Genomic DNA, 576,716 nt, shown 5'->3' with positions numbered 1-576,716 from the left:
TCTCTTGCTTTCTCCATGATCCAGCGAATGTTGGCGATTTGATCTCTAGTTCCTCTGTCTCTTCGAAACCCAGCTTGTACTTCCGGTAGTTCTCGGTTCACATACTGCTGAAGCCTAGCTTGTAGGATCTGGAGCATAACCTTGCTGGCATGTGAAATGAGCGCAATTGTACGGTAGTTTGAACACTCTTCGGCATTGCCCTTCCTTGGAATTGGAATGTAAACTGACCTTTTCCAGTCTTGTGGCCACTGTTGAGTGTTCCAAATTTGTTGGCATATTGAGTGCAGCACTTTAACAGCATCATCTTTGAGGATTTTAAGTAGCTCAGCTGGAAGACTGTCATCTCCGCTAGCTTTGTTGTTAGTAATGCTTCCTAAGGCCCACTTGACTTCAATTTCTAGGATGTCTGACTCAAGTTCAGCGACTGCACTATCATGGCTATCAGGGACATTAAGATCTTTCCTGTATAGTTCTTCTGTGTATTCTTTTCATCTCTTCTTAATCTCATCTGCTTCTGTTAGGTCCCTGCCTTCTTTGTCCTTTATCATACCCGTCTTTGCACAAAACGTTCCCTTGAGATCTCCAATTTTCTTGAAGACATCTCTAGTCTTTCCCATTCTGTTGTTTTCCTCGATTTCTTTGCATTGTTCATTTAAGAAGGCCTTCTTGTCTCCCCCTGCTATTCTCTGGAACTCTGCATTCAGTTGGATATATCTTCCCCTTTCTCCCTTGCTTTTCGCGTCCCTTCTTTCCTCAACTACTTGTAAAGCCTCATAAGACAGCCACTTTGCTTTCTTGCATTTCTTTTTCTTTGGGATGGATAGAATTGCTGCTGCCTGAACAATGTTACAGACTTCCATCCATAGTTCCTCAGGCACTCTGTCTATCAGGTCTAACCTCTAATTCATAAGGGATATGATTTAGGTCATACCTGAATGGTTTAGTGGTTTTCCCTACGTTCTTCAATTTAAGCCAAAATTTTGCAACAAGAAGCTCATGATCTGAGCCACAGTCAGCTCCAGGTCTTGTTTTTACTGACTGTATAGAGCTTCTCCATCTTTGGCTGCAAAGGACATAATCAATCTGATTTCGATATTGACCATCTGGTGATGTCCATGTGTAGAGTCACCTCTTGTGCTGTTGGAAAAGAGTGTTTGCTACCATCAGTGTGTTCTCTTGGCAAAACTCTATTAGCCTTTGTCCTGCTTCATTTTGTACACCAAGGCCATGCTTGCCTGTTATCCCGGTGATTTCTTGACTTCCTCCTTTAGCATTCCAATCCCCTATGATGAAGAGGACATCTTTTTTTGGTGTTAGTTCTAGAAGGTGTTGTAGGTCTTCATAGAACCGATCAACCTCAGCTTCTTCGGCCTCAGTGGTTGGGGCATAGACTTGAATGACTGTGATGTTGAATGGTTTGCCTTGGATTCGTACTGAGATCATTCTATCATTTTTGAGATTGTACCCCAGCACTGCTTTTCCCACCCTTTCGTTGACTATGACTGCTGCTCCATTTCTTCTAAGGGATTCTTGCCCACAGTAGTAGATATGATGGTCACCTGAATTAAATTCGCCCATGCCTGTCCATTTTGGTTCACCGATTCCCAAGATGTCGATGTTCAATCTTGCCATCTCATGTTTGACCACCTCCAGCTTACCTTGATTCATTGATCTGACATTCCAGGTTCCTAAACAATATTGTTCTTCACAGCATCGGATTTTCTTTTCACCACCAGACACATCCACAGCTGACTGTCCTTTCGGCTTTGGCCCAGCCGCTTCACTCTTTCTGGCGCTACTTGGAAATACCCTCTGCTCTTCCCCGGTAGTATATTGGACACCTTCCGACCTGAGGGGCTCATCTTCCCGCATCATATCTTTTAGCCTTGTGATACGTTCCATGGAGTTTTCTTGGCAGGAATACTGGAGTGGGTTGCCATTTCCTTCTCCAGTGGACCACATTTTGTCAGAACTCTCCACCACGACCTGTCCATCTTGGGTGGCCCTGCCCCTGCACGGCATAGCTTATGGCTTCACTGAGTTACGCAAGCCCCTTCGCCACAACAAGGCAGTGATCCATGAAGGGGCAATTGTTTAGTCACCTCAGCTTTAAGATTATCAGAAGTGACCCTTAACATACATTTGTCATACCTGCAAAGTAAGGGTACATACCCTTGGCTACTTCATGACTCCATGAACTTGAAATTCAACAGGTTTTCCACCTTGAGCATATTTTTCAAGTTTTGTAGCATCTTTTTATTTGTGCTAAGCCTGAGTCACCCCATAGAATGTCATAAATTTTAATCCGTTTTGTGTTTTTCACTGCTTTAATGGATTTTAACTGCAATTTAACAGGATATTTATGTTCGCATTAACATAGTATTACTTGCCTATGTGTAATTAGTCCATGTTTTATATTATAAGAAAGGCCAGTTTTCATTTATGTACTGTACTGTATGAATCCATAGTGTATTCCTATATATGCAAACGCGTGGTAAATACATATCAAGTCCAAAAAAATGGATTGTAGGCAAATATTTGCCATATGCTTTCACCATTAAGAAATGTGATAAACAAGAACTAGAGCGAAGCAATGGTCAACCTACAGGCTGAATCCAGCCTGCAGGGGTTCCCCATCCAGCCTACAAGCTTCTTCCACAGGCCCTGCTCCTTCTCCCTCCAGCCCTGTTCAGGAAACCCCACTCTTATCTTCAATCACTGATCAGAGATAAGAGCTGGATTTTCCTGCTGGGTACAGTGCAATGAAACCTCCTCTTATCTCTGAACAGTAATCAGAGATAAGAGGGCATTTAGAGGCATTTAAACTTTAAATTTCCTGCTCTTTAAGTACCTTTACAGTTTAAAGATATTTAAAGGTATTTAAACCAGTCCTGTTAAGGAGAAGTTGTGGAAACCAGAGGCTTATGTTTTAAAAGTCAATTTCTGTGACTTACAACTGAGTAGACATGCATAGTACTGAGCTGTGCTTTGTATGCCTAGAAAGCCCTATGAGGGAAGACTGAAAGAACTGGGCATGTTTAGCCTTGAGAAGAGAAGACTGAGGGGAGATATGATAGCACTCTTCAAGGACTTGAAAGGTTGTCACAGAAAGGAAGGCCAGGATCTCTTCTCGATCATCCCAGAGTGCAGGACACGGAATAACGGGCTCAAGTTACAGGAAGCCAGATTCTGGCTGAACATCAGGAAAAACTTCCTGACTATCAGAGCAATATGACAATGGAACCAATTACCTAGGGAGGTAGTGGGCTCTCTCACAGTGGAGGCATTCAAGACGAAGCTGGACAGCCATCTGTCAGGGATGCTTTGACTTAGATTCCTGCATTGAGCAGGGGGTTGGACTCAATGGTCTTATAGGCCCCTCCCAACCTTACTATTCTATCATTCTATAATTCTGTGAAGCTGTTGTACTGGGCTTACTCCTGAGTACACATGTGTAGAACTGAGCTGTGGCTTGTATGCCTGAAAGCTGTTGTACTTAGTCAGGGGCTTACCCCTGACTAAGTGTAGTATCTATAACGCAACTCTGATCTCCTTGGAGGAAAAGTGTAATACATATATGATAGATAGGTAGATAGATAGATAGATAGATAGATAGATAGATAGATAGATAGACAGACAGTCAGTTTCCCGCCTCCCAGCTGAGCAGAGCAGAGCAAGCTGCTCCAGCTGGTCCAGGGACTACAGAAGCAAGCAAGCTCCCAGAGAGCGAGCGACCAGAGCGAGCGAACAGGGGAAGCAAACAGGAGTTGGCCAGGGGAGTTGCAGTGGTAGAAGAGACAAAGGAGACAGAGGCTAAGAGGTAAGTGGGCTGCAGGAAGCCCAGGGGGCTGCCCTTTATCCTTCTGAGTGGCTGTGAGCTCACCAGGTGCTTCTGAGAGCTCCAACTGAATTGGGGGTGTGTGGCCTGAGTACTCCCAGAAGCTGAGTGGGCGGGAAGCTTCAGTCTGTTTCCCGCCTCCCAGCTGAGCTGAGCAGAGCAGAGCAAGCTGCTCCAGCTGGTCCAGGGACTACAGAAGCAAGCAAGCAAGCTCCCAGAGAACGAGCAACCAGAGCAAGCGAACAGGGGGAGCAAACAGGAGTTGGCCAGGGGAGTTTGGCAGGGGAGGTCAAAGGGGAGGCCCCTAACATTTTTTTCATTTTTTTATTTTATTTTACTTTTTAACTAACTTTTTTCCATTTATTTGTCTTGTAACACACAATTCCACACCAGTGGGACTCTGCTTTTAACCTACTGAGTAGAGGAGCAGGCACAGGCTAGTCCAGAACAATCACAAAGCTAGACACAAAAAGGGAGACGAGGCAATGGAAGGACAGGACTCTCCAGTGGTGGTGACCTGCAAGGTGTGTGCAATGTTTGTTTTCTTGCCTAAGAACAACATGGCCTACACCTGCAACAAGTGCAAGTTCATCACGCTGCTGGAAGAAAAAGTAAGTGGACTGGAGCGGCGACTGTCGACCCCCCGGGGAATAAGAGAACATGAAGAGTTCTTGGACAGAATGGGGGAACTACAGCAGCAAAAGGAAGACCAGAAGCTTGAAGAGCAACAGCAAGATGAGGCAGTGGGAAATGCTGAGGTGAAGAAAAATGGAGTAGAGGATACTCCTTGGAAAAGGGTGACAGTTAGGAGAAGAAGAACTAGACGCCACTCTGCACCAGTGGAAGCAGTGGAGCTGTGGAACCGATTCCAGGTACTTGCGGATGAGACTGGAGGACAGCCTGCAGAGGAAGAATCACAGAGGAACCTGCATGAGAGTGAGCAAGAAGCTGAAGGTCAGTCAAACAGAGGTGATGAAACCCAGGCCTACAAGAAGAAGAAGAGAAGAGTGGTAGTAGTGGGAGACTCCTTGCTGTGTGGGATCGAGACCCAAGTATGTCGCGAAGACCCATGGACTCGCCAGGTATGTTGTCCCCCAGGAGGATGGATTAGAGACATGACTGAAAGGTTGCCTGCACTCATAAAGCCCACTGACAGGTATCCCTTTCTTCTCATCCATGTGGGAACAAATGATACCACCAAGCGGAGCTACGAAGAGATCACGTCAGACTTTGAAGCTTTGGGAAGGAAACTCAAGAACTTTGGGGCCCAGATAGTTATCTCATCCATCCTTCCAGTAGTTAGAAGAGGGATAGTAAGGGAATGAAAAATACTCCAGGTGAATTACTGGCTACGAAGGTGGTGCCGATGAGAGAGATTTGGATTCTGGGACCACGGGCCATCCTGGAAGACGGGCTGTTGGCAAGGGATGGGTTGCACCTCATAAAGGATGGGAAGAATGTGTTTGGCCACAGCATGAAGAACTTCATCAGGAGGGCTTTAAACTGAATCCTACGGGGAAGGGAGATGTAATGTTGGGGGTAACAATGGACATAGGCATATGCACTACAATGGAGAGAACAGCTCTGATAGTGTCCAATAATAGTCTTCAGACACATGTAGGAAGAAAGCCGGACTATGAAGCACATGGTCTTCGATGTCTATATACTAACGCCCAGAGTATGGGCAACAAGCAGAACGAACTTGAACTCTTAATACAGGAGGGAAATTATGACTTGATAGGTATAACTGAGACTTGGTGGGATGACTCTCATGACTGGAATACAGCAATTGAAGGATATAACTTATTCAAAAAGAACAGGAGGAACGGAAAGGGAGGTGGGATTGCACTGTATGTGAAAAATACATATCTCTGCACAGAAATACAGGAGGATGAGCTTGGTAGCCCCATCGAGAACATCTAGATCAAAATAAATGGAGCAAAGAATAAAAGGAACCTGGTGGTCGGAGTCTACTACCGGCCACCCAATCAAGGAGAAGACAAGGATGAAACTTTTGAAAAGCAATTAGCCAATGTTTTAAGGAAGCATGATGTAGTAGTAATGGGGGACTTCAATTTCCCCGATATTTGTTGGGAGACAAATTCTGCAAAACATGGCCCCTCCAGGAAATTCCTGACTTGTGTGGTGGATAACTTCCTCCTACAGAAAGAGGAAGGAACTAGAGGATCGGCTATCCTTGACTTGATCCTAACCAACAGAGATGGCTTAGTGGATAAAGTAGCAGTTACAGGAACTCTGGGGGAAAGCGACCATGTTGTACTTGAGTTCTTGGTTCTAAGGGAAGCAAAAGCCGAGTGTAGTCAAACTTGTACCCTGGATTTTAGGAAAGCTGATTTTAATAAACTCAGAACAATGATCAGTAAGGTCTCATGGCAAGCGATGCTAACGAGAAAAGGAGTCCAAGATGGGTGGGAGCTTTTAAAAAAGGAAATTCTCAAGGCACAATTACAAACAATTCCAACAAGAAGAAAAGGTGGAAGACAACAGAATGTGGCTTTACACAAAGCTTAGGGATGACCTGAAAACAAAAAAGGACACATATAAGAAGTGGAAAGAAGGCCAAGTAGCAAAGGAAAAGTGCAGGCAGGTAGCACAGAATTGCAGGGATGGTGTCAGGAAGGCTAAAGCTGAGAACAAGCTGAGGTTAGCGAGGGATGCTAAAAACAACAAAAAGGCTTTCTTCAGCTATGTGCATAGTAAAAGGCAGAGGAAAGAAATGGTTGTTCAGCTGTTAAATAAGGTTGGCAAAACGATAACAGATGACAAAGAAAAGGCAGAGGTGTTCAATTCCTACTTTGGCTCAGTCTTCTCCCAAAAGAGGGTCTATGACCCCCCTGGCAAAGGTGAAGTACAGGCTGAAGGGGCAGGATTGCAGCTTGAGATTGATAGGCATATGGTCAAGGAACACCTAATTACTTTGAATGAGTTCAAATCTCCAGGGCCAGATGAACTGCACCCTAGAGTAATAAAGGAACTGGCAGCAGAAGAACTCTCAGAACCACTGTCTATTCTCTTTGAGAAATTATGGAGGGCAGGTGAAGTGCCAGATGACTGGAGGAGGGTTAATGTTGTCCCTATCTTCAAAAAGGGTAAAAAGGAGGAACCTGGGAACTACAGACCAGTCAGTCTGACATGAATCCCTGGGAGAATTCTGGAGCAGATGATAAAGCAATTCATCTGGAAGCACCTTGAAAACAATGCAGTGATTACTCAAAGCCAACATGGATTTGTCAAAAACAAGTCCTGCCAGACGAATCTGATCTCATTTTTTGATCAAGTAACCTCCCTTGTGGACCGTAGGAATGCTGTAGACATCATATACCTCGACTTCAGCAAAGCTTTCAACAAAGTGCCCCATGATATCCTGATGAGCAAACTAGCTCAAAGTGGGCTAGATGAAACAACGATCCGGTGGATCCACAGTTGGCTACAGAATCGGACTCAAAGAGTGCTTATCAATGGGATCTTCTCAAACTGGGGAGAGATAACAAGTGGGGTACCGCAGGGCTCAGTCCTGGGCCCAGTGCTCTTCATTATTTTTATGAATGACTTGGAGGAGGAGGTGCAGGGAATGCTGATCAAATTTGCAGATGACACAAAATTGGGCAGGATAGCTAATACTTTGGAAGACAGAAACAAAATTCAAAATGATCTGGAAAGACTGGAGCACTGGGCAGAAAACAACAGAATGACATTTAATAGGGATAAATGCCAAGTTCTGCACCTAGGAAAAAGAAACCAAATGCACAGTTACAAGATGGGGGATACATGGCTCAACAACACTACAAGCGAGAAAGATCTTGGAATTGTTGTCGATCACAAGCTGAATATGAGCCAACAATGTGATGTGGCTGCAAAAAAGGCAAATGCTATTTTGGGATGCATTCATAGAAGCATCGCTTCCAAATCCCAGGAAGTACTAGTTCCCCTCTACTCAGCACTGGTTAGGCCTCATCTGGAGTACTGTGTCCAGTTCTGGGCACCACATTTTAAGAAGGATGCAGACAAACTGGAGAGGGTTCAGAGGAGGGCAACAAAGATGATCAGGGGACTGGAAACAAAGCCCTATGATGAGAGACTGAAAGAACTGGGCATGTTTAGCCTTGAGAAGAGAAGACTGAGGGGAGATATGATAGCACTCTTCAAGTACTTGAAAGGTTGTCACAGAGAGGAAGGCCAGGATCTCTTCTTGATCATCCCAGAGTGCAGGACATGGAATAATGGGCTCAAATTACAGGAAGCCAGATTCTGGCTGAACATCAGGAAAAACTTCCTGACTGTAAGAGCAATACGACAATGGAACCAATTCCCTAGGGAGGTGGTGGGCTTTCCCACACTGGAGGCATTCAAGACGAGGCTGGACAGCCATCTGTCAGGGATGCTCTGAGTTGGATTCCTGCATTGAGCAGGGGTTTGGACTCAATGGCCTTGTAGGCCCCTTCCAACCCTACTATTCTATGATTCTATGAGAGAGAGAGAGAGAGAGAGAGAGAGAGAGAGAGAGAGAGAGGATAAATAGATAGGCTAACTATTTTAGTCTATTAAGAACCCTCTGTTGTCTATGGCTTGGATCAATCATCTGATGTCCAGGTAATCATTAGCCATATACAAACAGCAGAAGTTAGCATGTTTTACCACAGTACAGGTACTTATAAATCAATGTAGGAACAGATTTATTAACATATGTCCAAAAGTCCATCCAGACTGTTTTTCTCCTTTTCATCCTTATTTACACTTTGCTTAGGGCATAGTGAATAAAAACACCAGCCATAAAGAAAGTGTCTTGACTATTCTAGAACTCAAAGCACTCCAAATGAAAAGAAAAGAAACCCATTGGGGTGAAGGAAAAGCCTTCTAATTTGCTTGATTCATGAAAAGTTGAACGTATGAAAGTGGCACTATAGTTTTGGGGAGAGATCTTATGAGATGTGGCAGTTGTAACAAAACATCAAATATTATCATTTGACCCTTGCTCTCTGAATTGTCCCAGGAGATTTGCCAGTAGCCTTTATATGACTTCTGTAACTTGCTGTCCTTTTTGTGGATGAAAACTACTGTTTTTAAGTAGAAACACAGCTGAATTAGAGCCATGAAAGTCCTCTAAAACAATTTCCACTCTACTTAGGGAATCCTGTACAGTGTATTGTGAAGAGACTATTGTTTCTGACACCTTTTAATGGGCAATGACATCTCACACTTTTTTCACTAGGCATAAACAGATTCTGAGGTAATGTAATGAACAATTGTTACAGCTTCTACAACTGCTGTGAAGCTTGTTCTCTCTCTCTCTCTCCCCTCCCCCTCCATCCTCCAACATTCTTTGAGTAATCCACATACCAAATGTATGTTTATGTAAAACAGCTTGTGCTATAGGCAGCTGGTACATTTTCCTATGACCTCCAGTGTAAAATGCAGCATGCCTGGTCTCAGTTATGTTATTCTGTCAACATGTTTCAGTTGGGTCTAAGCTTGAAGCAGCTCTCTGTACAGCTGGCTCAGGAAAAGTGGACATCTGTGTAAGTAGTCCAGTAAACTGAAAGAAATTCAATGGAATATTGTTCTCATCCTGGGGAATGAAAAGAATTTCTTCCTTTGCAAAACACAACAAATGCTGGCATTTCTTATTCACATATCTCCAGAAAGGCTAGGGTGTAAGTAAACTAGCACCATGGCAAGGTGAAAAGAAGTTTAATATGGCTTTCATTCCCAGTGTAAACACGCTCATTCATATGCCAAATAATGGGGATTCATTTAAAGAGCTAAGGTTATTTATCCTACATTAGTGATCATTTGTACTTCACTGTGTGATTTCATCCCCTTTTACTACACACAGCCATCTGTTTAATAATAATAATAATAATAGTAATCGTAATAGTAATAGTAACAACAACAACAGGCACAACTCAGCCAAGGAGAGTTCAATGTGTATTTATCTCTCCCTTAAAATCACAAAGTGATAGCAAACTAAGTGATAGTAACCCCATAGTGATAATCAAACAGCAATTTCATGACAATATATACTAAAAAGAATAGGGATGAAACCTAGGTATAAACAGAAAAAAAATAGCATCAGACCTTTCAGGCTGAACAAATTATCTAGCTTACAACCCCTAGAGAGGTTTTCAGAACTATGAAAGTCATGGTGAGGGCTGTAAGAGAGAAATTAGTCTCTTTCTCTCTCAAAGAAGAACATGGAGGCCCATGGGATAAATCAGATGTGTCATGTGTGTCCAAATGCACATGTGAGTGCAGATGTAGTCTGTCCACACTGCATTGCTTCCAATGGAATGTATATTTGTATGTGTATCCAAATAGGCTTTCCCATCCATATAGGAACATAGGAAGCTGCCTTAAACAGACCCAATATTGTTGACACTGACTGGCAGTGGCTGTCCAGGATTTCAGACAGGATTCTTTCCTAGCCCTTCCTGGAGAAGCCAGAGACTTTTTGCACACAAAGCATGTACTCTAACACTGAGCAATGCTCCCTCCCTGACATGGGATATTTGGATACACATCCAAATATGTATTCCTTTGAAAGCTGTGCAGTACACACTGATGCATATTTAGATGTGTATCTGATTTAGCCCCATGGTTCCTAGGCCAGCAAGTAAGGGCTTCTCCACATGGGGCTTTTATCCTGCTATTGAGATTGGTTACTCACAGAAGTTTTGCAGGTCCTTTACATAACATCGTCAACATCCAACACCTCTCCCATGCTTTTTAACTATTTCCGTGGCTTTATTTGAAACAGAGATAATGAGGTAATTAAAAAAACAAATTGAATTTGGCCGTGTAAGGAGGGAGTTGTGCTATAACAACAACACCATCTAGTGGCTGTATAATGAAACATATAGAACTTGCAGCCCACTCCCACAAAAGAGGAAATGTGTGTGAAGGAGCTGATCTTAATCCTGCAAAGAATCTGGAAGCAGAAGCCCTGGTAAAGTTTGGGATAACAAGCCTGGTGTGGAGAAGTTCTAAGGCTGGTTTTGCATATGGATTCCTTAGTTGGATATGTAAGGAAATGTGGGTGGAAGGTGGAGATGAAGGATATGAGAAGAAGGAAAACACCCTTCTGTGTCCTGAGCCTCTTCTTTTTTTGGAGTGGAATGTAACCAAAAAAAAAAAGACAAGGGCAAAATGCACAGAACACTCTCTCTCTCTCTCTCTCTTTCACACACACACACACACACACACACACACACCAGGTTGCACTTCTCAGTGACTATTAGCCATGACAGCTAAACACTAGGCCAGTTCGCATGATCACTGCAGTTCACCGTGGCTTATTTTAGCCATGATGGGTTTCAGTGCATGCCAGCAGCCATTCTGAATATTTAACCCCTGGCCATGGTTGTCATGTCATCCAAACCCAGGAAGCAGGGGTTGCCAGAGGGTTAAACAACCCTCAAATAACCCTGTAACAAACCATGGGGTTTTTTTAGGGTTGTTTAACTTTCAGACAACCCCTATCGCCCAGGTTTGGATGACCCAACAAACCATGGCAGCTCCTTGCCAAGGGTTAGGGATGGACGAAAGTGCCTTACCTGGTCCTGCAGCTTTTTTCGGGGGGGGGGAGGCGCTCCGTTTCTTCCCCCGAAATTCTTGGCAAGTGGGGAGGCATCCCGCCCCTCCCCGCCGAAATTCTGGCCGGGGCGGAGGCGCCCCATCTCTCCCCGCCAAAATTCTGGCCGGGGGGGAACGCCCCGCCTCTCCGGCCGCGAAAGAAAAAAGAAAAGTAAAAAAAAAACACGTGATAGGCTACATAAAGATTTACGTAGCCTATCACGGCTAGATTTTCAACGTCAGCCATGATAGGCTACGTAAATCTTTACGTAGCCTATCACAGCTGACTTTGAAAAAAAAAAAAAAGCGCATTTGCAAATGGCGGCGCCGCCATTTGCGTACGCTTTTTTTTTTCAAAGTCAGCCGTGATAGGCTACATAAAGATTTATGTAGCCTATCACGGATGACTTTGAAAATCTAGCCGTGATAGGCTACGTAAATCTTTATGTAGCCTATCACGTTTTTGTTTTTGTTTTACACTTTACTTGGAAATGGCGGCAGTGGCGGCCGGTCAGAAGACCGGCCGCCGCCGCCACAATGCTGCCGGGACCCGCCACCGCGAGGGACATTCACCCAAGGTAAGTCCCATCCCAGGGGGACGGGGGGGCGGAGAATTTCCCCACCAATTTCGGAGGGCCGAATGCATTGGCATTCGGCCTCCCAGAGATTTGTGGAGAAATTCTCCGACATCCCTACCAAGGGTTGAATATTCAAAATGGCCACTGGAACATGCAGTGATCGTGCAAACCCAGTCACTATGTATCTCTGTATGCAGTAGCAGTACACTGCTGACAGCCTATGATCGATAACATGCCATGTGAATCTTAGCACACTCTCTTTTATATGTGAACCTTTAGTTCAGAACTATTTCATGCTCAATTGATTACCTAAGGGCGCAATCCTATGCATGTTTAGACAGGAAAAAAGTCCTACAAGTCCCAGCATTACCCAGCCAGCATTATTGGTGGGGGAATGCTGGGATATGTAGGACTTTTTTCTATCTAAACATGCATAGGTAAAAAAGGTAAAGGTAAAGGTGTCCCCAACCAGTCGTGTCCGACTCTAGGGTGCGGTGCTCATCCCCGTTTCTAAGCCGAAGAGCCAGCGCTGTCCGAAGATGCTTCCGTGGTCATGTGGCCAGCATGACTGAACACCAAGGTGCACGGAACGCTGTTACCTTTCCCGCCGAGGCGGTACCTATTTATCTACTTGCAATTTCTTGCTTTCGAACTGCTAGGTTGGCAGGAGCTGGGACTGAAGACGGGAGCTCACTCCGTCACGCGGCACTCGGGTCTCGAACTGCTGTCCTGCCGACCTTCCCGTCTGCAGTTCAGCGTCTTTAATTCCTGGCATTTTGTTAAAATGGGCATCAGAAAGCTATCCTACCTTTCTGTAACAATGCTTGATTAAAATAAATATTGTTAACAATACACATTATCTGTGATTGACCTGTGACCAATGACCTTAAAACGTATGAAACACACTTAAGCAAATGGTAGATTACATATTTTGCCAGAACTCCTATATGTGTCCAGTCCACCGTTCTGGAAATACGAAATTCACTTTTCTCAGTTAGGGATTCACCTTTCTACAGTAACCCAGGTACCTTTCTTGATTTACCTTAGAATCATAGAATCATGTTGCTATAGAAGGCTAGTCATGAGTAGTGATGCCACCAAAATGCATCATTATTTTGTCCATACTTAGAAACTAGGCTGTTCATAGTTCCTGTATATATAATGAGCCCTGACCGTACCAGGTTGGATCTGTAAGGATATGTCAGTGGAAGGTGGAGAGGGAGGGTAAGAGAAGAAGAAAAAAACACCCTTCTGAGGTGTTTTTTTGCCTGAGCCAAAACTGTAATAGGTTCATAATTAAAAATGAGATTTATTACTAATTAATTTCTTTTTTCTGCACCTGTGCAATCTGCAGGGTTGGCATGACTAAGCAACCAAACTCTGACAGACTGCCTGGGTCTCATCTATGATAGGGACGACTGGGAGGAGTTGCAGTGTGCCGACTCCTCTGACGAACAGGCGGCTCCTTCAGCTGCTTGTTCCTTCACAGCTGCTGCCTGGACTTGTAGTTCCATGTCGATATACTCAGTTTGTAAACCAAACACATGCGTCAATGTCCAATAGGAGAATGATGTGTTGTGTGATGCATGACATCATGACACACAGGGATGGAAAAAGAATGCCACACTAAGTGGCCTTGTTCCCAAGATGCACTTCAGTGATGTGCACGCACTAAATTTCTGCCATCTTTTAAAAGCTTGTAATATAGGAGAGCTTCTTTCCCTAGAACAGCTGCCCAATTCCTAATTGCAATGGAGTCAGTTTGTCCATCACTGGTCAGGATAAATTCAGGTACCAATCCCACATTCTACAGAATCCTCACCCTTCAGGTGCTTTCAGTATTGTGTGATCTCAATTACCATGCTGTTTTCTGTACACAGTAGCTAAGCTGGCCATCAGGCTGTTCGTTCTTAATATAAAGATTAAATATGACAAAAAGATGGATGGTAGAAAATGCTTCCTTGATTGCAGAGGGAATTGTTCGTCTATGTAGCCTTCAGGTTCCTTTCTGTCATCAGGGCTAATCTACACATTCAGAAAAAGCACATCATACAACCCCCATGACATTGACCACTTTGGAATGCAAATGGGAGATTACATGTTTAAATGCTTTTCCATGTAAAAACAAAAATACTCTGCCATGGTTCTAAACTACTAGCCTTCTCCAGACATGCTGGTTTTCTATGCACAGTGGACACACGGACACACGCACACACAGAAATACAGTATCTGGTTTTATCAGATACTGTAGCACAGTATTCCCCAGCTTGGTGCCCTCCAGATGTTTTAGACTTTAGCTCCCATCAGCCACAGCCAGCATGGCCAATGGTCAGGAATTCTGGGAGCTGTAGTCCAAAACATCTGGAGGGCACCAGGTCGGGGAAGGCTGCTCTCATACATGCTTTGAGTTTAGTACTAAAATAAAACCTCTGACTATGAGGGCCTCTGATGGGCTAAAAGGCAGGCTTGTTGTTGTTCAGTCATTAAGCCGTGTCCGACTCTTCATGACCCCACGGACCAAGGCATGCCAGGCCTTCCTGTCCTCCACTCTCTCCTGGAGTGTGCTCAAGGTCATATTCGTTGCATCAGTGATGCTATCTAGCAACATGGAAAATCCCTGCACACATGATTGCTAAGAAAGCAAGCCTGTAGTAGTTGCTCACATGCACCAGTTTCCTCTTTCCATTTTTTGTTGTTTAAGTGCAATAACGTGAAGATTGGGAAAGTTTTAATAAGTGAAAATCATAATATTATCTCCTAGGAATGAGGTTTGATTCATGCTGAGCTTGTGAGCTTTGGGCATTTCTTTGCATAGTCATGCACCAAAACTGCACCAAAAACTTTGCATAGTCATGCACCAAAACTGCACAAAAACTGCACCAAACCAACTGTCCCTGTTTAGCAGGGGCAATTGTTTGTTATTGAGGTTTCATCACTCCCACTCTCCAGTCAAATTAGATGAGTAGGGGATGGACGCATCTTGACTGTGGTGCACATATACATGTAATGACATGTTCAAGAACATTAAGGATGCAATTCTAAGCACACCTCCCAAGGAATGTGTTTCATTGCACTCAATGGGACATGGGGGCACTGAAATGATTGAACCTGCTAAACATGCTTAGGATTGCACCATCTACTGCACAATTTGCCATTTTACATGTAAGCAAGAGTGGCCCTATCATCATCTGAAACATGGAAGACATGAGACTATGAGATCTATTTCAACTGAAGCGACAGCTGGGGGTTGTTGTTTTCTGGGGGGGGGGAACCCTACATGTCAATGTTTGATTGAATAACAGTTCCCAAAAAGATGCCTTTCTAAATGTCAGGTATGATAATATTGGCAGGATAATAAATAAGATATCTTCAGCTGTACATTCCAGAGCTTCTATAGTCTTTAACAGATGGCTGTGAACAATTTAGGTATCTGAGCCACGTAATGCAATGCAAAATAATCTGTGTTCTGCATAAAAGATTGCCATTATCCTTGTTTTCCTCCTTTTTCATTACAGTATTTATACAGCAAAGCTATTAGAACCAATTTATTTCCCATGTTGACAGAAGTTGGTGCATATCTTCTTAATCCTTTCAAGTTCTCCATTTACGAAATTCAGTGGAGACTGTTTCAATTAGGGTCATCTGGTCACGTATCTCTTGATCCTTTGATCGCTACCACAGCAATACTGTGTCAGTAATCTGTAGGCCACCATTTGGGTTAATGAATCGGCTTGGCTTTAATTCTTGTCCAGATGTAATCTTTTATAGTTTTAATGATTTGGTCTAACATGAGCCCCAATTGACTGTAAACAGCTTCTTGGGTATATGTGAAAATGCTCTCTTTTTAACATTGCGTCTCTGTTTCTAATTAATTGTAGAGCAATTAAATCGAACCCTGATCGGTTGGGATCAAGATTAAATCACAGAATGAGCTGTGCTGCTTATATCTTTGGTGAGATCATTATTGTCAAGACTAACAGTAATCAGGAAAAGAGGAAGGAACCAATGTAGCTGGGGGGAACCGTTCAATCCTATTTTATTCTGAATATTCCCGTCTCATTAGACATCTGGTTTGGCTTAATGCACAATCATAGTTTTTCTTATATAACAGCTTTAAAAAGAGATCCCAAAGCATGTATCTGTCAAAATAAATGTGAACTAGGTTACAGATATTTGCAATATAGAGACAATCACAGAAATACAAAGTTTACAAAACATTTTATATTACTTTAATTTTAAGCATTACCTTAGTCTATCGCCACCTCCAGAGTTCTTAGGACTTTATTTGCTTTGCTTTGCTCTTCTTCTTGTGCAGTCCTTTGAACGATTTATGTACATGCTTGCTTTCTCCTTCCACAATTAGGCTGTAATCCTATCAGCACTTATCTGGAAATAAGTCCCATTGAACACAATGGGATTGACTTCTGAACAGATCTATATAGATTTCCACTATAAATTTTGTTAAAGCTTTTGACAAAGGCTCTCATCCAATGCTACTGGCTAAACCTAGCACTCATGGAATAACAAGACTCCTGTAACTGGTTAAAGAACAGGAAGCAGAGAGTGGAAATAATTGGCAGTTCTTACAATGGAGGGATATAAGAGGTTGGGTCCCCAAAGATCTGAATTAGGATCGGTGCTTTTTCACTTGTTCATAAATGATCTGGGTTTAGGGTGAGCAGTGAGGTGGAACATAGTATAAGGCAGCTTCCTAGGTTCCTAACTCAGACTATTGGTCCATCTAGCCCAGCATTGTCAACACTGACTGGCAGCAGTTCTCCAGGGTTTCAGGCAGGAGTTTTTCCAGCCCTGCCTGGAGATGCTGGGCATCAAACCTGGGACTTCCTGCATGCAAAGCAGGTGCTCTACCACTGAGCTAAGTCTCCTCCAGGTGACCAAGTTTGTAGATGACACCAAATAGTGGTAAAACCATAATGTATTGTGAAAAGTTCCAAAAAGACCCAGTTTGGAGAGATCCTTTTGGAGCTTTGCTCAATCCATATTTGTATTTACCACCATTTGGTGTCTTGGGGCCCATCTACACAGGGCATTCACTCCTGTCCTACTTCACCCCCAAGACAATTGTAGCACATGATGTAAGCCCCTCTCTGTAGCAAACATGGTTTCTCATGCTGTAAAATCTATTTTTTTTGCACACAGTTTTTTTGATGGATTTCCCTGTTGTGGTGGATTTCTCCCAAACAACTCCCAGCATTGTTTGGGAGTCTGTGTGACCTGAGCTGCCTTCAGTGTGGCCTGGGAGGAGTACTGTTGATTGGAGGAACAGAACGTAGCAGGTGGCTTCCAGGTGTTTGGAAAGGGATGCTGCGCAGCATTAAAACCAACGAGAGTTGACGGGGAGCAAGCCTGTGGTTTTAAATGTGCGCGCATACGAAGGAATGCACATCTGCCAAAGGCCGATCGACCCAAATGACCCCGACTTCCCCTGAGAGAGGGTGGATGCAAGGGGAGATGTTTGCTAAATGTGCCTGCTCAGAAGTAACTCATTCTCATCCACTGCACCTGACTGAGCATGGAAAGGAAGACAGGGCAAGGAGCAAGCCTGCTGTTGTGACTACAAGTGCATACAGAACAGCAAAGGTCTGCAGAACATTTGATGATTTCTTTAAAGCTGACATCCCCAATTAGCCCTTACTCCTGCTGAAAGAGGGTGGGCATGAGGTGAGGTGTTTGCTAAACATGCCTACTCAGAAGTAACTCATTCTCATCATTGTACTTCACTGAGCCCAGGAATGAGGAAAGTGGCAGGGAGCAAGCCTCCACTCATTTGCTGCCCCACACCTAAGCCGTTCATGATGTCGGTTCTACTCACGGGACTCTGCCCACCCAACCCCGAATCATGCGGTCTCGGTGCTGTTGGGCGCTTGCAAGTGTTTTTTTTTTTTTAATGTATACATCACTATACTGGCTACATGTGCTGCTGGAGAAGCAAACCCAAACTGATGAAAATCCATATTAAATGGAAAAGCATCATAAAGCATCTCCATGTAGATCCACCCTTGGTCACCTCACTGCTCCCAAGTTAAAAAGAAGATTGTACGCAGATGCACGCATTCAGAAGCTGCATCCTAGCATCTTCTGACTATAAGGGATCTTGACATAGCTCTCATATCACACGGGGAGGCAAAATATTCAGGGTTGGTCTTGCTGCTACCTATCAGGTCTGGAAGCCTGGCCACAAGCACGGGGCCAAGGCCATAAGTGTGGACAAGCAGCACAAGAGCAACTATGCCTGCATAATAAGCTGTTCAGACTCAAAAACCCAGGTCAGCATGAGTGGCTTTATAGGACTGCCTTCTCCCACATGAACTTGCCTGAATATTAAGATTGTCCCTAAAGGTGATCAGTGGTATGGTGGGTGATGACCAGTGACAAGGCTTTTTATTATGGTTTGCCCCATCTTTGGAGCTCCCTCCCCAGAGAGGCTCACCTAGTGCTGAGTCTATCTTCTTTTTTGTGCCAGATGAATTATATGCCCAGGTCTTTTATATCCACTTGTTTTATTCTGTTTAATTCTGGGATTTTTGTCTGCTCTGCTGTCTTACATGTTTTTATTGTGTAATTGTGTGATAGATAGATGATAGATAGATAGATAGATAGATAGATAGATAGATAGATAGATAGATGATAGATAGATAGAATCCTTGCTGGCTGGAGAGCAACTAACAAGTATGTAAAATGAAATGAATAGATGGAACCCTATTGGCCCCCCTATGTCACCTCATCCTAGTTGAGCTGGCAGCTACAGTACCATCTTTTGACCACAGTAGCCTCTGGGTTCCATGGCCAGAACCCCCAGTTTGAGCCCTATGGGACCTCACAGGCCTCACCATTGAAAGGTGGAACTATTCTAAAGCTGATCCATTCAAAGCAGCAGAACCAATTAACAAACCTTTTCCAATTCTACAGCCAATTAACTCAAAACAGGCAGGAAAGGTTAAATCCAGGTAGGACATCTGGATGTTTGGGGGATGCCAGAAATACTGCAGCAGAAATTAAGCTTGATTCAGAATAACGAAAATGTATTAAAGCTCTGCACTGTCATTTTATACTTCAGCTCCCTATTAGCTTGCAAGGGGAAATAGAACAGCGCCATCTCCAACCGAATGTTATTCTAGAAAAGGTTGCAAATTAATTAGAATCATGCTTCATGCCATTTTTGTGCCAAGTGATAATTTACTGCAATTAATTATTTTTTTAAAAAAAAATCTATTTCTATCAATTATAGTACTTGCTCTTTGAGAGGAAGGAGCTTTCAGTCTCGCTGAAATTGTGCTAACAGTGTCCTTCTATTTTACCTCTTAAAGTTTTCAATTAAACTGTTATAATTTGCTTTTCTTCTGCCAAACACAATAAAGACTTATTAGGCACTAACAATGTTAGTGTAACCTTTTCTTCTTCTTCTTTTTAAGATCTGAACAAATTCCAATCACAATCCAGACTTCCAATGAATCAACGCCCCTATTGTTACACCTGCAAATTGTACATAGAGAGAAGCATACTTCAGAATTAATGAGCACAGCTGCAGTCTCTTACATTCAACACTTGTAAAATAGACCTCTTTAAAGTGCCATTATCACAATATTGATAGAGTTATTTATAGTACTGCAAACGTTCCCAGTCATAACAGAGTCCTTGTTATTCCACACACACCCAAATCCCCCATAGTAGTACATGCCGTTGCCATCTTCTGGCATCTTTCCAGAGCCCACAATAAGGCAGCAGGTGGACAATCCTTCACAGATGAGCTCAAAAAGACACGAGGAAAAAGAAACTTGTCAGGAGCAAATTTTATACGGGGAATAGGCCAAAGTGTCAGACCTGCTACGTGTATTTCCAGCATATCTTTCCTACATTTCCAGGATGGAATGTGAGAAGCAAGAAGCAGTTGCCAGCTGAGGAGTGACCCAGCCAATGTTGTCCAAGTGAGATAGCGTCCATTTTTTGCAGAGCCTGAACTTGTTGTACCAGAACTCAGTAAAGCAGATGCAAGTTCAAACTTTCAGCAATGGCTGTTGCAAACAAACATCTCAGGTGCCAGCTTCCGTTGCTACGGGAATAAAAGAAGTGTTTGTGCTATGTTACGTGAGTGCAGAGCTAAACATTGCATGAGGGAGCGGCGCTGCTGTCACTGAAGTTCCTTAGTTTTTTATAAAATAAATCCCACTAGTAACCTCAATAGATGCTTTGCCTAATGCTTTAGAACTCACAGTGTAGAAACTGCTTGTGTAACTAGCACAGCTGAGATAGTGAAATAGATCTTGACGGAACCGCTCTAATAAGCTGTAGTCATATGTAGCCTTACCGGAACACTCATCAATACATACATATTCTTGTGGGTTACTCAGAACAACTCTATGTTGAAATCAGAGACCATCCATGAACTATGTCTTAATTTTAAAGGCCTTTTTACTACCACCACCACCACCACCACCACCAGTGGCCAGATCCTGCCCCAATTTAGCTGACAACTAAACCATATTTTATCACTTCTTTTTAACCAGTCTTGATATGTGGTGTATGTTATGACAGACTCTCAATATTATTGTACTCTGTACATTACGTAAATAATTTGCACCTGCTTTCTCACTAAAGATCTGTCTGCAAGACAGTATTGATATATGCTTCTATGTTATAGTCAATAATTGGTGTACTGAGTTATATTCTTTATTAGATCACAACAGTCCACCTGGAAATTCTCCTTTGCAAGCTCCATTGAAAGGAGTGTGAGTTGTACAGGAATACTGAAAGGCTTGGGATAGTTGGCAAAACTGAACTATACTTACAAGGGTCACATGTGTTTAAAAGTCTCATAAGAGAAAAGACAAAGCCAATGGATTCAGAGGAGAAAATAAAAAGAGAAGTGGTAGGAATATAATTTAAACTATTCATCTTTTAAAACAAGAAATATAGTTATTTGGAGAATTATTTGTTCTTCTGAACATGAAGAGGGGAGGGGGTAGCAGAAGGGATACCTTCCAGTTGATCCAGTAATAGGTGGAAAGTGATATTTTCACCTAAGTCCCCCTCTAGTTCTTCTTGTAGCCTGCTTTGGTGAAGGAGGCAATACATTTCTGCTGATTAAGCAGCAGGCTGGAAGTTTCTCATGTTAGTGAATTCACATGATCACACTGCCTACAGATGGCCACTTTTTGTCAGCTCAGATAGACAATACATCTTGCAAAAAGGTCGCCACAGTCACGTATGACTTGAGTACAAACCACAACTGTGCCTGCCACTACAAACCTGACTACTTTGGGCTGAAGAAGACGTTTGAGTTCATGATGAAAAGGGACCATTTGCTGGAGGGCGGGGTGAGAAGGGGCACCTAGCAGTGTTGTCAATGGAACCTTGACTACTAGATACAGGTTCCACACTTGTGGGAAAATAACATTTATCTAACAAGAGTTTTATACACTCCCTGACAGGGCTCTAAACACAGACCTTCAAAAGAATTCTTCCTATTCTAAAAGGGGGAGGGAGTCAGGAAGCTGGGCCTTACTTATAGAACATAAGAATATAAGGAGAGCCATGCTGGATCAGACCAAGTGTCCATCCAGTTCAGCATTCTGTTCACACAATGGCCAACCAGCTGCCTATGCCACAAGCAGGACATGAGTGCAACAGCACCCTCCTGCCCATGTTCCCCAGCAAGTGATGTACATAAGCATACTAGGGCAACTTAACTGATCAAGGGACTGGAGCTTCTCCCGTATGAGAGAAGGTTGCAACAGCTGGGATTGTTTAGTTTAGAAAAAAGGAGGGTAAGGGGGGACATGGTAGAGGTGTACAAAATTATGCATGGTGTGGCGAATGTGGATAGAGAGACTTTTTTCTCCCTCTCTCAAAATACTAGAAACCGGGGTCATCCTATGAAGCTGATTGGTGAGAGATCAGGACAGATAAAAGGAAGTACTTCTTCACCTAACACATAGTTAAACTATGGAATTCGCTACCACAGGATGTAGTGATGGCCACCAATTTGGATGACTTTAAAAGGGGGTTGGACAATTCATGGATGAGAAGGCTATCAATAGTCCTGATGGCTTTGTGTAACCTCTAGAACCAGAGGCAGTGAGCCTATGTACACCAGTTGCTGGGGAACATGGGCAGGAGGGTGCTGTTGCCCTCATGCCCTGCTTGTGGGTTCCCAGTCGACAGCTGGTTGGCCACTGTGTGAACAGAATGCTGGACTAGATGGACCCTTGGTCTGATCCAGCATGGCTGTTCTTATACTGCCTCTGATACTGGAGGTAACATATAACCATCAAAACTAGTAGCCATTGATAGCTTTATCCTCCATGAACAGTGCCCAATTAACTCAGTGCTCCTGAATACAACATGCTAGCTATGTTTGGAGAGGTTGAATGAACCAGCCTGCACTCAAAGTTGAAGGCCCTGTGTAGGGAAATTGTAATCTGCACACTGTCTATTCTTGGGGGTTGGGGGCTTCAGATTCTCTTTTTCTGTCTTGTTTCATCAATTTCACTCCAATACAGTTAAGCCCAGCAGTAGCACCCCTGATACTAACCAGGCTACCTAGCATGCTATTAAACAAGTGTGGGGCCATGAAATTAATAGGGTGGGATGAATTGGGTTCAGGGTGGGATGAACCCTCTGAGCCCCATTTCCCCTAATGCCATGACCCTTTCAATGAGGTGTCCACCCTCCTGCTGCTGAAAGGATCTTACGAGAGAGTAATTGGACTCATAAGTGCATATCCACTGAGGTCAGTTCTCCAATGCCCCCATAACCCAGAACTGATGCCCAAAAGTGCCTTAGTAGATTCAAAGCAGTATTAAGCAAACCCAGTATTAAGCAAGCCAAATAAGCCACTTTGTATGCCAATAAAATATTTCTTCCTATTCTGTGTTGTTGGTTTGCCTCTGTTGAAGGGGGGAAGAGTCAAAGGCTTGGAAATTGGGGCAGGGGGTAAGGAATAAGGAGTGGGGAAGAGGGGGTAGGAGTGGGAAAGGAAACGAAGCACAGTGAAGGGAAGCAAACAGTTTGTTTCAGCTGTGGTTAAACCCTTACTTTTCCATGACAAAAGCAAAGTCATCCAGTAGGACTTGTGGTGGCTCCCCATACGGGGAACTCATACACTAATTTGCATCCCATTTCTGCAAAGTTTCAAGGAGTTGGAGCCCCCCCACACACACACCTTTGGGGGTAGAATGTTCCCACAGGTAAAGTCAAGGCAGTATTAAGCAAGCCCAGTATTAAGCAAGCCAAATTAGCCAAATTAGCTTCCTTGTATACCAATAAAAAGTTGTTTTTATTTCTTTTTATTCTCTGTTGTTGGTTTGTTGCTGGTGAGGGGGAGACATCAAAGGCTTGGAAATTGGAGCAGTGGGTAAGGAATAAAAACTGGGGAAGAGGTGGGAAGGGAAGGGGCAGCAGGTAAGGATGAACATGGGGTTGAGAACAGGATGCGTATGGAACCAGCAGAAGTAGAAGAAGATGCCCCTAGCACAAAGTGGACTAATCAGAGAGAGGCTGCTGATGTAGTGGCAGCATGAGGGACAGTGGGATATGGTTTCAACTGCAAAGGAAGCTGGGATACCTGTCTGGCTAGGCAGGAGGACTACAGGAAAAGGAGGGGTGAGGGGGGGAAATAAACCATGCTGCGTAGCTTGTTTGCCTGATTGTCTGATGGGAGACAGTAGGTTGTTTGCAAAACAACCTACTCTGCATAGCTTATCACCCACCATGGCTTAGTGTGATGTGTGAACAGACCCAGGAGGTCCCTTAGATACCATGTAAAATTAAGTGTGTTGTGCATTGCAGTATTTCCTGTGAGGCCCAAAAAGTTTTTCCTTGGCTTACAGGGGTTCACCATAATACAGCTTGAGGCTTTCCAACTGATCAACTTCTCTGTTTTTCCCTACCACCTGTGTGGAGAATGAATAAATCCTGAGAAAGATAGTTTAAATGTTAAAAAAAAGTCCTGCATATTTTAATAGTTAAACTGCTAAATAAGTTAACATATAAATAAGTTTTAAAGTTTAATTCAACTTTTAAGTAAACCTCCTTGACTCTTCATCCTATGCCTTTGGCCTGAACCCCACTACTGATTGTGTATTCAAGGGAATAAGAATTGTTTATTAAGAATTGTGGCAGCAAAAAAAAAAAAAAATCATTACATAATATTATTCGTGGGATCTTCCACAGGATATGGAGCAGATCTTCCACATTTGGTGGTCCAGCAGGGTCATAAAGGGAATATCTCCACAACTTCATTTTTGCAAGTGGTAGAAACAGAAGGATTTCACATAAAATGCTTATTTATTTCATATATATCCTGCTCTTCCTCCACAGTGCTAGGAGTAGTGTACCTCAACAGCCTGCCATCCATATAGTAACCTCTCTAGGACTCCTTACCTTCAGAACTGGAACGTGTGAGCTCTTCACAATTTGTTCTGTTGCTATCAAAATATTACTTTCAAATAGCACATAGCTTTCTGCATATACGTTGCAAAATTAATACACTTAAAATCAGAGTGGGAGTCCTCATAATTCATTTGGAGCTGTTTTTAAAATTTGGACATTGGTCAAGGACAGCTTATTGATTGAATTTAACTGCATATATTTTCCTGCCCATTTTATTGAAGCCTATTTTTCACGTCACTTGAGAAGGCTGCTAACGTTTCAGTAAGGGAATATGCCAAAGCACTGCTTTAATTCATTATCTTTTGGAGACACAGTAGTTGCGGCTTGGCCTGAATTAAACCCTATCAAGAATGTGATAGTGTAATTACTTACAGGTATCCAAAACTGCTTTTAATTGAATTCTCTGGGAGATTATTCTTATGATTTGTTCTGTACATATATCAGAGGTAAAGCCTGGTATTTTAATTATATATAAATATTTCATCAACGAAGGAGAGGTTTCTCTTGGTACCTCATGAATCTGAAAGGTCAATGATTTGGTGAAACCATGCTCAATTAAATATGACTAATTACAAAAATAAAATGGCTCCCTCTGTCTCAATGTATAATCATAGTTATTTCTGAGGGAACAATCTGTGATTTTGCTTGTCTCTTTTCTCTCAGCCATTCTAAATCCCTTGAGATTTTTGTAGACAAAACTGAGCATTAGCTAGATTGCCTCAATAAAGTAAAGCCTCAAGCACATCCAAAAGTTTATGTCATCCTGCTACAAACTGTAGGTAAGATCTAGATGTTCCCAGATTAAAATGAGCTATGGACTGTAAAGAAAGGTGAGGTAATGTTGACAATTATTGTGACTATGTAATGGAGCAACCTCTGAAAACATATAGTCCCAATCAAGAGCTACTTGTGAAATTTTCCACATTACATGGAACAATGGCATCCCACTGAATCAGCTTTCCACGGGTGTCACTTCAGATGGGTGGAGGCAGGGGGACAGATTCACAACAGGATCTGAAGCCCTACTTTTAAGAGCCTTTCTTATGGTACCTGGCATAGGGCCTATGTGGGTAGTCTAGAAGACTTCAACCTGTTGTCATTATCACTACCTTTCATCAGCTTGTTTAGAAAAGATCTGTACTGCAAATGTTTAGCCATGACTTTAAAACCAATAGAACTGTGTAGGCACCTCAACATTTTACTTGTGTCTGTGTCACATGTTAATAAATTTAAAAGAATTAATCGATCCTGGATTGTCTTATGGTTATGGTTGTTTGCTTGAGATTGCTTGTTTGAAGTTGTTTTAGATATATGTTCTTTTGTGTATATTGTCTGTGTGTGTTTTATGCAAATGGCTTTTAATTTATGTATACTCTATGTTTAATGTGTTTAATCTTTGTATACTGCCCAGAGAACTTTGGCTATTGGGTGGTATAGAAATGTAATAATCAGTCATCGTCATCATCATCTTGGATTGGATTCAAGATCAGATTTCTGTGAGAGGAAGGGACCTCTGCCTGACTTTTGGGGATCTCCCTTCTCCACTCTTCCACAACAGATCACACTCGTCAGCAAAGTCTCCTGACTCTGTGTGTAGCATTTTCAGGGGACTGGAGGAGCTGCTGTGGGAAGGAGAGGGTGAGGAAGTCCACTTCCCATAGCACAGCTGATCCAGCATAAGTCTGAATCCAGCGGCAATATTCTCCAACTCCAAGACACCAACAGTCCAAATCTTTTCTTTTAAAATATTGTTATCTTTTTCTAGTCAGCAGTGGTGGGAATGTCTAGGTTTTACCACCACCCTTTTTAATCATAGATTGAAATTATTATATGGTGAAACTGAAGTACCCTCTGCCAACTAAAACCAAAAAAATAAACTTAGTTTATTGGGGCGGGGGGAGAGAAAGCTACATCTACAGGTAACCAAGTATCTAAACACTTTTGATTGAAACAAATTGGACCACAGATGATGTGTGATTTTCAGGGTCACTGAACACTGACAGTTATTTAACTGAACCATACTGTCAGAATAGATTTGCATGGCTGCATTTGCAAACTCAGCATAGTGGCATCTGCCTAAAATCACATGACTCAACACAGAACTGCAATCCTTCTGCATCTTAACAAAATGCTCTCTCATGTTGGTTTTAAGAAATATGATATGAAGCCATCTTAAATTCCCATAAAGCTCTAAAACAAAAATGACATTCTTTGTAGTTATTACTTTGTCAGTACTGATGGTTAGCTAGTACCGAAAGTGCTAATTGGCTATGTGTTTGCATATCTGTGAGTTTCTTTGTGGCTATATAACCAAAGTTCTTACCACAGGCCTTCTACTAAGTGGACTAAGACTAATCTACAATGGACATTAATGGTTCAACTATCCAAGCCTTCTCAAATATGTATATTTGGCGACATATACTTTTATTTTATTATATTAATTTAAACATACAGCACATTGTAGTGCATTTCTCTGTGGTGGCCTCAGCACTCAGCTGGTGGCAGAAGCAACTGAAAAATAATTACTACTGAGGCTTAAGATCTCCACTTTAAAAGATTTCCTTGCCTATAAGCCTCACAACCTCACTTCACTGCTATGCAGCAAAGGGCTTCGGAATGGAAGTCCAGTTGCTACACTGGGCATCGCCATCCTAGCCTGACTGAAGCCTTAATCCATCAGTCTTCCTAACCCAATACAGCTGTATGGAAAGTTCTAGTTCTGTGGTTTAAGGCACAATCCTATGCATGTTTAGGCATAAAACAGCCCTACAATTCCCAGCAGTCCCTAGGCAGCTATACTGGCTGGGTTATGCTGAGACTGGGAGTTAGTTGTAGGACTGTTTTCTGTCTCAGTCTGGATTGAGATCCTAGCACGGGGGTATGGGGGCTTTTAAGATCCAGATAAGTCCCACTGCACCTACTCTAAAGTAAAAATGAAAAAAGATATCGCTGCTGAACACATTTAAAGTAATGTCTGTTTTGGCCCTTAGTGATTTAACCACACAGACAGGGCCAATCCTGTGGGTCTGTCCCCACAAACTAACACCCTGGTATCTAGTTCTGTGGACAAGATTTGCACAATTGGCTTTGTGCACATGATTAAATAATTTAGAGAGCAATCTTATGGTCCCTAGACACCATCTGGGGGGCCACCGGATACTTCAGATTCCTGGATCTGGGGTCACAGGCAGCACTCTGACCTCAGACCAAGTAGTCTGAGCCCCCCCCACCCCCTCCCCCTCTCAGCCAGCACGGACAGAACCACACCGGCTGGCTCTCGGAGCTTGCAGAGGCAATCTCAGAGGGACGGGAAAGGGGACATGCCAATGGGGGGGGAGGAGAGGGGACTGGAGAAGCGGGGATATGAGCTATACCAAGCCTCCGTCCCTCCCCATCCCTGACACCTCAGCTAGAGGGGCGAAAACGCCCATCTAGATAAAGTGCAGAGTGGGGGAAGTGCAGAGGCAAAGATCCCCTCTGTGCTGCTCCACTCTGCACAGGATTTCCGTCAGCCTCTGAGTTCAGAGGCTGATGGGAATCCCAATAGGACTGCCCCCTTAGAATATAAATGATTTTAGATACAGACACCCTCTGTGTGGGATCTGCTCATGGATAAGTAGCTACCGTGCAGCTGAGAGAAAAAGAGTACCTAAGACAATAAAGAACATAGTGTTAACGCATATTGGTGTTGCTATCAGGTGGATCCACAGTTGGCTACAGAATGGACTCAAAGAGTGCTTATCAATGGGATCTTCTCAAACTGGGGAGAGGTAATGAGCAGGGTACTGCAGGGCTCAGTCCTGGGCCCAGTGGTCTTCAACATTTTTATTAATCACTCGGAGGAGGAGGTGCAGGGAATGCTGATCAGATCTGCAGATGACACAAAATTGGGAGGGATAGGTTATACCCTGGAAGACAGAAACAAAATTCAAAGTGATCTTGATAGGCTGGAGCACTGGGCAGAAAACAACAGAATGAAATTTATTATGGATGGATGCCAAGTTCTACACCTAGGAACAAGAGACCAAATGCACAGTTACAAGATGGAAGTTACTTGGCTCAACAATACTACAAGCCAGAAGGATCTTGGAATAGTTGTCAATCACAAGCTGAATATGAGCCAACAGTGTGATGTGGCTGCAAAAAAGGCAAATGCTATTTTGGGATGCATTCATAGAAGTATAGTTTCTAAATCACATGAAGTACTAGTTCCCCTCTACTCAGCACTGATTAGGCCTCATCTTGAATACTGTGTCCAGTTCTGGGCACCACACTTTAAGAAGGATGCAGACAAATTGGAGAGGGTTCAGAGGATGGCAACAAAGATGATCAGAGGACTGGAAACAAAGCCCTATGAGGGAAGACTGAAAGAACTGGGCATGTTTAGCCTTGAGAAGAGAAGACTGAGGGGAGATATGATAGCACTCTTCAAGGACTTGAAAGGTTGTCACAGAGAGGAAGGCCAGGAACTCTTCTTGATCATCCCAGAATGCAGGACACAGAATAATGGGATCAAGTGACAGGAAGCCAGATTCCAGCTGAACATCAGGAAAAACTTCCTGACTGCTAGAACAATAGAACAATGGAACCAATTGCCTAGGGAGGTGGTGGGCTCTCCCACACCAGAGGCATTCAAGATGAAGCTGGACAGCCACTTGTCTGGGATGCTTTGACTTAGATTCCTGCATTGAACAGGGGGACTCGATGGCCTTATAGGCCCCTTCCAACCCTACTATTCTATGATTCTATGATTCTATCCTTTCTCTATAAGAGCTTTCATAAGAGAATTTCGTCTTATCAAACTTTGCAAAAGAGACCGAGTACCAGTACAATCAAATGTGCTTGCCCCACAGAAATGTGTAGATAGACCAATCCCCATAATTCAATCCATAAATAGTCACAGCAAATGATAGGGCCGATCTACATTGTGCCCGCCATCGCAATGAATTCGGTGTCCCATCAGGTTAAATGCTCTTGCATTAAAACATAATTATTCACACTCACCCATTTTCCCCATTTCAGTGCTTCATCGAATGTGCGAGCTCGGTTCACACTCAAGCGCTGTGCTGTTTTCCTGCTGTTTTCCTGCGCACACTTGTCGGATCTCGGATGCTGAGCAGGGTCGGCCCCGGTCAGTAGTTGGATGGGTGACCACCTGGGAATCAGGCTTCCTGCACAGAGCAGGGGATTGTTCTATCCCTTCAAATGAGACTAAGTTTTACCCCCTCCTATCGCGTGCTCAGGATGTTGTTGTTTTTAAATCAAGGCATTATCCTCACAGAATCGAGGCTTCTCCGCGATGTTTTTTTTTCTAATTCAGGCATGATCTTCGAAGATGTGAAGCTTCACAACTTCGAATCTTCGAAGATCATGCCTGAATTAGAAAAACCAACATCACGGAGAAGCCCCGATTCTGCGAGGATAATGCCTTGATTTTTTAAAAAAAAACATCCTGAGCAGGGGATAGGAGGGAGTAAAACTTAGTCTCATTTGAAGGGATAGAATAACTCCCTGCTCAGTGCAGGAAGCCTGATTCCCAGGTGGCCGCCCATCCAACTACTGACCAGGGCCGATCCTGCTTAGCTTCCGAGATCAGACACACATCCACACACATCCAGCCCTTTGCTTGTTGCTGAGGAAACGGGGGCTGCTGAGGAAGCTATTCAATCAGTAGCTGGAAGAAGACATGGGCATGTCAAGAGCTGTGATTGGACAGGAGGGAAATACAAACACTGCTGTATATGGACAGGCGGGGGAGGGGACTACGACCAGGTACAGCAGCAAAGGTGGAAAATCAGAGCACATTAAGGGGAAATACTGGGATATTAGGGTATTGAAAGCGGGAGCACAGAAGTGGGAAATTCCGGTTCCAATTCGAGGCAGGTACTGCGTAGTCTGAAAGGTGGGCGGTGAAACCTCATTGGAAGTGAAAAAAGGCGGTAAGTGTAGATCCACCCATAGTTATCAGTTCAGTAATACTAATGTGTACAGCTGACTAGGTTGCTTGAGGCTTCTGTAAGCCCACATAACTATATCACAGGGGGAAGGGAACTGTGTTTTGTTTTAGAGTGCTGGTATCTGCACCGCTTCTTTGAGTAGCAGAAGTGTTATGTATTGAAATAAGGAATGTAAAGTTATTAATATAATCCTACAAAGGATTACAGTTACATCACCCAAAGTGGACAATTTCTTTACATACACGTAACAGTATAGCTATTTTCCATGAAGTACAATTGCTCATGTTATCAGTCGCTTATACTGTGCAAAATATTCTGCACTGTGCTATATTACAGGAGGAATGCATAGAGACTACTGCACATATCCTTGCTTATAAAGTGTTCTGACCACCTTGTTGTTATGTAAGCCACCTATAAGTATTATATTAAACGCCAAGCAGATATAAGGGATTGTGTCAGACAGGCCCTGTTAATTCTTGATTTCTAACTATAAGTGATCTGGATCCATATTATAGCCATTTAGTAAAGAGCACAGCAAGGGGCCTATTCTCCTGTCTGTACTCATGCGTTAACTCTTATTGACAGGCATTAATGGGAGTCACTTGCACATATGGAGAAGTGAATAGTCCCTATGGGAATTGCATAAACTAGACTGTGCCTATAGAGAGGCGGCTTCAATGGCTAGGATTAATACAAGTGTTAAGGAACGCTGTGGTGAAACAGAGACCTTTCTGCTTTTCGTGATCAGGTGCAAAAGGAAAAAGCAATGTCAGAATTTGTTATTCACTCACTCTCCCCCTTCCCTTAGGGATTCTAGCTTCTCCAAAAAAATAATATACAAACCAAGCAAATGCCATACAAAATTTCCAAAAGTAATTAGTGATTTGGGATCAATGTTACCGTACCGCGGTCTGGGAAGTAAAAATTACCTCAAGAAATTTGCTGTGGTTGGCAGCAGTGCTCCCTATGCATATTTAAATCCCAGTTTACATATTGCGTTGCAGGTGTGGATGCTAATGCAATCCAAACCATATTTGCACTTCTCTGCCTGGATAGCTATTTGTATGAACAGGTACCTGGTTTTACCCACAAATTTTGGACTGGTTATAACCATGCCTTGGCAACCCTTCATTTTTGAAGATTTTCCCAGGCATGGTGAAACTCAGCCTGAATCATTTGGGCATCTTTTCATATAAGCAGCCAATCATGCAAAGAAATGTAGGACAGCAGTAGCAGCCAGACCACTAGTATAACATGTAATTTGGGCCTAAATTCCATTGAAATCAAAGGGATTTAAATACATGGAACTGGGCACATCTATAGCTTTAATTCCATAAGTGTGCCACATGTTATGCTACCATGGCCTAAGCAATAGAAATCAGTTCACTCACATATGCATGCTTAAGGCCACATTTTAGTCAGACAGGCTCTTATGCTGAATGCTGCAACTCCCAATAAAATGAATGGGGAAACTGTTATGACTAGAGGATCAGAACATCTGTACCAAGCAAATAAGGGAATGTGGAGTGGATCTTTTTGAAAATCACAAGTATTTTTTGAGCACCCCCCCTTTTCCCCCCAAACTGTGTCAGGTGGGGAATCAAGGCATTAAGCCAGGTATGGGGAACAAAGCCAGGTACAGGAAGTTGGAGTACAACTCCCATTATGCCTGACCATTGGCTGTGCTGGATGGGACTGATGGGATTTGCAGTCCAGTAACATCTGGAGGGCCACAGGTTCCCCTCTCTGCACTAATCTTTATATGTGGAAGGGAGTGAGAGGATGGCCAAGCCTGGTAGGCAGTGAAAGAATAAAATAGACTTGTCCTTCTCCTGGTCCTTTAACAGCTGTATGACAGGCTAAAATTTAGCAGGTGAAGCCTTTCCCTTCATTTTTGTCACCAAAGCCCAAGGCAGATAAACCAAGCAGTTCAACTTCAGCCCAACACACAGGGACTGTCCTTGTTGTCCTGGAAATAAGTTCACTCTCTCCCTGCTTCATTCATTTCCCCTCTTTTTTCTTCTTCATGTTACTATACAGCAGCTTCACACATTATACCAAGCACACACCATTGGTCAACCTCCAGGCCATTCAAGGGCTTAGACTGCTTCATACCCATTTCCAAAATAGGAGAAATACAATATTTTATCCTGAATTTTTGATCAGACATCTGACTTTCCTCTTCCCAATCTTAAGAATATTAAAAATGCATCACTGCACCAGAGGTACAGAGTCAGTACTCCTGATGGAGACTAATCTCATCTGATCTATAATTTTTAAACTATTGCTATGCAGATATTATAGTTTTCTTGACAGTTATGTATGTCCAAGGAAAACAATGCTTCTAGGACACTGATTTCAAGTTAACCATCCCAGTATGCAAATAGCTTGAAAAATTAGTAAGATCACCAATGTACAGGGTTCAAATGGTTTGGACTCAGAATAGTAGCCTGTTTCAGATATGATGAGCAAACTATGGTTTGGCTGTCAAGCTCATGCTCTTCCCATCCCTCTTCCTGTCATGTGTTCCAATGCATTCCCTCACTTCCTAGCTCACAATAACTGTAGTTTGTTATTATTCCCAAATTGAGCAAACAACGGTGACTGCAAATTATAGTTTATCTCCAAACCAGAATTTGCTATTCAGTTCTAACTCTGGTTTCTTCTTGGTTTGGAGGCAAACTACAGTTTATGGCAAACATAGATTGAATGTGAAATTCAGAGGTAATAACACACTGCAAACCAAGAAGTGAGAGAGGGAATTGGAATATGTGACAAGGAAGAGGACGGAGCGTGTGGGCACAAGACATGGTCCTGATGGCCAAACCATGGTTTTAATGACATCTATGAAGGGGGCCAATTTGTGACTCCAGTGGACTCAATGAAAGCCATCTCAGCAAAAACAGCATGCTAACCGGCACGACAATTAATAGTGTGCAATCTGCAATTCCATTATCACGCTGTGCATGCTCATAATTCAGTGTTGGATGCAGAATTTCACATTCTGAGAATCTCAACTTTCACTGAAAAGCAAAAAGGGAAAAAGCATACCATTAGTCCTTGTGACCCTAAAGCTGAACTTGAAAATGCGTGAGTGATGCCTGAGGAAATCTCTGAAGTCCATTGGGCTGTGCAAAGATTCCAGAGGTCAGGGATTTCCCTGCCCTGCAATGTTCCCTGCCATTCCCTATGACTAGCAGAAGAACAATAAATTATGTAAAATAAGCAAATATGTGCATATTTGATTGATTTGCATCATGTATATAGGTTGCAAGATTCACCTTTTTTAACCACAGAATTTGGGTTACTAGGGTGTAGAATTATGATTTCTTTTTAAAACATTATCTTTCTAGCACAGAGTATACATAGTCTTGACTGCATGCAGGGTCAGTAGCAGGTGATATATAAGGTTCTCTCAGGAACTAATTAGAAGCCTGATTCCACAAAGACACATAAAGTTTTCATGAATGCAGTTGGTGTTATTGATTCAAACCAGCGAGGTGCTTGCTCTCTGCAGGGTTTCATTCCCTTCTCACACCTGTGGTTCTACAGTGTTAGTTTTATGTATACTATATACCCTCTCAATATACCTAGTGTTAAGGCAACATCAACACTGAAGCCTTTGCCCCACCACAATTGTTTATCTACCCCCACGCCCATACATTGTGGTTGTTTTCAGCTTTCACCACTCCAGACAGCAATGTTTCACTTGCTATTTCACCAATGAAGTGACTCCTCGTGGGTCTGTTGCTGTCATTGGCAGCATGCCACCATTCCAACAAACTTAGCACCTGTGTGTTCCCCAAAGGGAAGAAAGGGTTACACCCAGCACAAATTCAACTTGTGGTGTCAGATTACCCAAAATGCCTTGGGGAAAAGCACAGTGGCAATGTATGCTGTGTGATGCAAGTCCAGTGTGCAGCAAAAAAAACACTTTGTTCTTCATTTAAAAACAGAAAACACCCACTACCACAGAATGCTCTATTAGCTATGATGATGTTTGTGGAATATAATACATGATGCTGGTTTTGCAGAGGGCCTAAAGAAAAGGAAAGTAGTTTAGTTCTTAGATAGGCAGATTCACCTGCCCATCCCAACTCCTGCACATACTGAATACCATGGAACAAATATAGATGGAAGTCAGGTCTATTCTGTAACCAGATAATTTGAAGGCTATTTCACATATTACAGCAAAATGGATTTCATGCAGAACAAAACCACAAGCGTGTGCTTCTATCCTATACTCTGTGAAGCAACTATGAGCCTTCATTTTTCACTGTGTATATACTGCAGAAATGTGCATCAGGAAGCCATGACCATTCACAATTCCCTGTAATATGTTTCCACAGAGAAGACATGCTGAAAAATAAGAGGTGTAGCCACCTTACATATGACTCTGTATAAAGGAACATTTTAGGATGGAGTGGGACAGTTTGTGAATGCATGTTTGCACTTGCCTTGATAATATTGTCAGGATACGTGTCATGAATGTTTGTAACTATCCAGTCGCTTAGGGTACAATCCTATGCATGTTTAGACAGAAAAAAAAGTTTTACCATTCCCAGCAGTCCCCAGTCAGCTGGCTGGGGAATACTGGGAATTGTAGGACTTCTTTCTGTCTAAACATGCTTAGTCAACTGCAGCCCATGTGGTTGCATAGTCTTGCTCTGAAGGGCATGATGCAGCAGCTGTGCTCAAGCGAAGGAGAGCTGTGTCTCATCAGTGCCTGGATGGGAAACCATTTGGGAACTCAGTGCATGCTATCTTGAGCTTAATCATAGGAATACAGGAAGCTGACGTTTCAGATCAGAACATTGATCCATCTAGCTCAGTATCATCTACACAGACTGGCAGCAGTTCTCTAGGACGCTGCTCTCCAACATGGCCTTCCAGTGCAGCTCTAGGACCAGACGTTTTAAAAAAAATTTAAGGCGTTATCCTCGCAGAATCGGGGCTTCTCCGTGATGTTTTTTTTTCCTAATTCAGGCATGATCTTCGAAGATTCGAAGTTGTGAAGCTTCACATCTTCGAAGATCATGCCTGAATTAGAAAAAAAACATCGCGGAGAAGCCCCGATTCTGCGAGGATAACGCCTTAATTTTTAAAAAAAACATCCGGAGCAGGGGATAGGAGGGGGTAAAACTTAGTCTCATTTGAAGGGATAGAACAAACCCCTGCTCAGTGCAGGAAGCCTGATTCCCAGGCGGTCGCCCATCCAACTACTGACCGGGGATGACCCTGCTTAGCATCCGAGGTCAGACAAGCGCACGTAGGAAAACAGCAGGTAAACAGCACAGTGCTCGAGTGTGAACCGAGCTCGCGCATTCGATGAAGCACTGCAATGGGGGAAATGGGTGAGTGTGAATAATCATGTTTTAATGCGAGAGCGTTTAACCCGACGGGACACCGAATTCATTGCGATGGCGGGAGCAATGTAGATCGGCCCTCAATCACAATGGGGCACTTGCCACCACTGCCACGGCACAAAGATATTGATCAGAGGCACGGAACCTTATGGACCTTCATGATTTTTACAAGAGATTTCCCACAAACCACCATCAAATCATAGGCCATATCTGTGTCCACAGATGTATTCTGCAATTTCATGGCATCCAAAGTAAAAATCATCAAGATCCAAAAAGTTCTTTGTTTTAGATCCATGTTTTGTGCCATGGTGACAAATAAAAGCCAGATCTGTGGCTTTTACTATGCACTCTATAGACACCAATGAAACGTTAATTTAATAGTGGTTGCAGGATGGGGGAATCCCATGTTAAAAAAATATGCAAATCCAGTATGATTCGGGCAGGGTGTTATTTATGAGATCTGACTTTTTACTTTCTTGCTATTTTTATGATTGGATACACCCCACAATAGCCATTTTCTGATTGCCAAAACCTCCACAGGAACCATTTTGTGGCTACCCACAACTCTTTCTCAAAATTCCACACTTTTCCAGGGACCCAAAAAGATTAGAGACCCTATTCATGGGTTTCAGATGGAGCCTTTCCCAGCCCTACTTGGAGATGACAGAGGTTGAACCCAGGGCTTTTTCCATGCAAACCTGTGCTCTACCAAAGCTTGGGGGAAATGGCATGATATAAATGTGATTGAATTTAATTAACTAAAAATGGATAATTACCTCAGGTAACCATGAAGACAAGCTTTTGCAAGTTACTGTAGGTGGTTCCCTCCCACCCTTTTGTGGTACTCTGTGTGCCACTGGGTTCACGCAACACAAGGACCCTGAATATGGGTTGAGTAGGGGTTGTCACTGAATTGTGGGTTGTGTTGTGTGAACCCAGCTGCACAAATAAACCACGGTTTGTTAACCATGAACAACCTCACAGTTCACAGCCCAGCAACAAAGCATGGATTCTCTTCATGGGTTGTTTATGGTTAACAAACCATAGCTTGTTAACACATTTGGGTTCATACAACACAACCCATGAATCAACAATAACCCATAATTCATCAACAACCCATACTCAGCCTATACTCAGCCCATGCTCTGGGTTGTCATGTTGTATAAACAACTTCAATGTCTAATAAAGCAGCAAAGCTAGTAAAAGCTTTTGGGGACCAGTATGTTATTTTCATGAAGTCTGGAGGTCCAGAATATGATTCAGCCCAAAGCCTCCACTGTACTTTAACCCAGTCCTATGTATTCTTTTGGATAACAGCACAGACTCAAGCTATTTGTCAAAAGAGAAGATGACAAAACGTTGGCTATCATGTCTGGATTTCTGAAAAGTGAGTCTGCCGAGTCATAATTGAAGGTTTGAAAGGCAAATGATTTGAGTGCTAGTTTTAATTACCGCTTGGTGAACTTTACCGTATGAGGATTGTCACAACTTTCCTTGAGGATTAATTTCAAGCCAGGCATTACAGTGGGAAATTATTAACTTGTACTTTGGTTCAGCAATTATCTGCATTACAAGGTTTATGCAATTAGCTGTTTAAGATGTCATTATATTTTGCCATCTGGTACACAGGAGTTTATGCATATGAACAGGCACGTGCTGAAGTGATTCTGACTATATGACTCCTGTTCTCACCCAAATCATCACTATAATGAGTTGGAGACACTGTGTACAATACATTAATGGCAGGTGCATACCATCAAGCTTAATTTTAATAGAAAATATTCTTTCTCTCCCCTCTCCGGCACCGGTTTTAAAGTATGCTGAATGAGTGCTGAAAAATTAATTGCTAATTTGCAATTTAGCAAAAAGACTGAGGACAAAATGTTAAAGGAGCATCCGTTTTCCAACACAGTTCTGCAGGATTTAACATTTGCTCCCTTCTTCTCTAACTTAGGGCCATATTCTGCTGCTGGAGAGCATCAGACATGATCCATGGAAAGTGATGGGAGGCAGGTCCCTATGATTTCTATGAGCAATTTTCGAAGGAGTAGTGAAGAGTAAATATCTGGAACCTAGACTTCAAGATTAAACAGCTCAGCAGGGTCATTTAGTGTTAGTTCATGTGACATTTGAACAAGCGTAATAAAACGTTTTGCATTCTAAATATGGTTAAATCTTCTTCTGTTCTGGCAGGGCCTATTCCTGTACTATCTGCATGAAATAAATTCAACATCTGAAGTCTTTCCCATTACATCTGCATGCTGGGAAAAGCTCCACTTGAAATTATATAGGACAAGCAGGTCTCTGCAGCAAAGCATCGTGGTGTCTCCCTTTGTGCGTGCATTACCTGACCCTGTGGCTGAGGGGGACTGGGAAAACAAAACAAAAGTTAGCATCAAAGAGACATCCTTGCTTTACTTGTATGCAAAAATTATTTAGTTAGCTTTTGAACATTTAAAAGTGCAACCAGTCTGCCTGCAAGTCAATGGAGCACAAGCAATTCTAAATGCAGTTGAGCGTTTGAGTTCTCCTAGGAGGAGATCTGAAGAGGAAATTTGATTGTTTTTTGTTGCCACCTGAGAGGTGCGGGGGCTGGTGGGGGCAATTTTTGACTGGCAGCCTCAGCCCCACCCCTGACTTGCAATGTTAACAATGGACTACATTGCAGAGCTGCTTTAGCTATTCTCTGTCAGCACAATCCTCCAACTTTCAATATAGGGATATAACAGTGAACTAAACTGCAGGGTTGTTGCAAACCAATCAGAGCCTGACCTACAGTATTTTGTGTGAACTACTGTGTAGGATTATCATAAGCCACTCTCTCCCAGTCACAGACCCTTCCAACCTGTAATGTGGAACATCAACTGCATTTGTCTGGGAATTTGCATTAACAAGGTTTAAAAAAATGTTTCACACTAAATAAGAACTGACTTAGACCGAGCTTTTTACTGCTACCTTTGGGGACTGGAGCACAGCGGGGGGCGGGGGGGTGGACAAACTGATGCCTAGTCCCTGCTACATAAAAAACTTGGATTTTTCTATTGATTTTTATGTACAGGCAAGACATTTTAAAATAGTTTCTCAGTGTGAACCAGGAAATAACCTATTCCAAGCAACAAGATTATTCTCTGTACCCTTTATACATCTATGTGTCTCCTCCTCCCTTTCCAGCTTTCCATTCCACCCCTCTGACAAGTTTTTCCCTGCTCCTCCATCTCTCAACATTCAATTTCATTGAGTCCCTATGGGACTGTTTTGGGGATTCCACTCCCTGCAGGGTTTTTTTCCTAAATATTTGTTCGTACTTCTGCAAACTTCAGGGTTGTTCCAAGCCAGCTGATACTTCCTCCTTGTGTATGGGTGCTGCCATTTTGGCTATGTAACAGTTGGCACTTTCCCCTGAAGTTCAGAAATGATTAATTCAGAGTATGATTGATTAAATATTGCTACCCTGAATCATTATAAGTGGAGTCGGATATCAGTCCTAAATCAATAAAACATTGTGCCTGACAGGTAGGTGTTAAAGGCGCAGGAGCCCTGCCAGAAAAAAAATGTACTAACCATTATTCTAAAGTGTTTATACTTTTTTTTCAAAGTCAGACACATTAATGCACATTTTTGAACCTAGAATGAAATCTAGAATGGTTTGTTCTGAAACAGCCTCTGTTTTTGTTTTCTGAGACCCAGTGTGGTTCAGTGTGATCTAGTGATTAGATCGTTGCACTGGGACTCTGGAGATCCAGGTTCTAGTCCTCACTCGACATAAAGCTCACTGGAGACTTTGGGCCAGTCACTGACTCTCAGCCTAACCTCCTTCACAGGGTTGTTGGGATAATATAGAGAGCAGGACGACCATGTAAGCCACCTTGGGTTCCCTGCAAGAGGAAATAAGATGGGATATAAATGTAATAATAAATAATTTGTTTAAAAATCTTTAAAAGTATAGGATGAAATTTATTTTGATACTTGAAACAATAGGCTCGGTTGAATGTATTTCATCTGTATTTCACACCAGTGGTGTATTAGGTGCTAAACAACAAATCTGTGTTAAGCAATCTTGTTTATGCCGTTTAAGACACATAAGCCAACAATATTATCCATTAAAGTGGACTCTTCTTGAACAAGTCATTACTGTAGCTGTATATGCTCGAGGTTTATACAGACTCCTTCGTCCAGGCTTCTGCAACCTGGTGCTTTCCAGCTGTGTTGAACTACAACTCCTGTAATTCTCATCGAGTTCTAACTCTGATTTCTTTTTGGTTTTGAGGCAAACTACAGTTTATGGCAAACATAGATTGACTGTGAAATTCAGAGGTAATAAGAAAGTATAGTTACTGCAAACCAGGAAGTGAGTGAGGGAATTGGGGTATGTGAGGAGGAAGAAGAGGGAGCGTGTGAGCGCAACGCAGGCATGGTCCTGGTGGCCAAACCATGGTTTTATTGATATCTATGAATGGGGCCAGTTTGTGACTTCAGTGGACTCAATGAAAGCCATCTCAGCAAGAGTGGCAAGCTAACCAGCACAACAGTTACTAGTGTACAATCTGCAATTCTGTTATCACGCTGTGCCTGGTCATAATTCACTGTTGGATGCAGAATTTCACATTCTGCGAATCTCAACTTTCATTGAAAAGCAAAAAGCAAACCACTAGTACTTATGGCTCTAAAGTTGAACATGAAAATGTGTGGATAATGCTTGATGAAATCTCAAAAGTCTGTTGAGCTGTGCCCCAGGTTGGGGAAGGTGGCCTTAGTCCCAACAAGAAGACTAAATTGAATAACTGTGGCACTGTTTCCCATGTTAGGTGCACATCTTCATACATACCTTTAGAAATTACTGAACTTAAATCTCTAGAGATGCATCGCTGACATATCTACTGCTAGTCTGACAGAAAATGCCATTTGCCAAATATTAGATGAGGAGCAGGGAAATATTCTGTTCAGGATGCCAGGGTGTGCCTGGCCTTCCCTCCGACTACTGCAAATCAATCACAGCCAAGCATCCCTCATCCAGGAACACTTTTATAAAAATGGCCTGCTAACCACCATTCTTTGTATCCCAGCATTTGAAATATTCTGCTCAAGTATTAACATGCCAACCTAATATACATTTGTTAGGTATGCAGCTGTGCAACTTTGGCTACTTCTAATACATGGATAAGTATTTGATTTTTTCCTTTCATTTTAGGCCCCATAGTACAATACTCTCAATTGCTTGGAGCAATGAATTATGCTTTAGATCCTGTGAGGGGTGGTGGAAGAGGCATCCCAGCAAGGAGTGTTTCCAATTAGAATCCTTGATAGCCACAGCATGAGAATTACATTCTGTGTATCTGTGTCCAAGCATGTCTGGCACTTTACTACCAAATTACATTAAAAGAGCGCCCTCTACTGTCACATTATATTAAGCAAGTAAAGGGAGAGAAACTGTGGAGTTTTGAGTATGTGGTTATTTATAATGGACATTCTTCCCCCGTGAGCTATACAACTCCATTGGCATGAATATTCCTATGGAATACATTTAAAGCATTTTGTAAGATCAGACCATTAAAAACAAAACACCTTTTTTTCTTCTGAGACTGAGGGATTTGATGTGTAGGAAATCAGGGAAATATTACCTAAAACTGTAAATAGACAACAAGGTATGCACCTTGTCCCTTCTGAAAAGCTCTGTGGGATTTATTTCCATGGATGGATGGATGACAGATAGATGGGGGGGTGATGTTTCCTACAATCATGCATTAATTAAGCCTCAGTAAATATCTGTCATTTCTCATACATAGGCCAAACACATGCGCACACATATGCTAGGCAACGTGTTCCTGATCTCATCTGATCTTGGAAGCTAAGCAGGGTCAGCCCTGGTTAGTACTTGGATGGAAGACCACCTAGGAGTCAGGCTTCCTGCACTGCGCAGGGGGTTGGACTCGATGGTCTTATAGGCCCCTTCCAACCCTATGATTCTGTGAATCTATGATTCTATGACCCAGGTTGCACTTTAATGGTGCAAACTGCATGGATAAAGACTGGCCCTGTTCAACCTTATTTTTCCATGCACTAGCAACGGCAGTTAAACTACCAGAGATAGAGCTGCTTGGGCACAGTTGTAATACTGTTGAAGCTAAGCAGGAATAGCTCTGATCAGTTCCTTAATGGGAAACTGGGAGTTTCACATAAACCTCTATGAGCTTTCTAAAGTAAGAGTAAGATATGTGTTTAATAAGAAGGACAGTGTTCCTTACATCTGCTTTCCCATGTCAGATCAAAACCACTGCCTGTTTTATTAATCTTTTTACTTTTCTCTAGTTCATGCTACAGAATTTACTCCCTTTCTTTATGTGAAAAGTCCCTTTAATACTAGTTGAAATAGGCTTGAATTTTTTATTTCATATCATTATATATCCATTCCAAAATGGGCCGCTAATAAAATATGATATTGATAAATGAACAGTGGGGAGTTTCCTTGGAAAAGTTGGGTGCTAATTGTTGTTCAGTTGTTCAGTCGTGTCCGACTCTTCGTGACCCATGGACCATAGCACGCCAGGCCTCCCTGTCCTCCGCTGTCTCCCGGAGCGTGCTCAAGTTCATATTCATTGCAACGATGATGCTATCTAGCCATCTCATCCTCTGCCATCCCCTTCTCCTTTTGCCTTCAATCTTTCCCAGCATCAGGGTCTTTTCCAGAGAGTTTTCTCTTCGCATTAGGTGGCCAAAATATTTGAGCTTCAGCTTCAGTATCTGTCCTTCCAATGAGCACTCAGGGCTGATTTCCTTTAGGATGGACAGATCTGACCTCCTTGCAGTCCAGGGGACTCGTAAGAGTTCCCCAGCACCACAGTTCGAAAGCATCAATTTGGCACTCAGCCTTCCTTATAGTCCAGCTCTCACAGCCATACATTACTACTGGGAAACCCATAGCTTTGATTAGACGGACCTTTGTCGGCAAGGTGATGTCTCTGCTTCTTACTATGCTGTCTAGGTTTGCCATAGCTTTCCTCCCCAGGAGCAAGCGTCTTTTAATTTCATGGCTACAGTCACCGTCTGCAGTGATCTGGGAGCCCAAGAAAATAAAATATGTCACTTCCGGGTGCTAATTACTAGTATTTTAAAAAATGCTCTCTTTCTCTCACACACTCTTCTTTTCCTTCTTTCTTTCCTTCTGTTATTTTCTTTTTTTCTTTCTCTTTTCTTTTCTTTCCCTTGGAGGATATTGCTTATCTGACTTTTTTCTACTCTTCTCTTGAAAAATGTATATTTTCAAAACAGACTGAAGAAAGGAAAGTAAGATATAACTTAATGAAGTTCACCCCAGAATTATATTAACTGAATGTATGCCTCACTTGAAAGGCACAGTAGCCCTGCCACAAAAGATTATTTTTAGAGCATGTTTGTATGTCCAAAAGAACTGATTATCAACAGGATTTGGGACACAGCAGTTGGTCCTGCTCCCTTAGTCAGAATTCACTCATGCCACTTAAGAGTTGGTTCACATTTATTTCTGCGGATCCCTCCACATGGCCACCACTACACATCATATATATCAATAGTGAACTCATTCTGAGTATGAATCCTTATGTATCCAAAACATCACCATTCAAACACAACAGGGTGGTATCAGCAGGCTTGAGGAACCCCAAAGTTTGCAGAAGTACCCCCAAAAAGTGTGGAAAAAATCCTTTAAGGGAGCAATCCTACAACCCCTAGACAACATCTGAGGGGCCATAGGATATTTCAGGTTCCTCGAACTGTGGCTGGAGACAGTGCTCCAACCTCGGAGGGGGGAATCAGAGCTCTGAGCTCCCCTCCCCCTTTCCACCGGTGTGGAAAGAACCACACCGGCTGCTCTCCAAGGTCAGGAACTCGACCTTGGAGAAGGGAGTGTTTCAGTGAGCAGGGAGGGGAAGAGACTGGAGAGGCCAGGACACGCGTTATCCTGAGGCTTCTCCCACCTCCTTCCCTCTCCCTCTGAAGCACCCCAGCTAGACGGGCAGAAAAGCCTGTCTAGCCACAAATGCAGGACCGGAGGACAGGAAGGTGAAGATCACCTCCACTGCTCCTCCCACCCTGCATAAGATGGTCCAATTTGGGGGGCTTGCAGTCATCAAGGGTGCAACCTATAGTATTGTGCCCTAAAGGGTTGACCCCTAAATAAGTGCTAAGCAGGCTCAGTGGCCATGGAATACTGACACATTGTTAAAAATGATGATGATGATGATGATGGAAACTTAGGTGCAGGGAGTGGGATCTAATGAGAGATTTCAGAAGAGGGCGTGTCTTTGCTGACTGGAAACCTGAACAAGAGCACTCACACTGCAGCATTTTGTTGCAAGTCTGACTTATTATAATTGTATGATATGTACCTTTATCATAGGAACTTAAGGCGGTGTACGTGGTTCTTCCTTAACCAACTTTAGCCTCACAACAAACGTTTGGAGTAGCTTATTCTGACAGACAGTGACTGGCCCACAGTCACCCAGCGAGCTTCATGACTGTGTGTGCTTTGAACCTATCTACCAGAGCCTAGAATGACACTCTAACTGCTGTACCATGCTGTCATCTATCTGCCCATTATTGTACGGGGGAAGTACAGCGTGCATCTTTTCCATCGAACCTTGACTACAGAATTCAGTTACCAACATCTATGTGGAGCCTGAACTAGTTTCTATAGAGACCTAGTCCAAGGGAAGAGAGGGAGAGAGAAGCCTAGAGGTTGGGCTTGTGCTTAAGGGGATAGTGCAGAGTTACATAACAGGAATACAACACAGCGTGAACTAACACTACACAGATACATACACTCCTACATTGATTTCTCTGATGATGGCAAGGCACTGTCGCATGGGGACAGGATCATATGGAGAAGACACAGCCAGAAGTAACTGTGTGAGACAGTTGCACAGGGCCTTGTGCACGTTAACACACCCAACCAACACACCCATCCACACAGCCAGACACACAAAGTCTAGGCCGGGCATCCTGCAAATCACTACACAGAACTGGTAGATACTGACTGCAACATTCTTCCCCAGGTCCTTTCATTTCAGTCGCTTGGCTTTTGTGTGCCCTTTCCCTGTCACTATGCAAAAAAGGGAAGGGTGAAACTTGCTCATATGCTGTGGCCAAAATACACATCCATTCAGCTGAGTAGCAGTTAATGTTACATGGACATTCTGTCCTCTGGACCTGCCCTTTCCCTCAGTCATGTTTATATAAATTAAACAGAAGGCGGCCTGATATCTTTGACTCCACAGGACCACATATATTTCCGCATTGTGTTTGCATACGCAGGTGGACGTTTTTAAGATTACGCCAGGGTGGACGTGGCTGAGTTGGGTAGGGTGGAAGAGATAGTATTCCATAAATGAGGAACAAAGAGTTACTTGGTCAGAGTTTGCGTTTTATTACTTGTATGTTTGTTTGTTTTTAAAAATTAAGTATGTCTGAGAATAATTATCTTAATAATATATGCACCAGACAAGTCTGTCTCTGCTGACATTTTAGTAAATTTCAAAACTCATTTTTGAAATCAGTTTGCCTTTTTCATTTACATGTCTTTATTACCAATTCATATTTTAAGATATATTGCTTCTCTTATTTTGATTCAGTATTCAATAGATGAAGCTGTGATTTTAATACATTTGCTTAGAACTGTTCCCATGTACTGTTGTAGGGAAATTATGCTGCAGCCTTTGAAGAGGTGCTACATGGGGTTCACCTCTAGGTGGCATGCTAAGCGCCTCACTCAAATTTTTCAAGTGATAACTCAAAGCATTCCTTTGACTGTCCTGAGTACAAGACTCCAGAAATGCTTAGCTGTTTCCCTTAGCTTCCACCATTGATTTTTGTTGTTCTTGTTGTTTAAATATATAGATACATCCCAGCCCTTTGGGCCTAGAGCTGCTCTTGATGAAGAAGAATGTTTTCACTTCAAAACACATTTATTTCTCAAGTGGAGTGACACCCTGACTGCTAAAAGCCACATTAATATGCAAGCAAGCTAGCTTTTGCATACCATTCACCATCCCAGACAGATTTCCTGCTTAGAGCTAGAAGGGGAGAAGGGAGGAGGGGGAAAGAGATTGCCCAAAATCAAATAAACAAGATCTCATGCTTTAGAAGTCATCTTTATATGAGCTAGTAGAGGCAAGATGATCAACTAATAACTCTCAACAATGTGTGAATATCCTCAGTTGTACATATTCCCTTCTTTACTGTACAGATGTACTGAGACTGCTTTTTATAGTAGCACCATAGAATCCCTGTCTATAGTGCTTCCACTGAAACACTTGTAGAGTTATGCAATTTACTACAACTACTGCTACCTTTGAGTGTTCTAGGTGCTTTTCACTCTCTCTCTCTCCCTTTTTACCACCAAATCTCTCAAACATATCATTTTGGATAGACTAGAGTTTACTTTATGTAGCACATATACACCCCTCTCCATCCTATACAGGACTGAGAAGGCTTTTCACAAAGCTTAAGAAAGCTCAAAGGAACATACACAATAGCAATTTTAAAACAAATGAACCAAAACCAAAAGTCAAAATTCATACCTATACATAGACATGCCTTATTTCACTTACAGATAGCAGAGAAACTTTTCAGCCCAAGTCAAACTTAACACAGAGAGACATACACTCACCGGTCTCTTTTCAATCTGTGGAACATAGATTTTTACCCCTAATAATAGTTTAGTGTTATTTGTCATCCATAGGCAGTCAGAGGTCATTAGAACTGGTCATTATTTAAAGCTTCTTCAGCTGATCTGTGAGCTATATTACCTCTTGGTGATATAGGCTGGTAAACAGTCAGGTACTCCTTCCTTTTTCAAAGTCGGCTAATTATTGCAGGTATCTATGTGAAGCAATCAGTCAGATGGGTAACTGAGTGGTATAAAAGAGGTAATGAATGTTTCCTGTTGGAAATCTAACTTCAGAATTGCTTTTCCTACGTTACTCTCTGTGTGTGCTTATGCGTCTATTCAGTGTTTTTTTTTGTGGGTGATAGTGGTATTTACTTCCAAATTAATTACACAGGCCCATCTAATGGACACTCACAATTAATTTGCTGTTCATTTTTTGTATTACATATGAAACACTTCAATGAATGATAGAGTGTAGAGTTTATTTTCCAGCACTGTGCTCTGAAACTGCAACACAAAACCTTTTTTTAAGATTGTTGTAAGTTTTGGTTCATAGTACACTGTTTTTGTACATACAAGGAGTTGCCACTGTAACTCATGTGCACAGTCTAGTATATAGTTATAATGTGTAAATTGGACATGCATTGATAAAACCAGCAGCAAGTCCTGTTATCATGCAGACAAGCGCTTCACTTTTTTTTGTTCTTACTAATATGACCGAGGCTGCAGCTGTTACATACTCTCTACAGAGGAAGCCTCACTGAACATAGTGGGACTCTCTTCTGAGTAAACATGTATAGGGGTTGTTTTTGCCTAATTCATCAAGACCATTCTTTACATAGGGTATTTAAAAATAATAGCACTACCATGTTTCCATCAGTTAAAGTGTGTTAAAAATGTACTTTTGTACGATATAGTAAAAGCCTTAAATTAGAGATGAATTTCTGAACTATACTCTTTAAAATATGCCATTGTCAATGCCAGTTTACCTCAACAATGTTAGATGTATTTTTACACAAGGGCACGTAGGATCAGTGTCTGAAATGATGACTTTAAAATAGTAGCATAAAGATTCACCATAGCTGAAAAAAAAGTTCTCTAGTTTTATTTATATATATATATAATATAAAGTTGTTGAATTGTGCTAGAAAAACATTTTAACTCAAATTTGCAGACACCAAATTACATAAAAATCTTCCATATTTAATGATTAAGTTCTTTACTACATTGGTTTGGCTCTATTAATTAAAATTACATTAATTCAGCATTATTCTTTTAAATTTTAAAGGATGACATAATTTAAAAATTAGAATACATTATATTTTTTGCAATACATAGTATTTTGTACAATATATTTCTAAACACTTTCACTCTTGATGCAGACATTTGTGTGCATTTAGATTTGCAGCTACAGATTGTGTGTGTGTGATTTGACTTTCATTTAAATGAGTAGGAAAGCTGTTCTGGGACAATGACTGCTGAATGGTCATACAGTTCCTGAGCCCAGAACACACTGCTGTTACGGACAGCTAAGTCAAAGTAAGTCCCAATTATTCTCACGTAATTTACTTGCGTTCAGGCCTTTTCAGTTATTGTTCCTCTAAAAAAGAAACCTGATAGTATTAGAATATTCTATGCATTGATTACATGTGAAGCAGTCTTCTGCTGCTCATACCCAAGGAGAGAGAGAGCGAGAGAGAGAGAGAGAGAGAGAGAGAAATACTCTTAACCCTGAACATACTTGCTCAGAAATCCCGTTGGACACTGGACGGTTCCTTTTTAGTTGTGGCACTGAGCCTGTTGAACTCCCTAGAGAGATCTGGTTAGCCCCCTCTCTTATGATGTTTAGGTAAACTATTAATAAGAACTTTTTTTTACTTTGCTAGGTATTTGATGTAACCTAATTTTCTCTCTGCTTGTTGGTGATTATTTTGTTTTTAATATTCTATCTTTATTGATTAGGAGGTTGTCTGTGTATATTTAATGATTGCAACCCGCCTTAGGGACCCTTTACAGGGACAAAAGGTAAAATAGAAATGGTTTAATTAATTAATCAATAGGTTCCAGCCTAAGTTGGTGTCAGAACACCGTGGCTCAGCTTCTTGTGGCACATTTGCACTGAAGTTTACACTTCCTTTCCCTTGCTTTAGTGCAAAAGAGATAGGGTGGCAAGTAGTACTATTAAGTTAGGAACATCGGAAGCTGCCTTATGCTGAGTCAGAACATTGGTCCATCTAGCCCAGTATTGTACTATCAGCTGCTCTCCAGGGTTTCAGGTAGGAGTTTTTCCTGCCTACCTGGAGCTGCTGTTGATCCAACTTGGGAGTTGGGACCTTCTGCATCCAAAGCATGCGCTGTACCACTGAACTATGGCCACTAGAAATAGGAGCAGCTTCTGACTTGTGATTTCTCAAGTCTGCCATAAAGACAAACAGGTAATCAATGCAACTCATATGCCAGTGCTGTTTGGCTGCCAGATACCAAGATCACTGAAGAAATGCAAGTAAACCAAAATAACAAACAAATATGCAGGTACATCCTTAGGCTTTAAAATTTCCTGTCAGCAGTGTATATCAACAACAGTAACAGAATTTTTGTTTCTTCTCAAATATTGTAATATTTGAAACTGAGGATTTTAGAATATGTTGAATTTAAGATTAATATAAATGACAAAATAAACCATTAAAAATATACTATTATTTTGCAGCCATTATATACAAGGTAATTGGCATGGCATTAAGAGTTGTTTAGGCTTATGAACAGGAAAATACATGCAGGATTCAGCATTGCGCTTTCCCAATAGCACTTTCTATCTCTCTGTGTGCTAACATACACATCATGCATGCTTGTAGAAGATATAGACCTTAGGTCTGCTGTGCTCTTGGATAAGTTGTGTTCAATGTTTGGGTGGAAGTGGAGAATCTTTCTTTCAGTGTAAATTGATTATTAGAGAGAGCAGCATATCTTCATACTTTCAGGCTGCAATCCAATCATGTTTATTCAGAAATAAGTCCCACTGTGTCCAATGGGACTTCTCCCCTGGTAAGTGGATACAAGTTTGCAGCCTCAGAGTGAATTTTTCCCTAAGATGAATTTATATCCCACCCTAAGGGTGAATTTTCCCCTAAGGCATATTCATTTCTGTCCGGATAGAATGTGGGTGAATGTGGGTAGAATGGTGTGTGTGTGTGTGTGTGTGTGTGTGTGTGTGTGAGATTTGCTTCCCAGCGTCTATGTTGTTTCTGCCTCTGCTCTTTTCTTTTTTCTGTCCATCCAGGCATTTTTAATTGCATCCACGCAATTCTCCAATCTTGACTTGTACGTTGAGGTTGGCAAGCATAACTGAAGCCAGTTGAGAGATTGGAATGAAGCCTTCACATATGTTCTAGCTAGCTGTAGGCTCCATCATAATGCTCAACATACACATAATGTTGAGAAGCCAGCTGGAAGCTCCCCATTGTCGATGAGTTTGAGCAGGGTTCTTTATTCCTGTCTTCTTGAAATTATTTCCATCTGCCCTGTGTTCTCTGAATCTTGTGATAGCTTGTAATAGCAGAATCTTTGGTTTAGGTTCAGATTTTCAGGCTGTGGTATCTGTCTATAGAGTGCTGTAGAGATGTGAAATTTCTGTAAGACTTGGTGCCTCACTTTTGAGCATGCATTTAAAATGATGATCCTTAGCCTAGCAGCTCAATGTGAAGCAGGAAATCCCTGCTTCAAATCTTGCCACATCCACAAGCTCACTGGGTGACATTAGGACAGAGATCTCAGCCTCTTTCCTACAGGCGCAATAACATTTCCCAACCTTATAGGGCTATTTTAAGGATTACTGAGATAACATGTTTAAAGTACTTTGAATATTCCAAAATGCTATATAAATGCTAAGCAATTTTAAATTCTTCTTTGTAGAGCAGCAGCTGCTCAGTCAAAAGTGCTGTGGAGAGGTATGGTTGTAACACAGCCTTCTCCAACCTGGCACTCTCCAGATGTGTTGGACTACAACTCCCATCTTCCCCAACCATCCTGGTCATGCTGACCAGGATGCTGGGAATTGTAGTCCAGCACGTCTGGAGGGTGCCAGGTTGAAGAGGGTTCTGCTGTAACACAATGGCTTCATTTAGCGGAGGTCTTCCACAAAGCTGCGATTTTCATCAATTCTCCTTTCAATCCCTGTGCCCCCCACTCTATACATTCAATGCTGATCCTGAGGCTCCTTCAACTATCTGGAGCAGTTGGGGGGGGCACTGTGGGTTCAATGGGGAAGGGGAGACCAAGGCCCAGGAGCAGCCTTCCCCAACCTGGTGCTCTCCAGATGTGTTGGATTGCAACTCCCATAATCGACAGCCAGCATGGCCATTGGCATCTGATTCCAAGAAACTCTGCTCATGGAACTTTGGATTCAATCCAAGCAGAAGGTGGCAGTATGCAGAGGTTGGCCGCGATGATACTGGAGGTGCGGATGGAGTGAGAATTTGAAGCATGGGTGCTCTACTGTGCAGGCACCCTTCCTGGAACTGTTGCACGCAGAATCAAGGCAGGCATAGCCCACCTTGAGGAAGCCTCCTGCCTTGTTTGTGCTTACAAATGCATCATAGCAGCTCTTGTGTAAAGTATAAACTAAAGAAGATGATATCTCCATCAGTTTGGATAGGGGCTGTTTTGAAGGGCTGCTTGTGACGTTGTGAGACAAGCGCTGATTTGGGGGCAGGGAGGCCACCCCACCCAGAGTACCTTTAAGGCAAGAGTGTCCCCTGCAGAGGGTAGGAATATGTCTCACAGTAGCACTTTTCCCAGAAAAGTTTTCTCCTTGAAGTTTTGCAAGAACTTGAAGGGAATGCTCACAAAAATCAGAGTGTTCCAGATCAGAACAGGGGGATGTTTGTCCATCGCTAACTAGGGCTTCTATTTTGCCCTAAGAGGCTGTAGGTAGGTGCTGATTTCAGAAATACTAATTGGAATACCATAAAGCAACATGAAACAGTCTGCGTTGAAAAGCAGATTCTAGAGGGGGCACTATTTTCCTGCCTCTAATTCTTATACCAAATGTATCTTTCTAAAAATTAGCTCCAGATGAGTGGGGGGTTATGGAAGAAAAATGTGAACATTCTCCAACAGCTGGGTACTTCTGTATTCCTACTACATATGTCTTTAATGACCCATTAAAAACCCTGTATTATTTTCTGGAACCACATTTGGATTTATTATATAGAAGCTCTGTACTACTCATGGGTCACAGTTGCATATTACATCACCCTTTCATATATGTTTTCAGTATCTTTAAAGCTTTGGGGCACTATCCATCATTACACATTTCTCATTCGTTTTAATAGAGCTTGTGCAGGAGAAGAGCCCAGTTGATCATGTCCTTCGTGTATGACTGGAATTAAACACGGGTCCATTTGATCCATGTACGATGTTGCAACATCATTGTAGCAGTGATCTTTGGGGATGAAGAGAAAAGTATCCTTATAGCACAGAGATGTCCTGCTGGCTTCCATTACTTGAATGTTACATTTCCCTGAAATGATTCCCTCTCCTGCAAAAACAAAAATGTATATCTGGGCTTGCCATTGTAAATGGTAAATATATATTGAATGCTTATGATGATCCAGGCTAACAGAGTTTGAAACTTCCCTGAGTCAGACTTGTATTAGTACTCATAATTCTTACGTGTAAGTAGTAAGAGAACTGTGTGTGCCTGTCTGCTGTCAATGCAGAATGTCAGTTTTTAGCTTCAGGCACCACTTGCGGCCACTCATGGACATCATAGACTAGTAGGACCCTTGTTTATCCCGTTAAAAAGCCTGCAGCACTTTAACCTAGCCAAATCATAGTAAACGCACATATGTGTATGGAAATAATACTCTCAAGACTGTATCCTGAAATCAGTGGCTGGATTTTCATATACTTACTAGGGCTAGAATAAAATAAGTACAGAATTGATAACACATGGTTTATATGGGGTGGTATTCTGAAGTAGTTTGGAGGGTCAGAAGATCAAACTTTATTGACTCCTATCCTGTCCACAGCTAAGGGTGCGATCCGATGCATGTTTAGACAGGAAAAAAAGTCTACAGTCTATGCACAGTTATAGTTTGTGCCCTAAGTGCTTAATATCCAAATCCTATGTGTGCTTACTCTGAAGTAAGCCCTACGTCACTGAATAAGGCTTACGTCCAAGTAAGTGTGCATGGGAAAGCAGCCATATAGACTATATAAGTCCTACCTGAGTTCAGCCTAGACTTTGCTCTGATGTGCAACCTTTCCATACCCAGGAGTTTCTGAAGTGAGGAAACAGTCCAGCATCTCTGTCCTATCTATCTACCTTATTTGTATCTCACCTTTGGCCCAGTTTAGGAAACCTTACCTGGACTTATTCCATTTTATCCTCACAACAACCCTGTGAGCTAGGCTAGGCTGAAAGATCATGATTTGACCAAGGTCATCCGGTTTACTTTCCTGGTTAAGAAGGAAATACTCATCTAGTCTTGCAATTAATTGGCCACTTACCTACTTCTCTGGGGCAAGTAACAATTACTCCTGGGCAAGCAGCTTGCCAAGCACGCTGTGCACTGGTTCGTCCAGTGCATTGGTAGTTTGTGTACTGCTCTGCAAGGCTCTACCTAGTGAAACTAATGTAACTAATAACAAATTTCTCAAGATATTCAGGGATTCAGGAGTCCTGTAAAGACATTGTGTACAATATTTTAATGCATCATTAATGAACATTTAGTGACGCATGTTTGAATCACTTTCTTTCTCCTTGTTCCCCTTCCTGTGATTGGGCTGTCCCTTGTCCAGAATAGATTGTCCATCGCTTACCTATCAGACTGACCCTTAGCTTCTATGGGTGAAGCCAGAAATACATTTTAAAGTGTAGTGGTAGTGGTTTCTACACACTTTCTGTTTTCAGGGCAAATAATGTGTGTGAAAACCACTTCCATCACCCTGATTGTTTGTGCCAGTACCAGAACCTCATGCATTCGATAGGGGTGGTAATGATGGTGCTGGTAGGTTTGACCCAGCCAAAATTAAGCCCTTTTAAGACTCCAGTATTTCCATGAGAGTTATGCTCCGTCTTGCATCTCCTACCATTGAAATCAATAGATCTTCAACAGTACTTAACTTGGGCGAGATGGTGCCTATTGCATAATAAGAATAGGAAAATAATTATACCGAACAAGTCTATATGGGGCTCGGGTACACACACATGTCTATCGGTACGGTGCTTATCCTCTTCATGCATGATGTGGCTCCTTTTCGTGTGCCTGGTCTGCCTCCGGAGCCCTGTAATTCCAATGCATTTGGATCACAGTCCAGTCAGGACCACAAACGGGTGTCTTGTCTTTTTTTAATGTTGTTGCTCTCGTCGTCGCCGCCCCTGTTGTTTTTAAACGCGGGAAAGGGTCTAGCGCTTGCCTCCTTGTCGGAACAGGGGGAGGCCGGGCGAAGCGTGACTTGTAGATCCCCCGCTGCCAGAGACTTTCCCACCACTGCTCAGCGGCTGCTTACCTTTTCCAAACCGCGTAGATCGCAGGTTTCTAGTTTTTCTTTTCCCACTGTGTGTGTGTGTGTGTGTGTGTGTGTGAGAGAGAGAGAGAGGTTTCTAGTTTTTCTTTTCCCACTGTGTGTGTGTGTGTGTGTGTGAGTGTGAGTGTGAGAGCGAGAGAGCGAGAGCGCGCGCGCGCGCGCTGGAGCGAAATCGTGTTCGGCTTGCAACTGACCAGATTCCGATAGAGGCTGCGTTAACGTCAGTTGCGCCCTCCTACGTGCTTGTCTCTCTGGCTAGACGTGTGTGTCCGTCCGTCCCCCTCTTTCTCTTCCCCCCCCCCCAACCTGCATTACAAGGCGCTTTCCCGCAGTAAGGAAAAGGGCTCTTTCCTTGTTTTTTTCTCCCTACGTTTAAGCTACCTGGATTCCTTTCCTTGATCATTTCCCCAGAGAAGGAGCGCGGGGGGTGGGGTGGGGTGGGGTGGGGGGCGAAGACATAGACCTCCTCTCCCCCGCCGCCACCCCCCACTTCAACTCCGTCGTCCTATATCTGGCCTGTCTATATGTGCACTTTTTAAAGTGACCAAGCGTGGAGCTGCTATTGGAGCGGTGCGTGACTCGCTGCGATAAATCACCGCTGGCTATTCTCCTCCGTGTTTAAACTTCCATTATTCAGATGAATGTTTGTGGGTGGGTTTCCTTTTCCCTTTTTTTTCTTTTTATAATATGCGATGGACTGCGGCAAAAAAGGGGGGGGGGCACTTGATCGAGCCGCCACAACCGAGCAGCAGGAACGGCTGGCAGTGAGGCAATGCAGGGGGAACAGCCCGGACTGGATTCGTCTTCCCCTCCCTCGTGCTGGGTTTCTCTCGGCTCTGACTGAAGAACAACCGCTGGATATACACGAGGATTCGGTTCTGTACCTGAAGCTCTGTTTATGTGTTTTGCAATTGGTGTATGTGGGTGCGTGTCTGTGCGTTGCTTATTGCCTTTTGATTTCATTTTTGTTCTCTCTGTATCGCGTTCCCAAACATTTTGCGGAGGCAAACGTTTCAGATTGTGCAAATTACATGTAAACTTGCCCCCCCCCCATCTTCTCTTGGGAGTGGGTTCCGGCGGGTCTGTGTTATACCTGGGACTGTGTGGCGTGCGCAATTGTTGAGAGGCGGGTGGGTCGGAAGGCATATTTGGAGGGGGGGTCCGCACCCTAAGCACTTCCATCCCAAAGGCACACACACCACTCGGAAGGAAACGCCATCTGAAACGGTGCGTGTTAAGGACCGAGGTCTTTCGTTTTAATTTTTTGCTGGGACTGAATAGCAATCGATTCAAAATGCCCTTGCTGCAAATGCAATGACTGGGTCATAAAATGAAATCATGATAATAAAAATACCGTGACCTATGTGACTCCCTTGTCAATATCCCCCTGGTGCTGATCATACTAGGGAGAAGCGCAGAGATTCAGGCCGAGAACGCTGAGCCAGCGATAATGTTAACCCCCACCCCACCACCCCTACTCCTTGGTGGGGCATCAGAGAGCGGGTTATTTGGGCACCCACTTTCTTCATCGTGGCCTGTGGGGAGTGGTTGGAAAGGAAAGAGTCTCGAAAATGATCATACCCCATTCTGTAGAGCTATTTTAAAATGACAGGTCAAACCATTCTGGCCGATCATTTCAATGGGCGGAAAGAACCCAACAGAACATGTCCTCCATTCACAAAAAGAATGGCGAGGTCTCTAAGCAGATAACATGTTACAGTCCTGCCAGCTTCAAGAGCTAATTGTGGTGTCAGTAAAACCTAATAACACACTGGCACATATAATTTTGAACCCCACCTCATTGTTTACTTCTGTATCAACTTCCTAAAAAAATGTGAGTATGGCTTTAAAAGAGTTTAACTGTAGGGCAAATTGGAAAGGAGTATCTGTCCATTCCACCCATCTGCACTGCAGGCTCGAGGCTTGTAGAGTTTGTTCCTTGAGCAGCAACCCAAATCTGAGAAGGATTTATAATTAATGGTGGTGGAGGCATGGAAAAAGTCCTGCAGAGAGTATTTTTCCCCCTGTTGGAAAACCAAAAGCTCTACTTGACAACTTGTTGCACTTTCTTCATAAACTATTTAAATGAAGTGCTCGCGCTCTCACTCTCTCGCTCTCTCTCTCGCTCTCGCTCTCTCACACACACACACACACACACTGGAAAAGTTGGAGAAGGCCTTTACAAAGTTAATAAAAATAATACAGAACCAAAAAAATTTTTTTTTTAAATTGTCAGTTTCATCATTTAAATTGCCAGCAGTCTTGGGGAGCATGTGAATATCAGTATTTCAAATTCAATCAACATGTACAAATTGAGTCTTTTTTATCCCCATTTCAGGACCTGTCTGTCCCAATCCTAAAATTTGCTGCATCAGTTTAGGATTGGATGAACCACTACCACTATGACATTGTGGCATTGTGGCAGTGATCCAAGGATGTTACACCAGTATGGCCAGCATTAGCAGTGGCACAAAGTTTAGGATCAGGATGCCTACTGTTTTGTGTATTTGTATGGTTGTTAGTTGGTGTTGTTATCAGGCTTAAACTGGAATGAAATTAAAGCTAACCCCCAATTAAAGCTAGTATTGTTGTTGTTTTAAAATAATGGTTCTGTCTGTTTCTAGTAACCAGTATATAGATTAACAAAGGATAGCTTTACAATTGGCTAAAAACATTTTCCGATACTGAATATTCTGTCACAAAGGCTGCTTTCAGATGATGTTTTTATTATGCAATCACCCTGCCTCATTCCATGAAATTTTATGGGGGATCCAGACAACATCATCTTCCGTTCGTAACCCTGCCATGTTTTCCCACTGCTTCTTCTGTCTTTTTTTCTTTCTTTCTTATCACAGAAAATCTTTTAAGGAAAGATGAGATAGCTGCATAATGTCTTTTAATTGGTAGAACTAGGAGCCGTCCATCTAGAACACCCAAAATGCAACATTGCATACAACACAACAGTTCCATTTGTAGGCCAACCAAGATTGTTGTTGTTGTTGTTCAGTCGTTAAGTCGTGTCTGACTCTTCGTGACCCCATGGACCATAGCACGCCAGGCCTTCCTGTCCTCCGCTCTCTCCCGGAGCAACCAAGATTAGGCCAGTCATTTAAATGCAGCAGTTCAAAGTAATACGTGGCTTGATCCAATGCATGTTGCGCTCGAAGTAAATTATGTGGAATTTATTGGGGTTGACTCCAAAGCAGGTGTGCAGACAGAGACAAAGATTTCAGAAATTGGCATGCATTGATTTAGTTTAAGTTGAACCAAATCCAACTGATTTTGCTGGAAGTTACGTCTAAGTAACTGTCCTCAGGATTGTTGCCCTAGGTAATTTATTTATACATGTTCTTTACCTTTTTAAAAACTCTGAAGGAGATGTATATATTTAAAATAAAAATATTTTTGAAATCTGAAAATACAAAATAGATCTATATGCAAACATTTATTTATAAATTTTGCAAAGGCTCTAACCAAGCCATATAATGGTAGTCCCATTTGTTCCTGAGAAGATGATGGCATTAATTTAAAAACCCATTTAAAACATTAATAATATTTAGTCTCTCTGCCTGATTCAGTCTTCTTGGTTAAAGTTTAGTATTTTAAGTAGTTGTCTAGAGAAGTATGTATGTCCCATTATGTTTTTTTACTCAGTCCTAACCCTATTAACATAGACATTACTGGAACTTACTTACTTCCCAAGTAAATTTTATTGGGATTAAAACCATTAGTTTAAAAAATGTAATACCTTTCAAGTTTTATAACCATGGTTTGGAAAAACCTTTTTCCTTTCCATGCAGTGAAATCTGCACCATTGGGTTATATTCATGTTTTTAAATTCTGGGCTCAGGAATCTATGTTGTGTATCATAGAAAAATCTGACCATAAAAATAAGACTGTTCCCCATTTCTGTATTTTTTTTTAAATGGCTGTTGTGCACACTATGTACTTACACACTTCATTCATGTTGTGCGTTACAATATATTTTGAAAAGTATGCGCCTCATCCAGCTTCAAGATTTAAAAACCTATTTAATGACAGGCATTGTGAAACTAACCCAGTAGTTAATGAAATGGCTGCTGAAACTATTAATAATCCCTAGTCTTTCCCTGAGTATACAGTTACTTTGAGGAGCAGATGAAAAGATCTGCCCTATGAAGTTATGAAACATACACTGTATACAATGTGTTCTTAACAAAGTTGAACATATGAGAAGAAAATAATTACCATTGGAAAAATACTGTCATTTTCTAGATATGAATTTTTTAGACTGCAGTTACTGGCCAGGAATATAATAATTAGTGTTGTTAGATAGTTTTCTAGATATTTCCCCATTTTAACATAACAATATTGCTCTTTCATATTGTTCTTGTGGGCAAGATTATCTTGCTCAGTTCAGTTATTTTATTACAAACCATATTTTCAGCTCAATTATTGAATTTGAGATTCTACAGAATACAAAATAGCAAGTGAATACAAAAGGCAGATAAAACTATTCAGTTAATTTTTCTGACACTGTAGCAAAATAATCACATAAATCACTCAATTAACTACCAGAGTAGGAAATACAGTATATAGTCATTTTCCCTTCTTGCAGACTTTGACAACACACTGTATTATGTTTGGGGGGTTTTTGTACACATATTTGACTAAGATTTTCCTGTTTGTTTGTATTCAGTATGTCAGTGAATTCATACAGAAGTAGGCCTCATATTATCTCACATATTATTTATAAGTTTGTCAACCCATTGGAATTGTAACTTGCTTGTAACTAATTAATGGATAAATGTAACATTTATAATAACAGAATATTTAGACACAGTTTTATCAAGAGGATATAATTTCTCCTGGTGTACTAATGCAAACAAATTCTATGCTTGCACAATAATCAAACCTATTGGCGGAGTCAAGAGATTTATAACCATGCTATCAGCATTGATCTCCTTTTAACGGGGACAGCTCTGATTAAATACCCACATTTTTAAATGTGCAATGAAAGGTTTCATTGATTATTTGTACCAATAATTGATAAATGCTCTTAGTATAGCAATAATTAGCTTTTAGTGCTAATTATTTATAACTTGACACAATATAAAATTGATTTGGAAAGCAAGACCTATCGGTAGTACTAAAATATGAAGATACAAATATCTAAGTGCAGATAAATAATAAATTGTAATCACTGACATGGTAGATGTTTTGTTTTTCTTTTTTGTGAGGTAGTGTGTAGTCCTTGCCTGGCTGATTGGTTCACTTATACACAGTAAGTTGGATCCAGACTTAGTCATGCTTAGAACAGACCCAATGAAATCAGTCTGACTTAATTTAGTCATGACTAACTTATTTCCCATTGATTACAATGGATCTAGTCTAAGCATGAATATATCTGGGCCCAACCCACCATTATGATTATGATCATGACTATCATGACATGACATTATGATTATGATCATGACATTATGATTATGACAGCATGGCTGGCTGGAGAATGCTGGAACTTTTAGGGCTTTTTTTCTGTCTAAACATGCATAGTGTTGCGCCCTTAAAGTCTTTCCAAAGAAAGATGGCTTCAATTTTATTTATTGATGGTGCAGTTTAATGACGAATGATTATATGCACCATTCATTACAGTTTTGTCCAGTCTTTAATTGCACTCTAGCTGTTGTTTTCTTTGTAGCTATACTTTTGAGTTTATAGTTTTCAAACTAGATACTGATTTCAAAATATGACCTTAGGGGCTGCAAAAGGCATGTTAGACTGCTGCCACACATAACAAAGCCTGGGCATGATTACCATTGGACAAAGATCAGCTGTGGGGGGAGTGCTTAACCCTCCCCCATCCAGTTGCTTTCCCTTGAAATTCTTCTGCTCAGCTGCTTTTAACATTGTACCATTCCAGACCTATGTTTGCTTGTTAAACACAGATCTGGAGCCCCACAAGCTTAACAGGAGTAGGACTCGGAGAGGTAAGAAAGTTTCAGTGGAATGGTTAACTACCCCCTTTCCTCGTGACCCCTATTCCCTGATGCAAATCAGCCCCTGCTGGGGAAGCTTTGTTACTGAAGCTTTGTTACCGTCAGAAGCTTTGTTACCAAAGCTTTGTTACAGTCGGAAGCTTCCTTGCATGTAGCTGCAGTGGAACATGTAGTTTGCCCTTGAACAATGCAACAGTTCTTCTAGTGCAGCTGCTTCAAGGATTTGCTGCTTAACTAATCTATGCCGCCTTAACTGGTCTGCAGTTTGTTCTAAGAAAAGCTTGCCACATTCTCTCTCTTTTGGGTGTGGATAAGGTCAATCAGCTGTGGATGAGAGTGATCAGGATCAGATATGGCAGCGTTTCTTTATAATACCTTAGTGAAGTTAAGAATGAAGCAATTTCCCTCCCATTACTACTAAGACCTATTGGCTCCCTTCTCTTTCCTTGCCCAACTTGGTTATTTAAGGGTAGAGATCAATGGGACTTTTATTGACTGAAATACCTCATTTGGCAAGGGTCAGTGCCAGCTGCTTAGATCCACCTCCCAATCCCATGCTCAGTCAGGAGGCCTTGAAAAAGTTGCTGGAAGATGGTCAGCCTAAAGCTCTGGAGCACCTCCAGAAGATGGAGTTTGAAAATGATGAGATGCATTTTTATTATTTTTGTCTGTATTATTGTCAAAAGGGCATGCTCAGCCCTGTTTAGAGGTCATGACAAGGGGAAGAGACAAGATGTCACTTCTTAAGTATATCCGGCTCAAGTCACATTGGCTGTGAGCAAACACCAGTTCCTTTAATTGTGCAGATACTTAAATTCTGGCATAATCTAACCCCACAGCAGCATCCAGAAAAGACAAGACACGAGCAGCATCAGAAAAGCATGAATGATGATTCCCAGAACGACGGATCTGAATTCATAAGATGCAGCCTTATCAGATTGAGTGATAAAACATGCTTCTAGCCACAATTGAAGGGTGCACCACCAAATAATCAAGGCTGACCCTTTCATTAGATGGAATGAGGCAGCCACCTCAGGCAGCTGAGGCTGGGAAGGGGGCAGGGAGCGGCAAGACGATATTAGAGGACAGAGCTGTGCATGCCACCTAAGCTTGCCTTCTGCCTCAGATGTGGAAGAAGATACATCCCCATCACCAGTGTTGAAGTAAGATTCAACCAGTCCATTTCTGTATGGGGGGGGGGGTCCTTCCTCTCAGGTAGCAAAATATCTTGGGCTGGCCCTGGGTGCATTTATTTATGTATCTCTCCTGTCTTCTGAATCCTGCAAGAGTGTTATCTGATCTCGACATACTACCAAACAGCTGGATGTGTCAATATGGTGTAGTAGTGGACAGTGAGACGTAGATCAGGAAGTCTTGGGTTCAAATCCTTGCATAGAATGATGCTCACAGGGAGATCTTGGGAGAGGCATGGTTGCTCAGCTTAACATACCTACCTCACAGGGTTGTTGTGAGGATAGAAAAATGGGATAATACCCACGTAACCTTCATGAACTCTTGAAGGAAAAGTGGAATACAACTGTAATAAATTGATGTGTGAGTCTTGGAAATAAAAAAAATGTTATTCAAGTAGGAAGATGTGGTTGTTATGAAGTGCTCCTTTCTTTTCTTTAACATTTATTTTGAAATAAACTTGAAAATACAGGCAGCAAAAAGGAAGAACACCACATAACAATACAAGAGAATAACTAATGTGCAGTGTAATGCTATACAAGTCCAGTCAGACGTAGGCCCCACTGAGGTCAATGGGGCTTACTCTCAGGTAAATGGGCATAGGACTGCAGTCCAAGAGAAAAGGGGGAAAGGAACCACGCTGATTACAGTCCTTAGTAAATAAATCATGGGTGGGCTTCTGGGACAGTCAGAGTAAAACAGTTTTCTTCCTTCCTTCCTTCCTTGTTCTTTCTTGTTCTTTCCACTTTATTGAGGGAGCTCATTTGGAGGTAGCACCCAGCATGCCCTAAAATCTTCAACTCAAAACTGTTAAGTTACAAGTACAGTTATAGTTGGATGGGTAAAGCCCATGTAGCTTGTTTTCAATCAAGCATTTTTTTCATAAAATATCACATATAAAACATTATTGCAAGCATTTTTTTTCAGCCGTGCAACTTGCATTAGCTATACCCTTGTTTTATCCAATAGGCACTATGCCATAGCAGTCCATGCCTTTATGACTACGATACTTACTTTTTATTTTTATCCTTTTCAGCATGGAGACAAGGTAGTGCTTTCCATTGTCTGCAATTTGTACAGAACACAGCAGCATGACTGCTTATTAGCCTGAGAGGTAGCGGCCATATTAGTCCAGATTTGCACTCTTTCCATTGGCTCCCTAAAGAGTGGCAGATTGAATTTACAATGGCATAGTTGATAATAAAGGCTGTGAATGGTTTGGGCCCTGGCCATATTTGAGATTTGCTTTTAAGCCTCCCTGTGCTGAATATATGTGCCACCCAATGTTAGAGATATTCAGCATCACATCTGATGGCAGTTATTAAGTCTTTGTGATAGCAGGCTCCCCAAAATGAAGCTCTATTCCTTCTGATGTCTGACTTTGCCACCTTCCTATCTCCCAGAAATATTTTTAAATGCAATTCATATTTTTAGTTTGTTAATTAAAACCTTCCTTGTTAGAATTATAAACACATGAGCACTCTGTGACATCTGAATTTGTGTTATTCTTTTTAGTAATAGTACTTACTATTAGTAATGTTCACTATGGACACACAATGAAGAAAACTACACTGACTTTGGGTTTCCTTGGTTTCACTTGACAGTCCCACTAAAACATGTATGCTTCTGGGTTTGAAAGGCTACCAAAACCTACAAAACCAGCTTGTCTAGAGACCATCCCTGGATAGAAAAAGATCGGTTTGTGTATGATGGGTTATGACAGCTCTGCAATACTCCTTTCAGCATTCTGAAAATGCATGCTTCATATGCAACAATAGATGGGAATAATAGTTCAGTTTCATTAGGGCAGAAAGTTGGGGTTGTGGGGGGGCGGTAACTCTTCAGAGAAATTTTACATTTAGTAGACCATGCAGGAGAGCGGTTGCCTCCTGCAGCCTTCCCCTCCCCCCTTTTAATTTGTATCTAATTTTTTATTTGCAATTAAAACAGAAACAAGGAGAAAGGAGAAACAACAAAAAGAACACAGAAAAAAAAGCATATCCATTCACAATAGCTGTTCACAATACCATTAATAAAGAGAAAAGGAGATTCAACACTTCTATTTCAAATATATACATTAATATAAGCACTCCATATATCTAAATATGCATCCAGAAGAAACTGATGACTGTAGGATATATGTTCAAATGTAATGACCAGTAAGATCTGCAGACCACTGAATAACAGGTGGTGGATGTTTTTCTTTCCAAGCTTGTAGTACGAATCTCTTTGCAACTGCAAGGGCTCTCAAAGCCCACTTTTGCTGTCCATCTGTTAATCCCCACACCATAGGAATATAATTTAAAAGTGTATGAACATCCACAATTATCACAGATTTTTCAAGAAAAAAATTTAGGTGAGCAATGACTTCCAACCAGAAAGAGGCCACCACAGGCCACGCACACATCATATACCTCAATGAGGAATTGTCCACATTGTATCACCAGCATCTAGCAGAGATAGCCAGCTTCTTCCCCTCCCCAACTTCAATTATTTATTTATTTGGGACAGAAAAAGGCCCTTGAAATGGCAGGTTCATTGCTATGGGGATGGCTTCATGCCATCATGTTTATTTTTTTGTCTAAAGAGCTGTTTGAGCAATATAGTGAGGGGCTATTTAGCCACTCAATATTTAAAAAAACAAAACAAAAAACAAATGCAATAAAAGATTTGCAACACACAAAACAGCACCTGCAGGGAGGAAGGGAGGTGAGAACTGTGTCACTTGTAGTCCATGATGTCATGGGAACTATCCAATATTTATTTATTTAATCTAAAAAGTGTACGCTTGCCTACGGGGTGCCCAGGGTGATGCACAATAAAATGTAATTTACAATTGTCATAAAACCAAAAAACACAATATATAAGTAGGGGTGAAAAAACACTATACAGCATTAAAAGCCCGATGGAACAGCACTGTCTTTACTGCCCATTTAAAAGCAAACAATGAATGAACCACTCTCACTTCCCTCATGAGTTCTATAATAGGAGGGCTGCCACAGAAAAGGACCTGTCTCCAGTTCCACCAACCTGGCCTTTCAAGGTGATGGGACACATAACAAAGCCATCAATGATTATCATAAATTACAAATTTATGGAGAGGTTCATATGGAAGGAGGTGGTCCTTCAGATAGTTTGGCCCCAATCATTTAGGGTTTTGTAGGTCAAAACCAGCACCTTGAATTGTGCCTGGAATGAAACTGGAAGCCAGTGAGGTTAGTCCAAGATCAGTATAATATGGTCTTCAAAGTGCACTCCTGACAAAAGTCTAGCTGCTGCATTTTGCATTAGCTGTCATCCCTGAACACTTTTCAAGGGAAGGCCCAGATAGAATGTGTTACAATAGTCTAAACTCAAGGTGATTAAGACACAGATCACTGTGGCCAGATCTTCCTTCTCTAAGAAAGCACAGCTGTGACACCAGGCAAAATTGGGCAAAGGTCCTCCTGGGCATCAGCAGCACTTGACCTTCCAAGAGCACCCCCAAGCTTTGGGCCTGATCTTTCAGAGGGAGTGCTACCCCATCCAGAAAAAGTCATATCCCCAATTCCAGGTTGTCTACTGACCAACAGGATCTCTGTCTTTCCTCGGTTGACTTTCTGTTTGCAAGTGCTCATGACACTCAGGCAACCACAATTTTTAAAAATAAAGAGTCTTATGGTACATGTTTTATTCCAGATAAAATGTGATTTGAAAAAGCAGAAGCAGTTTTGTGGAATAACGTCTACTCATTTAATTTTTTAGTACGAACATATGGAAAAGCTCTTAATTTCCACTTCATGCAAACAAGCACACTCCAGAAACCAATGCAGTATTTGCAGCACATTTACAGTCTACAGGTAATGAAACTGGGATATTTTTTCCACTAGTGGAATCTAACAAGTAACGGTTGTTTTCCGGGCCAAATTCAAGGTGTTGGTTTTGACCTTTAAAACCCTATATGGTTCCGGCCCAGCCTATCTTAAGGAGCGCCTCCAGCAACACCAGACAGGCCGCTTAACAAGATCAGCCTCGGATGGCCTTCTCTCTGTCCCATCAGCCAGGACAGCTAGACTGGTGGGGACGAGGGAGAGGGCCTTCTCTGTGGTTGCCCCCACTCTGTGGAACTCCCTCCCTAGGGAACTCCATCATGCCCCCTCTTTAATGAGCTTCCGTCGTGCATTAAAAACGTGGTTGTTCAGGCAGGCATTTGGGGTGGGTTAGGGTATTTAAAAAAAAAAATTATGGTAAAATTTTATTGTTTTAAATTGTTTTATGGTGGGTTGTACATCGCCCAGAGTGGCTGGGTGACCAGTCAGATGGGCGATTAATAAATTTAATAAATAAATAAATAAATAAATAAATAACAAGTAACCTCACTATACATACTATTTTTATGCAGCTGCCTTATATCGAGTCACACAATTGGTACATCCACTTCAATACTTTTTACTCTGACTGATAGTGACACTCCAGATCTCAGGCAGGGATCTTTTCTACCTCTGTTACCTAAGGTCATTTAACAGGAAATGCTAGGCATTAAACCTGGAACATTCTACATGTAAACTATGTGCTCTGCCAACCAACTATGAGGCTTTCAGTCCTAAACATATTTACATGGAAGTCAGTGGATTTCAATCAAACTTATCTTTGAATGACACTTGCTTAGGATTATGGTGTAGGAAATCTCTTATTCGCTCAGTCATATTACTAGTAATGCTTATTATTTTCCATATACTGAACAAAGAATACAATTACCCTATTCTTATAAACTTCCCCTCCTGTGGATGCCCAATTCCATTAAACACTGTGCTGAGACAGCAATTAATTGGATCAAACAGTAGAGTTCCCACGTACATGCAGAAGTCGTCATGGGTGCTGCTGTGCTGACAATAGGCTCCTAAGAACATAAGAAGAGCCATGCTGGATCAGACTAAGGGTCCATCTAGTCCAGCATTCTGTTCACACAGTGGCCAACCAGCTGTCGACTGGGAACTCACAAGCAGGGTGCAACAGCACCCTCCCACCCATGTTCCCCGGCAACTGGTATACATAGCCTCACTGCCTCTGGTTCTGGAGGTCGCACATGGCCATCAGGACTAGTAGCCATTGATAGTCTTCTCATCCATGAATTTGTCCAAACCCCTTTTAAAGCCATCCAAATTGGTGGCCATCACTACATCTTGTGGTAGCAAATTCCATAGTTTATGTGTTGGGTGAAGAAGTACTTCCTTTTATCTGTCCTGATCTCCCACCAATTGGCTTCATAGGATGACGATGACCCCAGTTTCGAGTATTTTGAGAGAGGAAGAAAAAAGTCTCCCTATCCACATTTGCCAGACCATGCATGATTCTGTACACCTCTATCACGTCTCCCTTTACCCTCCTTTTTTCCAAACTACACAATCCCAGCTGTTGTAACTTTCTCTCATAAGGGAGATGCTCCAGCCCCTTGATCATTTTAGTTGCCCTGTTCTGCACTTTTTCCAGCTCTACAATATCTTTTTTAGGTATGGTGACTAGAAGTGAACACAGTATTCCAAGTGTGGCTGCACCATAGATTTGTATAGAGGCAGTATGATATTGGCAGTTCTATTCTCAATTCCTTTTATGCCTAACATGGAGTTTGCCTTTTTTTTTTTACAGCAGCCACACGCTGGGTTGACATCTTCATTGAGCTGTCCACCACAATGCCAAGATCTCTTTCCTCTTCAGTCACTGCTAGCTCAGATCCTATCAGGCTATGCCTATACTTGAAGTTGGGATTTTTTGCTGTTGCCATGACTCAGCTGTGTTATGTAATGGCAGATAACACCACTCTGACAATGATATGAATGGTGCAGGCCTTTCTGGCCTCTAGGAGCCATACTCACATGCAAATCTACAGCAACTATATGAGGTAGCAACCAATGTGAAATTACATCAGTGGTGCACATAGGTAATTTTAGACTATGGACTTAATGGTCTTACAAAGCACACATCTTAGATCAGTGGTTTGCATAATGGCACCCAAAAGTACACTGGCTCCCACCAAGACCCCACTAATGTGCCCGTGAGACACCCTATTCCCCACTTCTACTAAAGTCAATGGAGTGATGTCGCTCCATTGACTTTAACAGAGGTGAGGGAAAGGGTGCCCTGCTGAAAAACAACTTAATAATGAGGAATAATGTGTATTATTTAATTTACATCAAAATGTGATAAGCCAGCCCTGCTGCTTTGGGAGGTACACCTGCTCATTCTGCTGAGTGTGGCCCTGGTTTTCTGCCCCAAAGTCCTACCCTTAATGCATCACTGGGTTGCATATCATAAAGACTAGACTGTAACCACAGTAACATAGACCACTGCGTGTGCCACTGTGGCTAAAACTAATCTGTACCTATAATCTAACTAATCCCCATGCAAACGTATGCTAGCAATTGGTGTGTCAAAGGGTTTTAAGGGGGTAGGCAAGTGCTTTGCATGTGATGCTACTTTAGTTGTTACACCTGATAGGATGTACCTCTCTGTAAAATTTGATTTTCTAGTCAAGAATTTAGAGGGAGACATGGTAACTCCACAGAACAGCCACTGTACAAGATAATGATCATGCTCTGCTTTTATTCTGTTATTTATTATAGTTTTATTGATTTTAGTGTTTTTTTGGTAAGCTCCTCTATCAGCTGATGAGCAGTATCATTTAAAAATAAATAAATAGAATTCGAGATCCCCCATCCCCTAAAGTAGGGTTTCTAAAGCATAAATAATATTCAGATATCATTGTAGTCCTGTTGTTATTTTTAAACTGTTTTTATATATCTCTTAATATCTCGAGGTTAGACAACCATTCCATGAACATTCTAGAAAGCTGAAACCATCCTATGGATTTACAGTTACTTCCAACCTATTTAGCTGAACCAGTTCAACTCTGACCATTGCTCACCATTATATCAGTTCACACTGACTGTACCCTCTATCAGCTTAGATCTCTGTGAAACATGTACAGCCCTAAATAATTTTTAAAAATGAGAATATGGTTTCTAAGTAAGTTTAAGTTTTGTGAACTGCCCAGAGAGCTTTAGCTATTGGACGGTATAGAACTGTAATAAATAAATAAAGCAAGCAAGCAAGCAATGTAGATGTATCCCCAGCAGAAACTTGTGCCAGTTAATCTCTAAATTTATCTGTAATGCAAGGTAATTTCTGTCTAGACAAATTCTACAGGAATGCTCTGGAACTGCAACCCAATAAGATACTTCCTTTTATTACAATGGAATTTGTTGGGCATGTATTGCCGACAGAACTGTAGGTCTGGTACCATGCAGCAATTGGCCAGTGTTTTCAAAGGGTTAACAAAAAAGGGACTAGGGCTATTAAGAATTTGTAGAATTAATCAACTGACATGCCATAGCTAGGCTGTGCTTACATGTTCCTCTGGTTTACAGGGTTCTGAAAAAAGAAATCCTAAACAGAACCTTGAGCAGCAGCTAAATTAAAATTATGTGCATGCCTTAGCTTTCCCCAGGCATAATGACACAAAACCTTGTTCCCTTGCAATAGTTTGATATAGCTCCATAAGAAAAAGTCAAGTGGGAAAAGAAGGTTCAGATCAGAATCTTGCTCCTAAATTTGGGGGGTGGCGGGGAGAAGGTGATAACGGGCAGTAAGTGATTGCAATGTGTGAGGTCCTAAGGTGAAAATCTGATCACTTCTCATGTTATCATGTTCATGTTTCTATTAACATATCCTCAAGTAGTGGGCAGCTAGCTTGCTCTGGACAGTGCTTCACAAATTATGTATTTTACAGCACATTCCTGTACATGTCTACTCAAAAGTAAGTCCCATTGATTTCAGTAGGGCTTCCTCCCAGTAAATGGGTACAGGATTGCAGCCTTAACCTCTCATTCTATAGCTACCTCTTCCTTCAATAGTGTCCTTCTTACTATTTATAACAAAAAATTTAGTTCCATTTTTTAATTACTAGAGAAACTAACAATACAAAAGATGCACATTCTACTCTTGGGATGGTTGTGAGCTGACATGATCCCTGTCATCCAATACCTGAATAGTACATTAACAAGGATAGGTCTAGCATAACATTTGGTGAGTTTTGTTTTGTTTTTTCAATGGTTGCCAACTCTGCTGCTTTCATCAATTCAGTAGGCAGTCCCCCCATTTTGTTCCCACTGACTAAAATATATAAAATTATGTGGCACATTTTATTAGAACAACTTAGGCTGGTCTAAGAGTGTGCAAACTTTGGAATTTTATGGAGCTCTTCAACTGGAAAATGGGAAGATAACAGAATTGTGGGACTATATAGTGATCAATGTATATTAGCAGATTTGTAAACAGCCCATTACCAACAATAGAATATTTTCAGTCATGGAATGTTTGCTTTCTCTATATATCTAAGATTTCATACCATTCTATGCATGCTGCATCATCCTAAAGTAGTCCAATACACTGAACCCACTTTGTATCTTCTGATTTGATCAGAGGTATCCACACTTTAAAAAAAAAAAAAACCCTCTAAACTTTCATACAGGAAAAAGTATTTATTTTAGGATGAAAAAATGTCCTGAATTTGTGAGCATAAAGAAGGTGGAAATTGCAATGACTTTTCATCTCAGACTTGTCCAAGCTACTACAGCAGATGAAACAGGCTACTACAACCCATGGCTCTGGAAAATATTTCACATCTGCTCTTCAGCTGTGTCTGAATCTCTCTATGCCACTTCCCTTGAGTTGTTTCAGCACTACCATTTCCTGATCCCCTCCCACTACCCACATACATGTGCCATCCTCATATTCCTGCCCAGCTGTTGATCCCTTTCTCTAACAAGGATATGGTGGTGATTGGGGAGAGAGATGCTAACAGCAGCGCAGCACACGCCTCAGTCATCAAACCTTGGCAAACTGCATGTCTGGACAGCTGAAGCAATTGCTGTCATAAGAATCAGCATTGGAGAAGATAACAATAACAGGAATAAACAGCCAATGGCTACTGAAATGTCCTCAGGGCCAGTACTCAGGATTAATATTGTATATGTCCAATGGGCATATACAGCCTCTGGACTGTAGATAATACACTCTTTATTGATCATGAATCTGTGTTCTCCAGAGTCAGATGGTACAGATGGTTCCTAACCTTTCTGACAAATCTGATGACAAAATAAAAATTTTGATTTGTTTGAGACAATGGGCCCCTACTTGTTTGTTTGTTTAATACATTTATGAATCACAGCCTTTGCCTACCAGGCACCCTGGGCGATATACAATAAAATTACAATAAAAACTAAGCAAAAGTGTCTATATTATAATAAAAACATTCAATTCAATAAAATTAGAAAGTGACAATAAAGAGCAACATAAAACATCTAACACCATTAAAAGCCTGACAGAACAAGACAGTCTTCACTGCCCACCTAAGTCATAATAGAGAGAGAGTCAATCTAACCTCTCTAGTGAGGGAGTTCCATAATCGGGGTATTGCTACAGAAAAAGCACTGTCTTCGGTACCCACATCAACCTAGCTTCTGATGTTGTTATTCAGTCGTTAAGTCGTGCTCGACTCTTCGTGACCCCATGGACCATAGCACGCCAGGCCTTCCTGGAGCGTGCTCAAGTTCATATTCATTGCATCGGTGATGCTATCTAGCCACCTCATCCTCTGCAGTCCCCTTCTCCTTTTGCCTTCAATCTTTCCCAGCATCAGGGTCTTTTCCAGGGAGTTTTCTCTTCGCATTAGGTGGCCAAAATATTTGAGCTTCAGCTTCAGTATCTGTCCTTCCAACGAGCAGTCAGGGTTGATTTCCTTTAGGATGGACTGATTTGACCTCCTTGCAGTCCAGGGGACTCATAAGAGTCTTCACCAGCACCACAGTTCAAAAGCATCAATTCTTCGGTGCTCAGCCTTCCTTATAGTCCAGCTCTCACAGTCTTACGTTGCTACTGAGAAAATCATAGCTTTGATAATACGAACCTCTGTCGGCAAGGTGATGTCTCTGCTTCTTACTATAGTTATACTTCTTACTTCTATGATCTTAGTCTGGTGTGCCAGCCGTGCCCTTTCTTATCATAGAATCATAGAATAGTAGGGTTAGAAGGGGCCTACAAGGCCATCGAGTCCAACCCCATGCTCAATGCAGGAATCCAAGTCAGAGCATCCCTGACAGATGGCTGTCCAGCCTCGTCCTGAACGCCTCCAGTGTGGGAGAGCCCACCACCTCCCTAGGTAATTGGTTCCATTGTCGTATTGCTCTAACAGTCAGGAAGTTTTTCTTGAGGCATGCCTGCCCAGTGTAATCACCTGACTTTCCAGGAGCAGCAGTAGAGCCAACAGCATCCCATACTTTCAAAGCAAGTACTAACCCCATCCAAAATAGATTGTACCCCCAATCCTGGGTTAGGCTGTCCACTGACCAACAGGACTTCTGTCTTATCTAGGATTGAGCCTCAGTTTGTTCGCCCACATTCAGTCCTTCACTGTATCCAGACAGCAGTTTAGGACTTCCACAGCCACCTTTGTATCCATTGAAAAGGAGAGCTGGATATCATGAACTGGTGATGAAATCCAACCCCCAAATTCCAAATGCCTCCTCCAGCAGCTTCATGTAGATATTAAAAAGCAAAGGGAACAAGATACAGTCCTGACAAACCTCACAAACCAAAGGATGAGAGGCTGAGCAGTAGCTTGCCAGCACCACCTTCTGGGAATGCTTAGCCAAATAGGACCAGAACCCCTGTAAAACAGTGTCCCCAAGTCCCATACTGCCCTGGGTTCTTCTTTCTCCAGCTTTCACCTGATAAAACTGAGAAGAAAACCCCCTCAGGGCATTTGCCTCTACTGGGTCAGTTGTCCTCACTGACAACTCACTGTCCTTACTCTTTGGGTTAAAGAGACACCTGATATGCCTAACTGGTTCCCTCTACCCAATACAGGAGAAGTAACAAGGAACTATGTTTTCTAATGGTAGAGCAATAAGACAAACCAACACGTGGGATTTTTTAGCTAAAACATTTTATGACCTGATAAGTGTCCACAAATGCATCTATTCCACAGGGTTGGATGGTGAACCAGAAGGAAAAAGAGGCACAAGATACCTTCTTTCCCTTTTCCTCCACTGGCCTGTTCCACCTTCACTGCTATACCTCCCCATGATTCTCTGGCTATTATTTTGGATGTCTAGAGCTATGAATCACATAATTTTTAAATATGAGAGGCAGGATGCAAAGGAGGGCTGTGAGAATGTAAGGCCTGCCTGTGAATGTGCTGGGTAGGAGGGGGGAATTTGGGCATGGAATCTCAGGAGTGGGACTGTTAGTTGGGGAAAACTGACTGAATTGCTGAGGAAGACAATCTGGCTGAGGTGATCTGGCAAGTGGTCCAGTAGCAGGAGCAGAGGAAAGGACTGGTGGATTCCAGTGGCCTGGTGGATGCTTTTGCTTTAAGGATGTATCGTTTATGGTTTTATCTTCTCCTCCGGGATACTTCTTCACTCTTCCTTTTCTTTGTCTGTTCCTATATTTTGTGTGCTCCCATATGTTAATTTGTATGTGTGATTTTTTATTTGTTTTTCATCTACACATATTTTAACTCTGTTCATTTAATTTACTAATTATAAAATGATTCCAAAGTTCACATTGTTTTGTGTCAGTTTGAGTAGGAGTGTAAAATCTGGCCCAATATTGATGTAAAACTGTGAGCAACACATTAAGTGGGTTAGAAGAACATAAGATGATCCTTGCTGATCAGACCAAAGGTCCATCTAGTCCAGCATCCTGATTCCACAGTGGCCAGACAGACAAAGGAAATTGTCTTCCCCTACTATTTCACCCAGAAAGTATTTTTTGGTGGCACACCGCCCCTCAATCTGGAGATTCCATATAGCTATCATGCCTAATAGCCACTGATAGACCTATGTATGCTCCATGAATACCCATTCAAAGCCATCTAAGTAGGGATGTGCGAATTCCTTACTTGGCTCCGCACAGGGGCATCTGTGGTGGGGGGGAGGCGCTCCGTCCCTCCCCCCGGAATCCTGCCTGACCGGCTCCGCTCCGTGGCCAAGCTGCGGAGTCGTCAGCCGGCTCCGGCTGCCCGCAGCCGGACATCCAGCCGCTGGGCAGCCCTGCAGGGACACAAATGGCAGCTGTCATAGCCACCGCCATTTGCATCCCTGTATCGAGCCGTGATAAGCTACGTAACTATTTACAAAGCCTATCACAGCAGGGGGAAAAACTCCAGCGTATGGAAATGGTGGTAGCCGCCGCCATTTGCGTACACTGGGTTTTTTCCCCCCTGCCGTGATAGGCTACGTAAATACTTACGTAGCCTATCATGGCAGGAAGAAAAAAAACCCAGCATACGCAAATGGCAGTAGCCACCGCCATTTGCATACGCTGGGTCCTCCCCCCCCCCGCTGTGATAGGCTACGTAAATACTTACGTAGCCTATCATGGCCTCCACAGGGACGCAAATGGCTTCCCTGCGTTAGCCGTGATAGGCTACGTAAGTATTTACATAGCCTATCACGGCTATTGAGAGGAGGAAGCGAATGGCAGCCGCAGGACGGCCGCCATTCGCAAAGCAGCGTGGATGGGAGCAGATAAGTGCTCCGTTTCATGCGCCTTTTGTGGGGTTGGGTCGGCGGGGACTTCGTCTCGCGCCCCTTTCATGGGGTGGGGGGCTGGGGCTTCATTCCGCGATGGATTTCGGGGGGCCGAATGCACTGGCATTCAGCCTCACCGAGATCCGTCGCGGAATTCTCTGACATCCCTACAGCTAAGGCAGTGGACATCACATACTGTGGCAGCAGTTTGTGAACATACATACTGTGTGAAGAAGTACTTTCTTTTGTCTGTTCTGAATCTACTGTCATTCAAATTCACTGGCTGGCTGAGAGTTCTGCTATTATTATGAGAGGAGGAGAAAAACATTGATCCACTTTCTCCACACCATGCATAATTTTAAATTCCAAGATATCTTTCCTGGTTAGTTACAACCAGTTCAAACCCCATCCATGTATACGTGAAGGTAGAATGTTTAGCTCCACTGTGCGTCACTTTACACTTACACTTGAACTTCATATTGCCACCCATTCATCCAATTTAGGAGAGATCCTTTTGGAGCACTTTGCAGTCTGTGTGGACTGAATAATTTGGTGTTATCTGCAAACCTGGTCACTTCACTGCTCATCCCTAACTCCTGATTATTTATGAACAAGTTAAATATAACCAGTGCTAATACTGAGCCTTCGTGGATGATATACCTATTCTGTGTCCTGTTGCTTAACCAGTTAGCCATCTAACTGCCCCTGCTGGAAGAGCTAGAGCTCCCAGGGACAGACAATGCCAAGCAGCCACCAATGTCAGGAGATCTGGGGGAGCCTGAGCCCTCAGGGGAGATCACCACTAGTAGTCCATCCCTGCAGGAGGAGGGGAGTCCCACCTCTGAGGCAGAGGCTGGGCAACCGACTAGCCCCCAAGAGCATCACTGGCTCAAGAGGCAGACCAACAGGGCTCCTTTGGGAAGGAGTGCTTGATTACAAATGAGGACTCCTCAGGATCAAGGCACTCCTCCTAAGTAGGGCTTTTGCCAGAGGACCTGTAACACATTCTAGCTGAGCCCTGGGTAGGGTTCAGAAAGCTCTGGCCACAGAAGCCTTCAGTTTGAGCCTAGGCAGAGCTGGAACATTGTTCATCAGCTCCTGTGCCGTGCTTTGTGATTGGCCTAGTGTGCTACTCACCCTTGCACTCCTGTTTGACTGTGTACGGTACCTTACTGCTTAACTGTGCTTTGACCTTTTCTTGCATCTGGACCACTCCTGCCTTTGCTTGATTCCATACTGGACTGGAACTTTTGTGCTTGACCATTTGCTTGCTTTGTTGTCTTGCCTTTTGGATTACCCCATAATTTGCTCTACCACCAAGGCTGATTCAGCCATAACAGGACAGTCTGTAAGACGGCCTGTCCTTTTATCCCATGACTGCTAACCAGTTACCTAGAATGGAACCAATTACCTAGGGGCATAGTGGACTCTCCTTCACTGAAGGTCTTCAAGCAGAAGCTGGACAGCCAACTGTTGAGGATGCTCCAACTCTTCATTTCCTGCTTTGAGCAGGAGATTGGACTAGATGACCCAGGAGGATCCCTCCAGTTCTATAGTCCCAAGTTAACCTCTTTGGTTAGAGATATTATTAAAACCTTTTTAACAGTCCAAATATACAATGTAAACTGGCTCACCCTATCTGCAGGGTTATTGACACTCAAAGAACCTGAAAAGGATGGTGAGGCAGGACTTTGCTTTGCAAAAGCCAAGCTGATTCTTTCTCTTATTTTTCTATATACTTAACATTTTTTTAATAAAGCTTTCAGTGTTGTTCACCAATTTATCTGGAAGAAACATTAAGTTACCTGGCCTGTAATTAACTGGTTCCCTCCACCCTCCCCTGAACCCTTTTTAAAAATCAGCATCACATTTGCTTCTTTTGAATGCTCTGATACAGAGGTCCATTTTAGGAACAAGCTGAATATTTTTGTCAGAAGATCAGCAATTTCACAAGCATGTGGGCAAGAGAACTGCATCCATAACTACTTTTAAAAATTCATGATGGATTGTCTCCTAAGCTGTGGGAGCCCCTGCAACAAAATGAACAAGCAAAGGTGTAGCTGTGGAATTCTGTCCCCCATTTTGGATTGCGGTCTTCACTAGTACTTGCCACTGATTCTAGTACCTAGTGACTGACAACTGCCTCAGGCTGCAGTCCTATAAACATGTATCTGATTCTGCCAACTCCACTGAACACAGTGAAACTTAACTTCTGAGTAAACATGCATGGAATTGGGCTATATAAGTCCAGCCACCTTTCACCAAGAAGCACTAAATTAGCCAAATGAAAAGATATTAGCTTTTCATTTGAGCAGTTAAGGGATCCCCAGCCTTTTGGGGTCAGTGGGCACATTTGGAATTTTGAGTGTCATGGGTGCTCTCACAAGATGGCTGTCATGGGGGGCTTGTCCATTCACAAAATAGCTGCCATGGCTGGCATCACCAGTCACAAAACATGTATTTCCCAGAAGGAAAACCAGTGAGGCTACCAGAAAAGTTACTTGTCCAAGAACCTAAACAAAGGCAGAGGGGAAGTCTGGGCTCTGAAATACAAAACCACTCTTTTGAACTCACCGTTTTGCTCCAATAACCATTTCACAGGAGGCAAATTGATGAGGCTCAGGGACAAGTAACTTGGCCAAGAAACTGAGTACAAGGCAGAGGTGGGATCAAATGTGAAATCACATATCGCTCCCACAAGGCACAACAAAATACCCATTTCACAGAAGACAAGCTAATGATGCTCAGAGAAACACACACACACACAAAACAACCTCTCGCTCTATACAACAGCCAAAATATGCCCCTCATTCCTACCATGCCCTCTAGAACACTCCCTACCATCTTTAAAGCTTAGTTTTTTTCATTTTTCTGGGCAGCTAGGAAATTTCAAAACCAAGAGCTGGGCAGCCACCCACCACTTTTATTGTCTAAGAATGCTGCTGAGGTTGTGGGGACTAAAGGTATTCTTGGAAATAAAGATGGCACTACAGGCCAGTGCTTCACTTTCTAGCCTGCCATCTTCCCAGATTAAAAAAAAATCTTAAAAATAGATAAATATCAGTAAGTCAGGGAGTCTGATGAGCCCCAAGACAGGTATCTGTGGGCACCATGGTGGAGACCCCAAAGTAAGCATTGCTTAACATACTTAGGTAAACCAAATTAAGTTTAAAGTAACAAATTCTTACAAATGAAGCCATTTGTTCTTTCAACAGGATTTACTTAAGAGTAAGCACAAGTGAGGCCTGCAACAAAGTGTTACAGCATGGAGTGCTCTTGTTCAGGGCTCCAGTTAACCAGCCAGCAAGCTATGCCCTTTCCAGGATGCTCCATTCTATGCTTTCTCCCATCCTTGTTTTCCATCCCCTGCCCCCAAAACAGTCAGCCAGCATTCTGTGGCCACTGAGCATGCTCAGTCCTCATTGGGCTGTTTTTGGGGGGGGCAAGGGGATTGCTTCTTTTGGGTTTTCTAAAACTTTGGGGTTCTGCCAAGCATGCTCATACCTCCCTCTTCTGCATGGATGGTGCTGATTTGGCTAGGGAAGGATCCAAATGGAGAATGTGTTCACTATCAGTATATAAGATAAATACATTTAGGCCTTTATACCTCAGTTTCAGTAGAACTCTATTTCAAATGAATTTGTTTAGGGCTGAAATCTAAGACACTGCGTATGTTTTCTAAACCTAATCTTGATCATAACAACAGTTCCCCACCTCTGATCTAACACATTAAGGGCACAATCCTATGCATAGTCAGATAGGGGGGGAAAACTCATACAACTCCCAGCATTCCCCAGCCAGAATGGCTGGCTGGAGCATGCTGGGAATTGTAAGTCTTTTTTTCTGTCTAAACATCCATAGGATTGCACCCTAAACATTCCTAGTGTTAAATGAAAAACAAACAAACATATACAGTAGGAAGTGGGTAAATTCTCTCCCTCTCCTGCATTATTCCTTCATAATGTATACATAACAAGTCCAGACAATGCCTTAATTGCTTTCTGTTTCTCATAAGAAGCTGCCTAATACCATGAAGACTATTTATCCATCTAGCCTGGCATTATCTACTCTGGCAGTAGTCTTTCCTATGAACCGTTTCAGGAATGGAGAACCTACGGCTGTCCAGATGTTGTTGGACTACAATCACCATCGTCCCTGACCATTGGCCATGCTGGCTGAGGCTGATGGGTGTTTGAGTCTAGCAACTGGGGCACCCTTCCCAAACTTGGTGCCCTCTAGATGTTTTGGACTACAATTCTCATCATCCCTAACCACGGGCCATACTGGCTGGGATTTGTAGGACTTGTAGTTAAAAACATCTGATAGGTGCCAAGTTGGGGAAGGCTGAACTGGAGGGACACAAAGGGCAATATCCAACAGTAGAACTACATAAACTAGGTCAATTAACTTCAATGGGTCTACTCTGTGTAAGAGTACCATTAGATACTGCCCAAGTTCCCCCACCCCAGTGCTACCTGATCCTTTTAACTGGAGGTGTCAGGGGGTGATTCTGGAGCTTTCTATGTGTGAAGCATGTGCTCTGCTGCTAAGCTCCCCCACTTACAGAATCATAGAGTTGGCCAAGCCTAAAAAACCCAAAAGAAAAAAAGAAGGCAAAGTGCTAATACAGAGACAAAAGGAAGGATCCAGAACATTTGCAAATGCAAAACCCCATGGAACGTATCACAAGGCTAAAAGATGTGACGCCGGAAGATGAGCTCCTCAGGTCAGAAGGTGTCCAAAATACTACCGGGGAACAGCAGAGGGTATTTCCAAGTAGCGCCAGAAAGAGTGAGGCGGCTGGGACAAAGCCAAAAGGACACTCAGCTGTGGATGTGTCTGGTGGTGAAAAGAAAGTCCGATGCTGTAAAGAACAATATTGTTTAGGAACCTGGAATGTAAGATCAATGAATCAAGGTAAGCTGGAGGAGGTCAAACATGAGATGGCAAGATTGAACATCGACATCTTGGGAATCAGCGAACTAAAATGGACAAGCATGGGCGAATTTAATTCAGGTGACCATCATATCTACTACTGTGGGCAAGAATCCCTCAGAAGAAATGGAGTAGCACTCATAGTCAAGAAAAGGGTGGGAAAAGCAGTACTGGGGTACAATGTCAAAAATGATAGAATGATCTCAGTACGAATCCAAGGCAAACCATTCAACATCACAGTAATTCAAGTCTATGCCCCAACCACTGAGGCCGAAGAAGCTGAGGTTGATCGGTTCTATGAAGACCTACAACACCTTCTAGAACTAACATCAAAAAAAGATGTCCTCTTCATCACAGGGGATTGGAATACTAAAGTAGGAAGTCAAGAAATCACCAGGATAACAGGCAAGCATGGCCTTGGTGTACAAAATGAAGCCGGACAAAGGCTAATGGAGTTTTGCCAAGAGAACACGCTGGTCACAGCAAACACTCTTTTCCAACAACACAAGAGGCAACTCTATACATGGACATCACCAGATGGATCAGATTGATTATGTACTTTGCAGCCAAAGATGGAGAAGCTCTATACAGTCAGTAAAAACAAGACCTGGAGCTGACTGTGGCTCAGATCATGAACTTCTTATTGCAAAATTTCAGCTTAAATTGAAGAACGTAGGGAAAACCAGTAAACCATTCAGGTATGACCTAAATCATATCCCTTATGAATATACAGTGGAGGTGAGGAATAGATTTAAGGGATTAGACCTGATAAGAGTGCCTGAGGAACTATGGACGGAGGTGTCTGGTGGTGAAAAGAAAATCCGATGCTGTAAAGAACAATATTGTTTAGGAACCTGGAATGTTAGATCAATGAATCAAGGTAAGCTGGAGGTGGACAAACATGAGATGGCAAGATTGAACATCGACATCTTGGGAATCAGCGAACTAAAATGGACAGGAATGGGTGAATTTAATTCAGGTGACCATCATATCTACTATTGTGGGCAAGAATCCCTTAGAAGAAATGGAGTAGCACTCATAGTCAACAAAAGGGTGGGAAAAGCAGTACTGGGGTACAATCTCAAAAACGACAGAATGATCTCAGTACGAATCCAAGGCAAACCATTCAACATCACAGTAATTCAAGTCTATGCCCCAACCACTGATGCCAAAGAAGCTGAGATTGATCGGTTCTATGAAGACCTCCAACACCTTCTAGAACTAACACCAAAAAAAGATGTCCTCTTCATCATAGGGGACTGGAATGCTAAAGTAGGAAGTCAAGAAATCACCGGGATAACAGGAAGGCATGGCCTTGGTGTACAAAATGAAGCAGGACAAAAGCTAATAGAGTTTTGCCAAGAGAACACGCTGATCATAGCAAACACTCTTTTCCAACAGCACAAGAGACGACTCTACACATGGACATCACCAGATGGTCAATATCGAAATCAGGTTGATTATGTCCTTTGCAGCCAAAGATGGAGAAGCTCCATACAGTCAGTAAAAACAAGACCTGGAGCTGACTGTGGCTCAGATCATGAGCTGCTTCTTGCAAAATTTCGGCTGAAATTGAAGAATTTAGGGAAAACCACTAAACCATTCAGGTATGACCTCAATCATATCCCTGATGAATATACAGTGGAGGTGACAAATAGATTTCAGGGATTAGACCTGATAGACAGAGTGCCTGAGGAACTATGGACGGAGGTCCATAACATTGTTCAGGAGGCAGCAACGAAATCCATCCCAAAGAAAAAGAAATGCAAGCAAGCAAAGTGGCTGTCTGATGAGGCTTTAGAAGTAGCTGAGGAAAGAAGGGAAGCAAAAAGCAAGGGAGAAAGGGGAAGATATATCCAACTGAATGCAGAGTTCCAGAGAATAGCAAGGAGAGACAAGAAGGCCTTCTTAAATGAACAATGAAAGGAAATCGAGGAAAACAACAGAATGGGAAAGACTAGAGATCTCTTCAAGAAAATTGGAGATCTCAAGGGAACGTTTTGTGCAAAGATGGGCATGATAAAGGACAAAGAAGGCAGGGACCTCACAGAAGCAGATGAGATTAAGAAGAGGTGGAAAGAATACACAGAAGAACTATACAGGAAAGATCTTAATGTCCTTGATAGCCATGATAGTAATGTCCTTGATAACCATGATAGTGCGGTCACTGAACTTGAGCCGGACATCCTAGAGAGTGAAGTCAAGTGGGCTTTAGGAAGCATTAGTAACAACAAAGCTAGCGGAGATGACAGTATTCCAGCTGAGCTATTTAAAATCCTAAAACATGATGCTGTTAAAGTGCTGCATTCAATATGCCAACAAATTTGGAACACTCAGCAATGGCCGCAAGACTGGAAAAGGTCAGTTTACATTCCAATTCCAAAGAAGGGCAACGCCAAAGAGTGTTCAAACTACCACACAATTGCGCTCATTTCACATGCCAGCAAGGTGATGCTCAAAATCCTACAAGCTAGGCTTCAGCAGTATGTGAACTGAGAACTACCGGAAATACAAGCTAGGTTTCGAAGAGGCAGAGGAACTAGAGATCAAATCGCCAACATTCGCTGCATCATGGAGAAAGCAAGAGAATTCCAGAAAAACGTCTATTTCTGCTTCATTGACTATGCTAAAGCCTTTGATTGTGTGGATCACAACAAACTGTGGCAAATTCTTAAAGTGATGGGAGTACCAGACCACCTTACCTGTCTCCTGAGAAACCTGTACGAGGGTCAAGAAGCAACAGTAAGAACCGGACATGGAACAACCGAGTGGTTCAAAATTGGGAAAGGAGTACGACAAGGCTGCATATTGTCCCCCTGCTTATTTAACTTAAATGCAGAGTACATCATGAGAAATGCCGGGTTGGATGAATCAGAGGTCGGAATTAAGATTGCTGGGAGAATTATCAACAACCTCCGATATGCAGACGATACCACCCTAATGGCAGAAAGCGAAGAGGATCTAAAGAGCCTCTTGTTGAGGGTGAAAGAGGAGAGTGTACAAGCTGGTTTGAAACTCAACATTAAAAAAACTAAGATCATGGCATCTGGCCCTATCACTTCCTGGCATATAGAAGGGGAAGAAATGGAAGCAGTGACAGATTTTATTTTCTTGGACTCCAAGATCACCGCAGACGGTGACTGTAGCCATGAAATTAAAAGACGCTTGCTCCTTGGGAGGAAAGCTATGGCAAACCTAGACAGCATAGTAAGAAGCAGAGACATCACCTTGCCAACAAAGGTCCGTCTAATCAAAGCTATGGTTTTCCCAGTAGTAATGTATGGCTGTGAGAGCTGGACTATAAGGAAGGCTGAGCGCCGAAGAATGGATGCTTTCGAACTGTGGTGCTGGAGAAGACTCTTACGAGTCCCCTGGACTGCAAGGAGGTCAAATCAGTCCATCCTAAAGGAAATCAACCCTGACTGCTCATTGGAAGGACAGATACTGAAGCTGAAGCTCAAATATTTTGGCCACCTAATGCGAAGAGAAAACTCTCTGGAAAAGACCCTGATGCTGGGAAAGACTGAAGGCAAAAGGAGAAGGGGACGGCAGAGGATGAGATGGCTAGATAGCATCACCGATGCAATGAATATGGACTTGAGCACACTCCGGGAGAGTGCGCAGGACAGGAAGGCCTGGCGTGCTATGGTCCATGGGGTCACGAAGAGTCGGACACGACTGAACAACAACAACAACAAGAGATATTTTCAAGAAAATCGGAGATATCAAGGGAAAGTTTTGTGCAAAGACGGGCATGATAAAGGACAAAGAAGGCAGGGACCTAACAGAAGCAGATGAGATTAAGAAGAGGTGGAAAGAATACACAGAAGAACTATACCGGAAATATCTGAATGTCCCTGATAGCCATGATAGTGCGATCACTGAACTTGAGCTGCACATCCTCGAGAGTGAAGTCAAGTGGGCCTTAGGAAGCATGACTAACAACAAAGCTAGCAGAGAGGACAGTATTCCAGCTGAGCTATTTAAACTCCTAAAACATGATGCTGTTGAAGTGCTGCACTCAATATGCCAACAAATTTGGAACACTCAACAAGTGGCCACAAGACTGGAAAAGGTCAGTTTACATTCCAATTCCAAAGAAGGGCAACGCCAAAGAGTGTTCAAACTACTATACAATTGCGCTCATTTCACGTGCCAGCAAGGTTATGCTCAAAATCCTACAAGCTAGGCTTCAGCAGTATGTGAACCGAGAACTACCAAAAGTACAAGCTGGGTTTTGAAGAGGCAGAGGAACTAGAGATCAAATCACCAACATTCGCTGGATCATGGAGAAAGCAAGAGAATTCCAGAAAAACGTCTATTTCTGCTTCAATGACTATGCTAAAGCTTTTGATTGTGTGGATCACAACAAACTCTGGCAAATTCTTAAAGAAATGGGAGTACCAGACCACCTTACTTGTCTCCTGAGAAACCTGTACAAGGGCCAAAAAGCAACAGTAAGAACCAGACATGGAACAACCGATTGATTCAAAATTGGGAAAGGAGTATGACAAGGCTGCATATTGTCCCCCTGCTTATTTAACTTATATGCAGAATACATCATGAGAAACGCCGGGTTGGATGAATCACAGGTCGGAATTAAGATTGCCGGGAGAATTATCAACAACCTCAGATACGCAGACGATACCACCCAAATGGCAGAAAGCGAAGAGGATCTCAAGAGCCTCTTGTTGAGGGTGAAAGTGGAGAGTGCACAAGCTGGTTTGAAACTCAACATTAAAAACACTAAGATCATGGCATCTGGCCCCATCCCTTCCTGGAATATAGGAGGGAAAGAAATGGAAGCAGTGACAGAATTTATTTTCTTGGTCTCCAAGATCACCGCAGACAGTGACTGTAGCCATGAAATTAAAAGACACTTGCTCCTTGCGAGGAAAGCTATGGCAAACCTAGACAGCATAGTAAGAAGCAGAGACATCACCTTGCCGATAAAGGTCCGTCTAATCAAACCTATGGTTTTCCCAGTAGTAACGTATGGCTGTGAGAGCTGGACTATAAGGAAGGCTGAGTGCCGAAGAATCGATGCTTTTGAACTGTGGTGCTGGAGAAGACTCTTATGAGTCCCCTGGGCTGCAAAGAGGTCATCAGTCAATCCTAAAAGAAATCAACCCTGACAGCTCATTGGAAGGACAGATACTGTAGCTGAAGCTCAAATATTTTGGCCACCTAATGCGAAGAGAAAACTCCCTGGAAAAGACCCTAATGCTGAGAAAGATTGAAGGCAAAAGGAGAAGGGGATGGCAGAGGATGAGATGGCTAGATAGCATCAAGGATGCAATGAATATGAACTTGCGCAAACTCCGGGAGAGAGCGGAGGATAGGACGGCCTGGCGTGCTGTGGTCCATGGGGTCACGAAGAGTCGGACACGACTTAACGACTGAACAACAATTTGGAGAGACAAAACTGTGGTGTTTTACAGTGCCCCTTAAGCAATCTGGCCAAATAAAAAAATTATTTCCTGTGGAATTGCCTAATTTTGCAGCAGAAAATTCCTGCTGCTGAAGAGACAAGCTACCATGCATTTTTAAAAGCATCTATATGTGCATCATCTCCACCATGTGCATAACTGAAGCCTTAAATATGGTGATCATCAGTCCCTGGGAATAAACAAAACACCTCCACCAAGGAATATGCCTTCCTGACTGCAACAGGTCAAAATGGCAGTATCACAGAGGTTGTGCCAGGAGCAATACTTTAAAAAAAAAATCAAAATTACTCTGCAGAGGCTGATTAAACAAATCCTCCAGTGGCCCGTTTTTACCATTACTGTAAATGCTGGATAGTTTGCTATTATTTTGAGGATGACTGAGTGACTTTGTTACAGACCTCCCAAAGCAATTACTCTGAGGATCGCATGCATGTTTACATAGAACTAAGGCCCATTGGCTTTAATGGTACTTACTCTCAAGTAAGTATGTATCAAATGTAAACATTAACTGTATTCTCCATAGTTACACCCCAATTCTAAACCCATTTACTTGGAAGTAAATCCATTCATTTCAAAGAAACTTGTTCCAAGGAACGAGGTGGGGATGATTGCTTACACCTGCAGAATGGGAGCCTACCGTTGTATCTATGTGCGAGAGAGGTTGCAAGCCTGTGCACATTTACCTGGGAATAAGCGCCACTGAATTCAGCGGGAGTTACTTTCGAGTAAATGTGCCTAGGATTGCGCTTGCACACCGACTCTTTCGCTAAGGAAATCGGTGACAAGGCGCTACATTTCGGGAGACCCCCGTCCCGTGGCATGCAGCGAAGTCGCACTCGTCCATTTTCCTCTCCCCGCCCCCTCCCATCCATTGCAATGTCCGCCTGCAGAGAGGACTCGCACTGCGCATAGAGACATACTCTCCTTCCTTCCTGCAGCCGCTGCGGTGCTTGGAATGGGGCCTAGTCTATTGGCAACGTTGTCCGGGCCGGAGCGCGCGCTGAAAGGAATTCCTGATGCTCCGATTGGCCCAGCGCTGGCTCCGTGAGAATGGACCTCCTCCCTGTGTGTGGTTTCTATGCAAATTGCAGCGATTGCGGAAATCAACGAGCTGGGGAGGGGGGAGGGGAGTCTGTCGAATCGATTGCAACTTCTGCAAAGTCTAACACAATCCAAAGCACACAAGGCAAAGCCAGGGAGAGGGAGAGGGAGGGGGAGGGGGAGGGGGGGAGGGAGAGCGAGCGAGCCTGAGAACCCAGCCAGCCCCGCTTGGATCACTTTCAAAAAACAGAGAGAGTGCATCAATAACCGTTTTGATTCGGAAGGTGTTATTTATTTTTACTTTTAATTCCTTACCCAGCAGCTTGTTAATCAGTTTTTAAAAAAATACCTCTTCTTTCCAAGTTTTTTTTTTAATTAAAAACAAAAAATAGAAACACGTGACAACTAATGAAGCCAATCGTCTCAACCTCTTAAAAGTTTCTCACGTACTCTTTTATATACATTGCAATGCTACGTGATACATCTTCGGCCTTCTATTTCCGTGCTTCTTTTCTTTTAAAAAAGAAAGAATATGCGTAACGCGATGTTTTAATGGCTATTGTATTGCAGATGTTTGCTTTGTAACCTGCTTTAATTGCTGCAAAATAATGTTTAATTGGTGGTGTTAGCCTGTACGTGCATTATGTAGATCATAACGAAAGGGTGGGTGGGTTTGTGCGTGCAGTAGAGTTTCCTCACCCCGCCCCCCCCCCCCGCAATTTGAGAAAACCGCTGAGCTTGACAGATTTTTTCTTCTTCTTCATAGCGCTTGCTCGGTTCCCCCCCCCCCCCAAATTAATGTACGTGCTCAGCTCTGCAAAAAGACGTCTGGGATCGACAGCCAGCCCAGCACAAAAGGAAGTGTCTAGACTTGGGATGTAATTGACAAGCCTATTCTCTAATCAATGTAGCAAAACTCTATGATGGACTGGAGCGCCATCCAATAAGGAAGCAGGCTGGATGTTGTAATGTTCGAAATATCCCAAGTGGGAGGAGGGGAAAAAGAGAGGACTAAGTTGTAATCATCCCGCCCTCCTCGCTAAAGTTGTCTGCGAGCTCAGCGCTTGGAGCGAAACTTGGAAACTGTCAAACCCCGTATATCCAAATATTTGGATATAAAGAAAGCGTAACAACAAAAAAGGAGGGTTTTTTTCCCCTTCATAGTGAAATGTTTCGCTCGGCCAGCTTTGTTTAACATTGCGTTCGCATTTGTACTTCTGTAGTTGAAACACTGGAACCATTACTGCAAGAGCCTTGTCCCATATGTATGCTCTGTTGTCAACATGTCCTATGAGGGTGGGAGGACACATCAGTGGCCCTCCCTGCAACTTTTCTGTCTGCGCTACTGTGTCACTAGTTTATTAGGTTATTCTGGGATGTTTGTATCATCGTCTGTATCTGTGCACGCTTCTTTTGTTTCTAGCGATGGGAGCGCCCCAAGATTTAGACGTCCTTTTGGAGGAATCGAGGATGCAATCTTACTGCTTCTTCCACCATCCTATCTGCATGTTTACGCGGAACTATGTCCCGATTATACCAGTGGATTTACTTCCAAATTAACACGATTAGGATTGCAGCCTTAAAAGTGCTTTGAAGGCAATGCCTTCTTCAAGTCTTCTTCATAATTTCGGCTAGAAACGTTTTCTTTGCTTAACCAGTTTATTAGTTATTTGTATGTCTGTATCTGGAAGACATGTTTGGAGTTCCCTACTCACCCCATTTTACATTTACGCACTAGGGGCATGATCTAGCTAAAGTTGGACGCTTTTCTATTGATTTCAATGGTAGTGTTAAGCACATATTTGAACGTGTCCCATTTAAATCAGTGGGACTGAAAAGTGTTTAACTTTGGCTGGATCTTACCCACTGGGTGAAATCTCCGTCCGAAGGGGAAGGGAAGTTTGGAGACTGCGTGTAAAGGATGGTGAGGAAGGACGGAGAGACATGGAATTTGAAGATGTGTGTGTGCGCGCCGGCCCGCACGGGTATATATTTGATCTATTGCCTCTTCTTTTTCCTTCTTCCTATACGGAACTTGAGAGAATGTAAGGAGGTCTATAACTCTCTGAAGTCTGCCCCGTCTTTCTCTGGATCGGAGCACCCAGGAGAAACCAAGTCCAACACAAGCGCTTGCCTTGGAGACAACATCTGTCTGGCAGCTCTTAAGGGCGTTTGTAAACCCTAACCTTCAGCCAAGTCGGAGGACGGAGGTCCTTTAGTCCGCTTTCGAAAATAGCCGGCAGTAGCAATGGTATGGGCTTTTCGAAACGCTTCGGAAAGACTTTACCGCAAAGTCCTTCCGCTCGCTCGTTCGGAGCGGTGGAACTTGGAAATCTTCGCCCTGGCTACTGCATATAAACGGTGTACTCTCCCTCTGGGGCAGGAGGACTCAGTTTTACCTTGAGAGGGTCTGTAGTTAGAATTCACCTTGAAGACACGATAGCGAAGTTCCCACTCCGCAAGAAACTATTGTAGTCTGGTTTAGTGGTTTTTGGAAAACAAACAGTTTTTTTCAAGAAAAATAATTCACTGGGGCTGGGGAGGGGAGAAGGCATGAAAATTAATGATTAGTTCCGACTTCGTTTGTCCACACCCCGACCGATCCCCCAAAGCGATTCTACTCTGGAGTAGCCTCATTTTCGACCGACGGAACTAATCCAGAGGAAGTGGTTTAAAGATCCCAGCCTAAAAAGTTTTTAAATCATATTAATGCGATTTCCCGTTAAAGTCTCTTCCTAATATATATTCAAGATGGTCCGTATAAGTGAACCCTTCGCGACGTAATTTATATATCTAAGAGGATTTCACTGAAGCTGGCGAGGTAAAAGTTTCTGCAAATAAAACATTGCAAATGCAGTGCCGGGCAGCGTGCCAGGTAGAATATGGATAGGAGGGATCATTGCAGAAAGTCTTTTCACAGAGACATATACCATTTCACGGTAGCAGCCTATAGCACTTTTCGAAGTTCCCATTTTCAATAGACATGTTGGCTTGAGTCAGATCTTTGTCTGCTGTGTTTTTAATGAAGCGATCTCCTTTAGGTGTATTTTACCCTCCCTCGCTCCCTGGGCTTTTTGTAATCTCTCTCTGTCTCTCTCTCCACACACACACACACACACACACACACACACGACGAGACGAAATGTACTTTGAGACTTCCCCCTCCACTCCCCTCACCCTCTGTGGTGGAATCTTCCCGGGGAAACATTTCCATGTGCTTGAAGCAAGATTTGTGCCTCCTTTTGCGGGGGAAGGGGGTGGGAGAGTTAAGCTTAAGTTTTGTTTATTATGTTCAAGCCTTTTTCCCCCTCCGAATTTCCTCTAGGTATAGTGAACACTCTCTGTATGTGTGTGTGAGAGAGAGGGAGGGAGAGGGAGAGGGAGGGCGCACGCCTGTGAGAGCATTTTTGTATGTAGGTTCTGCGGGAGGGGGAGGGAAAGGCGAGGAGTAAGCGGATGTGAAAGGCTCGGTGCTGAACTTGGACGCAACGTCTGCCTAGAGGGCGCAAACTATCATCCCACGTCCAAAAGTCTTACGAAGGGCGCCAAAAGTTACTTAAGATAATATTGCTAACCACAAAGAGCTGGAAATCGTAGAGCAAAGCTGTCTGCCAGCAAGCAGAGTACAGCCAGGGGCCCAATCCTGCCTCACTGGCAAATCTTTCTTCCCCCTATCTTTTCCCTATATTAAGGGAAATCAGAAAAAAAAATCTCCCTAATCATCCGTGTGTGTGTGTGTGTGTGTGTGTGTGTGTATGAATGAGAGTTTACAAAATGGGCATTCAACAGGGAAAACATTAGTCTTAACTCATTTTATTTAAAATGTATTGAAACAAAAAACAAACCACCTGCACTGTTACTAAAATATATTCCACCAGCATATTGGTCTTATAAAATACCATTCCTACTTAACTTGTCTGCCTATTCACACAACCACTGGGGCACTATGGGGAAAGCTCTTGAAAAGCATGCCAAGCTGTCAGTCTGTGGCTAACCAGTTGTGTGCATTCACTGCCATGTGCAGGATTCCTCTTTCTGCTCACCACCACAAACACCACTTTTCGAGTATTTGTGGCAGCAGTACCATATATGCCAAGTCCTGCATATGGTGGCAAATGCAGTTACAGGCTGGCCTAGTCTGGAGTGAGAGGAGGCACATCCTATGTGCTGAATTGGTTGTGGGCGTGAGAACTATGTCTAAAATATATACGGGATACAGTAAAGGGACTGTAGGACTTGGCATTCACTGGACCACCAGCCACTCCTGGGGTTAGAGGATAGGGTGAATAAAAGGAAGACATAACTTGCTAGGGAACAAATGGAAAGTCATAAATAATGAGGGTTTTAAAAACCTGGTACTTTGTGTGTTGGTTTTCTTCAGTGTTTAAGCTCTTTGTGAGACTGTCAGCCAGAAAATTCTGTCGAGGAAACTTGGAAAGCTGAGAGATCCCAGCAAATGTTTAGTTGGGTGTATTTCCATGTCATTATGTCACTGACAGGTACTGGGCCATTCTTTTTATACATTTTTTAAATGGTCTGAATGAAAACTGAGGCTAATTTTGTACTTAAATGAGACATCTGCAATCCACAATCCACAAATGATAATAATTTTAGTGAAGCACTCAACTTATGAAAAGGAAAGATAAAAGTAATATAACAAGTTAGTCCTCCTCCCTGAATAGCCATGGGCAATGTATTTTCTTCTAAAAGTCCTCAGTCTTTTAAAAGAGCTCATAACATTCTTAACTCTGAAATACCTAAATCTCTGTTCTACAAAAGAAGATTTGCATGAAGTATGTGGTATGTCTTGTGGTCTCCTCTTCCTCTTTGGTTTTTTTTTTTTAAATGGTTGTGGATATGTAAGTGTCTGAAGGCTGCAGCTTGTTGGGAAATAGAAGGAAGATCAGAAAGGACTCCACTTAGGAGATTTAGAAAGACTGGAGAGAAAATATAAGACCCAATACAAGAAAAAGTTGGTTGACTGGCAACTTTCCAAACCCCAAAAACCAAAGCTTTTCTTGTGCCAAAACAATGCATTATAAGATAAATAAAGGACAGAAGGCTCAGTTCTAAGTTGAAGCACTTTTAAGTGAGTAACTACTTTATTGCTTGCGGGTTGCAATGCAGTCATGAAGCTGTGTGTTATTAGTAAAATAACCATCCTTAGCTATAAAGAATCCTAAGATGAGGATGATAATAATAACAACAACCAACATTCATATGCCAAGTGTTCAAGATAGCTGGAATGTTCTGAATAAATGCATTTGCCTCTGCCCTCAGCTATGAATCATATGCTCCTGCAAAGCCATCCATACACATATATACATGATTAACAGGAGTTGTAGAGTAATGCATTATTAGCCTTAATATTTAAAGAAAATACTGTAGGAAGCTCTTCCCCATAGATATTCACTTGGATGTAATTCCGGGCCTGGCTTGTGGGGGATAAATTTACCAATTTCTCATTTAAGTACAGAATGACTTATCTTTGAGTCCTTAGAAGAATGTGTTTCAGGACAATCTCTCTATATAAATAATATAAACTTTCTGTATATAGGTGAGCTGAATCGATATGCATTATATGGATGCTGTTACTGTCATATTTTGGAAAGCTTTTGGTCCAGAATAGACCTTCCTGCAAGAGATGAATGATGGAAGTTTAGTCAGAAGTCCTTAAGGCTATCGCCTTGAAGGTCTTTTGAAGAAGGAGAAAAAGAAAGAAAGGAAAAAGACGCGCGCGCGCGCGGGCGTGTGGTGCAGTTGCTGGGGGAAGGGCAAGCGGGAGAGATAGAAATGTAGAAAAGTAGTTTTGTTTGCTTAAGCACATCCTGTATAGCCTATAGCCGACCGGGAACCCTGCATGCGAACGGCTCCTGACTGCGTTACCCAGTAATGCACTGAGAGAGAGCGAGAGAGAGAGAGAATGAGCAGGGATCGGGGATAGGGAGGGCTGGCCGAGCAGTAGCACTGCAGCCCCCCTCCCCCGGGCAAGCAGCGAGCTGCTGCTGCTGCTGCTGCTTCTGGCGGAGCGGTGCAGAGCAGAGCAGAAGCAGGCTGGAAGCACTCTGGCAGGTTCCCGGAGAAGCTCGAGCCCGGGGCTTTCTGCCGCTGTAGCTGGAAGCGCGGGGGGTGGGTGTGTGGGGGGGAAGTGTGCACTATGCCTTTAACGCCCGGGTACAGTAGACATGTATAGTGTGTAGTGTAGGGAAACTCTAGGCGGGGTTAAAGTTCAGCTCATGGAGCTGATCAGCGCTGGCTGCAGTTTAGCAGAGTTGGAAATGTGAAAGCAAGAAGCAGGCTCGATTCTCCCCCCTCTTTCTTCTCTCTCTCTCTCTCTCTCTCCTCTCCCCCTCCCTCCCTCCCTCCCTCCCTTTCTCTCTCTCTCTCCCTCTCACTCACACACCTCCAAGCCACAAACCCCCCCACAGCAATCATGTATTCTCCTCTCTGTCTTACCCAGGTAAGAAGCTCTTTAGATTCATTTTGGGGGAGGGGAAGGGGGGTTTGTATGCGCGTTGCGCTGGGGAGGGGGCGCAGAAGGCGGGAGGGTGAAATCAGCTTGCGGAAAGTAACTTTCTTTCCCATTAGGTTACATTCCTGCCCTTGCACGGCCATTTGTATAGACACATGGCTAATGGCGCCTAGTTATTAAGGGTTTAATTAATATTGGGGTGTGGGAGCGTTTGTGTTGGAGAAACGGGGTGTATGGCACAAGGGGGGATTCGTACTGAAATACCGTGTGCGTGTGCGTGTGTGTTTTAGGACGATCTGCACGTGTTTACCAGCCTTGCAACCCATTACATGCTTGGTCATCTGAAATCAATACTCACTGTGCTTCCGAGGCGATGAATGCATGGAAATTAAAGAACACAACACAGATACAGTTGGATGCTTTGTGTTTTGTTTTTAAAGTAACTGCGTGCTGCATGCACCCCCCCCCCCACCGATTGCTAGAGCTGCATTGCTTTACGTCCCTAAACTCCTCGCACACTTTTTTTGTTCAGCAGCGTTCGGTTTGTGTGGCTTCAGCTTTTGCCTGTGAGCGGCTCACTCTCTGTGTTTTAGTCCCAGGCGGAGGTGTAGAGCTATAGAGATGCATTGCACCTATGCCTAGATCTTGCCCTTCTATACATTGCATTGGGCTTTGACGGATAGCTAAAGCGTTAAGTAATCCACATTGCGCTCCTGGCTGGAGACCCAGGCTGCTCGTGCTGTTACAGCAGCTCCTGCATTACTGTCCTTTCCGTTACTCTCGTGCACGACACAGTTCGGGATCCTTGGAGCGCACTGCAGCCACCGCACCTCGTGCCCAGCTCCTGGATGAGGCTCAGAAGGGCAATCCCACCCCAGATCTGCCTTCCTGGCTGCCTTTAACGCGCCTTGTCACTTGCTCGGGTGTCACATTCGCCTGGGGTTATTTCCTTTGGGAAGTTGGGTTTGCAACGTCCTGCCTGGGGAAACAGGAGGCGGGGAAGGGAGTTGCTTTTTGCAGAAAGTTGCTCGATCCCTTTTCTTTGCACCGCAGCCAAGTTCCTCGTGGGTTGAAAATAATTTCAAATGTGATCCCAACCCCCCAACCTCACCTCGCGCCTCCCCAGATCTCCTTCTGATTGCAGTAGTCTGAATCTGAAGAGTAATGTGCCTGACGCCTATACTACACATGCGGGGAAACCGCGATTTAAGAGTTCGGGCAACTTTTCTTTCTAACTTCTAACACAATCTGCCCCCCCCCCGGTGCGTTGCCCACACCCTCCGGCCAAAGAAAACTCTTCTACAGCATCAGATCTTCAGATAACATTCCCACCCCACCCCCTCTATTTCTCAAATATATTTTCACGATTTAAACGCGTAAGGCTTGCCTCGAGATGTATTCTTACTTACTTACTTATTTATTTAAAGAACTGAATCCATTTCTGCTGTCTTTCTGTGATTCAGTAATCGTTGTGTTGCCTCCCAAACTTAACAATGAAGTCTGAAAGTTTCTAGTGAATTCGAATAAAGTTCTTTCCCATACCATTCAATATTTGGGACTGGCACAGAGCGCAGTTACACACCTTCACTTAGCAGGATGTGATGATGGTTTGAGATGAAACGCTGTGGGACACGGACCTCCAAGATTATTCCCTACCATCGTATGGGATTTTAATTACATTTGAATGTCTTTTTAAAAGAGGGAAAGGGGGTCAAACAATACATTTTCCAGATGACTGAGGAGAAGGTTAGGTATCGATAACTTTTTGAAGTTATGCTCAGTAATGAAAAAGCCTCACCACCCTTAACCTATAATCAGTGAGCTTGTTATTGCAACCAAAATTGCTACACAATGCAGCTTAACTGTGTTAACAATTACGAAGTTGATTATAGGTGGAAGATACCTCTAGTGTATACTGTGGAATGTGACTGGCGTTTCTGTAAAATGTCTTTCAAGGGCTAGCTATAGTGAAAAGTTTTGTCTTGCTTTTGGAGACCTCGAGCTGTTTTCTGTTGATTTACTTATCTAGAATAGCAAATAATAATAATAATTAAAAAGCTCACCCTACTCTTGCCGAGCTATCTATCTCCCCCCTGCCCAGTTCCCGCATTCTGAATGTGGATACTCTGATTTTTAGTAGGCCCAGCTGTACATTATGAAGATTTCAGCTATATTTCCTCTTTATATCTGCTATAAGGTAACATAAGAGTCATTCTGCTGCAAAGTGCTTTGCATTCTCATTGCACATTTGGAAATAGTATTTAGGGATTCAAAAGCATCTTTGTAGAACCTACAAAGACAGTTGCATATGTAGAGCCACAATGCGTAGGAACCATAGACTCCACCCTTAGGAAAGGCTTGTTGAATAGTTGTATGAACATTTCAAAACTCATGTCTTCTTTAAATTTGTCCAGTGTGATTTAAAACTTGATCATAAAGCGCATTTACCTAGCTAATGGAACTGGATGACCAAGACAAAGTACCTGTTAAGGGTTATCTACTCCCTACCCCCCTCCACCATAGGTGATTTACCTACTTGCTGTTTATCAAATATTTGTCTTGATTTTACATTAAGAGCTCATCATAGATGTATAGGCAAGTATACATAGGTTTATGGTTTGTAGAAATATTAAAGCTGTGAGAGTTTATAAAGCTGGCTAACTTTCAAGCAGAGCAGCATAAATGTGTTGTTTCCAAAGATTGCTAGAACATTGTATACCTTTATTTAAAGGTGTGGAACCCTTTAATTCTTTTTTTTTCTCTTTTTGGTAGCCTTTTCTCTTTTACAAATATACATTAACAAGTTTTCTGTTCTATGATCCAAAATTTAGCTGTATGGTTATGGCAAGGTGCTGTTTGGAGCACAATACTCATGAACCGCGGAAAGGATTATAAACTCACTTCTGTTATTTTTCCCTCCTGCAAATGCTGGAAGACATATATGTTAAGCCTGTGATATTTAAAGCAATTTTTTCATTGTTCAAGAGGATATTAATTAAACTTTTGGAGAACTTTTGGGTCTAATCCTAAATTAGCAAAAAGGAAACCATGCCTCCTTTTTGTAGTGGTGGCTATTCTATGGACATACCTGAATGTTCTTAAATTCACCAGGAAAACCTTGGCAATTGGAAAACTTTGATACAAACCACATAGTTAACACAAAATATAAAACAGGAATATGTCTCAGTTGTGATAATATATTGTCTTGTTCTTTTTCTAATACATTACAATCACAGTGAAATTTTGGAGCCTTAGCTTTTTTTTTTAAGAGAATGTGGTTGAAAGTTAGTTGGAAGTTTGTAATGTTTGAGCAATTAACCTCTTATATACCATTTTTAGAAATCCTGTTTGAATAGCAGTCCTTTTATTAACCATGATGAACCCCTTAACTATAACATCACTATCATCACTGGAAGGCCATTCAGTGGGTTTGGAGGCTTTTGGATAGATATTTAGCTACCTTCCCCCCTTTTCAAGCATGTCCTACACAAGATAGATGTACTGTACAAGGCTCGGCTTTACAAGAGAGTAAACCAAGAATAGTTTGGAAAGAATTGAGGTTAGATCTAGAAAGGCTGTGGTGAATGCATGATTAGTTAATAAACTATAGAAATTGTAGGATAAAGGCAATATGCATTTAAGAAAGCATAAAGATTTGAAGTGGTCATTTATTTTGGAATTAATAATTTTAGCAACTGTTTAATATGCCATGGGAGATAAGCATTCCAAAAGGTCCCCTTGTTGGTGCTATTGGTTATTCTAAAGTGTATCTCTGTGTGCATGTGGAAAAGGCCTCAAAATGTGTTGCATCATGCGTAATAGTTTAGTTTGCCCATGGTGACAGCCTCTGTTAGTGATGGGTTTGGGGTGTTTTAGCTCATTTTTGAAAATGCAGACATGTATGATTACTTCTGCCTTTTCTCATTCCCCTGCCTGTTTGGTCTATTTAGTGAAACCATTATTATCATAATATTTCTTTTGTACTTCTGTGTAATATAAATCAGTGATTGTAGGGAATGGACAGAGATTGTCATTTTGTTAAATGTTTGTTTTATATGTTAAAGGCATCTAAACATTAATAGGGACACCCATTCCTTCAGTGTCTAGCAATATGTTTATCCCTCTTTCTGTTGTTTCTACAATTCTTTTCTATAGAAATATGCAACATAACCCCATTTGTCTATTCTATCTTAGATACAGTATATATCAATTAACCATTTGTGAGACAGAGAGGAAGATAAGATGAAGTCCAAATTGTGTCAGTTTTTCACGTACTGTAGTTTGGGATTCTGACCCACCCCTTTCACCTCTGTATTTGCCTGAGCAGATAAGTCAGATTTAGAGACCTAGTAAAGCATTGCATGTGGACGTGAACCACCCAGAGAGCTTTGGCTATGGGGTGGTATAGAAATATAAATAAATAAATAAATAAATAAATAAAATATTCCTTTCTTAAAAAATCTGAAATTATTTTGATAATTATGATCTCATGAATTCAGAAATTTAGTTAAACTAGAGAAGAAGTTTCCAGTACATAAGAATGTGTACTTTTATGCTTTCAGGCGAAAGAGCGTGTTTTCTTCCAATATGCCCAAACGTATGCAGACAGTGATAGAAAGTCTCACAAAGACAAGCCAGCTTCAGCAAGAAAAATCATAACATTTCACAGCTCTTTGTTTGCAGGATCATACATTTAAATTGCACACATTTTTCTATAGGTAGTTTTGTAAGTAATTGCTTGCATAAATAATATGCACAGCCACTATAATACATTTCCAGTGACCCATGTGGCTTTTGCAGCATTTGCAATGTGCACATCTTTAGTTAAAAGTTTACTCTATGATCTTCACTATGTTCACTGACATGGAAGAAACTTTTAAATGTCTTTTTCTATTTTTATAAAAGGACAAATTAATGTAATATGTATAAAGTCAGATAATGCTTGCAATAACAATGATTTATTCTCCCCCCATAAAACTTTTTTTTAAATTGTAGCAAACTTAGTTGTTTTTTTTTTTAAACGTATTTACTGCATACAAACATTCTAGCCTCTGAAGCTCTTTTATTCATTTTTTTTACTTAAATGACAAATAATGGTAAGTCACAGTGTATTCAAGCCACATTATACTTTATAGTAATGTTTGTTTCATACATATCATAAAAAAAATCCATATTTGTAAGATACTGTATTTTACTGCATTAGTTTGAAAAATGTTGCAAATGATATTATTTTTCTTTGTTATTACAGTGATCCCATATTAGGCTGCATTTATGTAGTCACTTTAATAGAAATTATATTACCTTACAGACTGATACTTACAAATATGTCTTAGGAAAAGTTTGTACTGTACACCAGGCTTTCACTTACCAACACTGATTGGCATCCAGATATTCAGGTTTTGCCAAATTGGCGGGCATAGGTATATTCACAGAAGGGTCAAGAAAAGAGCAAAGAAATATATCCCTTCTTTGAAATAGGGTTAAGGTCAAAACAATCTTATTTGAGACCTTAAATAACTGATTCTGAAGTTGCCCTGTTGACATAAATAGGACTATTGTAATAAAGTCAGCATTTTGAAGCTTATTGCCTTGCATCCTGATCTGGACTATATTTACTTAGAAGTTGGTTCCATGCATTTTAGTAGTACTTATTTCTGAGCAAATATGATTAGGGCTTGTGTTTATGCTGTTTTGTTTTGTTTAATTTTTAAAGAATGAGGCCTGTTGACGCCTGAAAATTGGGTGCATGAATACATTTTAGAGATTTTCTCCCTTGTATGTCAAGGATGTATAAATGCCTATGTTTTTACTGCCATTTGGTCCTCCCTGTGTTTTAATAATGCTTAATTGCCTGCTTGTAAGTTATGGTGACATATTAAGGAAATGAACATGATGCCAGTTATTCTTTGTTATAATTCCTCATTTTAATTCTTTCCAGGATGAATTCCATCCCTTCATTGAAGCACTTCTTCCCCACGTCCGAGCATTTGCATACACGTGGTTCAACCTACAAGCTCGAAAGCGAAAATACTTTAAAAAACATGAGAAACGCATGTCAAAAGAGGAAGAGAGAGCTGTGAAGGATGAATTGCTAAGCGAAAAACCTGAGGTCAAACAAAAATGGGCGTCCAGACTTCTGGCAAAGCTACGGAAAGATATCAGGCCTGAGTACCGGGAGGATTTTGTTCTAACTGTCACGGGGAAAAAACCTCCATGTTGTGTTCTTTCCAATCCAGACCAGAAGGGCAAGATGAGAAGAATTGACTGCTTGCGCCAGGCAGATAAGGTCTGGAGGTTGGACCTTGTTATGGTGATTTTATTTAAAGGTATTCCGCTTGAAAGTACTGATGGCGAACGCCTTGTAAAGTCCCCACAGTGCTCAAACCCAGGGCTGTGCGTACAGCCGCATCATATAGGGGTTTCTGTAAAGGAACTCGATTTATATTTGGCATACTTTGTACATGCAGCAGGTAAGTGCCTTTATCTGAATCTGTCCAACTCTGAATAACTTTAAAGTTTGTGAACCAAATAATTTTACGGTTAAGCCAATGAGTCTGTCTTTGCACTTGAGCATGTAACATACATATTCCATGCTGGTTGGCAGCATGGCTGAGATGGTGGTTCAAGTGTAACTGGTAGTGGAAAGGATGTAGAGATACAGTGCAGTATTGCAACATTGTTCATAACAGGTGATTTGCGAAAGAATGGTGTCTTTGCATTGTAACCTAATGTTCTGCATATATAAAGCATTTTCATAAGAGCGTATTTCAAAAAGTTGGAGGCCTGGTTCAATGCTAGAACTCAAGATGCTATGTAATACATAGAAATTATTTTTGTAGACATGTTCATCTTTGGCCATTTAGGGAAGAAATTAATGAACAATATTTCTGTTATAAGGCCAGGTCTTAAAAGGATTGAGTACCAGAACTTAGCCACAGTGAAAAGAACTGGATAAGAATTGATGAATCCTCACAGATACATGGTTGATTTTGATAGCCATAGATAAAGGAAACACCTACCTATTGAAAGAGGAAACTTGAAAAGAAGGTTCCTCGTAATTGCTGCCTGTAGGTGGAATATGATGGATTTTAAAGACTAGGTTGCTAGTTTACCAATGTGACATTCAGGGAAACAGGGATGCATTGTTGCAACTCTTCATACAAAATAATTCTGTCTGTGAGTATCAATATAACTGTGGCTAGTAACAGAGAAGGATTGCTACTGAACATAATATAATTTGCAATGTGCATTTTTCTGTAATCTTTTGTTTTAAGCAAAGTTGTAGCTTCTGAGTGATTAGCATTGGCTGACATTGGCAACTGCCTGACCTTTCAAAGCACCAACTGGGCTTATTGTAATTCAGCCATTCCAAGGTTTCAGTTTGGGGTAGCATTGGAGAAAAAATTAATAAGCTTAATAATTTTCATTTTGTTAAACTCATGTGTCTGTATTTGTGATCTAGCATTTTTAAGTGCTAGGTACGTTGGTTACTATTGGATGGTCTTATGCAAAAATGGGCATCAGTTTTTGTTGTGTTATGCCTTCTTGTGTAGTAATGTTGGAATTACTGGCATGTATGATTAGGAAGAGAAGTGTCAATTTTTGTGCTGTTGTACTAGAAAGGATGAAGTGGTTTGACTTTGCAATTGGTTGTGATGTTTTTATTTGCATTGTGTATTTATAGTGAATGAAACATCCAAAAATATTGAAGATGTATCTTTTTCTGAAATACCATGATGGGAAGGCTTTCATTTAAGTTTCTAAAATATAGATATACCAGTGCTATCCTTCATTAGTTAAGTACAACTATCTATAATAGATTGTAGTCACAATTTCATTGTTGGATTTTCTGTGAGACTTTATAAGTGTATATACTGTGCTGGACTGAAAGTATAGAGAACTGATGAATCAATGAAAGGTTTAATATACAGATGTTTAAGCAGAGCTGTTTCCTCTAACATGTTTAGTTCTAATGGCATGTTGCAAACTATCTTTGTATACCTGTTGACTCAGGATGTGCATTTTAGGTATCCATTATATTTAATTGAAAGTATTTTTTTTATGTATTCATTACAATTACTCAAATTATCTTTAAAAAGTTACTGTTATAGTCATTTAAAGTGGTTAGTCAATAACGTATGGCAAAACAACCAATTGATTATAAAACCTTTACTAAAATTATGACTGTAATATAATATAATTAGGGAGGCAGAAGCAATAAGATGCAAAGCAGGTAGATAATAATTGATAGAAGTAGGCCTAATGTAATCAATTGCTTCCGTTATAGAAGTCCTATGAGATAGAGATAGATAGATAGATATAATCTGCAATATTTTAATTAAAGCTCTTCGGCCTTGCTAACAGTAGAGACTGTTAATTCTAGTAATGAGCACCTTTTAAGTTTTGAGATTTTTTTTTAAAGCAAGCTAATGGTTATTTTAATTATATTTTTGCATAGAGGTACAATGCTTTTGGCAGGTATTTATATTTGCAGCTCCTTTTAAAATGTAGAATGTTTATCTTCTAACTCTTCTCCCCCTGCCCCCACCCCATGTATATTATATATGAAACTCTTTCAGTTACTTGTGTTGTAGAAAATATTTCAATAACACCATGTATAGAATAAGGTAGTTATTGTTTGTGTGTACAAACATCACTGATCAGGCAATCTTCATTGATAGTGTATGGAGGAGAATGGTTGTAGTTTCTTTGTTTTTCGCTCTGATGTATCCCAGAATCCTCTGTCACACCTGAACCTTGGCCAACTTAATAGTGATTGGTTCTTGCAGCGCTGCAGTAATGGCAACTTATACTGTATGTGCAACAAAAGGATTATAAAGAGTCTTTGGGGCCCTTTGTCTTTAGATATTCTTGATTTGCTTTAACATATTTAAAGACCTGTTCATTATGGTGAGGAACTTGCCAGTATAAATGTATAAATAATAGGTAAGTTGGTCAGTTGACGTACAGCTGAGTTGAAGAACATCTGCTATAACCTCAAATGTCTGTACACAGAAAGCAACGTTTTTATCTACTTAAAAGTTTTGAGAAGTTGCCATTATTGGCAGAAGATTCAGACTCCAAAACGTGCTTTCAGTTACATGCCAAAACCATTGTGGCCTTTTCACCCAGAGTGCAATTATTTTGTACTGTTCCAAGATACTTTAATTCTCGATGATTTCTGCAGTAAGATGTCCCTTTTCTCCTTAAATACATATTCATAACTATTGCATGGAGACCCCCACGTTGGGGGGGGGGCACCTCCTTAGAGCAGTACATGGCCATCTGCAAGTTACTAAATAGCTGCTTCTTCCAAAGCTGGCTCAGCCACAAAAACAATTCTCCTGAGGAAATTGCATAAAAGTGGGAATCCAAGATTTGGTGATTATGTAAGCTAGCATGCATTGTGAAGGAAAACTAGGGATATCAGCATTTTAGGAGAAAGGAGGTGAAATTAAAAAATTGGTATCAGTTTGGAGTTTTCTGTTAAAAAAATAATCAGGCTGAGTGGTGGTACCCTTAACTTTGGGGTTGCACTTTCCCTCTCAGTTCTCTAGCCCATGTATCAAATGACAAATTGGAAACAATGGTGGCAAACAGCATTCTTTGTGGGAGTATAACACCAAAGTGAATTTATGACCATTCCTTTACCAGATGATCTGTATCAGAATCTGCAATATACTCGGCACGTGGCAGGGTCACTGTTTAAGTTGTTAGGGTCATAACCTTCGCCACCAGGCATTTGACCTTTGAGATAAAGTTAACCTTTGTTCATTAGTAGGCACTCAAGCGAGAACTTCCTTGTTTTTTACTGCAGTAGAGCAACTTCAGTTAACATGACCACATTGCGAAAAGGGATTCTCAGCTCAAGTACTGGGTTCTGTGAGAGGTTAAAGATTTTTCTGTTTGTTTCTTTTTTCTTTTTCTTGAGGCCTTTTCTGTCAGACAAAGCTAGCTTGTGTTTTGTTGGACACACAGTAGCTGATGTTTTTGACTGTTTTAGGCATGACTTTAACAGTGCAAGCTTATGCACGTTTACTTAGAAGTAAGTCCCATTGTTTGGAATGGGGATTGATTTCTCCTTAGTAAGTGTTTAGGATAGTAGCCTAAGTTTAGCAAATGCTTGAAACCAAATCTCTCTTTAAAAAAACACACCTGTAGAAGGATTTTTTAAAATGCTAAATTAAATTTTTAAAAACCTGACCATGATATATTATTTGAATTGGGTTGCTTCCTATAGATCTTAATGCTATTAAGAACTGAGGCCAAAGTAGTGACAAGGCCAATTTAATTTGGGTTAACTGTGAAAATGTATTTAGTTCTGGACATAAGCGGCTGTGTAATAGAAAATGCACCTTGTCTTCAACCTGAAATAAACCAATATTGTGTATTATTGTGGAGCAAGGTGATATTTCCCCATAGGCTAATAAAGGCACGCCTTCGTAAATAGACCAAATATGCACAGTAATGAAGTCTAGTTGGATATCTTTGCAATATCTAGGGCTGTGTCCCTTTGTTCTAAATCTGAAAAGTACTTCTAAATTCACACCATATATTTCTAGTACAATATATCATTATTGCAGTCATCAATAATAGTTACAGACCATTTGGTATTCAACAGTCATGTGAAAGCTGTTGTAACAATACTGTGCACTTCAAGTAGAGCTGTGACCGCATTTTGCAATCCTCAATGTTTTTCTGCAAAAAATGTATCATTTTCTGATCTCACCTCATTATTTCCCTATGTGACAGGGACATTTTTTGGTAATAATTTAACCTTGTAAAAGTTGTTTTTGTATTCACTGTTTATTGTTTAGTTTAAATCAAAGGGAAACAAATGCCCTTTCTTAGGTAGGATGCGTTTTCATTTGTTTGTGACTGCTGTTGCCATTCTGTCATATGGTAGTACAGTTATCCATGATTTGCTGATTGACCAGATGGCTATGATAACACATTGAAAACCTGCTCCCTACTGCTAAAAAGCAGGTGTAAGATCACTAAGGTTTTTAGTTTCTCCCCAAATGATTTAGACATTCCCTTTAGAAGTATATATGTTGAATAAAACAAAACCTACTATAAAGATAATCATATTCCATTCTAAATTCAATCTATAGCATTAATTATGCTGTATTCTCAATATTTGAACCATATGCCACGCTAAACGTAACCTAAAGCATTAAGTACATTAAGGCTGCGATCCTATATTCACTTACCTGGGCATATGCTCCATTGAACTCAGTGGGACTCACCTCCAGTAGACATACATGATTGCACTGTAAGACTGTAATCCTATACCCACTTACCTGAGACCAACCTGTAGTGAACTCAGTGGGAATTACCTCTGAGTAGACATGTACAGAATTGTGCTGCAATCTTATGCACACTTAGCCCAGAGTAAGACCCATTGAACTGAGTGGGGCGTACTTCTGAGTGGATATATATAGGATTGCACTGAAGATCCTCAGTAACTGAACCTTGATTATTTAGATATCCTCATTACCCGGATTCACTGTATATCTCTGATGAGACTCCTGTCGGTTGTCATGCTTTAGAAACAGAACTTCTTTTGGTATGGTTTATAAAAATATTATGAATGCCTTTCAGGCAGTCAAATCTTCATGAGGCTCTGATGAGCATGTTGAGCTCTGTGTGAGCAGGGGTTGCTTCATTTTCTGCATAGTTGGCAAGAGTTCCCATCTGTGAAACAGGATTCTGTGCCTAGAACATTAATCCCCACCTTCAAAAAAAATGAGATAGCTCTTGTTGATGTGTACTGTGCAGAGGCCCTGCGTGTATGCTGGAGGCATTAGATGAAGGTATATAGGGGTAATCCGGAAGCAACTAATTGTGCTTTATGTACTTAAGCCCCATGTATTTTAGTGGGACAGCAGTACACCCAGCTTTCTCTGGTTTATTCCAGACTTGTATGTATGTGCTACAGCATAAGGATGTATATATTTTTTTCTGATATGTGGATGTACTGTATGTCCCTTTTATAAAGCTTTTCCAAGATAGTCTGTGGCTTCTTTAGCTAAATTTATACAAAACCAAGATGCTATATGATCCATGTAGTGTGCTGCTGTTGCTGCAAGAGGCTCTCTAGCTTTCCCTTTTTCCCCGCCTGCTTTGAGAGGTGTGATTCCAGCTTCATGTTGCTGTTGGTGGGGAAGTGCAGGGACATGCAGACTTCAGTGGCATAGCAGGTCAGGAAAGGAGAGAGAAAAAGAGATGCATTGACTGTTTGATACTGGAGGGTTTTCCCTCCAAAGAGATTCTAAGGGTATCTTCTCCCTTCCTAGTTTGACATCTGGTAACTTGAGATCTGGAAACAGCTGTAGGGGCAAGAGTGTAGAAGAGTTGTCCAGTGTATTAACATTTTGATCACTCCTGATTATTCTACTTCTCCCTCCTCCCAGGTTCTTTGTGCTGCACCCTCTGTCTTCCAGCTGAGACACTTTTGTCCAACTCTCTCTGGTTATACTGCTGAGGCTCATGCTGGGCTCCATTTGGGAATCAGTGTTTTATGATACTCTGTAGCGAAGGATCCCAATTTTTACCCTTCCCCCAATTCTAACATGTTCAGAACCCACTTGCCAGGTCCAACCCTTGACTTGAAAGTAACCTATTAGATGTGCACTGTTTTCTATATTAACAGACAAAAGAACTTTTATTCCTCTCCAGATCCCAGCACTTCATCTGAGAATCATGGCTTTACAGTATATCGTAGAAAGAGATCTGTATTCATCAGTATTTTCTTTTTTGGCAAGTGGAGGAGCCTGTTTCTGCTGCTAGCTATAGCAGACTGTAGTTGACAGAAGCAGGATTTAGATGGGGACAACTGCATTCCCCCTGCTGCTGTAATTGAGATGGTAAGCATCCATGCTAATTTGAACCCTAACGGTAGTGGAACTTATGAGTGTTTGCTATATCGTGAACTGCTGGCACCAGTTCAGTCATGTGTCTAAGCTTTCTTCAAAACAGAAACAAATAAAGCTGAGAAGTATGTAGGCTTTTAATATTTCTTAGAATACTTCCAGGTGTTTTCAGGAAAGAAGTACTGCATGATTTAAATGCTGTTTCCTGTGTCCTGAAATAGCAGATGTACCCAATCAGGAAGAAAAGAGAGCTCCTAGTATAAATGTTGAGAGTAACCTTTGAGTGGAGTCTACTGCATTTATAGCCATGAGGCTAGCTCAATAGTATGAAAATTGCCCAATGCTGCTAGCCAGGCCTGGCTTGTCTTAAGTTACTGTACTTTTATATTTCCTTTCTTTTCCACCCAGTGATGAATAGCATTAATTTAAATCTATTTAAGGCGAATGTGGGAGAAACCACAATCTCTGTTGTGGTCAGTGGCGTACACAGCAGGGCTCGATGTTTCACTGGATGGAGGCCTGAAAGTAGCCTCTAGAAGACCTAAAACACCATGTCAGCTTTCTCTCCACCCCTGCCCCAAGTCTTGCAAAAGAAGCAGTGTAAACTTTAATACCTTGCACTGTCAATACTCATTATTGTGATGGCTGCTTTTTTGCTCCCCCGAGTTAAATGTTAAAATGGTGACAAAAACAACAAAAAGTTTCTGTGAAAACAACTACCCCACAGCTTAAACAGAGCCCACAGTGTCACCAAATTACATTAATGTAACCAGTCAGTAATTTGAAGCAGCTATATACCATCAGTTTATACATGATTTCCCCTTCCTCCAAGGCCTACGAGGGATGTGCTTCTTGCAGCATGTTGCAATGATCAACTGATTTTAGTTGTTTTGATCAAAGTTTAGGACTAGACTCAAGGGCTATCCTAGAAGTATGCCTTGGTGATGAGGTCTCCACTGTACTTCAGGGACTGTAGAGCAAGTATGGGCTGCAATGGAGGCTCCACTGGATTATTAAAAATGAATTTGTGAACTGGAGTAAGAGAGTAATTGTTGTTCAGGAGAGTAATAGCCTGATGTTACAAAGCTGTTTCAAATGCTGTGGTACAAACAGATGGACGGGTAGCATGGAGCCATCTAGGCTTCTCTAAAAGTGCTTTACAGCTCAGTCAAGGAGGCTCAGGTCTGTGTCTATGTTCTGGTTCCTGTTCTTGCAAATAGATCTTTGGCTACTATGAATGAGGTCTGCACTGCCTTTACACCACTCTATTCCAAGCAGTGCAATACAACCTTCAGCCATCACTGCAGCAGCAGGGAAAACCATGGTACTGCAGTGCCAGTTGGTGCTCATCTGGTATTGCTGAAGCCTTTAAGTTTGATCCTAGGTGCTGCTGTGCTCAGCCATTGATTCAGAGGATTAGACTGCTGTCTTTAAATCACCCATTCAAAGCATTTCAATTATAAATGGTATGTTCGCAGCCTATGAGCTGCAAATGTCTTCTGGCAGCCAGTGGCTGATCTACTGTAGTGACACAATGGACCTTGATAGACCATAGTGTCACAGCCTTTCTAGTGCCATTATTTAGAGCAACTGAGTGAAGATGGAGGTAGGAAACAAAAAGCAAGCTTTCTTAAAATGCATAGCTATTGCATACAATTTACAATTGAACACACATAGCACGTAGGCACTATATGCTATGTGTGTGCAATTGTGCCTGGCTGGTGCAAATTATTTGAGTGGTTTTAGACACACAGCATTTGCTGCTTATAGTGTGAAGTTGATTGGAAGCCTAGACACCTCTGTGACTATGACCACACTTTATCTACATAAGGTAGTATTTTGTGCCTTATATGTAGATTCTCCACATTTTTTTTTTGAAGGGTGGAATGTGATGGGAAACACTCCATAGTGTTACTGCCTCTTAACTTAATTCTTGTTGCAGAGAATTATGATTAACTAAAGTAGTAGGTTCACACATTCAGGAGATCAAGAGATAACTGCATTCATGATGTGAATTATCTAATATGTTAGCTTGCACTGAGTTGCAAAGGAAAGCTTGAACAACTGTGTGGAAAAGCTATTATTGATAAAGAATTAGAAGTAGTCCCCAAAATTTGTATCCTACAAACTTCCTTGGCCTTTATCAAAGTCCTCCCCCACTTTTACTATTGTAATAAATAAAAAAAATATTGTATGAAACCTTGTGTTAAATAATAATGTGACCACCACATATAGTTGGATTGTTTAATTGTATTGGTGGGATTAACAGATACTGGCTGTGGTGTTTCATAACTAGTTGGTCTCTGATAGTGGTGACCAGGGATTTTTCATTTGATGGTTGGGAATTCACTTGAGGGATTCTGTAGTTCTCTGTTCCCTCATCTAATAAAGGCATTTTCTGACTGTGGATTATAGATTTGGATTGTGATGTCATCAGTATATCAGTTACACATCTAACTATATTCCAGTTTTCATCTAATCTGGAGAACAATGTTATTTTGTCTTGGACTAGAGGGTGGTGGGTAGCCCATGCCATTCAGAGTCTGCCTACTCTAATGGGATTTTATTGTCACCAGTAAAGCAGGTTACAGCTTAAGAGTACTCTTGGATCTGGCTTGGTTCCTGAAAGCACAGGTGGCAGTCTTGGTCAGGAATGCATTTTATCAATTTCATTCAATACTCCAGCTGTGGCTGTTCTTGTGGAAATAGAACTGAGCAATAATGATCCATATGTGAAGGAGAAGATTGAGTATCACAATATCTTCAATGGCAGTCTTTGTCTGAGGCTCTCCATCAGGTGCTGCCAACCTTCTGAGATATGGTGGGTGGGGATCCACAATAAGTCCTTTTTGGTTGTGGCACCTTATCTGTTGAATGCCCTCCTCATTTGTCACTATGCTGCTATCTTTTTGGTGCCACTTAAAGACCTTTTTTCCTCCCAGGCTTTTTAGATATCTTTAGACCTTTAGAGGCACTGTAAGTTTTTTAGTGCTCTCTTATCTGCTATCCATTGATCTACTATTCTTTTGTTTTCTTCTGTGATTATTTTATGTACTTTTATTGATAAACAATGTAGCTTTAATTATTTGTTAGGTATTCTAAAATTTAATCAATATAACAATAATAAACAATAACAAACGAAACAACAAATAAATGAATAAATAATATTTATTTATTATATTTTTAATCTGCTCAATGACAAACATTCTCTGGGTATATTACAAACAGTTAAAAGACTAAAATGCAATACAAACAGTTAAAATATAAGGTACAATCCAAATATTTAAAATAATAAAATACAAAACAACAATTAGCACAGGAATAAATAAGGATATATAAGGACAGCCAAAAAAAAATCTACAGCTGGGTCTTTAAAACACCTGGGATTAAAAAAAATGGTATTTGCTTTGTGCCACAAAGATAACAATGTCGGCAACAGGCAAACCTCTTTGGGGAGGGCATTCCATAAGTGGGGTGCCACAACTGAGAAGGCCCTCTCATAGCCAACTGCCTAAGCTTTCTTAGGTGAGGGCACTCAGATGAGAGCCTCTGAAGGTGACCTAAGGGTCTGACCAGGTATATACAGCATAATATATGTGCTCATCATGTGGCTGCCCATGATGATTGTTCAGAAACTATATGAGATGCAAAAGATAGAAGCCTCCTTCTTTATATGGAGTCAGTAATGACAACTGTTGTGGAATATGTAAATTATGTGCATTATAAATACACAAGTGGGACCTGCAGCACAACACAGTAGCATATCCCCATCCTGTAAGAGGAGTGGTCCTATTCAGGGCTCCAGATAACCTGGAAAAGGAACCATGTTGCCACATCTGTCTGGGTGTGTGTGTATAGAGTTTCATAGGAGTGTGGAAAGATAAAGTTACCGTACTGGGTTCTGTGCTATATAGTGCTAGAGGTCTATGTAGTGTTTTATTGCTACAGTGGGGAGGGTGGTTCTTGAGAGTGGGAAAAGGAGAAGATGACCCTTTTCCTTTTCTTTCTCCTGAAATATTTGTGTATATTGCAGAGAGGAGAGGGTTTTTTTTTCTAATTTTTTTGGCACAAATGCCCCCAACTCTAATCTCATTATAAGGTAGGCTCTTTCTTTTCTCCTCTTGATCTTGATTTTTGTTTTTGTTTTCAACAGACACCTCCACATTCTCTGTCTCAACTGCTATCAGCCATAGACTTTTAATCAATAAGACTCATTCAAGCCTTATTCATGCATTCAAATGACTCTTGCGAAAATCAGGGTTTTAAATCATGTAGGGAGCCTCCATGAGTAGAAAAGGCTTCCCCAATGCAGACATTTGCCTCCAACTCATGGAGAGTTATTAGGATGGTGGCAAGTGGGGAGGGAGGGATGGAAGTTTTAGTCCAACAATGTCTGGAGGTGGGTCACAGGTTCTCCACTCCTGCTTTAGGCCATTCTATCTCTCTCCTTCTCTCTCTCTCTCTCTCTCTCTCTGTCTTTTGTGGACCATAAAAACATATTGAAAACAGCTTGTGCAAATTTCTGTACAAGTGATTGCACATACAGAAGAACTTCTCTGGATTTGGGGTTACTCAACACTTTTCCGCTACGTCAGAAATGGCTTTTCTGTGAGCAGATGAGGTTTTCTGTTAGTGGAAGGGCACATTTGCATCCAAGTTGTTATATTTGTGTATCTGTTGGCTATCAATGCGCATCGTTAGTGGGACGATATGACCTACTCCCACATAGTGGCTGCCTGTTTTGAGCCACATACCACCTCCGGATGTAAGACGAAAGAATGCCCTTCTTCAAGAATATTGGAAGATTACTGACAATCTCCAGCTACCAATATTAAATGACATAACCTACTTGGAGCGAAACAGGCTTAAGATCGAGACATCTAGCCATTTCTACTGCTAAAGCTCTTCTAGAAGATGATTTTAATATCCACAACACATGGAAACAACATTGGCTAGGAAACTGTCCTCCACAATGCCGAAGCTTGCCCTGCATCTTGGAAAAACCACCTGGATTTGACCAGGCCCATGCGATATGGACAACCTTGAACCGAATTCGCATGGGTCATGGTAGATGTGCAGATGCCCTTTATAAATGGGGCAAAACGACATCATCAAATTGTGATTGTGGGGCTGAAAAACAAACTATCCAACATATAGTGACAGAGTGTCAAAACCGAGCCTACAATGGAGACTTTGCTGATTTCCTGGTTGTGACAACTGAAGCAAAAACTATATCTGTAACCTAGACATACGTTTGTGATCTTCCTGTCTATATTTTATATTTCATATTTATTGTGCTCTATGTTTTTATTGTAACGCAATGTGAATGTGCCATAAGATTGATTAATTAATTAATTAATTAATTTCCTTGGGGTTAGCAAATTTAAAAACTCTGGGTAAATACATCCTGTTACAGTTTCATTGTGTAACTTTTTGGATTATCCCCAGGTTCACCAGCAGTCCTGCTGAAAGCAGAGAGACATCTATCTTTTCTTGAATCAAGCTTTTATAAAAGTATGATTCAATACTGGTGCAGGCTCAACGTTTGATTCAAAACTCTCAAAGAAATGTTGGTACAAACAGATGAGATCAGGGAGTTGAGCACAGTTCTGTCAGGAGAGAATGCAGCATATTCAAGACTTGTAGAGCAGAGCAGGGGTGGAGCTGCAGCCTGCAGATCACATGTAGTCTCCGCCATGCCACCGACTTTGGCGGTGGCAGCACACACCAAAAAATGCATGGTGCTTTTAGTGCTATGGAACACTAAAAGTGTCGAATTTAGCTTGTCCTGGAGCTAGATTTGACCCTTTTAGCACTACAGAGCTGCTACAGAGTGTTAAAAGTGTCAAATTTAGCTTGAGAACAAGCCAAATTTAACCCCTTTAGAGCTATGGAGCACTATGGACCATTTTGTCACTGAATTTGGTGGCAAACTGCTGATTTGGGGGGATTTTTTCTGGGTGCCCCATGGACTGTGTGGCACTCCACAAAATGCAGCCCATTACTGGGGAGGGGGGAGAAATGGCCACTTGACCTCCTGAAGTTGCCCATTCTTGCTGTAGAGTATGTAGCTGTACATGGTCTCCAATTTACTTCCATACACTTACGGATAGGAAAGTGATTGGTAATAATAGTATTGATAATAGTTTTTCTCAGTGCTTTGCCATTAAAAAAATAATCACCAATTTTCAAAGTATTTACAGAATAAATATCACCTTTACATTGTTAAGAAAAGTCTTCACAGAACGTAAGTTTCAGCCATTGCTAACTGCATATCTGGAAGTCAGGTACCACCATATTCCTATCAGGGATAGATTATGTTTCTGTGGAGATGGTTGCATAGAGGACTTAGCCCATGATTTATTGTTTTGTACATTATATGACTCTACCAGAACAAAATGTCTACCTTATGATGTGTCTCAGTGTATTTGCAGTTAATAAATCGTATTGATTACTGCAATGCGATCTGCGTGGGGCTGCCTTTGAAGACGATTTGGAAACTTCAATTTGTGCAAAATGCAGCAGCCATATTGAGAGCAGGGACCAGAAGGTCTGAGTATATAACACCGATTCTGATCTGCTGGCACTGGTTGCCTGTAAGTTTCTGAGCCCAATTCAAGGTGCTGGTTTAAACCTATGAAGCAAGCATTACATGGCTCGGGACTGCAATACTTGATAGAGCACCTCAATGAGGCCTCCTTTGTGGGAGGTTCAGTGGACAACAAGAAAGGAGAGGGCTTTTTCAGCAGTGCCCCCCCAATTATGGAATGCTTTCCCCAATGAGGTCTGCCTGGTGCCAACTTGTCATCTGTAGACTCTGCACCCAGGCATTTGATGGCCTATTCAGTCATCAAAAAACCTGCTGGTTTAAAAGACCAGACGAAAAGGCTATCTCACATTGGTCCAACCTCCACAAAGCCAGGAAATGGGAAGCTAAGGCTGATGCCTTATCTGACGTGCCCCATGATCAGTCATGATGTTGTACAATGTCACAAATTGTGCTTTCTTACAACTTACCCTCCATGCATCCACACTTTTCCTGGGTCTTCAGTCCCAAATCCAGATTGGGAGGATGGAGTACCTGGGACCAGCAAAAATGCTCCGTTTTATGTCTTGGTTTTAGAGAGCAGTCCTATGGTCCCTGGGAGAGTGTCCCAGGAACCATGAGATATTGCAGCATTCCCCTCTGAGGCCATAGACACTGCTATGACCTCACAAGGGGAAATGTGTTCCACCTTGCCCCTACCAGCCTTCACAGCTGCTGCAGAAAGCACTGTGGTAGTTTCTGTACCCAAGGTCGGAGCTTTGCCCTTGGGGGAGGATGCAAATAAAGGGGAAGGGGGAGGGGATGTGCTGAGGATCCTAAAACTTCCCAACTCCTATCCCTGCAACTCAACACTCTCAAAAGCCCATCTAATGCAATCTCTGCAGAAAGGAGGACAGAGAGGCAAAGATCACCTCTGTTGCTCCTCCATTTTCTTCCAGGACAACATTGGATATTTGGAATGCTCCAACATCGGAGCACTTCCTTGATACCCATAGGATTGCTCTGTCCTATATTTTTAATCTCTTTTGTTTGCAGTGACCTATGGCTATAAGTAAATAAACATTTTTGTATTGTGTTATTATCCCTAATCCTATAGGTACAGGCGCATAAACCTCATTGAAGTCAGTGACATTTAAGCAACCTAACTTCAAGCAGGCAGGATTGCAGCCCAAATATTTTATTATTAGACTTGTCACTCCTGTTGTTTGCACATTGTTTATGTGCATCAATGGAGTTGTATTGATGATTTAGCCCAAAATATTCAATCTTCAGATTGTTCTTTGTAATATCATACAAAGCATAGAACATTATTAAAGTAGATGCATAATATGACTATCTACTTTTAAAAATGATGTTCCCAGATGGCATCATATAGTTCGTATCCATAGTGTAAAAAGCTTGTATGCAATTGGTTGTATTTAAACTAAGGGCTGTGACTACAATGCTTGATTTTAATTAAACCTGTAGGGTAAGCAAAAATGCTCTTCACTTGGTTGAAGGATATTTTGGCAAGCAATATGTTCTTCATTGGTCTGACTCTGGAACACATTCATTCTTTCTTAGGTTCAATTCAGAGGGAGGTTGGCATGTCTGCTTATCCTCTTTTCAGCTTGCTGTTACCAGTATTGCATAATGAATCTTTTAAATAGCAGAATTGTACATATAACTTGCAAAACTTTGCAAAACCACTACTTTTTGAAGAGTTAATCGAGGGACTTATGTAATAGGATAATATAAATACAAAACTTACAGTACAATCCTATACATGTATACTCAGAAGTAATCCTTATTGAATCCAGTGGGATTTACTCCTAAGGTAAGTATATAGGATTGCAGCCCAAATGGATATTAGTGGTTTAGCAGGTAAGTTGAAGTTTAGGAATAAAGTTTCAGATCAGGGGTTGAAATGAATGAATAACATTCTCAGGGCAGATGGAGAATCAAATAATTTCATTCTGGGAATAACTGTATTTGATAGATTTTATTAATCTATGTGTATTATGTATTATGTGATAGCTCTGTTGCCACAGAAGAGGGCCAATGAAGTCAAGGAGTTCTCCTTTCAAAGTATTTGGGAGGCAGTAACCTTTCTCTAATGTTTTATTGACAGTCGTAAAGGAGATGGGTAGAGATGGACTAGTGCCACTGCCAATATGTTAAGAACACAGAGACTCCATAGATGGGTTATATTTTTCTTTCCCCAGTAGAGCATGGATGTATTAACTGACTTGGAAAATATGGATCTATTTTACCCAAAGCATTCCTAGTTCTGTCATCACTTCTGACTTGTTGGTGCTACCATGGTCCTTCCTGTTTTCTTCTTCCACCATATGCTGTAATCTGGATCGTTGTAGGATATATTTATCCCATATTGCATGACATTCTAAAGGAAATAGAGCCTGCTCTCCGGTTGCTTAATAAACTATGCTCAAGCAGGGTTAACCAATTGTGCGCTGAGGTACGTAGGTTTAAAAGGACCAGCCAGTGCAATCCAATGACAATTTGCCTAATGAGTGCCAGATGGGGCATTTAAACATAATGCTGCATCAACTGATTTGCCCAACAAACTGCCTTCTCCCCCCCCCCGAAAAAGTCATTTGTTCCATGCAACGGATACCTTGCCTATTTTTTGTTTAATGCATAACAATGGCAAATTGAGAACTTTTGGTAGATTTCATTTTGATCCTTTGGGGTTGAAAAAAACGTTGTTAACAATATTTAAAAGTATGCACAGAATTGTGTAAGTTTTACTCTGAAATAATTAGCATATCTGATAGGAATATTGTGTGGCCGGTAGTCCTTTAAAATATAGTCATGGTCATTTAATCATGTTTGGAGAGAGAAGATTTGAGGATATACTGCAAAATACTTTATCTATTACCCCAACATGCTAATCTTATTAACCTCGCTTTCTACTTATTAATTTTACTGTACATTCTGTATAGCTCTTATATCAAAAACAATTATGTGCAGAATGCATTATGTCAGAGGTCTGCTGTGAAATTTATATTTGAAGCGGGGAAACCGATAACTTCTGAGTTACATAACTGCAAGTGAGGGATCAATTTGTCCAAGGGGTGGGGACTAGGGAAGGGAAGATTATAAACATTAACACTTTTTTTCTTTATACATATGTAATGTACATAAGAGAAAGGGGAGGAGCTGTCAGGGTTTATCAAAGATGTTAAAATGCAGTCTCCGTCTTCTCTTTAAAAAAAATAGGTTTGTGTGCACTGCCACAAGAAATTGTAGAATGATCCCAGAAGGCAGATATTTTAAGACTGGATTATCTTGATTAAGATATATGGATAATAGAGAACTGGATTTAAAAGTTGTTGGATACGTCTGTTGAGTGGAAAAGAATATATACCTGGAAAGGGAAGAACAGAAGAAAATTGTTATTGTAATTGCAAAGTGCTTTCATGGATTGTAATATCACGTAAGGAAGTATCCAGTGTTCTACTTAGTTTTACTTAGAGTAGAACCCATTGAAACGAATGAGTATTAAGTTAGTCATGGTTAACTTAAGTTCCATTCATTTCAATGGGTCTACTCTAAGTAGGACCAACATTGGATGCTACCCATGGAAAGGATGATGATGATTGAGTTTATGCAGGAATGTGCAGCTCTTGATAACTTCAGCATCAAGTGATGAGTTGCATGTTTGAACAAGCTGACATGGATCAAACAATATATAAAGAGTAATATGTTACACTGGCAGCATGGGGAGCACTGCAACATTTTGCATTTCTGTGCTGCTGGGATAACTTGAAAATACCTGGGCCATGAGGGAAGAGTTCACATTGTGTCGGCTTCCAGTGTTGGCACTGCTCCAGTTTTTTATTTCTTTTTGGTGGTGGTGGTAGTGGGGAGTCCACACAATGAGCAGTGAATCAACAAGGGGTGTATTGAAAGATGTGCATGCATGTGTGAATTTGCTGCATTTAGTCTTTCTAGAGCAGGGGTGGGGAACTTCTTTAAGCCAGAGGGCTGAATTCTATGGGTCAGACCAAAGGAAAAGTGGGTGTGGTAAAAGGCAGAGCGGGCAGGGCTAAAGTGTTATTGCTACTAATTTTAATCCTAACCACCAGCAAGAATAAGCCTTTCTAGTCATAAATAAGTGGGATTGAATCATACAGCAGCACTTTCAAATAGCATCCAAATACCAAGCTTCTGCATGTCTATCCACAAGTAAGTAGGGCAGACCTCTGCATATCTATTCACAAGTAAGCAGAACAAGTCTCTGCAGGAGAAGTCTAAGGGCCAATCTAAACGGACATGCTTTGTGAAGCAATTTGGGCAAAATCTGCATTTTCACAGAATTGAATTAGCTCTTTCCACGGTACACGCGGTGCTGTATTCCTCCACTTTTGAAGTGTATATGGGAACTGAAGCCGCATTAGGTGGGGTGGGATGGGCGAGTCCTGCCATAAGTAGAAATGAATGTCAGCACTTGCATAGGTGCAGGGGAGCCAATGAACGGAGGCTTGCTCCCACTGCCGTGCATGTTCAATGAAGTGCAATGCAGGACTTGTTTATGAGTAGATGTTCATGACAAACCCTGTATATCCCACATACACACATGCACATTTATGAGGTGGGCAAGTAAGGAGGCAGCTGCTGCTGCCCAGAGACTGAGCAGAATGAGCAGGAGTGCAAGAGGCGCTGAAAGCAGAGAGCGCGGAGCCAGAGAGCAAGGAGGGAGAGCGACTAGCACATTGTCTTTGATGTATATTAACTGTCCAATCAACAGGCTCCCTCCCCCCAAACACAGGCTCAATGTAGTGCTTCTGAGTACATGTTCATGAAAAACATCTGCCCTTGCATCCACCCTTTCTTAGCTGTGCAGCTTCAAATCAACAGGCATCCACCATTTCTCAGCTGTGCTCCTGTGTAGCTGCACAGTTTCAAAACAGCAGGGCTGGCTTTTGGCTCCACTCCCAAGCTGAATGACTATTTAAAGTGAGATGCAGCAAGCCACCATTTCTCTCTATGCTCCAGAGTAGCTGCAGAGTTTTAAACAGTGGGGCTGGCTCCCCTGCCCCCACTCCCAAGCTTGACTATTTAAAGTGAGAGGCAGTGATGTGGAACTGAAGGCAATGAGTTACTTCTGGGTAGATATGTTTACCTCTCTGCTCTCCCCATACCCCCGCCCCACACTACTTTCCCTTTCACCAATCAGTGCCGCTTCCACCAGCCCATGTCGAAGCTAGCTGAATCACACAGACCCAGAACAGCACTAAAGTCACTATAACAGGAAAATCCGACACAAAATGAGTATGAAAAAAACCCCAGATTTAAGGCAAGAAAAGCCAGGCTAGCTACAGAGAGCAGTGTGTGTCATCTGACATTATTGATTTGAGGGTGGAGTAGAACCGGAGTAAAAGCCCCATGTAGATGGGGCCTCATAAGTAAGCAGGACTGAATCATTCAGCAGCTTCCTTCCTAGGCTTCCGTCTCCCTTGAAGTGAAAATTTCTTATCTCTGACCAGCTGCCGTTCAGAGATAAGAGCTTTTCCCTGCCGGGAGAGGGCACAGGGCCTGGGGAAGAAGCTGGTGGACTGGTTGGGGAACCTCCCCCCACCATCCCTTTTCTAGAAGGGCATACCTGCCAAGGAGTTTTACTTGGCATGGTACAGTAGTCTTCAAGTTTTTCAGACCCAGGACTCAGCTTTAACTTCTTAATTTTTACCATATATTTGTGTGGTGGTGGTGCTGCTGTTGTGATCCACCTTAGATCTTGCTGCAGCTCGGGTTGGCGGAGAATTTCTCCCCGAAACTTCGGGGGGCCGAGCGCCAACGTGTTCGGCCCCCCGAAGAAGTTTTGGGGAGAAATTCTCCGCCCCCCCCCCCCGGGACTTACCTTTCCCGAATGTCCCTCCCGGCGGTGGTTCGTCGGGTCTTCGTCAGGGGCGGGGGCGGCAGCCGATCTTTCAACCGGCTGCCGCCGCCGCCATTCCAATAAAAGTAAAAAAAAAAACAACGCCCCCGTGATAGGCTATGTGACGATTAACGTAGCCTATCACGGCTAGATTTGCAAAGTCAGCCGTGATAGGCTATGTAAATCGTCACGTAGCCCATCAGTGGTGACTTAAAAAAAACAAAAACAAAAAGCGCGTATGGCTAATGGCGGCCCCCATAGGGAGCCGCCATTCACGTTCCTTATTTGGTCACTGTAGTCTACGTAAAGATTACGTAGACTACAGCGACCAAATAAGGAACGCAAATGGCGGCTCTCTATGGGGGCCGCCATTTGCGTACGCGCTTTTTTTTTTTTAAAGTCACCAGTGATGGGCTACGTGACGATTTACGTAGCCTATCACGTAGCCTATCACGGCTGACTTTGCAAATCTAGCCGTGATAGGCTACGTTAATCGTCACGTAGCCTATCACGGGGGCGTTTTTTTTTTTTTTACTTTTTTTTTTTTTACTTTTTTTTACTTTTCAGGCCGGGGGGGGAAGCCTCCCCCCCCGGCCTGAACTTTGGGGGGAGAGCAGCGAAGCGCCTCCCCCCCACCGTGAAAAGCTGCAAGACCAGATAAGACCGTGAAAAGCTGCAAGACCAGATGGCTTTCGTGCACCCCTAGCTGCAGCCCAACCTACCATTTGAAGACCAGTGCCTTAGTGTGCAACTAGGAAAATGGGAATACTAGAAAAAGACACCACAGAGTTTTGTGTATTTGTCTACAACTCTACTGGGAGATGTAAGAATGATTAGTACAGGTGGATGGGATATGTTGAATTGGTGCCTCTAATACTTGAAATAAACCATATGTATACTGGGAGTCATGCATGCTTTTGTAGGAAGATATATATGGCCTCCTTGTTCTTTCACAGAGCAGGAACCAGTCTTATTAATGTTTGTACTATATAATTTTTCTGTTTGTCTCCTACAAACATTGCCTGGTTTTTTTTATTGCTCTGTCTCTCTCTCTCTGCCTGTGCTGTTTTGGGAACTGTGCCATCCTGCTTTATCAAAATATTTTGCATGTTTGCATATTAGAAAGCAAGACTTGTGACAGTAGGGTCAGAGATGCAAAGCTGAGTAGACTTAAGGGAGGACCAAGATCTGTGTCGTGAATAAAGGTCTAACCCAAGACCCCACTCTTTTGTTTCCTAATCTTCAGCAGAAAACTGCCTTAACCATGTTTTATGTGAACTTGGTCCCCCCTCCCCTAAAATAATAAAGGCTGAGATTCTGAGAAGGCTAAACACACCAATAAATCTTATGCATGTATGCAGATATGTGGCTCAAACACAATCCTGTATGTCTGTGACCACCCCTCCCCTAGCAATAACTGAAGTCTCTTCTAAATAATATTTTAGGTTGCTGGACCTGCATCCTAAGAGTTCCATGTGTTAGTCTGCTTTGGATTTCAGTGCTGCTATTTCCCAGTGTCTAGTTACAGATCTGTCTGTAATACTTATCTGTTCCTTTATTGTCTGTGTTGCTTAGCTCCCCTTAATCTCTGTCAGAATGCAAAAAATCTGTGTGTCCGGTTTCAGTGTCGCTCACAGGACTTTTAATAACTTGGTGTTCCCTTTGATTTCAGTTATCAGAAACTGCACGGCTGGGTTTTCCTGTATCATGCTCAGTGGCAGGCTCGTAATGGATTGTTCCCCCAAAAAGATGATGCTGAATTTGTCTAGTTCATCCATGCCACTTCTTCCCAAAGAATCCTTTTCATGTATTTTCTTGATCTGTTATTGGGTCTTACTACTTCAGGAGATAAATTTCTTTCTCTTGCTTATTGATAGCTAAAAATCTAAATTGCTTTACTAGGAAAGCAGAATTCTGCAAGTTCCAAATTCTGAATAAACAAATCTGGAAAGATTATTGGATTATACAACTGTGGATGCAAACCAGCAGATATGGAACTTATTTGAGATCTTTGCTCCACATACTAGGTTATCCTGGCTTTAAAAAAAAAAAAATCCCACCAGCAAAATATAGAACTAAGAAGGCATATTGGTCAGTTGAAGGTAAAGATCTACAGACACAAGTAGGCTTGTGGACTGAATATGTTTTCCCTCATGGTTGTAGGATCCCATACCCTCCTGTTCTAAGAATTGTAAGCAGATTTTGCCTTCAGTATTTAACTAAACCATTTCTCTGAAACATTTTTTTAAAGTCAAAGCCGGAGTTTTTAGAAATCCGAAAAACAGCACCTGATTCTCTGCTGGAAGTTTGCAGCAATACAATAAGCCATTGTCTTTGAACATAACAGTGGAGTCCATGGAATTCAACTTTGAATCAAACAGACAGTTTCCCCATTTTTAACATATTATGCACGTGCCTGATCCCTGATTGGCATGGCTACACAAAAAGGCCATTTGTAGTTATTTGTATGCGTACATTTAAAACCAGTACTGTGGCATTTTTGTGCAAGTGTAAACACTAGGCCTGCTGCATGGATCCAGATTCAAATATATTTGCTGCATAGGGTACTGCACACTGGGAAAGCAGTCCATGGCACACCGCTGCTGGTAGGGTGCCTTCCAGATGTTTATGGTCCTCTTTTTATGCAATTTCCTTACACTAGAGTTTGTCTAGCATGTTTGGATTTTCTGCAATGACAGGTGTTGTGGCCTCCATCCCTAAGGCACATATTCTGGGGCAGTTGTGGATGATAGTATAAACTTTAAAGGAGATTATTCCAGAGTACAACATTCATAGATTATGGTTTATATCTCTATAATATTTAGTATAAAGAATGACCCCTTCATGGATCATTGCCTTGTTGTGGCGAAGGGGCTTGCGTAACTCAGTGAAGCCATAAGCTATGCCGTGTAGGGCCACCCAAGACGGACAGGTCATGGCAGAGAGTTCTGACAAAATGTGGTCCACTGGAGAAGGAAATGGCAACCCACTCCAGTATTCTTGACAAGAAAACCCCATGGAACGTATCACAAGGCTAAAAGAGATGACGCCGGAAGATGAGCCCCTCAGGTCGGAAGGTGTCCAATATGCTACTGGGGAAGAGCAGAGGGTATTTCCAAGTAGCGCCAGAAAGAGTGAAGCGGCTGGGCCAAAGCCGAAAGGACACTCAGCTGTGGATGTGTCTGGTGGTGAAAAGAAAGTCCGATGCTGTAAAGAACAATATTGTTTAGGAACCTGGAATGTCAGATCAATGAATCAAGGTAAGCTGGAGGTGGTCAAACATGAGATGGCAAGATTGAACATCGACATCTTGGGAATCAGCGAACTAAAATGGACAGGCATGGGCGAATTTAATTCAGGTGACTATCATATCTACTATTGTGGGCAAGAATCCCTCAGAAGAAATGGAGTAGCACTCATAGTCAACTAAAGGGTGGGAAAAGCAGTACTGGGGTACAATCTTAAAAATGATAGAATGATCTCAGTACGAATCCAAGGCAAACCATTCAACATCACAGTCATTCAAGTCTATGCCCCAACCACTGAGGCTGAAGAAGCTGAGGTTGATCAGTTCTATGAAGACCTACAGCACCTTCTAGAACTAACACCAAAAAAAGATGTCCTCTTCATCATAGGGGATTGGAATGCTAAAGTAGGAAGTCAAGAAATCACCGGGATAACAGGCAGGCATGGCCTTGGTGTACAAAATGAAGCCGGACAAAAGCTAATAGAGTTTTGCCAAGAGAACACGCTGATCATAGCAAACACTCTTTTCCAACAGCACAAGAGGCGACTCTACACATGGACATCACCAGATGGTCAATATCGAAATCAGATTGATTATGTCCTTTGCAGCCAAAGATGGAGAAGCTCCATACAGTCAGTAAAAACAAGACCTGGAGCTGACTGTGGCTCAGATCATGAGCTGCTTCTTGCAAAATTTCGGCTTAAATTGAAGAACGTCGGGAAAACCACTAAACCGTTCAGGTATGACCTAAATCATATCCCTGATGAATATACAGTGGAGGTGAGGAATAGATTTCAGGGATTAGACCTGATAGACAGAGTGCCTGAGGAACTATGGACGGAGGTCCGTAACATTGTTCAGGAGGCAGCAACGAAATCCATCCCAAAGAAAAAGAAATGCAAGAAAGCCAAGTGGCTGTCTGATGAGGCTTTACAAGTAGCTGAGGAAAGAAGGGAAGCGAAAAGCAAGGGAGAAAGGGGAAGATATACCGAACTGAATGCAGAGTTCCAGAGAATAGCAAGGAGAGACAAGAAGGCCTTCTTAAATGAACAATGCAAAGAAATCGAGGAAAACAACAGAATGGGAAAGACTAGAGATCTCTTCAAGAAAATTGGAGATCTCAAGGGAACGTTTTGTGCAAAGACGGGCATGATAAAGGACAAAGAAGGCAGGGACCTAACAGAAGCAGATGAGATTAAGAAGAGGTGGCAAGAATACACAGAAGAACTATACAGGAAAGATCTGAATGTCCCTGATAGCCATGATAGTGCGGTCACTGAACTTGAGCCGGACATCCTAGAGAGTGAAGTCAAGTGGGCCTTAGGAAGCATTAGTAACAACAAAGCTAGCGGAGATGACAGTATTCCAGCCGAGCTATTTAAAATCCTAAAAGATGATGCTGTTAAAGTGCTGCACTCAATATGCCAACAAATCTGGAACACTCAACAGTGGCCACAAGACTGGAAAAGGTCAGTTTACATTCCAATTCCAAAGAAGGGCAACGCCAAAGAGTGTTCAAACTACCGCACAATTGCGCTCATTTCACATGCCAGCAAGGTTATGCTCAAAATCCTGCAAGCTAGGCTTCAGCAGTATGCGAACCGAGAACTACCGGAAGTACAAGCTGGGTTTAGAAGAGGCAGAGGAACTAGAGATCAAATCGCCAACATTCGCTGGATCATGGAGAAAGCAAGAGAATTCCAGAAAAACGTCTATTTCTGCTTCATTGACTATGCTAAAGCCTTTGATTGTGTGGATCACAACAAACTGTGGCAAATTCTTAAAGTGATGGGTGATCACCGCAGACGGTGACTGTAGCCATGAAATTAAAAGACGCTTGCTCCTTGGGAGGAAAGCTATGGCCAACCTAGACAGCATAGTAAGAAGCAGAGACATCACCTTGCCGACAAAGGTCCGTCTAATCAAAGCTATGGTTTTCCCAGTAGTAATGTATGGCTGTGAGAGCTGGACTATGAGGAAGGCTGAGCGCCGAAGAATTGATGCTTTTGAACTGTGGTGCTGGAGAAGACTCTTACGAGTGCCCTGGACTGCAAGGAGGTCAAATCAGTCCATCCTAAAGGAAATCAACCCTGAGTGCTCATTGGAAGGACAGATACTGAAGCTGAAGCTCCAATATTTTGGCCACCTAATGCGAAGAGAAAACTCCCTGGAAAAGACCCTGATGCTGGGAAAGACTGAAGGCAAAAGGAGAAGGGGACGGCAGAGGATGAGATGGCTAGATAGCATCACGGATGCAATGAATATGAACTTGAGCACGCTCCGGGAGAGAGCGCAGGACAGGAAGGCCTGGCGTGCTATGGTCCATGGGGTCACGAAGAGTCGGACACGACTGAACGACTGAACAAATAAAGAATGAATTTAGTTCAGCTGTTACAACAAGTAGCCGACTATTGGTTTTGGATGATAGAGAGTATTCTTGTTTGCGTCTTCTTAAAACAGATATGGCAGCAACTTGTAGTTGTTGATTGATTAATTCAGTTGACCACATTCTTCAGTGCTGTGGGTTTTGAAAGTTTCTCCACATAAGTCTTACCTTCACATTATGCATCTGTTACTAATTTCCTTGGTTTCGGGAACTTTAACATGATAGACAATGGTTACATACAAATTTCTTATACATATACCTACAAATTTTTATTAGTGAAACTGATGTTCTGTAACATAAGAAGAGCCATGCTGGATCAGAGACCAGGGGTCCATCTTGTCCAGCATTCTGTTCACATAGAGGCCAACCAGCTGCCCATGGGAAACCCACAAGCAGGACATGAATGCAACAGCACCTTCCCGCCCATGTTCCCCAGCAACTGGTGTACATAGGTATACTGCCTCTGATACTGGAGGTAGCATATAGCCCTGGGAATAGTAGCCATCGATAGCCTTATCCTCCATGAATTTCTCCAATCCCTGTTTAGACCCATCGAAATTGGTGGCCATCGCTACATCTTGTGGAAGTGAATCCCATAGTTTAACTACGTACTGTGTGACATAGCTGTGCTGCTAAGGTATCAAGATATATCTCTTCTGATATTGTAATTCCACTTTGCAAAGAAAATTCTGAGAGAAATATAGTATAATGCAACTTTAAAAAATCTGAATCTAGTTACCTGATGCAACTAGTTGCCTAAATGCACCATGTATCATATCAGTTATAAGTCTTTTTAGCCTCATTTAAATGTAAGAAAATATAGCTCCCATTTAGCAGGGTATATATAAAAACCTGCCATATACCACCTTGGACCAAAAATCCATTGTGAAAGAAGCCACTCTATCTGCTCTTGAGTGGGGGTCAGGCTGGAACGTGCCCCCTTTACTTAATTTCCCTCAATTATCTATTGAGTGTTAGGCAGACTCATAACATCCTGCTTCATGATCAAAGGAGCTGCACTCTCTGATTGCTCCAAGGCAAAAAAAAGGGTCAACAAGTTCTGGAGTTGGTTTGTAGCTATTGTGCCAGATAAAAGGAGGTATGGTTTGTCCAGTCCTTCTCTGGCTTCCATGTTGCTCTGTGCTGGCCTCTCTGTGCTGCTCCAAGTAATGCAGGTTTCATCCCACACTTGGTCTAGATTGTGAGGGAGGAAATGACACAGTCCCACGCCTTCTTGCTTCTTTGTCCTTGGAGGAGTGCTAATTCTATTCTTAACAACATCATTTCCTCTTCATGCCGTCTCTGTCTTTCACTGTCTTCATATGCAGCCTTTCTCTTTCTGAAAGGGTGTCAGTTGCTGCTTGTCTCCTCCACATCATTGTGCTTTGCTCACCTAACACTTCACTTGACATCGGGGATTTGCGCACCCTCTCAAAAATAGAAACACTTAGGTACATCTTTATTTCTCCACCATCATTTTCAATACAATTTGGGGTGGGGGAGGGTTAACTTACAAGGCTCAAGTGAAACTTCCTAAATCTGATCCCGATGCTGTCAGTCAGTGTGAAGGAAGCTAGACTGCACCTTGGCTTGACTTATGGGTGGCTACCATCACTCACTCACTTCAACTTGCATCTGGGGCAGATTCCCAAACCTCTGATTTATTTACTTGAGAGGATGGAAACAAGTATTGCGGTCCATTCCTAACAGAGCCCAATCTATTCTTCCCATCCCATTCCTAAACTTGTAATCTGGCATGCAGGTGGGATAGATCGATGGTCTATATAAAATATCTAGTCAACTCCTGGTTCCAGATTTTATTAAATCTTAAGATTAGGAAGTGAGAGAAATAAGAAAATAGTATTTTTTAAAAGGAAATAAAACAACTCTAAATAGCCCTAAGACAGACTTATGGATACTTTCCCTCTATTATTGATACACAAAACCCATGAGGGAAGGCTTATTTGGTGAATTTAGAGAAAAGTGGTATTTCCATGACACAACTGCTTCTTTCCGAAGGAGAAGTTAGTCTCAGAAGAAAAATAGGAGATTCTTAAAGGGACAGGTGTTTTATGGTCAGCCTGTCTTCACATCCATCTTAGCCTACTTGGGGCTACATTTACTGGCAGCTGCTCTTTATGATCCCAGGCAGAGATTTTTCCCAATTCCGCTACTGAGTCTTTAACTAGGATGTTAGAAATTGAGTTGAAGGCACTACACATGCAACTACTGAATACATCCAAGCCTATGAATATCCAAAAGCTTTTGGTTCCTTAACAGAGTACTTCAAAGAGAATGTATTAATGTTTTGAGGCATTCCCCAAATGCACAGAAGAATGTCAGCCTGGTAATCTTGCTTCTCCACAATGGAAAAAGCAATGAGCATGGATGGATTGCATTCTTTGGCCGTGGCAGTGTGTGTGTGTGTGTGGGTGGGGGAGGTGTGGTGATGAAGATGACATTGCCTGTAGGATCAAGCTAATCCTATTCTAGAGCCTCAACATATCTGATAGGCTCTTTCAGGGGCTCTGTTGCTGGCTTTTGACCAAAGGCCCAGGATTTGGGTGATACAACAATAAGAACTATCACTAATCTACTCTGAGATCACACTTCTCCGTTCCCTTTTCCTGGCAGTAGAGTTGTATTATTGCACAGGTGGGTCTGGCTCTCTACTTCTTTCCTCCATTCTTGATGATGGCCATGGCCATCTGGTCTGGGCCTCTAACCAGATGTGTATTAGAGCATTCCTAAAGGACCAGTATGATAGCAATGTGGAGGACAAGCTGAACACAACTAGATGACTCTGGGGGAGGGGGTCTGAGCTGTCAGCTAATCACATAACAGTAGAAGCAATATTAGATAGTAATTGTACTTTGGTAATTGTACTTTACAAAAGTCAAGTAGAGCATATTAGCAACTTTGGCATTTTTTTTAGTGACTTTTCTCTTAAGTTTCCATCTCTTTGTGGAATTGTTTTCTTAACACCTTTCATCCAATAGGCTAGACTAGCCCCTGGAGTCTAAGATATTTGGAGTCTTTGGAAGGATCAATACAGTAATGTTCTCATTGCGCTCTCTCGCTCTGTCTCTCTCTCTCCCCCTCTCTAATAAAAAAAGCTTTTTTGCTGTGATAACCTGTTTGTTGGGATAAAATCTTTTCATATTGTGAAGAAGACAAAGGAAGTACAGTGCTAAGCACAGAACAGTTATTAAAAACAGTTGGAAAGCATATAAAAGGTTCCGTGTGTGTGAAAAACAGGACAGCTGTGATGGTCTATTGGGAAAGTATGTACAGATGGTGGTAAGGAGGAGAATGATGACTGCATGGCTGATAAATGAAATACCAAAAAAGAGAGAGAGAATGCATTATGTTGGTGATCATTGTAAATAATATATTTCTGGGGTACATCATTAGAATTCCTGGGTACATCATTAGAATTAGCTATTCAGCCAGTAAGTGTAACTGTTTGTGCATATTTTCAGGTCCGATTTTGTTTACAAAATGAAGGAAATGTTTAATAAATTATATGCCATGTAATTATTAGAGAAGATAATTAAACATATGGTTTTCTTCACATTTAGAATGTCATGAGATTGTCATAATGGTGTCCATAATACCCCAAATAAAATTGCGCCTGAATTAGTCACAGTTAACATGTGGGATTTTTGTAAAACAGATTTGTTTTGTTTTGCAAGAAATGGAAAAGATGAAATAAACCTGGATTTGGATAACAGTGGTGTCAGAATTTTGAAAAAGAAAAGAAGAAATTAATTTAAAACTGAATTTTTAAAATTGAAATATCCAATACTTATTTATTTTGGCTTACTTAAAATATTTATTTCCCAGCTTTCTACAAAATGCACACAGCTATATATTAAAAATAATTGCAGGAGAAATGTATACATATGCTACTATTTAAAGTTACGGTTTGCATCTCATTTAAAATGCCATTTCTAGAACTGAGTCAGGATGAAAGGGGAGTTGGCCTGGGTCCAAATGCTTTATATTTTTTACAAATACATCTCTTGTAATTCTTACAAGAAGAAGAATTCCTTCCCTTGTTGAGTTGTTGAGAGGAATGTATCTTTCAGGTACTCAGTATATATGATTAAATTGATCCAAAGTGGTATTTCAGGTAGAGGGAGTTTTAGCAACTAAACGGTGTTTCTACAGCAAGCACTGAGACAGCAGAGGTGAAAGAGTGAGTCTGTTCCCTGTGTTCACACTCTTGTAACATTTGAAATGAGTTTGCGCATCTCCTGAAAGGGTATACTTACTCACGTAACTCACTCATGTGTACCATGCTTCCTGATTTAGTGGTTGATAGTTATATCATGCAAAAGAGTTCTAGGGCTATGTACAGACATACCTTGAAATCAGAACTCACTGTTCTTCTTTCTCCTACAGTTCAAACCAAACTTTTCCCTTGGCTTGGCAACCCATTTGACAGATGTATCAATCAGCGGATAGAACGCTGATTCAGTAGTCTGACTTGCCCTTCATCCCCTGCTTTCAGGGAGCCTTTCCTTTAAAACAACAACAACTGCAAGTCAAACTTTTTAAAGCATAGCATTCCCTTGAACATTTGTCTTGTACCCATTTCTAAACATGCACTCACGCCTAAATACAACCAGCTTTTTTTAAAAGTTGTTGTTTTGTTGTTGTTATTGTTGTTGTTGTTAAGAAACAGCTTTAAGAGGAGTAAACTTCCATGCATACAGTACCAGAGGTGCTCTCATCATTTATTTATTGGCTACCCTCTTTTTCTGGAAATAATTCAGTGATTCCCAGAAAGAACGTAGTTGAACATGGATAAGAAGGTAGCCATTTAAAAAAAAAAATCAAGGTTTCCATTTGTGATGTCCTGTTGGAATCAATCCAATGTAAATGTCCCACTTCTTTTTTGTATTTTTGTGATAGTAAATAGTAAACCACTGGCAGGGGCCAATTGTATAGTGCTTGTTATACTTTTAGACACATTATAAAATAAGTGCAAGTAACCATTTTTCAGCAATGACAGGATCTCTGTCTTCCATGTACTTTATTTGCAAACACCCTGGCACCAAAATACAACCAAATTTTAAAAAGTTTTTTCTAAAGAAAAAAGAAAAAAAGAAACTGCTTTTAAGGGGAGTAATCTTTCATGCATACAGTGCCAGACTCTCTCTCAACCTGCCTGACTCCCTGTCTATTGTCAGTTATCTACATATGGACTGGCCTAGTTCAGAAATAAGTTATAGCTGCTAATTAGGATAATGATTATGATGATATCACACTATCATTCTGTGTTTTCCCACAAATGTTGCCTTTTTTGTTCAGCATAGCCTTCTCACTCACATTAGTAAAGAGCCTTTAGTAGAGTGTCTTGTCTATGGGCCAAACTAAACGTCCTTATAATCACACATAGTGAAGCTATGTGTGATAATAGGTTTCCTTATTCCAACGTAAGAAAATGCAGCCCCAATTTGGATTTGCACCATAGCACTCTGACAGGTCGGGTTTAACCTTCTCCTGAAATCAGTTTTCATCCTGAAATTCTGCCCCGCCCCCAGGAGTGGGGAGGGGAAAAACCCATTGACTCCAATGGAAAGTTGTGGTTTTTTAATGCCTACCCCCAGGGGGTGGAATTTGGGGATGAAAACAGGTAGAGGGGAAGGTTTACCCATCCCCTCCAAGAGCGCTTCAGTATATGTGATTAGAAGTATGTTTGGTTTGGACACTATGAGGGATTTTCTCTCCCCAGTACTGTTACCACCTATGGGGCAACTGCTCCTTCACTGGGCAATCCCACCTATGGGGTTTCTTATTTATAGCAAATGCTTATTTTTCAGGGCCTAAAGAACTCTCTGCCACTATAACTCAGGGTTCCCCGAGATGACCCACTTCCTCTGCCACCAATTTTCTTGGAATAAAACCTCCTAGTGGCCGGGTTTTAGAGGCTTAGGCATGAGGTGGGCACCAAAACTGGAGACAAGATGAACTATTAAACAAGTAATTTATTAAAGGGAGATTTTGTACCTAAGGGATTACTAATATTTACTTTGGGGTTTTCAAAAGACTGCTTAGTGACAATTCTTAAGGACTGAAGAGACACTGTTGCTGCTACAAGCCTCTAAGGACTTCCTCTGCCTCAGGCCAAATTTCCTCAACCTGCACCGTAGCTCGTGGGTAGTCTTCCTCTGCCTCCCAAAGCTCCTCCTGTTGTATTTCTGGCTGCTTAGACAGCTTATCTGGGTTTTTACTGCCTGCTTGTTTAAACTTCTTCTGGTAAGATCCTCCTGACATAACACAGCCACTTGCTCTCTACTCCTGATCGTCACCAGCCATGTAAGTTTATCACACAGAAAAGGAATAGCTTAGCTATTCACTTTTTCCTCAGCTTTCTCTTAGTCCTTCTGTAACGACACACATAAACCAGCAGAAATTTTTCCTCACAGACTACAGATAGATTAACTCTTCCAACTGTCAACTGTCATTTCCCAACGGTTCTTTTCCACCTAGCTAGAATCCCCAGCCAATCAGAATGGAATTTACCTGATCCAGGTCCCATCTAACAGAATTCAAAGTGATTCTTTCTCCCCTTCAGAATCTCACTAGGCAACTACTACACAGGCCTTTGACAGTAACAAAGCAAGGCCTCAGGCCTAGTCAGAAATGTTGTTGCCTCGCAGCAGCTGCACAAAGTAAACATTACATAATAACAACAGCTATATACAGGGCATTTCTTCACAGACACACAATAGGAGAGTTCGTCTGGCCCTCCTCAGACATTAAATGAATGTATGAAAGGAGAATGGGAGCCCCACCCTCATCCCGCTGTAACACTTAAGCACTGTGGCCATGCCCATGTGGATGCTTGCACAAACAGCATTAATTAGAAAGGGTCCAATACATTGTGTAGCTATATGTATGAAGGGTTCCTGATTGTGAGGAAGAGCCTGATGCTCATACAGCTGTACACACACAGGGTCCTTTCTTATTAATGCTGAATGTGCAGCTGTTGGGTGGGTGAGGGGCTGGCCAGCAGGCACACCAACATTTGGAGTCGTGGCTAGTGGGTGTGGTACTACTTTGCCCCAAGTGTTCAGTGTATGCTTTAGAAAAATATCTGCACCTCTCTAATACAATATGACTTTTTAAAAATGAGCCCATAAGTTATATAACACTGGTGGGGTAGGGGGGACAGAGAGGGGGGTACGATAGATACCAGATTTAATAATCTCAATATTATTTATCATTTAATTAATTAAAGGATTTTTACCCCACTCTTTAGCCTAAAAGACTCCCAGATAGGACTGTGCAGGGACCACCTGATCCGACTCAGAAGCCACTTCGTGGCGTTGGAGGTGGGCTCTATTCGTCTCGGGCTGATTTGGGGGCCCACAACCCAACTTGGCCCACAACCCAGATTCATATGCCAAACCCCACTTCGGCCCCCCCATACCCCCGCGCAAATGCCCAGCTCCTTACCTCGCCACCACCTCCTCTGTCGCCACCGCCTCCTCTGCCGCCTCCTCTGCTGCGTCGCCACCACCTTCTCCACCACTGCCGCTGCCACCTCCGCTGCTACCTTCTTGCTGCTGCCTTCTCTGCCACTGCCGCCTCCACCGCCGCCTTCTCTTCGTTGCCCTTGCTGCTGCCACTACCTTCTCCTTGTCCCCGCTGCCTCCTCCGCTGCCAGCTCCTCAGGACTGAACACGCGCCTACTCTTACTGCAAGGAGTCACCATTTTTAAAATGGCAACTTCCTGGAAGTTCCTGGAGAGGAGAAGGTGGCAAGCGGCGATGACGATGATGGCAGTGGCGGCGGTGGAGGAAAAGGTGGTGTTGGTGTTGGTGATGATGGTGGTGGAGGCGGCGGCGCCAGACATGGTGGTGCAAGTGGTGGCGGCAGCTCAGGTAAGGACCTGGAGGCACCAGTGCAGCTGGGCCAGGGGTGCTGAAGCTCCAAAGCACACCGAGTTCTTTGGAGAGCCCCTGATCCGATCCGGGTCACTTCGTGCCCCCTCCACTTTGCCTGAGAAGGGGCTCAAAGTGACCCGAAGCAGCCCGCTTTGAATTGGGGTTCGGGCCTCGGGCCGAAGCGGTGCACAGCCCTACTCCCAGAGCACGTTACAAATCAATAAGTACAGTCCCTGCCCTTAGGCTTACAATCTAAAAAGACAGCACAGAAAGGAAAAAAGTGTTGGGGAGGGAAAAGGAAAACAAGAAAACTCAGACACCAGTTCTTCATGTTACAGGTTCTTATCATGACCATCTGTAATGGCGGATGGACATTGTTGGTCTTCTTATCAAGATGAGCTGGAATGGAAACCCCCCAAAGAGATGAGGAGCCAGAATTTGCTGGTCTGTCTGCTTAGCTAATGGAGTGGCTCTGCCTCATCTGTAGCCTGATGGAATAGCTGCTGGTGGACACTTGGGGAGAAGCAAAGCCTCCTGAAGCAGGCTTTTCAGAAGGGCTGATAGCACCCTGCTTTTGTTCTGTGCCCCTGCTGCAGCCTGGTGGAATAGCTGCTGGAATACTTATTTCAGTTATGTCACTGATCTATGGGTGACCAACCTGTGACAAAAGTGTCACAGGCAGCAGTAGTTACTAGGCCCTCTGCTCCTCTCCAGGTATACACAAGAGGGCCTAGTTATGGCAAAGACTCCTATTTGCCTCTCCCATGCTGCATAGCTGCTTTCATTCTTGGCTCATTAGAATGGAGTAAAACAACAACACACACATACCCTAAACAAGGCTGTATATATTATCCTAATCATCTTATTGGATATAACTTGTGGCACACTTGCCAAAAAGATTGACCACCACCACCACAGTAACTTTTACTCATGTGCTTGTGGGTTTAAGATTGGGTCCTAGTAGTTGCTTGCTTTTGTTATTCTTTCTTAGATGGGTATTAAAGATACTCTTGCTTTTCTAGCTGGTGGTGTTTACGTCTCAGGCAATGCAGTCCTGCGCATATCTACTTAGAAGTCCTCATTTGTTTCAGTTGGACTTGCTCCCAAGTAGTTGTGTAGTTTGGTGAACTAATTCATGGTCAACCCTATCATTATCATAATGTATTTTGAACTAGACAGGCAGAACAGAATTTTCTAATACTTTTCAAACAAAATCACAGCAGACTGCCTTTCTTCAGTTCCCCCTGTTGATCTATTACTTGGTGCCTCTGTGCACAGTTTCAGATACGATCAGTAGATGAAAGCATTTTCCTTAATAATAAATAGACTCTAGTAATGCTGCACCTTTCTACAAACAAACATGCTGTCCAGCCGCATTATGAGCCCTAGTGATGTCATCTTCTTCATCTCCTGTTTCCTCTCTGTGTTTTGCTCCAGAGTGAGTTGCTCTACAATAGCATATTTCCACCCCCCTGCCTTACACCTGGAAATTGATTGCTTTTGTTTTAGATTGGAATCTATCCAGAATTGCACAGTCTTGCCTGCCAACATGGCAGTTCAATATACTAATGCATCAGCTTTAGTGCTTTGACTTTCTGATCTCTGGTACTCTGAGTTCAAGTCAGAGATAAGAATTAAATGGGTGAGTTTGGAGCAAGATGCTGAGTTTCAATTATGGGTGGCTCAAGTTTTCTTGTTAACTATGAGGTTTGTATGTTCATAATTTGAACATATGGATGAAACATGGTTCTTCAGCACATGGAAGTTAAGTTTAAAAATGCTAGTCTGGTAGGCAGGATAAGTGATGGACAAAGCAAATGGCCTACATGTCACTATCTGTTCTGGTCATTCTCTGTCAGGCAGTCAATACTAGTTGCACCAATGAAAAACAGAAAAGTCTTAAAGAATAATTTGTCCATAGGAGTTTCCATTAACGTAATTTACCGTAAGCATTAAAGAACACAAAAACTTTTATGATTTCCAGTATTCTTGTCCTGATAAACAGTATACTGAACTCAGGTTCCATGAAGTCCTCATTGAAACGAGGTTGCATGATAGTAGTGCATGGTGGATTAATCCTTTGGTTATTTATATGTTAAGATTCCTCATTATTCTTGTATGCAGTTAATGGGAAGTCTTTTCATGCAGCTGGGGGGGAAATCCCACATTTGTAATCACTGTTGTACTGAAGGAAATTTGACATTGCATGGCAGAAATAAAATGCTTTGGGACATATAATGATAATAGGAGTATTTTGCTAGTAGTCCACATTACCTTCTGGCCCTGTAAAATATCGCTTGTAGACAATATTTTAAATTGTTGCTAACTAGCACGGCAATCAGAAACCCCAGATTTGCTGGCTGAAGGAGGTTAGGATGCCATGGAGGTTCCCCTATGTTAGCAGAGATCTTCCAGTGAGTAAGGGCTCATTTGCCCTGAGACTCTACAGAAAGGTTCAAGAGTGTAAGGCTACTGCTGACAGAATGTAATAAATGAAATGAAGACCCCCAAATGGGGCATTCAGCTGGATCCAATGCCCCTCCATTCCTCACCAAGGTGCCAGATGGTGCTCCAACCTATGTCAGCCTGGCTGGCCTAGACATTTTACCTTCCATTGTAATCAGTGGGAGGGACCCCACCACCACCACCATGGCCACTTCTGTTCAGCCAGGGCTATTAATGCAATGGTAGCTCCCTGTCAGTCCGCTTCAGGATTGTTCTGTAAATCTGGTGTACTATGCAGTAGAAATCAGTAGAAGATGGTATCCTTAGGTGCAGAATAGACTCCTCCACTTCAGACAGCAGGTGAAAGATACTATGGTTGAATGCTCCCACACCTCATTATTCTTGTATATAGTTAATGTGAATTCTTTGCTGTTAGAAAATTAGCACAGCAATGACTGGACTGAGACAGAATATTTCTCCTTGAGGTGCTAGCTATTTTCCTGACAGGAATTAAGTACATGAAGAAATATTACAAATTGCATGTCCCCCCTTCAACTGTGTACTTTACCACCTCTGGATTCTGTCACCTCATTCTGCTGCATTTGTAGACCAGGCCTTTGAAGCATATGTCATGTAGAAGAAAGAACAGGTTGATGTAAGTTTCTTTTGTAATAGAGAGCCAAGACTCGCTGTAGTAGCTTAGCTTACATCTTGACCTTCCAAATGTTTCAGATCAAGGACATATACCTGGCTCTTCATAGGTATTAAGGTATGACTATGAACACTTCTGTGTAGAAGAAATGTCATGTGGGTGTGTTAGAAAATGTAGTTCCCAAAGACTCGTTGAGTTCCTTAGGGCAGGTTCTGTCAATTGGTGATTCCCAGAAGGAGTGATAGCTACCTAATACTTTTTATGACTGGCTAGTGATGGGTGTATCCATGAATTATCTTGGTTCTCTGACTAGGGAGCAGTTGCATGTTCTGTACGTTTACTCTGAATCCTTTTCATTCTGGATCTACTCCAGAGATGAGCAGTCAGGGGGACTAGTTATAGTGTTGGTAGCTGAGATGGCCTGCAAAATTGTGGAGTTTAATTTTCTCTTATAAAGGATCTGATATGATGGGCTTGAAGCAGAGCTTCCCAAAAAGATTGCAAAGACCAGGATCCCAAGGACTGTAAAATTCATTCTAAAAGCCTGAGGGGCTTTAGATTTGCTTTTCTTAAATAGCAGCGCCCCCACTCCCCAATGCCACAGTTGCAGAAAGTTTTAAAATCAGCTTATGATATGCCATGGAGGTCAGCTGTGTAAAGACAAAAATGTCTTAGCACAAGCCAATTACATGAGTCTATGCAGCTCTTGTCATCCAAGCCAAGATGTCTCAATTGGGCAGCATTTTGGAAAATGGGATCTTTCTAGCCATATCCTAACAATATGTATTAAAAATCCCCATTGTTTTCAATCAGATTCCAAGTAAATATTCTTAGAACTGCTGATGATCTTTCTTTTCTTCTTGCACTTTAATGTGAGCTAAGTTGCTTTTTTCTCCTTCATCTCTACATATGGCAAATGGTAAATAAAGCCCTGCTGCCATGGGCTCAAATTCAGAGCCCTCCTCCCACAGATGGAAGGGCTCCTTCTATCCATGGAAGGCTTTTGATTCAGTTGAGATTTGCTGCTGGCGGAATGGGGGATGAGATTATTTTTTCTTATTCTACCTCCCCCTACAGTGTCCAATGCCTGCACAATCTGTTCTAGAGGATTGGGGGACTCTCTGGAACACTGTGGGAGGTGGTGCAGGGGACTGCAGAGGGATGGGAAATCAGTGAAGATCTCCTTCCCACTGGTGGGAATGTCCTGATCAGAACTCTGTTCTGGGAATGCTTGTGCTGGTAGGAAAAAACTAGATCCAACCCATAGTTTGGAAGGAGAAGTTATGGTTCAGAGTCAAAGATAGAGAGATTCTGCAGTAATTAGTAATAGAGATGTATGCTAGACAGTCAAAAGTTAGGAATAACATTTTCTTCAAATCTGTTAGGAACATCTGTAGTGTCTCGCACTATATAACAATAGTTATGTTTATTCATATTTTGTTTTAAAAAATTAAGTAAAGCCAAGCTGAGTATTATGCACAGTGTGTATAATTTATGCTCTTGTATTCTGAAGGTAATTTTGAATGTATGGTTTTTGCCATGTGTGTGTTTTACTGGTTGTGGTGGGAAATCCCATTTACTGTTAAAGAAGGTCTTGCCTTCCAAGGATCTTGACAGAGGAATGAGGTGATTTTGCCATGCTTCATATCTGGATAATCAGACGTTTATGCAAACCAGAAGTTTTCTTTGTGAAGGTACATGGAGACACATAGTGGGAAATCCTTTGAGAATTCAGATAATATAAGAATTTGGGGCAATCACATTTCTGATGACAGATGCCTTTACTGCAGTTGAATAGCTGGTGAAGGGGGGAACATGGTGTGGATGTTACATGGCTGTTCTTTCTGAATAATATTTCTTCATCCAGTCTACTAAGGATAAAAGGAAGCAATGGTTGTAAATCAAATAAAAGTTAGATTTTGTTTTAAAATTAAGAGGAGTTTCCTAAATATTTCAGCAATTGAAATTCAGCTGCTAGCCAAGGAAATCCTTAATTTGAACCTCATTTGAGGCTGTCAAATAAAATTTGGGCATTCAACTCTCAGTGGAACAGCTATCCTGCAAGAGTTGGACAGCTGCACTGGGGTCCTTCCAGACTCAGAAAATGGAGAATTACTTCACAATTACCTGATGATGCAATCCTTTTGCGGGGACTGGACCGTAGGTGCTCAGCAAGCCTGAAAAAGTGGGCTTCTTGTGCTCATGATGCAGGGAAGCTCAGTTCTTGTTAGATCCAGGTATGATACTTTATGGTGATTGCAAAGATCTTATGGTGACAGGAAAAATTGTGTGTGAATGTATGTATGCGTAGTAAACGTATACATCTGTGCACATACATAACTGATATACAGCATTTTTGAGAGAACTATATGAAGATAACTTATTAAGGCTCATTTCATTTCAGGATGAAGCATGGAACTATATTTTAGGTATTGATCCACAAAAAGGATTTTCATTTTATTCATACTATAAAAGTGCTTCTAATTGAGCCAGTGTAGTAATTGAATCTAAACTTTTTGAAGCCTAAAGTTTTTAGATTCAAAACTACATTTAGCAGTCAAAGTATTTTTTAAAAATATATTTTGTTATGTGATACAATAAATTTAAATCCCTTGAAAGGAAGATGAAACATTATGTCCTTAAGCGTAATATATATAGCATTTAATATTCTAACAGTGGAATGCAGTTTAAGGACATTCTTTAGTTGAACAGAGAGAGAGAGAGGAAGATTTCATTACATTCAGCACAGTATGAGACTAAGTCAAAGTAGTTTTGCTAATTAAATTCAATTGCCATCCATTAGACCAATGGAATGAGATGAATCTACTATACAGCTGACACAGCACAGGTATGCAATTTGGCTAAATGGCTATTTCTAAACTGCAGCACACATTTCTCTGCTTGTTCCCTTTTTTGAGAGTTAGAATTTCTGCACGCACTCTGCCGCTGTTTCCAAAAAAAGAGAGAAAGAGCCTGCTGAAGGGCAAAGAGATCAGTTTAAATAATCAGCCCCTAAGGACTATATGATAGCAGTGAATCAGCGTGAAAGTGTGTACAAATTTAAGCTTAAAAGGTATGGAGTCAGTGAAAGAGAGACATAGAGCTTCTGGTCCCATTGTCTGTATCCCTTTTGATCATTACCTGATATATGTTTTATTTATCCAAGAGTCTGAATCAATATTTAAACCTGCTGGAACTAAGCTCTGTTGCATTTAACAACCCAGTATCAATAGCTGGGTGTCTGCATATTTATGGGAGATATAATTTTAAATTTAGATAATAGGCTGATTTTTTGGCTTAACTTGCTTTTTTAGGACACGGTATATGCCAAGATGGGGAGTTTCTTACCCTTTTGAAATGACAGGGATACCACCGAGGCATTGGCCAAGTCAAAATTTTGACAGCCAGTGAGCCTATAATGTTTCTGAGTGCACAGATTTACACATCGTCCTGCCAAGATGAAAATTGGCTAGAACCAGAAAGGATATTAGGGATTGACACTTTAGAAAGAAATAACACAGTAGTATTTTGCATTGGTTTAAGAAATGTGATGATCCCTTGAACTGCTTTACTTCCTGGAATCCATGGGCAAATGGAATCAATCTGATTCCATTGTAAATGCTAACCACCACAACATAGCATAGTGGAGGAAAAGCCAACATAGTACTTGCATGAAACAGTTAGCTGTCCCAGGCGGGAAACTATGAAGCCCAAATGTGTATGCATGGGTATGGCTCTATCTCTTTGGGGCATTTGCTGGACTGAAGACTGCACAATTGCATCTACAAAATACAAATGTAATTGAAAATTATATTAGATTTTTGTGCAAGCTATTCTTAGATGTCAGCAAAAGTAGCTGAAAAAGAGAAAGGGCCATCTGAAAATTCTTTGTTGAAAGGTGCTATTACTTTACACTGTTTTTCCTGGGTTGTTTTTCCTAGACACAATTAGCTGTGCTGATCTCCCCCACTCCAATACGTGATTTTTGCATCGCTTGTTTGTAACACATAACTTGTAGGAATGCTTCATATGAACAAGATTGCAAAAGATGCAATGAATAAAAAAGCTCCTTATACTTTGTTGCTTACTGTATCCACCCTGCCCCCTCCTCTCTTTCTGAACATTTGTAAAAGTTCAAATGAAAACAAGCAACAGTGTTAGGCATGAAAGACTGCAATGCAAGAGGGTGCAATTCTTGCGCTTTATGGCCATCAGAAAGGAGATTTTGCATTCTATTAAATACTGCTACTATGATTAATTTAAAGGGCTACATTTTAGCAAACAGTGGTGTAGATGGTGGTGGTTAACTCATATTCACTGGTAGTTAAGAGTGTGTACAGCATTCATCAAAACTTTCTGTAGCCTCTTTCATCTCATTAGCATCTCAATCTCTATTCAGTAGTTAATGTCCGTTACAGCAAGAGTGCTCAGTTTTGTTTTCAATAAGCCAGTTGTAAAATGTCAGACTGTCACTTGCAATATAAAAAAGCAAAAATGATAGTATTTGAAAAAACGTTACACCTCATAAAAACAAATTGTAAAGACATGTAAGTGATCTTGGTATGTTTTACTTTTCAGGACAGTTAGTACAGCTGTTTTAAAAACCAGTTGCCTAGATTCCCACACTTTCCTACCAAAGGAGAGGTTTACACAAGCATAATTTAAGGTACAATTACCCTAATTAACATCTTATTTGCATAAATACGTGAAAGCAAAGCAACAAAGAATTGCCTAAGAAGCTGAACCCCAGTTGTATTTTTTCAGTATATTTTGGAAATATGGGCATGTATGTATAATGTTTTAGGTATAATTTTTTAAAGCTGAAGTTAGATTGTTAATATTTTTATTACAATTTGGACTTGTAATAAAACCCCTTTTACTTAGCTGTTAAATTTAGTGGAAGGGTGGGGGGATATTTCCCTGGAATTAAAGGCATATAACATTGTCAGTTTTCCCCCCAGAACCCATTATTCAGAGATGATAGAAGCCATCATCATGTTGGTCAAAAAATAGTGGACTTCAGTTTTCTTTTTCTGAATAAAATAAAGTAATTATTTTGGTGCCAGTCTAAATTCAATCAGATAAAATGGCTGGACCATGAGAATCATGTTTGAAATCTCTTCCTTCTATAAAACGTTCATAGGAACTGAAGTTTAGCATTTTAAATTATAGTACAATGGAGTTATTTTCTCCTTTCCCAACACTCATTCAAACTGACATGTTTACAGCATTGTGGACTAGAGCCCACTTTTGATTCTCCAAGTGTTTTCAGATTTCCAGAGGTTGTTGCAAATATTGAACCCCACCTATCATATATCCTTACTCAGAAAAATATTTTCCAAAAACAAAGGAGCACAGGATTTGGACTGTAGAAATGAAACAGTTTGCTGCCTCTGGGGCTCAAATGATTAACTTATAGATGCCTGTTTAAACTTATTAAATTGAAATATGATATTCTTGAGGAGTACCATTAGAAGTGGATACAGATGAAAAATATTAAATATTTTGATGTTTAATGGAACTTAGATTTCTCTTTAGTCCCATACATTTATTGTTTGTGAAAGTAGGGCCTGAGATATTTCAGAGCTTCATCATAACTGTAGAAATACTGCTCTGATCATTAATACAAACAGATCATAGGATTTGGGAAGAAAACCTGGGTGTACTGTATACATTACCCAGGATGAAATCACAGTTTGATTAAAAGCAACTACAATCATGCATAGTGTTTCCTGCAGTTTCTTATTTAATTCTAGGAAAACTTTAAAATTTTATCAGAAAAAAAGTTTTCCTCAAAAGAAGAAGGGGGGTGGGCACAACCCAGTGTGATAACTGGCAACTTTGGTCTGTAGAGATAAAGCAACTTGTGCTTCCGCATCTAGTGCAACATTCTAACAGGCAGGCTAGGAGATTAGCACTCCATTGCAGTTCTCATTGGATTAATCCTAAACAAAGGTCCAATTCACACATGCAGACATCTGTTTGAATGGCTGCTTGTGGCAGAGCTCCGCATGGGTATGCCACTTGTGTGAAGTGGTTCCCCATACCACTCAGGGCTTCCAGTGATGGCATGACTAAAACTGCACGAACCATGTGGAGAGCAACTTCACACAAATGGCTTACTAAGTGGAGTCATGCCCTCGCAGATGTGTCACAAGTAGCCAGCCATTTTGATGGCTGCTTTTGTGAACTGGGCCAAAGCCCACCGCATCCACCCTAAAACACAGTGCAGTTGGCAAAGATCAGTCTTCTCCTCCAGCCATGGAACAAAGCAGGAAAGACCCCAGGGAAGATAACAAATCTTCATCACCATCAATCAATCAATCAATCAATCAATCAGATAATTGGTAAAGCCATAAAGTTCTCAATCTTGTGGATGTGATAGTCATTCTGATGCCCCCAGGCATACACAAAAATTTGGTTGGGCATAATGTGGATGACAGAGAAACCTGCACTTTCCTAAGCATATGTTAGCACTTCCTTACAGAGGCCCACTTAATATTTGCTAATGCTAAAAGGTTTTTTTGATGAGATCTGTTCATCAGCTCATGAAATGCTGGAACAATTAAAAATAAATATCAAGGTTCAATTGTTTTTAATATTCTCCCAGTAAAATGGTTTCACTGAGTAGTTAGGACAGTTGGCTTCTCTCTTATCTTCCTCCCTCCCCCTGGATCTTCCTCTCTCATATGTTAATGAAGTATTGATTATTTCACTAACTGATTATAGCTTCTATGCAATCATTGACCTTGTTAGACTGCTTTCCAAAACTTTTCTTGCCATGTGAACTGTCCTGAATAACTCAATCACATACATTTGTGTAATTAATTCTTTTAAAGATGCTAGTAAAAAATGGATGGATTAAGAATTGGGAACCTAGTATATTAAAATCAAAACATATTCACAAGGTTTTTTTAAAAAAACATTTAGAACTAAAGGGAAGTGTGTGTTGTTTCATAAGAACATAAGACAAGCCATGTTGGATCAGACCAAGGGTCCATCTAATCCAGCATTCTGTTCACAGAGTGGCCAACCAGCTGAACCAGGAACCTACAACTAGGGCACGAGTGCAGCAGCACCCTCCGACCCATGTTCCTATCAACTGGTGTACATAGGCTAACTATGTACATAGGCTCTGGCACTGAATTCATACTCAGTCAATGTTCTGAAGTGGAAAATGTTCTTTGGAAGGTTATCTGTTCATGATGGCATGTATTTTTGATAAGCTGTTTCGTAGCGGTGTTATAGTTACACCGGACTATAATATTACTAAATATTTAAGTCCTGTATTACCTTGTTAGAACTTAATTATTTAATTTGTAATGAATTCGGAGTAATTTAACACCCCTCCAGATATTGGTTCATAATGAAAATTATAAACTACTGTCTCTGCACGCATCTGGACAATTAGTTCTTAAGGGACAATGACTTAGTGCAACAAGTCATGTATTGCTCTCCACTTTTCACTCTTTTGATCATACTTTTGATCGTATATTAGATAAGCTTTGTAACCTAAAGATTATAGTGAATTAATACTTGTGAAACCATTAAACTGAGCTGAGCTGCAGTCTTGCTACTTTTGCATTTTATTTAGAACTCATAATTGATTTTATATGCCACATAAATGCAGTGTGTTAATTTAGAAGATTCTCTTGTTTACATGACAGTAGTATGCTGGTCATATAATTCAAACATGTATGATCTTGCCAGTGAGGCATACCACTAGAAAAGCTTATATAATTACAGTGGATTGAATCTTTGTTTTCCATATTCATAGTGGTTGCACATAGAACTACAGTACAATTGTAAAAAGAGACAGAGTGTTTTTCAGTGAAGCAGAAACCCTTAACAGAAAAATATTCATCCACACTATTTTCCCCATTTATTTATTTTGTAATATTTATATACCACTAAATATAATAAAATCCCTAAGAGGGTTACCTATCAATATTAAAATTACATTTAAAAACACAACATTAAAACAATTACAATAAAAGCAATATAAGGAGCAGTAAAATGGAGCAGCACAATTAATTTAATTACAGCCCAGGGAAAGCCTGGGGGAACAGGTGCTTTTTCAGGAGGTGTTTGAAAGATGTCACATTTTCTGCCTCTCAAACTGCACAAGGGAGGGTTTTCCAAAGGGTGGGTGCCACTACCGAGAATGCCCACAATTGTGGAATTGCATGGTGACATTCCTTTAGTTTGGAATGACCTGCAAGGCCTCCTCTGATTATCTTAAAGGTTGCCTGGGTACGTATAGGAGAAGGCAGTTTGCGGGCTTCCTGGTCCCAAGTTGTTTAGGGCTTTGTGTGACAATAATGTTACCTTGTATGTGGCTCAGTAGCTAATAGGCAGCCAGTGCAATTCTTTTAACACAGATGTTAGGTGAGCATAGTTGAGTATCCCAGTGAGCACCCTAGCTGCTGCAGTCTGCACTAGCTGCAGCTTCTGAGCCGTGCACAAGGGCAGCCCCACATAAAGTGCATTGCAGTAGTCTAATTGTGAGGTTATCAGTGCATGGATCACCATGGCTAGGCTATACCTATCCAGGAACGGGCCTAGTTGGCATACCAACTGAAGTTGGTAATGGGTTGTCGGGGCCACTGAGGGCACCTAGGCCTCCACGAACAAAGATGTATCCAGGAGCACCCCCAAACTATGAACCTGCTCCTTCTGAGAGAGTGCAACCCTATCCAGAAAAGGCAAACACCCCAATTCCCAGACCTAGTAACTTCTAACTCATAGGGTCTCTGTCTTATTGGGATTCAGCTTCAGTTTATTGGCCCTCATCCAAGCCATAACTGCATCCAGGCACTGGTTCAGAATGCGCACAGCTCTCCTGATTCAGATGTCGCAGAGAAATAGAGCTGGCTGTCATTAGCATATTGGTGACACCTTGCCCCAAATCTCCTGATGACCACTTTAATATGAAACAATGGTTTCATATTAAATAACAATTGGGACAGGATGGTGCCCTGTGGCACCCAACAATTCAGCAGCCATGGGGCTGAGGTGCAGTCATCCAATGCTATTCTCTGGAGCTGACCCCACAAGTATGAGTTGAACCACTGTAGAGCAGTACCTCCAACTCTCAGCTCATGGAGAGAGGATACCAGGAGGATACCATGGTCAATGGTCTTCAAAGCCGCTGAGAGATCATGAAGAAGTAACGGGGTTGTGCTCCCCTTTTCTAAAGAATGCCAGGCTCTGAGGGTTCTGAACCCACACTGGAGGCATTCAAGGCAAGGCTGGACAACCATCTGCCAGGGATGCTTTGACTTAGATTCTTGCATTGAGCAGGGGGTTGGACTTGATGGTCTTATAGGCCCCTTCCAACCCTACTATTCTATGATTTTATGTTCTAGCATTGGATTCACTGGGTTTGATATAAGCAACCCCTGAACTACTTTGAAAACTCCAGCTGGATGGCTACTCAAGGGAGGTGGCAAAGTAAGCCTTCTTTTCTGCCTTCACCGCCATGCAGTAGGCATGATTATACGCTCTTACGAGTGCCCGATCACCTTCATGATGAATCTTACGCTGCTTACGCTACAGCTGTCTTCTGACCTGTTTCATTCTCAGGAGCTCCCCTGGACTGGATGAAAAATTACTATATATGTCTAGCTACTGTTAATGCTAATGGCAACAATGTATATAAATCCCAGGTACTTTGAAGACCAAATGCTTGTAGTGAATAAATCTAAAGTATTAATCCAATGGTCATCAAAGCATCTGCTTCAGAAATTTTCCGTTTTATATTTAGCACTTGATTTAACAACCAGGTTGTCCAAGTGTTAACTAAAACAAGCAAAGACAGAAGATGATTTGAGTTGCTCTGTAATGTTCTATGTAGGAAGAGGATTCACAAGGTACCTGTACTTCCTGTTCTTACACAACATTATCATGTCTCAAATATAGACTTTGTTAACCTTCTTGCCAGGGAAGTGCACAATCTGTCCGTAAGTCAGGAGTCTGCACATCTTCCAGGTGGAAAGAGGTGAACCCTGAATAAGCTGAAGCTGAACCCTGACAAGACCGAGGTACTTTTGGTGGGAGACAAGAGGAGGCTGGGGGATGTTGACATGGTGTTGAATGGGGTATGGCTACCCTTAAAAGACCAGGTCCGCAGCCTGGGGGTCATTTTGGACTCCCAGCTGTCCATGGAGGCTCAGGTGTCAGCTGTGAGCCAGACAGCACTGTATCAACTCCATCTGATATGGCGGCTGCGCCCCTTCCTTCCCGACCATCTGCTCCCATCGGTAGTACATGCCCTGGTCTTCTCTCGTTTAGACTACTGTAATGCGCTCTACGTGGGGTTACCCTTGAAGACGGTTCAGAAGCTGCCCTGGTACAGAACGCGGCGGCTCACCTGATTAAAGGCAGCCGCCGGTGAGATCGCATCACTCCAGTGCTGAAGGAGTTGCACTGGTTACCAGTTTATTTTATTTATTTATTATTAAATGTATTAATCGCCCATCTGGCTGGCCACCCAGCCACTCTGGGCGATGTACAACATACAATAAAACAGTTTAAAACAATAAATAAGTTGTTTTCCAGGCCAAATTCAAATGTTGGTTTTGACCTTTAAAACCCTATATGGTTCTGGCCCAGCCTATCTTAAGGAGCGCCTCCAGCAGCACCAGACAGGCCGCTTAACAAGATCAGCCTCGGATGGCCTTCTCTCTGTCCCATCAGCCTGGACAGCTAGACTGGTGGGGACGAGGGAGAGGGCCTTTTCTGTGGTGGCCCCCACTCTGTGGAACTCCCTCCCTAGGGAACTCCGCCATGCCTCCTCTTTAATGAGCTTCCGTCGTGCATTAAAAACGTGGTTGTTCAGGCAGGCATTTGGGGTGGGTTAGGGTATTTTAGAAAATGTTTTTACCGTTGAATTTTGTTTTAAACTGTTTTACTATATGTTGTACAGTGCCCAGAGTGGCTGGGTGACCAGCTGGATGGGCGATTAATAAATTTAATAATAATAATAAAAAAAAGAGGTGAATTTGGGGTGTGACGTTGTTACAGATTAAGAGGAAGCATGGGAAATGTCTGCATCCTGTCCTGCACAGCAAGGTAATAGCCAAAGCAGCTCTCAGCCTTGAGATAAACATATCAAAGGGAAAATGAAGAAGACAAGGCACATTGGTAGTTGAACCACATAGTGCAGTGCTATAGAAACTTGATGAGAAATCATAGAAAAGCAAAAAGGCAGTATAGAAATTGTTCATATTGACCTAAAAGTCCTGGCTTTGAAGTCTGCCTCACCACATGAGTCACAAACTTGGTGAACACGTGGGAACATGTAAACCACCCAGAGAGCTTCGACTATTGTGCAGTACAGAAATGTACTAAATAAATATAGGTAGTATAGTCACAATTGGCCATGGTTCCCAGTGATTCCTGGCCCCTGCATGTTTACACACATATCCCCCCCTTCAACCTTTATGGAACTAGTAGGAAAAAAAGTCTGGACTTGACCCTAAATTGTATTCACACCTTTTATTTTAAGAGAAATATAATTTGAAGTTGAGATCTCAGTAATGACAGATTTAAAATTACAGTTATATATGACATCTAGTATGCATGTGTTTGTATTTTTATTCAGATACTTGGGCACAAGACAAGCTTCAGGGACATCATCTATGCCAGGGGTGAGCAGAAGGTAGGCTTCAACTCCCAGAAACCCCTGCCAGCATAGCCATTGGTCAGGAATACTAGGAGCTCAAATCCAAAACATCTGGTGGTCTAGTTCCTGCCTACCCCTGATCTACATCAGCCTTCCCTCACCTGGCACCCTCATGACGAATTAGACAAGTTACAGGAAGCCAGATTCCGGCTGAACATCAGGAAAAAACTTCCTGACTGTTAGAGCAATACGACAATGGAACAAATTACTGAGGAAGGTAGTGGGCTGTCCCACACTGGAGGCATTCAAGATGAGGCTGGACAGCCACATGTCAGGGATGCTTTGACTTTGATACCTGCATTGAGCAGGGAGTTGGACTCATTGGTTTTATAGGTGCCTTCCAACCCTACTATTCTATGATTCGATGACAGTAACTCCCATAATTTCCACCTAGGGTGGGAATTTCAGGAGTTGCAGTCCAACACATCTGGAGGGCACCAGGCTGAGGAAGGTTGCTCTATGCTGCCTCTTTTTCTAGTGCTCTCAGGACTTTCCTGGTTCTGATACTGCTAGGTGCATATGCATGTGGGTACCATCATATTTGTTCATACAGACCCACCATTTTGATCACTATGAAAAAGCACACAATTCTGCAAAACACTTTACTGGGTGCAGCGACATGCCAGGGGTCCCAGAGGGCTCCTGGAGGAAAGGAAAGGCAGGAAGCAATGGTGTGAAGGTAGTTTGGAACCAATTCAAATACATCTAGTCTTATCTAAAGGTGTACGCCCAGATTTACTGAAAGTAATTTGCATGAAATCAGGAAAATTTATTTATTTTACTTACTACATTTGTGTCCCCCCCCTTCTTTCACAGCCCTCAGGGCAGCATAGATGTGTTTATCATTGCATGTTTATCATCGCAACAAACAAGTGAAATAGTTTTAGGCTGAGAGATAGTAACATGTCCAAGGCAACCCAGCCAACTTCATGACTGATGTGAAATTTGAATCCAGATCTCTCTGGTAACACCCTATGTGCTCTATTATATTGGCACACTGTAAAGTGTATGCTATGGCTTAATGACTTGAGCAATCCAAAAAGTGTGTCTGTGGCATGTTCTTGCTTTTATTCTACTACATATTCATCAAATTTCATGTGCAAGGCTAGTGTTTATTCTGACTAGTTCTCTGTGAGCAGTCCTAAATGTTTAGATTGGTTCTTCTGCATTGCATTGCACTGCAAAGCACTGTCACGTTGCCATTAGGGTTGCTAATTAATTACTAGTTAATAGACGTGGGTATCATTGATCAGCAAAATGAATTATATACACTGTAAGGAAAGCACTGGAAAGTTAAGTGAAGCTCTAAAGTGTTTAGGTGCGAAACATTTCTGTTTGTCCTTTATTAGGAGCAACTGTAAAAGAATGCAACTTATGATCGATCATATTAATCAAAGAAGTTGTCATTACAGTGCGTTTCTCATTTTTATTTGGCATGGGTAGCATGACATTTGTTAATTTAAGTAATTAGTATACCTAAAGTAGCTCTCTTTGATATTTAATTAATAGCATGTTTTTTAAAAAAAGAAAACATTCACCCAAAATTATAATGTCAAGGACCAAATTTCAGTATTCTGACTCACAGTGCTTTATCAGAAACATTGCCAGTTTTTAACTTTAGATTTGATTATGCATAAAAATGTCTCTACACAGGAACATTTTTATTACCTCATTTGGTTTTAGAGAGCTCTGCTTGTAAGTGTTTATAGTGGTACATAATAACTGGAGTTACAAATATCACAAGAATGGAGGTTAGCTGTAAATTGGACATATCTAGTAGAATACTCAATCCCTGACATCCACATATAATCTCTACCAGCTTCTAATATTTGTTGACCAACTTGCTAAACCATGAAGAAACCATTTATGACAGTCCCTAATAATCAATTTTGTTCATCAGTTGCTTCCCACAATTCTCCTGATAGGAGTTCTGGGCTGACAGACTGAAGACGGCTTGCACAAACCCCCTGAACCTATTTATATGAAACTTAGTAGGCTTGGTCTCCTCGGAAGGGGCAACTATACTTGCAATTTTCATCTAATTCTGCCAAGAAGTAAAAAAGTAATTCACAGTTCACTTTTTAAAATAAATACAAAATATAAAGGTGTCTAGCACAAAAGTCTCTGCTCCTATTTGTCTGACATTTGACAGGTTTCATCCCCACCCAAAAGCGTACTATGCCTGTGAATGTAAAAAAGTTATAATCATTAATTGACATTCAGCAATAGTCAGTGGGAAGCACAAAGCTTTGGATTTCCAAATCAAGATTCAGATAGAGCCCTATGTCAAATTGGCCAGCCTCCAAATTAATCTTAGGTGAATCAGGCTGTTTTCTGAATTACAAAATCAGATTCCAAACCAAAGCTTGTGATCAATGCACACCTCCCTGCCTTTCTAAGGCTGAAATCCTAAAATTACTAACCTGGGAGTAAATCCAATTGAAGTTGCTTACATTTGGGCTTACTTTTGAGTAGACCTACACAGGATTGCTCTGCATACTCGAACACTCTGTGTGTGTGTGTGTCTCTCTCTCTCTTGCACGCATGCCCGGACTCCCTTTCTAACCAAGGTATACCTGCTGGGATGGAAGGGCTAAGAGTTGGTGCTGTGAAGAAATATGGAAGGAAGGAAAGGAGAAGAAAACAATACTAGAAGGAAGCGGGGGGGGGGAGAAAAGAGAAAGATAAAAAGGATTGGTGGGGAGGCCAAAGGAAGAGAAAGTGGAAGAGAGAGAGAACAGAAGCGAGAAACAAGAGGAAAATAAAGAGATAAATAAAAAGTAAAACAAAGGGAAAGAACCAAGGAAATCCCGAGATTGAAAGAGGAAACAGAACTAAAAATGGGCAGGGAATGCACATGAAACAAAATATTTCTACTGCACAGATGAACAGCTGCTGAGCCTCCATTCAAATGAAAGGGCTTTTCCCAGGTGCCGAGAAACATCCCAAGGGGCTGACCTCCTCATGGAGGAAAGTGCATGCCTGAGGGAAGAAGAGCTGCCTCTCACTACCTTCTCCTGGCAGCTATACTGTTTTGCAGGGTGCTGCAACAAGCTGGAACACAAGCTTGGAGGGAACAGTGTGGCACAGGGGCGGAGGGCAAAGGTGTTGTTGCCACTCCCATATTGTGTCACATGAGCAAACTGGCTCAGACCCAAACCACACATTAGCTTTAATACATAGCATTCAGTGATGCTTTTTTTTTCCTTAATAAAAGGAAACACAGGGCCTCCAGTCTGGTTCAGCCATAGTGTTGTCCATAGTTTTGGGGAGTAGGGGAACCACTGTGGCCCCTGATACAGATCAGGAGCCCCATGCCTGTGATTTGCATAAGAAGAAAGTACACACTGAGGCAAATGTGCTCCCCCCCCCATACAAATTGCAGGTGTGGGCCTGTGAATCTGGATGAGGATCACAGTGGGGAGCAAATGATTAAAGCCCTCCTATGCCGCAAGCTAGGTTCACAATCTAGTTGGGTCCCCGCACTTGCTTTTGAGTATGAAAAAAGCACTGGCATAGCTGCATGCTATATAATAAAGGTACAGGGGCCGCGGTGGCTTAGTGGTTAAGACGCTGAACTGCAGACCGGAAGGTCGGCAGGACAGCAGTTCAAGACCCAAGTGCCGCGTGACAGAGTGAGCTCCCGTCTTCTGTCCCAGCTCCTGCCAACCTAGCAGTTCAAAAGCAAGAAATTGCAAGTAGATAAATAGGTACTGCTTTGGCGGGAAAGATAAGAGCGTTCCATGCACCTCAGTGTTCAGTTATGCCGGCCACATGACTACGGAAGCATCTTCGGACAGCGCTGGCTCTTCAGCTTAGAAATGGAGATGGGCATCACCCCCTAGAGTCGGACACGACTGGTTGGGGACACCTTTACCTTTACCTATATATTAAAGGTAACATGTAGTTTTACCCTCACTTTAGCAAATTGGGGCAGGGGACTCTGCGTGTCTCACCTTTCTTGTTATTGCACTGCTGCCAAGGAGAATATTCATATAAGATTCACAAGTTAGATGCACTGCTGAAACTTCTAAATCTTTGCTATGCAAGCCTACCTTCAGATGTTTCCACAGCAGTGCAACAACTAGAAGCATAAGGTGCATGTGCATCCAAGTGGTTCCACTTGCTATAATGCTTGAAACCTGAAGTTATTAGGACTGAGAGTCAAACTATATGTTACATTAATTACTTAGTGTGCAGCTTCACCTCGAATTATTATTTAGTCCAAAGTAACTGCACAGGCCCTTGAATCGGATCAGGACCACTGCACATGGGGAGGGGAGGTTTAATAATGTCTCAGCCACTTCCTTCCGAAAATTTGCCCTTCAACACAGCACTTAAAAAAAAAGAAAAAGACTGTTGGCCCTCACTCTGGAATATTTTATTATCAGTGGTCCATCATTTACAAGCCTAAGGGACTGAATACCCAAACAAATATAAAATGAGGTAATTATTATAGTGTTGTCGGCAATGCCTACTTATTTTTACTTTTTATCTTTCCATTCTTTCTTTTCTCTTTATAACAGGAACTTTTAATTTGTAACCAGCATATCCATTCATAGTTTAATTTCATATTCTGTTTCTGGTACTTCATCTAATGATACAATCCATAAGTTTAAGTTAGGATGCAGTTCTATAGACACTGCAAAGTAAGTCCTATTGAACTCAGTGGGGCTTATGTCTCAGCAGACATGTATAGGATTGTACTACTAACGTGCTTTTGTGCTATTACAGACTAATGCAGCTACCCTTTTCAGCATTTGTTACCACAGGAAAATGAGGTTAGCAAAGAGGCATATACATACTGATGAACAAAGTATATTAAATTTAGTAGCTACAGAAGACAGATAAGATTATGAGCAATAACCTTTTGAAATGTATGTTACGTTCTTTGTAACTTTAATTGACATAAGATCAGAATGCAATCAAGGATCAACCTTTTGGAAAAGTCATATGACCAAAACATCGAACCTCCACCTTCCACCATCAAATAAAATTAAGTCCTCTTTTGTTTTTAATATGTGAGACTATTTCATATTCCTGTTCCGAGTGTTGCAAGCATGAGTTCATGGGTACTCACAAAACTGAACTCTCCCGATCAAATGCTTGTGAGCAGGATTGGGGTGAACACAACCCTGCTCCTGCAAGCCCTCATGAGCACCTCCTCTTTCCCCTGCTCTAAGGCCCACCAGAAACTTACTTTTGGGCAGGGGAAGACAGAGATGGCTTTGAGCACTGCCAGGCCCTGGTGAGCATGTTTCACTGCCAGGGGTTAGACAGGACTACTTGCTGAAGAGAAGGCTCCGGCATGTACAGTGTCATTTTCCTGCTTTGGATCCTGGGACTACAAGCCCAAGCCCAGCCTGGGAGTACCTGAAACTGCCAGGTCTGCCATGGCCCTTTCCCAAGATATGTTTCTGGCAGAGTCTGGGGCAGGGGAAAAGGGGAGGTGGCCATGGAGGCAGGTGCTTTACAAGCTTGTAATGTTCACAAAGCCTTTGGACCTTTCTGGGCTTTCGCTTGGCTTGACTGCTTGGCTTGAAAAGATGTAATGAATCCTGCTCAGTAGATAATATCCTGCCTCCATGGTTTTGGACGTTATGTACAGCAGATACCCTGTGGAATGCCAGACTTGGCCAAATATAATGCAAAAATAAGTAAATGGTTTATGTGAAGGGAAAGAGGAAGTAATACTGCTCTCCCATCTCATGGATGAGGATTACAGAAAAGAAGGTGGTAGTAGCGCCACTTTGTGTCCTGTGTCTTGATTTCATTTCCTCTGTTCATACTATTTGAGTGAGAAAAAATATTGTGTGGAAAACGTGATGTTTGCATACCCCATGTATTCATGGACCTCTTCGTTTATGTGCAGTATCTTTGTACAGAATGCAGTCAAGGATGGCTTCCCCCCACCCTTACTTAGTAAATGGGAACATTCTGTTCCATAGCTTATTCTTTTGTTGTTGGTCTATTCATATACTTTCTCGTTCTAGTTCTATATAGCCACATGTGCAAAAAATACTCAAGTTACAGAAAAAATGTCAACCATATGTAACATACAAGAAGATTAGTGGCAATAAGACTGAATTAATTGTGGTTTTGGCAGTCAAGACACCACAAGGGCCATATTTTAGATTTTAGACAAATCCACATGTTTCTCAGAGTTTGCTATAGATATATAGTACGTGTGGCTAATTGAATGCACAGCCTGCTTGGTAGTCTGGTCTGTCACATAAAATGGATGGAAGCAAAGTGGCATCCCAGAAGTGTTGATAGCACTGCAGATTTTAATATTAATGCCAGTGTGTGTATACCATGAACCTTTTCTACTGGTTGAGGTATCTCTTGATGGGTGAAAAAGGCTAATTTCAAACAGTCTTCATTTTCTTAATGAAATTCCAAGGTACATTCCACAGCATATCTGACATTTGTCTCTTTAAAATGTGTGTGTGCATGTGTGTGGGGAGGTCAGTTTCCAAGATGGGGGCCATTGCTCACTGGTAAGAAACAGCACATGCTTTGCACGCAGAAGGTCCCAGGTTCAGTCTCCAGGTAGGGCCAGGAAAGAATCCTGCTTGGAAACCCTGGACAGCCACTGGTCGTCAGTGTGGGCAATACTGGGCTAGATGGACCAGTGGTCTGACTTGGTATAAGGCAGCTTCATGTATAGTGGCAGAAGTAAGGACTATGCCCACATACCCAGGTACTGGATGTTTCTTGTGCTTACCTATTGGGAAGGAAAACTTTGCCCTTAAATGAAGTATGTGGGGAGCCTTTTCTTTTGCACAGGTAACTATGGGAAACCTGCGTGCTTGTAGCTTTTGGTAATTGTGGTCTGATATCCTGTTAACTTTGAAACTATGACTACTAAAGTGCTAGTAGTTTCACACTTATATTTTCTATTATAGAGTAAGACGGTGTCCTTCGGTTTCAAGAGTTAGCCTTTTTTCCCTTTCAAAAATAGCCAATAAAACCTATGCAATTCTTCCTGTTATACATTTTCTCCTGGGTGAATAAATGGTTGCTTCTAAATCTCTGCACATAGATAGGTCTGCTGATAGAGAGCCCAGAGCTAGTATCAAATATGCAGTGTAAAGAAAAATCTTAGATATTTGTGGGATATTTAAATCGAAGTACCAAATTCTTGCTTCAACTTGTCTGAGTTCAAATGAGGCAACTTTCAATGCTTCACCAAGCACTTAAATATAGGTGACGGAAATGCTACTTTGCTAATTTGAGTGGAATGTTTAAAACAAAGTGTTACTGTTTAATCTGGGCACATGACGTGCGAATGAATGTTTGAATGAAATGACATAATTGTTGGTTAGTCTGTATAATTTAGAAAGGGAGCCTGGCTCAGCAGAAGCTTCAGTTCACAAGTGCTGGGAAGGATTCTCATTTCAGAGGGAGAAATTCTTTCATCTTAGAGAACATGAAATACAGCCTTTTCTCATATTTGTCAACTTTTAAAAATACATTTCCCAGACTTGTTTGCCCATGCTTTACAGCTATAGAGCATTTTTCGTAACCTATTTCCTCACATTGCATGTGATATTTAGGTTGCAGTCCTTATTTCACTTACCTGGGAGTAAGCCTTATTGAATTCATTGGGGCTTACTTTTAAGTAGATGTTTATACATCTGTGGAGTTAAACCCTTATCTTTGTTTTAAACAATAATACACAAGCTGTTTATGGCAGAAGCATAAAGCTGATGGTCCATCTGGAAAGCAAGAACACGGATCAGGGAAATAAGAGTATGTAAACTGTTGAGGGGGGCATACTTGCATGAATAAAAAAATAGAATGATAGCATCATATTTAACAGGCAGTTTGCTAATGTGGGAGAAATTGTTTTGTGTTCTTGTTGAGAGAAATTTATAACAAGAAGTCTAGTAAAAATAGATACTTACGTCTCTCCTTGTTGTTGTTCAGTCGTTCAGTCGTGTCCGACTCTTCGTGACCCCATGGACCATAGCACGCTAGGCCTTCCTGTCCTGCGCTCTCTCCCGCAGCGTGCTCAGGTTCATATTCATTGCATCGGTGATGCTATCTAGCCATCTCATCCTCTGCCGTCCCCTTCTCCTTTTGCCTTCAGTCTTTCCCAGCATCAGGGTCTTTTCCAGGGAGTTTTCTCTTTGCATTAGGTGGCCAAAATATTTGAGCTTCAGCTTCATTATCTGTCCTTCCCATGAGCAGTCAGGGTTGATTTCCTTTAGGATGGACTGATTTGACCTCCTTGCAGTCCAGGGGACTTGTAAGAGTCTTTTCCAGCACCACAGTTCAAAAGCATCAATTCTTCAGCGCTCAGCCTTCCTTATAGTCCAGGTCTCACAGCCATATGTTACTACTGGGAAAACCATAGCTTTGATTAGATGGACTTTTGTCAGCAAGTTGATGTCTCTGTTTCTTACTATGCTGTCTAGGTTTGCCATAGCTTTCCTCCCCAGGAGCAAGCGTCTTTTAATTTCATGGCTGCAGTCACTGTCTGCAGTAATCTTGGAGCCCAAGAAAATAAAATCTGTCACAGCTTCCATTTCTTCCCCTTCTATATGCCAAGACGTGATGGGGCCAGATGCCATGATCTTAGTTTTTTTAATGTTGAGTTTCAAACCAGCTTTTGCACTCTCCTCTTTCACCTTCAACAAGAGGCTGTTTAGATCCTCTTCGCTTTCTGCCATTAGGGTGGTATCGTCTGCGTATCGGAGGTTGTTGATAATTCTCCTGGCAATCTTAATTCTGACCTGTGATTCATCCAACCCGGCGTTTCTCATGATGTACTCTGCATATAAGTTAAATAAGCAGGGTGACAATATGCAGCCTTGTCGTACTCCTTTCCCAATTTTGAACCAGTCGGTTGTTCCATGTCTGGTTCTTACTGTTGCTTCTTGTCCCTCGTACAGGTTTCTCAGGAGACAGGTAAGGTGGTCTGGTATTCCCATCACTTTAAGAATTTGTCACCGTTGTGATCCACACAATCAAAGGCTTTAGCATAGTCATTGAAGCAGAAATAGACGTTTTTCTGGAATTCTCTTGCTTTCTCCATGATGCAGCGAATGTTGGCGATTTGATCTCTAGTTCCTCTGCCTCTTCAAAACCCAGCTTGTACTTCCGGTAGTTCTCGGTTTGCATACTGCTGAAGCCTAGCTTGTAGGATTTTGAGCATCACCTTGCTGGCATGTGAAATGAGCGCAATTGTGCGGTAGTTTGAACACTCTTTGGCATTGCCCTTCTTTGGAATTGGAATATAAACTGACCTTTTCCAGTCTTGTGGCCACTTGTTGAGTGTTCCAAATTTGTTGGCATATTGAGTGCAGCACTTTAACAGCATCATCTTTTAGGATTTTAAATAGCTCAGCTTGAAGACTGTCATCTCCGCTAGCTTTGTTGTTAGTAATGTTTCCTAAGGCCCACTTGACTTCACTCTCTAGGATATCCGGCTCAAGTTCAGTGACCGCACTATCATGGCTATCAGGGACATTAAGATCTTTCCTGTATAGTTCTTCTGTGTATTCTTTCCGCCTCTTCTTAATCTCCTCTGCTTCTGTTAGGTCCCTGCCTTCTTTGTCCTTTATCATGCCCGTCTTTGCACAAAACCTTCCCTTGAGATCTCCGATTTTCTTGAAGAGATCTCTAGTCTTCCCCATTCTGTCGTTTTCCTCGATTTCTTTGCATTGTTCATTTAAGAAGGCCTTCTTGTCTCTCCTTGCTATTCTCTGGAACTCTGCATTCAGTTGGATATATCTTCCCCTTTCTCCCTTGCTTTTCGCTTCCCTTCTTTCCTCAGCTACTTCTAAAGCCTCATCAGACAGCCACTTGGCTTTCTTGCATTTCTTTTTCTTTGGGATGGATTGAGTTGCTGCCTCCTGAACAATGTTACGGACCTCCGTCTATAGTTCCTCAGGCACTGTGTCTATCAGGTCTAATCCCTGAAATCTATTCCTCACCTCCACTGTATATTCATAAAGGATATGATTTAGATCATACCTGAATGGTTTAGTGGCTTTCCTACGTTCTTCAATTTAAGTCGATATTTTGCAAGAAGCAGCTCATGACCTGAGCCACAGTCAGCTCCAGGTCTTGTTTTTACTGACTGTATAGAGATTCTCCATCTTTGGCTGCAAAGGACATAATCTGATTTCGATATTGACCATCTGGTGATGTCCATGTGTAGAGTCATCTCTTGTTCTGTTGGAAAAGAGTGCTATGATCAGCGTGTTCTCTTGGCAAAACTCTATTAGCTTTTGTCCTGCTTCATTTTGTACACCAAGGCCATGCTTGCCTGTTATCCCGGTGATTTCTTGACTTCCTACTTTATCATTCCAATCCCCTATGATGAAGAGGACATCTTTTTTTGGTGTTAGTTCTAGAAGGTGTTGTAGATCTTCATAGAACCGATCAACCTCAGCTTCTTCGTCCTCAGTGATTGGGGCATAGACTTGAATTACTGTGATGTTGAATGGTTTGCCTTGGATTCGTACTGAGATCATTCTGTCGTTTTTGAGATTGTACCCCAGTACTGCTTTTCCCACCCTTTTGTTGACTATGAGTGCTACTCCATTTCCTCTAAGGGATTCTTGCCCACAGTAGTAGATATGATGGTCACCTGAATTAAATTCGCCCATGCCTATCCATTTTCGTTCGCTGATTCCCAAGATGTTGGTGTTCAGTCTTGCCATCTCATGTTTGACCACCTCCAGCTTACCTTGATTCATTGATCTGACATTCCAGGTTCCTAAACAATATTGTTCTTTACAGCATCGGATTTTCTTTTCACCACCAGACACATCCACAGCTGAGTGTCCTTTCGGCTTTGGCCCAGCCGCTTCACTCTTTCTGGCGCTACTTGGAAATACCCTCTGCTCTTCCCCAGTAGTATACTGGACACCTTCTGACCTGAGGGGCTCATCTTCCAGTGTTATCTCTTTTAGCCTTGTGATACGTTCCATGGGGTTTTCTTGGCAAGAATACTGGAGTGGGTTGCGATTTCCTTCTCCATACGTCTCTCCTACATTTACACAAATGTGATTTTTTAAAAAGCAATAGTGTAAACAGTAAATTACACAGGTTTTGCAGTGATACCAGTGGAATGGTTAACATAAAACAGGGTTGTTTTCCAGCTGACCATTATTCTCACAGAAGTATAAAAAAAAAGTTAGCCAGTAAAACAATAATGCTTAAAAACCACTGTCAAGAGAGTTATCTTAGCTCATATAATACACACAGTCAAGGACTCTGTGCAAGTTGGTGTCATTTGAATGGTTTTTCATGGTTCCCAAAGAAATAATGGATACAAGATCCATCAACCAGATTTGATTCTAAAGGTTATGATAGGTACCTACAAGGTTTTCTTGAAAAAAAAACCTAGCTGCCATAGTAACTTTAGTCAAGTGCCATATTGAATAGTATTTTTAACCAATCAAGAAGTTTTACTTTTAAAAAAAGAGTACCGCTTTTTAAACAAAGAAGGGGCTTTTCTTCACCATCCATAATAATTCCTAGTCTTACCTTTGCTGTGGCCATCAGGAGTAGACACAACTATTGTATTAAATCTTATGTCAAATTAATGCTGGCCGAATCCAGCCAAGTGTAAGCATTTCTACATCCCATGAGTTTTAGTTTTCATAAATTAAGAACATGCATACTCTGGAACCAATGGGAGTTAAAAAAAAAGTTTTATTGAGTTTGGTTCATGATTGAGGTTGTTAGCTAATAGCCAGTGTTCCCATTTTCTGGAAGGACATTTTTCAATAGATTTCAGGTTTCTGGTTCAGTGCATTTTCTGAGAAGTGTTTAGACAATCACATTGTTCATTTTAAGTGCATCCAGTCACCAGCATTTTGTCAGTAAAAGATTTGCTGACTTTTTTTGTAGAGGATGTATTTGTGTAACCCAATTCCACCCGCCCAATCTATAAATACAATTTAAGGAAAGTACATAGTTGACTTATGAAGACAGCAGAAAGCAGGTAAAATGATTTACAGTGCAATCTTATAAATCCTCATTGATCTCAATGAAACTTACTCCCAGGTAAGTTTATATAGGATTCTAGGCTTAATTAAGGAAGTTAAAAGAAATAGTGGAACTCACAAAGTTTGTATTCAGGTGTGTGTGTGTAAAATATATACATGCATACATACACAGAACCCTACTTATGGTTACTAAAGGAAAAAGTGTGTGTGTGTGTGTGTGTGATATTTTGCTTTAATGACCATACATAGAGTACTGCTGAGATAGTGGAAAATTTTACACTGAGTTTTGCTGAAGGAATGGCAGTAACTCAAGTTACCTGTAGGGTTCAGAGTCATATGGAAACACTTAAGGAACAGTGGAAAACTTTTTGAAATATACTGGAATGAGCTAACAGTATTATTCAGAAGAAGAAAGAATATGGATTGCACAGGTCCCAGTAAGAAATAAATGTATACCCTTTGAGATGTATACTTAAAGGTATACCTTTAAGTCATACAATGATTTGCCTACAGTTTTTCATTCATATTTTATAGGCAATATAAATGTTCAAGAAAGACGCTTTGAAATGTATGGTTTTTGTGCTTCTGGGACACTAGAAGATTAGTATATATAATGTAATGTAATATATAATAGAAATGCATTTATTTAACTCCTAAATGTTTATGGTGCTGGCTGCCAGAGCATCTGGCCTCTTCACAATAATTAAAACTGACTTATCCATAAACAATAAATAACAGGCTACCCACTCAGGCAGCCAGAAACTCACTGGCTGTACCCATCTGCCAAATAAAATCCTCCTCACTGCATTCTATTGTCAAAAAAGGCCAGGCTAAATAAGCATGCCCTGGTCTGATAATGTGTTTTTGGTATTTCAGCAGGTCATTCTTCAAAATGGAATCTTGGTTAATTCTTTCTTCTCTATGGGCTATCAAGAGCCTCTCTGCTTGCCAGCCAACTGCACGCCCCAAAGAATAAAATCATATTTTTTTTCATCATGATAAAACAATTTGACTTCTTTTCTTTTTTTGGCCAACTACTCCCTTTTGAAACACAGGAGGGGGGAACCCTCTTGCACCCTAGGGAAGAAGTGAGTTAATGACTAGAAAATAAAAGAGAATTTACTTGGGAAAACTGTGGAATTAAAGTTCCAGATGAAACATGCACCAGTGATGCATAACATTTTTGTTAATTGGGACTTAACAGGTTTCTGACTCAAGCTGCAATCATTTTAGAAATGGGTCACACTAGGCAGCGCCAGCAGGGTATCCCTGCAGCTTACAGAACATTTGCCTTGCAGTAAAACAGCATCCAAATTTGGGCTTATATGATTGCGTGGTGAATATGCCTGACTTCAGGGGAGCTGCACCAATTTGTACCCATTTGATGAGCTTGTTGTCTCTTTATAGCCGGAAAACCCAGTCCTCAGTGTACTTGGCCTTAAAAGTCCCATTATTGTGTGTGGAGTTGGCATCTGTGCAAAGCGGCTGGTTTAAAAAAAAAAAGGCAATGTCTTTAGAAACAGTACAGTCTGGGTACATCCAACCCATTTGGATAATAAGACTGGATAAATTAGAATCCTGAGTACCTGGCTAGGGGGCTATCCTCAAGAGTAAAAAACAAAAAGCATAGCTCCTGCTCCAATCATTAAGTGGTCCAAACTGCAAGTGGAGTGTGGAATGCTGCATCATGTTAGACCTATTTAGGCATTCTTAATGTGTTTAACATCTACACATGAGGTGGGAAAGTGGGGACAAGAGCCGTAGTGCCTTCTTCTCTGTTGTCATCCTCATCATCCTCCACTTTTAGAGGATAACATCTGCAGCCAGGAACCTCCTCTGTCCATACAATTTAGAACCCTAGAAAGCCAGGGGCCCAACTCACAGAGAGAGCCTCCAGGGAAAACTCTCTGCTGCAGATAGTTGCCCTTTACAGGCAGAGGGCGATGAGGATGAGGATGGAAGAGGTGGAGCTAGCACTCTTATTCCCACTCTTCTTCCTCATATGTACAGGTTACATACATTAAGAAATACCTAAATAGGGCTAACATCTCACTTCCATGTATCAAAGTGAATTCAGATGTTCAGGCGGGCATGTAGAACAATCCTTCATCCAAACATAGTAAATAATTTCATTCTGTGGGAAAACAAGTATGCGAGAGAGAAGGCTTTGCATGTGCAGGAAGTCATTGTTGTGAAGATATGTTTAAAAACTCCCCCTAGACATTCTGAGATGCTAGAGTTCCACAGGGGACTGTAGTACTTGCATGCTTGAACATCTGAATCGGCTGACTTGCTACAGCCAGGATGAAGCAGGGCAGGAGATGCCATTCCCGCAGTAGGCATCTTATTTTATTATCCCAGTCTTTTTCCATTGTGTGCTCTGAGTTTCTAGGGTAAACTCCAAATTTATACTCACAGGGGTTCAAATGTTTCTGGCTTTTGCAACTACTTGTCTATTTCATACTTATTTAGAATGTTACACTGCATATAGCAATTCACTCTTTTGCATGGTTAAAATGCCAACTCCACATCTTCCTTATTGCTACATCTAGCTGACTCCTGCTTTAAATACACCAAGGAAAAATGAGATGATCCTGGTTATATTAGGGACAGATATTTGACTTAGGCAGTATAGAGTTTTGGATGATTGGAATCTGAATAGTCTCCTCTATGCTAGCACGTACTCTGCCATAGAAGAGAGTGGAATTCTAGTTACTCTGTGGGTGACCAACTGGCTATTTATCCTGGTTAGATCTAGTTTTCACTGATGTGCTAAATCTGTGTCTGAAGTACGCCAGTTCAAACTGCAGAGGAGGAGTATGTGTTACATGCTTTAATGTTCTTCCATTCAAAAATAAAAATTACCACACTGAAAAACAGATTTCACGGAGAAGCATTCCAGGCTAGCTTTCTTTCTGACATTCTAGTTTTCTGTGTTCAGGGAATTTTACTTTTGACTTAGGAACATTCAGTCATGTGAGAACCCACCTGCAATACGAAGTGAGATAGACTGACACAGTTTACCATCTCAGAACTAGGCCTTAATCCCATAGACTTCAGTGGAGTGGCACTGTTTTAAGTGGCTGGTGAATTGTCCCCTGCTGAGAATGAAAATCTGGGAGAGAAAATGGTACAGCTTGCAGGGTGGGTGAAGACTGTGGTGGTCTGGAGGCAAAGTCTTGCCATGATTCGGTGTTAGAACCAACTATTGCATGTTTTAGAATGAAAAGTGAGAATAGGGGTTATATAAGTCCCTTTCCTATTCTCATTGGGGGAATTCAGACACAGTTGGGTGAAGGCAGGCAGTGTGCAGACTCGTCAGGAATTTGGGAAAGCAGAAGGATTTTTTGAGTGGGCCCATTAGCTTGCTTTTTTGCCAGATCCTTGGTCAGTCAGGCTTCTCCATGTCCTCAGGTAAATGTAGTTAGATACCTGGTTTTGGATAGGAGGTTTGTAATATGGGGGGGGGGTCCTGATGGAGTGTTGGCGCTGCCTTTTGGGGACAGTGTTTGGGGCATGTGATTGGTGAGTCCTCCCTGCAGGGAATCAGCTGGAAGAGATGTGTAAGAGAATGTGAACCCTCCAGGATGGGGTTTCCCCTTCTGCAGGTGATAGTTCTTCACCTGGGGAAGAATGACCTTTTAAACATCCCAGGGCTGGACCTTGTTAGCAAGGTGGTGAGTGATCTGGGGAACATTATGGAGTTTATTCTGCAGTTTCAGGAAGCATGGGTGGAGATGCTGCCCTGGAGGGTATGGGAAGGTTCCAGAGGCCCTTCAGCAATTGAGCTGACTTGCAAAAACACAAACTGCAACATGGCTAGAATTGTGTGGTGGGGGGGCATCATAGTTACTTGGCAGCCAATGAGGGGTATAGCTCAAGGCTACTGGAGTGACAAAATGCGGCCATGCAAGATGAGATCTTAAAAGTGTCTAGTCCCACCTATATGAGAAAGGTATAAAACCTTTTCATTTAACCATATTTCCAATCTTGCCAGTCGATATAGAGGCATCTTCAAAATCTCTTTCTTACCATTTTAAAAGAGAAAAATGACTCGAAAGATACAGACATCATTCTCTTACTTTTGTTTGCTTGTCCCCAGTTTGGCAATGCCAATGAATTCCAGGTAACAATCCAAACCCCAATAACAAATTAGAAATACTCCCCCCCACACACACACACCACCACCACCACAATAGGATTAGAGTATTAATTGAAGTATTAAAACATCACCCAACTGTGGTAATTCTTTTCTTTTTAAAGTGAAGCAATCTGTGTTTCACTAACTACCCTCTATTTTTTCAGATGTATCTGCACATTAGCAACATTTTTCTAATGCTCCGAAATAACCATGATGTTATCTTGCTAATTAGCAGTGTCTGTGTGTGGGGGGGTGGGAATCAATTACTGTTATAATTAAAAACAGTGTGTTTAAATCTGTTGTTTGTGGTAAATAAATGTGACAACTACTTTGCTGGTGATGTGTTGTGCTTCCCTGACAAACTGTGCAGGTCTTTGTTGTCATTTACATTAAGTTTTTTAAAAGTTTTTTTTAACTTACTGGCAGCTGGAACTGTTGTTTCTGTTGGTGCTGAAAACTGCGGGTTCAAAGGAGTTGTTTAGGACATTGGGGGTCAGTCCCTACCTCTGCCTTGTACTCAGTCCTTTGGGAAGTTTACTTGTCCTTTGCCGTGCCTCCCATAGCAGCCATTTTCTGGTGGTGCCCAGGACAGTTTCTCAAAGTGCCAAATGTACCCATGGCCCAAAAGGTTACCTACCCCTGTTTTAAACCAATTCTGGGACCAAAACATTCCAAAGATTGGATAGATATCCAGCAATCCATAAAGCCCCCCAAAGTAAAGGAATTTCCTGCAGGAGGCCAGGAATAACTTGGCCTTCTCAGCTCAAGAGAATTAAAAATGCCTCCCTATATTAGTATCTACCACTAATACTATGGGTACATCTATGGGAGAGGGAGAACCCAGCCAGGCATTTGCTATGCTCCTGAGCAACTTAAACATGGTAAGAGCAAATGTTGTGGCCCTAGGATCAAAATTTGTATTATGGAGGAAGAGGTAGGAGGGTCTTAATAAATTCCATAAGCCCCACCCATGACTCTGTCTAGTTTTAGCCAAATCATGGCTCCCATAGGCTTCTAAAACAGTAGCTAAGGGGATGGAGATAAAAGGCAAGGGGGCTGGCTCCCATCTAGTCCCTGCCATAAAGCGAGCACTGCTTGGGATGTTCAATATTTCTGTCATTTCCAATTATTTTTCTACATTCCCTTTGAGCTGACCAGCAGCCACCACATGCAAGGCATGGAATCATCAGCCAGTCTGTTTGAAGACCAGGGCTTCCTTAAACTTCAGTTCCCAACTATCTTCTTCTCAAGTTATCCCCATGATGCTCAAAAGTTTCCCCAGGAAATACAGAGAAAAATAATGGGGAGAAAGGTTAAATTTGAGTCAATAAGTCCTGCATATTTTCTACATCTAAACCATGACACTGGGGAAAACATTGTCATGCTAACTGGGGACTTGTTCGAGAAGAAATAGGAGCTTCCATGCAGACATTCTTAAAGAACCATATCCCAACTGATGAAGATTAGGTGTTCATTTTAAAAAAGTATATGGAGCAAGGCAGCTGCTGTGGAAGAAATGTAAGTTTTGCTCAAGTCCTTAGTGCATGTTTAAAGTAGGACCATACATCTCTATCCATTACTACAAACTGGCTGCCTATTCACTACCGGGGCAGGTTTAAGCTTTTAGTGCTCATATATAAAGCCCTAAACAACTCAGATCCAGGGTACCCGAGAGAGCACCTTCTCCCTTACCAACCTGCCTGGTCACTGAGGTCATTGGAGGGCTTGCTCCTGGTGGTTCCACAGGGACCTGTGGCCTGATTGGAGTCCACCAGGAGAAGAGCCTTCAGCGTGGTGGTCCCCTTTCTTTGGGATTCCCTGCCCCTGGAGGTCAGGCAGGCACCAGTGCTGTGTTGTTTCTGGTGCCTCCTGAACGCAGCGCTCTTCCAGGAGGCATTCTTTAATGGACCAATTACGGTTTTTATTGGCATTATGTTTTTAAACAAGCATAATTTTAATGTGGTGTTTTAATTTTTTTATGCTCTTACTGTTTTATCTTTTGTGTTCACTGCTCTGAAATCTATTCTAGATATGGAGTGGTATATAAATATTGTAAATAAATAAATAGCAAATTGGAGCTACACATTTGCAGAAGCTGGAACAAGGGCCTCCTAAGATCTGTGCCAGAATATCTTAAACCATTTGACATGTTTAACTGGAACACTCTGATACCTCAGCAGTGTGTATGCTCCAGTTGTGGCACCACAAACAGTGTCAGTATTTTGACTCTAATTTGGAAAACATTTCTTAATTCATAGTTGTCCCATTGACCTCAGTGGTATTCCTCTGAGGTAATTTACTGCAGCATTCCAGGTCTTATCTTTAACTAATTCATGCTGTCAGAATTCAGAATTTTAAGTGGTCTTTGGTTGTCGAAACTACTAAATTTTTTGTGAGAGTGATGTTTATTGTAGTGAAGGAGAATAGTATGTATTTTTGCAATGCTGTTTGGCCCTTTTCAGGAATAGAGCAAGCTGTTCTTCCTATATCCTAGCCTGGGAAAACTGTGTTACAGTTAAAAGTGCAACAGTATCTCTATAGGAGCTGTTGCCAAGCAGATACATGATTTGGAATGTTCCCAGCAAACTTCCACAGCTCAGAGTTTAGCAAATAACTCTCCTTCCTTTGCCTTACTTAACAACTTTTTAAACAGGCAAATTATAGAATTTTGCACTGGGCTATAACCCTAAATCTCCCCACAATAAACATAATTCCTTGAGGGTGCTCTATATTCCACTGTGATCACCATAATTAATGTTTCTTTTTAAAACTGGGAAAAGAACTGTCTTTTTTGTGAGAAATGGTTTTCCTTGCAAATCTAATAGTACAGTTCTGCGAATCATTGCACTGAAGCATTAGCTCCTAGGATACCAGTTCCTGTATGCTAGCATTCTGACCCAACCCATACCAAGCACATGTAGCAGCCATTAGCACTACCCCATAATAAGTGTGCTTGTGCAGGCCCTGCCTAGCTTAATAGTACTTGCCTGGATAGAGGCAATAGATATCCCATACACAGGTTAGAAAAGAGCTGTTGAACCACGTCTGGGTCTGCACTGTGGCTGCCGCAGCACATCAACAATTTTCTGGTAGGATATTTTCAGTGGCAAATTGGACAGACATCTATGTCTCTGCCCTGAGTTCTGTAATTGCAGTAGCACAAATACTGCAACATCTGAAGAAGCCCCATAAGATCAAGCTTCCATTGGATTTTTCCATGGAAGGGTTGGCTAAAGATGTTTTGTTTACTTATTTATTTATTACATTTTTATACCACCCAATAGCCAAAGTTCTCTGGGTGGTTCACAACAATTAAAACCATAAAATACAACATGGTAAAATGCAATTTAAAAGTTTAAAGCAACAGTATAACATAAAAACTAAAATAAAACCTAGCAGCAGTGCAAAGATTTAAAATACACTAACAGATTTCAAACAACAGAAACCGAAATACTAAAATGCCTGGGAAAATAAGATGGTCTTCACCTGGCACCCCAGAGACCACAACATAGGCTCCAACCCAAGGGAGCTTCTCTGAGAAGCTCATTCCACAATTGGGGTGCCACAAGTAGTAGCCCACTTGTGATAGATCTCACTTCCTTTGGTGGGGTCTCCCAGAGAAAGGCTGCTGAAGACGATCCTTCTGGGCTACTATATATGGGAGGAAAAGATCCTTCAGGTAATTGAGCCCCAAGCTGTATAGGGCTTTGAATGTTAATACCAGTACTTTGAATCGGGTCCAGAAATGGACTGGCAGCCAGTGCAGATGGAAAAGTACTAGCATAATATGATCATGTTGGCCAGTCCCTGTTCATAATCTCGCTGCCCTATTTTGGACCAGCTGAAGTTTCTGGACCATTTCCAAAGGCAACCCCATGTATAATGCATTGCAGTAATCCAGATGAGAGGTTACCAGAGCATGCATAATTTTAGCTAGGCTATCTCTGTTCAGATAAGGACATAGTTGGTATATCAGCCTCAGCTGATAAAAGGTGCTCCGTGCCACTGTGTCCACCTGTGCCTCTAGCAATGATGCTGGACCCAAGAGCACCCCAAACTATGAGCCTGATCCTTTACAGGAAGTGCAGTCTCCTCCAGAACAGATGGAATATCACTTAGCCGGGCAGACGAACCACCCACTAACTACTTCCATCTTGTCTGGATTGAATCTCAGTTTATTGGCCCTCATCCAGTTCATTACCTTGCCAAGGCACTGGTTCTATACAGATTCACTTCACACTGGGCAAACGTGGCAATTGGGTAGTAGACAATGTGGGCAATGACACAGCACTAATTTGGAGCAGGTGCCCATCACAATCACCACTCAGAGGCATATTTGCCTCATTGTCAGAGTTGGATGATATGCTGACCAATCGTTATCATTGTGGATGACACGCAGCTCTACCTCTTGTTCAAATCTTCACCAAGGTTGGCCATATAATCCCTATCCAAATGTCTGGAGATGATGAGCGGCTGGATGGGGAGGAATAAGCTGAAGCTGAACCCTGACAAGACCGCGGTACTTTTGGTGGGAGACAAGAGGAGGCTGGGGGATGTTGACCTGGTGTTGAATGGGGTACAGCTACCCTTGAAAGACCAGGTCCGCAGCCTGGGGTCATTTTGGACTCCCAGCTGTCCATGGAGGCTCAGGTGTCACCTGTGAGCTGGACAGCACTGTATCAACTCCATCTGATACAGCAGCTGTGCCCCCTCCTTCCCGACCATCTGCTCCCATCGGTAGTATATGCCCTGGTCTCCTCTCGTTTAGACTACTGTAATGCGCTCTACGTGGGGTTACCCTTGAAGATGGTTTGGAAGCTGCAGCTGGTGCAGAATGCGGCGGCTCACCTGATTAAAGGCAGCTGCTGGCGAGATCGCATCACTCCAGTGCTGAAGGAGTTGCACTGGTTACCAGTTGTTTTCTGGGCCAAATTCAAGGTGTTGGTTTTGACCTTTAAAACCCTATATGGTTCCAGGCCAGCCTATCTTAAGTAGCGCCTCCAGCAACACCGGACAGGCCGCTTAACAAGATCAGCCTCGGATGGCCTTCTCTCTTTCATATCAGCCAGGACAGCTAGGCTGGTGGGGACGAGGGAGAGGGCCTTTTCTGTGGTGGCCCCCACTCTGTGGAACTCCCTCCCTAGGGAACTCCACCATGCTTCCTCTTTAATGAGCTTCTGCCATGCATTAAAAACGTGGTTGTTCAGGCAGGCATTTGGGGTGGGTTAGGGTATTTTAGAAAATGTTTTTACTGTAGAAGTTTATTGTTTTAAACTGTTTTATTATATACTTTGTACATCACCCAGAGTGGCTGGGTGACCAGCCAGATGGGTGATTAATAAATTTAATAAAATAAAAATAAATTATTGTTTTGGGGACACACACAGACACACACACACACATATACTGAGAGAGAGAGAGAGAGAGAGAGGGATTAAGGCCTTAATCCTATGCATATTTAGATAGAAAAAGTCCTACAATTTCCTGCATTTCCCAGTCAACGTGGCTGTCTGGGGAGTGCTGAGAGTTGTAGGATGCTTTTCTATCGAAACATGCATAGGACTGCACCCTAACTGAATTTATTGTGATCAGGTGACAACATTCCTCCTGTGCACTACTGTATTCATGTCTTTTAGGGTTCTGTCAGTGATAGCAGATCACAATCAGGCTGTCATGCAATAGATGTGGTTCTCATGCGATGTTATACAGCCACAGTAAACATGCAAGGTATTGACGTTTTTGAAGATCAAATATTTTGGCCACCAAATGCGAAGAGAAAAGTCACTGGAAAAGACCCTGATGCTGGGAAAGACTGAAGGCAAAAGGAGAAGGGGACGGCAGAGGATGAGATAGCTAGATAGCATCACCGATGCAATGAATATGAACTTGAGCACGCTCCGGGAGAGAGCAGAGGACAGGAAGGCCTGGCGTGCTATGGTCCATGGGGTCACGAAGAGTCGGACATGACTGAACGATTGAACAGCAACAACAATTGATGGTTTATTGTTGTTTTTTATGGTCATTTTACTTGTGGTTTTTGTAAGCCACCTTGAGAGAACAGTTTTAAAGTGGCATATAAATAATCTAGGCTGCAATCCCAAACAATGGAACCAATTACCTGGGGAGGTGGTGGGCTCTCCCACACTGGAGGCCTTCAAGACAAGGCTGGACAGCCATTTGTCAGGGATGCTCTGACTTGGATTCCTGCATTGAGCAGGGGGTTGGACTCGATGGCCTTGTAGGCCCCTTCCAACCCTACTATTCTATGATTCTATTCTACACATTTACTTGGGAATAAGCCCTGTTGAACACAATAAACTTATTTCTGAATATACATGCATAAGTTTGCCCAGTTAAATAATAAAGACAGCACTGGGTTTTGATCAGTACCGATTTGGTTCAATGAAGAGCCTATTTTGTATTTCAAAAAGCACTGCTAGGATCCTTTCCACTGATTACCACTGAAGTCCCATACTGATTACTTAAAGTGTAATCCTAGGGGTTGTCTCCACAGGGAATTTGCTGCAAGTTTGCTGCATTTGGAGATCGTTCAGGGCACATGACATTGTGGCCATCCTGCCAGCACCACAGAGATCTGCGCCAGAAAAACTGGTTGTTTTGAGACTACTTTTAGTCTAATCGTTTTCCTTAATTTGGCTTGTCTGCACTTCTGTTGCAGTGTGCACCAAGCCTTTGCATTTACTTTGGCATGATAGCCCTGCCCAGGGGTGTGTCTTTCACCTGGCTGTGACCTCACTGATCCCAGTCAAGAGGTGTTTCTCCAATGTTTCTTACCCATGTTTCCCCAATGTTTCCACCATTTTGCCATTGGCCGTTCAAGAGTTCTCAGCTACCTCATGGAATGTACTTCACCTTGTCTACCACTAAACTCTGGTGGCCATCCCCGCAAAGTATAGGTGTGCTCCACTGGGCAGCCTCTAACTTTAAAAAAAAGTAAGGCGCAAAAGTGCAAAGTCAAAATAGCGCATTAGCACTACATTGTGAACCTGCTCCAGGTTCACCAACCACAGCTGCCTGTGGACTGTAAAGTGTATCAGATCTTGGACATTTAAAGTCTTTACTGTGGGAGCAGGCTAAAGCGTATTTATTGGGCAAGCCAGTACAGAGGGTTTCAGGGGCTAAAGCTTACATTGGTAAAAGCACCTTGAGGGAGTGAAGACTCACGCACCCCCACGTGCTGCTCTAGGCAAGGGAGCTATGGCCAGATCACAGTTCCCGAAGAGGTTACTGCAGGACTCTGCAACTGTGTATTTAAAAAGCAATTTGAAATAGTGCATTTGTACAGGAATAAATATACTCACTATAGTGCTCCAGTAAAATTACACCACACCGCCAGCGAGACACTGAAAAGTGTGGATCACTGAACAGTGCTGATTTGTTTTTGTTTTTTAATGTATCCAGTACTACCTAGCTCTGTAAGACCATCTAAACAATTCAGGGCACTACATGCCACTTTTATGCATTCTTGTAAAAAAAAAAAAAAAAAGGACACTGAATGTACAGTGTAAGACTCAGATGCCTTTTTGGTTATTCTGAATATCTTGTGAGCCACCTTAAGCATTATTTTTATGATTAATAGGTTTGGTATAAATAGTTGTAATAAAATTAAAAAGTAGAATATAATTACCTAATTACACATTTTTTCTTCTTTACCAGTGGTTTTCAATAATAGATAAGTAAAAGTAGAGCACTAAGTGTAGAAAGAGCTAATGAACTCTTCAAAAAGATTATAAGAGCTTTGGATATAGCTAAAGGTATGGACGTGAAGCCTCTCTACACATTAGAAGGTTTTTTTTGTTCAGAGTGTACTCTTGGCAAAGGTTTCTACACTACTGTTGTTAATTTCCTATTTTTCACGGGACATAGACCTAGAACAAGGAAGCAATTTATTTATTTATTTATTTTGTTTAGGCTGTGTTTTTATTTATATATACACATATTTTTCAAGCCCAGTTCTACCAGGATATCCTTGTATATACCTCAAGTTCCGGTACTTTTTTCTTTTCTTTTTTAGAAAGTTAACCTCAAAAAGCCTCACCCATAATAGATGCTTCTTTTTTTGAAGTCCATTTTCTATTCATAAACACATCCAAATAGTCTTATTAGTTTTCTTGTTTAAAAACAACCATAGCATTTTATTTAGACTGTCTTTGTGACATGCACATTGTAATTAAGAATGTCATAAGAACTGCAGCCTTACTCTGTTATAGCTGGCAGAAGATTGATACAGTAAAATGAAAAAGGAAGATGCTGAAAATTCAGAAATCATTAGTGATCCTCCCCCCCACATTAATCTTTTTAGATCTGTATAAAGTTTGAATGGATAGACAGCATTAAAGAGTGTATCTAGCCCTTCACCAGGACATAAACCCAACAAGAGAGGTGGATTATTAGAAAATATAGCCATACTAATTTTTCTCCCAATTCTTTATGCACTTATAAAGGATTAAGTTCTCAAGATTCAGTACGCTAGTTTGGTGTGCTGGATGCAGCAGGGGGGAAGATGTTCATATCTTCACAGGGCCTCTAATGCAATTCCAGCAGAGATCTCAGAATCAAAGGGCATAATGATGTACATGTAAGTTTTATATTGTTTTATTGACTGATATTTTTTTTAATTGTATTTTTTTAAATATTTTTTTTAAATTGTAGTTGAACATTACATTGAATTTTGTTAGCTGCTTTGTAGACCTGATGGTGGAATCCACATACATGGATTTGTATGAAATGCATGCAACTTTCTAGAAATTATACGTGGGTTTCAAGAAAAGTGTACCAAATATCCAAATAAGAATCCATTTGAGGGATATATGCCACCCATTCAAATACTGAAAGCTTTGTAAGGTCCTCACTCCATTGCATTATAGGAGGTGAGTGTTTATCCTTCTGGTGTTGTAATATCAGCCTTTTAGCTGTCATAAGGGTGCAGAGAATCCATTTACGCTGACCATTTGTTAATTTCCATAAAGCAGGTAAATAATTTAAAAGAGCGTGTACGTCAGTGAATATTAAAGACTGTTTCAGTACGAAATTTATCTATGTAATAACCTCCTCCCCCAAAGAAACAACTAGTGGACAGTGCCAAAACATATGTTTAAAAGAAGCTTTAGCTGTATTTTACCTCCAGCAATTAGCTGAATTAGACAATATTAAAGAGATGTTGTAGTGTCCAATAGACATGAAACAAAAATGCTTGCTGAATAAGATGCAGCCTAAGATCCATAGAAGCAACAGGTAGATGCCAAAACAGTGATCTGCTGATTAGGCATTTTGTGGTGGTGCCCAGAGCATGATCTCAAATTCCCAAATGTGCTCATGGGTCCAAAAAGGTTGGGGACCCATAATGTAAGCTGTTGGAATTTTAGCAAGAGTAAGCTGATTCTAGTTCATCAGTTGTTGATGTAAAGACTGCAGACCTATACACCAGCCTTCCCCAACCTGGTTCATTCTGGATGTGTTAAACTGCAACTCCCAAAATTCCCAGCCAGCATGACCAATGCCCATGCTAGCTGGGAACTATGTTAGCTGCAGCCCAATATATCTGTGGGCACCAAGTTGGGGAAGGCTGCTATACACACTGACCTTGGAGCAAGTCCCACTGAACTCAGTGGGGCTTACTTCTGAGTAGACATGTATAGGATTGCACTGTGAGCCACAACAATTTCTTTGTCAGTACTCTGGCTATAGGTCCTTCCCCCTGGCAGTTCATAAGGGCACACATTACAGATCTTTCAAGCTACAAAGGCTGTTATTTTTCCTGGAACTTTTGGCCCCTGGCTCATTATTATTGGTTTTTAATGTGGAACTGTGTTTCCTGAGATATTTTGGTATTCCGTGTTTCTTAGTTTTTTACTTGTGTAGTTTTGTTGTTGTTTTTCCTAAATTTTATGAGTTTTATTATTTTAACAGCTTCAGATGGAAAAATGACCATATATAGCCTCTAATATATGGAAGTGATGTGACCAACAGAGGCTTTCTTTCACACCTTTATACATTGACATTCTGTTTACAGCTTGCTGAGCTGGAGTTGGCTATCTAGTATGAACAGCAGTGAAAAAATCTAGGCAGCTGGTAGATAATGATGTTTTTTTAAAGGGTGACAGGTTGCTACAGAGATCAGGAAGGAGGTTTCTCATCCTATCATGCTCCTAGAATATTTCACTTGTGCTTACATTTTTCATCCTTGTGTATGACTGCAACCCTATTTTGTAGAAAGTAAAAGTTTCACTGGAACTAGTTGGCTTAATAAATATGCTTAGATTGGACTAACGATTCAATTGAAATCAACATCTTTTACAAATATAATGGAATAGTTTTGCCATCTTGACTGCCCAGCCACGGTGGCTTAGTGGTTAAGACGCTGAACTGCAGACCAGAAGGTCGGTAGGACAGCAGTTCGAGATCCAAGTGCCGCATGACAGAGTGAGCTCCAGTCTTCAGTCCCAGCTCCTGCCAACCTAGCAGTTCGAAAGCAAGAAATTGCAAGTAGATAAATAGGTACCGCTTTGGCGGGAAAGGTAATAGCGTTCCGTGCACCTCGGTGTTCAGTCATGCCGGCCACATGACCACGGAAGCGTCTTCGGACAGCGCTGGCTCTTCGGCTTAGAAATGGAGATGAGCACCACACCCTAGAGTTGGAAACGACTGGTTGGGGACACCTTTACCTTTACCTTTTTTCAAATGGTTTCCTTTGCAGGATCAGGCTGTACACCACAGAACTATTGAAGCTACTACTCCTGGCTTTAATCTCATTTAATATTTTCCCTCCAACGTAAGAGGGCTCTTCAAAAATTGCAAATGGATTTTTAAAAATGCACATCCTTGTTACACTGTTACACTGTTTTATATTAGTTTAATAGCTGTACATTCCTGGTAACTACAAAGCTCACAATCAGTGTTTTCCTTTTGTTTAAATAATGTGTCAAAATGATGCAGAAATAGAACACTAGGATTTTTCATTTCTACAACTTATCCAACCAGATATTTCTTTCACAGCAGAACTGAAACACAAGATAATAGTTAAGGATAGCTGAATAATTATGTCCTGCTCATTGAGAGGGATCGTTCAGTTTTGGAACCTTACTTTGTTAATCCTCAATCACCTTTCCAAAACTGTATGGGGAAGAAGAACTCCAAAGGACACTGTAAAATGGTGTGAATACTACCTGCTTGACATTAAATCAGACAGGAATGTGATATTCTCAGTAATCCGTTTTTATTTAGATTTTAAACCCCCTTCAGTTTAACAAGTCAGTGATATGTACATGCTGTGAGGCTGATTACTGCTTGCATACTTCCAGATACCAGACATATTGATGGGCTCCCTCTGCATTGATTAGCCTAGCCTGAAGGAACAGAATATGCCACAATACCTTCCTGGGTTCTAAAAAAAACCAATCAAACAGGGAGGGATTGGTTTGATCAGTTATATAAAAGAGTTGTTTGAGTCATACCCGCACTGAGCAGGGGGTTGGACTTAATGGTCTTATAGGCCCCTTCCAACCCTACTATTCTATGATTCTATGAGTCAAAATGAAACATTACAACAAGAAAAAAATTATCAAGTTAGTTAAGATCATATTTCTGTCCCACTTTCCCAGATCGACAAGGCTAAGTTATTTTAAGCATGTTACACTACTTCTTGATTTGCCATTCTTTTCTTCCTTGATTAGCCTTAAATGCTCAGAGTTCCATGACCTTAATAAAGCTATTTTTCTTGACAAGTTAAAAACTGTCTTAAGAAGCAAAGCTCATCTGGGCTGAAACTAAAGCCAAGTTAAGTTGGTATTTTAGGTCCTCATTAAAGTCCACAGCGTGAAGCACAAGGTGTGTGTATATGTTTCTGTGATCAACTGGTGCACCACAAAATACCTTGTCTTTACATTTAATCAGAGAATTATGTCCCAGTGGATGCCCTGGGAATATAATCAACATTAGGGTTAATAAAGAGTCTGCGGGAGAAAGAACATCCCCCCCCCAAACCCTTCACTGAGAAGGAAATTAACACCAGGAGCCAAACATAAAAACTAACATGAATCTCAATATTGATTTGGCATAATAATCATACGGCGTTCTTACAGAGAAGAAAAGAATTACTATAACCTCCTTCCACTCTGTTTGAGGTTTGCATTACCCGCAAAGTGATTATCCTGAAATATGTTGTAAAGGAAAGTTGTAGAGATTGCGTTTTTATTCTCTGTTCAGTCCTTGCCTTCAGTTAATGCTGACTCATACAGGTTCAGTGAAATACTGACTGCTTTGGACAAGCAAATAGAGAGGGAAAGTGATGAAGGAAAGGCCCTTGGAGTAAACGTTACCACTGGTTTGGCAACATGCTAGGAAACGCAGACAAAATGTGGTCAAGCAGTCTCACATTTGGAAGATGGCCCTCATGTTCATTAGCATTGAGTCTGTTACTAGGCTTATCGACTAAACAGCCAACAGACATAATCTGTGGTTTATAATTTTTTCTAGTTCTTTTTTTTACAGGGGGCTGCTGATGGGACATAATCCACTGTTTTTTATTGCATTGCCTCCGGATGTGTTGTAGCTCAAACAAACAGATAATGCTGGGATTCAAAGCTTCATCCCTGTAGGGCTAGGGTGGTGGGGGTTTGGCTGCCTTCTCATAAACTCCAAGGCTGTTTAAAGTAAACAAATGATTTGTTCATGTTGGAAGCATCTTACTAACTATCCAGAGATAGGAACAGTGACAGAGTAAAACTTGAGCTCAAGTTATGATGAATACCCCTGATAAGCAGCTGGTTAGTAAATTATAATTAACTGTATTTTTGTGTGCATTTTTATTAATTTCAAGAAGAAATTCTTCTGTGTGTGCCTGTGTGATTTAATGTGAGGATGCTAAACACACCAGTTTCCTTATGCCCAGAACAGTATTGCCACTTGGGTGGGTGGATGTCAGGGTTCCTGTGCCTTTAACAATTCTATAAAAGGCTGAAATTCAATAGATGAAGCATTTCCTGGCATAGATTTTCACCTGCTGAATTTCTGCCCGTCATACAGCTATTAGTGGTGGTGGGGATGGCAATCCTAGCCCAGAGCCTTTGGATTCCCTACACAGATAGATAGAATTCAAAGACCCATGTTAGATAGCTGCTATGAAGGAATACTAGTTATTCTTCGGAGTACATCAGAGCAGCACCCCATTTGACCACTTTCATTTTGCCAGCACAGCGGATAGGAGCTTAGCATACTGATTTGGTGACTGAAGATGCCCCTGCTGGGTGAAAACAAGTAAAACCTGCAGCTATGCTTCAATGCCTGAGTATTGCATCATCCAGAACTATTTCACATACAACAATTTTCTGCAAGGATATATTTTTGTGTTCGAAAACCACATGTACACTCATAATATGTGATAAGTACATATTAAAGTGGTACATATATATACCATGCGTGCATCTTGTAAAACAAGCACACGTGTATTTGTTGCAAGTGATGGTGTGGATATCAACTAAATTTGATTTTCCTACATGGAGATGATATCTATGTAGGAAATCATTACATGTGCAGAAACTCTGAGATACTCTTTTTCCTCTAAAAGTCCCTCCCTGCCAGAGTTCACTGTGCTACATATTGTACAATCACAGGATAGGTTTTGATAAGCTTCCTCTGTAAATAAAACCATAATCCATGAAAGTTATGAGCTTGTTCCAGTAAAATCAGTAGGGACAGGATCAAGCTGTCCTAGGTAGAGTCAAGTGCATCCATGGGTGTATCTCAGATGGTTACTCTTGCATTAATCACGTCAAAGGTAGCGGCTATGTGGGAGACAAGACTAGTATTCAAACCAGAGGTGTTTCTTATAAATACTTTTGTTGATAGACAATCTAGAGGAGCTATTTCATTAATGCAGAAACTTTCAATACATCCTTAATACTGGAAAGTTGCTTCTATTTCTACAATTACACAATGGCTGAGCAAGGCCCTGGAAATAACAGACTTGTACAAATTGACTGCTGTGCTGCGTTGAAGAAATGGACTGGGTGTTGAAGTTAGAGTCAGGGCCAGAAATATTGGATCAAGGATAACTGTTTTGGCAGTTGGCATCTGTAAACCACCACATTGAAGTTGAAAGGAAACACACCCAGATGGGAGCAAAGTCAGGACTTGCAGCTGTAATTCAAGGGGTTTGACAAAAGTGGGGCACTAACCATTCAGGAAGTGCAGCCAGTGGCATACACACACACCCATCGTTGGTGGCTCATAAATAATGGAACAAACCAACATCATTTCAAATGTAAGGATCGCCTTTAATACCTGGATGAAAATCCTATGCAGTCAATGACTGCCTGAAGTCTGGAACCCATGGACATGACCAAATGCTGAGTTTCCTCCCTCGAGATTCTTTGCTAGGCCTTTACTGCAGCTGCCTTCAGCTGTTGCTTGTTTGTGGGTCTTTCTGCCTTCAGTCTTGTCTTCAGTAAGTGAAAAGCATGCTCTATTGGGTTGAGATCCAATTCAAGGGGTTTGACAAAAGTGGGGCACTAACCTTTTAGGAAGGACAGCCAGTGGCATACACACACACACATCGTTGGTGGCTCATAAGTAATGGAACGAATGGCTGACAAGCAGCTGCATGGCCAGTTGTGGCCTGTTTCCTGGGTACCCCATGACCAATCAAGCAGAGAAAAGGCCTGGAGGTGGTTCTGAGTGTTATATTTGCATTTGGTAGCTGTCCACTGGAACTCCCAACATGAGGTCCAAAGAGGTGTCCATGCGAGAGTGAAGGAGGCCCATCAGAGAGATAGCAAAAACATTGGGAGTGGCCAACACAACAGTTTGGAACATCCTGAAAAAGAAGGAATTAACGGGCAAACTCAGCAACAGCAAAAGGCCTGGCAGACCACAGAAGACAATTAAAGTGGATGACTGCAGAATTCTGCTCATGGTGAAGAAGAACCCTTTCACAACATCTAGCCAGCTCAAGAACGCTCTTGGGGAGGTAGGCATGTCATTGTCAACATCTACAGTCAAGAGACGGCTTTATGAATATAAATAAAGAGCCTTCACAACAAGGTCGTTGAACCACTGGTAGTGCTCAAGAACAGAAAGGCCAGATTAGCCTTTGCCAGCAAACACGTAAAAAAGCCTGCCCAGTTCTGGAATAAGATTCTTTGGACTGATGAAACCAAGATTAACTTGTACCAGAATGATGGGAAGAGAAAAGTATGGAGAAGGAAAGGAACAGCTCATGATCCAAAGCATACCACATCATCTGTCAAACATGGTGGAGGCAGTGTTATGGCATGGGCATGTATGGCTGCCAATGGAACCGTGTCGCTGGTGTTTATTGATGACCTGACTGCTGATAGAAGCAGCAGGATGAATTCTGAATGTATAGGGCTATACTTTCTGTTCAGATTCAGCCGAATGCTGCCAAACTGATAGGACGCCGCTTCATATTGCAGATGGATAATAAACTAAAACAAACAGCAAAAGCTACCCAAGAGTTTCTCAAGGCAAAGAAGTGGGATGTTCTTCAATGGCCAAGTCAGTCACCTGATCTCAACCCAATAGAGCATGCTTTTCACTTATTGAAGACAAGACTGTAGGCAGAAAGACCCAGAAACAAGCAACAGCTGAAGGCACATCAGTAAAGGCCTGGCAAAGCATCTTGAGAGAGGAAACTCAGCATTTGGTCATGTCCATGGGTTCTTCAGGCAGTCATTGACTGCAAAGGATTTTCATCCAGGCATTAAAGGCGATCCTTACGTTTGAAATGATGTTGGTTTGTTCCATTACTTATGAGCCACCAACGATGTGTGTGTGTGTATGCCACTGGCTGCGCTTCCTGAATAGTTAGTGCCCCACTTTTGTCAAACCCCTTGAATTACAGCTGCAAGTCCTGACTTCGCTCCCATCTGGGTGTGTTTCCTTTCAACTTCAATGTGGCGGTGTACAGAGGCCAACTGCCAAAACAGTTATCCTTGTTCCAATACTTCTGGCCCTCACTGTAGTTTCATTGGAAAAAAAGTGGTATCCATTTGTTATCTATTGGAATAATCATTATGGGCATGAATGGTTGGACGTATATTTTTATATTCTGATTTACTTTATTCAGTAAGAACAGGGGGAAGGGGACAGAAGAGGGAGTAGCTATGTGTAAGCCAAGTCTCTTGTAAACTAGGCTCTGACAACTGAAGCATGAAGCTGTCTAGGGACAGGCAGAGACTGCTAGAGCATGTTAGGCAAGTAGACAGGGAAGCAGGAACTTGCTGTCTTTTCCCACCCCTTGTTTACCCTTTGCTTATCTCCCCTTTAGTGGCTAATTGCTTTGCTCCTCCCCTTCCGAGCTCCTTGGGACAATCAGCCACTACAGGATAGATAAGATAAGCAGTGATAAACAGGGGGTAGAGAAAGGTAGCCAGCAGCTCTGGCTTTGTTTGCCTGCGTTCCTTTCCAGCTTTCTCTGTATGGCTTTGGAGGAACTTCAGAATGTATCAACAGTCAGAGCCTAGCTTACATATGGCTACTTCTTAAGTGAAAGATGTCTGAATCAAATGGGAATGAATTCCTCCATGTGGAGCAGCTGGGCTATTTCCGGCAACACAGCCACATAGAAGAAGTAACGGCTGCCCCATTATGGCTTCCTGAAGTAATTTCTGTGAGTGCACCAGCACATTTTTCAACCATCAGAGTAAGAGAAATTGCCACTAAGAAGAAATTGCCATTTTATCTTGAGCCACCTGTTAGTTACATTATCCACGTGACTGCACCCCAAATGGCACATTCTAAACCAACTACTAACTTATATTCAGACAACTAGTTATTTTAAGAACATGTGTTGTCATTTGCAATGCCATGCATTCAGAGCTGAGTGGAAGTACTTTTTGTCTGAAGGGCCCAGTGCGTGATGGCAGTGCTTGTTAAATTAGCTGTGAAGAACTTGGTTTGTCTAATAAACGTTAGTTGTGGAGCACATCATGTTTTGGACTTCATCAAACAAAGTAGTTCCACTTGAGGCTCAACATATGACACTTGCATAAATTACGATATGGCAGGATGAAAACGTATGTTTGTCTGAGGAGGAACGTCACTCACTCACCCCACTTTCGATTATTTTTTCTGGGAAATGGAATGCAGCTTCTGCTGCTTGCAACTTGTGGCTTATTTCTTGTGGTCTCAGATCAGAGAGAGACAGAGGTCTAGCTGTTGAAGGAGAGCTGGCTTTGTGCTCTCTTGAGCAGAATGAGTTTTGGAGCTTCCACCCCCACAAAGCAGGAGTATGCCTTCAAGGCACAACTGAGGCCCTTAATTTGTCAACATTCATGTTCTTTTTATGATTGTTCTTGCAGCACCAAAACCAAACACACGCTTGCTTACAGTCTTTCATTATGCTTCTGTGCTGTCAGGGTCAGAAATGATTTAATTTATTTAACAAGAGGCCTTCCCACTAACAGCAAGCTCAGAAATGCCAATTTTAATTAAAAACTTTTATTTTTCCAACACACGGTTTTTATTCCTTCTTACCTTTTGAACTTTAAGACGTCTGAGCTGAACAGGGCTTGGGGAAAGCAGTAAGAGAGCGTTGTTCTTCCCTTTCAACAAATGCCTGCCATTACTTTATCTTAAACAAGATCTCTTCCCCCTACAAGAGGAACAAAGCAAGCAAAATAAAAATAAAAATCAAGCTGGTAAGCTAGGTGTTGGTTTTTGTTTTGTTTTTAAATCATGCAGCTAAAAAACCCTGTGAATTGGTTAGGAATTTGCTGTTTTGCTGTGGAAGTAATTACATATCATGATCATGTGCCATTATAAAGTTAGCTATTCAGTTTTTTTTACTGGTTCAAGTATGACTAAGCAGGATTAGTGCATCAGAACCTTATGAAAAATAGAAGTGATAAAAGCAGTTTAACTGTCAGTACATTAGCATTGTGGTTTTGCTGTATCTAACATTATTGCCTGGCAATAGAATGGACAATTGAAGATGAATTTTTTCCTCTTTCCATGCCAATTGCAATGGAGGATTCTTGAGTTCTTAGAAGGAAAAATGACCACAGATCATAGAAAGTAAAACTATATTTACAGTTATACAATAAAAAGTAGCAGCTATGTTGTCCATCTTGGTGTGTGGGGTACATGTGTGTTCATTGGGAATAGAAATGGGAGATCAAAAATATTATAGAAGGTTTGTTCCCACTTTAAATTTGTGGTCATCCACAGTAAAGTTTATGGTTTAAAGTTCTTCCACTGGAACTATTTGTGGTTTTAGTAATTGAAACAGCAGTCCTGCAACCAGCTGTATGGAGTTCAGTCTCACTGATTTCAGTGTGCATAACTGAGTACAAGATTACAATCTTAGTGAGGAGAGGCCACGGTCTTGTGTAAACTGTAAACATTTTGTAAACTGTAAACATTGTGTAAGCTGTAAACATTTTAGGGAGGTGATTAGATACCATATTGTGTATCCAGAGTAATATCAGACCATAAACTGAAGCAAGACATGAGAACAAGATATAAATCAGAACCATGGTTTGGAGGTACCCTTCCTCTTCTCCTCTAATGTTAGTTTCCTTCTCCCCTCCATTGTTTGTGATAACCATTGTTTGCGATAACCATTGTTTGCTAGGACATCCAAACTTGACAAACAAAAGTGGGTGTTATTTGAATGACTACCTGTATACATATGAATTTAGTCAGGCCTTAAAATTGGCTTCAGAGGTCCTGCCCTCTGGCCCATCACTAGTGAAGATTAGGTTGGTAAGTACCAGGGACAGGACCTTTTTGGCGTTGGCCCCACCCAGTCATGAAATTTTCATTCCTGGAACCTTTGTCAAGCCCCCTGTCAGTTTTTAGATGTGGTATTACACCTTTTAAAAAATTCTGCAGGGACTTTTTAGACTGCTCTTAGGCTAGTTTTATATTCTAATAAGTTGCAAGTCATATGGTTTTTGTAATGTATTTTTTAATTATACCTTGGAAGAATGTTTATTGTTAAGGCGAAACATAAACAAATCAGGAGTTTCCTCCACATCATGATTTCAAACAATGGTTTGAAGTGGGTTTGCAAGCCTTGGTTTGGACTTGGGAGGCAGTCCTGGATAGCATTAACCATAGTTTGCCTGATTTGGATATCATGTGAAAAGGTGGTTTTTGGAAACCTTGAAAGAGAGAAGAAACCCCTACATGAGAAGAGAGAAAGGGTGGAAGGAAGGGGAGGAGCATGTGTTTAGTTTTTATGGTGACTGAGTTGTCAGTGTTAACTTCATACATAAGTCAGTGTTAACTTCAATTTAATCTACTTGTATTTGCTGTAGTAACACTTGAAGATCTAGTTATTCATTTTCAGCTCTGGCAGTGAAGGTTTGTTCGATGCTGTACTTTTCTTAAAAATGACTCGGCTACTATTTTTTTAGAAGTGTGCTGAGTGTGAAAACCATATCACCATGTTTTATATGTAACTAAAAATATTGTTGCTCTGTCATGAACGTATTCAAGTTTATACACATATCACTTTATATGGTAGCTGATGGGGTTGTTGGAATGACTCTTAATACTTAGGAGTCTCCAGTGACCACTTTAAGTGACATTTTCTGCCTCTGCTTCTGCGTCCCCTAGCAACTTCCTTGGGGCTGCTTCATTCAGTTTGTAGAAGCAAAGCTCTTAAGCAGGGATCTGCATTAGACAGTTATTGATTTCATGCTGATTGATTTCAACAGAATGCAAATATCTAGGTAAAGTCAACCATGTATTTAAGCACTGGAATGGTTCATGGCCACCAAAATCACAGACTCCTAGTACTGTGCATTCGGACTTTGGCTAAACAGGTCTCTGAATGTGATGTAGCCTATCACAGTTGTTCCAAAACCATTTTACTCCAATGATAGATATTTATGTGCAGTTTCAGAGACTAGTGTCAATCCCCTCCCTTTGTTTTCTTAAGTGGTGGTAGTAATGCCACACATTTTCACACAACCACCAACTCCTCCATTTAACTGACATTTACTGCTGGCGGAGAGCTTCTTTCAGAAGCAGAGCTAGATCACTTGCTGCAGATTAACTGGGAGTAGTTGGCGGTCCCTGTCCCACAGACTAGTGTTTAAAATTTACTGACCTCATACTTATAATCCTAATTTGCTTAGTTTTGCTGAACATAATGCCTATTAGCATACCTACTGCTCCACACAGTCCTTTTATTCAGTTGGAGTCAATGGCTGAGCGTTTAACTGAGTCCCATTCCTTCAAATTAGACTCTGTACAGATCTAACTACTTGCAGACATCTTGATCTATTCCGTTTTGCACAGTGAAGTGTTTTCATTAGCACAGCATTCATGCATGTGTGATAGTAGCTAACTGGTGTAATTAACCGGCATGTCAAAGGCTATTTATTTCTTGCACATGCAACCATCTTTCTGTGGTAAGGAATCGTTTCTGCTGACACAGTGTGTATGTAAACATGCTAAACTACAAGCCATTGCCCTTACAATCTGCACTGTACTTGAAAATTACAAACACTGATTCCACTTAGAACAAGGTTAAAATAATGAGAGTTGCCTTAAATTTTCCAGGGCATTATTAACTATAGATGCAAAAGCAGATGCAAAGAGCGCAAAATAAAGAGGGATCAAAAGGATGTTATAGGTAAAGGACATGGAGAGTAAATTGTAGGTCAACAGAGTGCAGAAAATGTATTGCTGTACTTCTCTGGCCCAAGTGCCTTCTTGCCTGTTGCTTTTTAATCTTGGTTCTTTGAGTTTGTTCTCTACTGAAGCCTGAGGGACTTCTCACATAACTGAAGTTATGCATATGTGTCAATACTTGCAGGATCAAGATTGCTGATTGCAAATACCTCGGGAACAGAAGTTTCTGTGCCAAAGTGCTAGAAGACTTTGGCACTAATTCCTTTTGGATCAAGGGATCAGGCTTCCATATAAATAAAGTATGCAGAGAAACACCCAAACCAAAAAAAAGGATTTGCTATTGGAGGTAGCATTTCAGGCAGATTTTGCATAGTGGGAAAGTATGATATGTAAATTATTCCTGCTAGGAGGAAAACGGAACTGTTTAGAATCAGACATTTCATCAGTGGAAGCCCCACATAACTTCCTTTGGTTTGTATCCTTCTATACTAGAAATTGCTTGAATTTTTCAGGACATTTTTGTAAGACTAAGTCTGAATCCAACCCTCTGAGTTTTTAATAAGGTAGTCTCAACAACTGCATGGCCCTTATCAGTGTGTGAATGGTGAGGTGTTATTATCTAGCACATAATAAAGCTCCACATTTTGCGCAAGCTGTGTGTGTCTTAAGATCTTCAGTTGAGACCCTTCTCCAAGTGTCCCTCCCAGGGGAAACATATGTGAGAGGGCCTTTTCTGAGGTTGCACCCTGACTTTGCTTACGCCACAGTGGTATGACTGCCACCATTAATCTTCTTGTTGCCGTGTTTGCCTTGGTATTTTAAATTGGTTGTGTTGTTTACTCTGCTTTATTGTTTTAGCTACCTCCCAATTGTTTGTTATGAAGGTTCTTTTTTATTTATTATATTTTTATTTGGTGTGATTAGTTTTATTCATGCCTATTGTATACAGCCCTGGTATTCATGTAGGGAGGTCTATATATTTTAAATAAATAAATGACATTACAAATTCTTTAGTCCTTAGTAAGATAGTTCAATTACATTGTTGGAATCACCCTAAAACTTTTATATTGTTGAGGATAAAGATACTTGGTTTAAATTTGGCTCCAAATTTCACCCAGACTATTTTGTATGTATGCCATATTTGATAGAAGTGGTTGCAAATTTCCAGATTGTGGTCTAGTTTTATATTTTACAAATTGAAATAGCTTCCTTTAACCTGACACATATTGTCAGTCAGTGATGCAAACTGAACTTGAAGCATAGTGCTCATGAGTGAATGCAGTACTCAGTAAACATGTGCATATTCTTTATATCTTGACAAAAGTAGGGAAAATAGGTTATCAACGTTTTCTTTTCTCTTCTAGAAGAGATTGTGCCCTGACAACAGCTGCTGGCATATTGGTTATAGAAAGCTGTGTCCCAAGCATTGTTTCTCACACAACACGCGCGCACGCGCACGCACACTTCTTTCTCCAGTAGAGCTTCCAGATAAGGCCATTGGCACCGCTCTAGCTTCGTCCAGCCACACAATTTGTCTTAATTTTGTGGTACTTTCTAAGCAAGGCTTAGTTTACAGGAGGCCACCGCACAGGGTCTCATGAAGCCCAGCAAACGTCTTCATGTGGTCTGCCTGGCAATAAGATGATTTAATAATCTGTGTGCCCATTCTAAAGAGGTTTGGCTGCTTACCATTCAGCCTGCCCTCAGGCGTGATTTACTTAACCATATGCTGCCATAGAAGCAGCTGCATTTGATTGCATCCACCAAACTCTGAGGTTTATCCTCAACACAGCTGAAGCCTTTCTCCTTTATCTGCCACTTTCCTTGGCTGCATGCCCCTGAAATCATTTGTGTCTAAAAGGACAGAGAAAACTTTTAGCATGTAGTTGGGTGTTGACAATCTGAAATGATGAATTGATCCTCTGAGGATCCATAGGCAATTTGCTGAAGCACCAGTAATAAAAATCTTGACATTACCCACTGCTTACTTGCTGATACTGTCTGTCGGTGAATCTGCATTACATGTGCTATAATCAGCACTGAAAATCCAAACCGCTTCAGTGGCTCTCATGTTGCAATTGATTTTGCTACTATTGTAGGCAGATTGCCAATGACGTTTCATTCATTTAGGCTGCAATCCTATACAGACTTACCTGAGAGCAAGTTTGTAGACCTCAGTGGGAATTATATCTGAGTAGACATGCATAGCTTTGCACTGTTAGGGCACAACCTACGTATGTTTAGACAGAAGAAAGGCCTACAACTCCCAGCATTCCCCAGCCAGCATGCTGGGATGGGGAATGCTGGGAGTTGTAGGCCTTTTGTCTAATCATGCATAGGATTGTGCCCTTAGTAATTTATTTCTTATGTTAGTCTGACCCATTTCAAGTTCTAAGAGTGGGTAACAATGCCTTACTTAAAACAGAAAGTTAATCTAGTCACCACCACCCCCATTCCCTCCTCCCCAACCTGCTTTTTATAACACCTTGCCTGATGAAGAGATCTGGAGTTCATGAAAGTTTGCCCATTTTTTGTGATCTTTGAGTTTGCCTAATAAAGGTATTATACAATACAGATTTTGCTGTTTTTCTTGTGGCCAACACAGCTGCCTTTGTTTTTTGTATAATATGAAACAAAATTATTATTGAAGAAATATAAAATAAATGAGCTTCAACATGGTGAAAGAACTGATGATAAAGAACTATCATGGTGAATCAGACCAATGGCTCATCTAACTCACTGTTGTCTTCTTTGATGGCAATAGCTCTATAGGGATTTCCAGCAAAAAAGTTTCAAAGTACTACTGGTTAAGTTTATTTAACCACCCATGCCAAGGAGTGAACCAGGGATCTTATACATTCAATGGGCATTCTTTACCACTGACCTTTGGCCCTTTCCCATACTAACTTAATAGAATAGTGTTTATGTTTAATATTAATACCTGTGTTACCCCATTAAATGAATGGTTAATGTTAATATTAAAAAACTACTCCTATATGAGTCTGGCAGGATTTTCACATTAAGGTAGTAATTATAATTTTATAGGCTGTACAACTATGATTTTGTGTATAATCATAATGCGCTACTGTTTTATATATTGTTCAATAGTGATAGAGAAGGAGTTGAGCTGAAGCTTGCAAGGGTCTAGATGTGTGACCTTTTGCCCTCCTGATCTCTTCTTATCCTGGCCAGATGGAAATTCTAGATGTCAACTAGCCTATTTGTGTATGTGAGATTGGCACACTTCCTCTTTCTCCTTTGCCATCCAGCACCTTTAAGATAACTTGAGCATGCTCCGGGAGAGAGCGCAGGACAGGAAGGCCTGGCATGCTATGGTCCATGGGGTCACGAAGAGTCGGACACGACTGAACGACTGAACAACAACAACAACCTTTAAGATACAAAGATGTATGATGATTCTTATAGTAGTTTAACCTTGACTCTAGACATTCAAGTAGACTTGCTGTATTATAACACCCATGTGACCCAAAGAGGAAAAAAAAAATCAGAACAGCCCTACAAGTGGCATAGTGAACATCCAGACCTTTGGCTAAAGAAGGATGCTATTTTTATAATGAATGCAATGAAATAGATTATCCTGGGGACTTACACTGTATATCAATAACACAAGAATGTTGGATATCTATAGCCTAGGAGTTCTATTTTATTTAATCATTTAAAATAATGCATCAAGCTCATAATGACCAGTTCATGAGTCTCTGACAACGTATACTCTAGGTAAGGACACAACTGTGGCACAGTTGTATGAATTTCATACAATCATAAAATTTGAAAGGGCCTTCAAAGCTATCTAATTCAAACTTTCAGGCCAAAAAAGGAGCATAAGGGGAGACATGGTAGAGGTCTACAAAATTATGCATGCTGTGTAGAATGTGGACAGGGAGACATTTTTCTCCCTCTCTCAGAATACTAGAACCAGGGGTCATCCTATGAAGTTGATTGGAAGGAGATTCAGGACAGATAAAATGAAGTACTTCTTCACACAGTGCATAGTTAAACTATGGAATTTGCTACCACAGGATGTAGTAATGGCCACCAATTTGGATGGCTTTAAAAGGGGGTTAGACATATCCCTGGAGGAAAAAGCTATCAATGGCTACTAGTCCTGATGGCCATGTGCTACCTCCAGTACCAGAGGCAGTATGCCTATGTACACCGGTTGCTGGGGAACATGGGTGGGAGGGTGTTCTTGCATCCCTGTCCTGCTTGTGGATTCCCGGTCAACAGCTGGTTGGCCACTGTGTGAACAGAATGCTGGACTAGATGAACCCTTGGTCTGAACCAGCATGGCTCTTCTTATGTTCAGTGTAATACCTAAAGTATCCCTGACCTATGTTGTTCTGACTTTTTTGAGTGCCTTTGAGACAGGAAATCCTATAGTTCTGGGAGTAGGAAACCATTGGCCATTCTGACTATGGCTTATGGGCATTGGAGTCCAAACCATCCAGAGGGCACCAGGTTGCCTACCCCGCCATAGTTGTTGTAAGCAGGGTTTTTTTTCCACATTTGACTGTTTGTAAGAATTAGGAAGACTTTTAAAGATATGCTCATAAAATTTTAAAGCCATTGCTTCTTGCCCTTTTGCAGACACCAAACATCTCCAAATTATGTCTTCCTAGTGTTCTGCGCAATAATGGTATAATTTCCTGTAATTCATGCTAAAATGGCACATGATTCTGTACCATGCAAGCAGCTGGAATCACAGCATCTTATCCCTTTTTCTTACTTTTCCATAATTCTTATTAGATGCTTAGTAATTTAGTGGCGCAGGCAGCTTATGCTAGATAACTGTTTGGGAAGCTTGCTGTTCCAAACAATATAGAAATTGATCCTAAAAGGGCATGCATAGTCTCATTAAACTTAATGAGAGCTGCAAATGTTTATATCTTGTTCAGAAGCACTTAGACCTTGATGGATCAGGGTTTATCCCCCGCTGATTTTTAATTTATTTTATTTCCTTCACCTGCAGCTGAAAACACTGACCTGTAAGCCATGACATTAAAGGATACCCACTATTAATCCAATCATGAATGCTTGAAAAGTCTAACTGGCCCATTAAAAATGTCTGCTAGCCCACACCTGATCAGGTACCATGGAAGAAAGTGGTGTGGGGAAAATACCCTGCCAGTGTAAAGTAACAAGGTTTTCTTAACTGTTGTAAGGAGAGATGGGAATAAATGCTTAAAAGTGTCAGTAGGTTTGTCCATTTGGTGGGATGAATTGCACCAAATGTGAACAGCATTATATTACCTGAAGTCTCATTGCTTAGTGCTATTTCAGGGTGGATCCCCACTTCTCCCAAGCCTGGAATTCAGAAGGAGAACAAGGACTTGTTCCTGACCTTGCACAAGGCATCAGAGGTACTTAAGAGCAGCAGAAAGCCTCAGTACTTCCAAATGCTTCTAAAGCTTAGTGCAACATCAGAGAACCTGCATGAGTCATGGGAGGGTCAGGCCAGTCGCAGCCACAAACTTTTGCTGGCTACCAAGGCCAGCCAACATTTGAGAAGCCCTTTCTTTTTGCATTGTGTATATAGTAACAGAGTGCCATTCTGGCAGGATGATACAGCCAACAAGGTCCCCCAGGGATATCTATGGGGCTTCTGATACTGCATTGTGATAGATTTTTTGCCTGTTATTAAATGGGCCATCAGGGCATGGATCAGGAAAATATGTTTCAGTTGTTGATAAAAGCACCTTTTGCAACTGGGCTAAAAGAGGTCAAGTAGTGTGTTTTGGGGTTGTGCATGTAGCATTTTGGAGGGGTTTCTTAAAAGTGTATTTCTTTCACCTGCTGGGATGGAGGGAGAAGGAGGAGAAGATGAGGCATGGTTCTCTGCTGCCTCTGGTCTATTGTGAGTCTACCACAGTGTGACATAATGATATCAATTACATGGAAGTGTTATATTTTATGTGAGCTGTACATATGTTATACAGCAGCCCTTCTTATTTTTCATTTATTCTGGATGTTGTGTTTCATCTGGAACACTTGAATCGACAGCCCTTCTTATGGTAAAGAGTGGGTGTTTCTTTGGATGAGAGATGGGAGGTCTTAATTTTGCAAAGTACTCCCTTCTTGGACCACCACAAAGCTGAGTTTGCAGGCGTTTATGACTCACTGCAAGGGCTACCCAGCCTGAGAGGGTGAACAGAGTGTTGAGGGAGGTCTTGGTTTTAGAAGGTTGGAAGGTTTATTAGTGTTGACAGTGTGTGAACTTGACATCTTTATAATAATGAGGTTTTAAAATCTGAATTATTCATGCTTTGCTTTGAATACAGGCTTATTGTATTAGTTGGAGCTGGAAAAGAGGAAAGATATTAATTAAATATCACTGTTCTAGAAGATCATGCGAGGGTTGGTTTTTTTCATGTCTTTCGTATAATTGCAGGGAACTGGATGTACTACATATTTTACTCACAAATTGATTTCTCAGTAGCTGAGAAGGTAAGTAAGCTGTAGCTCTATTCAGAGTAACTGAGTGCATTTTCTCTGATAATAATAGATAAATTTTGACTGCCTATATATAATGAAAACACAGAGGTGTGCAATTGAGATGGTACAAATTTAATAGATGCAATATCGATATCTCAGACTGTGTTCCCGCTCACATGTCAGGCTAAACCATGGTTTAGTGTGATGGGAATGAGCAGGAATGAGCTACAGCGAGCCTTGGGCTCATGTGCTTCCCATTCCCCTATCTTCCTACATGGTCAAGAGGAGGAGTTTGGAAGCTGTCACTTCCTCGTTCAGTTAATGGCAGCTTCCCATGTTGTCTGAAATGAGAATCGTAGTGTGAAAATCTGCCAGGGGTTGCTTTTTCATTGATGATCCCTGTGACTGGGCTGGTTGTGAGCACTGGCGCTGAGGACCGATGTCAACAGTGGGCGCTTCTCACTCACTGGCTTTTCTGAAGCCTGGCTGGAGCCACAAGTGCAGCGACTTAGCACGCAAGAACTCAAGTGAACAGAGATAGCCTCGCTATTATCTGGTCTAGCCTTATCTGGACAGAGATAGCCTAGGTACAGTTATCCATGCTCCGATAACCTCTCATCTTGATTACTGCAATGTGTTACATGTGGGGCTGCCTTTGAAAATGGTCTGGAAACTTCAGCTAGTCCAAAATAGGGCAGCAAGATTGTTAACAGGGACTGGCCAATGAGATCACATTACATCAGTACTTTTCCAGCTGCACTGGCTGCCCGTCCATTTCCAATTCAAAGTGCTGGTATGAACATTCAGAGCCATAAACGGCTTGGGGCCAGGTTATCTGAAGAACCTCCTCCTCCCATATGTGCCTGCCCGGCCGCTAAGATCATCCTCAGTGGTCCTTCTCCTTGAGTCCCTGCCAAAGGAAATGAGGTAGGTGGCTACCAGGAAGAGGGCCTTTTCTGCTGTGGCGCTCCAGCTGTGGAATGAGTTCCCTAAAAAGGTTCACCTGTCACCTACATGGTACTCCTTCCTGCATCAGATGAAGACCTTTTTATTTTCCCAGTATTTTAGCATTTTAGCTTCCTAGTCCTTTAGCTTTGGTGTTTTAAATCTGGATTTTAAATCTCTGCATTGCTGCTAAGTTTTATTCTGGTTGTACTGTTATATTGTTTTAAGCTTTCATATTTTAAATTGTTTTATGCTGCGCTTTGTGGTTTTAATTTTTGTGAACTGCCCAGAGAGCTTTGGCTATTGGGAGGTATAGAAATAAATAAATAAATGAATGAATGAATGTGTGGGCAGGTGGGCTGCGGAAGTGATGTAATCAGGAGAGAGAGAACCGAGGGGGGAGAAACAAAGGCAAAGGGGGCAGGATATTGTAAGATGGAGGGCAAGTGATAAGATGTGGGAAAAGCCATATGAAACGAGTAGGGAAAGGTAGAGAAAGTAGTTTGGAGGAGGCAGCAAAAGTGGGTTGGTGAACCATAAAAGGAGGAAGCCAAGACTGGAGAGCAGAGTAAGGGAGAGCTACCTACTGGGATAAAGGAAGTTATGAGACGAGAAGGATGTTAGAGAAGGAGCCCCAATCATGGAACCATCTGGCCTCTAGAAAATATACCTTGTAGAACAGGACTTCAAGGGATGGCAAGTCAAACTTTCTCCACCTACATCCTGAAGTAACTCCCTTTCCTGAACCTCCAGGAAAACACAAAAGGAGTTGGCAGGGAAGGTGCTGCGACCTGGGCTGGCTGATCCAAGAAAGGAGTTCCCTGTTGAACCACATACTTCCTTGAAAGGGTAGGCAGAGATCTGCACCCTAGATGAGAAATGCATATAGAAGTCTGTGAATTAATATGGAACCTAAATAAAAGTAGTTTGTGGACCTACCTTAGCCTCTGTTATTATATGGATAACAGGTTTTCTGATGTGCCCTTCTCTATGGAGGCAGTGGACCCTGCAACACATAGTGAACATTAACTACAGTTAGATTAAACAAGCCACCTTCAGAGACCACGGTTTAGATTTGGAATTAAATTTTAGAATGCTATTTGAATGTTGAATTGTTGGTTATAAAGAGGAAATTTATGTTGCTCCTTGTTTAGTTATTGTTTAGTTATTGAGACCTATGACATGTATCTTGGAGTTTACATTAGAAATAGCTGAACAAATGTTAAAGTACCCAAGCACATAATCAAAATGTATTTAATTTGATGTTTATGGAGGAATGGCTATTTTGCAGCTAAGATGAGCTGAGTCACATACATGGAATGCTTAGAAGAAGTATTTGGAGAGGAGATGTCTAAGGGCAAGGCATTTTCTATAGGAAAAAAATGATTGTATGTTACTAGGTGGTGTCTTTCTCAGCATTAGTATCAAATCAGACATTCTGCCAATCACTGATGGTGTTAGGATAAAAGATCTTGACCGTATGCTTATTAAAAACATCCTAAGGAGTTTTTACAGGAAGTTACATTAGAAGCAAACTTCCAAGAGGATAGCTTCCCACCTGCCTCTTCAGATGACCCCTGGACAATTCCACTAAATATCATAAAAGTTTTCATTTCCTATTTAGGACTGCTTTGTTCTTCCCTCAAAGCAGTCGCATTACAGATTTGTTTGAAGTGACTCTTGTATGAGTGTGCACAAAGTTAATGCCTTTTCTCTAGCTTTGACACACCTTTTACTGTGACTTGTATTGGAGATGGAATTAACACCATTACCAAGGAGGTCTGTGCTACAAAGGTCACTGAGAGTGCAGTGCAGAGAGTTCTGTACTAAAAATATACAGCACAAAATATTGTTCTTGTTATTTCCAAAGCTCATGATAAGGCTGTTAAGGAGGAGGCATCAAAGGTGTCTATGCGGTTAAGGCATTCAGCTACATTCCTAAAGCTTATGGGTTTGAATTGTAGTATGTATATTCATGTCAGATGGTTGCTTCCATTCTTTGCGCGCACACACAATGTCCATAAGGTGGATGGGTCAAATGTAGCTGATATGCTGCTGACCGTATAGTGTTCTCCTCTGTAGGTAATTGTGTACTGTCTGTAAACACATCAGATTTATCTGGTAATATGATGTGAGTCATCTTGGGAGTGTTAACCCAATAAATAAGTATAATAAAATAAAATAAAACCTTTGGTTTAGGGCTGTGTCCCATACAAGAAATAAATATGAGTTTCAGGTGTAGATTGTTCAGCATACATATGATGTTCATGTGCTGGGCTAGCCATAACCCATCTCACTTTTCAGCATGTGATATTCACACATGAGTGATTTTTATATTTCTCTCTGGTAGGCGTCATGATATCTTGTAGTGTCTAATTTATTTATTTATTATTGCATTTATATCCCGCCTTTTTTCCTCTTTCAAGGAACCCAAGGCGGCTTACATTATCCTCCTCCTCTCCATTGTATCCTCACAACAACAACCCTGTGAGGTAGGTTGGGCTGAGAGTCTGTGAATGGCCCAAAGTCACCCAGTGAGCTTCCATGGCCAAGTGGGGACTAGAACCCGGATCTCCCGGCTCCCAGTCCGTCACTCTCACCACTACACTACACTGGCTCTCTAATCTTTCTAATCTAGAAAGGACAGTAAAAGTAGATCTTTAGCTCTTGTGTTTTTGGATTTAGGAGTTTGCATTGATTCTGTCTCGGCATAGTGCTGCCTGCTATGCTGGCTGCTGCTTTCCTTCTATTCCTTCTCAACCTGTAAGGATGCTTCCAGATGAGGCTTTTATTACAACGTTGCCCTGCCCCATTCACAGAATTTTACCGGGTGGATCAGACATTGTCCACTTGTAACTCTTCCATGTTTTCCTACTGCTTCCTCCACTTTTTAATGGAAAATACATTAAGGGGAAAAAACAGCTGCACGATGCCTTTGGATAGTTAGCACAAGGGCTCTTCTGTATGGAAGCATTCTAAATGTTCTATGAAACTGGGGCATCCAGTGGAGGACTGTAATGTAAGTTCCATTAGAACAGCCTCCCCCTATCTGTTACCCTCCAGATCTGTTGGACTACAACCCCATCATTCCTTTGGTCATGCTGGCTGGGGATGATGGAAGCTGTACACCAACACATCTGTGGGGCACTGGGTTGGGGAAGACTGCATTAGAAGATAGCTTTTATTCAATACAGTGTAGTGCAGTGGACCTTTTTTATGTTACACCTTGGAATACAAGATCTCTGAGCCATGTTATAAAATGCTTTTAAAACTAGCCCAAGCATTAGAATAGTTTATCCTGTTGCATAGTGGTGAGGTACTGCTCAAGAAACCCAAGTCCAAAGACCTGCTGGTAGTGTGAAACTATTCACATGGTTCCCTAGGCTGTGCTCTGTGTCTCTTTTAAGCAGGAAATGTGGAAAATAATAAGCCAACTTGCAGAGCAAAAGAAACAGAGTTTAATGTATATTTTGCCCCCAGAAGTATCAAAATAAGATGTTATCAGGTATGGAACATCTTTTATTGAATGGATCAAAAATATAATAAAGAAAGAAAGTCTGGTACTTTTTTATTTCACATGTTACTTGCATGAATAGGGCAAGCATAATGAAAAGTGCAGCCGGGCCACTCATTCAGCTCTGACCCCAAAGTCACACTACTCCCCTCATCCTCACTGTCACTGTGTTCTGTATTGCTTGTGAAGTGGGGAGCCTCCTACAGTCATGGAGGCTCCTTGTGCAATAATCCTGATTATGCAGGATTTTAAATTGAACAGGTGCCACTACAAGTACAGGAGGCTCCTCAGTTCTGAAACCAGGCAGAACACAGCAGTGGGTGAGGTGGAAGGAGCGGTGTGGCTTTGGGGGTAGGTGGGACTGAATGTGCGGCCGGCTGTCTCTTACATCACCCTTATTCTGTAACGCGTGAATAGGACTTTTCTTGATTAATTATTCATAGTGAGAAGTGAGAGGTGTTTGCATTATCTCTGTGTTCTCACAGCTAGGCCTAATTGTTGTGTCCTCTGCATTCAGTAGCATCATATAAACGGGGCAAGTTGTGTAGGATTGCCAGCTCCTGCCTCTGAGATGGCTTTGGTAAGTTTAAGAGAACTTCACAGTACAGAGAGTTTCACTAGCTTGTGGCTTTTCCCACCGCAGTCCTGCAGTTATGGGAATAGCCACACCTGACAGAATGTTTCTTTCTATATTGCTTTTTAAAAGTAGTTGTATGAGCCCTCTAAGTGTCTGAGCCTGGCAACCCTACAATGTGGTTAGTGGGTGGTGGGCAGGTGATGAAATTCATTCAGCAAAAATGTGAAATGTGTTTCCTATAGAAAGTTGCCATCTCTTTCTGCACATTTACTGAATGTAGGCAGCAAAATAAATAAATAGGTTACGAGGAAGCCAACTTGGGTCTAACTCTCTCACTGTAAATTTCCCTTGACTTATGAAAGAGATACTTATATGTATTTCCTGTGCCAAAGGATAGCAAGATCTAGAAGTAGTTAACAGGACAATTGGCAGCTGACAGTGTCTTCCACAGACCTAGATCTGTAATGTTTGCGAATGGGTTTTTGAATCTCACTGTAATAAAATAAACCCTTTTTTGCTTAGACTTGATCATTGACAGGGTTTGTAGATATGTTGCTTTTATGCAGCTTACAGGGGAAGTGAAGCTCCCTTTCCTTCTTTTTATTTTTTAGCCAGCTACTAGACAAAAAATGCATTTACTATAAACCTGGTTTGAATTTTATTCAGGCCATTTTTGTTTAATAAAAGGGAGGAATAGGAGGGAAGGGAAACCCTTAGAAAAGAAGCCTAGGGATAAGGTGTCAGGAGAGGGGTGAAGGACTGAGATTTATAACCAACTGAAATCAAGCTTTTATTCAAAACATCCAGGCTTTATTTTTGGAGTTTGTAGTACATTTAGAAACAGCAGCAGAACTCCTGATAATATAAAGAAGAACAGTTTACCTAACTCCATCTAATGGTTTGCCTGCAAGAATAGCTGGAGAAAAAAACAACCAGAACTTAGCGAATGCATTAAGGTTAAAGAGTCAATCCTAAATGCACTTACTGGGGATTAAGCACCATTGAACATGGTGGGATTTTCTTCTGAGGAGACATGCATAGGATTGCAGTCTAAAGTAATTTTTCTTTGTACTCCATTCCTAAACAAGTATTTGTCCTGATCTATTGAAACGAGTGGCTCTTATTTCACTGAAATAATGAGTGGTATAGCTTGGAACATTTTCACAACCTGATGAGTTAGGCTAGGTTACTTAAATTATTGAAAGTATAATGTGAAGGTTGGTTGACCCTGGTGTTTAATACGATATTTACTGCTCCCTAAATCTTCTCCAGATGTTCGTAATTTTATATAGATCTAATTTGAGGAAGCACAGAATCCTCTGCACACATGTTTTGCAATGATGAGGGAGTCACTGAGCTGGGTAGATCTCTGTCCTCAGCAACCCAACAGTAATTAAAGATTTTTTAAAAATGTATGTATCTCCTGTCTTTCCTATATGGCTCCTTAGGCAACATGACCCTATGTGACCATTATCTGACCTCTCTTACTCTCGGATTGCAGGGTACAAAGTAAATTTATAGTTGTTTATTCTCTCCCCCTATCAGCTATTAATGTCTAATCATATGGTTTATTGATCATGTGATTAATCACCTGCCTAAAGAGATAGCAGATCTTGTGGAATACTGTACTGTACCGCACTGAACTTCAACCTTTTATACAAACTTGAAGAGTAAAAGCATTAGTCAGTGCCCAAAACTCTGGTTAGTATGCTCCTAGAACACGAGAAGGTAAATCTTGTTGGATAACAAAACATACTAGGCTATCAATTTTTCTTTTAAAAATTTTTAACTCTCCCCCATCTGATTTCAGATGCATGCATTTGCCTATAAGTTGACTGCACACTATAAATACTGATCAAGGGGAAAATACGTATGCTGTATTACACTTTCCAGTATTTCTTCCATAAAGATCTGATGGCATTTCAGTTGCAAACCCATATTTTAAAGGGTTTATAACATGCCCATAACATTTTGCTCTAGTATAGACTCTCAGTATAGGACTATTTGTTCTTTTCCCCAAATTGTTTTATATACTGATTGGCCATATTTTAGTTGCAACAGCACACATGTTCATTTGTGCTACAAGATGGTGTTTTTAAAAAAACTCTTGCTCTTAAAACCAGGAGACCAACTATTTAAAAAGAAGCATAAAATAAAACAGGGGCTTTTAAATAGTAAAAGAAAGAATTTACCGTGCAGAGTATGTGGAAGCTGTTTACCACAAAGACCTGTTAAATGTTATTGTCATGACGGAAATGTAATACAGACTAGATCAGAGGCTTTCTTTCTGACTTTTAAAGATGCAGGGACAAGATTTCCATCTGTTAACCCAGCCCTTTCCTAACCTGGGATCACCAGATGTTGGACTGCAATCCCCATCATCCACAGCCAGCAGGCTCAATGGTCAGGGATATTGGGAATTGTGGACCAACAACATCTGGAAACACCACTTTGTGAAAGCCTGTGCTAAACTGGTGAAGAGCTGGCAGGAAAGGAAAGGGTAACTCTTTCTTCAGAAGAGTTCTTCCCATTTCTTGGCTCTGCCTTCTAAGCAGAAGGAATAGATTTGCTGCAGTTTTTCTGCCCTATCAACTTTTTTTGTTGGTTCAGTTTTCAGTTTTTCCAGTTTGGCTTACATTTGCTCCAGAAGGCAGTATCTAACTGTCATTCCGCTAGCGCAAATAACATTGTACTAGCAGAAACTAGGTTCCAAATTATGCGCAAGGAGAGATTCCACCTAAAGTTCCATTGCGCAAGAGATTACACAGCCACTTCCGGAAGTGGGCCATGTGCTCTGCAATTGAAAGATTTGGCAGAGCTCCACTAGCACTGTTTGAGTTTGTGGAATGACACTGCCCCATGCTGCCCCATGTTGTTTGGGCTTCTCCATTATTTTTTTATTGGGAGGCAAGTAACCTTTCCATAGTTAAACCACACTGGCCCATGGGGTGCATATGCAGGGAGCAACACTTTGGCTTCTTTGCTCCCTGCTTGGTGGGTAAGGGATAGCATGCTCCTGCCTGTGCAGTGTGGCTAGGATGGAGGGCATCAGAAACAACAGTTTCCTTGCCCCATGTGATTCTTCCCTGACTCACGGATGGCATTCCAATTGCTTTTGGAATAGACTTAACTCCTTGGAGCAGAGGCAGGGTCAACCAGCTTTAGATGCTCTGGAAGGGGAAGGGCTCTCTCCACACATCCTCAGATCAGCCCTGTCTGATGCCAGAGATGCAGGGTTTGATCAGAATTCTGTTAAAATTAAATGTCAAAAGCTTTCCTTATTGCTAGCAATTAGACAGCTTTAATTTCTCACCTTCCCTACTCCAGGAAGCATGTCAACGGTAGATGGAAACATGGTAATGACCACCATATCTCTCCAGAGAGACATCCAATCTTACCCTTATACTCGGCATCTCTTAGGCCAGGACACATATCCTGGCTCCCTGTACTTGGCAGAAGATACTGCATATACCAACAGTCCTCAAAACCCACCAGAAGATTGGAGTAAAAGTCCAGGGAAAACTAAGCACCACGAAGTACCCATGTTGGAGGAGCAAGTAATCACAGCCAGACTTCAAAGGTTTCTGCTCCGAGTTGGATGGCGGTGCTCTGTCTGAGGAGGTCAAGCCCTCCTCCCCCAGTGCCAGATCCTTTAGGCTTGATATTTTAGCTGTTCCCTTGTCTAAAACTTGAAATTCACATCAGACTGTGGGCTCCCAGTCCTACGGAGATGCAGAGTTATTTCCTAGAACCGCTATCAAGAAGCAGTGTCCTTTGCCAATTTATTCTAAAAGATCCTGAAACTGGAGAAATCGGACAAAAATTCCCAGTGATTTGACCAAAGGTTTTTATTTTCTCTCCTATATGAGACCATGAACAACCTCAAATTCTAATATACTTTTATATACTTTTAGCATAGACTTTTAATTTTATTATTCAAGGTCATAGTTCCCAAAGGTGGCCTAAAAATGCCAACTGACATGGCAGACTACCAAAGTGATCTGTTCTTCATAAGGCCCATCAAGGTTCATCCCTAGCCACTGAAGAAATGCATAGATTATTCCATTTTTGCCAGGGCCTTTGTTCTCTGGACAAGGGATTTACTGGAAGAGGTTTCCCCTGGGCGTACACACCTATGGGAAACTCAGTATTACCAAAGAAGCTGAATTTATTACTTGAATTATCTGGATTCAGGATTCAGCCATAGTTTTGGCCTTGGAAATGGTAGCACTTCAGCATTTATGATCAAATTATTTCAGTGTAGACCACAGATCAACGTTTTTGTTAAATTGTGCATTTTCTATTCAGACATGGTGGTTCTGCATATGAATCTGTCGTATGTTCCTAAAGTAAACTCTTCGGTGTTGCATAGGAACTCTTAAGCCCTCTCACTATAGGGAACTCCTAAGCCCTGTCACATCAGTCCTAAGCTTGATCACTCCAAGAAAAGTATCCCAGGTTTGATATCTGTAGGTTATATCAATAGAAACGTGTCTGTTAGACTATTTGACTGTCTCCTAATTTATTATGGAAAAAAAAGGAAAGGTTCCTCCTGTGCAAGCACCGAGTCATTGCTGACTCCTAGAGGGATGCTGCTTTCTCTGGCGTTTTCATGGCAGACTATAGTGGGGTGGTTATGGACTCCCAGTTTACTAAGGATCAGAGGGTATACATGGGCTTGCTTATTGTACCAAGAGTTCTGCGGTTGCAGAGCACATTATAGTTCCAGTCCAGAGCACACTCACAACACAGGGAAGCTACATCAGCAGGGCTTACTCTGAAAGCATTGTCAGGGCAGCCACATGGGTCTCCTTTACATCTATGCACCATTACAGAATTCATATTTTTGCATTAACTGATGTCTCCTTTGGATAAAGGATGCTACAGTGGATCCTCTGAAAGGGTTTCCTTTTGGAAGCTGGTTTATTTCACCCCCTTTGAAATGTGTCATGACATTCCTTTCCTGCCAGCTCTCCTAATGGGAAAGGGAAGTAGGTCTTAATGTAAAGAGCCCTAGTTTGTAGGACAGCTGGCCAATGCAACCAAGAGTAGAGCTGGATGTTTCTTGGTGGGGGATCTTATCAAATGTTTGTAGTTCCCCACTAGGTTAGGTTACTTAGTGAACTCTTCTGGATTGCCTTACCTTTTTTTCCTGTACATTGTATGTTTTACTAATCTAAGATTGTTGTTAGTTTGCAGTATTTCTAGTCAGCTAAATCTGTTTCCAAGACTGGGAGGGAGCTCTTCAGAACAGGAAATTCTACCAACCGTACCAAGCTGATTTGGGTGGGTGGGTGGGTGGGAATCCAACTTTCATGTCCACAATGTACTGTAGAACCAAATCTGAACTACAAAACAAAGTGCTATGAAAGTTTTATTTGCAATTGATGTTGCAAATTATGAGAACTTGGAAAACCTGAAGTGATAATTCAAAAAGCATATCAGAAAAAGTACTGTGAACTTCATTGTAGTATTAAGGTGCTTCCAGATGTCAGTGATTTAGCAGCACCCAATCATTGCTTTTCTGCTTCAAGCTGCAAGCAGGTTAGGAACTCTGCTTCTGGATGATACTCTGGCAGTTCCCCTTCCTCTAGCCCCAAATGTTGGAAGGAGCAATTTTCATTGGAGCCAAGGTGCAGGCGTTAAGGGTTAAAAACTCTCCATCCTTGCTGCAGTCCTGATCATAATTCGCTCTTCCTTGGCTGCAGTGGGGGTGAGCTGGAGTGGATGTAATGGCAATGCTACTTGGAAAGGGTTTGAAGTGATAGAGAGGAGGAACAGGCCATGGAGAAGGAAATCATTAGAGCAATCTATGCAGATTGTAGTCTATGCCTGTCCAAAGAAATTATTGAATGACTGTGCATTGGGTCATCTTCACCTGGGGAAACACATCTGTTCCATTGTGTTAAAAAAAGTTAGGTTTTCTGAACTCTGAAAACAACATAGCCAAAGGGAGACACCTGGTAGGAAGCTGTCAAATATGTCATGGCTATTGCATGGTAAATGCTCAGTATGGAAGCAACTTTAGAGAACCATGCTCTTTCCAAGAGAGAAAAGAAAATTTAGAAGCATAGGAAATTCAGAAGATGACACATTCTTTTTTAGTGTAGTTAGTTGTACTACTGTAGTAACTGTCAGGAGCGCCCTAGCTGCCTCTTGCAGTCCCCTCCAATAGCCAACTCAGGACACAGACGGCGACGATTCGTTCCAAGGCTTCATTCCTTTATTACTTTATGACTCTTTCAGATACTAATCACTAGCAACTAAGCAAGGAACAGCACTGGGGAAAGATAGCAGAGTAGCCTAAGCTCCAGTAAGGCAGTTGATCCCCATTTGAAGGAGAATGATGGGAAGACCCTGAACTTATGGGCTAGGGAGAGATCCTCCCTCTTTCCCTTGGGTCCTCGGGACGCGACCGTTGTTTGAGCACCAAACGAGCGGTACGCCTCCTTTCTGCACCCTCCATCTGTCATCATCGCTCCCTGCATTTGCGCCGAGCGTCCAGCAAGCCCCCCTCCAGCGCTCTCTCACTGCCAGGGTCACTATCTATCCCAGGAATGCTGGCAGGAGGAATCTCTGCCAGCTGCTGTGCTTGTGAGAGATGAGCGAGCTCCTCTCCCACGGATTGCTGTTCCTCCTCAGAATCAGAACTGCTCTGGGGCTCTGTTGGCTCAGTTTCCACCCTGACATCAACATTTTAAGGGTCCCTAAATTACCTAGGACCACGCTAAAGCCCTATTGGTGCAGGAGCCATCCTTTCTTGTAGCACTAGTGCACTTTGCGAATCAAGGTGTCTCCCAGCGTCAGCCTTGGCATGAGGAAATGTGAAGCTTTCTGGGTCAGAGAGGACATTTTGGAGGGTGTGTCATTTCCCCATGTTTTTATCTGTTTTGTTTTTTAAACACCCCTCCCCCTTCCCCAAAGTTCCATTCCAAAACGAGATGTCACATTTTGGTATGTCATTTTTACTCTTCACTTCAGGTGCAAAGAGGTCTCATGCTGGAACTCCTGACTACCTCTGTTGTATCAATAATCTTGTTAAGTTAGTGAGTGCTGCCTTCTACTTACCTTAAGGCAAACGTGAATCTCAGAGGTCTTATTCTTTTTTCTAATTGTAGTTATATTTAATGAGAATGATACCTCTCCTGACAAAAACAGTTTGTTGCTTTTTATAGTATATCATAGTGTGCTCTTGAAAAAAAGAAAAGGACATTTAATATGTGGCAATCTTATAAAAAGAGCATGCCCAGAAAACACAATATGTACAGTTCACAAACGCTGCTCCTATTTATATAAACGGAATCGTGTGGGAGACGTGTTCATTGCGCCCTGCTTCGGAATCATACACCAATATGTCCTTGATGTCTTAGCAAAGGACATTCAGTTGGCTCAGAAAGAATCGCAGCCACTTAAAAGCATCAATTCTCCTGGAACACACAAAAAAACCAAAAATAAATTAAGTGTATCACCTTTAATGTTTTGGCTATGTTAAAACATTATGAGAACTACCCGTTGGACACATTATGATAAATGACATCAACTGAGACACGGTTAACTTGCTTGAACTTCTTTTGGATGCAGTGAAGATGCAGGTTTTAGACTACTATCAAATTTAACTTGTCTGTAGCTTACTCTTTTTAAAGAGCATTATTGTGTTGTTGTTCAGTCGTGAAGTCGTGTCCGACTCTTCGTGACCCCATGGACCACAGCACGCCAGGCCTTCCTGTCCTCCGCTCTCTCCCGGAGTGTGCTCAAGTTCATATTCATTGCATTGGTGAAAGGGCATTATTAAACAGTAGTAATTATGGTGCACTGTACTAACCCCATTTGATGTGAATGAGCAAAATACTTCTGAAACTGTATTGAGAAGACTCAAAGTTTTAACTCACTCTGGTAAAGTCTTTACCTAAAATGACAATGGGCCTATATTTTTCCCTTTTGACAAAATGCACTAAATTCATACTAAAATAACCATGCCTAGGCTAATATGACCAACCTGAATTATTGTTTTTATATAATGCAAGTGGTTAGAACCCACTGGTGTCAAATTAATGGTACTGTCAGTATGAGAGTCTTTTCATCCTGTGGGACAGCTTCTTGTGTTTAGAAGAATGGAATTATTCCTGGAAACCTGCAGTGTTTGTCTCCTGTAACAAAATGAAGATCCAGACCATTCAGTGAAATGGTTCTGCTTTCTTGGTCAAAATAGATTGTGAGTGTGGTGTACACTGTAGGACTTTAGAGCCTTGTTGGTGAAGGCAGTCTATGATGTTGCTGATATGGATTTTAGGATCAGAAGAACTTTTGCTGGGGACATGTGTAAAGGAATGTAAAGAGCTGAGTGACAGGATGTCAGTAGGGAGCAGAATTTTCAGAGTTACAAACAGCTTTCTTTTCCATTGCGTAATAACACTTGTTACAATTACCTGCGGATTAGTGTGGAGACCCTGTATGTGTGAACTGTAAGGGAAATCCCTTCTCCAGTGGTCATAGGCTGGTGATGGTGAAGAGAAGCTGAGTACTATCTTTCTGTCCAGAGTGATGTGGGGGTGGAGGGGAGAGCTGTAGGCTCAAATCCCCCCCCCCATTGCTATAGGAGCAGAAGGAAGGCTCAGACTCCCACACACCTGATACAGCACTGGGGGAGAGATTTCCAGATCCTTGTGTCGGCCGAAAGAAGTGACTTAAGCCTGTTTATGTCAACCAAAAAAATCCCTGAGCCCTCTACCACTCCAGATATTTCTGGAAACTCGTAACAATTTGGACGAAGCAGGGTGTCAGCTTCTCTTACTCTACTTTCCCTTAATTTGGTCTCCCCACATATTCATATGTGGTGGACCCGATGGATGGATGGATGGATGGATGGATGGATGGATAGATAGATAGATAGATAGATAGATAGATAGATAGATGACAGACAGACAGACCAGAGGTCTGGTGGCAAAATTTTCACCTGGCCACCAGCATAGGCCCCGGTCTCAAAGGCCTACCCATCCAACACACTCTTATGTACCACAAGCCACTTTTCCTAAGCTGAGACACAGAAAAAAGGAATGTTTTCACTGTATGCCCATACCCCAGCTGTTTATTCCCATGTGCAAGTCAAATCACAGGCAAATAAAAGTAAGCTGATAAGGTAACTAAAGGATGGTCTCTGTGAAAGTCCCATGTGCTGTTCCTACTGGGAGAAACAGGGTTAAAGAGCCTTTTACGCATCTCTTGGTTTATGTAGGCCAGTGGGTTGAGCAATATTGATGGCCCTCCAACTAGTTCAAAATATGGCTTCTGTTAAAAATATAGTTAGCAAGTTCTGTTTGTTAAATAAAATATTTACCCTTGCCCACCTCCTCACAATCCCAAGAGACTGCTTAATATCTGGTGAGGGGTAGAACATTTATTATTATTATTGAATCAAAATATTTGATTAGCACACTAATTTATTAACTGGCTGGGATCCAAAGAGCTGCTTAGCTTCATGAAGAGGGCTTCTTCTAGCCCACTGGAATTCTTGGGTCCTTTTTGGGTAGTGAACAGCCGATTCTCATAACATTTCATAAACCACTTTTACAGCATTCTTCAGTTTCCAAAGCAGTTTACTAGGTGTCAGGGAGAAGGGTTCTAACCTATCCTTCTTCCAGACATGCTATTTTTCTATGTACGGGGATGTGTTTATTTTTTGTATGGAGGAACCCCTGCATGCCGTCTGAAGTGGTACATCCTTGACACAGGTTCACCGCTTCAGTGAGAACTAGGACCCTAGTTTCAGAGTTCTTTGGATCCTGGCCATTGCATTTTGTCTGGCTATCAGTGGAAACAAAATCTGTCAGTTTTGAAGAACACAGATTAGGAAGGAATGTGCAGTTTGGAAACGTGGCAGCTCACAGTGCTTTGTATGGTTTAAATTAAACTCTTTTTTTGGAAAGCAGAATAGCTGCAGGCCACATTTTGAGGGAGAGAAACACCAGAATGGGCTGGCTGTGGTTTTTCCTTTGCTGTGTAACAGACCAACTTTCTCTTGTTTTAACACAGAGTGGGGGAAAAAAGACTGGACTCCTTCAGACCAACCACACAGCTTCTCAACTGACCACAAAAAGGAAGCTAGGCATGGCAAGGCTAGGATTAATACCCACTGTCTCTTAAGCCAACAGGGTGTGAGAACTTTTTATATGGATTTTTTTCCTCCCTGCCTTTTGCCAGATTGACGGTGTGGTCAGAGTTTAGACATCTTGAAACAAGCACAAGTTTGCATTACATTGTGTTCCAGGCTTTTCTAAATTGCATCTTAAATTCGTTTACGCCCACTGCTGAGCTTTTAGCAGGGCAAACCACTAATAGCTTTGTGCTACTTGCTGGAGGGATAGGAAACATTAAAAATATGCCTTGAACACTCTAGGCAATTGGCAGATCCTGACTGGCCGATAGTCGATAGCTATGCTTAATGAAACAGGCAAAACCTGCTTGTAATAGATCAGACCCTTTATCCTATGCAAATAATGATTAAGATCATTGGACTCAATTATTTAATTGAATTGTTGAATCTACTAGGCATTTGACCAACTTTTCTTATTCATTTTCTATTTTTAAAATGTTACTATATACATAGTTTTATATTTATTTGTGAGGCCACATATTTCCACACTGCAAAGGAACTTGATTTTATATAGATAAAGGTCCATTTAGGTGTTGTTTGTTTATATGCCACCCTAGAACAAAATGTCTTCAGGGTGGTTTATACAGTAAAACAGATAAAAAGTCTAGCTATTTCAGTGTGCTAACCTGATTAACTTGACCCCTATTCAAGCATTCTCTTACTGGATTTAACTAACACACGAGGAAAGGGAGCATTGATTTTCTAGTGTTCTGGCTCATGTGGAGAGCGCCCATGGATAGAGGAGACTCTTCTCCCTAGACAGTTACCTACCATGAGTAGAGGGCAACAGATGCGATCATAATGCCCTTATACAAATCTATGATGTGACCGCTCTTGGAATACTGTGTACAGTTTTGGTCACCACACCTAAAAAGGATATTGTAGAGCTGGAAAAAGGGTAGAAAAGGGAAACTAAAATTATCAAGGAGCTGGAGCGTCACTCCTATGAGGGAAGGTCACAACAGCTGGGATTGTGTAGCTTGGGGAGACATGATAGAAATATACAAAATTATGCATGGTGTGGAGAATGTGGACAGGGAGACTTTTTTCTCCCTCATAATATTAGAACCCAGGATCATCCCATGAAGTTGATTGGTGAGAGATTCAAGACAGATAAAAGGAATTACTACTTCACACAATGTCACTTCCCCCACCTTCGTTATGCACAAACACAAGAAGAGAGGCGTCAGTCTCACGTCTTTAATTCACTATCAACAGGTTCATTACAGATACAAATCCCTGAAGACTCTCAGACTACAAAGGAGTAACAGCATGGAATCCAAATGGGAGCTACGATGTTGCTAGCAGTTTGAACAGGGACTTGCTGGCTAGAATAACTTAGGGAGGGAAACCCCTCCCATCCAGTGATGCTCCCCTAAGTCGACCCTCACGCATCGCCAACCAGGTCGACCATCTGAGCTCCACCTCTAACTTTTCCTGCTTCGCTCTGCGCCGCAGTCTTGCATCCCTCAGGTCACGCCCCACGCTCTCCTCCTCCTCCTCTGGATTCTCACGGGGCGGGGGGGGGGTTCAGGCCTTTCAACCTGTGGTAACAGTACAGACGTAAGTCAGGCCCTTCCGAATAACCCCTACTGAAGTATCTAAGAGCACAATCCTGTGCATGTTTACATAGAAAAAAGGCCTACAAGTCTCAGGCTACAACTCCCCCAAGATGGCTTGCTGGGGCATGCTAGGAGTTGTAGGCCTTTGTTCTGTCCAAGCATGCATCGGATTATGCCTTACGTCTGTTTTCTTATGGCCATATGAACACAGGCTTAATTTTCTTGCTGTGGCAATATTTTAGATTTTTCTTAGCATTACAAGTGCACAGGGGGCTTAACTAAGTTACTTTTACATATAGTTCTGTTTTATCATTCTCTGAAGCAGTTATGGATTTGGGACAGCTGATGTTCAACCGTTTGTATCCAAGAATCACAGGGCAGTATCCAATCCAGTACTAAAGTTAATGTAAATTACACTGTGCTGGCATAAGCGACCTCTAGAAAACTCAGCATACACTATTGGCATTGCACTAGTGGTCATTATGTTAGCATAGTGTAATTTACTTTGGCACTAGTGCTGAATTGGATACTGCCCACAGTATGTACTTGAGTGTCACATGATCTTTGCAATCATGTAGTTACTCTCATAACCACTCCAAATATTTAGCATAAATCAACACACAAATTCTGAAAACTGCAATAAAGTCATGAATGTTTATAAATTGAAACCAGTTGTCTATTTGATAGAGATAGTGAAGTTAATTTCTGGTTGGACATGTGACGGTTTTATATGTTATTATTATAAATTTTTTCTAAAGGTATAATAATTCCTGTGTCTAAAGTGATACAGGCATATTATGTTTGTAGTTAATTAAAGAATAGTTAAATGTCTCCACCTGTAGAACAGCTTCTTTTTGATACGCTAAATTTCCCAGATAATCTTTGGTTGTTTGCTCTTCATATATGATTTGGTAGTAGCACAGGAAGTAGAAAGAAAGGGAGAAAGCTCCATGTTCATTTATTTTTGCTGCACTGGAAGACCTCCATTGCATCTTGATCTTTTTTCACTGTTGAAGAATTATACCATAACAAATTGAAGCCGTTGATCACTGTCTTTTAAAAAATCTTCTCTGAGGTTTCACTTTATACATTTCTATACATTAGTCCATTAGACTTTGACAGAATTACCAAGAGCAATAATCAAGGCAATTAAGACCAGGCCAAATTATTTTCTTTATGGGTGTGTAAGGTGGAAAACATACATAAAGTAATTCTCTCATATCCAGTGATAAACACCTGCATAACCATATAGAAGAAGGGTGATGGTGTTTTTATGAAATGGCTATTAAGGTAGTAATAATAATAATAATAATATGATTAGATGCTATGTTTTACAGTCTTTGCCTTAGATTCTCTAGCAAGCTGACCTTAAATGCATTTGGACTGATTCACATGAGCAGTTTTGAGGTGGAAGGGTGACATTTGCTCTCAGGATTCACATGGTCAGGCTTCTTGTAAATTGTGAAATGTCAAATTATCCTGTCCTGAAAAATACCAGAGAATCAGTTTTTCTTTAGTGTTCTGTGCAGTAACTTGTGATCTTACCACCTGGGGGTGCTTTCACAGAAGTATATCAGAAAGCATTTGGGGAGACAAATGGGCAAGTATAAAACCCCCTTGCTACTGCTCTGCAGGCTTTGTTGCGCAGCTTAGGCTGTACTCAAAACTGTAAAGAGGCAAGAAGTCACTTAGCATGAACAGATGTATTTTCTTCAGTAAACTCTTTCAGGCTATTATTTCCCAGCCATTAAAATCTGCCATCTTGATACTTGGTTATTCACTATATACCATTAAATATTTATTAAGGTCATAGAACCGTAGTGCAGTAGGGGGGAAAAACACATGTGGAGCAATATGCTTGCTGTACTTTTGGATAAAAACATTTCTGCTGGGTTGCATCACTGTCTGTAAATTTTATTGATTATAATTAAGTCCGTCTGTATTGTCTCTGAGAATGTACATAGGTTTAAAAATCAATATTTCTTATATTCATTAGGAAAACCAGCTTGGAAGGGATTTTAGTAGAAATAAGCAGTGAAGCAGTAGCTCCCTGATTGCATTTATAAAGCATTGGAGACCCACAATTTCTCCTGTTCTTTATGTGGGGGTTGGAATCTTATTTTGTAAATTTATCTCCACATTTAGCTGCTTTGCCCATTATCCCTATCCTTTATATCAAGCTTCTATTAAGAGAAGGAATGTACTAGTTTTCTGCAGGTTAGCTCTGATTTGAGGTATTTGTAACTTTCATCTGACCATTTCAGCTGCACTAATTTGCATGACACATCCGCCCTGCATCTGTATCATCTGTTTTGGCAATATACGGAACCATTATAGATACAGAATAAGGTGCTGTCACCTTACTGAAATTTGGGCTGAGTTAAGTAGGGGCAATGCACCACACTTCAATCCATTGCAGTAAACAAAGTAATGTTTTACTACCTAACCTACTCCAGTTCAATAAGTGATTATTGTAGGGTGTGCCTTTTTAAAGTTTCATTTCGTTTATGCATAGTGTAGTTACATGAGTTGGATTTCATTATTCTCTGTATAGAAGCAAGTTCCACGAATGCACAGTGACTCAGTTCTCAGCATTTATTTATTTACCCCTTTTCTGAAGAATCATTCAAAGTGGTGCATAAAGTTAAAAGTTCCCCCCCAAAACCAAACCCCAAACTCTAAAAAAGTTAAAATTCAGACAGTTTCAAGAAAACAGATACAGTTAGCAGCATAAAAGCTTAATACATTCAAAGCAGCATCTATAAAACCTTAAAAACAGAAGATTTGAAATTATACACCGAACGTCTGTTGAAACAGAAAGAACATTAAAAGATGAAAATGAGGAAGTGCAGCAGACTCTAAGATTCCTCAGATTTGGCACAATCACCAAGAAGACAATGCCTCTTACACCCAGCTGTCTAACCTTGCAATTGGATGGGATGACAAGCAGGACCTCTGAACACGATCTGAATTGTCATACAGATTCAAAAGGAACACCTTTATGTAAATTGCAGATTAAGGGGTTCTCTTTCTCTCTCACACACACATACACACACACACACAATCTCCCCATGATAAATTTGACATTAATTCAAATTTAGACCCTACAATCTGCAAGAAGAAAATTAAACTAAACTGATCAGATTAACATTACAGATACCACAAATCACAGTTAACCAGCATGAGCAATTGTGCAACTCTCTGTCTCGGCCTGGTGAGGATGAGCCCACAGTGGAGGCAGGGCAAAGCAGGGCTGGCAGTGGTCCAGACTGGGTAGCATGAGCAGGGGACCAATAGGCAGGAATTGGGTAGTACTTGAATCAGAAGGTAGTACTGGAATCAGAAGTAAGGCTGGTGAGACACTGGTTGCAGGGGAGAGATTAGTGGTGGGTGCTATCAGGAGTGATGCCCTCTAGATTTTGTGGGACTTGTCCCGTCAGTACCAGCCACCAATGCTCAGGGATCCAACAACATCTGGAAGGCCACAGGTTCCCCACCCCTGCTTTATGGAGGTCCTGAGCCTGAATGCCTTTGTCACACCTTACCCCTTCCTGGGGAATGGAGATCTTTGGAGCCTGGCACTCCAATGCCTTTCCATCATCTCTTCCCAGGCACACTGCCTGGGATGGTGAGTGCAGGTTCAGCATGTGAGGTCCTTGGGCAGGGGGAGGATGTTGGTCTTTCACTGGGCTCCTAGCTCATCCGTCTCAAGTATGTGAGTCTTGGATTCAGATGGTTCTTGGTTACTGGACTCAGATTCAGTGTTAGGGTCCAGATCTGGTGCTTCTGTGAGTGCTGCTGCTGAGGCAGAACCCAAGAGAGTAACAAAAGGTAGCACACACACACCCTGCCACCACAGATCAACTATGTATCCCTGTGTAACAGCTTCACCTGCATACAGATATCCACTAGAATGGAGAAGATGGTCTACCAAGCCTAATGTAGTCAGAAAAAAAACCAAAGCAAGCTAATCAACAGTGCAGATATATGCGTAGAAATGTAGAAGACATCTTTATGCAGTATTTAATTTTAGACAGATTTCTGCAAGTTGTAGTAAAGAAATTTTATAGTGATGGATCATGTAGGGTGCTGTTTTTCTTAGTGCTTGGCTTGAAATGTACAAAGACCAATGCCATGTAGATTGCATTAATCCTTCCAAAACCCCAGAAAGATAGGTTAGTAATATTGCAGATGAGGTTGCTGAGGCCGAGAAGTAGCACTTGGAGAGTTCACAGTTGAGATGGCATTTGAACCAGTGACTTTCTGATTTAGAACTCAATCTCATGCGGCATGATCCTAAGGTTCACTGAGCATTCTTAGGATCTTTATTCCTACAAAACATTCTTAGGATTGTAGCATTAGCCACTGTGTTTCACTAGCAGAAATTAAAAAGCCAACGTTTAGGATTAATGGCAAAAAAAGGATTTTCGACAGTGGAATATTATTGAAGAGAATTGATAGATGGGTTCTTCTGAAGTAATCTAAAAATAATATGGTCCCAGAAGTAGAAAGCATTCCTATAATTGGAATTTGTTTGAATGCCTCTTCTCCATCTCACACTACAGGATTGTGTAAGACTGTAATTCCATCTAGGACATTGTTTATCAGCATGGTATATTGTACCTAGGTCTCTTTTTGACTGCATCTATTGCATGCATTATCCCCCACTGTGAATTTTTACTTGTTATTGATCCAGCCTTTTATATCAGCTATTTAGATATTCAAATCTCTGAAATAAAACACTCAAAGAATGCTTATAGTCCATTGGCAAATCCTGCATGAATAAATGATGAAATCAAACTTGCTATTTGGTAATATAATTTAGGGTCAGCTGGAAAGAACCAAAGGCCAGATAGGTCCAGGTGGGTCTTAGATAGTTCTTCGGCCAATTTTTGGCACCTGTTTGGGAGAATTTTATATGAAATTGGTAATTTATTATTCTTTATAATAATTGAATCTCACACTTCCTCCAAGGATATCAGGGTTCAAGGTGACATTTATCTTTACCATCAAAATCATAAGGTAGTCAGTTGCCCAGTGAATATCGGAACCTAGATGTTTGAGATGTAAATCTAAATACTTGTCACTGGCTATCAGCATTACTTCACTGAAAAGAAGTCTATGAAATACAGTTGTTCATAATATAATTGTTCACAAGAAGTAACACAGTGGTTTTATTATCACGCGCTGGCCTGGTTCGCATACCACAGCAACACACATTTTTTGAAAATTATGGGTTATCTTGAACGAAGCACCATGCTGGTGCATGCTAACTGACTGCTCCCACTGCAAGTGGTTTGTTCTTGGGTCAGGGAAGAGACAAGCCAGAGTTCCTGGTTTGCATGTAGCAGTAACCAAACCATGGATAGAAGGCCTGTGGTTTGTTTAGCTGCTCCTGCTTGCAGCAGTAGCTATTGGACAGCTGCCTCATTCATGATAACCAATAAATAATACATTTTAAAAATTGTGGGTTGTAGTGATGTGTGAACTTGGCCAGTTTTTCACTCATATATATCCTAAAAACATGAAAGTACAGAAAGAACAACTGTATCATAACGTCTAATAGAATATGATTGATTGATTGATTGATTGCATTTATACCCCTGCCTTTTTTCCTCTTGCAAGGAACCCAAGGCGGCTTACATTCTCCTCCTCCTCCTCCTCTCCATTTTATTTTCACAACAACAACCCTATGAGGTGGGTTGGGCTGAGAGTGTGTGACTGGCCCAAAGTCACCCAGTGAGCTTCCATGGCTGAGTGAGGACTAGAACCCAGATCTCCCAGCTCCTAGTCCAACACTCTTGCCACTACACGACACTGGCTCTCGTATGTGTATGTGTGTAAATCATGCTGAGTGTTTTAATTTAGTCCATATTAATTTACAGGGGTTAGGCTTGAGCAAAGAAATAACCAGCAATGGCAAAACCTGCAGACTAGGGTTTCCTAAGAAAACAGAAAAAAACACCACCACCACCAAGTATTAGAAGAACATCATTCTTGTTCATTTTCTTTGGAGGCGGTCTTTTAAATAGTAGTCATTGCCCAGAAGCATGGAAACCTCAGGCATAATGTCTTTCTTAGATAGATTAGAAGAGGCCTGGTTTACCAGGTTAACTCTGGGCAACAATATACCAGAAAGCCTGGTGGCATCTGCCACAGCAATATCTCCTTTGTGTGTGCATTTTCGATTCATTAAAAGAGATGTTAATTGTGGCCGGTGGTGGAGAATCTTTCTTGTAAAGTCACTTATCAGCGGTTTCCTTTTGCAAGGCTGGCTTGCTGATGGGGAGCTGTCTGTTTATTTAAAAAACAATGCTTCAGTTATCATATTTTTTTAGTGTGGGGTGGGGAAATGAAGCATTGAAATGTGAACAGATCCAAACCAGGAGTAACAGCAGCAGTGAAAACTATTTTTTCAAGTAAGGTTTTACAGTGTGAATAAATCTGTTTAATGAAAGGGGTTCTGTTGCAGCACTCAAACTGCGGGGCCTTGGCCCTTCATTCTTATATAGCACATCTGTTGGTCAAGTATTTTTAATTACATGTTTAGAATTATATTCAAAAGCAGATTTTATTAAATTGCTGCTCAAGTATGAACCCATGTCAATAAAGCACTGAGTGCTTTGTTAGTATGTATGAGCAAGGATTTTCCAAAGGACCTTAGATTGTGGAAAAACAATATCTCTTCTCTTTAGGATACTCTTTGTACACAGAAGGTACAGTCTTTGATCCTATCCCAAATATACAAAGCAACGGAAGACATTGCTCTGTAGCAATGAATAGGCACCCTTATTAAATTCAAGACAATTTACTAGTACACCATTTACAATACATTCAATAAAACTGCCAACTATGATCATCCTATTTGTCACATAACAACTCCAGAAACATTTCAAATTTGTCCAGTATAATACATGAATTTAACCTGCATGAGCATGTTTCTGTTAAAATAATATTTACTTTTTGTTTCCTTCAAAATGTGTGGTTCCTGTTTTCAACTTTTATTTTTTCCTACTTCTCAGGTAGCAATAACTTAAGACACATGTGGTTAGGCAGCATAGGATCTAGCAGCTAGTAGCCCTCTTTCTCTTTAGTGCTGGGCAAATTTGTGATTTTGCTTGTACAAAACGGGTAAGCATGCAATTCAACAGGATTGCCGCTCTTTAGACGGAGGCCTCCGGAGGGCCCATCCGAAGCCTAGAAGGCAGGGCAGGTGGAACAATGGAGGTGAAATTGCATCCTCCTCCACATTAAAGAAATTATGTTCAGAAAGATGGGCATCTAGCTGACTTGCCTTGCTGTGGGTGGGGAGAGGCAATGAAGAGGCTTGTGGATCCTGCATCTCTCCTCTCTCTTCAATTCCATCCTGTTTCCTCCCTCCCTGATCCTCTTCCGTGGTCAAAAAAGCAACCTTGGAAGAGGATCCCCTGCAGAGTTTTCTGCTGCAGCTGGGAGGAGGGAGATCCCCGCTCAGATCCCTCCCTCCTGAGATCTAGCTATGTCTATGGCTTTGGGGAGCAATCTGCACCATCCTATGGTCCATGGGACCCCCTCCCAGGGACCATGGGATTGCTCTGTATAGCATATATAGTTGAGTCTGCAATCGTCTGTGCAGTTACCTGGGAGTCTCACTAAACAGAGTGGATCTTACTTCTACATAAACATTCATAGGATTCTTTAAGTAAGCCGTATTGGGAGGGTTTTTAACCTAAAAGGCAGCCTAGATTTTTTTTTTTAAATGCTCTGTACCTTCCATAAATATGCCAAACAGCACAATTGTATATATTAACTGTTTTATACGCTTAATAGCATAAGTTTAAATGCTAATTCATATTCGTATATAAATAATGCATTTTATGTTGTTAAGGCAGTAAAATAACTTTAGGTTTGATAAGAAATTAAGTATTACATATATTTCAATTTTCCCCAAATTCCCTCCCCCACAAAAAAACCATCTCCCCCTCTGGCCCGCCCAACCATTTTTTCCCCATGGGTTCAAAATGTCTGGAAATTGTACATTGCTACATGGATTTTACATGTGTAGGTTGCATTTGGACATTCTGTTGCCACATAGATGTGCAGGGACAACATGAGGCTTTGGCAGGTGGGACAGGTGCATACTCACTCCCATCTATGTGATGGAGCAGATTAGGGGCCTCTTCACATGAAGCTTTTATCCTGCTATTGAGATTGCTCACTTACAGAAGTTTGTGGGCCCTTTAGATGACATCGTGAACCTCCAGGTCATCTCCCGCACTAAATGACCTTTATTCCATTTTTAAATAGAACAGAGCTAATGAGGTATCAAGATACCCTGCTTGTGTTCCACTTGAGTTCCCTCCATGAAAAGAGGAAAAATGGCAAGAAGACAAGGGAGATCAATGAAAGATAATGGAAGACTCAGATATGGGGAGAAGGAGGGGGAAAGGGGAGAGGAGAAAGGAAGCACATGTAAAGGGAGTCCATTGTGATCCTGCATTTAAAATGGAAGCAGAAAGCCCCTTTTTAAATACGGGATTTTAGGCTGGTGCAGAGATGCTCATGAAGGGATGTTTTTGGTCTATAGCAGCCTTCTTCAAGCTGGTCCTCTCCAGATGTGTTGGACTACAACTCCCATCATTCCCAGAGAGCATGACTATTGGTTTCAGCTTGGGAAAGACTAGATAATGTTGTTGTTCAGTCATTAAGTGTCCGACTCTTCGTGACATCATGGACCATAGCACGCTAGGCCTTCCTGTCCTCCGCTCTCTCCCGGAGTGTGTTCAAGTTCATTGTATTGACTAGACTGTATTGATAAGACTAGACTATTATTATTAATAGTCTATAATAATAGAATATTCTATAATAATAGAATAAATTCTATAATAATAGAATAATAATAGAATATTATTGTATTGATAAGACTAGACTATAGCAACGATCTAAAACAGGGGTTGGGACCATCTTTTATCTAAGGGCCCAATTCAATTTCAGAGAAGCTCTTGGGGGTTGCATTCCAGTTGTGGGCGGGACTGAAAGCAAAAGGGCTGTGGCCACAATACAAAAATATATAAAGAATACCAGCATGTTGTAGCTTACGGGTTTTGGTGATTGAGCCTTCAGAGAGGCATTTCAGCCTTTCAGAATGGGGAAATATCTGCACAAAAGCTGGGAAGCCACCAAACAATCGGTGGTTTGAGGAAAGGGGGTGGGGCCATCTGGTGAACCCTGGAGGGCTGAAATGGGACCCCAGGCTGCGTAAGGTTTCCCACCCCCGATCTAGAAATTTTTCTTGGATCCAAAACAAGTAAGAATTTTTCTTACTATGCATTTTTAATTAATGTAATTTATATCCTGCCTTTCTGCCAAACATGGCACTCCATGTCGCTAACGATAATAAAATACAGGTTAAAAACAAAATCTTAACTAAAACATAATATAAGCACAGATCCAAAAACAGACAACAAAAAAGAAGTAGACCGCACCCAACCCATTAAACAACCTTTCAACTCGAGAGCAGTTTATATGCCTCAGGCCTGCCTAAATAAAAGCACCTTTGCCTGCCAGTGGAACAGCAACAGAGAGGGGTCAATGTCATCTCTGTCAGCAAGGAGATCCAGAGCCTGGGAGCACTACCAAGAAAGTCCACTGCCACGTTCCTTCTGGACATGCATCCGATGGTGGTGGGACCAAGAGAAGGGCCTGCCCCAAAGATCGTAAAACCTGGGCATGCTTGTATGGGAGAATAGTATTTACCTTCCATAAATTTGAGAAATTGTGGCTGTCCAAGCAATCAGTCCAAGCAATCCATCCAAAGGCTGCCCAAGCAATCATTTTCAAGTTAAAATTCCAATTTTCCCAACTTTGTAAATTTGCTAAAAAAATAATTAACTTTGCCAAAATTGAACTTCACTGGAAGTGTTGAATATGTTTTGACCTAAGTATTCCTCAGTAGCTGTTTCAAGATATATATCTAATGTTTTTAGGATACATATCTTTCTGTCTGTCTGTCTGTCTAATTCTTAATGACGTTAACCTCATTTATTATATTGGGAAAATTTGAAATTTTTCTAAATGTTTTTAAAAAGGGCTGCCTTCATTGATAAGGCTGCCATAGTTTGTTCATTTTACCAAATAAATTCTGAGTTATATATAGTAACCCAGTGTTTTGGATACAAGAAGAGTGTCTAGATCATTCTTGCAGACAAACTGTTTTTCTACTCTTGGTGCATATTCAGAAATGTAATCAAAAGACATTACATGTTTAGAGTTCACAGGCAAAGTTTATGACCAATGTTATTCTATAGCTACATGGTAGTATGTATGCTTTTCAGGTAGTAGATCCCAGGTTCATTCCTTTAGAACTGCCAAGGATGAACATTCTGTTAAGAAGTAGCAGAATTCGGAAACACCTTGGCTCAAGACACTGAAGCGCGGCTGGATTGACATTACTGGCCTCTATGAATCAATGGGCTAATTCCATCTCTGTTATAGCCTTTACAGTATACTTGTAGTCTACATTCCATTTCACCTTAATAGCCTGATCTCCAGGACTCCACATGCAGATGGTTTTCCATTGTTGCCTAGGAGAAGGGACATTTTAGTATGCCCTGTTAAGCTGTCTCTGCAGGAGTGAAATTTAACTTCTTGAGCAGGAGATTGGGAAACTATAAGCCTGTGGCCCATTTTTTATTGTTTTCTTCTCCCTTTTCTTCCGGTCTATTTCTCTGTTTTGTGACAGCGTGGGAATCAGTGTTTTCCAGTTGGTTACGTATGTTCCAGGCATTATTTACAATGTTTTCATAAAGTATCTATAACCAGACAAAGCATAAATAGAATGCATTAAATTGCTTATTAATCCTTTCAAAAGGTTACGACATTTTGGCTGCCCCAATTAATTTATCTGAAAAGATCATTTAGGAACTGGGAAAAACAGATATGTATATGTCTTTAAATAAATTTAGTTCTCAATTAAGCCAAGGCGTATTATGTTGGTTTTGTTTTAATGCTTAATCAGAAATTTGCAAAAAAAAACTTGAACTGAAGAGAACCTTTGTGTTACTTGTGATCTGAAGCAAATAAGCCATGATACTGTAAAGGGGTTCGCATTGATTCTTCCTATACTTTTAGGAAGTGTTTTCCACAGCAATTTATTCCAGATCTACTCTGTATGCTCTGTGGACCTAGTGTTGACTTACTACTAGCGTGTGATAAGATTCTGGCCTGTACCTTGTTGCCCAATTTAATGCTAGACTGTTGAAAAACATAGTTCGAGCATCACATAAAGCAGGACTATATTGGAACCTTCCCCCAAACCCTAGGCTCAGTGAATGAAATTGGAGGGCAGTAATCATGCCAACAGAACTACACTAGCAAACCACAATGGAATCAGGATGAAGTGCAAAACTTAGCACACGTACTTTGTTTCCAAGTAGTGGTGTTCTATGCAGTGTTTTTGAGTAACTCTCCCACCCTGTGCCAAAACTGTTTTTGGTTTCAGCTCTGAAAGAAAACCTTCCGGTGCACAAGAGAAAATGTTATTGAACCAAACTCATTTCGAACTGTGTTCTTCCTCAGGGGCACTCTTAAACAGTACTGGTCTTTTCACACTGTTACAAAATAATTCTGCTTGCATTGTATAAAAGAGGGGAGTTCTAAATAAGTAAAAAGTGATGGCGCTACTGAGCATCAGGGGCTTCCTCTCTAATAAGAGAATGAAACAAATTTATCAATGTCTAGATATTGCAGTTGAGTTTTTCATTTTTTAATGAAAAGTTTAGCTTTCTGAAGTCAGACAAAGCAGTTCAATTATCAGTGTCATAAATATTCTTATGAACAAAAAGGCTATGTGTCGGAAATGGGTTTTTTGTTCTAAGAAATTATATTTAGAAGTTATATTAGAAATAACATTCTGCCTATTATAAATCTTGTTAAAGAGAAGCATGCTTTTAGATTTGTCAGGTACAAGATGTTAGTGATTAGTTTTAAGATTAATATAATTTAAAAATCCATTATTTAGGTATGCAGTATTTAGAACCTTTCCTATACTGTAAAACCACTGCAGTGTGCCTTGCTGTAGACAGCTTTCCTGAAGTATGGAGCAAAGAGATGCTTCTTCAGGTTTTGTCTGTGAACAGGGTACTTGTTGGGAGGGGCCATAGCTCACTTGTAGAGCACAGCTTTTACATCCAAAAGGTCCCACATTCAATCCCTGGCATCTCCAGGTAGCACTGGGAAAGATGCTTATCTAAAACCTGGAGAGCACTGCTAGTCAGTGAAGACAATATTGTGCTATAATGACGAAACAATGGTCTGACTTTATTTTAGGCAGCTTCCTATGTTCCTAGTAAAATATCACTGCTATATTTAACATGCATAACCTTAACCAGGCCTATACAAATTGTGACTAAGCTAAATGCATCCCACCAGCTCTGCGTGTAGCACTGCAAATACTTTTATTTGGCCAACAGCGCACAACATACATACATACATATATATATATATTCTAACACTATTATCCTGACTTTTTAAAAATAATCTAGGCTGTTTATAAATAACAATAAAAGTACAGTAAAAGAAAAATTTAATCAACTGAAACAGAAATTACCACAATTTAAAGGCAGCAGTGGTCATATCCTTCTTAAGAACAATATTCTGAAAAAGCCCTCTGAAATAGAGCTGGCTTCACTGCTTGCCTAAAAGCGTCTAGTGATGGGGGCTAGCGGCTAGGCGTACCTCTATTGGGAGGTTATTCCATGTCTTGGGCACTACAACACAAAGGGCCTTATCTTTCTATCAACTTACCATATCTCTGAGGATGGATGGACACAGAGAAGAGTTTTGGAGGTAGAAGTAGTTTACCCTTGAACTGAGCCCAGAAACAATTGGTAACTAGTATAGCTGATTGAGATTTGGTATGATATGATCCTTTCTTCTGGCTCTGGTAAAAATCCTGGCAGCTACATTTGCTTCTGGACTGTGCCATGTAAAGCCTATTGGAGTAATCTAATCTGAAGGTTACCAGGGCATCAATGACAGAGGTCAGGTCTGGTTTTTCCAGGAAAGGGTGCCACTAACATATAAGATGAAGCATTCCTAACCAATGTTGCCATCTGGATGTCCAAAAGCAAGGCCAGTTCCTAGAATAACACCAAGCTTTGAACTGCTGTTTCAGGAGAAGTGCAACCCCACCAGAACTGGTTGGACACGTACTCTAATATCATCAGAACCCACAACCAAAAATAACTTGTTTTGTCTGGATTAAGATTTAGTTTGTTACCCATCATCCAACCCAAAATTGATGCTAGACATCCGTTCAGAACTTTCACTGCCTTTCCAGGATCAGAGTATTGAGATGAAAGATAGAAGTGTATGTCATCCACATACTAGTGATACCCAAGCCCAAATCTCCAGATAATTTCCTCAGCACAGAACCCCATATGCCAAAGTCTGCAGGGTAGAATAGAAGTCACCCAGCACTATAATCTGGGAACTACTTATGAGACAGAATTGGAGCCATCTCAAGATGATACATTTCAGCCACAGCTAAGAAAAAATGCCATGATTGATGGTAGCAAAAGCTGCTGAGAGATCCAACCGAATCAACAGGATCATAAACCAGGTGAAAAACAAGACTGGTAAAGATCCAGACTTGGATCTTCATCCAAGAAAAACCTGGAACTGGATGAACACCATGAGCTCAAATACCTTGCCCAAAGACGATTGGTGGGTACCAAAGACAAGGTGAGATAAAGTTGCTGAGTATGGAATTTAGGCCTTAGTAGGACTTTAATACAGGGATGAGCAATTACATCCCTCCAGATGTTGTTGGACTACAACTCTGGTCATCCCTGACCATTAGGCATTCTGGGGATGATGGGAATTGGTATCCAATGACATATGGAGGGACAACCCATCCCTGCTTTAAGGGATACATTACAGAGGAATTCTGCCAGTTTGGGTTTCTGTTAACATTACAGTATTGTGACTTGGCAAATCTGATGTGGGATGGGGGAGAACCAAGAGCCAAGATGCAATGGGTGGACTTGACACTCCAATTATTAGACAGATCTGAAAATGGGAGATTCGTACATCTCTCAGTATGGAGGACTCCATGTGTACCATCAAATGGCTACTACAATTGCAGGCCACCACAAAAACTGAAATTTGCACACATGTAGCCCAAGACATACTGACTACTTGAAAGATCTGAAAGTGAAACATTTATTTCTCACTAGAACTGCAGAGATATATTCCAAACAGTGTAAGGTACTTCTAGTCACCAGAAAGCTGAGGTTTGGTACACACATAGCCCCAGGCATACTGATTTTTGATGAAAGTTTGAAAAATGGAACATTTTTGCACCTAACAGTCAAAATGTTGGCTGTATAGTGGACTTCATAATAAAGGCCTGCACAAAACAAATGCAAGGATGGGATGCTGGGGCATAGAAGTTCTGTTGGCTATTTTGATCTGGAGAATGGGGAATGGAATTCTTCTAGCTGCAGCCAAAAACATGGGTTATATCTTCAGAACTCTGTATTTCAAGATGATTAATCAAAACTGTTACTGTTTTTAATCATTTGTAAAGTGGAACTTTATTATCCCATCATGGGCAATGTAAAGCATAGTTTCTCCACGTTATCAGAATCACAGCCACTTCCAAGGACTCAAGGTTTCTAGAACCTGAGTTCTTGGGTTGTGATCCCCCATTGCAATAGGTTTGAGGTGTAAGATGCACTGGGTTTGGGAAATTGTATGTATGTTAGATTCCCGCCACTCCTTTCGAGTCCAACTACACGTGCCAGGTTTCTCTCTCTTCTTCCCCCCACCCTATCTCATACAGTTATACTCCAGTTGGTGAATCTTGATATATTTTGCAATAAGTAAGAGTAGGATTGTTTCTTTAAACCGGTAAAATCTGGAGCACCTGAACTCTTTAAAGTTGTCCTCCACCCTCTTGTTTTTGTTATGCAGATGTCCTTCCAAATTTCAGTGAATAAGAGAGGAGGAAAAAACAGAAGAAACGTTCTGTGGATAGAATTATTTCTATAAATAGAATGAATCTTCAGAATGTTACAGAATGTAGAAGTGGTTATTTAGAAACCTTATACACTGTATAAGAGAATCCTAAAGCTGCTCATAGCATAATGGGGACACGCATAAGGTATACTTAAAAAAAAATACCGGTATGAATCCTGACTCCATTAGCACACTTTAGTGTGAAATGGACATACAATATACTTTACTCTGATTCGAGGGTTTGTTTTGGTCACCCTTCCTCAACTGGATGTTCTCCAGATCAGCCCCCTTCATTCCCAGAATGGATGGGGATGATGGAATCTGTAGTCCAACACATCTGGAGAGTACCAGATTAGGGAAAACTGATTTAGGTTATCAGTGAAATTAGCTTTATTTCCTGACTGTGAATGTGTACAATTCAGTGTTTTTCTGGAAAAGTAGAATCTAGTTTTTGAAACATAGCCGATAGATGGTTCAACATTTAGGCTGTAATACTATACCCACTTAGCTGTAAGTCCCATTGAGGTCAGTGGTGCTTACTTCTGAGCAGACAGCTATAGGATTGTGCTGTCTAAAACGAACAGCGTTAGCTTGAAGAATGCAGCAAACTCGCATTTTGAGAAATAGACATAAAAAAGCATTTAGCCCATGCTGTTATCTTCCCAGGTAGCTTTGTTAAAAATTCCAGCTTAATCCCAGTTTGCAGGTGACCTCAGCTTGCAATGTGCTATTCTTTGACAAGGGTTCACTTGTCAGTTCTTTTGGATTTCTTAAAGTCCTTTATATAAGACAACGTAAGAGGCTGATTTAATTATTCTTATACATCTCTGTTCAGTAGCTGTAGAATACATTTCCCTTTCTTAAGAGGACTGGTTAGAGAGAGTTGAGAAGGTTACTTGAGGTATTGAAACAGGTCATGTAGGTAAAAGTAGCTGATTTTATGTAGTGTTAACATAGATTATGCCCCCCCCCAAATAATTTTGCCTCTTGTTTTTTATTTTCCTAGATAGACACATTTATTTTAAAACAATGATGTGTTGGCACCTCAAATATTTCTATTTGACAGTACCCAAGAATTGTTATTCAGCAAATGTAAACATTGGAATATCTTAATAAATAAATGGTGATGCTCAGCAATGAACAACTGGAAGTAAAATTAATATGCATTACTGTGGTCTATATTCAGGAAAACCTAAAACAGAGTGGTGAACTTGAAACTGGGCAAGAGTTTTTTGGCTGTATGAAAACATTTGCTTCACTGTTGTTTTTAAATACAAAATACAAATTTCTAGCTCTCACAGTTGTAGAATCTTCCCAGATATGTGAAAGCATGGTGAACCTGTACTCAAATTCCAAGTCTGTCTTGTTTCTTTCATCCTAAGTGTCCTCGTGTACCAAAAAAATTATAGATGCTAAAGATAATATGCACAGCATTGATTTTGCGAGCCGAATAAGGTAGGCAGATTGGGATAACTTCTGAGTATAGAATTTGGGTTTCATTAGCAAAAAGTTTAGGCTTTTATTCAGCTTGGAGAAAAATGCTTTTAATGCAGCAAGAGCCCATTCCTGTCCTCTGTTGTCCTCAGGAACAGGAACTTTCTAACTAAGGGACTAAGGAACTTTCAATTTCTGCATCTGAGGAAGGTAGAAGTGTTGAATGCCTAACTAGCTATTGCTCTAGTGGGAGGTAAAGAAAATCACGCATAGAATTCTTCTGATCCACATTTCTACTTTGTTGACTGAAGAAAGGCCAAATGAGTCACTGTCATTGCAACTCACAGAAGATAATAGAGATAATGGTCCCCTCCTCAAAAGAATTCCACAGCTGTTAATTTGATAGAATGGGTCTGCCACATGAAACATCATTTTAGGGCAGCTTATCTTTTGTTCTGTAGCGCACAGTGCACTCTCCAGTGGGGATTCAGAGTAGCGTCAGTATCACGGGACCCCAAGGGAAAATGGCTGCACTTTCTCTGAATGGCCACCAGAACAAGACTGAGCTGTACTTTCAAACTCACCCTTAATTAATGAGCACACATGCATTCAAAGCGTTATCTGGGATGATGGCAAAATGTTGACCTGCAGCCACCCCCAGTAGAAAAACCTATTTAAAAGCATTTGTTTCTAAAGACTGCCTTTAATTGATAATGGAAAAGATCTTAATTGATTGATTTGCTGCCAGTTTCCTTTTCATATTGTATTCTATAATACAGCGCTTATGCTGCACACTAAATGTATTAAGTGGACTATGTGAAAGTTCTTTAATATCCTCATAGAGCCATGGAAGTTAGAGTCAGAAAAGACCTAATAGGGCATTGTGCCCTGCTATTACGTGATTGCTCCCTACGGTACATTTATTCTATGTCCGGTTTTGTTTTCAACCACTTCCCTTGGGAGAGTCTTCTACAGGCCAGTCTATCTTGTTGCAAGGACAATTTTCTTAATCTCCATAATAATCTTTCCTTTCTTAATTTAATCACTTAGTTCTTAGTTTTATCATCCAGTATTACTCTTCTTGATGTTTATAGTATTAAATATTTAGAGCCTTCTCTGATGTTATTGCATAATCAAGCTGTAAACGTTTCACTCTTTGAAGTGTTCATCATTTAATCTATTTCTCTAGTCCCCTAATTAGTTTGGTGGTTGTTCTTTGATACTTTGCTTAGTGGGCTACAGCAGTGAGTCCTAACTGAAGGATTAGGAATTCTCAGCAGGCCATTGTGGATGGGTTGATTCATTGATAGAACAGTGGCTGTTGAGGGAGAAAACTAAATACCTTTCATGAAGTAGACAGGTGTATTTTAAGCAACTGGTGGATCTCCTTAGATGGTGTACACTATCTGCATGCTTATGTCTGAATACCTTCATAGAATCCACTCATAAGATCCTTTTCTCCTGGAATTTATACTGGGAGAAATAAGGAGTTGGCTTCAGGCTTGCCTTTGCTCCTCTGTCCCTACCTAAAACATGGGTTTTATCTCCCAAGTTCAAATAAGTGTAGGGTCATTCCCTTCTGCCTGAAAGGAGAAGAGCAGGAGAGCAGGAGTGGAGTACCTGAAGGAGCTGATGAGCATGAGGCCTACTCTCAATCTCTTCCAAGGTACAATACTGCTGTTTACCATTACATAGATACAGTGCTACCAGATACAATCAGCTGGATCCAATATCGGATGGGTGCGGAACTCTTTCAGCCCGAATTCAATTTTAGAGAAGCTCATGGTGGTGGGGGAGGACATTCCAGTGCTGGGCAGGGCTGAAGGTAAAATAGGCAGGGCCAAAAATTCAAAAACTCCTAACATATTGTACCTTAATGGTTCCTGCCAGTAACTAGGCTTAGGAGAGGCATTTCAACCTTTTAGAAATGGGAAATACTGTGCAAAAGTTGGGAAACCATCACATGATTTGTAGTTGGGAAAAATGGGCCAAGGCCAGGGTAAGGATGTGTGTCCATCTGGGGAATTCCAGAGGGCCACAATGACCCTAGAGCTGAGGTTCCCCACCTTGGCAATAGAGGTTAGCCCATATTGCTCCTATCGTAGAATGAAACAAGCAGATACAAAATGCCAAGAAGATGTGCCCTATTACAGGTGACTGCAAAGCCAAACAAATTAGTAAAACTACATCTAATGAAAAAGCCTGGATCAAAAAAGTGAAACATAGTCCTCTCTTCAGAGGAAGGGGCCGGCACATTTGATTTGTAGAAGGAAAACCTTTAAATACTGAGGCGTCACATTAGAACCAAGCGTACATTGCCCTTGTACATGCATTTTGGTTTGCATGTACAATTCTCTTAGGATGCGCATTCCAGAACTTTACTCCTCCAATGGTAAGAAATCTTCTATCACCAATCTGAATTTATTATTTGGTAGTAAAACATAATGGCTATATTTTGTGATGCCACCTGCAGAATCATCAAAGTTACTTGAATGACTAACAGTGCAATTTTATTGTATCTATTCAGAAGTAAGCCCTAATGAGTTCAGTGGGGCTTATATCCAGGAAAGTGTGTATATATAGGATTGCAGCCTTATTGGCAAAGTACTTTATAGCCAAGAGCTACAGTTGTTTCAATGTTTGTTCTAGTGAATGGATGTGATGCAGTCCCTGACGTTTACACCATCGATTGTACTTGGCATAGTAAGCACGATTTCAGTGTCCATAGAAGTCTCAGTCAAATGTAAATGATAGATCTAAAGCAGACCTAGAATTGATCAAGTTGAAAGTAACCCAGCAGCTATGCATTGTGGTCCACTAGTAAATCTGTTTTCTCTAGGCAGAACTGGGGATTGTCAGGCACCTGACAGACCACAGTATATTGTTGGAGGTTTATGTTTGGCCTGGTAGGTCTCAAGTTGTTCATGCCTTTGCTACATAGAAATACTTTTCAAGTAGGAAGAACATAATGTATGACGTAGTTCTAAGTGGGGATTTATATATCATGGTCCATAGTGCTGGATAATTTGTTACTGAGTTCAGTAGGCCTCCCCGCATGAAAAACATGAAATTTTATACTATAGCCTAATCCTATATATTTTTACTCAGAAGTAAACCTTTCTGAGTTCAGTGGCATTTCCAAATAAGTGAGCATAGGTGCATCATAAGTAGAAAGTAAGTCCCATTAAACCCAGGGCCAAACTAATTAATGTATCTTGTTTTAAAGATTTAAATTACAGTCAATGAGGGTGGTGCCAATCAAAATTGGATCATGATATGCATGGAGGGAGGATTTAACCCATTCCCCACCAACCACTGCAGTCCTGATGAAAATCCCCCCTATTTATTTATTTAAAACATTTGTATCCTGCCCTATATCATTAAGATCTCAGTTGCTTTTTGCCACAGGAAGACATCTTCAGTTAATGCCCATGGAAGTTTCCCTCTGGAGTAAACAGCAGCTTCAGAAGACAATTTTCATTGGGACTACAGTGTAGGGGAAAGGGGCTATATCTCCTCCATGTATGCCATGGTGCCAATAATGATGAAGCCCTGATCCCCCCCACCCCAGATGCTATTTAAAAACTAGACAAATTAATTGTGATTATGCAATTAAGATCACATCACGTTTGGTCCTCAGAGTGACTTCTGTGCAAGTATGCTTAGGATCTGGCTGCTATTTTCAACGTTTTGTGTTGGGAAAGGCCCATTAAAATGAATGGAGCTTGCCGCTATCAAGTAAAAACAATGAAGTCTTGTGCGACCTTAAAGATGAACAGATTTATTGTGGCATAAGCTTTTCTGGGCTATAGTCCACCTTATCAGATGTATCTGGTGATGCGGACTCTAGTCCATAATAGCTTAAGCCACAATAAACCTGTTAAGTGTTTAAGGTGCCACAAGACTTTGTTGTTTTTGCTGCTACAGACTGTCGTGACAGCCCTTCTGGAAGGTATGAAATAGTTTGAGAAATGGGAAGATGTAGCTTTGTTTCCTTGCCCTTTCTCTTATGATGCCACCTTGGTGTCACTTAACCTTTGTGCTGTTTTCTCATCCATAAAGACGAGCAGCATTGAGTTTGTATCTCCAAAGGGCTTTTCCCAAGGTTTTGTTCATTGTTGTTTGTAAAGTGCTTTGGGTTACATGCTGAGAGACATGCAAGGAATCATTATGATTAATAATCCATTATTTAAAGTATTTGGGGCCATTGAGAAAAATAATGGCACGTATGTAGTGAAGTGGTTAATGCGATTGCATCTCTTACAGGTTTCACCAGATACACTCACTGTACAATGGATAATTGTTAGCTCTTGTTGCGCAGATGCTGTTGCAGATGGAGCCCTGTACCTGCATGCATAGCAAATGAATTAGACTGGCAATCCCCTTTATAAAGCATAAATATGTAATTTGTTCAGCTGTTGTAATTAAATATGTATGTGTGAAACAGCCACCATTCAGGTCATTAATGATGCGCTATGCCAAATTAGAGCTTACAGACAGTAATGTACATTGTTGTGCAGTGAGGGAATTGCAAATAACATAGCTAAGCCTTTTCCTAGTAAAATGATGGATTCAGTGGCATTACAGGGAATATTTATATTTCTGGCATTTTGATTGCTTTGGTCTATATTTACACTAATGTACAATGAAGAAAAACACAATTGGATGGAATATTGATGCTGCTGGTTTTATTTGTTTATTGTTTGATCACTTTTGAGTACCCTTTAGGTACACTAGTTGTAGGATTTTATGGAGTATAGCATTCTGTATCCATTTGGTGCATAGCTGATTCAGTAGTTAACTAAATATAAAAGCCCCAATCCATAGAATTCTTGTGGGTGCAGGAGCCCAGATGCACACAAGGCATTCCTGAACATACAAAGGCTTTCCCATGCACAGCAAATGCTACCGACAGCCCTCTGTGTGCATGATCTTTTTTGCATCATTTTGTCCCTGACATCATAGTGAATGGGAAAGTTCTTGCTATTTAGGAATTCTACATGTACCTTGAAATACACTGTAGCATGTCTCAAGCTTTGGATTGATAGGCTTGTAGGGTTCACTCCACTAGTCATTGCTCCTGAGCAACTTTCTGTCTTCTTTTCTAATCCACACACTTATTTGTTTATTTCTTTATTTGACGATTTTGATTGAATGATCCTCAGGTTATCTTACAACAGACTAAAATAATACAATAAAATCAACACAAACTAATACATTGACACACAACCCTTAGGTCTCTTGCTGATGAATGGGGCCGCAGAGCGCTTTCCTTCAGGCCTGCAGTCTCAGGGCAATAAGCAGTTGGAGCAGAGAGTTTTTTCTGGAAAGGATTGGAAAAGCAAGCTCATTGCAGCTGTTCTGGTCTTCCCTTTGCTCTGATGTTCTTCATGGGAGGCAGGGGAGGCAGTATCCCAGTGGTCCTTAGAATTCTGGCTAATGTCAGAGGCCAGAGTTTGCTTCCCTTCAGTTTTGCAGTCCCAGAAGTGCCTAGCAACTTTCCATTCTTTTTTCTAATCCAGATGTACTTGGTGGATTGAGTGTAGAGTTGAAAAATTCCTATGTACCTGTTTGCTTTGAAACCTAAACAATGGATGTTGGCGCTTAAGAGCTAAAATTTTATCACAATTTCCAGTTAAGATTTGTTAAGCACTTCACTGGTCGGTATTGGATATCTTCCCTACCAATGCATTTTGAACACTTTTTATTATTCATTCATTCATTTATATGTTTACAATATTTATATACTGCTCTATATCTAAAACAGGTTTTGGAGCAGTGAACATAAAAGGTAAAATAATAAAAGGAAGAAAAGATTAAAACACCATATTAAAATTATGCTTTTTAAAAACAGAATGCCAATAAAACCGTGGCTGGTCCGTTAAGGAATGCCTTCTGTGCTTTTAAACTATACACTTATTTGTTACCCAAATTCTGTAATTCTAAGACTAATTTTAAGCATACATACTAGGGAGTAACTCATTTTAAAAAACCTAATGGGGCTTACTTCCCAGTACATATGCTTAGGATTTCACTGCACATGATATTGCAGATTAAAATAAGAAAGGGACTCAGCTTCTCCTTTTATTAAAATGAATTACGACTTAAAATTGGGATATGTATGTAATTTGCTTGATAGAAAATCTGCACAAGATAATTATTATTATTGTTATTATTACTACTATTACTACTATGGTGTTTGAAGTTATGAGAGTTGAACATCTTTTTGATCTTATCGTCCACCTATTAAATAAAGGTTACTTCATTTTAAGCTCACAAAAATTAGGTTACCTTTCCCAGTGTGTACCCCAGGTCTGTTTAAAATACGTTAGGGTTTTACATATATTTTGTTTTGATGTCTGGTACTGAGTATACAAGAGCTAATCATCTTGACCTTTCTGACAAACCGAGCAACAGAAGGAAGCATCTCTCAGAGTTAATTCTGTCTTGTTCTCAGTGGGAACAGAACATTCCTCTGTGATCCTCTTTCACATGATTCACTCAGGCCTCCTGGAAGCCAGTCTTGATACTATTAGTGCTGGGATACTTAGGTCTAAAGTAGATTGACAGTAGTGACATCACAGACCATTTGTGGTTTTGAGACAGATTGGACCAGGCAAGTGGAGTTGTTAAGACTCATATTAAGGAAACAGAGTAGAAAATAAGATTAGATAGCAGAGCATTTGTGCACTTTTACAGTGAATTTGAATTTGCAGCTATTTAAGACCAGACTTAGAAAAGGAACAAGGGGGTTCAATGTTAGAAGTAACAATTTGATTTAAGTAACCCAGTAGTGGAAATTCTGTATGGGCCTGTATCTGGTACAAGTTAATTAATGTGAACACATAAAAGAGCTATCAGTGTGACAGTATATATGGATTTTATTTAAACAATTCATCATGCATTTGAAGGGCTAGATTTATTTATAAAACATTATGCCTTTCTTTTCTGATATGAGAAAACTTGAAAGTTGTTTTTTAAAAAAAACATTAAATTAGTTGAATCTATTTTGGTCAGAAAGTGAAGTGAACGTACTTGGAAGTGTAGACTCCGTTTCATTGTGATGTGGCAAATGAGTGTTGATGTATCCAAACTGGCAATTAGGAAATACAAAGGATTGCTATAGGATTTGGCTGCATTTTGCTGGATATGTGTTTTGATTCTGCTTTGATCCACAGCTGGACTCCCAAAGTTTAGTACAACACTTTATTTTCTTGCTTTCTCTTAGGCTTCCCAATTACTTATCTTAATAACAATGAAGCAGAACCAGCCATCTCTGATTTGTTTAAGGTCCAGTGGGTAATTAAGAGTTCTTGCCTTGCCCCTGGTTCACCTTGGAGTACCTAGCCTGATCAGCAGTAGCACAGTTATTATCATGTCAGTGCAATGATACAGTTTTGTTTTGTTTTTAAATGAATTGTTGCATGCACATATTGACCTGAGAGTGACTCTAATTGTGAACAAGGGAGTGTAGACAAAAGGGAGACAAAGAGAGGGGGAACATCTCTCCTGATACCAGCTCTGAATCAATCATTTCTGAGATAACTTCTATAATATATCTCTGATAATTTTCCAGTTATGTGCCTGCCTGAGGTAAGTAGCAACTGCCTTCGGCCAGCACTCTATCCTTCTGTGTTTTCCCCTCATCTTCCCTATGGCTTATTACTGTTGCTGCTGCTTCCACTTCCTCTTCTAGCTGCCGCACCCACCTTCCTTTTTCTTTGGGTGCAACTGTTACCTCTGCTGATGTTCCTGGACAGAAAAATGTAGCACAAGGCTACCAAATTATTCTATCTATCTATCTATCTATCTATCTATCTATCTATCTATCTATCATATTTGTAGATTACCTCTTAACCATAACAGCTTCCAAGGCAATTTATAATAAAAACAAATTAAAACAATTTAAATCTAGAAACCAAAAGGCAAAAAGCTAAAAGGATTAGTAACAGCAGGACAATCAATATGGAATATCTGAACACGTAGGCACTGTGAAAAAGTTTTCATTACTAAAAGTGAGGAGACGAATGTGGTAGCACCATCTTTGTGGGATGCCCTATCATGGGATATGCGTATGGCTTCTTCTCTGACTGTTTTTTAAATGGACCTTAAAAAGCTGGATGTTCCAGTCTGCTTTTAATTGAATGGATGTCCATTTTTGTTTTATATGTTTTACTGTTGCTGTTATTTTCAGTGTTTTATGCTGCTGGTTTAGTTAGTTGTATTTTATATTATTTAAAATGTTGCCTTGTAAACCACTATGAGGAGCTTTTTCTCAAAAGGCAGTATAAAAGTATTTTAAATAAATAAAATATATTAATGTTCCTTTTAAACTTGAAGAGGATTCCCAAAAAAAACCCACCCAGGGTCCATCACATAAAAAGTCCTGTTACTTATTGAGGACAACCTAACACCCACAGTGATTGGAGCAGGGCTTTATTTGTAGACTTCAGTGTGCAAATAGTGTGTGCTCTCACTCCAGGCTTTAAAGAGGTGTTAGTCTTTAAAATTCTGTAGTGAAATTCTATAGTGAGAGAGAAAGCAAAGGGACATAACTACTGTAGTAGCACTATGTTCCATTTTTCTGACTAAATAACCTGAAACAATGGAAGGGAAATGGGTGCTTGGGCAGTGGGGGGAAGGAGAGGAGGAGTCTACATAACCAAAACAGAGAATATGCCAGTGCCCTGTAAAAAGTTATCTGCATTGTTGATTTAGAATTATAGTGATGACTAAGAGACTTCGAAAAGGAACAATAAGTGCTGCATTATTTATTGAAGTATTATGTTACCAGTGAGCAGAGGATATGCTAAAATACAGAAAAATATACAACAACCACTAACGAAGCCTTGGTTGTCTGAAACATCTAGCTTCTTACCAGTGTATATCTTCCTTGTAGCTCCAGACAAGTGCAACTATAGGCAACCAGACAAGGATCAGGACATCTAAGTTTTCTTATTCTATTAGGTCACAAATTGTAGATTTGTGTGCATGGGTGGGCTATCAAATGTTGTTATGGTCTTTTGCAAGGCTGCTTAAATGCCATTTGAAATCAACTTATTTATTTATTTATTTATTTATTTATTTATAGCATTACTAAGTCCTGATAATCACCAGCTTGAATGGAAACAATTCAGGGAGAAGATCTAAATGGAGCTGGTCTCTCAGTCAATCTGATGGAGTGTCTGTTGCATGCACATATCTGTCCGTTGCTAGATGACAGAGGGAAGAACCAAATGGAGCTAGTCTCTCAGCTGAGCCAATGAAGTGGTCCTGCTTCTGCTCATAATTAGCCTGCTTGAATGGCTCATAATTCATTTACTTAATATGATTAGCTGAGTTCTTAAGCCACATGGGGTTGGATCCATTTACGACAGTGTAAGTCCCTTGTGCGAGAAAGGACAGCTGAAATACAGTGGAATGTTTCCATTAACATAAGGTGCTGCACAATCTCTTGCACAACATTTCTGTGGTTGCACTAACTATGTGTTGGGAGAAGTCTTCTGCTATCTCTTACAGAACAGAGACAGAATTTCTTCCTTTTGTGTATGTCTGGATCCAACCCACTGATTGCAGTGGGACTTAAATGCACTTAGCAAATGTACTGCAAGGGTTAATTTGGAACTGTTACCAAAATCGTCTTTAAAAAATAAATCAAACAGAGGGTTTTAACCATTATGGTTTCTGCCTGCTAATCTTTCTTATATTTATCATTTATCTTGTATTTGTGATTTGTAATTTTTGTGAACCACCTAGGGAGCTTTAGCTATTGGGCAGAATAACAATGAAATAAATAAATAAATAATCTGTACACTACTAATCACAGTGCTATGTGAAGTGTCAGTAATTCCTAAGCACAATCAGAGATGAGAAATGTGTCAGTGTTTCAGAGACCGTTTTAGTTCTCTTAGGTCTTTTTCTCAAATTTAGATTACCGATTAATCAGGTAAGCAAATGCAAGGGTCAAACAAATTAAAGTGATTATCTTGATACAGATAATGGTGTAAATGTGTCACCAGAGCAACTTGTTATCATTATATGTATTGGTAGTACTATTTGTCTTCTATTAATAGGATACCCATTTGCAGAATAATTATTTGTGGGTGAACTGAAATGCATAAATAAAGGGTTAAGTTGAAAAAGTGTACCGAAGGTGAGGAGGAAGGACAGATGTTTTAATCCGACTCACCCTACCTTCCAGAACTGACAAGACTTGTAAATGGATTGGCATTAGTTATAAACATATTAACTGTGGCAACGCCGTGTTAGGTAAAACAACCATTAATAAAAGGGGTGGGAGTCCAGCAGTGGCAGCTGGCCAGGTACTTTATGATAAGCGCTTACAGGACTGGGCCAATCAGACTTGATTGTTTGCTGGCAGTGGCTTCTTTGGCCAACGCTGCAGTAAACACTTTCCCTTGGAAGTTGGTTTTCTGTTGTGTCTGGCAGCCACACTGGGCTGCTTGAACTTTAGCCAGAGGCAAATATTTATACATCAGAGCATGCAGTGTTCAACTGGTCAGGCCTGCAAGAATGAGAGAGAGAACTGTGGGCTTTTTAGCCAAAGAGGATGTGTGTCCTTTTTAATTGCATTCATGACACGACGAAGTGGAACCACATTTGAGTCGAATTCAGTGTTAACTGTATATTCTGTAGCATAAACTTTACACATTTGTATAAACATTAGGCATATACGTATGTATGTGTGTGTATGTATGTATGTGTATACATCCTGATGTGAGCTCTGTTCCTTTAATTCCTATTGGAAAGTTTACAGTTAATATTTTCCCTGGAACGCTGTCAAGCTTTTGACAGAGCCTGAGTGTATGCTGAACTGTGAAACTGAGAAGCAGAGCAAGTTGTGAGAAATCTGTTTCTACTCAAATCTGTAAGGTTTATAAAAACTTCAGCAGAGAGGCTGAAAGAGGGGGAGAAAAATCTGAGACTGGCTCTCGTTTTGCTTCTCATGGAGGGCAGTGAGTCCGCCATTTTAAGAATTCAGTTAAGGGCGAAGCTTTCAGACTCCTTACATGGCGGCTGTATTTACTTCAATCCCGGCCAATGGAACAGTCAGTGCCAAATCATGTGACATGCCACGAATGCACTTACAGTCATTTCCTTGTTTCTAAAAACTTTGTTACCTCTACAGATTACTTTACCTTCTTTTTGATGCCAAATGTTATTCGCCGAACGTGTCTAGCAGGCTGGCGTTTGTCCACAAAGTTATTTTAGTAGGTAAAAAGTCTCCAAGCACTTGAATGCTGTGTGCATTCTTTATGTAAAATGGATTTCCCCTCCTGGCCTCAATCCAAGAGCACAGAACACTCGCTGGGCGAAAAGAGCTTCTCTGCAGAGGAACTGGTGGACTGACACACTCTAATTTTTTGGCTCTTGACCAGACAAGTGAGATAGATGCCAGAATTCAACAAAATAACACATTATTGTGTAATAGGAACAGTACTCAAAGTGAGCAAAAGCTCACAGGAACTGAACGCAAGTGCTTCTTTCTTTTTTTATAACAGAAGCTTGAACTGGCACTTTTAAAATGTTATTTCAGAGGAACAAGGGATGAAATATAACTGTGATATGCAGAATGAATAAAATCATACAGTTAGAGCATAAAGCAGGAAGAAAGGGGAGAGGGAGGAAGGAAGAGTGGAGTTGAAATTACTTTTGTGAGGTTTTTTTTTTTCAAATTTGCTCTGTGCTTTTCAGTGTTAACCCCATGCATTCTGATTCAGAGAAGCATTTCAGATCAAGCATTTATTCCACATTTCATTCAACGTTAATGCTAAACATTAAGTTTGTATTCTCTTAAAATCAGAGTTGTATCAGTGAAAAAAGTTAGGATGGGAAACTAGAATGGCCATGTTGTTATATCTTTGTCACATTTTCACTGACAGCGCAGTCTTATCCTGAAGTTAGACCTGCTGGACAAAGATATGATAGATGCCAAATTGTTGGACACACTGGTGAAACCTAAAGAGATGCCACTGTCGTTGATCTACACTGACATTGCACTGTGGTTACATTGTTATAATTGTGATATATTTGTGGTACAAGGGTTTAAAACAAATGGGGATTTTGCTCAGAGTTCAGCACTGCTTTAACGATAGTATAACTTTATGCCTGCAAAAGAGGTGGTGCAAGTTAAAACACTGCCACTGAAGTCAATTGAGAACCCCACACAACACGTCTCCCTTTCTCCCCATGCCCCCACCATAGCCACAATAGAGGATAGGATTTGACTAATCCTGAAGTCAGTCATGGCACACCAGCAGTAATAAAAAAGCTGCAGCCAGATAACATATGTCTCATACATCAAAGTGCACTGCACAGTACTACATTGCTCTGCCCGTGTTTCTAGAGAACATAGGGAGCACACAAGTGGGGACTTGGTGATAGGAACATTGGTGAAATAGCAAACAGCCGAAGCTAACAACAAACTAGAGAGGGCATAATGTTAACACTTGGATCTCAGAACACTTACAGATGCTCCACTTCAGGACTCCAGCTACAACCACTGAACTGGAATGTCAACTGTAATCCTGCAACTGGACTGTAACAGGTAAGTAAGTGAACATGGAACATCAAGGAAGGAGAGACTATGCTTCAGAGCATGACTCGTGTATATTCCACCCCAGCAGATGTTTTCTACACCCGACAATATGGGCCAACAGTACTAGCTAAACAACCCTTGCTCATCAGTTAGTAGCACTGTATCCTACACAGGAGAAAGTGCCCTGTGGAGAAAGTGGGGGGTTCTTTGCCACCATCCTCCAAATGCAAATAAGCTCCAGCATGCACTGGTGACAGCAACATGGAGCAGAGGAACCTTTGTGGGTCAGCATCAGACATTCAGCTCCAGCTATTGCCGCTATTGGCCACACTTGAGTTCTTTTTCTTTTCAGAATCAGAAGTTTGGCACATGAAGCAGAACAAACAGTAATTACCGTCAGAGTTCCACTGCAACATCCTACATATGATGGGTGAGTATTGCCTCAATTACTACATTATCTGTCATCAATAGATGAACCACCAAATGTGGATAACAGGCACACTACCAAAGGGGGAATGGCACTGATTCATAAGGTCTGGCATCATGACATTGTCTCTGAATCACTTGCTTACCTACTTCTAATATGCATCTAGACACAAGAACTACCTGCTTCTGACCATTACTCAGTACTGTTCCTGTATATCTCCTTCTTCTATAGGCCGTTGGCCAGCCATACTACAAATGCAGAGGCAAGCACACAGCGAAACATGAAGCAGTGACCAATGGAATATATCTGTTTGCCTTTGTGGTTGTCACTTGTTATGTACTCCCAGGGATCCTGTGCCTGGAAAACAGACTGCGATGCAAGAGCAATAGTTTTACCAAGCATGGAGATGCCTGGCATACAGTTTTCAAAGCTACAGGTTGTCTGCCCCATTTCTTTGTAAGGCTGGCAGAATGTCCTCTCCAGTTGGTGCTGTTCAATAAACACTATAAATACTCAAACTATATCTCTGTTGTCATGATTGTTACCAGATGCCTCCTTCCAGCTATTTACCTTGTCCATTTTGAGGATGGGCTATATATATAGGGGGCTGGGGTCCTTCACCATGCTGCACCTGGGCTAAGGATCTTCAGATTGCTACAAGAGCACCAGGAACCACCTAACAGCTCAATATATTCTTCCATCCCTCTGCTTACTGTTGACCAAGCATATGTGTGCAGGGCAGGGGGTGAGGAGAAGTGAGCAAGATCAGCTCAGAAAGTAACCAGCAGGCACTGGCAATCAACTCCCTTTTTGAACTGTGACATCTCTGAGAATAGCTAAATAGGCTCAAGCCTGCTGTGGCTGCATTACTGAAAGGCAACAGCAGCAGGAAGATCTCTGGCATGGGACAGAGAGAACTAAGGGAGGACTATATAAAAAAGTGCTTCTGTGTTTCCACTGCCAGCCTGGAGAAGCCTGACATCACCAGCGTAAGGAGTAGGATAGGATTTGGGTTGAAGGTCTCTCCCCCTTTGAACGGACCTTTCTAGGAGTGGCCAAAGCTTGCTGTGGGCAGTAAAGGGGCATGACCAAAGGGAGTTGCCCATGCCCCTCCTCACCATGGTGTGGAGAAAGTAAATAGGGAGACATTTTTCTCCCTCTCTCATAATACCTGAACCCAGGGTCATCCCATGAAGCTGACTGGTGAGAGGTTCAGGACAGATAAAAGGAAGCACTTCTTCACACAGTGCATAGTTAAATGATAGAATTTGCTACCACAAGATGTAGTGATGGCCATCAATTTGGATGGCTTTAGAAGGGAGTTAGACAAATTCCTGGAGGATAAGACCATCAGTGGCTATTATGATGGCTATATGCTACCTCCAGTATCAGAGGCAGTATGCTTCTGTATAGCAGTTGCTTGGGGAACATGAGTGGGAGGGCACTGTTTATTTATTTTTAACACTTATATACACAAGCATTTAACGTGAGCACCCTCCTGCTTGTGTTCCCCAGCAACTGGTGTACATAGGCATACCACCTCTGATACTGGAGATAGAGTATAGCCTTATCTGATAAAAAGCCAGCAGCGGTGTACAACAATTTAAAACAATAGAACTTTAAAACAATGAAAACAGGAACATTAAAAACAGTAAAACATTAAAATGACGCATTCTGAAAGGCTAAATTGGAAAGATGCATCTTTATACCCTTTCTAAAAGCCAAGAAGTGGGGGCCAATTGCAGTTCTAGTAGAAGCATATTCCGAAATTTGAAGGGCAACACAGGAGAAAGTGCTTTCATGTTGCCTAACAAACAAACCTCTGTGGGTAATGGCTCCCTCCAAAACCCCTCTCCTGCAGATCTTAATACTCAGGCAGGTTCATAGTGAGACATGTGGGCCCTTAGATAGCCTGGGCTCCATCTCCATGGAAACGGAATAAGAAGTGCTTTCTGGTTATATCCGGATTTTCATGAAATCACTTTGGTCTATCAGGGGCACATGAAGCAAGAAAAACAGAGTATACACTACCTAAAACCTGCTTTCACAGGTCACACAGCACTTGAAACCCCCATGATTTGGGGTTGGGTGGGCAGAGTAGAACTGAATGTCATCAACCTCATAGGTGCTACTCAGAGAATGAGAAAGGCTTGTTCCCCTCCCCTGTCCACTCTCCCCTGCTCAGGGAAGTTTACTGGAAGTGCTGATTTAAGCCCCTGTGGTTTACCCCACACCTCTCCCCTCTAATTCACCATTGGGATATTGTGAAAGATTAAAAGATACTGCTCTATTCTGAAAGGGAAATAAAGGGTTCATACTGTGAATGGGGAAAGCGGCTACTTTGCTATTGTGAATGCCTGAAACAGCACTACTGCACTATTCTGAATGGGAAAAACAGGTTGCATACCGTGAATGGGGAAAGTGGCTACTGCACTAGGCTACATATTGTGAATGGGAAAACAGCACTACTGCAATATAGTGAAAGGATGAAACAGGGCAAAGAAGTGCTAAGGGAGAAAGAAAGCCTGTGTCCAAAAGCCTCTACTGCCAATGGGGAAAAAAGAAGGAATGGGGGGGGTGGCCCCACCCCTTGGCGATGTCACTGCCAGGTCACAGAGGCACACCCAGAATTTAATGCGGGGGGATGAGGCACACTGCAGCAGGAGCCATGTTTAAGGGGAAAAGATACACTAAAACAACTTTCCAAAAATACACCTTGTCCAGAGGGAAGCTGCAGAGTTGTTGCAGATTGGTGATAGCATCATCTGTCACAAACAACCGTGATGTGCTCTTGCTCTGCGCTAAATTGGCCATGTGGATTGGGCCCAGGTCCTTTTGCTCTGGATAGGACGAGAATGATCTGGGAGTGGGAGAGACTGAATTACGTCCATTGCCATGGTCAAATCATTGGCTGGTCTTGTTTAGGTGTAAACACAGCTGCCACGTAAAGATCCAGAGGCAGCATAGGATCATGGAGCACTCCCAAGCTATGGACCTGATCCTTCAGGAGGCATGCAACCCCTTACAGAACAGGTTGAATCCCTGTCCCTGACTCAGGCTTTCTACTGGCCAACAACACCTCCTCCTTGTTTGGATTTAACCTCAGCTTGTTCACCCTCATCTAGCAAGTCCAAGCAATATTTGAGGAGTTCAACTGTTCCCTTGGTATAAGGTGACAAAGAACAATAGAGCTAGGCATCATTAGCATATTGGTGGCACCTTACTCCAAAGCTCTGAATTATCTCTCCCAGTGTAAATATTAAACAACATGGGGGACAAGATAGAACCCTGTGGCCATGGAGTCAAACCATAATCCCTCAGCACCACCCGACAGAAAGGACACAAACCACTGCAAAACAGCACCCCCAATGACCAGCCCTGCCATGTGCTCCAGGATACCACGATTGAGAGGGTTGTTCTTCACCAATCCAGATCCCAGCATAGGTCATTCACCAAGGCCACCAAAAAGGTTTCAGTCCAATACGTTCCTCATTAGGACAGCTGAGGTGATTGCCGGAGGGAGGCAGCAGTGGCAGGAAAGGAAATGTTTGGCTAGAAGAGGTAAGCGTAGTGGGGTGAGGGAGGCAAGTGCAGTGGGGGAAGGTGAGCACAGTGGTGGCCAGTGCCCGTGGACTCTTTTTCAACCAGTGAAATGTGCCTGCAGTACCAGAAGGTTGCCCACCTCTGGTCTAGGGTCTAGACACTAGACAACCAAGGGCTATTCTTTCATCTGCTTTCCCACCCAGCTTGGGTCCCCAAGTTTGCCATACCAATCTTCCATCGGGTCTTAAGATCTTTCTTTTTAATTCTAGTGAATGGAAAACATTGGTCCAGAATCAACATACTAACCTGTTGGCATCACCAAGGCCTAGGTAGACGGGGGGTGGGGATGGAATTTATCTTTCTCCAGGTTATTTGGTCATGCAGCAGCATAGGCCCAATCAGCAGAGGTAGTTGACACTGTCTCTTGGGGTACTATCACCCTTTTCAAGGGTCCTATATGTCAGTCCACTTGGTTTGAATGCCTGTACTTTGTGTTGGGTGCCTGGGTAGAGGGTAGGAATTCTGTTCATGTACCACCCACCCTGCATCTCCCTGCCATAGCTGATGGTGGTGGTCTGTGATGTGGTGTTGGACTCCTCAACATTTATTGTTCTGAGGGATTTCAGCAGCCAAGTGGAGGCTGCCTTGTCAGGAACATCTCAGGATTTTATCTTAATGTGATAACCATACAGTCAGGGCCAGAAATATTGGAACAAGGATAACTGTTTTGGCAGTTGGCCTCTGTACACCGCCACATTGAAGTTGAAAGGAAACACACCCAGATGGGAGCGAAGTCAGGACTTGCAGCTGTAATTCAAGGGGTTTGACAAAAGTGGGGCACTAACCATTCAGGAAGTGCAGCCAGTGGCATACACACACACCCATCGTTGGCGGCTCATAAGTAATGGAACAAACCAACATCATTTCAAACGTAAGGATCGCCTTTAATACCTGGATGAAAATCCTTGCCGTCAATGACTGCCTGAAGTCTGGAACCCATGGACATGACCAAATGCTGAGTTTCCTCCCTCGAGATGCTTTGCCAGGCCTTTACTGCAGCTGCCTTCAGCTGTTGCTTGTTTGTGGGTCTTTCTGCCTTCAGTCTTGTCTTCAGTAAGTGAAAAGCATGCTCTATTGGGTTGAGATCAGGTGACTGACTTGGCCATTGAAGAACATCCCACTTCTTTCCCTGGAGAAACTCTTGGGTAGCTTTTGCTGTATGTTTTGGGTTATTATCCATCTGCAATATGAAGCGGCATCCTATCAGTTTGGCAGCATTCGGCTGAATCTGAGCAGAAAGTATAGCCCTATACACTTCAGATTCATCCTGCTGCTTTTATCAGCAGGCAGGTCATCAGTAAACACCAGTGACCTGGTTCCATTGGCAGCCATACATGCCCATGCCATAACACTGCCTCCACCATGTTTGACAGATGATGTGGTATGCTTTGGATCATGAACTGTTCCTTTCCTTCTCCATACTTTTCTCTTCCCATCATTCTGGTACAAGTTAATCTTGGTTTCATCAGTCCAAAGAATCTTATTCCAGAACTGGGCAGGCTTTTTTAGGGGTTTGCTGGCAAGGGCTAATCTGGCCTTTCTGTTCTTGAGCGTTACCAGTGGTTTGCACCTTGTTGTGAAGCCTCTGTATTTACATTCATAAAGCCGTCTCTTGACTGTTAGGTGTTGACAATGACATGCCTACCTCCTCAAGAGCATTCTTGACCTGGCTAGATGTTGTGAAAGGGTTCCTCTTCACCATGAGCAGAATTCTGCGGTCATCCACTTTAGTTGTCTTCCATGGTTTCCAGGCCTTTTGCTGTTGCTGAGTTTGCCCGTTAATTCCTTCTTTTTCAGGATGTTCCAAACTGTTGTGTTGGCCACTCCCAATGTTTTTGCTATCTCTCTGATGGGCCTCCTTCACTCTCGCATGGACACCTCTTTGGACCTTATGTTGGGAGTTCCAGTGAACAGCTACCAAATGCAAATGTAACACTCAGAACCACCTCCAGGCCTTTTCTCTGCTTGATTGGTCATGGGGTACCCAGGAAACAGGCCACACTTGGCCATGCAGCTGCTTGTCAGCCATTCGTTCCATTACTTATGAGCCACCAACGATGTGTGTGTGTGTGTATGCCACTGGCTGTCCTTCCTGAATGGTTAGTGCCCCACTTTTGTCAAACCCCTTGAATTACAGCTGCAAGTCCTGACTTCGCTCCCATCTGGGTGTGTTTCCTTTCAACTGCCAAAACAGTTATCCTTGTTCCAATATTTCTGGCCCTGGCTGTAGACTTGTCACAGTTACAGGTGATATGTGGGCTCATACATAACTCAGGGCATACTCTTGACCTGGTGTTTTCCTCTGGACAGGAAGAGAATGATCTGGGAGTGGGAGAGATTGAATAACATCCATTGTCATGGTCAGATCATTGGCTGGTTACGTTTAGATGTACATCAACTACCAGCCTCTGGAGGAGTGGGGGACCTATTAGGATGTTCTGTCCCTGGACAGTGATGGATCCAGATGGTTTCCTGATGATTCTGGGACTTTTTTTACAGTGGGTACAGCTGGCAGTTCTGTCAACTTCTTGGTCAGTCCCTGGAATGCAGAGATGATTCAGGCAATCAATACACTCAGTCCTAAGCATTGTCTTCCCTCAGGTGGAACTCATGGGGCTCCCTAGTTTATTGAGGATTTGTGAGTAATGAAGCAAGTGCAAAGACAACTAAAGCAATGGTGGGTGAAGACCTGTAATGAGTTTGACCAAGGACAGCTTAGAACCCATTTTCATGTGTGTTCTGTCGTGGTTATGGAGGCAAAATAATTATACTTCTTCACCACCATTGCATCTCCTCAATGGTGAACAGCAGGGCTTTTTTGCATGTCATGAGGGGCCTGTTAAACTTGGCCCCCAGACAGAAATGGACGGATATCCAGAATCCTGTTGTAACATGTTTGCTCATCATTTGGCAGATATCTGCTTTTTTTATTGTGGTTGTATTGTTATATTGTGGTTTTAATGTTCTATATATTTTAAATTGTTTTATTGTGTGTTGTTTGGTTTTAATTTTTGTGAACCGCCCAGAGAGCTTCGGCTATTGGGCGGTATAGAAATGAAATGAATGAATGAATGAATAAATAAATAAATAAAATCTGCTTGAATCTGCTCAGCCTCCAGTTATCCGTAGCAGTTCTGGAGGATGCCAAGAGTTCTGGGTTGTCAGGTTTTGTTGGATATCTTTAATCTTGAGACCTCTTCACGCATTACGTGTAGTATTACTCTTTTGAAGAGGCAACATGGACACAAAGGAGAAACCCCACAGTCGCTCATGTGTTGAGAGATAATTTCTCTAGCAAGGAGCCTTTTCTATTTGTGAAGGCTCCCTGAGCAATTTGGGAGCACTTTGGGGTTTGGGTCAACTGCTGAGGGATTTCATTCCACCAGTGCCTGTTGAAATAAGTAGGATTTTCACGTGACTTACTTGGGTCTCAAAACTGTGGTGGCATTTCTACAAAAGACAGAAAGCTGAAATTTGGCCCATAGTCCAAGATATCCTAATGTCTTGTCAGCTGAAACTAATATAGAATTAGCTGAAACTAATAGAAAGTCCACTTCATACCTAGTCAGTGGTGTAGTGTTAAATTTTGAAGAGCAGTTGCTCATCATGACAGTCCCCACAGCCACACCCCCAAGGAGAGTCCAGAAATGCAGGCAGCTGTGTTGCTCATATGAACAAACCAGTTCTAGCAGTTTTCAGCACCTCTAGGACCAAGTCTTTGGTAAAGTTAATGGGTCTTAATTGCCCATTCAGGACCAAGCTACCACAAAATACTTTACATTACAACAGGTATCTATATATTGTAGCTGGGAAAATTCATTTCTCCACAAGCTACTGTGAGAATTGCATCTAAGATCAGAGGCAGCAGGGACTTCTTAGGGAGGTGCCAGATGACATCAGTGTCCCTGCTAATAAAAAAAGTGCCAGTGCTGTGTCCCTGTGAACCAATTGGAGTAGGAGACATTTACAGTGGCTTCCAGGAACATTGTACACATAGCAAATGCTGGTGTATGAGTGTTTCTGCTTCAGAATCTTGAACAATCATTTTCCAGGAATTGAAGTTTTCCAGGAATTGAAGTTTTCCAAACACAGGAATGTGTGTGTATTTGAAAGATAACATTGCTGTCTTTGGTCATAGCAGTACGCCAGGACCTTGCCTTCAAGGGACAGTTATGTTACTCTGATGATACCTTTTGTATTATTTTGTCCTAATAGACCCCCCTCCCTCCCAATTTAAAGAGAGCAGAATTGTGACAGTTTGCAGCTGTCAGGGTAGTACAGTAATGTGAAGTAATATATTAATTATGGCTTGACTTTTCATACTGTTCCTCATTTCCCCCCTCATTACAAGTTCTACATTATTCTGGAATCAGAATCCTTGGGGGATTTCTAGTTTCATTGGCTGTGCACATTTCCCCCCGTTAAGGTTAATCTTAATGCCAGGTTCTTAAAGCCTGAAAGTGATTTTGACACCATGTTTAAATATAAAATATGGAAGACAGAACAAGGCCAGCTAGAGTAAAAGTATGTGGAATACAGCTATATGATTCCAAGGTGTAATCTTAGCATTACTGTTCACAGTTCCTTGGTAATATTTTCAGATCCGTCAAGCTGTTCGTATTCATTATAGAAATCATTTTGAAATCAAATACTATTGTTGGACAGATAGAAACTAACTTAACATTTGGATTGCATAAATACAAATAGGAAACCATCCATACAGTTTCTGAGATTTTTTTTTTTTTTAATTGAGGATGAAATAAAATATGTCACTTTTTCTGCCCCTCATAGAGGGGCATTATACATGTGTCTGACAAAGATTCATGGGAAGTCAGGGGAGGACATGTAAGTTAACAAAGCTGGAAATACATATAGCTCTATCGTACGCCAAACTGGGCTGGATTATATCAACAGGAAATTAGAACAATACAGAGTCATAGATGAATGGCCATAGTGCAACTTCAGCTGTAGCTGCTTGCAACCTTCCCTTTTCATATTTTTCAAATTCAGTGAAACAGAAAGCACAACCCAAACACTTTTCTGTTCTTGAGTAGTAATGTGGAGATTTCCTTTAGCTTTATTAATGTCGTTGTTCTACCATGATCTTCTGGTAGATTGTGGTCATACAGGCACTTCGTATATCTGCAAAGGCAGAGAGAACTCTTACTTTTTGTGTGAAAGAGAGAATCTCTGCGTTTCAGTCTGGAAATCAGACTGTGTGAGGCCAGGTTCAAACTGTTCTGTGTTTGGTTGGAGGTGGGGGAAGTGTGCTTAAGTCTGAGACTCACTCCTACTTTTACCCTTTGGCTTTCTTGCATGAAATGCATGTCTGAATAGGCCCAGAAAATGATGGTATAACGGTGAAGTCTATTCATAATGTTTAGCGCTGTATTTTTTTTCTACTGCATGCCAACCTGTAAAAGCATTTTTATTTTTACTTTTGGATGCAGCCAAGTGGATGATTCACAGTTTGTTCTTTAAAAACAGTTTCTCTTCGAAAACACACTGGAATTTCAGCAATAACTTCCAGAGGTGTTAGACTATGGCAGCAAAAACATCAAAGAGTCTTATGGCACCTAAAGACTGACAGATTTATTATGGCATACACTTTTGTGGCTTAGAGTCCATGAATGCTTATATAAACTCTGTTAGTCTTTAGGTACCCTAAGACTCTCTGCTGTAGAATGCCAGGGGGATAGGTTCATTATTCTGATAGTATTTTAGCCACCATTGACCATTCTCACTTCCTGCAATACTAGTACTTGCCATTCTCCAACTAGGATTCTTACTTCCTTTCATCAGCTTATCATATAACCTCCACTGACTGACTGAAGAATGCTGGTCAGCATCTCTCACTCACTGAAGGAATTATAAATTCTCTTTGGGCAGAAACTTTTAAGTTTACACCTCCACTTTGTTGTTGTTCATTCGTTAAGTTCTGTCCGACTCTTCGTGACCCCATGGACCATCGCACACCAGGCCTTCCTGTCCTCCGCTCTCTCCCGGAGTGTGCTCAGGTTCATATTCATTGCATCGGTGATGCTATCTAGCCATCTCATCCTCTGCCATCCCCTTCTCCTTTTGCCTCCAAACTTTCCCAGCATCAGGTTCTTTTCCAGGGAGTTTTCTCTTCGCATTAGGTGGCCAAAATATTTGAGCTTCAGCTTCAGTATCTGTCCTTCCCATGAGCAGTCAGGGTTGATTTCCTTTAGGATGGACTGATTTGACCTCCTTGCAGTCCAGGGGACTCGTAAGAGTCTTCTCCAGCACCACAGTTCAAAAGCATCAATTCTTTGGCGCTCAGCCTTCCTTATAGTCCAGCTCTCACAGCCATACATTACTACTGGGAAAACCATAGCTTTGATTATACGGACCTTTGTCGGCAAGGTGATGTCTCTGCTTCTTACTACGCTGTCTAGGTTTGCCATAGCTTTCCTTCCCAGGAGCAAGCGTCTTTTAATTTCATGGCTACAGTCACAGTCTGCGGTGATCTTGGAGCCCAAGAAAATAAAATCTGTCACTGCTTCCATTTCTTCCCCTTCTATATGCCAGGAAGTGATGGGGCCAGATGCCATGATCTTTGTTTTTTTAATGTTGAGTTTCAAACCAGCTTTTGCACTCTCCACTTTCACCCTCAACAAGAGGCTCTTTAGATCTTCTTCGCTTTCCGCCATTAGGGTGGTATCGTCTGCGTATCTAAGGTTGTTGATAATTCTCCTGGCAACCTTAATTCCGACCTGTGATTCCTCCAACCCGGCGTTTCTCATGATATACTCTGCATATAAGTTAAATAAGCAGGGCGACAACATGCAGCCTTGTCGTACTCCTTTCCCAATTTTGAACCAATCGGTTGTTCCATGTCTGGTTCTTACTGTTGCTTCTTGACCCTCGTACAGGTTTCTCAGGAGACAGGTAAGGTGGTCTGGTACTCCCATCACTTTAAGAATTTGTCAGAGTTTGTTGTGATCCACACAATCAAAGGCTTTAGCGTAGTCATTGAAGCAGAAATAGACGTTTTTCTGGAATTCTCTTGCTTTCTCCATGATCCAGCAAATGTTGGCGATTTGATCTCTAGTTCCTCTGCCTCTTCGAAACCCAGCTTGTACTTCCGGTAGTTCTCGGTTCACATACTGCTTGTCGGATTTTGAGCACAACCTTGCTGGCATGTGAAATGAGCGCAATTGTAAAAGAACCCATCAGAAATAACTCTAAGAATAATGATAGTATTTTCTATTAGTCAGGGAAGGGAAGTAGGTTTGTATGTGCCTATATATTATTACCCTGTAGCTCATACTGGTGTGATAGAAGGATGAGAGTAGACCTTTTATTATTCCTCTTTTATATGTATATGTTAATGTGCCTTGGTAATTTTGTTTTATTTTAGGGATTGAAAATGAGCCCAGGTGCAGTTAAGAATAGCTGATACCAAACAAACAGTAATTCACGTTTAACATACGGGAAGGATAAAGAAATGTCATGTACATAAGCAAAAGACAACTGACATTAACGCAGCAGGCAAGGTGATTACATAGCAATCTAGTAACTATATGTGATCATTATTGCTGGTTGGTGGGTTGCTTAAATGAGTACCTGAAGGTTAAGTAATAGCTGTAGGAGGGAGGAGAGAGGAACAGGGGGAGAGGGAAAGAAAAGGAGAGGAGGTGATAGAAAGGTAGACAGAAGGTTAGGAAAGAGAAGTGGATAAGAAGCAGTGTGAATAACTGGGGAGAGAGGTGATTTGTCAGTGTTTTAGTAAGTGATACTTATGGGCTTTGATTGTATTTGTTGGAGGCTCCTGGGGAATAATAATAGGTTTTTGAGAGGATTCTTTTATTTCTGTAAACCACCTACTATGAGATGAATGTTTTCATAAAATATCAGCTACTCTGAGCTGTTTTCAGCCCAGTGGGTCAATTTGTTTAAAGCACCAAGTTTCCATGGCCTGTGTGATAAATAGTGATGTAGCCCACAAGGCTTTGATTTGACAAACATAGTGGTTCGGAGTTTCATGTTATGATGAGCAACATGGAAAGAGCCATCCAGGATAACTTCAGGTGAGAGTAAACACTTGTAGTTTCCTGGAATGTATGTAAGTGGCGTTGGGTGCCATATACCATTTCAAAGATGCATCAATTAATTAATTTTGAATTTCATTTCTGGACCGCCTAATAGCTGAAGTTCTCTGGGCGGTTCACAAAAATATCTTAATCTGGATGTTTTAATCTGGTAACCGCAATCCACACAAATAGAAAAACAGAGTTCCTAAAATTATGGGTAGGATCCACACTAGAACCCCTTTCATTTTTGAGGCACTGCTGAGCTGGTGGTTTCTTGAAACACAATTGCTGCTCTTGGGTGCACACACTAAGGTATAAATCACAGTATTAGCTATGTTTATCATGCATTCTAGTGCCATACACGAATGCATAGTGTAAGTGCAGGAGAAGTAGGAGCAGTTTGAAATTTATTTATTTAATTAATTTCTTAATCGCCCATCTGGCCGGTCACCCAGCCACCCTGGGAGATGTACCAAGTTTTCAGTGCATGGCAGAAGCTCATTAAAGAGGGGGCATGGTGGAGTTCCCTAGGGAGGGAGTTCCACAGAGTGGGGGCCACCAGACAGAAGGCCCTTTCCCTCGTCCTCACCAACCTAGGTGTCCTGGCTGATGGCTCACAGAGAAGGCTATCCAAGGCTGATCTTGTTGAGTGGCCTGTCTGGTGCTGCTGGAGGCGCTCCTTAAGATAGGCTGGGCCGGAACCATATAGGGTTTTAAATGTCAAAACCAACACCTTGAATTTGGCCCGGAAAACAACTGGTAACCAGTGCAACACCTTCAGCACCGGAGTGATGTGATCACAGCGGCGGCTGCCTTTAATCAGGCTAGCCGCCACATTCTGCACCAGCTGCAGCTTCCGAACCGTCTTCAAGGGTAACCCCACGTAGAGTGCATTACAGTAGTCTAGACGAGAGGAAACCAGGGCATGTACTACTGAGGCAGGGGCGCAGCCGCCGTATCAGATGGAGTTCGTACAACGCTGTCTAGCTCACGGCTGACACCTGAGCCTCCATGGATGGCTGGGAGTCTAAAATGACCCCCAGGATGCGGACCTGGTCTTTCAAGGGTAGCCATACCCCATTCATCACCAGGTCAACATCCCCCAACCTCCTCTTTACTAGGGGTGCACAAAAGCCACTTACCTGGTCTCGCAGCTTGCTTTGCGGTGGGGTGGAGGCGCTTCGCTGCTCCCCCCGAAGTTCAGGCCTGGGGGGGGGAGGCTTCCCTCCTCACCCGGCCAAAATTCAGGCCGGGGGGGAGGCTTCCCGCCTTGCCCAGCCGAAATTCAGGCTGGGGAGGAGGCGCCTTGCCTTGCCCGGCCGCGAAATAAAAAGTTTTTTTAAAAAAAACCCGCCCCCGTGATAGGCTACGTGATGATTAACGTAGCCTATCACGGCTAGATCTGCAAAGTCAGCCATGATAGGCTACGTTAATCGTCACGCATCACGGGTGAATTTAAAAAAAAAAAAAGCGCGTACGCAAATGGCGGCCCCCATAGGGAGCCGCCATTCGCGTTCCTTATTTGGTCGCTGTAGTCTACGTAAATCTTTACGTAGACTACGGCGACCGAATAAGGAACGCGAATGGCGGCTCCCTATGGGGGCCGCCATTAGCCGTACACGCTTTTTTTTTTTAGTCACCCGTGATAGGCTACGTGATGATTTACGTAGCCTATCATGGCTGACTTTGCAAATCTAGCCATGATAGGCTACGTTAATCGTCACGTAGCTTATCACGGGGGCGTTTTTTTTTTTTAACTTTTATTGGAATGGCGGCAGCCAGTCGAAAGACCGGCTGCCGCCTCTGCCCCTGTCGAAGACCTGCCGAACCGCTGCCGGGACCCGCCGCCGGGAGGGACATTCGGGGAAGGTAAGTCCCATCCTGGTGGGGGGGCGGAGAATTTCTCCCCGAAACTACTTTGGGGGGCCGAATATGTTGGCACTCGGCCCCCCGAAGTTTCGGGGAGAAATTCTCCCCCATCCCTACTCTTTACTCACACCAGAAGTACCTCTGTCTTGTCAGGGTTCAGCTTCAGCTTATTCCTCCCCATCCAGCCACTCACCATCTCCAGACATTTAGACAGGGAGTCCACGGCCAACCCTGGTGAAGATTTGAACGAGAGGTAGAGCTGCGTGTCATCCACATATTGATGACACCGCACCCCAAACCTCCTGAAGATAGCCCCCAGCGGCTTCACATAGATGTTAAATAGCATCGGGGAGAGGATGGAACCCTATGGCACCCCACAAGTGAGCGGCCACGGGTCCGAAACCTCCTCTCCCAGTGCAACCCTCTGGCACCTGCCGGAGAGGAAGGACCAGAACCACCGTAATACAGTGTCTCCAATGCTCAACCCCTCCAGGTGTTCCAGGGGGATACCATGGTCAATGGTATCAAAAGCCACTGAGAGATCGAGGAGAACAAGGAAGGACCATTCGCCCCTATCCAAAGCCCTTCTCATATCATCCACCAAAGTGACCAAGGCCATTTCTGTCCCATGCCCAGGCCTGAAGCCCGATTGAAATGGATCTAGATAATCAGCTTCTTCCAAGTGTGCCTTCAACTGTATTGCCGCCACCCGTTCAGTGATCTTGCCCCAAAATGGCAGATTCGAGACTGGGCGAAAGTTGTTCAAAACTTGAGGATCCAAGGAGGGCTTCTTTAAGAGCGGTCTTAGCACTGCCTCCTTGAGGGCTGATGGCATCACTCCCTCCTCAAGCGAGGTGTTCACCACCGCCCTGATCCCCTCACCCAGTCTCTCTCTGCAGCCCATTATGAGCCAAGATGGGCAAGGATCAAGTAAGCAGGTGGTTGGCCTTACAGATGAAAGCACCTTGTCCACTTCATCAGAAGGAAGAAGCTGGAACCAATCCCACAAACCCGGTTTGCCACAGGCCACCTCTCACTCGCTAACTGTATCCACGGCGCACGGAATAACACTCCAAATCTGATCAATTTTATCTGCAAAGTGCCTTGCCAAGGCCTCACAAGAAGCCTTAGAATGCTTCAGCGGTCCCGGGGCAACTGGACCAACCAGGCTCCGGACCGCTTGGAACAGTTTCCTTGAACAGTACTCTGCGGACGCGATAGAGGCAGCATAATATTCCTTTTTTGCTGCCTTCCTTGCCACGTGATAGGCTGAAGATACAGCTCTAGCCCGTGTCCAATCATCTTCGGAGCAAGACTTCCGGCACCGGCACTCTAGCCATCTCAGCTCCTGTTTCAGGGCTTGTAACCTCAGATTAAATCATGCTGCAGTTAGAACCCTGTTCAGGGTGAGAGGCTGTTTCGGAGCCACCCAATCTAATACCCAGTGATTGCAGCATTCCAGCCACCCACCAGGGCCTCGACCGAGTGGCCGTTTGCATGCTCCAGAGAATCCCCAAGCACGTTTAGGAATCCATTCGGATCCATAAGATGCCTGGGACGGACCTTTTTAATGGGACCGCCACCCCTCTGAAGGGGCTGTGGAACCGAGAAGTCCAACGTCACCATATAGTAATCTGTCTATTACAAGGGAGTGGTGGATATACCCCCGACTTCCAGATCACTCCCTGCTTCTCCAGAAACAAATACAAGGTGTAGTGCATGACCGGCTACATGGGTGGGCCCAGTTGGAATAGGGTACAGCTCCCAGGAATCCATGGTCACCATGAAGTCCCAAGGTGCCCCCGTGAGGACGGCCTCTGAATGTACGTTGAAGTCCCCCAACACCAATAAGTTAGGGGACTGCACACACACCTCAGCCAGGGAGTCAGTCGTGCAGCAGGGTGGACGGTACACGAGCAGAATCCCCAGACTGCCCTTCGGGCCCAACCTCCAATACATGTAGTCAGCAACCTTGGTCTCCCGGAGAGGGGGTCTGGTGAACACCAAGGACTCCCGGTAGATAGCAGCCACTCCCCACCCACCCCAATCCTCAGCCCTCGGCTGCTGTGCATACAAAAACCCAGCTGGGCACATGGCCTCCAGAGTTGGAGCAGCGGCCCCAGCCAGCCAGGTCTCTGTAATACATGCGAGGTCTGTACCCTCATCCAGGATCATATCATGGATGAGGGATATTTTCTGGGTAACAGACCTGGCATTGCAGAGCAGCGAACGAAGGCCAGAAGATGGAGTCACACCTCCCCCAGCCATCTTTTGGCTCTGGACAGGCCCAGAACAGGGGACAGATATTACACATCTCTCCCTCGTTCCCCTTACCTGGCATGGCCTGCCCCTAGCGCTCCGCCAGTGCCTGCCACCCAGCCTCTATATATTCTGGCCCCCAGCGCTCCCCCCCACTGCCTCTTTCAGGTGGACACATGCCCCCTTGCTTCCACCTATCAGGCAGGCTACTCAACCCTAAAAACACAACAACCCCCCCGAACCCCCCCCACCAACAGTTAAACAAAAATCAAAACAAAACATCCCCTTTACCAATACTGCCTCTCCCAGGCCACCGCAGCCAGCCAGCTTGTATGGTCCCTCCCGGTGGAACAGGTGGCGACAGTCAGCAGCAGCTGGTTCAGTACCTGGGGCCTGGTCCTGCCAGGAGTGGTGGTCTGCCAGGCAGAAGCCCACAGGAAGAGCGGTGGTGGTGGATGCAGCAGCAGGTTCTCCCTCCTCCTGGATGGTAGCTCTCCTACAGGTACTGGCTCTCCTAGGCCACCTCAGCCAGCCAGCTGATATGGTCCCTCCCAGAGAAACAGGTGGTGACAGTCAGCAGCAGCTGGCTCATTACCTGGGGGTGTCGCATGTGTCTTATTGTTTGTGTTTATAGTGCAAGTATGTACCACAGTATAATGCTACACTTATGGGAGAGCATGCTGCCATTTCAGTTGGCTTTTTTTCTTTTCTCTTGGGTCCACTAACTGCATGCGCACCTTCGCAGATGTGCAGGAATGCAGGTTTAAAAATGAATTGTGGTTTGCACAGCTGCGGAGCTGTGTATATGCATAGTGAAAAATAGCCTAATTTCATGTCCACAAATCACATTGAAATCCTTGCAAGAAAAAAGCAGAGAACAGAAGAGGATGAGAAAGACGGGGACAGGTGAAGAAGGTTGGGAGGTCATAGTGCCATTTCTGGCTTTTTAAAAAAAGTCTGGTAATTGCATGCCCACCTTCAAAGCTATGTAGGAATGGTTTAAAAATAAATCATAGTGGTGCAGTGAAAAATAGCCACACGTACAAAAAAATCATGAATTTCCTGCCCACAGATCACAATAATAATCATCATGAGGAAAGACCAGGAAGAGGAGGAGGACATGGGAGGGGAGAAGGTGGGCAAAAGTGTTGCAAAACAGGTTCTACAACTTTAAAGCCAACAGGTAAGACTTATATCTGTGATCCTGTTAGATTGGAACACATGTGACTTTGTAGTGCACAGACACTGCAAGCACCAAAAAGTCATCAGATAGCAGTTTGTGGGATAAACAGAATATTGAGGGACAAATAGCTTCAGGACAATGGGTTGGGGAGTGTGGCATGTGCACGCCTCATGAACCAGACCTTACCGTATCAGGATAAAATGCTAGTGTAGATTGGCCCATGACCCCAATTATCTAAACGAGTATTCACTGTGAGTAGGGTCTGAATAATTCTGAAATAAGGGTATCTGTTTTACTCTTATGGTGCTATGATATTCTAAAGCAGGGATGCTGAACCTCTGGCCTGTGGGCCTAATCTGGCCCATGGGGCACTCCACTCCAGCCCACACAGCATCTTGGGGTTCTTAGCTTCCAAGCCGTGCCCCTTGGAGGAAACCCTGCTGCTATCTCCGATCTGAGATTGAGGACATGTGCCAGCAGCAGAACCTCTGCTGTTATTATCTCTGATTGGAGGTAACGGTAGGAATGAAGGCGGTGGGAGTTGGGACTCACATGTGTGCAGGGACAAGTGGGCTCTTCCTTCCACTTGGGCGAGTCCCACTGCTTCTACTCCTCACTGCTGTCTCCAATCTTGGAGATAGCAGCTGAGATGAATGGTAGGAGGGGTTGGGACTCAGCACTCATCCCATCACACAGGCAAGTCCCAACCCCCAAATCAACAAAGAAAAAAAGGGGTGACATGAGGGAGCGTGGCCACATCCCCTGACATAATCTGGCCAAGAGGGTGCAGGTTTGAGGGGAATCGAGCCCTCCACCCCAAAACAGTTCTGCACATCTGTTCTAAAGTATAGAACAGTAATTCGAAATAAAAAATAACAGAAATTCCTTTTGTAGCTTGGCAGTAATGTCCATGTGTGGCAGTGTTGTGACACATTTAGGTGACAAATATATGTGGTTATATCAGTTTGTCTTATTAATATAGAAAGGAATAATGAAAACATTCATGGTATGTGCCAGGAACATGGGTTCTATTTCATATTGTGTTGCATTAGCAGAACAAATAAATGTTTGTTTTTTTCTTGGATATGTGTGTGTTGCTTTGACTGAAATGTTGATTTACTATCTAATTGTCCTAGCAATAGTGTTCACTAACTTATTTACATTAATATATAAAAGAGATGCATTGGAGATTTTATGTAGGCGCACATATAACTGATTCATTCAGGGAGTGTTTGCTCCAAATATGTGTTTACTGTCCAACAAGGTAATGGTTTTGCAACCGTTGAACATAAAACTCTAATATCTATATTTTCCAGCTTGCAGCAGTGGTTTCTGAAGTCTGGGATACTCTGAAGTCTCCAGTTTGTTTTGTGGCTTTCCAAAAATTAACTTTAAGCAAAATAAAATGTGATGTAAATCCATTCATTTTTATATGTGTAGTAGAAAGCAATAGGCTGAATCTACTCTATATAATAAGCTGTTCTATGCTACTTAAAAAGCCAAGCAACTTCACTGGTATGAAAGAAGATGGAACATTCAAATATATCAGCTGTTAATTGCATTCTTGGTCTCAGAGTTCCAACTTTGGTGCTTATTGTAACTTCAGCTTATCCTCTTGAACTGACAGTAGAGTATATAAAAACATTTGAAATAGGACTGCAAGCTTTAATCAATGTGATTAATCAACTGAAGCTTTACTAGCAGATTAAATTTTGGCATCCGATTAATTGGTAGGATTGACAACGAGCAAAGACTTTGGTAGTTAGATCCCTTAAAGAATCTGACACTGTGTAGGGCATATAAATATACTGTCTTCCCTTTCCCCTGCACCAGATCTGATGACACAGGGGGTTTCTGACAATTTGTTTCCAGAGTTGGCAGAAATATATAGGAGAGGAAACCAGCATGCACCTTTTGCAAGATTTACAAATGGAAGAGGTATTCCAGACTTTTGTTAATTTTTAGTTTATAAGATAAAAATCTTGCCTTAAAGACAGAATTTGACCCGTTGGTACATACAAAATTTGGTTGTATATCTTTGTCTGTATCTGTCTCATCTAGGTGAAAACTATAGGTGGTCAAGAAATTGAATCTTTTTCTTTTGCAAAAGAAAAAAAAGTTTCTTCTCTACCTTTTGTCTTGTTTTGTTTGGGGGAAACAGGTTTTCCTCGCCACTGCTGGTAAACTGGAATGTTCAGAGTACCCACCCTTCCTGACCAATCTGCTTCAGGATAAGTAAAGATGAAGGAGTCAGGAATAAGCATTCTGACCACTGCAGGCTCCCAGAAGGGGAGGATAGTCATAATTGGTTTCTCCATGTCATTCAAGACTTCAAGGTTCAATGTAAATCTCAATACAACTGCATGGTTCTAGGAGTACAAGTACAAATTAGGGACCTTTTTATCAGCTCAGTCAATCTTTCATGAGATAAGCATATTGTTGTGATAATTTCATTGCCCAGATGTGTGGCATTTGCCACCGCTTTGCATACTGCATATTTTTGTGAACCACCCAAAGAGCTTCGGCTATTGGGCAGTTTAGAAAATAAATAAATAAATAAATAAATAAATAAAATTCCTCTGCTGAGAGATGGTTTCTCTTAGAGAAACAGTATCATATACATTTAAATTACAGTGCCAGTGAAATAGTTAAACATCAAGATTCAAATGCTTCGGGTGTTGGGGTCTACTTTCGAAAAGCACTCTCACCAAACACTATTGCTAACCTTTTATTTATTTCCCACCTGTTTTTCAACTGAACAGCCCAAGGTACCCAACAAAAGATATATAAAATGCAAATTGGTCAAAACAGGCCACTAGAAAGTCCCTTCTTTTCCATCTCTCTCCTTGTAACTGGTTAGTAGTGGAGGCCTAGAGAGGAAGGGCCAAGTAATAGCTAGACAGACAAATGGAAAGGAAGGATCCTTGTTTTTCCTCCACCTCCTGCTGTACAAGTTGTTGCTTTCTGTAACTTAATTGAGTATATATTTGTAAAAACTGAAGACTGGAAGATAACTGGTTGTTTCAGCTTAGCAGTGTTTTGGTTGTGTTCTATGTCGTTCCTTTTGTCTTGCACAGGCCTCCACCTTGGAGGGCAAGCAGGCAGCCTGCTTTAATGAAGGCAGTCATGCATCCAGGGGAATTTTTTTCTTTTTGTTTTGGCAGAACTGTCCCCAGCCAGGCTGACCTAGCACCTAGCAATGTTCTTGGCTTTGGCCAGCAACAGCTTGGGAACCCAGGTCTGCCTCTGAACCCAGATGGCAGCCCGTGGCCATATGTCAACAACATATGCCGTCTTGATTTTAAAAAAATTAACCACATCCATTCTGCCATCCACACAAATGGATCTTAACCCATAGTGCAGTAAGAAACCTCTTCATTGCCAGTCCTGTTAATTCTCTGCGGACATGTTTAAGCAGTATAACTGAGAGTGCAATTACTGACAAAGTTTTTAGCAAGCTTTCCATTTCAAAACCATTGTCAGGCTTCCGTTAGCCTTGATCTAGCTGAGAGAAAAGTTTCATGTTCATCATTAACAGATTTGACAATGTGGTTGTAGTTTGGAGTTCTTGATGAGAGGAATAAAGGCGTTTATTTCCTCCTGGAATCTGTTTGCTTGCATAATCAGCTGAACTGCGCCTCTTGTATGCAAGTAAACCCTTCTCAGATATATTGCTGTAGGGATTGCTTTTTCATCCTTTTCTTTATTAATTGCTTTTGCCAATTGGCCACAGCAATGCCCATGACAAATAGAACAATAAAATAAATACAACTATTTTACATAAATCAATATTTCCATAGTGGGTATTCTAACTACAATAATCCAGACCAGCTTCCACTAATATCAGTACAATTTCATGGTTAAATTGCAATAGCCTTTACAAACTGGGACCTAATTTTGGACTAAACAAAGGCAAGCTACTATGGGTTTAAGATATGTTATTCCTACCACTGTGCAAAAATTCAGTTTTTTGAACTGCAAACGGGAAAGTCCTGCCCCATATAGTGTGCAACATATTCTAGATTTGCATGTTTAGTGTTTTATCATTTTATCATTTATCATTTGCATGTGGGTGAATCTGGAGAACATAGTGATATCCATATGCAACTGGACCCCTATTCAGGTATTATTATAAGTAGGAAAACTCACCATGCGAGCAGGGATAGAATGGAGCCAAGTAGCCCTGCCCCTCAATGTTACATCACAGTGTAGCTCTGCCCATAGGTGTCCATGCATATAGCAGTAATGCCTGCAGCAGGGAGGCCTTCACTTATATAGCTGTATTCGTGTAGGTTTCTGTGAAGGATTGCTGGTTTCAACCCAACAACCCTGCAAGGTAGACCAGGCCAAACTTGGCCACATATTTTCCCCAAATTAACCAAGTAGCTCCCTTCCAGGCCAACAGGCACTGTATTTAGCACTGAAGTTATTGAGGACACACCACACCAACTGAAATTTGGGTAAAAGTTTATTAGGGGAAAGGAACAAAGAGGAAGGAACGGGGATAGGTGGTAGGTTGTACAGGAAATTACAAGCAAGGTACAAACTCTAAACAAAACTAGAAACGCCAAACACCAAGGCACATACTCCCAAGAGCAAAACAATAAAGCTAGCTAGTCTATCCTATACATAGCAAAGTATGGGCCTCCCAGGATAGCCATCAACCAGCAGCACACTCTAGTACCACCAGGGCCAAGAAGAGACCCCCCTTTCCATAGCCCTCCTTTTATTGCCCAGCCCTAGCAACCCAAGGCAGATTCGAATCACCCAATCTAAACCCAGGCCCAGAACACCCCACTCCACCCTCCAAAGGGGTTGCAGCTTCCCACCCACCAGGCACAGCTGTTATCATTTTCCCAATCAGTCGCAGCAAATCGTGGCCTTGAGCTGCAGGGCTGAGAAACAGCTAAAAACAATGAACCTCCAGGTGGTTGCTTTGCACATGAGTACCTCAGCAGCTCTCATGGCTCCTACTCTATTCACCCATTCTTGACAGTTTCGATGTGATTCAGAACCCTACACACATACAGCTGTATGCGCTAAGGCTTCTCTGCTGCAGGTATTACCACTGTACACATGGACGCTTATGGGCAGAGCTATGTTGTCATGCAACAACAGGGACAGGGCTACTTATAATAATTCCTGAATAGGGCCACAATCATTAGAAGAAATCCAGTGTCTGATGGATTCTAGCACACTTCTACCAAGCCAGATTTTTTTTAAAAAGCTGGTTCCTTGTGGGGCCCACAGTATAGTGAAAGCAAAAATCACCCTGAAATCAAGAAAAAGGCTAGTCACTTTTTCATATTCAGTATGATGTTCTGTGGCAGCAAGAAATGTAGATGGTGAAATAGTGTTTTCAGATCTTGATGGCTGATGGTTCAGGCCTTCATGGCAAAGCGTATGGTATTTGACCCTTATATATGCCTGTACAGCTTTTCTATTTACCTACGACAGTCTTTGTCAACCTGCTTTCCAGATATTTTGGACTTCAACTCCTATCAGCCCCAGACACCATGGCCAGTGGGCAGGAATCCTGAGATTTGTCATCCAAAACATCTGGTGGGCACCAGGATGGTGAGGGCCTAGGGCATCAACCTAGCTATCATGAAAACTCAAACACTTTGACGCCCTTGATAAACACAACTGGAATCAAGAATAGGTTGGTGCCAGGTCCTTTTAATTTCTCATGCTAGGAAGAAGTATAGCTCTATTCAGACATTCTCCACCCCCTCAAGAGATAACCGTTGCATGAGGGGGAGAGCAGGGATGAGCCCAGTGACTCTAGCCCTTCTCGTATGTCTCTTTCACCATTCCTGCAGTGTTTCAGATGTTGAGGACTGAATTTTGGCAGTGGGGAGCCTGATCTACTTGCGTGGTCTCCACACACAATTTAGAACCTTGGAAGATCAGGGTTCTAACAGGTGGCAGGAACCTACTCAGGTAGAAAAGGCTTCCTGCTGCAGATGTTGAGCCCTAAGATGTGGAGGCTGAAGGAATGGTGACTGGAATGTGTGGGAGTGGCAAGGCCAACAGGCTCATCCCTGCTCTCCCACTCACACAATGATAATCTCTTGGGGTGAAATGCCTGAATAGGGTTGAGCTCTCTGCTTTCATTGCAGGGATAGGAGTATATTGCTATTATAACATTAGATCACTTGAGGCCTAATATACAGTTAGTATAAAACAGTATAGTACAGTTGTATGAAAGATTTATATACACATAATCCAATACAGAATAACCCTTCTCTTAACCTGCACTTTTAGAGAGCTCCATTGTGTCTCTGTGGCTGGAATTCTGGCTCCACTGAAATCAATGGCTGTGCTCCCATTGACTTCGGTACAGGCAGTATTTCATTCTTTAGCACATAGGTGTGAAAGAAAAATTGCAGACGACTTTGAACAAATAACAGAGTGAATCGGAAAACAAAAGATCTCCTTTATCCACTCTACACAAATACGCACAAAACAAAAGAAACATTTAGATTAATTGTGTTGTCAATAATCAAGTTTCTTCAAGCCTATACTAAAAGGTAGGCTTGTAATTTTGACTCTCAGGGACTGATTCTTTGGGGGATGCTGCCAAAGTGATTCCATTAAAAAAACAACACAGTGATAATACCAATTACTTGTATTTGTACTAAATTGCAGAACCAAAGTTTGGCTGTCAAAAGTGGACATTGCCTCATTGAGTTCCCTGAGAAATCAGGCTTGATACAACATTGTTTTATTTGCATTGGTATTGATCTGTCCTGCAATATTAAAAACCTTGTCACAGATGACCAATGAGGCCCAATGTACTGCTTGCTTATTTGTAGTACATCGATTAATAACAAGCGGTAACTGAAGAAATAAATATATAATTTCTAGTGTGAACCTTATTAGATTTATGTTTAGAACGTCTATTCTGATTTGGCAGTTCTACTATACAAAAAGTTGTAATGTTTGTTTGTTTGTTTGTTTGTTTGCTTTTAAATGGATGAAAACCAATTCTTTTGATTGCATCTTGCTTTCCATCCATTATGGCTTTTTTTCCTAAGCACAGATTGAAGTCTGAGGTGGCAAAGTGGTTGTATGGGTTTTTTTAAAATTGTTGATTCAGGGCTGAGTTTAATGTACCAATGCAGTTAATGGCTGGAATCCAAAGAGCTACTTCAGGCATGGCCAAGTGTTTGGACATTCCCATTTCCCTCCTTTGAACAGTAGGCCTCCACAAGCTACTTTTAGGAGTTCCCTCAGTTTCAAAAGAGGGCTTTCTATATGGCGTGGTGGACTACAGGTCCAATGCCCTTATGGAGCATGGAATTAGTTTCAAGTTTCTTTGGATCCCAATCAGTGACTTCAACACCTGAGCATTCGATCCATGATTATAAAAAATACACTACTGATGGAAAAGTAAAGTCAAGAAGTAGTGACCTAAGTCCACTATGATGGGTAAAGCTTTCAACTCAATAAAATTTTCTTGGGTTTGTTTGCATGGCTATTTGTACATTGCAAAATTTTTATTGCTGCTATAGCCCTATTCTTATTAATAAGGAATAAATATTGAAACAAAGGTTGCGCTGCATTTACAAGAAAAGAACACGGGCATATATCCTGTTTTTGTAAAGCTTACATTACCATCAATCCATTAAAGGTTCTACAGTGTATCTACAGTGCATCTGAATTACAGCTCTTCCTAATGAGGTTAGGAATTAAGGCTGTAACCGTATACCCCATTGAACTCAATGAGCCTTAATTTCTGAGTAGACATGTGTAGGATTGCACTGTCACTTGCATAATGCTCTTTGCTATCATGCCTTGATGTGAGGCTTAGGGAAAACACTTGTCCACTTCATGGCTGTTGACCTTCCAAAACATTTAGCTTCACAGTACAATTTGTGTGCATATTTGCACATGTACCTTTGATGTTTTTTCTTTGTGTTGTGTGGAACTCATATCTTGTGGACCCCTTCCGGCCTAATTTTTCACATTTTGTTGTGATGGGGTAATTTTTAGTGCTCTATTTTTGGCCTGGGATCTGTAGAATTCTCCTGTGTAGCTGGTTCAGTTTTGACAACTCATATTTTGCTTTTTCTGTGGATAGTCTAGTAATATAAACACCTACAGTTTCTGTTGTTCCTGTGATTAAATGCCTGACTAGATGTAAGAGTGTTATAAAAGTTATATTCACATTTTTCCCTGCCCTGAAACTACTAGTTGAAGTACTTGTGTACTCGTTTCCTTTCCAAAGAACAAATACAAGACTTCTCTGGGAAGTTTAAGCCCACCGTTGTTAATGTTGGAATCTCTCTGGAAAGGGTGCAGAGAAAGAGTCCCTGTTCTACTTTCTTGCATCAAATCCCAGCACTGCTTCTCAGCCTTTTGGAAGATCCTCCTCACTTTGAGATAACATTCAGGCCTGATGGAAACTAATGTCCTCCATGGTGGGGACACAAGGGTAATACAGTAATTCACATATAACACCCAGTATATTATCTGAAAGGGTTAAATTCTAAAAGCCAGCTTGGGAACAGATACCCTATTATTTGCTTAACAAGGTTTTGTGTGTGTGCATATTTCTTTCACAGTGTGTTCTGTGCAAATAATTCTTTCAGCTGCTTCCTAGACATCCTGTCACGCAAATGGATAAAACAATATGGGTAGCTCAGTGGAAAAAAACCCTCCAATAAATTAGGCAGTAAAGTTATATATGCTGTACTTTGGGCATATGACCTGGTGCAGCATTGTGCTAATCCCGGTATAACTTCTATAGGCTTGTAGAAATAGAAGATGGGTGAATGCAGTAGAATCCTATGCTGAATACCATTTGTATGTCTTGCAGTAGTTGATAGCTAGACTTGTCTACAAAATCAGGTATGTACCTGACCATAATGGTTTTAAAAAGAAACAAGTCTTCACATGTTCTTAAATGGGGAAATCTTCTCTGGAATCATGAAAAATCCGTAACTGAAAAATGTAAGGTTGGAGAACATGCTTAAAATTGAAAGGATATATAAACTTATTTCTCTGCAAGCAACAGTACCCATTCAATGTAGTTATTGCCTCGGACTCTGTATGTAAAGAAGAGTGTCTTACATCTCAGGCAAAGGACAAATATGGCTAGAAAAGTGGGCTTGCAGTTATAGGTTATTCACCTATTAACTTTAGAAAACTTGGGGTGGGTAAATGGGGATGGAACTGCAGTTTCCTGAAAAGATGTAAGGTTCTTCTGATGCGGCAAGTTCTTTTCTTTCCCTTTTCCAGACACTAGCATATTGTCACATATTGAAGTTGGACGATAACAATTAATGTAATGTCATGTAATGTAATCAAGTGTTCCCAGAGTACAAAAACAATGTCAAGGGACTTAAAGTAAAGAGAGGGAACATATGGAAAATTATTAGACTGGGTATCTTCTAAAGCCCTATTCATGTGTTACACATGTGTAGAAGACTCACACATTGAATTAGGAGTGGGGCATGCTGCTGACCCCACCCCAACACTGAGCATGGACATCAGTAAAGGAACCCTTGTGAGTGTACCACTTATTTATGACTTAGGAGGCTCAGTATTAATACATAACTAACTATACCCAAAGTCTGCTTGGATAGTGTCACAGACACCACTCCTTGTTTGCCATATTTCTGACTGGGCAAGATCACCCTTGATCTTCATAAATCTGGACATGGTAGGCAGGGTCAAGGATAAGCATCATGCAGGAGGTCTGCAAGGAGGGATTCATTAAATAATCGAAATGGAGGTTATTAGTAGGCAAAAAAGCAGGGTTTACAGCTGGAAAACAAGGATCAGCATACAGAACATATACTCAAGAGCCAAAGAAACACACTTTCCACAGTTGCTAGCCACACTAGCTCTAACTGTGGGCTCATTTAAAAGGTAGTACAACTAAATACCTGGAACAAGCTGCCATCAGAGGTCTGCCATGCTCCGTCATTGCAGACTTTTAAGAAGGCCTTGAAAGCATATTATTTTACCTTGGCCTTCTATTGATATGACTGCTACTGTTGCTGTTGCTGCTGTTAACATCATTGTTGGTTTTATTGTTGGTTTTAATTGTTTTAATTGTTGGCTTTTATTGTTTTTATGTATTTATCACTTTTAACATTTTAACAATATTTTATTGTTTTTATGTATGTTATTGTTGTAAGCTGCCTTTGGAGGGCTTCTGCCCTGAAAGGCGGCCAAGAAATATTTTAAATACATACATACATATGGGAATTCAGTCCTTTTCAGGTGTTCTTCTTACCATGTTGAAAGAACATGTGAGGAGATGAGCACTCCAGCTCCACCCCTCTCTAGCACTGCAGTGGTCGCCCTGTATGCCTGGAGGGTGACAGTCTGAAAAGGAGAGCCTCCTGTATCTTCGAAGAACCCTGGATAAGGAAGATTAAGAACCCCTGATACAGGAAGCTGTCCTATTCAAACCACCTCCCTCCACATGTACAGATGACAAGATGACAGATGTAATGATAGTGGGTGGGAGGGCTGGAGTGCTCCTCTCCTCACACGTTCTTTTAACAAGGTAAGAACGCCTGAAGAGGGCTTCTGACAGGCTTAAGTTGAATCCACTATCTTCTGCCTCTCTCAGACAAGTCCCAACTGTCAGTCAGTGCTCTCTCCCCCTCCCCTCCCAGATTCTATCATGGAAAAGAGAAATAGTTCCTCAGGCAAACTACTAAACATGCCAGATAACTTTATTACCATGAGGAACTGATTACATGTTGAAGCTGCATTCAGTCAGAACAGCCACAGAATTGTGTAGAGGCCCTACACAGCTTGCGCATACGGCTTCCTACAGACATCCAAGCTCAACATCCATGCCCACAAGCAGACATTGGGGGTGAGGATACTCCTTGGACATAATGTCAAATGTGAGGTCACCAACAAAACCACACACCTACTTCAACACACAAGTAATCTACACATGCGTAATGTGTGAATAGGTCCTAAATGTATTACACCTAAAAATAGAAGAATCCTGAAAAATGGCCTTCTCTGTATGTTCTCGTAACACAGGTTTAGGGGCAGTGAGCATGTGTCCCACACTTTCATCTTCAGTTGCTTTCCTAGATGTTTTGTGCCACAATGCAAATCTCCTATATCAAGTTTTCTATGATGTGTGTATAGACAGCTTGTTGAAATTTACCCCAGAGTTTGCTTTACTGGGCATATAGTTGTTTGCTCAAGAAATAAACTAGATACAGTGGTCGGTGTAAGGTATGGCCTGTGGGAGAAGCAACTATGTAAGTGTTCATGCATTGCTTTTGAATTGCACATCATCCCTGATGTGAACATGCAGATTGAATATGCTTATCCCTGTGATCATTAATTTATTGATTATTTTTGTGGCATTTATCAGGTTTTTATTAAGTACCAGTGTGCTTGTTCTTTTGTCAAATTTTATAACTTGATTGTGTAACTTGCTGCTCTCCTCTGGGTAGCAATGGAGATGCAAATAATCCTTTGCCCTGCCCCCATTTCTGTGTCATTGTTTGCCTACTATCATGTCCACAATGAGACCCTACACACTACAGTTTCTTTATGGCCAGGGGACTGTATGTATAGACTGCATACATGCAGCCACCATATCACTGTGTAGTTTCCCCCTGCTGAAAACAGTGTGCAGGAATATGTGCTGCCAGCCCTGTATTTATAAGCCAAGGCGGGCACTTAGGGTAGGCATTCTGCAACATCACTGAGGCAGGAAAGAAAAGGAGAACTGTGGGTAAGTATGTTCAGTAGCAGTATACGCAAATACAAGTGGAGGCTGGTGGCTCCAATGTCAGTGGGGTTGTGAATCGGCTCTTTGTTTCAGTCAGATCCAGTGAGAACTGTAAAGGAGCTATCCAAGGTGTGAATCTGTGTGACTAAACTAATTTCAACAAGGGCCTACTCTAATACCTCTTTTTACAGTAGCACAACACTGAAGAACCTTATTTGTCTGGACTAAACTCTGTATCCTATTCCATTCAGGTTGTACACAGAAGCAACAGATCAGCATCCTCACAGCAGTCCAGGGTGGAGTAACAAAAAAATGGATGCCTAAAAGTACACATATTTCCTTGTCTTCAGATATTACAAACTGACAGCTATCTATCTTTAGCTATTAGATAGGAGTTGTTAGGGTTAATGATACAAGGTCATAAGTGAAGCATCAAGTCTGACCTCATATGAACTGTCCGTCTGTACTGTAGAAACAGCAGTATTACTGTATGTGGTTTTAGTTTGGGAAGTGTTCACATGCCAACAGCAACTTATATCTGTTCACATAATGGCTTTTTCTGCCCTTTGTTCTCAGCACATCTGTGACTCTTCCAAGACAATTGGCAAAGTGTTGTGAAGAACAGATGTTAAGGAATTGTTCATCTGTTATCTGTAAAGCCCCCACTAGTCAGTGACTTGTAATCACATAATGCTTTCAGGAGTGTTTCATCTAGGGGCTTGAACTATTTGCTGGGAACAGAAATACACATAATTTAAAACAATGACCCTTGTTTGATTGATGAATAGTTAATCTTTGATTACAAAATATGCTTTAAAAATTAGATATGGCAAGGAGTCAGACACACAGTCATTTCAACAACATTCTTGAAAACAAATGATGTGTTTGTAGCGGGAAGAGATAGAAGGAAAAGATAAAGAAGTGGTAGAACCTGTTGGGTGCTATTGGGAACAGATGATCAGCATCAGAGAAACTCTACCTTGTGGCTATTAGCTATAAGAAGATGTTGGTATGCCTCTCCTAGAGTTAAAAATCTTAACCATCACTAATATACTCCGAGAAAAAGATAATCCAAAATACCATATATTCTAAAGGAATATGTGTTTGTAGAGTTTTATTTAAGAAGTGTCTTTCAGGTACTTTCCTACTGCCAATCTCTTTTTACGGATGTCAAATGTGTGTAGCAGTAGGTTACCGCAAATCACTTTATCCTTTTAAATGTGGGGTGTGTGTGCATGCGGGGGGGGGGGGGTCTGCCTTTTTTCTGTTGAAAATTTATTTGGTTGTAATAGAACCACTTCATTAATTTCACTGAATAAATTCATATTCCATCCAGTCCTAATACCCCATTTTGGCTTATGCCTGGTGTTGGGCCTGGCAATGTAAACTTTCATTGATCCATTCCGAATCTTTCATACCCATCTTGCAGAAAAAGATGGATTGTGTTGCTTTAACAGTTTGGTTAGTAGTCAATTCTTCTCTTCCATAATGAATCCTGTAGTCCTCACAGCATCCTACACTATTTATGGTGTGTGTGTGTGTGTGTGTGTGTGCGTGCGTGCACGCACACACACACCTTTCATGTGATTTCCTAAGCAGTTCCATAGTTCTTTTATTTTGAAAGGGCAATTTGTTCTCTGCTTACTATGCTGAAAGCTTCAGTACCCACTTTCAGTACTGTCAGACTCTCAGTGGCTGACCTAATATTCTCCGCCTGCCAGTAGCCTCAAGGGACTGTTCTATCAGCCCAGGAATGCCAGGGCAGCGGGATCTTCCTCCTGGCCTAGACGCCTTGTGCTCTCTAGCCAGAGAGACAGTGGCTGGGTGCCACCGGGATTTCCCTTTCACTTGGAACAGCAGAGCAGGAAGCCTCAGCAGGTCATAAAAGAACTGAAATTCAACAGATAAGCAGCAGCTTCTCTTATGGCAATGGAGACAATTCAACAAAAGACAAGGCACAACCAACTGATTATTGATATTGTACTGCTGTAATAGTGGAAACATTTAAAGTTCTATTATTCTAATCCTCACTGGAGGAAACTAGCATCATTCCACTATAGAAATTCTAAACACTTTGTTGCATATCATTTGGTTTTATATATATATATATATATATATATATATATTCAATCTGTACACTATTTTTGTTTATCTTATTCATCCCCACAACAACCAAGTATGCTGATCATTATACCTCCCATTTTACAAATGTGATGCTGAAGTCAAGAGTCAAACACTCAAATGTGAACACAGTTGGTGTGGGGGTTGGGGAGAATTTGGAAAATGAAATGAGTAGGGGAATGGGGAAGGTTTAAGAACCTGTCCCATGCTGCTTTTACACCCTAAATTCTACACTGAAAGAAGTTCTGCTTTTAAAAAACTAATTTGTGTTACATGCGTTAGTATATAACTTGCAGTTAGCCCCTCATCAGTGATTGAACCAAAACCAACCAATGAGTTCTTGAACAGAGCTGAGCCAAAAAAACTTTCTTAATTACAATTTTACATATGGTCGACATAAATTGAACTTCACCCAATTTTCCCAGTTCCGTCAATTTATTTGCAGCCATGGACAAGCCTATAAAACCTCCACGCCCTTTGTGAAAGAGTTGTGAAGTGGCAACCCAGAAACTGGTCAATTAAAAAACTATGAGAGAGTTTGCATGTGCCTGACTAAACCATGATTTAGCACTACACGCACAAGCAGAAAGGAGCACTATATGCTCCCCCTCCCTTCTCCTCCTCTTCCCTAGCCAGAAGCAGAAATAAACCAGGATACAGTTTCACTTCGCTTGATTCCTGACTTCTTGTTACATGCAAACCAGGAATTGTGGTCAAAAATAAATTTTACTCAATCGCTAACCAAACCAACTTGAAATCATGGGCTTATGAAGATGGTTTATTAACAAAAAATAGTTTGTTTTAAGCCATGATTCCTGGTTGACATGTAATGACAAGCAAGAATTGGCTATCACTGTTGTATTGGTAGTAGGAATTCTACAAGAGCTGCCAAGATTCAAAAACAATAACAAACCCACAGTACCCTCTAGAATACATAACAAAAGCAAAACAGAATCTTGGTTTATTTCTCCTGGCTGCGCATGAAAAGGAAAGGACAGGGGAGGGAAAGGGAACAGACGAGTCCAGTGCTTCATGCAGACTGTTTTATGCTCATTTATGTAGTGCTAAACTATGATTTAGCATTATGTGTGAACTGAACTTGTGGCGTAGTGGCTAGAGTGTTGGACTGGGAGCCCAGAGATCCAGGTTCTAGTCCCCACTCAGCCATGGAAGCTCACTGGGTGACTTTGGGCCAGTCACAGACTCTCAGCCCAACCTACCTCACAGGGTTGTTGTTGTGAGGATAAAAGGGAGAGGAGGAGGATCATGTAAGCCGCCTTGGGTTCCTTGCAAGAGGAAAAAAGGCGGGATATAAATGCAATAAATAAATAAAAATAAATAAATAAACGAAACAAAAATTGTATGTAGACAGAAGCCTGCTAATTATTGACTACAGGATATTATTGAGGTTACAGCTATTATTACAGTACACAATCCCTTCAAAGTTCTGTCTAGCTGCGCTTTAAATACCAATAACTGAAACCTAAAATTCTAAACACCATACTAAAATAAAATCTTTTTTGTTGCCAAAGTGCAGCATATTCAGGAGAGAGGAAAAAAATAAAGATGCAATCAATTTACTCAAGTTAAGGTTCCCCAGTGGGGGCCCATTCACAGAAGCACTTAATACATTGTATTAACAAACTTAAAATGGTTTTGAACACACAATCTGGATAAAGACTATGTTTCCCCACACTTCTAGAGCATGTTAATGTGAACAGTAATTACTGGCCAATTACTCTATAGATTCCCTTCCAGGGCAAATAACAATTTTTAGGTAGCAGGAGATTTTTATCTGGACTGCAGCACAGGGGGAAGGGTTAAATTTCACAGACTGCTGCTGAACCCTGATCCAGTCTTCCACGCCTGTTATTTTTAAAGTAAAACCAGGATACGTTCAGTGCACACACATATTTAACATATCATCTATTTTGTTTCTGTGAGTACAGATTAAGGTGATGGTTAACCCCAAGGTACACATCCAAAAAGACAGGATATATGTATAGACATTTGGGATTGATGTTGGAGCCAATTTGACCCTACTCTGCTGGAACACTATGAACCTGGCTTAAAGGACGTGGGTGTGGCAGGCATTGACAGTTGAAGGCTGTAAGGCAGAAGGACCCAAATTAGTAGGCATTAAGGGAAGGAAGGTTTGGCCCTTGCCATTTTATGTGCATGTGTGAAAAGGGGAGTGTGCTGTAAGATTTTACAGCATTTCTTCCACATAGTCCTTGCCTGGTATGCTATGATAGCAAACTTTAATCTCAGTCTGAATTCTGATACTCTTTAAAAGGAAAAAAATTATGCTCTGCATCTGGAAGAAGAATTAATGCCAAGGGGGCATTGTTGTGCTACCTGTCTTTTTAAGGGGCAAGATTCTCAGCTGCTGTAATTCTGCATAGTTCCATTGGCTTGAGTAGAGCAATGCAATTTTACAACAGACAAGTATCTGCTTACCTCACTGATTAGTAACTTTTAAATTCTATGTAGCCCCATTAAAATTAATAAGACTGCTTGGAGAACTTCAGACTGCGTAGTGTAGAGATGTCTCGTGCAAAATACTAGAAGGAGAGTCCAGTGAAACCTTAGATAATTCCAGTGTTATCTTCAGTTACTAAGGTTGCAGTTGTACTAAGGTTGCATTTGTATTTGCCCTTTAATTAATGTGTGTATGTATGTATGTATGTATGTATTACATTTCTATACTGCCCAATAGCCAGAGCTCTCTGGGCAGTTCACAACAATTAAAACCATAAAATACAACATCATAAAATATAATATAAAAGTTAAAAACTACAGTATAAAACCAAAATAAAAATAAAATAAAACCTAGCAGCAGTGCAAAGATTAAAATACAGTAACATATTTAAAAACAAAGGAAACTGAAAGACTAAAATGCCTGGGAGAAAAAGAAAGTCTTCCATCTGGGGCCAAAAAGAGCACAACACAGGTGCCAGGTGAGTCTCTCTGGGAAGCTCATTCCGCAAACGGGATGCCACAACAGAAAAGGCCTTCTTAGTAGCCACTCACCTCACTTCCTTTGGTGATGATCTTAAGAGTCTGGGCAGGTATATATGGGAGAAGGTGATCTTTCAGGTAACTTCTCCCCACATTGTTTAGGGCTTTGAATGTTAACACCAGCCCTTTGAATCAGGCCTGAAAAGGACTGGCAGCCAGTGCACATGAAAACATACTGGCATAATATGATCATATTGGCAAGTTCCTGTTCACAATCTCCCTGCCCTATTTTGGACCAGCTGAAGTTTCTGGACTGTTTTCAAAGGAAGCTCCGCATATAACACATTGCATTAATCCAGATGGGATATTGTCAGGAACGCTCTGGTGGCCTCTCCCAGTAGATTCCAATAGCCAACTCAAGACACAGAGGAAAGGATTTCTTTTCAAAGCTTTAATCCTTTTACAACTTAATGACTCTTTCAGATGCTAATCACCAGCGACTAAAGCAAGGAACAGCAGGGTGGCCTAAGCTTCAAGTAGTCAGTTGATCCCCGTTTGAAAGAGAGTCACTTGAGGACCCAGAACTTATGGGCTAGGGAGAGATCCTCCCTCTTTCCCTTGGGTCCATGGAAGGCAGCCGTTGCTTGCATGCCAAACGGGCGCTACGCCTCCTTTCTGCACCCTCCATTGCTCATCACTCTTTGCGTCTGCGTCGAGCATCTAAGAAGCCCCCCTCCCGCATTCCCTCACTGCCAGGGTCGCTATCTATCTTAGGAAAGCTGGCAGGAGGAATCTCTGCCAGGTGCTGAGCCTGGGAGGGATGAGCTGGCCCCTCTCCCACGGATAGCTGTTCCTCCTCAGAATCCGAACTGCTCTGAAGCTCTCTGGGCTCAGTTTCCACCCTGACAGATATTACCAGAGCATGGATAACTGTAGCTAGGCTATCTCTTGTCCAAATAGGATTGTAGTTGTAGTTTTATCAGCCTAAGCTGATAAAAGTTGTTCCATGCCACCGAGGCCACCTGTGCCTTGAGTGACAGTTCCGGATCCAAGAGCACCCCCAAACTATGGATCTGATCCTTTTAGGGGAGTGCAACCCCCCCCCCAACAGATTGAATATCACTCATCTGTGCAGAACAACCACCCACTAACAGTACCTCTTTCTTGTCTGGATTGAGCCTCAGTTTATTGGCTCTCATCCAGTCCACTACTACACCCAGGCACTGATTCAGAACACCCATTCCCTTACCTGGATTTGATGAAAAGAAGAGATAGAGCTAGGGATGTTGGAGAATTTCTCCACGAATCTCTGGGAGGCCAAATGCCAACGCATTCGGCCCCCCGAAATTGGTGGTGAAATTCTCCCCCCCCCCCCGGATGGGACTTAACTCCTCCAAATGTCCCTGTCGGCGGTGGGTCCCGGCGGCGTTTCAGTGGCGTTTCAGCGGGGGTGGGGCTGGTCTTCCGACCAGCTGCCACCGCCACCATTACAAAGTAAAGTAAAAAAAAAACACGTGATAGGCTACGTAACAATTTACGTAGCCTATCACGGCTAGATTTTCAAAGTCAGCCGTGATAGGCTACGTAAATCTTTACGTAGCCTATCACGGGTGACTTTGGGGGGAAAAAGCGCGTACGCAAATGGCGGCGCCCATGGGTGCCGCCATTTGCGTTCCTTATTTGGGCAGGGGTAGTCTACGTAAAGATTTACATAGACTACGGTGAAAATAAGGGCAACGCTATTTGCGTTGCCCTTGTTTTCGCCGTAGTTTATGTAAATCTTTACATAGACTACCCCTGCCCAAACAAGGAATGCAAATGGCGGCGCCCATGGGCGCCACCGTTTGCGTACGCGCTTTTTTTTTTTCAAAGTCACCTGTGATAGGCTACATAAAGATTTACATAGCCTATCACGGCTGACTTTGAAAATCTAGCCATGATAGGTTACGTAAATGGTTATGTAGCCTATCACGTTTTGTTTTTGTTTGTTTTTTTACCTTTTTAATTTTGCGGCCGGGGAGGTGGGGCGCTCCCCCCCGGCCTGAATTTTGGTGGTGAGGGATGGGGTGCCTCCCCCCCAGCCTGAATTTCGGCCGGGAGGGGCGGGGCGCCTCCCCCCCGCCAAGAACTTCGGGGGGAGAACTGAAGCGCCTTCCCCCCACCGCGAAGCAAGCTGCGGGACCAGGTAAGGGACTTTCGTTCATCCTTAGATAGAGCTGAGTATCATCTGCATATTTGTGACTCCTCAGTCCATATCTCCCCTAGCAGGTTCATGTAGATATTGAACAGCTTGGGAGATAAAATAAAGCCCTGTGGGATCCCATAGCATAACTGCCAAGGGACAGAGCAATAATCTCCCAGCACCATCCAAGTAGGAATCAGCCATGCAAGTAGGAGTGGAACCACTGCAGCGCAGTATCTCCAACTCGTAGCCCAGGTGGCCTAAGCAGAACGATAACATGGTCTATGATATCAAAAGCTGCTGAGCGGTCCAAGAGAATCAGTAGGGTTGCATTCCCCCTGTCCCTCTCTCTGCAAAGGTCAGTTTCCATTCCAAAACCAGGCCTGAAGCCCAATTGAAGTTGATCTAGGTAATCAGTTTCATTCAAAAGTGCCTGGAGTTGACCAGCAACTGCCCGGTCAAGCACTGTTGGGATGTTGGCTACTGGCCTATAGTTGTTAACATCATCTCAGTCCAGGTCGGGCTCTTTCAGGAGTGGCCTAATTACCACCTCCTTTAAAGAGGCCGGCCCCACTCACTCTCTCAAAGAGGAGTTGACAATCTCCTGGACCAAGTCTGATACCCCTCCCTATGAGATGTAGTAAGCCATGAAGGGCAAGGGTCAAACACACAGGTTGTTGACTGGACTTGGCCAAGCACCTTGTCTGCATCATCAGGCCTCATGCAGGAGTAACTATTTCTGACCAAATAGATTCTCATCAGATTGTATCCTCTAGCTTTGGTACTGAAGTACTTTAGGAGGAGGGCAACAAATTAAAGGTGTATTAAAATGATAATTTTTCAGGATTTGTTTTTCTACATCAGTTGATTTTTTTTAAGTCTAGTTGGGTTGGATATATACCTGCTCCCCCTTTTGTTAGACTTCCAAGCACAGATTAGTGTACAACCTGGATGTGTGTTAAACTGTACAGAGGTGGACTGAAAGATAAACTGGTGTGAATACACATATACCCCCCCCACCGGACATGTGTTGGAACACTAGTAAGAAATCTTTCTGCAACCATGTGGACCAGAAAGGGGTGGCTTTTAAATATTTCATACAAGTTTCTACATCTTAATTCTGAGTATCTTTCAGGCAATATGTTTCCAAAATCTTACACCATGTTTAAAAGTTGCCAGTACATAGTGCAAAACATGCAGATGTCATACAACAGCTCTAATATCTACACCCTGATACTGATACATACACAGCTCCCCACTTAGTGGGGAGGAAAAGTGTGAGACGCATCATCCTGGTAGGGAGCAGGGGAATGGTTTGAGTGTGTGTCTACCCAGCTGTGGCAGCGCTGCACTTTAGGCAGTACTGGGAGACCCAGAACCCAATCAGGGCACTGATTGACTCAGCAGGGGCTGGGGAGGGAACTTCGGTGCGGACCAGAGGGAAAACTATCTCCCTCTAGTCCATCCATGGTCTATACATTTAGGCCTCCATCACTGCTTCAGGATTGCCATCAAATTTTATTCCAAACTGAAACCAATAAAGTTGTGGTCAATTATTTTAACCTATCCAGCTCTATGTGTCCATTTGTTTCCTCCCTGTTCCTTCTTCAATGGGCCCAGCTATACATTGCCACACACAACTAAATTACTTCGTTCGATTGTATACAAAAGTGTGTGGGTTTCCATTTTCACAAATATCTTCAGTGTCTCGGAGACTGTTTCAGATAAATGTTGATCATTTTCACAGGTAACATGCAAGCATGAATGGAGTCAGAATCTGTGTCCTTCATTCAGAACTCCTGTGAAATCTGGAAAACAATAGAGGCCCGCAGTGTTCATGGTTACTCCAAGTATATTGCTCTCAATTTGGTCTCTTGATTTGTTAGAAACATCCTGCTTCAGTGAAACAACCAGTCCTGCTCATTTCATTTCAGGACTCCTCTGCTTTTCTCTGTAAATGTAGATGGACAAATTATACTGTTTAGTATTCCAAATCCTAAAACTATAGTACCCACAGATAATTATGGAGCTTCCTGTGGGCACATGGTTTCAAGCATCCTGCCACTGTTAGCTAAGATCCTTTAAACAAATTCCACACTTCCATCTACTGGGTACAGGAGTTAGGGTTGATGTCACCAAAAGTAGATCTAAAAAAGTATTTTCCAACCTAGTGCCTTCCAGATGTGTTGGACTACAACTCCCATATTCCCCAGCCAGTAGCTGGGAGTTGTAATACAATACGTCTTGAGGGCACCAGGTTGGGGAAAGCTGATCTAAAACATGTCCGTTTGAGGTTCCAGAAAAGAATCCCAAACATTAGCCGAGTTTTTATTTCTACAACTGAAGTTAGCTACATTTCTGTTCTTAACCCTTTTTATTAAGTCTGAAATACTATGCACATTTACATGGGAGTAAGCCCCATTGATCACAGTGGGACTTAACTTTGGAGTAATCATGAATAAGATTATGCTGCATGTGTCCTCCTACACAGAGAAGTGAATTTGTCCTTTCAAACACTGTCCATCAGTTTCCAAGTCCTATTTCACTGATTTCCCCCTCCTTTATTCGGTCATTCTGGCTCAGATGGGGAACCAGAAGGGCAGGAATTATTTTTGCAGTGCTCATGAACATTGTACTGTACATTTAACATAAACTTTATAATTCCAATCTTATTGATTTTGGTTATGGACAGGACTTATCGCATGGACACCCATATGATGGAAAGCTCCTTCCCCCAATATTTAGTGATTTCATGCCTCAAATCTCTTGGGCTTAAGAGAAAGAAAGAATGATCAATAAGCAATCTTTATTGCCATATAGCTTGCCTTAGATAATTTATGATGGGCAGAATATTCATTGGAGATACATATTCAAGATTTTGTATGCACGGCTTCTTGTCACAAACACCATATGCTTATCCACAAAACAAGGCAACTTGGTAAACTGTTATCTTCTTAAATCCCAGTGGAATTATAACATTCCTGTCTTCCTCTGTGAAAAAAACTTTTTCAAACAGCAGTATCGCCAACTTGCCCAATGTAGATGAGGGAATATAATCCTCGAACAGGCACTAGTAGATAAAAACAAGTAGCATGAGGTGGTTTGTCAAGAAGCATATTTTCTAATCAGCATAGGATGTATTTTGATTGTCAAGTCACCGCTTAAAAATATACTTGGAGCATGATGCTATGCATGTTTAGATAGAAAACAGCCCTCCAGGCTGGCTGGGAACTTATAGGACTTCTTTTCTGTCTAAACATGCCTAGGATTGTGCCCTTAAAGATTATAATTAGAAAGGGGCATTTTAGATTGGTCATCCATCAAGTGATTTTATAAGACATTGGGATTTGGGCTGTAAATTTATATAAATTTGCATTTAACCCCAAGTGATTATGGTTATTTGACACTATTAACTGTGGCATTATGTGTATTTATTGATATTATATACTTTCACTCTCATTCCAGTAGTGACCTTTGGGCCCAGTTCTGGCATTTATTGCCATGTAAGCATCCATCCCGATTTGATACCTTGGTTTGAGAACAAACTGTAGTTTACAGTGCAAACTTTGTTGTTGTTGTTCAGTTGTTCAGTCATGTCCGACTCTTCGTGACCTCATGGACCATAGCACACCAGGCCTTCCTGTCCTGCGCAAACTTTACACAGAGCAAAAGTTCATTGTATTTGGACAAAATGGTAAGCCATGGCTTGTTGGAAATCCCAAGTGGAAGCTTCTCATCTGGTCCCGTGGTGAATGAAAGAAGTGGGAAGGGACGAGGGAGCACTGCAAATTCAAGATTCACATTTGCTCTTGTTATAATTACCTCTGTTCAGCCCATTGCATATTCTGTAGTATAATTGGTTTCACTGCCATTCTGAGTAGGGCTAGAACTACTAAGATGGTAACACGCCAGTTTTTCTCTAGTTTATATCTACTTTTGAATCCTTCATAGGCTTTAGAGTGGCTTTTTTACATGGGAAAAAAGAATTTGGAGACAATGGGGCAGTTCGCATGATAAATAGTAAGACATTAAAAAAATGCTTTTAGACTGTTGATCAGTTTCCTGGTTCTGTTCAATCTCTGTTAAAACTGTAAAAGTTTGAGACCAGGGTAATTAAAGTACCATTTCCTCTCATTTGATTCCCTTCTTTTAAGGTGAACCAGAAGCCGTTTTTGGGTCCTGGCTCTACCAAATGTAAGTTTGGTAAAAAGATCTTTCTCATTGTGGGAGACTGCATAAAAGGATCTTCCCACTGTGGGGCCAGATACTGGAGCTCTATGTTTTGGCTGGGTTCTCTGGTCTCTCCTTACTGAAGTCATTTCTTCACCTCCTGAAGATAATTTTATTCTGTTAGGCATTTTGATTATCTCTGGCTTTTCTCTGTAGATACTTTATTTTTTAACTGCCACCCTGTTTGTTTTTAAACTAAAATGTTTTAAAGTTTGCTTTTAATGCTTTTTAATTTGAAATGTTACATTGAAAGAATTTATACCTATATATGACTGTTGGTCTCCAATACAATTCTGAATACTTGGCATATTTTTGTTTATACTTATCTGTGCCTGTAAGTCAGGAACTGGCAGATTTCAGACTTGCATGATCTACTTGATTTTGTGGTTGAACCTTAAGATCCAGTAGCTGGAGCCTGGTGCAAAAGGCATACACGTATAATTAAAGAATTATGAATTCCATTAATTTGTTTTGAGTACCAGAACTGAATGGAGGGCATAGTCTTTCCACACAAAACTCCACTCCTGTTAACCTCCCTTCCCCCAACTTTCTCCTTTTCTCGTTGCTGATGTTAAATAGTTAAGAATCAGGAATACTTGCCGATCTACTGCAAATCTACTTTTGGAATCCTTGCCAATCTATCTTCTGCTGATCCTTACAGTATGTTAGGGATAAAGCAGTGCTTCCCCATTACAGGACTACTCTTAAGAAACACTACTGCTTGCTATGCATTTGGAGTTATCAGTTGTTTTCTGCTAGTCTCATATGATACCTGTGTTTAGGCTAGTTTTGTAAGCAAAGTGTGACAAACTTTAACATTGCACAGTGTTCTCCTTCGAGCATGGAGTATATGCAGATATATCTATACATTTGTGAAAATTTGCAGCAATAAAAACAGTGAACCAACACCCAGAGCTTTTCTACACGAGGCTGTTAATTGGTGGTTAATCCACTGTATCTGCTTTCCGTTTCCGCACAGAACTGAGATCTAAGCACTACATGAGGAGTGTTTCCTTTCCCGCTTTTCCCCTATATAACCTGTAGGTGGCACTGTGGTATAGCAGAATAGCCCAAACAAGATGAAATTGCCCTTTCTTTCGCTTTCACAATTAAATGCCACATTTCCCCTGATTTAAACAAACTCGCTGAAAATGCTGGTTAGACACAGAAGCAAAAATGGAGAGTCATGACTTTGTCTAAAGAACACGTAAACAACAGTGAGTAGGGAATGACAAGTGCATGACAAATGCCTCGTGTATAAAAGCCCCTAGTCACATTGTTATAATTTTAACTTATTCTAAGATCTTTGTAGTCCTCTCGGTTATCCAAAATGAATACATATTCATATTTTTCACAGTACATAGTGAATAGTAACTAGCACTTATATCATGGTGTATTTAAGCTCAACAGAAATGCCAACTTTACTTGATTATTAACCAATTTATTGTGGCAGTGTGGTATTTATACCACTGATTAAGTGAGGTCTGCCAGTACAGTTAAAAGAAATTAGGGACACCACCATTGTTAAATCACTTTACCATTCAAAGACAAACTGTAAACATATGCATTCATTTAATTATAATAGTGCCAATTATAAGAGAAAATGTAATGCTGAGAGCAGTGGCTTTTATATCATCATCATAATGGCAAGTATTTATCTTGGTTTGGCAAGTTAGGCCTTTGTTTAATAGTTGGCTTTGCCTAAATAGAATGTGGTTTGCTAAAACCCACAATAACCCCTGCCCCCTCCCCTTTGTTATTGCACAAATGCTGAGCAATAATCATGTGGTATAAATGATTAATGTACGCATGGGTTAGCAAGTATCTTTGAGGTTTAAAGAATGTTTTTATTTTCATTCTTTTGTTGGCCAAAGCGCATACCCTGATTAAATAGTAACCTTTAGATATCAGAAAGAGATTTCAGTAAAAGACATTTACACTTACGGCCCGATCCTAATTTCTTGAAATCAAATGTAGTTCCCCCACCCCCGGAACCAGTTCCTTCATTTGTATGCCCTGCAAACATGTTGATGGTGTTTATTCTTTATGTGTATCAACCAAATTACATTTAGTTCTCAATCAGTGTTGCAGCTACGTAATTTTAGGCCCTGGACTTAATGGTTCTACAGGGGTCCCCTTTAGATGGCCATATGTATTACTTAAGTTGTGAACCACACCATTAACATTTCTCCCCCCATCCCACATCACTCCATGCTTTACCACTGCATCTACATTCTTGATATGTTAGCGCAAAAAGAAAAGAAAAGGGATTCCCAAAGAAATACTCTGAGCATGTGCAATTTCACATTTTAAGCTCACTTAAATCATAGCACCATCATGACTACAGGAATAAAATGGAGTTTACTTCTGCTGTCCTGATGGTAAATACATGTACTTGGGAATAAGCACGATTTTATTGAATAAAAGGATAATAGATTTTTAAAGTTAAAATCATAAAATGAGCATCTGTAACCGTGTACAGAGCCGGCTGGCATGTGATCATAAAATGTTTTTAAAAATAAGAAGAAAGGACGGAAGCTGCAGGTAGCAGTGTCAGCCCCAGTGGGCATCAGTATGCCCATGCTGGGCCTTTCTGCCACTGTTCCTGTCACCTAACACTCCTGGGGGGAGCCCTGGACTGGGGAGCCCTGTACCTTGGCTCTGAGGTCCAGCCCAAGCTCCTGTACTGTTCACAATCCACCATATGGTAATTCTATGCAAGAACCGTATGCTCTGCAATGCTGGGTCTGTTACCCAGAAAACATCTGTCATTCATGACATGATCCAGGGATGAGGCTGCAGACCTGGCATGTATTACAGAGACCTGGCTGGCTGAGGCCGCTGCTCCAACTCTGGGCCATGTGCCCAGCCGGGTTTTCACCGAAGGCTGGGGATCGGGGAGGGGGAGTGGCTGTTATCTACCGGGAGTCCTTGGTCTTCACCAGACACCCTCTCTGGGAGACCAAGGTTGCTGAGTACATGTACTGGAGGTTGGGCCCGAGGGAAAGTCTAGGGATTCTGCTTGTGTACTGCCCACCCCGCTGCATGACTGACTCCCTGGCTGAGGTGCTTGAGGTGGTCTCTGATGTGCGTGTGCAGTCCCCTAACTTATTGGTGTGGGGGGACTTCAATGTACATTCAGAGGCTGTTCTCATGGGGGCACCTCGGGACTTCATGGAGCCCATGGCTTCCTGGGAGCTGCACCTTATTTCAACTGGGCCCACCCATGTAGCCGGTCATGCGCTGGACCTTGTGTTTGTTTCTGGAGAAGCAGGGAGTGATCTGGAAGTCGAGGGTATATCTACCACCCTCTTGTCACGGTCAGATCACTATCTGGTGACTTTGGACTTCTCAGTTCCACAGCCCCTCCACGAGGGTGGAGGACCCATTAAAATGGTCCACTCCAGGCGTCTTATGGATCCGAATGGATTCCTAAATACACTTGGGGATTCTCTGGAGCACACAAACGGCCACTCGGTTAAGACCCTGCTGGGTGGGTGGAATGCCACAATCACTGGGGCATTGGATCAGGTGGCTCCGAAACACCGTCTCCCCCTGAACAGGGCTCGCACTGCACCATGGTTCAATCTGCGGTTATGAGCTCTGAAACAGGAGGTGAGACGGCTAGAGCGCTGGTGGCGGAAGTCTTGCTCCAAAGACGATCAGACATGGGCTAGAGCTTTATCTTCAGCCTATCACGTGGCAGTAAAGGCAGCAAAAAAGGAATATTATGCTGCCTCTATCGCATCCGCAGAGTGCTATCCCAGGAGGCTGTTCCAAGTAGTCCACAGCCTGGTCAGTCCAGTTGCTCTGGAACTGCTGGAGCATTCTAAGTCCTCTTGTGAGGCCTTGGCAAGGCACTTTGCGGATAAAATTGATCGGATTTGGAGTGTTATTCCGTGCTCTGTGGATACAGTTAGCGAGCGAGAGGTGGTCTGTGGCAAACCGGTTTTGTGGGATCGGTTCCAGCTTCTTCCTTCTGATGAAGTGGACAAGGTGCTTTCATCTGTAAAGCTGACCACCTGCTTACTTGATCCCTGCCCATCTTGGCTCATTATGAGCTGCAGAGGGAGGCTGGGTGAGGGGATCAGGGTGGTGGTGAATGCCTCCCTTGAGGAGAGAGTGATGCCATCAGCCCTCAAGGAGGCAGTGATAAGACCACTTTTTAAAAAACCCTCCTTGGATCCCCAAGTCTTGAACAACTTTCGCCCAATCTCGAATCTGCCATTTTTTGGCAAGGTGATTGAGCGGGTGGTGGCAATGCAGTTGGAGGCACACTTGGAAGAATCCGATTATCTAGATCCATTTCAATCGGGCTTCAGGCCTGGGCATGGGACAGAAACAGCCTTGGTTGCTTTGGTGGATGATATGAGGAGGGCTTTGGATAGGGGCGAATTCTCCTTCCTTGTTCTCCTCGACCTCTCAGCGGCTTTTGATACTGTTGACCATGGTATCCTCCTGGACCGCCTGGAGGGGTTGTGCATTGGATTAAAAGCAGCTGCAAGCATTATCACATCACTCCGGTGCTGAAGGAGTTGCACTGGTTACCAGTAGTTTTCCGGGCCAAATTCAAGGTGTTGGTTTTGACCTTTAAAACCCTATATGGTTCCAGCCCAGCCTGTCTCAAGGAGCGGCTCCAGCAGCACCAGACAGGCCACTCAACAAGATCAGCCTCGGATGTCCTTCTCTGTGTTCCATCAGTCAGGCTGGTGAGGACAAGGGAGAGGGCCTTCTCTGTGGTGGCCCCCACTCTGTGGAACTCCTCTCTAGGGAACTCTGCCATGCCCCCTCTTTAATGAGCTTCTGCCAGGCATTAAAAATGTGGTTGTTCAGGCAGGTATTTGGGGTGGGTTAGGGTATTTTTTAGAAATATGCTGTTTTAATGTAAAATTTTATTGTTTTACAACTGTTTGTATTGATGTACATCGGTCAGAGTGGCCGGGTGACTGGCCAAATGGGCGATTAAGAAATTTAATGAATGAATGAATGAATGAATGAATGAATACATCAATTAATGTACATGTGTGCTCTGTACAAATTGTACAGTGGGCCTATATTTCGTACCTGAGTATCTGTACTTACAGAAGTGCAAAGTGTAGCATGAGAAACAACCGTGCAACTCTTGTGGGCTGTAGCAAGGATCGGAGGGGCAGGACTGAAGTCTGATCTTGTACCAGCACTTGTGCCGCTGACAGGTCCTTGCAAAGGGTGAGCGCACCAGTTGCCCCACGTGCTTTTGCTAATGCTCTAGCACTGTCCTTATGAGACATGCTGTCTCATGTAGTGGTTCATAGGACTGGGCTGTATTCAACAGCATAAATCTACTGTCTTGTATTTAGCGAATGGTATTCTTGGAGAAAACTATTCAACAAAATTACACAGTATAACTCTTAAATGTAAAGCAACTTTATATAGAACATAATTACTTTTTAAAAGCAAAGATACACCAACATGCCTCTGTTATTCAGGGTAAAATTGCCAGCGCACAGCTTTTGGACGGTCTGATTTCATTAGGATGACTCTTCAGCCAGTTGTTTAAGGATCAGAATTTTAGATACTAGTCTAAATAGCCAGTGAGTATTCTCCTGCGTATGCAAACCAGGTAACCTTCTGCAGACCTTTCTTACGCATTTGTGTTTTTATTTCTGGAATACAGCCACCATGTTCAAGGGAGAAGAACTTGGCCCATATGGGGCAGTGGTGTGTGTGTGTGTAATTAAATCATTGTGTTTCAGAACTAATGTATTAGAAATTCAGACCCTCAGCATAGAGAAAAACTACATGAGAGACTGTGACATGTAGACAAGCAAATTCCAGTGCTACAGTGGTAAATATCAGCATGTTTCAGACTTGGAAAGAGTTAAATGCATTACTTGGAACTTGATATAGAAATTACAGCTAAAGCAGGATATGGGCTAGGGCATTTGATTATTCTTTTATCGATAAATAAGAGTGGCATACAGTTAATTTCAGCACTGTAATTGAGCAATGCATTATGGGAAGCTGAAAAGCACTGTAAGATGAGGAAATGTTTTAGAGACTAATCATGAAAAGAAAGAAGCCTTTCATAGCCCATATGATGCTGTTGTCAGAGCTAAAAGCAGATAATGATTCCATAATAATGGCACATTGTGAATATTTAAGCTGGAAAGTCCAGGACAAAATGAGCAGATATTGTTGGTTTGAAAACCTGAACAGTTGTCTTTGGGTTTCAGGAACTTTCAGAACTTACACAGAAACATTTTGCTCTCAAAAGTTTAAATATCAGGCAATATTTCTCTTATAGAGTTTCGACATGACCTGTTCGTTTGTATTTCTCTGTGCTGCTCATGATAGCATGATCTTTAAACATTGCACATTGAACTGGCAAATTACAACATTCCCCATACTGTGTATTTGTTTTCCATTTAGGAGCTTGAAGAAATAGATCAATGCTAGTCATGATCTAAAATATTGAATATAAAATGTAGAATCTCATATTGCAAATAAGAGGATGTATTTCCATGTTTCCCCAAGGACATAATGAGTCCTATCAAGAAACCTACAGCTGGATTTTAATTGTTTTTGTTCTTCATTAGTAATTTTAGCTTTCTTCCTTTAAACATCTCTTAAATACAGTTATCAAGAATCTAGAGTCTGGGCCCCTTCAGCATGTCTTGATTTCAGAGCCAGTGGTGAAAAGTTGAGGGATACAGGCCCTTGTCCTCAGGAGAATTTGTTTCAGTTTAGAAAACAGGTAAAAGCACAACCTGAAGATGCAAGTTAGCCATTCCTGTTACTTGTTTCCAATTAATTTAATGGTGCTAATTTTGTAGCAATAATATTTACTCAAACATATTTAAATTTATCTTAGTTTGTCCAATGGCATAAAGCATTTTAGATCTTATTTTTCTTGTATAAATACATTTGGGGAGGGAGTGCTTTTGTACTCCATAACAATGGAATGCCATTCCTTACTGCTATTCTTTTTCAGGACATATAATTTATTCATAATAAATAGATTCAGAATTCAAACAAAAATATTTTTAAAAGAAAGGACTTTCCCTCATTTTGAACGCATTTTCTTATTTTAAAGTGCCAAATAAGTTTAAGGTAACATTCGTTTTGGATCCACATGGTTCAGATTTCTGTGTTCATTGTACTCAATCTAATAGATGTTTAAAGTTTTTATATTAATAATAAACACATTAATATATATATATATATATATATATATATATTTAAAGATCACAGCATTTAGTTACTCACCCATATAAATATGGCACAAGATTTACTGAAATGGCTTCTCCAGCAGCACATAAAGTGGGAAGCTTCACGCCGGTCATCTTAAACTTCTTGAACTAATGTATCTAATGGTTGGAGCTTAACCAAATGCAATTAAAAAAAGCAAAAGACAGTTCAGCTAGGCCAGGTCTGCATAACTTATGACTCATCAGGCAAATGCAGCTTATCCATCATATACACCAGCCAATGAGGCTCTCAGTAGACCTCCTGTTTTTGCCACCTGCCTGGGACTACAACCATAGACAGATTATGAAGCACCTAGAAGGCTAGCATACATGGCTTGGTGGGACTAGGCAGCCCAATGGGGAAGAGGAAGGAGTATTACTTGCTTTAAAAGAAGTGCATAGGTAGCTACAGTAACTGCTTGAAAATGAAATTTTCTTCTGAACATAACATAAGTGAAGGCACAATGTTCCATGCCAATTCACTGATGATGAAATGGGGAGCAGAGGGCAGATGTGCTTCTATTCATGATAATGTGAAAAATGAGGGAACAGTAAGAAAGGAGCTTTCTCTTCCCTTAGCAACCATATATACAGAAGCAGGCCGTTTGAACAAGTCTCAGTTGTGCCCACACCATGGAGAATGTGCGCAGAGCACTACTCAGCAAGTGACATGGTCAAGCATTGAACAGAACTCATCAATCCTGACCAGCCCCCTCTTCTACCCCATGCATGGCATTGATTTTCTCAGTCTCCTAAATATGCTGCCAATTATCTGTGTTGCTGGACATCACTGAAGATTTATAATTCAGAGATTTTATCAGATCAAAGCTGCAGTTTTATGTATATTTACTAGGAACTATACACCAATGGAATTTACTTCTGAGTAAATATGTTTACGATTGGGCTAGGAAAATTTCACTGAACTTCTTTAAGTGTGTTATTTGACAGAAACTGGCCCACTGTTTTTTAAGTGCATATTAATTTTAAGTCATAGCAATTCAAGTCTGTCCAAAGGAAATTAATTTTATAGGTTTAGCTTAGATCAAGATGTTCAGATATTCCAGTGCTCTGCTTTTGGCACAAATACCATATTTTCTTTAATTGAAAAGGCTGTGCAAGCCCTGATCAGGGGGGGAAAAAAGTCCATAGAGGAATGTTTCCCAGGATATAGCTGGGGAGGAGTCCAGTCCAAAAAACAATGCTGCAGTGCCCCTTTAGCACCCCCCCACACACACACTTCAGCCATGCAATTGACTAGAATAGAAGCTGCTTTGCCTATTGTGTCCAGTGGTAGGTGGGTGTCCTCCTGACCATTAGATTTACCAGTCCCATCCTGTCATGTGACTGGAGCACTTCCTCACATAGAGTTCCTATTCTCTTGCAGTATGGACTGCAAACCCAGAAACAACACCAGGGGGAACAGACTGGGGCAAAGAAGGATTGAACAGAGCAGAAGAGGAAGAAAAGCATCCTGTGGGCTTTTCAACCTATTTATTTTTGACCATTCATTCGGGCGAGGGGTGAAAAGAAACTAAACCTGAAAATTGTGGGAAGAGGTGAGAATTTTGGAGAAATTTCTCAGGATGCAAGGCTTCAGTGGTTACCTTACCGTTAGGAGGTGGTAGAGGGTTGTGTGTGCTCTTTCTTTTACTGCCCCCCCCCCTGTCGTTACAACCTCTCCAGCTGCTTGAGTTTCTTGGAAAGCCCCCTGGAGGACTTAGCAGGACTTCCTCCCTTGGGGCTTTCCACTGCTGCTGCCTGCTGAGTGCTGAAAGCTAAGAGAGGATTTGGTGTTATTCTTGTTGTTGTTGTTAAAAGGACTTCTAATAGCAATAAAGCAAAATAAAAAAAATGCCCATCTTGGGTTTCAAGCACTCAGTAGGCAGTAGTATTGGAAAGCCCCACATGAGAAAGTCCTGGCTAAGCCCTCCAAGGGGCTTTCCCAGAAGTTCAAGCAGCCGGAGAGGCTGCAAGGACAGAACAGGGAAAACTGGTAAAAGAGCACACGGGAGCCCCTCTGCCACCTCCTTCCAGTATGGTAAGCACTCAAGCCCTGCACCCTGAAACATGTTGGAGAAATTCTCTACATCCCAACGAAAGAGGCAGAAAAACGACCGCCTCTTTTGCAGGGAAACAATGAGGGTGCGAAAGGGCAGGTGCGGTTAGGACACAGCACTAGCTTGAATAAGTTCATGCCTCAATATGCCTACTTAACCCCCGTCTATACTAGCTGGTGAAAAAGAGCTGAGAGAAGTTGGTGGCTTTTTTGTTGTCTGGCATTATCTCATTTTTAACTTAAGAGCTTTGTACCATTTAGTTTGAAAGAGCCAGTTTTCGAAGACAACTATTAAAGAAGCTCTTCCTGGATCCTCATGAAATGGGCCAGTGGCCAGTCCCTCTTTCCTTGCCAAAGTGGTCAAGTAGGCTTTGTTTGAGCAACTCCAGATAGTCCTGGATGATATATTATCTGGAGCAATTTCAAGCTATCTTCCAGATGGAGTTCCAGATTGAGACAGCCATGATAGCCCTGTCTGATGGCATTCACTAGGAAAGAAAAAAAGGAAGTGTGATGCTGTTGATTGCCCTGGACCTCTTAGCTGTTTTCAGTCTAATCACCAATGGTGTTCTTCTGGATTGAATGGGTGGATCTTTGTACCAAACTGTTCTGCTTCTATCTCACTGGAAGATCTAGAATCTAGATCTAGTGGAATTGTTGTTTCTCTCCTTGGAAGTGCTCTTGTGTAAATTTGTATTCTTAATCCATTCCCCCATGCTTTTTAATATCCATATGAAACCACTAAGAAAGGTTGTTTAGAATTTTGGAGAGAATTGGTTGTCCTTATGCAGATAACGCCCAACTCTATTTCTCCTTCCCATTGGAACAGGATGGGTTAGAATGACTGTCAGAGATAAGTGATGGCCTGGATAAGGGTGAATAAAGTGAAACTCAATCCAAACAGAGTTGCCCATAGTGGGTGTTCCTAAATGTGGAAAAGTAATACAAATGCCCAAAAAGTAATACGATTTCACATTCCCCATGAAAGAACAGGTTTTTAGTTTGGTAGTGCTCTTGGATCTAGGCCTTTTCCTGGATTCCTAAGTGGAGATTATGGCCAGAAGTATGTTTTATCAACTTTGTCTGATGGGCTAATTGTTGTTTGTATATGAATATCTCAACTTGACTACTGAAATGCCCTTCACATGGGGCATGATTTGTGCCTGGATTAAGCTGCAGTTTGTTCACCCTCATCCAGTCTATTACTGATATTAGACACTGATTTAGAACTAGAACAGATGCCTTGGAATCAGCTGGAAATGAGAAATAAACACTATTCGAGTATTCTGTATCTTAATAGAGTATACATGTGAGAAGAAGGAGTACTCCAGCTCCACCCTTCTCTATTATTGCATTCGGTGTCCTCTGTTCAAGGATGGCAACTGTCTGAAGAGAAGAGCCTCCTGTATCTGTGGAGGCTCTCCAGGTGAACCAGAATGCTAATTTCCATTTTGAGTGAGTAAAATCTTGTCTTAAAAAGCATTTCACGCATTAGAAGCTAAAATGTTTCATAGAAGTTTTATTCAGATATCCCCCAAATTTCAGTGTTTTCCATTGGAAAAATTGAGGAAAAGTCCTTAGAAAAACCTTTCCCCCTGAATTTTTCCATTTGGGGGGGGGGCTGTCACATATCTAGCCCTGTGATGCTTCTTAACTGGCTGCTGTTCTGTTGTATTGTTCTATTGTATTGTTTTTATCTGTCAGTTTATTCTATGTAGTGATTTGTATTGTTTTTTTATTTTATTTTTTATACTACATTTTTATATTGTTATGAGCCACCCTGGTTGTCATGAGGAAAGGTGGCATGTCTAAATAAATATTTTGGGGCCACATTCAAGATACTGGTTCTTACCTTTTAAAGCAGCCTTCCCCAACCTGGGTCCCTCTAGAAGTGTTGGACTACCATCAGTCCTAGCCAACATAGTCAATGATGGGGGATGATAAGTTGATAAATGGTGAGAGTTGTGTGACCCTCCAGATGTTTTAGCCTTCATTGCCTAGCCCTGCTGAAAAGTCTTTTAGAGCACAATCCTATGGGGATAGGCAGCTGCCTCCTATCCAATGCAGAACAGGAGAAGCACAGAGGGGATCATTCCCTCCATGCTTCTCCTGCCCTGCATTTACAGCTAGACAGCTGATTCTGGCTGTCTAGCCATGGGAAGCAGAGCGGGGGAGGAAGCTGCCAGACAACACATAGGATGTGTCGTATCGGCATTTCCTCCTTCCCCGCCACAGAATGCCCCTCAGAATCCCCTATTTTGGCCACTCTGTGCTCCCCTTCAGAGCGTGGGGCCATTCCATGCTGCCTGCAAGGCAGCGTGAAAAGGGGGAAGGTTGGTTCTCCAGGAACCCACCTCGGAGTATGGGCTCTGAGGTCGGTTCCCAGAGACCCACATAACCTATGGCCATCTAGCCGCTGACTAGCAGCCGTAGGATTGCTCCCTTATAGGATGTATATGTGTTACCTGAGTGAATACCTTTTACCACTTGTTCTGTTTCATGTGCCAGGGTCCTGCAACAAGATTGTGGGGTCCTGCAACAAGCTCGCTTAGATTCTGTTGCAGGTGCCTTCACTGTTGGGAAGCAAAGTTGTCATCATTGGTTAGTAGAGCTTTATTGACTCTGACCCTGTGCCTCTGGAATCTCCTTCCACCAGAGATTCACTGGATCCCAGAGCCTTACTCTATTCAGGTGTGCCATCCAGACTTTCTTTTTAGCCAGGCTTTTAATCATCGAATATGGTTTGTAGTCTGTGGTGTCATATATACATTTTTCCTGCTGGACTTTTGTTGTTTTATTGGTATGTTGTTCTTGCTTTTGTTTTATTGCTCTGTTTTACTGCTTTCTTCTTTAAGAGTTTTTAATTTAAAATGAATTATTTATAACTAAATAATAAAAAGAGTGCTTGTTGGTGTGGACAAGAAAAGGGGTGTAGTTGTTTTGTTTTTAGCTTTAAAGTAAAACTCCAGTTTTGGAGCTTAAGGTGTTGAATAGTAATAAAGAGACTAAACTCAAGACAGGGTGGTCACCTAGGGAGCAAAGCTGTGATCAAAATAAAAAAATTAAAAACGGGAACATATTTTAACCTTTCTTTTTGTGGAAAAATAAAAGAGTGAAACCCTGCATATTTTAGGGGAAAGTTCCTTTTAAAACCTGTATGCCTATTGCTCTGAATTAAATGCCTGCTCAAGAGTCTAGGAAAGCTTCCTGGGAAGAGCAAAACAATCCAAGCCATATGTATCGGGCAGTTTGCCAATATGCCTAAGCCACCTGGCTATATACGCAGCCAAGTATGCCATTCTAACTAGCCAGCTTTAACCTTCAGGCACCTTTTTTTTTTTTAAAGCTCTTAGAAGGCTCTAAAGACCTTCACACTGCATCCCACGTATCCACTGCCAGTAGTTTGTACACATTCGGACAGACTCTGTAGGTTGTGCGGGCCAGACAGCTCTCAGCACCCATTCTGAATATGCTTCTTTTGTCTGAGGAGCAGTTCAGTCGTGTTGAACCAGGGCCATAACATGAGTCTGGAGATAGCAGACTGAAACCTTTACCCATATGCTGCAGTAAGACACATTGACTGACAAGCCACTGTTTTATTCCGAAGGCTGTAGAGATAATATTTTGCAACTAGATCCTACCAAAGATTTTTTTTGTTCGTCACTTTCATTACAGAATATTTGCATTCACATTCTGCAAGTAGTAAACCTCTTAAATGTAACTTAGGCATCTATGCCATCTGGATTCCTTATCGATGCTAACTTATTAACATTTTCCCATTTAATTTTGAGTTACATTGTGGGTTGCTTTTAAGGACAAAGCCAGGAATTGGGGCAAAAATCCAGTTTGGCAAGTACTTTGATAAAATACCACAATGATAAATGCTGAAACAAGTGGGAATAATAGTTTATCATTTTATATAAGGTTATATACTGTAACACTGCAAAATGCTTTGTAGGCCTTATCTTTTTCATCCCAGCAGCAATGCTTTGAAAGAAGATCACACTTTCTCTCATTTTATTTATAGGAAATGGAGGTTGAACATTGGTAAGCATTCTCAGCTAGTACGTTTTTAGCTCAGGTGGAATTTTGTCCCATATTTCCATAGTCAAACTCACCCTTTACTGAGCAATAAACAAAATCTTTGATGGATTTGCTCTTTCTAGGGTGTCTTATTTTATGGGCCATTACTGTGGGACAAGCAGAAATTCAGCCTGTGAAGCTTTTCCCAATAGTAGTAAATATTACACACCTGTTGAAGTGTGGTGCAAGCTGGCACAGGTTGTCCTTCCTTGTGCAAACAATGACTAAAGCTTAAGGTGAGCAACTGACCACAAAAAACAAGCCTGGCCTGCTCTTGTGCCTTTAACAGCAGCTTGATACACAGAACTCATTGGGTGAAACTTTTCACAGCATGGAGATAAATATTATGACCTGCTAATGATAATGCATGGATGAATCTATGTTAAAGGAACACCTACAGAGGCTGGTTGAAAAGTTAGCAAGCTTGCTTAAATTTTTGCTTTTAGGATGAAAGCACCCCTTGCTGTTTCTGTGGCACATATACCACCCTCCTACACCTTGCCTCACTCTTGTGCTCCCACAATCATATTGAAGTAATATGTTGCTGCCAGCTTTTCCCAAACATATTCTTTTCACTCTCCTCTCTGTCCTCATGAGAACTTTAACTTTTAAAAAGGGAGCGAATAAGCCCAAGATTCTTAAAGTCTTACATATGGACATAGATGGAATAACACCTTTTTAATGGACAGAGGCTCAGTACCTTTTCATGTCAGGCAGAATGCAATAGAATGCAACATTTCCCTCATGGCTGGCTTGCTGGAGTTGGAAAAAATCTTCATCAGTTCATTTCTGCCTCTTATGCAGCTGTTCAAGGAGCTTCTGTCCATAAAAAGTTACAACCCACGGTGTACTGTCATGCCTTTCCCCAGGATTAATAAAACGCTTTGTGAGTGAATCCTAGCAAAGATTTTTGTTTTGACTCTTTCATATTATTTGCAAACAGATGTGATAGACCAATCCCCTTGCCTGTTTTCTCACTATTAAAAACTATTAAAAACTATTAAAAACAAAACACATATTTTATATGTTAATGTATGCCGATACTAATGTATACTAATACATACTAATGTTTTCCTTGTTAAAATTAAAATTCCTTTCTGTGCATTTTGTTATGAGCCTTCTGTAACGTTCAGTATTTTTTTTCACTGAAATGAAAATTTTCCAGTCAATGCCTGTTTCATTCTAGATGGTGAGCAGTGCACCAAGAATATATTTCCTGCAGAGTCCCACCAACTGAGTCCCTCTGTCAAAGTGATAGATAATGGAACTCTCTCCAAGTGTAAACAGGAAGAAGGGATGGTCCTTGCCTTTTTCAGAATGCTAGCAATTGGGTCAAATAGCAGAAGGTGCCATAATGGAATGTGTGTAAGTTTAAACAGGTGTGATACTCAGGTTGGTTACATCAGGGAATTTCTGAAAGTGAAACTGGTTAGCTATTTTCCAAACATATGGTGGTATATCTGTGGACATAAAACAGACTGACAAAGAATCTAATTCTGATCTTAGTTTGGGTATAAATTCACCAGCAAGTATTAAGTAATGCAACTGAAAATAATTTGTTCTGGGTAACCAGACTTCTTCTGCTTTCATAGAATCATAGAATAGTAGGGTTGGAAGGGGCCTACAAGGCCATCGAGTCCAACCCCCTGCTCAATGCAGGAATCCAAGCCAGAGCATCCCTGACAAATGGCTGTCCAGCCTCATCTTGAAGGCCTCCAGTGTGGGAGATGTCTTTAACCTCGGGATGTCTTATTTGTATATTATATTGTATAATAATGTATATTGTATATTTAAAATATACTTGATTCAAATGCTAAGGTAAAGTGGGGCCTAACTGCATTAGGTTCTGGTATCAGGAATGCTTTCATCTTACTGTGGATTATTTAGATCCCACTTTTACATATATCTCCAGCTGCGGATCAGTATCAGTTTTTAGGTTTTATCATCGGATTTTCAGATTCGAAAAATAGATAAACTGCTAACCAAGACACCTAAGTTTGCTTCAGTTCAGAAAGTTGGTAACTTGAACTCGATGTGTGTGTGCAGTCCCCTTACTTCTTGATGTTGGGGGACTTCAATGTACATTCAGAGGCCATCCTCACAGGGGCACTTGGGACTTCATGGAGACCATGGCTTCCTGGGAGCTGTACCCTATTCCAACTGGGCCCACCCATGTAGCCGGTCATGCGCTAGACCTTGTGTTTGTTTCTGGAGAAGCAGGGAGTGATCTTGAAGTCGGAGGTATATCTACCACCCCCTTGTCATGGTCAGATCACTATCTGGTGACTTTGGACTTCTTGGTTCCACAACCCCTACGCAGGGGTGGGGTACCCATTAAAAAGGTCCGCCCCAGGTGTCTTATGGATCTGAATGGTTTCCTGAACGCGTTTGGGGATTCTCTGGAGCATGCAAACGGCCACTCGGTCAAGACCCTGGTGGTTGGGTGGAATGCCGCAATCACTGGGGCATTAGGTCGGGTGGCTCTGAAACGCCCTCTCCCCTTGAACAGGGTTTGAACATGGTTCAATCTGCAGTTATGAGCTCTTGAAACAGGAGGTGAGATGGCTAGAGTGCCAGTGGCAGAAGTCTCGCTCTGAAGGCGATCAGACACGGGCTAGAGCTGTATCACGTCGCAAGGAAGGCAGCAAAAAAGGAATATTATGCTGCCTCCATCACATCCACAGAGTGCTGTCCCAGGAGGCTGTTCCAAGCGGTCTGGAGCCTGGTCGGTCCAGTTGCTCCAGAACCAATGGAGTATTCTAAGCCCTCCTGTGAGGCCTTGGCAAGGCACTTTGTGGATAAAATTCATCGGATCAAGAGTGTTATTCCATGTGCCGTGGATACAGTTAGCAAGCAAGAGGCAGTCTGTGGCAAACTGGTTTTGTGGGATCGGTTCCAGCTTCTTCCTTCTGATGAAGTGGACAAGGTGCTTTCATCTGTAAAGCTGACCACCTGCTTACTTGATCCCTGCCCATCTTGGCTCATTATGAGCTGCAGAGGGAGGCTGGGTGAGGGGATCAGGGTGGTGGTGAATGCCTCCCTTGAGGAGAGAGTGATGCCATCAGCCCTCAAGGAGGCAGTGATAAGACCTCTCTTAAATAACCCCTCTTGGGTCCCCAAGTCTTGAACAACTTTCGCCCAATCTTGAATCTGCCATTTTTGGTCAAGTTAATTGAGTGGGTGGTGGTGATGCAGTTGGAGGCACACTTGGAAGAAGCTGATTATCTAGATCCATTTCAATCGGGCTTCAGGCCTGGGCATGGGACAGAAACAGCCTTGGTTGCCTTGGTGGATGATATGAGGAGGGCTTTGGATAGGGGCGAATGCTCCTTCCTTGTTCTCCTTGATCTCTCAGCAGCTTTTGATACCGTTTACCACGGTATCCTCCTGGACCACCTGGAGGGGTTGGGCATTGGAGACACGATTTTACAGTGGTTCCAGTCCTCCTTCTCTGGCAGGTACCAGAGGGTAGCACTGGGGGAGGAGGTTTCAGACCCGTGGCCGCTCAGTTGTGGGGCGGCACAGGGTTCCATCCTCTCCCCGATGCTATTCAACATCTATGTGAAGCTGCTGGGGGCTATCAACAGGAGGTTTGGAGTGCGGTGTCATCAATATGCGGATGACACGCAGCTCTACCTCTCATTCAAATCTTCACCAAGGTTGGCAGTAGAATCCCCGTCCAAAAGCCTGGAGATGGTGAGTGTCTGGATGGGGAGGAATAAGCTGAAGCTGAACCCTGACAAGACCAAGGTACTTTTGGTGGGAGACAAGAGAAGGTTGGGGGATGTTGACCTCATGTTGAATGGGGTACGGCTACCCTTGAAAGACCAGGTCCACAGCCTGGGGGACCTTCTAGATTCCCAGCTAGAATCTAGCTCTGAGCATGGAGGCTCAGGTGTCAGTTGTTTGCTGACAGCGCTGTACCAACTCCATCTGATATGGTGGCTGCACCCCTACCTTCCTGACCATCTGCTCCCATCGGTAGTACATGCCCTGGTCTCTCGTTTAGACTACTATAATGCGCTCTATGTGGGGAAGACCCTGGAAGATGGTTCGGAAGCTGCAGCTGGTACAGAACGGGGTGGCTCGCCTGATTAAAGGCCGCCCCCAGCGTGATCATATCACTTCAGTGCTGAAGGAGTTGTACTGGCTACCAATTGTTTTCCAGGCCAAATTCAAGGTGTTAGTTTTGAATTTTAAAACCCTATATGGTTCTGGCCTAGGAGCGCCTCCAGCAACACCAGACAGGCTGCTCAACGACATCAGTCTTGGATGACCTTCTCTCTGTCCCATTAGCCAGGACAGCTAGGCTGGTGAGGACAAGGGAGTGGGCCTTCTCTGTGGTGGCCCCCACTCTGTGGAACTCCTCTCTAGGGAACTCCACCATGCCCCCTCTTCAATGAGCTTCCACCACGCGTTGAAAACGTGGTTGTTCAGGCAGGCATTTGGGGTGGGTTAGGGTAATTTTAGAAATATGGTGTTTTAATATGTAATTTTATTGTTTTAAACTGTTTTATTGTTGTACATCGCCCAGAGTGGCTGGGTGATTGGCCAGATGGGCGATTAAGAAATTTAATAAATAAGAAAAGAAAAGAAAATTCTGAGGGCGTAACAAAGGTTACACACAAGCACAATAATTAAACTCTGACGGAAGCTCTTTAGAAGAAAAGTGGCTTCAAAAAGGGGAAATTTAGAATACAGAAGTGGAAGGGGAAAGGTTGGTTAACCCTTCTGAATCCACCAAATCACTCCAAATCTTTCCCTGATACTGCTTTTCCTTCTGCAGGTTCCAAACATGTGTTTTCTAAACAAGTGGTTGTATTACTAGTAGGGACAGGCAAAACTGTCAGTTTTTATTTCTCCCACATTCCGCTTTTAAAAAATAAATAAATCTCAAGTTATTTCTTTCTCTCCCAAAGATGAAGAACTTCATGAATTTGGGAAAATTCTTACCAAAAATTGAACTGAAATGAAATTATCACCCATCTGTATTGGCCAAATTTGATAGGTATAATTATTCCCAGATGTCCTGCTTGCCATATAGTTGTTAAAGGTGAGAAGCCTTTCAGAAAAAAGAGGTGACAACCTTTTTTAAGAACTAATTTCGTTGAAAACACAGGGATTCCAACCCAGACTTTTAAGACGAAATCACTCAATGCCCTGGGTCTAGATGGATGAATCTATCAGTTTTTGTTTCTCCCACATTTACATATTTTTAAAAAAATCTCATGCTCTTTTTGTCCCAAATATGGAGAGCTTTGCAAATTTTTATAAATACTTATCGAAACTGAACTGAAACTAAATTCTCACCTATCCCTAGCTGCTTTATTTTGGCTGGGATGAAAATACTTCATAAATGAAGGGCTAAGGATGTCCTGAGAAGCCAGGCAGATCACCCCTATGTTGTTTCTCATACTTTTAAGAGCATATTTCAGCAACAGCCAGTATGATCCCAAACCTTGATGCATGCCATTTTAGCATAAAAGTACCAGTGACTGAGGTACTATGGATATTCTAGAAAATTTTCATCTGCCTGATGTATAAAACGCATATATACATAGCACTGAAAATAAATGTCCACCCCCGAAAAGATGTAACATAAAGCTAGAAAATTAAAATGTAGAACAGACCTGAAAGATGGGAGATACATGACACAGTGTACCGGTTGAAAGAGATTTAAATATAAAGGAGAATAAAGTAAGTGTTTTTGAAAGTTTTTGTGCACTGGAATAATGGCATAATTACCGTTCAGGCTTTATTCAGAAACAGAAAGTTAATTATTCCAGTACTGATGCCTCAACATATTTTGTCATAGATTTCTTTTTAACAAGAAATTCAAGAAATTGGATTTGTTAAAGGTTACCTATTGAGGTTTCCTTAAAGTGCTGTGCTCACACTTTGTAAAATATGCACAGGGATTTACACCCTAACAATAGCTTGTAGAAGTGGGAAAATATTGTTTATCTAGTGGTGAAACATGGAACTCTGAATCTTTTCTGATTTTTGACAGTTGACTATTTCAAAAATAGATAGCAAAACATTTTGATAGAAATGCATTTGTTCTTCATTTATGAAGGAATGAAGATCAGCAATATTTTCTTTCTCAATGTCTCTGAGATATTTGGAAGGGAGGAGGCCTTCCTTAAGATTTCATAAATATTTGTATATAATTATTAGCTTTATCTGCCTCATTTTTCATTAAAACCCTACTCAGAGCCATTTACTTTTATAAAGAGGGGGCAGGGACAACAGCTGCACCAATGGAATGTACCGTGATCTACCCTTGTAGGGGATTACTGGATATGATTCTACCCCACCGTAACCAATCCTACCCTGTTGTAATTGCTGTGTCAGTGTTGGAGCTGGGCCATTTCTCAGGACTATAGGCATGAGCTGTCCTTTTGTGCTGGTACTGTGAGTGTACCATCCAATTCTATAATTAGAACTAGTCTGACTTTCAGTCACTTCTTCTGTGGCATCATTGTATAAGTTCATCACTCCTCCCACAAAAAAATACAGCAACAATTTGATTTAAGCCCATTGTTAAACCCTTCTTGAAAACTTGAGTTAACATTTGCTTGGTAGAAATAGCTGTTTGTAACAGCTGACATAGGAAAGTCTGTTGCTTTCAAAGATACCAAGAACAAAATAAGTTTATTTGTACTGTTTTGAAGCACACCCATCTTTTACTCAACAGGTCACAGTGGAATTGAATGGCTAATCAGCCCTCACTACAGAATATCTAGCTTCAGCTTGTATTATCTTGTGCAGACATCCTGGCTAGGTGCAATACAAACTTCTGATGGCTTCAGCCTGAGAAGACCCGAGTTTGGGAGCCAGTAAGTTAGAGACAAGGGTGGGGAGAAGAAATCCTATCTTTTCTGGGTCTCTTTCCTTCTTGGTTTCCCTTGTAAAAATCAATATATATGATCGATACTTGGTTTTGAGTTGTTCAGTGCACACTGAAGTTTTTCAGATGTAAACCGTGAGTGTCTAGGTTTCAGACATTATAATGTGTCAAAGGAGGTTTGATAGCACCTACAGTCATCCCAAGTTACATTTTATTTCCAGTGACAGACTTTGTAAGATGAGAAGGGAAGAAATGCAACATCAGTACAGATCAATTTGACACTGCTGCAGTAGCTGAGGAGCAGAATTTTTGAGAGACTAGTTCTGTTTAAACAGTTGAATATGTATACCATTAATTCAAAGATGACATGATTGCTTCTCAAACATTGTTTCTAAATTTAGGGCCAAATCCACATCTAGCAGCTATGTCTTTTTTTCTTCTTCTCGAGTAGCTGCAGGGAACCTGATCCAGTTCTTAAAAGCCCCCCTACCCCCCGCCACTCTAGGAAGTGTGACTGTACAGTTACTGTAAATTAAGAATGAAAACAAGACATAGTTGCTAGATACAGAAATGGAAGAGAGCAGAAGATATGTTCATTTTGAAGGGGTCCTGAGGTCCATGATCCTGCCCCTTTCCATAGCTTGGGAAGTTTGTTGGCTGTTTGGTCCTTTGAAGTTGGAGAGCAGAAGCAGTTGAGATAATGCATCCGCAAAGTTGTAAGTGCAAAGTTGTTCTGCATTGTCATTTGCTTTCTTCCATATATGTTGAGTAAGTGCACCCATGCATAGTTATCATTTGGGGGGGGGGGGAGGTCTGAGGGCTTTGCCCCTTTGGGGTTTAATTTTAAAAAAAAATTCTGCAAACTCTGTGTTTCCTCTATTTTTACCGATACCTCCCTCTATTTATATCAATACCTGTCTCAAACGACCTGTTTTGGTTCCAGTCCTGTCAGCACAGGGGCATTGATTTCAGTATTAGAAGTCTGGATATAATTCCTGACTTCTTAGTGAAAGCTACTCAGAATATGATTGTGCACTCTGTGGAATAAATACTACTACCCAGAAACTACTTATAATAGTTACATGCCTTTTTCAACCTAGTTTATGCATGACAGACCCCTTTTCATTAAAATGATCCAATGACAAAACAGTAGAATTCTGGTAATTCACATACATGGGAATTATTGCATATAGTTTTCCCCATTTATAAGAAACATAAGGATAGTTAGGTTCAGGTATGCATATTAATAACCAGGACTTAAGCAGATTAATTAAAAATTAATAATCATGCTTACAGCTTTAACAGCAGCATAGACACATTTCTCCCTCTTCTGTAGAGCTGGTTGGGTATGACTTTCTCAACAGTGAGAAATTTTCTAAATATATCTGAAATTTCTGTCATATTTCAAGCTTTCCTTTTCACATACACTATAATATTCCAAATAGATGACTGGTTTGGAAATCAAAGCAGCCTAAATGTATGTTTTGTATATTTTTAAGAATTACAGTTCTTAAATACAGCATGAAATCCCCATCACTACTGGTGTTATGACTGTCATGGGTTATATGACTGGCATAGTGCTGCTGAGAAGCTGTGCTTTTGCTGTCTCTCTCTCTCTCTCTCTCTCTCTCTCTCACACACACACACACACACACACATAGTGCTGCTGAGAAGCTGTGCTTTTGCTTTCTCTCTCTCTCTCTCTCACACACACACACACACACACACACGCGCGCGCACGTGCGCACACATAACTAGATTGTACCCATTGTGTTATGTTGACAAAGCACTGGTCAAGCCAAGTACATAGGGCTGGATCCAGATTAAGTCATGCTTAGATTTAGACCCACTGAAATCAATGAGTCTTAATTTACTAATAACTAAAGTCCCATTAGGGGCCATGGTGGCTTAGTGGTTAAGATGCTGAATTGCAGACTGGAAGGTCAGCTGGACAGCAGTTCGAGACCCGAGTGCTGCGTGACGGAGTGAGCTCCCGTCTTCGGTCCCAGCTTCTGCCAACCTAGCAGTTCGAAAGCAAGAAATTGCAAGTAGATAAATAGGTACTGCCTCGGCGGGAAAGGTAACAGTGTTCCGTGCACCTGGGTGTTCAGTCATGCCGGCCACATGACCACGGAAGCGTCTTCGGACAACGCTGGCTCTTCAGCTTAGAAATGGAGATGAGCACCACACCCTAGAGTCGGACACGACTGGTAAAGGGGACACCTTTACCTTTACCTTTAAAGTCCCATTGGTTTCCGTGGGTCTACTCTAAAAATGACAAAGCCTGGATTCCCAACCCATTGTGAATCCAGATATTCAGGATTTCAAGGTAAACACGTGTATTTAATTTTTAAAATGTGAGTCTCGAAAACAAATATTTCTGGTTGCATGCACTAAGTTAGAACATATCAGCCTACATTTGACTGAGTTAATTTTTTATGGGCTGCTTTTTTTATACTACAGTTCCTGTGGTCCATCAATGTATTCAAGAGTGCATATCAAACTTCTCATAACAGTTAAGGCATAAATTACTCTGGTAAATTACCTGGAGTATGTGCTCTTGCTTTAGCACATAAGAAGTGCTTTGCTGGATTAGACCAAATTTCATGTAGTCTAGCATTTTTCGAAAGAATTCCAAACACTAGGTAGTCCACGACTGGACTGCAGATCACCTTCTGCCTTTCACACAAGAAACTGAACATGTATTGCCTATGTATCAAGGCACTACATATTATGGAAGGCCAGGGTATTGTTTCCCGAATGGCAGAACCACAGTAGAGGGGTAGTCTCATATGCATGGGCTTCCCGTGGTATGCCTAACTATGCAGACAACATGCCAACAACAATTCCAAATCAGGTTTTGGATTTAAGCTCAGAGACAGCCTGGGAAATTGTCACAGTGTCACTTTTTTTGAAAAAGTGAATATTGCATATCAGCAAGTGATTTGCTTGCTGAATAAGCTTCAAGTGTGCACACTTCAAGCAAGTATCTTAACTCACTACAATTTCAGATATCAATCATTTTGTATTAATTGAAAGGATTTGGTCTAATCTCATAAAGAAACAGGCAAACTCCTGGCTTTCCTCTAAAGTAAGAATATATCACTCATGCCATCCATTACTGTGCTATAATTATGGTAAGTGAAGCAGAACAGAATCGATGGAGCAATTTATCAATGCATTCCAAACTTGTATAGCACAGTTGACGTCATGCAATTGCTGATACTGTCCATCAGTCTATAAATATCCAGCAGTCCGGATGTTATTCCTATCAATTTCACTGTAATATTTTTGTATGTAATGTAATTACTATCCAGTACTGTATTGTACTCAGTTAGCTGGTTTATTTTCAAATTTATAAAGTTTCTTTTTAATATAAAAATGAAGAAGAACATTAACATCCCATAGCTTACATTTTGTATCTTGATCTAATGCAGCCATTGGGATTTTGTTGTCACCATCAGTGCAATTGCAGCCTAACATTTTATGACACCTCAAAGATTGCTTCTCTGAAATTTCTTTGTCACTGTCAAATATTTGAAGATAAAATATACAAGGGGGGAAGTCTGTGGTAGATATCCTTTCTGTTCCAGTTTGGCTTCAGTCCTACAATACCATTGCATGTAAGTGACAGGTGACCCTTTGGTTTGTTTCGTTTTAGGATTTAAATATTGTAATTTTTTTTCTTTAAGCCAAGATATGATAATCTGAACCAGAACATAATATGCCTTCTAGCAGAATTAGTGGTTGGCCACAAGAACTGGCTCATGCAGTACATTGTAACATGCTGCCTATCTCAAAGCTCTTCTTTTTCAATATGAACATGGCATTTAAATAGTCTCTTCATAGGGCTTTGTTTCCAGTCCCCTGATCATCCTTGTTGCCCTCCTCTGAACCCTCTCCAACTTGTCTGCACCCTTCTTAAAGTGTGGTGCCCAGAACTGGACACAGTACTCAAGATGAGGCCTAACCAGTGCTGAGTAGAGGGGAACTAGTACTTCCCAGGATTTGGAAGATATGCTTCTATTAATGCAGCCCAAAATAGCATTGGCCTTTTTTGCAGCCACATCACATTGTTGGCTCATATTCAGCTTGTGATCTACAACAATTCCAAGATCCTTCTCACTTGTAGTGTTGTTGAGCCACATATCCCCCATCTTGTAACTGTGCATTTGGTTTCATTTTCCTAGGTGCAGCTTTGTACTTACTGGTTATACTAGACAAAATGAGTAAAGGTTTGCTTTAAATAACACTGTCTTATAGCTCAGTCATCCACTGCTAAATAAGTTATGTTACAATAGGGCATAATACTATCAGATTGATGCCTGCTAGTTGGAAACCTTCAAGATCGGAGGCTTCCAGGAATCTAGTGCCATGCCGGACTCTTGACAGCAGGGCAAGAGGAGCAATGGAGGCTTTTTAGCATCTCCATCCTCCTTTTCTGTATTTTCTGAGCCTGTCTAGCTGATGCACATTGATGGAGACTGGGGCTGAGAAGCTTGTGGATCCAGCAGATCTATGGCTTCTCCCCTCTGTGCCTGCCCCCAACACCCCCATTTTCTCCCCTCCGAAGTTTGCAACACTGGCCTCAGAAGAGGAAGTGGTTGCGGAGTTTTCAGCGGTGGCTTGGTGTGGACAGGGTGAGGGGAGGGGCAGGGAAATCCCAGCTCAGATTTCTCTCTGCTCTAAAGTCATAGCATTGTCTGCAGGAATCCCCCACATCGTATCGCCCCTCAGATGCCCTCTAGGGGCAACAGGATTGTTCTCTAAAACTAGAATAGGATGCTGTAAAATAAACATCATTCATTATGTTTATCTTTTGTCAATTTTATACCACACGATTATTGGTTGAATTAATTGCTTTATTATTTTGTGACTCTGTACTAGGATAACTTTGGCTCTTTCGTTTCTATTGCAAAACATAAACATAATGAAATGTACCTGCATGTGCTTGTGCACCCCGCAAAATACAACATCATTCAACAGACTATTTGGCTTGGATATATAAGAACCAGTTCAAGATTCAGCACTGGGCAAACAGCTGTTTCTCAGCCTAACCTATCTTACAGGGCTATGAAGATAACTGTGAATAGTGAATGCTCTATGAAGAAGCGTGATTGATACATATGCCCCGAGAGCCTAGAGAACCTGTGAACTTTCAACACTTCTAGAATTTTGATGGCATAGGGATAAGAAAATTCTTGAGTAACTCCTTCCATTATTTCAAAGGGAAACTTTTTGGTTGACATTGAATACTAAAGAAAGAAAGTCCTGTCTTTACTGCTACATTGTACTTCAGGTGTTAGAGATGGTGGGATACCACATGTTGCTGCCAAATAATGTCTCCACTGAAATTCTGGATTTCTTAATTGTTTTCTATGGACAGTTCTCATTTCTGTTCTTGTGGGGTGGAAAGGAAGGGATTATAGGAACCAGAAGCCACGCAGACTGTGTAACTGTAGCGACTGTGTCCGTGATTGAAGTGGGTGTTCAGTTTCTGGTTTCTTTCTATTATTTTTCTTCTCTTGTCTTTCCATTAGAGGAAAATAGCACTAATTCGCTGTTATCAGGAAGAAAGGAGAACAAAAGTAATGGAATTAAATGGGTAATTTAATATGCTCCTACCCCTGCAGGGGACAAAAACTGACTAAATTAGGGGCAATGCAGCACCAACTAGGGGGCAATGCAGCATCAATCCCCCTCCTGTGCTGAGACGAGGGAAGCAATGAAACAGCCTAAACCTGCAAACAGAAAGCTTATAATTAGCATTAGAACATATCTTGCTGAATGGCATTTAGTTGTAACTACACATTATACACCATGGGGTATAATAAAATAATATATAATATAATAATGGGGCACTGATGGTTAATTTTGCATTATTAAGTGCTATATGAATTGGAATCTAATTCCACTTGTGAAAAAGCAATGCCTAGAGTAAATGGGTCCAGTGTAGAGACAACCCACTATGATCTGGTTCATACTTCACGCTGGCATTGTGTGGCAAATTGTGGGTTAACTATCCCATGATTTGAGGGGATGATTTTTTCTTAGGCTAACTTTGGGTTGTTTAACCCACGAACAGCCTAAAGTGTCTGGTTTTGGATATCATGTTAACAACCTGGAAATGAGCTGTTCATGTGTTGTTAAAGCAAACTGTACGTGGCTCATACACAGCTCACATCCCTGCAAATGCTGCTGTGAACAGCCCGTATTCTCTGAGATAAAGGTGATTGTCTGCAAGAGCCATACAATACTTTTTTTATGAACTGTAAAAGAAAATGGGAGGCCCTTATTCATGACTGACAAGAACATTTGAGTGTTAATGAAACATAGTGATTTAAAATAATTAACTGATGGGAATATTTTCCCTTTCAGTGCTTCTGTGGAGTTGTCTGAAATTGTTAAAAACCAGAAGCAATTTACTCTTTGAAGGAAGCGAATTTTATATAATAGCTAACTTTTACTCACTCAGTCTCCATAACCCAGTTAAAATCTTCCCCTCTCTCCATACAAACTTTCCTTATCCAAAGGAGGAATGATCCTGTACTTTGACTCCAGCTAGAGTTTCAGTGGCCTCATTAAACATTAACGAAAGGAAGAGTGCATTCTGCATTTTGTCATTCTTGATCTGTCACTTTTTAATTGTGTGTCCCTAATAGCTACATTATGTATTGTATATATAACAGTTCTTGGTCACCACAGCTTGATCTGTGTAGCTTATATGAGAGTGTGGCCAGCCAGTACTTTTTCATTTTCTTTGTATTTCATCAAAAAGTCTGTTGAAGGGTTAAGGATCATGCAGCTTGAACTTCCGTAATAAAAGGTGTGCCCTTCTAGGAAATCAGAATGACCCTTCTTATTTAAAAATATCTATAAGCGGTTTTGTTGGATAACTTTATGAAGAACCATTTTACCTGGTACCACACTGTATTGTTTAATTTTGAATATATCTAACCGCCATTCTGTTTAAACAGTGTCAGCCACTTCTGAATGCATGCCAGACAAATTCTCAAAATGGTTGCCAAGCTATAAGATGGCTGCCAAGGTCTGAATACATAGAACAGGTCCAAAATGGTGACCAACTTCACAAAATTTTGCTGGCAATTTTCCCCCCCCTCAAAGCAAGGAAGATGCTGAACTTGGCACCAATCTCTTGGCACTACAATTTATAGAGTCATCCAGAGATCCGAGGAGTAACTGTGTTCTTGTTTCACAGTACTTGGCAGAAAGCTCTTGAAGGGATGACGTGAGGTGAACTAGCTAGTGTAAAATAACGCTAAGAGTTTTCTTTCCTTGGCTACGGTATACCAAACATGAACTGGAAGGATATATTATTTTCAAAGAACTCTGAAGTAAGCAGCTGTCAATGATATTTCAGACTATTTTCTTTTGTTACGTGCATCTAAACAAATGCAAACTTTATATATACTGCAAGCTTCAAATGTATTTTAGTTTCTGCATTTGTTTACTTACATTTATAGCAAGTTGCATTCTGGCAGTAGAGCTACTTAGCAGATTGAAATAAAATCATAAGGTTGAATTAAAACACACTGCTGTTAGTGCTGATTAGAATTTTAGCTTAGTGTAAATACCGGATGTTGTGTCCAACTTTTCAGGGACTTGGCAAAGACTCAAGAGGGATCTCTGGGCTATAGAGACGACAGTGTGCACTTGAATGCTTTTTAAATACTTGGAGAAGTAGAACCTAGCTTCTTCTGCTAGTGTGCTGGTTAATTATGTAGTTGAATAATTTTCTATATGGTTCCAAGGTAGCTGTAAAAAAGGAATAAAAGGAATAAGATAATACAAAATGTCGCTCCCTAAGAACACTGAAAAGCAGGAATGTATTTAAATGCTAAGCATTGTTGGCTAAATGCTTGTTTGAAAAGACAAGCTTTAAATACACCATTGGCTGGAATATCTGAAGTATATTTAGTAAAGTGCAGAATTCCTTCTAAAGAAATGACGATTTTATGATAGCAGTGCTAGTTTGGCTTTGTTCAGTGATCCCACTGGCAACCTACAGGCTTCACTTTTTCTTTCTAGAGTTTTCTCTCAAGTAGCTTTGTTGAATATATCTGCACACACACAACCCCCCCCTGCCAAAAAAACAAAAAATATTCAGAAGAAAGGATTGCATCAACAAAGACAAAGGTGTCTTCTTGTAAGCTTAACTGCCTCACCCCTGCTTCCATATATCCTGTGCCTGCAGTTACCTTAGGGTCAATAGGCCATCTAATTTCTACTGTACATATTGTAAAATACCTGATATGCTCTTTGCCCTCTGGCTGATCCTCTTGAGTAAAAGGTCTGGCAGAGTTGCAGATGTGGTTTTCAGCTGCTGCTTTTTACGCCAAGACAGGTTCCCTGTCCCTCCCCCCTTCAGACCCATAAATGTTTGTTTCCAAGGCAGTTGCTAAATATTCTCCATATATCTATGTCTGTATATCTCTACCTCTGTTCTATATCTATATCTGCACACACACATCCCAAAGGGATTAGAACTTAGAATACAGAAAATACTTAAAGGCATAATTCCTTTGCTGGCTAGGGAATGTTGGGAGTTGTAGGACTTCTTTCTGTCTAAACACTGTGCCCTTAGTGCCCGAAGAGGTAGTGTTGGCCACTACAGTTTTAACCTTTCCTAAGCTCCTTCATAACTAAGCTAAGTTGAAGAACACCCACGTCAACTTAACAACAGCCCTAACCTCTGTATCTTCCCAATTGCCTTCTTTCTCCTACCAACATAAAATAGACAAAAGTAGTCCCCTGACTTCTCAGCTTTCTTGCTCACTTACTACTTTCTGCAAAAGCAGTCCCCTATTTCATTCTGAGCCTTGTATTAGCTGACCACTTCACCCTTGGGCCTTTTTGTCATCTCTGCTCCTGCCCTGCGTTTAGCTGTCTGGCCATTATTCTCCAGCCTTGTGTGGACCGGATTTGCGAATACCTTTCTTACACTTTTTAAGTTACTGCCATGTCTCTTTGATTAATACAGTGGGGTTGGTTTTCTGGTTCCTGGCCCACTGGCTATGATGCTGACAGCACTTATCACATCTTTTGGTGACCAGAAGGGACCAAATGCGAGAACAGGGTTGTGTAGGAGACGGAATTTTGGTAGGTGTACCTTGTCATTCAGGTGTATGAAAAATTCATTCTCCTGCACAACTGTTAGAGGTAGAGGAGCCCTGTTCTCTTTTGCATTACTCCAACCTGTAGTCACCTCAATATCTAGTTTGTGAGAACAGACTTGCTAATTTGTCTTTGTATGTAAATTATTTAGAACCTGTGGGAGCAGTTAACACTGTGCTTTCCAGAGTGCTCCTCCTTTTTTGTTTTTAAAAAGGTTTGATGTTGGAAATATGCTTACTTTGCACGTATGCATCTAGTGCGTCAACATAGGGTGTGTTTCCATGCTATCAGCTTCTCTTCGTTTGCAACTTTGTTGCAATGTTTCCCCAATCACAGCTTCTCCTGGTGGAGTCTGAGTGGAGTTTGGGTTGGGTCTGATTACCTCATCTGTGTTCCCGCCTCCTCGGCCATGTTTCCAGGACAATGGAAGGAGACGCTAATGGAGGAGTACGGGATTTTTAAAGAGGAATGAGCTTTGCTTTGAAGAGAGGCTTCCCCCCCTCCGCCCCCTTTTTCCTTTCCCCTGAAAGTCCAGATGCACTGCATTTCGGGAGCAAGCCTCACTGAGCACAATGGGAGTTATTTCCGAGTAGACACACATATGCTTGTGCTGGGAAAGAGAGAGGAGGAGAACACAAAGAGGGAAACTAGCCCCCATTTTAACCCAGAGGATCTCATTGACCACAGTGGGAGTTACTTCTGACAAGACAGTAATGGGTTTGTTGTGGGAAAGAGAGCGAAACCAGCCCCCATTTTAATGCACAGAATCTCTGTACGGAAGCTGTGAATGAGTTACATCTTAAGGCAATGGACCCAAGCCTCAAGATTGTGCTTAATTGCATTTAAGGAAGTGGGCTTAAAAGTGTGCCATTTGAATTGAGGGGGAATCTCTGTAAATTCTGATGTAGGCATTCAAAGGCAAGCCTCATTAAGCACAATGGGATTTACTTCTGAGGAGACAGTAATGGGTTTGTTGTGGGAAAGAGAGTAGTAAAGACAAAGATGGAATCCAGCCCCATTGTAACTCGCATTACAGCTATCACGAAGCGAAGCTATGAAGTACTTTGTTCCTAAGGCAATTCATCGGAGCCTCGCTTGGTCGCATTTAAGGAATTGGGTTTTAATGTGTGCCATTTCAGTTGAGGGGGAATCGCGGCTTCATCCACCTCAATGGGAGTTACTTTTGAGGAGACACAAATGGGTTTGTTATGGGAAAGAGAGCGAAACCAGCTCCCATTTTAACACACAGGATCTGTATATGGAAGCTGTGAATGAAGTATGTCCTAAGGTGATGGACCGAAGCCTCGAGATCGTGCTTAATAGCATTTAAGGATTTGGGCTTTGATATGTCCTGTGTAGGTTGAGGGGCTTCTCTGTTATTCTGTGGTCATTGAGAGGGCAAGCCTCATTCAGCACAATGGGGGAAAAAAACCCTGACTGGGGTCATGGGCTGTGTTCTAGTGCTTATTTTCAATGATGTTTTAAAAGTTGGTCCCTCGGCATCCTGCTCCAAAATGGTGATGAAACTTCCAGAAAACAGGGAGGGAAAGGTCACTGAGGTCAGAGCAACACACCCACAAAAGCTGGGCTACACGCCCCATGGGCATGACTGTGATACCGGACCCAGTGTGACTGTGGAAACAGGTATAAGCGGGAGAAGTCGGACTATACGCTGTCTCAGAAGGAGCAGTTTTTCAGCGATAAAATGCGGCGCTGGTGCTGAATGGCCACGACGTCATAGAAACACAGAGACCTTGCGGCGCAGCCAGGTTGGAGTAAATTGCTGGTGGAAACACAGCCATACATATATGGTCATGTCACATGCATGGCATACTTTCTGTAGAGTGAGTTTCAGTGCAGGGTAACCCAAACAGCTGTTATTCCTTTTTATAGCTTCTTTAATCTATGTGCCAGCAAGTCAGTTTACAAAAATCTGTTTTGTTGATGTCTGCTGCGATAATAATTGTGGTGTTTTGTGGCTTGGCAAAAGCTGAGGGTCTCCTCCAAGGACTCTTGCCAAAACCTTTGAAGGGGTTGAGGTGGATTCCCTGCCAGAATGAGTCACTGCTCTCTATTTTATTTAGTGTCCTTCTGCCAAGGCCTTAGACACTTTCTGTTTTCATTCTTTTGTAGGCTTTCCTTCCCACATTGTGGTTTTCTTCACAGCCAGAGCTATGTGTTAGCCAGCATAGGTGAGAGAGTGTGACGAACTCTACAAATGCCACTGCTAGACCGAGCTTCAATCCTAGTGATTTTAACCATTGTGCTTGCTCAGATGCAAATATTTTAATCCAGATGATGATTTATTTAAAAATTTAAAAGACAGATTTCAGCTAATACAGTTGTGCAGAGCAGTTCCTCAAAGTTATGTCAGAGAAGGCCAGAGGATATCCATGTTCACCTACTGCAGCAAAAAACAAGTGTCTTGTGGCATAAGACTGTTTTTTGTTAGTCTTTAAGGTCCCATTTGACTGTTGTTTGTAATTTCAAAAGCATCAGCGCATTATCTTTTCAGTAACAGGGCACTTTTATGTTTAGTACCTTGATAACTTAAGGTGTATTATGACAAATGTGTTGGGAACTCTGAAATGGAGAGAGTCACAGGTTGAAGAGTTTTTATAAACTTGGCACCTAGTGAAGACCTTATTTAAATACATTTCTAGAAGTGACAGCATTAGAAAAATAAATTAAAACCAAATGTGTATGTGTGTGTGTGTGTGTGTGTGTAATCTTGATTGGGACTACAGTGTGCAGAAAGGGGAGGTTTACCTTTTCTCTCCCCCACTGTGGCCCTGAATAAATCTTTCTTCCCCTTGTGTGACAAATAGTGATAGTTTTAAGAAGGGTGTTTAATATCGTTATCTGCTGTGGGGGATTTTTTTTCGGAATCATGGTGGGACAGGGAAGGGTTAAACCTCCCTTTCCCGCACATCAGATTACGCCCACTCCCAAGCTTCATTTGGAAATTTGGTATCTTAGTTTTGCATTTCAGAATCCACCTACTAATCTGTTTTATTTTTTATGCATAACATTATCCTTTGGCATTAGGCTTCCTGAAAACTTGTAGATGATTTAAGTCACAGCAACTTCAGTGGTTCACAAATTCTGTTTCTGTTCAGTCTTCATGATCTCTGTGCCCCCTGTGTAAGGCGGACTTACATGGGATCTCCACCAGTTCAGGAAACCATCTCAGAAACTAGAGCTTCAAAAAAGTAGGAGCTGGTGTATGGCTTTCCCCTCAGTGGGAAAGTCCTTGCTGCTCTTTGCTGCTTGAGCTTTGGGAGCTTTATAAAGTACTCCATTTATTTAGTTTAGTGGTCGGAATAGTTCTCTTAAGGCACAATCCTGTGCATGTTTAGACAGAGCAAAGTCCTACATGCTGGCTGGGGAATGATGGAAGTTCTAGGACTTCATTGCATCTTTTATCTTTTATGAACTTGTGGAACTTTGGGCCACATTCTATGCAGGACAAATTTAACTCTCTCTCTCTCTCTCTCTCTCTCTTTAATGAACAAAAGTCAGCAGATAACTCAGTGTTGACCATTTTGACCATTCTACTGGTGTTGCTGTTGCTTTCCTTTTTTTTGCAAAACAGAGATAGGGCAAAGAGCGACTGATGTGTTATAAAGTGTGTTATAAAGCTTGTTAGTTTATTATTGAGCTTTTCCCACCAGACTAATGTAAACACAGAGTAGCTTTAAAAGAACCTGGATATGCTTTGTTTATGTTATGTTCACCATTTTAATCAATTATTCAGTTAAAAGGGGGATTTAGAATATTTAAGTGAAAGAGTTCAAAACCTTGAAGAAGCTTATTGGATGCAACATTTTATTACAGCTCTCCTTTAGGATTGTGCCTTAAGAGAACTATTCCGACCACTAAACTAAATCAATGGAGTACTTTATAAAGCTCCCAAAGCTCAAGCAGCATAGAGCAGCAAGGACTTTCCCACTGAGGGGAAAGCCATACACCAGCTCCTGCTTTTTTGAAGCTCTAGTTTCTGAGATGGGGTCCTGAACTGGTGGAGATCCCATGCAAGTCCGCCTTACACAGGGAACACAGAGATCATGAAGATAGAACAGAAACAGAATTTGTGAACCACTGAAGTTGCTGTGACTTAAATCATCTACAAGTTTTCAGGAAGCCTAATGCCAAAGGATAATGTTATGCATAAAAAATAAAACAGATTAGTAGGTGGATTCTGAAATGCAAAACTAAGATACCAAATTTCCAAATGAAGCTTGGGAGTGGGCGTAATCTGGTGTGCAGGATTGCATTAGTTGGAAGTTACTCTCATTAATTTGATGTGATATAAATACAGTAGAGCTACTTAAAAAAAAACTATTGAAAATAGAAACACTGAAAGAAAAAATAGAGGCTTTCCCCCGTTATATGCCAAATCATAGAATGTAAAAGAGTACAACAGGCTCAGTGAATGGCTGTTCAGACATTTTTCTTCTGTTCGCCAGAAGGCTGATTATCTAGGTAAAAGAGCCATTCACAAATATATTTTTTCCACCATAACAAATAATAAAATAATTGTACAATGAAATCCTCATATAAATGCATAGTGGATAAAATAATTAACTTAAGGAAAGGAAACTTCATCAAGATCATGCATCTGATTAATTAGAAAATATTTGTAAAATCTCTTCCTTTGTAAATCATGGCCCATTAAAGCCTGCTCAAGTTCACAGGATATGCTTTTTGTTCCCCCTGTGTTCTTAAAGAAGCTGCTTTCTGCACATGGAAACCTTGTGGGTCTCATATCTACTTTTCTAGTCTTCTCACCAGTGGCTCACTCCTAAGTGAAATACCACTGAAGCCTTCCGTACACAGCTTCTGGAGAAGAGAGAGAGTAAAACGCCCAAGATTTAGGCTGCAATCCTATACACTCTTACCTGAGAGAAAGTCCATTGAACTCAGTGGGATTTACATTTGAGTAGGTATGTGTAGGATTGCACAGTGTGGGTTAACATTCACACACTGAAAGCTCAACTGCTGATTTTCTGATATTCTGATTTAAACACTGAAGGCTAACTTTGTCCAGTTCCAGCATAAGGCTGTGCATCAACAATGTGGCTCCAGGAATTATTCGTGTTGCCATAGACATGAGAAAATGTTTAATTGAAAGATTGACCATGCTGTTTGGTAATAGATAATTGCAAGAATTAGAACAGTCTAGGATATGCAACTGTAGCTGATGGGACTGTCTTTGGCAACGAGGGAGAGGGCCTTCTCAGCGATGGCCCCTTGATTGTTGAACACTCTCCTCACTGAAGCCTGCTTCTCCCACACATTGTCTAATAATAATAATTTGAGCATGTTGTATGGATGAGCTATTGGGATGAATGGAATATCACAGGAATGAAACTGCAGAAGAAACTCCTGAAGGAATCCTATGGATGTAGTAGTAAAAATTAACATTGCTCTTAATGAACATGTTGGCCCAGTTCACATGTAACAATAACCTACAATGTTTTAAGTTCTGGGTTATCGTGAATAAGGCAGGATGCTGATACACACTGCCCAGTCACTCCTACTGCAAGCAGACATGGCTAAACAAACCATGGACTTTCTGTCCATGGTTTGGTTAGTGTTATGTGCAAACAAGGAAGTCAGGTTATGTCTCTGGCCTTTTGGGAAAGAGATAAGCTAGACAACAAAAATGGGTTATTTCTCTGTCTTGTCCAGGAGAGGCAAGCCAGATTTCTTGGTTCACATGTAACTCCAACCAAATCATGAACGGAAGGCCCATAGTTTGTTTAGCTGCTCCCACTTGCAGTGGGAGGGATTGGGTAGTGAGTACCAGCATGCTGTCTTGTTCACAATAACCCAGATTGTAAAAATAAATAGGTAGGTAGGTGTCTGTATAATCAAAGCTATGGTTTTCCCAGTAGCAACGTATGGCTGTGAGAGCTGGACTATAAGGAAGGCTGAGCGCCAAAGAATTGATGCTTTTGAACTGTGGTGCTGGAGAAGACTCTTACGAGTCCCCTGGCCTGCAAGGAGGTCAAATCAGTCCATCCTAAAGGAAATCAACTCTGACTGCTCATGGGAAGGACAGATACTGAAGCTGAAGCTCAAATATTTTGGCCACCTAATGCGAAGAGAAAACTCCCTGGAAAAGACCCTGTTGCTGGGGAAGTTTGAAGGCAAAAGGAGAAGGGGACAGCAGAGAATGAGATGGCTAGATAGCATCACCGATGCAATGAATATGAACCTGAGCACACTCCGGGAGAGAGCGCAGGACAGGAAGGCCTGGCGTACTATGGTCCATGGGGTCACGAAGAGTCGGACACGACTGAACGACTGAACAACAACTAGGTAGGTAGGTAGGTAGATAGATAGATAGATAGATAGATGGTAGGTAGTTGTATATTACTGTAATGTGTGAACCAGGTCATTATGTTTTCAAGAACAGTTATAGGTTATTGCTAGACATTCACAATATATTAACAATATATTAACTCTGCCAATTTTGCCACATTGTGAGAATGTCCTTTACTGAATTACTGTTGGATTCAGTATATTGGGATGGCTACAATTTTGTCTGTTCTGAGCTTTTTGTTTTGTTCTTGTTCTTGGAAAGAATGAACACTGCATATCAATGATTCTTTTCTTAGTATCTTTTTCTGTATCGGTAGATTCTGGACAGGAATCTGAACAAGAAGCATGTTTTAAAATATTGGAGGGAAACTCTATCAAAGCATAAAAGTCATAAGAAATAAATGAAATGCTTGTATGGTTATATTCCCCTTTCTTTCATTTTCTTCTCCCTCCTTTACTTTGTTGATCTGAAATAAACATGAAGCCCATCCATTGCAGATTTTATTACTGCTCTGTTGAATGCTTGACAAATGCTTGAAAACAGTATGGCACAAGGCTTCATAAAGCTTTACTTGTCATGGCCATATACAACTAATTGTGTATCATCCACCAGGACTGATAAATTTGGTAGACACATTTCTACACTTATTGAAGAAGGAGTCTGGGATGTTGATATGGAGAACTTGAAAAAGGTAGTCGGAATCTGGATACAATATTCATAGATATAAGAATATAGTACCAGAAAAGGGTTGCTGGGTGCCATGATGACTGTGCCTCTGATTTCCTAATTCCTGTTTTCCCCTGTTTTCTCAGCTCTGTGTTTAAATAAACTCTTTTGGTTATGCCTTTCACACATCACTGCTTTTGGCTTCAAAGACTCCTTTTAATAACTTATTCTTTGGTTTCATTTCCTTTTGAACATGAAATGGTTTTAACCAAGCACTCTGTGTGCTATACACCCCCATTAACACTGACATAGAGGGAAAGGGAGAGTTTATATGTAACAGTGAGTTTGTGTTCTTTTTGCTTATACAACCTGCTGTCATTAAGTTTTCAAAATAGTTTCTTTTTAATTTTCACTATGTCAGAATATTCCCAGAAATTTTCTATCTGTGCCATGGTAATCAGTGCTTTACTGGCAATCTAAGGGCCAAAACATACATGATGCAGGCCACAGTTAAAGCACCTACCTCTGTAACTGTTTCATGCACAGCCAACACATTTAAATGTATTTAGCATGTGCACTGGCCCATTTGTGTGCCCCATTAGCATGTGATTGGTGGCCTAGGCAGGTATGCCATGGATACAGTAACATTATATGTGAGTGAGTTTACACACACAATAAGTATTTGTAAATGTGATGAGTCACGGATGAAATGTTTGCATGGATAAAGTTCTTTACCCATCCTCTTCATTTCTGTCTGGTTCGGGCCTTAGGTCTTAAAAGTTTGAGTTTTAATAATTTATTCTCATGAAAACATTAAGAATAATAGGAAAGATTTAGTTTTCTTGTTTTCTTGAGTTTCAAGTGTAAACTTGTGGGAACAAGGAGAAGCCTGTGTGAATGTTGTACAAGTACACAGGCCATTAAATGAGCTGACACATGCAGTGAATAGCACATGTGTTACTCTATTGTGGATTTAGGGCCAGGTCCTAATTGACAACAGCCCCCACCCAACTCTCTCAGGAGTGTTCAGGGCCGCCAGCAAACTTGCAGCTGGCCTGTGACTTGTGTGGGCCAATGATGTCATCAAAATCTGCCCTTGCTGAGAAGAGAACAATTTGGTGGGATGGATCCACATGACCAACCCTGTGTCCTGGGCTTCTAAAGTTCAGAATGTAACCAAATATGGTTATGTTTCTAGACTTCTAAACATTACCATGGAAAAAGCCTTGTGGAAGTGGAACCTGCACTTCTGTGATAATGTATAAAGGGGCCCTCAGTCCTGTGACTGTGCAACCAAGCCTTAGAGAAAGGGTTTTTAAGGTCTCTCTTTCCCAGTAGAAACAGAAACAAAAGCTTTGACAAAGTTTACCCCTCATTCGCTTCAGATGCTCACTGCCAAGAACAGGCATATGAGAGGGACTAGCTGAATTCTACAAGGGGAGAGCTGTAGTTGTTTAAAGGGCTGGGGATCTGTTAAAGAGCACTTTGCCTGTACCTTGGCTTGTAAGGGAGGCAGCAGCTGAGATGCCTGTTTAGATCACAAGTTGCCTATCCTCACTTATTAGCTTGTCTGGTTGAGTCTGGACTAATGGGAAGGAAAGGCACTAAGCTATATTCTTAGTCCTGCATACAAGCCATTTTGTAGCAGCGCTAAGGTCTGTTGCCATGAGTACCTTGAAGAATTGTTGCTGTAGCTCATGCCATTGAACTGTTTCCATACTTCATGTCACCATGCTTTATTCTATTGCAATACCACGTCTTGAATGCATAGTACACTTTCATGAGTAACTCATATAGGATTAAGGCAAAGGTTAAATTAAATAATTATTCTTAGGTTATTTATGCCACTGTGAGGGTTTTTTAACTGCAGTTATGAGAGAAACATATTTTTACCCACAACATGCAATTTCATTCTGCTACAAGTAACCACATGTTTTTCTCCTGTACGTATGGGAATTTACCACAATATCTGATTATATACTCTGATTTTATAGATAGTGTATTCAATGGAAGTTTTCCTTCCTCTCCTCCTCTCTACAGGCCCTCCAAAAATTGCTCCAGAGAATCCCACAACACTTTTGGAGCAGATTTTAAGGGGGCAGGGGGCTGCAGCTGGAGGGGGAATCTATTCTGTTGATGGATGCTGTTCCATTGGGGGAAGATGCTACACTGATACTAGGGATGTATGAAAGTCACTTACCTTTCTGCGGATTATGTTTATGGTGAGGAGGGGAGGCGTTCCGTCCCTCCCCCCAGAATCCTCGACGGGGGGGGAGGCGATCCGTTCCTCCCCCCCGGAATCCTCCACGGCCGGCTGTGCTCCACGGCAGCTCTGCGGAGCAGCCGGCCAGGCCCAGCCCAGCTCAGAACCATCCGCAGCCAGATTTCCGGCTGCGGAGGACTCGGGGTACACACACACACCGCGTACGCAAATGGCGGTGGCTATTGCCGCTGCCATTTGCATTCCTTATTTTTGGCCATCTTAATCTACGTAAATATTTACGTAGACTATGACAGCGAAAATAAAGTGGGACGCAAATAGCGTAGCGGGCGCTATTTGCGTCCCTTTTTGATTCACCGTTTTAGCCTATGTAAATATTTACGTAGGCTAAAATGGTGAATCAAAAAGGGACGCAAGTAGCGCCTGCTACGCTATTTGCGTTCCCCTTTATTTTCGCCATCATAGTCTACGTAAATATTAACATAGATTAAGATGGCCAAAAATAAGGAACGCAAATGGCGGCGGCCGTAGCCGCCGCCGCCATTTGCGTACGCGGGTGTGTGTGTTTTTTAACCCAGCTATGATAGGCTATGTAAATCTTTACGTAGCCTATCACGTCATTTTTTGTTGTTGTTTTTTAACCCAGCCATGATAGGCTACGTAAATCTTTACGTAGCCTATCACGTCGTTTTTGTTTGTTTGTTTTTTACAAGACAAATGGCGGTGGCAGCCGGTCGGAAGACCAGCTGGAGCCGCCGCCGCCCGGAAGATCTGCCCCAGGTAAGTCTCGTCCCGGGGGGGATGGGCGGGGGGGGTGGCAGGCCGTTCCACCACAGGTTTCGGGGGGCCGAATGCACTGGGATTCCGCCTCACTGAGATCTGTGGCGGAATTCTCTGACATCCCTAACTGATACCACTCAGTGATGACAACTGAAGGAAAATGTCAAAATGAGAATGCTCCACTCTGGACTGGAACTCTTCTTTAAAATTACACAGAAAGAGAGGTGATGGAGGAAGAGCAGCTCCTCAGGAATCTGCCCTTCAAGATGAACTACCTCACGTTACTCCATAGTAAAACTGCCTCTGGAAACGGAAGAAGAAAAAATAGCAAGGCACACATAGTTGGCGAAATTAATAAATGTTTGCATACACTTACTAACATAGGAGGGTATCTGAGTACTAATGGTGTTTACTTCCTAGCTTAGAAAATACATGGTCTGGATCACACACAACAGTAACACAGCGTTTCTTTCATTCATGTGGCATGATTGCTCTCACGTGGCTCCTCTTGCAGGAGCAGCTAAAAGCCCAGGGATGGTCCATCCTTAGGCTGTTTAGCATGACACCCAACAAGCCAGAACTGGAGTCCAGGGTTTATTCTTGGGAAGGACCAGGTGGGAGCAATTGAGCTGCATGAACTGGCATGCTGGCTTGTGGATGATAACCCAGGATTTTAAAACAACCTGTGTTATCATTGTGTGCAGTGTCAACTGGGCCAATATTAATAATAAGGATATGTCTACATTTTGAATACATTTGCTTTGTAGTAACTGCTTCCTTTCTTGCTGTCACATTGTATTTTCCCCCTCTTTGTCTTCAGAGGTTGGTTTAGTCTGGAATAACTAGTCAGTGCTTAGGTTTTGTACAATGACAAAAAGGGGAACAGTGAAAAATTGGTTCTCCTGGGTCTGCAGGTCTTGTTTTGGACTAAATGAGGAGCAGGTGTTCAAAGTACCAGGATACAATGAGCTACATACGTGATGGCAGTTGGCTAGGGATAATGTGAGGTACCTGTTTATAATACTTTTGATGTGATTAAAATGAAAAAAGTATAATTTGGTCCTTGGATTGTCGTAACTGCAATAATTCAGGAGCTGTACTGATTCTTATCTGATTCTGCACTCCGTAAGATGCATATTAAATGTACAATGATTGTACAGCATGGACAACCCTTAAATAATTCCAGCAGAAGAAGCTTTCCTTGGCCCAACAGCCAGGTTGCAACAAAATAGAGTGCACTTGAACCAGCTGTTGTGTGTAAACTCCTAAGAAGTGGTTTGAGATTTAGCTGCACAGGAGTGCGCACAGACTTGGGGCATCAACTTGCTCCACACACTAAACACTCGTGTCCCTTAAGCCCCAGCTCCACTTATACCTGCAACTGACTGCAACTGTGATATCGCAAAGCAGTTCTTCTGATAAGTGAGGTCAAGGTACTATAGTATGGAGACAATGACTGAACTAGCAAATACAAAAGTACTTTTTCTTTCGTTCCATACTCAACTGAGCAATACAATTAAATAATGATTTTCCCCCGGAAATTAGATCAAAATAGTCCTAGTCAGTATCAGCCATTATAGTAACAGTAACATTAAAGGCTGCCTTTATTACAGTTATTCATAGAAACAGTGCTCATAAATGTTACCTAAACAACCTCAATTGACCTGGCACAGGAGGATGGGCAAACAGTTATGTTTTCTGAGAACAGCATTCTGCTACCATGCAATTTTGCCACATCCCACCATGGTTAGTGAATACACAGCTCATGGAACATACTCTCAATAGGACATATTTTGGGTGACTTAGATGTTCAAGTGCTCCACCATTTGGTTTTCCACCTCATTGCATGTCACTGTGGTATGTGCTGAATGGTAATACTGGCAGCAGGAGTTCATAGAACTATGTGGACAAGGAAAGGAACTGGTGTTCTTCAGTATGCTGAACTCTGGGAGCAAATGCTTGATTTCTGTGATAACACTTTCGCAATAGTTCTATATGCAGATCTAGTGGAAGGAAGAGGAGAGAATGAAATGGTGGGATTTAGGGTTGCCAATTCTAAAGCAGAGGAAACTGCTACTGAGGAAATGGCGTCTGGGTGCTCAGGAGTGTTGCTTGATAGAGCTTGGTAGCGCCTGGTGGTTTTTTCAAAAAAGTGAACTCAAGCTTCTCTTTCTAAGTGGCTTTGAAGTAAGAGTTATTTTCCCTTTGTAGGGTTGTTTTCAAAATACATTTACTGTGCTTGTCTTGGTGTCCCCAGTTTAGTCACTGTGGTAGGGTTCAAATTCCACCCCCACCGACACATTGAATTAATCTCTGAGGAGGTGGAGGGCTCCGTGGCAGTGGTGGGCAGCATGACGGTGGTGGGTGGCATGGCTGTTGGATATGACCCCACTTCTCCCTGCTACATGTGAGGGGTATCTATCTAACATGCCTTGTGTCAGAGACAAAAGGGACAACTGCTGAGGACTGTTGGAAAAGCATGCTAGGAAAATGCTAGTTCAGATTTTTAAATGGGAGAGAAAGCTTAGGATGAGCCCATTGGATAGAAAATAACAAACTTGCCTTGCTTCTGGCTTCTTACTCTGAATTATGAACTCCTTCCCCTCAAGGCTTAAGAAGGATGCTAATATCCTGAAAATTCAAGTTAAGCCCATTAAGGGTTCTACCTTTAAAGGTGGCCTAAAAATCATTTAAAATAAAATAAAACCAAGAAACTCTAGTGGGGCATTAGCTTCCAGCAGACATTGAATGGATTCTAGACAGAAGGGTGGATGCTGAGTAGAACCCCTGTCTTGGTCACCAGGGACCTGAGGATCCTGTAGCTACTTTGTGATAGATCAGGAGGCAGGTGTGGGAAGGAGCCAGAGCCACCCCATTTCTAAGTTAACAGTACTAGAGGCTAGTGTTGTTGTTGTTGTTGCTTTTGCGGTTTTTAAAACCAACAGTTGGCCTTAAAAACAGATTGCTACGTTTGTATACTGTGAATTGTAATTAAACGATAAGGGGTATTATTATATCAACAACTGGCATGAGAACCCCTGAGCAGCAGGTGACCCCAAACATGTGATGTCCCTAACAGCTAGGATCCTTCTTTCACTGGTTTAGCAATCTGAAAGACCAAATTGAAAGAAGCCTAGAGGCTGTATGTTTCATTGGGTCCCAGGGGAAGTATGGAATACAGCTTCCTTCTGCTTTGCTGGGATTTAGCCAAAAACTTTCTAGAGGCTCTGTTTCTGACAGAGGCTTGTTGAAGGAGGGAAAAACAGCCTTCTACCCATTACCCATAGGACCATAAATCTGACATTTCCCACAGTTTCTTTGAGTCAGTGATGTTGCTGTGTCAGCAAAATGTCCTGAATCTTATGCTTTGTATTGTTTGCAAAGGAGCAGTCAAACTTTCAAGGGACCTTGAATGCTTTTCTTCACTGTCCAGCAGTTCCTGTGGTATAGAGCCCCAGAGGATTATAAAATACACAGCTCAAAGTAAGATTTAGCCTGATCTAGAATCTGTGCTCTGTACATACATGTACACTGTAATATGTACTTTTTTTACTTACGGGAGAAAAGAAGTAAAATTGAATGTGCCATTTCCCCTAGTAAATAAAGCAGGCTGATAGTATATAGTGTGTGTGTGTGTGTGTGTGTGCGCGCGCGCGCGCGCGCATGCGCACACAAGAAAGACAGAGAAATAGAGAAATATAATGCAACATTCTCAAACAAAAAACACACCAAATAAACAGATTGGTGTGTGTGAAAAATCTAGGAAATTATAAGACTGCCAGATTTTTATCTTAGGTGTATTGGTAGAAGGCATAATCAAGACTCCAATTTTAAAAGAAAATGCTAAAATCCATATTAATGCAGTACCTTTATTAGGCAAACTCAAGAGGTCAAAAAATACCGTGCAGGCTTTTGAGTTCTTCAGAACTCTTTATTGGAAAAACAAAGCAAAAGGGAGGGAGATGAAAAACAGGTGAGCTAAGATCGTTCCTGGCAAACCAGCAGGACTTCTTCTGCTACTCATCCCACCAGGGCCCCGGCAAACTGTGTCCTTTGACTTTCTCACAGATCTTCCTCCATCAGAGGGGTGCACCACAATCCTTGTTATAGATCTGTTTACCAAAATGGCACACTTTGCCCCCTGTGCTGGCTCCCCACCAGCCAAAGCTACAGCAGACCTGTTCTTCCAACACCTTTTTCATCTGCATAGTCTGCCTGATCACTTGCTATCTGACCGAGGAACCCAGTTCACTCATGTTTTTGGTAGGTGCTTCAAGGCCTTCTCGGAGTACAGGTCCATCTATCTTCATGTCATCACCCATACTCAGATGGGCAGACAGAAAGAACTAATGTTACATTGGCGCAGTACCTGCATTGTTACATCAACTGGCTGCAGGGAGACTGGAAAGCTCTTCTACCATTGGCTGAGTTTGCATATAATAATGCACCCTACTCCTCCACACAACAGACTAGGGATGTACGAAAGTCACTTACCTGGTCTCGCAGCTTGCTTCGCGGTGGGGGGGAGGCGCTTCGCTGCTCCCCCCGAAGTTCAGGCCGGGCGGGGGGAGGCTTCCTGCCTCGCCCGGCCGAAATTCAGGCCAGGGAGAAGCGCCCCGTCTCCCCGGCCATGAACTTCAAAAGAAAAGTAAAAAAAAAAAAGCCCCTGTGATAGGCTACGTAACAATTTACGTAGCCTATCACGGCTAGATCTGCAAAGTCAGCTGTGACAGGCTACGTTAATCATTACGTAGCCTATCACAGGGGCGTTTGTTTGTTTTTTACTTGTCTTGTAATGGCGGCGGCGGCAGCCAGTCGAAAGACCGGCTGCTGCCCCCGCCCCTGACGAAGACCTGCTGAACCGCTGCTGGGACCCGCCGCCGGGAGGGACATTCGTGAAAGGTAAGTCCCATCCCGGGGGGGGCGGGGGCAGGGGGGCGGAGAATTTCTCCCCGAACAACCTTCGGAGGACCAAATGCGTTGGCACTCGGCCCCCCGAAGTTTCGGGGAGAAATTCTCCCCCATCCCTACAACAGACCCCATTCTATGCCAGTTATGGTTTACCATAACTATACCATAACTCATCTGTGGGTTTTTTCTTCATCTGTGAATGTTCCATCACCTGTTCCTGCAGTGGAAGGTGTGCTCAGAGAGCTTCATGCAGTCGACACTGTGCTTCAAGATCAACTACATCAGGCTAAGCAAGCTTATAAGGATGTTGCAGACAAAAAAAGTCAACCTGTGGAACCTCCTTGAAAGTCAGGGAGTATGTCTGGCTCTCCACTCACTACCTCCATAGTAACAGGTCATTTCAAAATTTCATAGGTTCGTAGGTCCTTTCTGGATTATGAAGCATATAAGTCCCGTAACATTCTGGTTAGAACTACTTGCACCTCTGATCATTCACCCTGTATTTCACCATGCTCTTCTAGCCCCTGCACTACCTCCTTCACTATACCCGGTCCCAAAGGCCCCACCATCTCCAATACAGGAAGCTGATGAAGAAGAATATGAGGTGGCAGATATTGTCAGGAACACCCTAGCGGCCTATTTCAGTACACTCCAATAGCCAACTCAAGACACAGATGAAAGGATTCTTTTCAAGGCTTTAATCCTTTTACAACTTAATGACTCTTTCAGATGCTAATCACCAGCGACTAAGCAATGAACAGCAGAGTATCCTATGCTCCGGGTTAGGCAGTTGGTCCCTGTTTGAAGGAGAATCACTTGAAGACCCTGAACTTATGGGCTAGGGAGAGATCCTCCCTCTTTCCCTTGGGTCCACGGGACACGGCCGTTGTTTGCACGCCAAATGGTGCTATGCCTCCTTTCCGCGCCCTCCATCGCTCGTCGCTGTCTGCGTCGAGCGTCTAGCAAGCTCCTAGTGTGGAGAAAGACCCCCTCTGCACTTTCTCACTGCCAGGGTCACTATCTGTCTCAGGAATGCCGGCAGGAGGAATCTCTGCCAGCTGCTGTGCCTGTGAGGGATGAGCTGGCTCCTCTTCCATGGATTGCTGATCCTCCTCAGAATCAGAACTGCTCTGGGGTTCTATCGGCTCAGTTTCCAACCTGACATCATCCCCACTCCCATAAGGCCCCCCCTCGTGCTCCTCCTCTGGGGCCCCGGGTTTGTGGGGGTACAGCTGGTAGAAGCGCCTCAGCAGCAATGGAGCATGCACATTTTCCGTGGGTTCCCAGGTTCGCTCATGTGGCCCGTACCCCTTCCAGTCCACTAGATATTGCAGGCGGCCGCGAGAAAAGCAGGAGTCCAGAATCTCCACGACCTCAAACTCCCCCTCCACCAGCACTGGCGGCGGAGGGGAACCGACCGAGCGATGAGGGTCGCCAAAAACTGGGGTGACAGCAAGGACCGATGAAAAAGGATGGATCTTCATGGAGGGGGGGAGAGCCAGGCGAAAAGCAACCGGGTTAATCTGGGCCGTAATTTGGAAAGGCCCCGTGTGGTGAGGCGCGAGCTTCCTTGCGGGCGAGTGAGAGGGGGGAGGTATTGGGTGGACAACCAAATCCAGTCCCCCAGTTGCAGAGACGGACCCGGCTGGCGCCACCGGTCTGCAGAGGCCTTGTAGGCTGTCTTGGTTTGCTCGAGGGAGTCCCGTAAGAGGTGGTGTACCGCTCGCAACTCCTCTAAAAAGTCATGGGCCGCTGGCACTGAAGAGGGAGCTAAGGTGGACAGGAAAGCCTTGGGGTGGTAACCAAAATTGGCAAAAAATGGAGTTTGGCGGGTGGAAGCATGGCAGGCATTGTTATAAGCGAATTCTGCGAGAGGCAGCAAGGAAAACCAGTCATCTTGCTGATAATTGACATAACAGTGCAAATATTGCTCCAGAGTCGCATTGGTGTGCTCGGTCTGACCGTCTGTCTGTGGATGGTGGGTGGAGGAAAGACGGAGCATCACATGGAGAAGCCCAAGTATCTCCCTCCAGAAATGGGCAGTGAATTGGGCCCCCCTATCCAAAATGAGACCATCAGGCCATCCGTGGAGCTGGAAACAACTCTGCTGTCTCCCTAGCTGTGGGCAACCCAGAGCAGGGGATGAAATGGGCCATCTTAGAAAACGAATCCACCACCACCAGAATGGTGGTCTTACCATGTGAGGGAGGCAAATCAGTGATGAAGTCAAGAGAGAGCAGTTTCCAAGGTCCTGAGGGCGTAGGCAGGGGGTGAAGCAAGCCTGTGGGCTTGCCTGAGGGGGCCTTCGCCCGCTGGCAGGTAGGGCAGGAGGCGACATAGGTCTTGACGTCCCAACACACACGAGGCCACCAAAAATCCCGCATCACTCCGTGCAGGGTCTTGGCAAAGCCAAAATGCCCAGCAGTGGGGGAGTCGTGGCACTGATGGGGGACCTTTTCACGGAGGGGTCTAGAAGGCACATAGACCCAACCAGAATAGTAAAGCAGGCCACCTCGCAAAGAGAAGGGGGTAGAGTGGGGGGGGCAGAGGCTAGCCCCAATTCCTCCACTTTTGTGCAAACAAAAGCATCCTGAGCCTGTGCAGAGTGAAGGAGCTCCTCCCAAGAGTGAGGCACCGCAGCTGCCGCTAGGCTCTGGGGGGGAAGAATCAGGGGGGAGATTTCCCTCACCCCCTGGCTGGAGGTCTGGCTTACGAGAAAGAGCATCTGCTTGTAGGTTGTCGGAGGCCTTCACATGGCAAATCTTAAGGTGGAACCTGGGGGAAAAAGCAACCACCTAATCTGCCTCTGGTTTAAGGCATGGGCTGTCTGAAGATGTTCCAGGTTGCGATGGTCAGTTATAACCTCAACTGTGTGCTGTGCCCCCTCCAGCAGAAGACACCAGGTCTCCAAAGCAGACTTGATGGCCAACAGTTCCTTCTCCCAGATGGTATAATTCCTCTCAGACATGTTCAACTTCCTGGAGTGGAAGGCTCAGGGCTGCAACCTGCTGCCCACCTGATCTGGCTGAAAAAGCACTGCTCCCACTGCGAAGTCAGAGGCATCAGTTTGCACCACAAAAGGCTTCCTCGGGTCGGGATGTAACAGGATCAGCTCAGAACTAAAAAGCTTCTTAAGTTCCTCAAAAGCTTGTTGGGCAGATGCCGTCCAATGAAAAGGAGATTTCCTGCCCTTAAGGAGGTCTGTGAGAGGAGATGTCAGCCGAGCAAAGCTGGGCAGGAACTTTCTGTAGAAATTAGCAAACTCCAGAAAACATTGCAAGTCCTTCTTGGTGGATGGAGCCTGCCAGGAGAGGACAGCCTGGACCTTTGCAGGATCCATCCTGATACCGTCAGCTGAGATAATGGAGCCAAGATAGTCCAAAGAGGTTAGGTCAAACGCAAATTTCTCCAGTTTGGCATACAGAGGGTTCTCACGGAGAAGCTGGAGGACAGCGGAGACACGGTGCTGATGGGTGTGGGGGTCCTCAGAAAATATAAGTAAATCATCGAGATACACAATGAGGAAAGAGTCCAAATAGTCCCAGAAGATGGCATTCATAAAACGTGAAAACATGGGGGGGGGGCGCAGGCGAGCCCAAACGGCATCACTAGGTATTCATACGCTCCGTACTGGGTGCCAAAACAGGTCTTCCACTCATCCCCCTCCCGAATGCAAATCATATTGTAGGCGCCACGCAGGTCCAACTTTGTGAAAATCTTGGCTTGCCCCAGGCGCTCCAGCATCTCAGGGATCAGGGGGAGCGGGTACTTGTCAGGGATCGAGACTGAATTGAGGGCTCTGTAGTCATGCACCGGGCGGAATTCTCCAGATTTCTTGGTCACAGAGATGGTAGGGGCGCAGGCGGGGGAGGAGGAAGGGCGAATGAAGCCGTGTCTGAGGTTTGTGTCCAAAAACTCCTGCAGAGCTCAAAGTTCTGGCTCCGACATCGAATACAATTGGCCAGCGGGGATGGTTGCCCCCAGAGTGAGGTTAATGGCACAGTCAAAAGGGTGTGTGGGGGGGAGCTGGTTGGCCTCCTTCTTGTCGAAAACATCCCGAAAAGACGCATACTTCTCTGGGAGGATCACGGTAGCTGAAGAACTGCCAGAAGCAGATGAGGAGGGGGAGGAAAGGGTTAAGGCCTGGACTGGGACTGGCGCCTCGATCGGGAGGCAATGCTCCCGGCAGTAGGGTGACGCAAACTCCACTTGCTGAAGCTCCCAAGAAACCTGAGGATTATGCTTAGAGAGCCAGGAAACACCCAGCATGATTGGATATTGGGGAACTTTGGCCAAGTGAAATTGAATCTGCTCAATGTGGGACTGGGCGCGCAGAGTGAGCAGAGCTGTAATCCGGGTTACTGCGCCCAAAGAAAGAGGACACCTATCGATGCTCTCTACTGCCAAGGGGGCAGGAAGAGGCAGGGTAGGAATCTTGTGGAAGAGAGCGAAGGTTTCATCCATGAAACTGGTTGTAGCCCCCGAGTCCACTAAAGCCAGGGCTTCCACCCCACCCCACTGGGAGGAGCGGAGGTGAACATGCAATAGCAGATGGGAGGGTGGGGGGGTTGCGGAAGGCACCCACCGGGTGTGGAACCGACCGCCACACTGGAGACCCCCAACAGGTTTGGGGGGCAGCCTAGTCAGGCCTGGGGGCGAGGAGGAGGAGGAAGGAGAGGAGAGGAGGGGGAGGCAGAGGAGCTGTGGGTCCAGTGCGGCGGGTTATGGTGAAATGCCCCAGCTTTCCACACCGAAAGCATGCTCAGCGAGCCGCTGCTCTAGTTCCTCCAGTGGCAGTGGGGCTCGGGTAGCTCCCGGCTGCATCAAGGTCTCCTCCGCCCCCACCGCAGGGGTGGGGCATGGGGGAGGGGGCAGGAAACGGGGGGGAATGGGAGGAGGGAAATCTCGGCCCATCGGGTCTGCCAGCGCCCCTCCAGTTGACTATCTATCTGGAGGCAGGTCTGGATGAGGTCCTCCAAAGTAGGCGGGCTAGGCGTGCATGCCAACTCGTCCAAGATCTTGTCGTTCAAACCGTCCAAAAACTGAGCCACCAGCGCGGCATCATTCTACTGTAAATCCTGCATCAGCAAGCGAAAAGTTGTCACATAGCTGGAAACTGAGTCCTTGCCCTGCCTGAGATGGCAAATCTGAGAAGCCATCTGTGTGCGCAGGGGGTCACCGAAAAATCTGGCCATCGCTGTCATGAAACCTTGATAGTTCCCGAGCAGGGGGTCATTAGCGAGAAGAAGTCCCGAGGCCAATTTAGCTGCCATGCCTGAAAGTAGGTTAATGATGAAGCCCACACGAACCTGTTCCGTCAGGAAATCCTCAGGTCGAAGGCGCATGTACAGCTCTGATTGGGCCAAGAAAATCTGAAAAAGTCCTTTCTCACCAGAACACTTCTCTGGCAAAGGCACCGGGCACTTGCAGCGGGGGGGAATCAGAGGTGGTGGGGGTTGAACCGCAGCTTGTAGATTCTGTACGGTAGTCATCAGTTGAGCCACTTGATCATGGAGAATCTGGTTCTCTTGCGCCTGAGCTTGCACTGCCGGGTCCCTGGCACCCTCCATTGGGCAGTAGGAGAAGAGAGAGAGAGAGAAAAAGAGGGAAATGGGGACCAAGCTGTCAGGAGCGCCCTAGCGGCCTCTTTCAGTACACTCCAATAGCCAACTCAAGACACAGACGAAATGATTCTTTTCAAGGCTTTAATCCTTTTACAACTTAATGACTCTTTCAGATAATAATCACCAGCGACTAAGCAATGAACAGCAGAGTATCCTATGCTCCAGGTTAGGCAGTTGGCCCCTGTTTGAAGGAGAATCACTTGAAGACCCTGTACTTATGGGCTAGGGAGAGATCCTCCCTCTTTCCCTTGGGTCCACGGGACACGGCCGTTGCTTGCGTGCCAAACGGGTGCTACGCCTCCTTTCTGCGCCCTCCATCGCTCGTCACTGTCTGCGTCGAGCGTCTAGCAAACCTCCCTCCCGCACTTTCTCACTGCCAGGGTCACTATCTATCTCAGGAATGCTGGCAGGAGGAATCTCTGCCAGCTGCTGTGCCTGTGAGGGATGAGCTGGCTCCTCTCCCACGGATTGCTGATCCTCCTCAGAATCAGAACTGCTCTGGGGTTCTATCAGCTCAGTTTCCACCCTGACAGATATCCTGGACTCCCGTATTCCCCTTGGACAGCTCCAGTATTTAATAGACTGGAAAGGGTATGGCCCAGATGAACAATCTTGGGAACCTGAGTCTGAAGTCCATGCCCCTTCTCTGCTTCACTGTTTCCACCACAGGTACTCAATCAAACCTGGTCCTGCCCCTCCTGTGAGTATGTCTGTGAGGGAGGATGGTGTCATGTTCCCAGCTGACACACCTGACCCAGGCCACGATAACTCATCAGATGATGATTCGGAGAGTACAGAGTCCAACAACCCTGTGCATCATTCTGACACTGGCACTGCTAATACTTCCAGGGAAACTAAACTAGATCCTCCAGTACTGGTGGACACTGATGAAACCCCTGGACAAGGCTCCTGAGGACCATACATCCCCCGCAGAATCTGAGGAGGAGACTAAGCATCTGCTTAGCCCTAGAACACACTGATGCCAGAAGGTGGAGGCAAAGGCCACCACCTGGAGGTGAAGCAAACACCTCAAGAACCACAGCAACTGGACTCCTCATAAGGAGGACCCTCTTCATGAGGATAACTTTTTTACACAAGCCTATGATGAACTTCAGCTGAGCCCTGAGTTCATCTCTGGAAGCTCTGGTTTGGAACTTGAGAGCTGTTGGAAACAACACCATACCTCAGCTTCCAGTGCTTTTGTTTCCTTGACCCTGTCTTGTGATTGGACCTCCATGTTACTGACCTCGGACTCTTGCTTGACTCTGCTTTTTGAACTATGTTTCTGTTGGACTGCTCTCTATGTTTCTATTGGACTGTTTTGACTTTGGCTGTGTCTAAGATCTCTCTTCTGGAAACCACCTACTTGCCTTGTAAAAACTGTGCCCTTGACTTTTGCCTGTTTATCGATCTGCCTTTGGATTTGCCCCTTAGTTACTTTAATGCTGAGTCTGACCTAGCCTAAGCAGGACAAGGACCAAGCCCATGGCTTGGGGGCCGTCTGGATTTATTGATGACTGTGGTGGCAATAGTCAGGAATGCTTTATGTCATCTGCCACCACATCTAGAGAAAGAGGACTTGGCCTCAGTTATGCATGCCCTAATTACATCCAGACTAGACTTCTGCAGTGTGTTCTATGTGGGGCTGCCTTATGACTCGGAAAATTAAAAGCGTCATAACGAAAGGCAGCCAGGTGAATGCGAACAAAATAATGTACCTTCTAAACAAATCCCATTATTAGATTTCTACAGGATGCTTCAGTGATGATTACTATGCCCCCCTCAAGACTTTATAATTTTATAGAGGGTAGACTGTCAGTGACAGCCATAATATCTAGAAATGCAGCCATTGCATTCAGTGGAAGTATATCTTGGTTCTGTTATGTGGGTTCAAATGCTGTATAGGTTTCACCATCTTGGACATGACTGCCCGTGGGCATCTACATGGCAGCAGTTAAAGACAAAATACTGACTTGGGTGGACCATCACTCTGACATAGCATGTCTGTTGTGTTGTTCTATGATATTATTCTGAAAGATACAATTTCCTTTGATGGTTAGCCAAAGGTGTCTTTATTAATCTGTTTATCAACAGCATTGCCAGGCAGGTTCTTTCATTTATTTCTATAACTGCAAACTTAATTGTTTAATGAAACTTCAAATAGTCCCTGTCCCCCGTTTTGTGTCTTGTACATCCCAACGAGGTTTATTTTTTGTGCTTGCTTTGTTGGTTCTCTCTACATGTGATGACCAAAACGTGAAGAAGGCATGGACAGTTTGCTAGGAAGGCATACATTCTCTCTATATGGACGGTTGCATACAGATCTAGTATATGCCATCCCCACGATTGATATTTCTGAGTACAGTTACTTTTGGGAAGTTTCCTTTTCTCTTGATCTGCTATTCCTGGGTCTAACATGAGTGCAGACAGCTGATCTATCTGAGGTTCAAGCATTAAGATTTCTTATGTGACACTAAGGTCTTTTTTGGTCCACAGCAATTTGTTGGTTAAATGACAGTTCTAAATGTTTCTCCTTTGTTACCTGTATTTGATATAGCTCTTCAGATCCACTGCTGGAGTGGGGTTGATTCAAGTGTGGATATCCCTCCAGTTTGCTGTGGCAAATGCTCATGCAAATAATTAATTCATTTCAATCTCTTTCTTTTTTTAATGCACAGATGGTGGGAATTTTTGGTAGTACAACAGTAGTTGGTAGTACAACAGTAGTACAACAGTAGAGCACATCAAGTTTGCTCCGCTACTAGAAAATAAAACATATAAAACTGTTTGTCATGTTTATTTTATTTATTTATTTATTTCATTTCTATACCGCCCAATAGCTGAAGCTCTCTTTAAGATGTTTAAGATCAAGAAACCATTCCACTGATTTTCAAACTATCTTGTATTTTGGAAGACTTTTTGGAAAGAAGTATTTGTTTATTAATGTGTTATTGTTAAGTGTGTAGGTCTTTTGCCACCACCCCACACATAATTTTGAAAATTGGACATGTATCAGTCAGCAATCTGCCTACTGTTTGAGTCAACTTCTACATTTCACAAATTACAATAATTCTTAGACTCCTTAAAAAAAATGATGGTTATATCTGCACAGCATATGGCTATGGAGATATTTGGGAAAAAATCCCCTAAAATACCTGAAGAATATTTGAAATACTAATAATGAAAATACTTTGCTTATAATTACTGTATTCTGATTACAGCATGTTAATGAAACTTAGTTACATTTCTTTGAGCAATAAATATTAAATCTGAAGGTTAGTTTGTAATAAAGCAACCCTGAATTTGAGAGCGGGAGGGCGTGTGCGCTAGCAATAGTAGGTATAGAATACCTTTTTTAAGACATGTAAATCTGTATTTAGGGGTTTATCTACCTGTGTAAATTGATACTGAAAAGCACATTTTTCAGGGGGTGGGGAAAGGATTGTCCACAGTGTTTCCTTACAGGTTTTCTTTGACCTAAATTGCGATGTTAGTCATGTTTTCCATGGCACAATATCCAGAATTAGTTAGTTTTAGGCATATAACTAATAACTAGAGTTGGAGTCTTTATCATTATTCTACATTCATTAGTTGCTCTGTAATGTGTTTTAAGACATGGAGGGAGCAATCCTATGGCCGCTAGTCAGTGGCTAGATGGCCATAGGATATGTCGGTTTCTGGGAACCGACCTTCCCCCCCTCTTGCGCTGCCTCACAGGCAGCTTGGAATGGCCCTGCGCTTGGAAGAGCAGTACGGAGTGGCAAAAACAGGGCGTTCCAGGAGGCCTTCTGGGGGGCCTTCCAGGGCAGAGAAGACGGAAATGCCGGTACGACACATCCTCTGTGTTATCCAGCCGTCGCCTCTCTTGCTCTGCCTTCCCACAGCTAGACAGCTGAAATAGGCTATCTAGCTGCAAATGCAGGGTGGCTGAAGAGAGGAGAGGACAAACCCCTCCATGCTTCTCCTGCCCTGCATTGGTATTGGATAGGCGGTCGCCAACAAGTTGGGAGGCGGCCGCCTATCCCCATACGATTGCGCCCTAAAACACTCATTGAATTCAAAGGAATGTAGACTTCAGCCAAAACTCCTTCAGTATTATCTTTCTTCCTTTAGGTTTTTCAGTGATTTTTAACACTTCATTTGTGATCTATTTTCTCCCTCTCTTTAGTCTCAGAGTGGCATAGGATTTACAGATCTTGAATGCATTAAAGATATTGAATTGAAAGGGAACAATTTAACTGAACCTCCTATGAAAATGTGATCAAGAGTGTTATAACATTATATAACCAGACAAAAAAGCTGGCTATTTCCCTTCAATGGAAGCGTAATATTTAAATAACATCAATAACAAAAAATCAACACAACTAATTTGTGACTTTTCTAATGCAAGCATATCGTTTTGTTATGAAAATTTCCTGGTTCGGAAAGTGGACAATTGAATAGAGGTTTCCTTTTGCATTTCTGCTCATTTTTTGAATCCTACAAAAACGTTTAGTAGTTGTAGCTTTTGATGGTACTTGATCTTTTTCATCCTGAAATGGGAAGTGATGTCCGCTGCCAGTATCAGGACCAGACTTTAAGCTAGACGCATAAAGCTTTGCAATCTTTACTTTCCCTCCCAGATTGCATTTGCTGAGTGCTATGTCAAGTAAAAAAAGAAGTTTCTATTTAATATTTTGAGTGCAACATTTTAAAGCTATTTTTTAAATTCCATATGCTTTAAATTAAAAAGAAACTAAGATAGCTTTCTCAAACACACACATTAGTAAGCATCTGCTGCCCTTCCAATGAGGTTATTTTTAAAATGGTGAATTTCTTCACATATAACCTAGTACTTTGAGCTTTGGCAAACTACCATGACATATTGGATCTGCGGGATACTACTTTCTTTCCAAGTTTTAACTCCATCTTCTTCATGAGCAACTTACCGGCAGGCTATAAAAAAAGAAGACCCCCCCCCCCCAGTCCTCTCTCTCTCTCTCAGGGCAGACTGAAGCTTTCTTGGGAATGCCAATATGATTCAGATACAACAAAAAGATAGCTGTAATATTATGGCAGTTGGGTTTTCTTCTTAATTTCATTTTAATTTTCTTGTAAGCAATGTCAGAAGTAAGGATCTGTGTCTTCTGTGGAAATCTTAATGATTGACTTTTACCTACATAACTATACAAAGGTGTAGGGGGAAAATGTATACCTGCATGAACACTGTACGGACATGGCATGAGTGTCTCTTGTATTGTGTACCAAGTTTCTGGAAGCTGCAGCAGCCCTAGGAAGGAAAAACGCTGATGAAAAGGGTCAGCTTGAGTACAGTGTTGTAGAAATTAGATAGTGTCAGGGTTGGATTGGAGCCCAGAGAGTCCCAAAGCAGTTCTGATTCTGAGGAATAGATAGAAACTGTGTGAGAGGAACCCGCAGCCAGGGGGAGAGCCCCTCCCGGTACACGTTCTTGAGAGTGATAGTGACCCTGGCAGGGAGAGGGCGGTGCAACAGCAGTTTCTGGACACTAGGCGCTGGCGCAGCATCAAGCGGGAGATGGCGGGCACTGAGAGGAGGCGCTCAGCCTGCTTGGCGTGACGGCAACAGCTGCGCCCTGATGCCCCATGGGAAAGGGGTGGATTCTCTCCTCCTAGCTCATAAGTACAGAGGTTTCCCGCTTTCCCCTTCAAACAGAGATCAACTGATTTCTAAGGTTAGAACCCCGGAGTAGGCAGTTCTATTAAGTCTCACACGTAGGATCAAGCAATTAGCATCTGTAAGCATCATTAGGCTGAATGGGAATAAAGCCTTGGAAAAGAGCCATATTGTCTGTGTGTTGATTCTGGCTACAGATTTCAGAAGGCAGCAGGGGCAACCTCCTGACAGATAGATATAATAAACAGTATAATGTGTAATGTGTCACCGCCTTGGGTTCCTTGGAAGAGGAAAAAAGGCGGGATATAAATGGAATGAATGAATGAATGAATGAATAATAAACTTTATAGAACTGGCAGCATTTTGAGCTCAGAAATAGGGCAAAATTCGTGTTTTTTGCTTAATATGCTTTTCAAATAGTTCAACAAAAGTCTTTACTGAAACTGATTTTTTCTTCTTGCTGCTCATATTGTTTGAAACAAAGAACAAGGAATGGTGGGTTACCATGAAAAAGAAAAGGCTGTTGGCTACTACAAACAAATAAGAATTTAACTGAGTTGAGGTAAAAGCTCAACTCAGGTGTCAGGTGTATACTCTGGTAAATATAAAGTAATTCAGCCACTGCATGGATCTATAAATTATTTTTTGCTAGTTTCTAATTTTTGCTGTCACTGTCAAATTGATCACATATTGACAAAAATACAGAAATATGATCATGTATTTTTCATTGATCCCTAAATTATCTGGCATATTAGAATAGATAGGGTTTTAAAATACATTGAGGTAGTGGTTGTTAACAGTGAAGTTTTAAATGAATAATTAACCTTACTCACTGCAGATACTTCACTGGAAGTAACATTGGCCCATTTAAAATATCCGATGTGATTCCTTCCTCTAAGGTTGCAATCCTATAGCCACATACCTGCAAGTAGGCTCTGTTGAACTCAGTGGGACACTTTGGGGTAAACATATATAGAATTACAGTGTAAGATGTATTGTAAGTTTGTTGATATTTTAAAAATCAAATAGTGTAGAATCACAGGTATTATTCATGTTTTCCATACAGGGTTATATGGCTGTTATATTACTGTAGAACAAATAACATAACCAGAAAGTCAAAGCAATTGTTTTTACCTAATTAACATTTTTACATTTATTGTATTTTATGTCTTTGTCTTTATTATGTATTTTTATTTATAGTGTATTAGTTATTTTAAGGTGCCATGTTATGTCAGCAAATTTATGCGTAATCCTAGTGACTTCGTGGCATCTACGAACTGCAGCCATATGAGCCAATTCTAGGAAATGGCTACATGTAATTGATTTGTTGAGTTTTAATGTGTGGCAGGCTCCTAGCCAAGTACAGTACTATATGTGGTCCAGTATTAAAAATAATTCAGGTAACAGTTCTGTGATCTATTCTGTTCTGCTTCTGTTGTGGCAAGGACATCACATAGTTGGGCTGTAGTGAGGCCTGAGTTACAGGTTTCCACTATGGATCAGGTTGCTATCAAGGTTTTGTGAAAGTCAGTTTTCCCCCCAAAGTAGCACCAGGCGTCTGGAAGCCAGACAACTTTGTCTGTTCCAACAAGCAGCAGATGGTGACTGAGCCTTAAGTAGGGTTTTGGCTTCATTTAGACTGGTGAGTTCCACCTCCACAGTGACTAAAGCCTTTTCTCTTAAATGGGCTTAGTCTCTTTTAGTTTGGTCTGTTTTAGGGGTGGTTGTGGTATGCTGCTATTTTCTTGGCTAGAGTCCTCAGAGTCTGAGAATGATAATGCAACTTTTTCTGGATGCAGAGGGTCAGGTCCATGGGGTCTTCCCAGAGAACTGGGTCCAGAGAAGGTAGAAGCCTTGTGATACCTTCTGTAACCAAGTTCTTTCCCAGACCCATTATCTCAGGAGCCTCTTCTTCTGAGGATGAGGGGTCAGGATCCTCTGAAGCAGAGGGGTCAAGATCCTGGTCCTTGACAAGACTTCTTCCTAAGGGATACTACAAAGACACCATCAGTTACGGTTGATAGTTATTGGCTAAGATTGATAATTGGTTTAACTTTGTTTCAGGCAGTTCCTTATATCCTTATGGTGGTCCCACACCATTACCACTGCAAACATGCTATTTGGGAGCATTTATACTGGTCTAGCAGAAGCAAGAGAAAAGGGTAGCAGTCTATCTGCCAAATTCTAGGTACAATCCTAGAATTTGTTGTGTTCAGGGATTTTCAGTAGCATGTTAGTTAAAGCTGGACAGTATACCTCTTTAGATACAGTACTGTTATCAAATACAGTGGCAGGCTCTGTGACAGTGCTCATCAGCTGGTGGCCTTGGATTAAATCAGACCCCCAACAGTTGCTAACCAAGTATTAAGTGGTTAATGATGAAATGGCGGCTTTGGCTTTCATCATTTACCTTACTCCCACCCTTCAGAGTGGCCCTTCCGCAAAGCTTCCTGCCAATAAGGATCTGGTAAAAGAAGGACGGAAGAGACTGTAGTAAAATTAATGATGTACAAAACACCTATGGTATACTTGGCATATAGCATAGCATTTAGCATAACTGTCATGGCTGAGTGTAACAATTTCGTGATAGAGATTAGTATGCTTATCAGCATCTCAGTTCTAACCATAAAGTAATTTCATTGATTTCAGTGGACTTGCGTTCCAAGTAATTATACTTGGGTATTCTTTATACCATAAAGAATCTCTAAGTTATCTCCATGGCCACTCCAGGATCATGAACTATGCTCCACAGCTCAAAATAGGAGCAGTAGTACCAAAGGAGAAATATGACCTCTGAAAGAGCTCCACCCCTTTCTGCGATGGCCATGTTATCTTCTACCTGAAGAAATGGCCGAGAACTGTTTTTACTGCACGCATTTTCTCTTGCAAGATCTTTCTCTTTAGGATCCTGTGGGACCATTTTGTTGCATTGGACCACTGGCTCATGAATGTCCAGACAAATGAAGAGGCTGCTGCATACACAGAACTAACTCTTGAATGTCTTGGACCTTTGGAGGAGTGTTTTATGGCTTTTTAATGGCTACTATTTGTTTTCATCCATGACACATGCTTCCCCTACCCCATTTATACCAGTGTGCCAGTGGCCCAATCTATGATCAGGACAGAGAGAGTGACAGAAAGAAAAGGAGAAAATGTGCAAGCACAGTACAAGATATGCTCAGCCATTTTTACCTCTATCTGTTAGAGGCCTGATCTGGGAAAGGCAAAGTAAGAAAGGCACAAACTCACAGGCAGGGCAAGAAATTCTCGGCTGGTTTACTTGTGAATAAGGACAGATCTGGTTTCCATTGCAATAGTTTGGGTGTCTCTTCAACAGCATGAGGACACAAGAGCCAAGGGAAAGGGTCATTTGGAGCATCCCAAAACCTTTCCACTCCATTGTATTCTCCCTTCTTTAAGAGACAAGTCATAAAACCCTGCTCAAAAGTCCAATCCCAGTACCTCTGCTGGATGATCAGGTCATTCTGCCTTTAGACAGAAAGGAGGATAGAAGGTTATCTACTTCAGACCCTGTTCTCAGTCCATGCTGGACAGGCATTGCTCACAGTCATCCACATCAAGAATCTTCTGGACTCTTAAGCATGAATAAGATACCTTCTTTAGAAAAGGCAGAGATGGATGAGGCAACAACAGTATATTTCCTCAAGCAAGTTGAGTTATCGCACAAGATGTCTCTCAGTAGGGAGCTCAGGCTGTTGTCTCTGCGTGGTTCTGAGGTCCAGGTATATTGGCATCAACAAGTTAATGAGTCTTCTGGGATAAATACATCAGAATTGTCCATCCATGGACTCTATTCCACCTTATGTCCCTCATGAAACTTATAGGTCCTTACCAAGATATTACTTCAGAATGGAGTGACTATCTTCCCTCATGTTAGACATTCACTGAGTTGGTGGGAAGAAGCTTTTAGGGCAGAATGGGACACTGTCGGCAGAATCAGACTGATGTGTGCTTACTATTGATGCCAGTCTGAATGAGTGGCGAGACTCTCCAGGCTCTCATTTGATTCAGGGTAGATCCCATGTGGAAATTTTTTTTTATACCACTGTGCTAGAACTCAGATATTTGGATTGTCTAGATATTGGCATTGCTATGTTTCTGACCTAATCCTGTTTGCTTTGGAGAAAAGGTAGTCATTGCCTTTGTGTGTGAAAGGCCCCAAAGATATTTCTCTTCAGGACAATATGTTTCAGGGTAGTTTCTGCTATTTCTTAATCGTGGTAGGGTTAACTGGAGTATGAAGGCATCTGCCTCCTCAGTTTCAAAGTAGTTCAAGACCTGCATTTAGAAACACATACAAATTTAGGATCTCTTCCTCTATTATATGTTAGAGTTTACACGACAAGTTGACAAGGGAAGTGTACAAAACTGAAACACTCTCATATGCAAAAGCTGTGTTTGGGCATAGGGTACTTCATCCTGAACTAATTCTCTGTTCTTAATGTACTTCCCATACATCTGGAGTGGCAGCAGAGACAGCCAACTAGCTTCTTACCTTTTAAAGTTATCTCTGCTTTCACTCTAGCTCACCCATCTGGAATGGAGAATGCATTTTTTTTAATGTTGAAGCTTATGCTGCCTTAAGGGAACCCGTATCTTAGAGGGAAATGAGTCTGCCTTCCCCATATCTGACTTTGGTTGATGCTGCAGCTTTGGTTTATCTTTTCGAGATCTTTGAAATTATCTTAGTGATGCTTTTTGCTTGCTGCTTTGGAAATTATCTATTTATAAACTACAAGAAGGGGTGAGGCAGCCCTTAAAGCAGTATTTCTTCATTGATATTAGTCTGCTTCCTAACTTGAGCTGTGGGGCATACCGTAATCTATAGTGGCAACAAAGATGATACAAGAAGGACAACTCACAGGAATAATGGTGGCCCTTTTCTCACATTGGCCAAATATTTTAAGGTTCCTTAATCTATTTTTATGATATTAATTGTTATCTGTGTGGCTATTTTGCGGCCACTTTTCAGGTTGTATAGAGGTGATGAGTTTAAGAGAAAGGGCTAGAATATAAAAAGATCTAGAATCATTCTTCGATTCTGGATTACAATATTTAACCATAAGCCCACCATGACTGACTGCTTGTTGGCACAAATCATTAAAGGTCCAATCAGCGTTTTAAACTGCTCTATAGTGCACATATGCAGCAGAACTTTGATGGCTTCTAAATAGAGCAGTTCAGATATTTCAAGGCACTTGAGATTAGTACAGTGTGAAGTAATTTAAAATTATTGTACTGCAATTAATTTTAAATAACTGAGCTCTGCATATGTCTAGAAAGCCATATAGATCCAATTGGAAGCTCTCTAAAATTTTAAATGACCCAATAAATTTAAATCACGTTAGAATTCATGGAAGTGAATAATGTAAATCAGTTGAGGGCAGGTTAGGAAATGGGTAAGAGGATGGAGCCTCTAATTTTAGATAGATAGATTATAATGATGAAATGTGAGGTTATGGTAAGAGGGCAGCAATTGTTGATCCATATGGTTTGTCCTGACAAATTATTATTATTACTATTATTACTATTATTATTATTATTTTCCAGATTTGTGATACTCAGGAATGCAAGTTTCTATTAATATATTTTGATATTGCAAGGTTTTTTTCCTTCCCAGAATAATACATATTACAAAATCACAGACTAATAGGGTTGGAAGGGGCCTGTAAGACCATCAAGTCCAACCCCCTGCTCAGTGCAGAGATCCAAGTCCGAACATCCTTTACAGGTGGCTGTCTAACCTCATCTAGAATGTCTCCAGTGTGGGAGAGCCCACTACCTCCCTAGGTAATTGGTTCCAGTGTTGTATTGCTCTAACAGTTGGGAAGTTTTTCCTGATGTTCAGCCAGAATCTGGCTTCCTGTCACTTGAGCCTGTTATTCCGTGTCCTGCACTCTGGGATGATCAAAAATTGCTCCTGGCCTTCTTCTCTGTGACAACCTTTCAAGTACTTGAAGAGCACTATCATGTCTCCCCCTAGTCTTCTCTTCTCAAGGCTAAACATGCCCAGTTCTTTCAGTCTCTCCTCATAGGGCTTTGTTTCCAGTCCCCTGATCATCTTTGTTGCCCTCCTCTGAACCCTCTCCAGGTTGTCTGCATCCTTCTTCAAGTGCGGTGCCCAGAACTGGACACAGTACTCCAGATGAGGCCTAACCAGTGCTTCTAGAGTAGAGGGGAACTAGTTCTTCACATGGTTTTGAAGCTATACTTCTATTACTGCAGCCCAAAACAGCATTTTTTGCAGCCATGTCACATTGTTGGCTCATATTCAGCTTGTGATCGACAACAATTCCAAGATCCTTTTCGCTTGTAATATTGTTGAGCCAAGTATCCCCTATCTTGTAACTGTGCATTTCGTTTCTTTTTCTTAGGTGCAGCACTTGGCATTTCTCCCTATTTACTTTCATTCTGTTGTTTTCTGCACTTTGAATTTTGTTTCAGTTTTCCAGGGTATTAGCTATCCCACCCAATTTTGTGTCATCTGCAAATTTGATAAGGATTTGCTGCACCTCCTCATCCAAGTGTTTAATAAAAATGTTGAAGAGCACTGGGCCCAGGACTGAGCCCTGCGGTGCCCTGCAGTACCCCGCTTGTTACCTCTCCCCAGTTTGAGAAGATCCCATTGATAAGCACTCTTTGTGTCTTATTCTGTAGCCACCTGTGGATCCACCTCATAGTTGTTTAATCTAGCCCACTTTTAGTTAGTTTGCTACTCAGGATATCATGGGTACTTTGCTGAAAGCTTTGCTGAAGTCGAGGTATATTATGTCTACTGCATTCCCACAGTCCACAAGGGAGGTTACCTGATCAAAAAATGAGATCAGATTAGTCTGGCAGGATTTGTTCTTGACAAATCCATGTTGGTTTCGAGTAATCACTGCATTGTGTTCAAGGTGCTTACAGATGGATTGCTTTATAATCTGCTCCAGAATTTTCCCAGGGATTGATGTCAGACTGACTGGTCTGTAGTTCCCAAGTTCCTCCTTTTTGTCCTTTTTGAAGATAAGGATAACATTAGCCCTCCTCCAGTCATCTGGCACTTCACCTGTCCTCCATGATTTCTCAAAGAGAATAGACAGTGGTTCTGAGAATTCTTCTGCCAGTTCCTTTATTACTCTAGGATGCAGTTTGTCAAGGGCTCCTTGGAGGGCTCTCAGTCTAATCCAGTAGCCAAGTCCAGACACAGACAAAGGGATTCTTTTAAAAGCTTTATTCTTCTTTTACAACTTAACAGCTCTACAGGTAGCAACTAGATCTGAGCAGCAGCATCCCTATGCCCTAAGTTAGAACAGTTGGTCCCCGTTTGAAAAGCAATTACTGGCAGACCCCTGAATATAAGGACTAGGGAGAATCCCTCCCATTTTCCCTTGGATCCTCTGGGCGCAACCGTTCTTTGAGCACCAACCGGGCGCTATGCCTCCTTTCCGCGCTCTCCATTTGGCGCCACTCTCTGCGTCTGCGCCGCGCATCCAACCAGTCTGCTATCGGTGCTGGGTCACTCCCTGGACTGCTTTCTAATCTAGGAATGTGGGTGGGAGGAAACTCTGTCAGCTGCGGGCCCTGGGAAAAAGGGGCGCGCTCCTCTCCCAGGAGCAACTGCTCTTCCTCCGAATCAGAACTACTCTGGGATTCTATGGGCTCAGTATCCACCCTGACACAGTTCATTTGGACCTGGAGATTTGAACTCATTCAAGGTAATTGGGTGTTCCTTGACCATATGCCAAGCTGCAATCCTGCCCCTTCAGCCTGTACTTCGCCTTTGCCAGGGGGCTCATAGACCCTCTTTTGGGAGAAGACTGAGCCAAAGTAGGAATTGAGCACTTCTGCCATTTCTTTGTCATCTGTTATCATTTTGCCATCCTTATTTAATAGTTGAACCACCATTTCTTTCCTCTGTCTTTTACTATGCATGTATCTGAAGCAAGCCTTTTTGTTGCTTTTAGCTTCCCTCGCTAACCTCAGCTCGTTCTCAGCTTTAGCCTTCCTGACGTCATCCTTGAAATTCTGTGCTACCTGCCTGTACTCTTCATTTGTAACTTGGCCTTCCTTCCACTTCCTATATGTGTCCTTTTTTGTTTTCAGGTCACCTCTAAGCTTTTTATGAAGCTACATTGGCTTCTTCTGTTGTCTTCCACCTTTTTTTATTGTTGGAATTGTTTGTAATTGTGCCTTTAGAATTTCCTTTAAAAAAAAAAAACCTCCCATCCATCTTGGACTCCTTTTCTTGTTAGCATCACTTGCCATGGGACCTTACTGATCATTGTTCTGAGTTTATTAAACTTGGCTTTCCTAAAATCCAGGATACGCGTTTGGCTACACTCAGCTTTTGCTTCCTTTAGAATCAAGAACTCAAGTATAACATGGTCACTTTCCCCCTGAGTTCCCGTAACTGCTGCTGTATCCACTAAGTCATCTTGGTTGGTTAGGATCAAATCACGGATAGCCGATCCTCTAGTTCCTTCCTCCACTTTCTGTAGAGGCATAGCTGGGAAAATAAAGGCCTTTGACTAGATGTAAAACATATTTCATATGGGGAAAAAGCAGTCTTTAAATTTTACATTCTATACCATTAAAGGTTTCGGTGGTAATTTGCTACTTTCGGGGGATAAAGAATACCAAGCTTATTGGTAACCAAATAACCAGATCAATTATTATGAATCAGGAAAGGAGAAATGTAATACTACTACTGAACATTTTGTAAGTACCTAATGATGGTTCAATGGTCTATAAGAAATTGGTTAATTCCAAATCTTTTGACATAAAATGCAAATTTACAGTAAAAGAGGGATGGATTGTTTCATGGCATATTTTGGCAGAATTTCACAGCTGTTGCTCGAATTCACCAATTAATTCAGAGGTACAAATACTCTTACCTACATTACAACCAAAGCTCTTATTTTATTTTCTTCATTTTCTTTTTCTAATGTGTATCAACCAACTGCCTTCCCGTTTTAAATGCTCAGCCACTAAACAGTATACTATTGGAACAATTGCTACTTTTTCTTTTCAACCACTTAGAGAGTGACTCCAAGTCCAGAAGTTTGGTGATACATAGAAGTTGTTTATTAAACGCTCTAAGACATAGGCTCAACATTGGTTGCTTGTGAGCGGGTTTTTTAAAATGTTTTTCCCCATCTTGACTCACTTCTTGCAGACAAATCCAGAGTGGTGGAACTGCAGGAGGCTGTAGGGATGGGGGCGAGGGGTGTATGCTCAAGAGCTCCTTCCTTGAAGCTGTACCTTTCTTTTAGACAGTTGTCATTATCTTTGTCTAAAGGTCATGGCTAAATTGAATAAAAGGAAAGCTGTGTGTTCCTGTCGATGCACAAAGGCAGTATTGACTTTCCTAATCCAGTTTGCTGAGGGGTGAGAGAATTAAATTAGATATCTAAGCACAGAAATTGAGAGCCTTTGAAAACAAAGATAAGGAGACAGGCTGTATTCCCCCCCCCCTTTTTTTTTCCCTGGGAGCTCTGGGCTCACGATTTTGCAGGTGTGTCATCTGATCCATGCCTTGCATCGATCAAAACTGTGCCAATGCATATTTAATTAGCAAGGGGACCCTGGATGCATTATGGCCATCAGCCGTATATTGAATGGACTGTCAGACGTTTTGAATGCTTCCCAGCCCCCCTTGCTTTGTTGTTTGGGGAGCTTCTGCATTTTGTCTGAGCAGCTAAAAGTTTCTTTGTTTTTAGTTGCTGATGCATACAACACCACTGAGGAGAATTCAAACAAATAAAGTCCTAAAGTGTTTATTTTGTCTAATGGGGAGGGGAGGCCTGCAAACTTGGGTTTTAATTCTTTTGGGTAACAGATTTTCCCTCTTTTGGATTTTTAAAAAAGCATAGTTGAATACGGTTTAAGAATATTTTCTTAAAGAAGAAGCCTTTTATGACAGTTTCAATTACGTCAAAATATAACATATGCTGCTACAAAAGAAATGTCATTTAGTGATGAAAGAAAGGGAACAAACTTTTAAAGCAAAGATTTAAAAGTGTTTAAAAAGCTGGTAATACATCTCTCCTCCAAAAAGTTGTAGCCTATCAGTAAGAGTCAGTACATTGTTGGTGTAAAAAATGGAATAAGTAAAGTGAAGTTCTTTATACAGATTTGGGGGTCCTATTAATTATCGTGATCATATTCTTTGTAGATTTGTGTGTTATAGCTTGTAATTAGGCCCTTTTGTGCATACAAGTTACCTTGGAGTTATGGGAACTCCTTTTTTACAAAGCCCAGCAACTCAGACAAAGTATTGCTTGCTAAACAGATGTAATACACAAGGTCTGCTTAGAATAAAAGGCAGCAGACTGTGAGCACATGTTTTGGTTTCATTCATGCTCATCACCATAGTCTAGCTGGTTGTTTTTGCCCATTTACTGATGGGCTGGCTTAGTACAATTTTACTGGTAAAGTATCAAGGAGTGGCTGGCTGGGGGAGATTGGCCACAAAAGTTTGTTGCAAGGGCTCCTGGGAAATATATTTGCATACATCTTCTCACAAAGGATGACTGCTTCCTGGCTTAGACACAGTGTTGCCTGATAAACAGACTTAACACACAAATGTCTGTCTGGAATAAACAACAGCAAGCTTTGATTTACATTTCCATTATCAAAGATAATCTCCCACTGTATGGGAATTAAAAGTCCTCTCACAAAAATGAGGCTGGGATTGCTGGGATTTTACCACTGTGTAGAACTTTTTCTCAGGAGCTGATGGAATACAATATAGTTGCTGACTTAGACTTTAAGAGTTAGGATAGAGTAGTAAAGAATATTGGAACAAATAGCTGAATATACTTATATCTACACTGCTGAGAGAAAAGTAGGTTAACAGGTGGTAAGCAAGGGAAGCCCTCATCCACTTAAAGGTTTTCAAATACTGAAGATGAAGGACAAGGATTTAGAGGGGTGTTAGGGAGCACCAGTTTTGGAGTACCCTGAGGCAGTCCTGCATTTCTAAAGTTTTCCCAAGAAAGTACAGACTCATCCCATATATTTCCCTGTGATGTACAGCATTATGTCTGGTTGCCACAAATGTACATTAACATCAAGCTAGGAGTATTTGTATTCCTGGCTTATTTCGCTTCTGACTCCCTGGATTATATAACTAGCCAGGGATCATCCCTATGTTCTGAAAACGGTCAAGCTTTCTCCAGTCAGCAGGAGATTAAAGTCATCCCTTTACAGCTGTAGCTCAGCCTTCCCCAACCCAGTGCCCTCCAAATATTTTGGACCACAACTTCCAAGATTCCTGACCATTTGTCATGTGGGCTGGGTCTGTTGGATGTTGAAGTCCAAAACACCTAGAGGGCACCAAATTGAGGAAGGGCACTGCACCTTTATTTTCTGTATTAAATATATTTGACTCCCTTTAATATAAATCTTCTCAGGGTGACTCACAACCATGAGTGGCGAGGCACCAGAGGAGTGGGGGATAGTGGTTCCACCCAGAGGAGGGTCCCTGATTATCATCTCAGTACACAGGCAAGCTGACGTGAAAGTAGTGTTCCTTCAGCTACCCTAGTCCAAAGCCATGTAGAGCTTTAAAGGTAAGTACCAGCACTTTGAACAGTACTTGGAAATGGACCAATAATGTTTCAGAAACTATTAGATACTTTCTCACTAACTGTTCCCTTTCAGAAGCCTTGCAGCCATATTTTGCACTAGTAGAAGTTTCCAAAGTCTTCAAAGGCAGTCTGATAAGACAATGCATTGGAGCATTACCAGTGCATGGATAACCAAAGCTAGGCTATCTTGGACTAGGCAATCATCTTTACATGTCCTGTTAGTCATATCGACTCTCAAATGATACCACCACTGACTTCTCCACAAACTATACGAATCTGCTACCATGCTTATACCTACTGGATTGTATTCTGAGGCATAAGCCTTTCCCCATAGCATCAATCTTTATCTCATAAAAGGGGAAAATGCCTACATCCCAGTCCAAGCATGTTTCCCCAGACCCCTCTGGGTTAACTGAGGGTTTTTTTCAATGTATGTTCAAGATTGCACCGTCATGGTCAGTATCCAATAGGGCTCTTATGCCCCTGCTGTTTCTCCTGCACTCCGCCAGTTTCATTGCGGAATAGGCTCCCATCACCCTCAACGGTAATTTAGAACTTCTGGGAGGCACCCTGAAATGAGCAACAATGAGTGTAAGCAGTGGGTCCCACTTGTGGAAGGTGGGGTGCAGGAGAATCAGTGGGGGCATACATGTTCCACTGGATACTGTCCCATGACCACAACATCAAATGACAATTTCCATGTATGAAAGAGTAATTGCTTATCAAAGGCCACAGATGTAGATGTTTAATATTGTCCCCCCACCCAAATAATTTCAATGGATATCCTGCTCAGTGATTAAGCACTCTACATCCATGGGTATATTCTTTTGTTTCAGTCTCCAGTCAATAGTACACTGTAAATATTTCATTATAAATTTCATTGTTATTACCTTACAACAAGTGAATTTTGTTGGGCGGGAAACACCAGGACTGTTCTTCTCAGTTCCAAATATTAATAGCTCTATATGCACAGATCTCCAAGTCGTCAGTGGAAAAATAGAGAGTAGAACTATTTGAATAAAAAAGGTCAAGAGGCTTCCATGTTAGCAAAAAGGGTGCAGCTTTCTGTGGGTTTTATAGACTGATAAAGTTGCAGGATCAGAGTTAGGAATTTGATATAATATTACTGTGCCAGTGAAAGTCAAGAAAACCTTTTTAAAGGCTAAGAAGTCTCAGAAATCCTGAGCATGAAATCAGATGCTTCATCAAAAGGAGGATGTTTGGCTTGTCTGTAATGCTTTCTCTCTCATCAGAAACAGTTTATTAATCAAGTAGAGGAAAATTTCAGCAATTATATATTGCCAGAAAGCCCACCAGTGATCCTACCCACAATACAGTCCCTTGGGAGCATTGTCATATAATTCTAGCTGATTTGTGCCGTAAAAACCATAGCCTAGCCTTCACCTTCTTAGCCTCCCAAAAAAGTCTGACATTTAGGATTTGTTGGAATCTACCAGCAAACGTTTCCTAAAACTAAATTCCTGGATAAAAATATGTCCACAACTGTCATAATTTTTCTTCATTATAATGCCCCTTGCTCCATCTGTAGTAAATTAAACTCTCATTTTAATAACAGTAGGCACAATTCACTTTTAAATTCCATTGGTTTTAGTGCCAGAGTTATCTATGTGCTTATCTTTCTCCACTGAAATTAAGCAGGTTTTTAAATTATTATGTTTGGTTGGATTGTGCCTACCCTGTTTTTGTAATAGTTTTGTAATTAGTTATCTTCTTGCTGCAATAAAACTTGGTTTAAGGAAGACTTCAGTCTAGTATGTGTACGATTATGTTTTTCAGCAGTAGTCTTAATTTTTGTAGTTGGTAGAATATAATTCTCCCACCTTTTCACTGTCTTTGTGAATGTGTGTGTAGATAGAGAGTAGAAAATTAAATGAATGGCTAGCCTGAAAAGTGATAATTTATTTTAAATGCAGATGAACATTTCTTTCCTTTATATCAATTAAATGTTATCTGCTCACCACACTTATTTAGCTGGATATATTTTGAATATAGCACAATGGCAGGTGTGTAATACATTGGTAAACTGGATTTTCAGTTATCTTTTTAGGGATGCAAAAGAATGGAAGTTACAGTCAACTTACCATTGAACAGGACTGTGGTGTGTGAAATGAAAGAAAATCATCTGCTGTGAAGTGTTATGGGAACTTTACATTTTTAGACCCATTGTGCCATTTTTCCTCTTAATAACTGAGTTGAAGCAGTTGTATCCATCAAATCATCTTCAGTATCTGAATAAAATCAAGGAAACAGATTTATATTTTGAAGTACCTTAAAAATACCTTTCTTCAGAGCCATGGTTTCCACATGTTAAACATAGAATTTGTTCTAATTAAAATTCCATGTAGATATTATCTGGTTAATATTGGTGGTAGCCTTAATCATCTTGTTTTTATCTTGATTTTTTATTTATTTATCATCGGTTCTTTTAGAGGATTTCTAAAAAATAGGAAGGCTGACTAAGGAGCTTCAGTGGGAGGTTTTTTTCTCTGCAAATTGCAGGCATGACCCCCACTCCCTGATCTGGATTCAGACTACAGTGGGGGGCAAACAGCTAAAGCCCCCATACCCCATTTACATTTAAGTAAGAAAACAGCACTGATGTAGCTGCATGTATTAAAGGTAACATGTAGTTTGAGTTTGAGTAGTATCTGGGTGGATTCAGGAATATCCTGTTGCTATCTTGTTATTGACTAAGGGTTCAATCCTATCCAGATAGGCAGCCGCCTCCGAACTTGGAGGCGAGTGCCTATCCAAAGCAGGGCAGGAGAAGCATGGAAGGGATCATTCCCTCGGCACTTCTCCTGCCCTGCATTTTCAGCTAGACAGCCAATTGTGGCTGTCTAGCCACGGGAGGGCTAAGTGGGGGAGGAGGCTGCCATACGACACATTGGATGTATCATACAGGCATTTCTGCCCGCCCCAGAATGCCCCCAGCCACACCCCTTTTCTGCCGCTCCGCAGAAAAGTGCAGAGCACGGGGCTGTTACCACACTGCCTCAGAGGCAGCGCGGAAGTGAGGAGAGTGCGGGCTCTGAGGTTGGTTCCTGGAAAACAGGATATCCTATGGCCGTCTAGCCACTGTCTAGCGGCCATAGGATTGCTCCCTCCGGGTGATAATGAAGTTCTTGTGTAACTTCCTGAATGATGTGTACTGGTGTTAAAAGTCAAGTTTTAAAGCCAACAATTTCTAATAAGACAAAGAAAACGGCTCAGTTGTATGCACAGAAGCCTTCAGCTTTAATAATCCTGCAGCATGCCTTAAATAGAAAAAAAGATTTGTTTGCTTTTGTCTAGCCACAAAACTCCACAAAGAGGAAGGAATTGTGTAAGTAGGTTCATTCTTTTATGCTATGGGCAAAATAGCCCACAATGTTTATAAATCCTTTACCTTTACTAAAGACAGCCATAAACACAACTACAGGACTGTTCTGGCCAAGTTTGATGTCAATTTTATTCCCAAGAGGAATGTGGCTTATGAGAAGGTCTATTTCTATAAACCCTGGAGAAACTGTTGAATCACTTGTTAGGACCTTGTATGAACAGGCTTCACACTGTGAATTTCCTGATTTAAAAAAAAGACAGGAGCATCTTAGAGATAGATATGTTGCTTGGAATTTTAGACAAAGGGCTTTCCAAAAGAATGCAGCTAATGGAGGACTTAACTCTTCACAAAACCATAGTCACAAAAGTAGGGCAATCAGAGTTTATCAAAACCCATAACAGGGAGCAAAGTTAACTTGGGAATGACTCAGAGTAAGTTACCTCTAGTTTACAAAAACAAGAGCTGCCTCCATTTTGAAAAGGGTAAATTTATTTCTCATGTTTGCAAAAGCAGCACAGAATAATGTCTAGGAAAAAAACATTGCACCCGTTTAAAAAGCACTCTGCAGCAAAAATGTCCACCCCCTTCAGACAGCATTCACAGCAGTTGAAAAAGTTCACAACATAAGAGGGTTGTACCAGCTAGAGAAGTACAGTGCATGAAGTGTTTAAAAATAGAGCTTGTTACTATCCTGTATCATACCCAGAAGGTGCAAGGAGTTACAAGAAGGTGCAAGAAAGTTGGATAGCCAATTTTTCTTAGGCTCCATATTTTGTAAAGCAGCCTTCCCCAACATTTTAACATTTTAAAATCTGTGTTTTAAATCTCTGCATTGCTTCTAGATTTATTTATTTATTTATTGCATTTATATCCCGCCTTTTTTCCTCTTGCAAGGAACCCAAGGCGGCTTACATGAGCCTCCTCCTCTCCCTTTTATCCTCACAACAACAACCCTGTGAGGTAGGTTGGGCTGAGAGTCTGTGACTGGCCCAAAGTCACCCAGTGAGCTTCCATGGCCGAGTGGGGACTACAGCCCGGATCTCTGGGCTCCCAGTCCAACACTCTAGCCACTACGCCACACTGGCTCCATAGATTGTATTCTGGTTGTACTTTTATATTGTAGTTTTAAGTTTTTTATATTGTTTTATGTTGTACTTTTTTGTTTTAACTTTTGTAAACTGCCCAGAGAGCTTCGGCTATTGGGTAATACAGTAAAGAAATAAATAAACATTGTGCCCTCCAGATGTTTTGGACTTCCACTCCCATCTGCCCCAGCTAGTATGGCTAATGGTCAGAAATTTTGGGAGTTGTAGTCCAAAACATCTGTAGGGCATCAGGTTGGGGAAGGTGGTTGTAAAGACACAGACCCTCCCTGGAGAATGAACTTAACTATTTGTGGGCAACTATTAATTTCAACATAGATTCAGGAGCTGATGTCACAGTTATTTCAGAGGAGACATACACAGCATTCCAGACCCCCTCCCCCCTATGTGTCCATAGGTTTTACACAGCCCAGCGGGTATCCTGTACTCTCTTCGATTCTTTACTGCATAAGCTACAAAAAGGAGCAATTTGTGTTCACTGCATATGTGATATAATGTAATAACCTAAATAATCTCCTCAGTCATGGAGTAGATGCCAGAATGGGAGTACTGAAAACAGTTGAAGAATATGAAGAAGTATTTGGGGACAAATGATCTACTAAAAGGAAATCTGTAGACATTTTTAAAGACCTGATGATAAGCATATGGTGTACAAACACCTCTCAGAATCCCCATTCCCTTATGCCACAAAGTGGAAACAGAGCTCTCAAGGATGAAGGGACATAGCATAATTAAGGACATTACTGAGCCTACCTTGTGATGTGCACCAATGAACAATGTCATCAAGAACAATGGGAAAATATGCATCTAAGTAGATCTTTAAAAGCTTAATGAAGCTGTAGTCAGAGAAAAATATGTATTACTAACATAAAAGTATCTTTTCCCGAAACTGACAGGAGCCAAAGTATTTTCCATATTGGATGACTCAAGCAGTTTCTGGCAAATACCTTTGACAAACTAGAGTGCTAAATTGACAACATTTATCACACCCTTTGGGAGATTTTGTTTTCAATGCTTGCTATTTAGAATCACAAGAGCTTTGGAGATTTTTCAAAGGAAGTTGACAGGACTCTTTAGAGACATAAAAGGGGCCATTACCTTTATGGATGATATCCTAATACATGGCATATCAGTTGAAGACCATGACAAAATGCTAGCCATCGTCATAATAGGACCCATGAATCCAGACTGAAGATAAGCAAAGAAAAGTGTATTTTTTGTCAAGATGAAATAGAATTTGGGGGACACGTAATCACAGAGCATGGGATAAAGCCATGCCCAGATTATGTAAATGCTATCAAAGACCTGAAAGCAATGACTAGCAGTTCAGAACTGAGACACTTTCTAGGAATTGTGGACTATCTACTTTGATATTTGCAGGACATCTCCACAGACGCATAACCACTAAATCTATCACTGAAATCCACCACATACTGGTTTGGCACCAAATTAGGAGGCTTCATTTCCAAATATAAAGGACATGATTTCCAATGCATCAGTCTTAAAAGTTTTAAGACACCAACAAACCCACCATATCCTAGGACTTATCCATCAAGGACATCAACATCTAATCAAATGCCACAGGTAGGCCAAGCAAACAATGTGGTGGACTGGTATAAAGAACAAAATCGTATCCTGTGACTTGCAGAAAAATAGATCAACACATTGGAAAGAACATTTAATCACTATACCCTTACCCGGTAGACCTTGGAAAAGGCTAGCAGCTGACCTGTGTGAATTAAGAGTTTGATAGTATTTGTTGCTGTGGACTATTTTTCAAGGTGTATCAAGATGCTGCCCTTGCCTGACATTTCCTGCTGTAGCATTGTTGCACAGGTGAAGAATACATTTTGCTCTTTTTGGCATTCCAGACAAACTGATGACAACAATGCATCCCAGCTGGCAGCAGAATTCTAGTAATTCTGGATATTTTACAGTTTTCACTGTATTACTACACTATCCTCAAACAAACAGAGAGAGAAAAGCAGAGAGAGTGGTACAGATTGCAAAGAAAATCTTGAGATAGAAGACATACATATTGCTCTTTTAAGCTACAGGTCAATGCCATCAATCAATCATGACAGGTCACCAGAATTGTGAATGGGAAGATAAATCAGAACACGCATTCTAACCCTAGAGAAGAATGTCATTCCGAAGTGGTCTGCCCTGGAAGGAGTTGCCCCATCAGCTTGCCAAGCTAAGCAAAGTTATGAGCATTGCTATAACTGTTGCAGTTCAGTGCAAGAGCTACCACTTTTAGAGATAAGAGAGTTTATATCAATCTTGATGGAGAAAAGACATGGCAGACTCCATGTAAATGGAACTGTACTATGCGTGGAAAAATGAAACACTCCTATCATATTTTTTTGAAAAAGTACCAAATGTTTTAAGAATGCTGATTATTTAATAGTCGTTTCTTAAAGCAAAAAGGGAGGCGTATAGACAGTGTCATTAGATGGCATAGTCATTAGATGCCACTGGACTTAGTTGTATCTAGATGAAGTAAGGAGTTTCCTGTTGCTAATCTGTTTTTGTTTAAATAGTAAACAAGATAATAAAGTTCTTGTCTAGTTTCCTGACAGGTATGTCCTCTAATCCTTCCATGACAAAGCCAGTGTGCAATGAAATACACAGAATTATTATTTTTGAATACTCACCTTATTTTAAGTTGTGCGGCCCGGTAGTATAAACTTCCTGTAAAACAATGGTGTCCAATTAATTAATTATTAATTCATGTAACCCAATCATAAGCACATTTACATGTAGGTCCCACTAAGTTCCATGGGTGCTATTACAGAATAAGTATGCATAAGATTGTAACCATAAAATTTTATCTGTAATCTATTTCACCTTAAATTATAAAATAGTGTTATCCCAGAATATTGAAATTTGATACTGTGGTAGATTTACCACTGTAAATCTTTAACATTTTAAAAAATCTTCTAAGTTTTGTTTAGAAAACTCAGTAAAAGAATTATTTGTTAATGTTGAGCAATAGACAAGGTACTAATCTTGAGTTCTGTCTCATCATTACCTAACCATAGTTTGGCTGAATTGACCGCAAATTCCTAAAATGCACTTGAATTGAATCTTGTTTTAGATGTTTAGCTATAACGTTGCAAATATACAAATCATTGTATGTACACTTTTATGCTTTCCTAATTTATACACGGTTGTCATTTAAGCTTTTACTCTCTATGGTAAAAGATATCCAGAGCTGAATATTCAAAGTAGGCATTTTCTTTATTGTAATCTGATAATTATTTTTTTAATTGCTTAAAAGCAAAGAGGGGGTCTGACAAAATTGGAGAATAATCAAAATAGCCCATTGGAAAAAAAAGACAAAGTCTCAGTATGTTGAAAAAAATATATAGTTTTATTCCTCCAAGTAGGCCAATGCGTTTCGGCCCTGTACCATATATTTTGGCCTTCTTCAGTGGTTAAGATTTTTAAAAATTGCCTGCAGAGATCTCTGAAAAGATATGTCTCCAAGATGAATCATGGGCTACTTTGAGGAATAAAGCCCTGAGACTATGTCTCTTTTTTCCATCAGCTTAAAAGCAAAGAGACTTAAAAAAATAATAAATTATCACAGTTTGACCCAAAGTCACCAGTAGTGCTTCCTCCTTCAGGACTATTAATACCTCAGGGAGTGTATTGTCACTTCATTGCAACAGAAGTAAGATTTTTCCATTTAATTACATTCTGTGTCATGACCTTTTGATCTTGTGTAGACATTTCTCTAAAACATGGTCAGATTTCAGCCTTTTTCACTTCACCTTGAAGCTTCAAGGTCAACACAGCGATAGGTTTGCCACAAGTATAGGCTTCTCTCTGTCAGTAACAATTAGACACAAGTGGGACCTGCAACATGCAGAGTATCATCATCCCTCACAGGAGCACTCCTCTTGAGGGTTTCAGCTGGCCAAGACCTCTTCCAGCATATTACAAGCTAAAAGGGGCTGAAGGAAGGCATTCCATTACACACACACACAGTTTCCCATTTTTCATTTACAACTGACACTCAACATTCTGTCTACTGAGTATGCTCAGTCCTCATTCGGCTGTTTTGGGGGTGGGTTGCTCCCTTTATATTGTTAAAAAATATATTGTTTGTACTTTTGCAGTTGTCGGGGTTCTGCAGAACATGCTGATATGAGTGGTCCTGTTTTGGTTCAAGTCCTGTTGGCATTCACAACCTGAGTTCACTATTAGAGAGAGTGATGGGTGATTCTTTCGAGTGTTCTGGACCCCTGCTCCCACGCCTGCAATTTATATTGTAAAATAGTGATTTGCTTTAACAAATCACTATTTTACTACAGACGCTGGGGTTCAAGAGCTACATTGGTTTACCCAGTCCTGTGCATTTTTGCTTGGAAGTAAGTCTCACAATTTTCAGTGAGGCCTTACTGCCAGGTAAGTCTGGGTAGGAGTGCAGCCTGAGGCTTTCATTTTACTCTGAATTTATATTGCTGTCATATGGAGGTATTGATCTCTAAAACTTATTTTAATTCTTTAATTACTTTTATACTGCCAGTTAGAATATATTTAGTAGAGACCACTGTTGCTGTGGCTATCTTAGACTTTCTAGGGCCTAGAACAATCTTTCCCAATCTGGTACCTTCCAGATATTTTGGCTAAAATTCCCATCAGCTCCAGCCAGTATGGCCAGTGGTCATGGATGATTGGAGTTGTAGTCTAAAACATCATGAGGGCACCCGTTTGTGGAAGGGTGGCATGGAGAATGAGACATCCCGTGGAGGAAAGGATTGTCTGCTTGGGCTGACAAATAAATGCTAATTTTCAATCCCCATAGCGCTTTGTTCAAGCTGAAATTCATCCAGAAGGTTCTGTGAATTAAATTAGCTAACTAAGTCTGTGCTTTCATACAGACAAAGGTAGTTAATAATACAAACATGAAAAGGTTAATGTCTCAACAGCAAGCTGTTAGCATACTGAAAAATGATGACAATGTTACAATATTAGGAAATCTTACATTCTCTAACACAACAGTGGACTACAAAGCCAGTGTCTTTGGCCAGCTGCTTACTTCTTGAAATCTTACAGGATTATGAAGTTTGGTTTCGGATTTTATATTATTGTTATGCAACAAGTTTTGAGAAATCAGAAATGATGTAATGACTGAAATCTGAGAATTCCACAAAAATTCAGTGAAAAGATATTTCCCTACCTAATTTCTGTCTTTTGGTTGAAAGAAAATATAGACTTTAATATATTTCATTTGAAGTCTCACATTTTAAATGTCACCATTCCATGGTTGATTTCTATAATTTTTGGCCATCTTTCTGCTTTTTAGATTCAAGTCAGTCTGAAAGTCCAAGCCAGCCAAGCGAAGCTGATATTAAGGACCAGCCAGAAAACGGTGAGTCTGTATCTGTTGCTGTCCTTGACTCCATATTTGTTTGGTGTTTCCATTTTAAACCACAAATCCCAAGCCAAATTAGATATCTGCAGTCTCCCAAAGGTAAGGGCCTCTCCTGGGCTGCATGGGACTTGTTGTCATTTGCAGCCACAGATCAGAAGGGCTTGCAAACTCCCACATTCCTTAGCTACAAATGACGTACAGTACTTGCTCTTCAGTGTTTGTTACTCATTCTTCCCGAGGGTAATGTATTTTTTCCCTTGGGGAAGAGGAAGAACTGGCAGGGGAGTGGAGGAGGCAGGGAGAAACTGGGTTGCTTGAGTGTTCCAGACAATGAGGTTTTTCAGATGTTTGACTTAAACCATGTGTGTGGCCCCCAATGTGACCTCCGCGCCCCCCCCCCCCGGCCGCTGTGCCAGGGGTAGCAAAGAGACGGGGGAATTATCCAAAAGCGTTGTGCTTTTAGCATTACAGATTACTAAAAGGATCAAATTTAGTTTGTCCTGAAGCTAGGTTTGACCATTTTAGTGCTCATAGCTGCTACAGAGGAAAAACAAGCTGAATCCCTTTTAGCACTACTGAGCACTACGGAGTGTTTTTTCCCCCATTTTTTTCAAAGCACCCTGTGGAGTATGGTCTGCAGGGCAGGGTCAAGGGGGAAAAATGGCCCCCAGACTTCCCGCAGTTCCCCACCCTGACTGAATGTCTGTCTGTCTGTCTGTCTTTCGAATTTATGCCATTGCATAATACTTTATTACTGCTTTAGGCAGTATTAACAATTGTATTTATCAGAAGCTAAACTTGGCTATTCATAATCCCCATCTCCACTCCATTGCTATTCCCAGCAGACTTTATCAAATTTATTGCAATGTGTATGGGACATTACATGATTTTGCAAATAGATGTTATAAAGAAAGAAAACTAATCCCACAACTATCCTTCGGGAGGAGGAACTGTGTATGGTGGGATTTTGTTGTTTATTCGTTCAGTCGCTTCCAACTCTTCGTGACTTCATGGACCAGCCCACGCCAGAGCTTCCTGTCGGCCATCGCCACCCCCAGCTCCCCCAAGGTCGAGTCCGTCACCTCCAGAATATCATCCATCCATCTTGCCCTTGATCGGCCCCTCTTCCCTTTTGCCTTCCACTTTCCCTAGCATCAACATCTTCTCCAGGGTATCCTGTCTTCTCATTATGTGGCCAAAGTACTTCAGTTTTGCCTTTAATATCATTCCCTCAAGTGAGCAGTTTGGCTTTATTTCCTGGAGTATGGACTGGTTTGATCTTCTTGCAGTCCAAGGCACTCTCAGAATTTTCCTCCAACACCACAGTTCAAAAGCATCTATCTTCCCTCACTCAGCCTTCCTGATGGTCCAGCTCTCACAGCCATAGGTTACTACGGGGAATACCATTGCTTTAATTATGCGGACCTTTGAGACAAAAGTCAAATAAAATTTGACAAGAGTTCAAGTCCAGCAACACTCTTAATCATTATGTGTTATTGTAATTTGACAGCCAGAAGTTTATAGTGCATGAGTTTTAATCATAAACGTACAAGTTGTTTTTTTTTTCAAGGAATGGGTTGCATTTAAATGAAAATGCGAACAGGACAGTAGTAATTACTGCAGCTGTTTTCTACAGTATTTGCTGAATTAACTGCTCATTTTTTTTTTAAAAAGGAGGAATTTTAGCGCTTGTTTTAGTATCGAAATCAAACTAGGGATGTACGAAAGTCACTTACCTTTTCAAAGGGTGACATTCGCGGTGGGGGGGAGGCGCTCTATCCCTCCCTCTGAAAATTCTCTCTGTCTGGCTCCACTCCACAGCTATTCTGTGGAGCCGCCAGCCAGGGCCGCCCGCAGCCGGACATATGGCCGCTGGGCAGCCTGCAGGGACGCAAATGGCGGCTGCCGTAGCCACCGCCATTTGCGTCCCTGCATTTTTCCGTGATAGGCTATGTAAATATTTACGTAGCCTATCACGGCCAAAGAGATGGGCGCAAATGGTGGCCACTACGCCATTTGCGCCCCTCTCTTTTGCCGTAATAGCCTACGTAAATACGTAGGCTATCACGGCCAAAAAAAAGGAACGCAAATGGCGGCTGCCGTAGCCGCCGCCATTTGCGTTCCCTTTTTTTTTGCCGTGATAGGCTACGTAAATACTTACGCAGCCTATCATGGCTTCCGCAGGGACGCAAATGTATTTACATAGCCTATCCCTGCTATAGTGATGAAGCGAATGGCGGCCGCGGCCACCATTCGCAAGTCAGCGCAAACGGCAGCAGGTAGGTGTCCTGTTTCGCGCGCCTTTTGCACGCCTTTCACGGGGCGGGGGGGGGGCTTCGTTCCACCACAGATTTCAGGGGGCTGAATGCACTGGCATTCGGCCTCACTGAGATCCGTGGCGGAATTCTCTGACATCCCTAAATCAAACATTTTTTTAAATTCCAATTCATTCTTTGTGCTTTGAGCTGCAATACCTTAACTGTACCTCTGAAAATGAAAGGTACCTTGTTCTTCCTAACAGTAAAAAGTACCAAACAATGACATGCAACTACTCACAGAACTAGTTTGTCAACCTTTGTGGTAATTACACTAGCTTGTAAATGTAACCTAACAATCCATTCATTCACTCACTTATTTATTTATATATTTAGATAGGGTTGGGCATGTGTTAAGCTTCAAATATTCAAAGGAATGTTTGAAAAAAAGTGGCAAAATTAAGCAAACTTAAATCAATGGGATGGAATTTATTTCAATGGAATTTAAGCATGTGCTTTAATCTCTCCCACTAAAATCAGTGTAACTTATAATGTGCTTAACTCTGGCTGGCTGGTGTTCAAAAAAGCCTGGTATGAATGTCAAATAAATTGTACCTGGAGATAATTTTGTGATCATAGGGAATGATGAACCCCACCCCTAAGAAGTTCAAGATGAAGATTATGACTGATGGACAAGATTTCTCAGAAATCCCAGAAATGTGAAGCCTGTTACATTTTGTGAACAAGTTCTCTGTTCACAAAATGTAACATTTTGCTTTTACTTTATAAAACAATTACATATTTCTGTGTACTTACGACAGTATTGTACTTCTTCAAAGCAGAGCTTGACTTTTAAGTGTTATACAGGGCTAATAGAATAGGCTTTTTTCAGTTGGTTGTTTATCTTTTCATTGTATCAGCTTTAAGTGTCATCTGTGATCATGTATGAAGAGTTCAACTATTTGCATAGTGGTTATGAAAATATTTTTTTGGTTGTTCTGCCTCTTGTTACACATTCCCTTTCTCTAACTATGACTATGCCACCACCACAAACAAGATGTTTATTGCTTAAAGCCATAGGATGTTGCAAATGATAACCATGATTAAGAGTCAAACTACATGTCACTTGATATGCTGTTATATGTAACTTTGTCCCAACATTTTTTAAAAGTTAAAAGCAGCTATAAGAGGCTACTAACTCTGAATGGAAAACAAATTGGTAGGTGCTTAGGTGTTTGTCCTCAAATCATTTCTCCCCCTAAAAATCATCCCAAAGAATCTTTTCTCTGCATTTGGCAAAACACTGGGAGAGGGGATTTTGAGCAGAAAAAATAGCTCAAGCAAGAAGGAAGTACCTCTTTCTCTACCCTCAATTCCCATTTCTGCTTTCCAGTCTAAAAGAATGGGACAAAGTTACATTCAACTTCACATGTAAATTGTCCCTAACCTTAGAATAATGTCGTAGCTATGCATGGCTGCCTTTTTTTTCTTCATTGTCAAACATAGATCAATATCCCCAAAAAGACTTTTGTGAAATCAGAAGATGACTCTCCTGCCATTTGCATGTTGAACCCAATCTCATACTGCATTGCTGTAATTCAGTTGAATGCATGTTGAAATTAAAAGTAACGTAGTTAAAAAGTATTTCATATCATCTTGCTAACATTCTTAAAGAACCTTATATGAGTATCCATGCTTCTGGAAAATGCAGAGAGAGTTTCTGCCAGCAGCTACCGAATTTATCATAAGGACAGTTGGATTTGTAGTATCATTTAAAATACAATTCCAGAAGTACCAGTGTATGAGTTTCTCTTCCTTCAGGAGGAGATAATAGAATGAAGAAGTTAATACTTTAAGGTTAGGTAGGTGGGTGGGTAGGCAGGAAGACCCGCCCAAGGCACCTGATTCAGAAAGAGGATTGAAATACAGATTGAGAGACTGGCCCAGTTCAGATGTAACAGTAAACCATGGCTTCGTGTTACAAGAATGTGCTGCTGTACCCTTGGATTCACTTGCTCTCTTTTCCTCTCCTTCACACACTAGGAGAGTTCAAAAACTTTTGGGTTTACATAAATCACTTTTCTTGTTATGCAATAATTAAACTTTCCAAAACTCAGAAAGCTGTGGTTTATTCTAACCATGGCTAGTTCAAAACAAACCAGGATTAAATCAGGAAGGGAGGGAGAGGACTTGAGGCTGAGGCTTGCCATGGCACATTCTTGGAACAGAAAATTGTGGATTCCCATTATGTATGAACTGGGCCACTGTGGGTGAAGTCAGATGATATGATGAAATGCTCCTGTCATTGTTTCATTATGCCTCTCAGTGTTTTCAAAGTATGATAATATTTTACACTAGCAAACCCAGCTTCACATGGGTTGAAATAACCCTTTGTATGATACAGCAAAGGGTTCATACAAAGTAATTCAGCTGTCAGAGCTGGACACATTGTGCCCACCCTGTCTGAGTGAAGCCACAGCTGCTGACACCCCCAGGCATGGCCCCTGAGGGAGGGGCTAGGGATGCACGGACTGTGTAAAATCCACTCCGTCTGTGCTTCGCGGATTGCCAGGTGTCTTTTGTTCCCTCGTCTGCCCACAGACAGATGCAAATATTTTTGTTTTTGTCATGTGGAAAAAGGCACAAATAATTACATAAGTATTTACATAAATATTTACATAATTTACCTTAGTATGTAACATTTAACGTATTGTCCCCCATTCCATTCAACGTTTCCTCAGCACAAACTTAGTATTTTCCTACGAATTTATATGCGTAAATTTTGGGAAAGTAAAATAATCACCTGAAAGTCCACGGACTCCACACAGCCTGAGGTGATCGCTCCGCAGTGGATTCCACAGCTTGGATTCTTAGAAATCCAAGCTCATTTTAGTCCATCCCGAATTTCTCCAGCATCCCTAGGAGGGGTCTGCCCATTCCATTCCCTGAATGTGGGCTGCCCAACAGGAGAGGGAGGAAGCAGTCTTATAATTCTGTCCTTTAGACTATTCCCCTCACTTCAAACTGTTATGGACTCTAAAGCTATGCACCAGTTAGGGAAGTTGCCCCTTAGTGACTGAAGATGGTACTGTGAGCTTCAAACACACGCAGGCATTTAAATGAATTAAAATGAATTAATGTGCTTTAACAAAAAAATAACCCCAAGGTGCACACTGGTAGGTTCCCCTTAGTATACATGCCAGGGTTCAAGTTTCTGGGTTCCATGGTCTTGGAGCTATGTTGCTAACAGAAAGACACACATCCTATTTTATTATTATTACAGATTGTTCACGATTGCCTCCAATATAGTAACTTGTGTTTGCCTGCTGGTATGGCACACAGGAGTGGTCATGTGACTCCAGTCCTCCACACACGAGAGAGAGGGCTTGTGGCTTGGCTTTTTGCACTGTATGGCTTGGCTTTTGCAATGTGTGGCTTGGCTTTTTGCACTGTGATATGATTGAGGCTTTGGTGAGTCATCACAGTGCTGTGTGGAGAAGCAACCTACACAGAGTTTTCCAAATGCAATGAGCAGTCCCTCAACCATTTCTTTGAGCCGAGCTACACATTACACTTAATGTGTAATCTGTAGCTACATCTCCATTTTTACTTTAATTACAGGTGCGGGTGAGTGACCCTTATCACGAAAGCAATGCACAGGGAGCAGAGGCTTATCAGTGCCCCCCTTCTCATCAGAATGAGAATCCACCACTCCCCCCATCCCCCAGCATGGCCAGAACACTTAGAGAAAAAGTTCCTATTGTGCCAGTTGAACTTTTTTTCCAACAGCTCCTACCACACATGGGATACATGTATGATTTTCATTCCAGGCATGCTGGGGAAGGAACCTCTAGTTGGCCCTCAGTATCAGTGGGTGTGCACAACAGTCACAACTCTAAAGCTGATTATATTATTCATGTTTTACAACTCTGGAAATGATCATGTGATTCATCCCTAAAAGGGCTCTTAGTTGAATTTCTAACTCTCCTTTCTTGAAGTTTCAAGTGGCTTCTCATGATTAAATGCAAAAACTGAGCACATATGAAGTGTTGGGATAAATGAAATGTTGGGATAAATGTGCTAGTGGGGATAATTCCTAACATTAATCATAAAATCATCTCTGTGGAAAGACTACATTCTCCATAGATTTACATCTTCGAAACCACAACTGATTCAAGTTTGGTTGTTGCTCACCAATGTACACTGCCATAAAATGGTTACCTATAGCAGAACTGGGCATGAAAGCAGTGAAAATTCCCTTTTGCATCACCCAATCATAATACAGTGATTTCCTGCCTTTGTTGCTTCCAATCCCAAGCTCTGAAATAGGGTGTCCAGGTGAAAAAGAGGGTAGGGCTCCTACACCTTTAATAGCTGAGTAGAAGAGAGAATTTCAGCAGGTATAACTTTCATGACACACTACACCTGCTGAAATTCCCTTTTCTACACAACTGTTGAAGAAGCAAGAGCCCTGCCCTCTTTTTTACCTGGATAGCCTACTCTGAAAGGTATCCTATTTCTAAAACTTTGAGGAGCAGGGAGAGACGTGAGATGGCTATTCAGAAAGCTGTTGAAAAACTGTTAAGCAGCTTTTCTTTCCTGCTCCAAAAATAATATTTTTGTGTATATTAGCTATTTTTGAAAATTACCATATGGGCTTGCTTATACTGCTGCATATTCAGTGAATTTTCTTATTAAGTTGAAAAGTATGTGGTCTTATTTGCCAGAGATACGGATTACATTCAGTCTTATGTCGATCCTCTCCCTAATAATCATTTACAGCAGATCCAATGCAGGTTTATTCAGAATTATGTCCCATTGATTTCAGTGATACTTATTCTAATGCATATGGGACTGTGGCCTTATGGTGAAATCATGTACATGTATACTCAGAAGTAAGTTCCACTGAGCTCAGTGAGACTTATTCCCAGGTATAGGGGTGCAGCCATAGTCAGTTGTTAGTATCACTGCCTTTCTGCTGTAGAGCCCCTATGGTAGTGAAACAGATCACAGTTGATTGTCAGTCCAACATCAAGGTCTCTCCAACATGAATTCTTGAGACATCTCCAAGGCCAAGTGTGGAGGCTGCCTCAGCAGTGACCTGCAGGTTGTAAGACTTGCAAATTGACAGAGAACTTTGTATTTCACAGCTGTTAACCATTAACCTTCACAAGCCTGATAAAAAATAAAAATCATCCAAGCAAAGACTGATACAAAGCACTGAAAGCATGAAGGAAATGCTTGACAATGTGGTGCCTGAAGAATACAAAATAGTCATTACACTCTGAAGTTAGCAGTCCCTACAAAATGGAAGTGGAATAGGAAATATAGAAAGAGCATGTCTTTAATGCATTGTATTTGATTTCAGCTGACAGGAGAGGATACACAAACAGCCACAGTCCGAGGATGATTTCATGCATGCCCAAGGGTTTGCCCAGTGACCTTTAAAAAAAGAAGAAGCAGACACAGTGCAGTATCCCACACTTCCAAGTGCCAGTGGGATCCACCACTTGTGCAACGAGGATTTAGAACTTTGGATAGGAATTGGGGAATGGCACAGGTGAGCAGAGCTCACATAACGGAGCTCCACCAGCCTGTTTCAATCCAGAACCAAGTGTATCCACTCAATTTGGGGTTTGCTTTATATAGTGCTAAATCCCCATTGTACAAGCAGTGGGTCCTACCTGTACAACAGAATCAGCAGGAGTTGCAACAGCCCCAATTAATACTACCCACACACATCTTTCTATGCCATTTCACAATCTGCTTTTGGAAACTCTTTTCAGTTTCAAAAGCATTAACCACAAATCAAGGAATGGGTTTTTGGTTAAGAAACGCACATCCAAATATACCCTTTCACATGGAGAACGAGTTGCACAGTTTTTGGATCTTAGCCATAACCATAGAATGATATAGCTACCATTACTCTGGTTCACTCTTGAAAATATTTCTATTCCCATGACATAAAATGAATGGCTAGTTAGTTAGGGGAAGGGCTATAGCTCAGTGGTCAAGCACATGCTTTGCATGCCATGCAGAAAGCCCCAGGTTCAATCCCCGACATCTCCAGGTGGGTTCAGAAAGACCTATGTCTGAAACCCTAGAGAGCCATTGCTATTCGGTGCCAATGTTATTGAGCTAGAAAGACAAATGGTCTGATTTGGTATAAGGCAGTGAGCCTATGTAACACCAGTTGTTGGGGAACATGGGTGGCAGGGTGCTGTTGCATTCATGTCTTGCTTGTAGAATCCTGGTCGACAGCTGGGTAGCCACTGTATGAACAGAATGCTGGACCAGATGGACCCTTTGTCTGATCCAGAATGGCTGTCCTTATGTTCTTAAGGCAGTTTCCTATGTTATACAGCAGCCTTCTCTAATCTGGTGCCCTCCAGATGTGTTGCACTGCAACTCCTAACATTCCCAGCCAGCACTGGCCAATCAGGTTGGGAAAGGCTGTTCTACAGCCTACCTTGTGCAAAGAGAGATGCTGCAGATGAGTTAACCATAAAGTCTGAGAAGCAGGAGCTTTTATTGCATAGTTCACACAATGGGATAACTGGCTTGGTATGCAGCATTTAATAGCCCAATAGCTGTGGAAGAAAGATTGCACCCTGCTTGCTGTCCACTACTCTTTTTCTGTGTTGCCACCCTTTTTGATGCACCAGCACTATAGATGTACTTGCACACCTGTGGGTGGGTGGTTTTGTTTTGTTTTGTGTTTTGGTTGCTATATTAATGTACTGTAGTTATTCTTATTCTGTAGATTGTTGTAACTTTATGGACCTAAATTCACCAGAATAGAAAGGAAGCTCTGTCTCTAAGGTTCAAGACACATTAGGGAGGAAATGATCCTAGACACCCCTAGGAAGTCTCTCCCACTGATAAGACTTAGATTGGCTCACTAGTTTTCCAGGGAGCTTGGAACAATGACTTAGTCGACACCACAACTGGAATGCAAATGGATAAAAACTCAGAACAAGTCCAGCCAAACACTGATTTGAGCCCATTTGAAGGCCTAATCGGTGGCAGTGAAGCAGGGTCACTTTCCTACCACCATCATCTATGCACAGCGCCATCTAGAAATGCAGTTGCAAGTATAATGGACTTCTTCCTCTGTTTGTTAAACACTCCATACATAGATACAATTGCTTGCATCTTCTCCTACTTGGATTCAATTTGACTACAGAGCAGAATGCTTCTAGAGTCCTGTCTGGTTGTAACTGATAGTTCAACTTTCAGTTGGTGCAGACAGGATGGTTAGAGATGTGCAACCTATGCTTAACCCTTGCCACCTTGGATGATAACATCTAGCCAAGGGGGTATCACTGATAAGGTCAGGTTAAAAGAGGCCCCTAATGAAGAAACCATCCCTGGACCCTAATAATTTTCTAGCTGGTGGCTAATCTTCCTTTTAAAGGCAAGTGCTTACACAGATGGTGGTGGCCCAGACCAAGGTATTCCTGGATGACAGTGATTTTGAGATATGTTTCAATCTGCATTCTGGTCTCAGTTTGGAATTGAGATGGCTTTGGTCATCCCGGTGGCCAGCCTATGCTGTTTCTGTTGACCTGGTTGTGGAGTTGGGTGCTGTCGATATGCAGATGGCCCCCAAGAGCAGTATCCAATGGTGACTGCCTGCGAGTGGCCAGCCCCGCCAATTCCTTTACGCAAGCAGCATCTACTGCTTGTGCAACAGAAATTTAATGCTTCTGAGGGCAATCCAGAATGAGAGGAAAGACTTGTTTCTGGAAAGGGGCAAGTCGGCAAAGCTCATATAAGGGAGCTCCGCCAACCTGTTCTGTTCCAGAAATTAGCATTTCTGCTCATTTCAGGGCTTGTCCCTGGAAATGCTAAATCTCCATTGTGTGAATGGTGGATACCACTTGCACAATAGAATTGGCGGGACTGGCCTCTCATGGAACAGAAGCAGTGGTGGACACCACTTGCAGATGGGCAGCATTAGATACTGCCCATATCTATTTATCCTTGTCATCCAATTCAGGTGTAGATGTGAACAACCTGAACAGTTAAGTCTGTAACAGGTTGGATGAGGGCTAATAGACTAAAGTGAATCCAGAGCAAATGTAGATGCTATTTGGTTAGTGCATATGATGAAGTGGTCTGTAGTCCACCAAAGCTTTTACTTTGGTGGACTACTTATACTGCTCGAGAGCCAGCATGGTGAAGTGGCTAGAGTGTTGGACTGGGAGTCAGGAGATCCAGGTTCTAGTCACCACTCGGCCATGGAAGCTCACTGGGTGACTTTGGGCCAGTCACAGACTCTCAGTCCCACCTACCTCACAGGGTTGTTGTTGTGAAGATAAAATGGAGAGGAGGAGGATTATGTATGCTGCCTTGGGTTCCTTGCAGAAAAAAGGCAGGGTGTAATTGTAATAAATCATAAATAAATATACCATAATTAATTAATGTATTAGTCTTTAAGATTCCATAACGCTCTTTGTTTGTGTTGCAACAGATTAACATGGCTATCCCTCTGGTGACTGTTTGATTAATGGTTTATTGAAATATGGAAGTGGTATTCTGCCTGGTCTGGATGGGGTTTTAGTCCCCCTTTAAAATCAGGTTTGCAATTTAGGGGTGCTTTTGAATCCAGCATTGGATATGTATGCACAATTGGCATCTGCAGCTCTTAGCGCTTTCACCATTTACAGCTGATATACATGATGTGTCCCTTCTTGAAAGAGATGACCTGCAATTCATCTTTGCAGGTCATCTCTAATTCACTGCAATTATCCATGCTCTAGTAACATACAGGCTATACTACTATAATGTGTTGTGCATGGGGCTGCCTTCCAACACTGGGTGGGAACGTCAACTGATGCAGAATGTTTTGGCCAGATTATTAACTGAAACTAATGGTCATAACCATATCACCCCTGTGTTGAAAGATCTTCACAAGGTTCCAGATAGTTTGGGGGCCCAATTCAGATTTCTGGTTTTGATCGAAATGCGTTGGGATCAGGGTATTTTAAACACTCCCTTCTCGCCCATCAGTTGCGAGACCTTCAAAGGACCTTCTCCGTGTCCTCCTTACTTTTGTAAGTTAGTTGAGTGGCTCCACCAGAAAGAATGCTTTTTGGTGTTTCATCCGAACTCTAGAACTTTTTCGCTAGCCAGTTTGCCTGGTGTCTTCATTGCTATCTTTTAGATGCCAGGCAAAGTCTGTCCTGTTCTCATGGTTCTGGGTGCTATTTTTTATCTTGCTTAATGTTTGTACTTTTAAAAATCTATTGTAGGGTTTTTCCATGTTTTCATTTGATTTATTATTTGTTATGTTTGTGGGCACTACTTATCCAAAGGTAAGGTATAGATTCTGCTTTTGAGCAAATAGTAGCGAGGGAATATAGAACGTAATTTTAGATTTAATCAGAAGATTTATACTTGTTCAGCAACAATTCCAAGGAGGAGTATATAGAGAAAAAGAAGCCAGATGTAGTATGTTTACTGTGCCTGTATTTAAAAATGATTGTGCAAAGGCAAGAGAAAGTTATGAAGCTGAGTGTTGAACCATTTCATAGTCTTGTATTTAATTCTGCAGCAACAGAATCCTAACGCCAGTTAGACTAAAAAGTTTATTCCTGAAAAATCTCTTAGACTGTGCAATGAAGTAGTATATTTCTTGATGTCAGCCTGACCAGTCCTGTCATCAATTTGCATACTCTAGTTTCCACTGTTGAACTCTCTCACTTAACAGGCCCAATGAAATATCTGTGGCTTACAGTGAAATACGATAATTAGCTGTTGAATTCCTGTTTCATGTTATTAATTGAAAGGGCTTGCACTGTAAACATAGAACCTGTAGATAAAATTGCACTCTAAAAATCAGCACTTAACAGAAGCATTCTTAACTTGATCGCAATTTAGGAAGAGTACTGAAACAGAGGTATGTGTACATTTTTATAGGCTTCTTCCTTTCTTCCTCATCCATTTTTATACTTCCTCTTTTAAAAAGTCTAGCCATTGACTTTTGAAGTGCTGAACGGTGATTGTCCCATGAGCAGACCTGTCAACTTGTGAGCAATTAGCCATTATGAACCATTCTTTTGATGCTTGTACACATGAAGCACTAAACTGGATAAAGAGAAGGAAGGGAAGAGGCAGGCAATTTGATGTAAAATTTCTGTTTAGATTTAAAGTCTATTCTGGCTTGCTTACATGCCCATTTTAGCAAATCACAGGAAAAGTCTAACTGATGCTGCTTCAGCCTGTGCCAGGTAGTTGGGTTAGGGTTTTGGCATTCCTCCACAAATCACCCTAGATGTGGGTTAGTGGTGGCATGCCAAAAGTGAGTCAGGAGCATGGCAGAGTAGAATTACAACCTGCTCGGCACATAGTGAAATACCTGGAAATTAGCACACTCTAGGCATTTCCTGTGGTAAATGGTCAAGTGGGTAGGTCCTTAAACAACCCCAAAAGTTAACTGAAATGTGAATTTAGCAAATGAGAGCTTAATTAGGGGATACAATGAGTTTAGGGTTGAGTAGATTTGCTCTGCTCCAAATTGGCTTATTTAAAACAAGACTTTTTTTCCAGTTCTCACCACTCCTAATATGGATTCTGGAATCCATTGCAGCTTCTAAAATAGATCCTCTAATGCAGGGAGTAGGGAACCAGTTTTGCTCTGGGTCTGGCTTGCCCTCCAGGCCAGATGATGTCAGAAAGTAGGGTCATGCCTGTGACGTCAGGGGCAGAGCCCTGCCACCTGGTGCTATCAGGTCCCCAGCTGAAGCATTGGGTTCACTCGTCTTTCACCTAACCTACATGGGGAGGATTAGGAACAAGTGGAGTGCTTCCCAGGGCTCCTGAAAGTGCCAGCTGAGTGTACTGCCAGCCTTGCTCATACCCCCCTTCCCTGCTCGGGGTGGGTGAAGGATGAGTGGAGCGCACTGGGAGAGAGAGTAGCATGCAGGGAAGCCCCTTGTGATCTCCAGTCACAGAGTGGAGATAACAAGGGGATTCCTCTCCCTGGCTCCTTCCCAGGCCCGGGATGGGTGGGCCAGAGGTTCCCCATCCCTGCTATAATGTAAATTTGGATCATTTTAAGGATTTAGTTTTGTTATCACCTTCTAGTTGTGTAGTAATCGATTAATACTACCCAATTGCACAAAAAGCCTGATGCTGTCCTCCATTGCACAGAGGCAGCAATGCATGGGTTTTGCTGGTGTAAGGGACCCAGCATCAAACTACACATTAAAAGAAATATATATATATATAGCATATAGTTCTCTATGTTGAGTGTTGAGGGTTTTTTCTTTTACTCAAAAGTAAGTACTGGGGGCAATCTGGATCAGGACTGCAGCAAGCAGGGAGCAGAGGTTTAATCCTTCCTTCCCCAACCATGACACCCACTGAAAATCACCCCCGGTTAACAGTTAACCCCCTGTTAACAATCACTGTTACCAATGGGAGGGTTGTTGCTGCTCTGGGGGGATTTTCAGGGCAGCACTGCTAGGGAGAAAAGGATTACACCTCTCTTCCCTGTGCACTGTGGATCACGGAAACCTTCGCTAACTTCTGAGGATTTTTTTTTTTAAAAAAAAACATAGAGAACTGCATCCTATACATGTGTTGTAACATTTAGTTTGACCCCCAGCACAGAGGCAATGTATCCCTTACCTCCGGGACTAACATTACTCCTCCTATAGCAGCTGCTTGTGCACCGTGCTGCTGTTCTTTCCAAAGCCCTGTGCTGCACTGCTGTCCTGTACAAAGTGCTTAAAGAGAGAACCCGGGAGAGAGGCAGGGTCACTTCACGCATCAGTGCTTGCTGCAGTGGCGTATGATTATAGTAATGGAGAGTATAACATTTTGGGGTATTCAGATGAACCCTGGGACAGAGCTCCATGGCATAATATGTCACTTCAGCTGCAGTGGCCCAAGTATTTGCTTGTGCTGCAGCAGCCAAAGGGGCACCATAGAATCTAGCTGCCTACATGCTGCTTACTATGACCATCACGTTGTGTGTGTCTGTCTCAATGTGTTCCTCACTATAGCATTCCAAGAAAATGCTGAAATTTGACAACTGGGAATTTTGCTGAATAGGTGCTGTAAAGTATGCCACCTCTTTCCCCTCGTCGTTTCATCTGTGCAATGCGAAATGATGTATAAAATGTCTTAACGTTCCTGAGCAAGTTCTTTCTATTATCTAGGCACTGTGCTGAGGAGTCTTAAAAATTGAAGGGAAGCACAGTTGTAATAGTGCCTTTTTTTTCTGAAAGAGCAAAAAAAGCAAGAACCGAAGATTAGATTTACAAAGGAAAATTCCTCTTGTGACTTGTTAGGGCCGCCTTTCCCAACCTAGTGCCCACAAGATGCTTTGGACTACAGCTCCCAGCATTCCTGACTGTTGGTCATGCTAGCTTGGGCTGATGGTTATCATAAAGAGGTAGTGAATGTCGTTACAGATCTTTTTCTCTTTCTCCTTCTTTTTAACGCTCCGAAACCTGCCATTGCATTTTCTTGTGCATCTTTAGCTTCATTTTAAGCTTCTGATCTCACTGTTTTACCAGTGATTTCTTTCCCTACTACCTGATAATGGCAGGTGTGCACAGGAAGCCCCTCCTTCTCTTGATTTGTGTTTTGTAACATGGGAAGCAGTACTGGTAGAAAAATATGGTACATTGTAGTACAGGGTCATAGGGATATAAGAAGCAACAGTCTGTCTAGTCCAGCACCCTATTTTTCACAGTGGCCAACCAGATGCCCATAGAAAGGCCACAAGCAGGACATGAGTGCAGTAGCCCTCTTCTGCTATTGTTCTCCAGCAACTGGTACTCATAGGCATACTGGCTCTGATTCTGGAGGTATCATATAGCCATCATGACTAGTAGCCATTGATAGACCTATCCACCCATTTTAAAATCGTCTAAGCTAGTGGGCATCACCACATTTTATGGCAGTGAATTCCATAAATTAATTACCTGTTTTATGAAGGAGAACGTGCCTTTGTCTGTCCTTAATCTTCTGCCAGTAAGTTTCTAGGACTTTCAATCCGTGCTTCTGAATGGCTGAAGGTAGCACTTTGGATAAAACCTATGGAATGCCTGCCAGAATTGAATTTCTGACTGTAGCCAGACTCCCCGTTGCATGATCTGGAATATTTACTGACTAATCTGGTTTAACAGTCCAGCCAGAAAGGATCACAATAGAAGTAGTCTGAGATCTGTTTTCCATATGACTCATTTCAAATATACTTTGGAGGAATACATGTGAAAAATGCATTGGTTTGATCCAAGGTAAAGCATGATTAGCTTAGATCCACTGAAACTAGTGGGACTTAACTTAGTCATGACTAAATTAAGTCTCATTGATTCAGTGAATCTACTCTAAGCATGACTATTATGCATGAGTCTACTCTAAGCATGACCAACCTATTATGTTAGAATACAAAACATGGATTTTGCTCCCCCCCCCCCAAATTGGTGAACGGCAGCAGTATTGGAATTTAGGAGACTGCTTACAGACTACTGCTGTAAAATACGTGTGGACCTACCTTCCAACATAATTCAGGATACTGTTATGATGTATGAAGACCTAAGCAGCTTGAATCTACAGATGGAGTCATCTGTCAATTTTGCCTTTGGAACCTCATTGTTTTCAACCTTAAATTTGTTTTGGCCAGTTTCCACATCAGTTTGTGACTTTAAAAATAGTCCACATGAACATTTGTGCACTTTTTGTGTGTATTTCTCCTAACATATACATTTTTGTACACAATTTTGTCTAATATACACATTTTTTGCAAGCAATTCTCCCTAATATAGTGCATTTTTCCTTTGTCATTTTCATTTATGATTCCCAGGGTACACTTTTCCCTTACTCAGAAGTAATTACCATTGAATTTAATGGAGCTTACCTGGAGTAAGCCCCACTGAAAATAATGGGACTTGCATATGAGTAGATACATATAAAATTGTCTTGTAATACTTTTTAAATGATTATTTCAGTTGGCTTTTTGTAGCCAGAGATAAACTATTACATGGTTTCCATTATATTTTGGATTTTATATTTGTAACATATTTTACCCATCCTGAGACTTTGGAATGGGCCAGCTACAAATGAGATCCTCAGATAATGAGCTGGATCCAAAGGTTCCCTTCCTCCAATGGAAAGAATCTTTCTTAATATGCATCTTTGTATGAGTAGGGGAAAAAAGCATTACATCAGAACTGGATCTCTGAAGATTCTTTTCTTCAAGCCAGCATCTTGTCATCCCCAGTCTATTCCCACCCCACTTTATTTTATTTGAAGCCTTTTTGACCCAGACTCAATAAAATCTAGGGGGAATGTGGTATGTTGGTCACTTGGTCCTGAGAGCAGAACAGCATCTCCTCCTGGTGTGTCATGATGCTGATTGATGAATCCGCAGTGGAACTGCGAACAAGCTAGGAGTAGAAATATAGAGCATGCCCTGAACCACATAAATGTAAATTGTTGTTGTTAGTACTATTCTGCCAGCGATGGACTGTTCCCATGAGAACAGACTATGCAGCATCATGCCGAAAGAAATCCTTGCTGTGAATGGGCAGCAGAAGTAGCACAGTATTCTCTCCTGGGTAATGAATTTACCTAGTTGACAGGTCATTAGCCCTTTCCGTGTCTGAACAGGATGATGGACAGGAACACAAGGGTAGCATGGCAGTACAGTACATGACTTTTATAACCTTTTATGTCTTAGGTTAAAACTGTGTGCCAGGAATAAAGGTAAGAATTCAAATGAGCACTTAAGGAACGATGAAGACGGCAAGCTTTAATAGGAAAGAACAAATTTTCCTTTGTCGGGAGGGAACTGGTACTCACCAAGGTGGGGCTATTTGAGAAGCAATCATGAACACTAACACTGGGTTTTAAGGCATCTGCCCTTAAAACACTGAGTTCAAGCTAAATAGGGGGTGCCATTTAGGGAGGGCAGAGGGAACTGTCACTCCTCCCCCCAGTTTCAGTCCATGTGCGAATACTTTCAAGAGCACCTATATCTACTGTATCTACTAGTAGAAATAATAATAGGCATGCTAAAGGCATAAATTCCTGTGTTTCCAAAAAGTGGAGAGACTTTACTTTTATGTTCTGGGTTGATAATCTGTTTTTATAAGGTTTATTTTAAACAAATAAATGAATAAAATGCTCTTTAAATATTAAACATTTAGCAGCATAACATTGTTTTTGTTGAGTATCCCTAACCAAGTGAAAGGAATATGAGAGAGTGGGGGGAGGTGATGTAGAAAGCAAAGGTGAACCCTGCCAACTAAAGCCATTAGTTAGTTGTCAGTTAATGTCCAAGTATTCAAAGCATTAATGTATAGAACTGTAACAATTACAAAAATTATTTATTGTGAATTGTTCATATAAAACAACAACAATACAATATTTGGTTAGTCAGTGGGCTAACTGATCTATCTATCTATCTATCTATCTATCTATCTATCATACTTGCATGCCACTTAACTTAATAAAATCTCTATTTCGCCCCGAGCACAGAGTAGGTCATTAAGCCCTTAACAGGACTGAATGTGTAATTAAGAGCAGGTGTGTGGCGAGGGGAGGGGAATGTGTGAGCTAATTGTGTCATTCTCTGGACTTCTGAATTAGGCCAAATTGAAATGTCCTTTTCACTTTGTAAAAGCTATGACAGCAGATTGAATCCAAGAACATACTTCCTTCAAACACTTAACATTTTTGAACTAGTTAAACCATGGGAAATGATACATTCTAGGCCCAGTGATCTTTGTGGATGAGTAGGCATTTGAACCCTTGTCTTTCCTGGCCAAGTCTGACACTTTAACCACTGCACCCCACAGATTCTCTTACTTCTTAAGTAATTCTGATTTTTAATTAATAAATTGTTGTTGTTTATTCGTTCAGTTGCTTCCGATTCTTCATGACTTCACGGACCAGCCCACGCCAGAGTTTCCTGTCGGCCGTCGCCACCCCCAGCTCCCCCAAGGTCGAGTCCGTCACCTCCAGAATATCATCCATCCATCTTGCCCTTGTTCGGCCCCTCTTCCTTTTTGCCTTCCACTTTCCCTAGCATCAGCATCTTCTCCAGGGTATCCTGTCTTCTCATTATGTGGCCAAAGTACTTCAGTTTTGCCTTTAATATCATTCCCTCAAGTGAGCAGTCTGGCTTTATTTCCTGGAGTATGCACTGGTTTGATCTTCTTGCAGTCCAAGGCACTCTCAGAATTTTCCTCCAGCACCACAGTTCAAAAGCATCTATCCTCCTTCGCTCAGCCTTCCTGATGGTCCAGCTCTCGCAGCCATAGGTTATTACGGGGAATACCATTGCTTTCACTATGCAGACCTTTGTTGTCAGTGTGATGTCTCTGCTCTTCACTATTTTATCAAGATTTGTCATTGCTCTCCTCCCAAGAAGTAAACATCTTCTGATTTCCTGGCTGCAGTCAGCGTCTGCAGTAATCTTTGCACCTAGAAAGACAAAGTCTGTCACTGCCTCCACGTTTTCTCCCTCTATTTGCCAGTTATCAATCAAGCTGGTTGCCATAATCTTGGGTTTTTTGAGGTTTAACTGCAACCCAACTTTTGCACTTCCTTCTTTCACCTTCGTCATGAGGTTCCTCAGCTCCTCCTCGCTTTCAGCCATCAAAGCGGTATCATCTGCATATCTGAGATTGTTAATGTTTCTTCCAGCAATTTTAACTTCAGCCTTGGCTTCATCAAGCCCAGCACGTCGCATGATGTGTTCTGCGTACAGGTTGAATAGGTAGGGTGAGAGTATACAACCCTGCTGTACTCCTTTCCCAATCTTAAACCAGGCCGTTGTTCCGTGGTCTGTTCTTACCGTTGCTACTTGGTCGTTATACAGATTCCTCAGGAGGCAGACAAGATGACTTGGTATCCCCATACCACCAAGCACTTGCCACAATTTGTTATGATCCACACAGTCAAAGGCTTTAGAATAGTCAATAAAACAGAAATAGATGTTTTTCTGAAACTCTCTGGCTTTCTCCATTATCCAGCAGATATTGGCAATTTGGTCTCTAGTTCCTCTGCCTTTTCTAAACCCAGCTTGTACATCTGGCAATTCTCGTTCCATGAATTGCTGGAGTCTACCTTGCAAGATCTTGAGCATTACCTTACTGGCATGTGAAATAAGTGCCACTGTTCGATAGTTTGAACATTCTTTGGTGCTTCCCTTTTTTGGTATGAGGATATAAGTTGATCTTTCCCAATCTGTTGGCCATTCTTGTGTTTTCCAAATTAGCTGGCATATGGCATGCATCACCTTGACAACATCCTCTTGCAAGATTTTAAACAGTTCAGCTGGGATATCGTCATCTCCTGCTGCCTTGTTATTAGCAGTGCTTCTTAAGACCCGTTCAACCTCACTCTTCAGGATATCTGGCTCTAGCTCACTGACCACACCGTCAGATCTATCCCCGATATTATTATCCTTCCATTTAAACCATTTAAAACTTTTTAAAGGGCAGGATCCAACAGGGCCCTTCCGTGCACAGCCAGCCCCCGCCAGTCCTGATACACACATGGCCCCTACTACTGGTGGCCATGATGTAGTGCTTCCAGGGACAAGCCCCAAAATGAACAAAAATGCTCATTTCTGGAAAGGGCATGACCTGCCCCTTCCAGATGCAAGCATTTACACTAGGAGTAGGGTCCATGCACGCACTGGGACTGGTGGGGACTGGCTGCACACAGAAGGGCCCTGTTGGAACCTGCCCTTTAAATGGTTTATTCCAGATAAATCCTTCAGCATTTATTAATGAAATTCACAGAAATGGAGAAGAGGAGGATCATGTATGCTGCCCTATGTTCCTTGGAGGAAAAAAAAAGTGGGATATAAATGTAATAATAAAATATCCTGTAGATATTACCCTGATGCTGAAAAGAAGTGACATTGTGAAACTGTAGCTTCCACATATATATAGACACACTCACACTGTCCTCATCTTTTAATATGCTTGAGCCACTTTTTTTCAAAAAGGCTACCATTTACCATCTTTTTAAACCCTCTTTCTTCTCGGCAAAAATATGGAAGTTCATTTCTACCCCCTTGCGCAAGCCCAAGTGTCACTATTAAAACAAAATGTAAATGGGTCTTCCGATTGCTGGCGTGGGGTTTTCTGTACAGAATGCATGTCACAAATCATGTCATTTTTCGGTAACTGGGCTGCTGCCAGTGGGAGGCTCAGAAATGCTCGTGTTAATCAAAAATTTTAATTTCAAATCAAACTGACAGTTTACACATGGTGAGGAATGCTGCTCACCATGTGGTATTTCCCCCCCTCCTTCAAGAGTATGCTGCACCGGGCAACATGGGTGCCACTTGCTGTTCAGAATGTTGACTACAGCACTTGCAAATTTATAGGTCTCCTTGTATTGGGCATGGGGAGCAGCTGATGGAAGGAAGCCCCTTAGAGAATAGGAAACAGAAGGGGTTTCAGTAAGACTGGCACTGGTAAGCTGCTCTTGGCACAAGCTGCTGGAGAAATGACAGGTATTCAATAAACATCGATGTGGCTAAGGGAAAGATTTAAAAGAGGGAGGGGCTGGACAGCCATAAACAAGGCGCTGAAACAAATGTGATTATTTCAGTACTTGATTGGTTTGAATATGTAAATAGTACAAAATATAAAGCAGCGTTAAATTTATTTTTATGTGAACAAAATGAAAAATGAGCAAGCCACCTCTTCTCATTGCTTTATATAGAAGTAGGAACTATCTACAGTTACTGAGTAGACTAACATTAGCCCAAAAGGAGACGTTAGATTTACAGAAATTAAGTTTTTAAAAATGGTTTCTATAGGACACGTACACTGTTTTATGATCAGTAGGGTGGTTTGTGGGCATAACATTGCTGCTAATGGAGATCAGTCTAAAAATTCCCCTTTGGCAAAGTAAGACTGACAACTAGTAATGATGGAACATTGAAAAGGATACATGTTTGCAACATCTAGCCAAGTTGGAAACATATTAGAGTCCTTACTGAGCCACTGAAATGAATTTCTTTCCACATGCATTTTGGTTTGGTTTGTTTGTTTTTAAATTAAATTGTTTGTAAGTATACACCAAAAATGCAGTGTGTGAATGAGACAACAAGTGTTTGGGAATATGTGTATCATAGAGATATATTCTGGAGAGAAACAAGATTGGCTGTTAACTCCCCCTTCAGTTTCCACTCAGTTTCAAATCCATGTCTGAGTGATCTCATTTAGACATAATCTTAAACTATGTTTCAGCATTATGTGAATGACCCTGGGTGAGTGTCATGCTCATGTGCTTCCCCCTGCCCCCCCTCCAATGCGGCCATGAGGAGGAGATCAGAAGCTTTTACTTTGTTTTTCAGTTAACCACAGTTTAGCATTACATCCAAGCCCTAAACTGTGGTTAATCTTAACTATGGTTTACTGAAACGAGCCAGCTTCATAAACCAAGGTTTATAGCTAGCTTGTTTCAGTAAACCACGCTTGAGACTAACCACAGTCTGTCCAGATTTGAACATAACACTAAATTGGTGTTAGTTAAAAATGGAAGCAAAAGCTTCCAGTTTCCTTGTGGCTGTTGCACCAGGAGGGGAGGGAGGAGTGCTCAAGCCCTAGGTTTGTCCAGGCTTGTTCAGGTAATGATAAATCATTGTTTCTCATTATGTCTAAACCAGCTCCACTGTAAAGCAGTCAGTATCCTCCTCAGTGTGCCTAGAGTTATCTTGCTGTTCATTTATTTATTGACCTGATCAAGAGCTGGTGTGAAGACTCTCTAAAGCTAAATTTAAAAAAGTCACAACAGCAATTTCGGAGATTACAGTGAAGTGATTTTTGTTGCAATAAGCCAATGAAATTATGGCAGCAGTGATATGAAAAAGAAGATAAATAACTTCCTTTTATTATTTTCTTTGGGTGGATTTTCTTTTTATTACTATCTTTTCAGAAGCCATAAATACTCCAACATGATTAACCTTCTGTAGATTCCATCTCATTTATTTTGAAAGGGTTTTGAAGAATGTGTTCTAATCTAATCTGCCAAATGAATATGACTATTTATAATGATGTTTCTTCTTGTAACGTTTCCTTTTGGATCAGAAATGTGAAAAAGCTAAAAGTACTAACTTAGGACATCTGTTGTTTTCAGAGATGTGGATCACTAAACTATGTCTATGATGTTGATTTTTCTAATGAAAAGGTGATTAATTTTTACTTTACCAAAAAATACTGGCAATAGAAACTTACTTAATCTATTTGTCTTTATATTAACCTTTTATGGTTCCAACTCTAAGTGTACCCACACCTTTGATATTAAGCTGAAAGCCTGGGGCAGAATCCAGCAGGGCACCTGCACCCCGGCCGACTCCTTTCTGCCTCACCGATTCCCTTCCACAAGTGGTGGGTCCCACCAATTCTGATGTGCAAGAGGGACCCACTGCTTATACAAGGGAGTTTTAGGGGAAGCCCCGAAATGAGTGGAAATGTTCGTTTCTGGAAGGAGGCAGGTTGATGGAGCTCTGCCAACCTGCCTCCTTCCAGAAGTTTCCATTTGTTTTAAGTTGTCCCAGAAACATTAAATCACCCTTGCACAAGCGGTGTGGGCTCCTTGCACAACAGAATTGGCAGGGTGGAAGAGAATTGGTGGGGCTGTAAGCGCTTCATTGGATTCTGCCCCTGATTTGGAGTGTTAGCCTTCCACATGCAAAGTCTTGACTTCATCCTAAGTACTGGGTTCTTCTTCCCATTTTTTTGTGATTATTATAGGTATAATTTTCCCATCTGTTTCCCAAAGCATTAATCACTGGGGCCCTTATGTCCTGACTAATTGGCACGTTGCTCGCATCTCATATGGTTGGCAGATAAACAACTCTGGAGGGCCACAGGTTCCCCATCGCTAAGTTAAATAATCTCAGGCAGCTGGGTGGCAGAGATCTTTGCCGTACATGTTGGACAGTAGAGCCCTTTTCAGGCGTTTTTCTCTCCATGCAAGTGACGTCATTTGGAGATATAGTTAGGATGGACCCTTATGCATTGCCAAAAAAGAGGAAATCCATCATCAAAAAAGAGGACAAAAGAGTGCACTGATTTGCATAAAATTTGCATGTGCTAATTTACATGTATAAATGCAAATTTAGAAATAGTTATTATAATTTAGATAGAAATATGGTTTCATAGTGGGGAAGACTGTGGCCAGGTGTCCTGTGTGTCTCCCTATTCAGTCTTCTGTCCAGGTGCTACTTGTTGTTGTTGTTCAGACGTTAAGTCATGTCCGACTCTTCGTGACCCCATGGACCATAGCACGCCAGGCCTTCCTGTCCTCCGCTGTTTCCCAGAGTGTGCTCAAATTCATATTCATTGCGGTGATGCTATCTAGCCATCTCATCCTCTGCCGTCCCCTTCTCCTTTTGCCTTCAATCTTTCCCAGCATCAGAGTCTTTTCCAGGGAGTTTTCTCTTCGCATTAGGTGGCCAAAATATTTGAGCTTCAGCTTCAGTATCTGTCCTTCCCATGAGCACTCAGGGTTGATTTCCTTTAAGATTGACTGATTTGACCTCCTTGCAGTCCAGGGGACTCATAAGAGTCTTCTCCAGCACCACAGTTCGAAAGCATCAATTCTTCGGCGCTCAGCCTTCCTTATAGTCCAGCTCTCACAGCCATACATTACTACTGGGAAAACCATAGCTTTGATTATACGAATCTTTGTTGGCAAGGTGATGTCTCTGCTTCTTACTATGCTGACTAGGTTTGCTATAGCTTTCCTCCCCAGGAGCAAGCGTCTTTTAATTTCACGGCTACAGTCACCGTCTGCGGTGATCTTGGAGCCCAAGAAAAGAAAATCTGTCACTGCTTCCATTTCTTCCCCTTCTATATGCCAGGAAGTGATGGGGCCAGATGCCATGATTTTAGTTTTTTAATGTTGAGTTTCAAACCAGCTTGTGCACTCTCCACTTTCACCCTCAGCAAGAGGATCTTTAGATTCTTTTCGCTTTCTGTCATTAGGGTGGTATCGTCTGCGTATCTGAGGTTGTTGATAATTCTCCCGGCAATCTTAATTCCAACCTGTGATTCATCCAACCCAGCGTTTCTCATGATGTACTCTGCATATAAATTAAATAAGCAGGGCGACAATATGCAGCCTTGTCATACTCCTTTCCCAATTTTGAACCAATCGGTTGTTCCATGTCCAGTTCTTACTGTTGCTTCTTGTCCCTCATACAGGTTTCTCAGGAGACAGGTAAGGTGGTCTGGTACTCCCATCTCTTTAAGAATTTGCCACAGTTTGTTGTGATCCACACAATCAAAGGCTTTAGCATATAGTCAATGAAGCAGAAATAGACATTTTTCTGGAATTCTCTTGCTTTCTCCATGATCCAGTGAATGTTGGCGATTTGATCTCTAGTTCCTCTGCCTCTTCGAAACCCAGCTTGTACTTCCGGTAGTTCTCGGTTCACATGCTGCTGAAGCCTAGCTTGTAGGATTTTGAGCATCACCTTGCCGGCATGTGAAATGAGCGCAATTGTACGGTAGTTCGAGCACTCTTTGGCATTGCCCTTCTTTGGAATTGGAATGTAAACTGACCTTTTCCAGTCTTGTGGCCACTGTGGAGTGTTCCAAATTTGTTGGCATATTGAGTGAAGCACTTTAACAGCATCATCTTTTAGGATTTTAAATAGCTCAGCTAGAAGACTGTCATCTCCGCTAGCTTTGTTGTTAGTAATGCTTCCTAAGGCCCTCTTGACTTCACTCTCTAGGATGTCCGGCTCAAGTTCAGTGACCTCACTATCATGGCTATCAGGGACATTAAGATCTTTCCTGTAGAGTTCTTCTGTATATTCTTTCCACCTCTTCTTAATCTCATCTGCTTCTGTTAGGTCCCTGCCTTCTTTGTCCTTTATCATGCCGTCTTTGCACAAAACGTTCCCTTGAGATCTCCGATTTTCTTGAAGAGATCTCTAGTCTTTCCCATTCTGTTGTTTTCCTCAATTTCTTTGCATTGTTCATTCTTCTTGTCTCTCCTTGCGATTCTCTGGAACTCTGCATTCAGTTGGATATATCTTCCCCTTTCTCCCTTGCTTTTCGCTTCCCTTCTTTCCTCAGCTACTTGTAAAGCCTCATCAGACAGCCACTTTGCTTGCTTGCATTTCTTTTTCTTTGGGATGGATTGAGTTGCTTCCTCCTGAACAATGTTACGGACCTCCGTCCATAGTTCCTCAGGCACTCTGTCTGTCAGGTCTAGTCCCTTAAATCTATTTGTCACCTCCACTGTATATTCATAAGGGATATGATTTAGGTCATACCTGAATGGTTTAGTGGTTTTCCCTACGTTCTTCAATTTAAGCCGAAATTTTGCAAGAAGCAGCTTATGATCTGAGCCACAGTCAGCTCCAGGTCTTGTTTTTACTGACTGTATGGAACTTCTCCATCTTTGGCTGCAAAGTACATAATGTACAAAGTACATCTTTGGGGAAGGAGCCTGGGGGAAGGAGGACCAGCCAGCAGCTGCACCAGGTGGATCTTGAGCCTGCTTCTGCCCCCGCCAACAGGTACTTAAGGCGGGGCTGCCAGAGGCTGCTTGGGAAGGAGCCTTGGGGAAGGAGGACCAGCCAGCAGCTGCACCAGGTGGATCCTGAGCCTGCTTCTGCCCCCGCCAACAAGTACTTAAGGCGGGGCTGCCAGAGGCTGCTCCGGAAGGAGCCTGGGGGAAGGAGGACCAGCCAGCAGCTGCACCAGGTGGATCCTGAGCCTGCCTCTGCCCCCGCCAACAGGTACTTAAGGCGGGGCTGCCAGAGGCTGCTCAGGAAGGAGCCTGGGGGAAGGAGGACCAGCCAGCAGCTGCACCAGGTGGATCCTGAGCCTGCCTCTGCCCCCGCCAACAGGTACTTAAGGCGGGGCTGCCAGAGGCTGCTCAGGAAGGAGCCTGGGGGAAGGAGGACCAGCCAGCAGCTGCACCAGGTGGATCCTGAGCCTGCTTCTGCCCCCGCCAACAAGTACTTAAGGCGGGGCTGCCAGAGGCTGCTCCGGAAGGAGCCTGGGGGAAGGAGGACCAGCCAGCAGCTGCACCAGGTGGATCCTGAGCCTGCCTCTGCCCCCGCCAACAGGTACTTAAGGCGGGGCTGCCAGAGGCTGCTCAGGAAGGAGCCTGGGGGAAGGAGGACCAGCCAGCAGCTGCACCAGGTGGATCCTGAGCCTGCCTCTGCCCCCGCCAACAGGTACTTAAGGCGGGGCTGCCAGAGGCTGCTCAGGAAGGAGCCTGGGGGAAGGAGGACCAGCCAGCAGCTGCACCAGGTGGATCCTGAGCCTGCCTCTGCCCCCGCCAACAGGTACTTAAGGCGGGGCTGCCAGAGGCTGCTCAGGAAGGAGTCTGGGGGAAGGAGGACCAGCCAGCAGCTGCACCAGGTGGATCCTGAGCCTGCTTCTGCCCCCGCCAACAAGTACTTAAGGCAGGGCTGCCAGAGGCTGCTCCGGAAGGAGCCTGGGGGAAGGAGGACCAGCCAGCAGCTGCACCAGGTGGATCCTGAGCCTGCCTCTGCCCCCGCCAACAGGTACTTAAGGCGGGGCTGCCAGAGGCTGCTCAGGAAGGAGTCTGGGGGAAGGAGGACCAGCCAGCAGCTGCACCAGGTGGATCCTGAGCCTGCTTCTGCCCCCGCCAACAGGTACTTATGGCGGGGCTGCCAGAGGCTGCTCGAGAAGGAGCCTGGGGGAAGGAGGACCAGCCAACAGCTGCACCAGGTGGATCCTGAGCCTGCTTCTGCCCCCGCCAACATGCCTCGGCATGCGCCTCGGTGTCACGCCAAGTGCGACACTAAGTGTGCACTTAGCGTCGCACTTGGAGTCGCGTAGAACAGGACCTGAAGACCTACCCACCTACCTCTCCAGAGACACCAGCAGCCACAGATACCAGCAGCAAATAGCAGCAGCAGAGGGCAGCAGCTTTAAAGACGAGGGAGAAAGGGGCAAACGTGGACTTTATCTGCGCCTTCTTAGCTGCTGTTCTCTTTTATCTTTTATATTCTTTTATACTGTTGAACATTTTATACCCTGACATTTTAATATGTGCCTGGGAAGGCTATTGGGCAACTCAGGGGGTCGGGGAGGTGCCACTATAACTGTGGTCACGGCAGGGGGAGGTATGGCACTGGGGGATTAACAGGCCAGCTGGGGAGAAGAGGGGCTAGACACCTTACAGCTGTCCCCTCTTCTGGTTCTTCCCCCAACCTGATGGTTCCTGGCAGCCTTACCAGTCTGCCCTCGGGTCTGCTGCTGCTGCTGCTGAATGCCAGATCAGCCCAAAATAAAATCTCCCTCATCCATGATTTGATTGTGGATGAGGGGGCTGACCTGGTATGTATTACTGAAACCTGGGTGGGGGAACTGGGAGGGGTCACTCTCTCCCAGCTGTGCCCTCCTGGGTACTCGGTGCAGCACCAACACCGACTTGAGGGTCGGGGAGGGGGGGTTGCCGTGGTCTATAGGAATTCAATCTCCCTCTCCAGGCTTCCTGCTCATTTGAGTGCAGATCTTGAGAGTTTGTACCTTGTGTTGGGTACCCAGGACAGATTAGGGATTCTGTTGGTGTACCGCCCACCCCGCTGCCCATCAGACTCCCTGCCTGAGCTGACGGAGGTGGTCTCGGACTTGGTGTTGAGGACTCCTAGGATGATGGTCCTGGGTGATCTCAACTTCCATGCCAAGGCCGCTGTATCCGGGGCGGCTCAGGACTTCATGGCCGCCATGACAACCATGGGGCTGTCCCAACATGTTATTGGCCCAACGCATATAAAAGGACACACGCTTGATCTGGTTTTCTCAAATGGGCAGGAGGATGGTGATCTGAAAGTGGAGGAATTAACATCTGTCCCTTTGTCATGAACAGATCACTTCCTGCTGAGGTTTAGACTCATGGCAGCCTTCCCCCTCTGCAAGGGTGGGGGACCTATTAAAATGGTCTGCCCCCGGAGATTAATGGATTCCAATGGATTCCAGAGGGCTCTGGGGGATTTTCCTGCTGGTATGGCTGGTGCTCCTGTTGAAGCCCAGGTCGCTCTGTGGAATGCAGAGATGACTCGGGCGGTTGACACGATCGCGCCCAAGCGCCCTCTCCCTCTGAGTAGAGCCCGGCCAGCTCCTTGGTATACACCTGAGCTGAGGGCAATGAAGAAAGAGGGGAGACGGCTAGAATGCAGGTGGAGGAAAACTCGTGCTGAGTCTGACCGAACACAGGTAAGAGCCCACTATCAAGCCTACTCTGTGGCGGTGAGGGTGGAAAAGAGACAGTTCTTTTCCACCAGCATTGCATCTTCTCAGTGTCGTCCAGCGGAGATTTTCCAAGTGGTTTGCGGCCTGTTACATTCTGGGCCAGGGAGAGAGACGGTGGAACCCTCGGTAGCACGCTGTGATGAGTTTGCATGGCACTTTGAAGATAAAGTCGCTCAGATTCGTCATGAATTGGACACCACCATTAATGCAGTTCCATTGGTAGAGGCGTTCAGAGCACTGTCTGGTCCAGTTTTATTGGATGAGTTTCAGTTACTGAGGCCTGAGGATGCGGACAAGGTGCTTGGCCAAGTCCGATTGACCACTTGTGTGCTTGACCCTTGCCCTTTGTGGCTTATTAAATCAAACAAGGAGGGGATGTCTGGCTGGGTCCAGGAGGTTGTAAATTTCTCCTTGAGAGAGGGAGTGGTGCCTGCCGCTTTAAAAGAGGCGGTAATTAGACCACTCCTGAAAAAGCCTAATCTGGACCCAGAGGATGTTAACAGTTATAGGCCAGTGGCCAACATCCCCTTCCTGGGCAAAGTGCTTGAGCGGGTGGTTGTAGGACAGCTCCAGGCACTGTTGAATGAAACGATAAATGGATTATCTAGATCCATTTCACTTGGGCTTCAGGCCTGGTTTTGGGACGGAAACTGCTTTGGTCGCCCTGTGGGATGACCTCTGCCGCGAGAGGGACAGGGGGAGTGCGACCCTGTTGATTCTCCTGGACCTCTCAGCGGCTTTCGATACCATCGACCATGGTATCCTTCTGGATAGGTTGTCTGGGTTGGGAGTTGGAGGCACTGCGCTACAGTGGTTCCACTTGGATGGCCGATTCCAGAAGGTGGTTCTGAGAGATTATTGCTCTGCACCATGGCAATTATGCCATGGGGTTCCATAGGGCTCTATTTTATTCCCCATGCTGTTTAACATCTACATGAAACCGCTGGGGAGGTTATCCAGAGGTGTGGGCTGAGGTGCCATCAACATGCAGATGACACCCAGTTCTACCTCTCTTTCTCATTAAAACCAGGTGAGGCAGTGGCTGTTCTGAATCAGTGCCTGGGCACGGTAATGGACTGGATGAGGGCCAATAAACTGAAACTCAATCCAGACAAGATGGAGGTACTGTTAGTGGGTGGTTCGTCTGCCCGGCTAGGTGATATTCAACCTGTTCTGGAGGGGGTTGCACTCCCCCTAAAGGATCAGGTTCGTAGTTTGGGGGTGCTCTTGGATCCAGAACTGTCACTTGAGGCACAGGTGAACTCAGTGGCACGGAGCACTTTTTATCAGCTTAGGCTGGTATACCAACTACGCCCTTATCTGGACAGAGATAGCCTAGCTACAGTTATCCATGCTCTGATAACTTCTCGTCTGGATTACTGCAATGCATTATACGTGGGGCTGCCTTTGAAAACGGTCCGGAAACTTCAGCTGGTCCAAAATAGGGCAGCAAGATTGTTAAGAGGGACTGCCCTGAGAGCTCATATTACGCCAGTACTTTTCCAGCTGCACTGGCTGCCAGTCCATTTCCGGGCCTAATTCAAAGTGCTGGTGTAAACATTCAAAGCCCTTAACGGCTTGGGGCCAGGTTACCTGAAGGATCGCCTCCTCCCATATGTGCCTGCCCGGACCTTAAGATCATCCTCAGCGGCCCTTCTCTGTGAGCCCCTGCCAAAGGAAGTGAGGCGGGTGGCTACTAGGAGGAGGGCTTTTTCTGCTATGGCACCCCGGCTCTGGAATGAGCTCCCTAATGAGGTTCGCCTGGCACCTACATTGTATTCCTTTTGGCGCCAGGTGAATACCTTTTTTATTTTCCCAGGCATTTTAGCATTTTAGCTTTCTAGACTTTTAGCTTTGCTGTTTTAAATCTGTATTTTAAACTCCTGCACTGCTATTAGGTTTTATTGTGGTTGTATTGTTATATTGTGGTTTCAATGTTCTATATATTTTAAATTGTTTTATTGTGTGTTGTTTCGTTTTAATTTTTGTGAACCGCCCAGAGATCTTCGGCTGTTGGGCGGTACAGAAATGAAATAAATAAATAATAAATAATCAATCTGATTTCGATATTGACCATCTGGTGATGTCCATGTGTAGTCACCTCTTGTGCTGTTGGAAAAGAGTGTTTGCTATGATCAGCGTGTTCTCTTGGCAAAACTCTATTAGCCTTTGTCCTGCTTCATTTTGTACACCAAGGCCATGCTTGCCTGTTATCCCGGTGATTTCTTGACTTCCTACTTTAGCATTCCAATCCCCTATGATGAAGAGGACAACTTTTTTTGGTGTCAGTTCTAGAAGGTGTTGTAGGTCTTCATAGAACCGATCAACCTCAGCTTCTTTGGCCTCAGTGGTTGGGGCATAGACTTGAATTACTGTGATGTTGAATGGTTTGCCTTGGATTCGTACTGAGATCATTCTGTCATTTTTGAGATTGTACCCCAGTACTGCTTTTCCCACCCTTTTATTGACTATGAGTGCTACTCCATTTCTTCTAAGGGATTCTTGCCCACAGTAGTAGATATAATGGTCACCTGAATTAAATTCGCCCATGCTTGTCCATTTTGGTTCGCTGATTCCCAAGATGTCGATGTTCAATCTTGCCATCTCATGTTTGACCACCTCCAGCTTATCTTACATTCCAGGTTCCTAAACAATATTGTTCTTTACAGCATCAGACTTTCTTTTCACCACCAGACACATCCACAGCTGAGTGTCCTTTTGGCTTTGGCCCAGCCGCTTCACTCTTTCTGGCGCTACTTGGAAATTCCCTTTGCTCTTCTCCAGTAGTTTATTGGACACCTTCCAACCTGAGGGGCTCATCTTCCGGCATCATATCTTTTAGCCTTGTGATAAGTTCCATGGGGTTTTCTTGGCAAGAATACTGGAGTGGGTTGCCATTTCCTTCTCCAGTGGACCACATTTTGTCAGAACTCTTTGCCATGACCTGTCCGTCTTGGGTGGCCCTGCATGGCATAGCTTATGGCTTCACTGAGTTACGCAACCCCCTTCGCCACAACAGGCAGTGATCCATGAAGGGGCCAGGTGCTACTTGTTCATAGGTAAATTCAGGGCCCCTGGGCTCTCCCTTCTTATGGTTCTTTATCTTTAAACTGGTCTTGGACAGAACAGCCCTTCAAATAGAGATGAAAAAGAGGATGGTCCTCTGGCAGCCCTTCAAATAGAGGACTGTCCTCTGTAAAAGAGGACATGTGGCCACTCTAGATATAGTGGGGCTGTGTGCACTAGCCCCAGAAGGTTGTATAGCTCATGGGGATAGCCCTACACGAGCTCCCTTTCCTCCTTCTGACCTTCCTAACATGTGAACGGATCCCTCAGCTGGGATCCTCCAGCAGAGGATGTGATGGTGGGACTCGTGTGTTATCTGTCCATACTTGTGCAGAGAGAAAAATGCCAGAATAGGGTTCAGTACTGGGAAGGATGTACCAACGGTCCGAGCCAGCATTGATTCCTCATATTGGACTCCCCCCGTTGCCTTTTTATCTCACATTTATAGGCGAGTTCTTGCAGAGATGACTAACCTCTTTCTGGGCTATGCCTAGGGATGGGGGAGAAATCTGCCACGGACGCCAATGAGGCCGGATTTCAAGAATCCAGCCCCATTGGGGCCCATGGCAGAATGGAGCACTCACCTCTACCTCCACGTGGAATCCTTCCGGGTCGGATCTGTCACTGCATTGATCCTACGGAGCCGGCCACATCCCTGGCGAATGTCAATACGGCTGGCAGCCATTGTCGTCCCATATTGCTGTAAGTCAGGCTCCAGACGCAAATGGCGTAGTGGGTGATTAGCTGGTGATTAGCCTAAATATAGCCATTTATAGTTAGCCTAAACGCTGCCGGCCATATTGACATTCGCCAGCGAAGTGGAGCTGGCGGCCGGCTCCACAAGATCAAAGCGGAGCAGAGCCAGCCTGGACGGATTCTGGAGGGGAGGAACGGATCGCCTCCCCCCCCCCCCCGCGGACCCTCCCACCCAGAAAGAGTTAAGTGATCCGCCCATCCCTAGCTATGCCGCTTCAGACTATGATGAACTCCTTTTCCATACAAAATAGAATCCCTGCGAATAGAAAAGTAGCGAGTTAGGGAGAAGGCTAGGGTAGAACCTTTTCCCCTGACATCTAGTATTCTACACATAGGAATTTAAAAAAAAATCTTATTATTATTATTGCATGGAAGAGCATTTAATCATGTGACTGCCACCTGCAGTTGCAAATGGTTCCCCAGTTTGACAATTGTGAGAACTAGCCTATGTCATTACATAGCCTGGCTGCTACCACTTCCCTTCTTCTTAGCCCGCTGTGTCTTATTGTCTTAAAAATTACTGCAAATATGTTGACTCCCAGTATTAACTAGGCTTATGATTCTATAACCTACCTATGAATCTTAAGCCTGTTGTTGTTCAGTTGGTAAATCATGTCCGACTCTTTGTGACCCCATGGACCATAGCACGCCAGGCCTTCCCGTCCTCCGCTCTCTCCCGGATTGTGCTCAAGTTCATATTCATTGCATCGGTGATACTATCTAGCCATCTCATCCTCTGTTGTCCCCTTCTCCTTTTGCCTTCAATCTTTCCCAGCATCAGGGTCTTTTTTCCAGGGAGTTTTCTCTTCGCATTAGGTGGCCAAAATATTTGAGCTTCAGTTTCAGTATCTGTCCTTCCAATCGACAGTCAGGGTTAATTTCCTTTAGGATTGACTGATTTGACCTCCTTGCAGTCCAGGGGACTTGTAAGAGTCTTCTCCAGCACCACAATTTGAAAGCATCAATTCTTCGGCGCTCAGCCTTCCTTATAGTCCAGCTCTCACAGCCATACGTTGCTACTGGGAAAACCATAGCTTTGATTAGACGGACTTTTGTCGGCAAGGTGATGTCTCTGCTTCTTACTATGCTGTTTAGGTTTGCCATAGCTTTCCTCCCCAGGAGCAAGCGTCTTTTAATTTCATGGCTACAGTCACCGTCTGCGGTGATCTTGGAGCCCAAGAAAATAAAATCTGTCACTGCTTCCATTTCTTCCCCTTCTATATGCTAGGAAGTGATGGGGCCAGATGCCATGATCTTGGTTTTTTTTTTCTTAAGCCTACCAAATCACATAATAAATTAGTACCCAAGAATATAAAGTTCCAGTTCAGGTTATGATTTGCTACTATATCATGTTATGTATTAAAAAAACAGAGTAGAGAAAAATAATAGGGATAAATGCCAAGTTCTGCACCTAGGAAAAAGAAATCAACAGCACAGTTACAAGATGGGGGATACTTGACTCAACAATACTACAAGCCAGAAGGATCTTGGAATTGTTGTAGATCACAAGCAACAATGTGATGTGGCTGCAGAAAAGGCAAATGCTATTTTGGGCTGCATTAATAGAAGTGTAACTTCCAAATCACGTGAAGTACTAGTTCCCCTCTACTCAGCACCGTTTAGGCCTCATCTTCAGTACTGTGTCCAGTTGTGGGCACCACACTTTAAGAAGGATGCAGACAAACTGGAGAGGGTTTAGAGGAGGGCAACGAAGATGATCAGCGGACTGGAAACAAAGCCCTATGAGGAGAGACTGAAAGAAGTTCAGCCTTGAGAGAAGACTGAGGAGAAACATGATAGCGCTTTTCAAGTACTTGAAAGGTTGTCTCAGAGAGGAACTCTTCTCGATCATCCCAGAGTGCAGGACACAGAATAACGGGCTCAAGTGACAGGAAGCCAGATTCCGTCTGAACATCAGGAAAAACTTCCTGACTGTTAGAGCAATACGACAGTGGAACCAATTACCTAGGGAGGTAGTGGGCTGTACCACACTGGAGGAATTCAAGATGAGGCTGGACAGCCATCTTTCAGGGATGCTTTTACTTAGATTCCTGCATTGAGCAGGGGGTTGGACTCGATGGTCTTATAGGCCCCTTCCAACCCTACTATTCTATGATTCTAAGAGTATTCCCAATTTTTTATTTTTGCATTTTTATATTTATTCCATATGTAGAATTTGACTTTGGCTGCAATCCTACACCCACTGACATTGGAGTAAGTCCCACTCAATAAACTCAGTGGTACATACTTCTAAGTAGACATGTATAGATATAGTAGACATCATCTGTTAATTTCCTTTGAAGCCAAGATAATTTCTGCAGTGTTGTTGTTGTTGTTGTTGTAAGCTGGAAGCGTAAGCATACGTATAAATCCCATTGAATTCATTGGGTCTTAGAAATAAACATGTTTAGAATCAGGCTGTTAGTCTGACTAAACCATGCACATAGTCATGTACTACTTCGTAGAAGAGTTGCCATATTTGCCGTTGTTGTGAAAATAACCTCATTAAGAGAAAGATTTGTGAAATTTATAAAAAGACTACAAAGAACACGTTCCTACAAATTTTGGATGCTGTGAAGAGTTAACAAAACTTTCATTATTACACTCTATTAAGCTGGGACCAGGAAACAATTTCTAATCAATGCTCTGATCTAAGCAGGCTTTTGTATTAGGCCTAAGATCTTGTGTTCTCTATTCACACATGCTCACTTCCCAGCTGTTGTCATTGAAATCCCACATAATCTCTCCAGGTCAAAGGGCAGTCATCCATGACTGCTACAGTTAAAAGGTTATGCTGATTTGTGTTGTCAAATATTGGCTCTTTTTTCTCTCAGCCACTTGTATTCTGCCCTTTTCAACATGAAAGATCCAGCCTAGGGTTGTATTACATGACTTTAAAGTCTTTAAGGTGTTCCTCCATTGTACTAACATAATTTACACCAGATAGTCTAATTCTTTCTGTTATAGTCCTTAAAGAATTCCCTGGTTGTTCTTAAAAACTCTTCTAAAGCTGTATGTGCAAGCAAACCTCAGATTATATTGGCATGTGGACTTAGTGTTGTCTAGTGCTTATGTGAAAGAGAATGCTTTATTTGAATGGCTAATAAAGTGTCCATAGTTAATTACTGATGTGGTGCTGAACTGAAATGAAGTAACTGGTAGTGAAGGCAAGAACAAAAGAGAGAAATAATGTGAAACTCTGTATTTCAATTAAAGTGATTTGTAATTGTGGAAAAGGAATAGGCCAGTTATTTGAAATGTCCTAATGTCATCCCAACTTTTAACATGTTTCAGAATCTAAATAATGTCAGTCCTATACATGTCTATTCAAAAGTAAGTCCTACTGAGTTCAACGGGGCTTATTCCTGGGTATACGATTGCAAACCTAAATGTCTTGATAAAAAAACCCCAAAAATATACACCGTGTGGAGCTTTTTAATAAATTGTTGTAGCCTGAATAGAGTATAATCCATGGGATACTGATTGTCTCCTTCATGTAAGAGTATATGAGTGAGTAGCAAGAATTCCACTGTCAGATATGTAGTTTTCACAGCCATCACCTTTTACTAAGTGATGGTTGAAATCTTTTTTAGCTTGCAACAAATTAAATTCAAGCACAGTGAATTACAAGGCAGGTGGCTTCTCGAACACGTGACAATTCTGTTTTGAATGTAGGTAGTGGCTTATTTGTATCTTGCTTCCCAGATTTGATGGTAATTGTCATGCAAGCGTAAAATCTGAGGGGATAGTCTGAAGCACATGATACTGGTTGGGGTCTTGTCCATGCCTGGCTGGTAGACTTCCTGGAACCTCTGCGTTTATCACCTTTCCCAGAAGGAAGCAGGCACCATTATAGAGGTAAACAAAAGTGCCCCTCTCAAATCTAACACCCAGTTTTCAGGTGGGAAATTTGGAGAGGGGTTTTTGGTAATTTCAGAGGATGGCCTAACTTTATCCCAAGGTTCGGGATGGCTTACCAGTGGCAACAATTTATTTCTGGTTATTTTTTTGTACCACAGCAGCCAAACGTTATCCTGAGGTTCAAGGCGGCAGCAGTTTCTTTCTTTCTTCCTTATTATTTTTGTACCACAGTGATAGCAGAACTCTTCTTGGTGGCTGCCTGCTGACAGCTGCCATCCCTCCTCTCCCACACGCACTCACATTGGATGACCCAGAAACCATGCTATGCCATGAATGCCAAGGGGCCTTCTGGGGGGAAAGTGGCAGACAACATAATATCATGACGGTGTCATTCCTGGGGCCATTTTAGCAGGGAAATGGCAGCCCTCAAGAGAGCTCCACTGCACAAACAGTTCAAAAAGAAACTGCAATTGGTAAGTAGCCCCAAACTTTCAGGTGAACTGTGCCCCCTCCCCTTGCCTGCTTCACTTCCGTTTTGCCTTGCCCTCCACATTTCAAGCCGAAGGCTTTCACTGGGAAACCTTCACTTCAGTACTTCACAATCTTTAACTAAACATATAATCAAAAGTCTGGTATTTTATAGTTATAGCTATATCTGAATCATGATTGATACACCTAACCAAGAAAACCTATCTAAGAAATAGCAAGTATCCTGCATAAATATAGCAACGAGCCAAACATTGAAATGAGATGTATGGCCATTGCAGATTTTGCAAAGCTTTCAAATGCCAAAGTACATGATGATCCAAATTTAATTCATGAATGCAGTGTGCCCAGTGCATTTCAGATCTATTCCAGATTCACTGCCACATCAAAGCATATGGTAGGCATACCACTAGTTAGATCAGAAACATTTTCAATTACTCTCCCAAGGTGTAACCAGTGTCATAGACACTTATTTTGCAAGTATTATTAGAAGTTGCTTGACATTGTTTGTGAAATAGTGGCTTATCTTGGTAGGGGATAAAACCAAGAGGAAATTGTATTTAGAGTAGGGAAGGCTTTTCTTTCTAATCAGGCATTTGGTTAAGATAATAGGCTTGAGGTTCTAATTGATCATTACTATTTTGAGGTTTTAAGATGTCTCTATATATAGAGATTATATGGCAAGGTTTGTCAGTGCTTCCGTTACCTTGTGATATGGAAAAGCAGCATTTATAGGTAGTACAATAAATATTAAAAGTATCACTTTATAATAATTACTATAAAGTCATTTATTTATTCATAAATATTGTGTGTGTGTGTGTGTGTGTGTGTGTTTGTAAATAACATAAAAATGTGCATAACTGAAAAACATGTGCATGTTCCCTTGGTTTTATACTGATGTTTTTAGTGCAGAGCTACTGTTATTGTTACATATTTACTTGTTTTTAATGGCTAGATTATGATCTTGTTTTGTATGTTTTGTTAGCCATTTGAGCATTTCCATTGGAGGGGAAAAGCACACTATAATTTTCAGTTTATATTCATAAATAAAATGAACAAGATGTAGAGAATGTGCAGAATGACTGTGGTGAATGTGCATAATTTCTGGTTATTTTGCACATTTTCCAAAGGCTTTCTATAAAATCTTCAATTATGCTCATTGACCAGAATATATAAAAGGCTTAAATTCATTAATGCCTGGAGAAGCAATCCTTTCTTGAGATTGTGAGCACACGCATGACTTACACTGAAGTAATTTATGATTGGAGGATGCAGTTCACAATAGTAAAGCCTCCACTGATTTCCGTGGATAAGTATTGTATTCTGAATTTATTCAAGAGCTTGAAGCTCTGACCTTCAGGTTACCTGGGTATCTTCCTAGGGGAAGCATTAGCTAGTAGGCTGGCAGGGCCCAGCCCTTTCACATGGCTTTTAGTGTTTGCTGCAACTCTGCAACCCTGTGTGGTACAAATCAAAAGAATGCTGGCAGGTTCTGGATTCTAGCTGGTGCCTGTGGGTTGCAGAAATATGCTTTCAGCATTACATTATTTATTGGGAACTCAGCTTGACTGTGTTGGCTGAATGAAGAAGGTATGTAGGCTGCTTCCAATAATGCTATCGATACTGAAATCCTTTCACAGTAATGGACCTGCAATTTTAATTTTTGATAAATCAATAAATCTTTCCTAAATCTTTGCTGGCCACAAAATACATATAAAACTGTGTGCATATTTTTTGTGTTCATGGTGTGTGTGTGTGTGCTATGTTATACAAGAACTTAAGTAAGTAGTTGAAGCATTTTCTGTAGTTTGGAAATAAATACAGTGAAATCAAGCTGAATCTTAACAGTTTACAATCTGGGCATATGGAACCAGTAACCATATTCAGTAATATATGTACATGTGTTAGAAGTGGTAATCTTAATTAGAACAACTTTAAAAGGTATGCTACGTATCCTACGGACAAGAATGACTTTACAGTTCTTTGAATAATCCCTTTATCCTCAGATTTCTTTGACCCTGATTTCAAAAGCAATAGGTCGTGCTTGGCTATCAGCTACAGACCTCTAATTGAAGTCCTGATATGTACTGTATGAATTATAGAATCTGGTTCAGCAGAATTCCTTGTACCCAGTTTGCAGTTTGAAGGCTTCTTGTTTTGTAATTGATTATACCCAGAAAATTAAATTAACATTTTGTGATAGACATGTTTTCATAGAAAAATGGAAATACTGTTATGGGAAGTGTAATAACATTTTGATATAAAATATCCTTTACACAAATGAAACCGGCAAGCAACCATACGCCTTGTCTCTTAAAGAAATTCAGAGGATTAGAGTTAAAGCTTTCTTATGCAAAGATTTGGTTCTCTTTTGAAAAGCTCATTTTAAAGAGATCTTTCTTTTTCTTTTTGAAAAGCATTCATTTTCAAGATTTTTTAAGCAGCTGCTATTTTAAGATTTCCCTAACATAACTCAGAAAATGAAGAGTATATCTTTAAATCTTGTTTTGTTTGAATGAATGAGTAGATAATCCTGATCAGATGTTTCTTTAGAGAATAATATTTAAAACGATTATAGAACTTAGCTGTCTGATTCCTAGGTACAGTATTTTAATTTCAGTTGTTAAGTCGCTAGGGTCATCTGAGGTAACTGTTTATTAAAACAGGCTTCTTTTGTTTCAGATTTCCAGCTGTGATGCTTTAATATATACAATTCTCCCTGTTAATGTGTCATGTTAACTTCCCTAAACTCTAACCATATATCTGCCTACCTAAACACCAATTAGTGATAAGTGGAAAATTAAATATTCAATTTCTTTCACATTAAACAGATACCGAAGTATTTGAGAATACTGTCATTAAGTGCTTAAACCTAATCACGTCTATAATTTTCTTGTTTTGTAGGACATTTGGGCTTCCAAGACAGTTTTGTCACATCAGGCGTTTTCAGTGTGACTGAGCTAGTAAGAGTCTCACAAAGTAAGTATAATTTCTTGTTATATTATAATACTTTAATTTGATTTACTTCTTTCTTTGATTTCCCTACCCCACATAATTACCATGCAAGAAGTTTTCTGAATCTTTCTCCACTTTGCCACTCTTTGCCTGAGTAAATGGTGTTGTATTTCTGATTAGGTGGAGAAAATAAACGTTATCTAGTAGGTACAATGTTAAAGTATTAAGGTCCTGACTATACAAAACTGGGGGCAGTATCTTATACTGCTGCTGTACCTCTGCTTTTTCTCTTGTGGAACCAGAACCAAGCAACTGCACAACAGGAATTAGCTGTTCTAAAAATAACCCCAGAAACAAGCGGCAATGCTCGTTTCTGGAACAGAGCAGATTGGTGGAGCTTCTTTCTGCAAGCTCCACTGATCTGCGACCTCCTGCAAACAATCATTTCCACCAGTTTTGGATTTCTTTGGGAGCCACTACTTTCCATTGCATTGGAGGTGGGTCCTGCTGCTAGTGCACAAGCAGTATTGGATACTGACCTGAGCCTGGAGTCCATCATGCTCTTACCTAGTGGTAAGTTCCATTGAACTCAATGGGACTTAAGTAGATATGTACAGGATTGCACTGTAAGTTGTTCATTCTGCAACCTGCTGTCCTACAATTTGTTACACTGGAAAAGCAAAGCATACATTCAGGCTTTAGCATCTGCCATAAAGATACAATTTGTGATGTTGCAGTAGTGGTAGAAGTGGGTCAAGGACTGGATTTTGGCAGAGAGCAGTGGCCATCAGCACTATTGCTCCTATAGTGGCAGTTTTGATGTATCACAAAAACACCAAAACAACATGGGTTGAAACTCGGGGGAACTGGGTCACCCACTTTCCTCCACTGTGAGGAATCCTATGGGCTGGAAAGAAAGCTGACATAACTTTGCATTTGGTTTTCTGTGTGAAAGGTGTTTGGGGGTTAGTAGTTTCAGCGGAAGAAGACATAAATGGCTGGCTCTTATCCATTTTCCCCAGATTTTTGCTTAAAGATCATCATTGTGTAACACACCCAAGAACACATCAGTAACCACCTGTGGGTCTGAACAAATAGTCTGAGAAGCATTGGTTTACAGGCTCAGGCTTCTAGGCAGTTCCATCGTGACTAGCATATACTTTCAAAACCAATTTTTGTGCTTTCAGAGATAAAACAGTGATTTTCGCTAGACTTTTACAAATAAATATTTTTATGCACAAAGGCACATGCTTTGCCATTTATATCACCTGTGTACATGTATGTCCTTCAGCATCTATATTGTGCAGCGCTAATTATTTATACAGCCACAGATGTTTTGAACCTGCAAGTGTGGATTCGTACACAAATACAAGATCATGTCCAGTCTTTGTGATATAACAGTTCTCACGCTTTTATATACTCCATATATAGATATAGATATATCGTCAGTATTCTGAGGTCTGAATTGTATGGCAATTGTGCCTTTTTAAAGCCTTTGCTTTTGACCTTTAAAGAATGCTAATGTCCTTAGTCTGAATGACATGCTGCCGTGTGATCATTACCAGTTTGTCAATATTCACTAACAACAGTGAATTAGGAGTACCTGTCACCACCCTGTTCCATTGATCAAAGGTTCCTTGATTATATTTTACTATGACATAATCCAGACAGTCCAAGGAGATGTGGACACCATTGTCTCACTGCTGTGCATCTACTTTGATGACAGCTAAACTAGGGCCCAAGTTAGTACTATGATGATTTTCATGTCTAGTGAAAAAACAAGCTGAAATTCTAATGTTGTCCAGTAAGTAATGCTGCTACGTTTCCCAGATGATGTAATTGATGTCTGTAGTGTGTGTGTTGCGGGGGGACTTAACAACCTCCCTTGATCCAATTACACATTCAGAGCAACTTTGCCATTAATTTCACTGGAATGTGTTGATCTACACTGAACTGAATGGGGATCTTTGTGTTCATAAGTAATCTATATGCCCATCTAATCACACTTGGACTTCCAGATCAGTGCAATATTTTTAAGGTATTGACAGAGCAATGCTCCCCCCCCGCTCCTCTCCCACAGACACGTGTTAAGGTGTTATGTATATATTTATTTTTCACCTGCTGCAGATATTAAACTTATAGTCAACATTTTACTTTATAAATCAAGTCCATTAAAATAGTGAACCAAATTCAATGGGGGCTATACCATTTTATGGCATCTGGAAAATCTAGATATGGGGGAATCTTGTGGTAGTGCTGCCTGGCATTGGAGTAACTAGATGTGCAGTCTGTGGTTAGAAGCTTCAGCTGAAACAAATGACAGGAATTTGCTGTCGTTACTAAACAAGCAGTTGTAGCGTATGTAGAGTACCTGGCAATAATAAACTAGAATGAAATGTAAGAAGACTTAGATTGGCATAAGGTGGCACCCTAGTGTTTGAAACTTGCAATAATTCTTCTGCTGTACAGCATGAATCATTTTGGCTTTAAAGCAATAAAGCAATAAAGAAGGTAGTGATCTCTCATGTACAGCATGACTCCCCATAGTCACCTTGGGAGGTTAACCCTCCTCCTTTATGACCTTCTGACATGAAGATGTTTGTAAGGCAAGGGCAAGACAGCAGCTTCTCTCATGGTTGATTTAGGGCTATAGTACAGAAGGTGCTGTAGGGAGGAAAAAGTACGAACAGGGAACAGTTTCCAGTGAGTATGGCAGTGTATTGAGCTGTCATTGCAGTTTTCAGCTGCTATTGCTGCTTCTACTGATCCTGCTAGACCCCTGTCTGCCTTTTCGCTTTAAAGTGGTCAGGGTGGAGATTGGCACAGTCTCTATTTGGCTTGTGAGTAGGGTTGTAGGCACTGAATCAAGATGCCTGACACTCCAAAAAGCAGCAACTCTGGTTTGAAGCACCCAAGCCTACTGATTAGAATCTAATGCTGATAGGGAATCAGCATAGACAAAGAGTTAACATGATAATTTCTGTAGAAGCCCACTGATCTAAGCAGGCAGTGGGGCACAATTTAGGATTCTTTTGCCAGAATGCACTCTGTATGTCTTGGGATCCTGCAGCCAGTTGCAACACATCCCTGTATCCATGACAGTTTTCTCAATAGCTATAGTCTGAAGATGCAGAGTGGCTACTGGGAATTAGTTGCCAGTTACTGAGTTCCAGATGAGCTTTTGGTGGAAATGGCAAGCAGAATCTCAGAAGCTAAGCAGGGTCAGCCCTGGTTAGTACTTGGATGGGAGACTGCCTGGGAATCAGGCTTCCTGCACTGAGTAGGGGATTGGACTTGATGGTCTTGTAGGCCCCTTCCAAACTCTATGATTCTATCATCAGAACATCATCTTGGCCAGGACTCTTTAGTATTTAGGTCTGAAACCTGTTTCAGTGTTTAGAACACTGGTGGGGAACCTCTTTCAGCCCAAGGGCCAAATTCCTTTTGAGAGAAGTTCTCAGGGGCCACATTCCAGTGGTGGGTGAGGCCAAAGGCAAAGGCGGCAGGGGCAAAAATACAAAAGTATACCAGCACATTGTAGCTTAAAGCTGTTACTGCCCGTTATTAAGGCTTAGGAGAGACATTTCAACATTTCAGAATATGCAAAAAACTACACAAAAGCCGGGAAACCGCCAAACAAGAGATAGTTGGGGAAAAGGGATGGTGGCAGGGGAAGGGGTGTGGCCCTATGGTGAACCCCAGAGGGCCTGATTGGTATCCCAGGAGGGCTGGATTTGGCCCTCGGACCTGAGGTTCCCCACCTCTGTCTTAGAATATATGAAATGATGAGACTGTGCCTGTGGGTATGTGAAGAGTATGTAATTGCAACCTACCTTCACACTTTGAAGTTTAAGCAGCAGGGCTTTCAAGGCAAGGGCCACATCTTCCAAGCAGGCTTGAGACCTGACTGTGCCTGTCTCCCCCCCCCCTTTTTTTTTTTAAACTAATTAATCGCTGGTGGGAAAGGTTCACTATTATTCATATTCAAGATTTTTGCCATAATTATGCACACATTCTGCTGGACTGTCATTGGCTTCAGTTCGATATAAGCAGCCTGCATGCAGGATTCTACATCTGAATGTCATCTCAGCCAGGGACTGCTTTTGTACAAGTAGGTATGTTGAATGAGAGATGATTGACCAGCTGGTATATTTGCAGGGTTTGTATCTCTTACATTCTGCTGCAGTATAACGACACACTTTCTCCATGCACACGCCTGTGAGCTTTCTGCTGTACTAATCAATATTGTAGGAGAGGTAGTTAGAAATCAGCAGCGTGAAAAATAAACACTGAAGAAGCTAACTTCATGTTTGGTAGCAAAGCATGGTTGTCCAAACCTTACAATTTGAGTCGGGATATGAAAGGACAGAATGGGAGTGGGGTGGGGGTGGGGAGAGAAGAAGAATTATAATACAAAATAGACTTGCGGGCTTAGAATGAACCGTTGCAGTGACCTTGCCTTTTGTATGCCATCACACAATTCAATGGCAGCCCACTCAAACCTTGCTCTCAATCAATATCCTATTAAAGCAGCACAAAAAGTCTCCATAAACTTAGTGGTTAGCTATGTTTATAAATGGAATTCAGCATAATTAGATGGTCAATAACATGCTGTACTAGTAATGTTAAAATGAATGCCACACACTTCATATCTGTGATATTCTACAAAGCTTTCTTACAAAAGCTAACACAACAGTCTGTAGGAGACAAAGGTGTAGCCACAGATTTCAGCCACAGTTTCCACATCTTTTTTCCCCTTTCCTGCTTATTAACCATTTAATGAAAAGGTGTTCTGGTTAAAAGGCATTCTTATTCATTGGGTTTACCCCCATTTAACTCTGGATACTCCATCACTTTGCCACTGTAGTGATCAAAATATCTATATATCTATTTGTGAAGTCAAAGCCAGCTTTGGATAATCTTCTAGGATTTTATTAAAGTTGTAAAGAGATTAACCAAGTACTGAAATAAGGCGCAACGGGTATAGATTTTCAGAAAAAGGGATTGGCTAATTTGCCACAATAACATCAGATAAATGCAACAAAGGGCGGAAAAGTGATGTAAATGCAGCCTGTTCTTACTATCTGGAAGAGCTCTGGCTTCAGTTGATTTAAATGAGCCCTCCCAAGCCATTGGCTCAGCTGCTGAAGACTTAAACAATGTTTATGAACATTTGAATTAGTCAAAGGTTTTTTAAAAGTGCTATCACATGAGGGCTGGGGAAATATAAGGCTGGCTGCTAGTTGTGGGAATGATTCAGCAGAAGTGAATAGGCAACTATTGAAATGTTGGTCAAGGGTTAGAGAATAGTGTAAATGAGATGTATTAATATTGCTTGTGAATAGTGTGAGTGTAGTTGTATGTAAATTGGAAAGTGAGTGAATAGGAATAGATAATGAGAAAATCTTACACACACATAAACACATCTTTAAATGTACATGAGTCACCATTTGTGAGGTAAATACCGGTAAGAATAGCTACTCCCATATCAACCTGCTTGTGCTCTAAGATTTTCCATGGAGGCCTGTTTCCATGTGCCCTCTCCACTGCGGGTACATTATTCACTAGAAGGTTAAGAGCTTTTTCAGCAGTGGTGCCCCAGTTAATAAATGCCCTCCCCAAAGAGGTTCAGCTGGTGCCAACATGGCAGTCTTTTAGGCAAAAGCATTGTTATACCCAGGCATTTTACCTTGTGCAAATCTCAGTCTGTTTAAAGGATCTTTGCTGCCACTTTTATTGTAGCCATTTTACATTGCACCACCCAGAAATCCAAAGCGGATGAATGGTGGTATATAAATGTTTTAATAAATAATGTTCTGGTTGGTATCCAAATGCCAATTATATAGCAGAGATGTGCATTAAAAATAGGAAATGAGGGCAGGGTGAACAGGAGCCAATGCATATTATTAGCATTCCAAAGCCAGTGCCACATTCCAAGGAAGATAAATATCCACATGGCTGAATGTTTTTAAACTGATTACATTTGTATCACACCTTTCCTCCAAGAAGCTCAATGTGGTGCACATAGCTCTCCTCACACACACCATTTTCATCCTCACAACAGCCCTCTGTGGTAGGTTAGGTTATGGTAGGTTAGGCTATGAAATAATGACTGGCCAGAAGTCATCCAGAGAGCTTAATGGCTGAGTGGGCATTTGAACCTTGTACTCCGTGATCCTAGGCCAACACTCTAACTCGGTCTTTCCCAGCTTGGTGCTGTCCATTCCAGTGCAGTACCTATTATTTCCAGCCAATTGCCATGCTGGCTGGAAATGATAGGCACTGAAATCCATATTGTCCTTGCTGGCTGGGAATGATAGGAATTGTAGTCCAAGACATCTGGAGGGCACCCAGTTAGGGAATCCTGGTATAACTACTGCAACAAAAAAGACAAATTCTCAAATTAAGTAAAATCCAGCAGTTTTGTTAATTTTATCATTATTTGTTTCTTGAGATACCTGGATGTGAAATTAGCAACAATGCAAGGATAGAAGTGGACTAGTACTGGAATGCTTTCTATTAATGTTAGCATGAAAACTTTGAACTAGGGTGACTCTTTCAGGCAAATTCATTCTGCATTGCCAGTGACTGAAATGTATCCCATGTGTATGCCCGGGTTTGTGACCAGACCACCCAGTCAGCTGAAACAGGATCCCAGAACAGCATTAGTTCCGTTAGACAAGCTTCACATACATCAATCAGAGAAGAGGTTGAAGGATAAGCCAGTTCCTCATCTTGTAAAGCCGTCTTACTGTGCACTCATTTTAGCCCAGATACCTGTTTCATATGGGGCCTTTATGCAGGTGGAATTGATGCACTGGGTTGGAATTGATGCAAAACACATACCTCCCTAGATTTCAATTTCACATTTGAATCATGATGACTTTTTTGAGTCATGATGACTTTTTCTTTTAATATGGTTTGTTGATATGATGTTTGTATGTAACTTCCCATGTGTTTACTACCGTTTAGTAAAAAGGGTAGATTTTAAAAATACAGTTGCACAGTCTTCTTTACTTATGATGGGAGCATCACTGAAACTTCTTCAGTGTGCCATATCATCAGGCATGTAGCAGGTTCATTGACCCAAGTTAGTCCTTGCAGCCATGGGAATAGTGCAGATAATAATTATGCATGTCACAGAAGGTTCATCTCCCTGCTGGAGTTTTTTGTGGACCTCCGTTTCATGTTTTCAAACATGGAAAACAACTTCTTCTTCTTCGGCATCTTATTCTTAATTGAAATTAAGATGCCCAGGCTCTGAAATATGTTTTATGCTGGCTACAAAATTCCACAACTGTGGAATTACTGATGATTATCGGTAGAATCCAACTAAAGTACTACTTAAAGTAGACCATTGAAATGGATAGGACTTAAGACTTATTCATTTCAATGGGCCTACTCTAAGTAGGACTTTAGTTGGCATCTATCCCATAATCCCTGCCTATTCAGTAGATTCCCTCAGTTCATTGTACTTCTGTTTCCGATGTTCAGGTACAAGTACCATTGCTTTTGTAGCCAAGACAGCAGGACCTATGCACAAAAGCGCCATATCAGCAGGCCTGGGTAAACCTCAAAGTTTGCAGAAGTTCAAAAAATAACCCCTTGGGTTTTTTTTTTTAAGGAAAAAACCTTAACGGGGGAACCCACCCCGCAAGAGTCCAGTTGAGACTAAACTGTGCTCCATGGCCTTGGAATGCTGATGGACTGTTAGGGAGAAAAAACAGAAAACTGACTGGGATGGGAAATGGAATGGCATATCCTGGAGGAGGACATTGAAGAGAAACACTCAGCACTACAACATTTTGTTGCAGGTCCTACTTGTTATATATCTATTTGTACCCACCACACCAAGCATGTCGATACCTTTTGAAGTCCGAATCAGCCCCCTGTCAGTAGCCACGGATGTAGACAAAACACACTCGAGTGGTGAGTTAAGAACAGACTTTACTTGAGATATAACAAGCTTACATCTCGAGGTAAGTTGGCTGAGGTCAGCCTCATGGTCAGCATCCCTTTCAGGAGGAAGTAGGAAGAAGAAATAGGAGAGTACAGGGAAGAAACAAGGAAAAGGCAATACGATCTCCCAGGGATCCCCTCCCACCTGACTCGGGTACATATTAACCCTTCAAGTTCAGATTAAGTGTCTCATGGCCCGAGTCCCTCCAACACCCCTTCTCGAGGGCAGTGGGTCACTGTACTAATCCCATGCCCATCTGGTGGCACTGGTGCAGTTCCCCCGGCAGAGGCTTTGTCAGCACATCTGCCACCATTTCTTCAGTCAAGCAATACTTCAGTTCAATCACCTCTTGCTCTACTAACTCTCTTATCAGTTGATGCCTTACAGTGGGCTTCGTCTGTGGCCTCAGTTTCTCAATCGATGCCAGCTGTAGGCACTCTTGATTGTCTTCATATAACACTGTGGCTTGTGTGTTCTCCAGTCTCATGTCAGTGAATAATTGTCTAAGTCAAATCACTTCCTGACATGCACGGCTGCTGCCACATATTCTGCTTCTTGCTGGCCCAACTGATATTCCTGCTGTTGTATGTTAACAGGCTTCCTGATGTGGACTTGTGGTCTGACTCATCACCCACCCAATCTGAATCCACAGACTCGATCGGCCTTGCGTATGTGCCGCTTGGCAGTTTGAGCTTAGTATGTGCGGCACCTTTCAAATAGCGCATTGCATGCTTCATTCCATTCCAGTCACGTTGAGATGGCTTGGCCATGTTCCTGCTCAGGATGCTCACGGCTGCAGCTAGGTCTGGTCTGGTAGCTGTTGCAATGAATAGCAGCTTACCAATGGCCCTTCGATACTGCTGATTATCCAGCAGTGCGACGTCATTATCTTGCCCCTTCAGGTGATCTGTGGTCATGGAAGTCTTGACCTCTTTCCATTCTGCTATTCCGAACACCAGCAGCATCTCCTCGATCTTTTGGTTCTGACTAAGGAGGAAGCTCCCATAGTCCCTCTTCTCGACCTATATACTCAAATAGTGCGCTGTTGGACCCATATCTTTCATTTCAAAGTTCTGCTTCAGTCTGAGCATAATTTCTATGCTGTCTCTTTCCCGCTCATAGCACAGGACCAAATCGTCCACATACACCAGTATGTATGCCCACCTGACCCTTTTCTACCTGGTATAGAGGCAGGAGTCTGCTTTCCCCTTGGTGAAACCCAGATTTACTAGGACTCCATTAATTTTCTTGTTCCAGGCCCTGGTGGTCTGCTTAAGTCCTTCTGTGTAGTTTGCACACTTTCCTTGACCCTTCTGGATCTACAAACCATGGCGGCTGTATCATGTACAGGTCTTCTTCTATTTCACCATACAGGAATGCTGTTTTAATGTCTACATGCCTAACTTGCATCTCCCTGCTGGCTGCTACACTCAGCATTGCTCTAATGGTGGTGTGCTTTACCACTGGGGCAAACGTTTCATCATAGTCTTCCCCATACTTTTGAGAGTATCCCTTCACTACTAACCTGGCTTTGTAGCATTCTATTTCACTGTCTGTGTTGCATTTCACTTTGAAGTCTACTTGCAGCCAATTGCCTTGCGATTGGGAGGAAGTTCAGTCAGGGTCCAGGTCCCGTTTTGGTGTAATGAGTCCATCTCTTCCTGTGCTGCCTTCTTCCACCTGTCTGCCTCATCCTTGGGCAAGGAGGCAGTGTCCTCCCAGCTCCCTGGCTCTTAGATCTGCTGTGCTGTGCCTGCAAAATAATAGTCCCTGTACCTGGCTGGCGGCACGCCTTTGGTGGCCCTCTCTGACCTCTTGGGTTCCTGCTGCTCTGCTGCGTTCAGCTTGGTGTCACCCATGTCACCGACCTTACTGTTGAGATTAAGTGTGTCAGCTGCCCTCTCATCTTCTTCAGGCACTGTGGGCTCCCCTTCTCTAATCTCAGGTGTGCTCAGATTCACCTCTATCCGCTCCATCATCCCGGGCCTCCCAGTCTCATCAAACTGCACGCTTCAGCTGACAGTGATGCTGCAGTCTTGGGGAATAAGAATTCTGTAGCCTTTATGGGAGGGGCTGTATCTTGCCAGGACCCCTTCAGTGGCTCTGTCAGCCAGCTTAGTTCTCATCTGTTCTGGGATGTGAGCATAGGCCTTGCATCCAAACACTCTCAGATTGTCCACCTTTGGCTTTGCTCCATGCCACAGTTCAAAAGGTATTTTGCTAGTGGCCCTGGTTGGCAGCCTGTTCTGTATGTAGGCCGCCGTAGATACTGCCTCTCTCCAGAATTTAAATGATAGATTTGCATCTGAGAGCATGCTTCTTACCATGTCTAGGAGTGATCTGTTTGCACCTTTCAGCCACACCATTCTGTTCCCTGGAGTAGCTGAGTGTCTTTTGGTGTGGGATGACTTGGGCCCGGAGGTAAGCTTCCATCTCTCTTCCAGTGTACTCTCTTCCATTGTCAGTACAAATGGCTCCCAGTGTCTTGCGGAATTTGTTCTTCGTTGCTGCAACGAACTCCTTCAGCTTGCTCAGTACTTGATCCTTACGCTTGATGATGTATGCTGTTGTGAACTTGGAATAATCATCAGTGAAGGTGAGGAAGTACTTACCACCTCCAGGGGTTATCAACTCCATTGGTCCACAGAGGTCTGAGTGGATGAGCTCCAATGGTTCTTCAGCTCTGCTCTTGCTTGCCTTGGGCAGTGGACTCACGTGGACTTGGTCTTGATGCAGCACACACAGCTCATCCTTGACCTGCATGCTGGGATCTGTAAGCCTGCAGTGAGTTCCTTCGTCACCAACTCCTTCACTGCCTCCATGCTTCTGTGCCCCATGTGTCTGTGCCAGAGGTGGATGCAACTGTTGTGGGGTATGTGGTCTGCCCTCTTGGCCTCTTCTCTGCTGCTATCAATCTCATACATAGAGTTCGTTACCCTGGCATTGCCCCACAACCTTCTTTCTCTAGATATTTGGCATTCATCCCCTTTGAAAAGTAGGACAAATCCATCTGCTGTAAGCTTTCTTACTGAGAGCAAGTTCAGGTCCGGCACAAACAAGATGTCTGTTAGCTTTGTTTTCCCACCATGCAGTGGTGCTATACAGTCTGTGGTGCCTTCTCCTATTCCATCTGTTTCCCTTTAGCCAGGCAAATGTAACCCTGCCTGTGGTGATCTAGTTCCTCGAAGAACTCCCTCTAGCCAGTCATGTGGCTGCTAGCTCCTGAGTCTAGCACCCAAACTAGGTTGTGCCTCTGAGCTCTGGTTACTCCGAGGTAAACAGACGAGCAGGAATGGGCCCCTTGTGGCTCACAGTTTACTCTGCTTTGCCCTCTGTTGCTCTTTGGCTCTCTCTTGCAGCCATTTTCGGGACAGTCTCTCTTGAAATGTGTCTTGGACCCACACTTGTAGCATTCCTTTGTCTCTGCCTTAAGGGATTGTTCTGATTCCCTCTTGGCCTTTGTTTCTGGCCTAGCCTTTGTCCTCTTACATGAGGCATTGGCCATGTTTTCCATCCTGCGATTCCACTCACTAATCAGTCTGGCCTTTACATAGTCCAATTTTAGCTCTGCTTCAGGGCGCATTTCCAAGGCTGCTATGAGGGGTTCATAGGATTCATCTAGGCTGCACAAAATGATGACTATGACATCCTCCTCTGGGGTCTCTGAGCCAATTGCCTGCAGCTCCTCAACAACTTGCAAGACTGCATTTACATGGTCTGGCAAGCTGGCTCTTTTCTCTAGCCTCATTTTAAACAGCTTCCTCTTCAGGAAGAGCTTTGTATTTATGCTGGTAGGCTGATGCACTATTCACAGATCCTCCCACATTCCCTTAGCTGTTTTTTTCATCTCTGATGTGGAGCAACTGGTCATTTTGGACTGATTGAGCAATTGTTGCCCTTGCTTTTCTGCCCCTTTTGTCCCAGGCCTGGGGGTTTTCTGTGGGGTGAGCCGATTCCAAAACCTCTCACAAGTCCTCTTTCACTAGCACCATTTCCATCTTGAACTTCCATATCTGGTAGTTCCCGGTGCCTAGTTTTTCCATGGCTACATGTATATTTCCTTTAGCCATCATTCCACCCTCCAAGATTTTTTTCTCCCTTGTCTGTCCAATAGGCAGTACTCACAGGTTTCCGGGTGATTTCTTGCAAAAGCCTTTTTCTTCTTTATTGGCTGCTGGGTCCCATAACCTGAAATCCCATCAGCCCCCTGTCACTAGCCACAGATGTAGAAAAACACACTTAAGTGGTGGGTTAAGAACAGACTTTACTTGAGATATAACAAGCTTACATCTCAAGGTAAGTTGGCTGAGGTCAGCATCCCTTGCAGGAGGAAGTAGGAGGAAGAAGTAGGAGACTAGGGGAAGGAGACAAGGAAAAGGCAACATGATCTCTCAGAGATCCCCTTCCACCTGTCTCAGGTACATATTAACCCTTCAAGTTCAGGTTAAGTGACTCATGGCCTGAGTCCATCCAACACTTTTCTCCTGCTTGTCTCCTATCTGGTTTGGCACTGTGGGAACAGAATGTGAACTAGATAGACGTCTGGTCTGATCCAACAGAGCTCTGCTGCTGCTGCTGCTGTACACGTGGAGGAGAGGTCAGTCATTATTGGTGGGTCTTCTTGCTTGCCAAGCCAAAAATGTTACCAGCCCACCTTCGTGCTGGCCTTTCCTGAGAAGGGGCAGGGGGCAGAGGGTGTGCTATTGGGTACCACTGCCCAAGGCTTTTCTTCCCAAGGAAAAGACTGGGTAGTATGGGGATCATGAGCAGGTGACGGTGGCTGCCCTAAGGTGCAAAGAGCACCTTCAGGCAGCAGCAACCTCTGGCTCCCCACCTGCATTTCATGCTCCAGAGAGAAGAAGGCAAGCTTATTTGGCCCTTCAAATGCTAAGGCTCTTCAGGTGCCTTGGCCACACAGCTGCAAAACAATCTGCCTTCTTCTCAACTTTGGAGCTGAGGAGATGGCAGGGATCACAACTCAGCAACTCAGATGATCCTACCCACTTCCACAACTTCAAAGTTGGAAGGAAGGTGGGTTGCTTGTAAGTGTGGTGTGCATATTTGTTGAAACTTGGACTGGGGCAAGGCTATTGCCTCCTGGGTAACAAGCCACAAGCATCTCCTATAGACTCCCTAGACTAACCCAACCTAGCATGAAACCTGGCTTGCTGTTGCTACAGCTACCACCATTTCTTCCTCTTCCTCTTGTCCTTCCAGTTTTAAATTTTGCACATGCAGCATGCAAACTCATCATGAATCTTCCAGTGGAGCTCTGTTTTGAAGGGTAAATCTTGGTTTCCCCATATTGATTGACTGATTAATTAATTAATTGGGGAAACCAAGATTCAGTTAATTTATTAATACTCATGGTACACTCAAAGCAACATGTGCAAAACTAATAAATAAATGGGGAAGTATGGCTCCCCTTAAAACAAATCACTTCATCTAGCAAATGGCCCAAACCTAAAATACCAGATGGCCAGTTAAAAAAAGTCAACTGCATATTGTATCCCTTTCTCGAAAAAGAGTCCAAACTCTAATCTGATATAAAGTGGTTAAGTTCCAAGTCATGTTACCTATATAAAAAAGAATGGATGCTATTTCCTGGCATGTCCTTCTTCTTACGTTATACTTAGCTTGAATTGTCCATTGGCAGAATATTTCGAATACTCCTATTCCCACCCCCATCCCCAATAATATCTGTGTATATCCAAAGGTAATTGCTTAGTGAGATAGAATTAAATTTTAAGGGTGCAATTCTATGCATGTTTAGACTCAAAAAAGACCCACAGCTCCCAGCATGCTAGGAGTTGTAGGACTAATTTCTGTCTAAACATGCATAGGATTGTGCCCTAAGAAATCTAAGCTACTATAATGAGAGCACAGGATTGGAGTAAATTAATAAAACTGGTAATACTGTGTATACTTATCTGGGAGTAAGTCCTGTCAAACTAGTGGGGCTTATGTCTGAACAGACATGCCTATGAGTGTACTGTAAGTTTGCAGTCCTGTGCCCACAAACCTGAAAATAAATCCCATTGAATATAATACAACTTACTTCTGAGTATACATGGGCTGCATATCAGGTATTTTTCTTTACTTTCTATTTAAAATAAACCTGTTTAATAAACATCATAGTAGTTGGGATGTGAAATTTTTATGTTCCTACTTGGGAAACACATTATTAACCTTTCAAGCTAGGCTTTCCACAGTTCTTCTGTGGAAGAAAATTTATCAAGCAAAGGCTTTTTAAAGCACAAATGTGTTTGGCCAAGAAGAAGTTGCTAAAACTGTAGAGTGGATGCTGCAGAGTGTACCTTTATGATTGATTTCCATTCAAGTCAGACTGACTGCAGTGTGGTCATTTTTCTAACCCATAACTGCTCACACTGCAGGAGTTTGCTAACCGCAGGGTGTCTGAATTATAGCAGTCCATGCCCGCGTTACCTTTTACACAAATTACTTACACTGGTTTCTTTTTCCATGCAAATTCATCAGTTTTACAGCCCCTTGTCTCTGCTGTCAGGAAACTCTAGCAGACAGCACAAATTGATGAAACGAGTTAATTTTACAATGCCTTTTCTGTCTTTTTTTAGTTTCATTCACCCATTGCACAGGAAGCATATTGTAGTTAAAGTAAGATCGCAAATGAGTTTAGAGTGTTCTTGTAAATTATGTCCCAAGTTAATTCCTTTTAAAGATCATTACAGGCTGGCTCCTATTTTAATATCATTGTGTTCTTTCCATCCCGTGCTTTTAAAAATGCATTGCTATCAATGTATATCCGTTCACTGGTTGTCCTTAGACCACTGCTTGGAGTACTCCATAGATTACATGAGGCAATTGTATGAAGATACTGTTCTTCGTATCACCCATTATTTTTGGACTTCAGCTGCAGTCTGTTAACCACATAGCAAATTGTAGCTCCTCAGCTGAGGGCTGCAGTTTAGCAGCCTGACCTTAATGGGCTCAGTGGTAGAGCATGCAGCATATTTTGCGTGCTGAACGTCCTGGGCTCACTCCATGGCATTTCTAGTGAACAGGATTCCAAGCAGTAAAGGCTAGGAAAAACTGCCTGAGAGCCACTGTTAGAGTAGACAAAACTGGGTTAGGTGGACCCATGCTCTGACTTTCTAGAAAGGAGAGTTACATGTTTTATATATTGCCACTTCAGTTATCACATTGCAGTGAGAAATTTGTGCCCATACAGCTAAAATGGAATTGCACGAAAGGAAAATTAGACAGGAGGCATCCAATTTTTCTCACTTAGACACAGAGAAGCCCTTGATGGCACTTGCTGTCACAAAACACGCATGCTCTAGATTGCACTGTAATGGCACTTGGAAACCATCACAAGGTGGTTTTGGTGGCCCAACCCTCATTAAGCCTCTTCTATACCACAGCAGTACTAACAGCTGCTGCACCGTATGTGGTTGCCCTTCACGTAATCTGACAACTTACCTCCTGCTGTGTCAGGATTGGCCAATGAGATGCAAAATTAAACTTTTTCATAGGATCATTCGAGAAAACAAGAGTAAGAGTTGCCTTGCTAGTGTCCATATGTTTAATTTTAACGGATTTCAGGAGTGCTCCCCATATTGAGTAGCACAATATTATTGCTCTCATCCACTAAAATGATGGTGGTGGTGGTGGTGGTGGTGGTGATGATGATGTTCGTAAAGTTCAAAAAGGCATATGCCTAAGGAAAGGAGTTATGCCACTTGTTACCAGAGATGTCATGGTCACAATAGCACTTAAGTGCTGATTCACATATATACATAATCTGATTTCTCATCACTTGGTCGCTCAGTTGATTACTCTCTTTTGAATGTATGAAATCGCTCCACTGAAAAGCACTGAGTTAATACTGGGTGTTCTGAATGTGATGTTTAATCTGTAATAGTTCATTCACCCATGCTAGTCATCATTTTTGCAATCAGTGGGCTGGTTCATATGTAACACTGAATCACGGTTTGGCTGCCACTGGGTTTTCATGCTTCCTCCTTCCACCTTCTCCCATGTACTCTGACTCCTACCCTGACTTCCTTGTTTGACAAACCATACTTCACCATTACATCCAAATTTGCAAAATGTTGTTTCTGCTTGTCCTCCAAACCAGAACTCAAAACCATGATTTCAAGGATGAAGTGCATGATCCCAAGGCTCAGAGCCAATGCCAAAATCATGGTCTGGCTGAGGGATTGGTGAACGGGCAATGTTTAAGATCACTAGGATTCTCCACTCATCTCGTGCCCAATTCCCATTCGTGTTTGTGATCACTGCTCGCTTTGTGTGAATGAGAGATTTGCACAAATCGAGGAGCAATCAAATGGGAGATTTGTGCAAATCTCCCCAAATTTGCACAGATCTCCCCCTTAGACTAAAGCAGGGAAATTTGCACATATTGGGAAATTTGCACAAATTAGGACATTTGCACAAATCAAACTGAGAATCGGGAATAAGGCAAGCATGTGTTCAACAATTTGCAAATATTTTCAGCAGACATGTATTTGCGCTTGCATTCATATTTGGGTCTTTGAATGGGGCATATTCGCATATTTGGCAAGCAAAACTGAAATTATCATACATTGCTAGTTTGGCTATTACATACAAACCATCCCATTAAGTAATGAACATGCAGATGTAAACCCTTGATTAGTTGCAGCTGAATGTATGACTTGACTTGCTTCCACTGAAGTGGAGTGATAGTATCTCTCTCTGTACTGTTTAACCTGTGATCTACAGACAGAAGGTGATAAATATGCCTGTGTGAGTAAGCACTATTAGGTGCCTATGACATTTGAACAACCACAATTCACACAATATTCACCATTGTAATAGTTGCTTGTATACTCCCAGCAACAAAATACTGTGGCTTAAATGCTGAAAAAATACAATTGTTTGACAACAGAGGAGAGAGAGAGAGACCTTTGGATCTCCCGCAACAACTGAATGACAACTGCACATTTATTCTGTAATAAAATGTTTATCTGGAAAGGCCTTTAGTGACTTCTTATGTGGATGGTGGCAGATCCATATTATTGACAGCAGGAGATTAATGACCTTTTATCTTTACACTGTAGAGAGAGAAGTTAGTAATATCTTTGTGAAAAGCTAGTTCATTACACACATTTGTAACAGTCAAGAGAAAATGTAACAAAGGAAGACCTTACCAAGCATACAGGACAGCAAACAGTGAGATCTGGATGAGAGAACATTACTAACTTATCTAATAAGAGTGGTCATGGGAGAAAACAATCAAAGAAGTAGCAATATTCCTACAGTTTCTCAAAGCGAAGCCATTGAAATATACTGGTACGAAATAAGACTTTGCCATCAGGAAAAGACCTTCAAAGAAGACCTTAATCATATAGTTGCATAATGATCTTTTAATCTTGATGATTACAGTGCCAATTAACTCATACCTTTCTACCTACATGCTGGGTAAAGTCATTAAGGTGAAAGTGAATATTTGAAATGTAATTCTTCCTTTTCCACATGGCTTGCTAACTTGCTTTTCTTTGTTTCCCCAGCGCCAATAGCCGCAGGAACGGGCCCTAATTTCTCACTCTCAGATTTGGAAAGTTCTTCATACTATAGCATGAGCCCAGGAGCAATGAGGAGGTCTTTACCAAGCACCTCCTCTACCAGGTAATTTGATCTGTGCATGACATTGAGTTATGGCTGAAGCCCCCTGGCTATGTGGACATTTCAAATTGAGTAATACTGTCATTTAATGCTCATGCTGCCTGACAGATTCTGCTTGAGACACTGAACATTTCTGAGAATAAAGTGAAGCATCCACTTTAAACTGTCTAAAAGCTCTTTATTTATACTTTGGAATTCTGCAAAGCTACAGAAGAGGGGGTTTTCCCTTCTCTTCCTTAATGCTGATGTAAATGAATCATTTTGTATAGGTCAGTGGAATAAAACTTATAAAAAGGACAGATTTAGGACTATGGATTGAATCAGCAATCACAGTGCTATTTGCACATCTAAATTAAATTGGGTCTAATCCAGGAATACTTAGTTTGTGAACAACTGCTCAGGTGGCCAGTTAGGTGCAAATATGTCCAGAGAACTGAATAGCCACACAGGTGAACAGCAGGCAGCCATTCAAGTGTAATGGCTCACAAACGCTACAGCTATTGGAAGGATCTGTTGGGCGATATCAAGTCTAGAGAAAGAGGAACCAAATAGAATAGCCAAACAGAAGGTTATTCTCCCAGTGCGCACAAATGGTTTGCCTTTGTGGTGCCCCTTTGGCCAGGCTGGCTAACCATGCAATAATGTAATGTGATTCACTCTACTGCCAGGCCCCTTAAGGACAGTTGTAAGTAACAACCCAGCATAGCATTGATTTTGTGTTTGGTCCTCTGAAGGTCACAGTACCATGATACCATTGTGGCAAGAGGGCCCTTTCAAAGTACACTTGTTGAAGGTTAGCTAACCTTCAGGGCAGGACCATAGCTCAGTGGCAGAGCACATGCATTCATGTGGAGAATCCCAGGCTTCAGTCCCTGGCATCTCCAACTGAAAGGCTCAGGTAGCAAAGACCTCTGCCTGAAACTGTGGAAAGACGCTGCCAGTCAGAGTAGCCAATACTGGGATAAATGGACAAATACTACCCTAAGGGGCAGGCCACATCTTTATCCCAGTTCAGATGTAACAGGAAATCAGTGGTTTCCTACTATGACATAGTGGCTGGGTTCTCATGATCACCAGGGGAAACTACGCGTGACCAGTGTTTCCCTAATTACCCACATTGAGTTGCAGGTTGCCGTGTCATCTGAACCCGGTGTGTGGCACAGCAGGGGTAGCTTCTTACCCACCCTACAACCCGAGTAGGGGTTGTGGGGTGGTAAGAAGCCACCCCCACCGTGCCGTGCACTGGATTTGGATGACATAGCAACCCACAATGTGGCGTTGGTAATTAGGGAAATGCTGGTTGTGCGAGCAGCATGCACGGGGGCATGGGAAACTACACAGTTTCCCAAGGTGTTCATGTGAACCCAACCAGTCACTATGAGAGTGGCCTGGATGAGCATCACTCTTATGTGCTCCTGCCCTTTAGAAATCAATGAATACATACAGCTTTAGGAATTTAGGGTGCAAACCTATGCATGTTTAGGCAAAAATAAGTCCCACAACTCCCAGGGTGCAATCTTATGCATGTTAAGACAAAAATAAGTCCTACAACTCCCAGTGTTCCCCAGCATGGCTGGCTAGGGAATACTGGGAATTGTAGGACTTATTTCTATCTAAAGATGCAAAGGATTATGCCCAGAGGGAGCAATCCTTTTGGGATAGGCAGCTGCCTCCAAACTCAGAGGAGACCGCCTGTCCAATGCAGGGTGGGCAGAAGAGGGGGGGATCTTTTCCTCCGCACTCCACCCTTCCTGTATTCACAGCTAGATGGCCAATTTCGGCCATCTAGCCGCAGGACTTTGAAGCAGGGGGGGAGGTCGGACAGCACATAAGAAGCATCATACCAGCACTTCCATACTCCCCATCCCCAGGAAAAACCCCTTTTGCCCCTCTCCATGCCGCTCTTCTAAGCGCGGAGCCCAGGGATGATCCTCATCACCTACGAGGGGGACGGGATGGGGCAGGGAGGCAGTTTTCCGGAAGCTGACCTCGGAGTGCGGAATCCGAGGTTGGTTCCCTAAAACTGAGCAATCGTATGGCCGTCTAGTCACTGTCTAGAGGCCATAGGATTGCATGCTTAATGACTTACAGCACAATCCTATGCATGTCTACTCAGAAGTAAGTCCCATTGAGAGATCAGGGGAGCTTACTCACAGAGAAGTGAGTATAGGATTGAAGGCTTATTCAAGTAGGATAATTTTTTATTCTGGGCTCCTGTGAGTGTTGATGTTATGGTTTAGAGGCTAATTTGAAGACAAGGATATTTTTCATTTTATACCATGGACCTTTTATTTTAATATCCATGCAATTGGACTTTTTTTATTATTTATTGTGGTTTTAACAAAACAAAATAAATCGTGAAAAAGAAGAAAAACAAAAAATTACATGCATAAAAGTATCAATATTCCATTAAGTACAATGGAATATACCACACATTCAAATGTTGATAGCGGTGTTAAGTCCTCAATCCATTGCATTATAGGAGGTGAGTATTTATTCTTCCAGTGTTGTAATATCAGACTTTTGACAGTCAAAGGGGCTTGGGAAATCCATTTGCACTGACCATACATTAACTTCCAGGAAACTGGTAAATAGTTTAGGAGGACATGTACATCATTAAATATTAAAGAGTGTTCCAATACGAAAGTTATCCGTATTATGACCTCCTCCCAAAAGGAGGCAAGTATTCGGCATTTCCAAAACATGGTTGAAATCGTATGCCCAAAAGCTGTTGTCATCTTGAATGCTATTAATTATCCAAATTGATTCCCCATCCTTCCAGTTAAAATGGATCAGTTATTTAACCGACATGACAAGTAATGCTAATTTCACCATATAGTTGTTACTACTTTTGATCTTAAGGCTGCTTCACACATAACATATTCCCTAGAGAGATATCACTTCAGTGGAGGATAAAGTGTGTCTAGCATTTGCAAAACCATTAAGTCTGATGAAAACACACATGCGTATATAGCTGTATTAACACAGATCCTTGCATTCTGATTGGCCGAAGCTTCCCACATTAGGTACACTCAGCAAAATAAATACATGCGAGTCGTTTACACATGACAGAGCACACACGTATTCCTACATGAAAGTGATATGTAAGAAAATGTAACGTATAAAGTAGCTCTGGTTCTGCACTGGTACCTGCAGAATATTAAAATACACTGAAGCCTATAGTTGACACAAATATTTTATTCTTTCATTCTACAAATGCACTGGGACTGTCTACATGTGGCTAATAGATTGTGATGACTGAGAGAATATCCAATTCACTTATACTTAGTCAACATTCTGAACGTTGACAAATAAACTAATCATTATATGTGGCACTAATCAGTATATTAATTTTCACTGTTTGGCATTATTGTGAGTGTACTGAATACTATATGGGCAATTGTCCTCCACTGTGAATTAGGCTATGTTTGTTTCCATTTCAGGACTGATACAACAGATAGATTATTAATGATACTTAAAAGTAAAGCTCAGCTGTCACTTTTGTATGCATCTACAAATACCTGATACAGATAAGAAGCTAATTATAAACAGCATTAGTTGTTAATAACTGCACAATATTTGCAGTTATTATTTGTTTTTTCCTCACATTACATTATTCCTTGTTAGCCAAAAAAATCCTTAAATTACAGGCTTATAGCTCACTCCTAAACATATTTACTTGGATGTTCCTATTGATTTCAATAGCATTTACTTCCAAGTATATCTTAGCATTGTAGCCTAGCAGAATTAGCAAGGCAGTGATTGCAATGTAGGCAAAAGTACTTCTTGCTGATATTTAAAATGCCTTGAAGGCAAATCTGGAGCCTGGGGGTGGGGTCTGAGATACTCTTTGGCAGGGATGACTGAGCAAGCAAGCAATTCTCATGTTCACTCAGATTCTCTGAACACCACCTTGAAGCTCAGCTTGGCTTGCCTCATTTCCTGTGTTGGGTTGTGCTCTTTTTTTTTCTTCTTTTTTTTTGAATGGGGAAAGTGAACATTTACAACAGGAAAAATTCACATTTTTTTTAAAAAAGCACACCAGTAGGTGCACTTTCCCCCCATAGAGTAAACTATGATAATGCATGTTTTTTGAACACCAATGCAGGTTCAGGAATTTGCAAACATTTTTGGAGAACTTGCTCTCATGCTTGCATTTGGGGTCATGATTGGCATCTGTTCACATGATTTGTGAACATGAACTATATTCTTGTACATCCCTACTCTTTAACAATCTTGGTCTATTCTATAGCTTGAATGCCAAGAATCTCAGTCGTAATTGTTTGAAAAATAAGTGCTTAGCCCTCATGGGTTCAAATGAAAATTTGGAAATATAAGGGCAGTGAGATCAAAGGCTAAGAATGCCACATTTATGTGCACATAATAGTGTATTATCAGAATAACACACTGTATTCACTTTTCCCCATAAAATTGAAATACTTCCATTAATATAAGTGGGAGAGAGAAAAAGGACAAAAACAGAGGGCGCAGTGGAGGAGGCAAAATTTTCCCTGTCTCCAGACACTAGTGATCCATGCGGTCATTGTATCTTCTGATACCACAAAAGTTCTCACTTCAAATGTCAAAGCACAAAATGCTTACTATCGCAAAAATTTCAAGAAGAACCCATGTAAATTACCTCTGTGTAAAGACTTAAATGTGATGGGAATTATGGCAGCTTTTTACCCCCATGCAATAGATCTCTGATATAGAAAACAACCTCACTTGATAAGATGTTCAGCCAGGTAGCTTACCCTTGAGAGCTTCTGCTTTCTTGGCACATAGAAATGTGCAATAGACTCCATAATGCTGACCATAGATGTAATATTTGCTGACCCTGTATTGGAAATTCAGTAGGATTCCCCCCCACCCCCAGTGCAGTCAGTTTCTCTTACTATAGCTCAAGAAGCACAGGGCTTCTGGCTCTGCAGTTCCCCACATTACACTGACAGAGTCAGAGTCGATTGACCTTGAGAGCTCAGCACAACAGTTATCTTTCTTTTCAGGCTTTGCCTGAATGTTACAGGAGAGAAGAATGTATGTGGCAAGTGATGAGTAGCAGTCTTTCTGTGTTTCACCTCTGAATTGCACAAGTTAAAATGTTTTTAGTTTCAAGAAGTGAATTTGGGATTAGTACTTTTTTCTTTTCTTTTTTAATCTTCAAGGGATAGCCCTCCTTGGCTAGCTACACTAGTTAGTATTATTCTCCTCACAGTACTTCTGTGGCTTATGTCAGATTTGTTCTCAGTCCTTTTCCCATTTCCTATAGTCCTAGCCTTGCTTATCTAGATGTATTCTATGATGGCTTGTTAAATTGAAAGTATTATATAACCTTATTCATAATAGTCACACAATTGCTCTTTTCCATGTAAAAGACTTTCCCACATTAAAATGGAATGGAAAACCTTAACTGTAACTATTGTTGTTCATCAAAGTATGGGTCCTTATGTAGCCAAAACCACCAACTGGATCTATTACAGTCTGGATTCAGGTCGGTTTTGGGATGGAATCAGCCTTGGTCACCCTGATGGACAACCTTCTTTGGGAGAGGGACAGGGGGAGTGCTACCCTGTTACTTCTTCTTGATCTCTCAGCAGCTTTTTATACCATTGACCACAGTATCCTCCTGGACTGCCTCCGTGAGCTGAGAGTTGGAGACACTGCTCTGCAGTGGTTTGACTTGAACTTGTGGGGTTGGCTCCAGAAAATAGCGTTCGGTGACTGCACCTCATCCCCATGGCAGCTGAATTGTCGGGTGCCACAGGGCACCATCCTGTCCTGGTTGTTATTTAATATTTATATGAAGCCGTTGGGAGTGGTCATCAGGAGATTTGGGGCAAGGTGTCACCAGTATGCTGATGACAGCCAGCTCTATTTCTCTCTGACATCTGAATCAGGAGAGTCGTGCACATTCTGAACCAATGCCTGGATGCAGTTATGGCTTGGATGAGGGTGAATAAACTGAAGCTGAATCCTACTAAGACAGAGACCCTATGGGCTGGATGTTCCCAGGTCTGGGAATTGGGGGGTTTGCCTGTTCTGGATAGGGTTGCACTCTCTCTGAAGGAGCAGGTCCATAATTTGGGGATGCTTCTGGATCCATCTTTGTCACTGGAGGCCTTTGTCTCAGTGGCCTAAAGCACCCATTACCAACTTTGGCTGGTACACCAACTATGCCTGTTCCTGGCCACGGTGATCCATGCATGCACTGATAACCTCACAATTAGACTACTGCAATGCACTTTATGTGGGGCTGCCTTTGTGTGTGGCTCAGAAGCTGCAGCTAGTGCAGACTGCAGCAGCTAGGGTGCTCACTGGGATACACAACTATGCTCACCTAACATCTGTGTTAAAAGAATTGCACTGGTTGCCTGTTAGCTACCGAGCCACATAGAAATAGAAAATTCAGGTGGGTGGAAGAGTAATCAAATGGACATGACTGGCTGGCTGGAACCCTAAACAGAAGCTGTTGTTGTTCTTGTTAGTGCTTTCAGTGTACATAGCACTTCACAGAGTAGCTATAAAAACAAGGTTAATCTGCCTCAGGGAATAAATGTTAGAATAAGCTGTTGTGAAAACAAATCCTCCTCATCCCATGCCATTGAATGCTTGGATAAAAAAAAACAAAAACAAATGGGAACATAGTGCAACCATCTATTTCAAATGAAGCATGCTATATCTAATGCTCTTCTTGAGAAGTATGGAAATGGTCAGACTATGCAAACAACTCAAAGACACTTTACCTTGGTTGTGAGAAGTAGCATAGGGAGTGGGGCTGCCAGCTGCCACCTCAGAGGTGCTCTCTGGCAATAAAAAAGGAAAGAAAAGCAAAATCCAAAACATAGGAGAGTCTGCAACCATTGTACCTTCCACGCTTTTCCTTTACAGGCCTCTTTGAACATCCTCCACTCTGATCTGCTGTAGAAAGTAGGACTTGACACATGTCCCACAGTAGGTGGGTAGGGGTGATAGTCACAGGATCCAGAAGAGTAGCAAGGGAAAGGAGGCACAGTGGATGAATCACCTCTGCTTTATAGCAAGCAGGTTTTCTGAGATCACAGTCATAAATGATGGCTTGACATTTCATCTCACTTCAGTTAATGCAATAATGTGTGCTGTCTTCAATTCCAGCTCTACAAAGCGCCTCAAATCTGTAGAGGATGAAATGGACAGTCCTGGTGAAGAGCCATTTTATACAAGCCAAGGGCGGTCTCCAGGAAGTGGCAGTCAGTCAAGTGGATGGCATGAAGTGGAGTCAGGTAAATATGGTCACTCTGGTGGCTTTTTAGGAGTTAGTATGTGAAAGGCTACAGACATTGAGTGCTTCTGCAGCTGTAAATGTTTTGGATATTAATTTCTGTATTTTAGGCAAGCACTGCAGTGTTGGATAATGGTTTCCGTGGTTGTCAAGGTTTCCTTATCCCAAAATATTACTATGAATTAGTTTGGCTTGCCCCCAAAAGGACTGCATAGTGCAATTATGTTGTAAAATGACAATACTTTAGATCACTCTAAGAAGAAAAAGAAAGAAAAACCCTTTCAAACTATTGTTAACGTGAATAGATTTTATTATGCGGTGGCTTTTTAATGGCATTGTAGGGAGGTTGTTTTGTCAATTTAAAATGTTGGAATGTTTGACTGAAATATTGCAATCTACCATTAATACTGTTGTGCCACTGCTGGATTAGTGAGTTAATTTTCAAGTCTCTCTCTTTTTGGTTTAACTTTTCTTATGTTACCTCTTACCTATGATATGGACATAAATATCTTACCATTGTCCCAGAAGGTAGTGCTGGGTAATGTCTGTTCCACTCAATGGCCTTTCGTTTCAGTCTTATCCCCCACGCTCTTCAGTGTCTAGAAGAAGCCACTGAGCAAAGTCATCTGGAGGTTTGTGCTATTATGACATCAGTATGCAGATGACACACAGCTCTATCTTTCTTTTCCACCTACAAAACCCAAGAAAGCTGTGGGACTCTTGAACAGGTGTCTAGATGCAGTATAGGGATGGATAAGGGAAAATAAACTGAAACTTAATCCAGATAAGATGGAGATTTTGTGGATTAGGAAGTTGGCCATTCTGGGTGGAGGCATGAAAAACCAGTCCTGGATAGGGTTACACTCCCTCTGAAAGGCCAGGTGTGCAGCTTGGGGGATGCTCCTGCATTCATTGCTGTCTAGAGAGCCACTGGTAGTGGCAGTGACCAGGAGTTCCTTCTCCCATCTCAGGTTTGGACACCAGCTGCAACCCTCTCTAGAGCAGCTGGACCTGACCTTGGTTACCTGTGCAATAGTAGTTACCTAGTAGTTGCCTACTGCAATGTGCTTTACTTGGGCTGCCTTTGAAGATGGTTCAAGAACTTCAGTTTATATAAAACGTAGCCTCCCAGATGCTGGTGCAGGACCAAAAGTTCAAAAAACATGTAACACTATTTTTGTGCCAGTTGCATTGATTACCAGTATGTTTCTGGCCCCAATCCAAAGTGCTAGTATTACCCTTTAAAGTCATAAAGGCTTGGGACTAAGTTATATCAAGCACTGCCTTTGCTTGTATGATCCTTTCCTTCAGAGGTTCTGCTTATGAGCCTTCTGGTAAGATCAGTTAGGTTGGAGAGCATGAGAGTCAGGGCCTTCTGAGGTATGGCCCCACAGATATGGGACTTCTGACTGAATTACACTTGGTCCCTACAGTACAGGTTTGTAAGCAGGCCCTTAAAAAGCCTTTAAGCAAGGCTGCCTTTCCCTGAGAGTGTAAATAACGTATGTGACTCAGAGTAGTTTTCTAATAGTAACTCTACCACTTTCTGATGTTCCTAAGGTGTGTTTATCTTTTGTGTATTTTGCTTTGTGAGGGCACAGACCTGAAAAGAGGCTTTTAAAAATCAATGAATGAATGAACATGAGTTTTGACTCTTAAAGGAAATTAAAACATTACTTTTTTATATTGGAAGTTGTATGGACAACACACACTTTCTTGCACACCGAACTAAAAGGAAGAACTTGATTTTGAATTTCCCCTTGTGAGCAAATGTGCTGAAAGATATTTAATGTGTAAGTATAACTTATTTAAGCAGGTTAGAGCATGGCTGGCCAGGGAATTCTGGGAGTTGTAGGACTTTTTTCTGTCTAAACATGCATAGGATTGTGCCCTTATTGTATGAAACAATAAATAGATATCAGTCCTAGTGCAACTGCATTATGTTATTCTGATGTCATGATGCAAGTATAATCTCCTCAGAAAACCAGAAGAATTAAAGAACTTAGAATGTGCCATGTGTTTAATAGTAGAAGGTAGAGAGGTAAGGAAGACTGGCCGAGCTTAAGGAAGAATGCTGGTAAATATACAGATAGGCCTATGAGAAGGATGGAAGAAAGAAAGTCTTTAGTATTTGGCCCACACTGCAGTAGGAAAAGGGAAGGATCGCCTGAAATAGGGAGAGAAAGTAACTAGGCAAATTTCTAGCCATGAGAGGGGAGGAACTATAGGGGGAAAGGGGTAAGAGAGGGGAGGAGCTAAAAGGACAACAGAGACAACAGACAGGTGGAGTAACAGACATTCCAGGATGTAGTCAGTTTAGGATACGTTAAAGAAGAGTGCTGAAATCTAGACTGTTGATTCATGGCCCAGTTTGGCAAGGGTGACTGGGCAGTTTCAACCCCATCTCCATCGTGGCCAATGTGACAGATATTTACAGCTGTTTCAGAGCCAGAAGGTATGAAAAAGGGTCCACTGATTTTAACAGAACCATACTGAACATCAGATAAGCTAAACTGCTTTTTCCAGTTTTTCTTATAAAGGAAGCTAAAAATCCCATTCATTCTCAGATAGCTTGTGATTTTACACCTAGCTCTTATATTATATTATAGCTCTTAAATTCATTTCCATTTAAAATTCTAAGACACCCTATCCTTAGACTCTCTCGTAATTCTACTTGTTCCCATTATTTCTGTAGACAAATTATATTTTGACTTGATTCTCCCTGGTTTAAAAAATTCTTCTTTAACCTTTAATACAAACAGTTCTTACTTTTGTCAGATTTGACCATACCAGAGGATTGGATTTTCATAACAATATACCATGTTGCATATAGCAAGCAATATTAGGATTGTGTGTATCAAATGGATGCTTTATTGTTATAGGTATAGGAAAAACCTTTGGAAATATAATTTCCTAGAGAATTTGGTCCATGGAAAAGGATATTCTTTCAGTTGGGAATGTTGCCTTTCACATTTCTAAGGGGATATATAGAACACTGCCTTGTTTATCCCTCTCTAAGCCCTTAAAATTTATGCAAACCCATAATTGCATTTAAAGTAAAAACTGAATTTTAATGCAATTTGAAATAAAATTAAATTATATATGACATACAATATTTGCCACCAATCTTATTCAAGCACAAAAGCCACTCATATCTATGGCCTCTCAGTTGGATCCAGAGATGTGCTAGTGAAATAAATTCTGGCAGTGGCACTGTTCCATGCACTGTTGTACAAGAGTTATCAGAAGATATTGTGTGAGGTTGTACAAGAGCTTACTCAAGAAATTATGTAAGAGATTGCACAAACAGAAGCACACTGCTGGATTTCAGTTTTCTCACACAAGGATCTTGAGCTAAGTCAGAAAAAAGTCCTTCTGCGTGCAGAGGGAGGGCACTTCTGGATCCAACCCTCTATTTGTATATTTCTATTGTGTTAGATTATGCTTACTTTGTAGTTGCAGAAAAGTGATTTGTTGAGATTGTCATTCTATAGGGTGAAATAATCAAAATGTGACTTTCAACTACTTCTCTGGAGGTTCATTTCCTTTGTGGCCACCATTAACTTCATAAAGAAGCAAGCCTACAGGGGCTCCATTGCCACCAATGGTATGGATTGAGCCTTGTGTAAACCATCTTGCCGTATAGGAGAAGGCAATGCTCATGTTGCCTTCTTTGGCAACACTGGAATAAATGCATATGTTCTGGATCAGGAGTAAATATCCCCAGAAATCTATAGATGAGAAACTGATGAGACAGATCATTCACCTGTAGCCTGCAGTAAAGAAATGCATTATGTTGGGGAGCTAGGCAGCATAGATGTAGATGGCATCCCTCATAGATAATTGAGACTACCAACCATACCTGTTTCATAGTCACAAATCCCCTTCGTCTGTATAAGGTGCTGCCATTTTGCTGTCTGAAGCAAATGCCCATAGGGAATATATTCCATATTCTGTTTTCGTAAAATTCCAGGCAAATGCCCATAGGGAAGGATTTCACCTTGTAGTCCTTACTCCATCTGGAGTGATTTCTGCAAACAAATGCTCATTGTAGTTGCAGAATTCCTGCACTGAGCAGGAAGTTGGACTAGATGACCTCCGATTCCTACCAACTCTATAGTTCTATGTTTCTGTGATTTGTAGTTCAGACATGATGTACCAAGCAAAATACAGCTTTAAATCCTTCCTCCTAATACTGTACTCATGGAGACTCACATCCATTTACCTGCACTCCAGTGTGCTTGGGGAGCTCTCAGGCCTAAAAAGGCTGGAGTCTGCCAGAAAAGATGAATTTCCTTTCGCCACAGGAAGACTTGGGGAAGTAAAACAAAGCAGACAAGTAGTAAATTATTCCTGCTTTTCAAATACCTCTTGTGGTATCCTCCTTACCATTACTTTATCTCAGCACTTTCATCACATAACTCTTGCTAACAGGGAAAGAAAGCAAGAGGAGATAATGAGAATACTTGGTAAGAAAATCAAGCGGCGTCAGACTTGAGTTTGCACTCTGGTGCAATTCTGCATTGGCTCCATTTTTAAACTAGTATAAACTGTTATACGGCCATAAATACACCTAAAAGCACTTGGCTTCAGGATTTTGTTTTATTTTAATCTGCCATGATCAAATGCACTCCATGAAGCTGAATGATATAAAATGTTTCCATTTCCTTTCTTCTTCTTCTCTCTCCCTTTTTAAACGGCATTCTTTAATCCAGCACAGATGTGATGTCCTCTTTAACGTATGTGGTCCTTTTGAAGACTGACATATACTTTTAGGTACTGGCTTCTCTTGCAGACATACATAGATAGATAGATAGATAGATAGATAGATAGATCGATCTATATTGACTGACTGATATATATTTCATCTTAAAATGATCAATTTCCTCTCTTTCCCACTGCACATTAATATCATTGTGTGCCTTTATGACCACGAAACAGTGAGCTGACAATGCTTATCAAAATTATTTTTAAAATCTGAATCTCCACAAAATTCTTCATTACTTGATAATTGAGCACAAGGCTATATCTTATAGGCTGATATGACTTTCCACTCTTTCAGCATTTTTCTTTGGAAGTTTTATAGAAGTTGGGTTACCACATGACCAACTGTGGCCTGCTGGAACAAAGTGGCTTCCTTGCTGGTATGGCAAGGATTCCTGCAGTTCCCTTCTTTGGCCAGTCTTGAGTGGTAGCATGCAGGCTGACTTCTAGCATTACATCATCAGGCTTGCCTGCTGAAGACCCATGGGAGGCATGACTGCTGAAAGTGACAGTCGAAGCTCTATCCATGGAGGCTGGTGGCTCCAGTGTCAGCGGAGAAGTGAATCTGCTCTGGATTTCAGTCAGAACCAGTCAGAATTCTAAAGGAGCTATCCAGGGTGCTTCACATTGATCTGAGATCCCACCCCTGCAAGTGAATTGCCTGTTCAGAGAACCATCTACACACAGGGATGGGTGACCTGTGGTCCTCCGGATGTTTTGTCCTAGTGCTCCCATCAGCCCTAGCCAGCATAGCTAATAGTGAGGAAGGATGGGAGTTTTAGGCCAAAATATCTGGAAAGCCACAAGTTGCCCAACCCATGATCTACAGTTATTAAAAAGTTTGAACATTCTTTTGTCAGGTCTAGATACACAGCAAGCATTCCAAATCCATAACAACACTAGACTAAATGAAGGGTACCAAAAACAGAGGCTACCAAAAGTGTTGTTGTTGTTTTGCAATACAACGCGAATAGTATTTATCATCATCAAGAACAACAGCAAGAACAACAACCCACATACACACCTTGGCTTTTGGTTCATTGGTACTGGTAATCTGGAGGTTTTTTGGCCACTAAACATCTGGTGCATTTTCAGGAGCAAGCACACCAGGACCTTGGGATCACAACACATTAGTCTCAGCTGTTGCCACATGAAAGAGGAAGCTGTGTTAGCACATTATAGATCTCTTTTTCATACCCTGAGTGATTGGCTTTTTATCTGCACTTTCAGTTCAAATGCTGCACTTCTCTTGGATTTGTCATTAACACAGCACAAACTTCTTTATTTTGCTTTTAATTGCAAGAACTAGGAAGGAAGCAATGATAAAAGTTCACAGCATGTTGAAAAACAATCTTTTTTCCCACAGAGGTTACATTTGTTTTGGGGAACTCATCACCATAGGATCTTTCATTCTTGAGATCAGAATAACTGAGTTTTGAAAACAACTAGAATAATTTGTCTACATCAATCACTATAGAAAAGTAGTTAGGAAAAGCACTCAGTGTCAGGATACTCCCAAATCTTAACTCATATACAGAAGATCAGATGCTTATATACTCTTGTTAATTTGGGGCAGAAAAAACTACCTCCACAAGACCCTTAGTTACATTCATTAAAGTTTGTTAAAATCACCACTTCTAAATTACAGGTGGGGAATGTATTGCATAGAGGGTTGGAGGCAAATCTACAAATTTAATATAGTCAAGTCATGTGAGCCACAAAATGCATGGCAGAAAGGAACTGTAGTTGAACCAGCAGCAGTTGTTTTGCTTTCACCGGCTATTCTGTTTTCACAAACTAATGTTGGTGCAAGATTCTACCTTGATACTTTAGAATTTCAGGTAAACTCCATGCCTTTAGTGAGGCAAATGAAATGCCCATGCAGAAGCATCCTTAATAGATCCTTAATCTATAACAAGTACCCCTATAGACATGAGGTTGCTTGCATCTTGGCTATGCATTGATGTGTAACAATCTCTGAATATCTGTACTATTACCTTCAGTCTTTCCCACCACAGAGAGTCAAGGTGTTGGGAGGAGCTATAGAGTCCTCATACCCCACATATTCCAGATTAAAGTAGGCCAGTCTGTGTTGTGATAGTTTCTTCTGTTTCTTTCCATGTCCTGCAGTTATTGGAAGCACCTCTTAGACTGGCTTTTGTGAGATACATTATGAAGAGCTTAATGAATCATTGCTGAGAAGCAGTGTAGCTGTACTTCCTTTTGTATATTGTCACATTTTATGCAGTCCTATTTCTGTTATGTCCATCTGACCGTAGCCAACAAAAATCTATTAATGAATATGATACTACAAAAAAAGCAGCAGGTCAATAGTGGTACGTGGAGCACAATCATGAGTTTTCCATTGTAGCCATTAAGTAAAATAATTAAATACCCTTCATTTGCTCTAATAGACATAGACACGATGACAGAAAGTTACTGTTGGATCAATATGTCTCTCTTTCTTCTGCAATTTATGGAGCATCTGGTGACCATTATCTGTGACAATAATCTGTCTCATTGACATTATTGCCGTAGAACCACAGAAGTTGTAGATGGAAGGACTGTCAGAAAATTGCATCTTTTCCCCTTGGGCGATACAGTATATCTGCTTAGGCTTTCCTCAGTCTATGGGTCCCTTCCAATGTTACCTTAGCAATATTGTACTAGTGTCCTTCCCACACCACTCCCAAGTCTTGTGGGAGGAGTCCATGCAGTGGCTCCTTCCCACACCAGCATTGCCCAAGCTCCCAGGCAGGGTGGTGCTGGTGAGAGAAATAGCTATGTGTCCAGCTTCTCCCTTTATCAGAGCAGTGTTGCAGCAATTTCCTTTCCATGATGGCAATGATGGAAAAGGTTTTGAACTTATTTATAAGAGTCCGTATGTACATGTAGGACCAATTGTGAATTATCAATATGTTACCAGGGAGTCCCTAGAACTGAGAAATAATCAGCATATTAACAAACTTGGGAGGGTGGAAAGGAAAGGAAAGGTTCCTCCTGTGCAAGCACCGAGTCATTGCTGACTCCTAGAGGGACGCCGCTTTCGCTGGCATTTTCATGGCAGACTATAGCGGGGTGGTTTGCCATTGCCTTCCCCAGTCATGGCTACCTTTCCCCCAGCAAGCTGGGTACTCATTTTACCGAACTCGGAAGGATGGAAGGCTGAGTCGACCTGAGCCGGCTACCTGGGAGGGTGGATTCAGTCTTAATATTGCACCACCGCTGGAGCCGCCGCCAGAGCCGCTGCCACCAGGAAGATCCGCCTAAGGTAAGTCCTATCCCGAGGGGGGCGGGGGGCCGTTCCACCACCGATTTCAGGGGGCCGAATGCGCTGGCATTCAGCCTCCCCGAGATCCGTGGCGGAACTTTCGTATATCCCTAACTGGAGTGGGTTGCCGATTCCTTCTCCAGTGGACCACATTTTGTCAGAACTCTCCGCCATGACCTGTCCATCTTGGGTGGCCCTGCACGGCATAGCTTATGGCTTCACTGAGTTACACAAGCCCCTTCGCCACAACAAGGCAGTGATCCATGAAGGGGCTCTAAATGATACCTTCCTCAATTTCGATGGTCCCCAGATGTTTTTACTTATCTTGGAATACTTATTCTCAGAGATATATCTCAAATGATTAAGCTTAATTTTAATAAATTTATTAATGAGATTTCTCAGGATATAGGTAGATGAGCTTTAAAAATGAGTTTGTGGGGTAACGTAAATAGACTTAAATTGAATCCTATACCTCGGATTGTTTTATGTTATACATGGGATTCCTTTATCTATACCTGGCAAATATTTTCTGAAAATCAGTGCTTTGTTTCATAAATTGGGGGGGGGGGTCCTTTCCACCATGATTATCTCTGAAAAGGATGCATCTTCCAATTAAATAAGGTGGATTTGGTTTTCCATATCTTGCTTTATACCATTGGGCTTATCTGTTGTCTTATAGTTTATGTTTGTCTCTCCTGTTTACATCAGATCTTCTGCCTTAGTCAGTTGTGGAATCATCTTGTCTGGTTCCTCTCTCTAAAAGGATGGCATTAGGTTCTAGGCTTATAAGAATTGATAGGATTCTCCCACAGTTTTTACTGTTAGAGATGTATGGTGTATAATGTCATGTCAATTGCACTTTGATGCATTTTCTCATGTTAAATTAACTCTATGGGGCAATCCAGATATAAAAATTGGTAAGAAAATGTTTTTGTGGTGGACATGGCAGATAAAGTTATTTTTACTTGGATCAACTGTTGGGTGCCGATGATGAGCTCTTGTTATTTTCTATCGTGCATGCCAAACATGACTTGCCAGCTATGGCTGAATGGCAATACTTGCAGCTGCAGCATTTGTCAGGATCTAGTTTTGACCTGGCCACTTTTACAGCATCAGAATCTCCATTATTATTGGAAACACTTATTGAGACCGGTCAGGCAAAGCAACCCACAATCCATGTCTATAAACACTTGTTATTAGTGAATAAATATGATATACAGGGTTTTAAGCAGGAATGGAACAGGGAATTGGATTGTCCCATTTTTACTAATCAGTAGACTGCCACTTTGGCATCTATATCTGTTGTGTCCATGGCTCTTAGGTTGCGTCTTATTAAGCAAAACACTTGTGTTTCATGTTTATTGAATACCACAACATCTCTTTAATAATGGATTGTCTAATTCAGCTAATGCTTGTGGTGCAATGCAGCTAATGTTTTTTTTAAACATACGTTTTGGCAAAGTCCAGTAATTTCTTCTTTTGGGGAGGAGGTTATCATATGAATAAACTTTGTACTGGAACAGTCTTTAGTATTTGCTGATGCACTCACTCTTTTAAATTATTTACCTGCTTCATTAATTAATTAATGGTCAGCATAAATGGATCCCCCCCTTTGACAGCTAAAAGGCTGATATTACAACACTGGAAGGATAAATGCTAACCTCTTATAAGGCAATATACTGAGGACCTTACAACACTTTCAACGTTTGAACGGGTGACATATTCACACTACCTTTGAATGGATACTTATTTGAATATCTAGTCCACTTTGTTGAAGCTTAATGTGTAATTGTTAGAAAGTTGCATTGTCATATATATGCATTTCATTTGTATTCATTGCTATGGATATATAGACATCCATGTATGTATATCAGAAGAACAGAAATAAAAAAAAGAAGGAAAAGAAAAAATGACACCTTCCTCAATTTTTCTCCTTCTTTTTAAGACAGACTGCTACTGCAATTTAATACTACTGCAACTGTATCATTATTAAGGTTGCCAACTTTAGCTCCAACCTTTTTCAAAAATCTTTCCCAATCCAGTTAAAGAGATCCATGATGTAAAGGAAATTCTGCTTTCACCACTTCCTGGATCAGACACCACATCTAAATTTTATTGATTGATTGATTGAAAAGATTTATAAACTGCCTTTTATGGTAAGCCCTCCCAAGGTGGCATACAACTAAACTTAAAACCACACAACATAATAAAACAATGATAAAACAATAATAAAATCAAAAGGAAAGGAGAGGTTCCTCCTGTGCAAGCACCGGGTCATTATTGATCCCTAGAGGGACGCCGCTTGTGCTGGCATTTTCATGGCAGACTATAGCGGGTGGTTTGCCATTGCCTTCCCCAGTCGTGACTACCTTTCCCCCAGCAAGCTCATTTTACGGACCTCGGAAGGATGGAAGGCTGAGTCGACCTGAGCCAGCTACCCAAGACCCAGCTTCCGCTGGGATCGAACTCAGGTCGTGGGGAGAGTTTCGGTTGCAATACTGCAGCCTACCACTCTGCGTCACACAAGGCTCTCAATAAAATCAAAACTAACAGTTAAAATCAGATAGCACCATGTACACCAAGGTAAACAGGTGAGTCTTTGGGGCCTGCTTGGAGGCCTGTGATGATGGGAAACATCAACTGGAATAGAATTCCACAAGCAGGAGGCCACTAATTACTCTTACAGGAGGGCATACAAGTAGGGCCTCTGATACAGAATTCAGTGTGCAAGCAGATTGGTATGGGTGAAAGAGGTCCCTCAGGAAACCTGACCCAAACTGTTTTAAAGGCCAATACCAGCCCTTTAAATTGGCCCAGGAACTATGCTGGCAACCAGTGCAACTGCTACAATATAGGTGTCAGATGGTCCAATCACCTAGCACTACCAGTACTTGAGCGGCTGCATTTTATACCAGTTGGACTTTCCAAACCATTTTTACAGGCAGCTTCATATATAGTGCATTATAGTAATCCAGTCTGGATATTACTGGAGCATGGATAACTGAAGAAAGGTCCATCCTCTCCAGATAGGTTCACATTTGGCATACCAGCCTATCCTGGTTAAAAGCACTCCTGGCCCCTGCTGTCACCTTAACTGCCCCACTTTGTGCTGCTTCCAGAGAACTCCCAAACTGAGTACTTGGTCCCTTAGGAGGAATTAGGGATGGCGGAGAATTTCTCCCCAAAACTTCGGGGGGCCGAGCGCCAACGTGTTTGGCCCCCCGAACAAGTTTCGGGGAGAAATCCTCCGCACCCCCCCCCCCAGGACGGGACTTACCTTCGCCAAATGTCCCTCCCGGTGGCAGGTCCAGCCGGCGGTTCGGCAGCTGTTCGTGCGGGGCGGGAGCGGCAGCCGGTCTTTCGACCGGCTGCTGCCGCCGCCATTCCAACAAAAGAAAAAAAAAACGCCCCCATGATAGGCTACGTGACGATTAACGTAGCCTATCACGGCTAGATTTGCAAAGTCAGCCGTGATAGGCTACGTCAATCGTCACGTAGCCTATCACGGGTGACTTTAAAAAAAAAAATAAAAGCGCGTACGGATAATGGCGGCCCCCATAGGGAGCCGCCATTCCCGTTCCTTATTTGGTCGCTGTAGTCTACGTAAATCTTTACGTAGACTACAGCGACCAAATAAGGAACGCGAATGGCGGCTCCCTATGGGGGCCGCCATTATCCGTACGCGCTTTTTTTTTTTTAAGTCACCCATGATAGGCTATGTGACGATTAACGTAGCCTATCACGGCTGACTTTGCAGATCTAGCCGTGATAGGCTACGTTAATCGTCACGTAGCCTATCACGGGGGCGTGTTGTTGTTGTTTTTAACTTTCGAGTTCGCGGCCGGGCGAGGCGGGAAGCCTCCCCCCCGGCCTGAATTTCGGCCGGGGCGAGGCGGGAAGCCTCCCTCCCGGCCTAAACTTCGCGGGGGGAGCAGCGAAGCGCCTCCCCCCCACCGCGAACAAGCTTCGGCGAAAGGTAAGGGACTTTCATCCACCCCTAGGAGGAATGCAACCCCGTCTAGGAGACATTGCAAGCCTCCATCCAGTGTAGTCAGCTTCCCTACCCATACTACCTCTTGTCTTGTCAGGATTCAATTTCAGCTTATTCAGCCTCATCATCCCCAAACTGCCTCCAGACATGGGTCCAAGAGTTCTATAGCCCCTCTGGGCTGAGTCGATGGAAATAAAAGGTAGACTGTTGGGCTGACTGTTGTCTGAACATTATGGAGTCCAAAACATCTGAAAGGCATCAAGTTGCGTAGCCCTGGCATAAGCCCAGCCTTTCCCAACTTGGTGCCCTCCATGCTGGCTGGAGATTACTGGAATTGTAGCCATACACATCTGGAGGGCACCAGATTGTGGAAGTCTGTATAAGGCAAAGGCCACAGGATATAGCAATAGTCCCCCAGCACCACCTTCTGAGACTGATCCTCCAGAAAGGACTGAAACCAACATAACACCATGTCTCCCAAGGCCAGCCTTGATAGACAGCCCAGAAGGATAAAATGCAAATAGCGTAGCGTCTACGCTATTTGTGTTCCCCTTATTTTTGCCATCTTAGTCTACATAAATGTTTACGTAGACTAAGACGTGCCAAAATAAGGAACACAAATGGTGGCGCGTTTTTTTGTGTGTTTTTTTAATCAGCCGTGATAGGCTACGTAAACATTTACGTAGCCTATCACGACTGACTGCAGGGACGCAAACGGCGGCAGCTATGGCTGCCGCCATTTGCGTCCCTGCTAGCCAGCGGCTGGATGTCCGGCTGCTGGCGGAGCCGGCCAGTGGCTCTGCAGAATCCCTGCGGAGTGGAGCCGGCCAGCCAGGATTCCGGGGGGGAGGGATGGAACGCCTCCCCCCCAGCATCAGCATAATGCGCGGAAAGGTAAGTACCTTTCGTACATCCCTAACTCCAGTATTCCTGCCAAGAAAACCCCATGGAACATGAACTTGAGCACAGTCTGGGAGAGAGCAGTGGACAGGAAGTCCTGGCATGCTATTGTCCATGGGGTCACAAAGAGTCGGGAACGACTGAACGACAACGATCATTTAGAATCTGGGTTCCAGGATTATGAATTAGCCAGAAACCTGAAATTAGGAAAATAATTAAATAGATTCACAGTTACAATGGCTCCAGTTCAGTAGAAAAAGAAAAAGTCTGCAATAACGTAGGAAGGGTGAGATAATGGGTGGGAAGAGACTTCCCACCAAAATTCTGTTCTGTGACCAAATACAAATGAGTTAAAAGATTTTGAACAAGGGCACAGAAGTGTTTTCTTTTTTCTTTGAGACTTGTATGAGACAATCTAGAATCAGTGATACTAGTATTTTGTCTAATAACATTCACTTTCATGGCACACACACACACACACGTATCTGGCTGCATGGTTTCTTACCTGCTCTTTTTGCCTTTAAAAAAACAATGGATTTTTGAAAAGATTTTTATTTTTAGGTAGTCCAGCATGTGTTTCATTCCTTTTAAATGCTAATCCTCCATTAGTTTTATTGCCACAGAACTCTTTTTCTATTGAGTATAATAGGCTAAGTGTTCCATAACTTACAACTTAACCTTTAACCTACCACCACCCATATGGTTGAACCAAAGAGATGCCATTTTTGTAACCTATTCATATTCAGGCTGTGAAAGAGGCAGAAAAAGTTTTTGTTTGTGAGTAAAACCTCCTCCATGTAAGTTCACATTTAGCTGAATGTCTATGATTCTTTTTGCTGATGCAGTTCATGCATCACAATCATTGCTGCCCTTGTGGGCTCCACATTGGAATACTGCAATGCAGCTACCCTTGAAAACCATTTGAAAAGTTTATGGATATAGCAGAATGCAAGAACCTTTTTATTTTAGGATAGTAAATTACTGAAGAGTATTGTGTTTAATATCTTAAATAGCTTCTTGCTTGTCCATCACTACACCTCAAGATGCTGAATTTCTTCTCCCAAAGTTCAGATTAACAATCATTCACTTTTTTAATGAGACAAGTAGTTTTAAATGCAATCCTAAATTTCATTTTGATACTGGTATTTAAACAAAATTCTCTTGTAATTGGCAACAGGCAATGTATAAAAGAACTCCAGTGAACTGAGTCTACAGATCAACTACATTTGTCATGTGTTCTTCCATGTAACATCATAGCATTATAAACCTATGACAACAGATGCTTATGCGCTATGTATTTGTTTGTTTGTGGAATGTTGTGGAAACACTTTTATCCTACTTTCTTGAGCCGACAGGCCCTCAAAGGCAGCAATCATAAAAATAAGAACTAAATGACATGTTAATAATATAAAATCCCGCATCACAATAAAAAAAACAAGAAATTCAGTGCCATGGATTGCCATTCAGAGCCTCATCAAACACACTGAAGTCTAGGGGACACAGGACGCATGTTAACTTTGGGAGGTGGCTCCACTTCCTCCATGCATTTTCTGAATGCATGGAGCAAAGTTCAAAACCTTCTCCATCCAGCAGGGAGAAGGCTACATCTTTGGCCTGAAAAAGCATCTCTTTTTTTTTCTATATTGTGTTTTGTTATTGTGGTTCATGTTTGAGAACATATCTAGCTGTCTGAAGAACATGGACATCATTTGTCATTTCAGAGTTAATAGATAGGCGAAATTCAGAAGTCTGCTTTTCCCTTGTTTTTCTTTTTGGAATTCCTTACTTAGTTCATAGCTTTTTGATGGAAAGGACCATTATCAAAATACACAGCATCAATTTCATTGCACTTTGTGAAGGTGGAATGTGAGGGTGTTGGAAGATAACTGCAAGCTGTAGTTATGCTCCTTTGAAGAAAGAGCAAAAAGTATGTGGAATATGTTGTTCCCACTGTAAGATAAGCTAGAGTGTGTTAATCAAATATTTTCATGATATGAAGGCAGTTAATAAAACAGTTAAAAAAATTACTAATTGCTCTCTTAAGTAAACAGATCTATCATTAGGTTGTCAGGAAGAGTGACATTGAGCAGAAACATCCTGCTAATCCCCTGAAGATAAGTATTTAATGTAATTAGGCAGACAGTGTCTCTTTTGTTGAATGTAGCATTAATCAGTAGGAAAAGCCCAACTTTACAGAAAAGAGCTTTTCCTGATATACCTTTGTGTTAGAAAGCTTCTTACATTTCTTTTGTCAAGACACCATACATGAAGTAATGGCAGCTACAGTTTTATGGGTTTATATGATGAAGTTCCTTACCATTTGATATGTGAAAAAAATCTTATTTTTCATATTCTTGTTTTATTATGTGGCCATATGATATTCTAGTATGTTAAAAAAACAAAAAACACCTTACTAGAATATGTCTCATTGAGAGTTCTTTACATATTCACCATTCTGCTAGGTACAAGTGGGGACTGTGCCTCTCTGTTGAGCAGGCTCCCAATTAAGCTTAGGGCCATGGGGAAAGGGGGATTAATCCTTTACCCTGCATCAATTTCCAAATGAAAATCTCCCCGCAAAGCTTCTATTTACCATGGTATTTTAAAATTACATTGGGTTGGATCTGAAGAACTATGCTCACAGAAGAGGAGAGGCAGTTTTGACTGATTCCCCCTCCCCCATGAAGCCCTTTACGCCCATCTCCAAAAATTTTTTCCAGAGAGTTGGAGGACTCCCTAAAGCAGTGTGGGAGGTTGTGTGGGGGTTATAGAGGCAAGATGAGAAGCAGCTTCCCTTCCCCCTTCCAGAACGAGCACTTCTATTCCCAGAATGGCTGCTCTGGATACAAGTCATAATTGTAACATTTGGAACCAATAGCTTTGGGAGTGACCATTTTCAGTTGGAAAATGGCATGGGGAAAAGGGTTAACACACACGCACACCAGTGGCATAGCTTCAGTCCAGATCAGGGACCCCTGTAGCTGCATTTTGTAAAGAAAGGACAGGATTCAAGCATGAGATTCACAAATGTGATTAAAGTCACTTCTAGTTTGACATCTCCCTGCCTTTTCGTTGGCTCAGGAAGCTTTGATGTGAAAGAATTGAGTTAAAAGATGACAGACAGACTTCAGAAAGTAACAGGTAGAGGTCAAGTTGGTTTCATTTTGGGGCAGAACAGAGGGCAGAGATGAAAAAAGCAAATGCCTCACTGTAATAAGGGTTTAGGTGAAGATGCTGACTAGCCTAAGCTTTGATTCCAGCTGACAGAACCTTTTCTAGTGTTCATTATTTGGTTTCACAGTTCAGGCAATTTTAAGAGGCTTAGCATTATACTCTTGTTCTCTTCTATAAAACTTTTTGATCACCTTTATTTATTTATTTATTTATTTCATTTCTATACCGCCCAATAGCCAAAGCTCTCTGGGCGGTTCACAAAAACTAAAACCAAACAACACACAATAAAACAATTTAAAATATATAGAACATTAAAACCACAATATAACAATACAACCACAATAAAACCTAGCAGCAGTACAGGAGTTTAAAATACAGATTTAAAACAGCAAAGATAAAAATTTAGAAAGCTAAAATGCCTGGGAAAATAAAAAGGTCTTCACCTGGCGCCGAAAGGAGTACAATGTAGGCGCCAGGCAAACCTCACTAGGGAGTTCATTCCAGAGCCTGGGTGCCACAGCAGAAAAAGCCCTCCTCCTAGTAGCCACCTGCCTCACTTCCTTTGGCAGGGGCTCACGGAGAAGGGCCGCTGATGATGATCTTAAGGTCCGGGCAGGCACATATGGGAGGAGGCGATCCTTCAGGTAACCTGGCCCCAAGCCGTTAAGGGCTTTGAATGTTAACACCAGCACTTTGAATCGGGCCCGGAAATGGACTGGCAGCCAGTGCAGCTGGAAAAGTACTGGCGTAATATGAGCTCGCAGGCCAGTCCCTGTTAACAATCTTGCTGCCCTATTTTGGACCAGCTGAAGTTTCCGGACCGTTTTCAAAGGCAGCCCCACGTATAACGCATTGCAGTAATCCAGACGAGAAGTTATCAGAGCATGGATAACTGTAGCTAGGCTATCTCTGTCCAGGTAAGGGCATAGTTGGTATACCAGCCTAAGCTGATAAAAAGTGCTCCGTGCCACTGAGTTCACCTGTGCCTCAAGTGACAGTTCTGGATCCAAGAGCACCCCCAAACTACGAACCTGATCCTTTAGGGGGAGTGCAACCCCCTCCAGAACAGGTTGAATATCACCTAGCCGGGCAGACGAACCACCCACTAACAGTACCTCCATCTTGTCTGGATTGAGTTTCAGTTTATTAGCCCTCATCCAGTCCATTACCGTGCCCAGGCACTGGTTCAGAACAGCCACTGCCTCACCTGGTTTTGATGAGAAAGAGAGGTAGAGCTGGGTGTCATCCGCATATTGATGGCACCTCAGCCCACACCTCCGGATAACCTCCCCCAGCGGTTTCATGTAGATGTTAAACAGCATGGGGGATAGAATAGAGCCCTGTGGAACCCCATGGCACAATTGCCATGGCACAGAGCAATAATCCCCCAGCACCACCTTCTGGAATCGGCCATCCAAGTAGGAGTGGAACCACTGTAGTGCAGTGCCTCCAACTCCCAACCCAGACAACCTATCCAGAAGGATACCATGGTCGATGGTATCGAAAGCCGCTGAGAGGTCCAGGAGAATCAGCAGGGTCGCACTCCCCCTGTCCCTCTCCCGGCACCTTCTAATTTTTGCTTGAAATAAAGTTATTGGAGTCCACCATGACATGCAGTTAGATTTTTAAGCTTCTGTAAAGGCAATATAGTATCAGTATACAAGAAACTGAGGTTAGTTGTCAGAAAGCTGCATCATTTCTTTTCTAATAGTGACCGTTTATAAAGTAGGAATGTCACTTCTACTGAATTGTTTCACTGCACCTTTAAGTAATATAGCCATTACTTTGTAACAGTATTTCACACACTGGCTGAGTCCCTCTATAGGATTTCAGGGCACCTTATGGGAGTATGCGTATTTGCTGAAGTTGTAGGCCTTTAGGGGACATGCAACAGGCAAAGTCAGCAATACATGCAAGATAAATGTAATGTGAGCTACCAGAAATTTGGGAAACATTGTTCTAGGAAATAGCTGGGGTCAGTACGAATCCTAATGAACAGGGTAGGTGAGACTGGGCAAGCAGAGAGGAGCAGAAGTTGAAGCAGGGAACAGGGCAGCAGACAGAGAGAGAGAGAGAGAGAGAGAGAGAGAGAGGAAGATGGGGACTGCAACAAGGTCCATAAGTAATACTTTGTTAGACCAAGCTTGCAGGCAGGAAGAGCAAATTATACAGGAGCAAAATGATGGTCAGTCATAGAGGTGGAAGAAGATGAGGGCTTTGAAACCTACTTAGATGATCTGACCCCTAATGTCAGAGAGAATGACAATCCAAAGATCACACATCTTCTGGGTCTAGGAAGATCCAGTGACATAGAGTTGTTACCATGAAATAGTCACAGATCCAAGAAGCGATTTCAGACAGTACAGAGAAGGCTGCACTCAGAAAGCTGTGGAGACCTACAAGTTATGTGTATGACACAAGCACCTTGGAGATGTGGCATAATAGCAGATCTATTGATTACGTGGCCAGGCCAATAATAAAAGGCATGACTAGAATTGGTACACAGTAATATGATAACTGAATCCGATGCGATGCAAAGGGAACAAAGTTTCCTGGGTTGATGCAGATTCAGTTTGTTGATTCCCTCATAACTTGTTCTTCCTTCTGGTTTCCCTTTCTCCATTTTGTAAGAACTTCCAAGTATAGGTTAACTAGGTCACTTGACAGGCCACCTCTGTGCTAATAAGATTAATTTTAAACAATTATGGGTTATGTTTAGTACTCTTGAAGTATAACACATTCATTAATCAAAAAGTACATTAAATACTTTTACATAAAAACATTTCTTCAGAAGAATATATACATATATATATATATATATATATATATGACTTATTCTTCCTAAAGTGTGTTTAAAATATTGTTGTAACAAACGCTGTAGATCTAATTTTTTTAGTTTTATAACCTTATATTTGTGTCAGTTATTTGTCCTCAATATATATAGTAGAAAATGCAGTGATATTGTTAGATCTCTAGCAGAATCATGTTCAAGCAGAATCATGTTCAAAATTCCTTCATTCACTTGCAATTAGGGATGTCAGAGAATTTCGCCATGAATCTCGGGGAGGCCGAATGCCAGCGCATTCGGCCCCCCAAAATCGGTGACGAAATGGTCTCCCCCCCCCCCCCCGGGACAGGACCTACCTTTGGCAAATCTCCCTGGCGGCGGCGGCAGCTCCGGCGGCAGTTCGGCGGCGGCGGACGGTCTTCCAACCAGCTGCCACCGCCGCCATTTCCAGTAAAAAAACCAAAAAAAAATGTTAGGCTATGTAAAGATTTACGTAGCCTATCACGGCTAGATTTTCAAAAAATACCATGATAGGCTACGTAAATGTTTATGTAGCCTATCAAGGCTGAGTGGGAAAAAGAAACCCACGCTTACGCAAATGGCGGCGCCCATAGGCGCCACCATTTGTGTTCCTTATTTTGGCACGTGTAGTCTACATAAACATTTACGTAGACTACGGCGAAAATAAGGGGAACGCAACACTATTTGCGTTCCCCTTATTTTCGCCGTAGTCTATGTAAATGTTTACGTAGACTACATGTGCCAAAATAAGGAACGCAAATGGCGGCGCCCATTTGCGTACACGTGGTTGTTGTTGTTTTTCACTCAGCCGTGATAGGCTACGTAAACATTTACATAGCCTATCACGGCTGACTGCAGGGACACAAACGGCATCAGCTACGGCCGCCGCCATTTGCGTTCCCGGCTGGCCAGGATTCGTGGCGGGAGGGACGGGGCGCCTCCCCCCCAGCCAGAATTTCGGGGGGAGGGATAGAGCGCCTCCCCCCTACCGCGAAGCAAATTTCGTCAAAGGTAAGTGACTTTCGTACATCCCTACTTGCAATGCACTTGCATTTGCATCACAAGGATGAAGCAGAAGCATTAAATCTTTGATCACTGACTTGCAAAAGTTTCATGCTGCAATAATAGGCAACAGCTTTGTAAATGCTATTTGGATTTATGATTGTATCTTTTACCTGTCATGATTTTTTCAATCTGCAACACCTCTATAAACAAAGTGTACTCTGAAAAGCAATGATTTGTTCTACTGCTATATCTAATCTATCCAATAGAGTACAATATCAGTTGCAAAAATAGCTTTGGGCAACACCCAGAAATTTAACAATAAAGCATCCAAAGAAAAAGGTACACTTCAGTATCATGACATAAGGTTTTAAGGCACTATGGCATCTAAAGAAAATAACACTGTTATCGACATGAAGTTACTTGTGGGATGAGCCATGAATAACAGAAAGCTGATGTTCAACCAGCCTTGTGTGGTTTAGCATTAGTAAAAAAGGAAGCAAGGTGGTTTTAAATTGCAGGAGCTTCAGCCTTTGGTAAATGAAAGACGTTTCATGTCTTATGATAATACAACTTATTAAGTGTCCAATTTTATTTGTCTTGGTATATCAGGAATTCATAAATTATATGCCATTCATACCTTTGAACTATTCAACTGTATGTTTTTTAGAAGAATTATTGGCTGGGTTCACACAACAAGACAACCCACACTCAGGGTCAAGTATGGGTTGAATGTTGGTTGTTGTTAAAACGTGGGCTGTTGTTGAAACATGGGTTGCTGTGTTGTGAGAACCCAGCTTTGCTAACAATCCATGGTTTATTAACCACAAATAACCTACAGTTCACAACCCAAGAACAAACATGGGTTCTCTTCTTGGATTGTTCAAGGTTAATAAACAATGAGTGAGTAAACCCAGCCAATAATTCTTCTAAAAAACATACAGTTGAATAGTTCAAATATATGAATGGCATATAGTTTATGAATTCCTGATATAACAAGACAAATAAAATTGGACACTTAATAAGATGTATTATCATAAGACATGAAATGTCTTATGATAACTTCATATCGATAACAGTGTTAGTTTTCTTTAGATGCCATAGTGCCTTAAAACCTTATGCCATGACACTGAAGTGTACCCTGAGTGTGGGTTGTTGTGTTGCGTGAACTCCATCAGAATATTTCTCTTCTTGCATCTTCTTTTATATTGGAGTTAAGTGCAATGATAGTTGCTAACCAGTGTGAGAGCCTGGAAAAATAGATAAAACATTGGTTGGATTCACCCAACACGACAACCCATACTCAAAACTTGAGTATGGGTTGAACGTGGGTTGGCGTTGAACTGTGGGTTGTTGAACCATGGATTGTTGTGTTGCTTGAATCCAGCTGTGCTAACAAACCATGGTTTGTTAACCACAAACAAGCTACAGTTCACAATCCAACAACAAACCATGGGTTTTCTTCATGTGTCGTTCATGGGTTGTTTTCTTTCTTCTTCTTTTTAACAGTACTCAATGTTTCTGGTACAAATAAGTTTTGTAATGAATTATTTAAGAGAGAATCCTTATAACAATAGCCTAGGGTACATTTATATTTTCTTTTAGGGGCATTCCTCCTGTCGAAAGACATACCGATCAATGCTGTTCATATTTATGCTGATATTAGTAGTCACAAACTAACTTGCATTCATATGACAATCATACAACTGTGTTTTAAGATGGAGATCAGAAATGTATATTAAAGTGGTGATGTAATTCTAGAGTGACAACTACCCAGCGGTACCCAGCAGTGAAATTATTTTTTCCTGTATTTACAGTGAGAAGGAGAATGTTATCACTGTTGGCTTCAGTACAGTGATGGATGGCTTATACTTCCAAAAATGTTCTTCAGTTTGTAAAAATATGTGAAATATTATCAATTGAGCAGACAGATATTGTGAATGGAATTCATACACAGGTTTTTTTGGCAAATGCCAATTTTAAGGGTCTTTGCCTATGCAATAAGAAAAAATAATATTTCTTGGCTAGTAAATAGAAGAATGTCCAAGATTTTAAACCATTGTACTGCTTTACTGATCTATAGAAGATCATGAATATGAAAAGTTCCTGCACATTCATTAACTTGGGTTGGAGGTTTGCGAACTGCAGAATTTTGGAAAGCCTTCCTGGGAGACTTCACCATCTATACCATGACTCCACTAACCAGAAGCATCCAAAGACCAAAGATTCCATTTGTGCTTGCATTTGTGCATTGGGCAGATGGATCTGATGCATGATTTGGAATGTATAAAATAGCTTTATAAATTAGGAAAATGACACATTAGTAAAAATTCAGATAACTTTAATTTGGAAAAATTGCAAAAATACAAGACAAAACTTATCCGTGCGCACATTTCAAGATCGCTGTTGACTAAATTTTCTGTTTATTGTAAACTACATTTAAATGCCTATTAACTGTAAATAGAGAAAGGATCCACTTGTTTTCTGGAAATAAACATGCTTTGTTCTGTTTAGCACCGTTATGAGCCTGATCCTGCTTCCACAGGAGCCTGAGAAAGAAATCTAGTTTAGTTTAGCGACCACAGATATAGACAAATGGTTACACGTTTCAGTATAGTAAAAAGGATGAATATGTACAAAATTAAAACACATTTTCTCTTTGTTTTTAAAACTCATAAATTCCCCTTTGCATTTAGTGTTTCTTCTACCACTAAAAATTGTCAGAAGATGAAAATATGGCAGTCCAATTGCTGCTAGGGTATATTCCTACTAGGGCTGTCAAAACACTGTAACAGTGCAATCCTTTTACATGTCTGCTCAGAAGTAAGTCCCATTTAGTTCAGTGGGACTTACTCCCAAGTAAGTGGGTAGAGGATTGCAGCTTTTTTGACATAAGACACAATCCTATGCAAGTTTAGACAGGAAAAAGTCCTACAACTCCCACCATGTCCCAGCTAACCATGCTGGCTGGGGCATGCTGGAAGTTGTCAGACTTGTTTCTATCTGAACATGCATAGGATTGTGCCCTTAAAGTGCTTTAACATTCATATGTACACTTCTTAAATAGATGCAGGTATAGTGGGTACTGTTACATTGCTTTACAAGGGCACTTTTAGATAACCCCTGCTTGTATTCTAGACCCCCATATGCTCCAGGACTAGATGGAATTGCATGAGGATGTAGTGACTTTCTCCAGCTGAAATACAACAAAGAGTGTTTTTTTTCACCTTCCTTTCTTTCTGTGTATGTGTTTAAAATTGTACTGAAGCTTAAATTGTTTAAAATGCTATCACAACCTTCCACTAATAAATCTGTGATCCTTTAAAAAAAGAAGTGTATGGGTACATAAACAAGGTAGTCTAGATTAATTAGTTCAGAATAACTCATGGAACAATACTCACCACTAACCCATGGTGGATTGTTGCCCTTCAACAGTTCTGATTAGGCATGTAAAAGGGTTGTGAGAATATATTAACAGTGCCCATCTTGAGCATATGCTATTGGGCTGTATCCTATGAAGAGCAAGCATTTGAGGTAGAAGGACAACATCGTTATATGGGGGGGGAGCCACCCCTAAATGACTTGCATAGATACATTTTGAGCCCAAGTATTACTCATTGGCTTCTTTCGTCTATGATGAGTGAGACACTATGAGTAGGAGCAATGACATACATCTAAATACATGGAATCTAAATACATAGAAGCTATCCAGAGGCTAGTCCCCACTCAGCAATGGAAGCTCACTGGGTGACTTTGGGCCAGTCACACACTCTCAGCCCAACCCACTTCACAGGGTTGTTGTTGTGAGGATAAAATGGAGAGGAGGAGGATAATGTAAGCTGCCTTGGGTTCCTTGCAAGAGGAAAAAAGGCGGGGTATAAATGCAATAAATAAATAAATAAAAATAAATATACCGCAAGTCTGTTTGGGCAATATCCAATGCAACATTACCAGTAATGTAAATTACATTGCGCTAGCGGGAACTACCTCTAGCTCAATGCCAGTAGTGCTTGACAATGGAACCAATTACCCAGGGAGGTAGTGGGATCTCCCACACTGGAGGCGTTCAAGACGAGGCTGGACAGCCATCTGTCAGGGATGCTCTGACTTGGATTCCTGCATTGAGCAGGGGATTGGACTCGATGGCCTTGTAGGCCCCTTCCAACCCTACTATTCTATGATTCTATGAGTGTTCTACGGAAAACTCATTGCACCAGCAAGCTCTATTGGCATTTCACTAGAGATTGTTTACACCAGCACACTCTAATTTACATTAGCAGTGGTGTCGCATTGGATACTGTCCTTTGCTTTGTCAACAGCACAAGTAACAAAAAAAATTCAAGAACAAACTGGAAGCAATACTAGAGCAATACTGGACAGTTATTTTGCCCTTAGGATCCCATACTAGGTGCCATGGCCTTCCTTTCCATCCCATTCAGCCTTCCAGTTTGGATGACAGAATAGCTTCCAGGACCAGAACAAGGGGACAAACTGCCTCCCTGCACCTGGGCTAGAGCACCAGTGCATAATCTTATACTCTGCTGTATGGACAGCACTAGATTAGTCATTTAGATATGATTCGCTAAGCATCCTATCAGCACAGACATTCATTTCAGTGGGACATGCATTCTGACAGCACTTTGAAAGTGCCAGATGTCCAAATAGCCTGATATTCAGCCAGATATTCAAAATACTAATCCCATTTGTGAATTCCATGTCCAACATTTGCCACTGCAGTATTTGTCCCGAACACTTATGACTGCTTAAGTTGATGTAGACTACAATAACAAATCAGATGCAGTTACAAATTGCCAATATGAATAAGTGAAAGAGAATATGCTAAGAAACATGCAGGATATATCAGGACCATCAACAAAACATGTGGTGCTAAATTAGAGTTTAAATTTGTTTTTTAATTGCAAATACTGGCATTATGTGCAGTCTTAAGGACAATGTCACCTGGTTGTGATTATTGTAGTAGAACTAGATTTATTTTGGTTTATTCTTAGAATTTTCACTCTTGCATGCAGGCTTTATTTCTCCTTTTGTTAACCCATTCAGAGAACGTTTCAGTTATGGTGCTTAGACAGAGCACCTTGCTAACGCACCATAAAATGTGAATGATGCTATTTGCTTTGCACCGTCTAACTTGTCCACCATACCTTTCCTATCCTAAAGGACAAAATATGTCTTACTATTATTGTTGTTATTTATATACCATGTCTACATGGTACTCCCAACGGTCTCCCATCCAGAGAATGGACAAGTCTATACCTCCTTAGCTTAAGTAATGTAACAGCATCACATGCTCCTGGACCATCCACTGGGCCCTGAAATATACTTTTAGATATTTGCATTTCTAGTTCAGTTACCGTCCCTCAGAATATTTAGGCTGCAGTCCTTTACACAGCTACTGAGAAGTAAGCCCCATTGAATTCGACAGGACTGACATCTGAGTAGACATGCATAGGATTGCAGTATTAAATACCCAAAATCCAGTCTACATATTCTTCTGAATGAAGCTGTTATGTTTTTGGAACTAATGGGTACAACCTCTTGCATATAATTATTATATTGATAATGAAAAGTGAGGACCACACACACACACACACACACACTTTTAAAAATAGCCTTGGTATTATATATATTTATATACTGGAAGATTTAAATAAGATTGTTGTGAGGGATTTCCGTATCCAACAAATTATACATTAAAAATGCGATCCTGTATATGTCTACCTGGAAGCAAGCCCCCTTGAGTTTAGGTGGGCTTACTCCCTAAATTTCAGTTTGAACATCTTAAAATCCTTCTCTAAATTATGTTGATCGTAACCTTCAATGGCCCAAATCCAGAAGAAAATAGTCATGCTTATGTCCCATTGAAACCAATAGGACTTTTTAGTTTAATTCATCATTTCAATGGGACTTTACTGTGACTAGCTTTCTTTGGATTTGGGCCAATGTGCATGCAGTTCCAAATATTTTAATAGTATTTCTATAGCATTTCACATACTTTGGGCCAGTTCATATGATCAAGCAGTGAACTATGGCGTATTTAATTCATGGTGGGCTGTGTGACACAAGCGCAGGCAGCCATTTTGAGTATTCAAGGTGCGACCACGGCTTGTCATGTCGTCCAAACCCAGGGAGGGTGGATGTTGACATGGTTAACAAGCAACCCACAACCTAAAAACAGCCCATGGTTTCTGGGTGGTTTATTAACCATGCCAACAACTGATGCTTGCCGGGTTCATACGACATGACAAGCCATGGTCACAGTTTGAATATTTAAAAGCTGGCTGGCATGCACCACAACCCCCCTGTGATGATCATGCAAACCCAGTCATTATTTCAATAATTCTTACAACAATCTTTAATATAAACTATTATACCCCCTATATTATATACAAGGGCTGAGGTCACCCACTGAGATGTAGTGATATTTGAACCAGGGACTTCCTGGCGCATAATCATGCAGAGCAATCCTATGCATGTTTTCTCAGAAGCAAGTCTCACTGTAGTCCCTGGAGCTTATTCCCAGATCAGTGTGCGTAAGACTGCAGCTTAGCTGCTATTCTACACCAGCTATCAGTATTTAGAATATAAACCCTCAACTTCATGTTTCTATAATTCAGTCATCCGAGATTTCATTGGATTCAATTGAACAGAGTTCAGCTGAAATGAAATATGGTCATGCTCTTGACTATATTGAGGCTGCAGTGCTAAACACGATTACTAGGGAGTAAGCCTCAATGAATATAGTGGGTCTTCCTTGTGAGTAAAAATTCATGGAATTACACTGTTACAGTGTAATCCTATGCATGTCTACTCAGAAGTAAATCCTACTGTGTTCAATGGGACTTTTAATGGCTTACCTTTGTGAGGTAAGCCATTAAAGAAGGTCATATATCAAGCACCAGGAGAGCAGTTGATACTTGTTCTTGCCACATGACTAAATGGTACATTGGATCTGCCTTGTGTGAGACTGGGCAACTGTGCTCTGTCCCAACCTGCTCACTTATGTCCTGAACCTATCTGGACCCTGCAACTTTACAGGGTATGTGCTGATCTCTGCAGTTGCCCATTGTAAAGATAATATTGCCTAAACTATAACAGTAAAAGATTAATAAACATGAGATTGGATCCAGATTGATCATTCCATGAACTGAAGTAAGTAACTAAGTAAGTAAGTAAGTAAGTAAGTAATAATTTATTACGGTCAGTTGACCAGCAACATGAACTGAAGGGCTCTTTCCGTTCATGGAAAGTCCCAAGAACTGGCAGAGACTCCCTGCTGGAGGAAGGAACCATGAGGCGATCTTCACCATTTCCGCCTTCCCCTTGCTGCCCTCTGTTGCCTTTTATGCTGCTCTGGAGCCCCCCCCCCCCCCCCGAGCAGCTTCTCAAGAGCCACAGCACTGCAGGGGAAGGAGGAATTATTAAGATTGCATTCCTGCCCCTTTCTCCAGCACAAACAGAACTCCACTAAGCGCTACTCTGGATCCAACCCAATTTCCATTTTTTTCCCTTTTAGTTCTTTTACACAATAAAATCCAACAACACATTGGTTAATATTGTAGAAGAGTTAAAGAATATAAGTATTTTGAAAGAAAAACTAAAAGGTTAAGGCTGCAACTATATACACACTTACCTGGGAGTAAGTCCCATTGAAATCATTGGGGCTTACTTCTGAGTAGACATTGATAGGATTGCACTGTAGCTGAATTATAAAGGATACTTTAAAAGAATAGGAGATGGAACAGAATTCTCATGCACAGAGAACTTTACTTTACATCACAAATTCCCTGTTCTGATAATACTACATCTCTTTTTTTGTATATATATCCATGTGCTTGTGGATAGATGGATGGATGGATGGATAGATAGATAGATAGATAGATATCGATATAGCTATATAATACACACCAATTATTATATACGTGCATTGTCAGTAGCCTCTGCTGTATGTATATCTAGCCACACTTCATAGTAAAACCGACGTAAATGAGTAAGTCTGATCATATATCTGGGAAGAAACTGCACCTCAGTGATAGAGCACAAGCTTTGCATGCAGAGGTCCCAGGTTCAGTTCCTTACATTACCAGTTAAAAGGCACAGGTTACAGATGATGCGTAAGAGCCTAGCCTGAAAACTCTGCAGAGCCTCTGCTAGTCAGTTTCCTATGTTTCTATTAGCACCAAAGCTGAAGATGGAGTCACAAGAAGGTTTTTACTTCTGTGGAAGATCTGTTTGGAACCAGAAGCCTCTCTTAATGCTATCTAAAAATAAATAAACACCAACAGTTGAGTAAAACATACATGTAAACCTATTCATATAAAATACTATTCAAGTTGGGCTAAAATTCCATTTTTTCTCCCACACAATAGAATCTCAGAAATGATTGAATAGTGCTTGTAACTGAAAATATTTGTTACTGCAGAAACATCTGGAACTCTTCAAGTTATTCATCCTGTCCACCCACCCAGTTTCGAAAACACTTTCTCAGCTTTGTTCATATTCTCTCCTGCCTTGCTGCCTGAATTTTTATATACTGCTCTTCAGTCTCACTCAGAGGCTTTGACTGAAGCAACAACCTGAGGGGAGGAGAGTTATCTATTCTTGTTGTCCAGCGTCTGGGGCTTCAGAACTCTGAACTCTGTTTACTCTGTGAGATTTATTTAATGCCTGTTCATAAACTAGAGAGAGTAGAAGGCAAAATAATTTCTTAAATATGTAAAAAAACAAAATCTAAATATTGCATCTATTGTAGACTAGTAGAATATAAAGAACAGGACTTAATAAGAATAATTATTATGTCAGTGAGTTGCCCTCAGAGATATTAAAAGAATAATATGGCTGCATTTAAATATATATATATATATATATATATATATATATTTATGTCAATTATGGCCACCCTTTGCCCAAAAGACAAACATAAATAAAAGTGAGCCTTCAAGCTTGCTGTTGTATGCAATTTAATTTGTCCTTTAAGTTTATCTATCTGCTTTCACACCCACTTTCACAATGCATAGGCTATTTTTCCATGACCTAGCATTATTAAATTGCACTTATCAATCATTCTTGCCAGGAATGCCATCGCCAACTACATTAAAGAAGTCAGAGAAGTCTGGTTTCAGCAGTCCCTCGCCTTCGCAGACCTCCTCCCTTGGAACGGCATTCACACAGCATCATCGACCTGTCATTACAGGACCCAGAGGTGAGGTGTTACCAAAGTGCACCCGTAGGCTTGAACATTAACCATGGTGCCCCTTGTCCCATCAGGTTGTGGTATATAAGTGAGTTGCTGTTTCGAGTGCCTGAGAATTTTGGATAGAGGATAGGTGAAGGTTTCTTACTTTGATCTGATCTTTTAAAGATGGTCTTGATTGCCTAGGGGCAATTTGGGAAATGAAAGTAGTTCTGTTTCAAGTCAAAAGTGAATGAAATTTCCGGTACAATAAATGTGTATTGTGTGGTTCATTGTATGTCGTTCAGGAGTGAGCCTGCCATTGTATTGCTACTTTAATCCTTTAACTATCTGCTTTTCAATAAGCTGCCATTTTGGATTCATTGTGTAGGATTTATTGTGCCAGGCTACTTGCCTTCATTAGCATCCTCTTTTGAAGTTTTAGATGACTTATAATAGCCCAGTTGGTTTTCAGCCATTACAGTTTTTTGTGGGTGTATTAAAATAAGGACCTCTCAGTTTCCATGGGTCAATTAATTGGTTAGAAAGATATATTCAGATGGTAATAGAAAAAATACTTGGTTAAGTTGTAAAAGGCAGGCTTGTAAAGACCACATTCATGCTTAGTAACAAGGATAGAAAAAGTATCATACACTTGATTTCCCAGGCACCTAAAACTGTGGGTTCTGCATCTTGGAATTATTATTTTTTTGCACTGCATAGGGGCATACATAAGAAATCATTTAATACTAATAAACTTTCTCTGAGAAAATTACAAAATTAAATTAATAGTTGTGACAGAATTATCTATATATCTATTTATTTATTTATTTATTTTTCTATACCTCCCAATAGCCAAAGCTTTCTGTTTCTTCCTGTAGCATTTTGATTTATTAATCTACTAATTGGCTAAGCATATAAACCTTGCTAGGAATTCATATTTGTATAAAAGATGTTCATATTTTATCTTCCTCACAGCACAATCCTATATATGTCTACTGTTATATTCAGTTCAGTGGGGCTTACTCCCAGGTAAGTGGGTATAGGATTGCGGCTTTTAAAGCAGGGGTGGGCAACTTCTGAGGGACAGGGGGCAGCACTGGCCCCCCAAAACTCACTGGGTGCTGCACTCCTCCCCCGCCAAATCACCACTGCTGAAATGTTTCTGAATTTGCTGCTGTGGGAGCAAGAAAGTTGTGATTTTGCAAGCAAACAAGGCGCATGGGGCCAAGCAGACTTGTGCTCCCAGGAGGCTTCGTAAAATAACTGTTTTTTTCCACCAAATTTAGTGGTGGGGGCAAGGCCCCCTCAAAAACAGCCATGGGGGGCTGTATACCAGCCTCATGTTGCCCAACCATTCTTTACAGTCTTGTTGTCCTCTAAATTTCACTAGTATAAACCTAAAGCCCACCAACAGCATTGATGTCACCACTGTGAAACTTCGCTGAGTGGTCCTGCATAGCTTTTAAAATAAAATCAGTCTGGAATTATTCTGTGGAAAGCAGGATGGGATTATTTGCTGCTAAGCCAGTATGTAGCCAGTTGCTGGGAGCCATGGATGCATTTTAAAAACAGTCTTGATAATTGGTGCTAATAGCAAATTATTCACAGTATCAAAGTTACATTAGCAGTATATTCAGCTGTACACCGGCTGACTCTTTAAAGTCATCCCCTGAAACACAAGGGCAGCCTAGTCTTATCTCAGGTTTTGCTTCCTGCAGCCCCACCAGAGGATTGTACTATCATAGCTGAAGTGGTATCATATGCAGGCTAAATATGGTGAGGGCTGTCCCGCTGAGTTTAGTTGGTCACTAAAAATCTTTCTGTTTCCAGAAGTGTAGATGTGTTAGTCCGTTGCAGTGCCTTTTGGCACCTTAAAGACCAACATTTTTTTTCTGGCAAAAGCCTTTGTGGACTAGAGTCCATTTCATCAAATATGATGGATTCTAGTCCATGAAAGAATATGTCATAATAAATTTGTTAGCATTTAAGGTGACAAAAAATTATGTTGCAATGGTGAATTGCTACAGCAAATTGGCATTGCAAGTATGTATAAGTGCTCAAGGATAGGTCCCCTTCGAGAGGCTTTAGAATGCAATGTTATGTGTGGCCTCACTTTATACTTGCTTACAACTTTCAGAAGTCCCTCGCCCCAGTGGAGGAGGGCTGCTACTGCCTTAGTCCAGAGGAAAAGGTTTCCTGATCTGAGGCATGGAGGCAGGATGTCCCTAAGGGATGGCACTTGGAGTCTAGTTCCTGATCCTCAGCACCAAAGCATAGCATTCGGCTGTTTCAGACATTTTGTTTTTCATACTCATGGTTGTGAGTGCTTGATTGACCCTACCTATTCAGTAGAATATCCAGTTAGTACTTCTTTTTCTTTCAATCATTTAATTTCAGATATGTCAGAACTCTATAAGCATCCTATAATAAGCTCCAAGGTTATATTACAAGAGAAACCATTATTCAGAAAGTCCTCTGAAGTAAATAAAGAAAAAACTCCCGTTTGAACATCAGGACTTATTTTACTACTTTCTCAATCATAAACCCCTTAATCAAGATCTTTTGAAGGAAAATCTGGAATTTTTATATATATATATTTCTCCAGAGAGCATTGTCCTGAAAAAGTTATTTATTTCAATTGACCACATCTCTAGACAAAACACAACCTAATTTCAGTGAGAACGGGATCTCTGTTGAGATGTCTGTAACTGCAGATTGACCTTATCCAGAAAATGATACACCACCTTTTTTTTTATGTATGTATGTATGTATTTATATATTTATATATTTATTTGTATTATACAAATTCATATACTGCTTTTCAGTGAATTACCAAAGTGGTTAACATAATAGTAGCAATATAACCTATGGCCCAATTGGAGTCCACTGGGAGAAGAGCCTTCAGTGTGGTGGCCCCCTTTCTTTGGAACTCCCTGCCCTTGGAGGTCAGGCAGGCACCAGTACTGTGTTGTTTCCGGCACCTCCTGAAAACAGCACTGTTCCAGGAGGCATAACTTAACTGACCAGTGATGGTTTCTATCGGCATTCTGTTTCTAAAAAGCATAATTTTAATATAGTATTTTAATCTTTTTATTATTTTATTGATTTATCTTTTATGTTCACCGCTGCAAATTCTGTTTTAGATATGGAGCAGTATACAAATATTGTAAATAAAATAAATAAATAAATAACAATAAATATAGCGGTAAAAATAAACAGTTAAGCTATCACTTGATCAACAATAAAATTGTAACTATACTTGCTGGGTCATACCTCATGGAAAATCTGCATGAAAAGGTGAGTTTTAAGCAGCTGTCTAAAGATCGAGACTGAAGATGCCTGCCTAATGCTCAGAGGGCAGGTGCTGCAACACTAAAAGGTCTGGTACAGGTACTCCTGAGGTGAACCTCAAAAGCATGTGGCACCATCAGAAGTGCTCCTTTTGAGGACCAGAAGGACTGGGCAGAGACATAATGAGTGGGTGACCCCTAAGGCATCCTGGTCCCAAGTTGTTTAGGACTTCATATGTTAAAAACAGAATCTTAAACTTGACCCGGTGGCTTAGTAGCAGCCAGTGCAAGTTTTTTTTAGCAGAGGTATAATATGTTGTTGAAAAAAGGCCCTATTAGTATCCTTGCAGCTGCATTCTGCATTCTGGACCAGGCCTAAGCATACTCCCACACAGAGCACATTACAATAATCCAGTCTTGAGGTTACCAATGCCTAAACCACCTTCCGACCAAACATGAGGCTAGTTGGGAAAGGGCTGGTTTGGAAAGACTCGGGAAAGACCATCAGGAAGTCATCAATTAGGAGTGTATGAAACCCCGCTTACCTGGCTCCGCCGGGTTCCGCAAGTGGGGAGAGGCGATCCGTTCCTCCCCCCAGAATCCTGCCTGGCTGGCTCCACTCCACGGCCAGGCCGCGGAGCCACCGGCCGGGCCAACCCACAGCGGGGCTTCCAGCCATTGCCAGGCTGGTGCGGACACAAATGGCATCCTGTGTTGGGGACGCCATTTGCATCCCTACGCAGGCCTGTGATAGGCTACATAAATATTTACGTAGCCTATCACGGCTAAAGTGAGAACGCAAATGGCGTAGGGGACACCATTTGCGTCCCTGCTTAGCCATGATAGGCTACGTAAATATATACGTAGCCTATCACGGGCCAGCGTAGGGACACAAATGGCGGCTGCTACGAAAGCCGCCATTTGCGGCCGCAGCAGCCTGGCAGAGGCCAGAGCTGGAGCCGCAGTCAGGTAGGCTCCGTTTCGCGGGGCTTTCGTGGGGTGGTGGGCTCTGTTCCACCACGGATTCCGGGGGGCCGAATTCACTGGAATTCGGCCCCCATGGGATCCGTGGCGGAATTCTCTAACATCCCTATCATCAATTGCAGGGAAAGAACAGGACAAAACCTGCAGGTGTATGAGAAAAAAGTTTTTATTAAGCCCTATGCGTTTCAAACTGAGTTCTTCCTCAGAGGCTCACTCACTTAAATGACAGTTGTCAACTTAGTAGCAAGCCATTTATATTTTTATCTCTTGTTCACTTGGAGGTTTCTTCCTTTTCTTTGCGTAGGAAATGCTTTGACAGGTTTTCAAGCAAGATATACTATTATGGAGTTAAAGCACCTTCTGATGCAAAAAAAAAACGAGAATCTCTGTTTCATTGCTGCCAATTTCTGACAGTCTGCTAAATAAGACTAAGGCAGCATGTGGAGAACCACAGTTCAGCTTGGGAAGGCAAAATCTTTGGGTTTGCTGTGCAATAGGGGATTGAAATTTTTATTTATTTATTTATTATTAAATTTATTAATCGCCCATCTGGCTGGTCACCCAGCCACTCTGGGCGACGTACAACATACAATAAAACAGTTTAAAACAATAAAATTCTACAATAAAAACATTTTCTAAAATACCCTAACCCACCCCAAATGCCTGCCTGAACAACCACGTTTTTAATGCACGACAGAAGCTCATTAAAGAGGGGGCATGACAGAGTTCCCTAGGGAGGGAGTTCCACAGAGTGGGGGCCACCACAGAAAAGGCCCTCTCCCTCGTCCCCACCAGTCTAGCTGTCCTGGCTGATGGGACAGAGAGAAGGCCATCCGAGGCTGATCTTGTTAAGCGGCCTGTCTGGTGCTGCTGGAGGCGCTCCTTAATATAGGCTGGGCCAGAACCATATAGGGTTTTAAAGGTCAAAACCAACCCCTTGAATTTGGCCCGGAAAACAACTGGTAACCAGTGCAACTCCTTCAGCACTGGAGTGATGTGATCTCGCCGGCGGCTGCCTTTAATCAGGCGAGCCGCCACGTTCTGTACCAGCTGCAGCTTCCGAACCGTCTTCAGGGGTAACCCCACGTAGAGTGCATTACAGTAGTCTAAACGAGAGGAGACCAGGGCATGTACTACCGATGGGAACAGATGGTCGGGAAGGAAGGGGCGCAGCCGCCGTATCAGATGGAGTTGATACAGCACTGTCCGGCTCACAGCTGACACCTGAGCCTCCATGGACAGCTGGGAGTCCAAAATGACCCCCAGGCTGTGGACCTGGTCTTTCAAGGGTAGCCGTACCCCATTCACCACCAGGTCAACATCCCCTAGCCTCCTCTTGTCTCCCACCAAAAGTACCTCGGTCTTGTCAGGGTTCAGCTTCAGCTTATTCCTCCCCATCCAGCCACTCACCGTCTCCAGACATTTGGACAGGGATTCTATGGCCAACCTTGGTGAAGATTTGAATGAGAGGTAGAGCTGCGTGTCATCCTCATATTGATGACACTGCACCCCAAACCTCCTGATGATAGCCCCCAGCGGCTTCACATAGATGTTAAATAGCATCGGGGAGAGGATGGAACCCTGTGGCACCCCACAAGTAAGTGGCCACGGGTCCGAAACCTCCTCTCCCAGTGCTACCCTCTGATACCTGCCAGAGAGGAAGGACCGGAACCACCGCAATACGGTGTCGCCAATGCCCAACCCCTCCAGGCGGTCCAGGAGGATACCATGGTCAACGGTATCAAAAGCCGCTGAGAGGTCGAGGAGAACAAGGAAGGAGCATTCACCCCTATCCAGAGCCCTCCTCATATCATCTACCAAGGCGACCAAGGCCGTTTCTGTCCCATGCCCAAGCCTGAAGCCCGACTGAAATGGATCTAGATAATCAGTTTCTTCCAAGTGTGCCTTCAACTGCACCGCCACCACCCGCTCAATCACCTTGCCCAAAAATGGCAGATTTGAGACTGGGCGAAAGTTGTTCAGAACTTGAGGATCCAAGGAGGGCTTCTTTAAGAGCGGTCTTATCACTGCCTCCTTGAGGGTTGATGGCATCACTCCCTCCTCAAGCGAGGCGTTCACCACCGCCCTGATCCCCTCACCCAGTCTCTCTCTGCAGCTCATAATGAGCCAAGATGGGCAAGGATCAAGTAAGCAGGTGGTCGGCCTTACTGATGAAAGCACCTTGTCCACTTAATCAGGAGGAAGAAGCTGGAACCGATCCCACAAAACCAGTTTGTTCCATTTATCACTGGTTAGAGTTATGTTATACTTTGGATGTTCTCATAAAGACTATATTACAATAGGCATGTATCATATCTTTGCAGGTAACAGAAAAAGTGAATTTAGGGTATTTTCCACAATTTAAATAAAGCCTAAGCACTTAATTCACTCTCATCCCTTTCCCCTTTATCTCACCCATTCTCCTCTTTCTCTGTTATCCTTGTCTCTGTCTTCCTCCCTTCCCTCTGTTACCTCTCTTTCCTTCCAAAGTGTTGATATTGTAGCGGACCTTAGGTTGTTTGATATGTAATTAGATCTAAACAGGGTAGAAGTAGCACAAGTTTATAAAATAAAGGAAAGAGCAAGAAAAGAATTCAGATAATAAAGAAAGGGAAGTCAGTACATATAACACTGGTGCCAGAATAAACAAATGCTTCTAGCATTTAAATAAATACAGCTTGACAAACAGTAACACCTATACCACAGTGAGTCTGTTGCAGTTTTGTCTCTCCTCTTCCCGACTTCCAGAGGTATCCCTTCAGAAAGCACAAACCCCTAAAAGTCCCACTTTCCACTTCATTCAGGCCTGACACACAGCACGGATCCTCACTCTCTCAGAAACAGACGCTTCTTCTGTTAACAGTAACTGCTCTCTTTCTCTGTCAGAGCTTTTACTCTCAGTCTTAGGCGGTCTCAGGTGCTTATTCTCAACTTCTTTCCCTGCTTTCTTCTTTGTCTCATGAAGACTTTCTTTAGCTTCCCTCTCTGTCAGCCATGATTCCCTCCTTTCTGCTCTTCCTTCTCTCCTCCTCCCTCCACATCAACTGCCAACTTTCTTTTTCTATTACCTGGGCAACTCGCTCACTTCCCCCACCCCTGCTGTATCTATCTGACCATTTCAGCTCTTTCCACAATATTTAGATTGTAAGCCCCCTGGGGCAGGGGGCCTGTCTTTTATTTCTGTTACTCCATAAAGCACCATGTATGTAAGGATGTCAGAGTATTCTGTCACGGATCTCGGGGAGGCTGAATGCCAGCGCATTCGGCCCCCTGAAATCTGTGGCGGAACAGCCTGCCCCCCCGCCCGCCCCCCGCGGATCCCTCCGGGACGAGACTTACCTGGGGCTGATCTTCTGGGTGGCGGCGGCTCCGGCAGTGGTTCGGTGGTGGCGGCGGCCGGTCTTCCGACTGGCTGCCGCCGCCGCCATTTCCCGTGTAAAAAAAAAAGACGTGATAGGCTACGTAAAGATTTACATAGCCTATCACGGCTAGGTTAAAAAAAAAAAAAAGTGATAGGCTACGTAAATCTTTGCGTAGCCTATCACGTCTGACTTTTAAAAAAAATAAACACGCGCGTACACAAATGGCGGCGGCTACGGCCACCGCTATTTGCGTCCTTTATTTTGGCCCGTCTTAGTCTACGTAAATATTTACGTAGACTAAGACAGCAAAAATAAAGGGAACGCAAATAGCGTCCGCTACGCTATTTGCGTTCCCCTTATTTTCGCCGTCTTAATCTACGTAAATATTTATGTAGACTAAGACGGGCCAAAATAAGGAACGCAAATGGTGGCGGCCATAGCCGCCGCCATTTGCATACGCGCATGTTTGTTTGTTTTTTTAAGTCAGACGTGATAGGCTACGTAAAGATTTACGTAGCCTATCACGGCTGACTACAGGGACGCAAATGGCGGTGGCTACGGCCGCCGCCATTTGCGTCCCTGCTAGCCAGCGGCCGGATGTCCAGCTGCTGGTGGAGCCAGCCAGTGGCTCCACAGAATCCCTGCGGAGCACAGCCGGCCGGCCAGGATTCCGGGGGGAGGGACAGAGCGCCTCCCCCCCACCATCAACATAATCTGCGAAAGGTAAGTCACTTTCGTACATCCCTACATGTATGATGATAGCGATGATGATGCAGCCTGGATTAGCCTGCAAACTTTGCCTAAAAGGTTGCAAATGGGACTTGACAGAATTACCTGGCAGTCCAGCAGGGGTGTTGCTAGCTTCTTAAAACATCCGGGGCACAGGCCCATAAAACAAATTTGCATGTGACAAGTCAAAGTGCAGGTGGGGGTCACGGCACACCTCTAATATAGATATGTGTGTGCATGCGTGTGTGCACGTGTGCGTGTGTGTATAGATAAGTAAATATATACATGCATACATTAAATGTGTGCAGTAACCCCACCCACCCTCAACTCAGACCCTGATTCAGCTGTTTAGAAACATCTCACTTCTGCTCAGGCCAATTTGGAGTCAGTTCACTTCAGCTCGGTACCAAACCCGAGTGAGGGTTTGGAAAACTGAGTCTTTATGCTTCCTGTTGACTGTCATGGGAAATTAAAAACAAAAAACCCACTGTAACTTTTTTTTCTAGGTCAGGATGATAGTTGCAAGCATATCTATTTGCCCCTTAGGAGGGGATTATTTATTAGTTATTTATTTACAATATTTATATACCGCTCCACATCAAAGATTTCAGAGAGGTGAAGAGCAAGATAAAATAATAAACTCCCATAATTAAAGCAATTAAAACATTTTAAACGAAACTAACATAATAAATTGCAGCTGGTCACTCAGGGAAAGCCTCTCAGAATAACATCTTCAGAAGGCGCCAAAAGCAACACAGCGTTGGCGCCTGCCTGACCTCCAAAGGCAGGGAATTCCACAGGAAGGGGGCCACTACACTGAAGGCTCTCTTCCTTGTGGACTCCAAGCAGGCCATAGGTCCATGTGGAACCACCAGGAGCAAGCCCTCTGATGAACAGGCAGGTTGGTAAAGAAGAAGGCGCTCTCTCAGGTATCCTGGTCCTAAGTAGTTTAGGGCTTTGTACACTTGTACTAATACCTTAAACCTGTCCCGGTAGTGAATAGGCAGCCAGTGCAAAGGAGTAAATGCTGAAAAGGGGAAGCTCCTGACAACAGCCGAGCGGCTGCATTTTGCACTAGCTCCAGCTTCTGGACCAGCCTCAAGGGTAGCCCCACATAGAGCATGTTGCAGTAATCTAGTCTTGAGGTTACTAATGCCTCTACCACTGTGGCCAAGTTATCCCTGCCCAGGAGAGGCCGTAGCTGACGAACTAGCTGAAGCTGGTAAAAGGCACTCTGAGCCACAGCAGCCACTTGGGCCTCCAGCAACCATGATGGATCTAGGAGTACCCCCAGACTACGAACCTGATCTTTCAGAGGGAGCACGGCCCCATCCAGAACAGGCAATGCGCCTATCTGCTGGACTCGGGAACCACTCACCCACAGTACTTCCGTCTTGCCAGGGTTCGGCTTCAGTTTTTTGGCCCTCATCCAGCCCATTGACTGGATGGGCTGGATTAAACTCAGCCCACTGAGTTTAGACACTGATCCAGGACTTGCACAGCCTCTCCTGATTCAGATGTCAAAGGGAAATGAGCTGCGTGTCATCAGCATACTGATGGCATTTAGCTCCAAATCCCCTAATGACCGCTCCTAGTGGTCACACATTACACATGCCCAGTGTCAGAAAAATAGGTGCATGGTTTTTTTGTGCTGTATGACTTTATATTTTGATTTTCTTTTAAAGACAACTGCAAATAACTGCCAATTATTCCTTTGAAGAATGGATGAAAATTTCAGGATTCATTGCCCCATCAAAGGAGATCATGTCTACTAAACTGAAGAATGATAGCTCCAGGGACTTTTGTGCAAGGCTAGCTTTGACATTTTTGGAATAATCTTGAGGCCTGCAGCTATTTAAAAGAACTTAAAGTGAAGGGGAAGAAAGCTGTTTGTGGAGGCTGATTGAAGCTTTTGTTGTGTTGAAGCTACTAAATTTCTGTAGAAGCCAAAGGTTCCCATTTTGGCTGTAAACTCAGATGCTGTGTGAAGTACCAGTGTTTCACATGGAGCTCTTCCTGCCCTTCCCTCTCCCTCTTCAAAAAGTCATTGCAAGCAAGCTCCCAGCAGTGGGCATGTGAGAGCAGAAAAGTAGAGGGAGAGAGAAAAAACAATGAGTAGAAGGAAAGGTGGCAGTCTCCCTTCTAATTTAAAAGACTGGTGCATTCAGACTGCACTCCCTGTTGGTCTTCTAATGGAGGGAGTCCTAAGGCCTCCTTAGTATCTGCAAAGCAACTGAGCTCAGAGGGAAGAAGCAGACTTGTATTAAGGCACATGAAGCCGATTGGGGCTGCTCAGAAGATCCAGGGCCCACCTCATAAGATCCTGGGCCCATGCCCAAGTGGCCCCTCAACAACATTCCTGCAGTCCAGTGTTTTCAGAGTTCTTGATTCAGTTGTCCACTTCTAGGGGTGCAATCCTATGCATGTTTAGAAAGGAAAAAGTCCTACAACTCCCAACATGGCTGGCTGGAGAATGCTGGGAGTTGTAGGGCTTTTTCTGACTAAATGTGCATAGGATTGTTCCTTAAAGCACTTTTATTTGCAAAGCACCAGAAGCATGAACATGGCTCCATAATAGGATCTTGCGGCTACAAAGAGTTCTGCTGAATGAAACAGCTGGAAAGCTATGGTTCTTGCAGAAAAGAGCTCTAGCTTAGAAGGGGATTACACCTGCCCAATGTCAGAACAATAGGTGCAGGGCACTATGTGCTATGGTTCACAACACTATATGTGACCAGAGCCAGCCACTATCATTCAGTCTAAACTACCCCACAGGATTGTGAAGATAAAATGGGAGAGGGCATGCACACTGCTCTGACTTCCTTGAAGGAAGGGCAAGCTGAGCATGTTAATAAACAAACAATAAGCATATACTCTTTGTCACCTGAGTTGCTAAACTGACAACTTGTGTCCAACGCATCTTTCTGCATCTATGCCTCCCTCCCGTCCTCCACTCCAGCCCAGTTTAAAATTATTTTTAAGCTGCCTTTAAAGGGAAGAACCCTCTCAAGGCATTGCTCTTCACCTGGTGGGTCCAGAGCCACAACAGGGAAGAGGCCCAACCTAAAGTTGACCACCACCGTTATTTTATCACCTTTTGAAAAGTGTCTTTTTTTTTTAAAGAAATAAAAGAAGATCAGGACAAATAGAAAGATGAACATGGGGAGGGGGGTGGATATGAATAGGAGAGAGAGGAAGAAAAGTGGACATCAAGAAGAAATACTGAGGGAAAAGCCTGACATACAAGACAAACATTTAGAAGTGGGTCCCAGACCCAGAATCAGCGCTCAGCACACTCAGGCAGCTCTGGGTTCCAAAGGCCAAGCAGGTAGCAGCAGCACTGACACCAGGTGGTTCCAACACCATTTACTTCCACAGTGCCCAAGGTGCTGGATGCAGCATCACTCCAGGCCATTGGGGGGGGGGATTTTAAATGGGGATTCATAGCTGCTATCAGATAACCATAATGTAATGCAGGAGTCCTACCAACTTAGGAGGGGCTCCAAAGGTACTTTGCCAAGGCAGCCCTCAAAGCTGGCGCTCAAGGTATATGTTAGGTTTAAGCTGTATCTCAGGTGTGAAAAGTTTTCAGCCCACTGAACTAGGTATTATGAAAGATGCTGGACCAGATGTTTATGGTAGGATTTGATTGGATAATTGTTTCCCCTTTCCCCTATCAGTTCCTATTCAGACTGATAGCACTCTTGCATCACACCCTGCAAGCAAGAAGCTTGCAAATAGTTAAAACTAGAAATAAACAAAAGTCAGGAGCCATGTAATTAAAACTCTACCTTTATTGGATTTTAAAGAGTTGCCCTGTGACATAGGAAATATTTAAAGAAGTAGCTTATTTAGCTAATTTGTATGTGAGCAAACAGCATAGAGGACTACTAGCCTAAATTAACTATAAGGCCACCCACTGAGATTGCCTCGTAAAGGATCCTGATTGCTCAGCTTCTGTTATGTACAACCGTTCAATAACTCTAGATAAATGCATAACTAAAAGCTCTATTACACTAATAATTTGTACAAAGATAGATGTGTGGGACACCATGCTGGGTTAATTTGTCATCCCTGCTGCAAACTTCTAGAAAGGGCCTTTTTAGTGAGGAATTGTGTTAATATGTTGTTCCACTGAGGACATGTTAGAGCAACAAGATGACTTGGTCGCTTAATCTCTTAAAGAGGCAAAAACACCCTGAGGGGAAAGTGCCAGCGAGAAAGAATGGGGGTGATTAACAAAGTGGACCTAGATTTAAAGTTACCCTGACAAAAGAGACTTGCTATAGCCTATATAAAAGTAAGGGACAGGAATTTTGAACTCACTAATAGGATTTCATGCATATCTAAAATAATAACATAAAAATGGAATACTCTTAGACCATTATATTTAGCCTGCTCTCTTGCTGATTACATATTCAATTTCATTGCTTTTCTTTGATGTGTCCATGGAGTTAAACTATATGCTTTGAACAGGGTATTGAACTGTAGTATTTTATGCTAAATTTCCTTTTATGCTAATTTTTCTATCCTCCTCAGACATTCACACACCAAAGTACATTATTATGTTTAAATCCAGAACCCATGTTTAAGCATCGGAACTCAGGATTTCCAACCTCTCATATTGACAGAACCATAAATCACATTAAAGTTAAGTGAATTACTGTACCATGCAACTATAGCTTTAACAATGTTTATGTAGTATCAGCTTACAATCTACAGAATGGAAGCAGGGAAAAACACTGATAGTCGAAATGGAAATGTGGAGTCCTAATAACTTAACAGCAATATATCAGTCTGGACTTACTTGTTCCATTAACATGCCATTTTTTTGTATCAAAGCAGAATTATATCATTGCACACATAAAAGAAAAACAGGGTTTATATTTGTATTTCAGATACATCATCTGCATTTAATTATGAGAGTAATCTTATTTTTGGTTAATTTTCTGTTGAAACCACGAATTAAAATTATGTATATACTATGGCTCAGGCATTCAAAATAAAATTCCATATATTTTTTGTTTAAATGTGGGGCTGCCATAATTAAAATCATAAGTAGAAAGGTGTATTTTTCCCATGAAGCAAATTAAATAATTTTAACTGTGGAAGGCCTTAATCTATCATGACAGTTTTAAAGGTGCTAGTTTGGGCTCAAAAGTTGCCAAGAGTCCACTGAGCTCAGCTAAATATCAGAACATATTGAATCCCCTTTTCATTCAGCATGCACAATCATCTCTGCCTCTTTTAGCAGAGGGTGTTTAGTACATTTTAATCCCACCCTTCCTTCAGGAGTCCTGGGTGGCATACAATGTATGGTTCTTCCCCCACCCATTTTATCCTCACAACAATTCTATGGGGTGGACTTGGCTGAGAAATAGTGACTGGTGCAAGGATACCCAGTGAGTTTCCTGGCGGAATATGGACTTGAACCTGGGCCTCCCTGCTCCTAGTCCAGCACTCTAATCATTATACCACACTGGCTCTCCATTTATACATTTATATCCTGCCTTTCTTCCATCATGGAACTCAAGGTGATATACATAGGGTTCCCAGACAGTCTCCCATTGGGAAACCATACCAGATCCAGACCTGCTTAACTTCAGCGAAGTTGCTTCATCATATCCCTTCACACCCCGCGTTGACATAGAGCTTAAGTAACACACCAGCAGTAGTGCAGCCTATGTCCGTTATTTCCAGTTATCTGCACATCTGAATTACACGTATGGGAAGTTTCATTCAGTTAACTGAAATTCTAAGGCTGCAGTTTTTAAAACTGCTGAAAGAGGTAGGTATGAAAATTTTATTTAAACATATTTTAATAAGAATAAACTACCTAGAACAGTCTTTAAAACACCAGTTTATGAATCCTTTCTTGTTGTTGGTTTGTTGTTTTAAATTTGAATGTAGGAAGAGTAGGGAAACTGCTTTTTGTCATGGAGCTGGATTGTACCCAGAACCTTTAAGTTTTGAATTGCAGTGTGTGTGTGTGTGTGTGTGTTCAAGTTCCCTTCAGAAATCCTGGGTTTTTGCCAGTTTTCCTTATTAAAAAGTCACTCTTCTTATTTCTGATCAATACAGCTATTGCATAGCATTTGAAAGCATTTCACATCAGCCAGCATGGTGGCTTAGCCAATTAGTACTCTAATATGATCATTTTTGAAAATAAGTACTTTTGAGATACAAAGGATGGGATACATCTTGCATAATTTGAACTGGCACTTGCATTGCCTTAATGTTAGGAGAGAGATTGCAGATCATAGTGAGCTAAAGCATCTTAAAAAGATTGAAAGGGAAGCATCTAACATAATAAACTGCAACAATGTTTCCACCTAAATACCTTTTTACAAATACTTTCTCAATTGTAATGAGTACAATTAGGTCTTTAAAAAATAATGCTGATAGAACATTCTCTTGATTTTTTGTGACTAAACTGTTGCTATTTCTAGGACGACGATTGCATGTTTAATGAGTTTGTTAGTAAAATTAAAGATATTTCTCTGTGTGGTTGTATCTGGCACCTGTAAACCAAGAGAGCAAGGAATCCAGTGGATAGTTCTTTTGTCAAAAGGGCATCATGATAGCTGCTCCCCTTTGTTCCATCCAGTTCCATCCCAGCCTGTTCCCATAGATTTAGAATAGAGATCATGTAGCAAGGCCCAGCAACATGGTTACTTTCCTTGGGAATCTGCAATTCGGCTCTCACAACCTGAGAGCTGGTGCAGTGTGTAGTGGCAAAGAGTGGGAGTTGAGAAGTCCTTGGCTGAAATCTCAACTCTACCATAAAGTCACCAGGTACTGTAAGGGTGAAATTAGACATGATGACCACAGATTTGCGTATTTAAATCCAGATCTGTCCCAAACATGTAGAATGAATGGGTGATAGTACAACTTTGACAGCAAAAGGGTTGTGTCTGTGGTGGATGCTACCTGTCTTTGTGGAGTAGAAAACCACCCTGTCTCTTAGGGAATCGTCCATTATCTTCCCTCCCCAAGGCTCCTTTCTCTTTGGTGAAGCTCTGGTTCTAGAAGTGAGCTCAGCTGGCAGAAACAGTGCTTGGCAAAAGAGGTGCACAAGGAGGTATGCAGTGGGTGATGAGGGTTCTGCACTCCTCACCTGTGTATCCCTCTTCTGGCTAAAACTGGATCCCCACCATGCCCTTCTTTCTATGTCATTGGAGTAGTTCCAAGTTTAAACACACAGATATGTGTGTTGCATCTAGTTTGGAGCTTAGGCAAGCCATTAGCTCTCAGCTTTAGCTGCCATCTGCAATATGGGGATAATAACAATACTGACCTACCTTAAATAGTTTTTGTAAGAATTATAAGGATAAAGCATTGTAGCATTTCCAAAGTTTATTGTCCATTAGCAATTAGCGAAGAAACACTTTGTCATTTTAGAAACATAAAATGTATTATGTATAACTTGGTTTGCGCATAAAATTATCATTAAAACATTCAAAAGTAAACTCAGTAAATTTGTAATTATTGTCTGAATAAACTATACTTTTAAATTTAATACATCAAGCAAGATAATTTTATGAACAAACCAAATTATACAGAATACATTTTATGTCTGACCAGAGGGAACTTCAGGAAGTAGTCTCTGAAACAACTGAATCATCCTAGAAGCCAGAAGAAGCAGGAAAGGCTGGAGGCAGAAAAAGGCTGGTGTACAGAATTTGTTCATATTTGTGAGGAAGTTTAGGGAACTTCCTAAACCTGTTCCTGTTTGTGAGGTGGAGTTTAGGGAAATCTGCTCTGAAGGAAAAGGTACTGAGAGCTTACTTAGCTGGGGAAAACTCTCTGACCTATTAGGAATTGTAACCAAGCAGATTTAATTCAAGAACCTTTAAGCAATCTCACCCTATCATATGAAGAGTGACATTTTATTCCCTTTTGTAAATACTTCCCATTAATAAACATCTTAGTTTTTGTTCATTTTGAAAGGCTGCCTCTAATGGTGAGATCAGTCTCATGCCTATGCCATAAAAACCAGGCTACTTCTTTTAGGTGGAGTGGGTTTATTTTGGTGGCAGCAATTAAAGGTTTTATAGTTGAGGCAGCATTCCCTAATGGTGAGGTCTAATTTGGAACATTATGAATAATTGTGTCAGCGAGTTCCATAAACCCAAGCCTCAAAGTTGTATTTTTAAGCAAAAGATACATAGGTGGGACCCACGTTCTATCATATGTTCATAGTTCCTGGTACTGCCTCCCCCTCCCTCATTAAAGCTGGTGATATTTGGTTAAAAAAAAGTGTGTAATTGTGCAGACAACACCCTTGGCACTGCCAGGATCCCTGCCCCTCCTGACTGGAAAAAAAAATGATGAGGGGTTTTTTTATTAGTTTTAACTGGGAGGTTAGCATGTTGCAAGGTAAAATGCTAGTTGCCAGTGCCATCTTTATTTCCAAAAATGCCTCTAGGCTTACACATGGACCCCAGGGGCATTCTTAGAAAATAAAATGGTGGGCGGCTGTAGTCCAGTGTTCTGTTTTGAAGTGCACCCAGATGCCCAGAAAAAAGAAAAGTGTAAGCTTCTGTGTGGTAGGGAGCACCCTGAAGGGCAGGGCTAGAGAGGGTAGTGGGGAGCAAGGGGAGTGTTTTGCCTGGATTTGTTTGGTGTTGTGTATATGTTAGTTTTGGTCTGAGCATCACCAGTTTGCCTTCTGTGAAATGGGTATTTTGTTGTACTTTGTGGGGGCAAATTTATAATTTGGCATTTGGGGCACACTTCTGCCGTGTACTCAGTTTCTTGGCCAAGTTACATGTCTCTGAGCCTCATCAGCTTGCCTTCTGTGAAAATAAGTGTAGGAGCCGAAAACTGTGGGTTCAAAAGGCTAGTGCTGTGTTTTGGAGCTCAGACCCCCCCCCCCATCTCTACCTTGGACATAGGTTCAGGGGCAAGTGACTTTTCTTTTAGCCTCACCAGTTTGCCTTCTGGTGTAACTGGCCACACCAACTATGACAGCCATTTTGTGGATGGGCAGCCCCCCACCCCATAGAAGCCATTTTGTGAGAGCACCCATGACACTCAGAATTCTAAATCTACTCCCTGGTCCAAAAAAAGTTGCAATAACACATTGCAGTGCAGTTCAGTTCAGTATTGTCATCCCACTGTTTACCAAAGAAGTAAGAAAAGGTTTGAAATTGTGAAGTGTTTGAAGTCTGTTTTGTTGAAAGGTTAGCTTGTAATTCTCTTAATGAACAGGTTAAAAACCGTCCTTAGTCACTGGTTGGATCATTGCTCTAGGTAAGACTAGAACTATGGTCTCCTGGATGTTTTTCCTACACTTCAGTATCTAGTCAACAATGATGCCTAGAGCAGGTGGGGAGGTTTCATAAATGTTTGAACTGGTAATAGCCTTCCTTGTAAATGTCACTTCCTGAAAGTTCATATGCAGCTGTTCACTTCATGTACCATTTAACAGGATGCTGTGGACAAGTGAATGTCACTTTTTGTTAGTAGCACAAATATAGCTGTTGAAACTCCAGCTGTTGCTGCTAGATCATTTCTGACATATTAAAATATTTTGCAAAATGTAGGCTAAGCTGCACCATTTTCTATTTGTGATAGATTATTTGTGGATTACATAGGCTATAAATGTGTAAGAGACAGAACCACCTTCCTGCATCATATCCTTCTGAGCCTTGGTGGTAGAAGAATTTTCAGTTCTTGGGCAAAGTTCGGATCTTAGTAAGGCCCACTGTGTTAGATGTCTACAAAATCCTGGAATTTGAGCACCATTTGCAGCATTGTTACAGAATGAAACATGGCACGAATTAGCCCAGAGACTGGACATTTAGGCTAGTCCAAGAAATTCATATCAGTAGAGTTTGTTATGCAGAGTTAAAGCTGTAAGAAAGAGAAAAATGCTGAAAAGGAGAAAACATTAGTATGCACCTTTTTTATGTAATGTTAGGTCTGTTTTGGCACTAAACAGACCCAGAGCAACCTTAAGCTTATTTTGAAATGATAATTGCAGGTTTTACCTTTTACAAATCTTTAAACTTTAATTTGGATATATTCCAACACATATTTTATTCCTTGATGTCACTTATGATATGTTGTTAGGATATCATTTGTAACCTATCTGTGAGTAATCCTATATCCACTTACCTGGGAGTAAGCTCCAGTGAACTCAATGGGACTTACTTCTAAATAGACATGTATAGGATGGCACTGTTAGGTTGCAATCCTATGCATGTTTAGACAGAATAAAGTCCTACAATTCCCAGCATGCCTCAGTCAGCATGCTTATTACATCACTGCTTAAATGCATTCCTTTATTTTTCTCTTGAACAATGCAATATCTTTGAGCACATGGTTTCATGAGTGTCAGTGTGCTTCAACAGATGTTTAAGGAAAAGTGGTTTGATAACATGTAGAATGAATCATGATCATGCCAAATGTCTGAATCTAATAAACTCTACAGTACTCAACATTTCTAACCAAGTTTTGTCGTATTTCTTCTACTCTAGGCCTATATAAGAACTAAAATTCATTAGTAACATTCCTATTAAGTTTCAGTATTTGAATATGTACAAATAGAAGCTACATTCTGTTCAGAAAGTAGCTTGGGTATGCTGCGCTGGGATCTAAACTCTATAACCAGGACAGTGATTATTGTTAGAATTAGTCCCCTGCACAGTTACGAAGCAAAAGGGATAAGGCAAAGTCATGGCTCAGTGTTAGGATTCCTTTAGCCCCCACTTTATTTCAACACCAAAAACAAACACAGACACAGGCTTCAGTCTACAGCTTTTAATCCATTACTTCACAGGGTCATACAGATGCAAATTCTCAGTGACTCTCAGTCTACAAAGGAGTGCATTCAGGGGATTCAAAAGGAAGTTATGAGAGTTGCCTGCCATTTGAAGAAGAAGGCTTTGACTAGCCTAACTTAAGGAGGGGAGGTCCCTCTCTCTCAGGAGGCCTCTAAGTGCAGCTTTTCACGCAAGGCCAATCGAGTAGACCATCTAAGTTCCTCCCCTGCCTTCTCTCTCTTTGCCCTGTGCCTGCATCTGGCATCTATTAGATCAGACTCCCCAAACCCTGCTTCCTCCTGTTTGCTGCCTCTCATGGGGGGTGTGTGTGTGAAGAGGGACCCTCATCCTCAGCCAGCTGGACATTTGTAACCTGAGAAGCCGGCCTAGTCATGTCTGGACTAGCCTGACAAAACACCTCCCCCATGTCTGGTGGTTCTACTTCAGAATCTGAACTGCTGTTCCACTCACTGCACTCAGAAACACCCCTGACACTCAGTCCTTTTGCATGGAATTGTGTGGACTGTTGAAAAGAGCGAGTTCCAGTTTGGGAACTATGAGTCAAGCTGGACTTAGTTACAGAAGGAACAAAGAACTGGATATAGGGTGTCTCTACATTAAGCCCAAAAAACGGTATCCTTTCCAGTGCTTTCTGCTTTTGCTTTCTTTGTGGGATTAGGATGGGCTTCTTTACACAGCAAACACATGGTTTGAATAGAGGAAGCACCTCCCTCCTTCTCTGGCATGTATGCAAAGGAGGGATGGGTGGGGAGGCTTGCTTTCATCGCTTAACTTTTGCTATACTGTTTCCTCACAGCCCTAGGCATACTTACTTGGGAGTAAGTAAGCCCCATTGAAGGCAATGGGAATTACTTCTGGGTAGAGGTAAGATCACATTATAAGTCTGCAACCCTCAGCACACTTACTTGGGAGTAAGCCCCACTGAACTTAATGGGATGCTCTGAATCAACAGAGGATGTTGATTCTGAGCTTGGTGGGGTGGGGGATCACATATGTCTTTCTTCATTGTAGGGAGGCATTTTACTCTCTTCTTCCTCTGATCCGCAATCGAGAGACTCGTGGTTTGAATCAAGGAAAGTCGTTCCTCTGCAAGTTCATGAATCTAAGCCAGCATTACACACTGCCAATATGGCACCATTAACTTTTATTGCTAGTTTATCTCTGATCTGTTTGAAAGCGCGATAAAGTGCAAAATGTGCACAAGGCAACCTGGAGGTTGATGATGTTATGTAAAAGACCCGCAAAATTCCGTGAATGACCAGTCACAAGCATGCAATAAATTGCTCATGTAGAGGCACTCATATGGTGGTCTTGTTAAAGAGCAGGGGTGCACAACTACTTTGGCCTCAAGGGCCGCATTGGGCAGCACCAGGGGGCTGGGAGGGATGTATATGTGCACGCACGCGCGCGCGCACACACACACACACTGCTGCAGTGGGGGGAGGCTGCTTTGGGGGGCTCTTCCCATTCTTTTTTATGGTGAGTATCCCCTATCCCATCTATTTTATTTCTGTTGTCCTCATTTCATATCCTCCCATCCCTTTTTATAATGTACTCCCCCCCGAATCCATCTATCTATTTTGTACCTGTCAATTATCTTTATTATATTGAACCCCCATGCAATTTATTTTTAAAATACCCATCTTTATTATAATAATGAACATCCTTCATTTTAACCCACTTTATGTATTATGTCCCATAATAAACACCCCCCATCACATCACTTCACATTTATTTTATTTTCTGTTATCCCATTTCATTCATTTCAATGCTTTTTTTAATTAACAGACTCCCATCCCATCTCACCTTATTTCTTCCCTCTATTTTTATTTCTATTTCATTTCCCTCTCCCCTTCCTCTGCTGCAAATCATCAGCTTATTTTGGCTGTGCAAACCAGCACCACTGAAATTCCGGGAAGCAGCAGTAGACAGCATCTGCTGTTTGGCCAATAGTCTTCTAGGTGATGCTCTGGAGGGCTCTGTGATTACTGCTACAGAAGTCCCATTCCCATAGCATCCTTGGAAGTAAACAAGAAGTAAGCATTCTCAGAGCCCCTGAGGACATGCAGCTCCCCAAATGAACAAAGTATGGGATTATTGGCAGTGGGGGGAGGTCTTGGAGGGTTGCCACACAGGCCCTGAGGGGCTGCTCTTTTTGAGATAGAAGATGCGTGGGATGAAGGCTAGAGTGCATGTATGATCTGAATATGAGCAAGAAGAATCGTTAAGTAGAGCTAGAAACTAAAAACAGATTATGGCCACGGAGCAAGGAGAGAGACACACAAAATGTAAGAAGCTAAAAAAAAAATGCAAAAGGAGACATAAGAGACTACAAAAAGATTTCTACAGAATATGGAGATGAAGCAGTTATACAGTCCAGAATAAGAATAAAACAAGATATTTGTGCAGGTGTATGTCTGAGGAGCTAGATGTTGCTTGCTTAGGTGGGGTATATAGAACCAGTCAGAATGATGTATTAGGATGCTAATGAACTCATATGAATAGCGTGGCTACCATTGGCTGACTTTACAAGGTGTAAGTATCTTTGACACGAATCATGTTCAGCACCTGGCAAGTTCTGTGCAGAAGAGGTATACCCTGAACTTTCACAGGTCAACCTATAGGTCTACTTGAATAATATCTGGGTTCTAGAGATGTAGTTGGGTTCCTGTTGCTACTACCTATGTAGTAGCTGTGTGTTTTATATCAAGCTATTTATTAATAGATAAATATTCATAATCCACCTAGCATGGAATGAAGGGCAAGAAACAGAACCTTTGCTTTTGCTTTATTAAGCTTCCCTTATAATGTCATTGAGATACAAATGCATATTTTTACCTCTATATTTGATTTTGGCTTAATTTTATTCAGGTTTTGCTGTGTACTGCCAAGTTGTGTGCTGCCAAGTTGTCTATACATTTAGTTTCCCTAGTATATTAAGCATACTTCAAAACTAATGCAATATATTTCCCTATATGCATAGTGACTTTCGTAACTTTTATCGAAGCAATTTTTTTGTCGTTTGCAAATGCAGTGCATGGGCATAGATAGCCATAAAAGTTTAATAGAGCTGGCCAAGAGAGGATGACTATATACTTTGGGCAGATATAAATCCTAATATGAGAAGAGCTATTTTGTACAAATCCAATAGGCTTCTGTGATGCAGTAATGGTAAATGGTAAAATGAAAGAAAATAAGCAAATCAGAGACTTTCTAGACACCATCAACTTATACTGCAACAAATGTGAATTTCTTTATCAAAAGATTGCTTTCCTTTTGAATATATTACATTTCCCCAGAATTGAAATAGTATTATCTGGGAAAGTGTAGTTCTTTTCCCAGCATTCACAGTTGTATTGGGATCTGGAGTGCTGTCTTGAATATGGTTGTGTGAATTGCTTGAAAAACGTTGGCCAGTTTCATAGAGTTGATGTATACTCTCTTACCTTTCTTCTCTTTTGGGCACTATCTAAAGACAAATTAGAATTTTTATCTTAACCATAGTATTTCATTACTCCATGGCACCAGTGTCTCCATGTATTTTGTCAGTGTCACTACCAGTGTCACCCAAGTCTCCTGCCATTGGTTATGGAAGAGTGGGTAAACTTGCCAAGATGGAAAGCCTATTGTTGTTCACCTTGAAGGAATATAAGGTGCATACAGAGATATTACTAAATGACCTTAGGCAAGCTACTACCTCTTAGCTTCAGCCCCCTTCCTCTCCCTAATATGGAGATAACGGGCTGGTTCACATGATCAAAATAAGCCACCGTGGCTTATTTAAATCATGGTGCATGCCAGGTGTGTCTCCGAACCTGGGTGGCATGGCTTGTTGGAGGGAGAAACAACCCTCCAATAACCCTACAACAGCCCATGAGTTATTACTGGAGGGTTGTTTCTCCCTCCAACAAGCCATGCCACCCAGGTTTGGATGACACAACAAGCCAGCCCGGGTGGAAATCATGCCCTGCTTTTGCCCAGCACATGCCGCAATTTAAATAAGCCACAATGGCTTAAATAAAAATTTAAATAAGCCACTATGGCTTATTTTGATCATGCAAACCAAGTCTATAACTGGCCTACTTATAGTGTCATTGTAGGGATTATTGAACAGCAGCCTACAAGTTACTTTCATCATGAAAAGGACACTTAAACTGGCTTCTGCATGATGGGCTTCTCCATGTTTCCACTGTAATGGCAAGTATGATGTATCCTGTCATTCTTCCACATCTTAAGGTGCATTTCTACATTAGCACTAGCTATTACCAGGAATAGCTGTGTGGAAGTTCTCCACACCAGAAGGAAAAACAACATAGTTTGTTGTGCTACAAGACAAAATGGGGGCATAGTGAAGCTTTCATGAAGAGGCTATTTCTAGCTTCCTCCACATGATGAAGGTGACATGTAGGCTGGTACTTATATAATGCATGTAAAGCATACTAGTCAATTAGTAAAACTGCAGTGTAAACAGTAATTTTTATTATGAACAAATGCTTGAGGGACAAATGTAGCCTCCATGTTAAGCTATTCCATTGCACTACTAAGGCTTTAAAAATATTTAACTGTTTTCTCCAAATGAACAGATGACATCACCGATACACATCAAAGTACTTTGCCTTTCATTGCCTTGGGATATCTAAAATAACATTGCTTTCCTACTTCTTGGCATGTGAATTCACTATCCTAGACTCCTTGAAGCAGTATTCTTAAAATTGATCTAGGGATGTTTGAATTTTCATTTCTCACTTACAAAAGACAAAATTTAAATGTTGGTTTACATGAAAGCAAATTACTTCAAAATAAGATTCCTCCACTGAGCTGAAAAAGAGACATAAACAAAGGCTGCAAGAGCACCGTCATTATGTTATTGCCCATTTATAGCTCAAAATAAAACTGATCCCCATGTGCAAACCAGAATTATGCAGAATGTCAATTAAATCAACTCTAATCTCCCAAATACATTTTTTATTGCTGGATTCATTAGAAAGGCTCTTAAGGTAATGAATAGTCGTCACTTTTACCAAGGACTGCTGGCTCCTTTATAAATGATGACCACTAAAAATGCAGAAAAGACATTTTAAAATCTGGCTGCGTTTAAGCTCTGCTTTTATACTTGAAGTGCTATAGAATTCCATATGATCTGATGTGTTATGAAGAACAGTATATAGAACATTAGTTGCATAGTTTGGGATGTATACATTTGAGAGACTTTTAAAAAAAAGAGTACATTTAAAATAATTACAGGTGCAATACATTTGAACTGTGTTTATCCTAGTGCAAAAATCTATTCCTTATAATGTCTTTTGTTTTCTTTCCTATAGCAAGTCCACATGCAACACCATCGACTCTTCATTTTCCAACATCACCCATTATTCAACAGCCTGGGCCATACTTCTCACACCCAGCAATCCGCTATCATCCTCAGGAGACTCTGAAAGAGTTTGTCCAACTTGTCTGCCCCGACGCTGGTCAGCAGGCTGGACAGGTGGGGTTCCTAAATGTAAGAAAGCCATTTCTATTTCTTCAGATGTTTTTGTTTCTGTGTCAAATAACCATGGAATTTTTTCACACACATAAAAAAACAAGGCTTTAATTATTGACTATTACAACAAACAAACAAACTGACTATGGGGCATGATCCAGCCAAAGTTAATTAAGCTCAACATTGTAAGTAGAGTTAGGTTAATGTGATTTAAAGCTGTTTATTGTGGCTAGCTTGTGCTATTTGTATATGCTAAAATATAGCTGACTTTCAGCCAGATGTAAAAGCAGCTGTATCACCATGTAAGTAATTAGTGTAACAGTAGCTTCCAGGCCCGCGGTGGCTTAGTGGTCCGCGGTGGCTTAGTGGTTAAGACGCTGAACTGCAGACTGGAAGGTCGGCAGGTCAGCAGTTCGAGACCCAAGTGCTGCGTGTCGGAGTGAGCTCCCGTCTTCAGTCCCAGCTTCTGTCAACCTAGCAGTTCGAAAGCAAGAAATTGCAAGTAGATAAATAGGTACCGCTTCGGCGGGAAAGGTAACAGCGTTCCGTGCACCTTGGTGTTCAGTCATGCCGGCCACATGACCATGGAAGCGTCTTCGGACAGCGCTGGCTCTTCGGCTTAGAAACGGGGATGAGCACCGCACCCTAGAGTCGGACACGACTGGTTGGGGACACGTTTACCTTTACTAGTTTCCAGGCACAATATCATATCATATATATATAATGCTGTGAGTCAGTTCAGGATATTACACTGGCAACAGTCACCACATGCAATGCTGGTCCAAGCTATTTCACAGCCTAGAATTGTGTAAAGAAGGGCATGGCTGAAATGGGGGAAGGGGCAAAATTGTGATGAACTCTCCACAAAGGATTCTGAGGACACTTGATGGGCCAGAGAGCTGAACTCTCTGTTATCACCCTTAATGGCTAACATGTGGTGCTAGCATGTTATAGTGGGACTGCAGCTGACTGACAAAATAGGAAGATCAGGTAGGAAGGGTGCCAATAGGTGCCAGAAAAAACAGCTGTGAGGCTGGAAGGGAAAAATATGAGTTTCCTCCTGTGCAAGCACCGAGTCATTGCTGACTCCTAGAGGGACGCTGCTTGCGCTGGCATTTTCATGGCAGATTATAGCGGGGTGGTTTGCCATTGCCTTCCCCAGTCGTGGCTACCTTTCCCCCAGCAAGCTGGGTACTCACTTTACTGACCTCGGAAGGATGGAGGGCTGAGTCAACCTGAGCCAGCTACCTGGGACCCAGTTTCCTCCTGGGCTGGGATCGAACTCAGGTCATGGGGAGAGTTTTGGTTGCAATACTGCCACCTACTGCTCTGCGCCACATGAGGCTGGAAACCAAGTCAAAAAAGAAACAGTTGTAGCAATTTAATTCCCAAAGCATTTCAACACTTGGGCTTTATCAAGGGAAAAAAATCTTGGAGATTCTTTTGGAGAATTCCCTCTCCCTTGCTTGTTCCATAGGTAGACATGCAGGATCATCATGTCCAGCTGTCATAAAGTGATAACTCTGGGTCAATTCATACATAGCTACAGTGTGAAGGATGTGCATGCAGTGGAGTATACTAGCATGCCTCACGTTTATGTACCTTCTATCACCTGCATCTCAAGGTAGAATCTTTAATGCTATCTAGAGCTTACAGGCATATATTCCTGTGCCAGTAAGCCCCTTTCAACAAAGATGAATGGATTACATGAGTCGGGCTTACCTAGTCCAATGGGGGTTGGACTTGATGGTCTTATAGGCCCCTTCCAACCCTCCTATTTTATGATTCTATGTGTAGGCCGCAGTTCACAAAAGCGACTCTGCGATGGGAAACAGTTTGCAAACCGAAGGCTTGCTACTATGCACCACCTTGAATACTGTACATCTTACTAGAGTTGGCATTTAACCAGTCAAAAGGGAGGGGTAGGAATTTGGTCAACTGACTGGTCAAATATTGGTCATATATTGTTGAATATTGGTCAAGTATATATAAAGCATTAACTTTTTAGTAGATAAACAATACTACTTACAAAAATAGCTATCTTCAGTCTAGAAGATTTCAGAGTATCTCCCAGAAGATTTATAGAACACTAGGGCCTCATTCAGATGTAACACCAGATTATGGTTTAGCATTACCTGAATGAGACTCAGGCTTGTGCATTTCTCCCTGTCGCAATACAGCAATGAGGAGAGCAGGAGTTTTTGTTTTCATTTCAGTTTAGACTTATGTTCCAATTAGGATTGGGTACAGTTTATTATTTATTTGTGAAAGATTTTTAACCTGCCTTTCAGTGCACCCTACCCTCACAAGATGGCTTTCTGTATTACAAAAAACATTAACATACAAATTACAGTTAAACACACACACATAACGTACAACCATAATACCACCAGCAGCTAATGGTCTTTAAACCCCAAATGAAAACTGGAATAAATGTGTCTTCAGAGTTGATTTTAAGAGCCAGCAGTGAGGAGTCCATATGTATCTCCTTGGGAAAGGAGTTTCAAACGTATGAGGCCACCACTGAGAATGCCCTAACCCTATTACCTGCCAGCCTAATGACTCTTGTTGGTGGGCCAGAAAGTAGGACCTCTGATGCTGATCTTAATGCTTGGGTACTATTTTTGGCCAGAGGCCAGGACATTGGAGGTTGCGTATCACCAGTGCTCAGTGGGAGTGAACACTGGCTAAAGTGGGTGGAACCACTGCTGGCATGTTCCCCACCTATATTTCCATACAGACTTGGTGGGTCTGTCCACATGATCACTGCAACCCACAGTGGCTTATTTAAGCTATGGTGGGTTGTGGCAAATGCTGGTGGCCGTTTTGAATATTCAGACCCTGGCAGGGGGTTGCCATGGTTTGTCGTGTCATCCAAACCCAGGTGGCGGGGTTTGTTTGAGGGTTAATGCGTGAGCACAAGGCTCTTTAATGCTAAACCATAGTTTAGCATTGCATCTGAATGAGGCCTGTATGTCACATGGAGGCCTCTCTTGCCCCTCAGCAGATGAAATGGATACAGTAGTAACTAACCCCTACATACTTACGATGTATACCATTATGAGGAATGTTTGGGTGTTGCCTTTATTTTCTTTCTGAAAGTTGCCTTACAGACCTATTTAGAGATGCCAGCAGTTACAGCATATGTCTAGTAGGAAAAGCTAAGCATGTATCTTAATTGAGCAGGGCTGGAAGCCAGAATATCTCTCACAGTTTCAGACAGTGGGTGCCTCTTCTGAAATTAGAGGTGTGTGCATATATGGCCCTAATGTTTTCAAGGAGGGAGAATAAGGTTCCTTACTCCTGCCATTGCCATCAGAAGTAGTAACTTTCAATTACATAAAGTCATTCTTAACTTCATGCAATATTTGATCATGGTCAAATAATAAGCAGTTAGGTGGTAGCCAAACTGACAATATTTGACTGGTTGGTTGACTGGGGTTCCAACCCAACAGCCAGTATAATAACAATGTGTGTGACTTGAACTTCTAATTCATCCTTAGAAAGACCATCACCTGCTATGATCCCAAAAGTTGTTATTCAGCTTTATGCTGTCTGACCCCAGCACTTCCAAGGTTAACAAAATACAGGGACCTTATAATTTTTATTAATTATTTCTTTAGACAGGCAAGTAAGAAACAGCTGTTTCAGATCAGCCACATTCTCTTTATTTAAAAAAAATGATTTCTTATAGCACGTTAGATTAAGTTGACCGGTACTTGAACTCAAGAAGATAAAAGTACAGTTTCTTACAGTTTGTTATTCCTAAGAGCTGTTATCTATTTTTCCTTATCTCTGAAAAATTAAAGAGTGTTCCAAGATTTTAGTTGGGCAATCTCGGGTTGTTGTTTTTCTTAAACAAACTTAATAATTATCTTCAGGTTGTTGGAATAACATTCCATGTGTATGCAGAAATGATTAACTCTGTATACAACCTTATCTAAAATAATGTTTGGGTGTCTTGCAAACGGTAAGGCACTTAACTGAAGAATAATGATTCCTGTAGTTGTTTTACTCTTTACATTTCTGATATATATAATTCTGTCAGTATAAATGGAAGCTTTTAGCACCCAATTTGTTACCTATGTCTGTTAAAAGCCACACTATTGTCAGTGCTTTAGATCTAAACTCTAGAGTTGGATCCAAAGAATCATGAGTAGGAAAATAGCCACTAACACTGTTCCATCAGGGTTTAAGAGAGCATGCAGTGCAATAATAGGTACTTTCTAAAGCAGTTCTCATCCTTCTGCTTATGCAACAGATTGTGCAAGATGTGGCATAAGCAGAATGACACCTGGATTTAGGCTGCACACTTATTAGAAAGACATTCCATTGGACTTAGTAGAACTTAACTTCTGAATAGACTTGCCTAGGATTGTACCATTAGTTTCCCTGTTCTCATACAGCTCTTTAGTGCAAGGTGCAAAACAGCCTTTGGATCGAATCCAACATATTTCTGATTCTGTATATCCAGCCATTACAAATTTTAAATAGTATTCATACTATGCTAAGAAATGTATTTTCTGTCTAGACATTAATGGAGGGGTTTTTTTTTCTTGAAGAGCAATTTGTTTAGCTTATCCTGAATTGTGTGCACTGTTATAAACTGATAAACATGAATACAGTAAGAACAAAGCAGAGGCCTAATTATTGGAAGAGACATATAAAAAGAGAACTAATTATAGGAAGAGCTATAGGAAGAAACTAATTATCTATCAAAAGAACAAGTTATACCCACAGATAAGTTATTCCAAGTTCAAAGTCGTTAATTGTTTTTTACATGGATGCATTTATTTAGTAGATTTGTATACTGCTTTTCAACCCAAGTCCCCATAGTGGCTCATAACATTCATACAATTTAATGGATCCATTATAACTGTACATTTTAACAAGCATAGTTCAGCTGAAACAGGAACAAACATTTGATACTGTCTTTCCCTTTCATATATAAAATCAAGCTTCTAAGCAGGAGTAGCGCTACATTCTAAAGTTCTCATATCAGATGTCTGTTTTCAGTCTACCCAATGTTAAAAGGAGATTTCATTCACTGGATTCAAGTAGTCAAAAGTAATCTTGTATGATGTCTTAAAGAAGGCACTTATTCCTTCTTTAAGTGCCTAACACAACAAATGTTAGCTGAACTTATGACTTAACAACTTCATATGAGTTACTTCCGAACAGCACAACAGACTTCCAAAACCCGTGTGACATCTTGTTGGATTCACTGAAGTCAACAAGACTTCTGAAATTAATTAAATGCATGTGACGTGCGTTTTTTTCAGTATCAGGCCCCATGGGAAAAGTACATTCTGCAAAATCCTGAACCTAAACATTTCCACCATGTGTATTTTCTACATATGAAAATAAGCGTTGAATTGTTAGTCCTTTAATTTTTATCCAGTGCCAAAATGCTGTGCAGAATATTGTCAACATTTGTCACAAAATCAAAATACCTGACTTGCTCACAGATTGTTCTGTGTTCAGCTGCGTGGAGATGGTGAACACCCTGAGCAGCTAAATGTTTGTACTATCAAGTAGTATTAAATATTTTAAACAAAGGAGAGTGAAGTTTCTAGAAGAATTCTTTAAAAATTGGAACTCTGACCTATACAGCATTTATGAAAATGAACAATGGGAGATTATTAAAAAGACATCCTGGGACTTGCTTCCTTTTGAAAATGTCAAGTATCTGGTTGATTTTTCTAGCCATCCAAATTGCTCTCTTAGTAATGAACAGGTATAAACTAAAGATGCATTCTTCAGCCCAGTCTTGATCTCTGTGAGTAAAGTGGTTTGACAATTGTGGACTAAGGGCACAATTCTATGCATGTTTAGACAGAAAAAGGTCCTATAACTCCCAGCATCCATTCAGCCAGCAATGCTGGCCAGAGCATGCTGGGAATTGTAGGACTTTTTTCCATCTAAGCAGGCATAGGATTGCACCCTAAGTGATTTAGGCCCAGTCCATTTTTTACTTCTGTGTGGTGACTGCTACAGCCCTCATAGGCAAGTCCAAGGTCCTAGTGAAGCTATAAGATTAACAACTGAGTTTAAAAGTAGACTTGTACCACAAAGATGCTGTATGTATAGATGTTTCCTGGAATTCTGTATTGAACTTTCCTTCAGTTTGGCCAGGATGGAAAGGCAAAGGTAGAAACTGAGTTTCTCAGCTGAATCAGAGTTTCTAGAATCACGTTGTTATGAGCTACATTTGCATCTACATTTATTTCTTATGCTTTAAAAATGGAAACTTTTATTGTAGTACTTTTAGTGTCTGCATGTGATACTAACTACAACGAAAACAATACAAGAGTATATCTTAGTATACTTTAGTATGGACTGTGATGTATGTGCTACATTGTAATGAATTTTATTGGATTATTTATGTTTTAGTATGTGAGCTGTCTTGGGTGAGTTAGCCTTCGTCATTGGCATACAAATGTATGTAAATAAGTATGTATGCATAAATAAATAAATAAATTTCTTCCATCTTTTAATCCTAAATTACTCCTCCATTCAAGTAACAGAATTCCACCAACTATCTCCTCCATCTGTAGCTCCCCACACTATATCCTGCATCATTCTTCATGGGTCTCTGAATCTCCAAGAACAGATTGTCAAGGAGCTGCAGAGGGAAGGAAGAAACAGGAAACCCCTATTCCGTGAACTCTGTTCTGTTCACAGGAGGAAAGTTAGGATATATATATTATGGATTTAATTTAACTTCAGCTCTGTGTTTATATTTTTCTTTAACATTGAGCAATTACAGGTTTCTATTATAAGTATTTAAACTGCTCTCTTATAGAGGCAGCTAACAGTTAACTTTCCTTATGTATTTGGCAGCCCAATGGTAGCAGCCAAGGCAAGGTGCACAATCCATTCCTTCCTACCCCGATGTTGCCGCCGCCACCTCCGCCGCCAATGGCTAGGCCTGTGCCTCTGCCAGTGCCAGACACAAAGCCTCCAACCACGTCGACAGATGGAGGTGCCAGCTCTCCCACTTCACCAAGTAAGTACAGCTGCAAAGGGGAAACAAAGGGCTGTCATGTATTTGCAACTTCATGAGCCGTTTCTTCATAGTTCTGTAACATCAAACAAAATGCAACAAGAACATTCCTGCCAAGAAACTTCCCTGCTTTGTGCCTTACAGCTGCAAAACCAAATAAACCAATAAGGGTACAACTAAAAATCTAAGACTGATTCTTTGTGGGACAAAATCAGGATAGATTCCCCAAACACTTTTTGACCGAGGTAATGTTTGTGTTGTTGTTGTTGTTGTTATTTACATTTCTATACTGCCCCATAGCCGAAGCTCTCTGGGCAGTTTACAAAAGTTAAATGATTGAGTCTGTCTCATGACATGTAAAATATAACCTGACAGTGTTACCCTTATAAATATATTTTGTGGTATAATCAGCTACTTGCTGTTGCAGTTCCCTGCCACTTACCTTCCTCTGCCCACAGCTGCCACTGCAAGTGAGCTCTTTTTCTCTGCTGGGCATGACAGAGACAGATCATGCAGCAGCCAGAGCTCCAAGCCAGGAGGACATCGTAAATTGGTTATTCACATGAAAGATACAGAAACCATCTAGGCTGTAGGCATAGCCTGCTTCCGTCTTTTACGCAGGTAGCAGCTATTGTGTGCTGCTGTGTTTCCCCAGCAAGGGCAATAACATTGGGCTGCTATTGCTGCCCCTAGGGTGAGTAGTCTTTTTATCATTCTGCAAGGAAAGACAGGGGAAAATTTTATTATTATTATTATTATTATTATTATTATTATTATTATTATTATTATTTACATTTCTGTACCACCCCATAGCCAAAGCTCTCTGGACATTAAAGATTAAAGACATCAAAAATACAGTATACAGAGGTTAAGAGCCATTTGAATTAAAAAAACACCTGAACAAACAATATACGCAAAGACAACATGTATCTAAAAAGCAACTTCACACAATCAACCATAACCATAAAACAAATACAGGATCAAGAATAAGAAAGCAGCAGTGTGACATTCACTTTCCACTGGGAAACAACAACATTAGAGCAGCAGCAGCAGCAACCATGAGTCACCTAGAGGCAGTTGGGACTCATCATGAGTGATCACCGCTTAATTGGAAGGATATCGTAGTAGAAAAAATCCTATAACTGACTATCCCACCTTGCTTTGATCCATCACTGCATCTGATTAAGTAGGTTTTACCCACAAAAGCTCATGTAGAGAACTTAATGCTTAGTCTAAACAGTGCTGTTGGGAATTCACCATTTTCTTACAACTTACAATATCATTTCTTGTTTTAATAATCACTATTCTGGTTTGCTTATTCTTTGTATACCAGCACATTTTCTTAGCTTTCTTACCTCAAGAATGAGAAGACACTTGCCCAAATGGTTCCCACATGGAACCTGATTTTGTCCATTTTACCACTCAAGATACTTGTATGCAGGAGGGTTTCTCCTGCAGACTCTATTTAAGATGCTTCTCACTTTGGAACATTCTATTGTTTATTTGCCAAATTTGTGAAAAGTAATATATTTGAGCTTTCTGTATACTGGGTAGAGTATAGATTATGTTTTCCTAAATCCATATGCAAAGCATCATTCTTTTATATGTCATTGGAATTTCTCACTTGGCAATTTATCTGTATTTATCTGTATTATATGATTCATGTATTTAGGCAAAAGGTTGAGGAAATTCCTTGCTTTTTAAAAAAAACTAGTTTGGCATTCACCTTGTTTTTTTAATTACATAGCTCATTTCTCTGAATGTATGGTTTCCTTTTACAATCTTTATAATAGGTCATTATTGTTCCAGTTTTTCAGAAGGGAACTAAGGCTAAGCATAATTCCACACTAGGCATTTTACTCTGGAATGGCCATTCTTTGTTCACTCATTTTTTGCAGGGCATCTTTATGATGTAGTCATCCAATCATGCACCTGTGTTTTTTCAGTGGTTCTTCTGTCTTTTCTCAGCCCACAGAAAATCCTACTTTTTAAAAAGCTAAACAAGTAGAGCAATTTTCACAGGTGCAGAGACAACTGTACAACTGTTCTGCCTTTTTGTAGACATGTTTTTGTTTTGTTTTTTACACATTCAGCGATATATTGTTGGCTGAGTTCTATTGCCAGCCTGTTCCAAGGAGGTAGCTTTGATTCCTCCTCTTCTAAAAACATCAACCCTACAGTGAAGTTGGTGATGGGACTGAGTCATGGGAGTTTAGTCTCCCATGACTAAAATAGCTTTCTGTAGTTCTTTTGCAAAAAACATGGGAAGATTTCTACAAAATGGCACCAATTTTGAAGAGAGGAAGAGGAGAGAGCTCTCCTTCCCTGTAGGAGTCAGTGTCTGCAATAAAACATTTTGAGGCACATTTGTTCATAAATTGCCTTCCACCTCCGAAGCTCCCCTTAGTAATAATTGGAGACTCATCTGGCCATGCCAATAGATTCTGTGCCGTTCTCTGCCTCAGAATGGGAGAGGTAGGGTACAGGCTTTGGGGAGTGATCTGTGCCTAATTCCTGCCCCTTAACTTTGATTTTGGGAGAGCAATAGCATGTTGCACTGCCTATCAATTCTAGCTCTTGTAGACTTACCTGGAACTAAGCCCCAGTGAATGCAGTTGAACTTACTTCCAACTAGACGCATATAATCAGGCCTAAATGGGGGAAATCAATTTTGACAATTGATTTTGCAGAAAATCAGGAGCAACTTGCCAGTACAAAAGAGCAGCCTTCACTTATTGAAGGCTGCAATTCAGATTGGTTTGTACAAAATAGAATAGGACTTACATGTAAGTAAACATGCCTAAGATCTCCCACTGTAGCTCAGGAATGCCCATCCACTTTTGCCTTGTTGTGTGGGTGCAGTATCATGTGGTTGTTGTAAGGATTAGTTGTTGTGTGGAACAACATGTACAGTTCCACTACTAGCTCATTGTGCAAAAGCAACATTTCAGCAGTGCTAAAGAGGCCCTGGTCTGGAAACTCCCCAAGTCACAATAAGTTGCCCATGGCCAACCATTGAGTTTACAGTTGACCAAAGATATGAACCGCAATCTCATATTTTGAAACCTGGTGTTCTGTATTATGTGCCACATTGGGTCTCAAATGTGCTTAGAGCCAAATGTGTGATTAATGATATTTCACAGTCTTTATTTTTATTTTCCTTCCTGAGCGGTGTAAATAATATACTAACAATAGTTAGGTTTAAAGAGAATGTTTTAAATTAAGATAAGCATCAAGAAGATGAGAGTTACAAAAGTTTATCTAGCTGGAAGATTTTGTAGGTGAATTCTGGCTACATGATATCTGTTTTAAATATGATTGTACCTGCCCATGCCCAACTATATGTGTAAAGCTGTTAACAAGATTATGCTGCTAAGTGCTTTGTGCTTTGTAAATTACATTGTGCTAAAAAAGAGAAAGAATAGTGACATCCACACCCTTGCATAAAAAATATAAAACAAAATAAAAGTACTGAATCAAGAAAACCCAAATTATGCATGACGAAAAGTTATATTCTGTGACTCACATAATTAAGCATATTTTCATTTGGTTGATCATTTTGTTCTGTTTGTCCTGACCAGTGAAGCAAGAAACTATGCAAAGCCCTGAAATCCCACTACTTGTAATCCTCATTAGCTCCCCTTCTTGCTTTTAAATTTCATCAAGCAGATTTCCAAAGCTTCCTCCACACCCTTCTTCTACCCTAAACTTTAATAAATCAATAAATAAACCTGAGTTTCTCATAATGGTGAATTCTGTAGTCCATACCAAATGCCATACTTGAGCAGCTCTTGGAATCCAAAGCACAAGCACCTCCACATTTTTCCTGGAACCTGAAAATAGGAACATCTCATAACCACAAACCCATAGTAAATTAATGTTTGACAAAGTGAATAGTGTGCCACAAATAGGTGTATCATGTGGAAGAGTAACATTAAAATCATGTGAGCAGATAGATCTGCTGGCTTTGGTGGCAGATTCTGAGACCAGAGTTCCTACCAGAGACACCCTGCTTGTCTGCTATCTTTCATTTCCTTTATGTAGCATTTGGTTCTTAAAGCACTTTGCTGGCACAAGCCTATTTTCTAATGTTTGCAGCATGCTTTATGGTAGAAAGTGTTGCTCCAGTCCGAAATTATTGTATTTCAGATATGTTCTGTCAAGTTTTCTTGTTTGCATTTTAGTAAAAGTGTTTGAAGGGGTTTAAACGTTAGCACCAGTCATATCGGAATAGTGTAACTATTCATATTATGCATTTGTACATATCTTGCTTCTTGTGAATAAAAAACTGCACAGTGTATTATATTACTGCTGCCTGGAATTCTGCTTTGCCAGCAGTCATCCTTGTTGACTCTACATTTCTTTGAGAGTAATAACTCTTTCAGGAAAGTAAGGAATTTTAAGACTACCCTTCATGCCACAGAAAATTAAAAAAATAATTCATACTGGAGTTGCATGTGGCTCTCACCTTTCTTTATATTGAGTTAGAATTCCTAGCGTAGTATTGTCAATTCTGATAGGTAACAGCTCTAGAAGGCCTCAGGGGGAGTTCCTTCCTAGCCCTGCTACCTGGGATGGTTTATCAAGAGATGCCATCTCTTGGGCTACTTCCAGCATCTCAGCAGGCAGCCATCTTGCCTTCTTGTTTTTCTTTTTCTTTGGGATGTTCTTTGTTGCCGCCTCCTGAACAATGTTGCGAACTTCTGTCCATAGTTCTTCCGGGACCCTATCTACTAAATCAAGTCCCTTAAATCTATTCTTTACCTCCACTGCATATTCATTAGGAATATTAGTGAACTCATATCTAACTGATCTGTGGGTCTTCCCTATTCTCTTTAGTCTGATTCTAAATTGTGCAATAAGAAGTTCGTGATCTGAACTACAGTGAGCTCCAGGTCTTGTTTTTACTGAGTGTATAGATGACTGCCACCTTTGGCTACAAAGGATGTAGTCAATCTAATTTTGGTGTCGATTATCTGGTGAAGTCCATGTGTAAAGTCACCTTTTAGGTTGTTGGAAGAGAGTGTTTGTTATGCACAGTGAGTTGTCTTGACAAAATTCTATCAGCCTATGTCCCACTTCATTTTGTTCTCCCAGACCATGCTTGCCTGTTATTCCAGGAGTCGTTTGACTACCCACCTTAGCATTCCAGTCTCCTGTAATGAAACTAACATTTCTTTTTGGCATATTATCCAGTAGGTGCTGCAGATCCTCATAGAACTGATCTACTTCTGCTTCTTCAGCATCTGTGGTTGGGGCGTATATTTGGATCACTGTGATGTTAAATAGCTTACCCTGAATTCGAATTGTGTTCTATCATTTTTGGATTGTATCCAAGCACTGCTTTAGCCACTTCATTATTAATTATGAAGGCTACTCCATTTCTTCTGTGGTCCTCTTGTCCACAGTAGTAGATCTGGTGGTCATCTGATGTGAAGTGGCCCATTCCAGTCCATTTCAGTTCACTGACACCCAAAATGTCTATATTTAATCTTGACATCTCCCCAGTAACCACATCCAATTTGCCCTGGCTCATAGATCTTACATTTCAGGTTCCTATGGTATGTTGATCTTTGGAACATTGGATTCATCGTTCACCACCAGCACCGTCGGCCACTAGCCGTCCTTTCGGCTTTGAGCTAGCTGCGTCATCACATCTGGGGCTAGTTGAACTTATCCTCTGTTCCTCCCCAGTAGCATTTTGATCATCTTCCGACCTGGGAGTCCCATCTTCCGATGGTATACCGACATATCTCTGGTTGTACTGATCCATTAAGTTTTCACAGCAAGAATACTGGGGTGGGTTGCTGTTACCTTCCCCAGGGATCGTATTTAGTCTGACCTCTCTGCCATGACCTTCCTGTCTTGGGTGTCCCTTCATGGTTTAGCTCATGGCATCATTGAGGTGCTCAAGCTCCAGCACCACGACAAGGTAACGATCTCCTTTGCTGGAGAAGTAATTACTTACTGATTTATAAATTTCCTGAATGGCATACGAGCCACTGTGACAATAGTGACTTGCCATGAGATTCACCAGTAGGATATTAGAGTGTCTAACTTTTCCTTCTGTATGTTGTTTTTATTTCTGCTGGTCTAATCACCATGAGCTAGTTAGCCTTCAGAAACTATGTGATTTTGCTGTCCAAGTGCAATGTCTGTTCAGTTCAGACTGAATGGGTGTTCAAGTAAATTGCTGCTAAACAAATTACTTTATTAGGAATGTATTATCTGAACTGCTCACTCTCCATTTATGTTTTCTTGATGAAGAGTCTAATGTGATTGAGAATGAAGATAGATAGATAGATAGATAGATAGATAGATAGATAGATAGATAGACACACACACACAATATATATATATATATATATATATATATATATATATATATATATATGGCTGTTGACTGCATTAGGAAATAGATGGATTAAGAATTAGTTAAAAAAGGAAAAAAATTAAGAGTAGACTTTGAAACTTGCTATGTTAACTGTCCAAAACAGGGCAGCAAGATTGTTAACAGGGACTGGCCAACGAGATCACATTACATCAGTACTTCTCCAGCTGCACTGGCTGCCAGTCCATTTCGAGGCTGATTCAAAGTGCTGGTATTAACATTCAAAGCCCTAAACAGCTTGGAGCCAGGTTATCTGAAGGATCGCCTCATCCCATATGTGCCTTCCTGGACCCTAAGATCATCCTCAGGGGTCCTTCTCTGGGAGCCCCCGCCAAAGCAAGTGAGGTGGGTGGCTACCAGAAAGAGGGCCTTTTCTGCTGTGCCCCCCCCCCCCAGGCTGAGATCCCTAGAGAAGTTCACCTGGTGCCTACGTTGTTCTCCTTCTGGCGCCAGGTGAAGACCTTTTTATTCTCCCAGTATTTTAGCATTTTAGCTTCCTAATCTTTTAGCTCTGGTGTTTTAAATCTGTATTTTAAATCTGCATTGCTGCTGGGTTTTATTTTGGTTGTACTGTTATATTGTGGTTTTAAGCGTTCATATTTTATATTGTTTTATGCTGCACTCTGTGGTTTTAATTTTTGTGAACCACCCAGAGAGCTTCAGCTATCGGGCGGCATAGAAATAAATAAGTAAACAAACAAACAAACAAATAAATAACTTATTCCTATACGTGAAACTAGGTAGTAAATATTTGTTAATATATATTAAAACATGCCTTACAGATCCTGCGGTTAGGAATTCATAAACCCCTTGCCAACCAAGAATAGTAAAGAGCATTTGAGCACTGCAAGTAAGACAGCTTCAGTTATGGGGCAGTACAGAAATGTAATAAATAAATAAATTGGAGGGAGTTGCCTATCCCAGGTCTACTAACTTGTGATGTGCCATTACAAGAGGCCGTTTTGCAGTTAGTGGTAGTCAAATGATGAGCCTCAGCAGAACTGTATAGGAGATACTATAATACTGTATTCCAGTAGTATGTAGTAATGGATGCCACTTTGCCATCTCCTACTCCAGCAGCTGCGGGAAGGAAGGTTGTTTTTCTGATGCTGGGCAGATTCACACAGATCTCTTAGCATGTAGACTAGCAATAGGGAACCAGTGGCCCTCAAGATGTTCTTTAACTCTGCCTCATAGCCAGTAGTCAGGAATGATGGGAGTTTGAGTCCAACAACATCTGGAGAGCTGTAATTTCCCAAGCCCTGCTGTAGACATTGGAATATAGGAAGTTGCATTGTGATGAGTTGTGGGAGCTAGTATTGGTATCGTGCACACACCACAACTTTTATAGAAAACCATGTGTGTCTTAATTCTTGTGGTCATGCTTTTTAAAAGTGTAATTCTACTGAAATTTATTGTTTAATGGGACATTAACAGTTGGCCATCTGTCTAGTAGTACTTTGACGAAAACCTCGCACAAACTCATGGCAGTTCCCCAACTACTGTGTATTGGCAGCTTAACCACGCTGCATCTTTGTATTACTTAACTAGCCATCTGTGAGGCTTAGTCCACCTCTTTGGGGAGAGTAGGGATCATCTCACTGATATCAGTAATTCTATTAGTAAGAAACTGGCATAACAATTAAGGCTCCAATCTTCATAGAGTGGAGGATTTTGCTTCTTTTAAATTCTTTTCTACTTCTTTGGGAGTTAACGATATCTGTTTGTTTTTTCACAGTTTATGAATGTGTTGTGTATATCACATTACCACTTTGTAATTACACTGAGCAATATCATACACAAACTTGTTCTTGTTGAATACTTCATTTGGTGAATGATGTGTGTAGAAAATGTACAGTAGAGTTTTACTTAAAAACACATTGAAGGTTTGAATGTGAAGGTCTGAAAAACAGCAGTAAAGAAATGCTGATAAAAAATAAAAACCTTATTTACAGAGCAATCCTAACCCCTAGATCCACTGGCTGAAGGGTTAGCCTGGGACAGAAATGTCCCTCCACCAGCATATATCTACTGGTGGTAGGTCCAGAATAAGGTGTTCCAGGGACAAGGCAGGGACAGCCCAGAGGCAGCCTTAGATCCACTGGCTCCAAAGCCCCATTATTCCCCTGAGAGGTCCCCCAATCAACCCCTTCTACTATGCCAGCCTGGGACTAACATAGGCATTTTCTCTCTGTTGAAACTAACACGAGAGAAAACAAAAAGAATTAGGATTTGCTCTGCCTAGTGCAACGAATCCAATTTAGAAGGAATCTGGTTTATTTTATGGTACAGCACTTTTATGATCATACTCCAGATCTCCTGCTATAATAAATGGAGCTCATGGAACGTGTGTGGCTTCCTCCTCCTCAGTCATTAGCAACAGAGAAGCCACAAGTCATCATGGTCAATAGTGTTATATAAATGCCAGCTGATTTATATAAATTTTCACCTACCACATGCATCTGCACTTCATTACATTCTGTTCATTGATCACTTTACTATATCAACCCCATAATAAAAATGATTCAGGATTTCTTCAGTCATGTGACATGGAGCTTGAATTCTGATATGGAATAAAGAACTGATTGCACTAAAATGCATGTGAATCCATTTAAAGCACTACTGAATATAGTATCTTTGTTCTTGAGAATGAGTGGGGTGCAGGATTGCAGGCCCAGAGCTTATTGCTTGTGAATTGTTTTTCTAAATGACCTGTCTCAAAGACAAAAGTAGTTTCAATGAACTTGGTCTGCCTTACTCCAGATATATGACATCATCTCAGTTTTTATTGAGAAGAAAACCTATTGCCTAATTATGTCCATATTTATATCTCCATCATTCAAATTCCAGTTGTCCCAAGTCATATTCTTGACCCTTACAACATGACCTCATTTCTGTGTTCAACATTTGTTTAGGTGGCTCTGAGATCAGTGTTGTTTTTGGTGTTGTTTGTCTGTGATCTAGTGCTGCTTCCTGAACGCATGTGTCCCTTCCCTTCACAGCCTACTCGACACCCAGCACCTCCCCTGCAAACCGATTCGTCAGTGTTGGACCACGGGATCCAAGCTTTGTAAATATCCCTCAACAGACACAGGTGGGAAGCTTTCAACTTCTGCTCTGTATGTCATGCTGCTTGTTTACTCTTTGGTGTACTTTAGTGTTGCTTTGGCAAGTGACTTGCATCTCTCCACCAGTTCATCCTCATGGTCTAAGTAACAGTGAAATGTCAGTTCCAATATTTGTCTGTTTGATTTTGTTTGGGGAAGCACTTGTGACAACAGTGCTTCCTCCATAATTTGGATAAAAATATATCTCATCAGGTTTAATGCTGTTCATTCTCTCTCTCTCTCTCTCTCTCACACACACACACACACACACACACTTATTTCCTCTACCGCAGGGTTAGGTAACATAGTACCCACAGGCACCAATGCACCCCCAGACACCTTTCTCAGTGCCCACCAAGGTGCCTTACCCCTCCAACTTTTTTTTTCAATTAGCACATTTTTTTACTGGCAGCTGGGATTGCTGTGAAATAGTAGGTTTCTGTGGGTTCTGAAAACTGGGTTCAAAGGAGTTGTTTAGTGTGCTGGGACTCAGACCCCACCTCTGACTTGTACGCAGTCTTTTAGAAAGATTACTTGTCCTTTGTGACTAGGCATGCCTCCCATGGCAGCCATTTAGTAGTGGTGCCCAGGACAGTTTCTCAAATTGCCAGATATGCCCATGGCCCAAAAAGGTTCCCTGCCCCTGCTCTGCAGCCTGCTTTTTTCAAAGTCTTCTATATCAAGTAAAGATAATGACGACTTTAACAAAGGAAATGCAAACTATATTTTTAATCTTCCATTCTCTACATTGGCATCACGTGGACACAGCATTATGCATGTTCAAACACTGAATGTAAGAAATACTGTGCCCATTGCTTTATGCCCACACGTACCTTCAGGAGGAGAGTCTTGGTCCCATTCTTCTGATCAGGGGACTGGAAACAAAGTGCTAAGAGGAGAGACTGAAAGAACTGGGCTTGAGAAGAGAAGACTGAGTGGAGATAAGATAGCGCTCTTCAAGTACTTGAAGGGTTGTCACAGAGAGAAAGGCCAAGATCTCTTCTCAATCATCCCAGAGTGCAGGAAACAGAATAATGGGCTCAAGCTACAGGAAGCCAGATTCCAGCTGAACATCAGGAAAAACTTCCTGACTGTTAGAGCAGTACAGCAATGGAACCAATTATCTAGGGAGGTAGTGGCTCTCTCACACTGGAGGCATTCAAGGTGAAGCTGGACAGCCATCTGCCAGGGATGCTTTGACTTAGATTCCTGCATTGAGCAGGGGGTTGGACTCGATGGTCCTATAGGCCCCCTCCAATCCTACTATTGTATGATTGTATGATTCTTCTCTTTGGTAGACATGGCAATTGGCAACTGAATTTCATAGGATCACAAAGATGCACATTTACCAGATCATTTAAATTAATAGCCACATTTCTTTATGATGGCATTAAGAAATAGCTGCTTCCTGCATAATATGCTATTTTAGCCATATTTACATTTTTTAAAAATAACCCTCATAGTTAGGGACACAACAATACTCTAAAGGCTTGTGAAAAATAGTCTAAGACTTTAACCTTAGGCCCACTTGCTTTAGAAATAAGTTCAAATCAATACAACTGATTTATGATTAAATATGCTTAAGATTGGATTGCAAGGTTGTTCCAGCACCTCCAGTCAGTTGGGGCAGGTGATACTCAGACAGCATTTGCTAAAGGCTTCATTATGTAAGAAAGTGATGTTGACCTTGACAGTGAATCAAGAATGCACTAGAGGAAATAGAGCAAAGGGTCTAGGGTAAGACAGAAGTTCTACAGTGTGTCAGGATGCCCCTGTTGCCCACTGACTTCTCCAATAGCCAGAATCAATACTCAGACAAAAGGGCTGCTTTCCAAGGCTGTAATTCCATTTATCCTAATGAGGCATACAGATGCTAATTGCTTGAGACTCAGAGGAACTACAAAGGAACAGCCATCTAGGGGTTTCTAAGGGTTAGGACGTCAGTTGATCTCCATTTGGGAAAAACGCGGCAACTCTCTGAACTTAAGGAGTGGGAGGGGAAGATCTCCCCCTCTCCTGTGATGCTTCTGGGCACAGCTGTTGATGTCGAGCCAATCGGGCTGAGCGCCGAAGCTTGGCCCCTGCAGTCTCTCACTTGTGCCTGCATCTGCGCCTCGCGTCAAAAAGCTCAGGTTGTCCCTCCCTTTCCACACCTGGTTCACTGTCGCTCCAAGGGATGTGAGTGGGGGGTGGCCTCCACCTCCAGCTGCACCTCTGAAGTCTGAGAGAGTTCCTCCCCCACGAATTGAATTCTCCTCCTCAGAATCAGAGCTGCTTTTGGACTCTATGGGCTCAGCTACAACCCTGAGACAGGGCTTGACTAAGATTCATGAGTTCTCCACTGCAGAGAAAACCAAGTATCAGACCAAGTATCTATGTTGTAGCTGCTGTTAAACACCACAAACAACTCTTTATACACACAGCCCTCCTGAAGAGTGGTTTGTGATATTTTCTATTCTTGCCCATAAAAGAATAATGTTTGGCCACTGTATGGAATCAGACAGGTCACATTATAAAGCAGCTACACATCCCAATGTGCCTATCTTGTTTAGTTGGTTATGTGTAAGCTGCTGCAGGAGCCCTTTTGGCTGAAGCATGGCATAAAAATACCTCAAATAAAGAAATAATAAATATCTTACAGGATGGGACTTGGTATCAGGCTTCCTTTCCATTTTGAATACAGTTAGCTAGGTGTGTGGATCTCTTCACACAACTGGTTGGCCATACTGAAATTTATTTAATGTAAATAGTAAAGTATTTCACAGAAGCCTAAAGCTTCTGAACAAAATGAACCATTCTCTCATCTACACAATTCATGCTGCTAATATATTTCTACCATGTTTCCCTTAGAAGTTTCTTTTGTGAGCTAAAGTGTGCAACCCCAAACATACAACTTTTAAGCTTTTTTCAAATATATTTTTGAGCATACGCCTGATAATGCTCATGTGGGATACATATGGCTTCTACTTCATCTAGGCAGTGCTTAGGGTAAGAACCTTTTAGCTTCAACAGTATAATTGTGTCATGTGCTTTTGGACTATACTTGGAGCCATTTCCTGCATCTTTCAACATTATTCCTTGTCTGGGGTAGGACAACTAGAACTGCACATAATTTTCAAGGTATGGATGTGCCATTGAGTTTTATAAGGTTCTCTTCTGTATTTTGTCTTCCTTTGCTAAAGAGAGAGAGAGAGAGAGAGAGAGAGATACCTTTTTGTTTTGTTTTGTTTTGTTTTGTTTTGTTTTATAGGGGAAAGCAATACTAGTATATTTTAAGAGACCTATCTTCAGTTATTCCATAATGTCTTTCTTGAGTGGTGGAACTCAGGGCCAAACTATTTGTAACATTTGTCACATAGTTAGCTCTAACATGAAGGCTTTAAAAATACCCAGTGCAGGAGACCCAATCTAGATTGGGACTCTGGCATGAGGAGTAGGGGTCTTTAATCCTTTGACCCCTACTGTGGCTCTGAATCAGGGACAACCATGTCTGCTTTTTGTACGAGGAAAAAGCTCCCATTGGAGCTAGAGGGAACTTCCGCCCCACCCAAATAGCAGCTGCATAGTGCCCAATACAGATTTGGGCCATAGTGGGGTCAAAGAATTAAAATCTCTTTAATCCCACCCCTGCCCCTCATGTCAGGGTTCAGATCTGGTTCAAGCCCCCTGAGCGTGCTTTTTTTTTTTTAAGGCTGCATGCTTGGGACAACTACAAGACAAATGTCAAATCTAACTTGACCCTAATTCAGAAGTCAGTGGTAAATAAAGTTTGGGATCATTCCTCCTCTCCACCATTCCCTGAGATTGCTTTGAAGTAAACACTACTTGAATTTTCATTTCCCTCTCATGGGATTGCTTGGTATAACATATTTATGTGTATACAGAACATGAAATGATTCAGAAACACTGAAAACTTTGATAAGGAACTGAAGGGAAAATTTGGAACACATCTTACTTCTACAGGTGGGAGAAAATAAATTTATGGGATATGAATTGGGATATGAATCTCTGCTTGGCTAATAGAACACAAAGTTGCATCAAAGATACCGAGAAGGTTAAGGAAATGCCCTTAAAGATTTGGTTTCTAGTGTCAAATGTCACATAAAAGTGAAAAACCACCAAGGGCATCTTGAATTCAGCCAACACTATTTTGACCTCAAGTGATGTTGGGATAACCCAGCCCTAATCAGACATTTTTATACTTGAATCAGAAGCTTGACCAAAAAAAAGTTTTATCCCTCTTAGACCAGGACACTTTCTGAATGTGCTTTTTCCAGACCATTTCAGATTTCACTTAAAAAAATAATTGCTGGCAGTTTGGTTACAAGCTAATTTAAGCCAGATGTTGAACAAATATTACGGCTGTACTAAATAACTCATAATCATGAGGGAAGGAAAAATTAACAAGAGAAACTTACATATAGGACAACTGTAGCTTTATTTAGAACATTTTCATGGTTATAGTACACTGTTTTAAAGGTCAAGAACAAGAAGTATTATTTGGTTTCATCTGGTAATTATAATTTCAAAAATAATAATTTAGCATGAGGATTTATGACAGAATTTAACTGTGTTCCTCTCTCCATGCAATGTTAATCACATGAAAAAACAACACCTGAATAGAACTTATGTCTAAGGCTTAGATGTGCATTCATTTGAAGTGTTGCTTAGCTCAATTGCTTGTGTAAAACAGATCACAGTTCAGTTGTGGTGATTTTCACAACATCACTGCAGAACATCCCCGCCTCCCTTTTTTCAGTTGGCAGATCTGGTGAACGTTATCAGAACTATAATAGAAACTTCTCTACATGAACAAATTGGAAGATGGAACAAATTATTTGCAGCTGTATGTCAGCTGCAAAAAACTGTTTGCTTGCAGGGAAATGGGCCTAATTGTGGACCTTACCATGTATTCTCAAATCAGTTAATGACTCTGAGTCTATGACTTTCCATGGTAGAAATTGTAGCCATTAGGGTAGGGGTGCACAACCTTTCTGGCCCCAAGGGCTTCATCTGATGGTAGATGGTAGGCTGGGAGCGGACATGAGTGTGCAGATATGCATAGCACATACACCCAGTGGACACATACACACATACAGACAGTTCCCATACACACATGCACACACTCTTCTCTCTCTCTCTCAAACACACACACACACACACACACGTATACTTCCTCCCCCACACATAAACATACATACATTGCTCCACCTAGGGATGCTGGAGAAATTCAAGATGGATTAAAATGAGCTCGGATTTCTAAGAATCCGACCTGCGGAATCCGCTGCGGAGCAACCCCCTTAGGCCACAGGGAGTCCATGGACTTTAAGATAATTTTTTTACTTTCCCAAAATGTACGCATATAAATCCATAGAAAAATACGTAAGTTTCTGCTAGGAAATGTTGAATGGAATGGGGGACAATACACTAAATGTTACATACTGAGGTAAGTTATGTAAATACTTAATGTAAATATTTATGTAATTATTTCTGTATTTTTCCTAGGGATGGTGGAGAATTCCACCACAGATCTTGGTGAGGCCGAATGCCAGCGCATTCGGTCCCCCGAAAACCATGACGGAACGAAGCCCCCGCCCCCTCACCCCGCGAAAGGCGCATGAAACGGAGCATTCACCTGCTGCCGTTTGCGCTGCTCTGCGAATGGCGGCCGCATGTGCGGCCGCCATTCGTTTCACCATTTTAGCTGTGATAGGCTATGTAATAGCCTATCACAGCCATCGCAGCTACAGCAGCTGCCATTTGCGTTCCCTTTTTTTTGCCGTGATAGGCTACGTAAATATTTACATAGCCTATCACAGCAAAAAAGGGAACGCGAATGGCGGCTGCCATAGCCGCCGCCATTTGCATTCCCTTTTTTTTTTTGCCGTGATAGGCTACGTAAATATTTACGTAGCCTATCATGGCAAAAAAAAGGGGACGCAAATGGCGGCGGCTACAGCCGCTGCCCTTTGCATCCCTGTGCAGCCCAGCAGCGGCCGGATATCACTGCAGGCTGCCCCGGCCGGTGGCTCCGTGGGGTCGCCGCAGAGCGGAGCTGGCCGTCGATGATTTTGGGGGAGGGACGGAGCGCGTCCCCCCCCACCGCGGATGTACGAAACGAAACAGGGAAGTTGTTTCGTACATCCCTAATTTTTCCGCCTGACCAAAAAAGATATTCGCATCCGTCTGTGGGCAGATGACGTAACGAAAGGCACCTGACAATCCGCAAAACGCAGATGGAGCGGATTTTACACAGTCCATACATCCCTAGTTCTACCCCACCTCCACAACATACACATGCACACACATTCCACTCCCCCACATATATATCAAGCAAGGGAAATGTCACGCTAATTTCGGATTATCTGAGCTGAAAGCGAGGTTTGCCTTGCCAGCACTAGAGCTAACCATGGAAATTCTGCCTTTATCTCCGATCTCTGGGTGGAGTGCCCATGGTTCCACGGGCCATGCTGGAAGGGCTGTGCACCCCTGCATTAGGGATAGTTTGTTTGTGTGAAGGTGTTATCACTGATCTGCTGCCACAGATGGACCGTTCTTCCTTATTATGCCCTCAGCTTGTGATGAGCTGATGTAACAGGTAAGAATTGCTAGTTAGAGAAAAGGCTTTCCGCAAGCAAGCAAGCAAGTAATGACACAGTAGCCGCCGCTCATCACACAAAAAATGACAAGTTGTACCATGTTCACAAACCGTGTGAACTTGCCCTCAGTAATGAAATTGATATTTTCCAGGACTCTGACTGTGAGAGCACTGTCTGCTTTCTTAGGGTTCTCCTTTATAGCTATGCAAGTAGAACTGGTTAAACTTTGTTGGATTTCAAGCCCTCACTGCACTGAACAAGGTCACAGAAAGTACACCAACAACTCAGAGAGTATTTAACTCTTCAGGGCCTGTTTCTATTGGATAAGCAGCAGAAAGCAGCTGCATGTCTGCTTTTCCACTCTTCAGCCTCCCTTGAAGTACCTCTTATTTAACAGATGTGCAAGAAAAGCTTTACATTTAAACCGTAATATTTCTTTTCTGGCCTTAGAAACTATATTAATGTAGAGAGTTATTTTTTTAAAAGCTCTTGAAAGCCACGGTCCTTTACACAGTAATACAGTACTTCAGCAAACCTGTGCATGCTTACTTAGAAGTAAGAACTAAGTCCCATTGAATTCAGTTCTGTTTATACAGAAGTAAGTCCCATTAATTTCCCATTGATTTAATTCCAGGTCAGTTTGCTTAGGATGCTATTATTTTCATCTTTTTGTTATTGTTGATGAGTGGAGACTGGATTTCAGTTGGTCCAGTCCTAACAATTTATTGTAAATTTTCCTTCAGAGAAAGAAGCTAAATGTTTGAACACTAATAGTAACCATCCCAAGGAACTTGAAATTAACAAAAATATGAAAATGATAGCATCATTTATAATGGTGCACATTTCTATTGACTAAATGGCTTTGGTATAGTTTATTCAAGACTATCGAAAATGAATACTATTGGGGAAATGTTGTAATTTATTGTTTATTAATTTATCAATAAATGGCAGTTATATCAGGATTTAAAGATAGTTGTAATTGCAAATATAGTTGGTGATCTTTGTGTTCATGTCTTGTATTCTCTAGATCAAAACTGTAGCCTTACACGTTTGCAGAATGTTTAAAGATCTGAATATATTGTTATTAGAAAGCTGAATTTCTGACATTTTGAGTTAGTAGAAAACCTGCAAAGAATTTTAGTTTCTATCTTATCTATTCATTTGTTACATTTATATCCCACCTTTTCTTCCAAGGCAGGATATCACATGAACCTTCTCCTCTCTATTTTATCTTCTCAACAACCCTGTGAGGTAGGTTAGGTTGAAGGTCAGTTACTGGCCCAAAATCAAAAACCAGTGAGCTTCATGGCCAGGCAGGGACTTGAACCCAGGTGTCCCCCATCCTAGTCCAACATTCTAATTGCTACACAACACTGGTTCTCCTGGGCTTTAGAGCATACCTTATATTTCCTTTTTGCCCAATTTTCTACAGTATATCAAATATAAATGTGGTATTTGCTCTATTTGAAGATTTTAAAAATTCCAGCATGAAAATTCAAAATTGAAATGTTCTCTTTATTCCAAACATCACAAAATGTTGCTTTTTTGCTGCCAGACTCTTCAAGCAACACTCTATAAAAAAAGATAAGCCTTGAATGTTAGTAGAGATATATGAGTGCTGCCTTATCTTTAGAAGAAATAATATCCTATGTGGATAGTCATCCACTGAAAATATCCAGTTCTCTTCCCCTGACATCTAATACTAAGGAATATACCAACTGTGACCCAAGTGATATTGGCTGTATTGCAATTCCTTTATGGGAACTCCGAAGGAAAGTCAGACTCTCAGGTTACTCAATCCCATAGTTACTGATCCATGGTTCTCCATGGGGCAAAAGTTCTGCCTTGGCCCCCTTCTCCATGCCAGCTTTCATATTGAATAGTGATTTGCATACTCAGCATAGCAGATGCATGGGCTGGAACCCATTGAGAAATTCCCACTTTATCTAGCCTCTTGCCACCTTGGTTTCTATTCTAACATGGGCTTCAGAACACGTGGTGAATCACATGGCTCGACTCCCACTTCCTGCCTTTCTGAGATCTGCTGGCGGAATGACACCATTGGATACAAGTCTTATATTTAATTTGCATGTAGAAGGCATGGTGGGTGGGGGAAATACTTGCCATAAACATCTTTGAAAAGACTAACCTTTGGAATTAATTTCATGGAAAGGTGCCCTTTTACTTCTTTCAGAGCAACACTCTTCCAGTTTTCTCTTGCTTTGCTTCAGATAAATTGGGGATAGCTTAATTGCTGGCAGTTAAAATATTCATGTTGTCCTTTATTATCACACCATTCACTCATTCATTTACTACTCTATTGGTAGGGTGCATGTTACACACACACACACACACACACACACGTTAGAGTAGGCCGATTGATTCTGAAGCTGGATTCAGTTTGTCTGCCTTCATCTCCTATGTACTTAAACTCATTGGAGCTTCTCCACCTCCTTTAAGCTATCTTTGTCTTTCTTCAAGCTATCTTTCCACAGAAACAGGGAATGGAATTTTGTTTGCCAGGATAAATGCATAACAAACAGCCTAGAACAGCATGGTTCTGATAGAGACCATGCCCACCAAAAGGATCAAGATTCATAGGAGACTTGATATTACCATCATGTGGCCTTATCTTCAAAGTGGCTATGAGCCAAACAATCCCGAAATGTATGGGTATTGGGTACCTCCCAAGGAGGGAGACATTTCAATCTCCTCTTCACATGCCTGGCTGGGAATTTGACTCATTGTAGAATCCACTGGTGTGTATGCTCCTTTCAGATCTCATCAGAGTAAAAGATAATTATTTACAGCAGACATAGATGGATTTCTGAATCCCGTTGCACTAAACGTTTTGTTTTTATCTGCTTATAAAAAGCAGGAAACTTGATTATAACAAACTCTGTTTTCTTTTTGGCAACCACTTCAAAATGGGAGTGGTAAATTTGTGTCTGATTGGGAACGTTGGAAATGAGCAGATACAATGAATAGACTATAGAGACCTTATGTTCTTAATAAGTAACTCTCTATAGGCTTCACTTTAACCTTCCTTTAACTAAACACATATTTTACAAAACAGCAGTTCTGTATGTAAGCCAAATGCTCATCTTCTGCAAAGCTTTACAAATAGTTAAGGCTTTGATTTAATTCATTTATTTTATTTATTATTACATTTATATCCCGCCTTTTATCCTGTTTGGGGAACCCAAGGTGGCGTACATAATCCTCCTCCTCTCCATTTTAGCTTCACAACAACAACCCTGTGAGGTAGGTTGGGCTGACAGTCTGTGACTGGCCCAAAGTCAGCCAGTGAGCTTCCATGGCCAAGTGGGGACTAGAACCCAGATCTCCTGGCTCCCAGTCCAACACTCTAGCCACTACACCACACTGGCTCTCTTAAATCTGCACTGGATTTAATTGCACATAGAAACAGTTATCACTGGTACCCCAAACATCAAATCACTAAAACTACCTTAAGTCTGCCCTTAGAGCCAGTTCCTCCCTAAGTCAGCTTCAAAAACCCCAACCAAAGTAACACAGGAAAGTAAGATTATAATCGAATAACCGTGCCATAGTTGAGTTGTGAGAGTAGACTGAGTTTCTCACTGAATCACGGTGGATCAGAGACATAGAATGAAGCCCAATAGCAGTGTTACAGGGTATGAAGAATGTTTCTAATGAAGGATGAAGCTTATGAAAGATCAAGTATATAAAGGAGGTAGATAAGGGATCAGATACAGATAGTCAAATATAGGATAGCATTAATGCCAGATTCATATGGAAGTAAGGAAAGATTCATAAGTAAGAAAGGTAGGTTCAAGTTTTCTGTTTTCCCTCATGTCTTAGTATTAGTGGCTAACATGACTAGTTGTTTGGGGTGTGGGAGGCAGCCTGAGTGACGGTTCTGTGGAATCCTGGTATTTGGGTTCTAGCCCAGGGGGTCTCAGCATTCTCCCATTAATATTGTAAAGAATCCCTGATAGAAAGGACAAGATTAAGGTCAAGACATTTTTCTTTTGGTATCTAGTAGTACAGTCTATGGGAAGTTCTCCTGTACATGTTCATTCATTGCAGGAGAGAACTTCCCGATGGATTATACCCTTGGATTGTTAGAACTACTGATTCATTTTCAAGCTGATAGAGGGTGTTTTTTTTTATCAAATATGCTGTACAGAAGATCAAAGGACTTTAAAAAACATTAGAAAGAAAATTCTAAACTTCACAGCATGTCCTTTATTAAAGTTTTTTGGTTTGTTTTGTCAGTCATGCAGGTTACATGATTGATGTGGGTAGTGATCCACCCTGAACTGCAGATGGTTGTCAGCACCTAAAGTACCATACCCTTTATAGATACCCAGTTTCTGCATTAAATCTTCTGTGATGAAGTAGCACGTTTTTTCAAGCACATGCCTCCATATGCATGCCAAACATACAAGACTGAGCCTAAAACATAATTATGTATTCTTTGCTACCTTTACTTCTCTTTTCTTATTTCCTACTCTCCGCTTTCACCTCCCACACCAACCTCCGCTGCAGATAATGGTGTATTGGATTAGCCTGCCTTGCAGCTGCATCAGATCCCGATCGATTTATTGACTCTGTCAGAGAGGCTAGTACAGTAATTGTTACAAGAGCAGAATGGAAAGCAAGAACATGTCCACATTTTTAAAAATTCAAATGATGTTTTTGTTCTTTCTTTACCTTTCCTTTACCTTTCCCCTATTCTATAGATCTTGCTATGTTTATGCAGAAAAGAGCACTTCACTTCAGTTAATCACCTCCTTCCTACATTATTAATTACAGCAGTTAGGGTGCTACATGATGACAAGCATATTATTGAAAGCATTGATTGCACCCTACTGGGGTAGATTTGTATTTTTTTTTCTGTCTTACCCGTCTTTCATGACTAGTTAAGGGTATCATTAAATCACATTTCCTTGATTTAGTAGGCTAAATTGATTAGTAGGCTACCAATATGAATCCATCTTGGCAGTGGAGAAAATGGTGAACCCAAAGAAAATGGCACTGTTGAGACTGGGCCCTATTTCATAGACTAGCACCCCAATCCTATGTAGGCATAATTGCAATGGGGCACCCAGTACCTTGCATCTCTGTTGGTAACCTGTACTTAGCAAGTGGGGCATGTCATCATACAGGGCAGTGTATTCATTGCAATCCCACTGGAAGGATTTACTATATCTCAGGAATGATACCTGAAGAGCCTTCACAGTTCAGCACAGATGAGTTGTCCTTAATCATGTCTCATTTTTACCTAATTCTCTGCCAGACAAGTTTGTATAATTTTGCTACAACAATGTGCTGAGATCAGCCCATAGATCATAATGCTACCCTGGTGTAGCAGTCATTGCACCATATTCTATTTTTATAATTTATTAAACTTGAAGATATAAATGCAACTTTCATTAAACGATACATACATAAGAAGTTTAATTCTGAAGTACCCCTAAAAATGTATTTGCTATTACTGTAACCCATAAGAGCAGCTACAAACTGATCTTGTGTACGTTTATTCAGAATGTTTACTCCCAGGTTATAAACAATAGAATTGTAGCATGAATCGTTTAAAAACTAGTCCTAGAAACAATTATAAGATACCTTACTTTTTCTAACATACATTCTGCTAGAACTAGAAGTTTAAGGCCCAAACTACACAAGATATTATTGCATAAATACAATTAATGTGCTTAGTTTTTAAAGTTCAGATAGCAACTGTGAGTGGAGCTGCTCAGCACTGAGACTGCAGGAAAGGGACATTAACCTGTATTCCCTATATTGTGCTCCCAGTGTCTCTCTCTCTCACACACACACACACACACACATACACCCTGAAGGTGCTGTTCACACCAGGACAAAGCCGATTCCCTGCATGGCACTGGCACCAATGGAAGCTTCCCTCCTGGAGTGAATAACACCTTTAGGGGAGGATTTTAACCAAGACCATGGTTGTTGGGGAATGGATTTGTATGGGCGATGCTCAGTTGGGTGGTAAAGGGAAGGGAACAAATTAGACACACAAGACTTAGCTGGGATAATAAATTGCCACAACTGTATTGATTTTCACTTCAGTAGGCTTGGCAGCAGCATAGAGCATGGATCCTGTCATCAGCCAGCTCACCTGCTGGCCTTTTCCTCCTTCCTGGCACACATGCCAGGAGCACTGGTGATGGATGGCAGGACCAGGGGCTCACCATGACACAGACTGCTAATGTGGACCCCTTTCCACCCCAGATGTGGCCAGTTCACAGCCCTCATGCTGGGTAGGTCTTTGTGCCACGTCCCTGAGATCCCCTACGAAATCCCCATTGTGTAGAAGCAGGGAGCTCAATCCCACTCCCCCTCACCAATGGATCCAATGCCTATCATGCCTATATAGTTGTGACGAATGTTATAAAATGAAGCATCCAAAAATAATGTTCTGACCGTCCAGATCAACTTATTTACAATGGAATTAAGCTTGCAGTGGAGAAGGCAAAATACCCTGCACCATCTTTGCCAATAGGTATGCAGGTAAAGTTCCTTCCCAGCCCCATTAACGGGCAACTAATTCTGCCACTGCAGGACATATTGCTACCCAAAGTGGGTGGGGAAGTCAGTAACTGCAATGCTGTAACCGAAGTGAGAATGAAGGAGAGAGACCTCAATCTGGTTGGTCCGCCCCTTTGGCCCACCCCCATCAAGCCCAACAGAAGGCTGATAGGCTCAGCAGGCCTCTCCCTGGGAAGTTGCTGTCGTAGCGTCTGAGCAGCTGCTCCTCATCAGCCTTTCCTCCCTTTGCTGCCAGGCTGCACGCCCGCACAAATCACAGCTTCCCGGTAAGCGGAGAACTCGGATTGCCCCCCTTCCTGTGTCATACCCTAATCCTCATCCCAATCCACACAGCTATTTAAACTTGAAAAACTACCAGTTTATTAGTATTGTGTTCATATAATTATTGTCTTGTGTAGTTTGTCCCTAAGTCCTGAATGCTGTTAAACAGCTGAATTTAGAAAGAATGGAGATAATTGAACTGAGGCTTTTAAAAAATGCATGTATTGAGGGTATACATGTATAGTCTGTGGTTTATTTAAAAAAACATTTATATACAACCTTTTGGCCCTAAAAAGAGCCACCACAGTGATTTACAACAGTTAAATATCTTACAATTAAAATCTGAGCACTCATTGACCAGAAGAGTGGGATAGAAATTAATAATAATAATAATAATAATAATAATAATAATAAATGATTCATTGTTGTAGTGTGATTTATTATTATTATTAACATTTCTATACCGCCCCATAGCCGAAGCTCTCTGGGTAGTTTACAAAAGTTAAAACATTAAAATATAATATACAAAATTTAAAAACCATTTAAGCATACAGACAGTATATACAATCAACATAACTAAAAACAACTTTGAACTAAAAACAATTTTTAAAAAGCCCAGCAATAAAACAGCACAGCTTAAAAACAGTATATAAAAGTCAGCAAAAGGATTAGTGATAAAAAAATTCAGTATTAAGAGGAAATGTATGAGCTTGGTGGCTATGCTTTTTTACAAGTAGAGTAAATGCTGTCATTCAGGGAACTTTAAGGAAAGTTCAGATGCCACCATTGACAGCTGTTTCAGCTTTATCAGTTGCATTGCCTGAGCAATCCTTATGCAAGTTGCCAATGGCCTGGGAAGGGGGGTGTTCTGAACAAAAACTGCCTTCTGTATTTACTGGAATACGAGGATCACCAACAGCAAGCTACATCTTTCGGTCACTAGAGGACAACTGGAACAATTTGTAGAGTCTGAATCATCTTGAGAATATCTCTACCACATGCCATCCATTCCCATCTATAAAATGGAAATAATAATGACCAACAGAACAAAGCTGTTTTAATTTGATAAAAGCTATTCGTTTTTAAAAAATCTGTGAATTATTATCTATTACTATACAATCTACACAGATTTGTTAAATATATCTGACTACGTTCTAAAAATGTACTATTCTGGCTCGTATTTTATATACATTTATAAGGACCTATGGGGGATTTAAGAGATGAAAAATGCTGTAAAATTTAGGTTCCACTGTGAAGTTAGTGCTATTAACTTCCATAAAAACAGTTAGTACATTTTTTAAATGAATTCTTTCTCTTTTAAAGAAAAAATCAATGCTTATATTGTCCTTGAAAATAAATGTGCAAAGAAAACTGAGTAACTTTCATCTTTCACAGTGAAGTAAGGACAAAGGTCAAAATACCCATTTTCCTGGCAGGCAATAACCGCAAGTGTAGTTATAGTCTAAAAACCATCCTTGTAAAAATAGTATTGTGGCAAGCCATATTTATTATATTTCAAGGATTCCAGAGCACTTTTCCTCAGTTACCAAGTAACATGCAGGGTGTCGTTCCCCTATCCCGTCCCCCGCCTGGAGCTCTGGCAACTGTTTTAGGACCAAAAATAACTTTGGAAATGTATAGTAAGCCAGCTGATTACAAGTTCTGTTTGCTGAGATGAAGTTTGTGGGCACAACCTAGAGGAAATGGTGTGTGCCTAAATTCCATTTAACTGCACAGTTAAGGCACAATCCTAGGAATGTTTAGACAGAAAAATGTCCTACAACTCCCAGCAAGCATGGCTGGCTGCAGAATGCTGGGAATTGTACGTCTTATTTCTGTCTATGCATAGGATTGTGCCCTTAAGTGCTTAAATTGCATGATTTAATTTTTAATGGGACGTAGGTTTGTCTGATTTCTCTGTTTAGTGCGCAGTAGCTACAATACAGCATTCATTTTCTTCATTTCAAATGAATGCTGAATGCTGAAATCAGCTTTCAGCATTCATTTGAAATGGGTTCAAGTCCCATTTATTAAATAAAGACTTACGTGTGTGCTGGATTGCAGCCAATTTGTGGGATTGTGAGTCAACTGGGAGAGGACAGGCTACTTCTTACCAGGTGAGTCTTGAAACCAGCTGAAGTGTCCACAAGACTTCACATAAACATCTGAGTGAAATACAATAATGAGTTGTATTTCAATCATGCAATTTGAAGGTTAAAAAATGCTGGAGGTGGGGCTGTGTTTGTTGATTCTTTCAAAGATACTGGCAAAGTATAATTATTATTACATTTACCATGATATGTAGTATCTTCATTACAACTACTAATCAGTTAACTCGCTGCACTACATATTATTAGAACAAGCACTAATAAACAGTGCCACATTATGCCTTTTAATAATTTTTTGGCACTCCAACAGTACATTGACTTATGCATTATAATACATTTCAGGGCAATTTAACCAGTACTGCAATATTTAGTGAATTATCAGTTAAAATAATTTTGATCCTATTAAAATTAAAAATCTTTTTTATCCTAACCTCCAGATCTACTGACTGGGAGTGGTAGGTGGGAGCTGATGAGCCCCTCTGCTGGAAAGGTTGGAGGTGGCCTTGTATCCACTGGATTCCCTAGGATCGGGCCTCTCACCTAAACCAGCCTGAAGCTGGTATAGGTATTTTTCCTCCGGTTGAAGCCAGTGGGAAGAAAAATTTTAAAACCTGAACTGTCTGTGAGGAAAAACGTATGTCTGCTGCCCACATCACCTGGTCTGGCCGTCACAAGCTGACTGGGCTTTGAAAATGGCAGATAATCCCCTGTTCCATTTAGGATTGCTCTGCCCAGCTATAGTCCTATACACACTTACCATTCAGTGGGACTTAGTTCTGACTAAACATTGATTGATTGATTGATTGATTGATTGATTCGATTTGTATGGTCACCCATCAACAATATTATCTGGGTAGCTTACAGAAAAAGACAGGCCAAAAAAAGGTTAGAAATACAATACTTCAAAATAAAATAATAATAAAAATATAGCAAAAACTCTTCCTTGTAATAAGTGCAGCATAAAACAATGTGTAGCTCAGATTAAAAACCATACTAAAATAGCAAGAGCCAAAAAAGTATTAAAAAAGTATTCATATGATTGCACTGCCTGTTGTGGCTGATTAGTTGAGCAGCCGATATTATAGAAGTTGTTAATTGTTTTCAGCAAAAATGCTTAGAAAAACTGCAGCTAGTAAGTTGCATCTTATAAGAACACCCCTTCTTTTGACTCATGCAAGATGGTATGGTTCTTCTAAAATGGTACCCTGTTGTGACACGTGCACGCAACATCTAAAAACAGAGCAGTTGATGCCTACATTGTTTTATTAATATGCAGATTTAATAGAATAATCATTAATTGCATGAAGTTTAACTGATTACATTTCCTAAGATTTTTTTTTAATTGTGTGACAGCTCTAATTATAACCAATGGTCAGCCTTGTCTAATGTTTCTTCATTCAAAGTTTGTTGTTGTGAATTGCTCTTGACTTTAATTGTCCTTCATGGATGATTCTCCAGATCCTGCTCCTCAGTACTGTCTACATTTTTCATCTTGTTCCAGGATCTTCAATTCACAGTGTCCTTTGTTAACCAAGGACAGCCATGGTGGACTCCTCTAGCCATTTCTATCCAGGCCAGAGAATCACTGCAGTGTAGTATGAGACATGGCTTCATTCATCTCTGAAAGCTCTGCATATTGCTGCTGTCTAGGCAAACATAAGGGGGTGAGAATATTGGACCCAGAAATGGTATAAGATTGAATTAATTGCATGGCCTTGATCCAGCTAGAAGCAATAAAAGAAAGTTAGAAGTTCACTTTCACAATAAAGGGACTTATATTGCAATTCCACCCTTTTGGTACATGTTCAAGATTATTTGACACAAGCAGATTACTCCTCAACACAATGTAATCACTTTTGTTCAAAGCCAGAAGTATGGTTAAAAAGGTAGATTTCTCTCATTTTTTCTCAGTATGAAAATGGGAATGTTCTCAAAGTGCTGTATTAAGTTATTTTAAAATTCAAGTTTATTTATCAGGCAGCAACCATAGAATTATGCAGACTATAGATGTCAGCCTAATGAATAAAACAATATTTAGAAGAATAGAGTAAATCTACCTTGTTTCAGCTCTTCAGTTAGTCCATCAAAACTTTTATGTTCCAGATCCAGGACAATCACAATTTAAAATTACTACAGCCTCCTCTGGACGATTCCCTGACAAATTATCACTTTTCAGCTTGCTAATTTAACTTTATCTGCCTCTAACACTAGTTGCAACCACCACCTTCTTATATTGTTATCCATCAAGTTAACATTTCTTCAGAGTCCATTGCCTTATCTGTCTTCATATGTCTCTTAGGCCCAGTGCAAATGTGTCACTGAATCAGGGTTCAGACACGGGGAGCCATGCCCCAGGATTCTGTGCACCCCCTTGCTCTTGCCCTGTCTTGCACAAATTCTCCTTGTCCACTGAATCCAAATTTGGTATTACACATGCTTATCAATGCACCTGGTTTATTTATTACTTTTTTATTTGGAATATTCATATATCACCCTTAAGTTAAAAAAAATCAGAGTAGTTTACATACTAAAACAGAGCAACAAATTAAAACATCCTAGAACATCACCTAAAGTTTTTACTAGAGTTTCATCGTTTTGAGATCTCATCAGGCAAATGGTATTAACAGCTCCTGACTCTTAAAACTCCTGGTGGACAAGGCTGGCAGACATGCTGGAGAGAACAGTAGTGTAAAGGTCCTCTCCCCAGCCCTGTTGTTGCTTTGGTTCCTTAGGGAACAATCCTAGGCAGAACAAAGTCCTACAACTCCCACCATTCCCCAGCCAGCCATGGGCGTTGCAGGACTTTTTCTGTCTAAACATGAATAGGATTGCATGTTTATTATTGTTTTAACTTGTTGTGCACTGCCCTGATGGCTTTTTTAGCAAATAAGGTATATTTTTTATTATTATTATTAATATTATTTTGCCAGACGTGCAGTGGCCACAAGTGAATAGTCCCCTGCCCTGGAAGCGTCTATCAAGCAGCTGGCGTGGTTAAAATGTATAGTATTAAATTAATTTAAACTAAAGTTAAATAAAGTGAAAGTATGTACAGATTCATTTTAATCAAGGTTAGCCATGGTTCTATGTAATTTGGAACTGCATAGAGAGGTTGTGGGAAGAATTCACATTTGAAAGGAGAATAGCAGAGGAAAGTAAATGGTAAATGGTCCACAGTGCCACTTTCCCACTAAAAATAGTTTGGGGTTTCATGTGTGTGTGTTTGCTGCTGCTTTTAGCTTGTTGATAATGGTTTTAATGATTATTGTGTTTGTTTTTTATATTCAGTAAGCTGCTTTGAGCGACTCCTTTATTGGAAGTGAAAAGCATTGTAAACATCTCTTGAGTAATAAAATCCCCCCAAGCTAATGTTTGGCCCCTAAGTTGTCATTCTGGAAGCAAAAAGCAGTTCGGGGGCATGGGGGTGGGATTTGGGGCAGAATACAGTGCAGGAGGAAGGGTCACACACACACCCATGCATTGTGATCGCACTGAAGATCTCCCGTCTTCCTCCTTCATTGCTGCCATTTCTGAAAAGAAGGAAAAAAACAAGTTTGGGAGAGATGATGTGAACATCATAAATGTAACATCTGTTCAGGGCCATGGTATCAAATAGTTTTCTCTCCATTCTCTCACTGTTGCCAAACATGGTTTTAGGTACGTTATTTATCGTATGGCAGATTTACATCTCATTACAATAAAAATATAGAGTATGTTTCAAATATGAAATGTAAAATATAAAATATAGACAGGAATATTACAAAAGTATGTCTACGTTACAGATACAGTTTTTTGCTTCAGTTGTCACAACCAGGAAATCAGCAAAGTCTCCATTGTAGGCTCGGTTTTGACACTGTCACTATATGTTGGATAGTTTGTTTTTCAGCCCCACAGTCACAATTTGATGATGTTGTTTTGCCCCATTTATAAAGGGCATCTGCACATCTACCATGACCTGTGCGAATTCGGTTCAAGGTTGTCCATATCGCATGGGCCTGGTCAAATCCAGGTGGTTTTTCCAAGATGCAGGGCAAGCTTCAGCATTGTGGAGGACAGTTTCCTAGCCAATGTTGTTTCCATGTGTTGTGGATATTGAAATCATCTTCTAGAAGAGCTTTAGCAGTAGAAATGGCTGGATGTCTCGATCTTAACTCTATCAAACTGGCAATTAATGTGGCTGCATAATGATTCCACTTAAGCTTCTTCAGTTGACTGAACTTTCTGCTTTTCATTTTTGCTTTTGGAATACTGTTGTGAGGTTTGAAAGGCTGAATTCTTGCAAATATTCTTATTCACTAAAAGATCTTGAAGGACGGTCTTGATATCTCTTGCTCAAAGACCAGCAAGACAGCAATTATTTGAAAAGCTTATGATGAGAGCCATTTCACGCATTATACAGAGGTTTGTTATTAACTGTACACTCAAGTAGGAGCTGGAGTCAATTACAATACCATGATGAAAGTATCTGCAGGCATTCGTGAACATATTCACACCTTACAGGTTTATATCTAAAAGATCTTAGGTGATGTACCTAAGAATGAAATGTTTGAAATGGCCTTAAGTCATTCAGTCATTTTTGTATCAAGTTGGCTCCTTTTTAAGGATGGAGAGTGTACATTCTTATGTGTTCATCACATTCATTTTATAGTAGAAAATAAATAATTAGTTAGAAACTGTTGAGTGCAGTCCTCAAAGTAGGCCCTTTGAAGTCAGTGCCACCAACATCAAAACACTCAGTGTCAAAGAGAAGCCACTGTATACCACAGTATTTGTTCAACTAAGCCTGAGGTGTGAGTGTGTGTGTGTATGTATTTACTATCACTTCCAATTAACTCTACATTGCTCCACATCAGTATTGCCTTGGGAATGACACCATCCCTTTCCTTCAGTGAAGGTGATAACCCTTATTCTGCAACTACAGCAAAACTGCTTATTACAACAAAATGCTAGATTTTTGCAGCAATGTGTATTTTGAGAACTCTCTGTTTTCTCTAATGCTTTCAACTCTCCCTTAGGTCCAAAAAATGGGCCTGGGTCAGGGGGTCCCCTAATGGACAGGAAACTAAAGAAAAAGGAGCAACTGATATGTCTGAATATGTCTACATAATGTGCAATTAGCAATTATTTAGAGAATAACAATTGATATATTTTACATATCTAAACATTTTCCCATGTAGCACTCTTGAAATGCATAGTAAAAATTAAGGTCTGTTGTAGCTAACTTGCCTCAGGAGCCCAGCCTGTGGTTGAAACTGAATAAAAACTGCAAGTACAGTCTTGAGAGTTTGCTAACAAAGGATTTTGCAAAAGCAACAAAAGTAGAAAGTGAAATGAAGAACAAAGAGAGTTAGACCATGGTGAAAGTACATGCTGGCTGTTATAACACTGGGACCGTTAGAATAAATTATGTTCCTTTAAAAAATAATACTTTAACTGTAATGCTATACAAATATTTAAGAATATATTGTTCTTCCTCATACTCTCCTTTTCTCTCTGCTTTAGTTATGAGGAAACTTTTAATACTGCAGCTTGAAACTTGTGCCTCTGGGTCTCAAATGCCTGAGAAAGCACTGCAGGCTGTAACTGCAGAACATTCCTTTGGTGGGCCCTGGAAACAGAGCAAGCTAGCACAAGAGAAGTTCAGAGAGATCATATGTAAATGAAGGCTGGCTCTAGGCTCCCAAGGAGCATTTTATTTAGTTTATATCTGAACTTGAACTTTTAAAAGCATTCCAGTGGAACTGGACATAAAGCATTACTGGGTACAGCGGGAAACCATTTTGCTCTAACCACAGCCCCGTTGCAAAAGTAGTGCTAACAGAGCAGAGAAAAAGGTGTCATTTTATATCCCAGACTTCCACAAAACCCTTAAAGTGTGATCGGGAGACACATATTTCCTAACACTCAGAAACAGGTGACGGACATGCGTCAGAGGAACTGCATTTGGCTAGGGTTTCCGGGCATATGTCAAAAGATGCATATTTCCCCTTAATGTGAACTCTTAGTTTGAAGGACTGTGTTGTGCGCTGTATGCATGCTAGCACGTAGTGCTTATATTCAGTTCAAATCAAGTCTTTGTTACTAAGAAATATATAATATTAAAAATGAGTTTAATTATAAACTGTGCTGTGTAAGACAGATTGGGCAAAATCCAGGTCACTGGTTCTTAAATGCATGCTTAGGGGTTCATCTAGTCTCCCCACTGTATTCTCCATGCACAGGAATCCCCGTTCTCTACCTGCAGCCTCCCCCTCTGGTACATGGTGACTGGCACTCACAGAAGGGCTGTGCACATCTAGTGGCGTACATAGGACTTTTATCTCTTTCTAAATGCTACATATCCAGGTCTTCAACAAGCAAGAATTTGCTGTTAAACTTTTAGCATAATGGATCAATGAAATTGCTCAGTCCTGACAAGTTCTTCCCCTTGTCAATGTGAAGGCGAGCCTGTGCACCCTGCCATGCACCTGCACCAAATCCCTGTTATAGTTTGCCAATTAAGAAGCCAATGCAGATGTTAAAAGGATACAATCTTGCACTCTGTAGTTTAAATTAAAGATTTATGAGATAGATTTTTAATACATTTTCGGTCTAATATTTAGAAGGTGGGGTGAGCCCACATTTTATATGTGTTTTAGAGTAGTCAGCAAATAGGTGGAGGCAAAGCGTTTGTATTCCAGTGAGAAAATCTTATGTCTAGCAACAAAATAGCAAGCAACACTTTGGAAGCCTCTGAAAGATTTCATCTTGCTTTGCCCTTAATCCCCTTGCTGTACTTCAGTTCTCAAGTAACTTTCATTCTGCAGGCTTACTTTAATGGGTACAATCTATTTTTCATGAAAAAGCAGGAAATAAGCTGTCTTTCGTGGAGAAAAAAAAGATTTACAAAATGTAATCATTGTTGAAATATTCCCTTTGAACTAGCTTGTCCGCAGGGGTGTCTGGCTCCCAATATCCCCGTTTCTTTAGAACACCCTTACTAGTTCTTCGAGTAGATCAGGTACACTGGTGGTTCACTTCTTTGATGTCTTGAATGAATGAAAGAAAAGCATAATAAAAGGGAGCTGTTGATCAAGCATAAAATACTCTTTAAGCTGACAGAATGGCAGAGTTAACACATCCTAAGCTGCTTTTAGTTTTCCCCTTTTTCTTCACATTTTCCTGTGCTTTGTGTACAGTGGGGGTTGTATTTTTTAGAAGCCTCTGATCTATGTAGTATGCCGTTGTATAACAAAACCAGAATGGGATTGTTTCTTTCTCTTGTTTGCTTGACTACTTTTTCTTTTCTTTTCCTTCCCCCGCCCCCCCCCCCTCCCCAACTCTGTCCACCAGAAAAATCTGAGATTTACTATTACTGCGGCTGCCTTTGAATGTGTGACATGAAAGTTTAGGAGATAAACTTAAAGTAAACTTGATAATAAATACAACTATTAATTGCATTCTTCAGAAGCATATGATTTTTGTCCTCAAAGACATTACAAAAATATGAACTTTAATCTCTCTCTTAAAAATATATATATTTTTAAATAATATTTTCTTTGTAGTCAGAAGAAGGTGGAAGTTTTCTTCCCCTAGATCTAATTTAGATCATGCATTCCTAGATATAATTTATGCATCATATTCAAAGTGGCAATCTGACTTTCTTGCTTGGATTACATTTCAAGGCTTTCCCACTGATGACCCTATACTATATTATTTTCAGACTAAATGTGACTGTTACAGTTCAACCAACCTTTAAACTCATTCTACAGGTTTCAAACACAAGGGATGGTTTGGTATTATGCTTTGTACATAGGAAACTTCTTGGATTAGTCGCTAGATTTGCTTAGTGTTCAAAAGTCTGGAACCAGCAACAAGAATTGCTACATGAGAATTTTTGTGCAAGGGTTCTGAAGAACATTCATTGAACATAAGAGATGGGAAGAATGAGTCAAAGAGAAACCTTTGTTTTTTTTCAGTCCTGAGATTTAGTCTAAACTGGATGTAACTGAAACAAGTTTGTTAGTCCCAGGAGAGGACTTGTATAAATAACTATTCAATATTAGGTTGAAGACATATTTAATGTACTGCATGTGCTATGAGCTGAGCTCTTTCTGTCTCTAGCATACCAATGAATTGAACACTAGCATGCTAAGCTTGTCCCTCTCTACTTGCTTACCTTCCCAGTTGCTGTTGGTGCTACTTCCTCCTCCTTCTTTGGCTGGGAAACAAAGCTCCCAACTGGTGAGTGCCTGAGACAGGAATAGGTTGCATGGCTTCTATCTCAGGCACACAGCACTGGAGCATTTTGTTTCCCATCCAGAGGAGGAGGAGTGGGGAAGGCAGCATTAGCAACTGGGAAGACAACCGAGCAGGAAGGAGCAAAATCACCAGTCAGTTCAGTGGTATGCTAAAAACAGACAATATAAAAGCAGAGCTCACTTTGCATTCCCATTGCAGTGCACTCTTTTTTATATTGTGTATCTTCGTCGTTAGTAAAAAGCAAGTCCTATTATAAGTTAGGACATGTAATTCAACATAATTCACTACGACTGATATATCTCTAGTTATATTAGACTTAAAATACTCTTAAATAACACCACTTACAGTACAGTTCTGTCAATGACTACTCAAAAGTAAGCCCCATTAAGCTCAAAGAGGCTTGTTCCCAGGTAAATGGGTATAGGTTTATAGCTTTTTTAGGCTGACATCCTATACCTACTTACCTGGGAGTAAGATTTACTGAACTTAATGGGACTTACTTCTGAGTAGCCAAAGACAGGATTGCACTGTAAACCTTCAACAGAGCAGGCTTTTGAATTTTGCTGTGAATTTATCTTCTCCCCTGAAACCTGAAATATTGCCCCTATTATTTACTAAATTATTATTGTAAAATAATAATAAATATAGTGAGAATAACTTTCAATTATTAACACATGACACAGTCAACTTAGTGGTTACCCCCACCCCCCAACCAAACCAAAATGATGAAATAATGAATAGGAAAGACTACAACTATGAAAAATGAACTCGTAACTAAAGAGGGAGGGCTTGCATCATTTCCTAAAGGTTTTAATAAACTACTCTCTTTTTAAAAATTCAACAAGTAATTCCAATTAAGAACCTATTAATACTTGGATTTGACTCCATTATGTTGAACTTTCACACTTTTCTTTATTATTTATAGGTAGACAGGAAAATTGTGATACATCTCCTGTGTGAACTTCATTAAAATGAATGGAATATATGCTATGTCTTCATTTCAGTGGGCTTGAGACCTTCACTGCAAGGTCACTGCAATCTATTTGTAGTCATGATAATGCCATAAGATTGTGGAATTTGGTAGCTCTGAGTTTTTACTAAATAGGAAGAGCAGGTTTCCTGCTTTATGGTTATGTAGATCTGCCTAAAATTGTGTGAGTTTATTCTGCTTGATATTTTAAAACCACACGGAATTTTAATGTGGGACTTGTCATTTTGAAAGTATAATATGCCGCCATGCATCAGGATTTTCTTAACTACCACCAGTTCTCAACCTATACAAACCTGTTGCATCCAAAATCCTGGACTATTGGCCACGCTGGATAGAAATTATGGAAATTGTAGCCTAGAATATCTGGAGGGCACCAGTCTGCCTACTCTTGTAATAGGAGATTCAACTGTTCTTCATTAGTCTGCAATAGAACTAAAAAAAAGCCTCCAGGGCTGTGTTTCCATGACAACGGAAGGAGAAGTGAATGGAGGAGTACCGGATTTTTAAAAAGGAATCAGCTTTGCTGCGATGTGGTCCATGCAGGGCTCCACAAGCAGGTTCTTCGCACCAATAAAAATAGCTTCACAGAATATACTTCGTGGTGGGGGTGGGGGTTGGAATGAACATCATCTAACTGGCAGGGACTGCCCAGCCAATAAGAGAGGGCTTCCCCCTCCCCCCCCTTTCTCTTTTCCCCTGAAAGTCCAGATGCACCTGCATTTCAGGAGCAAGCCTCATTGGGACAATGGGAGTTACTTCTGAGTAGACACACATATGCTTGTTCTGGGAAAGAGCGGGGAGAGATCACAAAGATGGGAAACCAGCCCACATTTTAACCCACAAGATCTCTATAACGAAGGGTCGAAATAGTTGCTTCCCAAGGCAATAAACCAAACAAAGGAGAATTGGAGCCTCAAGATCGCACTTTACCGCACTTGGGGAATTGGGCTTTAAACTGTGCCATGTCAATTGAGGGGGATCTCTCTAAGTTCTGATGTGAGCGTTCAGAGGGCAAGCCTCATTCAGCACAATGGGCACTACTTCTGAGGAGACACTAATGGGTCTGGGCAGGGATGGGAAACAAACAGGAAACACCCCTTGACTGGGGTCACGGTGAAAGGCACACCCCTAGGCAGGGCTAGCATACCTGAGGTAAATGTGTGGGTTGGGGCACACAGCAACTATTCCAAGGAGAACTCAACTTAAGGAAAAGAATCAGACTTTAAGCAGTCTCAGGAAATCCATTTTTTCCCTGATAAGGTCCGGGGTGGCTGCAGGATGGCCACGACGTCACGTATTCCTAACAACCTCAACATGCAGCCAGCTCGGAGTAAATTGCTGGTGGTAACACCCCCCAGGTGAAGGGAACAAAATTTAGTATGAAAATAAAGCAAATATATGCAATATTGTAAGTTCATTCTAAATATAGAATTTAGACTTTCAGATTTTTTTAATGCAAAATCTATAAAGCCTTTTTATGGGCAATGGCATGAATCCAGTTGTTATTTAACCTAATGCCATTTTCATCTAATTTTTAAGCTTACAGTGCATAGTTCTTATTTTTGGGGAGACACCAAGCATATATGCATCTATGTATATGTATTGTGTATGTATTCAAGAATTTCTGTCTTTCCTTCCTAGCCAAGTTATAGTGCAATCCTGTGGTATTCAATGGGACGTATTCCCAGGGAAGTGTGCTTGGACTCTTGGGGCAGCTTTTGAAACAAAATAATGCCATAAAATAATACCATTAACCATGGTATCCTCTTGGATCAGCTCTGTGGCATGGTATCAGGGGCGCTGTACTTCAGTGGTTCCATGCCTATCTGTGGGGTCAGTCTCAGAGAGAGGTGTTGGGGGAGTGCAGCTCAGCCCCCTGGCACTTTTGCTGTAGGGTGCCAATGCCATTCAACATTTATCCCCAATGATATTCAACACCTACAAGAAGCTGTTGGGAGCAGCCATCCAGGGATTTGAACAGAGGTGTCATCAGTATGTGGATGTATTACATCTGAATCAGATGCTCTGGACCAATGCTTGGACACAGTGGTGGACTGGATGAGGGCAAATAAACTGAGTTTAAATCCTGGCAAGACAGAAGCACTATCAGTAGGTGGGTCATAGGGAAATAGGTCAGTTGCCTATTCTGTATGGGTTGCACTTCCTCTTAAGGAACAGGTGCATAGTTTGTGGGTATTCCTGGATCCCTTTGTCCCTGAGGGCACAAGTGGCCTCAGCAGCTAAGAGTTCCTTTTACCATCTTTGGCTAGTATGCCAGCTACTGTCATTCCTGGACCATTATAGGTTGGCTATGGTAGTTCAGACATTGGCAACTTCAAGACTGGGTTACTGTAATCCGCTCTATCTGAGGCTACCCTTGAGCTTGATCCGGAAGGTGCAGCTGGTGCAGAATTCAGCTGTGAGGCTGCTAACAGGGGGCTCTTTCTGACAACATGCTACACCTTTGCTAAAAGAACTGCATTAGCTGCCAATAAGCTACTGGGCCAAGTTATGGTGTTGTTAATATATAAAGCCATAAACAACTTGGACCAGGGTACCATAGAGATCACCTCGCCCCTTATGTCTCTCCCTGGTCTTTGTGATCTAAAGAAGGAGCACTTCTGATGGTGTCTCATGGTCCTGAGGTTCACTTGCGGCACAGCATTTAGCGTCATAGCAGCTCCCTAGCTGCAAAGTGAGGATAGTAGCAATGATATATCTTAATACTGAATCTTCACCTTAATAGGTGAAGAATTTTTAAACTTTCTGAATATCTGAATCAATGCACAGTTGTTCTAGTTGTCATTATTTGAATGCACTAATGCTCACACTTAGTGCCCAAGTCCACTGAGCCCAGAAGGCTGTTCAGTCCCAAAGTATTCTCCTACAGACTGATCCTACGTCACTCCAGCTGTGTAGATAGTGCTGTGCCAAAAACACTTCCTCACCTCCAATAGAAATGTCACAAAAGCTGTGGTTAATCTATGGACTGTATCTGTTTTGTTTGTTTTTGTTTTGCTATAAATGTATCAACTATAAGTATTTGATAATGGCTCATAGGTCTGGTGTTGAAATGGAATCCATTGTAGTGTTCTATTAAAATGTTAATTCTGCATCCTTGCTTTCCTGTAAAAAGCTACCTCAAGAGTCATCCAGGTGATAACTAGATAGATCCAGATAATGAGGATCTTAATTTATGTTTCCTGTCTGTAAATCTTGCATTTTATCATCGCCCCCCCCCCCAGTAATTCAGAGTTGATTAGATCAGTGGTAGGTCAACTGGTGCCCTCCAGATGTTTTGGATTACAACTCCCAGTAGCTCCAGCCAGCATAGCCAATGGTCAAGGACTATGGTAATTATAGTGTAAAACATCTGGGAGACACCAGGGTGCCTACCCCGGATTAGATTAAGTAACATTGAAAATGTACTACGATGACGACAACGACAATTATTATTATTATCATTATCATTATCACTACTACTACTACTATATTTCTTAGACAGTTTTCTCAAGAGAGACTCAATGTGACATACAACAAAATTAAAACATACAGAATTTAAAACAGCTAAAACTATTATCCACTAAAATACAACCACCCCATAAAACAAGTGAATCATTAGTGACAACCATAAACAATTTAACTGATGCATTAAATAGCCTATCATATTCAATCTCTGGGGAAAGCATTCCATTACCAGGGGGCCACCACCAAAAATACCCTCTCCCTTATCTCCATCCTAGGCATGTACGAATCCTACTCACCCATCCGTTCCGGGGCATCAGTGGGGGGGGGGAGGCGCTCCGTCCCTCCCCCCGGAATCCTCCCTGGACCGGCTCTGCTCCGCGCCGGCTCCATGGAGCCGCCGGCCAGGGCCAGCCACAGCCAGAGTTCTACCCACGGCCGGGCTGCTGCGGCCACAAATGGCGGCCATTGTAGCGGCCTCCATTTGCGTGCTTACAGTCAGCCATGATAGGCTATGTAAATACTTACGTAGCCTACCACTGCAAAGAGCAGGGACGCAAATGGTGGCCACTACGCCATTTGTGTCCCTGCTCTTTGCTGTGATAGGCTATGTACATAGCCTATCATGGTAAAAGCAGCGACACAAATGGTGGCTGCTACGACAGCCGCCATTTGCGGCCGCAGCAGCCTGGCCGCAGCCAGCTGGGAGACCAGCTGGAGCCGCCGCCGCCAGGTAAGATCCATCCCGGGTGGATTCCGCGGGGTGGTGGTTGAGGAGGCCATTCTGCCATGGATTCCGGGGGGCCGGATTCTTTAGAATCTCCCTGGAGTCCGTGGTGGAATTCTCTGACATCCCTACGCCATCCTCCAGACTTCCGTTGGAGGAGGCACCCAGAGGAGTGTCTCAGATGTTTATCATAGGGTATGGGTACGTGCCCCCTTCATGGATCACTGCCTTGTTGTGGCAACGGGGCTTGCATAACTCAGTGAAGCCATAAGCTATGCTGTGCAGAGCCACCCTAGACGGACAGGTCATGGCAGAGAGTTCTGACAAAATGTGGTCCACTGGAGAAGGAAATGGCAACCCACTCCAGTATTCTTGCCAAGAAAACCCCATGGAACGTATCACAAGGCTAAAAGAGATGACGCTGGAAGATGAGCCCCTCAGGTCGGAAGGTGTGCAATATACTACTGGGGAAGAGCAGAGGGTATTTCCAAGTAGCGCCAGAAAGAGTGAAGCGGCTGGGCCAAAGCCGAAAGGACACTCAGCTGTGGATGTGTCTGGTGGTGAAAAGAAAGTCCGATGCTGTAAAGAACAATATTGTTTAGGAACCTGGAATGTCAGATCAATGAATCAAGGTAAGCTGGAGGTGGTCAAACATGAGATGGCAAGATTGAACATCTCAGTGAATCAGTGAACTAAAATGGACAAGCATGGGCGAATTTAATTCAGGTGACCATCATATCTACTACTGTGGGCAAGGATCCCTTAGAAGAAATGGAGTAGCACTCATAGTCAATAAAAGGGTGGGAAAAGCAGTACTGGGGCACAATCTCAAAAATGATAGAATGATCTCAGTACGAATCCAAGGCAAACCATTCAACATCACAGTCATTCAAGTCTATGCCCCAACCACTGAGGCCAAAGAAGTTGAGGTTGATCGGTTCTATGAAGAACTACAACACCTTCTAGAACTAACACCAAAAAAGATGTCCTTTTCATCATAGGGGATTGGAATGCCAAAGTAGGAAGTCAAGAAATCACTGGGATAACAGGCAAGCATGACCTTGGTGTACAAAATGACGCAGGACAAAGGCTAATAGAGTTTTACCAAGAGAACATGCTGATCATAGCAAACACTCTTTTCCAACAGCACAAGAGGCGACTCTACACATGGACATCACCAGATGGTCAGTATCGAAATCAAATTGATTATGTCCTTTGCAGCCAAAGATGGAGAAGCTCTATACAGTCAGTAAAAACAAGACCTGGACCTGACTGTGGCTCAGATCATGAGCTTCTTGTTGCAAAATTTCGGCTTAAATTGAAGAACGTAGGGAAAACCACTAAACCATACAGGTATGACCTAAATCATATCCCTTATGAATACACAGTGGAGGTGAGGAATAGATTTCAGGGATTAGACCTGACAGACAGAGTGCCTGAGGAACTATGGACGGAGGTCAGGAGGCAACAACTCAATCCATCCCAAAGAAAAAGAAATGCAAGAAAGCCAAGTGGCTGTCTGATGAGGCTTTACAAGTAGCGGAGGAAAGAAGGGAAGCGAAAAGGGAGAAAGGGGAAGATATACCCTACTGAATGCAAATTTCCAGAGAATAGCAAGGAGAGACAAGAAGGCCTTCTTAAATGAACAATGCAAAGAAATCAAGGAAAACAACAGAATGGGGAAGACTAGAGATCTCATCAAGAAAATCAGAGATCTCAAGGGCACACTTTGTGCAAAGATGGGCATGATAAAGGACAAAGAAGGCAGGGACCTAACAGAGGCAGATGAGATTAAGAAGAGGTGGTAAAAATACACAGAAGAACTATACAGGAAAGATCTTAATGTCCCTGATAGCCATGATAGTGCGGTCACTGAACTTGAGCCGGACATCCTAGAGAGTGAAGTCAAGTGGGCCTTAGGAAGCATTACTAACAACAAAGCTAGTGGAGATGACAGCCTTCCAGCTGAGCTATTTAAAATCCTAAAAGATGATGCTGTTAAAGTGCTGCACTCAATATGCCAACAAATTTGGAATACTCAACAGTGGCCACAAGACTGGAAAAGGTCAGTTTACATTCTAATTCCAAAGAAGGGCAATGCCGAAGAGTGTTCAAACTACCGCACAATTGCGCTATTTCACATGCCAGCAAGGTTATGCTCAAAATCCTACAAGCTAGGCTTCAGCAGTATGTGAACCGAGAACTACTGGAAGTACAAGCTGGGTTTCGAAGAGGCAGAGGAACTAGAGATCAAATCGCCCACATTCGCTGGATCATGGAGAAAGCAAGAGAATTCCAGAAAAGCATCTATTTCTGCTTCATTGACTACGCTAAAGCCTTTGATTGTGTGGATCACAACAAACTGTGGCAAATTCTTAAAGAGATGGGAGTACCAGACCACCTTACCTGTCTCCTGAAAAACCTGTACGAGGGTCAAGAAGCAACAGTAAGAACCGGACATGGAACAACCGATTGGTTCAAAATTGGGAAAGGAGTATGACAAGGCTGTATATTGTCACCCTGCTTATTTAACTTATATGCAGAGTACATCTTGAGAAACTCTGGGTTGGATGAATCACAGGTCGGAATTAATATTGCTGGGAGAATTATCAACAACCTCAGATATGCAGACGATACCACCCTAATGGCAGAAAGCGAAGAGGATCTACAGAGCCTCTTGTTGAGGGTGAAAGAGGAGAGTGCAAAAGCTGGTTTGAAACTCAACATTAAAAAACGAAGATCATGGCATCTGGCCCCATCACTTCCTGGCATATAGAAGGGGAAGAAATGGAAGCAGTGACAGATTTTATTTTCTTGGACTCCAAGATCACCGCAGATGGTGACTGTAGCCATGAAATTAAAAGACGCTTGCTCCTTGGGAGGAAAGCTATGGCCAACCTAGACAGCATAGTAAGAAGCAGAGACATCACCTTGCCGACAACGGTCCGTCTAATCAAAGCTATGGTTTTCCCAGTAGTAATGTATGGCTGTGAGAGCTGGACTGTACGGAAGGCTGAGCGCCAAAGAATCGATGCTTTCGAACTGTGGTGCTGGAGAAGACTCTTACGAGTCCCCTGGACTGCAAGGAGGTCAAATCAGTCCATCCTAAAGGAAATCAACCCTGACTGCTCATTGGAAGGACAGATACTGAAACTGAAGCTCCAATATTTTGGCCACCTAATGCGAAGAGAAAACTCCCTGGGAAAGACCCTGATGCTGGGAAAGATTGAAGGCAAAAGGAGAAGGGGACGGCAGAGGATGAGATGGCTAGATAGCATCACCGATGCAATGAATATGAACTTGAGGACACTCCGGGAGAGAGCGGAGGACAGGATGGCCTGGGGTCACGAAGAGTCGGACACGACTTAACGACTGAACAACAACAATGGGTAGGTGCATATGAGGGAAGGTGTTTCATCAGGTTTTGTGGCCCTGGATCGTATAAGGCTTTGTAGGTTAAATCCAGCACTTTGAATTAGGCTCAGAAACATATAGACAGCCAGTGCAAGCAGACAAGAATTGGTGTTATATGCTCAGACCTTCTGATCCCCATTATCAATCTGGCTGCCACGTTTTGCACAAGCTGCAGTTTCTGAACTGCCTTCAAAGGCAGCCCCATATAGAGTGTATTGGAGTAATCTAACCTGAAGGTTACCAGAATATAGACTACTGAAGCCAAGTTATTCCTGTCCAGATAGGGGTGTAGCTAAGCCACTAGCCAAAGTTGGTAGAAGGCTGTCCATGCCACTGAGGCCACCTCAAGGGACAGTGATGACTCCAGGAGGACACCCAAGGTACAGACCTATTCCTTTAGGAGGAGTGCAGCCCCATCCAGAACAAGCTGAACACCATCCGGGGCCCATCTACACCCAGCTTTTACTCTGGGGTGGGTGCGAGTAGAGTCCCTCATGATAGATGACACAGTCACAACTTCACAGCCATCCACCGTTTTCGCCCAGAAAATGCAGAGTTCCAAGAAGTTGTTTTGCTGCAATATTTTTCGTTTGCTACAGGTTTCCCCGCACTTGTGAGCTGTCTGCCCCTTCCCCAAACCAACTTCACATTTTGCAGTGGGTGTGTTCTAGGTGTGCATAGTGCCTGCATCACTCTGTGACACCCCTTTACTTCTCCCATCCCTTCGCATCTGCACAGTTACAGAGACACAGAGGGGCATTTTTATCTATTTAGTCACACTGTCACACACTTCTGCAGCTTTGTATCTTCGCAACAGTTGCTTTTGGACTCAGTACCCAAGGGCAGGGGGGGGGAGTGTCTTCAGGGAGGACCAACATTGTTCCAGCCACCATTTTGGAGTGATGGGTAGGCACGTAATGCTCACACTTCTGAATGCGAACCATCGCGAGACTCTCGGGCTGGGGAACTGACAAACTGATGGTGTGGAAATGAAGGAGCACAAAACACCCACTTTTTACCTAAAAAGGGATAGAAAGACACAGCAGAGCCCCTCAAATACAAAACAGCCACTGAAGTGTCACACTCCCACACTCACGGGACTGCACAGCTATGCATTTCAGCATAATAGCAAAAAAAGCCATGGCGAGTCTGTTAGGGAAGGGTGCAGTACATCACAAGTGTATTTGCAGGGCATGCTGATTCGAAGCCGCATTGCTGTGCAGTTGTGATGGGGGGGTCAAAGTGGTGCCATATAGATGGGGCCCCAGTCAGAAGAACCACCCACTAACAGCATCTCGGTCTTGTCTGGATTAAGTTTCAGTTTATTAGCTCTCATCCAACCAATTGTCGCAGTGAGGCATTGATCTAGCACATCTACAGCCTCACCTGATGAAGATAAGAAAAGAAATAGAGTTGTGTGTCATTAGCATACTGATGACAACACATTCCAGAACTCTAGATGACCCCAGGCAATGTGGGTATTAAATAGCATGGGGAACAAAACCGACCCCTGTAGAATACTATGTACTGAAGCATCTACAGGGCCAAGCAATATCCCCCAAGCACCACTTTCTGGAGCCAGCCATCTAAGTACAAGTGAAGTTACTGCAATGCACTACCCCACACTCCCAGCTTAGGCAATCGCCCCAGGAGGTCACCATGGTCAATGTTATCGAAAGCCACTGAGTAGGGATGGATGAGCCCATCTCTGTCCGGGATCGGAGAGCTTGATGAACTGCCCCCACGCAGTCTGGGCATGCTCGCTGAGCTTCCCTGCTCGCCCTGCCTGCCTGCGAGCTGCCCCCTTCCGCGCGCAAGCTGTCAAAGGCCGGCACGGGGAAGAGGGGCCTCGGCACAGCCAGCCCCCCACCTTTCATCCTGGCCTTTTCTACAGGAGGCCAGGGTGATAGCGGGGTGCCACCGTCACTGCTCTTCCGTGTGCCGGCTGTCAAAGGCCAGCACAGAGAAGAGGGGCCTCAGCACAGCCAGCTCCCAGCCTCTTGCCCTGGCCTCCAACAGGTGTTGGGGGGAGAGGATAGATGCCTCCTCCTTCCCTCTGTCCCCACCTGCTACAGCAGCAGCGGCTAGGGACAAGCTGGTCGTTTTCCATAAGGCCAGGAAAACTTAGGGAAATTGACCAACCTTTCCCGCGCCGCTGCAGCAAGGATGGGGGAAGGAGGAGAGACGCTGCCTTCTTTCCCTCTTGTTGCTGAGGGAGTGGGTGCCCAAGCTCTTGCCCGACTCAGCGTGCCATGAGTCAGGCAAGAGCTGAGGTCTGCGAACTGGCATCCAGGGGGCCCAACTGGCAGCTTTGAGCCCCAACTGGACGCTGGTGACATCCCTACCACTGAGAGATCAAAGAGAATCAAAAGGGTCACACTTCCTCACTGTCTATTCCAACATAGTACAGGCTATACAAGGTTGTTTCTGTGCGAAACCCCATCCTAAACCTGTGTGAAATAGATCCAGATAATTCATCTCACTTGAGCTTCTGGAGCTGGTTGGCAGCCACCCACTCAAGGAAGGTATAGGCTTTGATGGGGATAGAAAGGAATGCATGCTACCTATTATCTTCCTTCATTATGAAGAAGTTTTATTTTCACTTCTATGTCAGGAGCAACTCTTTCAGAGAAGGCCTTCTATGACCCATGATCTATGCATCATGCGTGTGTACTTGTCATGATGACTCCTCCTTCCTGGAGAAGGCTTTTTACATGCTTTTATATCAGGGGTGGGCAGCCTTTTTTCTATTGAAGTCCACATTCCCTCATTGGTAATCTGTCAGGGGCTGTATGTCGGCAGACAGTGTAGCCAAAGCCTGTGGTGGGCAGGGCCAGAGGCAAAAATGGGTGGGTCATCCTTTCTCTCTTGCCACCACTCTCTTTTCTTTCTCTCCTGCGTCCCCCACAGAGGGCTGCTAGGAAAGGGGCAGATTGCTCTTGCCACAGGTCTGAACCGATCACACACAGAAGACTCCTGAAATTAGCCTGAGGGCCACATGAAATTAGGCCAGGGTTGCCCACCCCTGTTTTATATGATTGTGTAGCTAAGGTAAAAATGTGCCAGTACTTTAGATACCAGTACCAAACATTGGACAAACATCTGCGTAGTGTGTTCATTTTTATGCTTTCAAAGCTAGAAGGAGATTTTATTTAGCCCTTTACAATAGTACTTATCTTCCCCAAATTTCTCAGTGATACAACTGCAGCAGCAGTAGGTATACAACATGGGTTGGCAGAAAGTGGCTCAGAAGCTATCAGGAGACCTCTGAGTGATTTGCAGTTAATTGGCAAAGATCTCTGACTCTCAGTTGTTTTACAAAAGCGGCAACAAAATGACTCCCTCACCCTACTGAAATGAAGAAAATTTGGGGTAACCAGGAGTGGATACTTCTTTGGAAGGACAGTGCTCTCCATTCAGTTCTGGTACTCAAAACAAGTTGCTGGGCTCAGAGTCCCTTGGTTGTAAGTGTATGTCTTTTACACCAGGCTCCATTTGGTGGATCTCAGGGTTACAGTAAAAAAAACAAGGCAGATCCTGTAAGCCTGCCCACCCCTGTACACAAGATCTATGCTGCCTACTTAGGTACTCAGACTAGTGAATAGAGTGCCTGGCTCTCACTAGGGAAAGCTGGGTTCAGCCATGAAGCTCTCCAGGTAATCTTGGGCTGGTCCCTACCTTTCAGCCTAGCATACATCACAAAATTGTTTTGAGGAAAAAATGGGGGTGGCAGGGTTGATCAAAGTCCTGTACACCACCCTAACACCTTGAAAGGAGGGCAAGACACAATTTAAGTAAATAAACAAAAATCTGAAGTCATAAATGTATTGGGTGAGGGAATAAAATCTACCCTATGGAGTTAGTCAGAGGACAGTTAAAATGTATTAATGTCCTTAAATAACCCTTTTTGCTTTGAGAAGCAAGCCAACTTGTCACACCCAGTTCTGGATTCCACAGTAACAACCTCCTTCCGCAGTATTAAACTTTGCCCTTGAGGACTTTGTTTAACTTTTCTGTACATGAAAAAAAACAGATTCTTATATCCCACAGTTACCATTTTTGTTTGTTTTGTCTAATAGGTCCATTATTTAGAGGGATGCACTGATAGAAATCTTTTTAACTGAGCTGGGTTGGGTTTGCAAATATAAAGTTTCAGAGCCAAATATAAAAAGGCAGATATTTTAAATATGACTGTAATAACCATTTGGCCTATTTGTGTACTGCTAGCACAGTCAAAATTTGTAGTAAAGAATAAATATTTCTATTCTCTTCGGAATATTCTGAACTCTGAGACTGGTGCTTTATAAATGTTTGCATTACCAGAAGTTTTTTAACCACCCCACCCCTCCAGCTAGCATTAGATATAGACTGACATTCTCAAAGCAATGTAATTGCCATTTCAGACATCCTGTTTAGGATTCAGTCAAGTAGATATTGTTTATGGTTCATAAAACCTTACTACTGTGAGGATTTTAGGATACTGGCAGTATAGAGTCTCAACTTTCATTGTGCTGTAAATTAGGGAGGGGGTGTGATAATATTCCTCGGAGAACATTAAAACAGAGCTCAGCAATGGTTAAATGGAATTTTATAAGCACATTCAGTGTGGAACTGTTTTGCATTACATGAGTTGAATACCTTAGAGATGACACACATCTGCAGGCACTTTATTAAATCCTTAGTCAGCACTTTTCAACCTGATGAGATTACTTCTTCATTTGACTGGAGAAAGGAAAGCGAAGATCTTGTACTGGACTGCAGAATTCTTTTTGATGTTTCACCTTGAGCACTGGGGAAAGGACAGTGAAATCCATTTTAGGACAATACAGAATTGTTATAGCCCCGGGTACAGGGAAACAAAATGTCTGCTTGCTGGCCCAGTAAGTGATCTTTGAGTATCTGGTGCCGAAGAAGTTCTGACGCAAGACAGATGTGGACTTTTATCAGTTCCTTACATGGAAGACCACTGGGCCCCATATAGGAAAAATACAAGTAATAATAAACAGCCTTCTTGTTGAAAATATCTAGTATGCCAAAAATTTCTACCAGCACAGATGCTTGCTTTGCTTCATAGAGATATCTGTGAATCACAGATGAAACATGCACATATTTGTAGCTGCATATGCAAGCCTGTCTACACACTTTATGTAATTGTTTCTCGCATATTTTGAGGCTTAAATTGTAACATAGAGAGTTCATCAAAAGGACTATTCAACTGCCATTAAACACAATCCAAAACCTTTGGCCAAAAATGAAAAGGACGGGGAAAATGGACCAGGGAGAGGGTATCTTGAAATAATCGGTATCATAGTAGTATCATTACATATGAAAAAAAAATTCCCTGTGAGGGATTGTAAATTTTAAAAATTGATAGCCTGTATGCAATAAAGACATGTCCTTTTATTCATGGGTAGTTACATATGTATGTTGGGAGGTGGGGCTCTCCAGGCATTGTAACATTTATAAAATAGACATCATATTATGAAAAGCATCTTTGGTGGTCAGTCAAATATATATGATTAAGCATCTCTGCAAGCTACTTTTAAAGCGTTCCATCTGGGAAAGGGTTAAGTCAGTTTTCCATTGAGTCAGGTGTGATTGGTGCCTGCAGGAGTCATATTGACACCCTCAGTGCAGGGTAACTCTACTCCTTTATTGACATGTTGCTGGTGGAGAATACAATAGCACTCTGTCTGCAAATCATTGCTAAAATCATCTTTTAAAAAAGTTTGAAAGCCTTAAGGCTTAGACAAAGGCACAAGAGCTGCAGTGCGCAGTTCAAAACTCCAGAGTCAGCAACTTCTATTGATTAAAAACTAACCTTTAAAGTAGCTCTCAGAGTGTGTGGTTAGCATTTAAATTTAAACATGTCACGAGTTGATTTGTGTTTCTGAATACCAACTCTGAAGGAGTTACATTCACATCAGATTTTTTTTTCTAATTCCCTTAAGCAGCTAAAGTATTTCATGAAATGTCAGTAGGGCAGGAGAGTGGGAGAAAGGTGTTTATGGGGAGAGGGTGCGACTGGCGTGAGCCTTGTAAGTTTTCTTTCCCATGCAAATATTCAACACCCCCCCACACACACACACTGAAAAGAAAAGTGTGGGGAGTGCAACACAATAATTAGCCCTTTGTCTAACTTTCCCAAGTGCCAGAGAGAGGCTGATTAATTAAATATACAACAGCATTGGGTTTTGGGGTGGGGGTCTCGCTTGCTGGGTAGGTCATAAATTAGGCTGAATAAATACTTCAATGTGTTTGCAGTGGGCCTGCTACGTCAGAGCCACTGGAAGGTTGGTGGGAGGATAGCAGAGTGTTTCTTGCTAATGATAGTCACGTCTGGGTCTGTCTGGTTGCTCGTAGCAACCAGACATGATGTAACACCAGGATGAACTTGAACTTGGGGGACTTGAAAAGGGAACAATAGACCAGAGCAATCAATAAAGCCTATTTCAGTGAAGGATTACAGAGCTGCTCTGGGGTAACCTTGTCTGCAAAGCACACACTGAATAGTAAGATGGGTTGAAGAAACTCCCCCCCCCTCCTTTTTTTGAGAGGAGTGCAGAAGCACTGCAGATTTTTTTTTTAAAAAAAAAAACCTATGCAGTGAGTAGCACAGGAAAGAAGTGGCATGGAAAAGTGCACCCCCTGCTGTCCAAAATGTGTACTGAGTATTATTCAAAGAAATACTGAAGGCAAGCTGCATTCTGAAAGAATGCAAATAGTTTCACACCTTTTACTACAGGTCCCTAAGTGACACAGGCCACATAGGTGTCCAAGCAGTCTGAATCAAATCCCTGCACTACGTTTGAGGCAACAACTAAAAAAATTTAAACAGCACTGCAAATTATTTAAGGTTTCCAAAATAATCGTATTAGATGCATAATCAAGTTGGATTGGCAGTATTTAGCAACTTGTTGGCAGGTACTGATTATAGCTCATCTAAAAACTGGAAAAATTGGATTTTCTCCCAGTTAAAGCCTTTGGCTCTCCACTAGTAACTCTTTGGACCTTGATTTTAAACTTTGGTGTTGGTGTGAATGCCTGCTATGCTGCATTACTAGAATTATGTTTTGCACTGACATGAGAGTTAGTACACTCCATCTAAGCACTTATAAATTGGTACAACGTGCCTTAGGCTGCTTTGTAAGAATACTGACTTGAGAGTAAATTTAATTGAAATGAATATAACTTAAGGTAGCATATGTATTTAGGGCTGAAGAGTTAGAATCAGTTCATTCAGAATCAGTAAATGCTTAACTGATGGCAATAGTTTCTTCAATAGAGCGAATGTGCAATATTATCTGTTGCTTTACATAATGGCGTGATTTTGTCAAAGTCAATCCCTACTAATCTGATGGGTAGCACCTGTGCTAAAATAATGAGCCCATGCTCTGTAACCTCCAAGTGAACCTTTCCCACAAAGGTTACATAATAAAAACTATGTAATTGTAGCCAGCCTAGATCTGACTCATAAAATCTGCAGAGAAAAAATGGCAGATGCACTCACACTCACACTTTCTCACACACATTTGTAAAAGGCCAAAGAACTAGCCAGTAAGATGAAAAAGGAAACTAAGGCATCTGAATTGACTATGAATTGACTATAATTGGCCAAATTATTTTTAAATAAAGCAATATTTATTGAACTAGAATCCATGACATACTGCCAAAGCTAAAATCATGTAATCTTCAAAACTACAAGAGGTCTGCTTGTCTTTATAATACGCAATTTAAATATTAATAATACTGGGTGTTTTGGTGTAAGGACATTTTGTCTGGAAATGTGTTCATCATTGTCACCTACTGGAAACTATTATCTGTTTTGATCAGTATAAGCCACTTTTCTTCATAAAATGGAACAGTATAAGTGCAATGTATTTTGTCACTGTTGGTGTGCCATTGTTCACAAAAAGGAAGGAAGAAGCTGGCGACGGTAGTCACTGGTGAAAATTATCAAAGCTGGATAGCTTGGGACTCTTTATGTACAGAGCATTAGATTTTGTGCCATTCATAGCCTAGCCCACCTCACACAGTTATTGTAAGGATTAAATGTGAAGATCATGGGCTGACTCCAATCTAGAAAGTGGTCATGAGAGAAAGGGCCTTTTTGACAGTGTCTCCCCATTTCTGGAATGTTTTCCTGGGAGAGGTTCACATGGTGCCCACTTTAATGATTTTTGATGCAAGGCTAAGACATTTTTATTCTCCTAGGCCTTTTTTAGACCATATTAACATTGTTGTATTATCAGTCTCTGTTGAGGACAATTATTTGTGTCTTTATCTTTAGTGAGTTGATTTTAGCTCTTTTATGTGATTAATTGATTTTTATTGGTACTTGCATTTGTTTTAGCTCTTTTATGCTGGACCTGGATTTTATTGTTAGTTGTATTCTTACTTTTAAAATTTTATTTTATACGTGATCTTGTATGTCACTTCAAGAATTATATTTCATAACATGACTAATAAATATAGCACATAAACAAATAAAAATAAAATACAAATGGCATTCATACAGAAGCATTTTGGCAGCGTTCATATGGGAGGGGATATTTGAATCATGAAGTTCGAAAGATGATGGAGGGATAGCCTAAAACATGTAAAAAATATTTTCATATATAATTAATCTTATTATCATATTTAGCATTATGTCTGCTCATTCACTGAAAAATAGCATGGCCTTATCTAGTTATTTTACACTATCAGTGTTCAAAATTGAAGCACTAGACTCACTTTATGTTGGGTATTGATTCTTCTCTCACATTTATGGATTCAGTGGCTTTTCAGTATCAGTTTCTGACGAAAAACTAGCAGGCCTTATTTTGAACCTATAGAGAATAAAACTTATTCTGAACCTGTTAAGAATAAAACAATTGAGTTTTTTTCAGTGGAGCACCTCAGTCTGTCGTGATAGACATCTGTGCCCATTGTATTGTATTTAATTGTGTGCTTTGATTTGTTTTACTTTATTTTTTTCATTTAATTGCTGAACCACCTTGAGGGCTGATCTGCTATATTCTTGACAAGAGAGTGATACTCAACTACCCTATGCATTAAAATAACACACAAGGAGAGTTGTGGTGCCATGAGGGTTTGCCCTGCTCCCTGCTGTTGTGCGCTCTGTGGGGGAGGGCTAACCCTTTAGGCGCCATCACGCATTCTTTCAGGGTACCTGTGAACCACCTTAGTGATACAGAAACCTTTACTATGATGAGGGTTGTCTATTCTACAAGTTCTAGCTGCAGAATAGAACAACCAGCACACAGAGGTTGTTATAGACAGCTTCGAAGTGGCAATTTGAACGTTTAGACCAGATGTTGCTATTTTGCCCCTTTAGCAACTTTTGCTTAATTTTAGGGAAGTCCATATAACGCTATATTTTCACACATATATTTTGGTGGTAAATACATCCTGAAGTAGGGTAGATGAAAGTAAATGAAGCATCCTTTTCCAGACCTTGGTAAAGCTCTCCAGACAATCCAGCTGTATTTGGACATATATGAATAGGATCCTGGGCTTGTAGGAAATATTATAGGTGGTAAACTTTGTTTAGCTACAGCCTTCTAATTACTAAATCTTATATGGTCATAATGGTTTTACTGAACGTGCAGCATATTATACCCGTTGCAGGATTTGCCAACTTATTTGAAGTCCTGAGCAGCAACTGAAATCTTCACATGGCAGAGAGCCACAAGACACGGCTTCTTGTACTTCTGCTTTACCCTCTCTCCTAAACAGCCTACACTTCTTTTGGGGGTTTCCTGTGGGGCTATTATTTAAGTGACTGTCCATAAACTGTGCAGTACACATGGCCATCTGAATGAATACTTGTACATACAGAAGTTCATATCACATCTGCGTAAAGATTTGTACATTTCCTCTTTAGTTTTCAGTCACCTGCGCAGGCAAAGCAGGGGGTGGGGAGGAACAATGTGATATGGTCTAGCATATTGGCATAAGAAATATTGAAATGATTCACAGCCTGTTTATAGATTTCTTTATATATAGCTTCCAGAGATGTATGACGGTTTCTGTTACCATTGCCACACATACTAAAAGTTCTTTCCTTTCTCTTATTTCCTTCTTGCAGTCCTGGTACCTGGGATAAAACTCACAGCTTCCTACCATCCACCAGACAGACCACCTAACCCCTTCCCAACTCTGTAACATGGAAGCAGCAGCGACACGGTGCAGTTACTTCGCATACATGGAAGGGGAGATGAACAGATATTGACAGCAAACAACTGCTCATATTCAGAAATGGCAAACATTATGGTTGATTGACAAAGGCCATCTGGGGGGGAAGGGGGCTTTAAAAAAAGAAGAAGAAGAACACCTTAGTGACCGATGTAATTTCTCATATGGTGCTGGAAATGTTTGGGCTTCATACTTTTCGAAGTGTTTCAATTGGTAGTGTAAGCATAGGGACACTGGGTAGTAGACCCAGCCTGCTGGCTGTTATAACACTTTCCATACAGCACCTAACTGTTTTACAGTATTTTCACTGATTTATTTTCCATACAGGCGTGAGACTTCTTGAGAGATCATTGAAGATCACACACAACTGATAACTTTTGTAGTAGCCGAATTCTGCAATATAGAACTTACAGGACAGACATGAGGCATGTTCTTCTGTAACATATCAGGATATTTTTTTTTAATTTTACAGTCAGCAGTTATATATATCACATGAATCATAAGAGAATTATCAACAGGTTGATTTCCACTCAAGTTGCAGATAAATATAAAACATCAACCTACTGCTGTTCGCGCAAAAAAGAAAAAAAGGTTTTAAATGCTGCACTTACATAAAACGTTTTTGACGATTTTCAACAATGACATAACATTCACATGGAAATGGGGAAGTTGGTCTGTTTTGATAGAAACTGACAGGAATCAATCAAAACAATCAAATTTTGAATTGAGAAAAGTGCAATTTCATTGGATAGCTAAATATCTTTGTAAGATAGAGATTGTTGAAAATTCTATTTTTGTTTTCCAAGTCCTACCACCCCAGGACTCTAAATTATTGGGGTAAAAAACAGCCTTGCAAGAAAAAAGGGGGAGCTATTTTTGCTTTTTATGTTTTTTATTGTTAAACTTGTATCCCTTTAAACCTGAAGGAAATTTAAAAAAAAAACTAAATTTAATGGTGCTTTTACCATAATATGTTATCTACATTAAATGCTAATTAATCATTTTCTGTTATCAAAGCACATAATTAAAATTAAATCATAATATCTGTTAATTTTATAAGCTAAAAGTCACTATAATAGATTATGCCAATACTGACAAATCGTATGTGTTTCCGGCAATATAGGGTATATCACTTCTCAAAAAGTACTTTGGCCACAACCCAACACAGAGGTAGATGTGCCTAGGCCCACTGAAACAAATGGCTTTAAGCATGCCTCACCTAGGATTGGATCGTGGTCTTTGAAATAATAAGAAAGAGCTGTCCAGAAAGTAAAACGCCTTTGTGTCCCTGAACTGGCATTTTTTTTTCTGGACTGCAAAGGCAACAATACAGAAGCAAAATTTTGATTCTACATCTTATGCCAGTTCAAAGCAAGGGCACTTGCTGAAAAAAGAAAGTTTGGACCCCAAATGTCCTGTATCTTATGTACAAAAAAAAGAAAAAGAAAAAAAACAGCAAAAAAAATGCAAGTGATTTTTTTTCTATCAGACAGCGGAGCACCCCTTTGCTTCCCATGCAACTTTAAGAAGGTTTCCTATATTATACATATATATACGTTCTGGTTGGCGATCTAGCTAATCAGAGAAAGTCTCTGCATGTTCTAGTGTTAGTAACTAATTTTTATATAGTTAATGTAGGGTAAAGTAGAGTGCATTAAGACACAATATTGTAATCCCTAATCCAGGCACTTGCCTTTAAACTATGTTTGTTCAGCCCTTCAGAAGGGTTTCTACTACTGTCCTATACAATCAAGTAAACTGAATTTCTTGGGAAGACACTTTGCTCCTCATCTTTTCCCTAAAACTAATTTTTTTTGTTTTGTTTTCTTGATTTGCACGAAACAAAAAAAAAAAAATTCCATATCAATGTGCCTTGCCCTGGATAGCGATTATTTGTGGAATTGTTGCACATGTTCCTATATTGAAAGGGGTTTTTTTCCCTAGTCAAGCATTTGGAGACACTTTTTTGTAAATGTGACTTTTATGTCAGCCATTGTCAGTTTCAGCATCTTAGAATTCAGTAGAATGTTAGTCGTTCCACAGATAGGGGTAGTGTTTTCTTGTCCTGTACGGTCAGTGGCAGTGCTATTCTAAGATCTGTAGATGCTAGATTATCAGTATTTTTGATGTTGCTGCATTTTACATTTTATTTGGAGTCTTCCTTTTGTTTTGTTTTGTTTTATTTTTTCCCAGATATATGAAAATATGCAATACCTGCTTATATCATGTAGAAGAAAAGCTTAGCAATTCTTAATTTTTCTTTGACTTTTTTTTTTATTTGACCAAAGTCGGTGCTGCACTTGACGCAGTGTGTTTTAGGTGTTTGTCTTTGTACTTTTTTTGTGATTTTTGAATGCACACGCAGGAAGGGCTCTTCTTAGAGAAGCAGTCAAACTGTGAAGCACTAAGCTGAACCCTGCTTCAAGCAATTTTTGTTTTACAACTGTTCCTTTCACAAGCAAGCCTTAAAAAACTCCCTTTTTCTTCAGATCCCACACCCATTTTTATTAGCAGATTGCAATCAATCCACATTCAATAAAAACTATATAATGCCCATTTTTATATGCACGTTTTTAAACTTCCACGTTCTGAAAATTGTTTACTGGTTATTCTCTATTTAAGGAAAAAAATGTTTTGGATTTTCATATATGTCAAATAAGTGGTTGAGTAGTCATTTGCTCTGTTGTACTGTGTGATTGTTAGTATTATGGTATCACCTCCACTAGCCAGCATCCTTTGCCTTCCCTATAGCACTTAGCAGGGCATTACCTTATTAAGACATATGTGCACTAAAAAATAAAAAATAAAAAAATTAGCAGCTTTCAGTGCTTCACAGTGAAGGGAAAAAAGCCTAGACAAACATTTTGTCAGAACCTTGCTATAAGCCAAGGTATTACCAGTAAATTGGTTGTATATACAACGAAATTGCACCCTTTTTTAAAAAAACAAAACAAAGCAAACTAAGCAATAGTTTGGGCAGTTAGTTGTTTTTAGTGAGCATGTCGTAGTCATGGCCGCGAAGAGAGAGAATCAAAGCTGCCCACTCAGAAGCGATGTAATTTGTATGTTGTATAGTTTTATTGATTACACTGATTTATTCTACCCTATTTTATAATGCAGGACTTTTGTAATGTTGTTTAAATGAGGAAAAATTTCTGTCAAATTAGCTTAGTGGAATTTCTGATTGTTCGTTATAAAGGCAGCATTCATAGAATTGCTTTTTTTTTTCCTTTGGGAACTGGATTTAAGTTAAAAACTTTCCTGTTTCCTTTTTTTGTATGTATTTAAATACAGTTATTATTTTTTTCTTCTCTCAATAGTATAGCATATTCCTATGCTTGAGAAGTATAGGCTACTGAAGAACCATTGTAAATGGACATTACAGATATGCTGTATTTTTGAAGGTGTTTTATCATATTAAGTTTGAAGATGGTAAAGTTAGGGAATTCTGATCGGAATCGCATAAAACAAATTGTTTTAAAGGCTTTAAATGTTAGGTAGGCGGTCAAGGGTGTTTACCAACAGGGGTTGTAAAGTATTAAAGACACTAAATTAAATTTTGGTTCCTCTTATAATCATGCAGAAACACAGCAGTTCAGATCTGTTCAGGTGTGGAGAACAAACAGAGTTTTATTCCTCAAAGTAGAGCAGAGAATGGAGATCTGAGGGGAGACAACTGCATGGGGTGTGCAGTCTACAATAGAGAAATAATCCTGGGTCACACTTCAGAATCAGATTCACATGTGCACTGCCCATTTCAAAATTGCTTTTTATTCTTTGTGCAAACAACTTTTCTTTCTGATCCTTTCTTCAAAAAACACCAGACGCACAACGTCGACTTCTGCTAACTTCCCTCCTCCTCCATAACAGTACTCTTCTTGAATTGACTCGACTAGTAAATATTTATACTCTTGACCCCTTTTCAAAATAGGACTTTAGCTTGTTGCCATTCTGCACACCCCTGCAATACTGTATTTATTCATCTTATTTTTTATTTTATTTTTAATGGTAGACTAATGTCAGCCATGGCTATATCTTGTCTGTATTATGATCTCTCCCTTCTCAAAGTTGAACAGAAAAGGAATAGAATGTTTTTTCAGCTCCACATTATTCAGTTAGCCCACAGGAATATGCAAATCCCTCTACCTAGTTTTCTTTCACTATTTCCTTTTTGTACCATATATTTTGCAGCTTTGTAGTAACAGTGTTAAAATTTACTGTACACACATTAAAACAAACGACAAAAAATCCCAGATACATGGCATAAAACAGGTTTTTTTCCTTGTATTTTTTTTTAAAGAATGTCACTTAATATTATACTTTGCATTGTGCCTCTGGAAATATCTTTTTTTCCATGATTTTACTTTGGTAGAAGGCCTCCATAGAACAAACATTGCAAACCACAACTGGCATGAAAATGTAAGGAGAGCTTCAATGGCACCTAAAAGAAACTCATCTTTCATGAGTTCTATTGGGGGAGATTTCATGAAGTGAACTCTGCCTACCAGGCAAGGTTTCCATTAAATCAAGCTTACAAAGCCAATTTTGTCTTGAAGTCAATGCATGTATTACTGTTTGACAGTAAAACCCGGCTATGCCACCATCAAGTCCAAGGCTGTGCAATAGTCTAATTAGTATCGAGTACATTTTCCTTTTATTTTTTCCAATAAAAAAGCAGTGGGATGAAAATTGCTTTGATATATAGCAGGTAACATTGAAGCTATTCCATAGCACTTAACTGTAGTGAATACTGTGTCACCAATTCTGAAATCAATTTAATGTTTAATGCAAATCCATTACATGGTGCTATTACAGGCTGGCAAAATGATTTACAAAAATGTGACAACTTGGGCTCAATTCACTCTGCTTTCCAACAATGTAAATGCATAGCAGTGTTTATCTGCATGAGAACTATGCACTAATATAAATCTGAAAAAAAGAAATATATCAACTTTGGTATGTAGTTTCCGTTTACTTCAATCCTTGCCTTTTTGGTCATTATTATAAATGCCAGCTTTAGGACAGAAAGAAATATAAGAAAACCAGCATAATACCTGATATATTAAAAATGTAGTGCCTGTGAAATCTGTATTATATTGCTCTTCTGAAGTAAGATTTTTCTACACCAGTAGCCTTCGCTGTCTGTCAGAACCTTCTGATATAGGTGATGTAAAATAACCGTACAATATTAATGCATGCTATTCCATAATGCTTAGTGAGCTGTATGAATATTACTCAAAGTTATGTTAGTCTTTTTTTCTGACTTGGTTCTTGTCAGATAGGTTTAAAGATATTTCACTGAGAACACAATTTCTGTTTTTTCTTGATTTGGGGTGTTTTCAGTATTTTGGAGATATACATTTAACTTAAAATTCAGTATTATTTGTAGGGGGCATTCTTTATTCTTGAGGGCAGGCATGGGGTTTGAAATCAGAAATCCATGCCTGGTGGGTTTTGTTTTTGGTGGTTGTTTTTTTTGCTTAAAGCATCCATACGAACTCCAAGAGCTTATCTCAGAAGAAAAAAAAATAAGGCAAAACTTCAATGTAAAGGACGATTCTCAGACTTGGAACTGACACTGAAAGTGGTTTCTTAATGGACAGTGTTTAAACCAGGTACCCATGCTTGGCCCTTCTTCACATCAGACCTCCTCATATTAAAACAAACTTTTAAGAACCTTTAAAACCCAACCTCATATGGCTATTTAGTTTCATGCACCATTGCAATATTTTTTCTTCAAAACTCTGTATAAACTTTGGGCCCGATTCATGAATGGTCACTAGGCATTAACATAGGATTTTGGTTTATGTTTTTGTCCAGATTAAAATATTTACATTTTCTCTCCAAGACTTCAGCATGTTCTTTACAAGAATTCACCTGATTTCATGTCCACCACAGCATCACAGGGAGGCAGAGCAAGCCTTGGCCCCACGCATTCAATAATACTCATAATTCAGTATGAACAAGGGGAAAGGACCCCAGCTGATAATTTGGTGAGAGCATTCTTATTCTTCACTGCTAAGCAAAATATTGTCTTGGCCATAGCTAAAACTCCTAGATTTTATTAAACTGCTAGAGGTTTTGCAGTTTCCTTAATGATCTTTCCTAGCGCAAAGCAGTGTGAGAGGAAGCATTTGCAATATAAAATTTCACTAGATATTTCATTTACTCAATCCTGCATGCAGAAATCAGTGAATTTTTCTTTCAAAGAGAAAGGTAGAAACCTAAAACATCTAGATGATCTAGATGAGGGGAACAGCATAGATGCAAGAGCTGGGAAGGAAAGTTTGGCAATTCAGTGTAGAGGAAGCATTCTACCTTAATGTGGTCTGGGAGAGCACAAATACTGAATAGAGCAATGTGGCTGAGTGGACAGTCCCTCACCTGTACCTTCACTTTTGTTGCTGCTGTAAGAAGGCAGGAAACTGTGGTTTTGCAGTTATTTTGCAGGCTTGCAAAATACGTTCGTGGGAACATTCTGCAATAAGAATACCCACAATATACCTGCTGTTGGCTTCTTTGCACAATTAGGCATTCACCAGCTCACTTGCTCAATTCTTACAGATACCTTGATTTCATTTTTTAGTTTTGTGTAACAAAGCACTTCCAAAAGACACATGAAAGATCTGCTGCAAAATCACTTAACCCCTGTGTTAATACCCTTGTGTCTCTACTTTTTAATGAATCGGGTCCCTTGTGCCTCTAGTATCCTTGTATTGACTCTCATGATTACCATTTTAGTTTTACTGTGTTCTGTGAAAATTTGCAATTGGTTGAGAATCACTGTGGGCATCCATTCTTTTTCAACTAAATCTCTGCAGGTTTTTTGAGCTGGTGTGGATTAGTTTAACTCTTGTATTCAACCATTAGTGCTACCACCCTCTCACGTTACAATACGATTACTGGAAGCAAGTACTGCATTTCCTATGCAACAAAAAAGGAAAATAAAAAATTGCTAATGCTGACAGGTTTTGTTGTTCTTTAGTCTACAATGTGTATGCAAGTACCTTTGTGTATTTATGGAATTGTGGCTTGCTGAGCCTTTAACAGCCTGACCCCTAAAACCGGCTGTAGCAGGAGCACAGTGCCTTCCCCCAACCTGATGCCCTCCAGAAGTTTTGGACTACGACTCCCAGCATTCCTAACTACTGGCTATGCTGGCTGGGGCTGGCAGCAATCAAAGTCCAAAGCATCTGGAGGGCACCATGTTGGGCAAGACTGGTTTAGGACACTATGGTGAAACAGGACATGATGCAAATATTGTAGGATCATTACTCTGCCTTCACAAGCTGATACACTAAAACAAATGTTTTGTGTTTCAAGGTAATACAGGTTTTCACTGGAGCTTCTTGGGTCCCTCTTACCTTATCTGAATTTTCAGTCTAGAGTAGAGTTGTCTAGTCCAGGCCCAAGGATCTTGCCAACAGCATTAAGAGCCATAGATCAGCTAAATAGAATGCAATAGCAATGCCTCACAGTCCAATATTTAAACCATCAATTCACCCACATTCTATGGGATAGAACAGGCCAGTTCACATGACACAGCAGCCCATGGGCTGTCAGGGACTCAGCAACTCACAACAAACCATGGGTTAACCGCTGGGCTGTTTAACCCCTAAACAACCCAGTAGCCTGGGTTCAGAACACATGCTAAGCAACCTACAAAGGAGTGAATCGTGGGTGGCTAAGTAAAAGTGGAAGTGGTGGGCAGCGGAAGTGGTGCTACAGACAGCATGTCTGCTCTCTCCTACTCATCCCCGACAGCCCAAGAGTTGTTTAACCCATGGGCTGTTTTGTTGTGAAAACCAGGTCAACTAGAATCCTGCTTTCTACAGCTGGCAGGCAAATGTTCCAGCACTGGAATTTAGACACACAATCATCTCAATGTGCCATTTTTAATGCGACAGATTCTCTGATTCTGGCAGCCCAAAGCTAGCTGGATGCCATATGTGGAAGCTCCCTGTTAAGCAACACTTATCAGATTAATATGCTTTTAATCAGATGAATTCACAAATAGGGTATGTATGTATGTTTCCTTTTACAGGACTTTTTTCCCCTGTATAAAATGGATTGCCCTCCACAACTTGGATGCAAGTTAACAGTTACAGGCCTCAGTCTAGCAAGTTTCTTTGCAGGGATTGCACATGCACAACAGAGCTTTTGTTTGGCTTTTTCTCAACAGTGGCTCTTCCACATTGCATTGCAGGTATGTGTGCTTTTTAATTTGAGGAGAATTGAAATCCTCTTGTGCTGTGGAAACATAAGAACAAAAATGACAGCACTGCTGGATCAAAGCAAAGGTCCATCTAGTTCACATCCAATTTCCCACCACAACCAGTTGCTTCTGGGAACCCTACGCGCAGAACATGAAAGCAGTAGCTTTCTCCTTTTCACCAGCTGATATTCAGTGGTATACTACTTCTGAAGTTGGAGATTCCCTCCCTCTCATAATACTAGAAGGAAGGAAAGGGAAAGACTTTACTTCTGATGAAGCAGGGTCTCTGCTTGTGATGGTGAGACTTACTCGCGTTCAGGCGAACATGAGTAGAGCTCTGTTCAGACCTTGCCACTCAACACAGCAACTTCTGAACTGAAGGGGTAGGCCAAGCATGCACAGGAATGTAGGGGGTGGGCCCACTCACATGTTTAGCCTACCCTGAACAGAGGGCTAGATTAGCTGGGAGTGGATAGTTTTCCCCATCCTGAGATCATACATTTTTTGCCGCATCTGTATTGACAGGAGGGGTATACCTATCAGATAAAGTCAGTGACATCTTCGTAGGAGATCTGCAGCAGAGCCTGCAGGAGTTTCCGAGGCAGGGGCTTGTCCTTAGGAGCGTAGGAAGCTGCCTTATACGGAGTAAGACCATTGGTCCATCTAGCCCAGTATTGTCAACAATGGCGGTGGCTCTCTGGGATTTCAGGCAGGAATTTTTCCAGCCCTAACTGGAGATGTTGGGATTGAACATGGGAACTTCTGCATGCAAAGCATGTGCTCTACCACTGAGCCACAGCCCTCCTTGTCACAGAGCAGTGCAGACAGAAGATGTAGGAGCAGGACATAGTAATTGGTAAAGAACAGTTTAGTAACCTAGAGGAACCAAGAAGGTGAACAAGAACTCCTGAGACGTATTAATTATGTTTTATTTATTTTTTTAAATTAACTGCCCTTCAACCTTACAGATGCCAGGGTGGTATACAAAGGGCATGGCCATATCATACCAAAATACAATACAATACAAAGTTTAGCAGAATGCATTTCAAAACAGTACAGCAGCTAACAGACCATGGGCAAATGCCTGGGCAAAGAATATTTTAACCTGGAGCTGAAAAGATTGTAGTGTATGTGCCAGTCATATCTCTGTGGGGAGCATATTCCAATTCCATGCTCGAGGTGCCACTACAGAAAAGATCCTTATTATCATGTAATGTACCTCTCCTGGCAAAAGTACTCAGCGAAGAGCCTCAACTGCAAATCTTAAGGCATAGGCAGGTTGGTAAGGGATGATGGCATCTTTAAGTATTTGGGTCCCAAGCTATCCCTGACCTGCCACTCAGACCTGTGGGACTCCAGGGCAGGGAAAGGAACCTCTTTAGGGGATGACTGGGCCACATGCTCAGAGTCTTTGGGCCCAGGGAGGTTGTAACTCAGGAGGGATTCCCTCAACAGCAAGATGTTATGGCCAAAGGAACAGAGGCAGGCAGTTCACTGTTTGTGGATTCAGGGCCAGGTCAGGTTCATTCTCATTTTGTCAGAAAGAGGAGGTGGTATTAGCTTCTACTTTATCAAGTGGCCACACAGTTTGATCCACTGCAGAACTCCTGTTGTAAAGTTAACAAAGTTGTGGCCCTAGGTAACCCAGTACCATGCGTTTCACCTTTTTATTTCCAGATGTGGTTACAAATACTATATCTAAAAATAGTGCTTCACAGTTTAAAATACTAAATTTCCATTTTATTCTAAGAATTAATATTTTGCCCTACTCCAGCGATCTGTGTATGACAGCTTGACTGCATCACCATTCCTCCTCATGGAGGGGACACATCTGTGTAGGGGAAAAGTAGTGTGTTCACAATTCTACTTCCACAGTAATGAATGGTAAAACTAGTGTGCCTGGGAGCACTTTTATGTACACCTTGGAGCCCCTGTACTAATATGAGTTCTCTGCAGGTTTTTTCCCCATATAGGTGAATAAAAGCCCTGTGGGTGGTATCTGTCTTAACAAGGGATTTCATGTCCCTTAACATTCAGCTTATGTGACTTGCAGTTGCTCCTTTCCTACCACTTTCTGAGCTTTGCAGTTTCTCTGGTCTCACTACACACATATCCCCCACCCCAAATAAAGAGAAAATACAAATTATTGCAGTTGGATAAATCATGTAAATCAGGCAACCCTGATCAATTTGCATGCTCTGTGTTGAGCACAGAATTTGGGCAACACGGCATAGAAGGCACACAGCCATACAGCTAAGACAGAACAGACTGATAAGGCTTCTGTTAACTGGCTATTTTTAATCACTATCTGAGTGCCTTCCAGATTCTACCATTGGAATTATTCAGCTGGGATAGCCTACTTTTCTTTTTACTTTTTCCATAGTAGGAAATTGCCAGTCACTGGGGAGCACAAACAAATGCCACAGAAATAAATGTTAATATTTCCAACACAAGGAATGCTCAAGTTTGTAGTGATCTAGGTATAATATTGAAAGCATGGATTAAATGACCCCTCACACACACCCCACGCTCCTTTGCACACTTGTAGTTACAAAATACAGGAGGATGTAAGTTTCATTTTATTTCTGTTTAGAGTGAGGAACAAATCACCCCCCACTCCTCACTATAGACAACCATGGCTCAAATTGCAGTGGCCCAGCCAGATAAGATTAAAACCAGGAACTTGGTCAGCATTTTTCCCTATGATGAATGAGCCTGGCTGAGAATCAGAAGAAGCTGTGCATTTTCACCTCTTCCCTATCAGGGAGCTTCATCCAGGCCAATTTCTCTGGAAACAGAAATAAGGTAACTTAGTCCTCAAATCGGCTGTCCATTGGGAATTGCTTCCTTTTGAACTACAAGCATCTCTGGAGCTTTAGTAAACAACCCAGTCATCTTGATGCCCTGTGTGAGTAAAATTACTATTTGATAAATAGGAACCGTTGCAGTGCATTCAAGATTGCACTCTGTAAGAGAAAATATAGGAGATTAGATGCTGTTTTATATCAAATACACAATAAAACTCTTTATACCTGTATACATGATACAACTGGAAGGTACTGAAGCTACAGTCCCAGGTCACTAACACTGCAGAATGGGAGAGAGAGCATTCCTGTCTTCACTGTTTCAAGCAAGATAAGAGCTAAGTACACACTCCATCCTTTCCCGCAAAACAAGGGGAAAGAGCTAAACAGTCCCACCTCTGCTTGCTTCTCCAGTAGAAGCATTTTTGCAGCAATAATCTGCTGGTGGAGAAGGGGAGAGAGGGCACTTCTGCCAAATATAGTAAAAGGTTAATGAGCCTCTATTAAGCTTCGTCCACCCAACAGTTTTAGCTGTGACCATTGTGACTGTGCTGTCTCCTCACCTCTGTGTACTTCTTCTCACCAACAGCATTCAGTTCTGTCTATTCCTGGGCTCTTTCTGCTGAAAGTTCTCCATTCTGAACATCAGAATAACTAGTTACTTGTGCTGTGTGTGAGTGGTCTTGAGTTGTTTTTGTTTGGGATGGTCTTGAAATCATACACAAAACCCCAAAGTCCACTATTCTCTAGTGTCTTCCCTAGCTTGGGACCCTCCAGATGTTTTGAACTATATTTTCCATTCTCCCTCACCGCTGGATATACTGGCTAGGACTGATGGGAGTCCACAACATCTAGAGTGGCCCAGGGCTAGGGACGGCTGCTCTAGTAGTGGGGCAGGCTTTAATTTTGAGGAATACCTTCTTTTGCTTGACAGGCAGGGTTCTATATCAAGAATGACCAACTAGGGGAGCCGGCTCTCTTCAGCTGCCAGACCAACCCTGCCTGGTTAGAAAGCAGCAGGGTTCTAGCAATATCTGAACTGTCGTGACACTATTTGAATGGTACCTCAGCAGCTTTTGTGGGAGAGAGGCACCATGTTACACAGGAACTGGTGAAAATGGTTTTGTTGTATCCTGACCCCAAAGCCTGACGCAAAGAAGCATTCCTGAAAGGACAGCCTTTCCTTTCTCCTGGTGCAGCTTCCTGTGCTCAGCTTCACCCCGTCCCTCACTTGGAGTGGGAAAGCAGCTGGCGCGGAAAGCAAAGGAGACTGGTAGGCACTGCTATTTTGCTCTACATCTTCTCTCACATCCACACCTTCAGGACAACAAAAAAGGAAAAGTGGATGCTTCAGAGCCCAAGCATCATTTGAGGGACCTAGTACAAACACATCCCCACTCTGACACGCACACCACAATCCTATCTTGTACTTACAATCCCATAAGTCATGAACCTAAATTTGTGTATTTTAACTCTGAAATTACATTTTCTATATTTTTGAAATTATACCATGGCCCATCTTGGGACATTTCTACCATGTCCCCAAACACTCCCCTTTTTGCTATATTTGTTTAACATAACATTTAGCCTCACAAAGACTTGGATGCATTGAGCAGGAGGTTGGACTTGATGGTCTTATAGGACCCTTCCAACCCTACTATTCTATGATTCTGTTCATTGTTTTATTCTAATGGATCAACAACAAACATTTTATAAATACACCAATTTACTTTAAAGCTTTATTTTTCTGACATTTTTCATTGCAAAATCATAAATTATTTTGCAAAAGTCATTTCTCTTGCAAGTTCACACTCAATACAGTAGCTATATCTTGTCCTAAAGTAGAACTCCTGCAATTTTTGAAGAGTTGTAGCTTACTGAAAAGTCTTTCTGCTTTTACCACGGTCACTACTAATGTGGGAAAAACCCAGAGGGTTATGCAACCTTCACTGAAAATTAGTTACAGTTATTCTTTGTAAATATTAATATAATAAGTGGGGGCATTTCATACTTCTTTCCAGAAGTAGACGTTTTCCAGATGCAACATTTCATAAAGACAATTTTTACAAGGATCTGGGGGATATTTGTGAAGTAGACATTTACTCACATATATCTTGGACCTTTAAATCCTACCAGCAGCACGGGTCCACATTGTCCCTGGGATTGATATTCATGATTATTACAGTGGTTTGTTCCTCCTACAAGGTCACAGCAGATAAGAAAAAAGCAAATAGAGAACACCAAAACAGACAGGTAACAATGAAAAAACAACGGGTACATGAGGAAAAAAAATCTTTATTGTAGTCCCAACTCATTTTGGACCTTAACAGTCCTTCATGAGGGAATATCAGAAAGAATAAAATTTCAAATCTGAATATGCTAACTCTTCAACATCCTATGTGACCCATTCTTCACATCATTCAGCTGGACACCATGGTGTTGTGCAGTCCCTCACAACAGATGGATGCCATTTTAAATGTTGCCAAGAAGGCAAGTGATGATTATCACTTTCAATCACAATTTGGGCACCAGGTCTCCACTCCTGGTTCATCAGCTTCATATCTCTTCAGCATCCATAAAATTGTATCCAGCACCAACTAGAGTCCACAAAAGCCAAGAAAGCAGAACAGACATAATACAAAGGAATGGCATCTTTGTCTCCTTCCTCTTCTGAAAAAACAGCTCTCTGTCTCAGTTCCCTTCTGATGTGGCCATGTGTTCCCTTTTATAGAGAACAATCCTCTATTTGAAGGGCTGCCAGAGGACCATCTTCTGTTTGAAGGTGTTGTCTATTGGAAGGGCTGTCCTGTCTAATTCTGGTTTAAAAATGAAAAACCATAAAAACTGTTGATCATCAATAGTTGGCATCTGGACAGCAGACTAAACAGATAGCCACAGAGGTCAATTGGTCCTAGTCTTGTGCACTATAGGGAGATGCACTGTATTTCTATTTAAATTTTAATAAGTATTTCTAAATTTGTATCTATACATATAAATTACAATATTATGCCAATTTCTATCATCTTTTGTCCTCTGTTTTGGAGATGCATTCTTTCTTTTTTGGAAATTCATAAGTGTATATGAGGTGCCAGGTTGGAGTGTGACAAGAGACAGCACTGAGGCCCAGAGGTTCAGGTAAGAAAAACAACAAAATAAAAGAAGGGTCTCCAAGTCTCCTCCATTTCCTCAGCAAGCAACTCCCCTTTTTCCTTATGAGATGCAGGGTTAGACTGTGGCAAGAGCCAAACAGCAGCAATGAAGCCCAGCAGTTCAGTAATGGTCAAAATGAATAGGGTGGTAGCACCCAGTTTCTCCTCCAGAAGAGCTGCAGTGGAGGCCCAAGACATTTTGCTGCCTGAAGCAGAGCTTGCATTGTGCCTCCCCAACCCCACTCCTCTCTAGGCCCAACAGTCATGCTAAACCATTCAGACCACAATTCCTTCAACTATGACCTATCCTGATGGTGCCACATGAAACAGATCTCCTCATTCTGCTGCATGGGCAGGCCGGCCTTGAGCACCCGCCCATGGCCCCTTTCTGAGAGACAAGCTGTAGGTCTGCTGCCCAGGAACTAAGCAACATATTAGAAACAGAGCCAACAGGTTTAGGGTCATGACTGAAACCATTAATGTGCAAATGATTCCCTCCAGCTCAAGAGTGTCCTCTCTGTCCCTGTGTGTGTGGTTTTGATTTTTAAAAATATCTCTTTATAGGAGATATTTGTGCACAAACAGCCTCCCAACAAGCAGCATCGCTTTCCTTCCCTGACTAGGCCCATAAGAAACTCCTGAACTCTAGACCAAATACAGGTCTGACATGAGGCAGACATAGACCTGCAAAATGTTCAAAACAAAGCAGATTCAGAGGACCCTTGCATTTATTTCTTCAGAAAATTGGAGATAGGATGATCCTGAAGAGAAAGGTTTTATAGGACTAGAATTGCTGGGACCAGAAAATATTTCCAACTTTTTAGCAATTCTCCTTAAAAAAAACAAAAACCTTCTCATAGAGTACCAATTTGAGAAACTGATATTTTACTGAGTATACTTCTAAGTGACAAATATACCCTGATACAGCATCTGTAGAGAGAGCCAGTGTGATCTGGCAGATAGTATGTTGCACTTTTACTGGAGAAGTGGGTACAGATCCCTGACTGATCTGATTGACCCCCTGGGGCCATTTCAGAAATATTTAGGAATGGCCATTGTGGGGAAGTCCAGCCTTTTGGGGGCTCATTGCATTGTCCCGGAGCCCCTGGCTTGGCTTCCATTTGCAAGCTGAGCCACGGGCTTTTCTCCAAAATGCAGGATTTTAATCTGATTTCCCCCCCTAAAATTGCCATTTCCCTGGGATCCCCAGCATGGCACTCACGGGCACCATTTGAGCAAACTGCAGTCATTATTTGCTTAATTTGCTCAAATTTTGGCTATAAATTGGGAAAACTTGCATAATTTGCCCAAATTGTGGCTGCAATTTGTGCACATTTTGCAAATTACAATTTTAAGCCATAATTTGCACAAATGTTTTTTTACACACACACACACACTGAAATTCTGCCAGCTGGTCCAACTCATTGTGTACTGAGTCAGGCCAGCTGGCAGAAGATAGAATGGAGGCCGAGGGTTTGAGCTGACAAAATCTCATCGAGCTCCACCTCACAACCAGATTCCTCTGATATCCCTAGAAATATTGTAAACCTGGATATTTCCCTTATGGGCCTTAGAATCTTTGACTATATCATTGCATATAGCCATAGCACTATATTTTTGGATACCTGGTATTTACAAAGATAAATTTCCTCGTGGAAACTAGGGAAGAAAAGCTTGTCTTATTACAAGAGAGCTGACTAGACATAACACCAGACATACATTAGCAAATATGCCCTCATCCCTCATAAAGAAAAGAAACACCGCTCAAATATTCAGTCAGATCCCCGAGTTCAACATGAGAACTTCTTTCAGCACCATGTACCAAAGCAGCATCAGACAACATCAGATCAGTCAGTCAGGGCTGGCCCAAGCCAAGACAATTTGCTGCCTGAAGCTAAGGACAAGCCACCATTCTACATTTAGAAGTTGGCCAGACTGGCAGTTGAATCTCACTTCAACACTGGTGAATGGGAGAGCTTCATCCATTGCACTTGAAGTGAGCAAGCTAGCTTAACAGGATGGGGGCATTGTAGGCCATACAGCACACACAGCCTGTCCTTTAACAGAGGGAGACAGTCAGGGGCACAGAAGGAATGGCTGGGGGCACTGCCCCTACTGCCCCCCAGCATCCACTACTTGAAGCAGCCACTCACCCTGTCTAATTGTAGGGCCGGGCCAGCAGTGGGTACAGAAAATTGCCTCCAAGGACTGTGCCTTGCCGTTGCAGCACTAGCTAAAAAGCAGTTTTGCTGCATTTCCAAGAATTAAGTGTATTTCATTTCATTCATTCATTTCTATACTGCCCAATAGCTGAAGCACTCTGGTCAATTCACCAAAAGGCAAAGTTTCTGTCCATAACACCAGCGGATCATGTAAATGTTCTGACATCAACTGGACTTCAGTGAAATTTGTCCCAGAGGTACTCAGTGGTCAATAATCAAACTCCAAAAAATGTCAAGATTAAGCCACGGTGGCTTATTCCGATCATGTCAACCAGGTCATTCTCTATCAGATGGCTGTACAACTCATTCATTGAGAGTTTTTCTACTTGTGCAGCTAATAGGGCTTCCCTTTAATTAAGTTAGTGTGTGTAGGGCAATAGCATGAAAGTATGTCCACGTATTCACTTGGCACTATCACATTAATATATTTGTCTCTTCTGATGCAGCCTGTGGTTGGTCTGTGGGGTTTTTTTTTCTATCAAATAGGAGTAATCCAAGTATGGGGATAAATTGGTCTGCAGAACCTAGAAACCACTGGAGAAAGGCAAATTTTATATTGTATTGTAATTCACAGAGTTTCCCTTTCCATGTTTGTGCCAAGGACATCAAACTAAATCACCATGAAGGAGTATCCCAATTTAAGAGTGGAACCATCTTGCCAAGAGTCCTCTTGTTCACTCAGAAAAGGTATGGTCCCATGGTGAACTTTCTTCTCAGTCCTGCCTCTGGGATAGGTTTAGAATTCTGTTGCTTCAACGTGGTATTGTATTCTGGTAGATGGTAGCCTTGCTTTCCCTAGTGAAACAACTTCACAGAGAATGGCATCACCTCCTGTAGTAAGTGGGGTGTGTATTCTTAGCATGGTTCTTACTCTGTTGCTGCTGTCCAAAACTTTGATTGGTTGCCCTTGCGATCCTGAATGAATTCATAGCCAAATCAATTGAACTTTACTTGAGAAGATAACTTTTTCATTCTGTTAACAAAACCTTTCCTCAGTATATTTTAATTCCCAGGAAATTAACAGATAACAATATTTACATTGTCTACTGTACTACTCAAGACAGTGCAAGTCCCTTGCCTGATCTAAATTTCTTTTGTGTTAATGATATATGGTTTCCAGAATTTTGCATCATCTTTCAAGCTTTTTGATATTGCAGAGATATCCTGAAGGGGTCTCTTGGATGTCATGCAAAAAAAACACAAAAAAAAACCCCAGCCTTTTAAATGCATGTTATGAGCTTATTGGGCTATTTAATCTCTTCCTTAAAGTGTAAATGTTTCTGGTGATATAGGAAGAAAGGGAATGGGAAAGCATTATTAAGGGAGTGGGTTAGTCTAATGCCTTTTATCTGCCAAAGAGAAGCCAGTGCTGGAGATATTTATTGGTTCAGTACTTCAGCAACATGGTATTAATTGCCTCTGAGTGTTTTGATAGGTAGTTAGCACAAGGGTATTAATGAAAATAGCACCACTTCATTTTAAAATTAACTACTTGGCCATTCAGCAACATGAGCTGATAAATTATGGCAATAAATTTGAAATGGAGATTTATGTAATCATAACTCAAATTCTACTCTGTAGGCACACTAAGACGAGCTGGATGATAACTTCAGTGTAATCTTCCTTCTCACTTACTTAGAACAAAAGCCATATTTTTAAGGATTCGTTCACACAAGGCTTATCCCTAAGCACTAACCATTCCCTTCCCTTCTCCCCTTCTTTGGGTTGCTACCTCCATGGTAAACCTAATTTCAATTTGTTGTTGTTTATTTGGTCAGTCCCCCTTCATGGATCACTGCCTTGTTGTGGCAAAGGGGCTTGCGTAACTCAGTGAAGCCATAAGCTATGCCGTGCAGGGCCACCCAAGACGGACAGGTCATGGCAGAGAGTTCTGACAAAATGTGGTCCACTGGAGAAGGAAATGGCAACCCACTCCAGTATTCTTGCCAAGAAAACCCCATGGAACGTATCACAAGGCTAAAAGATATGACGCCGGAAGATGAGCCCCTCAGGTCGGAAGGTGTCCAATATACTACTGGGGAAGAGCAGAGAGTATTTCCAAGTAGCGCCAGAAAGAGTGAAGCAGCTGGGCCAAAGCCGAAAGGACACTCAGCTGTGGATGTGTCTGGTGGTGAAAAGAAAGTCCGATGCTGTAAAGAACAATATTGTTTAGGAACCTGGAATGTAAGGTCAATGAATCAAGGTAAGCTGGAGGTGGTTAAACACGAGATGGCAAGACTTAACATCGACATCTTGGGAATCAGCAAACTAAAATGGACAGGCATGGGCGAATTTAATTCAGGTGACCATCATATCTACTACTGTGGGCAAGAATCCCTTAGAAGAAATGGAGTAGCACTCATAGTCAACAAAAGGGTGGGAAAAGCAGTACTGGGGTACAATCTTAAAAACGATAGAATGATCTCAGTATGAATCCAAGGCAAACCATTCAACATCACAGTAATTCAAGTCTATGCCCCAACCACTGATGCCGAAGAAGCTGAGGTTGATCGGTTCTATGAAGACCTACAACACCTTCTAGAACTAACACCAAAAAAAGATGTCCTCTTCATCATAGGGGATTGGAATGCTAAAGTAGGAAGTCAAGAAATCACCGGGATAACAGGCAAGCATGGCCTTGGTGTACAAAATGAAGCAGGACAAAGGCTAATAGAGTTTTGCCAAGAGAACACGCTGATCATAGCAAACACTCTTTTCCAACAGCACAAGAGACAACTCTACACATGGACATCACCAGATGGTCAATATCGAAATCAGATTGATTATGTCCTTTGCAGCCAAAGATGGAGAAGCTCTATACAGTCAGTAAAAACAAGACCTGGACCTGACTGTGGCTCAGATCATGAGCTTCTTGTTGCAAAATTTCGGCTTAAATTGAAGAACGTAGGGAAAACCACTAAACCATTCAGGTATGACCTAAATCATATCCCTTATGAATATACAGTGGAGGTGAGGAATAGATTTCAGGGATTAGACCTGATAGACAGAGTGCCTGAGGAACTATGGATGGAGGGCCGTAACATTGTTCAGGAGGCAGCAACGAAATCCATCCCAAAGAAAAAGAAATGCAAGAAAGCCAAGTGGCTGTCTGATGAGGCTTTAGAAGTAGCTGAGGAAAGAAGGGAAGCAAAAAGCAAGGGAGAAAGGGGAAGATATATCCAACTGAATGCAGAGTTCCAGAGAATAGCAAGGAGAGACAAGAAGGCCTTCTTAAATGAACAATGCAAAGAAATCGAGGAAAACAACAGAATGGGAAAGACTAGAGATGGCTTCAAGAAAATCGGAGATCTCAAGGGAACGTTTTGTGCAAAGACAGGCATGATAAAGGACAAAGAAGGCAGGGACCTAACAGAGGCAGATGAGATTAAGAAGAGGTGGAAAGAATACACAGAAGAACTATACAGGAAAGATCTGAATGTCCCTGATAGCCATGATAGTGCGGTCACTGAACTTGAGCTGGACATCCTAGAGAGTGAAGTCAAGTGGGCCTTAGGAAGCATTACTAACAACAAAGCTAGCGGAGATGACAGTATTCCAGCTGAGCTATTTAAAATTCTAAAAGATGATGCTGTTAAAGTGCTGCATTCAATATGCCAACACATTTGAAATGCTCAACAGTAGCCACAAGACTAGAAAAGATCAGTTTACATTCCAATTCCAAAGAAGGGCAATGCCAAAGAGTGTTCAAACTACCGTACAATTGCGCTCATTTCACATGCCAGCAAGGTTATGCTCAAAATCCTACAAGCTAGGCTTCAGCAGTATGTGAACCGAGAACTACCAGAAGTACAAGCTGGGTTTCGAAGAGGCAGAGGAACTAGAGATCAAATCGCCCACATTCGCTGGATCATGGAGAAAGCAAGAGAATTCCAGAAAAACGTCTATTTCTGCTTCATTGACTACGCTAAAGCCTTTGATTGTGTGGATCACAACAAACTGTGGCAAATTCTTAAAGTGATGGGAGTATCAGACCACCTTACCTGTCTCCTGAGAAACCTGTACGAGAGTCAAGAAGCAACAGTAAGAACCAGACATGGAACAACCAAGTGGTTCAAAATTGGGAAAGGAGTACGACAAGGCTGCATATTGTCACCCTGCTTATTTAACTTATATGCAGAGTACATCATGAGAAACGCCGGGTTGGATGAATCACAGGTCGGAATTAAGATTGCCGGGAGAATTATCAACAACCTCCGATATGCAGACGATACCACCCTAATGGCAGAAAGCGAAGAGGATCTACAGAGCCTCTTGTTGAGGGTGAAAGTGGAGAGTGCAAAAGCAGGTTTGAAACTCAACATTAAAAAAACGAAGATCATGGCATCTGGCCCCATCACTTCCTGGCATATAGAAGGGGAAGAAATGGAAGCAGTGACAGATTTTACTTTCTTGGGCTCCAAGATCACCGCAGACGGTGACTGTAGCCATGAAATTAAAAGACGCTTGCTCCTTGGGAGGAAAGCTATGGCCAACGTAGACAGCATAGTAAGAAGCAGAGACATCACCTTGCCGACAAAGGTCCGTCTAATCAAAGCTATGGTTTTCCCAGTAGTAATGTATGGCTGTGAGAGCTGGACTATAAGGAAGGCTGAGCGCCGAAGAATTGATGCTTTTGAACTGTGGTGCTGGAGAAGACTCTTATGAGTCCCCTGGACTGCAAGGAGGTCAAATCAGTCCATACTAAAGGAAATCAACCCTGAGTGCTCATTGGAAGGACAGATCCTGAAGCCGGAGCTCAAATATTTTGGCCACCTAATGTGAAGAGAAAACTCTCTGGAAAAGACCCTGATGCTGGGAAAGACTGAAGGCAAAAGGAGAAGGAGACGGCAGAGGATGAGATGGCTAGATAGCATCACCGATGCAATGAATATGAACTTGAGCACACTCCGGGAGAGAGCGCAGGACAGGAAGGCCTGGCGTGCTATGGTCCATGGGGTCACAAAGAGTCGGACACGACTGAATGACTGAACAACAATTCGGTCAGTCACTTCCAACTCTTTGTGACTTCATGGACCAGCCCACGCCAGAGCTTCCTGTCGGCCATCGCCACCCCAGACAACCACCTCCAGAATATCATCCATCCACCTTGCCCTTGGTCGGCCCCTCTTCCTTTTGCCTTCCACTTTCCCTAGCATCAGCATCTTCTCCAGGGTGTCCTGTCTTCTCATTATGTGGCCAAAGTACTTCAGTTTTGCCTTTAATATCCTTCCCTCAAGTGAGCAGTCTGGCTTTATTTCCTGGAGTATGGACTGGTTTGATCTTCTTGCAGTCCAAGGCACTCTCAGAATTTTCCTCCAGCACCACAATTCAAATTTCAATTACAGTGTGGCAATTATGTTTCACTTTCCAAACCAAGCAGTTTTGTATCCAAGTCATTCAGGTCACACGTAGCAAGAAGCCACCATGGGTGAATTTGCCCATGGAGCCTTTTGTTACAGCGGCGGCAGCACCCATTTTGAATATTTGAGCCACAGCGGCAGCACGCCATAGCTTGTCGTTATGTGCAAACCTGGTGAGGGTGGGTTGTTGGGGTGGTTGACAAGCCACCCAGAACCCACGGGCTGTTTTAGGGTTGCAGGTGGCTTGTTAACCACCCCAACAACCCACCCTCACCAGGTTTACACATAATCACAAGCTACAGCACCCGCCCCACCCCACTGCAGCTTAAATATTCAAATTGGAGGCCGCCATTGCAATGAAAAGCCCCGCGGGGAAATTAACCCATGGTGGCTTCTCATTACATGCAAAGCAGGTCTCTATGTTCCCCCACATTTAACATAAACAACAGATAAGAAAGAGAAAGGCTGACAAATAGGACTTCTACATACAGGAGCACCCAGAGAATAGTCCAAAAATGCCCAATGCAGTTCACTCTCTCGAGTTGGGCCTAGCTACTACTTCAACTGGAGGCTGCTTAGGAACTTTGTATAGGATGCTCTAAACTGTCTAAAGGATGGGCAGAAAATGAATGTAAAAAACAAATAAACATTTATTTGTTTAAAAAAAGTTATTTCTGGTGTATAAGTGCTGTACCAGGTGTTGCAAGGGTACCAGGTACCAGGTGTTAATTTAGTTCTTTAATTATGCGCTAAATGCTGGGGATTACATTTCCCAGGAGCAGCTGTGTTCCCACTTCTTCTAAGACTGAGTAACAAACTCACTGCTCAGGAGTACACCAGAAGTGTGAATAAACCCTTAATCTCTCCTCCCTACCCCTAATTTCACTGCAGAGAGAAAGCTGTATTTGGTACACATTTAAAGAGGGCTGCTTAACAAAAATGGGGCCCCTGAGTTTTCACTTCAGGTTGGCTGTCTTTTCTGTAATATGTGAAGAGCAATGTGCATGTCTGAAAATAAGTGGTAAAAACACCCTGGTAGCTGCCATTGATGCTATCTTTTCAGATGTCAGGGTGGAGGCGGGGGTGGGGGGCAGCAGAAATTTCACAGAAAGCTTCAAAGGCTTCATTAGTTCCCCAGAGATCCTACGTGGCAGCTTCTGTACCAGTTTATGCACCAGTATGAATGCAGGTACATATAGTGAGTATGCAGTCTTTCGTACTTCCACAGTTCTGTGTGTCAGGTGCATGCATCCATAAAGTAACAAAATCTGTTTACTCACAACTGAGGCAGGTGCTAACCATCCATGTGATAAGAGTCCTGGGGGGGCGGGGGAGGTGAGGGTTCAGAGTTCAACACATTCCACCCTAAACCTTCAAAGGAGAGAGACTTGCTTCTCTACATGACTATCATACTAGCAAAGACTTTAAAGGCCTTCATGAATAAGTTCCCTTAATCAACCTTTTACTGAAGAACAATTCATCTCTGGAAAGAAATGAATGGCAGCTAAGACCCTTAGGGGGCAACAAAATTGGAAAAGTAGTCCTATAAATGTAATTCATATTATAGTACCTGCCCACATATTGCATTATCACACCCTATTGGAAAGCAAGATACTCTTTCTGTGACCCTGTTACATAGGGCTTAATTCACAGAATGTTTTCTCCCTTGTTGCAGAAATGCAAGTCAAATAAAGGTAACAGACAAGTCACAGGGGCTGAGGGATTGAATGCATGTTTTACTGTACATTACAGGGTATGTGTAGTGCAGTGAGAACATGGGCTACGAACTGCAAGATAATGGTCTGGATTAGCACTATTCAAAATTTTTCAATCTATTTATTTTTGACCATTCCGAGGGTGGGGTGGGGGTGAAAAGAAATTTCACCCGAACATTGTGGAACAGAGAATTTCAGAGCAATTTTTCAGGGTACAGGGCTTCAGTGGTTACCTTACTGTAAGGAGGTGGCTGCGGGGTTTGTGTGCGCTTTCTTTTACAGTCTTTTCCCATTCTGTCTTTGCAGCCTCTCCAACTGCTTGAGCTTCTTGGGAAGCCCCTGGACAATTTCCTGCCTTGGGGCTTCTCTGTGCTGCTGCCTGCTGAGTGCCTGAAAGCTGAGGGAGGAGTTGTGTTATTCTTATTTTTATTCTTGTTAAAAGGACTTTTAATAACAACAAAGCAAAACCAAAACTGCCTCACTCAGCTTTCAAGCACTCCGCAGGCAGCAGCACAGGGGAGCCCCAAGGGAGGAAGTCTTGGCTAAGCCTTCTAGGGGGCTTTCCAAGAAGCTGAAGCAGCCAGAGAGGCCGCAAGGACAGAATGGGGGAGAATGGTAAAAGAAAGACCACGCACACCCTCAGCCACCTCCTTTCAGTAAGGTAAGCACTGAAGGTCTGCACCCAGAGAAATTTCTCCGGAATTATTTATTTATTTATTGCATTTATACCCCGCCTTTCTCCCTCTCGCAAGGAACTCAAGGCGGCTTACATTATCCTCCTCCTCACCGTTGTATCCTCACAACAACAACCCTGTGAGGTAGGTTGGGCTGAGAGTCTGTGACTAGCCCAAAGTCACCCAGTGAGCTTCCATGGCCAAGTGGGGACTAGAACCCGGATCTCCCGGCTCCCAGTCCGTCACTCTCACCACTACACTACACTGGCTCACTACACTACACTGGCTCAACATCCCTATGAAACATCCCTATGAAAGAGAAAAACAACTGCCTCTTTCTCAGGGAAACGAAGACCCTGAAAGGGCAGGCAGGGTTTCAACACAACACTTGTGGATCCAGGTTCTGAATTCTGTGGACAGAAGGGCTCTGCTCACAGAAGAGGGCTTGCCTGATTTTTGGGGATTCCCCCTCCATGCCACACCTCACCCCATTCAGCAGGGACTCCGACCCTCTGTGTAGCATTTTCAGGGGGCTGAAGGGGCTGCTGTGTGGAGAGTGAGGCGGGAGGTTTACGTCAGTCTGCTCAGTTGCATGCACCTACATCTAAGTGCAGTTCATTAAATGTTATTTCTATCTATCTATTTATTTATTGAAGCATTTACACCACACTTTTTCCCCTCTGAAAAAGAGGTTACTCAAAGTGGCTCATAAAATATAAAAACACATCAAAGCAACCATCGTTAAACCATGTTCTTTGTCAAATGAACTATCAAATTAAAAGCAGCAGTAATGGCAAATCTAACCATCAATAAATGGAATTAAGCAACAGCAGAACCAAAAAGAAATGTCTTCGGTTGCAAGCAGATAAAGAGATGAAGTAAAGTCTTGGGACAGGGAGTTCTATATATGGAGCACCACTACCAAGAAACCCTCAGGTGCATTGTCACCAATGGTGCCTCAGAAGGCCATGGCACATGGCACATGCGGGGGGGGAGTGCAACAGATGGACTTAAATGTAAAATGGTGGGCAGGTTCATGTGGGAGGAGGCAGTCCTTCAAGCAGCCTGGCCCCAAGCTATTTAGGGTAGAAGAGGGCAACCTCTGACCTGTAGGCCAAATCCAGCTCATGCTGGGGCCCAATCCAGCCTGCAGAGGGTTGAGCACCCTCTGTGGTCCCCACTCCCTGCCTTCCCAAAGCTCAGGCCCAGGGCCCAACTATGGCACTCCTGGGGGCCCAAATATAGCCCTCCCCTGGGCCCCCTATCTGGCCCTCTGGGATTCCCCAGATGGGCATGCATCCTTCCCCATGCCTCTATCCCTTGACCCCAACCAATTGTTGGGTGGTTTCCTGGCTTTGGTGCAGTTTTTCCCCCTGTTCTGAACTGCTGAAATGCCTCTCCTAAGGGTTAGTTACTTGCAGTAAGAGGTTTAAATGTGCTGGTATTTTGGGCCCACCTCTTTCACCTTCGGCCTCACCAACTACTGGAATGTATTCCCCCCTCCCAGAGAGCTTCTCCAAAATGGAATTTGGCCCTTGGGCTGAAAGAGATTCAACAGCCGTATTCTTAACATTAATTGCATTATAATCAAATTGGCTGTATTTATATGAGGTTTGCCTTCATCCCTCTCTTTAGTTAAATAAATATTATTCCTTTGCCTTGTGTTTGAGTATGTGAGAGTTTAAACTGGACCGAAAATCTCTGAGCTGTGCGTAGGCTACGTTAACTGCTTTAGGACTACACAATATTTGCCCATTTTTGTTCTCACCTCATTATTTAGGAAACACCTCATCTAGTAACTCAGCCAGACTCTAGGGTTAGTAGAGTTACATATCACAAGGATGTACAATTAGGGTAGCAAAATGTTATAGCAAAATAAAGAGCCATGCCTTCCTGGAGGAACTTCATCAGGCCAATAAAAGTGTCTTTGGCTTCATTCAACGGTGAAAAAGTGTAAAAAGCAGGGAATATAAAGAGTTTTTGAACTACAGCAATTATCTGGCCGTGTTCATTTTAGATTTCGAAGCTGTCAGTTTAAAAGACCATCAAAAAGAGCACATACTAAATTATAAGTGGACAACAGATCACAGTGATCATCATCCACTAACAAAACAAAACAAGTATATAATAAGTAGAAGTCTCTGACTTTCCCAATGGTAAATCTGTTTCTGGGCTTTGCACCAGTGGACACCTGTGATTATCTTTATACACTTTACAAAGTGTATCAATCAAAGGATGAAGGCAGAAGCTAAATCAAATAATTGGGGAGAGGGAATCAATCACAGTCCACCATTATTACTTTCCTTTTGTATGTGTATTTAATTAAAATGGTTAAATTCCAATAGTAATATTCTTAATGTGTAATGAAACACCAAAAAGGGAGGCTTCTAAAGGCCAATAGCCAGGGATAGCTTCCATGTACTTCTTTTCTCACAAGGGGAAAAAGGGCTTGAATAACAATGAGAGACGTGATCTTGCTGAGTGGCACAAAGAGCTACAGAACTCAGTGTAAATAATTCACAGTTTCATTCAATATTGTGTTCGATTTCATCTGCCCAACTGCCAATCTGGTTTTGATAAACTCTGGGTATCTTTAGCCTTAAGTGTGCTTACTGTACATTAAAAGAGATTAGTTTGGGGTAGATTTGCATGTCAGCTATATAGGGGGAAATAATATGAAGTATTTTCAATAAGCAGCCTTGATTTGTGTGTTTTCTCCCCAGAATACTAAATATGGTATTCCTTGTTTGGGGCCAAAAAAAAAATCTCCTTCAAAAAAAGCATGTTTCAGATAGTGAATGAAGTATATGAGAGTTTTATGTGGAAGTCAGCTAAATATTGTATTTATTTATAAACATGACACATTTAATAGGGTAGGATCCGTATTTGAATTATTGATTGTGAAATATTTAAGCATAGAGTAACCATCCATCAGTATACGTGAGAGGACTGAGGACAGATTTATGATGTTTGAGTTTTTCTGCTTTAGGCACTTGGCGTTTCTATTAATTATAGCCCCACACATTCATTTCTGCAAAACTTGTTGCACATATTTATAAAAGATGTCTCTATCATAGCATTTAAATATTGTTTGTGAAACTGAAACATGTTTTCTATTGAGGATTAATACACTGCTTGATTTAGGGGGCAAATTAAACTTGGTGGTGTTCACAAGGGACAAAAGCTTTCTTTGCAAGGTGTCATTGTTCTTTTAGACATGAGTAATACTCAGTATTACTCATGCTCAGTATCTTCACTGCTATGTACTTTGCACGCACAAACATCTACACAAAGAAAAGCTGATTTCTCATTCTGCAACCAGTATAATGTATGGATATTTACATATATTTGCTTCTGTGGCATAATGCTTCTGTGCCTGTTAATTATGGAGAAGGGCAAAAAGGATATTGTACGATATTGAGGTCATAACCATTAGAAATCCTGCTTAGCTTCCCGTCCATCTTCTGAGAATTCATCATACCTATGTGATTACAAATCTATTTTTACTGCTTTAAGGACTAGAAACTTTCTATTTAAAAAGGAGCTGAGGCTCTGAATATGCTGAATTCTTCAACTACTACACAAATCTACATTTATGTGACATGACTGCAATATAATGGAATGCACATACCCTGATTATGATATGAGGTTTATAAAATGTGCATGTGTGGGGAGAATGGAAAGATAAGTTCTTCTATGACTTTCACAATCCTGTGAAAGTCATTGGCAGTAGATTGACAGTAGGATAGACAAAAGAAAGCATTCCTTCACATAACGCGTAAGTAATATATGGAAGTTGCTGCTACAAGATGTGGTGATGGCCACAAGCTTGCATAACTTTAAAATAGGTTTATACAAATTGATAGAAAACAGTTGTACCAACAGTACTAGCCATCACAGTGAAATGGAAAGTCCAGATGTAAAGGCAGTATCATTTCCTCTCATTTCTGATGTTCAGGTGGTGAGTGTTGTTGCTTGTGTAGCCAAAACAGCACCACTGATGCACAAGGAGAGGGATTAGTAGGCCCGGGGAAAACCACAAGGTTTGCAGAAGTACAAAAAACCTTTAGGAAAAAGGAAAGGCTTGGAAAGGCCCTGCTCTCTGTGCTCGGAAGAGGAGTTTAGAGCGGGGAAAACGGGGCGTTCCAGGGCAGGGAAGGCAGAATGTGTCATCCAGTGTGTCATCCAGCAGCCGCTTCCCCTGCTCCGCCTTCCCGCAGCTAGACAGCCGAAATCAGCTGTCTAGCCGCAAATGCAGGGTGGTGGAAGCGCAGAGGGGAAGATTCTCTCCACGTTTCTCCTGCCCTGCATTGGATAGGCGGTCACCTCTGAAAAACCCCAAAGAGCCCAATGAAGGCTGACCATGCTTAGTGGTCATGGAACGCTGATTGAATGTGGGGTGGGGAGACTGAAAACCAGGGGGATGGGGAATGGAATGAATGAAGTGGCTGGAATAGCGCATAATAATTGCCACACTCACGTTTTGCTGCATACCCCACGTGTTCCTGTGAATAACTGTTGTTTGGGAGTGGGGAGTGTACAAAGCAGGGAAAGGCTATCGCTTTCATATCCTGCTGTGGGCTTTCTGGACTCATCCTCTCAGAAATGGGGTGCTTAACTAGATGGATATTTCATCTGACTCTTCCGTGGCAGTTCTTATGGCTATGATCTGTTCAGTTAAATACATTTTCCCCATTGGCCATGTAGTGCTTATTCAGGGTTGGAGTAATGGCAGAAAAGAGTGGTTTTGGCAGTAAAACCTTGTGTCAATGAAACATAAACAAAGTACGTCAGTTTCCGCTAGGGAAATATAAAGTCACTTTATAAGGCTGGTACAGCACTTGCTGTGTCCTATAAGGAGCTCCCATGGAGGACTATGGCTCTAGTTGCAACCTCTAGTTGAACTCTTGGGTCAAGAGATATAGCAAAGGATGTTTTTTGCACAGTTCTGACTGTGCTAGAAAATGCACATTTCACAGAAGTTAATTCTGTAACAACCCATCAACAAATGGCATTACGTCTGTATGAAGTAACCAGAAAAGCAGAGTGTTGTTTTGTTTCCTAACAGTGATTTACACATTATCCACTTAATGAAGGGCAGGGTGTGCTACAGCTTGCTGGTGCATGTCATGACCTCTGGTTCCAGCAGCTAACACAGGTACCATAACTGGAAAATTGTGATTCTAATTTCAGTGGCCTAATCCTCATAGCAAATCCAGACAAAATCTCTATATCAGTATACTTTTAACATCCTGTCCCACAGGACAATAATTTCCAAACTTTTGAATGAAAGGAGCTCTCATTATTTAGCCACTCAAGAACAAAGAAGGGTTTGAACTAGCGAGGTAAGGGTAACACTGTTTCCCAAGATATAGCCCTCATCAGGGCTTAATTTGCAATGAGGCCTATCAGACCTCACCCGTAGACCTGTTTTGGGGTTCTGGATTCAACACTGGAATCCATTCAGCAATAGATTAGGGAACTAAAAGTGCCACTGCAGTTATTGGAAAAAGAATTGCAGGCAGCTTTGCCACACTTGAGATGAGAGGCTACTTCACAATATGTAGCCATACGAAAATATCTGAATTGCACATCCAGTGTCTGTTAAAATGCAAGCCATAGATACTGTGGGATATATCCTGGTGTATCTTCAAGATTATTACAGCCTCCCCCAATCTGGTGTCCTCCAGATGTTTTGGACAGCAACTCCCAACATTGCTGACCATTGGCTATGCTAACTGGGGCTGATGAGAGTTGAAGTCCAAAACATTCAGAGGACACCAGGTTGGGGAAGGCTGATACATTGCTTTTCACTGTGTTTAAATTAAATTGGTATAGAAGAAACAACAATAGGGCAAGTGAACCTGCCTTCTCCTGTGGACAGGATATTAAAAAGACAGGAATAGTGATGGTGCCACCTCTGAGCAAAAGGGTGTCTTATAATCTGTCCTACCTTGCAGGGTGGAGGTGTGACATATCGATTTGTCACAGGTGTCTTTAACATTCAACTCAACAGACCTTATGAAAGGACACTATTTCACCCTTCAGTTTTTGGAACCAATTGTGAAGACCAATTTACTAGATGGGGTATTTGGTGAGACAAACCATTCCGCTGATTGTAGATGCTCCTTCTTCTGTTCTTAAGCCAACAACGAGGTTTCTGTGCAGGATCTGGGAAGTGACTACAGAGCAAAAGAAATATAAAGAATTAATCATTTCAGATATAATGGAACCACGGTTAACCATTTTTAACCCTACTGGATTCCACTGGAACAGTTAAGCATATGTATACCATTATCCTTTTGAAATAAATGGGACTTAAAAGTGCCTAACTTGGTATTTCAGGGTTTGTTGTTGTTGTTTTTTAAACCGCATTGTGGGCAAAGTAGTAATTTCACCTTTTGCCTAGTGATTTATTGCTAGGGATTTGGTTAAATATGGGTGTACTTTTGATCTCAGATTTTTGAATGTGGCATTGTATTGCCTAGTGCATATTTGCAAGTGCATGCAAAGCAGGTATATGCCACAAAGGCGGTAAAGTATAATGAAAAACTGCAGGCCTGGAAGAATGCATAAATAACACACATTCAGCAGTAATAATTGAAATGGGGTGGACGAGTTATAGCAGCCCTGGGACATAAGTAAGTTGCATGCCCTTGACTTTTTCAGGTTGTAGTTGCGATTGTTATCCCATGATTCATTGATCATGAATAATAGCCAAGCCACATCAACTCCTCTGTCATATTCTTCTCCTACTCTGACAGACTTTCATGTGTCATGAGGGATCCTACAATCTTTGTTTTTTCTCGTTCCTTTCATTCTTCATCTTGTTTCCTAATATCCCATAATGATGTTTCTCCTTCTCCTCATTCTAGCCAGCTGCCTCTTGAAGAACCATCACCTCTAAGTCTGAAATCATTAAAAAAAAAAAATACATAAACTTTAGAATTAAGAGAGAGACACTTCCTAGATTCAAACAGGGGAGAGAGATTTTCATTAATAGCTAAGTGCTCTTCCTGAAGTAGAACATGATCTATTAGTCTTCTTCTGTACATAATCCCATCAAGTCCTCATGGCATATCATGCAGGATCCTTTTAGAAAAAGATGCCCCCTGATTTCATTGCAGCTCATGCTTCTTTACAATCTCCAATATTATTATTCTTTACTTCAAACTGAAGCTACTAATCACAGACAGAACAAAAATAAAAGTTGCAAAGGAAACTTGTCTTCAGTTAAGTATATGTATGCATTGCCAGGGCTTGATTCTTAAACAGAAGATTAAAATGAGATAATTAACGAAAGATTAGCAAAGACCTTTATAGTATGTGGAAAGTTTTCCAGATAATGGGCACAATCCAGCCAAAGTTACACCTGTTTAAGTCCCATTTATTTCAATGGAACAATTAATATCCATATCTTAATATATATCCTGATTAAAAAATGTGTTGCAGACACTGAAGCTCAGGTCTCCCATGGATCTCCCAATGAATGCCCCATTCACATTAACAGGGGGCAGCTCCAGAAAGTTCCATTTAATTAACCCCTATAGTATAGGGCCTATACTAAAGAACTGTGACAGCTACCCCATGAGGCTCTGAATTCAGGAGAAAAGCTCAGGATGTGCATATATGGGTGGGGTTTCCCCCCCACTCATGATTTAATTGGCTGTAGGCATAATACCCAATCTGGATTCAATTTAAGCATTTCTAGATTTTCCTTACTCATTGTGAACAACAGCAGGATCTGGTCGCCAGTGTGGAAAATAACTGAACTTTGTAGTAAGTAGGCTTAACAATGAAAAAGTTCTAATTAGTACCAGTTTCAGCATGAACACATAGACTGTCTGCTCATCAGCCCAGTCAGTGCCTAGGCCATAGAACACTGGTGTGCAAACGCTGAATACCTAGAGACTTGTGCATAGACTGAAAACCTTCTAAATATTACAACTGCTATATGAAGCTTCCACATGGAGTGGGGCATTCACATGACAGTTGCCATTTTTTTTTCATTTGGCCCAATTCAGGGAGGCCCAAGCATAGGGTCTGAGTATTTTTTATAATATCCGTTCTTACATCCTCCCACACTTAGTATTCCTGTTCCTAACTGATAAGGGAAATTTCAGTCCTGAGAAGTGCTCTTAACTTGCATTGTATGAATGACAAGATCCAACTGATGGAGTCCCTTTGGCTGTATAAAAGATTTGGTTTGATTCAAAAAAGCTACTAATATTGCATTCAGGTTTAATATATTAGTGTCTCTTGATGAAATATGAGCCCCCTATGGTACTGAGTGGGGCTGAGCTGATGGTATAACATTACCTTAAGTGATTCAGTCTTACATATAATCAGAAATACACAGCAATACACATGTTCTTTCATTGCAACGGAAGGAGTTTCATTTCAGATCACCTGAACTACAAAGTTCATAAATAGCTAAACGAAGAAGTACATATATGTACCCAAGTAGTTCCATATATAAATTTAAATGGAAATAACTTAGTATCTATCATTCCCGTTCACTTTGCCCAGGCCTCAAGGCAGTCTTTGAGGCTGTGGTTCAACTAGATTCCTACAGACTCGATTAACTTTTAAAGGCTGTGAATAACCCATTGAAACCATTGCGGCTACTCATGTGCTTAAATTTAATCACTTGCTTAAGTGCTAAACTGGATCAGAGCCAGAATAAACGAAAACGAAGGGAATGAGACATATCACTGGTGCATAAATAGTAAAGTTCTAGAAACAGGACAGAAGTTAAAAAGGGGGAAATCATGGCTTGGACTAAACTATTGAGATGACTTGCCCATTTGAAATTAATTAACCGAATCAGGGCATTCATCTGCTTCAGTGAAAACCTGAATCATATTAATTACCTTTGTGAACTTTGTTACTTCAGATACTAATTAACAGTCCCAAATCCATAAACTCATTCAATCGATTTAATTTCATGGAAATAATTGGGAGTCAATTGGCTTAACCCCAACAGTATGTTGACTTCATGTATAGATTATGCTTTAGTTTTCTGTTATCAAGTTATACATGCTAATCATTTGTTCAGTTATCAGTTTCAAAAGGTGTCCTAATCTGGGATCTTTAAACCCTACATCCACAAGCTTATTTGGGACCAAATAAGTCCGATTTCACTCATCTTTTGCAAGTCCATTCTCAAAAGTAGCAGCAACATTGACCACTTCAATTTTGAAACCTATGCCTGTCTTTTCACATACTTATCCCCATCTGCCATATACAGGTAACAGAACTGGCCTGGAGGAGAAGTAGGGCTTCACCACTCTAGTTGAAAGAACCTATAATCCTGAAGACTCTGTTTCAACTATCTTAGCCTCCTCGTGTGATGGGAAGCCTCATGGTAACTAGATGCAGAAAGAGAAATTGACATAATGATGACAGGGGAGGCTTTTGTGTGAAGAATTTCCAAATATACCAATGGGCAATGCCAAATCCATCTTTTAATTTGATAGTGGGTGTGATTACAAAGAAGAATATTCAGTTTGATATTTCTGATTATTTTCCATATGTTGAGGATCAGGATCCTTGTTTCTGAAAAATGAAGGCCTGAGAGGTATGATTGTTTAAATAATACTAAATGACTTCAGCAGCAAGAAGAAAGCATAAATCCCTGAACTTGATTGGTTTGAGGATCAGGCCATTACAATCCAAACATGACAAATGTTTATCAGAATATGATTTGAATATTCATTTGCCACTCATTTAAAGTTTGATACTATTTACTATTTACATGAAGTAAATAAAGCTCAGAGATAGTGATTTGCACAAGCCCCAGTAGGCTTAAGGCTCCCGTGTCTAAACCCAGCACCCTGTCTCTCTAAATCCAACACTGATGTCTCTGTGTTGAAGATAATTATGCTAACATACCTGCATATATGACTGGCAATAAGTTTATTTGGACTGTAAAATGGTATTCCCAACATTGATCAGACGACCCACTGCGATAGACCATGACAGGACATCTTTCCCTACTTGCGGACCCCCTTTTTGTATAAGGGTTCCCCAAAATTATGATAGGCTGCCAGCAGTTGAGCTTAACCTCCTGGCACGCCCTAGCTTCTCCAGTTGGGGGGAAGCAGTGGTGGCATTCTTAGCCTTACAGACAAGGACCTTTCTGTCCAGCTGAACTCTAGGAAATAAATTAGAAGAATGGACTTTTTGTTATATTTTTCCAAAGACCAGAGAATGCCAAATCTTGAAGGACCTTGTGAACTATGCTTATAACAGAAGGGCTAGCTTAGAAACCGTGCAGTCGTAACACATGGGGAAGAGATCTTAATGATATAGAGCAAGATATAAATAAGAAAGAAAGAAAGATTTTAGAAGAAATTCCAGAGAAATGCCTTTTTAAACCAATGAAGCCAAATGTCAAAACATATAAGGAAAGTATATTTGGAGAACAAGAAGGAAGGGAACAACTCACACACAAGAGTCTTTCAAATGAAAGCTGAATGTCAGTGTAATAGCTAGATACATTTTTCCTGCTTAAGTAGCATCATGAGTTTCAGAACATTTTCCTTGAAGGAAAAAGGTTCTAAGAGATTTACGTTCTTACAGAGCTTGTTTGGTTACCTGGTTGAATAGCTCCAATATGACAAAGAATCTGATGGGATGCTTTACAAATTTATGGGGATTTGAGGCAGTAAAAGTTGATCCCATAATGGAGACACATTGTAGTTTGGACCAATGGCAAGAGAAGCTTCCCCTCTGATGCAAGTAGTCTAGGTAGCCAATCAGAAATTTATTTAGAAGCTGGTCCCATTTTCCTAATGGTCCTGAACATCCATACTGAAGAGCTAGCCAGTTTAGACCAGTTGGCCTATTATTAAAAAAACACACACACACAGGGTAAGTGTATTAGAAATAAAACCCAGGATATTTGCCTAGTCAGGAGATCTCTGCAGAGATGCGGAATCCCAGCCACTCTAGATGGTGCTGTTGTTCTACATCAGAATGTTGGGGTTTGCCACAAACTCCAGTACCACTGATGGATCTTAGCTGTTGCATTTTGGCCTAAGACAATACTGTGTGAGTAACAGTTGATATATTAAGCCCATCACCCCCCAAAAAGGTCTGTATAGAGCAACCAGAGGGCAATACTGAAAGTTTGCCCTTGTGAAAATAAATGGCCACATCAGATCAAAGTTATTTCAGTCAGTTATGTCAGTGATCCTTCAGTGAAGAAGGATCTGCACAATAGGCAGAAAGAAGCTATGCGGAAACTGTTAAGCTTCATCAAGCCAATAATGCATATTCCAGAAAAATAACTCGGTAAATGTATATCTCAGTGATAGATAGTAATTGCTTCAACAGAGCCATTATAGCCTATTAGGTCAATATTCTGCATTGCTAAAGTGCTTTAATTAATACACATTTACATAAGATATCAGGAGTTTCTCTCTGAGCCATGATGCACTAGGAAAAAAAATGTGGAGCACAGCAGCTATCCTGCATTGCAATACGCAGCACGACTTGACGTTCCGTTATTTGTTTTAATTTATTAAAAGTGCTTGTCAGAGACTCAAGGCACCAATTACGTTACTAACAGCATGCCCATCTCCATATTCATCAGCCAGTGTGTTCTCATACTTCAGGAAATGGAGGGAATTATACGTTTATGGACTGTACAAGAGAGGATGATGTTCTTAAAGCTCTGCCAACTTAGCCTCCATTGCCAGTTGCTTTCTCACTTTCTGGTGTTCTTTTAGAGTCGTTAAAAAATGTAGCTGTGAACTATATGGATGCCACTTCATTTGTTTATATATGAAGTCCGCACTCTGTTTCTATACAGAATACGTAAGAACAAAATGTTCTTGCTTGTGAATTTGTGCTTCACAAAGAAGGGTCTGTTCAGATGTTTGAAATCCTTCAGTATGGAATAGTCATATCAACGCAGCCATGTGGAGGAAGTAACAATCATAAGTGTTGCTTCCCAGTAGCCAAGGAAGTGAGTGTGGTGGCTGAAAAATGTGCCACCTTGCTCATGTGAATTGTGCCTTTAATCATGCACATGTCTGGCCAAAGATTACTTCCTCCCTTGAGCTGCATCTAGGAAGCTGCTCTGCATGGAATAATTTCAAACATCTGAACCAGCCAGCCCTATAATACCATTGAGAGTCAACTATACAGCAGCATCTAATTTACAGAACCATTGCAAACTTCAGTCCTGAAATCTTAGAGAGGAAGTTATGTTGCTGAAGAGATTGTGCACGGAATTATCTTACCATTAGTGTCTTCACAGATGAGGAACTTCTGGGAATCAACAATTCTGAAACAGAATTCTTTCCCCCACCCCACCCCAGCAGTTAAAAATGTTATATATTTCAAAGTCACCACTAGGATTCTTACCAAACCCAAGCATACACAGATAAGCCCTTCATAATATTTCAGGATGATTTTTTAAATCTTTAATTAAAAAAAAACCCTGTTGAATCTTTTTATGTTCTAGCAATATTTTGAAATTACGTATTCCAGAGTATCTTTAATTCTTTTAAATTGTTGGCCCCTTGAGTTAATAATCATGTTATATTTTTAAGTGCATCTACAGAAATTTAGGTCTAACCCTATCCTTGTGCTGTAAAGTTTTTAATCAGCAAGAACTACCATTCTAAGACTAGTCCTCCTATATGATCCTTGTTACGCTTTGGGATCCATTGGAAAAGTTTAATTTGGGGTCTTTCATTTTTGAGAAACTTGATGATATAGGGTAAGATTCGATGGTGACCTACTGCCGGCGGCCAGCAGCACCAGTTCCAGTGCGTGTGCAGTTGGCCTTGCCTGTGGCAGCACACGCGCAGCCCCTACCACCGGCAGTGGTGGCCACGTGGTGCCTCCAGGGGCAAGCTCCCAGATGACCAGAAGCGCAAGTTTCTGGAAGGCATGACCTGCCCCTTCCAGAAGCTGGCATTTCCAGTTGTCTGGAGGCTTCCCCCAGAAGCGCTACATTGCCTCTGCCAGTGGTAGGGGCCGCACATGCACCGTTGCCAATGCAGCCAGCTGACCGCCAGAGGTAGGTCACCATTGGATCCTATCCATAGTCCTCAGAGTAGTGCTGTTGTGTTTTGGTCCCAAGGAGCAGCCCATGGGGCTCTGGACAGTGAAGCAGGCCAGATATCGCAGCACAAGGAGAGTTCCAGGTGAGCCATTTGCGCCAACAAGTTCTGAGACTGGACTGAAGCTCTTTATGGCTGGGCAGCCAGAGCATCTCCCACACTCCTCCCCTTCCTTGCGAAATGAAGAGTCTTAAAGGGGCAGGCCTCTGGCCTGGAGCCCAGCACTCCTTTCTCTTTCCAAAAGTCCATGCCACACACTGCCTGTTTCAGTGCATTGGCTCCATGGATTGTGGAGCTCTTGGGGGCGGATGTGCTGGACGTGGCTGGAACTGGCCTGGGTGGGGGTGGGGGCTGCAGGTTTTGGTCCAGGCTTGAGGGTCTTATACTCAGGGGTCTCTGGCAACTTGGCCTTGGGGGTCTCTGACACCTCAGGGGTCTCCAGCATCTTGGGTTCAGGAGTCTCTGGGTCAGGAGTAGTGCTGGTGCCTCCTCCATTACCACCACTGGTTCCTCAGCCTCTAGGTCCATATCTAGTTCTCTGCTGGACTCCAAGGTCGTGACAAGGACCCTCTTGGGAAAAGGGGATCCAGGAGGGGGAGGTTGAGAGGGGAGCACTGCAGCCTGGATGGCTGGTGAACGAGGCGGAAATCTGGACTTTGGCAGATGCATGTGCCTCTTCTGCAGCTCCTACTCATGCCACACATGCCACCACCACTTGCATTGGCTCCAGAGACTCCATACCAACTCTAGGGTAAATAGTAGAGCACATGAAAACAGACACTCAGAAAAGGGGAACATAACATAGTGATGCATGACATCATGACACATGGCATAAGATTTGCAACCACCCAAGCTAGAGATGCGAAGTGGTTGCATCCGTTTAACTAGAGACACAGAAAGAAAACCAAGCAAGGAAAGAAAGTGTATGGACAGTGATTTGTCCCAGTGCCTATGTACATTACACTGTGAAGTGGGAATAGCTGTTTGACACTGCAGGGGCTTCAGGTCAATTTAGTAAATTCAAAAATGCATAATTTACTTGGCCGTTACACTGAATCCTTTTAAATAAAGCCTTACTCCAGCTGTTATATTTTAGAGAGGAAGGGGTATTTATCAGAGAATCCTAACTCAAGCCTTTACTTTCTGTGAAAACAGAATGCTCAACTCCCTCCCTCTGTAAGATCATGATTATGACAGAGTTATAAATCATCTTAAGAAACTTTACACAATACAAATGGAGGTTTGGGATGCATGTGACAAGCATCTTCAGCTAGCATATCTCATGCATATGTGGAAAACAAACAACTACAAGGAACTTCATGAGCAAGAAAAGCTACACAAAGGTTGAAGCCTTTGCTCTTGAAGGTCATGAGAATTTTATTTCAGCAGCGTACTTCACTTTCATTTCACAGGAGAGTCACCATTAACTGCACCTGAGTTAGGTGGATTTCCTGATTATTCAAATTTGCTTAGAATCCTATGTAACATATCTGTAGCATCTCCTCGGCAAATCTGAACTACAGGTTTAAATTGGTTTAAAGGTACAATCTTATACATGATTAGAGAGAAAAAAGGCCAACAAGTCCCAGCATGCCCAGCCACTATGCATGCTGGGAGATGAAGGACTTGATGCTGGGAGATGCAGGGCTTTTTTCTGTCTAAATATGCATAAGATTGCACTTTAAGTTGTTCTTTCTCCTTGTCCCCCAAGAAACCATGAGAATTGTAGTTGTGGGGGTGGAACTAGTGATCTCTAGGAATAGGGGAGAGATTTGTTCAGTTTACATTTTAATGAGAATTTACTAATTTTGCACTTTCAAACCACTATGAAAATTGAAACTCAATTTTCTTTCAAAATTTGCACTTTCCAGAATTTGGAATTCTTCAATCAGAAAAGGCATAAAATTGTGTCTATTAGAGGAAATAATGTTCAGATATGCATTATATTTGGAAAACTGCTTGCAAAAAATGTGTATGTTAGGCAAAAATGCATCTATTAGGAGGAATGTACACAAAAATACTTTTGAATGTTCATACAAATTTTAAAAACAATTCCCAAAGTTTGAGATGAACTGAACTTAAAATTGGAAAAATGAGAAACTGAGGGAAACTAAAAATGACAGATTCATCCATCCCTAGTAATCTCTAACAGTCATCACCACACTGAACTAAAATTGCCAGGGAAAAGCTCAAGTGGTTTAAAACTCCCTTCCCTGTTCCACTGTGTGGCAGGATGGAAAGGTGCAGCTTTGTCCTCAACTCCTGGAGGAAGCAACTGGTAGGTGTAACAAAGTGTTGCTTATTCTCCATTTGGACTATTTGGCTGGGTGTTTAAGCCAGAGGACAGTAGTCTGACCTGGTATGTTCCTCACAGGTAGAGCTTTGAAGGAGTGCCAAAGGCAGCCCTCTAACTCAAGCCCTACTAACTCTAACTCAAGCCCTTCCTATTCTGCTTATTCTTCATCTAAGTCAGCCTTCCCCAACCTGGTGCGCTCCAGATGTTTTGGACGTCAACTCCCATCAACCCTAGCCAGCATGACTAATCGTCAGGAATGCTGGGCATTGTAGTCCAACACATCTCAAGGACACCAGGGCAAGGAAGGCAGATACTAGTGACACTATGGTGGGATGTGGGAGAGGGCCTTCTCTGCAGTGGCACCCTGGTTGTGGAATGCCCTCCCCTTGGAGGCCCAATTGGCGCAGACATTGGTTTCATTTTGGCACATTCTTCACAGCCAGAGGGCCCTCCCGGATCATGGATGCCTTTCAGAGGCCAAGTAGGAATTTGTTTCCCTTTGGCCCAAATTGGCCTTGGGCACAAGAGCTTCTTTGCCTACTCTCCATTAGAATGCTAAAGGCTTTGCTCCATCAGTTGCATAGGTCAGAGTCACCCCACTTGGTCATGATGTGCAGAGTCATTAAGGGATGGAGATTTGAATACGGAACATTAGAAAATGCCTAAAACATATTTTCCATAGTGAAGGGAACTTAGCCAGTGCTTATGGGGCTTGGGGAAAGAGGAACAGGAACTCCCCGTGAGGCATAGCTGCCTCCCCTACCCGAGGCTTGGGTAGAGGGAGTGATGTGGTTTCTCCTCTCTTGACAACTAAAGCTGTTGGATGGAAGGAGCCAAAGGCTGCATGGCTGACTGTTCTGGGGCAGAGCCAGGGCAGAATTGCCCAGAGGTAGTCTGGAGGCAGGCAAAGCTGGAGTACCTCTACCTCCTCTCTTGTCCTGAGCTGCTCTCACTGTAAGGGGAACTCCACTTTTTCCTGCTGCAGATCCTTTAAGTTGTTTTTTTCCATCTTTAAAAAATGTTGGCCTTTTATTTATCCAACTGTGTGTGTGTGTGTTCCTTTTGTGTCTGTGTGAAATATACATTTGTAGGACAGATACACTATACCAATGTAATTCAAGAAAAACAGTGGTCCCATTCATGCAACTATCCAATTGTCCAAACATTTTGGTCTGGATACTCCTCACACTACCCAGCGTGAATGCACAGTTATGGGGAAATTGGGATCATGCCTGCTGTCCCTGTTGCTGCCACTTCATCGTCTTCATCCTCATCACCAACACCATTTCTTAAATGGCAAGGGTTCAGAAGACAGCTTACAATAAAAACAAATTCTGTTGATATATATAGCCAATATGCATACATTCCCATGTCTGGAAACCTTTCAGGGTGCCTGAACGTGGGGTGGATTCAGATTTAGTCACATACAACTGTGCTGGTAGAAATTGACTTCCCTGCCCCCCCCCCCCACACACACACAGCAGTCCACTATGGAAATGCTCTATAGTGGGTCAGAGAATCCTGCTGAATGGGGTGATCTGTGGTGCAGGGGGGATCTATGTAAATTGGGCAGAGGCACTTTCCATAAGCAGAACCCTTCCATCAACGGAAGACAGGTACTGGATCCAGTCCCACATCTACAGCTGTGATTGTAGGCTCTGTTCAGCCCCTCAAGGAAGTTAAAAGGAGGGACATGGGTGTGATCTTGATTCCTCCCCCTCCACATGTCAGTGAAGTCCTTTGGGGTGAAACTGGCCTAGTTGCTCAGATTTACTATTACTTGCATCTTGTACTGCCTCGTTGAGATCAAAGAAACAACATTGCCATTCATTAATATGCATTTCAAAACAGAGCTGGATTATTTTTTTCCAGCTCAAAAAAGTACTTGCATCACTTTTCACTGAAAGAGGCCATAAGATATTTTTACATCTAACCCTTAAGAGCATCTATGTATGGCACGGCTAGCCCTACCGTTAGGCAGAGAAAGGTGGCAGATGCTGGTGGATGCCCACCCCGCTGTTCACCCAGAGCCTGCTGGCCATTCCTATCCTCCTAAGCTGATGCCCTGACATCAGTAATATTTGCTTGTTGCTGTCCTGGGCACTCTGTCTCTCTTGCCTAGTCACCAAATGATTCCCAGACAGCACTGTTGGGGAAAGGTCCCTGACCATGTGAGCAGGCAGAGAGGCAGCCAGCTCAGGCCACTCACGCCTGCAGACATCACACAATGCATGCGCATACATCGCTCTCTCCATGTAATACACACTGGGACCGCCACTGGCAGTATAGCATTGGTTTGAGAGGCAGTGAGCCTTGTGCCCCATAGGGTGGTCTGCTGCCCTTGGATATGAAGAAAGATTCAGTCGCCAGTCCGTTTGGCTTCTCTGCCACCTTGGAATGAAGGGTGCCATCTTGTTTTTTGTTTCGGGCAGCAAAATGTCTTGGACTGGTCCTGTCACTTCACTGCTACAGTAGGGACACATTTTAGGTGTCCTACATGCAAAAGAAAAAGAGTAACACATTGCATATGACTGGTGGTATATTTGGAAAACAAGTCGTCTCAGGGTTCTAGCAGGCCCAGTCCTGTCATGGACAGAGTGAGGCAGCCACCTCAGCTGGCTGATTCTAGCTGTTAGGAAATTCCAGCAAACTGTTGTTTATGTAATGTATTCTTATTGAATTTTTACTGCCAGGAAGAGGGAGAGGTACCTGTGGAACTTTGTGCCTCAAGTGCCAAAACAACTTGGTTAGCCTTGGGTATTATTACACTGACTGGGTTTGCATGTCATGATAAACCACAGTGGTTTGTGAGCCATGTTAGTGTCAGCATGGCTTACCATGATGTCCAAACCGGGCATGGGCAATTCAGCATGGGTTGTTGTTGTTTGCCAACAAGTCACCCTGAGAACCCATGGCTTGTAGTGATGTCCAAACCAGGCACCATAGCTTGTGCCAAGGGGCTACAGAGCCATTCAGCAAGAGAGGCAAAACAGCCTGTGCCGCTCTTTGTGATTTTGCGGTGCTGCCTCCAGCATCCCTCACTAGTGACTGCCCCTCCACTGATGGCCAAATTGCTCTTTGGAAGAACTGACACTTGTTCACCAACCTCTTTTTCAGTCCTTCAAAACTGCGCAAATGAGTTTTATTATTCTTTCCCCCAGTTTATCACAAATGTGCAAGAGCACAGATTTGGCTGTCTGATGTCCTTGGATGTTTCAGCTGTCTACAGGAGCACCAAAGTGGACTATGTAGTTTACAAGAAATTGACAAGGCAAGACTGCAGATAGGCTAATTTGTGAACAGTTTCAAAGGGCTGGCGGGGGGGACTAACAGTAAGGAGGAACCCTTTTCTGCAACTCAGAAGCGCCAAAAAAGAAAAACAAGTGAACCACATCAGTGTTCCCCTCCATTTACGTACTTCCCAAATTTGCACAAATTTAGAGGCTGGGAGGTAAAGGGAAGCTAAATTTCTACAAATGTAGAGGCTGGGAAGTAAACCAAGGGAAATTTGTGCAGCAGCAGTAACTGTTCTGAGAAGGAACTGCAAAAACGGGGGCGGGGAGCCAATAACTCACCTTTTTGGACTTGCTGAGACTCGTGGAAGTGTTGAAAGGAAGGAAGACACTGACAACATTTAATAGCCAGAAGATTACCTCACTAAGTGGGAGATATTGTGTCCCCACACCTGTTGGTGCACTTCTATTGTTCGTATGCTTTTTTTCTTTCCTTTTTCAGTGCTTCTGAATTGCGCGAATGGGTTCCTCCTTTCTCTTAATATTATTTTTCCACTGGTCCTTCAGGACTGTTCGCAAATTAGTATCTAATTAGTATTTAATTAGTATCCTATCTGCAGTCTTGCCTTGTCAGTGTCCTTGTAAGTTATGTACTCTATTTGACAGGTGAAACATAGGAGGATTGACAAAGCAAGACTACACCTATCCGACAGCCAAATCAGCGCTCTTGCACGTTTGTGATAGACCAGGGAAAATAATAATAATTTAAAAAAGCAACCCCATTTGCGCAATTCTGAAGGACCGGGGGGGGGGGGAGGTGGTGAACAAAGTAAGTGCTCTGCTAAGGGGTAGCGATCAGAGTGGGGAGGGAGCTGGGATGAGGAGGCAAGACAGACTGTACTGCAAAGGACATTGAGATATGTGGAGGGAGTGGGCTGGGGGACTGAGGGGGAAACAAGCCATGCTGAGTGCCCACGTTCCCAATCGTCTGTTGGGAGTAATGTGGGTTGGCGAGCGAACAGCCAATCCACAGCGGCTTATCCTCCAGGGTTGCTTAGCATTATGTGCAAACCCACCCATTGATTTGGGGGAGGGGCACCATTGGCTATTCACCTCAGGCAGCAAAATGTCTTGGGCTGGCCCTGAGTTCTAGCTTACCTTGAAGTCAGATGTATAGATTCTCTAACCAAGGAAACACCTCTAGGCAACTTGTGGCCTACAGGTGTTTTGGCTACAACTCCCATCATCCTTCAGCATTGACTGTGCTGATGGGAGTTGTAGGCCAAAAACAGCTGGAGGGCCACAAGTTGCCCAACACTTCAAGTCTAAACCTTCAGCCTTTTCCAAAATAATCACAGATGGGAGCTGACTACAGTTAGTCAGTGGTGAGGGAAAGACACTCTGCACGTGTCTCAAGGCACTTCCAAGGATGGGTTTCATCCCTGAAACCAGATTCTTAGATTAAACTCTGGTGACGTCAGATTAGAATTGTGGAAGGAAGAAGGCAGAATAATATAATAGTTTGGAAAGCAGGAACTAAATCTATCCTTTTGAGAAATAGTACAAAAATATCCATGACCACAAATCAGGACAATAACAGGCATCTCATTCAAATGCCAAACAAACATTCCTCTCTCTTCCACTCCTGCCAACACTTCTTCAAGAAACATGCAATACCCCTAGCATATACACATGCCTTCTTAGTTCATCAAAATGAGGCTTTTTAAAGACTAGGTAAAAAATAGTTCTCAACAGCTCTAAATCACACCATTCATATTCAAGGCACTATGGCCCTGCAAATGTCTTGGGTCATAGGTCACCATAGGAAACATTTGAACATTCATTTCCATTTCACAGTCTCATCTTGCTTCTTCTTTTTATTGGGGCCTTTATGAAGTGATTACTTAACTGTGTATACAATTAAATATATTGACACCGCCCATTTTTACTCATAATTTATGAGCTTATGCTGAATGAAACACATTATTTTCCTATAAAACCTTAATAGTTTGCATTCCCCCCTCCCAAAAGATCCTGTGGGTTACATTTTCAGATCAGCATACTATATGTCAGAGGAAGGAGGGTGGGAATCAATGAGCTTAAATTATTAAAATTCTAAGCATCTGTTAAGGGTTCAGTCAGGTGTTGTAAAACTTAAAGTACATCAATTTACTTGCTATATTAATTTTAGTCATGCATCTTGACAAGAGGAGGGGAGGTGTTACATCTCTCTCAGTCTCTCTCTCTCTTTCTTTCTTTACTGAAACCGAATAGAAGTGACTCAGAAATATAGAGCCTCTTTTCCCCCTTTTAAGATTTATAGAGTTGATAGCAGTTCTCCAAGTTAAAATGCAGGTGAATGGCAGGTCTGCATTACAAATGCCTGAGGTAACTATAAAAATATAAATGGTATAAAGTTATTGATTTTTTTCCCTCCTCAAGGCCACAAATTAGAAATGGCATGCTAAAAAAAAGAGAAATCACTGGTCTATTCACCAAATTTTAATTAAAACATAAATAAATCATTGTAGTCTCAGCACTTGCATATAAACAATGGGAAAGATGGCATACTTACAACAACGTGTCAGTGTTTTGTGACTAACAAGTCACTGCAAAAATACAGCCCAAATTGAAACCAGATTCCCAAACTAAATAATATCACATGCAACCCATTTCAACCTATTACAGCAGAAGCCACTGAAACCACACATTGGGCTTTGGAAGAAGTTGGGAAGGGAGAGAACAATTTTGCAAAGTACAACAATACATGTGGTTTTAAAAAAATTTAAATAAAGTTAAGCACTGTTCTGATATTACATATTAAGATTTTTTTTTTTGGCCACATGCTATGGAGTAATGGGCTTCCACATCTTTATAGCAAACAATAACCATATGTTGTGTTGGGTACAGAATGTTTGTTGCTTCATCAGTACAGAACAACAAGCCTGGAAAAGGAAGAGATTTTGTTGTCATAAGCACTCTGTAAGGGCTTTTAATCAAACCTGCAGGGAGCAAAATATTTAATATGGAAAACAACAGCAACAACGTTGCATTTTAGTACCTTCAAATGGTTCTCCTGCACTTTGGTAGCAGGAAAGACTGGGATACATTTTATCTTCCATTGGGATCTAGGAAATGTAAAAAGAGTAGTAATGGACACTTCCACTTTAGACAGAGAGATTCTGAAGAATATAAAATAACACCATAGAACTACAAAAAGTGCAGAAAAGAGCAACTGAGATGATCAGGGAGTTGGAGCAGGTTCATACCCAAGTGACTCCAGTCACACCAATGGTCATGTGGTGGAACAGCAATCTCCCAGCACCACCTTCTAGGTCCTTCTTCCTTCAGGAAGGGCTGTAGCCACTGAAACACAATGCCTCCTAGTCTCATCCCTTCAACACAACCAAGAATGATACTGTGGTTGAGATCCAACCTTGGAGAGATCCAGGAGAATCAAAAGGGTCACACTCCCTCTGTCCATCTCTCAGTGTACATCATGCATCAGAATGACCAAGACAGTTTCAATCCCAAAGATGGGTCAGAAGCCAGAGTGATAAAGATAATAAATTTTTTCTAGGAATGCCAGGAGCTGAAACCCTACCATACACTCCAACACCTTGCCCAAGTAATACAGATGGAACACAGACCAATAATTATTTTGGACTGGTGGAGCTAGGGTGGTCTCTTACATAGCATGAAAAAGAGGAAATTCATCACCAGAAAAGAGAACAAAAGGTGATATCAATTTGCATAACATTTACATGTGCTTATTTATATGTATAACTGCCTATTTAGAAATAATTACTGTAATTTAAATAGAAATACAATACATCGCACTGTAGTGAGGAAGACTAAGCAAGTGACCCGTGTACCTGCTCAGTCTGCTGTGCAGGTGGGCAACGTGAAGGTTCACTAATCTCCCTTCCTGTAGTTCTTCAACTTTAGGACTGGGCAGTCAATCAAATAAAAGATGCCTTCAAATAAAGCCCCATCCTCTGTAAAGCAGTGGAGGCTGGTGGCTCCAATTTCAGTGGGGCTGTGAATGCATTCTGGGTTTTAGTCAGAACCAGCCAGAACTCTAAAGGAGCTATCCAAAGTGCTGAACTCTATCCCCCGAAATGGGTTCAGCACTTTGGATAGCTCTTTTAGAGTTCTGGCTGGTTCTGACTAAAACCCAGAATGGATTCACTGCCCCCGCCGAAATCAGAGCCACCAGTCTCCGCTGCTGTAAAGTAGGACACCTAGCCATCCTAGGTGGGGCCAGTGAAAAGTATGGCAACCATAATATTCCTGCAGCAACATTTGTTGTTCTGGGGTTTAATAAATACCAGTATGTGGGATCCAGTGATGAACAACAGAATCTATCCTAGTGGCTTCCTCCATTCCAGGACACTAGAGACACCCCCTTTCTGTGGCTGAGAGCAAACATACCTAGGGCCAGCAACAGCAGTCTTAGGTAGCCTTTGCAACCATCTCATCAGTCAGTTATGAATAATCTGTTTTTGCCTCTAAATACCTCAACTAAGATAAAATTTTCCTCACACTCACCCATCAATACTTGAAGGCTCCAGCAATTTTTTTTTAAGTCAATACATCCAAAGCCAATAAACAGGATCCCCTCCCATCCCCTAATTACACATATAATATTTTGGGATTGCAAAAACCTATAAGCATAGGTTTCTATGCTTATATAGCTTATATAGCTCCATACTTGCTATGCTATTGCTATCCCACTACCACAATAAAGCTATCCACACCTACAACCATCAGTTCTGACTTTGTCTTCTTGATCCATCCATGTGCTTTCTAATTCTCAGGGTAGGATATTTCTCAAAGTTGAGGGGAAATCATACTGTAGAATGTCAGCTGGCAGGGAGTATCTACTGAGCTGTTTTTGTCCTTCTTTTCACTTCTTTAGTGCAGAAAAGGACCTGTATTTATTCAAAGGCTATACATTAAGGCTGAGCCTGCAGTTTTATGTTTTGTTCCATGAAATGTTGTCTCAGTCATGAAATTAT

General features: G+C 41.8%; 1 protein-coding gene across 4 annotated transcripts; it reads left to right on the top strand.

The window, feature by feature from the left end:
• The first annotated feature begins 91,341 nt into the window (after positions 1–91,341).
• Positions 91,342–530,787, top strand: NFIA (nuclear factor I A). Of its 4 annotated transcripts, none has more exons than XM_084852356.1 (11): positions 91,342–91,533; positions 97,484–98,015; positions 351,589–351,654; positions 391,220–391,294; positions 408,764–408,881; positions 416,010–416,137; positions 445,139–445,267; positions 469,717–469,895; positions 476,721–476,886; positions 486,277–486,368; positions 528,842–530,787. In XM_084852356.1, exons 1-11 carry the CDS (start codon positions 91,507–91,509, stop codon positions 528,857–528,859), a joined length of 1,530 nt encoding a protein of 509 aa, XP_084708482.1. In that variant the 5' UTR covers positions 91,342–91,506; the 3' UTR covers positions 528,860–530,787. The 4 variants fall into 4 exon arrangements, with proteins under 4 accessions (XP_084708482.1, XP_084708483.1, XP_084708484.1 ...); XM_084852357.1 differs by having other exon boundaries at positions 469,717–469,880; positions 528,842–530,378; XM_084852358.1 differs by lacking the exon at positions 486,277–486,368 and having other exon boundaries at positions 528,842–530,372.
• The last annotated feature ends 45,929 nt before the right edge of the window (positions 530,788–576,716 follow it).

Source organism: Heloderma suspectum, chromosome 4 (assembly GCF_057233095.1).
Source record: "Heloderma suspectum isolate Gila_16-S chromosome 4, 16-S_ref, whole genome shotgun sequence".
NCBI classification, from domain to species: domain Eukaryota; kingdom Metazoa; phylum Chordata; class Lepidosauria; order Squamata; family Helodermatidae; genus Heloderma; species Heloderma suspectum.
This window is presented reverse-complemented; position numbering and strand designations above follow the sequence as displayed.

What these genes read in the sequence shown, in the direction of transcription:
- NFIA (XM_084852354.1), top strand. Translation starts at nt 91,507, where the DNA reads ATGTATTCTCCTCTCTGTCTTACCCAG. An exon ending in TAAGGACCAGCCAGAAAACG is followed by an intron (nt 351,655 to 391,219) that starts GTGAGTCTGTAT and finishes CTTGTTTTGTAG; the next exon opens with GACATTTGGGCTTCCAAGAC. An exon ending in GACAGGTGGGGTTCCTAAAT is followed by an intron (nt 469,896 to 476,720) that starts GTAAGAAAGCCA and finishes TGTATTTGGCAG; the next exon opens with CCCAATGGTAGCAGCCAAGG.